Source organism: Malaya genurostris, chromosome 3, assembly GCF_030247185.1.
Source record: "Malaya genurostris strain Urasoe2022 chromosome 3, Malgen_1.1, whole genome shotgun sequence".
NCBI lineage: Eukaryota > Metazoa > Arthropoda > Insecta > Diptera > Culicidae > Malaya > Malaya genurostris.
In genome coordinates, this window is record NC_080572.1 from 47,732,915 (window position 1) to 48,244,512 (window position 511,598).

General features: G+C 36.9%; 2 protein-coding genes across 4 annotated transcripts; both read left to right on the plus strand.

Annotated features, from left to right (window-relative positions):
* The first annotated feature begins 10,327 nt into the window (after positions 1-10,327).
* LOC131437272 (beta-1-syntrophin) lies at positions 10,328-453,163 on the plus strand. Of its 3 annotated transcripts, XM_058606511.1 has the most exons (12): positions 10,328-11,870; positions 83,903-83,917; positions 186,494-186,853; positions 237,475-237,847; positions 237,917-238,151; positions 350,176-350,388; positions 426,850-427,067; positions 427,279-427,361; positions 439,685-439,802; positions 439,876-440,073; positions 449,965-450,147; positions 450,231-453,163. In XM_058606511.1, the coding sequence occupies exons 3-12, from the start codon at positions 186,648-186,650 to the stop codon at positions 450,312-450,314; spliced, it is 1,911 nt and encodes a 636-aa protein (XP_058462494.1). In that variant the 5' UTR covers positions 10,328-11,870; positions 83,903-83,917; positions 186,494-186,647; the 3' UTR covers positions 450,315-453,163. The 3 variants fall into 3 exon arrangements, with proteins under 3 accessions (XP_058462494.1, XP_058462492.1, XP_058462495.1); XM_058606509.1 differs by lacking the exon at positions 83,903-83,917; XM_058606512.1 differs by lacking the exon at positions 83,903-83,917 and having other exon boundaries at positions 439,900-440,073.
* On the plus strand, positions 99,292-101,944 carry LOC131437273 (uncharacterized). Its single transcript, XM_058606513.1, has 2 exons — positions 99,292-99,795; positions 99,854-101,944. Exon 2 carries the CDS (start codon positions 99,873-99,875, stop codon positions 101,025-101,027), a length of 1,155 nt encoding a protein of 384 aa, XP_058462496.1. The 5' UTR covers positions 99,292-99,795; positions 99,854-99,872; the 3' UTR covers positions 101,028-101,944.
* Positions 453,164-511,598: the final 58,435 nt, after the last annotated feature.

Sequence of the window (511,598 nt, forward strand, 5' to 3'; positions counted from 1 at the left end):
ATAGAGGTTTTAACCTTAATGTCATTCGCCTCTTCGGGTCAGAAAAACTTTCTGACCCTATGTGCGGGGTTGGGAATCGAACCCAGGTGGGTTGCATGAAAGGCATCGACTTTCCCATCACGCCACACCTGTCTCCTACTACCAAGTAGTTTTCGCCAATAATTTCCCATTTATTCAATCATCCGGAAAACAACTAACCGTCATTTCTTTATATTTGTAAATTATCACACTTGTCAATTCGTTCGCGCAAACATTAAACAACGTTGATATTGTAATTGTACCGTTTCATGGGTGAAGATTTTTATGAAGAATTATCTCCAATTATCTTTTGAAATAGCTTACCACTCTTCAAAACATAATAAACCGCAAGGTTTAAGCAAAACAAACAATTATTGACAAATACTCAGAGATGGTACATGAAAAATAAAACATTTGTTTGAATATCTAAGAGTCGGTCACAGGACTTGGCCAGAAATCTTATTGTTTCAGTTTTGGTTTTGGTTTTACTTCTTGTGAAAGAGAAAAAAATAACAACAAAAAATCAGTTTATTTCAGATTAAACAGATTATTTACGACTTTCAGTTTTTAAACGGAAAATCAAGACAAGTGTGAATGGTGTATTTGATTGTGTTTAGGGAAGACCGGGGCTAGACCGAACACGGGGTTAAATCGGACAGCTTTAATATCTACTAAACCAGCAATTATTTCGATCCATGGATTGAATTTATAAACGCGCTTTCACGTGACAGCTAGGCGTCAGATAGCTGGATGATACTGAGAAAATCCAGTTTGGTGTCAATCGTGTTCGTGTCACAACGTATACGGTTTTACCTTTTTTTATGAATATAAAAAATAGGTATAGAATTCGCTCAAACTTTAGAAAAATTTTCCGAGGGCCGAAAGTTATATACCAATCGATTTAGCTCGACGAACTGAGCAAATGTGTGTGTGTGTGTTTGTGTGTGTGTGTGTGTGTGTGTGTGTGTGTGTGTGTGTGTGTGTGTGTGTGTGTGTGTGTGTGTGTGTGTGTGTGTGTGTGTGTGTGTGTGTGTGTGTGTGTGTGTGTGTGTGTGTGTGTGTGTGTGTGTGTGTGTGTGTGTGTGTGTGTGTGTGTGTGTGTGTGTGTGTGTGTGTGTGTGTGTGTGTTGTCAACTCAGAGATGGCTGGACCGATTTTGAAAACAGAATATATTTTCAGACTTAGATTCCGCACGGTAATACCTATCCAACAAACCACAGATTGTTAAAATCCGTCCTTTTTTAACGGAGATATCGAAATTTTTGTGTAAGCGACTTTTTCCCCTCTTCCAGCAGTATAAGTTTTGAGCGCTGCCTGGCAAAGAAATGCTTAGGAGCAACATAAAACACGATTTTTCATACTGTCACATACATTTGTTTCTAAGTGCCCAAAAGACTGTGTACAGCATGATATTTTGCCTCGGACCGATTTTAACACGGTTCGTTTCTGGCAACATAATTGTTCGACTATGACATAAATAAACTATATGATGGCAGCATTTTCGAGTTGATAACAATTCCATAATTATATTGATTTAAACTACTTACAACAATAAATGCTGGAAGAACATAACACCCATATTATTGGCGAAAACTACTTGGTAGTAGGAGACAGGTGTGGCGTGATGGGAAAGTCGATGCCTTTCATGCAACCCACCTGGGTTCGATTCCCAACCCCGCACATAGGGTCAGAAAGTTTTTCTGACCCGAAGAGGCGAATGACATCAAGGTTAAAACCTCTATAATCCAAAAAAATACTTAGTAGTACGAAACTGTCAGTTGTTTTTGTGTCAGTCCTAAGAATCACCTAAGAACAATACACAGTTTTTTTTTCACATATGCCATACCCAATGTAGAACTTTTCTCCATTGCTCAACGGAAAGACAGACAAAAAAATTGCTGGTAAAGTAAAAGTAACGAAAAATCCATGTGTGACAAATAATTTCACTCAATTTTATCGGAGATGACTCAACCGTTTTCTACAAACTCAGATTTATATGAAAAGTCGTATGCTCCCAAACAAGGTTCCTGAATTACGTTTGGTTCCGACCTCTGGTTCCGGGGCTACAGGAGAACGTATGAAACGAAATTAAAATTGTGTAATTCATTTTTCTCGTAAATGGCTGAACCGTTTTAAGATTCAAATGAAGTCTAAGAATTATCTAAGATTCAAAAGTCTTTAGATTCTATAAGACATCTTGCTTTTCAGTCAGATCCAATTTCCGGTTTCGGGGATACAGGGTGATTAGTATAAAAATGTCTATTTCACATAAATTAATCAGGTTTATCGGGTTTGCAGATTTGGATAGTCGATAACCAAATAAACTTATTTCATTTTTGGTTGTATTCAGTTTTCGTTTCGGAAGGCACCCAAAAATTTAATTCGCACTACGATTCCTCAAAGATGTCTTCACTGATTTTCAAACATTTTGAAACAAATGTAAACTATACAGTTACTCAGGTGAATTTGTCTGACTTCGGCTACACCGAATTTCGAATTCCGGTTCCAGCATCGAATCGTTTCTCAAAGCTCAATCGTTTTCTCAAAAAAAAGGAAAATCGATTTTCAAACACAAAAATTCAAATTAAAATAAATCCAATTTTCTCCAATTCTGACTTCCGATTCTGGAATTGTAGGAGGATGAATTTTTAAAATTCTAAGCGATATAGAAGATGACAATCCCGAAAAGCTTCAAAGTTGGACTCAAAAATATTGCAATTTATTCGTCATATGGCCATACGAATCGGTTTGGATTATGCTGGTTCCTGAATACCGGCTCTGGAAGTACCTTAAATTACCGTAAACTCTAAAGTGTAAATTACTTCGACATATCATGGAATGTTTAATCGATTGTTACACTTTTAGATTCAAATTCGATCCGATTTGCAGTTTCGACATTACAGAGTAATGAGTGATTAAAATCGCAAATTGCCACTTAAAACGACGGACATTAGAATAATGGCCCTGGCCCCTCCCGAAATCAAAAACATGTATATACATAATTATTAAGAAGATCTCAGACATGTGTTACAGAAATAACAAGACAGTAAACGTAAAGAAATGTAATACAATAACAGTTCTAGTGTAAAAGTTTAAAGTGTCTGTTAAAAACACCCGTAAAAGGCACACTGAAAATTAGGTACATAAGCAATCTTATGTCGTTTTCGCTTGATACCAAACCTAACCCAGTTTCTGTGTGGGTACAGATGAGTTTATAATAATTCACGCATAGTATGCCATGACAACTGGAGTGAGGACAATGGCATTAGGTCAATCGAATCATCGACCATCCATTCATTGCATCACGGACGGCTGCACAGGGAGTGAGGACAATGGCATTAGGTCAATCGAATCATCGACCATCCATTCATTGCATCACGGACGGCTGCACAGGTAAGAAGTGATTCACTCTGGGTGATTCCGTTTACAAAGTAAAGTCTATTATTCACAGTTTCCACTCTAACTGCTGTCAAATCGTTTGTTTGAAGCTAGTTTCGACCTAGTTTTAACGTTGTTGAACTGAAAATCGAGTCAGTTTCGAACCTGATTTTAATATCAGGTTTGATCAAACCCCCGTTGCTAAGTGCGAAATCAACATAGTTTCGTGAAAAGTGTTTGTTTGATGAAACTACCCCGGGTCAGTTTCAGTTTTCTCAAGCGAAAACGACATTAGTAACATTATGTTTTATCTTTGGGCCCCTCCCGGAACGAAATCCTGGATACGGGCCTGCTCCCAATCAATAGTAATTAAGCGATTTCTCAGTTTGTTTCGTATGCCAGAATAAAACTTGGCAATGAACCGCTAAATACAAAAATTTAAAAAATCCTAATGAAAAAGTTGATAAAAAAAAACATGAATTCTTTGTTTTTTTTTATCAACTCAATAAACTCAATTAATAGGGATATCTAAATTTAATATATTGTCAAATCTCGGAAATCCTTCAGAAGGAATTTTAAATGTCATTGGACGAGATACGCAGAATATGTGGACTCCCGGTATCTCATTATGCGTTTAAAATTCAAAAGTTTTTCAAGCAAAGCTCCAAATTTTTATTGAAATTAGTGTACAAGTTTGTTGATTACGCTATGTTGCTCTTAATCAGCATCACTATGTACGAGCTGTTTCTACTTCTCGGTTGTGAATCGATGCCAGAGTCCGATGCAAGAGTAGCGACCCGTCATAATATTGCTTGTGTATCGCGAAAATCCATACTACTCGCTCGCAAAGAGGCGAAATTGATGAATAGGACCAAATTATCTGTTACTACTATAATAGAAGTATTAAAAGATCGTTCTTCGACAGCCAGTAAGTCTAAATCGGGCGAAAATCGGAAGCCGGATATCTGTTACAAACGAAACCCCAACTTATCCATCCAAGAAATATCGTCTATAACCGTGCATCGCTAAAATCTAGCAAAACTGTCGACTTACAAGAATGTGTCGACTCTGAATCATACAATAAGTAAATTAGGTCGGCCATTCACCCAAACAACTGATAGAGTTTGATTGCAGGATACAGGGTGATGAAATCTACATCCAGACTTTCAGCTTTCCAGCAGCTTCCTGAACAAGACATCCAAGTAATGATTGCGATGTGTGTAAGAAATTTAACGGTTGTTTGGCAGAATAATCACCAAGTAACAACTCGCCTACAGAACCACTTCGAGCATACAATGGTGATTATTGCATGCAAAATCGTATTTTGCATGCAATTGATTTGAATGTTCATAGTCATGTATTTTTAATTGTATATCATTGAAATATTAATCAATAGCTACCAATGTCCTATTTTGTCTGCTAAAAATCTCCGGCATACAGAATTTCCCTGCCATAGACGACAGTTTTAAAGGAGTAAGCGATATATCAATGGGAAAGTATCGCTCTGATTGGTCAATCGATGCAAAAGCAAAGCTATTGGAAGCACGCGAGTTCATAAATATAAGCGAAAATATAGCTAACGTTTCATCATTCGTCATCTAACACTCGATGTGGATAGACGAATAATCTACTACGACTAATTTTGTTTTATCTTTGATTCGCAGCTGTCTACCTACCCAAGCTATGGGTAAAACGCGCCATAGATCCGAGAAGGATCCAAAGGATGCTAAGCGCCTGAAGTCTGAAGTGATGTACAGGTAAACGACCGTTTACTGAGTAACAAACAATACGCTGATCTGTCAGTTGATGTCGAAGAGGAGCTGCAGAAGAAGGAAAAAATGCCGCCTTTCTACCTGAAGGGCTTCCCACGCTCGGATTTCAACACGCTGATCACCAAAGGACTACAGGCAACAATCCGTTTATGTATTAAAGGCTACAAAATAACTGTTTCGGCTTTGAATCACTACAAAGCAGTGGAATGTTACCTGAAGCAGACCAAAGCGGAATACTTCACACACGATATTGCCGCCAACAAACCTATGAAGGTTGTACTTCGAGAACTACCCGACATGATGGATGCCGCACTAAAGCAGGCACTGTCGGAGACTGGACTAAAGCCTTTGATGGTGTTTAAAATGAAGCGACATAGCACGGACAAAAAGTATCGAGATCAACTGTACTTGGTCCATCTGGAGAAGGGCTCCATCACCACGAGTCAACTGAAAACCAAAAAATCGTTATTTCATATAATCATCCAATGTCAAAAGTATAAACCGGTACATCGGGATGTCACACAGTGCACGAACTGTTTGAAGTACGGCCATGGGGCGAGGAATTGCCACATGAAAAGTCGGTGCGGGAAATGTGCCGAATCACACAATGCCAACGATTGTCTACTAGATGACATCGCTGTAAAATGTGTGAATTGTGATGGCGACCATCCATCTACTAGCAAATCGTGTCCCAAACGTGCTGAGTTCACAAAAAATCGACAACAGGCGTCCCGAAAACAATCAACGCGCAAGAATGTTCCACAAAAGGATGAAATTAATTTCCCACGGCTCCCATCGAAGAGGGATATTCCAAATTTGCCGCCACTTTTTTCACAGCAATCCAAAAGATTCAGCCGCTGGATCACAAAATAATGCTTCCTCCAAAATCCCTCCTGGGTGGGGCAATAATCAACCACAAGCAAAGGATGACTCTGGTGACTTATTCTCTGCTGAACAACTGATCGTCATTTTTGAAACAATGACAACAAAACTACGAAACTGCAGAACGCGGTTAGATCAAATCCACGCCTTAGGCAAATTCATCATCGAATATGCAATATAATGAGTTGGTTATAGTAAATTGGAATACTTGCTCACTCAGGAGCAAAACTGCTGAGTTATCCGACTTTCTTCAAGAGAAGAATGCCGATATTGCTATTTTAACTGAAACTCATCTTAAACCTGAAATTTCTATTTTCATTTCCAATTACAGGATTCACAGGCTCGACATGACAACTACCAGAGGAGGGGGAGTTGCCATTGCCATTAAACGATCCATTCAGCACAGGCTTCTGTCAGCCTTTAAATTGCAACTTATAGAAGCCATCGGAATTGAGATTACAACGACGATGGGACTCATCATCATCATTGCAGCGTACTGCCCCAAACAAACAAATCTTCGAGATGGTACGTGTGTATCATTGAAGCGAGATCTGGCTATGCTCACTCGTCGACAGAACAAATTCATCATTGCTGGGGACCTGAACACACGGCATGAGCTCTGGGGAAACAAAAGACATAATCGAAACGGATTCGTACTTGCCGAAGATTACGAAGCTGGACAGTACAACATCTTCGCTCCGGATCAACCAACGCGACTTTCCAGATCGGGAGTTCATTCCATTTTGGATATATTCATCAGCAACATCGCCATAGACAGCTGTCCGGTTGTTTTCAACGAGCTCTCTTCTGACCACTTTCCAGTAATATTGACGTTGGGATCTTCACCAGAAACATTGCCTATTCGACCTCGGAGGAACTATTATCGCACCGACTGGGTTTAATTTCAACAAATCGCCGACCAACTTATTAATATCGATTTGTCACTTGATTCCCCGATGAAAATCGATGCAGCCCTATCTTCCTTCCAGCATTCAATCACAGTCGCTCGTGATAGTACGGTTCCAGTAAAACATATGTCGAGTTCCTCTCTTCAAATTGACAGTATCACAAAGAAACTCATCCGACTTCGAAATATCTACCGGAAGCAGTATCAACGAACTGGCTCCTATCCTAGATAGGAAGACTTCTTATAGCAACTTAACTAGGATAATCCAGGAAAGGATATCTGAGCTTCGCAACAGCAAAAGCTTTGAGAAATTCTTCCACATTCAAAGCCCTTCTGGTCCTTAACGAAGGTGCTTAAGAAAAAACCGAAGCCTATTCCTCCTCTGATGTCACCCCAGGACGCAGCTGAAGGAATAGGGTAACAGAGGTATTTTGGCCACTTCATATATTTTGGCCCACCTAACAAATTTTATGGATTTAATCGATGTTAAGTAACCCATGTTGCATCATTTTGATGCTAATCACTTTAAACCTACTGCGGAAGGGTTTTTCAAAGATATTACAACATTTAGTGGATATTTTTACAAAGTGGGCCAAAATAAAATCAATCCTAAAGTGGGTCAAAATACCTCTGTTACCCTACCTTTAATCACACCAGTAGAGAAGGCAAATGCGCTAGGCCAGCAGTTTGTGTGTTCTCACAATTTAGGACTCAACATTGTTAGTCCACATGAAAGAGCCGTTGCAGATAGCGTAGCTGAGGTTGGCAGCTTGGTTCCGGAGGAAAGTAGAGTCACTGCGAATGAGCTGATGGCTATTGTGAAAAAATCCAAAAATATGAATGCCCCCGGTTTCGACAACACATTCAACATTGAGCTGAAACATTTGAGTATTTGCTCATTTGTCTTCTTAGCTAAAATTTTTAACAGGTGCTAGGAGCTTGGTTACTTCCCTTCAATGTGGAAGTGAGCTAAAGTTATTCCAGTTTTGAAACCGGGGAAAGATCCTTCCCTTTCCAAGAGCTATCGGCCCATCAGTTTACTCTCTGCACTATCCAAGCTGTTTGAAAAGTCAATACAAAGGCGAATTCTTGCTTTCGCAGATGAACAGGATATATTACTGGAAGAACAGTTTGGGTTCCGGAAAGGAAGATCCACCATCCACCAACTCACAAGGGTTAACAACGTCATCCAGCAAAACAAATCAGTGTCCAAAACGACTACCATGGCAATATTGGATATTGAAAAGGCATTCGATAATGTGTGGCACGATGGCCTGATGTTTAAACTGCATCGGTATAATTTTCCCTTGTATCTTATTAAAATTATCAAAAATTATCTTGCAGATAGAGCATTCCAGGTTTCTCTGAATAATGCACTTTCAGAAAGATTTACTATTCCTGCTGGTGTACCCCAAGGAAGTATCCTAGGTCCCATTCTATACAACATTTTTACATCAGACATCCCACCTCTTCCGGGTGGTGGTGTTCTGTCACAATTTGCTGATGATACTGCCATTCTTTACAAAGGTCGTGTCATTAATGCTCTGAAGAATAAACTACAGACAGGTCTGGACGCTCTAACTGAATATTTTACAAGCTGGAAAATTGTGATCAATGCAGCAAAAACTCAGGTAATCTTGTTTCCACATTCAAGATCTCCAAAACTTGTTCCATCAGACGAATGCCGAATACGATTCGGTGATGAGGTCATTCAATGGTCCGATGAAGTTATCTATCTAGGACTCACCCTTGACAGACATCTGATATTCAGGTCACATGTTGACAAAACCGTTAAAAAATGCAGCATACTCATTAGGTCTCTGTATCCGCTGATTAGTAGAACATCTAAACTGTGCCTGAAGAATCAGATGGCTGTCTATAAACAAATCATCTACCCCGCAATTGAATACGCAGTCCCTGTTTGGAGGGGCTGTGCACGAACACACAAACTTAGGCTTCAGCGCATTCAAAGTAAGATCTTAAAGATGAATCTAAATCTACCCCCTTGGACAAGGACTAGTAAAGTACATAAGATGACCTCCCTGTATATACTAGAACAAAAATTCGAACAATACTGCACGAAATTTGAAGAGAGGTGCTCAATCTCTGTAATACAAATAATTTCAAATTTGTACGTATTATGTTAGGGATAGTCATAAGTAGGTAGATATTTTATTAAAATAAATATTATGATTAAACATTAGTATGTAAAACAAGAGTAACTAAAACACCTTTTATTAATAACGAATCGTGTGAACAACAAAGATGAAAGGCCAAAGGGTCAAAACACTTGTACTGTAAAACGTTGATGTAATACACAAAAATATGATTAATAATCAGATATTTATACAAAAAGAAAAAAAAAGCGCAAGTATGTACAAAGATATAATTGCATACATTTGGGATATTGATGTAATTTCGTCAGCTATAAAACAAATACAAATCAAGAAAAACAATGTTAGGTGTTGGTTCCTAATCAAGATCAATCTAAGCAGACTCTCGTAGATCATTAGAAATTTTGGTTGCCTTGTTCCACATCAATGGTTGCGAACAATCCCATGGGGCTGATCCTTGTAGTATTTTAAAAAAGTTTGTACTTGCTTGGATGTCTGGTCTCTGTGCTGTAAGCGTTCAAAATCTGAGCCTGCAAACCTTATTTCTTCGAATTTGCATCCCTACACATAGGCAAATTAAAATGTGTTCCATGTCAAACATTGTGATTACAGTAAAGAACTATTATAGAGGTTGATTTATGTTCGAAGCTCAGAAGAGTTAGTGTGACCAAAAGCAGTACATTCATCAACTGTGCGAAGCAAATAATGTACTGGGTCGGAGCCACCCACCACCCACTCAGCTCACGACTCATCGTTGCTGATTGGCTCTCTCACACACCGTTTTGACGAAAGCTCACGCATTTCGCAGAGCAAAGTAAAAAAATCTCTCAGGCTCTCTTGTTACCTTTTTCTCTCTCTCTCTCCTCTGCACGTGCCTGAGCTCATGCTGCATTGTTTGTGTGGGTGTCCGATTTACGATCAATGCTGCGCGGACACGCATGACTCTCGCTCTTCTACCTTCGGCGGAGGTTAGTCGCTCTCCGGTTTTATGAATGACGCGACCTAGCATAGTACAATTCGGCTAGCTGATTTTCCGAGGGGGCAGTGGGTCAGAGCAGCATATCTGGTATGCATCCTTCCGAGCGTACTACTGAGCGCATTGATCAAAACAATAATAATAAAAAAAAGGATGCGGTTGGCGGTGATCGGTGGGGCGGCTACAATGCAACTCGGGAGAACAAATATACCCGGGAGAGAATCGGAGAGAAGTCGAGATGTTGGACTAAGAAAATATCTGCCGTTCGGGGTTACTTCAGCCAGTCATCGTTAGGCATACACTCGGTTCGGTTGGATTCGGTACTAAGAAGTACGTTTGACAGTGGCTGTTATCAGTGACAGAACATTTTTTTTTGCCCCTGTAGGCATTTGGCAGAATTTTCCTTCCTGTTCATTGTGGGTGCTAATGTTTGGGAAGAAATTCAACAAAGGATTCGATCCTGTAGCGGCAATTCATTACGGTTAATTTGATTTTACGGATTTCTGGTGACAGAGACAACAACGCATAAAGACCAGCTTACTTGTAAACAATTCGGTCTGTCAGTTTTTATGCTAACTTTTGTATCAGTCTGTTTGGATAAAGTGGAGAGGAAGTGGAAAATCGATTAGAAGTGTTTCGGTAGGGTGGACAGTTTAAGTATAAGTGTGGAATGAAACGGCGAGAAATTCTATTTGTTAGATAGAATCGTAATTGACAGTATTAGGAAGAGCTATCTTTTGAATAGATTTAGCAAGAATAACCTGCTTCCCAGACGATAAAATCAAGCTTTTTTAACAAGCACCGTTTGACGAATCATCAAGCACATAGCTGCAATCGATGTATGCTCGAAGTGAGAAAATATTCATTAGTGAGTGTGTGTGAGAGTTATCCTCACGTTGATAAAGAAGGCGAGCCGGTGAAGCATTGGAGTTTATGTGGGCTTATCCTGACCGTTTCTGAAGGTGGTGAAGTACCAATAGTTTGTGGTCATTTTTTTCGCAAGATAATGTCGCTTGAATGCCATAATTGGAAATAAATTACTTGGTTATCAAAGTGATACCGATGGTCTCAGCAGGCGAACCTCTCTGATAAGTAATGCTCATCAAATTCTCGTGAGCGACATGCGGAAAATTTGCTGCTCATCAACCATGTCAGTGTACATGTGTTTGTTTACGTGAAGTTAGTGAACAAGTGAGCTTTTTTTTACTCCCGCACATCGTTGTACATATTGTTGTGCTGCGGGGCATCACAAAAAGAACGGTACAGCTCGCCCCTGCCTATTGTGTAGCGGAATGAAGGTCCAGGAAAAGCCGTATCAGCAATACAGTTGTGAATAATAAACATTACGAATCTCACTCTAATTGTTCATCGTTTCCGTTTTTTTTTGTTGAAGTGACCGTACCACGGTTTGGGTGTGTATTTGTTGGTGGGAAAATCCTTTTGTATTTGAAGTTTGGTTGTGCCGCTTTTTGTATTGCTTCTGTGCCATCCTGCGTGATGGAAGTCTAAGGGAGTGTGTGACAATTGCGTGGTTTTGTGAGGTGAATAGTTGGTATCTGAAGTTTATGTGTTGGAGATGAAATTGTGGGATCTTGTTTTGAATTAGTAAATAGAGAATAACTGCAGCAAAGGATAAGTCAAAAGCTTTAGGCAAAAGGGTCAAGAAGTACGTACCAACTAAGGTGCATAGTAAGTGATTTGTTTCCATTGAACTTAACGGTGAATAGTCGCTGGTGAAAAACGATTCTAAATAAATGATATATTATCATCAGTTGGCAAAATAAGCTGAGAGAAGATAAATTGAAACCAACACAAACAAAAAGGTATGTTAAATTCTTAAATTTTATTTTTTTCTTTACAAGATACGCTTTTGGTTTATAGTAGACTTCAAATTCCACTGCTCATGTTCTGGAAACTAACAAGGGAGAGTATTCGGTTACCGGCACCCTTTTCATTTAAGCTTATAACTTCTGACTAAGTGCACATTATGAAGACATCTATACATCAATGGAAAACTAAAGTCCCTAGCTAACAACTGAATAAGCAACTAACTTTCTTATCAATTTAGTAAAGTTATAAATATTGACCATTTCAAAAAAGGTGTTCGGTTACCGACACCCCAAGACATTTCGCTATAAACTGCAATTATTCAAAGAAAAAACGAAATTTATTCTTTTCGGAGGCATTTTGGACAAAAAGTCTTCATTGTCTGATGGTGACTTTGCCTTGGCTCTCTTGGCCAATGATTTGTATGGTGGCGCCATTGGTGTTGATTGGGCCGGTCTTCCACCGGCTTCGCGGGATTGAATACGTTGCTGCAGTCCAATTTGTTGGCTTCTTATCCACTAAGCAACGTTTAATGGCATTAATCAGTGCATTAAAGTTTATTTTCCTTGACTTGGACGATTTGTTTGAAGTCGTCATGACTAACAGAACCAGAGAACCAATGTTTTTACTTATATGACGAGTGTATTGAAGCCGTCAAGTTGTCCACGTGCTGCATATCACCCGCGATGCCAGGTAATACAATAAGTTGAGCTAGCAAAAACGAAAAGATTGCGCCAATTTTCAAAAGTCTGTAATTTCTGACGAATATCTGCAAACAATCAAAGTTTCAAAAGTCTGTAAAAAGTCTTTAGACGAAAAAAGGTTTACATGTTAACTAAGAAATTTGATAATATACAGACAAATTTGCAGACTTGGCATCTCTGCATATCACTGACAATGTTTCGCGATTTGTCGAAAAAATGGGGTGCCGGTAACCGAAATCGGTAGACATTTTGAAAATTACCAAAAAAAAACTTTGGTTGCGAAAATTTTGATACACATACGATATTAAATCACGAAATAGATCGATTTCACCTCATAAAAATTCAATCCACTCACCTTTTCGATTGATGCTTTTCAATTTATGATACTATAAAAACGCCATAAAAAACTTTTTTTGTTGATTTTCACGCAATTAAAATTTGTTTTGAGCGCAGCGAAAAGTAGAAGCGTCTGTTTGCTTTGGTATTCGGCACAAAAAGAACGTGCTGCTATTACACACACATTACATTTGTCGGAATGACGTTATCTGCTTTCTATCAAAAGTTACGGTGGGGTGCCGGCAACCGTACGCTGCCGGCAACCGAGCATCTTCCCCTACAGTGTACAAGATAGCGTATAGTTCTGTTCGGGTGTGCTGAAATGATGAAATAAGAACTTGTATACAAATCACTTTGTTTGTCAATGTATAATTTATGTAAAATTTCTCTACGTTTAACACTGATAAATCATTCTCGATGATCGTCAGTTAGCGCCAAATAAGTCAATCGGAGGCTTAAGACACCAATGTGTATTATAACAGCAGCTTATGTATTTTATTACCTTGGCTCGGATTCTTCTCTGATTATTATTAGAGGATAATGGGATAAAGGAAATGTTGCTTCATATCAAAAACAAAACAAAAAACGTTAATGTTTTATTCCTGACTACCTTCAATCACTATTGTCTGGGTTGGCGGTTCAATGCTTAGGGCGCTGGTCCTACGAGCCAGTTGTCGTATGTTCGAGACCCAACCTTGAAGGATTCTTAGTGTCAGTAGGATCGTAGTTCTAGACATGCAATGATGCTGTATGCTATGAATATCTTATTTTTTAAAACTGTCCATAATTTTCCATTGAACAACATGGCGGGCAAATCGTTCATTCGTGTAAACCATGCAAAATATGCACTTTAAATTACGCAAATCTAAACGGGTATCTGACTTTCAGAAACAGGTCAAAACTCATCAAAATAATGGGGTAAAACGCATGACAACAACAGGGTAAAATGCTCTTCCAAAAATTTTCCTCGTTAAATTCAATAAAAAAGTTTAAGTCTCTTCGCTAAAAAAAATTCTTTCCAGATGGATCGCAACGCAATGATAATGAAAATGCAACCAAGAAACCTTTTGTTGACTCAAATATGGCCAACATACTATCGAGTAGTAGGAAGTTTATGAAACATAAATTAAACAAGAATATTACCTTTTTCAAAACTACTTTTTGACAAAACTAATAATTGACAGAATAGTCTCTTTTCTTCTGTACACTATCATAATTACGAAGCAGACAATATAGGAATTGAACATCGATTGCGATAATAATATAATTGAAAATAATGAGAATCTAGTGTACATGGATTAATTTTGAGCAATTGGAACGCAGGGTAATTTCATTTTTTGTTTTCCTTATAAAGGGTGATTTTTTAAGAGCTTGAGAACTTTTTTAAACAATAAAACGCATAAAATTTGCAAAATCTCATCGGTTCTTTATTTTAAACGTTAGATTGGTACATGACATTTACTTTTTGAAGATAATTTCATTTAAATGTTGACCGCGGCTGCGTCTTAGGTGGTCCATTCGGAAAGTCCAATTTTGGGCAACTTTTTCGAGCATTTCGGCCGGAATAGCCCGAATTTCTTCGGAAATGTTGTCTTCCAAAGCTGGAATAGTTACTGGCTTATTTCTGTAGACTTTAGACTTGACGTAGCCCCACAAAAAATAGTCTAAAGGCGTCAAATCGCATGATCTTGGTGGCCAACTTACCGGTCCATTTCTTGAGATGAATTGTTCTCCGAAGTTTTCCCTCAAAATGGCCATAGAATCGCGAGCTGTGTGGCATGTAGCGCCATCTTGTTGAAACCACATGTCAACCAAGTTCAGTTCTTCCATTTTTGGCAACAAAAAGTTTGTTAGCATCGAACGATAGCGATCGCCATTCACTGTAACGTTGCGTCCAACAGCATCTTTGAAAAAATACGGTCCAATGATTCCACCAGCGTACAAACCACACCAAACAGTGCATTTTTCGGGATGCATGGGCAGTTCTTGAACGGCTTCTGGTTGCTCTTCACTCCAAATGCGGCAATTTTGCTTATTTACGTAGCCATTCAACCAGAAATGAGCCTCATCGCTGAACAAAATTTGTCGATAAAAAAGCGGATTTTCCGAATGGACCACCTAAGACGCAGCCGCGGTCAACATTTAAATGAAATTATCTTCAAAAAGTAAATGTCATGTACCAATCTAACGTTTAAAATAAAGAACCGATGAGATTTTGCAAATTTTATGCGTTTTATTGTTTAAAAAAGTTCTCAAGCTCTTAAAAAATCACCCTTTATTTTCATATGATTGAAGGCACATCAAAAAACAGTTAATCAACATTGATTTTCGATCGACAGTTTAAAAATCATTGTAAAATTTGTACGTCGTATCAAGTTTATAATTTCAAATGCTACCTTGCCTTTTTATCGTTGATAGGAAACCATTCTGGATTCATTAAATGTTTACAAGGCCGATGGTGACTAAGATTTAACTAGTATGCTTGAAAACAAATAATTTTCATGTTATGGAAAGATAAGTTATATCAGCATGGCATTGTAACGTAACGACAACTTATTTTTAACCGATTTCCAATATGTTGTTAGTCACTAGTCACATTCATCCCTTTTTGAGTCACGCAAGTGGTTAGATGTCAGTAACAATAACTCAAATTTCTTGTTGCAAACTAGTCACAAATAAGTTGGAGTAACAAACATTGTTACTTGTGTTGTTACGTAACTGAAATCGTCTTCATAACTCGAACAATTGCTATGGAGCGAACGCCAAACCTTACATGCAATAACGACATAGTACTCTATTGTCAAGACGGAGTTTTGTAAGTTGCATTCCTTTTTTTGCTATAAAAATTGGTAACTTCTTATAAAAGCAAGGCGTGTGTTTGGCTAAACACGTATCCCGATAATCAAGCCCTCACAAGTTTGTACAGTTTTCGTTGCAAATAGTGGTATACATCTGATCTCGTTAGCAGGTAAAAAATCAAAATTACTTAAGTTTTTCTTCGCCATAGCACCACTTTTACATAGAATTCATATACTAATATAATTCTAGTATCGAACCTGCATCTGTTTATACAGCAGAGTTAGCAGCAGTTCATTACAGTTTGAGTGTAATCGTCACATTACCTCCAAACCATTATTCTCTCTTCACAGATAGTCTGAGTGCAATTGAAGCCATTCGATCAAACGCTGCTGGAAAAAATGAACCGTTTTTCTTGGGCAAAATAAAATAGTGCCTGAACCTCACATTGAATAATAATTATCAAATACCAATAGTTTGGGTCCCAGCTCTTTGCTCTATTCCATATTCTATTAAAGAGCCGATAGTTTAGCCAAATGTGGTGGTATTGAGGGTGAAATTTATGAGAGACCGATTGCTTTTAATGAATTCAATAACGTGTCCCGCCAAAGAACACTTACCAGCTGGCTTCTTGCGATAAAGATGATCTGGGTCGGTGGATGCACTCAATTATTCCTAAAATATCGACAAAGGCATGGTTCAGGGGACTGGATGTGAGTAGGGACTTCATTCGGGTAATGTCCAGACTCATGTCCAATCACTACACGCTAGATGCACATCTCCTTCGAATTGAACTCTCCGAAACTAATCATTGTGTTTGTGGCGAGGGTTATCGCGATATTGATCATGTCGTTTGGACATGCGTGGAGTATCGTGATGTCAGATCTCAACTAATAAATTCTTTGCGTACCCAAGATAGAATATCCAATGTCTCAGTTCGCGACATTCTTGCTTATCGTGACCTTGCTTAGATGAAACTTCTTTATCATTAAATTAAGTCCATTGGAGTTCCAATTTAAGTCTTATTTTATGTTAGTCTGTTTTCTCTTCCATGAGTTCAACCAATAACCAGCTATATTATATTTAATAAAAGTTAAGAATTGATACATAGAAACCTGAAATAGTTATAAGATCATGTACAAAATAAACTTATTTTATTAAATGTAATTTGTAATAGCAACTCGCTTGATAAAAACAGTGTTTAGATTAACTAATGAATACCAACATACTAATATTATATTCGAGGTTTAAAGTATTATGTATTGTGGATGCACGGCGAAGAAAAACTTATGTATATTGCCTATGAAATAAACGTATTTATGAAAAAAAAATTCGAATATATATCCTCTTATTTTTTAAATATCATATTACGTATTCAGGTCATTTATTACTGAACCTACTCAAGAATATTATTTGAACCAAACGATTAACTGCTACAAATTATAAAATAAGCTGTTATTTTTATACAATTTTTCTATTTCGAGTTTGTTTGTATCATTGCATCATTTCTATTCAAATTTAGCTATTGGATGAACTAATGGAGTTGCAGTTGGAGTCAGAACTAAGTCTTAAAAGGGTAAATTATTGAATTGAAACTCCAATTGTCTTTATGAAATGATAAAGAAGTTTCATGTATTGGAGGTCACGACAAGCAAGAATGTCTCGAACTGGGACATTGGATAGTCTAGCTTGGATATGCAAAGAATTTATTATTATTTACGAGTAATTGAGTGCATCCACCAAATACTTCAGCAACGTATGGTGAATACGAGGGGAATGACAGTAATTCAATTCACTAGTTGATGACAACAAGTATTACAGAGCAGCTTCCTCAAAAGGCGAGATAGAAGAGAAAAATGGATAGGAAGATGGAAGATAAAGATTAGTTGAGGGGTCACTGAGTGAGATTTTGTACTAAATAGTTATATTGCTATCGCCAAATGAAGTCTTCGAGCTCTTCCGGACCCGATGGTATTACTGCAATCTTTGTGAAAAAATACTCCATCGGTTTAATTTCACCTCTCTGCCAATTGTTTCGTTTATCGCTAACGTTTGGGATCTTCCCTGATTCTTGGAAGTTTTCATACATGTTTCCAGTTCATAAAAAAGGAGACAAAAAAGACATCGACAGATATCGAAATGGAGGTACTGGAGTCTATTTGCAACCATTGTAAGTGGTTTATTGCAGAAACACAACATGGGTTTATGCCGAAACGGTCTACGAATACCCATATTATCAGGTGTACAACTTTGCTTCTCTCGTTTTTTTTTCAAAATTAAAAGCTTTATTGCGAAAAAGTGCTTACAGATGTATTATTCAAAGTATTGTCCGTCGCTAGCGACAACTTTCTCCCATCTTTCCGGCAATTTTCGGATCCCGGCTCGAAAAAAGAAGTCCTCTTTTGACACCATTCATGAAGCAATCCATTTTTCCAGGGTTGAAAATGTTGATCTGCCAGGCCGTGTGCCATCGAACGGAATAGGCGCATCAGTTGCGTTCGGTAGCGATCTCCTGTGATTGTTTCACCCGGTTTTAAGAGCTCGTAGTAAATCACAACGAGCTGATCCCACCAAATACAAATCATAACCTTGGCGCCGTGAATATTCGGTTTTGCCTTCGAAGAAGTAGCATGCCCGGGCTTTCCCCATAATTTTCTGCGTTTAGTATTATCGTATCGAACCCACTTTTCACCACCGGTTACGATTCGATGTAAAAACCCCTTACGATTTTGTTTTTGAAACAGTTGCTCACCTACCAAATAGACGGCGCTCGATGTCCCTCGGTTTCAACTCGTACGGCACTTCTTGGGTTTGGCACGAATCTTCATCAAGCAATGCTTCTAGTTGTTCATCTTAGAAGGTTTTTTCTCTTCCACCACCATGTTTGTCTTCGACATCGAAATCACCATTTTTGAAACGTTGAAACCACTCCCGAAACGTTCTTTTAATCAGAGCAGCATCACCGTAAGTTTCTGAGAGCATTCGATGTGCTTCAGCTGCATTTTTTTCAAATTGTAAAAGAAAAGTAAAACTTCCCGCAAATGGCGAGAATTGGGCACATAAACAGACATTTTCGAGCGTGAATAATACGAAAACAAGAACAACTGTCACTGGTACAATTTACGAGCTACCTTGGAATAACCCTTATGAGCTACGAAAGCCGTGGATTATGGATTGAACTCGACACTCTTGGCATTCGACGTGATTTGTCCCGTGCTATGTTGATCGCCGACATGTTGAACAACAAAACCCTTCACTCCTCAGCGAAATTTCTATAAATGTTCGCAGTGGAGCTCTTCGGAATAACGTCATTCTTCGATTGCCTTTTAGCCGTACTAATTATGGATACAACGGTGCTATTATTGGTCTACAACGATCTTTTAATAGAATATCAGTTGGATTCGATTTTCACATTACGCGTAGCAAAATTCAAACGAATTTTTTAAGCATACTCAGAAATAGAAATAATTCTATAGTATATTTTTTTGGCTCGGTTGAAAGTAATTGTTGAATCATTGATCAAGTTCAACGATTCAACGGTTGTCACTTCCGGTGCCGGAGATATAATGATATAAGTGACGTAACCGACAAGGCGTGTCGTTATTTCTACGATCCGTTTACCAACTCAACTACACTGGATTTTTGTCATTATAACTCTAGGAGTAGTGCGGATTTCAATTTTCGCATTTCGCATGTTTTTATCCACTTGGATTAATGAATTTAATCAGTAGCTTTTATCTAGCCTATGAAAAGAAAACAAGAAGGATTGAAATCATCCATCATTTTTAATTTCCGATCAGCTGTTTTTCGGTCTGCACTGTTAACATGTTTAGGTGAGTGGCTGGGTGTCGACGTAAGAACACATAAATCACAAATTTTACTATCATTTCCGCCAAAAGCTTTCAGCCTCATTAATCTTGATATAATGTGTTCCGAATGGATTGCTAACTTCCTAGCAGTGTCGGAATAGCATCTCGTTTGGAAAGGACGTTGGAGGTAGAGAAAATTGCGCCTGAGGATCGTTGTTTGTCTGGTCTTGGAAAATTGACTGTTGCGAAATTGGTCCACGAAAGTTTCCCCGTCCACACAAAAAGCTTGTTTTGGTACAATTTACGAGCCGCCGGGTCTTGAAAACATTTACCATCGTTTTGTTGCGGGGAAAAAAACTAATCCTGAGAAGTGCGTCTTTTATTACAAATTCGTCCAAAAGCTGTTTCCTCGTGTCTTTGCGCAGTACACATCCGGACTCCGGCGAAATCCGGGACGTCACAGTAGCCACCATCAGAAAGCAAACAACATCAAATTCGGAATGGTGCAAAATGAAAAAAAGGTGCTTCCGTCTTTATTGGCTGGGAAGAAAGTCAACAGAATATTACTCGTATCGCGTTACTGGAGAGGTAAGTAAAACACACTCGGGGGACTCGTCGTGACCGAAATGGATGGGCAAAACATCATGCGGTGAACCACAAAATTTCATTTCGTGCGGTGGATTTATGATGTGTTATTTATCATTCCGCGTGCTAAATGCTTTCGGGAAGGTTATTAGAGGCTGATTGTTGCCGCTGCTGCTGTTGCTGTTACTGTTGCCCGGTAGTCTCGATACTTTATCACGACCCACGACGACAGTAGCGCGAAATTCCACTACCTGTAATCACGAGTCCTCCCCGGCATCAAGTGTTTGTCGAGTCGAGTGGTTCCGTATGATGGAAACGTTATGCAAACAAAACGCAAATTGAAAGCGGGTCGTTTTTCATCCATCCAATGAAAAATGTTGCTACTTTGTGCAGCCGAATATTTATGGCCGGGAATAATATAAAGCAGCTAGGTGTGTCTGGGGTAGCATCGATTCACCGAAAATGTTACTGCGTGGAAATACAATTCCAAGGAAGTTTTCATTCAAATCAAGGTGATGCTACTTTTAGGAGCATGTCCTTTAAATGAATTATTGTTATATGTATTTATTGAACCCCGGTTTAAACCGTAGAATCGCAAAATCTTCTTCTCCCTACAGGTGAATCGATCGCGACTGGTTCGTAGAATGTTCCGCAAAATAATTGAGAACTCAAATAATCTGTTGATAAAGTAAATTAAACCGATTGCTGTTATACTCGGCTAATGTATGAATAATCGATCAACTATGTAAGATTGTTTAATATTCAATCATCAATATGGCACAAACCGGCACAAAAAATGACAAAATAAATTAATCTATCAAAAGTTTGATGTGTATACAGTAATTGAATATAAAACCAACATCGGTACCACATTGAATCATTAATTTTTCCAATAAGCAAGACTGTAGTTTCAAACTAATGCATTTAAAATTGACTAACACGTATGGAAATGATAAACAAGTATGATATAATTTTGCGTTTAATTTTTTGCTACAGTCTGTGTTGAAAGAAAGTGTAGGCTTTTTTTTCTAGTTTGAGAGATATTTCGAGAAATTCGAGGTGAACAAAAATGTCGATGACTAGTTCGATCGGTGCTCGACGCGTGCAATCATAACACAACTAGTCAAAACAATAGTTCGTTTATTCAAAAGAAAAAAACACATTCTGTGTCATGCCCAAGCTTAATTGGCTAAAAGGAGAATATGTATGAGTGCTAACAGTATTCAACGATGTATTCAACAGACGAAAGTGTTGTATTGGCTCGCAACCTTGAAACCGCTGCTATCTCACAGTCAAAACGCAAGGCTTGGGTAGAGGAAAACGAGCATCGTGAGTGGATCAAAGTTGATTTTTCCACTGAAGTAACTTTTTAGTCATGCTTGATCCGTCAAACTCGATGTGGAGGTCAATGTTTGGGGTGCCTTTCTCATGGTTGCTTGTTAATGATTAGAACTGTACAAACCAAAATCTAAACGTCGACTAGATGGTCAGAATTTACCGTAGTGGAATCCATTTAGAAGATGTGTAACCAAGAATATTAGGTGCTTCAAGAAAATAATGACCACAAGCACCGGAGTCGCCTGGCGAAGAAATGGAGAAAAGGAAAATAACGTCACGACAATGCACTATGGTTTGAAACGGGAAATTAGCGTGACAAAAATATTTTCACTATTAAATATTAGTTGGTGTCTTCACAAAAGTTGTTTGTAATCAAATGGCGCTAGTTTTGATGAACAAAGCTACTAGGGTGGTCCTCATTTAGATTGAAATCGGAAATCTAACTTTCTTAATTGAACTCAAAAATGATTTTGTTTTATAATAAAGTTGTAGAAAATTACATTATGGGCAACTTTGTTGAAAAAAGCACCTCTCTAGCTCTACATTTGAACGAGTTGCATCAATTTTCCCTAGTAAAAGTAGGGTGGCTCCTGAAAAATCACTTTTTTTGTTCTAACTTTTTTGTGAAACGTTCTACTGAAAAGTTGTCTTTAGAAGAGTTGTTGAACTAATCATTGCGCACATTTTGCTCAACCAAGCTTTTTCATATGAGCTACCATTAAAAAGTTATGATTGTTTTTCATCAAAAACTAGTCAAGATTCTAATATCAATATTCATTAGATGCCAGATCGATAAAAATGTATCCTATGCGGTTCCTGAAAGGTCATAATATAAGTAAAAAATTAAGAGAAAATTGGAAAGGTGTTATTTTTTTAACTTATTTAAATTAATCTTAAAAATATCTTCAAAAATTTCAAAAATATTGTAGAACTCTTAAACGCCTTAACGTATCAACATACTTTCTTCAGCAAAATAATAGTATCAAATTAGTTCTACAAATGTTTCATACATTGTTCTTTCGAGAAATGAGACACACAAAAACTACAGCCGAAAATAGATTTTGTGTAAGTCAAAACACTTCCTGAAACCCAAGAAAATCATTAGTTTGTTAAAATGAGTAGAATGTATTTATTCGAACCAAAATTCATTGTGTGTGGTTTTCCGATTTTAAAAGGTTATTCGGTACACAAGCGGATGAGAAAGAAGGGCCAGTGTCATAGGCGTCTTGGCACGATGTGGATAAAAATATTTGCATTTTACTAACTTGCACCAGCTTGTTGGAATGGTTGTCGGGATCATGAAAATTTCTGTTCATAGATTTATCATGGCCAACTAGTTCGGAGTAACCATATTACACAGTATCTCTAATCCTCAGTTGCTCAAACTCGATTGAAGTAGTTATTTTGGTAATAAATTAATAAAAATTGCTCTACAATCTATTTTCGGTTTTACTTTTTGTGTGTCTCATTTCTCGAAAGGATAATGCATGGAACATTTGTATAACTAATAATACTATTGTTTGCTGAAGAAAGTATGTTGATACGTTAAGGCGTTTAAGAGTTATGCAATGTTTTTGAGTTTTTTGAAGGTATTTTTAAAACTAATTTAAATAAGTTAAAAAAAATAACACCCTTCCAATTTTCTCTTAAATTTTTACTTATATTATGACCTTTCAGGAACCGCATAGGATATATTTTTATCGATCTGACATCTAATGAATATTGAATGAATGAATGAATATTTATCAAAAGGGCGTATAAGCAAGTGACAGTTTCTCTTTGTTTACTTTCTCTTCTATTAATTACCAAGCGGTTTCCACGTTTATCACTCAACTCTTTGCATGAAATGATACCCGAAACTTTCGACTTTCAAACAGAATAGTGATATCAAAGAAAATCCTTTTAATCACATCACAATAATCGAAAGAGAGAGTGATTAAAGAGAAACTGTCACTTGCTTATACGCCCTAATGAAAAATCAACTGAGAAATAAGATACTCGATAGTTATATGACTAAATAGAAGTATACTCAGTCAAAGACAGACGACTTTTTTGTTTTCTCTCTCATTCTCCTATTCCCTGTTGAAGTAAAAAAATTCCATGAGAATACTAACATAAACATAAATTGATAAAGTTCATTGTTCTTTTTTTTTTTTTTGTTTTTTTTTGTTCATTATTCTTTGCAAAAAATCATCGGACTTCGGAGTTTATTTGTGTAAATGAACTTAATTCAATGTTTATGCTGCTTGATTAATATTTAGTCGCATCGTAATCAAGCAGTGACAGGAGAAATGAAGATAATATGAATCGCATCGGCAATCAATAAGCGTCCTGGTGAGTGTAATATCAAGAAAATTTAGGTTCTGACAGAACCGCTCTCAGACACTCAATATATCTGTATAAAATGTAACAATGAGAGATTCTCTTTGTTTACTTTCTCTTTCGATTATATCGGTACTCTTAGCAATCCTTCTCTCCAATTATTTACCGATAATAATAGTTTAAAGCTATCATCTTTCAATCTGCACTAAAGAAATTACCGAAAAAAGTAGAAATATTTCGTAATAATCGAAAGAGAAAGTAAACAAAGAGAATCTCTCATTGTTACATTCGTCGTATTGAACATTTTATACAGATATGATGATTGGTAGACTCTGGTTGGCAGCAGTCCAGTGACATAAACTTTCCAATCTTCGTTGTGCAAAGTTGCTAGTTGATAGTGACATTTAGCCGCTATGGACTTGACTACTCAACAATATTACTGTGGTACTCCTGAAAAAAATTGCTCATTGAATAGAATCAAATAGTTTTGAACCAAAATTAGAAGTATTTTTCCAGTTTTTGCAGCATCGGTCTAAGTGACAATATGAAATTTTAAATTTATTTGTACCTTTTATTTGTGAAAATCGGTTCAGCCGTCACGAAAAAAAGTAAGTGTGTTCTGTTTTGGAGTTTTTGGCCACAATTTCCTGTACTTCCGGGACCGAATTCCGGGGACCGGTATAGACGAAGTTGATTCGTATGATCAGTAAATTACATGACCTACAAATTGTTAAAGTTTTTAGTCCAAATTTGAAGAATTTTTCCCTCTTTTGCATCGTCGCTCTAGACAACGGCTTGATATTTCAAACACTCACCTCCTTTTAATTCCGGAACCGGAAATCAGGTCTAGATCAAATTCAGCGATTCCACAAAAAAGGCGGGTGGGTAATGTCAGAGACATAACTGGATGTCGTGAATACGAAAACAACTGACATGTTCCTTAACACTTCCGAATATCTATTGGTTGATCAATTGCATGAAATTGTATGTAGAATTTGAAACGATGCACCTAAACTAAAGTACAGATTAGTTACATTTAACATTCTGAAACACAAATATTATGAAATAACCAGTAAAGTTCTTTATAATATAATAATGGTGGCTCTGAAAAGAACCTTTTATGAAAGCGTTCGTGATGGAGAGTGATAAGCTGAATTCGAATTCCGATGGATGCCGCTGACTTCCGTCATCTAATTCCAGGCTGAACTGTTGTACGTGGGTGCGATACTGATATGGTTGGTGTAGGTGTAGCGTTTACAACCGATTATAATCTTCCAATAAAGAAAACATTAACTCGCTGGGTTGATCAATAATACAATTATTGATTTTATTTATTGAATGAAACTATCAATATGCTATAGGGATTAATTTCTAGCATTCAGGAGGGTCAAATTGCGTTATTCTCTACGACATTAAACTCAACATGGAACATTTTTCGCAAAAACAAGGAAGGCTTCACTTGATCTCGATTACTGTGAATTTCACACAGCGAAAAGTGCACAAATCTAACCAAGCTGTTCTAGATTTGCACTTAACTGAGGATATTTGACTTCGAATTGCGAACAACAAATCCTAATAGTTCTTTAGAAAACTTTTGAGCCATTAGAACGGCTGATTTTCTGTAGTTCTCTCCACCGTTGTTTTTTCATCCATGCAAATGACTGACAGCTGTGACGTAATCGCTCTTGTCGGAAGCGAAACTAGCTTTGCAAACGGCACAAAATACATCTGCTCGCATTGGCGATAGAATCCAAACTGATCCAATTTTTGTTAGGAGCTTTCTTTTTACATGATTTCGTTTGTAGCTTTTTTACTAATGAACGGTTCTAACGGTTATAAGAATAGCCGCCTACAGAATTTTAATGTCGATTATTTCATTTCGGATTTGCATTCCATTGAAAGAAACTATCAGGATACTGTACAGGACATTCCTGCCTTTCAGAAGGGCCAAATTGTGGAACTCACTAGGATATTAAATACTGTTCGGAACATTTTCTCTAACGATTTGTTGTATATCAGCAGATGTTTTGTTCTCTTCCTCAGAACGTTCTGATTGGCTGGTGTTGACATGGGTTCAATGAGACAGGTTTTTTAATAGTGTACTATTGAAATACTTCAATGCTTTTGCTATACACGTTTAAGTTGAAAAATTTCGATTTTATTGGTAGTTAGATTAAATAAATCCTTTCACAGATCACTGAGCTATGAGCTTTAAAAATACGATCAAGGCAAACGTGCCTTATGGATTATCCCCTTTGATACTCGTTTATACCAAACATTTCAGAAAAGTTTAATTTTGAATTATTTGAGATTATGTCACACAACTGATTTTCGGTTCATTGCTACTCCATGGATACTACTAAAGTATGGGTGTTTTGGGAAACGATATTTGAGGTTGTTCTGAAATCCAAGATGGGGACCTCCGTATTTTTATATTCCTTTAAAACTTTTACAATATGGATATTTTCGGTACGGGTTTGATGAGTAGATGCCGGAAATCGTTGTTTGTGGTGGTTCTGAAGTTCAAGATGGCGGCATCGGTTTGATCATATATCTATGAAACCCTTACAATGTGGATATGTACGGAACGGATTTGATGAAGAGATACAGGGAAACGATGTTTTGTGTCGTTTCGAAATCCAGGATGACGGTATCCGATTTATTGATATTTCTTGAAACCCATTGTAAAAAAAATGTTCAAAATTTTCGAATTTTTTTAATCACACTTGCAATTTTGGTACCACTCTAGATTTTACATCAAAAATAAATCATATATGAGTAATTTACGCTGTATTTTTTCAGATTTTTCAAAAATGTGGACGGGTATAATATCAGATTTAAAAAAAAATTTTGCAACGATGGTCATTTTTGCAATATAAATTCTTTTAAAATTAAAATATTCTGTTTTTGAAAAACGACGACGCAAGAGATAACGTGTTTACTTGCGTTCATTACTTCAGTTTTGATTTTGTGTTTCAGAATTTAAACACTTAAACGAACTGCATGAAAAAACACGTGTGAATCAAACCTCTTAAAAAGAAACTCAATACCGAATTCATGCAAATACCGCGGATCGATTTTTCCTTGTATGTTCACAAAACATCGTTTGCATCGTCTAATTTAAAATATTAAGGTGAATCAATACAGCTTGTGTTGTTATATCTATGAAATAAATTAATCAAAGTGGATGAACAAAAAGTCTTCTGATTTTCGTTAGATGGTGTTCCAAATTCACAATCGAATTTATTTTTCGGTTTATACTAGCTCTCGGAATATTATTCTAGCAACAACAGTCAAACAAAATGTAACATTGATGTTTGTCAAATGAAAAGCGTAGCCGTGCTTAGTCTTTTATGATGTCAATTTTCGGTTCATTATATTTATTTTTATGTTATGTTTAATTCTCTATCAGCCGGTGGGTAAAATAACACGATTATTAAATAACATGCTTCTGGATCAAGTAAACATTTTCAGTAGGTCTTGCTTTTCAATGTCTGCTATTTGTTTACCATTAATCTTTTGATCTATCACATCACATGAGGCAGAGGGTTCAGAGTGATATCCGGGTAGAAAATTGGAGTTACGAGCTTTGAAATAAATATATTCTTCAAGTAACGCATTTTCGAACCATGATTAATTTTCATGGGAGAAGAGTTATTGCTCATGGTTTCATGAGAAGCCAGCGTGCCAGCGGACGGTTGTAATTCGTTTATAACTTCAACATCTTGGTCTGAAGGTTTCGAGGTTAGCTATTAGCAGTCCTAAAAAATACTATAAACCAGATAGAAATCAAGTCGAAGCGCCTGCAGCAAGTCCCGATGACCCAAAAAGAACGTATTAATTCGCATCGTTGATTTTCTATACAAACAACATATTCTTTTGAACTTAATATTTTCAGTTTTTTGCTATTTCCTTAAGAGGACCCCTTTATTAAACAGTTTCGGAAAATCGTATTGTTTTATTGCTTTAATCGAAATATGAGTAAAACTTGAATTTCAATTTCGGAACGGGCAAACCGATATCGCCATATTGAATTCCAGAACAACCCCAAACTTCGTTCTCCGGTAATCTCTCAAGAAATCAGTTTCGAAAATATCCGTATTTTGTGGGTAATCACGTGAAGAAATTAGGATTGGATTTCAGAACAATCTCTAACATCTACATTCCAGCATCTACAAGTCAAATCCATTCCAAAAATACCCATATTGTATAGGTTCCAGTGCAATTTCAATAAACTGGAAGTCGCCATATTTGATTTCAGAACCACCTCAAACATAGTTTTCTGGCATCGCTTTGCATTTGTATTTGTAATCTGACCCTTAAGGGCTGAGGCCAGTTTGTTTTAGGGCGTTTTAGAGGCCTATTTTCCCGCTTCAAATCTGATTTTCTCAGAAACGGGAACGAATATTAAAAAATCCAACTGACAATCTCTTAGAAAATTAGTTTAGATTATTCTGTGAAAATTTCAGAATCATTCATTGACTTTAGCAATCGGGAAAGTCTTTTTTCGGAAATAAGAATTGCATAGCTGAAAACGCCGTCTTTCAACTTGTTCATTGAATACCTCGCCTTTTTCGGAAGCATGGATCAAAAATCTATCCTGACAATGTCTAGATAATTTAATTTAGATGCGATTAGTGCATAAAAACATATATGTTGTCGCGATAAAAATTAAGTGAATGTTATTTTTGTAAAGGTAAGTCCATTTCTACGGCGGCACCTTTTTTCTGCTCTTGTATCCTGGTAACGTAACGAAACATGAGAGAGAAATAAAATCGGCTCAGCAAGGCTGCCAAATAAGCGGTAGCTTTATTGGATTTCATGTGATGTAGTCAAACTTGTAACCGAAAATATCAAAACTTTCTACGCAAAGCGAGTCACGTGGTTATACGCGACCTACTGACATCAGCCCTTAAGGTCAATCGAACAGAGACAGCGGATTTCACTCAAACTGATGATTTTCGTATATGGGCCGTTTCCCTACTCACTATTTGGCATCGATACTCACCACTGAAGGGTATCAACGAGCAACAAGGCAATTGAAAACAAGATTGGAACCGCTTCTGACAGTTCAATTGAGACCATAACAATGTCTCCGCTGATACTGATTTCACGATCAGTTGGTTTGAAAACAAAAATGACAGTTCAGAATAAAATAAATAATCGATTAGTTGTACCATATTTCAATCGATAGTTAATCGCGATCGCATTTGGTTCCGTGGGTAGTTCGGGACCAAGTTTATTCAGAAGAGCAATGTTTTCTATAAACTACTTGAAGATTTTGAAAGCTGTCTAGTTGTGGATAATTCAATGAAAACAATGTGTTCTAGGTGGTGCCAATCAGCAATTGAATTATAGCAAGTAAAAGGTACAGCGTCAAACGAAAAGGTACAGAATCAAACGAAATGGTGCAATATTAAGGAACATTCGGTATTTAAAAGCAATTTAAACAAATTGCTAAATTTTAAAGTCCATCTGCTAACCGTATCTGCACATAACTAGTCTAGTAAATCATATGACTGACCAGATCCGTTGGCACTGCTTCAATTTCAAGGGCCGAAAGGGTCTGTGCCTGTTTGAGCCAAATTTCGAAGTCGCGTCGTCGTGGGCAAACTGGGTTTCTCTCTGTCGAATACCTATTTCTTCATCCTAGGGGCTGTTCAATTTTCATTTGCTCCGGTTTTTGGTGCGGCAACGGCGCGGTAAAGCAAAAGCACCCCATAAAAGTTGGTGAAGGAAACAAAAAACTGCTTCGCGAAGCAATTTTAAAGTTGTCACATAGTTGTCCAGGTAAAAAATGAGCTCCGTAAGCTCTTTTTCGGTGCCACCATACTGTAGAATAGAACAGACAAATGTTTGGAAGTCGCACTTGTATAGCTGCTGGCCGGGCTAGTGGCTGCTATTATGCTGTCATACCTCATACCCCCACATGACTGCCGTAATAGTCTACATCGCATGGGTAAGGCCGGGTAGAGATTTATGCACCGTACCGAATGGACTATGATTCTTGGCTTCGTCCGTCGGTAAATCGTTGTTGGTGTGATATTGTATGCCGTTCTCTGTTTTGAGGTAACGTTCCAAATATTACAAATGTTTTCCGGAAAACTTTACCAACATCAAATGGAACACTCGGCCACACTAGCGTCGATATCTGTGCAAATGGCTTTATTTTTTTCGTTGTCCCATATCGGGAATGTTTGTCTTAGCATATCGGTGGGAATTTGGTTGGCTGGCTGGTATGCAAATTATGATCGCTAGGTTTGGTGGAATATGGACCGATCTTTTTTGTCTCTGGAATGGACAAACGGTCAGTGGTCAAGCGTGAACCGGACTGGAGGTGGTTGTTCCAAAAGGTTGAAAAAGAATACAATGTCCTCTGTTTTCATAAGTGGATGACAAGAAAGACCCTTTCGCTTTGGTTTGTTAGCGAGATGAATCCGCTTGTGTAGTTTGGTATCATTCATCATTTGTTCCAAGTGTTCATGAAAAGTTTATTCATAATTTGATTGCCAATTCATTAAATCAATAGAATTTTTCGAAACAGGTCTACCTTCCAATTCCTAGCGGTGTAACAATGTGGAATTTTGCCATAAAACCACCATGTGATCATTATCTCAATTAGCACCAAATACAAGTTTTGAACACCTTGAACTGGACTGAAAAACGCTTCGCCATTAAACTTGACCTTGGACGGCATTTCGCGTGGGCTATTCGCACTGATGCGCTCAAATGTCGATTCGCCGAGCCAATCCACTATCTACGATCCATCGTATCGCCGTCACGATTCGTAGAGGGGGGGCGGCAATACAGCGTTCATATTCGGAGATCGGGTTTGCTGACCGGCAAACCAAAAGACCGCATGCATCTGTGGTTCAACTCTGTTTGTGCTGCCTCATTGCGGTTCCTTCATAGCGGGTGAGTCCGCGTCGATTCGGCATCGACAGTAGCGGTTCCACTTCGAGACATGCCCTTTACCGACGAACGGGCGAGATAGAAATTAATTCCAGTATTGGCGGCCCACAAACGTACAAACTAGTTTTGCTTGGTAGTGGCTTTACGCTGTTATGCCTCATCATGATCATTATCATCATCATCATCATTATCATTGTCATCAACATCATCACCAGCAACCGTAAGTGCAACCCACCGTGAGCACACAAAAGGTGTGCCTTGTCTAATAACACCTTTGGCTGCATTGGGACGTGAACATAAATAAATAACGTAGACCGCCTGGTCCGTCACTGTCGTGTGAGAACAATCGGACAATATGTCGATAGCAATGATGGTTGTAAATTACTATGAACTATCAGTAACAGTTGATTACAGGAAGTGTATTTTCAATTGATTTCATATGACTTTTGTCACGATCGTCGGGCTACAACTGAATACTTAATGGAATGTCCGTTATTTGCATTAGTTTTAATTCCCTTTTCATAAAAATATCTCGTACACACTTAGATTAATTTTGTCAGTTGAATTAATCACTTTTTATATATAGACGATTTCTGTTGGAATCAAACTGGTAGCACTTAATTCAGATTTTACCAAGAAATAAAATTAATCAATAATTACAAAATGTTTCTTCTATTATTATTGTTATTTCCAAACATTCTTCCTGAACTCAAAACAACTTAGAGTTATTTAGAGAATGGTGTAGCAGGTAATCAGAGATCGATTAAAATGAAACTTTGCACATGTCTTTAATATAACAAACCATTTATTTCACGAATGGAGAGGTTAATCAAAAGTTAGGGAAAAGGGTGAAAAAAACTGTTTCAATCCAACTTTTTTTTGTGTGTAATGGTGCCTTTGTCAATGGGGGATTCTTCATAAATTTTCATTTGAATTTTGAAAAAGAACAAAAAAAGATTGTTTTATTATACACTAGCACAACCTTTCCAATTTAAAAAAAATTTTGAGCTAAGTCTATAGGAATTCTTCGTTTTCCGGAGCCGTCTCTAAGAACATGAAAAGAGTTCCGTTTTTGAGTTTTTGACCACTATTTCCGCGACCGGGAGCTGGGAATCGGCATAGTCGGAATCGGTTCGATTAACCAGCATCTAACACAACATACAAATTGAATCAATTTGAAGCCAAATTTAAAAGAATTTTTCCATTTTTGAATTGTCTTTTCAAATGACGGGTTGCAATTTCATACACACTTAACCCTGTATTTTCGGAACCGGAAGTCGTATCCAGACAAAATTCTACACTTTCTTACAGGAGCATAATATCTTTCATTTGAATCTAAGTTTGTGAAAATTAGTCCAGCCGATTCTGAGAAATTGTTGTGATTTCCGCTTTTGTGTACACGATCTTTTTTTTTGGTATTTCGAAAACCGGGAACAAAGATCCGGTAAACCCGAAATCAATATATTTGGTCAGAAACTCACCAAACCAATTCAATTGCAGAATTGTACGGCCAGTTGAAAGTTGTTTGCTCGAAATTTTCAGTGTCATGTATAAAAACACGCTCTTGAAAACGAAATTTTTATATTTATCAGTCCGTAATTCCAGAACCGGAAATAGTATCTAGATGAAAATAAATAGAGTTCTATGGGATTAAAAGACCTTTCATTTGAACCTAAGCTTGCGAAAATTGTTTTAGCGGAAAATTTTTTTTTACAATTTTTTATACATTTTTGACGTGATCGTGAATATCTCGAGTTGCAATAAAAGCTTCAACATAATTCTTTCTCCATGCCATCAGAAATATTAAATGTCATTAAATCATTAAATATGACCAGCAATTTCTAATTGAATTTTCAGCAGTATGAGAACCATAAATAACTTGCAATTTAGTTTTCTCATGCTTTTGAAAACAATGAGGAAAACTCATCACGCTTTCTTGCCTTTTTTGCATTCTGACGACTATTTTGTGGTAGTCTCAGGCGCTTTCAGCCAGCAGCAGCAAAAACAGACTATTTGCGGGATGAAAAGCCTCATTTGGAACTGAATCATTCAGGGTTTAGCCGAAGTTTATGCTTAGGGTACATAACCGTTTTTAATTTTGTTTACATTTCGACTTTTCTAAAACTGAGTTTTGCTACTGAAATCATAATCTGAATTCTAAATATAATTTAAGGTTTAGAATTTAAGAACAGATTCAACAGTTACAACTTAGATTCTGGAATTGAATTTTAATTCTAGATTCTGGAACTAGATTTTTGGATCTTTTTCCTTGGCTAGATTTTTGAATTGAATTTAGAACTTTAATTTAAGTTTGGTATCCGCATCCAAAATGTTGATTCAGTAATTCAATTTCAGGATTCTGAAACAATACTGGACTTTGGCATTGAGATCAGTTCCTTAATTCAGGTTCAGAATTCAAGATAAAAATGCAGTTCTAGAATTAAATTTGGATTCTGGATTCTGAAAATGAGTTCAGTCCGAGAAATTCTACAACTAAATTAATGAAATGAATTCTTAATATGAGTTTCGAACCTGAATTTTTCAATTGAGCTCGGAGACAGTCCCAGGTTTCGAGTCTAGTTCTTAAATTCAGTTTTAGTCACTGAATGTCCGGAATTCAGGTTCTGGTGTAGATTTTCCTTTGCAGAGGATGTAAATCTATAAAAAAAACTTATACGTTTCGTCTTGGACTCATTAGTGTCTATCAGTTCATTTTGAAGAAGAAGGTATAGGCGGCTCAATATAAACCGCTAGGTAGACGTAAAGTTAATGCTATTTGCAAAACACTTTTTGCTATTACACAGATGTGTAATGTCCAAACTGACGTCTCGGAAGAAACACGTTTGGTCGCCATAGCAGTTCAACATAAACTGATATGCACTGATGAGTCAAAGACGAAACGTAGAACAAGTATGCAAATGGGTATGTGCATCGAGCTTTCATTTGGGGGTACAAAAAGCATTTTCCCCCTTGATTCAAAAGATAATTTTTATTCAGGCCTATTGGCGTACAAGTTTTGACCTGGCCGATTGAGCCGATTTTTTAAATAATTTTTTTTCTGCGTTGGATCTGGTTGTTACCCTTTTTCTAGGAGGAGAGGAACTTCCGTTTCCCTCCTGCGAAGATTGAGCGGCACTTTGTTTGTGTCTCGTTTCGTCATCCATTGCCGCATCGGTGGTTGATTTCCGTCTTGAGTTCGCTGCTAGTAGATGCGCCTTGCTGTACATTGGTTACAGTTGCTGGTTGGTTAGCAGGTAAGTTGTGAATTCCAGCTGGTATACTTTGTTCTATAGGGGATACTGATGGTTTCGTTGAAGGGGATGCTTCATTGTTGTTGGTTTCTGTCACAGGTGTACTGGGGTTGCTTGGGGTTGGTGTGAAGGAAGCACCGTTGTCCTTTGGTGCAGTTGTCTCCTTGTCCAATTTATCACATGGTTTACATGGTGAACAGCTTTTCGGCAATATTGACATGTGGCCATCTGTTTGGCATAGGTTACAGGTGATTTGCACGGAATTCTTGTATTCTGACCGAAAGTCACATAATAATGTATAGGCCTCTTCAAACGCATGCGTAACATACGTACGCCATTTAGAATATCGGGGAAAAAGTTCTTCCACTTTTCTTTTTTGATAGAGAGAAGCTCTCCGTATTGAGACATAGTTTTGCGAATATAAGGATCGATGACGCTTGAGGGAAGATCATGAACACGCACTTCTATCGTACTATCTTCCATATATACTGGAATGTTGTACTTAATGTTTTCGTGCTCCATATAGTGTACACTGTTTTTGTCTTTTGCGAATTTAATCCAACTCTTTATAAAACTACAAGGATCAGCCCCATGGGTTTATTAGCAGCCATTGATGTGGAACAAGGCAACCAACATTTCTAATGATCTACAATCAATTAATCGTTACAGTTTTGAATTCGCAATTGCACGAGAGTCTGCTTAGATTGATCGATCTTGATTAGGAACCAACACCTAATATTGTTTGTCTTGATTTGTATTTGTTTTAAAGCTGACGAAATTACATCAATATCCCAAATATCCCAATATCTTTGTACATATTTGCGACACGGATTTCGATATTAAAGCTTATCTTAACCAAGCTTGTGTTCAAGTTTTGTATGCATTTAGCTATTTTTATAGCGTTACGTTTCTCTACCATTCTGCGATTTCGGTTGAAGCGATAAACTTTTTCTCATTAATAATCTAGTTCATCTTATATAAATTAGAAATTAATCTTAAGCACTCAAAATTTATCCTGTGGTAGTTGTCAATTTCTCATGCGAAACGACATAACATGGAATTTCATCCGAGCTTGCATGACACAAGATCAGAGCATACCAATTAAAGCTTCAAATCGGTTTATTGCTGTCTAGCAACAACCTACCTTTGGCATGCTACATGACAAATACATGGCTATGAACATTCAAATTAATACGTAGAAATATTAATCTTACCAATCAATTGATGAGATAATATTACTGATTGAAACTAAACTGACTTAGCTGCAGTGCGGTAAAATTTCATTTTCAATCGAATAATATAAGATGAAAATGAAATTTATGGCCGCTGACAGTCAGCATATCCCTACTAATTCATTTGACTTTTGCTGCCATTTTCAAGTAAAGCTCCCGGAATTCATCGTCAGTTGGTTAATCGTACCTAGTCATTTGAAGTTTTGCTTGCTTAGTTTCGAGTGCCAAGTAGTTTACCTGCTTCAATGCCTTCGCTCTTGGTAGTAAGCAAATTCGAACGAATAGAATTATAAATGGAGTACAGTATTAAAAATGAAAACTAAAGGAGGAAACAATTAATTTATGTGTATTCTGTGATTGATATTTCAGCTATCTGGTTTGTCTTTCATCTATTATCTTGAACCAATTCGAATGTTCACATGGACCTCATTTGATGGCCGCTCTCACACTATTGAAAGAGATATTTTGTCATTTCAAGAGATCAACTGACGGTGGTTAAACTGAGCCTAGATTGAAGATAAACGAGTGATGAATTGAATGCTGCCCGTTCGGGCCGTCAGCAAACATTGTGTGTGTCAGAGAGTGAAGTTTACTGCATTAGAGAGATCGTCAATGTGTTCCACATTCAGTTTCAATTGAGTTTTACAGCACTGCTTAGCTGTAAGTATTCACAAGCTGACCACATTTCTACATGTATTTACCGTTGAATTTCTAATTTGCACCCCTATATAGAAAATAAAGATGTATTCCACATCAAAACTGGATGTAAACAACATTATTCGTCTTATTGCATTGAAATAAATGCACACGTTTAATGTCAAGGTGCAATAGTTTTTTTAAACTGAGAAATCATTGATTAAAGTTTGAATTTTCTTACTGTAAACTAAAGCTTGATTGTTTGAATCAAACCAGATTTGTTGTTGTCATTATATAAAGCCAAAATAAATCTTTGGAATTTCCCAGAATTACTTTTACTATAATGTTTTCTGCTTGTTCTACTTAGTTTCAAGTGATATTCGCAGGTTCCCAAAACGGAATAATAGATTAGGTTTATAGTTAAAAAAAACTTATTATTTTAAGAAAAAGTCATAATTATAAGTGAATAATATTTTTCAATTTCTTATGATTTTTTGAAGGAATTATTGATATTGTTTGTCCCGGGTTGGTGCATAGGACGCTGGTCATACAAGCCAGTTGTCGTATGTTCGAGCCCCGACCTGGAAGGATTTTTAGTGTCAGTAGGATCCATAGTACTAGCCATGCAATGATTATGTACACTAAGAATCGGCTGCGAAGTCGGTTGAAACAGAAAGGTCAAATTCCACAAAAGGAATGTAATGCCAAGACTTTGCTTTGCTTGTCCACGCTTGACGAGTGGACATCAATCCCAGAGAGTCGACTAAAAAATATTTTTGAACCACTAGATCTTGACGGTTCTAAGACAAAACAAGAAAACAAAAAAAAAGCTTTAAATGAGCCTAACTTTGTTCAGTCATCTCAAAGAAAATTGTGCAATATGAAAAATTACACTCCGGTACCGGAAGTGTTCGCCATGAACCTTCGAAACTCGATCAAAGATCCTGATGATCCCGACTCATATGGCTTTCAAACGAACTTAAGATGGTTGAAATTGGTTGAATCATGTCTTAGAAAATGAAACGTATAAAAGAAAGGGCCGTGTTCCGCTACGTCACTTCTACCGTTATATCTCCTGAGTAACGAATGTTATGGCTGAATTGACAAATTTTTATTGACAGCTTAGTGTGATAATTCGTGGTAGAATTGTCTCATTATAGCGAAACAGAGTGTTTCGGTTTCAGTGACTTTGAAATTGATCCGCTTTCGTCTGACTCCAGTAGTACACAAATGCCGCTGGGATACAATGTGATACAATAAACCAGTACCTCATCGGCTGGGATATGATCCTGACAGACGACAGCGGCATAGCACAGTGTGCGCGTTGTTGCCGTCACCTTCGCATGGCTACACCGGTCACTATACAGTCTGTCAGTCTTCCACAACAATCAAGACCTGGTGGTTTTTTTCTTTTTGGCGCATGACTGTGTTGGAATCTGCTCCACATTTGCCACACTTGCGGTGTGTGGTAGGCGAAGCACACCGCAATAGTTTAGATATGTGGGTAGTGTCTTTCGCCAGTTGTGAAGTTCAATGGGCTGAGAGCGAAGAACGCTTGTGTCTGTTGTATTGTTGTTTGTCGTGTAATACACATACCATAGAAGCTCGATTTGTTATTCGCACATAACAGGTTTTGAGGTGTTACATTTGGTTGCACTCTTATTCAATATTTTTGTGTAATGGTTTGCGTGGAGATGAAAATGCTGTATCTACGAAACAGCTCTTTCAGGTATTGTTTTTATTCAGCAGTCATTTGCCTATCTGTGCGTACGGTTAACAATGTCCCCGCGACAATCGCTACTTTCGCCAGTTGTGAAGTTCGGATTGTAATAAAACTGATGTGTGCGAAAGAATCTTCAGCTGCTGAAATTTATTCGTGAATTATGCTTAGTCTACGAACCTACTGTAATGAGTGAAGAAAAGGTTGGTGTTGTGATTTCAAAAAATTGATGAGCAAATGTTTATGACAAAGAGCGGAATGGTAGGTGCCTTCAGATGAAACTGTTTCTCGGGTGGACCAAAATCTGCGATCTGATAATCGGTTGGCGGTCAGTGGCCTGATGAATTGTCTCATTCGCGAACGAAAACTGATTCAACTTGCAGGCGGTGAGGTTCTGTGCAGAAGAGTTAAGAAAGCAGATGCGGTTGGAAGGGATTGGTAATTTTATGGAAAAGTTGAGTAGCTAATAAGCCTTTTTCATTTGATTTATAATGAAACGATTTTCATTTGACTCATTTCTTGACAGATATGAAGAACTATTTGTTATTCACAAATCTTAGCTAGAAAGTGAATTTAGATATATATATATATATATATATATATATATATATATATATATATATATATATATATATATATATATATATATATATATATATATATATATATATATATATATATATATATATATATATATATATATATATATATATATATATATAAATCGTCATGCCATTTTCATAGAAATCTAGGATATTAGCAATTGATTTTCAGAGAAAATTTTGCAATGCATGAAAAATGGTGATCACTTGGTATCTGGTACGGACTAAATGGTGCATGAGTCAAAACTGCCCAACTATACTCCATACTATCCTACAGACGTGTGTGACCTGTTGTTGTTCTGATGACACATGACACCTCTTCAGTTGGCCCAATTCTGGACATTTCTGGACATTAGCTTTAAACGGCCCAGTTATTACCAACAGAGATTTAGTGCTATAGTGTTTGATCGTATGGAAGCAACTCATAATAAATGATCCCTTTCCTGCCCAACCAAATGTGCAACATAGGCTTCCTGGTCGTAAGACTTTTTTTAACCCTTTCATGACCATAAGATGTCCAGGACGAAATATGTCAGTACAACACAATATTTTAGCTATTGTGGGTGTAAAGTAAGAGAATATGACCACAAAAACATAGCAGGGTGCATAAATTTCCTATAATTTCATGGGAAATATTTTTCCCTTTGATCCTCAGAAAAATTATTACATCGTATTTTAATTTATTGTTTTAATTGATTGATTTATCAGAATAGTAAAATAAATAGTTAATTATGGTGTTCTATGAAACGATTTCGTGTTGTTGTTCAACGTAAGTGGATGTTGCTCATAATACATTAATTATGTGTTCTTTTTGCATTTTTAAAATAGAGAGCAATGCAATCACTGCGGAAACCGACTTTTTAATCGAGGCCCGGAGGGCCGAATGTCATATACCATACGACTCAGCCCGACGAACTGAGCAAACGTCTGTGTGTGTGTTCGTCCGTGTGTGTGTATGTGTGTATATATGCAACAAAAATATGCACTCGGAAACGGCTGAACCGATTTTCACAAACTAAGATTCAAATTAAAGGTCTCATGGTCCCCCTGCTATTGAATTTTATGCCTATCCGACTTCCAGTTCCGGAGATATAGGATGATATGAACCATAAAAATGGAAGAAATATGCACTCACTTTTTTCAGAGATTGCGGAACCGATTTTCACAAACTTAGATTCAAATAAAAGGACTAATGGTGCCATAGCTTACTATTGAATTTCATTAGGATCCGACTTCCAGTTCCGGAGTTATATGATGATATGTGGAGAGAAAAAGAGTGCACTCAATTTTCTCTAATACGGCTCAACCGATTTTCACAACCTAAGATTCAAATGAAAGGTCTTATAGTTTCCTAAAAATTCCTAGAATATTTTATCCAGATCCGACTTTCGCTTCCGGAACTAAAGCGTGATAAGTGGAAAATTACCAATTTCATTAGTAGTTTTTCATAAACGATGGTCAAAAACAGGAACAAATCTCATAAAACTCTCTGATAAATTCTTCTAGTTTGCAGAGCTTGTTAGTTTGTGGACATAAAAACTTAATTCGGCAGTACTGGTCTCTCCTTTTCTTGTTGCGGAAGCACTGAAAGTTGTGAAGAAAAACTCCCAAAATAGATTCGATTTCTTTGCGAACCGATTTTCACAAATCATGATTTGAATTGAAGCTCATATTATCTTTAAAGCTACTTTTTTTTCAATTATATAATTTATTAAGGCACACTGCTTAAGCTCTAAGATGCCAAGGGCTTTTTCTAATTTTAATTAACAAATAACTTAAAACTAGGATAGTATATTAAGATAATGTAATGACTTTGGCAGATCCCGCCTTCAGCTGGCAATCGGCACCGGCCGGCGTACTGAATGTAACACGTTGGTAAGTATCTTGGTATTAGCCGCTTTTTTCTGTCCGTGTGGGTTCGCGGGGAACACCCCCAGGCTACGAATACCAGGCGGGTGGCCCATATTCATCTCATAGACTACAGCGGCCGTCCGTGGGCAATGATGATGATGTTACGGAGGAAAATGAAAAACAAAATATGTATACAGAGAAGTAAATATTACGGAGAACAGAGTAAAAAGGGGATATGGGAACAAAATGACTAAGAACGACAAAGATCTAATTAGTTGACATCGAGATGGTGAAAAAACGTGGGAGGGGGAAGCAGAAAATTTAGTGACAGCAGAAAGATCTTGTTAGTTCCAATGAAGATGGTGGACAGACGAGGGATGGGGAGATTCGGGCGGATGTTAGTGTCGAACCTGTGGGTGGAGTTTCTTCTTAGCATCAGTCGAGGAACAGGGGTAACTAACGCAGATTACACTTGTATATTAATGTGTTTGAGGAATTTATATATGAGTAACATATATGATATATCCCGACTCGCCAACACATCTCGAACCGGAACATCAGGTGGTCTACCTCGGGCCCTGAGGGAGTCCTTTAAAACAGACCTGGCGTCACAATACCCCACACATGACCATACGACATGCTCGATGTCCTGATAACCGTTGCCACAGGTGCAGAGACCGCTCTTCATGACCCCAATACGCCGAAGATGTGCGTTGAATGTGTAGTGATTAGACATGAGCCGAGACATAACACGAATGAAATCGCGACTCACGTTCATCCTCCTGAACCAAGGTTTCGTCGATACCCTAGGGATAATGGAATGTAGCCATCGTCCCAGTTCGTCATTACTCCATGAAGTTTGCCAACTTTCAAGTGCTCTTCGACGAGAAATACTGAAAAATTCATTGAAGCAGATTTGTCTTTCATAAATATCACCTTCTAATGCGCCCACTTTAGCCAAGTTTTTAGTTTTTTTTCATTTCCCGGAATGGAACAATGTGAAGGGACCCAGACTAACGATATTGAATAAGACCGTTCAGATAAAGTTCGCAAGTGTTCCCGTATTTTCCCCAGGAAATATGGGGGAACTTTAAAGCTACTGTGAAATGTCATCCGGATCCGACTTCCGGTTCCGCAGTTCCAGGGCGATGAGTATCAAAGTTTTCAAATCGTCATATAGATTGACAATATGAACAACACCGAAAGAAGAAGAAAACACAAAACGAACGATGCGTGTTTTGTTCTATTTCGTACACGCTATGAAGAAATCGAGACGGTTACGGATGTCTGCTACTGGTGTGTGATATTGGTAAAAAACGGTGCTGCGGTTGATAAAAATTTTAGCTATTCTATGATAAGTGCGACCGAAAGAATAAACGAATGTTATTGAATTCAAATTTATTTGAAAAATTTCACAGCCAGTAATGCAGTAATACCGTTCCAGTTGTGTAGTGATATCAATAATAGTAACAGTAATAATAATAATAATAATAATAATAACAATAATAATAATAATAATAATAATAATAATAATAATAATAATAATAATAATAATAATAATAATAATAATAATAATAATAATAATAATAATAATAATAATAATAATAATAATAATAATAATAATAATAATAATAATAATAATAATAATAATAATAATAATAATAATCCTACATGTTTTATGCTGCTGATTCATGCTTGGCTTACATATGCAGAAGTAACAGAAACGCAGGTTGACTTCGTTTGTTAGATTTCGTTTAATTGATTTTATCGAAATAGGGCATGAGATAGTAAGTCTTGGTTTAACTAGGTTCAAAGCTTCAATTTGTAGGTCATATTCGTTGCTAACAAACAAACCAACTTCGGCTATTCCGGTCATCTGAATCCGGTTTCGAAAGAATTGGAAATGGTGATTAAAAACTGCAAAATGGATCTCACTCGCTTTTCAGTTTCATACGGAATTCCTAAATTTGTTGTAGATACTACTTCCGGTTCCGGAACTACAGGGTAAACAAGATTTGTAGAGTTTGTTAGATTAGATCCGAACAAACTTTTCTATTTCTATTTAATGACCGGTTGTTTTAGCGAATTCCAAAGTAATATATATGATGTTATGAGTAATATAAGAAAGGCATCATTACATCACTAGGTGGATTAAAACAGGTTTTTTATACGTTGTTTTGCACAAACGTTTTAGTCAATAAAGATTGATAGTTCTTTTATTTTATTCGTTCAGAAATACATTTGTCACCTTGGAAATTAGTTTTTTTTACAATCAGTAAAAAACATATCCATTTAATAATAATTGAAGAATCCATAACGATTTTAACCCCTTAACGAATGAAAAAAATGTTTCCCCATGAGCGTTAAGGGGTTAATCACAGTTTAAGTTCTTTCACTGCACTTCGGTCCCGTTCGTTTTCGCTCAATGTTGTCCTGTGTGATTCACTTTTCATACTTTTCAAGGAATGAGTCGATTTCATTGCGTTTAGCTACGGCAGATCTATAACGTTTTTCTGTTTTGATCGGTGAGGTACCGGGGGAAGCGAATATGGCAGCTTGAATATGAGACAAAGTACTAGTACGTAATTTTTTTTATCACGACAACATCTGGTCACATGTTGTGACTCCGCACGGAAAAGCACGTGATCGCGATACAAGTAAAATATTAGTTGTTTTTTTTAAATCGAATGGTTAACACGATACACTCCCCGCAGTTACCTGGGTGGTAACATTTAACGTTGTTGTTGCTTGTGTTGAAGTAACACGTTTCTCCGTTGCTTTAAGCAGTTATTCAGTTGATTGAGCTGAAACCGACCCCTTCAAAATTGGCAGGCAATAAACAGTAGAATTATTTTTCAAAATGCTTAATCAAATCGACACAATTTTTACGTTTAAAACGCTATAAAATTCGCTGCTTGAACATAATAATCTGATGATGATGATGAAGAAGAGACGCAATGCTAGATTGCTAAAATTCCAGAGATGGAATTAATCAGTAAAATGTTCAAGAGCCCGCAGCAGCTTTTACTTTCCTTGCAAAATTGATGCTTAATGCTAGGGTTGCAGTTTTGGGAAAGTGAAAACACTGTTACACCAAACCCTCAATTTACGCGCCTTATATATGTATATATGTATTCATATATGCACGAACATATGAATTAATATGTATATCTTTATACATAAATAGATTGGTTAAGTTCATGAGTTTATTAATATGTATAAACATATATGCACATATATGTGCCTATGTGTATACACTAAGGTCTTTTTTTATGCGAATTTTCAGAGTTATGCGATTTCCTTTCTGCGTTTTTTTTATGCGAAGTTTCAGAGTTATGCGGTTTTTTTATGCGAAGTTTCAGAGTTATGCGGTTTTTTTATGCGAATTTTCAGAGTTATGCGGTTTTTTTTTCATGCGTTTTTTTTATGCGGTACGTAAACTCGCATAAAAAAGACTTCAGTGTACATATATACTTATAAAAGGCGCGTAAATTGAGGTTTTGGTGTACTTACTTAAAGATTACAAAAAAAATCTAGCCACCTGGGAGATTGGTTGTGAGTAATCGATTTGTACCAATCATTGAACATTGGATGTGTGTAATCCAGTGCTACCCTTCTAAGCAAAACCAAGTGGTGAAATTTCGGGATTCTGGGTGAAATAATCCTGTTTCTTCTTTTTCCAGCTTGACACTCTCGGTTGTTTCTCTCTGATACGCGCTTGTAATCCAATGTCAAGTACTGGAACCTTTCAAGTACTCTTGGGACGGTTGAATCCACAGGATGTAAACAGTACATTTCAAGCATTCGATTAATTTCTGTGTAGTTGGAAAAAAGATAGAGCCAGTTTCATTTAAGTGTGTTGATAACTTCATGTTAGTAATTTTTAGTTGTTTTGGAACGGAATAAAGGTCCTTTTTCGTATAGGAATGGAATGCTTTACAGGACAAAAAAGTTGAGAATTCTCTGTGATTTTCTATTGTCTTGGAGAGCCTAGCATTTCATTTCGATTAAAATTTTAATTTCGGTGAAAGAATTAAAATTCGTCTAAACGTGTGTAAAATAAGTCAGATTCAAGCCGATCTAACTTTCCGTATTTGAAGTGTTTCATCTTCCGATTGCAAAAAAAAATAACAAATTTCATATATTCGAGGTTCCTCGTTTCCTCTAACCCATTAGTGCTAGCTGTGTATCAATGTCTATTCAAGTGTACGCACAGCAATGGGTGAGTGAGTACCACTTACGTCCCAGTAACTGTCAGGAGTACTTGCATCAGGATCGACACTGAACCGGAACCGCACTGAAGTTTGTCTGAGTGTGAGGGCAAAAAGTTTCTCGTCTAGTGACAGCGCGCACAATAAACGATACCGGCCGGGACTGGGCCATGATGTTCTGTTGGAAAAGTTTGTCCGTTCGTTCGTGTCTCTGTTAGGGCGTACTCAGTGCGAACGGCAAGGTTGTAATGCTCTCCGGAAATGATAAACTATTACTGCGAGTGACACGTGATAATCGAATAATGTTAAACTGTTGGAATAGGTGAGCTTTACAAAGTTCTGCGAAAAAGTGTGCCACGCCCCGGTAATGAATCGATCAAAAGCGAGCGATTTCAAAAATTGCCATGACCAGCGCTTCAAACAGAAACCACCGTAAGCTACCTACGGTGAAGCAAATCTCTCACAGACTGTCCATAAATTAGTAATCAATCTTCTTATTTGCAAATGAATAACACACTTGCCCGGGATCCGACGGTACGAGCAGATACAAATGACCAGACTGGGACCCGCATTAGGTGTGGTGCGGTGTGGTCGGGAAAGGTTGGTTGGTTTGTTGGTAGCCAGCAAATCCCAGACCAAAGTCGTGAATAAATGATAGTTGGAAAGCCAAAGAAACGCCGAGGCCAAACAAAGCAAAACGATCCGAGGTAAAGCCCGCCCGGAGACCCTTGCCGCGCCTGGGTTCTGTGTGTTTTTATCGTTGTAGTTATTTGTGTGTCAGGAAGCTTTCTTTCACATTTTGCTCCACTCTGGTCCCGCGTTGCGATGGTGACGTTGCCCTGGGTAGAACTGGGTGGTAGTGCTTACCAATGAAAGAAATGAAACAAACAAAGAAAAAAAAATAAAGAGTAGCATCTAGAGCAAGCGATTTGTGTGTTTGGTCGTCAGTATTATTAATATCAGTCAGCAAAACAGGCAAGCAGACGTGTGGAAAAATGGTAGACCCTCTTTTTCTCGCCTTTCGTTTCGCTCTTTTTGTGGTGGGAAACTGCGAGTTTAGCAGTCACTGAAGAAGATGATTATAAATGAATACCAGGGAGGGTACCGTCGATGGGGTAAGAAGGGCGATGAAACGATTTGGAGGTTTTTTTCTTTACGCAGGGAAGATTTATATTGCAAATCATTGGCCAATACACAAAATAGTTTAGGCAAGATAAAAAATATCTGTTTTAATCAGTGTAGCTTTTACGTATTGATGGACCCGGGGCAAAATTTGTTAGGTGTCCCTAACAACCTGAATGTCCTGTTTTTTTTTGCTCGCTGAGTCCCATCAAGGACCCCCTAAAATCGTGGGTCGTGGGGCACGTGCCCCCGCTGCCCCTCTGTGAAAGCGGTTCTGGTTTCAATATTCCTAGTAGTGGAATGATGACATATTTATTACAGTGGGATTTTTTTCGGTTTCTATGATTCTTGAATGACAACTAGTAGGTTCGTTTAGCCATTAACAAACAGGGTCTACTCAAGGGGAGAGTCGCTTAGCACAAACTATATTGTGCCTCTAAAAAACACGTGATATACTGTGAGTCTAAGTGTGCCACTCTGTGCCCCATGAAACAGCTACTTGTCAAAACTGAGCCTTTTGTGTGCCGCAACTGTGCAAATGTATGAAAACAAAAGTGCCAATATTGATAAATGCACCAACGCTTTGTGTTAATGTGTGATTGGCACATTGTTCTAAGCGTCCTCCCCTTAGGTCTACTACTTATAATAGATCTAGGACCCGTTTCGAAGGTTTCATACATTTTTTTACTTCGTCCCTTATATGACAATTTTAAATTCTTAACATTCATCACCCTGCATTTGACACTCGACGAACAGAGTCCAACGGTAAGTGATACTTGTACACACTTTACTGCTCGGGTTCCAAACTAGCTTAGGATATTGTAAAAGCAATTTCATTACTTATCATCGAAAAGTGGCGCAACAATTGGATCGGTTGCATATAAAAAGCTGATGATCCTCATTAAAAGGGCGTTTGAAATCGTGTTCTAAAGTATAAGTAATGTGCCTCTTAGTACAACAAAACTTAGTCCGCGACATTTTTTTGGAGATTTCACCGAATACTATTTTTACAATCGTCCACAGTGTTGCTGAAATTTTACGGCAAGTAATGGCAGATAAATTTAAAAAAGCTGGTGTTAAATCACATAATGTCACCAGATGACAATCAGGTTTGAAAATATGGAATCACTTGAGTTTATAATCACCATTCTGTATCAGGACTGCGAGAAAGCCTACCTAGCGCTTCTTTTTTGGTATTACGCAAATTGATTGTCACCAACAATTTATCACCTTTCAAAATGAAAATGATAGAAAAATAGCTATCACTTTCAGTATCTGTAAGAATTTCGAGAGTAAAAGTTGGAGTAACATTTTTCCGTTCGGTAATATTGACACAGTAAATATGACTAATATCAGAAATAAAAACGGAATTATTTTCACATTTAACTGTAGCAACACATTCTCTCGGATTGGGTTTAGTATTTTTCTTCTATAATTCGAAACATGCGCTTTCATTATCCAGCCTTTCAACATCCTCTCCGAATCATAGAAACTACAGAATGTACTCATTCAGTATTTAATCAGACTGGTCAAAGTTAGCCTAAATAGTGTTTTTAATGACAAAAACCTGTTTTAATCCACCTAGTGGTGTAATGATGCCTTATTACTTATGTTTTTTTTATCACTAAAAGATTCTGTCAAGATTTTCTTTTTCAAACTTGAATAAAATCAAAAAATTTTTTTGGTGTAAACAACCATCACATTTTCAATTTGTAAACAGTTATGACAAGTTGGGGCACGTTCAGGAGTGTTCTAGTTCTAGATGCATAATTTATGTCAGTTTTTAAATTTAAAACTAGAAATTATAACAGAATAAACTGGCAGCCCCAGCAGCGTTTTATCTGTGTTTCAAATTTAGAACTGTTTGAATAAAAAAAAAATTAAAACGGCTTGCTTGGGATACGTTTGTTTCAGTTTCAGTTATATTATAAACCACCCATATGAATCGTGCAGCTGCTGAATTTGCTCTTACTGATGAGATGTCGCTACTCTGGTTATAGGCACTTTAATTCAGAGAACAGTATGATTCACAGACAACAGACTGAAATCGGTACGAGTGCTCCGAAGCGGCTTATGAACGCTAATTGGGCGGAATGGTTACGAAGTCTGTTTTTGGGTTTGCTTCGCTATACTTTTCGTGGACTACCACGAAAAAAGAAAAACACCTTCGACAGCAAGTATAAGTGTGCATTATTGCAGCGATTGAAAATCGATTTTCGAGACAATGCACAGATACACAAGAGCAAAATGTGAGCTTCATTTTGGAGTTCTGGCCGCTACTGTAAATCGTCCTAATCATCTCTGAGAAATTTATTTGGGTTTCATTTTGGAGTTTTTGACCGCTACTAAGAAGATTTTTCTGTTGTTGCTTCGTCGCTCCAAATGACGAATTTAAATTTTTATACTGTCCAGACCAGAGATGCAAAGTAAAAATTGTAAATATATTCTCTGATCCAGATACGGAAGTTGACTCGATGAAATTCAATAGGATCATATGAGATGATAAGGCACTTCATTTGAATATACATTTGCTAAAATCGGCTCGAACATCTGTTCGAGAAATAATCAACAAATTTTGCAAACTAGGAAAGTTTACTGAATAGTACCAAAATATTTGTTCCTTTTTACATCGTGGCTTATACGAACACACGCTTGAAATTACAGGTATTAATACTCATCACTCAGCTTTTCCGGCCAGAAAGTCAGCCAGAAGTCGAACTATGACTATATGATAAAAGAAATTTAAAAAATTGATCCCTTCCTTTTGATACATAGAACTTCTTGCTTCAATCCCTCATTGTCCAATCTAAAATATGTGAGTACATATTCACTTAAATTGCTAATTGCTAACTACTTGAACTCATCCCTAAAAAAACAAAACATAAAATACTAAAGACACAAGAATCATCAGTTATATGCATTATTTCTTATTGTGGGCCCCTCCCGAAACGATATCCTGGGTACTGGCCTGTTGCAGGGTGAAGATTATTAAAATATTTATACCGTTACTGAAAGCGGTAAGTAAAATACGTAAACTAATTTCTGAACCTGCCTCATAACTAATCCCAATCACTTTTCTCGAACCGACTTCGATTGTACCGGTTCCAGGATTTCCATTTTGCAAGTACTTGCACATCTGTAGGTTATACTAGTTGATGGAAAAACCTTTCTGTTTTTCAAGAATCAAACAAAATTATTTTGCGAAAATCCACACACCTTATATATGAGAATATGAGAGATATGGGAAAGGCATCATTACACCACTAGGTGGACTAGAACAGGTTTTGAGATTTCATATTACCTTAATTGGTGAAACGATTTCCCCGGATAGGAGCTAGTAACGGGTTCGAGTCCCATCTCTGCGGTAGCTTTTTCGCGGGTTTCATTACATAGTTGTATTCGCATGTTATTTTCCCAATCTCTTTTTCTCGTTAGTTACTAATCAAATTTATTGGCTTTGGTTGTTCATTCACTATTACCGTTTTCGTTTTTGAACCTAGACGCGGGCTACTCTGACTCCGAGTAAAACGAACACGTGGTACGCGCCCTAAACAACAACTCATTGAAAAAAGAAAAAAATAAACAAACTCGGCTGGATGCGTGGTGTGACCCGAGAAAATTTTCAGAGCGAAACTACGCGATTGGAGTCCGATCTAGAGCGACCTCAGGTTGCTAAAACAAACATATCAAACGTTGTTTTGGCGACTCTGGGTCAGCTTTCGGGCTGCTCTGATCAATAAACGAAAACGGTATATGTTTAGTAAAAATGCGTACTGCAAAATGCATTGTTTTTTTTTCAAAATCGATGTACTATATTTTCTTGATTGTTATGCGAAATGTACTGTTCTTTGTAAAAAAAAAATATACGAGCGTTAGGTATACCCGAAATCGAATATTTTGGCCATCATCCAATCAGACCTGCACAATTGAAGAATTATACGGCTAGTTCAAAAGATTTTGTTCATTTTTTTCAGAGACATGCATAGAAACACACTCTGGCAATATTACTCGTCCTTTGACTCGACAACGACAGCTCGAAATCCCTCCAGCTGCCAAGAACTGGGATTTTTATTCACATCCAGCAACTGCTATTCAGATTTCTAGCGCCGCCATATAATAAATATCGTCGTAAATTAGGTCCGCTTTAACGTCATTACCAGGGCGACATTTCCATGTAAGGTGAGAGCGCTGCGAGAAGTAAGTCCCGACCGAAAGGTGTGATTTAAATATGTTTTCACGACACGGTGACGGCAGTGACGTATGATGGTGAGGAATCTGGTTCACGCAGCGTTATACGAGTATGCGACCTGTCAGGAAGGGGGAAGATGCACGGTGGGTGGTTCAATTAAACGCTTGTGTGATATCAGAATGCACACGGTCTCCATCTTCAAAAGGATTGTACAAAGTTGCACTGGGTGATGAAATACTGCGTATATAATAATAGCACATGTAACAGTTGGAACAAGTGATGGTTCGAGAATACTATGCATGGAAAATTGACCCGTGCGGAGGAAATAAAAACGTCGAAAATTGTTGTTTTGCAGAATTTTTCTTTACTGAACAGGGGGTAGTTGGCAGCAATTGTAAACTATGACAAACGACCGTCTTCATGCCAGCTCCACACCATCAAGTGATGACCGTGTGTGGAAAGACAAGGTCATAAACAGAAAACGATCAACGTTGCACTTGCTACAAGTGTAGGATGGTGACGTTGGCGGTGGAAAAATAACATTTCGTGTTTTATGATGCTAGGGACGTTTCCGTGGTACGATTTATTGCGGAGAACGATGGGTGCAACCTAGAATTAATGGTCGCAAGATCAACCGTAGAAACAATTGCTATATGTCCCAAAGAGCACATTTCACACGTTTTATTTCATTCAACAAAGACTTTCCATGGAACAGTATAATTTTACTGCAATTCCATATACGTGAACAGCAATCTTTCAGTAGCGTCAATGTCGCTGTATTTTTCTTTTCGGGGAAAGCTTGCGTGTATTCGGCGAGTTGTTTTCATTCGCTGCGTGCCACTCAAACACCAAGGCGAATTCTTTGGGCTCAGCAGGAAAGTAAAATCCCCACTGGTTCTGGGAAATAAGATTTGTGGTTGTCATCTAATTTGAAAGACGAAAATGGATGCAATTGTACTAAAGTGCTACCTTCTCTGGCATGGGAAAATGAGCAAGTGGAAGTTGGGATTTCGACATGGTTTGCGTTTGGGGACTTTTTTATTCATGCTTGAAAAAAGAAATCATCAGTAACTTGTATATCATCGAAACCGTAGGAGTGGAACATATGACCGGAAAGATTGCTAGGACAATGAAACAGAATACTGGGATCTTCGGCCGTAATCTGTCTAAAAAGTTCAGCTCGATGTATAGTACAGTTCGACGAACTCGTTTACGACAATGATTTCGGTCGTACTGTGCCCACAAACGTCTCAACAGGTCACCGGAACAAAACTTTGTTGCCAAAAACCTTATTCTGACCTGGAAGCTCTATCTAAATATAATCAATGCATTTTGAAGGGCGATGCTATTTTGCGTCGAAATGGATTTTGGACAACTTCGGATCAAAAATTTGACTCTGTTGATCTTGCGGAAGGCGTTCCGGCCAGGTTTAAATTTGTTTTTCAAACACAAATTTGCACGCAAATTGATGATTTGGCAAGGCGTGGAAAGCGAACAACTTTCCTGGTTGAATGGTATGGGTGGAATGATTGATTTTATTGAACAAAATTGGAATGCAACCAATAGTTCAGATTATTATCCTATCGAAAAAAATGGCAATTGTCAAGCGTAGTACGGAGAAAAAGGTTAATGTTACAATCAAGTATATATGAACCTAATTTCAAATTTGAAAGATTTTGTCTTTTTGAAGAATCTTTAAAGTTGGACTCAAAACTATTGCAGTTTATTCGTCATATGGCCATACGAATCGGTTTGGGTTATACTGGTTCCTGAATACCGACTCTGGAAGTACCTTAAATAACCGTAAACTCAAAAGTGGAACTTACTTCGAAATATCACGGAATGTTTAATCGATTGTCACACTTGTAGATTCAAATTCGATCCGATTTGTAGTTTCGACATTACACAGTAATGAGTGATTAAAATCTCAAATTGTCGCTTAAAGTGACGATCATTAAAATAATGTCATGTAAACTGAAACACCGAAGAATATCCATGCAAAAAACACATGCGGATTGATAAAAAAAGTATCATCTCACTGCTAGGTGGATTAAGCACGTTATTATCAAGCAAGTTGCTATTATAAATTTAATTATTGCATCCACTAACCCAGATCATCTTTATTCCAAGAAGTTTACCAGCTGGCAAGTGTTCTTTGGCGAGACGCGCTATAGAATTCGTTGAAAGCAATCGGACTCTCATAAATTTCACCCTCAATAGCACCACGTTTGGCTAAACTATCGGCTCTTTCATTGCCTGGAATAGAGCAATGAGCCGGGACCCAAACTATTGTGATTCGATAATTATTATTCAATATGAAGTTCAGGCACTTTTTTTTTTGCCCATGAAAAACGGTTCATTTTTGCCAGCAGCGTTCGAACAAATGGCTTTGTATATTTGTAACGCCATAACTTCGGAACTACTGAACGGATTGCCACCAAACTTGGCATAGCTACTACTCGCATTTCAGAGATGGTTTAAGGAGCATTTTTATACGGGAGGGAGCGTAGTAAGTGTAATTAACAGGAGGGGGTCATGAAAAAAATCATATAACTTGACAAGAATCGATACGTTTTGAAGACCATAGAAACATTTTGCATACATTCGATATGACTTTACGGGGGGTGGATGTAGCAAGTGGCTTTAAAAAGGGGGGTGTAATGTTTGAAATGGCACAATTCCGAAACTATTGAACGGATTACCACCAAACTTGGCACAGATACTTCTTGCTCTTTTGAGAAGGTCATAAGGGTATTTTAATGGGGGAGGGAGCGTAGTAAGTGTCCTTAACAGGGGGGTTTGTGTAATTTGACGAGAATCGATAATTTTTTAGACCATAGAAACAGTTTGCATATATTAGATATGATTATATGGGTGGTGGAAGTAGCAAGTGCCTTTAAAAAGGGGGGGGGGGGTGTAATGTAATCACTTCGGAACTAATTAACGGATTGCTACCAAACTTGGTACAGATACTTATTGCTCTTAAGAGATGGCCATAAGGGTGTTTTTGTGGGGGAGGGAGCGCAGCAAGTGTCCTTAACAGGGAGGGGGTCGTGAAAAAATGTGTCTAATTTGACGAGAATCGATACTTTTTGAAAACCATAGAAACATTTTGCATTCCGTAGATATGATTATATGGGGGTTGGATGTACCTTTTAAAAGGGGGGTGTAATGTTTTAACGGCATAACTCCAAAACTACTGAACGTATTGCAATCAAACTTGGTATAGGTACTTCTTGCTCTTCAGGGATAATCATTAGGACATTCTCAGGGACGAGAGTGTGTAGCAAGCGTTCTTAATCTGAGGAGGCCATGTCGAAATTTTTCTTATTTAAAGAGAATTGATACTTTTGAAAACCATACATACATTTTGAAAAACTCAAACATGGTTTTAAGGATATTTGTGGGGGGTGGATATAATGAGTGCCTCTAAAAAAGGAAGTTTAATGTGAAGTTTAAAGAATTTTCCATAAAACGATACTTCTTGCTGAGTACAGATATTACCGATATAGAAGATGAAAAATTTTAAAGTTGGACTCAAAACTATTGCAGTTTATTCGTCATATGGCCATACGAATCGGTTTGGGTTATACTGGTTCCTGATTACCGACTCTGGAAGTACCTTAAATAACCGTAAACTCTAAAGTGGAACTTACTTCGAAATATCACGGAATGTTTAATCGATTGTCACACTTTTAGATTCAAATTCGATCCGATTTGTAGTTTCGACATTACACAGTAATGAGTGATTAAAATCTCAAATTGCCGCTTAAAGTGACGATCATTAAAATAATGTCATGTAAACTGAAACACCAATAGGGAGGAACAAAGTTCAAATTGTTAATATAATCGAACGTGACTCCAAAACAACTCAAACTCACCAAACCTAACTAGGTTGAATATTTTAAGATGGTGGGAGTGTGGGGGGGGGGGGGGGGGGGTGGCAATGTTCCATAACAACAACTTGGCACAGGTACTTTTTACTATTCAGAAGTGGTCACGACAAGCTTAGATATTCATGACAAAGGTTTATTGTAACATTTTCTTATTCGTCGTCAAACACGATAGGGGGGCGGATTCAGACTAGGAGAAGGGGATCTAGAAAATCAATTTTCATCTTGATTTTTTTATAAAATAAGAGAAGGGCAAGAGTGTCAAGATTGTGTTAGATAGTATTGCTATCGTTAATTTGAATTAAGTAGTACTGCTATTGTTAATTTTAATGAATTAATCGATATTTTTTGAAGAGCACAGATACTTCGTACACTACTAAGAGGTGGTCATAAGGGTTATCAATACAATCAATACTTAATACTGCTCAGAGTATTACACTAAGTAGCACATCTTCGGGAATTTTGCTCGGCCTTTTCTTCCCAGAACATTTCCGAGCCACGCCGTGTCATTCAGCTAGTAGATTATGATTTCCAAGATGGAATTAACTAGCAAAATGTACACAGGGCATTAAGCATATTTTTATCCCGCTTGCTTTTTTGAATGGCTCGCTAGAAGAGCATTTCTTATTCCGTTTTCATGAATTTTGTAATTAAATGTTCATGTAAATGCAATTAAAAGCGCTTAACGCTTTAAAATTTACTGCTAAAGTGAAGTGTTACTATTTGTATTTTCGTGACTCCAAAACAACTTATAAGCCGGGACCTAAACAACAACGAGAATCTTTTATCTGTAGAATATAAAACAACTGGCTCGTATGAGGCTAAAATTGTGTTGTGGAGTTGGAGTTCGATGATCATATGGCTGACACTTCAAGTTTCGGAGATATCATGGTGCAAGTGACGTAATCGATAAATCATTTTATTTTCTATTTGCATAATTTTTTCCTTAGTGTGTTCAAACGTATTGGTTATACTTGGTTCGAGAAATGTTTTACCGGGATATTTTACATAAGCGCTGAATGCATCTGAATGAATTGGTATCAAAAAAGAACCCAAAATAATAGTATCAGAAATTATCTTTAAAAAACGGAAGAAAATAATGAGACTGTGTCGATGACAAGCGAAAGGTATTATGATTCCTACACCGGAGTCTACACCTGGAATGCTCGGTCTTCTCCGCGGAGGCCGCAGCCATTTACGCATGCATGGAGGTGATCCCCCCGGGATCCGAGGCCGTCATCTTCTCGGACTCCCTGTCGGTTATTACCGCCCTGGAGTCCAACAGGACCGGACACCCGTTCGTCCAGGCGATTCAACAATACAGCAACAACCAAACCACTATATGTTGGATCCCCGGACATAGCGGGATCCCGGGGAACGAAAAGGCCGATGAATTGGCAGCCATGGGCAGACAGTCACCACGGTACATACCGGAGGTCCCATCCGCTGACCTGATCACCTTATTCCGGGGGAGGCTCCAGGAACATCTATTAGGTCACTGGAGATCTTCTGGAGGTTACCTCTGCAAGATCAAGGGGGATTTGTCCCGGTGGACAGATCGACCAGATCGGACAGAGCAGAGAGTCCTATCCCGCCTCAGAGTTGGTCACACTCGTCTCACCCACGCCCACTGCATCACCCGCGACAGCCCACCCTCCTGCCTGCACTGCAATGTAAGGCTCACGGCAGAGCACATTGTCACAACCTGCCCAGAATACCACAACCTACGAACCCACTACAACATCAGCTCCTCCATTCGTGACGCCCTTTCCAACGATCCCGTATCCGAAACCATCATAATCCTCTTACTGAAAGACGCCCGCCTCCTAAACCAGCTCTAAATACCCATCCCTCAACCAACCATACCTCCTCCTTCTTTTTCTCCAACCCTATTTCCTTCCGTTTACACCGACTAACGGCAGGGACGTAGCATCGACTTCCGGACCTCCCGGCTTCCACCGCATACCCAACCAAGGAACAGCACCGCTCCATGGGCCACCCGCGGGGGGAAGACCCCCCGGGATGTCAACCATGGCCCCCGTCACCAACTACAGCACCGCTCCCACCAATGCACGGCCACGGCCTCACTGCCCGCCTACCCGCGGCTCCTCACCAAAAACCACAGCACTGACACCCACAATCGCCCGAGATTCAGCACATCACTGTGTGCCATCCGCGGGGGAGGACCCCCCGGGATGTTGACCACGGCACCACCCTCCAACAATACAGCCTCGCCAACCGGAACCCGGCGACCGATCTACACCCATTCGATACAGGACACCACCCTTACGGACCATCCGTTAGCTGATGTCCCACTGGAATGCCGACCAGGACCTCCCCGCGGCCGAAGCGGAAACCGACCAGGACCGAACTACAAGAATACCCCTCACGAAATGTATACAAAATTGCAAATTGTAATGTTCCACTGTAAACACCCTACTCCCCCCAACATAACCAGCCTTTGCCCCCCCCCCTCCCCCCTAAAACCTACCCCCCCCCCCCCCCCCCCCCACCACAAACTCGATACAAACCCGGTGAACGACCGCAACTAGGTATAAATAAACGATATAATAATAAGGTATAAATAAACGATATAATAATAAGGTTTTATGATACCACAAGGTTTTTATCACAGTACTGTTTTCGCTACAAAACGCAGAAATTTCTCTGTCGGCTGTTTTTTTTAAATCGGATTACCACGAAGCACTATTAGCTTAAAACCAAGCTTAGGGTTGTTAGTGTCGGTAGGATTAAGATTATTCCAAGCTATGCTAGTTTTCCGAGCCAAAGAAATCTGTCGAAACAGAAGCTTATGCTTTGTACAAGAATGAAGTACCAAACCAGTGCTTTATTTTGAATTGGCTCCACTACTAATGTTGTCACTCGCCTAAGCATGCCTTCTTGTCGATTTATTGAAACAGAGGTACATGTGTTCCAACTATCCCGCCTCGAGACAAAAAACACTTTCATCTTTCGAGAAATTTTCTATTCGACACGAACCAGAACAGTACAAAAGGCAGAATGAACAAATCTCAGAGAGTGAGCTTCTAAATAGACTCCGCTGATTGCTTGGCAAAACATTGTGTACACAGTGTCAATTTTCCGTCATTTTTCTAGTATTCCCTGCTACAAAGCGTAACTAGGGGAAAGTGCTATAATATGTCTCCCTCAAGAAAATATTGAGATATTTCTGAAAATTTTAATATATTTTCCTCGAGAATGTGAGTATTTCAATGCAATACGACTGAGGAACATTATTTTCAATGATTCCGGTAGAAGTGATGATAATTGATTGATATTGATACACATTTTCCAAAACGACCAACGACTCAGTTTTTTATTCGCTTGCCTTAGATATAATGCCCCAGCAGCCGTATAATACGCCTCACAACAAATCATTGGTATGCCACATAACAAGATGCATTATGCCTCTTGAAATGTCCGTAAAGTGAGAAAATTAGTATAACAAAAAAAATGGCGGATAAATTGTTTATTTAGTTAAAGCAAAAGCGTACTTAAAAAGATTCTTGTTTTCCTATTCTCAGTTTTTTTTAAATATTTTCCAGCAAACGATAAATGCCAAATTTGCATAGCAGAAAGATCTAACCAAAAAGATAGTGTTAGTGATAAAACTTCTGATTAGAAAAGTCTTGAATGCTTAGAAAATGTAGGGGGTGCTTTGGCCAGTAGGGGCGCTTTATAATACTTCCCCCCAAGAGTGTAATCCGTCGCACTGTTGAGGCTAAAGGCACAGCACGAGTCTTATGGACGACCGTCGTCTACACGAGTTGTGCTTATGACGCGTGAAGCAATGCGACCTCACTTATCCATCCTTCTGCACTTCGTTTTCGTCGAAGACGGGTGACAGCATCATCGCGGGCCATCCAAGCAACCTAGCCAGTCGAGCCACACAGAGCTCTTCGGGAAACGTCATTCCGTGGTTGGGCTGTCGCTGCCAAAGTCATTGTGGTACTTCCTTTGTGCAGTTTGGATGCTTTGCTTCGTTAACGGTTTGTTTTGAGTGCCTTATTATTGGCGAAAGCTTTGTGTTGTGTTTTTGTTTTGTACCTTTTCAATGCCCGATGCAAGACCGATATCACGCTCCGCCACTGCGGCGTACTTCCGACGGCGATAAGTGATTTGCACATTTGTTGACATGAGCGGTCCAAGCAATGTTTTTTTTTGGGTTCGCATTCACCCCGTGCACCATCGAGGCTACTTCCGTTGACAGAACGAAATGAAATTGTGATCCATACATATGGTATGGAACAGGCGCGTATACAGGGGGGTGTTTTATGGGTTCAAACCCCCTCCGAAACTCAAAAAAATATGGTATTATTTAAACTCTTTTTTTCAAATAAGTAAAAAATAAAATGAATAATTTTCAACAAACGACTCCACAATAAAAAAATTTCAAATAATTATATAAAAAGTTCCATTTGTATGGAAATTGATCAACATGTTCTGAAACACCCCCCGAAATTTTTTTCTGGGTACGCGCCTGGTATGGAACAATTGTATTACTCCCGAAAGTATACAAAAGTGAAATAAATCTCGTTTGGAGTGCAGAACAAAACGACACAATAAATTGCGGCTTGTTTCTCGTAACCGATTTATTTTCAATCTGCGATCAGCAAGATTGGTGCAATTTGGTGATCCATAAATTTGTTCCGGTAGGTATTAATATGCGCACAGAATTGAAAGTTTTGTGCTGATATTGATGCTGCACTGTGTGTAAGTATTCTGCTGTCGTTTGTTTATTCGAGAGCCGGTGCGTATGAAAAAATTCACATTCGGGTACACAACGTACCCGATCCTGTTTTCGAGATTTCTACATTGTTGGGTTGGGAAAGGCTTGAAAAACTCAGAGTGATTGAAAATACACTCACGTCAACAAGTTCCCGCTTGTTGATTGAGAACAAGTTTTATATATCGGATTCATATGTTTTTACGGCATAATTTGCTATTGATATACTTGTGTTTGGTAAAAATCGCTGGGAAGGTTTATCGGATAACCATATATACAGGTCCGGAGATAATTAGCAGCGTGTAAAGCATGACTCGTCGCGAGAACTGCTAGCTGAATTTGCAATAGCGTGCTGAACTAAAGATTTGGTATTTTGGAAGGTTTGCTGAAACACAAGTCTAGTTGTTGGATCTTGTAAAACAACTGCCAAACTCGGCTAAGCCCCGTTGCCAGCTAGCTCAGTATTTTTAAACCGGTTTTTACTCTTAATGTGACTGTACAAAAAATTCTACATTACATTACCTTAAAACAGAATGTGGCACACACTGCCGATCACTCTGCTGGTGTAAACCTCACATTCGAAGATTTCGCTGACGTACCAAATGGGCAGCATTCAATTCTTCTTTCGTTTTTCTTTCAATCGAAACCACCGTCAGGTGAAATAGCAAGTATCTCTTTCAATTGAATGAGAGCGTGCCTCCCAAAGATATTAGATGAAAGGTAAACCAATCATGATAGCTAAAATATCAATTACAAAATAAATATCAATTAATCTTTCAGTTTTCACTTTGAATACTTTGAATACATTTCAAACAGTCGGTTGGCCCCTCCCGGAATCAAAACCAGATATATAATTATTTAGAAGGTCTCAGACATGTGTTACAGAAATAACAAGACAGTAAACGTGAAGAAATGTAATACAATAACAGTTCCAGTGGACAAGTTTAACCTCTATTTATAATTCTGGTCGGACAGAATTGCCGTCATCGAGTTGATGATGTTCATGCCTACTCTTCGAACTTGCTCACTACTAACAGCTGAGACAATGAAGCAGGTAGACTACACTGAGCCAAAACCTCTCACTAATTTTATGTGGAAAATCAAATACGTACTGAAAAAGGCTACCACATTATATTCACATGTATCATATAGCATTTATATGTACATTTATAAATTCTAAATAAAAGACAGGCCCGGCATATAAGGTTGGTGCGGTGGGTGTGGATGATGGTAGATGCGGATCAAGTTTATCAAGTCATTCTGCGTTTTCCTCTCGTTTGAACGGCGAACAAAACAAATCTTTAAACTATCCAAAAGCTGATGTGCACAGTACCTAACATTCTTTACAGCATTATTTAACCGAACACAAGTGCAAGTCGGTTTGGTACTGATTCTTGTTTTGTGCGAGTGATTGTCTTAAATGCGAACACTCATGAGCAATTCCAGGAATGAGTAGACGAAAAAGTGACAGAATCAGAATTGACCTTCTCCGATTTGGATGAAACTTCTTACATGGCTTCAGTATAGCAAACCATAAGTTTTGAATCGATGGAGAGGTCAATCTGACTCACGACTGATTTTTAAAAAGAGCGAATGTATTTTTGCATATCACGAAAATTGCATTTTTCAAATCGTTGTAACTCAGAAATTGTTAATTGTACAAAAATGGCGTCCAGAAAGAAGTTGTAGGAAATCAAAAGGGCACTCGAAAAAATATACACTGAAAAAATAAATGATTTTTTTCTCAATAATGTCTAAATGAACTAAAAAAATTAAATTAAAATTTTTTTTTTGATAATTTTTATTTTGAAGCTCTTATTAAAACCTACAGATTGATGGCTATCCCATCGTGCCTTTTGAAAAATGAAGAAGTTACAGCTAAAACAATTTACAGATATATTCGAAATTTCAATCATTCTCGTTGAAAGATAATCATTCAAACAGTAGAATATTATTCTACAGGTTAAAGGCAATAAATTTGTTCATGATATCCTTACTTCTAAAAGTAGCTGTTCTTGAGATACTTGGATATTCAATTATAACACAATTTTTTATATTTCCATGAATTGTTTATTTGCTTGCTATATCTACAATTATTACATGTACATGAATAATTCTTAATTATATTTAAGGTTTTATTTATGTCTGACGGAGCTGCCTAGCAGTACAAAAACAGAAAAATTTTGCAAGTCTCTGTAAATTTAAATCAATTTATAACATTGATGCTGAGTGTATATATTTTTTAGAGTGTTCTATTGATTCCCTACAACTTCTTCCTTGACGCCATTTTTGTACGATGAACGGTTTCCGAATTACAACGAGACCCGTAAACTGTTTTAGCTGTATCTTCTTCATTTTTCAAAAGGCACGGATGCGATACCCATCAATCTGTAGGTTTTAATAACAGCTTTAAAATAAAAATTATCAAAAAAATTAAAACCAAGCTTTTTTTTATTTAACTTTTTCGAATTATTTGATATTATTGATAGAGTGCCCAATCGATTCCCTACAACTTCTTCCTGAACGCCAATTTGTGCAATTAACGGTTTCCAAGTTACAACGATTTGAAAAAGCCAATTTTCGTGATATGCAAAAATACATTCGCCTTTTTTAAAAATCAGTCGTGAGTCGGATTGACCTCTCCATCGATTCAAAACTTATGGTTTACCATACTGAAGCCATGTGCAAAGTTTCATCCAAATCGGAGAAGGTCGAGTCTGATGATCTGCTAAGCATTTCTGGAATTGCTCTTATATAGAGAATCATTTCCTCCCGTGCGAGGCGAATAATAGGTCTGTAACGGTGCTGATAATTAGTAAAGAGAAAATCATTCGATTTTTATTAGATCAACACATAAACGTTAAAAGAAGTTCAGATGAAAGTTATATCGATTTCAAATGAGTTGCATTTGATATCCCAATGGTAGGTAAGTGCAATTTACATAAAACATACGTTTTGCCAACAATGATTTTTATTGTTTGGGTCATATAACTTTTATTCTAATGAAGTATTACTAGTTACATGTAAAGTATCATAGATTATTATTATATGTTTTTCCATTTAAATTCTAAATATATTTTTTTTTGTGTGCATGGCACTTGAAAATGATCGAGCAAAACTCCATATGACTAGGTACGATTATTCAACTGACGATGAATTATAAGGAGCTTCATTTGAGTATGGTAATAAGCTTCAAATGAATGAGAAGGGATATGCTAACAGTGAAAGGCCATAAATTTCATTCATCGAATAATTTTCGTATGCAAATTACATTTTACCACATTGGTTAAAACTATACATTTTATTCAATTTGGTTTCGATGTCCCTTCCCTATATTGTTTTCTTCGAGTTTATAATAGTGCATAGAACAAAAAGGACTATTCATCATTTTCGTCAAAAAGTAGTTTAAAAAAGTAATATCCTGGTTTTTTTTATACACTTCTTGCGACTCCATAATGTGATCGTCATATTCAAGCCAACAAAAGTTTTTAAGGTTGCATTTCCGTTATCATTATATTGGGAAAACCTACCGATAGCTATCTGAATCAATGCAAAAATTGTTTGTTGTAATCTTCTAATATCTAAGTTATTGCTACATCAATTAACCGTAACGATCTACATATACGCTTACGTATTTATAATGGTTTCGCAACCTTTTTTCAACTAGTAGCTTAAACCATAGCTGTGATTAGAGATATGATAGAATCAAGTAACGATAACTTACAAATGATAGCTAGTTCAATGTTTATGTTATAAAGAAACACTGCCGTCACCTTGTTTTAACCAGCATAACATAAAAAACATGTTCGTGCTCTTGTTGCAATATAGTTGGGCTAAGTGGTATCAGAACTAGTGTCGGGTTGCTAATATTGAAGTCAAATAAACTTATTTTCAACTAGTAGCTAGAAGCATAGTTGTTATTAAAGATATGTTTGGATTAAGTAACGATAGCTCATAATAACTAAATAACTATTTCGTAACTAGTTATGTTATAAAGAAACATTGATGTCACCTTGTTTGAACCAGTATAACATTAAAAACATATTCGTGCTCTTGTTGCAACATAGTTAGGACTTAGTTGCATCAGAACTTGTTGCGGATTGCTACTTGGGTTATTGCAGGTGGCATAACAGTTCAACATAAAGACAGTTCAAGACAAAACGTAAATATGGAAAAAAAAATAAATTGAAACAAAATATTTTTTGTTTTCATCGAATGCTTGTAAGGCATATGGTGATCATAGCCTATAAAAAGCTACTGCAAACCTAGTTCGATTCGGTAAGAAGGCAATGGTCTGTGTTTGGTGTGATCAGAAAGGTATGGTATATTATAAGCTTCTAAAACCCGGTGAAGCTGTTAATACCAACGGACAACGACCAGCTTGGACCAGAAGACACGACAAAATAATTTTGTCACACTATAATGTACCTGTAAATGAAGCAAAACCGGTTCAGGATACAGTCAAAGTATCCCAATTAAATTGCTCGAAAGGTAGTCAAAACGTGTATAAAACTATGGTCAATACTTTGATGTTTTTTACTTTCCCATTCAAAATTAGTGTTTAATTTAAACAAAAAAGTGAGTGGGTAATGTCAGAGACATAACTAGATAAAGTGAATGCGGATAAAACTAACGCGTATTTTAACACTTCTGAATATCTAAAATCGTTCTCATAATTTGATATAAGGAGTGTATCGAAAATAAGCTATCCACATACATTTGTATTGTACGCATGTATTTGTGATGATTTCTTATGCTCAGATCACAGCATGCTGTGCGTTTGGCTGCCAGCTGTCGTTTGTTTATTTGTTTGTGCGGTTGAAATTCTGCGTTTTCAAAATGTCGCGTATTGAAAAGGAATTCAGGTTCTGGACACATGGCTAAGTGAGAAGGGTATTACTATGCGAAAATTGGCGAAGCGGTTTGGAATTTATCATGCCAGTGTCAAAACCATCATTAATAAGTTTGGGGAACACTATTCTTTGGATGAGCTACCAGGAAGAGGCAGAAAACCCGGTTCTTCCAACCCGAAACTGGACCAGAAAGTGGTATCTCTAATCATGAAGAGCAAATCAATGTCAATGCTTGATTTGGACAAAAAAGCAGGAACGAGTGTCGGAATGATCCAGCGTATCAAGAGGTGAAATCACCTGAAGACCTACAAGAAGCAGACAATCTCGAAACAAAGTGTAGAACAGAAGAAGCGAGCAGCACCAAGGGCCCGGAAATTGTATTCGCGTCTTTTGCAGTGTCCGAATGCATGAGTTTTGACGGGCAATGACTTATGTAAAGGAGGACTCAAAAACCCTTCAAGGTCCACAATACGTTACTGTCGTCGTTGGGGAGGATGTGAGCGATGCGGACAGGTCGAATCAAGTGGAGAAATTCGGTCGATGTATGGCAAGCAAATGTTCCTGTGGTTTCAAGTCAACTGTTTTTTACACTACTGAAACTATAAATGCAGAAATCTATCGATCTGAATGTCTCTAGAAGAGATTGCTGTCTTTATATAAGAAGCATAGTACACCTCCACTGTTTTGGCCGGATTGAGCTTCGGCTCACTTTGCAAAAACCACTCTCAATTGGCTTGCGGAAAAGGATATAAATTTCGTTGAGAAAAATATCAATCCATCAAATTGCTCTCAGCTTCGACCCATCGAACGTTACTGGCAATCGTTAAGAGGGACTGGTAAGGCAGCTCCGGAACTTGATGAAGAGCGTTCGATCAAAAGTTCGAAATTTCGTGAAGGAATAACTTAAATTTCATCCGGTTTTCATAACGCTCAAGTTTAACCTCGAACAATTAATGGATCAATTTTTAGTTTGAATTAAACATCGTGTTTTATCGTAATTTGAACGAAAAATTGGTGGATAGCTTATTTTCGATACACTCCTTCTTGTGTGAATTGTTCAAGGTCTCATTTCTTCACTTCCAGAATTGTAATGGTGTCCCTATCCATACTAGAGTACGACGAAATTAATGACATTAATTGTTTTCCTACAGAAGTACGGTTCGAATTTCAATGGAAGAAAATATCAAAAAGTTCTTTAATAATCAATTTACTGATATTAATTGTTAACTGCGTAGGCTGAAATGAATTGATACCAAACATTTCAGACAACAATAATTTTGAGTTATTTGTGGTTATTATATACTACTGAAAATTTGATCATTAATTGCTGATCATATTTCCGCTAGCATGGAGGAAAATTATGTGGTTGGGTTAAGTACAACAAGAGATTTTCATTATTGAGTTCTACCCATTCTTGTACAGGATAAATTTAAAAAAGGCGCCCCATAGTAAAGTATGTCGTATTCACGAAAACAACGCTCACTTCATACCGGTAATTGGCAGAATCGCTCACGAACCCTGCAAAAAAAATTTCTTTCCGCTTTGTGTGAGCTAAGTTAGTAAAAGCAGCCAATCAGAAATAGGAATATTCTTACATAAAATAGGTACATAACCATAAAAGATTAAAATTAAAAGGTTTTTTAGTCAAATTTTTAGTAATATTTACAAATTCTCCAGATCACATGCGAAATGTAGAAGGTAGCACGTCAGTTTTGTGAAGATGTTCTGTGTTGAGATCAATGCTGCATAAATAGGCGAAATGGGCAAGATGGACCGTGATCGGTCTTAGTCGTCTATCAAGACAACACAAAAAAAAATAGGCGAAATGAATTGGCGCGCTTGTAAATTACACCACTGAATATATTATTTCCGATATCTTGTGATTAGGAACTCAACCTAATCCTTCTGTTTAATGTTTTATTCAATGTTGAACGGTGTTGAAAAAAATTTGTCTATCCTATAAAACATCACCGGATGGGTGCTTTCACATCACTAACGACGTGTTATGCGATGTGTTTACGTTTCGTTTAATGTCGCTTGCATCGTCTTAGATGCTAGATGGTTATACATATCAATTTGGGTGTATCAAACAATCATAAATCATCTTCCCCGGGCTGTCAACTAAATTGGTCTATCATCAGGTCCGTATCACCGTCTTGGTCGACGTTGCGCCGTTCCATAGACCAGCACCAAGGAGGAATCGCAGTGAATAAAACATTCTCTTCCTTTACTTCTTCCGTACCACCCCGGTCACTACAGCAGTGAGTCTTTGTGAATATCATCAACCCGCAATGGTTCTGAATCCAGTGTGGGGCCGGTTTTAGCGGCGTTGTGCGTCTGTGATCATAAAGGTCCTTCATTCGTGCTGATAAGATCACATCAATAAACAGTAGATCAACGCACAGCGTCTCGCTACAATAGAGAGCTGTGTCATGTAGACTGAGCCCAGATCCAGTTTATTTACATTTGCTACTAATCGGAATTTTAGTCCAAGTGTTTTATAACATTCCAATGAAGTTTCACTTTCGGTTTGCTAAACGCGTGAGTCTGAGGACCATTAAAGAACCGAACGATACTGTCAGTTGGCACACAATGCGTTGTAGCACGTGGAAGGCATGGTATGATGGTGAAAATGGTTTGACAAATAAAAGAATATTCTACGGCTAAAAACCGACTGATGGGCATTGGGGCACGTCCGCTGTTACTGAGAGGGTGGATCGGGTGATGTTGTTTACATTTGATTAGCCATAATCTTCGTATCGGGGATGGATATAAATATTGAAAATTATTACCACAGCGCGAACAACTTCGAGAGAGCTTATCGAAACAGGCACCGAACCTTTTTGACAACGACCTTTTGCAGAGTATTTATTACTTTTTCCCGCTATGATCCCAAAACCGCACAGAAATTGGCATTATTTTTGCACGTTGATGGTTCCACGTAATTATGGAACTACCTGAAATCAGTACATTTCAATGGCTTCTGAGTGATTATAACTGAGCCAACCTGATGAAAGTTAGTCATAGAACCCGCACCGAAATAATCATTGTACGTGCGACAGGCTCTGTCGCCGAGCAGATTCTGGAATAGAACCCGTGACAGGCAGCGTCGCAAAAAGAATCAAAGCCTTGTTTGGAATAAATTGAATTTTTATGCGGCTTGCGCGAGTTTCGTGCGTTTCCATTTGTTTTATTTTTTTGTTTTGTCGCTATAAACTTCCTTTTATGGGACAAACCCGCTTTACGTTGTCGATCGTTGTGTCTGCAACGATTGTTATTTCTTTCTGAAGAATTCAGACCCAATTTTGAACTGGTTGTGGTAACCGGTTAAAACCCCATCCGCAGATTTTTTGGTAGACTGATTTTAGGTCGCGGATGGCAGATTTTTTTCCAAAAGAATAAAATCATTGTTGCATGTTCCGATGATTGGCAACAAATAGTTGAGTTAATACGTAAAAAAAGGATCGCCGTACCCGCGTGAAGCCAACTGACACGACCTATTCAATCGATGAAGAATGTTGAAACTCAAAAGTGGCATGTTCCCGTTAGACGCATCAGCAGCCGATACGGTCGCTAATCGAAACGATAACGGCTCTCTCGTCCCACCAGCGAAACAGGTATTCTTCTTTGACTTTGGCGGCATACCGCAGTTTGCAATGATGATGGTCTGGTGCGCGGGTTTGCAATGTCCGGGAACTATCACTGGAGTCAAAAGGGGTTTGTTCGGCGCGCAGACCGCGTGATCGCATGAAATGTTCGTTCGTGTTGAGTCGAGTGACAGTTGGGTGAAGGGGCTTTTTGCCGTTCACTACTCACCTCTCCGCTAAGTCTAATTTGGAGAATGAGGTAAATATCATCGTTTGGATAAAGAATCGAGATAAGTGTTTGTTGCTGCCAGTGCGGCGTCGGATGTTCGCCGGCAAGGTGCAGAAATTGTTTGATTGTTTGTTTCCCGACGAAGCTCTGCGGCTGGGTTCCGACTTAATTATCATAAAATGGCTTCTTCCTTCGGGCTTTGATCAGATTCGCTGGTGAGTTTTGCCTTACAAAGAAAAAACGAGGCCACACCGGTTAGCACATACGATTGTGTGTGAGGTAGGCTGCAAATGTGTAAAATACTAAAGTGAAATCCTGATGACAAATGAAATGGGAGCCAACCATAGCGGTTCCGTATTTTCATTTGAGCGCATTTTTTACGCTTTTCATGAAATTTAATTTTTATATATTATCTCATTTGTGCTGGCTGGTCGAAACACTGACACCAAGGTAAAATCGCATATTAATGCAAATGTGACGGTGATTGAGTTCATTGCTCCGGAGGGAATCCCGACAATGTTGTAGCGGTATTTTTATTTGAAAGCTGTGTGAATATTGAAGAGCGGTATCAATAATTAGACTGTCGTATGTTGGCTTCATTATTCAAGAAACTTTTATTTCGAACACTAATGCTCAATGTGTTTGCCGAATCATGCTGTTTACTGTTTGGTTAGAAAAATACATGATATTCCGAAGACTACTCTAATTGTATTCTTAATTCAAAGGGTGTAATACTGCTAGATTTTAATGTACTGTATTGCTGAGTACTCTCTCAGCAATTCAGCACAATCTAAAAATATTCTTTATTTAAAAGAGGACAATTAAAAAAAATACAATAACATTCAAGAACATTTAAGCAGATTCAAGAAGATTCAAGGAGATTTAAGCAGATTCAAGAAGATTCAAGAATATTCAAGAATATTCAAGAATATTCAAGAAGATTCAAGAAGATTCAAGAAGATTCAAGAAGATTCAAGAAGATTCAAGAAGATTCAAGAAGATTCAAGAAGATTCAAGAAGATTCAAGAAGATTCAAGAAGATTCAAAAAGATTCAAGAAGATTCAAGAAGATTCAAGAAGATTCAAGAAAATTCAAGAAGATTCAAGAAGATTCAAGAAGATTCAAGAAGATTCAAGAAGATTCAAGAAGAATGAAGAAGATTCAAGAAGATTCAAGATGATTCAAGAAGATTCAGAAGATTCAGAAGATTCAAGAAGATTCAAGAAGATTCAAGAAGATTCAAGAAGATTCAAGAAGATTCAAGAAGATTCAAGAAGATTCAAGAAGATTCAAGAAGATTCAAGAAGATTCAAGAAGATTCAAGAAGATTCAAGAAGATTCAAGAAGATTCAAGAAGATTCAAGAAGATTCAAGAAGATTCAAGAAGATTCAAGAAGATTCAAGAAGATTCAAGAAGATTCAAGAAGATTCAAGAAGATTCAAGAAGATTCAAGAAGATTCAAGAAGATTCAAGAAGATTCAAGATGATTCAAGAAGATTCAAGAAGATTCAAGAAGATTCAAGAAGATTCAAGAAGATTCAAGAAGATTCAAGAAGATTCAAGAAGATTCAAGAAGATTCAAGAAGATTCAAGAAGATTCAAGATGATTCAAGAAGATTCAAGAAGATTCAAGAAGATTCAAGAAGATTCAAGAAGATTCAAGAAGATTCAAGAAGATTCAAGAAGATTCAAGAAGATTCAAGAAGATTCAAGAAGATTCAAGAAGATTCAAGAAGATTCAAGAAGATTCAAGAAGATTCAAGAAGATTCAAGAAGATTCAAGAAGATTCAAGAATAATGAAGAAGTTGCAAGAAGATTCAAGGCTCTGAAGATTCAAGAGGATTCAAGAAGATTCAAGAAGATTCAAGAAAATTCAAGAAGATACAAGAAGATTCAAGAAGATTCAAGAAGATTCAAGAAGATTCAAGAAGATTCAAGAAGATTCAAGAAGATTCAAGAAGATTCAAGAAGATTCAAGAAGATTCAAGAAGATTCAAGAAGATTCAAGAAGATTCAAGAAGATTCAAGAAGATTCAAGAAGATTCAAGAAGATTCAAGAAGATTCAAGAAGATTCAAGAAGAATACAAGAAGATTTTTAGAAGATTCTAGAAGATTCAAGAAGATTCAAGAAGATTCAAGAAGATTCAAGAAGATTCAAGAAGATTCAAGAAGATTCAAGAAGATTCAAGAAGATTCAAGAAGATTCAAGAAGATTCAAGAAGATTCAAGAAGATTCAAGAAGATTCAAGAAGATTCAAGAAGATTCAAGAAGATTCAAGAAGATACAAGAAGATTCAAGAAGATTCAAGAAGATTCAAGAAGATTCAAGAAGATTCAAGAAGATTCAAGAAGATTTAAGAAGTTACAAGAAGAATACAAGAAGATTTTTAGAAGATTCAAGAAGATTCAAGAAGATGCAAGAAGATTCAAGAAGATTCAAGAAGATTCAAGAAGATTCAAGAAGATTCAAGAAGATTCAAGAAGATTCAAGAAGATTCAAGAAGATTCAAGAAGATTCAAGAAGATTCAAGAAGATTCAAGAAGATTCAAGAAGATTCAAGAAGATTCAAGAAGATTCAAGAAGTTTCAAGAAGATTCAAGAAGATTCAAGAAGATTCAAGAAGATTCAAGAAGATTCAAGAAGATTCAAGAAGATTCAAGAAGATTCAAGAAGATTCAAGTAGATTCAAGAAGATTTAAGAAGATTCAAGAAGATTCAAGATGATTCAAGAAGATTCAAGAAGATTCAAGAAGATTCAAGAAGATTCAAGAAGATTCAAGAAGATTCAAGAAGATTCAAGAAGATTCAAGGAGATTCAAGAAGATTCAAGAAGATTCAAGAAGATTCAAGAAGATTCAAGAAGATTCAAGAAGATTCAAGAAGATTCAAGAAGATTCAAGAAGATTCAAGAAGATTCAAGAAGATTCAAGAAGATTCAAGAAGATTCAAGAAGGTTCAAGAAGATTCAAGAAGATTCAAGAAGATTCAAGAAGGTTCAAGAAGATTCAAGAAGATTCAAGAAGATTCAAGAAGATTCAAGAAGATTCAAGAAGATTCAAGAAGATTCAAGATGATTCAAGAAGATTCAAGAAGATTCAAGAAGATTCAAGAAGATTCAAGAAGATTCAAGAAGATTCAAGAAGATTCAAGAAGATTCAAGAAGATTCAAGAAGATTCAAGAAGATTCAAGAAGATTCAAGAAGATTCAAGAAGATTCAAGAAGATTCAAGAAGATTCAAGAAGATTCAAGAAGATTCAAGAAGATTCAAGAAGATTCAAGAAGATTCAAGAAGATTCAAGAAGATTCAAGAAGATTCAAGAAGATTCAAGAAGATTCAAGAAGATTCAAGAAGATTCAAGAAGATTCAAGAAGATTCAAGAAGATTCAAGAAGATTCAAGAAGATTCAAGAAGATTCAAGATGATTCAAGAAGATTCAAGAAGATTCAAGAAGATTCAAGAAGATTCAAGAAGATTCAAGAAGATTCAAGAAGATTCAAGAAGATTCAAGAAGATTCAAGAAGATTCAAGAAGAAGAATTGAAGCAAGTTTTATTTGAACGTAATATCGGATCAGCTATCTCAGAGAAATTAAGGTGAGTTCAGATTTGGAGTTTTTGATCACTATTCCCTGTGCCTTCGTAACCGGAAATAGGGAACTAGTTGACAAGGTCGGTTTGTTCGGTTTTCAACTAACAAGGTCTTTAAATTCGACTAGTTTTCTGCACTATTAAGAAATTTTTATTTATTTTGTTTTATCACTTTGAAAAAAGTTTGATATTTCCATAATACCAGAACCGTAAGTTATATCCAGATACAATTCGACATCCACTTATGAAGTCAAGTTTATTTCAATCTAAGTTTGTTAAAATCAATTCTGCAATCTCCGAGAAAGTTGAGTGACATTACTTATCACATACACACACATACGTACACATATATACGTTTCGCGATTTCTGGGCGAAGCAGAATTTCAATTCATGCAATTCCGACACGATTGTCGTCGTCGTTTTTGGTCCACCTTGAGCATTCAACATCTGCAGTGTCAATATCTTCAACATCTTCAGTGTCAAGACGAGCACGTTTAACTCAACATACTACATCAAATGGTTGTTTTGATGGAGCAGCGTCCTCGTACCATTTATCAAGCCATTGCTGAGCTTGTACTGCGTGATAGTAGTGATAAATCAACAGACACAATTGGTTATAATCCATTGTTTTGAGAATATCCAGATTAGAGTCACTAAAATCACTTGAAACTTGCAAACGTATTTGACGTAAATGTGATTAGTGTTGCTTTGAAAACGGAAAAATTAGAGCTAAAAAACTTTCAAGCATTTTAGTTTTCTTGTGATGGCTGAACCGAAGTTAGGCTCGTTTGGAAACTATTATTGGTCCATTAAATAGATTTGAAACTCTAATGGCTGTCACTCCCGGTTCCGGTGATATAATGGCATAAGTGTAAACGGTAAAACTCATTACCGCTAATTTTTTTTATATGGATTAATCGATATCAAAAATTTTAGGCTTGTTCGAGACTAAAATAGGGCTGTGGGTCGATTTCAAAGATCATATGGCTGAATACTACCGAATATGTGACATAAACGCTAACATGAAACGCTTTTGTGAACTACCCGAATCAATCTGAATAAATTAGTGTCAAAAATGAGCCCAAATTAGTTTCAGAAATCATTCTAATAAAAAGGTAAAAAATATACTAATGAGACTGTGTCGATGAAAGAGAATTATCACCCTACTAGGTGGGTTAAAAATAGGTTTTTGTGCATATAATTCTAACGGGGGACATATAAATATAATAGAGAAAACCTCACTTGATACGCTTATGAGAATCATGGAGTACAATCATGAAGCTACGACTGAAAATTGCTTCGATAATACATATCGTGACACTATTTCGGATAAAGAATCTATTGCCGACTTAAGCTGTTCGTTCGAAATCGCTCAAATTCTCAAATTATAAATTTTGTTAAAATAACCAGCTCAATCGCTTTGTCTCAGCTCAGACTATATTGAACTGTGTAACTCATTTGTACTAAACCAGGGATGACGCTTCAATATCATTTTCAGAATTTTATTCTGAATCCTTTACAGCGTTTTCTTCATGGTGGAACAACAACTTGACCAAATTGGTACTGCATAAACCATGGCTGGTCTGAAAATTTGTTTATAAATTAATAATTGTTCTTTAGACAGAGTTTAGAATTTCTGTTTATAAGAGGATATAAACATTTAATATATTTATTAGACTTTGCCTGGATTCCTTCAATGTGATCCTTGAAGGTGAGTTTTTTGCCATACGTTAAACCTAAGTATTTAGCTTGATCAGACCATATCAATTCCAAGTCATTCAATTTTAAAATGTTATTATTGTTTGGTTTAAGAAAAGAAGCTCTTGGCTTATGAGAAAAAATAATTAATTGCGTTTTTGCTGCATTTGGTTTAATTTTCCATTTTGACAGATAATCACTGAAAATATTTAAACTTCTTTGTAGGCGACTGCAGATCACTCTTAGATGTCTACCTGTGGCTAACAGACTTGTGTCGTCACAGAATAGCGATTTCTGACATCCAACGGGTAGATTTGGAAGATCAGAAGTGAAAATATTATACAAGATTGGAGCTACGCTCGAACCCTGCGAAACACCTGCTCGTACGGGTAGCAATTCAGATTTACAATTCTGATAGCTAACCTGAAGAGTACGATCAGTTAAATAATTTTGAATCATTTTGATCAAATGAATGGAAACTGGAAATCAGACATTTGTGCTATTAAGCCTTTGTGCCAAACACTGTCGAATGCTTTTTCTATGTCTAGAAGAGCAATTCCAGTGGATAACCCAGAAGATTTATTTGCTTGTATCATGTTCATTACTCTTACAAGTTGATGAGATTGTTCATGACGAAATCCAAAATACTTTATTAAAAAAATTGAATTCTCATTTAAATGAGACATTATTCTCAACAAGATATTTTTTTCAAAAAGTTTACTGGTAGAAGAAAGTAAGCTAATTGGTCGATAACTTGATGTTTCTGCTGGGTTTTTATCAGGTTTGAGGATATGAATTACTTTAGCGTTTTTCCATCTTTTGGGAAGTAAGCTAATAAAAAACACTTGTTGAAAATTTCAACCAAAAGTCTCAAGGCAACATCGTGAAGATTTTTAATAAGAATATTAAAGATTCCATCATTACCAGAAGCCTTCATGTTTTTAAGTTTCCTAGTAATTGACTTAATTTCATCAAAATTCGTTTCAATAATGTCATCTTGTAATAACACTTGAGCTGAAATATGATCATATTTCAGTTCGACTTCATTTTCAACAGGACTCACAACGTTCAAATTAAAAAATTCGGTCGATATCTTGGGAGTTTTTGCAAATCGCCTTTAAAGAAATTGTATTGTATTGAATTATTATTGAAAGACAGTAAAATTCGATGTTTGGGCAAAAATGGAAACTCCACCACCCATTCTAGTAAACCTGTTGAATCGATGAACCACATAATGTGGATTGCTTTTTAGTTTGACATTTGGTTTAAGAAAAGTCTCTGTCACAATGGCAATATGAATTTTGTGAACTTTGAAAAAATGATAAAATTCATCTTCACTCGATTTTAAAGATCGAGCATTCCAATTTAAAATATTCAAATAATTATTTAACATCACTGTTAAATTTTAAATTCATTAGAATATTATTTGTTAATTGCCATCCAACTTGAAATACTTGAAAAAGTTGATCTTGTAGGTAGAACATTTTATTTTCCGTTATGTCGCCTAAATCGACTTCGTTTAAAAGAGCGAGTGGCATTGAAGGAATATTGGTAGGTAAATGTCAACCTGTTACGCTAGTGTAACTGCCATTAGAATTTGATGACGTGACCGATCTACTTATTAATAAATTATTTTCGTTAGAAGACGAACTGGAAGGCGTTCCTGGGTTTTGTTTGTTTACATTAGAAGAATTAAGTGGTAGTTGTCTACCTGTTACAAAAGCGTAACTGTCATTAGAAGAAGTGATGATGACGTAGTCGATCTACCTGTCAATAAATTGTTTTCGTTAGGAGACGAATTTGAAGGCGTACCTGTTTTTTGTTTTATAATTGAAGAAATAAGTGCCTTAGAAGAATTAGTCGTGGCATTTGTAACGGTTTTTTAATTTATAGGTATTTTATGTAAGTTTAAGGTCGTTGATTTGACTTGTTGTCTAAGTGAACGATTTTTTCCCTGACAGGACATTTCGAATAATTGGATTTATGATTTTCATCACAATTAGAACATGAAACTTTATCCGTGGTTTCATTCATTGGACAGATGTCTTTCGAATGTGATTGACCACAATTCAAACACCGTATATCCATGTGACAGTTCTTGGTACCATGGCCGAAGCCTTGACTACGACGACATTGCGTTAAGTTTGCAATACGATTATGCCGTTTGTATTGTTCCCAATGAATTTTAATGTGGAAAATGAAACGTACTTTTCCTAAAGTTTTCAAATTATTTACATCACTTCCATTGAAGTGTATTAGGTAAAGTTCATGGGAAATTCCAGTGCATGGTTTAGAAGTACCATTCGCTCTTTTTTCATAAGTATTACTTAGGAAGAGGCAAATCCAAGCAATTCTTTTAGTTCATTTGTAATTTCATCAGTACTTTGATCATTTGATAAGCCTTTCAAGACAGCCTTGAAGGGTTTGTCTGATTGTATATCATATGAATAAAATTTATGAAATTTCTCGGACAAATATCGGATAAGACGTTCATAATCTTCCAATCCATCAACCAAGACTCGACATTCTCCTCTTCGTCCGATTTGAAAAGACTTTTACTTCCGGAAGAAAAGTAGAAAGCTCAGTACAGAATGCTTTGAAGTCGGAAATCATCACCGTCACTGGTGGCATAGATTGTTGTTTCTTCCCAGAACGACAAGCTTCCATTTTGGGAATTTTTAAAGAATTTTCTTCTATGTCGCTACAATCGGATTCAGGAAGAATCTCGTAAATATTGTTAGACGGCATAGGATCAACGGAAGGGAAATCCGTCCGTTGTCTTTTGTTTTTACATTTAGATTCTATAAGATCGTGATTGTTTTTAGAAAAATGTTGAATAACGGATTGAGATTTCTTCCGTATTGAATTATTTTTAGTCTTAGGCTTGTTGCCTTTCCGGTTGGGCGTAGACATTTTTGAAAAATATAAATTAACTAGGCTAAATTAGTCTTCGATTAGATTCCTAGTTTGGATAAATCTTGATAAAGACTGATTTTGTTTTTTTTTTTCATAAATACGTTTATTTCTTAAGGCAGTTTACATAAGTTTTTCTTCGCCGTAGCATCACTTTTACATAATATTCTTATCCTAATTTAATTCTAACATAGTCACAACGTTTTGCATTTATTAAAACATATTCTCTTATTACTTAAATATCATCTTAGGTAACTCGTCATTAATTATGAAATCTACTCGGAAATATTATTTGAACCAAACGATTAACTTCTATAAATTATAAAATAAGCTGTTATTTTCAGACATTTTGTTAATAATTTCATAAACTGTTTCGAGTTTGTTTGTATCATTACATTATTTTTATTCTAATTTAGCTATTGGTTGAACTCATGGACGCAGCTGGGATCAGAACTAAGTCTTGAAAGGGGCCTTTATTAAATTGAAACTCCAGTTTTCTTTATGAAATGATAAATAAGTTTCATGTATGAAAAGTCACGACAAGCAAGAATGTCTCGAACTGGGATATTGGATAGTCTACCTTGGGTACGCAAAGAATTTATTAGTTGAGATCTGACATCACGATACTCCACGCATGTCCAAACGAAATGATCAATATCTCGATAACCTTCGCCACAAGCACAATGATTAGTCTCGGAGAGCCCAATTCGAAGGAGATGTGCATCTAACGTGTAGTGATTGGACATGAGTCTAGACATCACACGAATGAAATCTCTACTCACATCCAGTCCCCTGAACCATGCCTTTGTCGATATTTTCGGAATAATTGAGTGCATCCACCGACCCAGATCATCTTTATCCCAAGAAGCTTGCCAGCTGGCAAGGGTTCTTTGGCGAGACGAGCTATAGAATTCGTTGAAAGCAATTGGTCTCTCATAAATTTCACCCTCAATAGCACCACGTTTGGCTAAAATATCGGCTCTTTCATTGCCAGGAATGGAGCAATGAGCCGGGACCCAGACTATAGTGATTAGATAATTATTGTTCAAAAGACTGATTTTGTGGTAGTCCTAATAAAGACTGATTAGTTTGAAGAATAGTTCTTTGAATGGCTAGCCTTAAAAAAGGCTGATTATTTTCTTAGTCTTGAAAAAGACTGATTATATTAGAATATCACTCTTTGTATAGCCTTGAGAAAGGGAGTATTGAAATAGACTGAAGCTTCGAGTCAATGAAACAAAAATCGAATTACGATTTTTGATTTTTTGGAAGTTATAATAGCAATAATGTTTCATATGAATAAAAAAAAACTTTTTTTTGTATCACTGTGCGCACAAATATTTTATGTTTTCGAGACGCAATAACAATTTTACTCTCCACGTAATCGAAAACACTTAATAATAACTGATTTAGCACAATAAAACTTTTCAAAGTACTGACCAGACCTGCGATACGATGTGCAGAAATCATCTATACCCAAAAAAATCAGACATTTAAATTATATATAAATACGATTGACGTCATCCAGCTAACCGACGTCCGCCTGTCATATGAAAGCGCGTTAATGAAGGTAAACCATGGATCGAAATAATTGTTGGTTTATAAGATTGTTAAGCTGTCCGGTTGAGTCCCGGTCTCTCCTATAATGGTTGTTTCCCTAATGTTTGCCTCATTAAATTTCAGCGATTGCACCCTTCTGTGTATATTCTATATGACGCGAATTGTTGCTTGATGATACCACACCCATTCTTATGAAATTGTTGATAAGAGACGATATAGAATTACTGCAGTGTTTTCACCTTGTACGTGACGTTGAGCAATTGCATCAAGTTTGTCATGTCGTTTTTGTTTTGTGTGTGTAACTCGACTCCTTTCTCTGTAATATTTGACATTATTCTCTAGTCCTAACCAGGGGTTTTATTGTTGCACAGCATTCCGATCTATTCGAGTATCTCAGCTTTTCTGACATCTAGTGCTACACTTGGACATTTGTTTTGACAAATGTAATTTTCGACATCTGAACTATTTTTATATCGTGCCAGTTGCGGCAAAAAAACTGTGAATGTCTAAAAGAAAACTATATCCGATCAATTTGTAAATAGTTTCTTGGCCGAAAAAGTCCGAAAAAAATATATTGCTTTCATTTGTGATCCCGTTTGGGTTGCTCTACTCAGCACCGACATCGTTTCGAACCATCGGAGCGGATTATGATGGTGTTTGATTCACCGAATTCGATTATGGCAATCAATTTATCAGTCTTAACAGAATCCGATTTAGCTTCTTTTTCGACTAGCATAAGAGCATCGAGAAGGATCCTTTCTTCACTTCGTGATCTGGCAAAAGCATTTGGCCTTGTTCTCCGGCATGATTGATGTTCCAGCTCATTTGTTCTAGTTGTCGTTTACCCTTGTTGTGCCGGATTTTGACTGCAACTGCTCTCTCGACTGTGGACCCTAGCTCGGATTCGGATTCGGGCATTCAGGTTGTTGTGATCCGATTTCTTACATAATAGTTTATATTTATTGCTGTTTGGAATCCCGAGTAGAGTATGAGATTAAAAAGAAAACTCAATTTGATGTTGTGCTGTTCGTATACATCGATTACTTAATTTGCTATCGTTTTGGTCGTTTTAACGGTTAAAAGATCAAAATTGAAAGCAAAAAAAATGCTGTATGACATCAAACTGGAAACTAGTTTTGCTCTCAGTGAAAGCATATGAAAACTTAATATGATGTAGATTTTCTCGAAATGACACGTCGTGAGCATAATCTAAAAATAAAACAGCCTAAAAAGATCCCGGGTTAGTATACATTTAGGCGATATTACTCGCAAGCAAGAAAAAAGATTTTATGCAATCTCCATATTAGTCGCAAGCAAGAAAAAAGTTTTCATGCAATCTAATCTTCACACTACCGCGGAGAGAATCCGGTTTCGAACTTAGGTGATTTGGAATGAGATCTTTTTGCGATTGCTATGGATTGTAAGTGCTAGCTATAAGGAGATGGAAAATGTTCAATTATATGACAAGCAGTGTTGATTCACAATGTTGTATGCAGGTAGTTTCTGTCAAGGCACACTCGTTGCGTCGCTTCCATCCCTCATCCATCGTGAATAGCAGTGTGGCTATTTGAGGACAGTATGAAAATGTTCTCTTTGTCCTTCTCATATCCAAAACTGTAGCATTCAAACATTATAACATCAAATTGAGTTATCTACTTGATCTCACACAACTCGCACATGTAATCACTTTGAAATACGAATTTAGAGGCTCTGAAGACCGAACGTTTTACAGTGAAGTCTCCTACAACACAGGGAACGTGAATGAGGAATCCGGGAATAAGGTACATATCCCAGATCATTTGTTTTTTCGACTAATTGGGACAATGAACAATTATCTCGCTTCTGACCACAGATAGAACCAGAATCTCTTCAATAAATTTTTAGTTTTTGTGTAGACTTATAATTTACGATCATTTGATGCAGAATTAGTCATGTGACTTAAAATTTATGAAGATTTAGTTAGACGGTTTCTTTAGAAAAGTGTATTAAAGTTCCAAGATCTATTAGATGATTGATAAAATACTTCTCATAGTATCTAGCGTTAGTGAGAATATGAAGTTCTAAGCATTTATAACTAGGAATGAGAATTGTTTTGAAGAGGTTCTTCGACACAGTTTGTGGACTACTTAGGAACATACAAATTGAACATATATTTTCTTGGTGGCTCCTCTAAGCCACTAAAGTATTATTAAGAATTAGCTCTAGGTTCTGAAATCTGAGACATTCAATGTTCGATGTTCGAACTTCGTAAACAATGAATTGTTGGATATAAAGTTATGGATATTTTCAGAACGGGTTTGGCGAGTAGATTATTTTCGCCATCCAGGTCCCCGATTTCTGGATGCACTGAAAATAATGATCTAAAAACTTTGGAGTGAGTTTCGCGACGTCGTATGATTACAAATATCGAAAAAAAATTTTTTTAACTGAACGCAAAAATTGTTACTGGATCGGATACTTAACGTATCTAGAAGGAAATCGATGACGTCAAATATACATCTCATATCAAATTCTGAAATAAGTTCCTTCTATGGCAGACGATCAGCGAGATGGGAATGCCAAAACCACTATTCAGATTGACCTGCTTCAGACAAACGTGGTACCGATGATCACCAACTTAACTAATGCCTCACAGACGTGTGGTTTGACACCAATATTCTCGTGGTTAAAAAGAAAGAGCATTATTTGCGTAAAAGGTAAAAAATGTTGAACAAAATCGTTTCTTCGCGGTTATGGTTGCGGTCAACTGCAGGATCTCGGCAGGATGTCAAAGCATTTTTGTAAAAGGCAACAAAGGATTGAAGGTATAATTCTTCCATTGAAACTTAACTTTGTATTTTTGTGCTGCCATTTGAAATTTGCTCTATTTCAATGAATTCACTAAGTTGTTGATTTTAATATTTTAATTTTTTGAGTTTCACAAAGCTATTGCCTTTAAACAGCAAAATGATAACACAATGTGATATTAATTGAAAATTTGATGAGTCGATATCATATTAGGATTTCAATCTGATGTTGCTATCATAATCAAATATCAATTTGTTCTAATTTTGATGTTAGACTTTACTCGGGATGCGTTTCAGTGCCTTTGACGAGCACAACTTTTTTTCAACTCAACGAAGACGCGACATTCCATATTCTCTGAGCATACATTTAAGGCCAGTCTGTATTATCATCGCTTGAAGCGCACCATCCATAAATCATTTTCCTGCTCATTGAAATGCATTAGAGCTTTACGTGAATCTCTTTACTTTAGTTTCCTCCGAGAGAGAGAGAGATGATACGATACCGATGCTGTGCAGAAATTTTGTTCTAGAGTGGATAGAGGAAATGAGCGTTTAGCTCCAGCTGATGCTGCTGGGGCGCATCACACATGGTTGGGTTGAAAAAAAAAAACGAGCACCAGCACGAGCGAACCAGGTTAGGCGAAAAATAAGCAACGAAAGAACTCCGGCAAAAGTGTACAATCTTAATGAAATCTTTTGCCGCGTGCAGGTGTTTTGCGGTGGGCATACCTAGTTCATTATGGTGCTTTTTGTGTTTATCGGTACACTTCATTGCTTCTAGCACTAATTACGTGTGATGGAAACGAGGGTACCTGCTATGAGTATCCGCATTCTGTTCAGTTTTACCTCACTGATATAGATTGCGTGAGATCAGTTTCTACAGATATCTTTGACCTTTCAAGTATTACACAAAAGTATTTTCTACAGTATGTATTGTAAACATCTCAGTTACTTCAGATGTCAATAGTTTGAGTATAACAGGTGTTAGAATGTAGAACGAGGGTTTCTCGATAAGTTCTGAGATATGGCAAAACTTATTTCAGTACGTCTAATATGACATCAGCATCATGTATCGAAACGCGAAGAAAATGAAAAAAAAACTATTTTGATCTACTTAGTGGTGTAATAATGCCATGCTCCCATTACTCATACCATAATAAATATTACTGTGGAATTCGGATAAAAAACTGTTCTTTGAATAGAAACAGGAAAGTTTGTTCGGGCGTAATCTAGTCTACAAATCCTGTTTACCCTGTAGTTCCGCAACCGTAAATAAAAAGTGATTTTTTTATCTTTTTGGCAACACTGTTTTTTACAGTGAATCGTCGTTTGATTTATAATTCAGGGGTGGAAATAAGCAAATTTTTTTTATTCACAGTAAATAAAAATAGTCAGTATTATCTTTTCATAACACATATTTATTGTAGATATTATAATGAATTTTGAAACAAATTATTTTTGAAAAAATCAATTTTAGTTTTACTTAGAATTTAAAAATGACTTCATCGTTATCAGTATCACTGTCTGATTCGGAATAAACATTTCAACAAAGTTAGGCTCGTTTTAATGCTAATCTGTGTTCATTAAACAGATTTGAAGTTCAAATGGCTGTTACTCCGGTGATATAATGGTATAAATGACGTAAACGTCAAAGCTCATTATCACTCAATTTTATCTGATATGGATTATCCGATATCAATAATTTTGGGCTCGTTGGGTGAGTTTATTTCGTCGGTCGCATCGAAATTCCATACGTCGTTTATTCAGCAATACCGTCGTGGTGGAGTATTATCATCAATGAAAACAGCTAATACATGCTGCGATGAATAATAATTATAGTGATAAGAAAAAACGTGTCCAATCTTTGTGCGTGCTACACAGTTGATTAATATTACGCTATTTAGCTTGAATATCATACACAGAAGTAACAGGAGTGCAGGATTTTACTACACCAGTTCAAACGCACCATTACAACTTTGAATCTAAGTTCGTAAAAATCGATCGATACCAGCTCCATTTTGAAAAAACCACTAAAATTTTAAATTTTTACTATAGCACAAAAGGGAATCTAAACATATATGCCCGAATACATTTCTGCGTTAGTTTACCCATGGCTGCCAGCGAGGAAAAGTGAGTGGACGACAAAGCTGAAAGCTACATTCATTCGCTCGCTGGATAGTTGTTTTTGTATGTGTGCGGTATGTTGGTACCGTATTCACTGGTATTGAATATACGTTAGCTATTTATTTCGATTCTCCGGTTACTAGCAGGCCAATTTAGTACTATAGGCGATTTATTTTTCGAACCTTATTTGAAGCGCTTGTATCTCTGTGATTTGTTGATGGATTTGCCTCATTTTACTTGATTCGAAGAAATTTTGAAATGTTCTTATTTGTCAATGGGCAGTGTGCATATTGAAATCTCCATTTACATACTAACAACACGGTGGCGTGCAAATAGATTCAGTATAATGTTGTGTCCTGATGATAATAGGTACTTCTTTTTCATTAAATGTTCCTAAACACAATGAACTATTTCTCAGCATAATTTCTCAGGCCCTATTATTGAAAAAAACAATAATCGTGTAACCTAATTGCATAGTCTTATAAAATAATATTTTGGTCTAATCTTGCTTCCAAGAATCTAAGTGTAGCAAAAACAATGCAATGCAAATCGTTATGCAGTATGGATTTGAACAAGCTGTTGTCCCACCTGGAAACGCTTCAAAAAATTCGGAACTTAGTACAAATAAGTTGCACAGACTCCTATATATATATATATATATATATATATATATATATATATATATATATATATATATATATATATATATATATATATATATATATATATATATATATATATATATATATATATATATATATATATATATATATATATATATATATATATATATATATATATATATATATATATATATATATATATATATATATATAGAATTACCATTGCAAAAAATATAGTATTAGAGATAAACTCAAGATAAGTTGATCTGCGATTTTACATGTGTCATTTGAATCCTTACTAAACTCGGGTCACCGCCAGTTTCAGTTAAATTATCATTTACATCAAAACAACCAGTGTCTTATCATTACATGCGTTGTAACTATGACAATGTAATGAACAATGTAATGTATTAATAAAATCAAGTTACAATGTGAACAAAATTAAGGAATTTGGTTGCGTATGCATTGGTTCTCTAATTTGCAAAAGTGAAATCAATTAAAGTAACAAAATATGTTCAGCGGACTATGTCACATTTTTCTTCCTTGTATTGCTTCCATTCTATTTTCAGATGCTTTCCGAAGATTATTGACGCTTTTTAACGAAGAATAAATAAAATTACACTATTACTGAGTTTAATGCTTGACGGTTATTCACATTTTTCACATTCACACTTTTCGATCAAAATATTAGAATTATAATATTAATTAAATATTAGAGATTATCTCTAATTGCTGTTTATAAAATGATAAAGTTTGTACGTTCTTTGTCTTGAAAATTATTATAATATAAAATCGTTTCATTTGTCCAGATTTATATCTTAAGGTTGTTCGTATCCAAAATTGATCTTTTAAGTAACATTGAAATCAGCATAATTGACTGTCATTTGAAGGATATTTTCCATAAATTTTCAAATGTAAAGATTTGTTGAATGCTTCAAAATAGAGTAGAATCAATTGTTCTGAAAGAATCTAATTGTCAATTTGATCATTCGCAACAAATCTTAACACTAAAAGTAGAGTAAGTTTGTAATTTGTCTCTCCTGTGAATCTATCATCATCTTTATTATTGTATTTATTATGGGTACCTCAGAATTATTTCATTTTTAATGTAATCGTGATCGGTCGTGTCTTGCATACAACTCTCTAATTTTTAAGTATAAGATTAATGTATCATTTAAATGTACACAATATGTTGATGCAAAAGACGATGAGGTTTTATGCCTGCTAGAGACAGAGATCAAGTCAGTTTCTTCCCTCTGTTCCAAAATGAAATAAAATCGTCTATGAATTGTCAATGCAACAAAGTTTATATTGAACTTTATCTTAATCGGAACATTTCGAACTCTACTACAAACAAAAAATTTAGGAACGGTTTTTTTGGACTAGAGGAAAGATGTGTAATAGTGCGCGGTACATAATCTGTTACTACCTGTTAATGTTTACCACTATTTACTTGCAATAAACATTGAGGTTTGATCCTATAATCTACATTCGACTACATTTCACCTTCCCTGTTAATTTCATATAAATACGACAGACGTAAATATAAAATCTGTCATTAGAAAGTAAGCTTTAAACTATTTTCCAAAAGAATCACGTTTTTCTTGGTTCGACCCTAACGAAGTTATCATCGAGTATTCCGAGTATTACGGAAAATTAGAGTATTAGAATATTACGGATATTCACTGTGCGCATAATTGTGTACCACTGCGCACTATTACCTTAATCTCCACCTCTCCCCTACGTATAACATATATTATCTTCAGTGCATTAAAGTAATAAAATTTATCTCTTTTATCATTCCAGGTACGGCAATTGAAGGTAATTCAAAAAGCACTAATAAGGTGTAGCATTTATTTATTCGTAGTTGGCTTGCAATAGTTTCATTGATAGATACTTTCTATAAGCTGCATGTTACAAAGAAATTCTGGCGCTAAACGGCATTGAATTGAAGTAATGTTTCAGTTTTTTTTAGTATTAGCATTAAGATGATTTTACGATATAGAATATGATAATTGTGGTTCTGAAATGAACCTTTTATATAAGCGCTGTCAAATTTGTGCTTGCATAGTTGGAATCTGTTCAATATTAATTTGCACTATGACAAATACAAAACTTTCTCTATAAATTATTTTATGAGCGATTTTTTTAATTTAATGAAATAAAATATCGTAATCATCTTTTTAGGATCGATTTGTTGGTTCTGAAAAGAACTGATTTACTGCTTCGATGCTTGACAATGTTGATTGCGTGTAACAAGAAAACGAATCGGTAAATATACTCCACTCACAGACTGGAATTGATTATTTCAGTGTCGATTTGCTTATTCCAATGGATCAAATTATCGTTTTCGGCTGATGGAAATGGGAGAGCTACCGGTAATGCTGACTATCAGGCTGTTGAGATGTTCATGATACAAAACCGATGCCATTATCCAGCTGAAGATAAACAGTTAAAAATCGTTTGTTCTGTTATAACTCGAACGACCACAGCACAATCATCAACAAACTCTGCTTATATGAGACGAGCTTTGTCGTTGTATGTTCCATCGGAACGTAGAACATAGATTTATGACTGACTCGAACTAACCGATTGAATCAAACTGGAACCAGAACATGCCAGGTCGGTCGGAGCAAGATTCCCGAGACCTATTATGTCGTATTTATGCGGTTCACCTCGTAATGATGCTCCGACACGCAACACGAAATTGAGCTCCTCCGGCTTACACACGTCAGTATTTGTGTTTAGTTAGGACCACGGGGGTAGCAGTCGCTGATGTCAAACGTTGATGTCTACTCCCGTACCAGCTAGCAGCCAGCAGCCACTCATCGACCATTCAACCGAGCGCACGACCAGCACCAGCTGGAGCCGACATTCCAGTCTCTCACGTGTGCATCTCTATCTGGTTCAGTAGGCGATTATGAGGATGATGGCTCAATGCATGATCTACTCTGGATGACCGAACTTTCTACTGTTGGTGGTAAATTGTAGTACTGGGTGGGAATGGGAGTTAGAACTGGGTGGGAATGGGAGGTAATCGAAGCATGCGTTGGGGCTGGTGTGACAATATTCAGTGCTCGGCAAAAATGTATGATGATGGTCTCGCTTTGAATTTAGTGTTGCGTATCGTCATGCCACGAGTGCGAGTGCTGCTGATGAATGCTGAAATACTCATTTGACTGAACGGTTTTGTATGGTGAATCTGGAATGTAGATCCGAGATTCATTAAAATTTAATCGGTAATATCAGAAAAAGTTTATTTTTCTGTGCATATGCGCCTGTAAATGATTTTTTTGAATTATTGGCTTATAAACATAATATTGCTTATTGCTATATAAACATAAAAATCAATTCAGCATGCTTCGGAGTATTGAATATTGTAAAATCCACATTCCACGCAAAATCAGCCACCCAAAATTTTTTTTTCGGTAAAGAACTCGAAAATATTCGACACGTATTTTTTTATTTCAATATGGTACGTGAAATTTTTGAGATATGATTTTTTGAAATTTCGCGTTTTCAAAAAAGAGCCTTTTTTCAACAGCTTATACTGTAAAATCTAATAAAGATACAAAAATTCGTCCGACATGAAATGTGCGTCTTTTCCTTAGCTCTCAAATAAGCGATTCCATAAAACAGCCTTTAAAGTTATTATAATGAAAAAGTTAAAAATTAATAAAAAAATTCAAACTTGGCCCTATTTTTTTTTTTTGTTGAAAAAAGAAATCTTAGGTAAAGTTTCAGAGTTGAAAGATCAATACTTTTTTTACCTTTTTTGTATATATAAAAAATAGGTATAGAATTCGCTCGAACTTTAGAAAATTTTTCCGAGGCTTGGAGGGCCGAATGACATATACCAATCGATTCAGCTCGACGAACTGAGCAAATGTCCGTGAGTGTGTATGTGTGTGTGTCTGTATGTGTGTTGTCAACTAAGAGGTCGAGATCTCAGAGATGGCTGGACCGATTAGGATCAAACTAGTCGCAAATGAAAGGTCTCCCCGTCACCCAAAACGCTATTGAATGGTTTTGAGATCGGATGTTTACTTTTTGAGTGATACGAAGTTTTATGTCAAAATTTTCAGTTTTTTGACAGTATCTGCCACAATTGACCTTGAAAACAGAATATGTTTTCAGACTTAGATTTGGCACGGTTATAGCTATCCAACAAGCCATAGATTGTTAAAATCCGTCCATTTTTAACGGAGATATCGAAATTTTTGTGTAAACGACTTTTCCCCCTATTCCAGCAGTAGGAGTTTCGAGCGCTGTATGACAAAGAAATTCTTGGGAGCAACGGAAAACACGATTTTTTATACTGTTACATACATTTGTTTCTAAGTACCAAAAAGACTGTGTACAGCATCCTTTTTTCATGACATTTAGCCTCGGACCGATTTTAGCACGGCTCGTTTTTGGCAACATAATCGTTCGAATGTGACATATATAAACCAGATGATGGTAGATTTTTTTTAATTATATTGTTTTAAACTACTTACAGCAATAAATGCTGGAAGAACATATCATCCATATACCATTCGAATCAGTTCGTCGAGATCAGCAAATGCGTGTGTGACAAATAATTTTCCTCAATTTTCTCGGAAAATTTCTTTTCTATAAATTCAGATTCATACGAAAAGTCATATGCCCCCAAACAAAGTTCCTGAATTATGTTTGGTTCCGACCTCTGGTTCCTACAGGATGATATGTGAAACGAAATCAAAATTGTGTAACTCATTCTTCTCGTAGATGGCTGAACCGATCTAAGATTCAAATGAAATCTAAGAATCATCCAAGATTCAAATGAAAAGTTTTAAGATTCTCTAAAACATCTTGCTCTTCAGTCAGATCCAACTTTCGGGGATACAGGGTGATTGGTATAAAAATGTCTATTTCACATAAATTAATCAGGTATATCGGGTTAGCAGATTTGAATAGTCGATAAAAAAAATTAACTTAACAGTTTTAGTAGTATTCAGTTTTCGATTCAGAAGGCACCTAAAAATTTAATTCGTGCTATGATTTCTCAAAGATGTCTTCACTGATTTTCAAATATTTTGAAACAAATGTAAACTATACAGCTACTCAGGTGAATTTATCTGACTTCGGCCATACCGATTTTAGACTTCCGGATCCAGTATAAAATTGCTTCTCAAAGCTCAATCGTTTTCTCAAAAAAAGCCCAATCAAATTCAGAAACAAAAATTCAAATTAAAATAAATTTATATACAAAATTATAATTTTATACATAGATACAAACATTAATTAATTTTATCCAATTATGACTTCCGGTTCTCGAATTACATGATGATGAATTTTTAAAATTCAAAACGATATAGTAGATGACAATCCCGAAAAGCTTCAAAGTTGGAATCAAAACTGTTGTAATTTATTCGTCATATGGCCATACGAATCGGTTTGGGTTATGTTGGTTCCTGAATACCGGCTCTGGAAGTACCTTAAATTACCGTAAACTCTAAAGTGGAACTTTTATATCATGGCATGTTTAATCGATTATCACACTTTTAGATTCAAATTCGATCCGATTTGCAGTTTCGACATTACAGAGTAATGAGTGATTAAAATTTCAAATTGTCGCTTGAAACGACGGTCATTAAGATAATGTCATGAAAACTTAAACACCGAAGAATATTCATGCAAAAAACACATGCGGATTGATAAAAAAAGGTATCATCTCACTGCTAGGTGGATTAAACACGTTTTTCAATTACGACACGCACGCGCGGAGCGTACCGCAGTGCAATTCGCTCGGATACGGGCTTAAAAGGCTATCCGCATTATGCAGATCCGACCGATCCGAGCTCTCCGGCGTTGATTTTTCTTCTTCTTCGGCTATGGCTGAGCTGCACATGCATTCTTTAATTGCTCGAAAACAAAGTTCATATTTTCAAAATGCGAAAAAAAATTGAAAGAGTGACGAAAGTTTAATAATTTGCGATTTTGCGGAAAATTACGCCTTCGTTATTCAAAACGCCATACTGGCTTTCATTGGAACAACGACCAAGCGACTATATTCCCTATTATTTTCTATTATAAAATGAACAGCAAAATCGATCATAAAACATTAGTAATTATTTCTGATTGCAAAAAACATGACGCAATAGCTGTGTATGTTATTCTCGAAACTCTTAATCGACATTTTTCACAATACTATCCACATATACGCAAGTGCATCTGTTTTTTTCTGACGGCGCTCCTCAGCAATTCAAAAATGTAAAACATTTTGCGAGTGTTTTTCATCACGAGCATGATTTTCATCGTTTTGCACAGTGGAATTTTCACGCTACAGCTCGAGGAAAAGGGCCATGCGACGGTGCTGGAGAAACTATCAACAGAATGGCACGTCGCGCAAGTTTACAAATGATCAATGATTGTCAAATTTCGACCGCGAATAAATTGTACGAGAGGACTAGGAAAGCATCGTCTCTACCCAATATTTCAGTCATATACAAATGTTCGGAAGATTATGTAAAAGCAGAGAAATTTCTTAAAAATCGTTTAGTAAAATGTTTAGTAAATGTAACGCAATCGTTTCACTATGTTGAGCCACACGAAGACAAGGAATTAAAAATGAAAGTTTACTTTTCCCAGGACACGTTTGAAGTATTGAGTTTTTGTAAACCAGCAAAACCAAATCATAGAAAAATTGCAACTGTGCAAAAACTTTATGTCACTATTATTTTATTACTCACGTAAATCTTTTGTTCCAATTTGACTCGCTTTCTGCCTGAAACGTTTCTAGCAATAAACTGATAATTTTAGAACTCGATCTGTGACGCGACATGTGTCGGCAAGTTTAGCCCGTATTCGAGCGAGTTGCACTGCGGTACGCTCCACGCGTGCGGGTCGTAATTGAAAAATTCACTGCTCCGAAAGTATTGATCTTTCCACTCTGAAACTATGCCAAGATTAAGTCAAGCCTCTAAGGCTTCTTTTTTCTACAAAATAACATGAAAAAAATTAGGTCCAAGTTTGAAATTTTTTTATTTGTTTATTAATTTTTAACTTTTTTCATTATATTTACTTTAAAGGTTGTTTAATAAAATCGCTTATTTGAAAGCTAAGGAAAAGACGCACGTTTCATGTCTTGAACGAATTTTTGTATCTTCATTAGATTTTACAGTATAGGCTGTTGAAAATAGGCTCTTTTTTGAAAACGTGAAATTTCAAAAAAATCATATCTCGAAAATTTCACATATCATATTGAAATATAAAAATTCGTGTCGAATATTTTCGAGTTCTTTACCGAAAAAAAAAGTTAGATGAAAAAAAAATGTGGGTGGCTGATTTTGCGTGGAATGCCCCATATATTGTATGTGAGCCCAGTATGTTCTCGTAGTACTATATACAGAAAATTGACATAATGTGATAAGATCTGTAGAAGAACTTGCTCATCCAAAACCTACTTGGAACCGCCCTAATGTCTACCAACGTAACCGATTGTGAGCCATGCTCGATCAATTAATTAAATCATTGTGATGAGTTATGAGGAAATGCTGTATCATCCAAAAAAATATCTGGAGTATAGGCATTATGATCTACCAGTGTAACCAAGTGAACTAATAAGATTTTTGTACATGGTCCATACCACATTTTTTGCCTTTCTCATATAGAAAGGTTATGCAATCACTGTGAAAACCGACTTTTGAACCGAGGCCCGGAGGGCCGAGTGTCATATACCATTCGACTCAGTTCGTCGAGTACGCAAAATGTCTGTGTGTGTATGTGTGTGTGTGTATGTGTGTGTGTATTTGCGTATGTGTGTAAGTAACGTTTTTTTGCACTAACTTTTCTCGGAGATGGCTGAACCGATTTTCACAAACTTAGATTCAAATTAAAGGTCTTGAGGTCCCATACAAAATTCCTGAATAATATTTGGATCCGACTTCCGGTTCCGGAATTATGGGGTAAAATGTGCAAAAAATTGTGAAAATAAGTGCACTAACTTTTCTCAGAAATGGCTGAATCGATTTTCACAAACTTAGATTCAAATGAAAGGTCTTAAGGTCCCATAAAAAATTCCTGAATATTATTTGGATCCGACTTCCGGTTCGGGAGTTATGGGGTAAAATGTGCAAAAAAAAGAAAATATGTGTTCTAACTTTTCTCATAGATGGCGCGACCGATTTTCACAAACTTAGGTTCAAATGAAAGGTTCTGTGGTCCCATACGTAATTCTTGAATGTCATCAGGATCCGACTTCCGGATCCGGAAATATAGGGTAAAGTGTGTTAAAAATTGTATACCATCACTGAAAATGGGGAAAAACCTTAAAAAAAATTCTAAATCGACCTTAAGTCTTTTCCAATTTGATGGTTTTTATCAGTAGGCGGTCAAACAAACCGATTTCGGTTATTCTTTTAAGAATCGAAGAAAAAAAAATTTTTTTGCCTTTCTCATATAGAAAGGTTATGCAATCACTGTGAAAACCGACTTTTGAACCGAGGACCGGAGGGCCGAGTGTCATATACCATTCGACTCAGTTCGTCGAGTACGCAAAATGTCTGTGTGTGTATGTGTGTGTATGTGTGTGTAACGTTTTTTGCATATCGCAATTGCAATTTTCTCGGAGATGGCTGAACCGATTTTCACAAACTTAGATTCAAATGAAAGGTCTTAAGGTCCCATACAAAATTCCTGCACATTTTCCGGATCCGACTTCCGGTTCCGGAGTTATGGGGTAAAATGCGCAAAAAAATGAAAATATGTGTTCTAACTTTTCTCATAGATGGCGCGACCGATTTTCACAAAATTAGGTTCAAATGAAAGGTTCTGTGGTCCCATACGTAATTCCTGAAATTCATCAGGATCCGACTTCCGGATCCGGAAATATAGGGTAAAGTTTGTTAAAAATTTTATACCATCACTGAAAAGAGCGAAAAACCGTAAAAAGTTTTCTAAATCGACTTCAAATCTTTTCCAATTGATAGTGTTTATCAGTAGACGGTCAAACAAATCTATTTCGGTTATTCTTTTAAGAATCGAAGAAAAATAATTTTGAATAATACCACAGTATTATATATGATAGTATGATTGATATGAGAAATGCATCATTACACCACTAGGTGGATTAAAACAGGTTTTTTTATTAGTGTTTCAAGCTATGATTTCATGTACATAGCTTTCATGTTTTCAGAAGAATTTCTGTTAGGAATAGTCCGCTTCTTTTAATATAATCGAAGTTATCATTAACTCACTTTTGGGTAATTCGATGCCTTTCACGCAGCCCACCTGGGTTCGATTCCCAACCCCGCACATAGGGTCAGAAAGTTTTTCTGGCCCGAAGAGGCGAATGACCTTAAGGTTAAAACCTCTATAATCTAAACAAAACAAACAAACAAACATTAACTCACTTACAAGTAAGTCAAAATAAATATTTTGCATACATTCCGAGATAGATATTTTATGCCTTTAGATAAATTGTAGATCATGTTTAAACATGAAAACATGCCGAAGACATAAGCACTTTAAAATTCATTGGTGTCGAGATATAATGCATTATTTTTTTTGTAAGAGATCCCAACATCAAGTTTTTTCATCATACCTTTCTTCAACAAACTTTTAGAATTTTCAAATGCTGTACAATTATATTTTAATTGTCAAAATACATATTTTAGTTGAAGGTTACATATTTTTGCCTTTCTCATATAGAAAGGCTATGCAATCACTGTGAAAATCGACTTTTTAACTGAGGCCCGGAGGGCCGAATGTCATATACCATTCGACTCAGCTCGACGAACTGAGCAAATGTCTGTGTGTGTGTCCGTCCGTGTGTGTGTGTATGTGTGTGTGTATGTAACAAAAATATGCACTCACTTTTCTCAGAGATGGCCGAACCGATTTTCACAAACAAAGATTCAAATAAAAGGTCTCATAGTCCCATAGCCTGCTATTGAATTTCCGATCCGACTTCCGGTTCCGGAGATATAGGATGATATGTACCAAAAAAGTGAAAAAAATATGCACTCACTTTTTTCAGAGATGGCTGAACCGATTTTCACAAACTAAGATTCAAATAAAAGGTATTATGGTCCCATAGCTTGCTATTGAATTTCGTTTGAATGTGACTTCCGGTTCCGGAGTTATATGGTAATATGTGAAAATTTGAGAAAAAGTTTACACTCAATTATCTCTGGAACAACTCAACCGATTTTCGCAAACTTAGATTCAAATGAAAGGTCTTATAATATCATAAAAATTTGTGGAACATTTTATCGGGATCCGACTTCCGGTTCCGGAACTAAAGCGTGATAAGTGGAAAATTACCAATTTTATTAGTATTTTTCCACGAACGATGGTTAAAAACAGGTACAAATCCCATAAAATTGTCTGATTAATTCTTCTAGTTTGCAAAGCTTGTTAGTTTGTGGACATAAAAACCTAATTCGGCACTACTGGTCCCCTCTTTTCCTGTTCCGAGAGCACCGAAAGTGGAGAAGAAAAACTCCTAAAACTAAATTCACTTCGATTTCTCTGCGATGCTTGAACCGATTTTCACAAATCTTGATTTGAATTAAAGTTCATACTGTCTTTAAACCTACTGTGAAATTTCATCCGGATCCGACTTCCGGTTCCGCAGTTACAGGGCGATGAGTGTCAAAGTTTTCAAATCGCCATATAGAGTGACAATATGTACAACACCGAAAGAAGAAGAAAACACAAAACGAACAAGGCGTGCTTTGTTCTATTTCGTACACGTTGTGTAGTGATGTCAATAATAATAAAAACAATCCTACTACATGTTTCATGCTGCTGATTCATGCTGTTTAGCACGCAGTAGTAACAGAAACGCAGGCTCGTTTCGTTAGATTTAGTTTAATTGGTTTAAACGAAATAGAGCATGAGATAGTAAGTATAAGTTTAACTACGTTCAAAACTGTTCTAATTTGTAGGTCATATTTGTTGCTAGCAAACGAACCAACTTCGGCTATTCCGTTCATCTGAATCATCCGGTTTCGGGAGAATTGGAAATAGTGATTAGAAACTGCAAAAAGGATCTCACTCACTTTTCTTGGAGATGGCCGAATAGATTCTCACAAACTTATAGGTTCAAGTCTTACAGTTTCATACGGAATTCCTTAATTTGTTGTGGATACTACTTTCGGTTCCGGAGCTACAGGTTAAACAGGATTTATAGAGTTTGTGAGATAGATCCGAACAAATTATCCTATTCCTATTCAATAAACAGTTGTTTTTGCGAATTTCACGGTTATATTTATGATGTAATGAGTAATATGAGAAAGGCATCATTACACCACTAGGTGGATTAAAATAGGTTTTAAGTTTACAAACTACAAAGCTTTTGAACAGGTTAATTACAAAATAATACATATTGAAGTATCAACATTTCGAAAATGTAAAACCTATTGCAACAAAGTTTGAAAGTATGATCAAAACACTATTAGAAAATTTAGTAGTTCGCTTGAATTTATATGAAAACACATTTTCAAAAAGTATGCCCTAACGTTCCCCAATATATATTTAGCACCCTAACATACGGTTTTCGTTGAACCTGCACCTTAAATTCAATATTGATCAAAGTATTCGAACAATGGCCCCTCCTTGCAGCGATCGTATCTATCGATGGCTGAACTACCTACAGAAATCGACAGTATGATCACTTTACTCCAGTGGAATTGCAGTTGGGCTTCTGGTTGCTTGGGTTCTTTTTCTCTTGTTGAATACTGGAATTCTTATCGCACTATTGCCAAATACATTTGCTATCTCCACGAAATGCCACAACGTCAACATCATATGGCGACATACAGTTGAAGTTGACGGAATCTATCTGATCGTTCGAATCGTACTTTCTTTATCGGAACGCACATGTTACCGGACGTCGAAACGGTATATATGTTATTTGAATGGCTTTATGAAGATTGTATATAACTAGTGGTGACGTTGCGATGCTTGCAACTTTTTTCATTGAAACATTGAAACCTCTATTTACGAACTAAACAAGCAAGCTACGAGACTTCAGCTGGTTACGGAGCCCGTAGAAAGCCCTTTATAATATGGATATTTTCTTATTATTGAGGTCGATCCAAAATCCTAGATGACCTTAAACAATGTTTCCCGATACCTATATATAAAATCCGCTTCAAAAGTATCCATATTGTAAGGGTTTTTAAGAAACAGCAAAAAACCGGAAGTTGCCATCCTGAATTTCGAAATGGCCTCAAACGTCGTTTTCTGATATCTACACATCAAATCCTTTTTGAAAATATCCACATTGTAAGTGTTTTCAAGAAATATCAATAAACTTCGTTCTCCGGAACGATCGTTTCCCTTCATAAAATAGCCAATTCAATAAACATCGTTTCCCTTCCAAAAATACGCATATAGTAGTGATTTCCATGGAATATCAATTACCCGGAAATCGTTCTCAGTTTTTTATGCCAAAACCTCTTTTTACCAAGTGGATTCGTAACAAAGTTTACGTTATTTAGGATTTAATTCGTAAAAAGAGTTACGTAAAAAGAGGTAAGGTAAAAAAATGTACGTAAACGGATCCGCATACGCATGGCTGCCAGATGGCTGACTAAACGCTGCCAGCCGGAAAAATAGGGCTGGCAGACATTCTGGTGACTGACTTCCTTACCACTGCCAGATATACAACTCAAACGATACAACCGACGACACGACCTGCCACTCATCTATCGAAACTGTATCGCAAATTTAACTACCCCTCAGTAACTTGTAATGTCAAAACGAAATCGCCTGAAAAACTATTGAAACTGGTAACACAAGTTGATAGATTATTGATTTTAAATAACAGTTACCATAACCTTGGTTACTGCATATTGGAGACTTGGGAAATGTAAACAAAACAAACTGCCTCGAGTGGAATTATCATTTAGTTTAATCGGATAGAGGTCTTCGTTAAGGCTTGCTGGTGCTCGAACATATTAAAAATGACTTCCAGACAATTCAATATTCATGGATATTTGTTAAATAGTTCAACGTAACCATACTTAGATCTATAATGACTATCTGCTATGTAAATGAGTTTTTAAATTGTGTTAAGTTTTGCAGTCATTCAATCCGTCATTGCGAAACCTTTTATCAGTCCGATCATCAGAATTTAGTATTGAAAGCATATCTGCTATTTTCTAATAACTTCTAAAGTAAAACCATTTCAATTCACCCCTTGTTCCAAATCGTTCAACCCTCGTTGCTAATCAGCATACATGTTGTGTAAACAATGCGCTATTTTGGAAGCTCCTCTACTTCTACTCTCAGTGATTTGAGGTCTTTGCAAAGTACGTGTATACTTTGATGAATATGAAAGGCACTTGAACAGCACGGGAATCAAATTTCTCAGTATATTAGATCTGATCGAAATTATAGGTTTTGAAGTGCACATCGAAAGCCTCCATTGCAAACAGGTCTCCTTCAAATAATTTGATTATTTGTGTCTCAAACAGAAAACAGACTGAAACTACGGTCTATCGTAAGGCTGCTGGAACTTGTTGAAGCAGTCCAGAAATTCCCAAAGTGGTCGATATAGACCCCTTGTGGTCGATATCCTTTTTGTGGGGGTCGCCGTAAGCGAAAACTGACTATGGGGGTCGATGAGGTCTAGAAATCGACCCCTGTTGTTTGATATAAGTTGTTATTTAAAATATTCATGCTAGAAAAGTATTTTTGACCATCCGCATAAATTGGTAAGTATTTTACATCAATATTAAAAAAGCAATGAATTTTCAAAGGAATTTGTTAATGGAGGTCTGAGGCCTAAGTTAATTTTAGTGACCCAAAATAGTTTGGGAAGCCCTGGTAGTCGAATGTAAAGAGTGTCGAATACAATTTAACAATGAAGTCTCATTTTCATTTCGTGAAGACTGGTACTAACTTCCGGGTTGGTTGACAGTATGTTATACCCCTGACAGACATGTGATTTCCGTACAATGATTTCTGTACAACGCTGTACGCGTACAACGATGAAGTGACAGACATGTTTTGCGCACAGAATGAATATACACTGAAGTCTTTTTTTATGCGAATTTACGTACCGCATAAAAAAAAACCGCATAAAAAAAAACCGCATAACTCTGAAAATTCGCATAAAAAAAACCGCATAACTCTGAAACTTCGCATAAAAAAAACCGCATAACTCTGAAACTTCGCATAAAAAAAGACCGCAGAAGGGTAAACCGCATAACTCTGAAAATTCGCATAAAAAAAACCGCATAACTCTGAAACTTCGCATAAAAAAAAACCGCATAACTCTGAAAATTCGCATAAAAAAAAGTCGCGTAAAAAAAACCGCATAAAAAAAGATCGCATAAAAAAAGACCTCAGTGTATAGTGAAACGAAACAACTCAAAACTTAGTTTGTTTTCCTAGCTCCGATGATCGATAATATAGAAACTAAAAATTTTCAAGGTTTGGAGTGTATTCCCAGTAGCTGGTTTATGACTGATATAATCAATGCCTCTCTGAATTATTAAACTAGTTTTGTGTGTGAGTGTTCATCGGATGACTGTTTTACTCATATCAAATTTTGTAGTTTTAAGGTACATTTATGACACATTTGTACTAGGATACAGAATTTTTTCCTTCATTGTTTAAATGATATTAGCATTAGGGAAAATTTGATGTCCATCATTTTGATGTTCTACCGCAACATTTACTGACAAAAAAACGAAGGAAATATGATAGACACTAGCACTACTTTTTTATGCAAAGTAATTGATTTCTACCCAAAAAGGTGATGAATTACCAAATTTTGTTTGTAAATCATGCCGACTTTGTCTAAATCCGCATAAATCCGCAGGTGTTCAGTCATAATTCCTTTTTCACCCGCATATTCACGATAAAATTAAGAGCGCCTAAACTTTTAACATTGAGCCTCAAAATAGTAAATAAATCTAAGATATTCTTAGTATGTAATCATCAAAAACGGCATGGCACACACACATATTCCAGAAAAATGCTATCAATACGAAATTTTCATAAAAAGGATTATGTTTATCATAAACCAGATTTTAAAACCTTCTTGAATTTTAAATCATTTCGAAATAGATTTGACATAGGTTTGATACTTCTTTTGCTTCATAAATCTTATGAAAAATAGTCTACTAGACTGGAATATAATCTCATAATGGTTTTATTACGATTTTAAGGATTTTAAAGTTGTTAGGCTATGTTTATGAAGTAACACTGAAAACTACTACGAGTATTTATTAAATTGAATATGTTACTTGGTACGTGTTCTGCTTCAACCCACACTGAAAAACATGATTCGCTGTTTTTATTCATACCCAAAATAAGACTCTCTTTCTAAACAATTTAAAAACAAGTTTTCTTTCTATCCAACGGCATTTAACCTGATGATATAAGACAAAGTTATTAGTAGAATTAGAGTTTCCAGAATTCAATATAGGTCATCAATAAACAGGATGATAACTCAATTGGTTTATGTTTGCTGTTGGATATTTATCGTTTATTATTACCACATGTGCATTCAAAATATGAATCATTATGTTATTGAATCCATTTCAACAATAAATTTACTTGTTATCGAATGGAATGGAAAGAACAGGGATGAATATATGGTTTTCCTTATTTGTATTTCAAACCCTCATCAAATTTATGAACATTTCTTTGTTGACTGCATTTTTAAAATATGCTACAACGTTGACAAACTATATAAGTTTTACGCTGTTTGTTAGCATTTAATCGAGATTTTTTTTGCAAAATAAAACGATGGTTGTTTATTATTTGATGCTTAAAAGAAGGAAATATTGTTTCATGAGTTCACCATTGCTCGCCAATGGCGCTGGTAACAGTAAACAGTGATGTGATTTTGCACAGTACAACGATCAATGACCGTAGTACGGAAATCACCGTTGTATCATGATGCTCGCGTGATACCACCGTGATTCAGGGTGACAGACATGTGATTTCATAGTGTACAGTGATTCCGATATCACATGTCTGTCATAAGCATTAAGTAAAAGTGATGTGTTTCGGAAACTCGACTGGTTACTGAACGGAAAGACCATCATCATGGATGAGTTAGATGATTACACTGCACATAGGACTAATGGGTAGCTGTGGATGATATAGGGTGACGCCTTCCTGTCGCAACACTACTTCTAGTAGCAGATTTGGTTATTGTACTATTGTGGTCGGCGCAAATCTAAAAAGAATGTTGAAACAAAATTTAAATTTATATAAAAGTTTCACATCTTTCTCAAATGATTTGTTTATTTATTATAGCGCTCCTTGGTAACTAGTTCATAGCAACTTAAACAGTGTTGCTCAAGAAGATTATTTTCATGATTATCGAGGGGTTGCTATATTTATGGTAACTGGCGGTAAATCACTCACGAACACTTTTTGTTCAGATTTTTCTTCGGAGTGCCTGGTCGTGTCGTCGATACAACTGTATCCACCAGGATTTTTCCACATTGAAATTTTTGACATTTTCAGCGAAGGTGAGAAGATGAAAACGCTCGGCTAACTTAGATACAGGCGACTTTGTTTTGTTAAATTAGATTTGATAACCGTCACTGAATCAATTTTGGTAGCCGTCTAGTGGCCATGGCTGCGCAGGTAGCCAAAACGCTATGCGGGGAGGTTTGGGTGTATAATGTTTGCGGGAGATGCATCGCAGTAGGTGAAAATTGACCGCAGTCAAAATGATCAACGTCAAGATATGTTTTTTAATATTGTCTCAAGTGTGGTTGTTCGTGCAAACAAACCAAAACGTATTAACAGTGGAGGACATAAGAGACAGATCTATAGTGTACCGTAAACTACCCGGCACTCCAAATTCGACGGAAATCAATGATGCTGGTGATCATTGCTTCTTTCAAAAAGAATATTGTGGTGGTTACTACGTCGGAAACAATTTTTTCATTACGGGAGCACACTGCCTAGCGACGGAAGATGGGTACCAAAGCGGAACCGTTTCCTACGAGCAAACTAGTTATATGAATTTTATGTTGTTTATCTCTTATATAGTTTTTTCCCAAACACGACAAGGCTCGACGTACTGGGGGTGGGATCTACGGAGGTAAAAATGTTCCTGCACAAGGAATTCCCCGCAGTAGATATCGCCTGGATATACGATGAAACAGCAACGCTTGGTGATCAGCAAATGCTCGTTTCGGAAGGTAGAACTTCGGTACTATGTCATTTTTTCATTATGTTTTATACTCCGATTGAACTGATCTTAGCTGTTCCGGGTGGAACGTGGAACATATCTAAGAAACAATTTTGTGGTTTATTTCTAAGTGAAAGTGATCAGGACAATATTGGAAAAAAATACATTTTTTTTGCAGGCTGAATGTTCCATTTATCGAAGAGTACTAATTTATAAGGAAACCTTGGAATACAGCAATCTATCATTGTATATGACACACTTTTTATTTTTAGAACTGCATATTCTACAAACTTGATGTTTTCGATCCCAACGCGAAAAGTATTCGTTCCGGATTCCGATTCGTTGAATATGGAAGTGAACCCGAATGGATCCGTCTATTTCCTATCAAAAATAGGAATGTCCGTGTGTTTAGAGACAAACAAACGGTTTCGAATGTTGAAACTTTACAATTGTGCAATGACGTCGGTTTGAAGATTGAACAAGAAAACACATTCCATTTTCTACATTTCGGAGTTTGGAAAGATCACATTTTATTCGTTGATTGTCATACATATGATTGTGGGTATGTAGTATGTATGTGCAAATATTTAACAACTACTGCATTAATCAAATTCAATCAGGCATCCATCAGTCGCTAACATGAAACTTCCACCTGCGACGCAAGGGTCAACAACTATTACAACTGTTGTAACTAGTACGGAAACACTAGGTGTTGTTGCAGCCATAGCACCTGCGATGGAAGCGCCAACTGCTGTAACCGGGTCAACAACTGTTACAACTGTTGTAACTAGTACGGAAACACTAGGTGTTGTTGCAGACGTTGCACCTGCGATGGAAGCGCCAACTGCTGGAACCGGCATTGAGATCACGACGAAAGAGGCAACATCCACTGAAACTGCCACTACAGTTCGATTACAAGCAATGATCAGATCTGTTTCTAAGTACGAATCGCCTGATAACAAGACTTTCACAATGTTTCTTAATGCGAGAGGCAGCGAACCATCATCAGATCTCAGAATCACATCAGCAATTGAAAAAACGAAACGTACCACAAAACTAACCTTTCCTACCTGGCCTAGCTGGAGTCCCAGGTGGACCATGTGGACTCCAAGAACTACATCATATCAGTTGAAAAATTTAACAACATCGTCGGTGGTTTATTCAGATGATGGGTCGGGAAAGGATCCCTTAGGATTTTTGACCGCAGTACCAAGCAAATTGAATAATACAATTGATTCGATCAAGATGACAAGTTTATTGAAAGTGGAAAAATCAGGCGGTTTGATGAGTCCAATATCAATTGGACATTCAAATTTAGTGGAAAACAGTATTGAACCTTCACTTATCACGATTGTACCAACCGAAAATCGAAGTTCTGATTCATCTCTTGACGTTTATTCCACAAATTCAGCAATCAATTCTCATCATGGCGAAGGAGTTATCCCAAAATCTGTTGTCGTTCCGAAGCCTCGGTGCAAGAAAATGCATACCAATTCTCGTCCAAAGTTTCATACGAAAATCCCAATAATCGTATCGTTAACTCGAAGCGAGCAGTTGATTATTACTGAACCTAGAGCTGTTCCAGTAACTCCTCTCATACCCATATTTCCTGTCGTTAAACTTCGTAAATCACCAAAGACTTTATCTGGTCGAGCGGACTATTATTCAGGAATCTCAGTATCAACCAGTCGAAGCACACAACGTTCGAATACGAAATCGGGACAAACGTCAAGTGGTAAATCAAACGAAGTGCTTATTCTTATGGCGAGTATTTTGACAGTAATATTTTTTTGAAGAAGTTTTGTAATAGAGTCGAAGTTTTCTAAAACAAAAAAAAAAATACAGTCGAGTATTGTTTTTTTGTAACGATATGACTTAACGGACACTCGATCTAGGTCCGTCATTCTCAGATCCATCTTCTCTTCCGGCCCATCTAACGTATTCTCCTCGATTGCAAACATTCGGCGAGTGTCAGTTCTTCCTGACATTCGACAACCTTTTCCGGGTACTTTATTGAAATATTATTTGCAACATGTTCAGCCTACTTACAATCAGCTGCGTTTGATTCGTCCAGAACAAGTCCAGAAATTGCAAACACTTTCTTCAAATTGTTGTATCTCGGAAACTGTTGCTTGTAGAAAAACCTTGATTTGATGTACCTAGTGACGCCATGATTCTACTTATATTACAGGTCCGAGTGTCATATACCATTCGACTCAGTTCGTCGAATACGCAAAATGTCTTCAAACCATATAACTATACCAAATTTCATTTAGATACGACTAAGGGTGGCGATTTGCATTTCAGGTTGCAATTATCGTCAGCAAAGGTGAAAAGCTAATTTTACGATTTTTTGGTATGCATTGAGACGTGTTACATATATTCAAAATAAAGATTGGAAGAGAAAGAACTAAATTTAAGTACATTCTGTGATTTAAATTTTAGCTAGAATGGTTTACCGTTAATTTATGATCTTGAACCAACTGAAAGTTCACTAGGATCTCATTTGATAGGAGGTCTCTCTGTCATTGATATGTTTGTTATTTCAAGGGAGAAACTGATGACGGTTTAATTGGTGCTGTTAGTCAGCGCGTCACTGTCAACTGATCGACCGTGTGTAGTCGATTTCAATTGAATGAACCGAAATGAAGTTTTACAGCATTGATTTAGGTAGTTGAACATTTTACACAAAATTTGTGTTCAAGTTTGGCTTGTATACAATTATCTTTATAGCGTTCCGCTCGGGAACGTGTTACTTAGAGATTCGTGTTTGCATTATGGTATTACGTCTGCGATTTCGTTGAAAGCTATGGACAAACTTCATAGTAAAATGTGTTCCTGCAATCGAAATTGGAAATTAATCGTAAGCATTCAAGAACTACTGTTTTTTGAGGTCTTCGTAGGCTAGGGGGGGGGGGGGGGGGGTGTTTCCCGCGGACCCACAGGAACAAATAAATACATCCACCATCGATAAATACCCACGTCATCTGGACAATCTCCATGTAACACCCATCCGAACAGCTACTGCCGACCATTAACGGCCATAGTTGCGGCGATCAGCACACGATAACGTGAACCAAATACAACAATATTATAATTCACGAAATCTTCCTAGGCCCTCAGCATCTTGGAGCTAAAGCAGTGGACCTTATTAAATATATTGTTCAATAAAAGAGAATTATTTTCAATTAATTCAATTCTCAAGCTTTTCAATCAACAAGCGAATGACATTTGTTCCTGTCAGAGCATGCAATCGTTTTGTAGTGCTTCTCGTTCGACGTTCGCTACATGGCAACAACCTTCTCTTGGCATGTTTCATGTGAGATTGAACCATCAGCAATGATTTCATTTAAAACCATCGTCTCCGTTAGGGAAAGCCAATAAAGCAGCATAAGGTCTTAGATGTTTTGCCGATAAAATAGGGCACTGCTCGCTATTGATCAAAATTTCTATCGTATGTACATGAAAATATGTGGCATTATCCGTTCAAATCGATGCTTAGAAATATTTCCAATCAGTAGGTGAAATAATATTGCAAATCGAAACAAAACTGACTGAGCTGTAAGTGTTCAAAACCTGACCACTTTCCTGTACGTTCAGCTCCGTTTTTAATTTGTACCCCTATATAGAAATCAAAGATGTGTTCAACATTAGACGATTAATTTATTTTATATCGTTTATTTATATCCGGCTTTAACCTAGTTACGGCCGTTCGCCGGAACATCACAGAAAATTACAGGGTTGTGTACGAAAAACAACCGATCATAATCGCCCTTATTCTGAATAACGTCGTATCAATTTTACGATCGTATTTCATTTGTATTCCTAATAACGCTAGCAAAATCAAAGGTAGCTAGGATTCGATCGAACCATATTCGATCGAAAAATCAATGCGTCGTTATTCAGAATAAGGGCGAATGACATTAAATATGCAAGTTTAAAATAACCTCATCAACAGATTTAAATTTCAAAAGTAGGCAAATAATTGTGAAACACTATCTATCATTCTAAAGCTAATTTTAGGAAATTAGAACCTTCAGTTAATAATATGTCATCGTCAAGTGCATTCAAGATGTTATTTATGTAGGGTAAGGGCTCACTAATTCATCTCATTTGTAAGGAAGTTACCTTAAAAACCTGATTTAGCTACTAAAATCACTACGATTTTTCATATTTCTGCTTAATTCGCCTTGCTCCACATTGGGAATTGATTCATATTCCTTGGAAATTAAAATAATATTAAAAAATCAACTAAAAACACTTCTGATACGTTCACTACTGTGCTCCTAATTTCATCTTAAAGGTTTTATATTCATCCTATCGTTGGTCCTTTATTCATCCCATAAATTAGTAATGGCGACAGCAATCAAAACCAAAATATTGCACTATTACACTCTCAGGTCAAAATGTCAGAATTTTCCTTCAAAAGGGCCTAATGCCAACTATCAGACAACACACGATGTTTTTAGAAACAGTTTGAAATAATTTCGACGTTCAAATTTTTTTGGATCGTTTTCGTTACCTTTCGTTTTATATTTAAAATTTTACTGTGCAGTTAATTTGGAGAAATTAAAAAAAAAAACAAAAAAAAAAAAAGAATTGTTACTTTTCAGGCACAAGCCTTTCTAAAAACAAAATGCAGAACCAGAGGTGCCATTTATACAGATTTATCTTTATTGTATTCACATACTGATTTAAATCAGATTACAGATTTTATACAGATTTTTTAATTTTAATGCAGATTTCTACAGGTTCATAAAAAGTAAGAAGCAAAAAAATAGACTTTGCTCTCAGAGTATCTGTTAATATTTGATTGCAGTGATTCTTTAAAAGTTTATTAATCAACAGACAAATCACATTTTAAAATAGAAAGCCTTTGCGCAGATATTTTTGATGTTGAACACGGATAAACATTTATATTAAAATTTTAAACCAATTTGAACTGATTTAACATAATTTTATTAGTGAAAACAGATAGAGCAGATATAGAATTTTTGTGCAAAGCAATATATATTTTCTGTGAAAATATCCTGCATATCTGTGCATAGCCAATGAAACAAACACACTTAACAGCGTTATGTTGACATACTGCGGAAAGAAACCAGTGCTACTAGATTTGCCACAATAGTTATGTCATTAGTATTCAATGCGCTCTTTCTGGTAATATTCGAAGCCGAAACAGTTTCATTGAAATATAAATATCAATAATAAAATTAAACTAATGCCACGGATACCAAAAAAATACTTGTAGATGACAATTTGAAGAAGAAAAACCATTTTTTTGTAACATTTTGAGAAAATTTGGCAATTTTGCGAAACCATATGAGATGAAAACAAAGCGCAATCAAGTGAACTTAGTGAAAAACTTTCATCTCATATTTTTGAAGACTTTTATTGCTTGTCAGGTAATTTTTGATGTTTTTAGTAGTTAAATAAATAAGTGGCAAGTGAACATTACTCCAGCATTCAATAGTAGTGTAATTGTGAGAAATAGTGATCTTGTTTTGAGACGAATCGATTAGTAGATATTCAGAAACATGACGAACTGTAAATCTTGAGACAAAAATGTGTCCTAAATTGAAAAGTTAGTTTGTTTTAAATGGAAACAACAATCACCGAAGAATTTAAAACCATTTCTTCCAATGAGAAAGTGTGACAATAGCTTGAGTAATCATTTTAAAATATTCTACAGTTTGGTTCAGGTACGTTGTAAGATATTATTCATATTCAACGTAATGAGGTGAAGGAATGGGATGGAAATAGGAGCTCACATGAAATAGCTACCGTATAATAAAATTCATAACAAAAGTTTGTTTTTAAAATTTCCGCTTCTGTTCGTAAATAGAGATTTCTGTTCACGACATGCGCCACCGGTGATTTGTTTGCTGTTTGATGCATGTTATTGGGTGACGTTGAATAATGGTCGAACGTGAAGTCCACAATTGATTGAGGTTTGCGACAAGCCTTCATGGAAATTTTCTACGCTGATGTAGATCTACGGATTGCTGCTTTCTTTTTAAAGATTAAAAAAAAAACTTGAAACATCCACAACACAGATAGTCGCCATTTCAGATTTGAAAATAGCTCAAATCATTACTCTTTGACATCAATTCGCCATATACGTACAAAAAATAATAATACTGTTGGAATTTGCAATAACCTCGGTAAAGTGGAAGTCATCAATTTGGGTGTACTAGTGACTTGAGACACCATACGTTTGAAACCTTCTCGGCGAACCCATTCCAAATTAAATATATGTGGAGGTTTGAAACAGTATCGAATCGACAACAATAATCGTTGACATACACTCATCAAACTGGTTGACGTCCTTTGATTGACGTTCAAACCAGGGGTGGAAATAAGCAACTGTTTTGATTCACAGTAAATAGAAATAGTCAGTATTATCTTTTTATATCACATATTTATTGTAGATATTACAATGAATTTTGAAACGAATGATTTTGAATAACATAAATTTTAGTTTTACTTAGAGTTTACAAATGTCTTCATCGTTATCAGTCTCACTGTCTGATTCGGAACAAACTTTAACAAAGTTAGGTTCGTTTCAATGCAGCTCTGTGTTCATTGAACAGGTTTGAAGTTCAAATGGCACCTACGGTTCCGGTAATATAATGGTATAATTCGAAAACGTCAAAACTGATTACCGCTTTATTTTCTCGGATATGGATTTTCTGATATCAATAATTTTAGGTGCGTTCAGTGAGTTTATTTCGCTGGTCGCATCGAAATTCCTTGTTTCGTGATGTATTTGAATGTTGCGATGGAAAATAATCATAATGATAAGAAAAACATGCCCAATCACAATGCGTGTTACGCAGCTGAATAACATTACCTTATTTAGATTGAATATCATACACAGAAATAACAGGAGTGCAGGATTTTGCTGCGCCATTCAAATGCTGCGCTCCTGTTACTTCTATAAATCAAATTCAAATCAAATAGCATTTTCTTTGGTTTAATCTAAATAGTGCATGAACATCATCATCAGCATCAACTAGCTGCAAGTAAAACAAAGTCTTTTGTCGCTATACTCGCTATTTGATGTGGTATGTTTCTTTTTACTAATTTTGCATTGCGTTGCACTCATATCTCATCTTGCTCATATGTGATTTTCTTCCACAATGCTCTAAGCTGAATGAATCGTCCAGTGATTTGATCTTGCAGGAATCAGTGATAATCGCCCTTATTCTGAATAACGTCGTATCGTTTTTTCCCTCGTATTTCATTTGTATTCCCCATAACGCTAGCAAAATCAAAGGCATAATCAATACGTCGTTATTCAGAATAAGGGCGAATAGTAGGTTAAAATTACTACCGACAGAAGATAGGTATTGATTTTGATCGATGTGATTCAAAGATCACTGATGAACTGATCTTAAAAAGATTAGATCAGTAGTGATCTTTATTGGGAAGGATCACAAGCAATCATCTTCGCTAGTGATTATAATCGGGTGACTTTTTTATCTTAATTTTTCCAGCCCTGATTCAAGAAAATCTTCGATGTTAACAGTTTCACTGCATGTAAAGTTGTAGAATTCAACTGCAGGATCTTTAACGTCTGGGTATCGGTTTCTAAATAAACGCATAAATTTGAAAAAAATGATACCTAAACTATTCGCAGATTCTCATCAAAACGTTCTATCTATGAGCATAAAAATCAAACTCGGCACATTTTTTGAATATATTCCTAACTTTTTTTTATATATTCGACATAGAAGGTAACTTGAAATGTATGTGTGAGATCAGCTTGGAAGATTTATAACCTTTTTGTGTTTATATATATCCCAGTTTTATTCTTTTTTTTAAATTTTTCTGATCCAGAGAGGTTAATTTTGTTTACCGAATCTAATTCTAATGAAATCTAATATTTTTATCTTGACGAATTAAGTTCGATAACACATGTCTATTAAAGGAATCAAAATTTATGAAAGTGTAAAAAATTAATCCAAACATCGATATTCTTAGGTTTGAAAAGTAGTTTATTATAATTGAAATTACTAACGTGATTACTCTATTTAATTTAATTCGGTAGATAAATGCGCGAATGAGAAATTTTGAGAGCAGCTAAAATTTTTCGCATGCGTATGGTTCTCTGTTGAGAATGAGAACAAATTTGTCTTAGCGCAATAAAAAGAGCGCGTATCCATAAGGTCTGCTACCACTCTGTGTAATGTACAGTTCCCAAAATTTAAAAAATAATCGATCATAAAGTTTTAGTTTTCTTAATTCACGCTGTTCAGTTTTTTGATTCACAATCGGAAATCTTGATTCACGTTTTCGTGCGCAAAATGGGCTTATTTCCACCTCTGGTTCAAGCATCAGTCAACTCAATCCATTTATTATAGATAGCAAATAGTTTTGCTATGCTTGTATGCGTTTAATGTTTTTAAACCTATTGGTTGTTGAATTTCGATGATCATTCTAAGAATTACCGTAATATTAAACCCTTAACTAGGTGATTTGAAACTGGATTTAATTTGTTTCTCGATGAGCATTAGATTAGGTCCTAATTGCAAATGACAGATTCTCATTGTATAGTTTCTCTTTCAATTATTTGAGAAATATTCCTGTATTTTTCGAAAATTTCTTCAATGCAGATTAAAAGATGATACTTATTATTCTCTGCAAATAGTTAGAGAGATAGGTTGCTAAGAGTCCCGTTATAATCGAAAGAAAAAGTAAACAAAGAGAATCTGTCATTTGCATTTAGAACCTAATCCAATGCTCATCGAAAAAAAAAGAATCCACTTTTGAATCACCTGATTAGAAGCATTTAAAATTACGGTAATTCTTACTAAGTAATACATACAGAGTAGTATAGCGTTTTCTGAAACCCCATCGTTCACCAGTAAACCGACACTAATAGCAGTGAACACCAACACAAACGAACACATATTTGACAGCGCCGCACTGTACACCGCCCAGATGACTACTCGTCGAGCGAATGGCGAGACGAATTTTAACTATTTTCAATGCCGATACTATGCTTCATAAGACTATCAATTTCTAACCATTCAATTAGGTTACATGGTTATTGTTTAACACAATAATGGTAGCTAAGCGCTAATGTTGAAAAATCAAGTTCATTGCGTTTAGTCACATTTAATGAAAAAGAAGTAGCGCTTCAAATTAGGTTCGTAAAGTCAATCCCCGATAGTTCTAAATTAGCCTGCTAGTTATCGCTGACCTTTACAGCTGATCGGTATTCAATACATTCAAGCAAACACGGTGTGCAGCAGACGGAAAATGGCATCCACACACAGCACAAAAGCGACTATCCAGCAAGCGAATGGACTCAGTTTTGTCATCCACTTACTAGACAAACAATCTGTTTCGTTCGAAGGAAACCACCGACTAAAGTGAAAATTGTGGAATGGCAAATAAATACTCCCTTTTGTACGAAGGTTCAAATAATGTAGAAGGGAGTGATACTTCTTCTTGCATGACGTAAATTCTGTCTATATTTATCGAAGCAGAATGGCTACTAAATGGAATGCGATGTGTAAAGCAACGATCGAAACAGTCGGCCGTGCGAGAGAATTCAAACGGATGACATCAGGATAGCATATTGTGATTGGCTCGTTTAAACACATTCGATTCGGCACAATGTTTCCGAATCGATTGGTTGTTAAATTATACAAATCCATCAACAAATGACTGAGTTATAATCGTTTCAACTTCTGACAGAAAAAGGTTACGCGGCTAGTTTTGCATTTTTTAATTGACACCCGGCCCCATATAGTCTAACCCGGGGGGGGGCGGGTGTCAATTAAAAAATTGAATGCCAAGTATTTCAGTGTATAATATAAGAGTGGACATTTTTTTCCCTACAACTTTTTATCGGACACCATTTCAGTTTAAGTTACGGTTTTTGAGTTATGAAGATTTAAAGAAAGTGCATGCAAAAACAAATGGTTTGCTGTGTTGAAGACGAGTGCCAAGTTCCATCAAAACCGGAGTTTTTGAATTGTGAAGTCCATTGTGACTTGCTGTCCCGGGTTGGCGGTTCAATGCATAGGGCATAGGGCATTCTGTAGCACGTACACTCTGAATCGGCTGCGAAGTCTGTTGAAACAGAAGGTCAAACTTCTACTACAGGAATGTAATACCGAGGCTTTGCTTTGTTATTGTGACTTGCCACCCAGTTCGTGAGCTGCTCTTCATCACAAGCAGTATGGAAATAAGAAAATTCTCTAAATGAATTGACCCAATACGTACCTACTCTTTAATCATCAATCTTCGTTGCATACTTTCTTGTAGAATAGTGCGGGGTTTCCGATTGCCGAGTCGCTGTTCCATATTGTCTGCTGCTGGAACACGCGCATCAACCGAACCGGAAGCCATAACCAGCCACGTTGAACAACGCCCAGTAGCCAGTGGCTTTTAGTTATAGCATCGGCGCAAAGCTAAAGCCAGGTCCCTGTCTGGCGGCTGTTCGATGACCCACATACCGAACAACCTGGACATGTATCCTTACAAAATTTCATCCGCAGACCGCCGTTCTTCGTCCGTATCGATACGTTTTCCGTGTCACTCGTATAGAGTTGTTGGAGGTAACATACCCAAACGAAACCAATGCAGAGCAAACAACGGCAGATTGGAGGCAAACATATTATGGCGAATTCCTGCATTCATGTGGGCACACAAACATCTGCGAACCTTGCAAATATTGATTTACCCTAATGAAAATGTTTGTCTGGCTTACCGAACGGAGGGATAGCTCGAGAGAAAATCATGTAGTGGCGGCATCATCATTGCATTTCATAAGTGACTCATTGAACATAAATATAAACGCTACATAAAATCTTTCCTGACCTACCCTCGTCATACGTTGCCCTCACCAGAATCATGGGTAGCAGCTGTGGTCCATGTATAATCGCTCTGCACATAATTCTACTGAGCCCCGCCCGTGTTCATAGACATTTATTTAAGTAGACGGTTGATCAACCAGAAACTGGCTGCGGGGTAACACTTTCGGTATATCGATTACATTAATTAAGATGTTCATAGACCATAAAAAATTGCCCAGTGCCGGAGATCATCACCACCGATGTCGGCATTCGTAGCTAACTAAAAACCGATTGAGACCGGTTTCATCATCATAAAAACGAGATTACGGTACATGCAATTGTCGACCGGGCAACTGGCTTTTGATTAGACCTTTGAAAAACCAATAATCGACTCGGTCGACCGGTGTGTGGTTTGTAAATCAATGTTGGCCGACTGTCTAATAGTGAATCCACCACCTGCCTGTATGTGTTTCAATCAGCATCGATGATTCTCCCTCGGCTCATCAGGCATGAATAAATTTTATCGTCCGCCGGTGATCACTGGTTTTGGATGTTGGCTAACCCGGTGACAGAGTGCGTCAATAGGTTTTAAAAACCGATGAGTTGATTGTTTGTTTGTCAGCAGAGTTCAGTTTAGGAGGCCGGCAGAAAATGTTCAGTGTTCTTGATTTTAGTTGAAGCGATTCAGAAGTGCTCACAGCAGATGAAATTCCGCTGGAAAATGAATCATGAATCAGGATAAGTTGGCTCATGTGGCACGTTTCCCTGGTTATTTGGAGATTTGCGCTAAACCATGAACATGAAAATTATATTTGTTTCAAAAGGACGGATGTATGTTTATTATTGTATTATTCTCAAATCGTTGAAATTCGGTAACTGTTAATTGTACAAAACAGTGTCTACGATGAAGTTAAATAATGTTTTTTTTTCTAGAAATTACAAAATTGAAAAAAGGTCATTATAACTAAACATAATAGATATAGAATTCGCTCAAACTTTAGAAATATTTTCAGAGGCTCGGAGGGTCGAGGGTCATATACCAATCGATTCATCTCAACGAACTGAGCAAATGTCCATGGATATGTGGGTATATTAATGGAAATAACGTATAGAGTTTTCTCAAACTCTACCTAGGCCTAAGTTTGTGAAAATCGGTTTTGTCGTCATGGAGAAAATCAAGACAGCTTTTGATCACTACTTTTGGATCCGGAAAGTGGGATCCGATACATAACCAAATTGAATAGGTTTTGAGTCATATTTAGCATCTAAATGACGGTTTGCAATTTTCAACACAATTTCCAACACAACACATGAGATTTTCGAAATCGAGAATTTTTTTTGCCACGTGCCTGAAATTCGACTCTCGATTTCGGAAATCTCAACATTCCCATTCTTATCTTCTCCGGTGGCACGATTGTCATCTGCACACAATTGGACTGAAGCCAAATTTTCCGACTCATTTTGCTGTCAACGCTTGTTAGATGCTGCGTTCGAGCTGTACTCATATCTTGCTATCATAGGCTAGCATTATCATGAATAAGCTGTTACGTAAGAATCGTTGTTCGTTTTATCTAATCCGAAATTTATGTAAATCTTCTACTAAAATGGTATTTGATTTGTAGTATCATTAAAAATCACATGCCATCAAAATGGAATACACCGAAACCTTCATTTAGAGCTAAACGGGGGCTCGTGAATCGAGTTAGTTCGTAAAAAAAGTTTAAATTTGGAATTTACATCGTAAATAGATTGCGTTATTTGGGATTTGATTCGTAGAGAAAGTAAACGTTATTTGGAATTTACCACGTAAAAAAAGTTTGTGCAGTGAATGTTTTAAAACCTAATCAAACAATGTTTGAGGTAGTTTCGAAATAAAAAATGACGGCTTTCGGTTTATTGATATTCCGTGAAAATAGTAACAATATCGGCTATCGGCATTTTCGGAACGGATTTGATGTGTACGTACAGGAAGACGATGTTTGAGCTCGTTTCGAAATTCAATATAGCGGCTTCCGGTTTATTGGTATTTCTTGAAAACCCTAACAATATGGAAATTTTCGAAACGGGTTTTGATGTGTAGGTACCGAAAACCAATGTTTGAGGTCGATCCAATATAAGTATTTTCTGAACGGGTTTGAAAGGCAGATTCCGGAAAGCTATGTTTGAGGTCGTTTCGAAATCTAAGATGGTGACTTCCGGTTTATTGATATTCCTTGAAAACCCTCACAATCAAGGATGGCTTTTATCGTATCTAAGAGCACTCTCTAGCAGCTTTTCACACGATTCAATCAGTGCCATCAAAAAGAGCCGGATATCATCTCAGCAACAAAAAACCGGCATGATTCATTTAACATAGAATGGACACCAGTGCGAGAGCGAATTTCTGACCATCATGGGCTAGCACGCTGCTGGGGAATTCGCTCTGAAGCAACAAACGGTCGCTCATTCTCGTTTTGCGATCCGATTCTATACGGGCAGTTTATAATTGCGATAGAATCATTTCTGTATTGCCGCTTATTCTAACTAGTATTCTACAAAAAGTAGGAAGCCGTGAAGGAAAAACTCGTCACCTTTCAGGCAAGCCTTCACGTCAGCGTAAACGCGACGAGTAACAACAAAAATATCTTTTCACGGGAATTGGCCATTTATTATGGTAAAAAAAAATCCCATGTGTAAAAAAGTTGGGCAATAGTAAATAGAAACACAGAAATTTGTGATCCAGCTACAAACCTCAATGTTATAAGCCAACATATTCGACTTGATGTTTACCCTTCAGGTAACATCAAGCTCAGTAAGTAAGCGCCCTTAGTAAATTTTCCTTTGAATTTGCTAGTATTGTAGAAAAAGTAGGAAGCCATGAAGGAAAAACTCGTCACCTTTCAGCATTGCAAGAACAGCAACCCAGTCGTGAAGAAAAAACTCGTTACCTTTCAGGCAAGCCTTCACGTCAGCGTAAACGCGACGAGTAATAACAAAAATATCTTTTCACGGACACTGGCCACTGCCTCTGGCATAGTGACAGTGGTCTCGGCTTTTGGTAGAACTTCGGGAGAAAGTCGGATGCACTTTCTACTTAAAATCACAAGCTCGGCTTGTACTAAAATCTTCGGGCTTCACCCGAAAGTAAATGTTAGGAGCTTAAAACCCATAGTTGAGAAGAGTTAGGAGTTAGTTGGTTTCAAAGATTTCGCGGAAAATATTCGTTAGTCTCGGGCGTCGACCCGTAGACGAGTCAGTTAGTTTTGAATTGTTGTAAGAAAAGAATCCGCTAAATGTGGCTGACAGAAAAGCCTGAAACAGTTTTGCACAGTGATAAGGAAACAATCCTTTAAATGTGGCTGATAGAAAAGCACGAAAAACAGTTTTGAATTGTTGTAAGAAAAGAATCTGCTAAACGTGGCTTACAGATAAGCATGAATGTAGTTTTGAATAGTGATAAATAAAAGTAAATATCGGATTTGTCAACACATAGCCTAATGGTAGCAAGTGGAAGAAGAAGTGTTACCGAGAATAGATAACAAGTGATAACAGGTTTCTCCGAAGATTTTTCTGCCACTATGCAGTCTGCTACCACTGTGTGAAAGTCTTATTCACTGTGTGAAAGTCTGATGTCGTTTTTCATTGAGAACACTACTTGCTAGATTCGTGCAGTCGGGAAATCAAAACAGATGCACTGTGTTTCATTGATTTGAACCGCACGAAAAAAATGCACTTTCGGGGAAATTCGCGGGCAACTATTTTGCACCCGTTTTCTTTTCCGAGCAGCATGCGTGCAAACCAAACTTTACAAAACCGTTTCATTGATCGGATGTCAGGGCAAAACATTGGCACCGAGTGAGTGGAATCAATGAAAAACGACATCAATTGCGAATTAAGAGAAATAAATAGAAGCTTAAAGAAGAAGAACAGAAGAAAAAAATCTATCATTTTCTAATTGTGAAAAAGAATATACCCCCATAATCCTCGAAGCACGCCACTGGGACTGCGCGGCAATATAGGCTATTCGGGCCCCACATAAGGGTTCTGAAATGTTGCAAATATGAGAATCTTTAAGTCGAATCATCGTTTCGATGTTCTGCGATAAATTTCAACTTGCGATTCTCTCTTGGTGAATTCCACACTGCGCCTATCATTGCAAAACTGTATAACAGATCGGCTGAAAAGTTCGTATCGTTTCTATGAGAGGGCGCCACTAGAATTAAATCCATACCATTTTCAGTTAGTACCAACCTTCAAAAGATACGTGTATAAATTTGACAGCTGTCTGATTATTAGTTTGTGAGATATTGCATTTTGAGTGAAGCTACTTTTGTTATTGTGAAAAAAATGGAAAAAAAGGAATTTCGTGTGTTGATGAAACACTACTTTTTGATGAAAAAAAGTGCCGCCGATACCAAAAAATGGCTTGATGAGTGTTATCCAGACTCTGCACCGGGCGAAGCAACAATTTGTAAGTGGTTTGCAAAATTTTGTACTGGTCATATGAGCACCGAAGACGATAAACGCAGTGGACGTCCAAAAGAGGCTGTTACCGATGAAAACGTGGAAAAAATCCACAAAATGATTTTCAATGACCGTAAAGTGAAGTTGATCGAGATAGCCGACACCCTAAAGATATCAAAGGAACGTGTTGGACATATTATTCACGAATATCTGGATATTAGAAAGCTTTGTGCAAAATGGGTGCCGCGTGAGCTCACAATCGATCAAAAACAACAACGAATTGATGATTCTGAGCAGTGTTATATCGAAATAAAACCGATTTTTTTCGTCGATATATAACAATGGACGAAACATGGCTCCATCACTTCACTCCGGAGTCCAATCGACAGTCAGCTGAGTGGACTGCATGCGATGAACCGAACCCAAAGCGTGGAAAGACTCAACAATCGGCCGGTAAGGTTATGGCGTCTGTATTTTGGGATTCGCATGGCATAATTTTCATCGACTACCTTGAAAAGGGAAAAACCATCAACAGTGACTATTATATAGCGTTATTAGAGCGTTTGAAGGACGAAATTTCAAAAAAACGGCCTCATTTGAAGAAGAAAAAAGTTTTGTTTCATCAAGATAATGCACCGTGTCACAAGTCGATGAAAACCATGCTGAAATTGAACGAATTGGGCTTCGAATTGCTCCCTCATCCACCATATTCTCCAGATTTGGCCCCCAGTGACTTTTTCCTGTTCTCAGACCTCAAGAGAATGCTCGCTGGTAAAGAATTTAGAAGCAATGAAGAGGTAATCACTGAAACTGAGGCCTATTTTGAGACAAAGGACAAATCGTACTATAAAAATGGTATCGAAAAGTCGGAAGATCGCTATAATCGCTGTATCGCCTCTGATGGCAATTATGTTGAATAATAAAAACGAATTTTGGCAAAAAAAATGTGTGTTTCTATTAAACGATATGAACTTTTCAGCCGAACTGTTATATTTGTGTTAGAGGCCGTGAAATACTCAGAGTATAAGGTGGAACGAAGAAATGTAGAAAAAATTTTCTCACGGTAAAGAAATATCAGTCAAATTATTGACAATCACCAACGCTGCTCACAATATAAGTAACAGTTTTTAGGAAATATCGATAAACTAGAAGTCTTACTTACTAACTTTAATGGTGCACATCCCATCTTCGGAATATGACCGAACGAATTGTAGATTTCCAGGATACTCGATCTTGAGCCGCCGTTTTCCAGTCGCTCTGTACTCCCGCTGCAAGTGCAAGTGCGAGGTCTACCCCGCAGTCGACGACCTCTCCCAGGTTCTCTGCTGAACATCACATAGGCCATTCTCTCTTCCGGCCCACTGTAGTCTACCGTGTTTTATAAGCATTCCAATGTCCGCATCTTTGTATACTTGGTACAGCTCATGGTTCATGCGTCTGCGCCATTCTCTATTCTCTTTTTTGCCGCCGAGTATTGAGCGCAGTATTTTTCTCTCAAAGACGCCGAGTACTAGAAATTTTGTTTCCTTCAACGACCATGCTTCGTGGCCGTATAGGACAAACCTATAGCCCTATTAGCAGCGAGGTAAAAAGGCGTGTTGCAAACTGGAAGCCGCCATATTGAATTTTGAAACGAGCTCAAACATCGTTCTCTGGTATGTAATCCGTCCCGAAAATACTTTTATTATAAGAGTTTTCAAGGAATATCGATAATCCAAAAGCCTTGGGATTTGAAACGACATCAAACATTGTTTTCCGGCATCTGTTTACGAAAATGCTCATCTCTTGCGAAAATGCTCATCTCAAATTCGTTCCAAGAATTTCCCAATTAGAAAAGTTTTCAAAGAACATCTATAAACCGGAAGCCGTCATCTTTAATTTCGAAACAACCCCAAAGATAATTTTGTAAAGGTTTTCAAGGAACTTCGATAAACCGGAAATCGCAATATTGGATTTCGCAAGGAACTCAAATATTGTTTTCTGATATCTAATCATCATATCAGTATCGAAAATATAACGGAAGTCGCCATTTTGGATTTCGGAACGGTCTCAAATGTCGTTTTTTGGTATCACATCCGTTACGAAAATACCTATATTGTGACGAAACAATCTCAAACATCGTTTTCCGATACGTACACATAAAATACGTTCTGAAAAATACCCATATTGTGAGGGGTTTCAAGGAATATCAATAAACCGGAAGTCGCCATCTTGGATTTCGGAGCGACCCGAACATCGTTTTCCAGAATCTACTCTTCAAACCCGTTCCACAAATATCCATGAAGTGTTTTCCATGGAATATCAATTACCCGGAAATCGTTTTCATTTTATGCAAAAATCTCTTCTTACGAAGTAGGTTCGTAAAAATAGTTTATGTTATTTGAGATTTGGTTTGTAAGAAACGATTACGTTATTTGGTTATTTCGTTCGTAAAAAAAATAACGTAAAAAGAGGTAACGTAAAAAAAGTGTTCGTAAATGGAGGTTTGGGTGTAAACGTAACCTAACGTATTGTTGATGAGAACGCCACCACTTTAAAAAGAGTTGGCTTTAGGAAAAAACATTCATAGTAGGTAGTCTGCCTAATCATACTAATCGAACTCCCTCTTGCTATCACTCGAACGCAAAATTTCTACTGTCTGGAACGGCGCTATTGTGAGTTCCCTAACATTCAAATCTTCGTTTTTATTTCATCGAATCGAATGGATTGAATTGAATTGCCAACAGTGCTATATTGATCGATTGTTCATATGGCATGACAAAGCAGTGAGCAACATAAATCATTTTCTGAACGCTCTCAGCAGTTTATTACAAACTATGAACTGCTTCTAGCGAAATGCATTCATTTAGTACCTGTCTGCGGCAGGTCGATACATCGGTTTCGCTTGTGTTCAATCAATGTCATTGTGCGGAACAACTAGTTTTCTCTTCACGCTTCCATTTTAACAATCCTCCCTGGTTTCTGACATTTCACCGAAAGATAGAAATCTTTTCACAAGTCAAACAAATCGTTTTCCCAAGGGATAATTTCCCCCTTGATTCCAATAGTGCCAAAAGAGCGGTTTTTCTACCGTAACTCAACCTCATGCACCTCACAGCACGAACAACAATAATACCACTTGCACGCAGGTACGGTTTCAGACTCATGTCATGTGGCTAAAACAAGCTCGGAAGGATTGAATTAATTGAGCTGTTTAGGAAAATAGCTACACACTACCATTTTACTGCGGCATTCACTCGGTAAAACGTTCCCATTCGTGACTAAACTTCCTCTTCTTCCCATGCAGCAACAGCGGCAGCAGAAAGGGTGCAGGGGGTTGTTGTAATGCAGTTGTTATGCATGTGCAACTACGTGTGTGTTTATTGAAATTCCATAGTATTCATGGCTAATGGTGACAAACGATCGATGTTCGGTGTGAGAACAAAAATGTTATTTTCCCTCAGCGCTGCAAGAATCACGGCTCGGAGGGCCGAATGTCATATACCATTCGACTCAGCTCGACGAACTGTGCGTGTTTGTGTGTGTGTGTGTGTGTGTGTGTGTGTGTGTGTGTGTGTGTGTGTGTGTGTGTGTGTGTGTGTGTGTGTGTGTGTGTGTGTGTGTGTGTGTGTGTGTGTGTGTGTGTGTGAGAGAGAGAGAGAGAGAGAGAGTGTGTGTATGTGTGTATGTAACAAAAATGTGCACTCGATTTTCTCGGAGATAGCTGGACCGATTTTTCACAAACTTAAATTCTAATGGAAGGGCTCTTGGTCACATAGGGTTCTATATTATTTTACTCGGATTGGACTTCCGGTTCGGGAGTAACAGGATAAAATATGCAAAAAAAAGAAAAAGTGCACTCTTCTTTCTCAGACACCACTCAACCGATTTTCTTCAACTAAGATTCAAACTAAAGGCCTTGATTTCATCTGGATCCGGTTCGGAAGTTATTGAGTAAAATGTGCAACATGCACAAAAAACGTGCAATCGATTTTCTCAGAGACCGCTTATCCAATTTTTATAAACTTAGATTCAAATGAAAGGTCTCACGGTGCCACACAAAATTCCTGAATTTCATCGGGATGCAACTTCCGGTTTCGGAGTTATGTGTGTTATGTCGTTTTCGTTTTTAAATTGCACTACACTGGTGTAGCGAAAGCTGCACTGAAACCGTTCGTTTTTACCAATTGCACTACACCAGTGCTACACTTTTTCTGCACCGATACCACTGGTGTAGCACTCATCAAAAGTTTGGTGTAGCTCTGTGCAATGGAATCATGTATTGTAGTCAATGGTTACTGTTTATGTTTTCGTCATTTTTGTTCGTTTATTCAAGCCTCAGTGTAGCACTGCACCGGTGTAGTGCAAGTTAAAAACGAAAACGCCATTAGATACTGTACACCGTCGCTTAAATCAGTAGGCAATTAAACAATTCGATTCCGGCTATCCTGGTTCCCGGTCTCCGGTTCCGGAAGCACCAGAAATAGTGGTCATATGTACCAAAATGGATCTCACTCAGTTTTCTCAGCGATGGTTTGACAGATTTCCACACACTTAGATTCAAATGAAAGGTCTCGTGGTCGGTGCCAAACAAAATCCCTGAATTTCATCTGGATGCGATTCCCGGTTCCGGAGTTATAGGGTAAAGTGTGTTAAATATTGTACACCGTCATTTAAACCGGCGGAACAAAAACCGTAAATAATTTAAATCGTCGTTTAGAGTACGATGGCAAAATCGTATAAACTTTTTTAAAGTGGAATAAAAACTAGTAGAGTTTGTACGTCATGTTAGTCGTTAAAAATGGCATAATTTACAGCGTCGGCAATACTATTGCCCAATATTTCTAGATCGGACAAATTGGGTGGGTTGAAATCCACTTTGTTGGCTCAATACCATTGTAGTGTTTCTAGACTTTCGTGGCAGGCAGGCAAATCGGATCGAAATTTCACAGGGCCTTTGTATGCTTTGATGAAAGATTGGATGTGTATTTCCAGACACTTCCCCGTTGCAGAGCTTTGACTTCATGAACTCATTTCACGAAGACATAAGTTCGCAGCTAAAAATCTAATACCTAATTTTCTACCGAACTTAAGGAGTGTATCGAAAATAAGCTATTCACATACATTTGTGTTGTACGCAGGTATTTGTGATGTTTTTTATGTTCAGATCACAGCATGCTGTGTGTTTGGCTGTTAACTTTCGTATGTTTACTTGTTTGTGCGGTTGAAATTCCGCGTTTTCAAAATGTGGCAAGCAATATGTTCCTGTGGTTTGAAGTCAACCACACCGACGGCTCCCTATGCCAAAACCACTCTCAATTGGCTTGCGAAAAAGGGTATAAATTTCGTTGAAAAAAATATCAATCCACCAAATTGCCTTCAGCTTCGACCCATCGAACGTTACTGGGCAATCGTGAAGAGGGTCTTCAAGAAGACTGGTAAGGCAGCTGGGAACATGCAGGAGTTCAAAAAAAATTGGCCTCAAGCGTCCACAAAATGCGATGCAACACTTGTCCGGAACTTGATCAAGAGCGTTCGATCAAAAGTTCGAAAATTCTTGAACGAATAGCTTAAATTTCATTTGGTTTTCATTATACTCAAGTTTAACCTTGTTCAATAACGGATTAATTTTTAGTTTGAATAAAATATCGTTTTTTATCATAATTTGAAAGAAAAATTTGTGGAAAGCTTATTTTCGATACACTCCTTATTAGCAAAAACCTTTTCTCAATCCAGCTTGTTGTGCGGAAATGCTTTTCTCTAGTCATTCAAATAGTTTCATTAAAACCGCCACTTGCTCATTCAGTAATAGCCGTTCAACCGAGAAGGTTGTGTATAGAAGCGTACAGTTTAATAACGCTGGTTAGTTTACACGCGTTAAATACGACAACGGTTGAACTACAGGTAGAGACCTGTTGGCAGCAGCCGTTAAAACGTAAAATCGTGCTGCATAAGAGAGCCCTAGTGCTGGGCCAAGCTGGTGAAGGAAACAACAAAGGGCGTTTCCCAAGCTCTACCCAGGCCACAATATACAGCCACAAGTGCTGAGCAGGAGAGTGCAAAGGCACATTGAAGAAGAAGAGTGCAAAGGCACACAGAAGTAGGAGAGTGCAAAAGCACACCGGTGCGAAGGCACTTCGGTGCAGAAGCATATCGGTGCGGAGCACAAGGAAGAAGGAGACAAGACAACTCGGTCTTTCCACTGCCATACAACACGCAGGTATACACCGGTGACCTGCGCTGGTTGCAGCTGGCGAAGACAAAAGTAAATCGGAAATCGAGTGGTGCTGGATGTCAGGTAGCAGTAGCATCACATCCAACAATCAGCATCCAACAAGAACATCTAGAGCAACGAGGATCTACACGGCAGTGCAACGGAGATAGACAACAATTTCAAGGTAGAAGTTTTTTCTTTTCCTTTTGATTGAGTACTGTGTAGTGTAGGTTTCATTTTTTATTTTAAAGTTTGATTAAAAAATTTTTAATGTGATGGATGAATCCATGGACGTAAATCCTAGCATGAATCCTATACCCCCACGAACGAAAAAATATCAGGAGAGCTCTTCTGGGCCTTGGATAGTCTTTTTTAGACGTATATCAAAGCCATTAAACATTTACCAAATTTCTAAAGGTTTGACATCACGATACTCTTCAATCAAAGAGATCATAAAAGTAAATAACGATAAAATTCGTGTTGTGGTAAATAATTTGAAACACGCGAATGATATTGTCTCTTCGGAACATTTCATTAAAGAGTATAAAGTTTACATACCCTCCAAAGATGTCGAAATTGACGGTGTTGTTACCGAAGCGAGTCTTTCGGTAGATGATTTACTCAAGCATGGTGTTGGTCGTTTCAAGAACTCTATGCTTGAGGGTGTGAAAATACTGGAGTGCAAACAACTGTACTCAGTAGTTTATGAAGAGGGAAAAAAAGTTTATCGCCCATCAGACTCGTTTCGAGTGACATTTGCCGGATCTGCGTTGCCGTCCCATGTCTATGTCGATAAAATTCGCCTCCCTGTTCGGCTTTTTGTTCCAAATGTAATGAATTGTACGAACTGCAAAAAATTCGGACACACAGCTACTTACTGTAGCAATAAACCAAAATGTATTAAGTGTGAAGGACCTCATAAAGATAATGATTGCAACAAGGAAATTGAAAAATGTATTTATTGTGGGGAAAGTCCTCATGAGGATATTTCAGTATGCACTGCATTTAAAGTGCACAAAGACAAAATTAAGCTTTCTTTAAAAGCACGGTCAAAGCGCACATATGCAGAAATGCTTAAAACGGTCATTGATGTCCCCCCTTTGGAAACCGAAAACGGGTTTTCAAATCTAGAGGAAACAGAGGACTCTGACTCTGACGAAAATAGTGAAGGTAATTCGTTTATCACTACCCAAGGGTCAGTTAAGAGAAAGAAGTCTTCTTCCAAATTACCAAAAAAGACACCTAAAGTTTCATCTTCAAAAAAAGATCCCCGTGTTAAACAAAAAAAGTCAAAACCAAAGACTGTGCCTCCTGGTTTGTCAAATTCACAAACCAATCCAGGATCTAGCACAGAAAAAGGTAATAATCCTGTGGGCTCCATTTCACAGCCACCAACAGGATTACTGAAGTTTTCGGAAATTGTTGAATGGATTTTCTCAGCATTCAATATATCTGAACCCTTAAAGACCCTCATAATGGCATTCCTTCCAATAGCTAGAAATTTTTTGAAGCAGTTATCAGCTCAATGGCCAATTGTCTCAGGTTTTGTATCTTTTGATGGATAATTTATCACCCGCCGCAAATGATACAATCACTGTCCTGCAGTGGAATTGTCGAAGCATCATGCCAAAACTTGATTCATTTAAAATTTTATTGCATAGTCAAAAATGTGATGTATTTGCTTTATGCGAAACATGGCTTACTTCAAACATAGCTTTAAATTTTAATGATTTTAACATTATACGTCTCGATAGAGACTCTCCGTATGGTGGAGTGCTTTTGGGAATTAAGAAATGCTATTCCTTTTATAGATTGAACATCCCTTCAACTTCTAGTATAGAAGTTGTTGCTTGTCAAATAAACATTAAAGGCAAAGATATTTGCATAGCTTCGGTTTATATTCCTCCAAACGCACAAGTTGGACAGCAACAGCTTACTGAAATGATTGAAGCCCTTCCTGCTCCACGATTGATTCTGGGGGATTTAAATTCGCACGGAATTATGTGGGGTTCCGTTTACAATGATAGCAGATCATCTTTAATACAAAACATTTGTGACAATTTTAGCATGACGGTATTAAATATGGGTAGCATGACACGGATCCCAAGATCTCCTGCACGCCCAAGCGCATTAGATCTATCTCTTTGCTCAACATCAATTCGACTAGATTGCACCTGGAAAATATTGCCTGATTTACACGGTAGCGATCATTTACCAATCATCATCTCAATTAGCTGTAACAAATGTATTGCTAATTCAGCTAGTATTCCATATGATTTGACAAAAAATATCGACTGGATTAAATACCAAAGTAGAATCTCTAGTATTTTGAATTCAATGGAAGAGCTCCCTCCACTTGAAGAATATGACTTCCTCATTTGTTCGATTCTGGAGGCAGCAGAACAATCCCAAACTAAACGCTTTCCTGGGCCAACAACTAACAGAAGGCCTCCCAACCCCTGGTGGGACAAAGAGTGCTCAGAGGCTAAACTCGCAAAACAAAATGCTTGCAAGACGTTTCTAAAACGGGGAGGAGGAACTTCTCAGAATTTTGAAAAACTTATGGTTTTAGAAACCAAGTACAAGAGCATACTTCGAGCCAAAAAAAGTAGCTATTGGAGACATTTTGTCGAAGGTTTGTCAAGAGAAACCTCAATGAGCACTCTTTGGAATACGGCCAGACGAATGAGGAATCGTAACGTGGGCAATGAGAGTGATGAATACTCGAACCGATGGATATTTGACTTTGCTAGGAAAGTTTGCCCAGATTCTGTTCCTACGCAAAGCATTATACGGGAATCTCCTCCAAATAATGGTTTTATTAATAACCCATTTTCAATGATGGAATTTTCTATAGCACTCTTGTCTTGTAACAATAACGCCCCTGGGTTGGACAGAATTAAATTCAACTTGGTGAAGAATCTGCCCGACCTCGCAAAAAGACGTTTGTTGGAATTGTTCAACAAGTTTCTTGAGCAAAATATTGTTCCGCCTGACTGGAGACAAGTGAAAGTTATCGCCATTCAAAAGCCGGGGAAACCAGCTTCCAATCACAACTCATATAGACCCATTGCGATGTTGTCCTGCATCAGAAAATTGTTCGAAAAAATTATTCTACGACGTCTCGACACTTGGGTCGAGACGAACGGTTTGTTGTCAGATACTCAGTTTGGCTTCCGTAGAAATAAAGGGACGAATGATTGCCTTGCATTACTTTCGTCTGACATCCAAATTGCCTTCGCTCAAAAGCAACAAATGGCATCTGTATTTTTAGACATTAAAGGAGCATTTGATTCAGTTTCCATTGATGTTCTTTCAGACAAGCTCCACCAACATGGACTTCCAGCGGTTATAAATAATTATTTGCACAACCTTTTGTCAGAGAAGTGCATGTATTTTTCACATGGCGATTTGGCAACATTCAGAATTAGCTACATGGGTCTCCCGCAAGGCTCATGCCTCAGTCCGCTCCTCTATAATTTTTACGTGAATGACATTGACAGCTGTCTAGTAACCCCATGTACACTAAGACAATTGGCAGATGATGGCGTGGTTTCAGTTACTGGGCCCAAAGCTATTGATCTGCATAAACCATTGCAAGATACCTTAGATAACTTGTCCGTTTGGGCTGTTCATCTTGGTATCGAATTCTCTGCGGAGAAAACAGAGTTAGTCGTCTTTTCAAGAAAGCATGATCCCGCGCAGCTTCAGCTCCATATGATGGGAAGAATGATCCAACAGGTTTTAACTTTTAAATACCTCGGGGTGTGGTTCGATTCCAAATGCACGTGGGGAGGACACATTAGGTATCTGATAACGAAATGCCAACAAAGAGTAAATTTTCTTCGAACATTAACAGGATCTTGGTGGGGTTCTCATCCGCAAGATCTAATAAAATTGTATCAAACAACGATACTTTCAGTGATGGAATATGGATGCGTTTGTTTTCGTTCCGCTGCAAACTCTCATATTATCAAACTTGAGCGAATTCAGTTCCGTTGTTTGCGAATTGCCTTAGGCTGCATGCATTCGACACATACAATGAGTCTTGAAGTTCTGGCGAGAGTTCTTCCATTAAAAGATCGATTTTGGGAGCTTTCATCACGCCTGCTAATAAGATGTGAGGTGCTGAATCCCATGGTAATTAATAATTTCGAACGACTAGTCGAGCTTCGATCTCAAACAAAATTTATGACAGTATATTTTAACCATATGTCACAGGAAATCAACCCTTCAAGATATATTCCTATCCGTGTCAGCATCCTAAGTGCCCCTGACTCAACTTTATTTTTCGATACATCCATGCAGCGTGAAGTGCGTGGAATCCCGGATCATCTACGCTCGACGGAAATCCCAAAAATATTTTCAAGTAAGTTCAGGCATATTGACTCTGAGAAAATGTTTTACACGGACGGATCGCGAATTGAAGAAGCGACAGGGTTTGGTATGTTCAACAATAATGTTTCGGCCTCATTTAGGCTTCAAGAACCTGCATCTGTTTATATAGCAGAGCTAGCAGCAGTTCATTATAGTTTGAGTGTAATCGTCACATTATCTCCAAACCATTATTTCCTCTTCACAGATAGTCTGAGTGCAATTGAAGCCATTCGCTCAATCGCTGCTGGCAAAAATGAACCGTTTTTCTTGGGTAAAATAAAACAGTGTCTGAACGACATATTGAATAATAATTATCTAATCACTATAGTCTGGGTCCCGGCTCATTGCTCCATTCCAGGCAATGAAAGAGCCGATAATTTAGCCAAACGTGGTGCTATTGAGGGTGAAATTTATGAGCGACCGATTGCTTTCAACGAATTCTATAGTTCGTCTCGCCAAAGAACACTTGCCAGCTGGCAAGCATCTTGGGATAGAGATGATCTGGGTCGGTGGATGCACTCAATTATTCCGAAAATATCGACAAAGGCATGGTTCAGGGGACTGGATGTGAGTAGGGATTTCATTCGTGTGATGTCCAGACTCATGTCCAATCACTACACGTTAGATGCACATCTCCTTCGAATTGGGCTCTCCGAGACTAATCATTGTGCTTGCGGAGAAGGTTATCGGGATATTGATCATGTCGTTTGGACATGCGTGGAGTATCGTGATGTCAGATCTCAACTAATAAATTCTTTGCGTACCCAAGGTAGACTATCCAATATCCCAGTTCGAGACATTCTTGCTTGTCGTGACCTTTCATACATGAAACTTCTTTATCATTTCATAAAGAAAATTGGAGTTTCAATTTAATAAAGGCCCCTTTTAAGACTTAGTTCTGATCCCAGCTGCGTCCATGAGTTCAACCAATAGCTAAATTAGAATAAAAATTATGTAACGATACAAACAAACTCGAAACAGTTTATGAAATTATCAACAAAATGTCTGAAAATAACAGCTTATTTTATAATTTATAGAAGTTAATCGTTTGGTTCAAATAATATTTCCGAGTAGATTTCATAATTAATGACGAGTTACCTAATATGATATTTAAGCTATAAGAGAATATCTTTTAATAAATTCAAAACGTTGTGACTATGTTAGAATTAAATTAGGATAAGAATATTATGTAAAAGTGATGCTACGGCGAAGAAAAACTTATGTAAACTGCCTTAAGAAATAAACGTATTTAAAAAAAAAAAAAAAAACCGCCACTTATGCAATTATATCTTCAGAACAGAAAGTACCAAGAGTGTTGTGAGCTATACAAATAACCTAATGGTAGCTTTCAAATACGTCTCAGATTTTCAAAATTGGTTATGGTAACTCCGAGAAAATTGAGTATTTTGATGCCCCTAGGATGTCTTTTTAATATCATTTATCTTTTCATATATAATACTGTTGTATAGTTTAAAATTCTTTCTTTGATTCTTGAAAGAAACCAAAAAAGTTATCAAATCAGTAAAGCCATCTCTGAGAAAACGAAGCAATTTCTAATGGCCAACAACAAACACGAATTAGTTTTGAGCAAAATTTATATTTTTTTTCGTTTGAAAGGTATTATGATTGATGAAAAAAAAACAACTTTCAAACGGAACATCGGAGACCCATAAGGCTCAGTTCGACGAGATCGGAAAAGTCTGTGCGTGTATGTGTGTGCGCACATTTCGAAATATTTTTATCGCTCAATTTTTTCAGAGATGGTTGAACCGATTTCAACATACTTAGGCTCGTTTGAAGGCTGCTCTTAGGCTATTGATCGAATTCGAAGATCAAATAGCTGTCATTTGCGGTTCCAGAGGTATAATGGTATGGGTGACTAACCGACAAAAAACGTTATTTTTTATCGCTCAATTTTCTCAGAGGTCGCTCAACCGATTTCAACAAGCTTAGGCTCGTATTGATCAAATTCGAAAATCAAATGGCTGTCGCTTCCGGTGCCGGAGATATAATGATATAAGTGACGCAAGCGACAAAACGCGTTGGTTTTTTACCGCGCAATTTTATCAGAGACGGCCAAACCGATTTCAACAAATTTTTGTTTGTTTGAAAGCTTCTGTTGAATTGTAGATCGAGTTCGAAGATCAACTGACTGGCGCTTCCGGTTCCGGAAATAAAATGGTACAAATATCGTTGTTTTTACAGTTCAATTTTCTCAGAGCTGGATTAATTGAAGTATACGTAGTCTCATAATTAGTTTAAAACATTTTGAAGGCATTCAGCTTAGCTTTGTTAATTGCGTTTCCTAAGATTAATTAAACAATTTGGTGCTATAATGCCTTTCCCATCTAACTCATGTTTTCATTAATATTGCCAAGGAATTATCTAAAAGACATTTTTGCATTTTCGCTCTGAATAACGGTTTGAAATTTTACACTCATCTCACCCTGTTGCTCCGGAACCGGGAAGTGAAATCCGAACAAAGGTCAAAAGCAGTCTATTTTGATAGACACACATACATACACCCTTTTTTTGAGTCTAAATTTGTGAAAATCGACTCAGCTGTTTCTGGAAAAATGAAGAGAATTCGTGGTTTGGAGCACACGAGCACTTTTCCGGTACTTCCGGAACCAGGAACGATGATCCGGTTTATCCAAAATCAACGTATTTGGCCATCATCTAACCATATATGCGTAATTGAAGAATTATACGGTTATGAATGAATATTGCTTGATTTGCCCATTTCATGTATAAAAACAAGCTCCTGAAAATGAAATTTTTATACTGTAACTCCGGAACCGAAAGTCGTATGCGGATGAATTGGATTAGCGATTTCTGAGTATATCGAGTGCACTTTTTTAGTTCATTTTGCACATTTTACTTCGTAAATCCGGAATCGGAACTTGGATCTAGATAGAATTCAATGGCAACATATGAGACTATAAGGCCATTGTTTTGAATCTTACTTGAAGAAAATCGGTTGAGCGGCCTCTGAGAAAATAGAATACACTTTTTCTTTTTTTTTTTGCACATTTTACCCCGTTACTCCCGTACCGGAAGTTCGATAAATAGCAACCTATATGACTAAGAGACCTTTCATTTGAATCTAAGTTTGTGAAGATCGCTCCAGCCATCTCCGAGAAAATCGAGTGCACATTTTGGTTACATACACACAGACATTTTGCGTACTCGACGAACTGAGTCGAATGGTATATGACACTTGTACCTTCGGGCTTCGGTTCAAAAGTCAGATTTCACAGTGATTGCAAAGCCTTTCTAGATGACAACTGAAATTGCATATTGAACCAAGTGCATGACACGTGCAACCTAAGCTGACTTAGAACATGAAATTTGTAATAACGTAGATGACCACTCTCGTGCTGATCACTATAGGAAGGAAAGGAATGATAGTTCGACGCTTGTTCTTACCAGTGACCCACCTTACCAGAAGTGTCACAGGATAGGACCAATGTTAGTGGAGTGAGAAAAAAATCAGGATTTATCGCTCATGTATGGCCGATCACAATTAAAAGATTTCAATTAGGGAGTGTATCGAAAATAAGCTATCCACATACATTTGTGTTGTACGCATGTATTTGTGATGGTTTTTTATGCTCAGATCACAGCATGCGGTGCGTTTGGCTGTCAGCTTTCGTTTGTTTATTTGTTTGTGCGGTTAAAATTCTGCGTTTTCAAAATATCATGTATTGAAAAGAAAGTGAAAATTAAGGTTCTGGACACATGGCTAAGTGAGAAGGGTATTACTATGCGCAAACTGGCGAAGCGGTTTGGAATTCATCATGCCAATGCTGAAACCATCATTAATAAGTTTGGGGAACACTATTCTTTGGATGAGCTACCAGAAATAAGTAGAAAACCCGGTTCTTCCAGCCCGAAACTGGCCATGAAAGTGGTATCTTTAATCACGAAGAACAAGTTAATGTCAATACGTGATTTGGCCAAAAAAGTAGGAACGAGTGTCGGAATGATCCAACGTATCAAGAGGCGAAATCACCTGAAGACCTACAAGAAGCAGAAAATCTCGAAACAAAATGTAGAACAGAAGAAGCGAGCAGCAACAAGGGCCCCGAAAATTGTATTTGCGTCTTTTTCAGTGTCCAGATGCATGCGTTTTAATGGGCAATGAGACTTATGTAAAAACCCTTCCAGGTTCACAATACTTCACTGTCGTCGTTGGGGAGGATGTGAGCGATGCGGACAGGTCGATTCAAGTGGAGAAATTTGGTCGAAAGGTATTGGTATGGCAAGCAATATGTTCCTGTGGTTTGAAGTCAACCATTTTTTACACTACCGGAACTATAAATGCAGAAATCTATTGATCTGAGTGTCTGCAGAAGAGATTGCTTTATATAAGAAGTATAGTACACCTCCACTGCTTTGGCCGGATTTAGCGTCGGCTCACAGTGCCAAAACCATTCTCATTTGGCTTGCGGAAAAAGGTATAAATTTCGTCGAGAAAAATATCAATCTACCAAATTGCCCTCAGCTTCGACCCATCGAACGTTACTGAGCAATCGTGAAAAGTTCTTCAAGAGGACTGGTAAGGGACAATGCAGGAGTTCAAAAAAATTTGGGCTCAAGCGTCCACAAAATGCGATGCAACGTTTGTCCGGAACTTGATGAAGAGTGTTCGATCAAAAGTTCGAAAATTCGTGAAGGAATAACTTCAATTTCATCCGGTTTTCATTATGCTCAAGTTTAACCTCGTACAATAAAGCATCAATTTTTAGTTTGAATAAAATATCGTTTTTTATCATTATTTGAAAGAAAAATTTGTGGATAGCTTATTTTCGATAGACTCCTTATCAAAATACCGATTCGCGAGGAAGCCTGATAAGAGATATTTTTATTTTTTCGATGTTACATTTCCATTTATACGTAATATGCATCCTGCAACGTTCAAATTTTCGGTGCGGGAATAGCCCAAATCCAACCAGAAAAAGTGTTCACTGTTTTGTTTTCATGTGAAGCCGTAGTTTTACCCAACAAGAAACAGATTTGAAAAATCTAAATTATTGTAATTGCGAAAGTAAATATATCAAAAGTACAGAAGAGAAAGTAAACAAAGAGAAACTCTGATTGGTTTATGTGACCTTATGAAATGTTTGCGTCGATTTACTTAAAGCTAATAATTTACTGTTATGGGCAGAAAAAAATTTCATATAATTATGTCCACTTCATGCACTGATGAGTCAAAGACGAAACGTAAAAATAATGAAAACGGTTATGTGCCCTAGCACAAAATTTGGCTAACCCCTAAATGACCATACCTGCATCGGCCAGAAATAGTCGAAAACACGTTTTCGTTCGACATTGCACTCCGTTGCAAAACAAAAAGTGTTCTGTAAGTAGCAGAAACTTTACGTCTGCTTAGCGGTTCAAATTGAACTGCCGAGTTTAACACTAAGCAGTTCAATTTGAACTGCTCTGCACTGATGAGTCAAAGACGAAACGTAAAAATAATATGTCCACTTGCTGGCAACAAATATCATTCGAGGCTAATATCTGGTGGACTCGAATTAGTCGAATTCAATTACCGAACTGATTACCGAACGGTCAGCTGTTAATAATTCGGTAGAGAATTATTGAATTCTGCGCAATTTTCTCGATGTGTTCAGTGTTGACGGTTCCTACCTAGTCTAATTTTTAAATTTCTTATAAAAAAAATTATCAGACTGGCAGGTGTTTACGCTAAATAATAGAAACAGTGCACGAGGGAGGCAAAACACTTCATATTTTGCCACATCAAATATCGTCAGAGACTCGGAGCTATTGAAAATTCAGTTGGTTTGGGAACCGAACACCTTCACTACGTTGACACGATTCCTACGCGAGACTATGAGTACGAACTTTTTGCAGCGCACATGTCGGAGAGAAATTATGGTTTGATGTAAATGAGCTATGACGTGAGGGCAAAATCTCACCAGTATTGTTCCTAGGCATCGTTACTGCCGTCATGTTGGGTCGGAATCGGCAATGGTCTCTCGGGCACGTAACTACCTACGCATGTACTGACTGGCCGTTGATTGCTATTGTACTGGGATGATGATAGACCGCGTTCGTGTAATAGAATACTGATGGCGGAATGCCCATTCGATTTGACTTGGGGATGGCCGATGAAGCATGTGTTCTATTGTTTCAATTTTAAGGTATTACCGCTACTTTCGGCAGGTTTATTTTCAAGTTCTATCTTGAAACCACCAATCCTCCTTCCGTTTCAGCATTCATCCAAGCGAAAGCTTGTGAAAATTTATGATCACGAAACCTTTTGTTGCACTCACTCTAGTAGCGCTTATTATTCAGCAACCGATGCGAGCCAGATGATTCATTAGAATGTGCTTTGCGATATCCAAAAATGACAGTCATCAACCGGACGACAACGATGGAGGTGGCATGAAATGGCCTAATAAATCTTGGTACGCATTGAATGCTAAATTAAGGAAGCTCTGCTTGTGGACCACTTCGTCATACCGATAATCTCGATATCCTCCCCGTACAACTCTTTCGCATTTTACCATCGCAACTGAAGCTTGAAAATCCTTACATTGCTTTGGCATGCCGTGCATCGCGGAAAGTGCATCTTTGCCCGACTAATGAGTGTAGATAGAACTAGTTACACCTGCTCAGCTACTCGGTATCTGGTCTGGCCAATATGGTAGAAACACAGTTTTCCCTAACTGGAGCCAGCCTCGGTTAGCGGGTTGTCGTTCGATGCACTGTGCAGAGTGTCATTTGCATTTAGCGAGTTGCTTGCTCGTCGCCTCCTCAACCAAGGCTTCGCGAATTTCTGAGCACTCAAACCATCATCGCATCACGTCGGCTATAGGCGGTAAGACTACGGGAAAATTTACACACATTTAAGACAGTCCATGGCAGCAGCTACGCCTATCCATACGACGAAAATGCACATGACGATGCCCTTGATGGCCAATCGACTAACTGCATTTGGAACGGATCGGAGCTAGTTCGGCTGATGATGCTTATGATGAGACAGTACCATACTCAAACAGTGGGTGTAGCTAAGTCAAGTGGTTTGCTAGCAGCAGAGAAGATATAATTCGCTAGGATTACACTTTGATGACCATTGTTCGGCGTAGTAATCGCAGCTATTTCGTACTTAATACGATTGTCGAACTGTAGAACAACTAAGACGCTCAGTTCACCATATTCTGAACCTTTCTGGAAACTTGCTAAGGTTCTTAAGAAAACTCGGAAACCAATTGCTGCTCTCAAGCAAGGAAATCAAACAAACGACGAAAAAGCTCAAAAACTAGCCTAGCAGTTTGAGAGTATCCACAATTTTAATTTGAACGTTGTGAGTCTCACTGAAATTGAGTCAAGTCAATCATTAGGAAACTTAAAAACATGAAAGCTCCTGGTAATGATGGAATTTGTAATATTCTTATTGAAAATCTTCCCGATGTTACCTTGAGACTTGGTTAAAATTTTCAATAAGTGTTTTTCATTAGCTTACTTCCCGAAGAGGTGGAAAATCGCTAGAGAAATTCCTATCCTCAAACCTGATAAAAATCCAACAGAGACATCAAGTTCGTGACCAATTAGTTTACTTTCTACTTTTTGAAAAAAAATGTCTTGTTGAGAATGATGTCTTGTTGATGTCCCATCAACTTGTCATGATAAAAATAAATAAATCTTCTGGGTTATTCACTGAAGTTGCTCTTTTAGACATAGAAAAAGCATACAACAGTGTTTGGCACAAAGATTTAATATCAAAAATGTCTGATTTCCAATTTTTTATTTATTTGATCAAAATGATTCAAAATTATTTAATTGATCGTACTTTTCAGGTTAGCTATAAGAATTATAAATCTGAATTGCTGCCGTACGAGGTGTACCGCAAGGTTCGAGTATAATATTTTCACTTCTAATCTTCCAAATCTCCCTTCGGCTGTCAGAAAACTCTATTCAGTGACGCTACAAGTCTGTTATGCTTATGACAGACATGTGATTTCGGAATCACTGTACACAAAGAAATCACATGTCTGTCAACCTGAATCACGGTGGTAACCCGCGAGCTTCATGATACAACGGTGATATCCGTACTACGGTCATTTATCGTTGTACTGTGCAAATGCACATCACGGTTTACTGCTACCAGCGCCATTGGCGAACGATGGTGAACACATGAAACAATATTTCATTTTTCTGAGCATCAAATAATAGCATCAGCCATCGTTTTATTTTGAAAAAAACAAAATCTCTGTAAAATGCTAACAAGCAGCATAAAACTTATATATTTTATCAACGTTGTAGCATATTTTCAAGAAGCAGTCAAACCAAGAAATGTTCTTTAATTTGGTGAAGTTTTGAAATACAAATAAGTAAAACAATATATTCATATTTGTACATAAAAATCAGCACTATTGACCAATTGTTTTCTATACAATAACAAATAAATTTATTGTTGAAGTAGATTTAAAAACATTATGATTCATATTTTGAATGTACATGTGATAATAATAAACGATAAATATCCAATACATCAATAAACCAATTATGTAGCCATCCTGTTTATTGATGACCAATCGAAATTACATTCATCACATTTGTACCCCTATACTCACTTCTGGAAACTCTGAATCTTCTAATGATTTTGTCTTATATCATCAGGTTGAATGCCGTTGGATAGAAAGAAAACTTGTTTTTAAATTGTTTAGAAAGAGTCTTATTTTGGGTATGAATAGCAAACAGCGAATCATGTCTTTCAGTAAGGGTAAATTGAAGTTGAACACGTAACATATTCAATTTAATAAATACTTGTAGTAGTTTTCAGTGTTACTTCATAAATATAGCATAACTACTTTAAACTCGTCAAAATCCTACTAAACACCATTATGAGATAATAAAATAAAATTTATGGTGCAAACTGAAGCATTAAACCTATATCAAACCTGTTTCGGAATGATTTAAAATTCAAGAAGATTTTAATATAAGCTTTCTGTTAAACATAATCCTTTCTATGAAAATTTCGTAATGAATAAACTATTACGTTGATAGCATTTTTCTGATATATGTGTTTTTCATGCCGTTTATATGGTTACATACTAAGAATATTAGATTTATTCATTATTTTGAAGCTCAATGTTTAAAGTTTTTGCGCTCTTTTTTTATCGTGAATATGCGGGTGAAAAAAGAATTATGACTGAACACCTTGAAATTTATGCGGATTTTGTAAAAGTCGACATAATTTTCCAACAAAATTTGGTGATTCATCATCTTTTTGATAGAAATCAGCTTCGTCGCATAAAAAATGGTTCTAGTGTTCCGAAAATTAGTTCTAAAAGCCTCTCATATTACCTCAATATTCTATTTTAATTTGATGTCAGTGAATGCTACGGTAGAACAATCAAATTATAGACAATAAATTTTCCCTAATGCTAATTACATTTGAACAATGAAGAAAAAATCCTGTATTCCAGAACAACGTGTCATAAATGTATTTAAAACCATAAAATTTGATATGAGTGAAACTGTCATCCGATGAACACTCGCCCACAAAACTAGTTTAATAATTCAGAGAGGCATTTATTATGTCTGCCTTAAATCAGTTACTAGGAATACACTTGAAACCGCAAAAATTTCGGTTTCTATATTATTGATCATAGGACCTGGGAAATCAAGCTAAGTTTTGAGTTGTTTTGTTTCAAAGCATGTCTGTCACCTCATCGTTGTACGCGTGCAGCGTTGTACAGAAATCATTGTTCGGAAATTACGTGTTTGTCAGCTGTATTAGCCACAGGTAGAAATCTGCGAGTGATCTGTAGTCGCCTACAAAGGAGCTGGAATAATTTCAGCGATGATCGAATAACGCAATTCATTATCTTTCCTCATGAGAGCAGAGCTTTTTTCTTAAACCAAACAATAATTACGTTATCAAATTGAATGGTTTGGAATTGACATGGTCGTTTAACGTAACAAAGAACTCACTTTTAAGGGTCACATAGAAGTAATCCAGGCAAAGTGTCATAAATATATTAAATATTTATATCCTCTTATAAGCAGAAATTCTAAGCTTTGTCTTAATAACAAATTATGAATTTCTAAACAAATTTTCAGACCAGCCACGCTTCATGCAGTACCAGGAAGAAAACGCTTCGAAGGATTCAGAATAGAATTCTGAAGATGATTTTGAAGCATCGTGCCTGGTTTATTACAAATGAGTAAGACATACTCTCAAATATAGAACCATTAGATGTAATGTCACATGATATCATAAGCAAATTCCAACAAAAATCGATCTTCAATCTTCAATGGAGTAGATTCGCTCTCTGTAATAGTTAGTTTATGAATTCCTTTTTCCCATTACACATCACAAGTAAATTTACAATTTTCCCTACAAAAAATCACACAATTGCGAATAGATTTAAACAATTTAAATTTAACTCGTATTGCAATCTCGACAGCCGATCGTCACTTGCGGGTTTCAAACTAAGTTAAAACTGATCTAATCGATAGCAAACATTTGATCAAATAATTGGAATCGTCCATCAAGTGGGTTTTCGCACATAATTTAAATTTTAGCTAAACGCTCCCAATTCTAACTAAACGCGAAGCAACGCAGTCGTAATTTGTTCTAACGGTGGAGGTAAATCCAGTAAATTTTTTCTCCCACGGGTTATTTACGACCAACCAGAGGTCGGCCATTAAATTATACATCATTCGGCAATAAAAGGAATGCTTTTTACTTATGTCGAATTGTCAACTAAAAACGATGTTGAAGTCTGTGCGAAATAGAAGTTGTTTCGTTCTGCCGCAGGATGAGTTAAGGAATATCCTTAGTCATATCATAATTTAATTTCAGTTAACGGAAAGGAACTAGCGACCGTTAATTGAATTAGTTCAGGGTTTGTTTTTTAGGCTACTGTTCGTATATGTCGGAAGGAAGGCTACCTCGAGCTTTCTCATTAACTCACGGTGTGTTAGGTTTGGAGTACCTTCCTTAGTTTTTTTCGCCTTTGCTATCATATGATTTCCACATCATTAGCAGTAGAACGGAAGCGGTACAACGTTTAGCGCACTAGTCCCCGGTAGCTCTTATTTTAGGGGCTGTACGTTGTTGGTACCGTCATCATCATTATCATTATCATTAATATCCGCAGATGAGTTCGGCCGTTTCGGTTGGATCATGCCACCGGTGGTCGGTGGAATGAAGTACGGTAGCAAAAAGTTGCTCTCTTTTGTGCGAAAAATTACCTTCTAAGTGTCCCTGATGAATTTGCCGAATCATTCGATCAATTTACTCCAGCCGATTGCAACGTACCCCCGGCAAAGGTAAGCTCGGATGAACACACTGATGGAATAATGTGAAAAGCATGTCGACTACTTAAGGATCTTGACCTTGCGAAAAAACAAACATTTTTCTAGTTTTTTTTGTCTTTCATTAGACTTTAAGTGGCAATTTACTATCTTAGGAAAACAGTCGTTGTTGATAAAACGCAACAGCAGTTTTCTCCGCTGTCGTTGAGCAAATATTAATAAAAGAAATATCGGTTTCTTTTTGTCATTTTTTTTAAACAAAATGATATTTTTTCGAAGATTTATCTAGCGATGGCGGAGAACACTTCATATGCTTTTTTTAACAATGGCTGTTTTTCTAAGATTATAAGACACGGAACGACCGAAATCAGCTCTGAGCCTAGTTCGTATTACTGTTTTTGAATTAGTTGATTTTAACAACAAAATTTCCAAAATAACTATAAATTAGTTAAAATTGAAAATTTACTTTGCTGAAAAAAACTCATATTTTTAGACAATGAGTTTAGTTGGCGAATATCTTGGACACAAGCCAGCAATATTTCAATCCAACTCGAAATTCTCATTGACAACTAATTTTGTTATTAAAATCAGAAAATTTGTTTCTATTTATCTATCACCATTATTGCCATGTATATGTCAAATGATGTTTTTTGTATTTTACAACCATCCGGGCTACGCCGTCCGGTGAACTACTTGTATTCGGTTTTTGTTCTCCGAGTTCCCAAAGTTTTCAGTGAGAGAGTCCATTTCGTGAAGTCGCCAGTGCGCCATATAGCTGCAAATTGCAGAAGGCAATTCAACCATTTATGTTGGTTAAAAACAACGTTATTTTTCTCAAATTCAACTAAAAAATTAGTTGAATGGAAATGAAGTGTGCCTTAGCTAAGAAATGACAGCACGTTTAATTGGTAAAATCAACTAAAAAATAGCCATTTCAACAAATATTTTATTATTATTAAGGGAATGAGAATTCAAAAATCTAAATTAGCAAAAGTAAGATTTTTTTAGTTGTCTCAAAAAATAACTAACTAAAATCAGAAAATTAACAAAATTTGTCGCCAAAATGCTGATTTCGGTCTTTCAGTGGAAGAATCTTAAGCTCATCTGAACAATGCTTAATCGGTTTCTACGAATCGTTCAGGTTTCTTCACGTTTCGCCTTCGGCTCATCATTGCTTAAAGCAGTTCAAATTGAACTGCCATCTCTACCTAACAGTTCAATTTGAACCGCTAAGCAGACGCAAAGTTTACACTATTTATGTAACGACTTTTTGGATATTGCACCGAATAAGGTTGATTTTCTACAATAGTTTGAATCAGGTAATTCTTTATGTTTTCTACTGTAGTACAGATAAAAATATTTTACATAAATTTTTATACTTATATATGGAGCAGGCAATTGAATAGAAAGCTACTTTACAGTTCTTTATTGTTCAATATGCTTTGTAGACAAAACTATGCGGTTTTTTAAAATATACAGGTTTGTTTATTTAAAATTCAATGAGTTCCAATTTAACAACGTGTCAAGCCTAATTGAACAAAAACCTTTTAAAAGTTATGTTTTGTTAGATACATTGGATTAGTTTTAATTGTATTGACTAATATTATTCATACAGCTCAAAATGTACTATGTTTTCGAACAATTTATGACTCAAGGAACATGATATTCGATAGCTGTTGAAGCAAAATAATAATATTTTGGATTAGAATTTTGAAAATGCAACATATTGAACACACCATCAGTTGGTACGTCAACAACTTGGATCAACTGAATTACACTAAGGTCTCTTTTTACATGGTTTTTTTTCGCAAGGTTTTTTTATACACGGTTTATTTTTACACGGATTTCGGAATTAACACGGTTTTCGCAACTAACACAGTTTCTGATAAGAGTTTAAAAAGCACTGTCATTTGTTTTTTGAGAAAAATTTTAAAAAGGGAACAGGTTGTCTGTAAGAAAACGATTATGAGAGTTAATTTAAAGTTTGAAAGTTAACTAAAATCATTCATTCAACAATTCACGGGAGTATTGACTGTCGTTCCATAAAATGATTAATCAGTCTTCAGATCTTGAATCCCTCTCGTAAATTACACGACAACATCTATTCCGCTCAGTTGTGTATGATGTCAGCATCGTCATTGATATCATCGAGAATTTCGTAGCGTTGAAGAACTAAGGAGTGTATCGAAAATAAGCTATCCACATACATTTGTGTTGTACGCATGTATTTGTGATAGGTTTTTATGCTCAGATCATAGTATGCGGTGCGCTTGGCTGTCAGCTTTCGTTTGTTTAGTTGTTTGTGCAGATGAAATTCTGCGTTTTTAAAATGTCGCTTATTGAAAAGGAAGTGAAAATCAAGGTTCTGGACACATGGCTAAGTGAAAAGGGTATTACTATGCGAAAATTGGCGAAGCGGTTTGGAATTCATCATGGCAGTGTTAAAACCATCATTAATAAGTTTGGGGAACACTATTCTTTGGATGAGCTACCAGAAAGAGGTAGAAAACCCGGATCTTCCAATCCGAAACTGGACAAGAAAGTGGTATCTCTAATCATGAAGAACAAATCAATGTCAACACGTGATTTGGCCAAAAAAGCAGGAACGAGTGTCGGAATGATCTAGCGTATCAAGAGGCGAAATCACCTGAAGACCTACACGAAGCAGAAAATCTCGAAACAAAGTGTAGAACAGAAGAAGCGAGCAGCAACAAGGGCCCGAAAATTGTATTTGCGATTTTTTCAGTGTCCGGATGCATGCGTTTTGATGGACGATGAGACTTATGTAAAGGAGGACTGAAAAACCCTTCCAGATCCACAATAATTTACTGTCGTCGTTGAGGAGGATGTGAGCGATGCGGACAGGTCGATTCAAGTGGAGAAATTCGGTCGAAAGGTACTGGTACGGCAAGCAATATGTTCCTGTGATTTGAAGTCAACCATTTTTTACACTACCGGAACAATAAATGCAGAAATCTATCGATCTGAGTGTCTTCGAAAGACATTGCTGCCTTTATATAAGAAGTATAGTACACCTCCATTGTTTTGGCCGGATTTAGCGTCGGCTCACTATGCTAAAACCATTCTCAATTTCCTTGCGGAAAAGGGTATACATTTCGTTGAGAAAAATATCAATCCACCCAAATGCCCTCAGCTTCGACCTATCGATCGTTACTGGGCAATCGTGAGGGGGGTATTCAAGAAGACTGGTAAGGCAGCTGGGAACATGCAGGAGTTCACAAAAAATTTGGGTCCAAGCGTCCAAAAAATGCGATGCAATACTTGTCCGGAAATTGATGAAGAGCGTTCGATCAAAAGTTCGAAAATTCGTGAAGGAATAACTTAAATTTCATCCGGTTTTCATTATGCTCAAGTTTAACCTCGTACAATAAAGGATCAATTTATAGTTTGAATAAAATATCGTTTTTTATCATAATTTAAATTGAAAATATTTTCGATACACTCCTTAGTCAAATTTACTAATCTCTTCAACTCTTCATCGTATCGAGCAGTACAGCATTTTATACCCATTTGAATGATATAACTTACACGGATTTTTTTTTAACACGGTACGTAACCCCCGTGTAAAAAGAGACCTTAGTTTATTAACATTAGCAAAATCAATAGAATTATCAATTCAATTCCGGGAATCATGTAAATTCATTCATCTACGTTCATTGCTTCAACCCAGTCGACTATTGATTCGATTTATGTGTGTCTTCGGTAAGTTGCCAGTATGGAAAATTCAATTTCTTTTTCTGATTCTTTAACTACCACCTATGTTGCTATAAAAACAAAAATGACAGTTTAGAAAATCGAAATGGTGTTAAGAAGATGTTACAAGTAAACAAAAGAGCCCCCCTTCACTGAAAATTTTCAACTATTATAAAAAAATAAAAAAATCCTTTGATTTTTTATTGCAAAGTTTTGATTTTTAACCCAACATTCGAATCGACATTTAACGTTAATTTGATTGGTGCTTTTTCAAAGTTAAAGAAGTTATAGCTAAAACAACTGGTTGGCATTTCCAAAACTTCAAACTTTTGATGTAAAATAGTCATTCAAACGCTAGAATATAATTCTGCTTCTCAAGGGTTGAAAATTCGTCTAAAAAGATATTCAACAAAAAATGTGAGGACTTTGACTTTCTCATCTAAATATTTCGAGATCGGAATATCTTCATGAGAAAATTTACTACCCTTAAGTTGTAGAATAATATTTGATTGTTTGAGCTGCTTAACATCGAGAATTGGAAGTTTTGGTACGCCACTGCCTATAAACTGTAATAGCTTGTGAAGAATCTGAACACCAATTGCTGCTTCTAGTGTCAGATTTCAATAAAAATATTGCAACAAACATTAAAGATGTAATTTTTCATTCAATCTTTTCGGTTAAATGTTTCATACTCGAAGAATTATTGAATTTTTTAAAAGTGCATGCTTCAAATTATGTTTTCAAAAAAATCATGTAAATTTACGTCCTTATAGATGCCCATAAAAGGAATTCACTTAAATTTACAATTCAAAACATGTAAAGATGTGTCAAATCTTTAACCTCACAATTAATTTAGCTGAAGTTTACATGGATATAGACATAAACATTTTTTTATCAGGAATCAGAACTACCCTAGTAGCAAATATTACTCTAGCATTGTATTTCTTCACTCTTCTCGCAACGATTGTGCGATTGAAAAAGCGCAGTTTGCCTGTATGACGTGCAACAAGTTTCTTGTTTGATATTTTTTATTGCAGTAATATTTGTTAAGTAGAAACAGAAAATGAAACCGCTCTGATGAACTTATTTTAGTAGCAGTTAAATAAACCGATGTGGAACTTAATCCTTTAAGGTTTTTAATTTGGTTTCACAAACAGTTATATGAATGATTTTAACATTTGTTACAAAAACATGTAAAATCATTTCTCAAACATATCAAACATGAACAACCGTTCTGTGGCAATTATGAAACATTCAAATTTCAACAAGTTTTAATTGCTACTTGGGTAATTGGCATGTTCCCCTAGTTACTTTAATTATGACATGCTTAAATTTACATCACGCGTAAATTTCATGTTTTCTAAAAGTGCATGCTGGAAAATACATTCGCACTTTTATAAAACAATCGTATGTCAAATCGGTCTAGACTTCATGCAAAATTAACGATTTGCCATACTAAAGGCATGTCCAAATATTCATCCAAATCGGAGTAATTCGATCCTGATTTTGTCAGTGTTTCTGCTGTTAAATTTTGGCTTTGCTCTGCTCTTGTCAACATTGCTGTGTTGTGTTTCCCGAAAAAAATAATTATTTGTTGATGTATAATATTCTATTAATGTTATGAAGGACTCTTTTGACTATAGTCGTTCGGGCCCCTCCATATATTATTATTTCACCTGTAAAATTTTGGTTTTGAGATTCAGGTTTTATAAAATTAATTGCTTCAAAATTTTTTTCTATCAATCACCCCCACCCCCGCCCTCATCATCTCAAACTTTGCGTCGAATGGATTCAAGCATAAGAACGAGAAAAAGACCCGTATCCAAATTATTTATTCAGCTTTCATACACGATCATATTTCATGATTTTGAAAAAATAGTGTATTTTCATGTTATGAAAATACACCATGATTAATAGTAATGATATCATGAACTATTTTCGAGAGATTTTAATGAAACTCGTGTATAACTCCTGTATAAAAGTATTGTCAGATGGTGCCTTTTAGTCAGGATATTTTTTCCGATAAACAGTAACAGTAAACACAATGGTATGACTGTTTCCGATGTAAAGTGTCACTATTTCAGCGCGTTGTTTCGGTGTGAAGCGATCCATGGCGAAAATTGTACTGAATTGTCGTTTCGAAAACATAGCTGATGCAATCGCTCGGTTGGTAAATGTGAAAGTTATTTAGCGTTTACACACCGACATACTCAGAAGATGGAGCACTCTGTTTTTTCACTTGTTGAAACTCAAACTGTTAATGGTACGTCAAATGAGAAAACTAATTCGAAATACCATTGAATGTCATTAATTTTGAATACGCCAATATACGAAGTATAACAGACGTAATAATACAAATACGTATTTTGAATGTTAATTAGTGATACAGACTTCTAAACAGTATCTGTATTATTAGGTCTTTTATACTTCGTTTTATATTATTTTTTTATATTTTGTTCAGTAAATTCTGTTTTTTTGCGAACAGCAAGTTACGACTTCCACTTCTCATAATTCATTTGACATTTAACATTCATTTTACCAATTTCAGTTCTTTTTATTTATTCCTTCGACGTTGTCAAAACACTGCTAAATTTTACAATATCAAGTTGATTTGTCGTTATCTCGGTGCTAATTGCTGATAGTATATTCTGGGCCTTTGTCGATATCGTCGTCACAAGGCTTCAACGCCTCACCGCGAAATAGATTTTAGTAGGCCCTTGGAAAGATTAATTTCTGATGGCAACATCGATTGCGTCTAGCGGATGTGAATTTGACACGCGATCCCTTGCCAAACAATAAAATTAGCGACACCCACTCTAAGCGTACACGTTTGGTTGTGTTTGTGTTCGCGTGTTCTGGGCGGGTTTGTTCAAACACTTTCGACTTTTGAACATTGGACACAGCTCTTTCAACACTAAGGCCGGACATCGTCCCAGCACTCATTCAGTTTCTGATTCGCTATCTGCTGTATTAATTGTGGAACAACTAGCCCGGAAAGTAAACTGATAACCGTCGACCAGCCACACTGAAGTAACCGTGCTCAGTACGGTGAAGGATTATAATGATATAACATATGTCGGCAGAGTTGTTTACAAGCACGGAACAACTGATTCGTTGACTTTGGCTTCGTATCTCGATCGAAATTGTCATCAACAAGACTTTGCTGGAACACAGCTTGCCCAACTTTTGTTACCAGCCATCCAAAATAACAGTGGTCACGATGCAAAAGTGATTTATTTTACCACGGTTTTATTATCCTGCGTGCGTAAAAATGAATTAGGGCTGTGGTTTGTTAGGTTTATCGACGCAGGACTGACGGCATGACATGAGGATAACAAAAACAAGTATTTTCAATTTGCGTTTTATATTTATAAGGTAGTAACTAACTTGACAAATATACACATCAAGGACTATCCTCCATCGACCTCCGAATAGAAGAGCTAAGAGAGAACGGCATAATCTAAGATGTTTAGTGCAGTTTCCGGCCTAAAGTTTGTGATCAAATAGAAAACTCTATTAGATGTTGTGATGTTCGTATATTTCGATCATTTAATTTGCTATTGTTCTGGACGTTTCAACAGTATAATCGTCGAGTGATATGAAACGGAGAACTTTTTTTTTTCAAATGTATTATTTATCTCATTCAGTAAAAAGCATTCAAGCGAAGAGGTTGTGTTTCACGAGGTGCTATACTGCAAGCATCACATTTGATCGCCACCAAGAGCAATAGCACTGTACCTGGGGTCAGGTACAGGCAGCACACCAAGTTCAGTGGTGACCACAACGACGGCAGAGCAACGGAGATAGCAGAAAACGATACCAAAAGACTGCCAATTGGAAATCGTTAGGTGAGCTTCACGTCGTTCTTCACGACAGAGGAACAGAGACAACAGCAACAAGGTAGATTTAATTTAATTTTTTTTTATTTCTCTTATAACTGAAATTTTACTATACATAAGTTCTCTGAAGTTGTAGAAATCTCAAAAGTTAATAGAGATAAAATTCGAGTTGTTGTTAACGATTTGAAACAGGCGAACGAAATTGTAACCTGTAAATTACTTGCTGTTGAATATAGAGTTTACATTACATCGAAGAAGGCGGAAATTAACGAAGTTGTCACTGAAGCAAGTCTGACAGCCGATGATTTACTTGAAAATGGATTTGGTCGTTTCAAAAACTCCATGCTTGAGAGAGTTAAGATACTCGAGTGCAAGCAATTGTACTCAGAATCTATTGTTGATGGAAATAAGTCTTATCGTCCCTAAGATTCGTTTCGAGTGACATTTGCCGGATCTGCGTTGCCTCGCCATGTCTATATCAATAAAATTGGTCTTCATATACGGCTTTTCGTACCGCATGTTATGAATTGCACGAACTGTAAAAAAATACAGAAGGCATACAGCGCACATATGCAGAAATGCTTAAAACAACAATTGATGTCCCCCGACTCTGATGAAAATAGTGAAGTCACTCCTTAAGGTTCTGTTAAGAGGAAGAAGTCTCCCCCCAAGTTACAAAAAATGACACCTAAAATCACACCTTCAAAAAAAGATCCCCGAGTAAATCTAAAAATTCAAGTTTAAAAGCAAAAACTGTGCCACCTGGTTTGTCAAATTCACAAACCAATCCAGGAGCTAGCACAAGAAAAGGCAATATTCCAGTGGGCTCCGTTTCACATTCACCGACAGGATTACTAAAATGTTCAGAAATGGATTTTTATAGCATTCAATATTTCTGAACCTCTAAATACCATCATAACGACATTCCTTTCAATAGCTAGAACGTTTTTGATACAGTTATCAGCTCAATGGCCAGTTCTCTCTGGTTCTGTATCATTTGATGGATAATTTATCATCCGCCGTAAATGATTTAATCACTGTCCTGCAGTGGATTTGTCGAAGCATCATGCCAAAACTTGATTCATTTAAAGTTTTGTTGCATAGTCAAAAATGTGATGTATTCGTTTTGTGCGAAACATGGCTTATATCAAACATAGCCTTAAATTTTAATGACTTTAACATTATACATCTCGATAGAGACTCTCCGTATGGTGGAGTGCTTTTAGGAATTAAGGAATGTTATTCCTTTTATAGATTAAAAATTCCTTCTACTTCTAGCACAGAAGTTGTTGCTTGTCAAATAAACATTAAAGGAAAACACATTTGCATTGTTTCGGTATATATTCCTCCAAAAGCTCAAGTAGGACAGCGACAGCTTAATGAAATTGTCGAAGCCCTCCCTGCTCCACGATTGATTCTGGGAGATTTCAATTCGCACGGAATGATTTGGGGTTCCGTTTACAATGATAGCAGATCATCTTGCATACATAATATTTGAAACAATTTTAGCATGACGGTACTAAATATGGGTAGCATGACACGGATCCTAACACCTCCTGCACGTCCAAGTGCATTAGATTTATCTCTTTGCTCGACTTCAATTTGACTAGATTGCACCTGGAAAGTATTTCCTGATTCACACGGTAGCGATCATTTACCATCATCATCTCAATTAGCAGTAACAAAGGCATTACTAATTCAGTTAATATTCCATATGATTTGACAAAAAATGTAGACTGGATTAAATACCAAAGTAGTATCTCAACTACCTTGAACTCAATGGAAGAGCTCCCCACACTTGAAAAATATGACTTCCTTGTTTGTTCGATTCTGGAGGCCGCAGTACAAGCCCAAACCAAACGATTTCTTGGACCATCGTCTAATAGAAGGCCTCCAAACCCTTGGTGGGACAAAGAGTGCTCAGATGCTAAACACGTGAAACAAAATGCTTTCAAGACGTTTTTAAAACGAGGAGGAGGAGGAACTCCTCTGAATTTTGAAAAATTCCCGACTTTAGAAACCAAGTATAAGAGCATACTTCGGGCCAAGAAATATAGCTATTGGAGACATTTTTTCGAAGGTTTGTCAAAAGAAACCTCAATGAGCACTTTGGAAATGAGAGTGAGGAATACTCGAACCGATAGATATTTGATTTTACGAGGAAAGTTTGTCCAGATTCTGTTCCTACGCATAGCATTATTAGTGAGTCTTCTAAAAATAATGGTCCCATGGATAGCCCCTTTTCAATGATGGAATATTCCATAGCACTCATGTCTTGTAACAATAACGCTCGTGGGTTGGACAGAATTAAATTCAACTTGGTGAAGAATCTGGCCGACCTTGCAAAAAGACGTTTGTTGGAATTGTTCAACAAGTTTCTTGTTCCACCTAACCGGAGACAAGTGAAAGTTGTCGCCATTCAAAAGCCGGGGAAACCAGCTTCCAATCACAACTCATATAGACCAATATTGCAATGTTGTCCTGCATCAGAAAATTGTTCGAAAAAATTATTCTTCGACGTCTCGACACTTGCGTCGAGACGAGCGGTTTGTTGTCAGATACTCAGTTTGGTTTCCGTAGAAATAAAGGGACGAATGATTGCCTTGCACTACTTTCGTCTGGCATCCAAATTGCCTTCGCTCAAAAACAACAAATGGCATCTGTATTTTTAGACATTAAAGGAGCATTCGATTCAGTTTCCATTGATGTTCTTTCAGACAAGCTCCACCAACATGGACTTCCAGCGGTTATAAACAATTATTTGCACAACCTTTTGTCAGAGAAGCGCATGTATTTTTCACATGGCGATTTGGCAACATTCAGAATTAGCTACATGGGTCTCCCGCAAGGCTCATGCCTCAGTCCGCTCCTCTATAATTTTCACGTAAATGACATTGACAGCTGTCTAGTAATTCCATGTACACTAAGACAATTGGCAGATGATGGCGTGGTTTCAGTTACTGGACCCAAAGCTATTGATCTGCAAAAACCATTACATAATATCTTAGATAACTTGTCCGTTTGGCTGTTCATCTGAGTACCGAATTCTCTGCGGAGAAAACAGAGCTGGTCGTCTTTTCAAGAAAGCATGATTCTGCGCAGCTTCAGCTTCATATAATGGGGAGAATGATCCAACAGGTTTTGACTTTCAAATACCTCGGGGTGTGGAGGACATATTAGGTATCTGATAACAAAATGCCAACAAAGAGTGAATTTCCTTCGAACAATAACAGGATCTTGGTGGAATGCTCACCCGGGAGAGCTAAAAAAATTGTACCAGACACTTCCGCTGCAAACTCTCTTATTATTAAACTTGAGCGAATCCAGTATCGTTGTTAGCGAATCGCATTAGGCTATATGCATTTGACACATACAATGAGTCTTGAAGTTCTGGCGGGAGTTCTTCCATTGAAAGATCGTTTTTGGGAGCTTTTATCGAACTGTTAATAAGATGTGAGGTACTGAATCCCCTGGTTATTAGTAACTTCGAAAGACTAATCGAGCTTCAATCTCAAACAAGATTCATGACAGTATATTTTAACCATATGTCACAGGAAATCAACCCTTCAAGATATATTCCTATCCGTGTCAGCCTAATAAATATTCCTGACTCAACGTTATTTTTCGACACATCCATGCAGCTCGAAGTGCGTGGGATCCCGGAACACCTACGCTCGTTGGAAATCCCAAAAATATTTACAAGTAAGTTCAGGCATATTGACTCTCAGAAAATGTTTTACACTGACGGATCACGAATTGAAGAGGCTACTGGATTTGGTACATTCAACAATAATGTTTCGGCTTCGTTTAGGCTTCAAGAACCTGCATCTGTTTATATAACAGAGTTAGCAGCAGTTCATTATAGCTTGAGTTCAATCGTCACATTATCTTCAAACCATTATTTTTTCTTCACAGATAGTCTGAGTGCAATTGAAGCCATTCGCTCAAACGCTGCTGGCAAAAATGAACCGTTTTTCTTGGGAAAAATAAAACAGTGCCTGAACGTCATATTGAATAATAATTATCAAATAACAATAGTTTGGGTACCGGCTCATTGCTCCATTCCAGGCAATGAAAGAGTCGATAGTTTAGCCAAACGTGATGCTATTGAGGGTGAAATTTATGAGAGAACGATTGCTTTCAACGAATTCTATAGCGCGTCTCGCCAAAGAACACTGGCAAGCTTTTTGGGATAAAGATGATCTGGGTCGGTGGATGCACTCAATTATTCCTAAAATATCGACAAAGGCATGGTTCAGGAGACTGGATGTGAGTAGGGACTTCATTCGTGTGATGTCCAGACTCATGTCCAATTACTACACGTTAGATGCACATCTCCATCGAATTGGACTTTCCGAGACTAATCATTGTACTTGTGGCGAAGGTTATCGCGATATTGATCATGTCGTTTGGACATGCGTGGAGTATCGTGATGTTAGATCTCAACTAATAAATTGCTTGCGTACTCAAGATAGACTATCCAATGTCCCAGTTCGCGACATTCGTGTATGTCGTGACCTTCCTTACATGAGTATCCTTATCATTTCATTAAGTCCATTGGAGTTCCAATTTAAATTTTATTTTATGTTAGACTCCTTTCTCTTCCATGAGTTTAACCAATAGCCAACTATATGATATTTAATAAAAGTGATGAACTGATACAAACAAACCTGAAATAGTTATAAGATCATGTACAAAATAAATATATTTTATTTATTGTAATTTATGATAGCAAATCACTGAATAAAAACAGTGCTTAGATTAACTAATGAATACCAACATACTAATATGATATTCGAAATGTATTAGGTTTAAAGTACTATGTATTGTAAATGCCACGGCGAAGAAAAACTTATGTATATTGCCTATGAAATATACGTATTTATGAAAAAAAGTATTATTTATTTCAATATGAGTTAAATTTAAATTGTTCATTCACAATTGATGACTTTTCAGCTCTATTATACATGATTATATTATTACCGTTAAGAAATCATTTGCTTCTGCAAATCTGTAATTTTTTGTAGGGAAAACCTACTTGTAATGTGCAATGTAGAAAATGAACTTATATACTAACTTACTAACTAATCTAATGGTTTTATATTTGAGAGTATGAGTAACTCATTTGTAATAAACCAGGGATGACGCTTAAAAATCATCTTCAGAATTTTATTCTGAATCCTTTGAAGGGTACTAAATGAACAAAAAAATCATAATTTTTGCGATTTTTTTTTCAGAATTATCGTTCAACAAAAATAGAATCAAATGTTTTGCATAAAAAAAAACATAAAAGTCATGAAAAAGAGAAAAGATTTTTAATAAGCATATTAAAGATTCCATCATTACCAGGAGGCTTCATGTTTTTAAGTTTTCTAATAATTTTTTTAAATTCATCAAAATTCGTCTCAGCAATATAATCTTGTAACAATGCTTGAGTTAAAACATGATCATATTTCAGTGAAATTTCATTTTCAATAGAAATCTCAACGTACAAATTAAAACTGTGGACACTCTCGAACTGCTGAGCAAGCTTTGGAGCTTTTTCGCCGTTTGTAGGATGTATTTGATTTCCTTGCTTGAGAGCAGCAATTGGTTTCTAAGTTTTCTTAAGAATCTTAGAAAGTTTCCAGAAAGGTTTAGAATGTGGTTTAATTTGCTCGAATTCTTTAAAGAAATTTAAGTTTCGCAAAAGAGTAAACCAATGTTTAATTTTTTTTGTGAATCTTTCACTTTTTCATAGCAGGATCACGAGAATTTTGATATTGTCGTCAACCAACAACATTCTTCTACCTATTGAAGATTGTCATCGATGAATCGAATGCAGAATTTAATTTAGTTTGAGCTTTGGGAATCAAATTATCTATTGCTGTGTCGATATCCGCAGAATTTTCATGATTGGCAGTTCCTTCTGTCCTACCTACTAAAGATGGGCAATTCGTTCGCGAACGGTTCAAAAGAACTAGTTTTTTTGAAAGAATGAATGACCAATAGTTCTTTTTTTGAGAACGGTAGTTCTTTAGTTAAAAGTCGCGGGCCTTTTTTTTGCTCGTTCAATCTTTTTCGAGACTCCGAAGCGAACGGTGTCTTGGTTATTGTCATTCACGAAACAAGAGAACGAACAAACGGCTCTCGAGAACTAGTTCTTTCAATAGAACTCTGCAACCCTGAACGGTTCTTTGAAATGAACTGTTTTCCCCATCTCTACTACCTATCAAAAAATATTAGGATCGCTTCGAAAGCTGTGATGGATACGCTCGTACTTGACAGTCTGTATTTGTGTCAAATGCAGTAGATTATTTGTGATCAAAGACAATATGAACGGTAAGATTTACAAAATTGATTCACTGTAAAATGGATTTCATAGATTTTAATCCACAACGATGTTTGCTGTGGTCTGTTTTGGCTTCATTCTTCAAATACCGAGCTGATGTGGTAATGTTGTGAATTTTGGGCCGAAAATTATGAACCCAACAGAACTGTTCTGAATTCGGTTTGTTCGCAGCCAGTTGAACCATTATTTTCAAACAAGAAAAGGATTAATTTTTTTAGACTTCGTCGACCTCCGGAATCAGTTTTCGTAATGTCGACATCTGGGAAATCATTCCCAACCCCAAGGATTACTCAATTACTTGCTACAATCCCAACTCCTCACCTATAGGTAATAACTCTCACAATAAAGCAGTGATATATTCTGGTTCAATGAATTTCAATTTTCTCTGTATTGCATCGGGCTGAAATTATTCTGAACATTCACAACAGATCGAGTATCTTCTAAAATGCGTTTAATTGCCGGAAACCTTCGTGCTCCGTCCTCCGCCACTACAACCAGCGCCAATCACGTAAAGGCAAAACGCACCACAACACTCCACTATAAATATTCCGAAAACCACAAGCGTTCTAATCACTGGCAAATTAAATTATTTGCCATGTCTGATGTTACGGTTGGCTGACGACACGCACAGCCACCCCCTTCGATTTACCAAAAGGCGGTATATTTACGACCCGTGCCGCCAGGCCGCGGTAGGTTGAGGTACGTATAAAATTGCTCACTTTTCTAGCGTTTCCTGCTGACATGCAATGGCTTTCAAGCCAGAAACGGGGCCTACCGAATTTGCATACGAATCTATGTGCTCGAATGTTTTCGTTTGTGTTTACTCAGATCGTTTGAGTTTCAGAGCAAACATTTTAATTTCCGTATGCGCTAGAGACTTGCTCGATTGTGTTCACTCGCATTTTGGCTACCGGTTATTCCTCCCACGAAGAAGGTGATTAATATATTTTTCGTGTGGGATGACCAGAGAGAATCTGAACGCCTTCGGACGCCCGTACAAATAGCAACCTTCAATGTGGGCAGCTGGAAAACTCTTGTAATTGATGGGGGATGTTTCAAATGTCGCAGAACAGTAAATTGCAAATTTTGCGAATCAAGAAGACATTTACAAAGTGGAGAAAACCCATCGAATGAAACTATCAACTGGTTTATTTTCATATCAATCGCCAACCGAAAGATCCCTACGCCAAATTGATGGGAAAATATAGAGCCTGTTTAGGTTCACATTCCGGTACAAGTGGAAAAATGCCTTTACCAGAGCAATCATGCCCTAACGGTCCCCGTTCGCTTCGTTCAGTGCAGTGAAAAGATAGAAATCTCTGTTTTTCATTGATGTTCTAGCTTCGCCCTGGAAGCCAACGATTTCGATTCAATTCCTCGCATGTACAGACCGTTTTGGATAAGCGTATGCCGCCCGGGACATGGTAAATCCCGTAACCGTATCAGTGATAGCTGGGAATATTCACTAAAGCTCTCGCTTATACGACAGGTCCGAGAGAGCATCCAGAATGCAGTGTTGCCAGTGTTATAAACTTCCACACAAAAGAGTGTTTTTGAAGTAATCGTTTTACGACCTAAGTTCAATTACTTCCGAAATTTTCCCTGAAATATCCAAGCCGATTGAAGGGATTATCTAGTTTGTCAGATCGGAAAAAATGTTTATTTGTTTTACGTGAATAACGTGATTGTGATTAAACGAACAAAATTTATTTAGGCTATACAATGCCATTTATTGACAATTCACTAAGAATACAATATCGACCGACTCCATTAGACACACAAAAGTGGGTTTCTTTCTTGGAGATTTTACATTGTATTTAACAACATTTTGGGCCGAATTTTCTGCTATGATATTACCATTGAGTTGCTCAATAGTCCTTGGTTTGCTGGCATACATTTTTCACCACAGCACAGTAGTTCAGGTCTTATGGAAGGACGCCCACAAATAGAGTTTGACGATAAACAATCATTTTCACTGAAGTTAATGGTTTTTATACGCTAAACATTCACTAGGAGATTGATAGTACCTATTAGCTCTCTCCGGACAGTACCAGCCTAGATGCCGTGTGGAATCCGGTGGAAAAAAATGAACCAAGAATAGATCCACTGGGTTCCTGCTTCCATGTCGTAACATGCTATAAAACACAAACGGTTCATCCGATTTCAAAATTTATTTTTTCATATTAAATTACAATCATTCCGGATAATTGTGGAATATAATTTCATTCAAATCGCTGCCTCGGCGGGCCTTGCAGTTTTTTTTTTCCAAATAAAATTTTTATTAGGCTCATTTGCTTTAGCTTAACATGGCCGATTGTCTTGTTGTTAGGGAGAGAGAAAGGGATGCCGTATTACGGGGCGGCATACTCCCCAGTTAGTAAGGGGACATAGGGAGGGTGGGACCTACACAGTATTGAATTGAAATTTGAATACATCATTGGTTTGTGGCATACATCTTTTAGACACATTTTGCGTTCGATGAATCTTCATGTTTTTCAGCTTGTAGCAATGAAGAGATTATTCTGGATTGGGATGCTTCGTTGGTGTGTTCTGACGTTGATGTGACGTTTTTGGGTAGCTTCCAGCAACTCAGTCAGTTCAAGGCAGGTGCATGCTCCGAAGCATCGTTTACACAGGCCATACTTCCAGCCAGGGGTGCGAAAATTTGACATTTTTTTATACTGTTGCCAAGCGTAAGACAGTCACTGCCAACGATATGCGCAGCTGCTACGTTCAGCAGTAGCCAACACGCAATGACACGAGAGCTTGGCGCAATCATGAGAGCCACGACACACGACAGCAATATTGAGAGCAGTTAATTTTGTCGCACTCTCTCATAGCAGTCAAAGCCACAGCGTTTGCTTTGTGGTAGCGTAGGTACATACTGGATAAGTAGCTGCTTTGTTCACTTTTGGTCACGGGTTTCGAGAATGTCACGAGCTCAAAATGTCATGACATTTTCATAACGGGACTGTTATATCCGCTGTGATTGATCTGTGGCGATAAATTTAATGCGAACGGCGGTGTTTTTATTATCGGTTCAATTTCAGTTTTGAAAAAATTCAATCACGAAGCTTGTTCATGCAGATGTTTCAAAAATATTACAATTATTTACACAAATTTCATACACGAAGTATCAGGAGCGCAGCTTTTGCCTTTCTAATATGACGCAAAGGCAAGAAATCTTACAGCAGAGAGAATAAGTTTTGCGATCCTATTACTTCTACAATTCTTGTTCATGCTAAACGGGCTTCAATTGTTTGATCGAAAAAGTGCATCCCAATTCTGGAAGTCAAAGCATTTACTTTGCTTTTCTCACTGAACCGCTTCCTTCCAACGGGAGTGCAGAGAAACAAAACACGTAAGGATACACAAAAAAAACCGTCTGCATTGGAAAGCAAGACTTTCTTGTGCATGTCCCCATACACCTCATGAGAATCGACATAAAACGAATTTCAAAGTTAAGCCTTGTTGGCGACTGCCTCTCGAAAGTTGTTGAATTTGGAAGGAGCTACTGTTTATTGTGGCTAGCCATTCTCAGATTGAAAAGATTCGAACAGCTATCGATGAGAGCAAACGGCGACATTCACGAGAAAAAATGTCATGAGACCTATGACATTTTTCATCTCCTGCAGTCGTGGCGAAGTACAATCGGCGACTGCTGTCATTTGCGCAGTTTGAATGTCTGCTGTTTCGTGTCATTCTCCAGTACCGTTTGCAACCCTGCTTCCAGCAACGTAAAGAAGAGTGCGGTAGAGCTGTAGACGAGAAAGAGATAGGGAGAGCACTAAATTTGAGCATTGATAGTTTTCAAGAAGTTATAGATGAGAGTCATATAAGGAAGATTTCGAGTTGCCAAGACGTCGCGGACTGGTACGAAGGGTGGTATACCTCGGGCCCGAAGGGAACCTATGAGTTGGGACCTGGCATCACAATACTCGACACATGTCCAAACAACATGTTCGATGTCATGATAACCCTCACCGCAAACGCAGACACCACTCTCAGCGAGCCCCACACGACGGAGATGCGCGCTGAACATATAATGATTAGACATGAGCCTTGACATTACACGAATAAAGTCTCGGCTCACGTCTAACCCCCGGAACCAAGCTTTCGTCGATACCTGTGGGATTATTGAGTGTAACCATCGTCCCAGAGTTCCACTATTCCATGTATTCTGCCAGCTAGCTAGAGTTTTCTGACGACAGCAACTGAAAAATTCATTGAAGCAGATTGGTCTTTCATATATATCACCTTCTAGTGCGCCCACCTTGGCTAACGAGTCCGCCCTCTCATTGCCCCGTATGGAACAATGTGAGGGGACCCAAACCAAGGTAATCTGGTATGATTTTGCAGATAAAGCACTCAATTGTTCCCGTATTTTCCCCAGGAAATACGGTGAGTGCTTTCCAGGCTTCACTGAACGGAGAGCCTCAATGGAACTGAGACTGTCCGATACAATGAAGTAGTGATCTGTGGGCAGAGTGTCAATGATCTCAAGGGTATACTGAATTGCAGCTAGTTCTGCGACGTAAACTGAAGCTGGATCACTGAGTTTATAGGAAGCGGTGAAATTTACATTGAATATACCGAAGCCAGTGGACCCGTCTAGATATGATCCGTCAGTGTAAAACATTTTATTACAGTCGACTTCTTTAAATTTATTATTAAAAATTTTTGGGATCTCTTGAGGGCGTACAGGATCCGGGATTCCACAAATTTCTTCTTTCATGGATGTATCGAAAAACACAGTAGAATTAGAAGTATCCACAAAATGAACACGATTGGGAACAAACGAAGAAGGATTTATATTCTGAGCCATGTAGTCAAAATATAAGGACATAAAACGGGTTTGTGAATTAAGCTCGACGAGCTTTTCAAAGTTTACTATCACCATCGGATTCAAAATGTCGCATCGGATTAGCAGTCGATATGAGAGATCCCAGAACCTGTTTTTCAACGGTAAGACGCCCGCCAGCACTTCAAGACTCATCGTATGGGTTGATTGCATGCAACCCAAGGCAATACGTAAACAACGATACTGAATTCTTTCCAGTTTAATGAAATGAATATTCGTAGCGGAGCGGAAACAGGAACATCCATATTCCATTACTGACAATATCGTCGTTTTGTACAACCTGATCAGGTCTCCTGGGTGAGAGCCCCACCAAGTTCCGGTTATTGTACGAAGGAAATTGATTCTCTGTAGGCATTTTCGTTTCAAATACCTAATGTGACATCCCCAGGTATCTTTGGAATCGAACCAGACCCCGAGATATTTAAATGTGAAAACCTGAGCTATGGTTTGACCCCCTAGTTGAAGCTGTAATTGCGCAGGTTCTCGCTTCCTTGAAAATACAACCAGCTCAGTTTTCTCCGTAGAGAACTCGATACCCATTTGAAAAGCCCATGTCGACAAGTTGTCGAGGGTATCTTGCAATGGTCCTTGGAGATCGGCAGCTTTGGGTCCTATAATAGACACAACACTGTCGTCGGCAAGTTGTCTTAGCGTGCAAGATGTGTTGATACATTCATCAATGTTATTTACGTAAAAGTTGTATAAAAGGGGGCTTAAGCATGAGCCCTGAGGAAGACCCATGTAACTGAATCGCCATGCTCAAAATGCATGTGTTTCTCGGACAATAGATTATATAAAAAGTTGTTCAAAACTGGTGAAAGACCATGCTGATGCAACTTCTCAGATAGAACGTTAATGGAAACTGAATCGAATGCCCCCTTGATGTCGAGGAAAACTGATGCCATTTGTTCTTTACGAGCAAATGCCATTTGAATTTCTGTTGAGAGCAACGCTAGACAATCGTTCGTTCCTTTGCCCCTGCGGAACCCAAATTGTGTACCTGAAAGCAATCCATTTGTTTCGACCCAATTGTCTAGACGGAAGAGAATCATTTTCTCCAACAATTTCCGAATACAGGAAAGCATAGCAATCGGCCGATACGAATTGTGATCGGAGGCTGGTTTTCCAGGTTTTTGAATAGTAATAAATCTCACTTCTCTCCATTCGTGTGGGACAATATTACCCTCGAGGAACTTGTTGAATAAATTCAACAAGCGCCTTTTGGCAGAGTCGGGCAGATTTTTCAACAAGTTGAATTTAATTCTGTCTAACCCCGGGGCTTTATTGTTACACGACAAGAGCGCAAGTGAGAACTCTACCATCGAAAACGGTGTTTCGTTTGTATTCAATGTCGCGACGCGGGATATCTTCTGTTCCGGAACAGAATCAGGACATACTTTCTTAGCGAAATCAAATATCCAGCGGTTAGAATATTCCTCGCTTTCGTTCGCGTGATTTCGATTGCGCATGCGACGGGCCGTATTCCAAAGAGTGCTCATTGCTGTTTCTCTCGTTAATCCGTCAACAAACCTTCGCCAGTAACCGCGTTTCTTAGCTTTAATCAGACTTTTCATTTGAAATTCTAACGCCGCGTATTTCCGATAATTATCTGGAGTTCCGTTCCTTCTAAACGAGATGAAGGCTGAAGCTTTTTTCGTTTTCAGCTCTGAGCACTCTTTGTCCCACCATGGGTTGGGAGAACGCATACTAGTTTGCGCGCTAGGTACTAGTTTCGTCTGAGCTTGAATTGCGGTGTCAAGAATCAAGCCAGCCAAAAATGTATACTCTTCCTCCGGAGGAAGCTCCTGTGATGTTTCTAGTTTCTCAGATATCGAGCTCGCGTAACGTTTCCAATCAATGTTTCGTGTGAAATCGTACGAAACATTGATTGTTTCCGATGGTCTTCCACGGTTGGTGATAGAAACTATGATCGGCAAGTGATCGCTACCGTGAGGATCACAGATTACCTTCCACTTGCAATCTAACTGTAGCGAAGTCGAGCAAAGGGATAAATCCAGCGCACTTGGTTGTGCTGGCGGTCTAGGGTTCCGTGTCATTTCTCCCGTGTTTAGAATTGTCAAATTGAAGTTGTCACACAGATCTTGGATTAACGAAGAACGATTATCATCATATAAGCAGCCCCATCCTGTACCATGCGAGTTAAAGTCCCCTAAAACCAGCCGCGGTGAAGGAAGAAGTTCTATGATGTCTGCAAGCCGACGATGCCCTATCGAGACTCTGGGAGGAATGTAGATAGAAGCTATACATAGATCTTTGCCTTTAATATTAATTTGGCAAGCAACAACTTCAATTCCCGGTGTCGAGGGGAGGTTAATACGATAAAATGAATAGCACTTTTTAATCCCTAAAAGTACCCCTCCATAAGAGTCTTCTCGGTCCAGGCGGATTATGTTAAAATTATGGAAGTCGAGGTTGATGTTAGAAGTAAGCCAAGTTTCACTCAAGGAGAATACATCGCAATTATGAGTATGTATTAAGTGTTTGAAAGAATCAAGTTTTGGGATGATACTTCTGCAATTCCACTGAAGCACAATGATCATATCTTCGATTCTCAGTGGTAAATTATCCATCAAAAGATACGATCGCTGCAAGGAGGGGCCATTGTTCAGTCAACTGTTTTAAAAATGTCCTTACTGTTGGCAGTAGAGCAGTTAGGAAGCTTTTCAGAGGATCAGTAATATTGAAGGCTGTTAATATCCAGTCCACGATATCAGAAAATCTCAATAATCCAGCGTTTGTTGGATTTTCTGGTTGTGCTTTGGGGTCATTCGGGTTTTTTGATGCCCCAGGAAGTGCTGGGTACTCCTTATCATCCCTAAGTTTTTTGAACCCAGGAGGTGTTTGCTTCGGTTTTGAGTCAGCACTTTTTGTTTCCGTTTGGTTCTTTTGTGACGAAGAGGACAGTCTGAGGCCTTTACGAGGAAGCTTGGGAGAAGCCAGATTTTGTCTTTTCCTGCTTCCTTCAACCTATGTGTAGGAAGGTCCTTCGCCTGGGTCGTCAGAGGTATCCTCTTCAACTGGCAAGATTGCAAACGGGTTCTCAGGGGTCGATGGAGTGGTTCTTTTTAAGATTTCCGCATAAGAACGTTTGGAACGTTCTTTCACGGATCGCTTCAATTTCTCCGCACGCTGTATGTACGTAGGGCACACCGAAAGATCATAAGGATTCTCCCCGCAGTAGCAACACTTTTCCACTGCTCTTCTGCAGAGATCGTCCTCATGGGCCTCTCCGCATTTGCCGCATCGCAGTTTGTTGCAACAATAGGTTGCCGTATGACCTAGCTGTTTGCAGCTTGTACAATGCATTACCCGCGGTACATACAGCCGAACAGGTAGACGAACTCCACTCACTACCAAATAATTTGGAAGTGCAGATCCGGCAAAAGTCACGCGAAATGAGTCCGATTGGTAAAATTTACCATCTATCGATTTGGAGTGCAATTGCTTGCACTCCAAAATTTTCACTGGTTGAAGGTCGGGGTTTTTGAAACGGCCTACCCCATCCTTCATCAGATCTTCGATTGTCAGACTTTCGTCACGGACCACACCGTCGATCTCCACCACATGAGACGGGACGTACACGCGGTACTCCTTCGTGAACAACTCGCTGGTAGCAATCTCGTTTGCTTGCTTCAGGTCGGACACAACAACGCGTAACTTGTTTGGCGAAACCTTATCTATTGTTTTTATTGCCGAGAAATGTTTTTCCAGGTCCCGAGCAATATTTAAAACTCTGAGAGACTTTAATTTGGGCCGGAAGTATACCACCCACGGACCCCCCGAGCCATCGTCCTGGTAAACTTTTTGGCGAGCAGGCAATATCTTAGAGGGAGATGGAGGCATCGGAGAGGGAGATGGCATTGGAGAGGGAGATGGTATCGGAGGGGGAGATGGTATAGGAGGGGTAGATGGCATCTCGGAAGCAAACTCAGCCTCTAAATGTTCTTCGTTCATTCGTTCAGCTTCGCCCTCCTCCGAGACACCCCCACTGTCATCAATATTCATATTTAAAGTGCGGGAGTAAAGAAGTCTCCCGCACTTGAAATGAGAAAGAAAGAAATAAAATGAAAAGAAAATATATGAATAGTTAAAGTTGAAAGAAAAAGTTTGAGAAAATACTTAACAGTATGTCACGGTAAGCTGTTAGGTGAGTTGCTCCTTCACTCCTTCGTTGTGCTTCAGCGTGACCTTGACTCAGGATTTGGCTGCTGCGATGCGGGTAGCAAACAATAGAAATAACTGCTGCCCGAGGATAGCACAATAGCGTCTACTGTCGATACCGATACAAAACCGGTGCACAGACAGAACTCACTTGCGGGGATGCTACTTTTTATCACTTTTATTTAATGCCTATACTACAGCCTCTGCTGTGATAGGCACCTTCGTCTTACCGATGTCGATTGTTAAAAAAAACGCGTGTGCTCACTTCGAACATTCGGTTACGAATGGGCCTTGCAGTTCGCAGACATCCGAATTTCGACTGATAATTCGATCTTCGAAGACTGTGTGCAGAAGATCGATCGTAGTGTGTGGCACGGAGCGCCGTCTTGTTGGAACCAAATGGTGTCCAAGTTTTCCTCTTCAAGTAACGGGAAGAACCAATCGCTAATCATGGCGCGGTAGCGCTCGCCCTTGACCGTGGCGGCGGCTCCTGCCTCATTTTCGAAGAAAAATCGCCCAATGATGCCGCCAGACCAAAATCCGCACCAAACCGTCACTCTCTGAGGATGCATCGGCTTCTCTATGATAACGTGCGGGTTTTCCGTCCCCCAGATGCGATAATTTTGCTTATTAACATACCCGCCGAGATGAAAATGTGCCTCATCCGAGAAGATGATTTTCATACGTAATTTTCGCACACATTCCGCAATATTACCATAATGTTCAAAGTAAAGCTGCACTATTTTCACGCGTTCCTCAAGCGTATACACAACCATTTTCGTTCAGCGGAAGGATAAGACTAAGTTTCTGTCAAATCAGAAGTGACATTAAGGTTACCAATGTCGAAATAACCGCTAGTTAAAAAAAAAGTTAGATATTCGTCCCTGGCCGGCGCCGGTACTGATCATTGAATTCTGGGATTACCAGAAGATGTACATTAACACTCAAACACTCGGGTAGGGATTTTCATAGAATTTATTTATTCAAAAAATCGTAACTCTTGATACCGTTGACCAATTTTCATGCGTCCAGTGTCAAAAAACCAGATTTTCTTCTAGTCCATGCTGACTCATACGGAATTTGACATGGCATTTCATCTCAGGACTTCTCAAGTTGTTGGAAGGCTTTCAAAACTAATTTGGGAACTCCAGTTTAGTATTTGTTAGCTGATCTGCAGATTTTCGAGATTTTGATGTAAATTCAAAGTACTTTCCACTTAGAGCTGTTTGATCAACTACTTTTTGCCACCTTCATAACATACTTCTAACAGCAGAACAGACATACCCCAACGTGATCTGGAATAATTTCGGTGTTTTTGGACCGCTGCGGCTCCGTATGAGTCAGCATGGACTAGAAGAAAATCTGGTTTTTTGACACAGGACGCATCGAAATTGATCAACGGTATCAAGAGTTATGATATTTTTAAAAAAATAAATTCGTTGAAAATCCCTACCCGAGCGTTTGAGTGTTAAAGGATGATTTACCAGTCCCAGATTGGATCATCTAGAAATTCCCTGTACAATTTCAGCTAATCCCGATCAGTAACGGAGTAGCAACCAGGGGTGGTCGCTCAAGCTCAAGCTCAAACTAAACACCGTCAAACGCCCTTAATTTTGTCAATTGTTACAATATTTTTTGTATAAATGTCCTATTAATTTGAATGAAAAAAGGCGGGTGGGTAATGTCAGAGACATAACTGTATGTCGTGAATACGAAAACAAATGACATGTTCCTTAACACTTCCGAATATCAATTAATTGATCGAATGTATGAATTATGCAAACATTCCCCTTTTCCACATTTTTCGCAAAAACAAAGAAGGCTTCACTTGATCTAGATTACACTGCTCGCAGTGGCGATAGAATCCAAACTGATCCAATTTTTGTTGAGAGGCTTGTTTTTACCTGATTTCGTTTGTAGCTTTTTCACTAATGGGCGATCCTAACGGCTATAAAAATAGCAGCATATAGAATTTTAATTTCGATATTTCATTTCGGATTTGCATTTCATTGAAAGAAACTATCCGAATGCTGCACGGGATTCATTCCTGCCTTTCAGAAGGACCAAATTGTGGAACTCACTACGATATTAAACACTGTTCGGAACATTTTCTCGAACGATTTGTTATACAGCAGCAGATATTTTGTTCTCTTCCTCAGAACGCGTTCTGATTGGCTGGTGTTGACATGGGTCAAATGAGACAGGTTTTTCAATAGTGTACTACTGAAATACTTCAATGTTTTTTTTTTACACGCTTAAGTTGAAAAAATTCGATTCTATTGGTAGTTAGATTATATAAATGCTTTCACAGATCACTGAGCTATGAGCTTTAAAAATACGAAAAAGGCAAACGCGCCTTATGAATTATTCTCTTTGATACTCGTTTATACCAAACATTTCAGAAATGTTTAATTTTGAACTATTTGAGATTATGTCACACAACTGAATATTTTATCATGAAATTGTGATGATATTTCCGACGGCATGTAGCAAAAATTATGTTGATTCGTTAGATACAACAAGAGATATTCACGATAAAAACTTATCACTCTCTCAGAGGGTAAATTTTGAAAAGGCACCCCATAGTAAAGTAAGTCGTATTCACGACAAAACCTTTTTTAATCCACCTAGTGGTGTAATGATGCCTTTCTCATATTACTTATATTTTCAAAAATATCACTAGAATCATCGCGATAAAATTTAAATGCAATCTGTGGGACCATCGGACCTTTCGGTTCAGCCATCTCTGAGAAAATTCAGTTACATTATTTGCCACATGCATACACACACACATACACACAGACATTTTGTGATTTCGACGAACTGAGTCTAATGGTATATGACACTTGGCTGTAAAGTCGGTTTTCAAAGCGATTGCATAGCCTTTCTATATGACAAAGGCAAAACGAACAACTTTCAAGATCAAGTAATGAATTGATCGGAATAATAAAAGCAGGAAACAAACAAAACCCAAAAATAACAAAAATAGTATTACTTTCTCTATTAGAAATAAAAAGTTTACGTTGAAACTTTCTAATGAATACTATAGTTTCGCCACAGCTTTCTATCACCGAAGTACAGCGGTCTTCTCTTACTTTTTGTGGTAGTTACTTCAAACCAAGAGCTGCCTATAGTTGCATGTTTTTGGTGGGCGCATCAAACGATTTTTTTCATATATTTTTCCATAGGTTCTGGATCGCATTAAGATCGGGTGACTATGCGGGTCACTCTATCACTCAGAAGTTATTTTCTTGATTTTGAATATTACCATTCAATGGCCTGTTGAATGGTCATTTCGAGGGTGTGTCTTTCCATAAGACAACATAACATTCTGTAGTTACCCCTCATAACTACCGACATCCATTCGGAGAATGGTCCCTACTCCACCTAAAAAAATACGTCTCCATATCATGACTTTGTCACCATGGTACTAAACCGTGTCTTATGCCTGTCTCACATTCTGACGTTTGTCATATAGTACCGCTTTGGTCGAATATCCTGTAAAAATGCTGGTAGTTGGTCTTATGGACTATTGTTACAAAACGAAAAAGGATGTGCGGTGGAACAAAAACCATTGAAACACTTTATCGAAAAATTGTTACGGTTTTCATCTTTCCAAGATTGTTTATTGTTTTGGATGGCTGCCCGCGAGCGAAGGTTGTCAATTTTCGTTCATTGGATATTCAGTGAAATTCTATTTCTATACTGACAGGTTCGTAATTTCATGCTCCAGTGAAGAGAGAAAAAAATCGAAATGACGGATGGCGAGTGAGTTCTGACACATCTCGTTCAATATCATATTGTCAGTGATCATGTTACTGGCACGTAACAATAAACCAGTTAAGGAACGGTGAAAATTGATGCCAGTTTTTCACGCGACATCGACAGGCAATGGTAGATTTGATTGGCACAATCACTGCAAAATGGTTAAAAAAAATGGAAAAGCCCAGGAAATAGTGCTAACAATAGATCCAGACTTCAACTTTCAGCGAACAGTTTTTGTGAACACTCAGCTAGTGAACTTCTCTACCATAGAATATGCGACGTGGCAAAAGTGTCATACCAACTACCGCTTAAACAACTAACCCATAGGGAAAATTGTTTGTGGTGGTGGTTGTTCTGAAATTTAATTCGATTCCGCACAATCTCCGCAAAAGCTCCACTGGCTCTGTTCAGAGTCCACGATGCTGATGTAACAAAGCAAAGCTATTTCACCTCAGCACGACCAGCTCACGCGACCAATGCAACCGGAAAGTGGCAATTTAGACTTACATGCACGCGTATCCAATTACAATGCTAGGCTGTGACAGTGCTAGTAGTGATGGACTTTTGCAAGCTAGGATTATAGGGTGGTAAAAATACAAAAGATCATAATCACAACAATATAAAAAAAGAAAAACACAAAAGCTCTCTACAAACTATGAACTAGATTCTGGAACTAGGAATTAGAAACCAGGAATTAAAGCAAGAGTTTACGCGACCACCCCTCAGTGTTGCTCCGGTACTAAGTGAGACCATCTAAAATTGAACAGAGGTCTGGGATTCGCGAGTGAGTCAAATCGAATGAGTAACTTCTGGAAACACCACAGTTCGTTGATATGTAATAGTTTCGGCCTAAAACCTAAAACCTAAAACCTAAAACCTAAAACCTAAAACCTAAAACCTAAAACCTAAAACCTAAAACCTAAAACCTAAAACCTAAAACCTAAAACCTAAAACCTAAAACCTAAAACCTAAAACCTAAAACCTAAAACCTAAAACCTAAAACCTAAAACCTAAAACCTAAAACCTAAAACCTAAAACCTAAAACCTAAAACCTAAAACCTAAAACCTAAAACCTAAAACCTAAAACCTAAAACCTAAAACCTAAAACCTAAAACCTAAAACCTAAAACCTAAAACCTAAAACCTAAAACCTAAAACCTAAAACCTAAAACCTAAAACCTAAAACCTAAAACCTAAAACCTAAAACCTAAAACCTAAAACCTAAAACCTAAAACCTAAAACCTAAAACCTAAAACCTAAAACCTAAAACCTAAAACCTAAAACCTAAAACCTAAAACCTAAAACCTAAAACCTAAAACCTAAAACCTAAAACCTAAAACCTAAAACCTAAAACCTAAAACCTAAAACCTAAAACCTAAAACCTAAAACCTAAAACCTAAAACCTAAAACCTAAAACCTAAAACCTAAAACCTAAAACTTAAAACCTAAAACCTAGAACCTAGAACCTAAAACCTAAAACCTAAAACCTGAATTTAAAGCTTTTCTTTACGTTTCGTCTTATGTCGTTTTCGCTTGAGAAAACTGAAACTGTCACGGGTAGTTTCATCAAACAAACACTTTTGACGAAACTGTGTTGATTTCGCACTTAGCAACGGAGGCTTGAGTAAACCTGATATAAAACCCAGGTTCGAAACTGACTCGATTTTCAGTTCAACAACGTCAAAACTAGGTTCGAAACTGGCTTCAAACGAACGATTTGACATCAGTTAGAGTGAAAACTGGGTTAGGTTTGGCATCAAGCGAAAACGACATTAGACTCGTCAGTACAGAGCAGTTCAAATTGATCTGCTTAGTGCAAACTCAATTTAAACTGCTCTGCACGGACGAGTTTAAGACGAAACGTGAAGAAAAGTAAAAACGGTTATGTGCACTAAGCACAAACTTATTATTACTTCTAAATTATTGAAAACCACAAATAAAAAATAAAAAAATCGCAAGCTACAAATTAAAAACTACAAACTACTGTGATATTCTATTCAAAATGTTTCTCGTCGATTCTTGAAAGAAACCAAGAGATTGTTTGTGCATTAAGGGGCGGGTAGGGTTTAACACTTTTGAAATATCATTTTTTTTCTTTATATTTTGTTATAAGTAAACATTTCAAGAATATTCTGTGAAATTTTCAAGCCTATCGGATCAAAACTCTGTATGTTAGTTAGACCTTTATCTTTGCTTATCTCATACTGAAAAGAAGTAAGAGCTCGGCACATAGGCCCAAGACTTCTGCTTCGATTGACTTAAGAACTTGACAAAACATTCTTGAAATGTTTCATTATAACAAATTATAAAAGAAAAACTATGATTTTTTTAAAAAAATATTAGACCCAACGGGCTCCCTTGAATAATAAATTGTTTCCATTGATTTTATAGACAAAAAACTTTAAACGCTTTTTGCTCGGAAGCAGGTTTTGAAAGTCCGTGTCCATCGTCATTCAAAAACTACTGCACCATTTTTTTCAAATTTTGCACACACTTTCTACATATAAAAAATCAGACCCCAACGTTTTCTTTTCGTTGTTTGTTACTTTGAGGAGTTTTTACAGCTTGAAAATGGCGATTTTTTTCTTGAAAAATCGTAGTTTTCGCTTTGAACAACCACCAAAAATTCAAAAAATTAAGAAAAAATCAAACAGAAACGTTAGGGTCTAGAAAAACTTCTACTCTAACTATGCTACTTTGATTTGTTCACTTCTGATTAGCCTGCGCTGAGATACAGTGGACACCGCAAATCATGATTTTTTTAAAAGCGTCTTCAAAAATACCTCTTCACCGATTTATTTCTTAAAATTTTTTCACGAAAAAATTTCAAAACGTTGTTCGAATGATGCTTTTTGTTATGCAAAACATTTGAATTTATTCTGTTAAACGATAATTCTGAAAAAAATTGCAAAAATGATGATTTCTCATCATTTCGAGTAGTGGCAAGAAGCAAGATCTGGTCAGAATACAACAGGATCCTTGTGGCTTCGAATCATGGGTAGAAGTCGTTTTTGTAAACATTCCTTGATGTATAATTTGAAGCAGTGGTGATCAAGGGTTTTGAAATCTTACCGCAGCTACAAATTGCTTGCCAGACCATAGCTTTCTTACCAAATTTTTCGACTTCAATCAATGTCTCGGACTGGTTTAACACTTGCCATTCTCGCACCGTATAATATTGTGGTCCCGGATTTTTAATCGAGTTTCACGCAGGTTTCGTCGTCCATGATTATGTAGTTCAAATTTCCAGCAAGAATCGTATTGTACAGCTTTCGAACCCTCGGCCAGATCGAGGCTTCTTGTTTCGGACTACGTTTTGGTTGTTTCTGCTTCTTATAAATTCGAAGATTTTAAACGTTCTTTAGCACGAAGATCATTTGACTTCGAAGTGCCCACTTTTTGGCCACATCCCGAACTGAAACTTTCTTCTTTTGATCGAACGCCTTCAGTATCCAACTGAGAGTTAGCAGGACCTTTTTTTCGACCCGTTTTCGGTTTATCCTCAAAGGTGTTATCCTCACCGAAAATTCTGATTGCATTTCGCACGACTTTTTCACTTACTCCTTCCATTTTTGCTATATTTCTCAGTGACAGTCCGCGTTCTGTGCACCATTTGTACACAATTTTTCGACGTTGTTCTGCTGAAAGTCCACGCATTTCGAAACAAACTAATGAAAACGAATAAACAACTGCACAAGTGGTTAGAGAAAAGTGTAAACAACAGGACAAATGGACAGATTCTGAACCATTGCGAAATGGCAGCGGTTTTTGGTTGCGTCCATACTTTCTGGGACAGTCTTTAGCTAATTCTGGCACCAGAACCCGAGAACTGGTATAAGCGATGTCGCTTCGTAAGGCCATCAACTAAAATGACGAACAAACTCGACCAGTTTTTATTCAATTTTTGAAAATTTTATACGATTTTTACATCTAATTCAAAACGACGGTGTGAATTTTTGTTTTATTCGAAAATATGCAGTAATTGTTTATAGGACCATAAGACCTATCATTTGACTCCGAAATTGAGAATATCGGTTCTGCAATCTCTGAGAAATGTGAGTAAGATCCAATTTTTTGTTTCCCCGCTTTAAGTGATGGTGTACAATATTTTACACACTTTACCCTATAATTTCGGAACCAGAAATCGAATACGGATGAAATTCAGTAATTCCGTATGGAAACACAAGACCTTTAATTCGAATCTAATTTTGTTTAAATCAGTCAAATCATCGCTGAGAAAAATGAGAGAGATCCATTTTTGGATTGATGATCACTAATTCCGGTGCTTCTGGAATCGGAAACCGGGAATCAGGATAGCCGGAATCGGTTTGTTTAGCTGCTTACTGATGATGGCTATCGATCTGTGTAGTTTTGAGTCTAGTTTAGGAATTTTTTAACACTCTTTACTCTATAACTCCGGAACCAAAGATGGGATTCGGATTAAATTCATGAATTCTGTATGGGACCACGAGACTATTAATTAGTCAAAATCGGCTCAGCTATCTCTGAGAAAACCTAGTGAGATTATTTGACACATGCACACACACACAGACATTGCTCTGCTCGACGAACTGAGCCGAATGGTATATGATTCTAGACATTAGGACACAGGAGTCAGCATGGAAATATCATCATATTAGGAGATTTTCAAATAGATTATTTTGAGAAAATAATTCGCTAGCCAATTTTTTTTCGATTTTTGATATTTCGTTTTGTTATGAATTATGAAAAAAACAAATTTTCAGTTCGCTGTTACATCTCATCCAAGTCAGTCGATAAAACAAAACCGCTTACGTTCGGGACGGAAGAAAGCAAGTACAGTATTGTGTAGTGAACAATAGAACGATCTCGAAATGAGTGAACCCAATTCGACTTTCGATACGGGAACTTGAAGGTTTGCTTAAAGAGCAAATGCATCTTGACATTAAACGTGTGCATTTACTTCAATGCAATAAGACAAATAATGTTGTTTACATCCAGTTTTATAAAAAGTTGGATGCCATTCAATTCGCAAAAGACAATAACAATGTGCACTATGTGGAGCACGAAAACATGAAGTACCACATTCCAGTATATATGGAAGATAGTGCTATAGAAGTGCGTGTGAATGATCTTCCCTCAAGTGTCATCAATTTATATATTCGCGAAATTATGTTCCAATACGGAAAAGCTCTCTCTATCGAAAAATAAAAGTGGAAGAACTTTTTCCCCGGTATTCTAAATGGCGTACGTTTGTTACGCATACGCTTGAAGAGGCCTATGCCTTCTTATGTGACTTTCGGTTAGCATACAAGAATCCCTTGCAAATCACTTGTTACCTATGACAACCAGATGGCATGTCAATATTGCCAAAAAGCTGTTCACTACGGTAAGCCATGTGATAAAGTGGACAAGGAGACAACCACACCAAAGGACAACGGTGCTTCCTTCACACCAACCCCAAGCAACCCAAGTACACCTGTGACAGCCACCAACAACAATGAAGCATCCGCTTCAACGAATCCATCATCATCCCCTATAGAACAAAGTATACCAGCTGCAGGTAACAACTTACCCTTCAACCAACCAGCAACTGCAACCAATGTACAACAAAGCGCATCTACAGCAACTAGCAACGATCTCGGCCACGTAAAGCTTGTACGCAAGTAGGCCTGAATAAAATTAAAAAAAAAACAAATTTAATTCCTCACTTTCTCCCTTTTCTCTCGGTCGCAGAGGGTATAATGTTCGTAAAGTGAATGTTTTGAGAAAATTGGTATATAAAAAAAATGGATACGTTTCGATGCAAGGTAATACCGTAAATAGAGACAGTAGCATTGCCAAAAGTTAGTTACTAAGGAGCAACTGATCATTAGACGTTTTTTACAGATAGAAAGCTTATTTAATCAAAGAAAAGCCTAACATGGAGAAGCTGCCTAATGATATTTTCAGTTTCTTCATATTTTCCAACAAATGATAACTTCCGAAAGTGCATAGCAGAAAGATGCTACGGAAAGTCATAATGCCTAAAAAAGGAAGGATGCGTTTTAGTCAGCAAGGGCACTTTATAATGCTTGCCCCTACCATCTACAAAAAAATAGTACAGCCCGTCACGTTCCCAGGGTTCTATGCATTTATAGTAACCAAAGGTTTATTAAATTATGTTGCTCTGTAGGCAAATAGAAGATATTCAATAATATATTTCTGAATGAGCCTTTGTTCGCACTGGTCATTCTGTCTAGAGGGTGGCGGCGTTGGTGGACGGTCGCGACAAAGCGCCTTATCTTCGTGGTTACATCTTTGAGAGGTGGGCACTCGGTCAGACAAACAGAACGTAGTAATAACGGTTGCTCGCTGCCTCCAGTGGTCACAGCAATGGAGCACGAGAAAAAGAGCCTCTGGTGTGTGGTGGATCTTAACCCGGCCCATGTTTCCTATTGTCATGGATATTATTCTGTATAGAGAGTTACATATTTTGCTATCGAAAATTAAAACAAAGGCTGACTTTGTTTCAGTAAATGCTTACAACATTGGCATGGCTTGCTTAGGATGTTTTCCAGGGGGTTGTTGTACTGTATTTTTCCGGAAACGGTTGTTAATTACCCTGTTCCTGATCTCAAAATGGGAAATTCCCGGAAAAAATCTAACTACTTTGACAATCTGCGAATAGAAACTTGATTCTGTTGAGCTGAATCCTATGCGGCAGCAAAGGGTTATGCAGCGTTTCTGAGTAATTTCCTTCCGAATACTTACGCTAGGTGCTCAAAACTTTTATCTCAGTCCATCGCTCAGTAAGTAGATAAACCTTCAGCCGATATTATTTATTTATTCACTTGACTAGTTTCAGTTCTGGGATGAATTAGCTGCAAGTAACTCCAGTTCGGTCCTAAAAGTAACTTTCACCAGACAATATTAGTGAAGAAAACAAACAGTATATTCCATAAGAAATTTCAACCAAACAATAGAACTTTCCGGATGCTTTATCTGGAAGTATTTACACGGAAATGCGAATTCATCAGTCATGGAGTCAGTTTGTTTATTTTGGACTAAAAGCACTTCCTTGTTGGCTTGGTGTTACTTTCTATGGAACTTGAACGACTTGCTCTTGCCAACTACGAATTGAGAAAAAGAGAGAAGCAGTCCTAAGTTAGAAATTGTGTTGATTCAATTCTATTCACCTAATGGATGATGTCTTTATATAGATTCATTCTGAAGTATCGTTGCTTGGTGGAAAGTGTTTCGGATTGAAATATGTTCTTCCACGTGCTGGGCAATCAGTGGTAAAATATACATGTGTTATATATCGGAAAAAAAATAGAAATATCTTAGGGCTGATTATTTTCATAACATTTAATATCTGTAAAATTATAGTTTCTAGCAATTTAGAATTTGAGGTACTTTCATTTCCACCTCACTACACCCCCCACCACTCTTCAAATGACTTCAATTTCGAGCCTTCTGGTAGTTGACGCAACTAGTATCAGCGGAAAACAAGAAACAAATATACACTGGCCAATATAACACTAGAAATACAAATTTAATATTGATACAAAGTTCGCTTCGATTCTATTTGTTCATACATTGATGTGCAATTATTAATTAACACAAAGTGGAGTCCCAGTGGAAAACATTTTCTTTTGAGTGATCCACAAACTTAAAGTTAATACACTGTGCCTTGGAAATATTTCTACGTATCGATTGGAGAACTTTTGTCGAAAGTATATTTCGCATAGATACAAATAGATACATTAGGAGCACGAAAACACTTCAGTTTAAAATTCGAAACATAAGTTAACAGTGAATTTGTCAATAGTTGTGTACTTCTATACCAACAATTCGAGCAAGAGGCAGTTTGAGCTCTCCACAAGATCAAATATTAAGTTCAAATGAAAGACCTTATGATCCCACACAAAATGTTTTATATTAATTCGGCACCGATTCCTGGTTTCAGAACTTCAGAGTGATACGCATACAAAAGAAATAATGTGCATTCAACTCTCTCAAAGTTGGTTGCACCGATTTTCACTACTTAGATTAAAAAAAAGTATTTTGACCTTTAGATTGCTATTGATTTTTATCCCTATCCAACTTCCGCTAGAATTAAGAGATTAAAAATTAGTTTCAGACGACGATTTAAAAAGAAACGAATTCCTTACAACTGTTAATATAAGTTCTAGTTTACACAACCATTAGAGCAACAATTTAGCACTTGGTGGAAAATCACCTAACTTTGTGTACATTTATCACAGTGTGTAATGTTACGCAATGTCATACTCACCACTGTTTTATATGTATGTTCACATTTTCCGGTAATTTTTGTTTATTTCTTGTTGTGTGAACGATTTTGTAAGTTTATATAGGTGTAGTAATTTTTGTTGAATATCTGTGTATAAATTACATTAGGAATAGGTCACAACCGTCCATTTGCTGTAAAGATTCGGTTCTGCTGCGGAAGAGAATGACAGTTGATCGGTGTTGGTTTATTGACATCGATCAAAACAAATAAAAAAATGAACCAGGAATGTGAGAAGTCGCATGTTTTCGTTTTTTCCCCGAAAAAGTGGAAGTTTCCTCGAGACAGTGCGCGCGTGAGTGATTTTGCGGCAATAATACCGTTAGGCAAGACATAAGGTGCCGGTCCTTGGTTCGTCAACGGATCCACCTGAGGTAGTGCCTTGCGGTGCCTACCTGTGATATTTACGACGAGTGAATAGGTCCGGCGTTTGCTCGCAGCGTCGCTTGGGAGGTTTCGACAAAAGAGCCTAAAGTGGCTCCGAATATGCCCCCGTCATAATTACACTGACATCATTACCGACATACGAATAAATTTACAAATTATCCACCATAAACTAATGAACGTTGTAAAATATTACTGTTTTAGTGAAAAGGACCACAAGTATCTACTTCAAACTCTTAAGAGGAATCCAAACAGTTCTGTAAGAGTTGTGGCGAAAAATATGTATTTTTGTGAACTTTCGTGCAAGACTCAAAAAGGTGAGTGGGTAATGTCAGAGACATAACTGGATGACGTGAAAACGAATAAAACTGACATGCTTTTTCCACACATCCGAATATTGATAATCTCACGTACTAGTTGATTGTTTGTTTGAATTTTACAGAATTTCAATACGCCACTTGCATAACTATAAGCCAGAACACACGAAAGCAAAACATTACGAGGTTGTTCAAAGGACAAGAACGATTAACTAAAAAATGCAATGTTCAAATCCATTCTTGAAATGAAAAATCCATAACAAATCATTTCTTGGCATATAGGATTTCTAAATTTAAGTTGGGAATTAATATGGCATTATTTTAATATCTTACTCGTGGAACCCGTCTCGAAAATACATAGTGTATAGCGAATTGAAAGAATATCCACAATCCGAGTTTTAGAATGCATTGACATGCACTCGTCAAGCATGAACAAAAAGTATCTTTAATTACATCAACAGTTGCACTATTTATGTACCATTTAATTCCACTATTTCACTGTTACGTTATTACACTTTCACAAAGTCACTATACTTTAATGAAGCATACCAAACGTTACAATACAGATACGCGTATTTCGGAATGTTATTTACATCCTTCTTCAGTGTATCGGTTTTATAAGTTTTATAACAAACTTATAAAACCGATACACTGAAGAAGGATGTAAATAACATTCCGAAATACGCGTATCTGTATTGTAACGTTTGTTATGCTTCATTAAAGTATAGTGACTTTGTGAAAGTGTAATAACGTGACAGTGAAATAGTGGAATTAAATGGTACATAAATAGTGCAACTGTTGATGTAATTAAAGATACTTTTTGTTCATGCTTGACGAGTGCATGTCAATGCATTCTAAAACTCGGATTGTGGATATTCTTTCAATTCGCTATACACTATGTATTTTCGAGACGGGTTCCACGAGTAAGATATTGAAAGTTTTATAACAAACTTATAAAACCGATACACTGAAGAAGGATGTAAATAACATTCCGAAATACGCGTATCTGTATTGTAACGTTTGTTATGCTTCATTAAAGTATAGTGACTTTGTGAAAGTGTAATAACGTGACAGTGAAATAGTGGAATTAAATGGTACATAAATAGTGCAACTGTTGATGTAATTAAAGATACTTTTTGTTCATGCTTGACGAGTGCATGTCAATGCATTCTAAAACTCGGATTGTGGATATTCTTTCAATTCGCTATACACTATGTATTTTCGAGACGGGTTCCACGAGTAAGATATTGAAAGTTTTATAACAAACTTATAAAACCGATACACTGAAGAAGGATGTAAATAACATTCCGAAATACGCGTATCTGTATTGTAACGTTTGTTATGCTTCATTAAAGTATAGTGACTTTGTGAAAGTGTAATAACGTGACAGTGAAATAGTGGAATTAAATGGTACATAAATAGTGCAACTGTTGAATATATTCCGCTAACAGCTCCAGGTGAAAAATAGTTTAATTACATAAAAAACTACAAGGATCAGCCCCATGGGGTTGTTCGAGCCATTGATGTGGAACAAGGCAACCACATTTCTATTGATCTCTAAATCAAACAGTTCAATAAATCGTCACACTTTTGAATCCGCAATTGCACGAGAGCCTGCTTAGATTGATCTTGATTAGGAACCAACACCGAACATTGTTTATCATAGTTTGTGTTTGTTTTATAACCGACAAAATTACACCAATATCCCAAATGTATGTAATTATATCTTCGTACATACTTGCTATACGGATTTCGATACTTGAACTTCTCTTCGCTAAGCTTGTGATCAAGTTTTGTATGCAAGCAATTATTTTTATAGCGCTAAGTTTCTCTACCATTCTTCGATTTCTGTTGAAACGATAAACTTTTTCTCATTATCTATCGAGTTCATCTTATATAAATTCGAAATTAATCTCAAACACTCAAAATTTACTCTGGGGTAGTTGTCAAATTCTCGGGCGAAACGACATAACATGGAATTTCATGCTAACTTGCATAACACAAGATAAAATCGTTTTATAGCACTTTCTGTCTTGCTGTCTAGCAATAGCCTACCTCTAGCATGCTACGCGTAGGACTGAAACGTGAGCTATAATTTCGTCTCTATTTATAGATTCACGTGCTTCCAACAGCTTCGCTTTTGCATCGATTGACCAATCAGAGTGATGCTTTCCCTTTGATATATCGCTTACTCCTTCAAAACCGTCGTCTATGGCAGGGAAATCCAATATGCCGGAGATTTTTAGCAGACAAAATAGGACACCGCTCGCTACTAATCAAAATTTCAATCATTTATAATTGAAAATACGTGGCTTGATACATTCAAAACGAATTTTAGAAATATTTCCAATCAAATAATGAAATAATATTAATAATTGATACAAAATATACTGAGCTGTAAGTGTTTAAAACCTGACCACATTTCTACGTGTATTTTCCTTGATTTTCCGATTTGCACCCCTTTATAGAAAATAAAGATGTGTTCCGGATCAAAATTCATGAGAAATGGTAAATATATGATATGCACTTTAGTAAACATCTTACAAACAAGTTGAGAGATCTTGTTTGAATATTATTCAATTTTTGAAATAAAATGATACAATAATACAATAATCAGCTAGGTGATGTATTGCCACCATGCCAAAGATTTTGATGTGTAACAAAGAATGAACAATTTTGCAATGGGCGAGAAAATTGTAAGAGCATTTTGGTTATAAATTGAATGACTAAATCGACCGCCATGAACAACATGCACAAATGGATCTTCCTCATATTAGTCAATTAAAAATACTGGTTTATTTTATTTTATTTTTTAATTTTATTTTTCGTCAAGCAAATCTAGACTACATATAAATGGTTTACAATGTTTACTTAGATACTACGCATTATTTCTACGACTAAGCTGGAATTTCATTTCATTTTTCGACATATCAAGGTCAAGATGTTCGCAATATTGATTATAGTGGCGCATTATACGATTGATTGGGCTATATTTTGCATAATTTGTTCTAGTGTTTCTTTCTAAAAATAATTTCCTGGTTCGTAGTTGACGGCTCGGTGTATAAAAATTTAGTTGCGATAATAAAGAAGGTGATTGAATGCGTTAAGAAATAATGTCGCTGATAAAATAAAGCATTGCAAGGTCGCAGCGTTCTTTAAGTGTTTGAATATTGATGAGCATGCAGCGTGCTTCATATGATGGTAGAGGAAATGCTGTCCAGTTTAATTTACGAAGTGCATATAAAAGAAATTGTTTTTGAATAGATTCGATGCGTTCTTCGTAAATAGTATTGTATGGATTCCATACTAGGCTGCAGTATTCCAAAATAGGTCTGACATATGTAGTGTATAATAATTTAATTGTGTATGGGTCCTGAAAGTTATGACTGAAGCGTTTAATAAAGCCCAGCATGCTATTAGCTTTATTGATTATGGTATTGTAGTGTTCCACAAAAGTGAGCTTGGAGTCTAAGATTACGCCTAAATCTCTTACAATTTTACATTTTTCTACAAGTTGATTTCCTAGATGTATGTTTGTAGATATAGTTTCATTTTTCATACTGAAAGTTATTGAGTTACATTTTTTTACATTGAGTTGGAGTAGACTTTTGCAGCACCAAATGTGGAATAGATTGATTTCGTTCTGGAATATTACAGCGCCGCTGATATTTTTAATTTCCCTAAAGAGTTTCATGTCGTCTGCATATATAAGCACTTTCAGATTTTTTAGTATGAAGGAAATGTCGTTTATATGTAAAATGAAAAGGAGAGGCCCTAAGTGAGAACCCTGAGGTACGCCAGAAGTTACATTAATTGGTTCAGACAGAATTTTTTGGAAGCGGACTACCTGTACACGATTCGTTAAGTATGATTTGAGCCATTCAAGAAGAGTATGGTTTATGCCATATTTTTGTAGTTTGTATAGAAGTAAAGGTATGTCAATACGGTCGAAGGCTTTGCTAAAGTCAGTGTAAAGAGTTTCTACGTAGTTGCCGGCGTCCATTGCATTCAGTGTGAATGTCATAAATTATAAGAGATTTGTTGTAGTTGAGCGGCCTTTAAAAAAGCCATGTTGTTTGTTTGTTATTACATTTTTAAGTTGATGAAAAAGTTTTTCGTTTACAATTTTTTCAAATAATTTTGGAATGCATGAGATAATGGCTATTCCCCGGTAGTTCCGAATATTAGATTTTGCAACAGATTTAAATATTGGTACACGAAAAGAAGATTTCCATGCTTTAGGAAAAGTACATTTATTAAGTGATAAGTTAAAAAGTAGTTGTAGTGGTAGTGTAAGTTCTTCAGAAAGATTTTTTAAAAACATTGGTGGTATACTGTCAGGTCCAGGCCCTTTTGAGGCGTCTAAGTTTTTCAGTGCTGTCGAAATGTCATGTTCTGATAGATAGTTTACAGAGATGGAGTTGGAAAATGCAGGTATGAAAGTGAAGTATTCACGGTCACGGTCAGTTTCTGAATAAGATGTATATACTTCTTGGAAAAAATTTGCAAAGTGATTGCAGATTTCTGTACTTTTTTTCCCTACATGTTCGTCGAGGTTCATTTGAGATGGAAAATTGTTGCTTTTTAGTTTAGTTTTTGTGTAGTTAAAAAAGTTCTTAGAGCAAGTCTTTATTTCGTTTTCAATTTTGCGGTTGTATTCTTCGTGTGCTGTGTTAATGGCTATTTTGAGTTGATTGCATAGATTTAAGTAATTTTGAAGATGAGCGTCACTTTTTTCTTGTTTGAAAGTTTTGTGTGCTTTTTGTTTCCTATTTTTCAAATGTTTTAGTTGTGATTACAGGTAATTTGCTGTTATGATTTTTTCTTCTTCTTTTCATGGGAAAAATTTCGGCTAATATTTTGTTTATAATGTGATAGAATTTGTTTACTTCGACGTCGACATTTCCTTCTGTACTCAGTATGTTCCGCCAATTTGTTATACTTAGTCTACACTTGACTTCTTCAAAGTCAATTTTATTGTATTCCGGCACTTCCTCATATTCCAAGTCGTAGGGAAGAGATGCATTGTGTGTAAATAATGAATATTCAATTGCGGTGTGAAATGCTTCATTTTCCCATAATGGCAGGTTTGATGCGTTCACACAAAAGTCTTCTGTGCAGTTTGTGAAAAGAAGGTCTAAATATGCATTTTGTTGATTTTTTACGGAGTTTACTTGATGCAGGCCAAATTTAGAAATTTTGTCGAAAAAGTAATGCAATATTGCTTTTTCTTCTACGACTGGAAGTAAGATTGATTCATTTTCAATGTCAGAAATGAAGTCCGCATTACGTTGATTGAAGTCGCCAAAAATATGGAGCTTTACTTCAGGTTCCATATTCGAAATAATTGTGTCTAAAGATTGAAAGAATAATTCAAAAGAGAATTCGTTCGCATTTTCGGGTGGGAAGTAGACAGAGCAGTAAATATGTTCTTCTCCCAATATTGAGACTTTGGCCCATACATGCTCAAATTCTTTATATTTAGGAGTAATAATTTCTTCAGAAGTAAAGCAAGAGTTTATGGCTATGAGGACTCCACCTCCAGATTTTTTCTGGCAGTGAGATAAATTTCGGTCGTGCCGAAATACGTCAAAATTATTTCCAAATACTTCTTCTCTTCTTACACTTTTAAGGATCCACATTGTTTGAAGGCGTTATACTGTTCCTTAGTGCGACCATTGCTGGAAAATGCCAGTTTGGTATGGAGTCCATATCAACTCGTTTGGAACTTGCGGATTGAGCGTGTTCAGAAAAGATTTATTCGGCTTGCGCTAAGAGACCTTCCCTGGCGAAATCCCTTGGATCTGCCACCGTACCCTGATCGATGTCGCCTGTTAGGTCTTGACACTCTGGAACGACGAAGGAAGATTCAACAAGCTGCGTTTGTGGCGAAGATTATCAACGGCGAAATCGACTCTCCAAAAATCCTGTCTCTCATCGACTTCAGGGTTTCACAACGAACTCTACGATCAACAGGTTTGCTACAACGAAGATTCCATCGAACATCGTTTGGAGCCAACGAACCTATTGCAGCGTGTGTTCGAACTTTCTCCCTAGTTGAAAATTTATTCGATTTTGGTGAATCATCGCATAAGTTTGTTCAGAAAGTGTCGCAATCCTCGATTTTATAACTTAACTTTATATTCATTAAGACTTTTATTGTCAGATGGAACAAGCAAACAAATAAACAAATAAACTTTCATCCCAGCTGCTTTCAGTTCCAAGGATTACGTCGAAAGAGGAGGTTATTAAATTTTGATGAATTTCTTTCATTTTGGCCGGGCTTTTCATGCGGTTGAAATTTTGGCAATAGACCAAAATTTCAGTCACATTTTGTCTGTGAAGCGAAGAAGTATTTGAGAATTCTGGAATACTTACATTACTAATTTCTGTGTCTATTCCTTCGTCAAAGGGCGTCGTTATTTCCGAAAATTCGGCTTTGTAAAATTGTGTTCGGCTTCCCGGATTAGTTGGAGTCGGCGGATGTGTTCACTTGTCAAAAATTTCCCATAAGAGTCCAGGTCGGCCAGCGCTTTCTTAGGTTTCATTCCCTATTCCTGATGCACTTCGATGAAGATTCGTAGGAGGTGGTCAGGTGTTGTTGGAAGGCCTTCTGATGCTAATAGCATTTTTATACTAGTTGGTGTCATACCCTCGATGCATACTGTAGGTTGTTGATTTTTCATGTATGACAAATACAGCCGGACCACGTGCATTATTTTCGGGTCACGAAGCCTTGCTTTTAAGAAGCGTTCGTCGCCATTTGCAGATTGTGAAGTAAGACGTACAATTGGAGGACGCATTGGATCAATTTCGAATTGGCTGTCTGTATTCATGTCCTGTGATATTGCAGATGTATTTATGTTCTGTGATATTGAAGATGTGTTCACATAGTTAGTGGATGGTGCAGCTTTGATGTCATTACTTCCTAAGACCGGAGTAGTGTTGTTTTGAATACTTCATGTTCCTTTGTAAGGGTTGATTGTTTCATTGTTTTGAAAATTTATGAATTTTAAGGCAATATCTGCACCTGGATGCCCGGAGAATTGAACCCGTGCAGCTGCTAGTAAGTCTTTGTCCAATGGTAAGGTATATTGTTATGACATATTATTGTTATTGTTGTGACAGGTATTGTTACTATTTGTGTTGAAATTGCTGTTGTGGTGCCCGTTGTTGTTGTTGTTGTTGTTGTTGCTGCTGCTGCTGTTGTTGCTTTTGTTGTTGCTGTTGTTGTCGTGTTTGCTGTTGTAGTAGTTGTTTTTGTTTTTACTTCGTATGTTGTTGTTGTTGTTGAATTTTGTATTATTTTGCTGTTTCCGCTTCCGATGTTTTCGTCTGAGGTTTGCTTTTTCTGCTTGTTTTTCTTGCAGCCGTCGAGTGCGCTGTTTCTTGGCATACTCGCTCCAGTCGCATTTCCATATTTTTTTGCTGCCGATGAAGCGCCAGCCTGACGTGACTTCCGAGTCAGCTTTTTCTTCTGGTGAAGGTTTAGCATTCTGGGCACTGATTCCCATTTCTTCAGCAATACATGGATGAGCTTGAGGGACTTGCTCTTTCTTCATTATTGCTTCATTTCACAGTGCTTTGACGTCGTCCAAAAATTCTTTCGATGATAAGCTGCATGGTGGGTCGATACTTTTTATTTCATTAATATTTGTTTGCACGCCGTCAATTTTGTTTTCGAAAAAAGTAAACACTTTAATAACCATACATAGTTAGTGTCTGTTTTACTAGCAAAAAACCATGTCGTAAGCCTACTGCATTCAACCACTGCACTATGGTCCGAAACGGGAAATTAGCGTGACAAAAATATTCTAGACTATGAAAAAAATCATCGTTTTTGCGAATTTTTTCCAGAATTATCGATCAACAAAATAAATTCGAATGTTTTGCATGATAAAAAGCATCATTCGAACAACATTTTGTAATTTTTTCGTGGAAAAATATTGAGAAATAAGTCGGTGAAGAGGTATTTTCGAGAACGCTTCATAAAAATCATGATTTGTGGTGTCCACTGTATCTCAGCGCAGACTAATCAGAAGTGAACAAACGAACGCAGCATAGTTAGAGTAGAAGTTTTTCTAGACCCCAAAGTTTCTGTTTGTTTTTTTTTTAAATTTTTTTAATTTTTGATGGTTGTTCAAAGTGAAAACTACGATTTTTCACGAAAAAATCCGCCATTTTGTAGCTGTTAAACCTCCCCAAAGTAACAAACAACGAAAAGGAAAACGTTGGGGTCTGGTTTTATGTATGTAGAAAGTGTATTCAAAATTTGAAAAAATGGTGCAGTAGTCTTTGAATGACGATGGACACGGACTTTCAAAACCTGCTTTCGAGGAAAACGGTTTTTGTCTATAAAATCAATGGAAACAATTAATTACTCCATTTTTTCTTTTATAATTTATTATAACGAAACATTTCAAGAATGTTTTGTCAAGTTTTGAAGTCAATCGAAGTAGAAATCTTGGGCCTGTGCGCCGAGCTCTTGCTTCTTCGTAGAATGAGATAGCCATAGATAAAGGTCCATAACTTACAGAGTTTCGTTCCAATAGGCTTGAAAATTTCACAGAAAGTTCTTCAAATCTTTTGTCTATAAGAAAATATACAGAAAATAAGAAATGATTTTTCAAAAGTGTTAGACCCTACCCGCCCCTTAATACTAGCTTAAACCAAACATTTGAGGAAGCTTCCATTTTGAGTTATTTGTGGTTATCTTCTACTAATGAAAGTTTGATCATATATAGCTGACCATATTTCCGATGAAATGGAGAAAAAAATATGTTTCTGCGTAAAATACAACAAAAGATATTCACGATTTACATTCTACCCATTCTTGGACAGGGTAAATTTTGAAAAGGCACCCCTTAATAAAGTAAGTCGTATATACGACAAAACCTTAAGACCACCATTTTCAGAGATACAAAAATTCTACTGTACGCTACTAAGCGACTAGCAATGAAGTCTGTATGTAATCGTGCAATATAAACAATAGTTTACATAAATAAATGTTTTCATTATTTTCAAAACATTCTCGCTTCACTATTTGTGGTACAGACTGTATACGTATACTACTTGGAAGTAAAAAAAAACGAGGGAGAAACCCTACAGTGAAAGGTTTATCCAGATTTTCATTGAGAAAGGAGAACTTTTTTCAGCATACCACAAGGGTGAAGTTTTATGTGGAATGTTACATGATAATCCAAAATATTTCCCCGCATCTCTATATCTATAATAGAGCAACAACGAATGATCCCTAGGAACACATCCGTTCTAAATACATATGCTCATGAATCCTAGATGCAAACTCAGCTAAGTTTATATGCTTCTAAGAAGACTACCAGATGGTTCAACCACGCACATCGCTCGTAGCTGTGCGTGGGTGATTAACATAAAACCAGGATACCAACCGTAAGTAATTCAAAGCACTTTGAGCTACGTATCCTTCTGTGCTGAGGTGTGTATGAGTGTGTTTGTCCGTTCCGATGTGCATTAACATACACATAATCATCCATCTCGTCCCATAGCAAAATGGTGATGATGGGATGCGTGCTGAAGATCCCACGAAAAAGCAAAGTGCCTGTGCATAATTTCCGCAGTAACCAATACACCGTTCAGGCAGCGAGAAAATCACGCACGGCACAACCGCTCCCAGGCGTGTTTTTGTAAAGCGAATGTAAAGTTGTAAATCGTGCGTCTGTCCCGGCAAAGAGCTCATGAAAGTTTGATGAAATCTGAGATCCTTGAGACCACCCAGCACCAGCACCGTCCCGTTTGTTAGGACAGGGTCGTTTTTCTACCGGAAGGCTCACGACGACACAGCAAACACAGACAAGAGCCGAGCGGTGTAAAATTCGAGTTAGGGCAGTTTCGCAGCTCGCAAATTAGACGTGGCACTTTTCGCTCCGCTGGCATACAGACCATCAACAGTTTCTTAACCTTCCCGTTTGACGAAGGTTCATTCATCTGTCGAGTGACGCTGGAGGGCTGAGTGAAGAAAAAGGTTCCGGCTCCGATGATGATTGGAAGATCATCAACGTGTTGAACACGTGTGATAAAGCCACTGGATTATTTATGAGCCAACACAGAGAAAAAAAGGGAAATTAACATCAATTTTCATGCATATATTTGAATATGGCAATTGAATGAAAAGTTACAGTTCTTCGATTTTCAAAATACTTTAAAAGAAAAACCAAGAGTTTTTTTTTAAATATACAGTCTTGTTCATAGGAACCCAATTTCAGTTTCCATCGATCATAATATTAAATCAGATTTTCGATTCAGCTGATGTCTGTTTCATAGCACTAGGGATTTATATGTCGGGTGAATTTTATTATTTTTTCCTGTGTACGCCATGTTGAGGGTTGGAATTTTCGTATGCTTCTTAATAGACGGAAAAGGGTAGAGGGACTATTGAAAGATCAATAACTGTAAATAACATCGAGACGGTACTGTCCACTGTTCCATATGGTTTTTATAAACAATTTTAGGAATGAAGTCTTCTTTAACTAGGCTATCGGCTCCAATAGTCATCTCATATATGAAAACCATTAGTTAGATTTGTCTGAATTTCACAGTTAAATTTTTTCAATAAAAAAATTGGAGACTTTGAAAAAAACCGCCTTCCCCCTCGTAGACAAACGTAGACTTTTACTAGTCCCTCCTCCTTACAGAGAGTCTATGTGGTTTGTGAAAGGTCTCTTATAATGGGGAGACCAAACAATAGCCGTATATTCGAGGGTTAACCGGACTAGTGCACAATAAAGAGCTTTCGAGCAGTGTATATTTCGAAAACTTTTAGCAGTTCGTAAGATGAAACCTAATAGTTTAGAAGCCTTTAAAATTACGTAATTGACGTGATTCTTGAAATCAAGTTTGTACCCTAAAATACCTCCCACGTCTTTCACAAAGGATTCACGTTTAAACACGTTTTGCGAGAAGTTGTAGTCATATATAATTGTTGAGCGCTTTCGAGAGAAGGATATAACAAAACAATTAGTACCGTTCTGTTGATATGACACCATTTTGTGAAAGCATCCAACTGAGTTCGAAAAAAACATTTGTCATCTTGGCCATTTATCCGATGAAATTGTTCGAAATCATCAGCGAATGATAACTTTAAACATTTAACAGTGAATTTGAGATCGTTGAGATAGAGTAAGAATATAAATAGTCCTAAATGACTTCCTTGAGGCACTCCAGAAGAACGGTGTTGTTATCCTGTTTCCTATTTGCACAGACATCTCCCGAACAGTTAGATATAACTATTTCTATTCGATAATGTATTTTATCAAAGGTGCAAAGGATCGAACATAACTCCTCCGAAACAACCATCTAACTTGGCAGTAAGTGCCTGCTAATAGAGGGAATTTGAAGCAAAATATTTCGAGTTTTGCGAAACCGATATTTTTCGGTAGGAACGGATATTTATTACAACTGAGAGATGATTGTAAGGATATTTATACGCGTAAACAGATAGCAACGGTCTCTAATAAAGAAGCTCTTATTCCAATTGTTTGTATATTTCGACACAATTCCATAACTACTCAGTAAATTATCACCAAACTTGGCACAGATACTTTTTGCAATTCAGAGGTTGTCATAAGGTTATTTTTTTGCCGAGCTTAGATATTCATTGCAGAGGTAAATAAAACAGTTGAGATTATAGCAAGTGCTTCTAAAAGGGGTCTGTACTGTAAAATTTATCTTATTTGTAGACAAACGAGGGGGCCGGAGGATTCAGACTAGGAGAAGGGGGTCTTAAAAAATCAATCTTTATCTCCCATTTTTTGAGAGATGGGCAAGAATTTCAATGTCGTGTTAGATAGTATTTCAATTGTAAATTTGAATGAAACGCAAATTTTTAAAATAAAATTTCAACTGATATTATTCCATTTTGCCGGAAAATTCTAAGAACTACGGGGAAATTAATCTTTATCTGTCTATGAACGTAATCAAGTGTATAAAGTTTATGAAAGTTTCAGCATAACTACGAAACAACTAAACAAAAGTGCGTCATCCACAATATTGACACTGTGAAACATAATTTACATAGGGTCGCTGCACTAGAGCTTCTGTTCTTAGACCAAACAATAATCACGTTATCAAATTGAATGGCTGGGAATTGACCTGGTCTGATCAAGCGACATATGTAGGTATCAGAAAAAAAATCAGAAACAAATTATTAATTTATAAACAAATTTTCAGACCAAGCATGCCTTATACTGTACCAATTTGGTCTTTTGTTATTCCACCAGAAAGAAACGCTTCAGAACAAAATTTTTGAAGCGTCCTCTCCGGTTTAGTACAAATGAGTTACACAGAACAAACAAATATTGAACCATTACATGTAATGCCACATAATATGATAGGTAAATTCCGAGAAAAATCGATGCAATCTTCAATTGAATCGATTCGCTTTCTATGTTAGTTAGTAAGTTAGCATATAAGTTCCTTTTACTCATTACACATCACAAGTATAGGGTTACAATTTTCCATCAAAAAATTACAGAATTGCGGAAGCAAATGGTGTCCTAATGGTAATATCCCAATCATATAACAGTTCGGCTGAAAAGTTCGTATCGTTCAATAGAAACACACATTTTTTTGCCAAAATTTGTTTTTATTATTCAACATAATTGCCATCAGAGGCGATACAGCGATTATAGCGATCTTCCAACTTTTCGATACCATTTTTGTAGTACGATTTGTAATAGTCACTGTTGTCACGCTATATAATAGTCACTGTTGATGGTTTTTCCCTTTTCAAGGTAGTCGATGAAAATTATACCATGCGAATCCCAAAATACAGACGCCATAACCTTACCGGCCGATTGTTGAGTCTTTCCACGCTTTGAGTTCGGTTCATCGCGTGCAGTCCACTCAGCTGACTGTCGATTAGACTCCGGAGTGAAGTGATGGAGCCATGTTTCGTCCATTGTTATATATCGACGAAAAAAATCGGTTTTATTTCGATATAACAGCTCCAAACACTGCTCAGAATCATCAATTCGTTGTTGTTTTTGATCGATTGTGAGCTCACGCGGCACCCATTTTGCACAAAGCTTTCTCATATCCAAATATTCGTGAATAATATGTCCAACACGTTCCTTTGATATCTTTAAGGTGTTAGCTATCTCGATCAACTTCACTTTACGGTCATTGAAAATCATTTTGTGGATTTTTTTCACGTTTTCATCGATAACAGCCTCTTTTGGACGTCCACTGCGTTCATCGTCTTCGGTGCTCATATGACCAGTACGAAATTTTGCAAACCACTTACGAATTGTTGCTTCGCCCGGTGCAGAGTCTGGATAACACTTATCAAGCCATTTTTTGGTATCGCAAAAAATGCAATATCTCACAAACTAAAAAATGCAATATTTCACAAACTAATAATCAGACAGCTGTCAAATTTATACACGTATCTTTTGAAGGTTGGTACTAACTGAAAATGGTATGGATATAATTCTAGTGGCGCCCTCTCATGAAAAGGATACGAACTTTTCAGCCGATCTGTCTTTTTTATTTAATAATATATTCAATAAGTCACCACTTGTGACTTAAATCTTAAAAATTTAAGTCTAATTTATATTGCAATAAACAATAAATTAAAAAAAGGTCGGCAACTAGAAATTTTATTCATTGTTCAGTAGTCTCCGTGCTAATGTTTGCATGGTATTGTTAGGAATCGTTTCAAGTTTCTACACACTTAAAAATTTTTACATCTTATTAGATGCACACAAATGGAGTGTCGCAGCTCACGCAAATTTACGTGGAAGAACATTTAATATTGTGTCTGAAACTCCATGACATGGAATTCATTGAAAAAAAAAAAGAATTTTGTAGCAACCCACCGCGACTTGAACCGAGAATCGCAAGTTCGTCTGATAATCGACTGAGCCACAGAAGCATGCATCTGCTTGGCCGGTAAAATGTGCATTTAAATTCATACAGTCGCACCTGCTAGTAGAACGCAAGTTACAGTCGAAACCAATACAATTCAAGCTCATCTAACATTAAGTCATTACAAATAAAATTTTCCGTCATTTGACAAATTAGGTCTTTATGAATTACATCGTATGAGGGATTATATCACCTGTAAAAAATATTTTTTTTAGAGTGTAGTTATGTTTACGTTTCGTTTTTGACTGATCAGTGCGTAGCAGTTCAATTTGAACTGCCTAATGCAAAACTCGGCAGTTCAACTTGAACCGCTAAGCAGATGTAAAGTTTCGGCTGTTTGCAGAACACTTTTGTTTTGCATCGAAGTGCAATGTCTATGCTGACGTGCCGAACGAACTGCCGAGTTTTGCATTAGGCAGTTCAATTTGGACTGATATGCACTGATGAGTGAAAGACGAAACGTAACCCTAAGTACTAGTCCAAAATTTGGCTAACCCCTGAATGATCGTTTAAAGATTTTGCTGTGACATGATACACAAACCATATTAGTTTGTTTTTTTTTTCAATTACAGAACGTTCTTCACACTGGAGCCGAATAATGTTTCCACCAAACTATCCCGAGCATCTCCGCAAGTGAAATCGGATTTCGGCACACATTGCTGGTGAAGTAATCGAGATCGATCAGGGCAAAATTAGCGGTGCATTTTTCACCTGACTCTGCAGGCAATGGTGGAATCGGGCAGCATTAGTCGGACCAGCCCGGCCTCAACGTCGATAGTAACGGCGGGAGTTCGCAGTGGAATCCTGGAGACACGGGTCCGAGGTGCCTGGTACAGGGTATCGGTGACACTAGAAACGGACTACATATCGGTTAGTTTGGATGAAACGTGCGAACCGGTTGATCACAGCACTACACTTAATGGAACACTGGGGTGAGTAATGGATTTGGATTTTACACGAGTTGCCCGGTATTCGGTGAGGTTTTAATGGTCATGTTGAATTGTTTTCCATCTATTCAGCAAGAGAAATAACTGAACAGCCATTGGTCATTCAAAACCGATTTCCAACAGGCAGTTTAGGATATGAATTTCTACCAATAATTTTAAGCTAATACGTGTTTTCAATCGGCTTAGTTTTCATCAACCAATTTCCGTTGTACACTAGGTGTTGTGGAGAAAAAGAAATTTGATTGATTGATTGATTGGATTTCAAATACCATCGATTGAGTTATTTCATATTTCAATGGAATGCAATATTTGCAGAAGAAGATGAAGATCTTTGGATAATCAGTTGAAATCTTTTATGCTTTGCAGAACACCGGTCGTGTCTGAATGCAGATCTACCTGGTCTATAAGCTTTAGATGAGCGATAAACAAAATAAAAAAAAAACAAAAACAAAAACGCTTATTCGAGAAGGAAAGTGAATAGTAGGTTTATTCAAAAAATTGACCATCGATAGCTCTTCAGGCATTTTGTGGATTCTGCGCCAAAAAAAATTCGCCTCGTTTGATTCGAAGAAAGAATCGACTCATTATTTTTCTACTTCTTCGAAGTTAACGAAGTGCTGCTCAGCAAGTGCGCATTCCATTGATACAAATTATTTGATTGATATATTTGATCGTTATAATCGGCATTCCAAAAATAATATTAAAACATTTTTTTTCTAAAAGTTATTTCATGAATGTTGAAATGATTACCTGATTCTTCTATTCGCTGGTCGCTCGTAAACGTCCGGAGCGAGTGAAAGCACCATGTCGCGAGTCGTCATAATTTTTAAAGTAAATTTTCCATCGGATTTTGATTCTACGACGCTTCATTATGTTTGATATTTTTTCCGATTTTTCATAGACATGACAAAAACGAATTATTTATGAAAACTGTAAACAGTATTGAACAACAAACGCAAAGTAAAATATAACATTCAAAATATTGAAATATTCATTTTTTTTGACGATTCTACGAATTCTTACCCTATTGTAAAATCTGCTCCTGTGGATATTTTGAAATGGATATGAAGAGTAGATCCCGGAAAACGATTTGGGGGCCGTAGTTCGACGGGTATCTTGCTGTCTTTCGTTCAATTCATGTGGTTACCATTTTCCTACTCTTCCCGTGGCTCCCAACCGGTCAGAAATGGCTGGTTGTGACACATTCAATGTCTCAGCAATCGTCCAATTACGTCTGCTATTCGGTGTCCGATGGTTTTTTCCACGTTCCTCGATAATCACATGAAAATCACCACTTTTGAATTGTTGATATACGTAGCATCTCTTGCATGTTGCTTCCGGTTCTACAGTCATCACAGCCTCCTTAAGCTCTTTAAAGTCATTGCTGTTTGCAACGCACTTATTTTGCACCGAAGTGCAATGTTTAATCTGACGTCTCAAACGAAAACAGATTTACGGCTTTATGGCCACATACATACGTCTGCTTAGAGGATTATGTTGATCCGTGAGGTGGCATTAGCAGCCCAACATAATCTACTAATGCACTGATCGGCTGAATGCGAAACATACAAACAACAAATTCTACATTATTTGACATTACTCGTTACTTGACACAAATTTCATCATATTTAGACTGGAAAAATATGACATGATACAAAATGAGGTCTGCTGTCTACTAAATATAGTTGACTGATGTCAAAATAATAAACAATCCTAGATATGGGAATTTGATGCAAGGGTAGCTCCCTCGTTTGGCATAACACCGTTTGGCATACAACCATTTGGCATAATCGTTATTTGTCAAATTGCTATTTGGCGTAATGGTCATACAATTTACAAATCTTTGGTACTGCGATGGTCGTTTGGCATAACAGATCAACATGCTGCTTAATAGCATTTCACCTAATTTCATCGAAATATTCGGATCGAGTACAAAATTCACATATTTCGTCCAAGTTTTCATTGCAAGAACATCTCTCGATTGAAACACAAACGAAATTTCATATTAGATTAAAAGATTGCAAGTTCCATAATTATTATGCCAAATGATCACTATGCCAAATAACTATTATGCCAAACGACTTTCTGTCAAACGGCGTTATGTCATACGGTATTATGCCAAATGACCTTATGTGTAATGGGCCCCTTTCCACTAACAATTTTCGACGTATTTGGCATTGTTATTTAAAGTGAACGCCTGATTGTTTTGGAATTTTTTACTCAATAATTTCCAAACAGGAAGTTGGATCCGTTTAAAATCTCGTAGCAACCTATGGTACTATAAGACCTTTTTAATTTTGATCCGAGTTTGCGAAAACTGGTTATCATTAAAAGTCGCAGTGAATTTGTTTTCTTTTTAAATTTTTAACTCTGGTATAGGCAAGACTGATTCATTCGGCAACCAATCAGCCTATATAGAATCTATATATTGGAACAGTCTCGCAGTTTTTTTCTTTGCATCGTCACCTTCGATGACAGTAAAGTAAAGTCTTGGGCATTACAATCCTTTTGTGGAATCTCGCCTTTTCTGTTTCAACAGACTTCGCAGCCGATTTATAGCGTACAGGATCATTGCAATTGTTAGTACTACGATCCTATTGACACTAAGAATCCTTCCAGGTCGAGATTCGAATATACGACCACTGGATGGTAAGACCAGCGCCCTAATCATTGAACCGCCAACTAGGGCAAGATGACAGTTCAAACTGTTTAATACTCTTTACCTTTTAATTCCGAAAACAGAAGTCGGATCCGACTAAAGTTTCTTAGTAATCTTTGGGAGCATAATTCATTCATTTGAAGCTATGTTTGTGAAATTCGGTCTTGCCATCTTACTTACCAGCAAGACCATTCAACAGAGATCCGTCCGTATAACAAATTGAGTGTTCAGCAAGTTGTTCCGAATAACCAGATAACCATTCCTCACGAAGAGTATATTTCACATTTAATGTTGTGAAAGGAAAACTGTATGTGAGAGTTAGGTCACTAAGAGCGAATAAATATTCATTCCAAGTACCCATTTGAGACCACAAGCGTGTGTTGCCAATAGCATAGTCTTTAGGGTGTTTTGGGAACACATGTAGTAGTTTAATGCATAGTAGTGCCTCTAGAACAGCAATAGGAGTTGTCGTGATTGCTCCTGTCATCGCCATTAGGACCATCCTTCGGAGATGATTTGGTTAAGTGCAAATCTAGAATAATTTGATTAGCTTTTTGCACTTTCCACTGTGCGAAATTCGCAACAAATGAGCACAAATAAAGCTAACTTTTTACTGCATCGCGTTCGAGAACAATGTTTCGAACAGTGTTAAATATCGTAGCGAATTCCACAATTTAGCCTTTATGAATGTCCGAAACGAATACCGTACAATATTTTGATAGTTTCTTTCAATGGAATATGCAAATAATCGACATCAAAATTCTGTATTTTTGATGCCGTTAGGACAGCCCATTTGTGAAAAAGCTGTAAAGGAAATCACGTAAAAAAAGCTCCTCATCAAAATTGGTTCAGTAATAAATCAATCGGCACTGTGAGCACTTCAAACGATTGCGTCATCCAGCTGGTGGTCGTTTGCATTGTAGAAAAACATAACGATGGGGAACATTATACCAAATCAGCCATTCTAAGGAGTGTATCGAAAGTTAGCATCATTGATTATTGAATAAAAAAGCAAAAAAAAAACACATTTTGACATCTGTTTTCAATATGTTGTAGAAAAATTACATTTTTATGCATTTTACATTGAAGGAAATCCTAGTTTCTGTGACACGCTCGCACTTTGGACTTGACATTCTTAATGAAATTCTGCACAGTTACTTTTGTGACTTTCCTGGTGGCAGCTGCCCAGTTTTATTTGAACTCCTGCATGTTTTGGAACACTGTACCTTCCTTCCGAAAGTGCCGCTTGATAATTGCCCAATACCATTCAATTGGCCGAAGATCCGGGCAGTTCGGTGGGTTGATGTCCTTTTCCACGAATAGTACATAATTTTTTGACAACCACTGTAGAACGGAGTTGGCGTAGTGGGCTGAAGCCAAATCCGGATAGATGAGAGGAGGAGCCTTATGCTTTCTGTACAGTGGCAGCATTCTCTTCTTCAAACATTCTTCCTCGTACAGCTTGGCGTTAATTGTGCCCTTCGTGAAGAAAATCGACGACCGCCAACCACAGGTACAAATTGCTTGTCAGATCAACACCTTCTGCCCAAACTTTTCCATCGCCACTGTGGTGTCAGCGTCGTCCAGGTCCTGGTACACCGATTTCGTATAATATTGCGGTCCGGGCAGCGCTCGAGAGTCTTCCTTGGCGTAGGTTTCGTCGTCGATCAGGATGCATCCGTCTTTATTCTGTAGAATCCGGTTATACAGTTTTCGCGCTATTGTTTTGACCTGAACTTGCTCTACCAGGGACTTTTTCGGCAACATCTGTTTCTTGTACGTTTTCAAGGAGTTCCGAACTTTGATCCGTTGAATCATCTCGATGCTGGTGTTGAACTGCTTGGTTAAATCCCGCGTCGATGCCGATGGGTTTTTCCTGATGTACTCAACCACTTTTAAGTCCCGGCCGGGCTGGCTGGGACCCGTTTTCCTACCGGATCGGGGCAAATCCTTCATGGAAAGGGTCTTACCGAACTTCTCGATAATATTTTTGACACTGATGTGGTGCACTTTCACCCGTTTTGCCATTTCGTTGTACGTGACACCACTCTCTGAGCAAGAAGTGTGCAGAATTTTCTTTCGCGTTTCCGGATCAATTCGACTCATCATTCAAACGATAAATCGTACCGAAACCAATCGATGACGCAGCTGTTATTGACATGTAAACAAACATGTCACCGCAAAACACGCTGCAAAAAATTAAGCCATTTCAGAGTAATAACTGTTTGAATGTTGCTTATCGACTACACTCCTTAATGGCTCTAAATGTTATCTAAAGAACTTTTAAGATTACTTCTTTGCAAATCGAAGGTAAAAAATCATCAGTTTAGTATACATCTAGAATAATTTGAGCTTTGTGTTATTTTCGCAGTCCAAAATTACAAAATCAAACGAGCGCAAATAAAGCTAAAATTTGGCAGCTTCGCGTTCGAGCAAAAAGTTCGAAGTGTTCAATATCTTAGAGAATTCCACAATTTGGCCCTTCTGAAAGCAGGAATTGAATCAAAAACAACCAAAAAAACTTATTTAGAAAACTGTCTTAAACTGCCGCCCTAATTCCTAGAATACAACCGCAATCTTCCGAAACCAAATGGTTTTTTCAGGACTACAAAATCTTAAACGGTTTAACGGTATCAAATCGGTTTAAATCTATACTTATATCGAATGAAACATAACCGTGAGCCTTACGTTAATCTCACAGTTATGTGTCTGACATTACCTATTCCAAATTGGCGGTATGTTGAACAAATGAAAGGAAGATACTTGATATGTTTATATTTCACTACTGATAGATTTGTAGTAAAGTGTCTAGTCAAACTTTAAATGAATACAAAATAGATCAGTATAAGTATAGTGTAACCCTTCCTATTCCAAAGCCGATCTACGTTCTAAACTGGCACTGATCAATAAATCCTGAGAAAAATCCGTTCTGGTATCGATCATTTATGGAATAATTCAGGGAATTTCTTCTGATCTTGATCAGCTAAGGAGTAGTAAACAGGGGTGGTCACTTAAGCTCTATTTCCTCATTGTTAAAAATCGAGTATAATTACTTACAGTTGGCAGTAGTTTCACAATTCTAAATGTTTTCATTCCTTGAATCAACGAATTAGAGTTTGATCTTCTATCATAAATTTATTTGTATTGATGTGCGAACGGTATTTTTAATGCAACCTGCTCGGACACATTCCCGTAGTTCTTTTCTAAGCCGAAAACCTCAGTCGGCATCAAACGAGTAGAAAATAATTGAACATGTCTAATGTTTCCTTTATATTGCCCATTAAATTAGATGATGTTCAATTTGTCTGTTATTTTAGATTGAACATCTATGGTCATTTTTGCCGTTTCTCGCGCCAACACAAACGAATGGCAATCAATTATATATATATATATATATATATATATATATATATATATATATATATATATATATATATATATATATATATATATATATATATATATATATATATATATATATATATATATATATATATATATATATATAAATCGATTTCACCTTTCGCTCATCACGTTCTTCCCCGGGTTTCCGGTATTTCTCCGTTCCCCACCATTTTCTATTTCTAAATTTTTAGTTTGTGTGCCACCACCCACGGGCCCTAAGTTCATTCATCCGAATGATCCAACCACCGCTGGCAATACATCACACACATATGAAAGGATATTATTATGTTTAGCGTTATGAGTGTGGCTTGTTGCGTTGGTTGTTTGGAAGTTGGTATGGATTAGTTGCGATGGGTTTTGTTTTGTTTTTCAGGTCAGTCGGCTTAGGAATGAATACACTTTGATTAGGTAGAAACATGGTGTAGATTACATCGGTTAATGACAGTGAAATTGATAAATAATTGCATTTTCCCCGGAGGAATTTCATATGCATCGATAAAGAGAAGCCATAATAAGCGATAGCGAGATATAGCGAAGTAGCGCTAATCATGAAGTGAAGCATTAGATCAACTGTTGATTATTAATAAATGAACAATGCGAATTGAAATGCAGAGTTATACTGTTGATATTTATACTAATTATACTAGTGTTATTATTGTCTTTGCTGTGATAACATTAGACTATGATAGTTTGCTATACTAGGAATTTGATTTAATGAACTCCAATAGTTCATCTGCCTATTTTAATTCAGTGTTCATTTGATGAATGAAATGTAGTAATTGCAAAATATAATAAACCTGTATTAATCCACCTTGTGGTGTTATGATGCCTTTCTCATATGATTCATGTTTTGTTTAATTTTACTAAGGGATTCTTCAAACAACTTTTCGTTTAATATTGAATAAGATCAAAAAAGTTTGTTTGGGCATACACTAGCATACCCTTTTTAATTTCTAACAGTCGCTCTAAAGGACGGTTTAAAGTTTTAAACACATCTCACCCTGTTGTTCCGAAACCGGAAGTGAGTTTTGAGTTAAGGTCAAAAGTAGTTAATTTTTATAGACGTTTATTTTTGCCTTTCTCATACAGAAAGGCTATGCAACCGCTGTGAAAACCGACTTTACAACCGAGGTCCGGAGGGCCGAGTTTCATATACCATTCGACTCAGTTCGTCGAGATCACAAAATGTCTGTCTCTGTGTGTGTGTGTATGTATGTTACTCAATTTTCTCCACAAATCGATTTCCACGAACTTAGATTCACATGAAAGGTCTTATGGTTCCATACAAAGTTCCAGAGTTTCATTTGAATCCGACTTCCGGTTCCGGAATTACTGAGTTATATGCACCAAATATAAAAAAAATAGTCACACACGTTTTCCATAGAAGGTTGAAACGATTTTCACAAACTTAGTTTCAAATGAAAGGTCTTACGGTCTCATACAATTTTCCTGAATTTCATTTGGATCCGACTTCCGGTTCCGAAATTACAAGGAAATATGTGCAAATTCATTGAAAAATGCGCACTCAATTTTCTCGGAAATTTCTTAATCGATTTTCACAAACTAAGAAGCAAATGAAAGGTCTTGAAATTCTTTAAAAAGTTCCCGAAAAATTGATCCTGATTGATTGACTTTCGGTTTCGGTATTACAGTGCGATTAGTGAAAATTTTTAATTTCATGAGTATTTTTTCAGAAGCGATGGCGAAACGAGGTGTACATTTTTAGAAAACTTTCTGCTAAATTTTTCTAGTTTGCAGATCTTGTTAGTTAGTGAATATATATAATTATTTTGGGACTACTAGTCCCCTTTTTCCACTTCCGAAAGCTCCGATAAAAGTAAAGAAAGTCTCCTAAAATGGAACTCTCTTCGATTTCTCAGCAACGGTTAAGCCGAATCATGATTTGAATTAAAGCTCTCATTGTCTTTAAATACACTGTGTAATTTTATCTAGATCTGACTTCCGGTTCCGAAATTACAGGGCAATGAGTGTCAAAACATTCAAATCGTCATTCAAAATGACGAGGCATAACTAGTACGCGATGGTACATGCTGCTTTGCTCCGTTCGCAGCGTGCTTTGTTCAATTTCGTATAGCGTGCAGCATTGCCACATTTAAATCTTTATTTTTCAGGTAAATAAAATGTTAATTACTAAATCATTTATTTAATTTGAACCTATTTGTTAGTGTTATTACAAAATCATGATAACGATGCTATAATGAATCTATAAAAGTACATTTATTGCCTTTCTCATATAGAAAGTTTATGCAAAGACTTGAAAAATTGACTAATGAAAATTGGCCTAGAGGGCTAAGTGTCCTATATCATTCGACACAGTTCTTCGAGCTGATCAATGTATGTGTCTGTGCGTGTATGTGTGCGAGTGTGTGCGAGTGTGTGTCAGATAATGTCACTAATAAAATAAAAAATCTCGTAGTCCCGTAGGTTGCTGTTGAGTTTCAGCATGCTTTCATATGGTAAAGTTTGTTTAAGTTTGCACACCGTCATTTAGAGCGACGATGCAAGAAAGGGTAAAATTCTTCTAGATTTGGCTCAAACCTGACTTAATTTGTAGGCTATATTAGTTGTTAACTAAACGAACCGACTTCGGCTATACTGGTTCAAGTTCCCGGTTCCAGAAGTACCGGAAATAGTGGTCAAAAAGTCTGAAACGAGAGTCGCTCAATTTTCTCCGAGATGATTTGATCGATTTCCACAAGCAGACTCAAATAAAAGTTCTTATAGTCTCATTGGGTAATCATTTGGTGCGACGATGCAAAATAAAGAAACATACTTATTAACTGGTTATGTTAGTTCATACCCAAAGAAAGTTTCTTATTTTATTCAAGATAGAAAAAAAATTTGTTCACAAAATCTTCTAGTGATATTTTTGAAAATATAAATAATATGAGAAAGGCATCGTTACACCACTAGGTGGATTTAAAAAAGTTTTTTGTTCAAGTCTTAGTTTGTAAAACTCGACTCAGCTCTTTCTGAGAAAAAAGAAGAGTGTTTCGTTTCGGCTACTATTTCCGGTACTTCCGGAGCCGGGACCTGAGAACCGGTATAGCAGAAATCGGTTCATTTAGCCTTGCATAACCTATAAATTGAAACAGTTTTAACCTAATTTTAGAAGAATTTAACGTTTTATTTGTATTATCGTTCTATATGACATTTTGCAATTTCGTACACACTACCCTGTATTTCCGGAACCGCTAGCTAGATCTGGGTAAAATTCTACATCAACTTACGAAAACATAATACATTTTATTAAAATCTGATTTTGCAAAGATCGGTAAGTTCCTGAGAAATTGGAGTGATTTCCGGTTTGGAGCACATGAGCACTTTTCCGATACTACCGGAACCAGTAACGATAATCTGGTATACTCAAAGTCAACGTATTTGGTCATAAACTAACCATACCTGCCTAAATGAAGAATTATATGGCTATTTAAATGTAGTTGGCTTGATTTTTCCGTGCCATGCATAAAACACGCTCCTGAAAATGTTTTTTTTATATCATATCAACCTGTATCGTATCCGGATGAAAGTTCACTTAATAGTTTACGACGCTCATAAGTTTATGGTGGATTATGTGTAAATTTCACCGAATGTCGGCAATTAATGATGAACAAGTCAGTATAATTACGACGGAAGCCAGGTGCGTACCCAGGAAAAATTTTTGGGGGTGGTTTTCATAATATAGGGGAGACCGGGGCTAAATAGGACACTATTTGTAAATTGAAAAAAAAAACATTCATTAAAACAGGGTTTTTCCCAAGTCATCTCTACCGCGTCACGCATTTACAAAGTCAATCCATGAATCGAATTAATTGCAAGTTTATAAGAAATTTAAGCTGTCCGGTTTAACCACGTGTCCGATCTGGCCCCTGTTTCCCCTTATAATTTCTTGAGTTTGGGTTAACCCCTACAGCATATTCAGAGCAATTGTACCGACCGTTCATCAAGTGAAACTTTTTCTGAACAGATTTTTGAAAGTACAGCCGTTCGAAAGTCAATAACATTTTACCGGTATCCGTAAATATGATTTGGTGTAATGGCCGTGTTACCAACAACATTTACAAATAATCTCATTCATAGAACTATATTTTATCATCAGTCGCAAACCGTGCAAATTTTCAACTATAATCAGAGCTGCTAAATGTCACTATCAAATTCTCACTCATGTCATTCTCATGTCACTATCGAAATTCTACGGCGAGATTCCATTTTGTGCAGTGTTCGTAGTGTGAGATTTGATTCAAACCAGAGAAATTGCTGCTGGTCGTTTGCATTCGAGCAAAATACATCGAAAAGTGAACAACGAAGAAGAAAACTCTACAAATCAGCTCTTTTAAAGGGTTTATAAAAGAAATATAAGAAATATCAAACTTTTGCAATAACGCGGGTGTTCAAGAAAAAATGAAGATTTTTTAAGTCATTATAGTAAAAAAATTTTTTTACATCAATTTCAGTTTTAGCCTTTTAGAAAAGCTATGAATCACTGTGAAAATCGACTTTTTAACCGAGGCCCATAGGGCCGAATGTCATATACCATTCGACTCAGCCCGACGAACTGAACAAATGTCTGTGTGTATGTATGTAATAAAATATGTACTTACTTTTCTCGGAGATCGCTGAACCGATTTTCACAGACTAAGATTCAAATGAAAGGTCTCATAGTCCCAAAATTCAAATTACATGGTAATTTGTGGAAATTAGAGAAAAAATGTGCATTCAATTTTCTCTGAAATTGGAAGGTTTTATAGTTTCCTAAAACTTTCTAGAACATTTTATCTAGATCCGAATTCCGGTTCCTGATAAATTCTTTTAGTTTGCAGAGTCTGTTAGTTTGTGAGCATAAAAGCTTAATCCGGCACTACTGTCCTAACCCCCCCCCCCCCTCCCCCATTTCCTGTTCCGGAAATAGTGGTGCAGAAAACTTTAAAAAATCGAACTCATTTGATTCCTCTGCAATGCTTGAAACGATTTTCACATTTCTTGATTTGAATTAAAGCTCATATTATCTTTAAAGCTACTGTGAAATTTCAACCGGATCCGACTTCCGGTTCCGCAGTTACAGGGCGATGAGCGTCAATGTTTTCAAATCGCCATATAGAATGACAATATGTACTACACCGAAAGAAGAAGAAAACACAAAACGAACGATGCGTGTTTTGTTCTATTTCGTACACGATATGAAGAAATCAAAACGGTTACGGATGTCTGCTACTAGTGTGTAATATTGGTAAAAGACGGTGTTGCAATTGATACAAATTTTATGATCAGTACTACCGAAAGAATAAACGAATGTCAATGAATTCAAATTTATTTTAAAAAAAATATGAAATTTTCACATCCGGTAATACCGTGCCGGTTAAGTCTCGATGCTCTCACAAGATACAATTTCGGATCCTCATGGTCAATTTCTTCGTATCCTTGGCCCACCAATGATTTTTGTACACTAGGGCTCTGAGGGAGCCAAAAAAATCCTCAATGGAACGGCACTGGGCCAAGTTGATCGGGGTTTTTTTTATTCCTCACGTTCGGTATCTTTTTCTGCTCAAGATATTTTCGGCCGGCGTCACGCAAACTCGTTCCGTTCTTGGTTTCGAACAGCTTTTTCAACGCTTCCTTCTTCTTCGTCATTATCTTCGCTGGATGGCTGCTACGATAAACGACGACCGATATGAATGATATGAACGTTTAAAACGATTAAATGATTCATAACAACAAACATAACATAACATAAACGAAAAAAAACTGTATGAACGATACAAACGATAAAAACCATATAAATGATAAAAGATTAATGATGTAAATGACAAACGATTAACGATAAAAACGGCGTGAAGTATATAAACAATAAAAACGACAAAAGGATGTGAACGATATAAACGATATAAACGATAGAAACGAAATAAATTAGAAAAACGAAAATAAGATAAAACGATGAAACGATGAAACGATACAAAGGTAAGAACGAAAACTGATAAAAGTGACAAAAAGGACATGAAAAAAAAAAATACTAGGAAATTAATAAACCGAGATTTTTAAAAGCCTGTTGTAATCCACCTAGTGGTATAATGATCCCTTTCTCATATCAATCATATTATCATATATAATAATTATAATATTCAAAATGTTTCTCTTCGATTCTTGAAATAAATCAAGGGATTGTTTGTGCATTAACGTTCAAAATGAAACACGAGAAAAAGAAGTGAGTACCACTATTGTACAAGGGATGTTGGTTCGTATGTCCATAAATTCAGTAATTCCGTATGAGACCACGAGACCTTTCATTTGAACCTAAGTTTGTGAGTGACCTAAGTGAGATTCATGTTAGAATATATGACCACTATTTCCGGTGCTTCCGGAACCAGGATAGCCGAAATCGGTTTGCTTAGCTTAGCGGTTTTTATGCGAATTTCCAGAGTTATGCGGTTTTTTTTATGCGGTACGTAAACTCGCATAAAAAAAGACTTAAGTGTACAATATTTAACACACTTTACCCAACCGGAAGTCGGATCCGGATGAAATTCAGGAATTCCGTATGGGACCACGAGACCTTTCCTTTGAGTCCTAGTTTCAAAATAGGTTCAGCCATCTTCGAGAAAACCTAGTGATGTTATTTGACACATACACACGCACACATACATACATACATACATACAAACATACACACACAGACATTCTGATCCAAAGGCATCGCAAGTTCTTGTTTTCAGTTTCGAAGAGCTGATTTTTCAGTTAAAATAACAGATGCGATAACTAAGAATCTTCTAAAGTCATTTCTAAATCTTTGGGATTGTATGGAGATCTACTGTAGTTTGGATTGGAGTGGATTGTATTTATCATTTAGTTTAAAAGGCGCACTGCCTTAGCTCCTCTATGCCGAAGGCTAACACCAAAATTTCGAAAATGCTGATGAAAATGTACAAAATCGATGCTGCATCAATCTGTCTGGAATCAGATGTAAGAAACATTTCCAGCGAATTTGAATTACGGACTTTGGTACAGGTTATTCGTTACTGGAAAATCACAGTCCAGATTACCCGTTACTGGAAAAATACTGTCCTGCGATTAAAACGTTGATTCATCCTAGAAGAATACCCTGCTAATTGAATTACTAAGAATCGCCAACTGGGTCGGATCAACAAACAAACTATCAAAAGGGACATCCAACAACAAACCTTCCCTCGATAATGGACAAGTAAACTACTACTAGACTGTACCATGGTCTGTCTGATGGGTTTTTGCAATGTAGTGCGCCACATGAAAAAAAATACCCAGAACCGTGGTGCACCATATCTGGAGGCTAACCCATCAGAAGGCAAAGCGGATCGTTTCACCAGGCAAGTGCAACGTCATCCGTGCCGGCGAATGGGAAAATTTGATCGGAAAAACGGTGAACGAGAGTGTAAACAAATTTGTCGTTGAAATGAGATTTTCCGTTTTTCTTTGCCGCGTACCTGCCTGCATGTAAACCGGTCCGGTTTCATCATCACAGACAAACTCTCGCGCGATTTGGCGATGATGCAGCAGCGACTGCCGCTGGTGTGATTCGGGGAAATTGGATTTTCGTGGATTTTAATGAACGATTTGATCCGATATTTTATACGAGGGCCGCAGGTTTCCGCTAACCAAGCGAGTTGGGAAAAAGCATGCAACGGTGTTTTTGATTATTTAGAATGGGAAATTTCGATCGTTTTCGCATATATCCGGTTTAGTTAGTCGAAGTGAAAGCAGTGGGTTTGTGGGTTCAAACAACGCAGATACGATGGCAGGCTGGGTCTGTAACCGTTGATTGCTGCAAGCAACGTTAGGTTCATGGACTCAGAGTCAGTGTTGAGAAAATCATGATCAGAAAAAGTTCATTTCATTATCACTCGTGCAAAAAATCAATTCAAGAGATTTTCTAAAAAGAATTCAGAGAATGAAAAAATCACTACCAAAATTTTCAATCATGAAGCAAGCATCCACAAAACCCAGAAAATCGAAGTTCAGAAGTGATTCTTTGTGTCAGCGAAACTTGATAACGAATTTTCAACCACCCAAATATCACTTATGAGATAATCGATTATATTTCTTTGCTAAATTTTCACTACACTTCAGCTCGACACCGGAGTGATTCGTGCAAGATCTAATTGTAATATTCTATTCAATAAAAAAAATGTTTACTCAATAATTTCGGGAATGAATCGCAACTGAGAAATGAGGATTGCGATATTTTCGATGCACGTTGGGTGATCAACATGAAAAATTACGTCTTTCTTAAATATAATACGCCTTTTTGAAATATACTCTGCATAAGAATGGGTAGAATTCATTCGTGAATGTCTCTTGTTGTACAGGGTCCGGCACTCGAAGTGTAACCAACTTCAGACCTTCGACCCTGGCGTCAAGGTAAATGCGACATATTATCGGGAAAGTATTCTGGAGGTTGCTTTGAAGCCGTGGGCAGACAAACATTTCGGTGGCAGACCATGGACGTTTCAGCAGGACTCGGCACCGTCTCACAAAGCTCGAGTGAACCAAGAATGGCTGAAAAACAACGTTCCGAACTTCATCACGTCCACACAATGGCTCTCGAATTCACCAGATGCGAATCCAATGGATTATTCTCTTTGGGCCATTTTGGAGAGCAAAGTCCGAACTAAAAGATACACCAGTCTCGAGGCGCTGAAAAAAGTTATTGTCCGCGAGTGGGCCAAAATACACCTGCAAGTCACATTCGGGCAGCTTGCGATTCGTTTTTTGACCGTCTCAAGGCCATAGTCAAGGCAAAAGGTGGTCATATCGAGCAAAAGTGAATTGATTCTGAATTTTGTATTTTTTTTACACATTTTGTACTTTGAATTAAGTAAAAGTAATTTTCCAAACTGAATTTATGGCCTTTTTAATTGGTTACACTTCGAGTGCCGGACCCTGTACTGAATGTGGTAAAATATTTGTTTCTCCATACCATCGAAAATATGTTCATCAATTTATGTTAAAATTTTCAGTAGTATGAGCTAACCATAATTAACTCAAAATTAAATTAACCTAAAATGTTTTGTTTGATCGAGCATATATTTATAATTACAAATTTATTTGAGAACATTTAACTTAACATAAAAATTTAGAATGTAACTTAATATTTAATTTCTTGCTCCAAAAATGTGCACAAAATTGAATGTTATATGTGTGTAAAAAACCCCTGTTCACAACAACATAATATTTTACCATTTCTCATCGATTCCTGGAGGAATAAGGCGAACTCAATATTCACATCTGATGTATCGAATACACTCAACTGAACGCATTAAACATTACACAGCAACAGTTGGAACAACAACCTAACATAAGGAACAAATCACTGATGGTACTTACCATGTACTCTTGTGGAATTTTTAAAATTCAACATGGCGGCTTTCGGTTTGTTGATATTTTTTCTAATCGCTACATAATTTGTATTCTCGTCAAATAATGTCAAATTAATTCCTAACCTGGATTTAGATATATTAGATGGTGAATTAATTTAAGAATGAGTTTGAAAATTGCATTTTTATTGTCATCGTAATTGGTCGTGTCTCGTACACAACCCCGTAATTTTGTGCTCTATTTTGTTTCATCTAATTGATTTGTGTGGTAGAATATGTTTGTCGTCAATAAGTCGTACTTTTGTATTGATGTACCGTACACATCCTGTAAGTGAAGCATTGAATGTTGTAAAATCACACACACAATCAACAAGTACGTACGATTATTGATATTCGGAAGTGTGGAAGAAGCATGCCAGTTTTATTAGTATTCAAGTCCTCCAGTTATGTCTCTGGCATTACTCACCCTCCTTTTTGCCATTCTCATATAGATGCAATCACTGGAAAACTGACTTTTGAGCCGAGGGCCGAATGTCATATACTATTCGACTCAGTTCGTCGAGTACGCAAAATGTCTATGTGTGTATGTGTGTATGTAACGTATTTTTGCTTTTCTTTGAGATGGCTGAAGCGATTTTCTCAAACTTAGAAAAAAAAGGAAAAGGTTTTGTGGTCCCATTAAAAATTTCTAATACTGTTTGAATCCGACTTCTGGTTCTGGAATTATGGGGTAAAATGTCCTAAAGAAACATGAAAATAAGTGAACCAATTTTCTTCGGAGATGGTTGAACCGATTTTCACTAAACAAGATTCAAATGGTTCCATAGAAAATTATTGAATTTCATCTTGATCCGACTTCCGAATCCGGAATTACAGGATAATGAGTGTAAAAATTGCATTTTGAAATTCCTTACTTTTTTTTCTTAGACATGGGGTGATTGATCTTACAAACTTAGCCTCGTTTGACGGCTATTATTAGGGTCTAAACAATGAAATAAATCATCATTTTTGCGAATTTTTTCCAGAATTATCGTTCAACAAAATAATTTCAAATGTTTGGCATGATAAAAGCATCCTTCCAACAACATTTTGTAATTTTTTCATGGAAAAATATTAAGAAATAAGTCGGTGAAAAGGTATTTTCGAGAACGCTTCTTAAAACTCATGATTTGGTGGTTGTTCAAAGTGAAAACTACGATTTTCCACGAAAAAATCCGTCATTTTATAGCTGTTAAACCTCCCCAAAGTAACAAACAACGAAAAGGAAAACGTTGGGGTCTGGTTTTTTATATGTAGAAAGTGTGTGCAAAATTTGAAAAAAAAATGGTGCAGTAGTTTTTGAATGACGATGGACACGGACTTTTAAAACCTGCTTTCGAGGAAAACGCGTTTTGTCTATAATATCAATAGAAACAATTAATTACTCCAAGGAGCCCGTAGGGTCTACCATTTCCAAAAAAATCATATTTTTTCTTTTATAAGTTTGTCAAGTTTTCAAGTGTCAAGTGAATCGAAGTAGAAAGTCCATAACTTCCAGAGTTTTTTTTTTATATCGTTTATTTATACCCGGCTTTAACCTAATTTTGGTCGTTCGCCGGGTTCCAGAGTTTCGTTCCAATAGGCTTGAAAATTTCACAGAAAATTCTTCAAATGTTTTACTATAAGAAAATATAAAGAAAATAATAAATGATTTTTCAAAAGCGTTAGACTCTACCAACCCCCCTCCCCCCTTTAAGAAACATGTCTCGGCAGCCGAAACCATTCAACAGTTCGAAAAAGAAAAAAGGAAAAAAGTCTCTCCAAGAAGTCTGTACGGAATTTCATGAGGAACGTTCGCAAGAAGGTGCGCCATCTAGTCTACAATGGCTAAGTAGCAAATGCTGAAAATAATATTCTTATTAGTATATCGAATAAAATTTGAATATCTAACACTTGTGAATTATTTACAGCGAAATCAAAGTGCGTCCATACTTTCTGGGACAGTTTTTAATGGTATAAGTGACGTAAACGACCATTCTCATTATCGCCTATTTTTTTTTTTGATATGGATGAACCGATATCAATAATTTTGGGCTCGTTCGAGACTCAAAAATGGTTTGTGGACCGAGTTCGAAGATCATATACCTGACACTTCAAGTTCCGGTTATATTTTCGAACAAGTGACGTAATCGACAGATCCATTTTTTTAACTGCATGATTGTTTCAGAGAGTCACCTATGATCACATTTAAAAGCTTCTTATTACTAATACACTTGATTTGAGGCATGTTGCTAAACATGTAACGTACGCGCTAAAGTAAGCTTTTGTGAACTATCCGAATCAATCTGAATGAATTGGTATCAAAATTTTGCCCAAATTAGTTTCAGAAGATGTCTTAACAAAAAAGCCGAAATATGTTTCAATGAGACTATGTCGATGACAAGAGAAAGGCATTAACAGACTACTAGATGGATTAGGAATAGGTTAAATATCATCGAGGAAAATGTTCACTTGTGAGAAGCGCGTTTGCTAAAAAGTCGGGTGGGTAATGTCAGAAATATAACCGGATTGAAGTGAATGCGAATAACAATGGCTCGCTGAACCTAAAACTTTGTCCTTATAAAGCACGATGTCAACAGGTCAAAAGTGGGTTATATAAAACAGTTGTACAGAACCCTGTATTTTTTTTAATAGTCTAATATGATTAAGATGATCGCTTGGTGGATCTTAGCATCCAATAGCACCCCATACATAAAAATTCGAAGAATGCAAGGTAGTTTTCAATTTTCGTCAATGATGATATTGCGTCAGGGTGCAATTATAATCAGTGTTGGTGATTGCCGATAATTTGACTGAAGCCGCTCGATATTTATCTATATTGTATACAACATTTACAATCCGGTAGAAGATGCTACAAGAACTCGTGTCTCTCAATGCATGAACCGTGAGAGAATTTTTCTACATTTCTTCTCTCCACTTCATACTCTGAGTATTTCACGGCCCTTAAAAAAATTTACAGTCTGGTAATGAACGGTGCTGTGTGGAATTTACCAAGAGAGAATCGCAAATTGACAATTATCGCAGAAAATCGAATCGATGATTCGACTTGATGATTCTCATACTAGGTTGCAATATTTCAAAACCCTTGTGACACAACCTGTACAAAGGTTATATGCACTTAGTTAGAATAAGCGGCAATAGTAAAATGGTTTTATCGCAATTATCAACTGCTCGTATAGAATCGGATGGCGAAACGAGAATAAGCGACCGTTTGTTGCTTCAGAGAGGATCCCCACAGCAGCGTGCACACCTTTGATTCTCAGACAGGTCATCGAGAGAAATCCGCTCTCGCACTGGTGTCTATTTTGTGTTAAATGAACTATGCCGGTTTTTTGTTGCTGCTATGATATCCGTCTCTATTTGATGGCTCTGATTGAATCGTGTGAAGAGTTGCTAGTGAGCGTTCTTTGATACGATAAAAATCATCCTTGATCACAGTGTTGCTTAAGTGAAATTAAATTTCACCTCTGTATTGGACACCAGGTTTAGTCAGTCCTAATTTTATAAATATTCAGATTATTACTTCTTCTACTTGACATCTCTCACGATTTCCAAAATTTTGATTTTTTAACACTGTTCGGAGTAGATTTGTGGCTCTAAACTTCACAACGCTAGAGACTGAATCAGTTAAAAACGTTAACAAAAGCTGTCCGTTGCAGAAAAAAGTTGGTAACAAAAGAGTCTTTAAATTATTCAATAATACAATTTCAGCCGTTTACCTATGCTTAACAGTTTGGAACTAATTACAGAGAAAAAATGAATCAATTATTTAAAATGCGAAAAAGTTCTTTCGCTGTTCGTTCGCATCTTCCAGTGCCGTACTTTCTGCGTCGAGTGCCTGGACGTCGGTAACACTCTCGGTAATGGAGGAGAAGTTGGTGGCGTGAAAAACCGAACATTGAGTTTACAGCTTTCGCTTAAATTCCACAGTAGACTTGCTCGATCTTGTCTGGACCAGTACAGCAGATAGTGCAAGTCCGGAAGGACAGCACACTGAACAAAAAAACACATAATGCTTAACGACATTTACTGTGCTCGTGAATGCAAACAACTTTTAGCGGAAAAAAATCTTCAGCTGGGCCGATGTTTCAGAACAAGCGAGCGCTTCGCCTCAGCTGGGGTTGGAACTATTTTCCCACCACAAGGCCACAAAAGACGTAGCAAATTTCGTCGGTGAGATCGTTTTCGTTAGATTTCGGTGTAATTTTCGTTACTGCAATTCCCTTCCCGTCCTAACCCAATAGCAAGTACATACACAGAAACGACCAACCATAGTGGTATTTACAGAAACTCTGCCTGGGAAATGAAAAGTTCTCCATTCGTTCGCCGATGGGAAAGGAAATTGGATCAGTCCAGTCCAGCAGTGGACCACCGGGTACCGGGTGTGGACTATCAAAGTTGGTATTAACGGCTCATCGTTCTGTAATTTCAGAAACTCGGTGTTTCTGTTTCGTTTTGCAACCAGCACAGTTTTGGTAAGCTATTGGGATCGGTGTAGTGAGAAGTTCTTCTATGAAACTTTTATTAGTTAGTCTAATGAGCTTTTGACCCCCCTCACTTCTCCGGTCATGATGAAAGCGCAAATGTTAAGTTTAGCGCGATATTTTAATGGAATAAAGAAAAACGCAATTCGATTAATGGTTTTGATCCTAGGATCGATTTTTAAAATGGCGGAATATTATTAAGGCACAATTGTTTCAACACTACTTTTCTGTTGAACCACACTAGTTCGACACAGAAAAACCCTCCTCAATCCACCTAGTGGTGTGATAATGCCTTTTTCTTTCTTCAAAACAGTCTCCTAAACATATTTTTGATCTTTTTATTAAAAAGTTTGTGACACTAATTTGGGCTCATTTTTGACACCAATTGATTCAGATTGAATCGAGTAGTTTACAAAAGCATGCTTCAGTGTTTATATCACATAGTAGGCATCATTTTTCTAACCAAGCGCTTGATACTTGCGTTGCCTATGTGTATGAGAAAAGTGATGCTAATCTAAAAAACCCCTTCTTAATCCACCTAGTGGTGTGATAATTCCTTTCTCTTCTTTCATAACAGTCTCATGAAAATATGTTTCATACTTTTATTAAATAATTTTGGACACTAATTTTGACAACAATTGATGCAGATTGATTCGAATACACTGAAGTCTTTTTTTATGCGAATTTACGTACCGCATAAAAAAACCGCATAAAAAAAACCGCATAACTCTGAAAATTCGCATTAAAAAAACCGCATAACTCTGAAACTTCGCATAAAAAAAGACCGCAGAAGGGCAAAACGCATAACTCTGAAAATTCGCATAAAAAAACCGCATAACTCTGAAACTTCGCATAAAAATAACCGCATAACTCTGAAAATTCGCATAAAAAAAGTCGCGTAAAAAAAAACCGCATAAAAAAAGACCGCATAAAAAAGACCTCAGTGTAGTTCACAAAAGCATGCTTCAGTGTTTATGTCACACAGTCAGCATCATTTTTCCAAACTACTGCTTGACATTTGCGATGCCTATTTGTAATCAGTGATGCTAATCTAAAAAAGCCTTCTTAGTCCACTTAGTGGAATTTTCATATATCTTGAAAAATCACCATAGGGGGGAGTACATGAAATTTTCGAAATCGAAAAAAAAATTTTTGATGCCAAAAGGCTTAGAATTGCATGAAACATCGAGATTTAGTGTCATCTCGAAAAAAATTTTTTTTGAAAAAATCGACTTTTTGGGACTTGTTTTTTTCAAAAAAAAATTTTTTTGAGATGACACTAAATTTCGATGTTTCATGCAGTTTTAGGAGTTTCGACATCAAAAAAAATTTTCGATTTTGGAAATTTCATGTACTCCCCCCTATGGTGCTTTTTCAAGATCGAAAATTGTCAAACCTTTACCACCGGGCAGCACCCCTTAAGCATGTCCGATTTAGGTCAAATTTTGCATGAAGGCTTTTTTCGAGGTGCTTAAACTTTTGAGCACTAGAACTCAACGGAAATAGAGGTGATACCAAAATTTTGGCACCCTTATATATATAAGAGCGGTAAAAATCAACGTGTTTTGTCGGTTACGTCACTTATACAATCATATATCTGGAACCAAAAGTCACAACCATTTGATCTTCGAACTTGATCAATGGCACGACAGTAGCTTTCAAACGAGCCCAAGTTTGTTAAAATCGGATCAGCCATCTCTGAGAAAATTGAGCGCGTTCAAATACAACGCTTTTTGTCGGTTACGTCACTTATACAATCATATCTCCGGAACCAAAAGTCACAGCCATTTGATCTTCGAACTTGATCAATGGCCCGACAGTAGATTTCAAACGAGCCCAAGTTTGTTAAAATCGGTTCAGCCATCTCTGAGAAAATTGAGCGCATTCAAATATCTTCGAAAAGTGCACACACATACACACACACAGACATTTTCCGATCTCGACGAACTGAGTCGAATGGTATATAACACTATGGGTCTCCGAGGCTCCGTTCGAAAGTCGGTTTTTCCAGCAATTCTAATACCTTTCTATAGAGAAAGGCAAAACCCTTCTTAGTCCACTTAGTGGAATTTTTGGAATTTAGATCTTTAAAAATCGCCATAGCATGAAATTCCCGAAATCGAAAAAAAAATTTTGATGCCAAAAGTCTTAGAATTGCATGCAACGTCGAGAAATCTGGAAAAAATCGTATTTCTAAGAATATTTCTAAGTCCCAAAATGACGATTTTTCAAAGAATTTTTTTTGAGATAACACTAAATCTCGATGTTTCATGCAATTTTCAGATTTTTGGCATCAAAACTTACTCTCCCCTATGGTAATTTTTCTAGATCGACAATTATCAAACCTTAACTGCCGGGCAGCACCCCTTTCCCATATCCGATTTAGCTCAAATTTCACATGGGGATTTTTTTTCAAGGTGCTTAAAATTTTGAACAACAGCGCTTTACGAAATTAGAGGTGATCCCAAAATATTGGCACACTTATATACATTAGAGCGGTAAAAAACAACGTGTTTTGTCGGTTAGGTCGCTTATACCATTATATCTCCGGAACCAAAAGTCACAGCCATTGGATCTTCGAACTCGATCAATGGCCTAACAAAAGCTTTTTAACGGGCCTAAGCTTGTTAAAATTGGTTTAGCCATCTCCGAGAAATTTGGCGGTAAAAATCAACGCGTTTTGTCGGTTACTTCACTTATACAATCATATATCCTTAACCAAAAGTCACGGCCATTTGATCTTCGAACTTGATCAATGGTCCGATAGTAGCGTTCAAACGAGCCTAAGTTTGTAAAAATCGGTTCAGCCATCTCTGAGAAAATTGATCGCGTAAAAATACAACGCGTTTTGTCGTTTACGTCACTTATACAATCATATCTCCGGAACCAAAAGTCACAGGCATTTGATCTTTGAACTAGGTCAATGGCCCGACAGTAGCTTTCAAACGAGCATAAGTTTGTTAAAATCGTTTCAGCCATCTCTGAGAAAATTGATCGGTAATAATAACTTCGAAAAGCGCACACACATACACACACATACATTTTCCGATCTCGTCGAACTGAGTCGAATGGTATATAACACTATGGGTCTCCGAGGCTCCGTTCGAAAGTCGGTTTTCCAGCAATTCTAAAGAAAAAGGCAAATAATAACAAAATCAATCCGCGAAAGGCGTGAATACAGTTTACAGTATAAAAAATAACTTTTCGTTTCCCGAAATGGGTAAGCGTACGCGGAACGCTTGAAGTCTGTTTATTTCCTCTGCACTCATGCAAAAGGAATGGTTGACAAAAAAGAGCGACATTCAGAAAACATGACATAGTGATAGAGTAAATGTTTAGGAACAACCCTACTCTGTACCTACGAGAAACCAAAGCTTAACTTGTCAGAAAGGAAAATTAACGTCAGGCTCAACACGATCAGGCAACGTTAACAAGATCGCGACTGATAGAAAACGATTTTCTTACACGGAAAGACCGAAATCAGTATTTTGGCGAAAAAATTATTTCATTTTCTGATTTTAGTTAGTTATTTTTTGAGACAACTAAATAAATCTTATTTTTGCTAATTTAGATTTTTTAATTCTCATTCCCTTGATAATAATAAAATATTAGTTGAAATGGCTATTTTTTTAGTTGAATTCTCCAATTAAACGTGCTGTCATTTCTTAGCTAATTTTTTAGTTGAATTAGAGGAATAAAAAGTTGTTTACAACTAACAGCTAAATTAGCAGAGCTAATTTCAGTCGTTCCGTGTAGATGAAGCAATCACGAGTGAAGCGTATCTGGTTTCGAAACCGTTTTGTCAAACATGCCCTTTAACACGGAAAGACCGAAATCAGTATTTTGGCGAAAAAAATAGTAGGTTTTCTGATTTTCGTTAGTTTTTTTTGAGACAACTAAAAAAATCTTACTTTTGCTTATTTAGATTTTTTAATTCTCATTTCCTAGTTAGTTCCTAATATTAGTAGGAATGGCTATGTTTTTAGGTGAATTCACTAATTAAACGTGCTGTCATTGTATAGCTAAGGCACACTCCATTTCCATTCAACTAATTTTTGAATTGAGCTAGTAAAATAAAATGCTGTTTTACTTCACCATGAATGGTTGAATTGACTTCTACAATCTGCAGCAATATGGCGCACTTACGCCGAAAAAACATTAACACTGTAATTACTACTAGCTACTAGATGGCACAATACTACCGAAAAGAATTTTGCTGTCGCGGTTGTTATTTCTTATTGACAGGTATAAATACGATAGCGATTTCCCGTGTTAGATTTACGGAAAAACACATAAACGAAACATAAACTTATTTTTCATAATTTTTTAAGACTAAATCACTGTTTCCTTCATTCGAATAAGCGAAATCGACTCCCTCACTGAAAACTTTGAGCATTCGAAAAGCAAAAACCGAATACAAGTAGTACTCCGGACGGGGTAGCCCGAGCGAAACATACCATGAAATAACAAGAAGCTACAAAGAAGACCAACCGCCTACTATGAGTATTCTACATTAACTATGAAGGAACTGATTTTCTTGATCCAAAACTATGTAACCTTCCGTTTTTTTGTTTCGATGTAACCTTCAACTGAAAAAACTATAACCCGTTGCAATATAGGTACAACGAAACTCACTGCACTGCTCTACGTAAACACAATATTACGCACAATCGCATCAAACTCGCACAATTCTGAATAAATACACTTTCCACTAAGAGTTCATGCCATTTTTACATATCGGTTTAGGAATTTAAATATGGATATATCGTGACACATGCGAAGAACATAAAAACAATTTGCAAGCAGTTTCAACAAGACTATCATTTTTAGCTTTATAATGGATTATTTTGCTTTGATACTTCTTATAGGTTTTTGGATAGTAAACTTGTTAATAAAACCTATTTCATTTTTGTGTTCTCTGTGTTGTCTTTCAGCAGTGATGGTGACAGATAGATATAGTCAAATTTTCTGATTTTAATCACAAAATTAGTTGCCAATGAGAATTTTGTGTTGGATTGAAATTTTGCTGGTTTGTGTCCGGGATGTTCACCAACTAAACACACTGTCTAAAATCAAGAGTTTTTTCAGCAAAGTAAATTCTGAATTTCGACTTATTTAATAGTTATTTTGGAAATTTTGTTGTTAAAATCAACTAATTCAAAAACAGTAGTACGAATTAGGCGCAGAGCTAATAAACATATGACAGTAAACAATTAAACATTTCTCCTAGATTAATTGAATGATAAGGGCTTCTTTCAAAGGCAGGGTATGTAATCGCTTGAACATTAGTTTTTTTTTTGTAATTCGGAGATATATACTCAGTAATTTCGTCAACACTGTTTGAACTAAATTTTAGATTATTTCTTATACTAGTTGAAATAAAGCAAAATTATACGAAATATTTAAAATGAGGGTTAATATCAATATTTGAATTTAGTTAAAACCAGCAGAACTTTTACTAAACTGAAAAATGATTATTGCTAAAATCATCTGTCAATATAATATCAATGTCTTTAGTTACATTCAATAGTTGCACTATTTATGTACCATTTAATTCCACTATTTCACTGTCACGTTATTACACTTTCACAAAGTCACTATACTTTAATGACCGATACACTATAAAACCGATACACTGAAGAAGGATGTAAATAACATTCCGAAATACGCGTATCTGTATTGTAACGTTCGTTATGCTTCAATGAGAATTTCCGCTAACAGCTCCAGGTAAAAATCGTTCATTCAATAGTTTAAATTTTATGTAATCACTAACATCGAAGCCATAATCAACCAATGTTATTACTAAATTCCACTGCCAATATTAATTTAAATCAAACAAATTATTATTGAATATTGGTTGAAAACAGCATTTTATTTTGTTTATTCAACTGAAGAATTAGTTCAATGAAAATTGAGTGTGTTTTTGACAGCACGATTAATTGGCGACTTCAACTAAAAATTAGCCATTTCAACTAATATTTTGGCATTTTTAGCGGGAATGAGAATTAACAAATCGAAATTTTTAAGCAATTTTAGGACTTTTTTGATATCTTAAAACATAACTAAATAAAATCAGAAAATCAACAAGTTTTATTGTTGCTGACTTCGGTCTTTGCGTGTGCTATTTGCCATTTCGTCATTGGACAGCTGCCAAACTAAGTAAATCGTTTTCTTTCATACACAATTTACCACGATATGAGCTATAGCTTTCGTACATGCAGAGAAAACCAAGGATGGTGCAAACATTATTACGCATATGGTATAATTCCTTAAGAGAACTCCGTTACTGAGCTTCACTCGTTTAAACGCGATCAGACAGTTGGGGTAATGCACAGAAATCCTCGCACGGAACGACCGAAATCAGCTTTTTCGCGAAAAATTTAGTTGATTTGCTGATTTTAGTTAGTTATTTTTTGAGACAACTAAAAAAATCTTACTTTTGCTGATTTTGATTTATTATTCTCATTCCCTTAATAATAATAAAATATTTGTTGAAATAACTATTTTTTTTAGTTGAATTCACAAATTAAACGTGCTGTCATTTCTTAGCTAAGGCACATTTCATTTCCATTCAACTAATTTTTTAGTTGAATTAAAGAAATAGAATGTTGTTTTCAACCAATATGAATGGTTGAATTGGCTTCTGCAATCTGCAGCTATATGGCGCCCTGTCACCGAAACGGTAACACCGTAATGACTACTAGCCACTAGATGGCACACTACTGCCGAAAAAATTTCAGACGCGGTTGTCTTTTCTATATTGGCAGGTATAAATACGATGTTGTATTGGAGAAAAAGACATAAACGAAACATAAACATCTCTTTGAATTTTTTTCTTCTAAATCACTGTTTTCTTCATTCTCAATGAAAACTACACCGGACGGCGCAGCTCGGAAGGTTTGAAGATACAAAAAAACTTCATCACAATTAGAGTGAAACATTCGAAATTCACTTCACTGTTCCGCGTAAAAACATTATTACGCACAATCGCTTCAAGTGCGCACAAATTCTCATTAAATACGATTTCCACTAACAGTTTACGACATTTTTACATATCAATTTTCAAGCAGTTTCAATAAGACTGTCCTTTTTAGCTTTTTAATGGATTGTTTTGCTTTGACACTTCTCATGAGGTTTTGGCTAATAAACTTGTTAATAATACCCATTTCAGTTTTGTTTTCTTTGTGCTGTCCTTCAGTAATGATGGTGATAGATAAATAGAAACAAATTTTCTGATTTTAATAACAAAATTAGTTGTCAATGAGAATTTCGTTTTGGATTGAAATATTGCTGGTTTGTGTCCAGGATATTCACCAACTAAACACATTCTCTAAAAATAAGAGTTTTTTCAGCAAAGTAAATTCTCAATTTTAACTAATTTTATAGTTATTTTGGAAATTTTGTTGTTAAAATCAACTAATTCAAAAACAGTAATACGAATTAGGCGCAGAGCTAATTTCGGTCGTTCCGTGCGGTCACTCGAATGTACAAGCGTTGAACCAACTCTCCTTCTATTTCTGAAGTGACTTGCATGTCCGTTTCCATTCATTTTGTTGATCTTTTGAGATTCTACATGAGTTTAAATCGCACGATATGACAGTTTGTTTGGAATAATGGTCCTTATTTAGTGTAATCAAATTTCCTTTGAACTATTTCGCCGAGAAGTAAATAGGCTGTATGTTAAAGAAACTTATTCAGAAAATCGCAAATCACAGAACTAAATGCTTTCACCTCACATGAGAGGGTAAATCACCAACCAAGTCGAAACGGGTTAACTATGCATTACTGGAGCAGTGTTATGTTACGAAGAATTACTCAACTTATGGCGACCGAAGCAGATTTCATCAAAATTATACATCAAGCATCAAACCACAGTTGATTCAGGCAAATTGACTTTTAGCCAGCTAACTACTAACCTACCAGGTCATGACTTGAAATGCGTTTCATCATTTATTCATTGGTGACGTAACAAATTAATCGGCTACATCAACTTGATGGCGGTCGGATGTTAATCGAGGAGATATGCATTTCGATTGTTGTACGACTCAATAATCCACAAACCGTACGAGTACAAATCTTGGACATGATAGGCATCATAGAAAATCTTATCTCGCTACAACTAATGTCTGTGTCCCATAATCAGAAATGCGGGATCACCGAAGTTTCCTACACAATCCGCCCCACCTGGCAAGCTGGGACCCCTCGCGGTAAACTTAGACTGGGGTGGTCAACGCCAGGATAATTGATTAGCCGCATTAATTATTTATTTATCTTTGGTCGCCGTGTCTGCTGGAGTGGACTCGGTTCCATCTTCATATCGGGTACCTGTTCCACCTCTTCTGCGGCTCGAGTCCGAGTCAGACTGGCGTGATAAGATCTCAGCACGTCTTCGGAAAGCTGGCGAAACATAAATCATTCCCGACTTGGTTTTCCTTCGCTGGATTCACGCACGATACCATCTGCCAGCAGGTCTCGGACCAGACACAAATCGAGCGAACGAATCCCATCAATATTTCACCATCCGAACGCACACATTCAAGTGAGTCAGTCGGCTTGCCGATATGATGCCAAATGAGATTAGATGTCATCAGCCATGTCAAATGCAGCGAGGGTGGCTGGGCTCGGACACACGGAACGACCGAAATTAGCTCTGCGCCTAATTCGTATTACTGTTTTTGAATTAGTTGATTTTAACAACAAAATTTCCAAAATAACTAAAAAATTAGTTAAAATTGAGAGTTTACTTTGCTGAAAAGCACTCTTATTTTTAGAATGAGTTTAGTTGGTGAATATCCTGGACATAAACCAGCAATATTTCAATCCAACACGAAATTCTCATTGACAACTAATTTTGTTATTAAAATCAGAAAATTTGTTTCTATTTATCTATCACCATCATTACTGAAGGACAGCACAAAGAAAACAAAACTGAAATGGGTATTATCAACAAGTTTATTAGCCAAAAACTCATGAGAAGTGTCAAAGCAAAACAATCCATTAAAAAGCTAAAAAGGACAGTCTTATTGAAACTGCTTGAAAATTGTTTTGATGTTTTTCGCATGTGTTCGATATATCTTTATTTAAATTTCTAAACCGATATGTAAAGATGTCGTAAACTGTTAGTGGAAATCGTATTTATTCAGAATTGGTGCGCACTTGTAGCGATTGTGCGTAATAATGTTTTTACGCGGAACAGTGAAGTGAATTTCGAATGTTTCACTCTAATTGTGATGAAGTTTTTTTGTATCTTCAAACCTTCCGAGCTGCGCCGTCCGGTGTACTATTTGTATTCGGTTTTTGTTTTCCGAGTGCTCAAAGTTTTCAGTGAGAATGAAGAAAACAGTGATTTAGACGAAAAAAATTCAAAAAGATGTTTACGTTTTGTTTATGTCTTTTTCTCCAATACAACATCGTATTTATACCTGCCAATATAGAAAAGACAACCGCGTCTGAAATTTTTTCGGCAGTAGTGTGCCATCTAGTGGCTAGTAGTCATTACGGTGTTACCGTTTCGGTGACAGGGCGCCATATAGCTGCAGATCGCAGAAGCCAATTCAACCATTCATATTGGTTGAAAACAACATTATATTTCTTTAATTCAACTAAAAAATTAGTTGAATGGAAATGAAATGTGCCTTAGCTAAGAAATGACAGCACGTTAAATTTGTGAATTCAACTAAAAAATATAGTCATTTCAACAAATATTTTATTATTATTAAGGGAATGAGAATAAAAAATCTAAATCAGCAAAAGTAAGATTTTTTTAGTTGTCTCAAAAAATAACTAACTAAAATCAGCAAATCAACTAAATTTTTCGCGAAAATGCTGATTTCGGTCGTTCCGTGCAGGTTAAATTTACTGATGGCGCCTACGTATGAAAGCGAAGTTAAAAGCGTGAGCATACCGGGCCCCGGGTACGATCATCTGCAGCATCTGAACCGATTGACGGAAAGACGGTCTGGTTGCGTTTTAACTGGCTCAGTACCGGTCATTATCGTTTAAGTTGAACCGCACGCTCGATAGAATGACACTGTTGAGTATAGAATATGGAATGGTACACGTGATGTTTGTTGAACTTGGTTGAACTGACAAATCTCGCTACGTTTGTTTGTTTGGTTATTCGAAGTAGCTGTGCTATGATTTTTGATCATTAATTCGGTTGATGTTTGTATCTGCCGTAAAATGATTAGCAGTTGGGATTTAAAATAAATTACATTGTATCTGTTAGCAATAAGCTGCCGAAACAAAGTCAGCGTTAAGGTAAAGCTTCGATTCATTGATTGTTGAGCACATAAAATGAAGCTTATTGATTGCACTTTCGGAAATTAGTTCCGGTTTATTATCGAATTAAACTGTTCATAAGTTTTAGCAATCATTTCGTTTTGCCATCTCTCAAGCACCCCGAATTTGTTTTTCAGTCTATTTCAACTTTCGATTAATATATATATATATATATATATATATATATATATATATATATATATATATATATATATATATATATATATATATATATATATATATATATATATATATATATATATATATATATATATATATATATATATATATATATATATATATATATATATATATATATATATATATATATATATATATATATATATATATATATATATATATATATATATATATATATATATATATCGGGCGAAATTGAGGTATGTGCACAGCAAAATCTAGCCAAAAATTTACTAGCAACCGAACTATGGTTATACAACTATTGTGAAAATTACTGCCATCCTCTTTTGCATTTCTCATATATAAAATATATGAAGGTTATGCAATCACTGTGTAAACCGAGTTTTGAATCATATACCGTTCGACTCAATTCGTCGAGTACGCAAAATGTCTTTGTGTGTATGTCCGTATGTGTGTATGTAACGTTTTACCTTTTTTTATATATAAAAAATAGGTATAGAATTCGCTCAAACTTTAGAAAATTTTTTCGAGGCCCGGAGGGCCGATTGTCATATGCCAATCGATTCAGCTCAACGAAATGAGCAAATGTCCGTGTGTGTGTGTCTGTATGTGTGTTGTCAACTAAGAGGTCGAGATCTCAGAGATGGCTGGACCGATTTTGATCAAACTAGTCGCAAATGAAAGGTCTCCCCACCCAGAACGCTATTGAATGGTTTTGAGATCGGATGTTTACTTTTTGAGTTATACGAAATTTTGTGTCAAATTTTGTCCATTTTTAACGGAGATATCGAAATTTTTGTGTAAATAACTTTTCCCCCTATTCCAGCAGTAGAAGTTTTGAGCGCTGTTTGGCAAATAAATGCTTGGGAGCCATGTAAAACACGATTTTTTATACTGTTACATACAATTGTTTCTAAGTACCAAAAAGACTGTGTACAGCATCCTTTTTCATAACATTTTGCCTCGGACCGATTTTAGCACGGTTCGTTTTTGGCAACATAATCGTTCGAATATGACATATCTGTGAACCAGATGATATCAGCATTTACGAGTTGAAAGCTATTGATTTAAACTACTTACATGCCGGAAGAACATAACACCCATATACCATTCGAATCAGTTCGTCGAGATCAGCAAATGCGTGTGTGACAAATAATTTCACTGAATTCTTTTTCGGAGAAGACTCGACTATTTTCTTCAAACTCAGATTCATATGAAAAGTCGCATGCTTCCAAACAAGGTTCCTGAATTATGTTTGGTCCCGACTTCTGGTTCCGGAACTACAGAATGATTTGTGAAACGAAATTAAAATTGTGTAACTCGTTTTTCTCGTATATCGCCGAACCGGTCTAAGATTCAAATGAAAAGTTTTGAAGATTCTATAAAAATGTCTATTTCACATAAATTAATCAGGTTTATCGGGTTAGCAGATCTGGATAGTCGATAACCAAATAAACTTATTTCAGTTTTCGATTCAATAGGCACCCAAAAATTTAATTCGCACTACGATTTCTCCAAGATGTCTACACTGATTTTCAAACATTTTGAAACAAATGTAAACTATTCAACTACTCAGGTGAATTTGTCCGACTTCGGTTACACCGAATTTCGAATTCCGGTTCCAGTATCGAATCGTTTCTCAAAGCACAATCGTTTTCTGAAAAAAAAGCCAAACCGAATTTCAGAAACCAAAATTCAAATTAAAATAAAGAAAATAAAGTCCCATACAGAATAAATAATTTTATCCAATTCTGATTTCCGATTCTGGAATTATGATGAATTTTGAAAATTCAAACCGATATAGAAGATGACAATCCCGAAAAGCTTTAAAGTTGGACTCAATACTATTGCAATTTATTCGTCATATGACCATACGAATTCGGTTTTGGTTATGCTAGTTCCTGAATATCGGCCCTGGAAGTACCTTAAATTCCCGTAAATTGTAAAGTGGACCTTACTTCGACATATCATGGAATCTTTAATCGATTGTTATACTTTTAGATTCAAATTCGATCCGATTTGCAGTTTCGACATTACAGAGTAATGAGTGATTAAAATCTCAAATTGTCGCTTAAAACGACGGTCATTAAAATAATGTCATGAAAATTGAAACACCGCACGGAACGACCGAAATTAGTTCTGCGCCTAATTCGTATTACTGTTTTTGAATTAGTTGATTTTAACAACAAAATTTCCAAAATAACTATAAAATTAGTTAAAATTTAGAATTTACTGTGCTGAAAAAAACTCTTATTTTTAGAGAAAGTGTTTAGTTGGCGAATATTCTGGACACAAACCAGCAATATTTCAATCCAACACGAAATTCTCATTGACAACTAATTTCGTTATTAAAATCAGAAACTTTGATTCTATTTATCTATCACCGTCATTACTGAAGGACAGCAGTGTCAAAGCAAAACAATCCATTAAAAAGCTAAAAGGGACAGTCTTGTTGAAACTGCTTGCAAATTGTTTAGATGTTTTTCGCATGTGTTACGATATATCCATATATAGATTTCTAAACCTATATGTAAAAATGACGTAAACTGTTAGTGGAAAGTGTATTTATTCAGAATTTGTGCGCATTTAAAGCGATTGTGCGTAATAATGTTTTTACGGGGAACAGTGAAGTGAGTTTCGAATGTTGCACTCTAATTGTATATGTCAAATGATATATTTTGTATCTTCCAACCTTCCGGGCTAACCGACCGGTGTACTACTTGTATTCGGTTTTTGTTTCCGAGTGCTCAAAGTTTTCAGTGAGATAGTCAATTTCGCGAAGTCGAATGAACAAAACAGCAATTGAGAAGAAAAATGTTCAAAAAGAAGTTTATGTTTCGCTTATGTCTTTTTCTCCAATACAACATCGTATTTCTCGATGAACATTAGAAAAGGTCCCAAGTGCAAGTGACAGTTTCTCTTGGTTTACTTTCTCTTTCAATTATTACGGCAAATTCCAGTAATTGCCAACAAATTCTACAGTGCATATCGAAAGTTGATGGTTTTTGCTATTATCCTATGTAAAGTGTTAGATGGAAAGATTGCAGATTGGACCGTAATACTCGAAAGAGAAAGTAAACAAAGAGAAACTGTCATTTGCACTTAGGACCTTTTCTCGTGTTTGTCTTCATTTATACCTGCCAATATAGAAAAGATAATCGTGACTGAAATTTTTTTCGGTAGTCGTGTGCCATCTAGTGGCTAGTAGTCATTACGGTGTTAACGTTTTTTCGGTGACAGAGCGCCATATAGCTGCAAATGGCAGAAACCAATTCAACCATTTATGTTGGTTGAAAATAACGTTTTATTTCTCTAATTCAACTAAAAAATTAGTTGAATGGATATGAAGCGTGCCTTAGCTAAGAAATGACAGCACGTTTAATTAGTGAATTCAACTAAAAAATATAGCCATTTCAACAAATATTTTATTATTATTAAGGGAATTAGAATTAAAAAATCTAAATTAGCAAAAGTAAGATTTTTTTAGTTGTCTCAAAAAATAACTAACTAAAATCAGAAAATCAACTAATTTTTTCGCCAAAATGCTGATTTCGGTCTTTCCGCGCGTAGAATATTCATGCATAAAACACATGCGGATTAATAAAAAAAGGTATCATCTCACTGCTAGGTGGATTTAGCACGTTTTTGCCATTCTCATATAGAAAGGTTATGCAATCACTTGAAAAACCGACTAGTGTGTGTGTGTGTGTGTATGTGTCAAATAATCTCACTAGGTTTTCTCGGAGATGGCTGAACCGATTTTGACAAACTTAGATTCAAATTAAAGGTCTCGTGGTCCCATACGGAATTCCTGAATTTCATCCGGATCCGATTTCCGGTTCCGGAGTTATAGGGTAAAGTGTGTTCAATATTGTACACCGTCACTTAAACCGGCGAAACAAAAAACGTAAAAAATTTCCTAAACTGGTCTCAAAACTACACAAATCGATAGTCATTATCAGTAGGCAACTAAACAAACCGATTCCGGCTATCCTGGTTCCCGGTATCCGGTTCCGGAAGTACGAATAGAATACCACAATATTATATGTACATGAGAAAGGCTTCATTACACCACTAGGTGGATTAAAACAGGTTTTTTATACTAACTTTTCTCGGTGGTCCCTTATAAAATTCCTGAATATTATTTGAGTCCGACTTCCGGTTCCGTAAAAATGAGGTAAAATGTGCAAAAAAGATGTGAAAATAAATGCACCAACTTTTCTCGAAGATGACTGAACCGATTTTCACAAACTTATATTCAAATGAAAGCTCTTATGGTTCCATACAAAATTTCTGTGTTTTGTTTGGATCTGACTTCCGGTTTCGGAATTAAGGAGTAAAATGTGCTAAAAAGTCAATATATGTGTGTAAAATTCTGGTAAAAATACCTAAACTCTAAAATTAATTATGTTTTTGTATTGCACAGAAGATCTTAACATTTTTTTATGCACAACCCAAACGCAATTGGTAACTACTTAAATTCGGATTTTGTTTTAGGTTTGCCGTAGAATCTCAAAAAATAGGTAGAAGATCGGAAATTTAACGAGTTATATTGCGAGTTATTGGAAATTTCCGAGTTATATTGCATTGCACAGTGGAAAAAAAACATTTGTGGCTCAATCTTATACTTTAGAGCTCAGTGAAAGATAAATCATATTTCGATGTACTTGGTATTAGGGTGGCTCTTATTAGTAAGGTGATCCAAAACTTATTTTCCCGATGTGTTGAGATAGAGGACTTTAACTTCCTCCTATGGAAGATTTTTCAACAGTAAGTTCCATGAATAACTTGACTTTCCTTTTAATTTTTTGCACCTTCCCCACTTTTGGAACCTCCCTCCCTCCCTTGAATACCCACCCCCCTTGAACCTCTTCCCTTCTTTTGCCCCCCCCCCCCTTAAACTCTCTCTTGAACCCTTCCTTGAACCGAATGTCGAGATCATGAGTCATCTCGAATTTATTTTTTTGTAAAATTTCGACTCTCTAGGACTTTAAATTTTATGATTTTCGATATCAAACGTCGAGATGTGCTGTTATGGCGACGTTTCAGTCAATTCTAAGATATTAGACATAAAAAATAAATTTCCGATTTCGGTGGATTTAAAAAAATTTTTTTTAGATGACACAAGATCTTAACGTTTCAGCCAATTTTAAGATATCCAATTATCTGAGAAAAATTTGTGTGGTAATTTTTCAAAATGGAAAATTATCAAACTTTCACCATTATCTAAACGTTTCGTCTTACACTCGTCAGTGCATAGCATTTTATGTTTTGAAATTTCCGATCTTGTACCGTTTTTTTTTGAGATTCTATGGAAAACTTAAAACAAAATCAGAATTTTAGTAGTTAGCAATTGCTTTTGGGTTGTTCATAAAATTTGTTAAGATCTTTTGTCCAATAAAAAAATATAATTAATTTTAGAAGTTAGGTATTATTACTTCTTAGGACTGTCAATGAAATCCAAGTTTCAGTTTTTTTTGTAAATTTTATTCATAATAAATTTCCAACTAAAATAATAAAAAAATATATGTTATAGAATTTAAAAGTTTGGATTTGATTTTGTTTGGCAAAATTTTCACTATTACAGAAATTCTCTGTATTTGTATTTTGTATTCTTGAGATTCTTTGAACGGATATATAACTTTGTTCATCAATACATTGTTTCTGGTAATGATTTCAATATTTTGGAGCAGAAAAATGTACATGCTATCGCTTCAATTTTTGAGTTATATACAAACATGTGAAAAAAAAATGAAAAATCCATATATATATTTATAAATTTATCGATTTTTTAAGGTTTCCTTTTGATAGTGCAAAATGGTAGTTGGGCGATAATTGTAGCTGGTATCACTAGCAATCGAATCATGTGTAAAAATATATAGGTCATCGCTTTGAATTTCGAGATATTTACGATCATTGTAAAAAGTCTCACCTTTTCTGAGGTCATCTATCTACAGTTTTCATTATAACTTTGGGTAGACAACCCTATTTTTCGTTTTTTTTCAGTGCATTTTATTTCTGGAAGTAGTACTTATCAATGGCGAATAAATTTCAAAAATCGGTTGACTAACGACAAAGTTATGACTCGGTAAAGTTGAAGTTTTCAATATCCGAGTCGCGATGCAGGTTCCGCATGAATGCAGATAGGGCATATTTTTAGCTTGAAAAAAAAATTTGGAACGGGAAAAATCAGATTTCCATCAGTTTTTCCTAAACGATCGTCAATAATGGTATACTTAAAATATTCTACAAACTACCGTTAAAAACCATTTGCTCTTGGTTTCAAAACGTACCATTTATGAACCCTTAAGTGTAAACGAAAACACAAATGTCGAATTATTGCCTTTTTGAAGATGGATAAATTCAAGATTTCCGTATTACAGTTGCAACGGTCAACGGAAACGGATATAAAAAATTCTGCTTGAGTATGCATATAACTTGTACCGTAAACCGCACTGAACAGGAAAACCTAGAATTATGCCAATGCTGGCAGCAGAGAAAAATCAAAGAAAGAAAGAAAAATCTATCGCTTGAACTGGGCCAGTTCGAGCGACCACAGCGCAGCTGAAAGTAAACATGGCAAGGTAGGACCATGCACACACACCCACTAACCGGGGCAGTCTAACTGAGCGTAGCTAAAACAACATCACTTATTTGTTGGGTTTTTGTTGCAGTCTCACACCACTGCACGTCCGACCACCAGATTAGGGAACGCAGCGAATATCGAAAATTTTTCGTTCGTAGCAACGGAAAGCTACCTAAATAGTTAACTTTCTGCTGTTTGTTTGGTGTACGGTGAAAACGGTCGATTCGTTGGTCCCATCTCTAGCAGATATGGGGACGCTTGGTATGGAACGGTTCAGCACAATATTCAGCGGAAATCGTCATCTGCACCACTGCTTCTAGTGGAGTGCGCTTTTGTCGCACGTCCCACTAATTCCATCGAAGATAAATCCCTGAGCAAGCAAAGGTATACACCCCCGTTGAATACATACTGTCGAACGAAATGCCACCAATTAAAAACCCGACCTGGTTCCCGTCATGTGTTCGCGAATTCAATTCGGTTTTCGTTTGAATTGGCGCGTTTCCTGTGCATCAATCCGCAAGCGAACTAGTAAAATCGCAAACGAGAGCAGGAGTGTTTCCCAGCAGGGGATTCACACTTTCCGTGTCGGTTTTAGCTGAACCCGACAGGGCGGGATGGTATGTAATTAATCCCGGTTCTGCCGCAGTGTTACATCCAATCAAAAGCAAATTCTATGTGTTCCCATCCTGCCGGGTGACCTTTTGATAAAAGTTGAAGAGCGAATTGGTTTGCGGAACTCGGTTGGGAAAACGGGATCGATGAAAAGTTTATCCATTGCGTTTGCAGTGAGTGGATGATTGACAGAATGAATGATCTGTGCTGTGGTGTTAGTTCGAATTATAACGTCAAAGCCGTTGGTTGTAAATGACAGAAATTTATCTACGGAACCTCAGCATTCTCATTTATCGGAGTCGAATAAATAGAAATATTTCTTTCCTCTTTTTGTTTTTCTTCGTCAAGTTGGTGTCATCTTGAAACCGGCTAATGGCACAGTAACAAAAGCTATTACTGACTTTATTTCCACTGAACCGCTAGTGATCTCATCCATCAATCTTTGGTAGATTGATGAAATACATCTTACTCAATATTTAAATATTACCTTAACTGTGTCGTACTATTTTATAATGATTACGTGACAAGAACATCGATTTACAAGGAACCTAAAAAATGGTTATCAATGTGAAATTTTTTGATATACATTGTTTAATATATTTTATCATCTATGGTCATTTAAATTTTCAACCACTACAAAAAAATTTCCCATTTATCTTTTCGCGGAGGGACACCGGACATATTTGGGATATTGAAAAACGTATCCGTTTACTGAAACTGACTTTATAGATTTTATTGGAATTAGTTGTTTCGTAACATATAAGGAAGGTTTTTCTTAAATTTATAATAAATCTAGTTTTAAAAAGTGATATAAAATATAATATAAATAATATATTTTTGAAATCGCTTACCGCTAACCGATTCATCAACCGAGATTCTAAGAATCGAGTGTTACTTACCAATCGATTCAGTTCGACGAACTGAGCAAATGTCTGTGTGTGTGTGTTTGTTTATTGGTCCAGTTGGTAATGAAAGGTCTTTCTGTCAGTCAGAACGCTATTGTTTTCGTTATTTGATGCGTTGTGTACTTTTTAGTTATACAAAGTTAAAGACTGTCTCAGAAAATATGGACGCACTTTGATTTCGCTGTAAATAATTCACAAGTGTTAGATATTCAAATTTTCAAAATTATATATCGATATACTGATAACATTAGACTACAACAGAGTATTATTCTCAACATTTGCTACTTAGCCATTGTAGACTAGCTGGCGCACCTTCTTGCAAACGTTCCTCATTAAATTCCGTACAGACTTCTTGGCGACAAGCTTTGACACTTTTTGCCGTGAATACGACTTACTTTACTATGGGGCGCCTTTTCAAAATTTACCCTCTGAGAGAGTGATAAGTTTTTGATCGTGAATATCTCCTGTTGTATCTAATGAATCAGCATATTTCTTGCGACATGCCATCGGAAATATGATCACAATTTTATGATAAAATTTTCAGTTGTGTGACATAATCTCAAATAGCTCAAAATTGAACTTCTCTGAAATGTTTGGTATAAACGAGTATCAAAGAGGATAATTCATAAGGCGCGTTTGCCTTTCTCGTATTTTGAAAGCTCATAGCTCAGTGCTCTGTGGAAGGATTTATATAATCTAACTACCAATAGAATCGAAAATTTTCAACTTGAACGTGTATTGCAACAACATTGAAATTTTTCAATAGTACACTATTAAAAAACCTGTTTGATTTAACCCATGATAGCACCAGCCAATCAGAACGCGAGATGTCTGCTTCTATACAAGTGCATCCATGCAAAAGTTGAGTGGTTCATTTTTACTACCATTTGCAGAGCAACTGTTCCCGAAACAAGACACACACGACAACCATCTAAGATCTAAATAAAGATCTTGTTGATTGTGACAATTCAAGGCACTTTTTAGTGCCACAGATAATCATTAGGAGTTAATTAAACTTTCAATATTTCCTACCAAAAGATTCATCAAGATGGAAATTAAAATAATTTGTACTGTCACTAACACATTCAACTACGAACGGCAATGCGAAAGCGAAAGTGACGATATTGAACACATCTTTATACTAGTATGAGGTCATGTGAAAATATGCCATGCGAAACAGGGTTGCCATATATACAGATTAATCTGTATTATTATTATTATTATTATTATTATTATTATTATTATTATTATTATTATTGTTATTATAATTAAAATTACTCTTGAATACCGAAGATCGTCGATACATTTCAGACCAGGCCATTGCAATTGTGTCGTTCTGAAATTTCGAGAAGAATCAGATATCTTCGAACTTCATAGCTTCAATAAAAATAAACTACAAATTTGTCGTACCTACCCTCCTATATTAGCAAAGTAAAAAGGAATTGTTTCAAGTTTGGAATATATAGTTGTAGAATAGTAGCTGTTTAATGTAACTAATCTGTACTTCAATGTAGGTGCATCGCTTCAAACTCTATTAGTGAAAAACGGGAAAGCTTGCACAATTCATACAATCAATCAACTAACTGATATTCGGAAAAGTGATAGGAGCGTGCCAGTTTTTTCGTATTCACGACATCCAGTTATGTCTCTGACATTACCCACCCACCTTTTTCCAATCTTTTTCGAACTGTTGAATGGTTTCGGCTGCCGAGACATGTTTCCTAAGATGTGCCTTCGTTAATGCCCAAAATTCCTCAATTGGTCGAAGTTGTGGGCAATTTGGTGGATTCATGTATTTTGGGACGAAAGTGACATTTTTGGTAGTATACCATTCTACCGTTGATTTCGAGTAGTGGCAAGAAGCAAGATCTGGCCAGAAGACAACAGGATCCTTGTGGCTTCGAATCATGGGTAGAAGTCGTTTTTGTAAACATTCCTTGATGTATATTTCGCTGTTCATTGAAGCAGTGGTGATGAAGGGTTCCGAAATCTTACTGCAGCTACAAATTGCTTGCCAGACCAAAGCTTTCTTACCCAATTTTTCGACTTCAATCAATGTCTCGGACTGGTTTAACACTTGCCCTTCTCGCACCGTTTAATATTGTGGTCCCGGCAAGGATTTGTAATCGAGTTTCACGTAGGATTCGTCGTCCATGATTATGCAGTTCAATTTTCCAGCAAGAATCGTATTGTACAGCTTTCAAACCCTCGGTCTGATCGATGCTTCTTGTTTCGGACTACGTTTTGGTTGTTTCTTCTTCTTATAGGTTCGAAGATTCAGACGTTCTTTAGCACGAAGAACATTTGACTTCGAAGTGCCCACTTTTTTGGCCACATCCCGAACTAAAACCCTTTCTTTTGCTCGAACGGCTTCAGTATACGCGTATCCAACTGAGGGTTAGCAGGACCTTTTTTTCGACCTGTTTTCGGTTTATCCTCAAAGGTGTTATCCTCACCGAACTTCCTGATTGCATTTCGCACGGCTTTTTCACTTACTCCTTCCATTTTTGCTATCTGTCTCAGTGACTGTCCGCGTTCTGTGCACCATTTGTACACAATTTTTCGACGTTGTTCTGCTGAAAGTCCACTCATTTCGAAACAAACTAATGAAAACGAATAAACAACTGCACAAGTGGTTAGAGAAGAGTGTAAACAACAGGACGCAGCCATAAAAATTGACAGATTCTGAACCATTGCGAAATGGCAGCGTCCATACTTTCTGGGTCAGTCTTTAAATGCCAAAATTTTCGGTTTTTTGACAATATCTGTCTCAATTGACCTCAAAAACAAAATTAATTTCGAAATTTGGACACCTCGTTATAATATCTATCAAACAAACCTTAGTGTGTTAGTATCTGTTCATTTTTAACGGAGATATTGATATTTTTGTGAAAGTAACTTTTCCTCTCTATCACAGTAAAATGAGTTTACAAAGTACTGCAGCACCCTTTTTCTCTGTGTACAGCCCCCTTTTTCAGGACATTTCGCATGGTTTCGAATTTGGCACGGTTCATTTTTGGCAATATAATTGTTCAAACATGGCATGATATGATATTGGAAATATGGCAATACTTTCGAATTCAAAACTATTTTATATTTATGTTTATTTAAACTACTTACAGTAATAATTACTGGAAGAACAGAGCTTCTTACATCCATACACCTTTCAAATCAGTTCGTAGAGATCAGCAATTGTCTATGTGTGAAACTCATAGTGTCATTCAATTTTCTCGGCGAAGTTTTTTGAATTTCATTTGGATCGACGTCTTGTTCCAGAATTACAGGATGATATGTGTATGAAAATGAAAATAATGTCACTCGCTTTTCTCGAAGATGGCTGAACCGATTTCCTTCATGTTAGATTCAAAAAGAAAGGTCTTACGAACCCATAAACTCTTGCTGATTGTCCATCAGATTCGACGTCCAGTTCGGAGATACAGGGTGATTGGTTGTGAAAGACAATTATAATTTTTTTTCATAAATGAGTATCGTATGAGTAACGAATTCCTTAAAATTGGATAAAAAATTTCTCGGGTTTGCAGATTTGGATAGTCAATGATCAAACGCTCTGGGACTTTTGAGATTTCTGAAATCGAAATAAATTTTTGATACCAAATGTCTTAGAATTACATGAATGGTCGAAATTTTTCTGTCAGCCATTGTTTCTGGCAGTACGTTTTGTTATGTTGCCTCAAATTCAATATAATAACGGATTTTGGACAATATAATGAAAATGTTTTTGTTAACTTGTCTGTTTTCGAGATAGAGGGTAAATATATTTCTTGCAGTCCAAATTTATTTTAAACGACGGGGTTCACGGTGAACTATTATGGTTTCAAAGGGGTTCGCGATATAAGAGCGCTGGGAACCACTGAATTATATAATAATAAGAACAATCATCATCAGTATCAATCGATCATAACTGCTAACGAGTTTTATTAGGATCCAGCATGTAATTCCAAAACTGTTGAGTGTGATCATCTGGTTAGTTCCCATTCGATTCATAACGCAGAAGGAGAACATCTGGAAATCTATATTGTTCTCGTTTCGTTGACGACTAACCAAAGTGCTTTGATTATTGAAATTTGGCGTGACGTAATTTGTGCATGGTGCCTAATAAACGTTCTCCATTGATGCATTTGATGTGTTTCACATAGTTTATCAAACTTAGCCATCCCAGCCATCCCATGACAGCGCCAACCGTTTATCAAAAAGTCTTACCAGAATGACCGGCCAACCAGTCCCGGTCTCCCCTATCTTCATGTACAGCTTCCGCAATCGTACAAGGGGCTGTCCATTAAAGACGTCACGCCGCACATAGAATGAAAGAATTTCAAAATATTTGTTTGGTCGGTCGTATCAAAATTTCATGCATTTTGATGTATTTAAAATTCATTCAGCAATAACATGTTGGCGGAGTAATATCAATAAAACCAGCAAACAACATTAACACATATGCTGTGATTATCAATAATTATAATGATAAGAAAAACATGTTCAATCATAAAACATGTCCTGCAGCTGATTAATTGACAATGTTTAGCTTGAATATCATACACAGAAGTAACAGCTCGGGTAGAAGTGATTTGCAAACCAATGATTAAAACCAAGCATCTCAATGGTAGAAAATGACATTATGTATTTAGTTTGAAATGAGAGTTAAAATATCAAAAATCATTTCAAAGTCTGCATGAGAAAATAGAAACAAAATATAAAATTCAACCATTGTAACTTCAAGCAAGAGCAAAACATTTATAGAAGACGAATTTTTCAGTAATCTGATTTTCTAGCTTTGAGAATAGTATATCATAAGAATTTCTCTTATCTTAATCTGATGCAGTAAATTCAATTGTATTCGATTTGAAAAAGGAACCACTGGATCAATTGTACTTAATGAAATTGGTATGCCTCATCAATAACGAAATAAGATATAATAACAAATCTTGATGCTAAATAGATTTTGTCTAATCTATTAAGAAGATTCCTTCGATTAAATATCAAGAAAATATGAAGTATTGCTGAGACAGCACAGGAACATCAAGACAAGATATGATGGTAATATTTGTTATTATTTTGATTTTCGTTTACTATTCACATCTACCCGGGAGGAGTGCAAGTTTTGCTAGGGCAATTCAAACGCGCCTTTCAAACGCAGCGCCTGCTGTGTGCTCAAACCCTGTGCTCCTGTTACTTCAATAAATGTCAATGTCAATGTCATGTCAAAAAGCGTTTTATTGAGTTTAATAAAAATAGTGTATCCTAATAATCATCGTCATCAGCATCAACCAGCTGGAAGTAAAACAAAGTCTTTTGTCGCTCTAATTAATCAATATGTGGTGTGAAATATTTTTCTAAACTAATTTTGCATGGAGCATTGCTATTGCGTAGAGAATGCTGTCAAATTAACAATATCAATGTGATTACGATCCAAACTTATTATGTTCATGAAACTTTCATCTAGCATTTATTTCTCTTAAACTAGTATTCATTTTAATGCGAATGAAACAACGGTTGCAAAATCGAACACGGGATGCATCAAACGAGAATATATGTTGAAACTTCGTAAACCGTAACGTAACAAACCGGTATTTTTCCCAACTCTGTTGATAAGGAGTGTTAAAAGAGCATTTCCCAAAGATACAAAATTGACAATGTTCCATGATTTTGTAGAAGTCTCATTGACACGCGTTATCCTTAGTTATAAATTCCTGTAGCATTGCTGTTATTACTAATTTTCACACCCCTCAGCGGGGGTTCAACGATTTCGGACGTAGATCATGCTATGTCTTATCTTGATCATATGTGATTTTCCTCCACCAAGATCAAAGCTGATCGAATCATCCAATGATTGAACTTACATGAATCAAAAATCATTTCATCAAAATCACTACCGATTTTGTGTGACGGGAGATCCGTAACGATTTTGATCGATGTGATTTAAAGGTCATTGATAACTGATCAGAAGTGATCTTTATTGGAGAATTAAAACAGATGATTTAAATGTTTCATCAATTCCAATCAAATACTTTTGTTATATTATAAAATTAAAATTAATAAAATAATTTCGATGGGTTTGTAGTTTTAAAGATATTTTTCAATCTTATGACAGCATGTAATAAATCGATTTTTCCCTCATATTTGTATGGTTTGTCATACATATTGAGTATTTATTGAGATGAATTTTATTTATCTTGATTTCCTTTACATGTGATATATGTGGGCTGCTGTGAAAATTTCTGACAAAGGGGGCGAGGTAGTCAAAAATTGCCAAAAAAGCGTGACGTCTTTTATGGACAGCTCCCAAGTCGACCTTGCTTATTGTCAAGATTCGGTGTTATTTACTTTTTGTAAGTTTTGTTGTTGTTTAGTTCGAAGCACGGTCTTTATACGACACTGCCAGCTTGTTTGCGTCATCTCGGACGGAGAGTTTTCTTATACGTTGGTGACAGCTGAATTGGTCACACTCAACGATTTTGCGAACATTGCGTGCGAACCATAAAAATTCCGCTTCCATCCACCGGTAGTCACTATTAAAACAACGAATCCATTCGGGTTGTTTCTCACACTCTCGCTTCGGTTCAGTAGATCACAATACACAATACACAATACACGAAACAAGTTATACGAGCGGACCTTTTTTTTAAATTATACATATTCTATTAGTCATTAGTTTCAATTAATTTCAATTTTCTATCCCATAGAATATCCGGGTTGCAAATGGTTTTCGAACCGACAGAAGCAGCCTGATGGTCTACTGTCCGGAAACTCGAGCCAATCGAGTGTGCAAGCCAGCACCGTCGGTTCGGGGGATGGCCGTTCGAGGCTAGAATGTACTATGTCCAATAAAACAACACAAATTTTCCACAGGGACGACTACCACTTGGCAATGCCACCCAGCTACCGCAGACACCGCTGACGTTGAAATTTGTTTGCATGTAGTCAGTGTAGGTTGCGTTAGTGCAAGCGATGATCCGAAAATTGCATCCACCCTTTAGTCCCGGTGAACAATTTTATTCGTTCATTCATCTTGCGGATGAAAAGTTTTTATTCGACCGTCGCATTACATTTTTCTGACTTGGCGAGTAAGTCAACGAGTTTCGCTGTGTGCTTTCCGGAGACGGCAATGACTGAAACTGACGGAAAAATCCGGCATGCATTCCGGAAAAAAAAATTGGAGTAGCTTGCATCGACTTTGCCTCCCCTCGTTCGGTTTGGCGCTTGTGGTGGATTGAAAATTTTCTGTAAACTTTTCCTTCAAAGCCGAGCCGAAACAAACAAACGGAGGGAAGAAAATAGCTCAACATCAATGGCGAAAACAAGGCTACTGGGAATTGAGAGTTGATTTGTTCTCTCCGGATTTCGGGTCGCATTTCTGTATTTTATTAATTTCGTATCCACCAACGATATAAATGTGCTTCAGGCCATCATCGACAGTCTTGTTGAAAGATTCAATTCAAATTGTCCCGGAGCGAAAGATGAATCGGTTCGGTAAAGCTCATACGGGGTGTGAGTTTGAGTGGGCGATAGGTGGTCTTCGAATGTTGGTTCGTTGCATTGAATATCTGTTTAAAATGAAAAACCGTGCGAAGGTTTTAACTTCAGTCATAATTTGTTCTCTGTTGATCGCGTCAACTTGATTTATCACAAAACCTAGAACCAACGGTTGTTTTGAAAGAATGTTTCAATAAGTTCGATTACTTTCAATTATTGAAGTGCCAATAAATGGAACTGGTATGTCACCTAAACTCCACAACTGAACTTCCGTGTCCAACCTCGTCTAATGGTCTAGGCCGATCCGAGCTCTTCGGTACCGACTTTTTTCTGCTTCGGCTATGACTGAGCTGCACATACAGCTGTGTGCCGGAGAGCTCAGATCGGTCGAATTGGCCTAGTGCTGTTCAACCTTAACTGGAAGCCGACAGGGACATCATGAACTGTGAAGGCTCCTACCTATCATTGCGAACAAGTCAATATTTCATCGCAAAAATTGACCATATATTCTGGAGTTACAATATACCGTTTCAAATGGTAATATCGAATCATCGAACATTGCACTTCTCGTTGAAACTGATTATTTCGTCAGTCAAATGTAGACTACATACAAATGGTTTACAAAGTTTACTTACATCCTATGCATTATTTGTACGACAAAGCTTAATTTGATTTTTGGACATAAAGACTGTTCCAGAAAGTATGGGCGCAACCAAAAACCGCTGCGATTTCGCAATGGTTCAGAATCTGTCCATTTTCTATGGCTGCGTCCTGTTGTTTACACTCTTCTCTAACCACTTGTGCAGTTGTTTATTCGTTTTCATAAGTTTGTTTCGAAATGCGTGGACTTTCAGCAGAACAACGTCGAAAAATTGTGTACAAATGGTGCATAGAACGCGGACTGTCACTGAGAAAGATAGCAAAAATGGAAGGAGTAATTGAAAAAGCCGTGCGAAATACAATATCGCCGACGACGTGTATACGTTTCTAAACGTTTCTACAAGATGAGCGAAGATTCCGAACCATCGAACCAGTTTGGACAAATGCTGCGTTAACAGGGACAAATTACTCAATAATCAGCGCTAAAACGCTTGCATTGATTGCTCCTGTAGAGTTCAAGATGATTGTGGGCTAAAGCGGTAGCATTTTCACATGCATGAATAGCTTCCCTGAGCCAGACAGTAAATCAGATTATGAGTGAAATGTTTTTTTATTCGTTTAAAAGGAGGGTAGGGTCTAACACTGTTGAAAAATCTTTTTTTTCTTTGTATTTTCTTATAGTAAAACATTTCAAGAATATTCTGTAAAACTTTCAAGCTTATCCGAGCAAAACTCTGGAAGTTATGGGTCTTTACCTTTGCTTATCTCATACTGAGAAAAAGCAACAGCTCTGCTTCGATTGACTTGAAAATTTGACAAAACATTCTTGAAATGTTTGACAATAAGAAAATACAAAGCAAAAAAATGACTTTTCAAAAGTATTAGACCCCCTATGACAAAATACAAAGCAAAAACATGATTTTTTTTAATGTGTTTGACCTTACGCGCTCCCCAGAAAAAAAAAATTGTTTCCTTCGATTTTATAGATAGTAAACTTTAAAGATTGTACCAGAAAGTATGGACGCAACCAAAAACTGCTGCCATTTCGCAATGGTTCAGAATCTGTCAATTTTTATGGCTGCATCCTGTTATTTACACTCTTCTCTAACCACTTGTGCAGTTGTTTATTCGTTTTTTTAGTTTGTTTCGAAATGCGTGGACTTTCAGCAGAACAACGTCGAAAAATTTTGTACAAATGATGCACAGAACGCGGACTCTCGCTGAGAAAGATGGAAAATGGAAAGAGTAAGTGAAAAAGCCGTGCGAAATGCAATCAGGATCAGGTGAGGATAACACTTTTGAGGATAAACCGGAACCGGGTCGAAAAAAAGGTCCTGCTAACCCTCAGTTGGATAAACGTATACTGAAACCGTTCGAGCAAAACAAAGGGTTTTAGTTCGGGATGTGGTCAAAAAAGTGGGCACTTTGAAGTCAGATGTTCTTCGAAAGCTGTACAATACGATTCTTGCTGGAAATTTGAACTGCATAATCATGGACGACGAATCCTACGTGAAAATCGATTACAAATCCTTGTCGGGACCACAATATTATACGGTGCGAGAAGAGCAAGTGTTCAACCAGTCCGAGACATCGATTGAAGTCGAAAAATTTGGTAAGAAAGCTATGGTCTGGCAAGCAATTTGTAGCTGCGGTAAGATTTTGAAACCCTTCATCGCCACTGCTTCAATGAACAGCAAAATATACATCAAGGGATGTTTACTAAAACGACTTCTACCCATGATTCGAAGCCACAAGGATCCTGTTGTCCTCTGGCCAGATCCTGCTTCTTGCCACTACTCGAAATCAACGGTAGAATGGTATACCACCAAAAATGTCACTTTCGTCCCAAAAGACATGAATCCACCAAATCGCCCATAACTTCGACCAATTAAGGAATTTTGGGCATTAACGAAGGCACATCTTAGGAAACATGTCTCGGCAGCCGAAATCATTCAACAGTTGGAAAAAGATTGGAAAAAGTGTCAAAACTTGTCGCCAAGAAGTCTGTACGGAATTTAATGAGGAACGTTCGCAAGAAGGTGCGCCAGCTAGTCTACAATGGCTAAGTAGCAAATGTTGAGAATAATATTCTGTTGTTGTAGTCTAATATTATCAGTATATCGAATAAAATTTGAATATCTAACACTTGTGAATTATATACAGCGAAATCAAATTGCGTCCATACTTTCTGGGACAGTCTTTAAACGCGTTTTTCTTGAAAGCAGTCCTTGTCCGTCGTCATTGGAAAACTGCTTCACCAAGTTTCTCCAAATTTTGCACACACTTTCTGCAAGTAAAATACCAGACCTCAACGTTTTTTCTTTTCGATTGTTGTTGCTTTGGGGTGGTTTTACAGCTATAAAATGATAGATTTTTTCGTGAAAAAAACCGAACAACAAACAAACATACTCTTTCACCGGCTTATTTTGCAAAGAATTCGTAAAAATAGTGTTTTTTCCCAACCGTTGGACTTCCAAAAATTTTGGTCATGACTCAAAACCTGTTTTAATCCACCTAGAATCGGTATAATCGAAGTCGGTTCGTATAGCCATCAAATACCATAAAAACTAACTTATGATAGATTTTATATAATGACAATTTTTGTTGAATCCGAAAAATATGCTTGATTAGTGATAGTAGCATAAGATCTTTCATTTGAACCAAAGACTGGAAATATCGGTTTTGCCATCTCTGAGAAAAGTAAGTGGAATCCATTTTTGAGAATATGATTATAGTCTCCCTTCGATAATCGAAAACTGGAAACCAGGATAGCCGAAATCGGTTTGTTTGGTTGCCTACTGATAAAAGCTACCAACTTTTCAGGTCAGCTTAGAAATTTTTTTTTCAGATCAGTTTTTGCTTCGCCGCTTTATGTGACGGTGTACAAATTTTAGCACACTTAACCCTATAACTCCGGAACCGGAAGTTAAACCTGTTTGTGGAAATGAGAAAAGTGAGAAGTCCGGTGAGAGACCCATTTTAGAATATATGACCACTATTTCAGGTGCTTCTGGAACCGGAAACTGGGAACCAGGATAGCCGGAATCGATTTGTTTGGCTGCGTACTGATAATAGTTACCGATTGGTGTAGTTTTGAGACCAGTTTAGAATTTTTTTTACGATTTTTGTTCCGCCGCTTTATGTGGCGGTATACCATATTTAACACACTTTACGCTACAATTCCGAAACCGGAAGTCGGATCCGCATGAAATTCAGGAATTACATATGGGACCACAAGACCTTTCATTTGAAGTTTTTCAAAATCGACGAACTGAGTCGAATGGTATATGATATTTTGCATATACGAAAAAATTGTAAGATGTCAATAAGGTCAAAAATTTCATTTTATATTTGGATTTAGTGCTTGGTGCACTTCGAGCCTCATTGCTCCCGTAGAAGTGGGGATATGTAAATCAAACCAAATGCGATTTGCATCTGAAGGTTGTTGTTGTATTTTTGTGCAAGACCAAAAGTAGCCATTTTCGCCCTAGTTTCCCCTACTCGCTATCTCGGTTTGAAACTTGTAGCAAAGTCATACAACCGCTCCGAGCGCACATCGTGCTTAAACGATAAACTAACGAGACCACACGTGTGTGCCTTAAACTCCTGAAAAGCTTACAATTGGTTGAAAAGTTGTTTTGTTTCTTGTTCAAAAGTTCGTCTTCTTGTTCAAGCCGACGATTGGATGTGTGTGTGTGTGTGTGTTAACATATACGGTTCGACAAGAGTTTGGCAGTGAATCAAAGGACACGAGTAATTGATAACCTCTTTTCGTTGATTGTTTCTAGATGTGGAGATTTTTTTCTTCGGTTAAATTCAAATCAATTAAAATACCTACAAGAAATTTCCAGAAGCGAAACTTTAGCAAAGCTCTTAAAGTACTCCTATTCTAACGAATCCTTTTTAATCAAGCCAGTGAAAATGGATTTTCACAAAGCGACCTGGGAGGTTATTCAACCAAAGTATGAGGAAGCCAACAATTGCTAATCCTTTCTCCAATGTCGGTCTTTTTCGTTGCAGGAGCAATCACAGCGGTAACAATAGTTCGAACAACTCCTCGCAACCATCGTCGGCAGGTGCATCGGGACCGTCGATTCATTCGTCAGAAAATCTTAGCAACGGGATCGGTGTGGTGACTACACCAGCCGGAAGCAGCACACTCAACGGTGGCGGAAGTTTGAACGGTGACAATTTCCTCAACAACAACAACAATAATGGAGGCACTATCAACAACGGCAGCGGGGGCACTAATCTCAACAATAACGGAACTGGCAGTGTGGTGCATGTCGGTAGCAGTGGGGGCGTGGGAAGTGGTAGTAACAACAACAGTATTGACAACGGAATCGCCGAAATATGCGACGTACCTGACTCGGTGGCGAACCAGAAGCGACATGTAAGTTTGATAAGTTACGGTTTGATGGCTGGTTGGGTGGGAAATGTCATGTTCGTCCGTCTTTTGCAGGTGCGAGTTATCAAATCGGACAGCAACGGGCTCGGGATTTCGATAAAGGGTGGCCGCGAGAATCGAATGCCAATCCTGATATCGAAAATCTTCCGCGGAATGGCAGCTGACAGCGCTAAGGGTCTGTACGTTGGCGATGCCATTCTGTCGGTAAACGGAGAGGATCTGCGAGATGCGACCCACGAGGAAGCAGTTCGAGCATTGAAACGAGCTGGCCGGGTGGTGGATCTTGAAGGTAGGTGAATGCCTGTGTTAGTACATCAAATTGCTCCAGAAGCGATTCTTCATGGCTCTGATGGCATTATCTCGCAACCGTAGAGTCATTTTGAATGAAAAATGTGCACATAATTTATCGATTATTTATCGTATCCATTCAATCACGGTCGTTTCCATGCAAGGGGCCTAGTCCTGCCCTGAAGGTCCATTCGAGCTTGAAAATAAATCATTTTATCACTTACAGCAATTCTCGGTGGAATCGACTCGCAAAGCACGTAAATCATCCAGTGGTTCTCAGGTCGAGATAGAAAATAAAACCTGTAAAAGACAAACGCATACTCAGCATTTTTTTGTTCGCATAAAAAAGGGACCATCCTTCGTTCTTTGTCATTTATTTTTCTTCTCTCGACCACTCGTGTCACACGGTGGATAGTTTTTTTTATCTCCGGAATGCTCCCTCCGCATGCGGTTACTGCAAATCCGGTCCGCGCTGGCAGAGCACGCCTGAAATCACAGAAGTTGTAAAACGAAACGGACCTCCAAAATCCACACCCTCATCCGCCATAGCCGGTTAGGCGGAAAGAACTGTGCCCTGTGTGTTCTCGTTTTTTATCCGCTCACCAATTGCTACTACAACTTTCTGCCACTGGATGCAATGGTTTCAGTTTCGAATCGTAAACTTCGCCCAGAAGGCTGCAACCCGCAATTCTCTCCACGTCTCAAAGCCTACCACCCGCTACGACAAAACGGTCTGCATATTTCACATAACTCTCACTGAGGTGTCCAGAACGGGACATCTCTGGATCGGGGGAAAAAATAAATAAAACAAATGATTTACAGTTCGATTTGATTCCGCAATATTTATTGGCTATAAATTGCTGCTGATGCCATCGAATCTCTCAACCGGGTGCAACCAGCAGCCGCTCCATTTATCGACATTTTCCCCCAAAACCCCCTCACCAACCTTAAACTTGTTGACTGATTGAAGAAGGGGAAACGGGTAGCTCGCGATGACGGATACGACTTGTAAAAATGTGCGTTGCGCTTTTTTTGTGTATTTCATTCAATCGGTTGTCTCGCTGGTGTCATTCCCAACTGCATACCGATGGGAATCACGAATTCCGTTGTAACTTTTTCGTAATGATTGTGAATTTCGGATCGGCACATCGAGGTCGGAATTTTTTTAACTGAACATTGATTCATAACTGATAGCAGAGTTTGGTCCCCTGGTAAAACGTTCGATGATTCATTTGCCTTACCACTTAAACATAAAAAAATCTGTTTCAATCTACCTCCTGGTGTAATAATGCCTTTCTCATTATTCTCATAGCATCATAAATATTACTGTGAAATTCATTGTGTTCATTGAACTAAAACAGGAAAGTTTGTTCGAACGTCATCTAGCAAAATCTACAAATCCTGTAGTTCCCTGTAGTTCCGGTATCGGAAGTAGTATCCACAATAAATTCAGGAATTCTGTATGAAACTGTAGAACTTTTCTTTTGAATCTGTAAGTTTGTGAAAATGAATTTGGCCATCTTGAAGAAAAGTGAGAGATCCTCTTTTCAGTTTTTGATCACTATTTCCAATACCAATTCGAAACCGGATTCCGAGGACCGGAATAACCGAAGTTGGTTTGTATGGCAAGCCTACAAATTGGAACAGTTTTGAACTTGATTAAAAAGAATGTTTCCTACTTTTGCTTCATTGCTTTAGGTGACGGTATAAAATTTTTAACGCCAAACCCAGTAGTTCCGGAACCCGAAGTCAGATCCAGATGAAATTCAGGAATTTTTATTAGGACTGTAAGAAATTTCGGAGAATTTGAACACTGTTTTCGGCGCTTCCGTAGTCGGAAAACCAGGATAGCCGGAGTTAATATGCTAGGCCGTCTACTAACAATAACCAAAGGTTCCGAGCCTAGTTTAATTTTTTTCAATTTTTTATTTCGCTGCTTTAAATAATATAAAATTTTTACACTAGTTACCCTGTAATTCTGGGACTCGATGTCGATGAAATTTTGTATGGCATCTTAAGGTCTTTTATTTGTTTCTAAAGTTGAGAAAATCTTTAAGAAAAGTGAGTGCACAAAAATGTTACACACAGACATTTTGCGTACTCAACGAACTGATTCGGGGCCTCGGTGCAAAGATCAATTCGTTGACATTCTTTTATTCTTTAGGTCGCAAAAAGCAAAGTCCTGGCATTACATTCCTTTTGTGGAATTTGGCCTTTTTGTTTCAACAGACTTCGCAGCCGATTCTTAGTGTACAGAATCATTGCATGGCTAGTACTATGGATCCTACTGACACTAAGAATCCTTCCAGGTCGGGGTTCGAACATACGACAACTGGCTTATAAGACCAGCGCCCTATGCATTGAACCACCAACCCGGGCCGCACTAATCGCACTAATCGTAAAATAGCTTAAATGAATTTTCACAACCGCAGCACCGTGTTTTACCAAAACCACACACTAGTAGCAGACATTTGTAGCCACACCGTGATTCTGGTTTATTCAACGCGATTGAAAACTTCTCGTCATGTTTTTACGGTGCTGATGGACTCAAGTAATGTATTTCCAAGCACAAGTTTTTCGTTTTCTTTCTATTGTCTATGAAATTGGACAAAGCTCAATGTATGCATCGTTTGTAAAGGCGTGTTATGTTTTCTTCTTCCGTGCCAGCACATACCGGTGCGTACCGGTTTTGTACTGTCATTTTATATTACGGTTTGAAAGTTTGGACAATCATCGCCCTGTCATTACGGAGCCGGAAGAAATTCTACAGTAGCTTTGGAGACAATGTGAGCTTTAATTTAAATCAAGATTTGTGGAAATCGGTTCAAGCATCGCTGAAAAATTAAAGTGAGTTCTACTTTTGGAATTTTTCTCCACTGTTTTCGGTGCTCCAGGATCAGAGAAACCATTAGTGCCGAAATAAGTTTATATACCTACGAACTTATAAGATCTGTAAACTAGAAGATTTTATCAGTAAGTTTTTTGGGATTTGTGCCTGTTTTGGATCATAGTTTGTGAAAAAATACTCTTGAAATTGAAAATTTCCCTCTTATCGCGCTTTGGTTCCGGAATCGGTAGTCGGATCCTGATTCAATTGAATCTTATTTCGAGCAAATCGGTTGAGTCAGAGAGAATATTGAGCGCACATATTTTTCCATATTTTCACATATTACCCTGTAACTCCGGAAACGGAAGTCGGATCCAAGTGGAATTCAATAGCTGGCGGTCACCCAAACATTTAGCGCATTGCTCATTTACCTGTATGGACATCGCATGTTGATGCAACGTTTTTACCTCATGAAAACTTTAAATAACCGCGTTGTTGCTCCACCCGCTTAACATACTATCATTACCCCCATTTTCTAACCCCCAATGCTACAATTCCTATCAATGATACATATAGAGTCGCTGCATGCCTTCTTACTTATTGAGCTTGATAATACAGGGTGGGCCCAATAACTATCGAAAGAATTTTCAAAGATCGACTAATGACATACCGCGTTCGAAGCGTCATTCCAAGACAACTTTACCGTGGAACAGTACACACCAAAAGAACGCGCTGTCATTGTTCAGATTTACATTCAAAACGAGGTCAACTTTTGGCGAAAATTCATCATGTCAGGCAAGGCACATTTTACGTGCAATCGGCGCCATATCGACCAATACGTTGGCCAAAACAATGGAAAACACCGAAACAGAATACATTTTGTACTCAAGGCCAGTATATGGCTACAACATCCTGTCGTTAATCGGAAACCGGGAACCTGGAAAAACGAAATTAATTTGTAGGGTCGTCTACTGACAATGACTACCGATTGGAGTAGTATTGAGGACTGTTTAGAATTTTTTTATGTATCATGTTTCGCAACTTCAAGTAACGGTACAATTTTTTTTTCACACTTTACCCTATAATTCCGGAACCAGAAGTCGGTTCCGGATGAAATTTAGGAGTTTTGTATGGGATCCTCATGATTTCATTCCTTCAATTTTAACCTGAGTTTGTTAAAATCGGTCACGCTATCTCTGAGAAAAGTGGGGAAGTAATGTGAAATTGTAATTTTCACACTAATCACCTTGTAACTCCGGAATTGAAATCCAACTTTCAATTCCGGAGTTACAAGGTGATTAGTGTGAAAATTACAATTTCACATTACTTCCCCACTTTTCTCAGAGATACAAGACAATTATACCTTTCATTTACATCTAAGTTTGTGAGAATCGGTTTAGACGTCTCAGAGAAAGGTGTTCCCTACTTACACACACATACATACAGACATTTTGATTTTTTGATCGGACTAATTGTAAATGGTCTTTTTATCAGCCGGAACGCTATTGTTTCGTTCTTTGATCTGATATTTACTTTTTGAGATATACAAAGTTTACAAAGTTGTTGTGTGTGTATGATACATAAATAAGTAGTCGCTTTTCACAGAGTTGGCTGGATGAATATTTACAAACATAGATTCAAATGAAAGATCTCTTGGGCCTATAGTCTGCTATTGAATTTCATCTGCACAAAACTTCTCAATTTTTTCAGAGACAGCTTAACCGATTAAATTCTAATGGAAGTCTCACATCATGCTACTCAATTGAGTCACATCATGCTATTCGACTGGCGGTTCCGGAGTAAAGCGGTAAAATGCACAAAAACCAGTTTTAATCCACCTAGTGGTGTAATGATGCCTTTCTCATATCAATCATACTGTCATATATAATACTGCGATATTCTTCAAAAAAATTTTCTTCGATTCTTAAAACAATAACCGAAATTGGTTTGTTTGACCGTCTACTGATAAACACTATCAATTGGAGAAGATTTGAGGTCGATTTACAAAACTTTTTACGGTTTTTCGCCCTTTTCAGTAATGGTAAAAAATTTTAAAACACTTTACCCTATATTTCCGGATTCGTAGGTCGGATCCGGATGAAATTCAGGAATTACGTATGGGACCACAGGACCTTTCATTTGAACCTAAGTTTGTGAAACTCGGTCACGCCATCGATGAGAAAAGTTAGAAAACATATTTTCATATTTTTCCACATTCTACCCCATAACTTCGGAACCAGTAGTCGGATCCAAAAAATATTCAGAAATTTTGTAGTTCCTCTCTATATGAGAGTGATTGCATAACCTTTCTATATGAGAAAGGTAAAAAGTACGAAAATAAACTCACTTTTCTCAAGGACCGTTCGACCAATTTTCATAAGCTCAAGTTCAAATGAAAGATCTTAAACTGAAACAAGAAATCCCATAACAATCATTAAAAAGATTACATGACCAGCGTTGCCAGAACATTTTTCCAAAAATCTGTATTCATCGCAAAAGTCTATCTGTACCATATCGGTATCAAAATCTTTTTGGCATAAGTACATAAGTACTAGGAAAATGTAGGTGACTGTAAGTACCAAGATAAAGGTGAGGTGAGCAAAAAAAAAATAGTCCCACGACAACCTTTTCTTATGTCTATTCAAGCTAAAAAAAAATTGGTATTGATCTGTATGATCCGTGAATTATCGGTATTTTGGGAGTACATATCTGTATTGCAGTATAGAAGTCAAGAGTCTTCACAAGCCTATTCAAGTCACGTGTAAAACATATGAAATTCCCCGACATTCAGATATGAAAAAGTAGTACAAATTCAATATGGTGAGCTTTTTACGAACCATATTCGATCGAAAAATCAATACGTCTTTAGTCAGAATAAGGGCGAATTAGTTATTAACAAATATAAAAATTATCAACCAACTTCATTTAAAATCAATAAAGTATCACATGTTGTTTATTATCAGCACCAATAATCCTCATTATTTGAAACATAAAATTTTGATCATACCCCATGACTTTCCTTGCCGTTAGACGTGAACAACATTGAAAGAACCAGTAACTTTTATTGTTTCACATAGCAAGTTTCTAAGCATTCTTTTTTATGACTTTTAGCCTCATTCCGATTTTAACACGGTTCGCTTTCGGCAGCATAATCGTTTGAATATGATATATGTATTAGAAGAGTGGCAGAAATAAAAACAATTGTATTTTTATATTACCAATTGCTAAAAGTGTGAGACAAATAATTTCACTCAATTTTTTCGGGGATGGCATAGTTGATTTTCTCCAGCTAAAATTCAAATGAAATGTTTCAAGATCCCATAAAAACTTTTTGTTTTTAATCAGATCCGACTTCCGGTTCAGGAAATACAGGGCGATTAGTTTCAAAATGTCAATTTCATATTCATTAATCGGATTTGCAGATTTTAATAGTGGTTGACCAAATAAACGTATTTAAGTTTTACCGGTATTCGGTTTTTGATCCCGGAAGGTACCCAAAAATGTTATTTGGAACACACTACGATTTCTCGAAGATGGCTACATTGATTTTCAAAAATTTCGAATCAAATGAAAAGGTTTAATATCTCCTATGCAAATTTAGCTGACGTCGGCTACACCGATCTCTGAATCCCGGTTCCGAAAGTATCGGGAATAGAGAAGCTCAATCGTTTTCCCACATAGGAAAAAACGAATTTCTTAAACAAAAATTAAAATTAAAAGACTCCCATACAAAAATGATGAATTTTATTCCAATCTATTCCAATTTATTCATCATGTTAATTCATGGCCATACGTACCGTTTTGGGATATGCTGGTCCCTGAATACCGGTTCCGATAGTAATTAATGACCAAAAGGTTTTGGTTTCATACACCCTTTCTTTTCGATCCAACTTACAAAGCCGAAATTTGGAACGACGGTGATTAAAAGAATTTCATCAAACCTAAAACCACCGAAGAATATTCTTGCAAAAACACAAGTGGACTGATAAAAAAAGGCTGAAAAATAAAGAAAGTTTGCTTTGATTTTTCGCTAGATACAAAATTTATTCAAGTTTCGAAGTTTTCATCATACATAAACACGAAATTACAACCATTTACAACTGACTGTTTTTTTTTTCCTTTTACTGGGCATAAATTAATCAAATGTTGGGCAGTTCGTTTTCGAAGTATAAAATGTACGTCTTGTGAATTGTTTTGGGGAGTTTTTTGTACGCCCAAAAAGAGATGTCGGAGCTGTTTCAACGATTGGTTCACTTTGAATTATCAGCACGGTACAGAAAGGCATCTGGGAGCAGTATGTAAGAATGCGAAAGAAACTGTTAATGTTAATGATTTAATTTCATGCATGGGGCGTTCAGCTAATGTAGCCTGATAAGTGTGTAAGAGTGCTGGATAGAGATAACAGTTTCGGACCATTGAGTGACCGCGTCACCGAATTCGGTATTCGAGTGATGGAACAAGTTTTGGAAATCTCGAATATGGAATCAAAATGAGCAGAGTTTTCGTTGCATTGAACACAATTCTCCAGCTCGTGAAATATTCAATTAGAGCATCCAGACCTATCCGTAATTTGTTCTTCAGAGCATTGATGAAATGGTCTTTGTGATGGAGCCCTATAACAGAATACCACCTGCTGGAAGAGTTCGAAGTCGGATGCAAAAGTATTTACAGGATGATAACATCCTGCCGGGATGGAAATCAAATTTACGAATCAATCAGTGCAACTTGTTCGGTTACAAGAAAAAAGGATTTTAAATTCAATTGCACGGAAATCTTTTCTGTTCAGATTCAATTTTTATCATATTTTTCCAAACACTAAGTAATCTGTCATAAGATAGGATTTTTTTATTATTAGGTATATATGTGTTTGGAAAAAAAATCATGTAATGCCCGATTTTAAGCTTAACAATCATGTGGTGAATATTTGAATGAGTGTGTTGATCTGAGCTCTGTATCTGCATTTATGACTAATCAAAGGATCATCAATTCCTCTACCGTTGTAAAAAGACACGCACCCTTTTTTGGGGTCACATATAATTTTCATAGCAAATCTACCGAATGTGTGCTTTGTATTGCAAACAGGAAAAGTCAACCGACAAACCAAAATACGACCGGCAATGAAATTGGCTTTATGATCTGTACGGTTCTGCTTACGGAATTCCTAATGAAGGCCAATATCAACGGTCCAAGAATTTCTGTTCTATGTCTCCCGTTTGTTTCCTGCTTTGTAAAGGGCCTTACTGTGACAAGTGGATGAGCAATAGGAACCAGTCTGGATGCCTCTGACGGGGCACGTGACGGATGCGTTGGATCGTGCGGACAACGGTTACGTAATCAAATAATAATAGTTGAACCTTCCGAGCTAGGATTCGCTCGAACAGGCTGAGTGTATAAGTACCAATGAAAAAGGACCAGCTTCCGAGTGAACGGCAGAAACTTTTTGATTTTGTCAAGATGTTTCAGCGTCACAGCCGTCCTGTCCCGTTCCGAACGTTGCACCGACACGATGGACGGCTTTGATTGGATACCATTCTGGGTTGGTGTCTTTCGATACAAGGTTAAACGGAAAGGATAATGAATTTTGATAAGGATGGCCTGCTGCGATTTTTGTGATAGTTTTCGATCGGTCGTTTTACTTGAGATTTATTTGCAGTGCCTACCAGAAGTAGTGGGGCACTGAGGAGACGATTGTACGAAGAGTCAGTCCATCAGCCGATTCACCATATTAGTTTGCAAACTACTTGACCTACCAATTGCAATGCATCAAAATTCAAAGCGACTGCATCGATTTTCATCAACTTTTAAAGAATCAAATCACAGATATTATTTTACTTTTTCCATGTTCGTTTTATTCAATTTCAACACCATACCCAAGTGAACGATCTTTCCTCTTAACACTGCACGTGAGGTCTTGTACAACATGTGGTCCAACATTGGAAATCCACTTTTTTTTATATCTTGTTCCAACGTTTGCGAAACTACACTTACTTACTCACTTACACAATGTAAACATTACATATTGAACCAATTTTACCCAAAATTCCAATCGAATACATTCAAGGAGAAAATAATTACCGTCATTTGAAAGTGATGCAATTTGATTCCGTACACCCTTTATTGTGTTTACCGAAATATTCGTTTTCAGCAATTTCAAATGTCATACCGATATATGGTAAGCAATCGATTTTTATACCGAAATGAGTAAATCGATTATATTAAACTACCGAACTCTCAGGCTGTGAACCATTTCGCGGTTAATTTTAACTCTGACACTTGAGTGGTTATTTTGTGTCGAGTTGTTAAATTTAACTAAAGCTGCGGCCCATTTCAAAATTTGACGGACGGAAAGTTATTTGGGTTTATTTTCCACTGGAAATAATTTCAACTAAAGAATTAATATTGGAATTTCCATTGCAAGATTTTTTTCAGTGTCGGAAAATAACCATCGATCTGTCAAAAATAACCATGCTCTCGAGCAGGGTTATTTCTGACAAGATCAAATTAACCGCTCGAGTGTCAGATTTCAACCAAAAATTAAAATTAACTGCGAAACGGTTCACAGCCTCAGTAAACTGCCATTTTGTTGCAGTGCAGAACTGAGTGACGTCAATAAAGTTAATATGTTAGCTAGACTACACTGATAAAAATCGATACCTTAGATTGAAGTGTTTTATACTTAATTTCGCCGTATATTACACGGCACATTAATTGCAAGTTTAAACAATCTCAAATTTCATTTCAATAAACCATATTAGAACCTATGGATATTGCACTTGAATTGCACAAACAGAACAGCAGATTTATTCCAAATGTATTACACTTAATATTGGATATTCTTGCATCTTCCAGTCCGATTGACAGACAAATAAAAATGAACTGATGAAAATACTTAATTTTCACCAGGTTTTACTCTCAATTCTTATGTAGAATACCTCTTTCATAGTAAATTCATGAGAATATGTAACTGAAATGTCATACAAAAATTTCAAATAACTTTATGAAAAAGATTATTCCATGAACATGAAATCATTGAAACTAGAAATGAAACCTTCATCGTGCACATGGACATGTTGACTAACGATCTTTAATTCCATTATCTGAAACAAAAAAAAAATGTTATGAGTAAAAGTAATAAAAATAAATTAATTATTGTTGGATTTCACAGAAGGCTGTACACTGAAGTCTTTTTTATGCGAGTTTACGTACCGCATAAAAAACCGCATAACTCTGAAAGTTCGCATAAAAAACCGCGTAACTCTGAAACTTCGCAAAAAAAATGCATAACTCTGAAACTTCGCATAAAAAACCGCAGAAAGGAAACCGCATAACTCTGAAAATTTGCATAAAAAAGTCGCATAAAAAAACGCATAAAAAGACCGCATAAAAAACACCTCAGTGTATTAGCGAACGTCAGTTCTCGTTTGTTTTCGTTCTTTTTCGATTTTGACGCGATCACGATGGTTTCCATTTCTCAGCACTAACCGATATTTGAACATTCTGGTTTCATTCCATTTACAAATAGTTGAGAGGTGAACGTGGGAATTGTTCAATAATTAAAAGGAAACAAAAACCTGTTTTAATCCACCTAGTGGTGTAATTATGCCTTTCTCATATCAATTATACTATCATTTATATAACTGTGGTATTCTTCAAAATAATTTTCTCCGATTCTTGAAAGAATAATCGGAATACGTTAAGTTGGCAGTCTACTGATGACTACCGATAGGAGTAGTTTTGAGGCCGATTTAGAATTTCCTGTTTCGTCCAGTAAAATTCAATTTTTATTTGGTGTGTAGTATTATGCTTCTGATAGCTCATTTACAACCACAAACTTTCGTCATCATGAGCGCTGCTTTGCCGGTAGTTTATATTAGTTTAAAGCTATAATTATTGAAACGTATACACATTCCAGACGTAAAAATGTTCAGTGAGGTTGACATAGCGTGTAAATAAGTGTTACAAACAGCTCCTTTCCTTTGCCATACCTTTCCGATAACGGTCACTTTAGCCGAGTAACATATGATGTTTGTTTTCATCACAAAATATCCCAACGGTTTTGAGTTCTAGGCAGTTCTCTTTTAGTGTCAATGATTTGCTGCAAAGGCTAACTTCAATTTATTCGACAATTCATATGTAACATACTGTTACATAAGACAAAGTCTATGGAGACAGTACTGCTGAACTGTCCAGTATGAAACGGGAAACTACTTGACAATTCCTATTGTTCTCAAGCGTATAATAATATTTCGTTTCTCTGGTTCTGTCAAAAAGATTTAGTACATTTCAGTCCCACTTCTACGTATAAATGGACCCAGGGTCAAGATTTATTTGTGTGTCTCAAACAGACTGAATGACCTTTTTTGGCTCGCTGAGCCCCGTGAAGTGCCTCCTAAAACCGTGGGTTCCGAGCAGAGATGTCTATCTCCTCTGTGTGACGAAGAGAAAGCAAAATTTCTCCCCTCGCACTGACAACTTCAACGAGAGCTCTTCTCTTTCACATATATACACTACTGTTGTATAAAGTGTGCACGCATCTTGAGTGCGTTTGTTTATTTCCTTTTACCTCTTCCACTGAATCGCACCAAAGTGCTAGAGCATTAGCTAATAAATTCTCTGAGGTGGATGCAGATACTTTCACAGAGGTGTACACGCCGGTGAGCACTCTGCTGTATGGTTTGCGTAGAAGAAGCGTGGACACGCAAAATCAGCAAAATAAAACAATTTATCGTAAAATTATCGGTTTTCCTTGCAAATTTTTCATAGCAAGGCCAGATCTACTCTCTATTAATTGAAGTTCACAGAAGTGTTCGCTCCATCACGCGCCAGCGGTCACTTGGGTGTATTTAGACGAGAGCGCGTGTGAGCGATTCATGCGAAGAGAATGTGTTTCACTCGCGCCGGCTGCTTTAACCACAAGCACACACTCAAATGCTGTCTATTCGACACTGAGAAGAAGTGCGCTTTCCTCTTTGTGCGGTGCTTCGTTTTTTGCATCCTCGGTGTGGACAAGAATCTGACTCCACCGTGTATCACTCTGGTGAATGTAAAAATAGCTTTCTTATGGTGTTTTTCATTGAGAAACACTGGTGGCGTGGATTGCTCTGGTTTTGAACTTTCGAACAGAAATGGCAATGAAACACCGTTATAATATTGCATTTCTGCTCGAAAGTGCAAAATCGGAGCAATCCACGCCACCAGTGTTTTTCAATGAAAAACGGCATTAGCCGTTTAACACAAAAGTAAACAAAAATCGGAGGAGTGTTTCAGAATAATGTGACTATTGTACTATTTTCATATTTTATTACGATTATACAAAAAGTACTTTTCACATGATTATGTATATAACTTTATCGACGCATTAACAATTCAAAATCATGTCCCACGCAATCCAATTTGTGCGCTCATGCATTTTTATATATACTATAATTACTTTAATTACAAGCTGAACCGGTAAATGTTGAACATGAAATCTATGAATACTTAAGGATTAAACCGCAAAAACTAAATCTATACGTCTTACTGTACAAATATTTTACCTTTCAAACTATTCACTTTATAAGCATATGCCCTATTCAAATGTTATGTCAATCATCAGCTTTATGACCGAAACAAGAAATGAATGCACGATTTTTCATAGAATTACAAAGTTGCATGTTTGTTCCTCGGTTGGTTTTGACTAATAAGAAAGACAGGATGATAGTTCTTGATCAACATGAGAAAAGGGCAGAAGCGCCCAAGCTTAAACAATTCATGTTGCTCTTTATTTCGATAGAACTATTCATAAACTACTACTTTCTTAACTAAGTTCTGTCAAAAATCTTTATGTTTTGCCATGACAACACTTTCGCAACATCATCCATTTACCTAAATATGAAGGCCATCATTCGTTAGTCTGATTTATGTAATACTCTAATTACCTAAAAATGCGAAGATGCACTCTGGTTGATTTTTTGGGTAGGTTTCTACCTTAAAATAGGTAGCGGCTGGTAAGAGTATAGCAAATTTCACTGCAGGCGTAATTCAAGGCAAGGCAGAAATCCATAGCAAATGAACAGTGCTAGAAGATTTGCGGGCGGAAAGATGGGTGAAACGACTGCTTGCGTGTATTTCATTTTTATCAATATTAAATTAATTGCAATACTTTTCTGCTCATGCTTTCTATCAAGGTTATACATTGTATGGTTCTTAACTATGTGAGAGTTTCAAATGACTGCGTAAGACTGTACTTGTGAATACGCATTTGATTCTTGTATTCCATTCAGAGCTAATAAGTCATTTTCATTGACTCATAATAAACGAAAATGACGAGCTTGCAAATAATGAGAACGATGTCCATGTCCAGTCATCGATATAAGTGGAACAGCAGTTTCAAAATTGTATTCTTTCTTCCATTTGCCCCTCCAGTCATTTCTCGGTTGATTTTTCATTAGGGCGTATAAGCAAGTGACAGTTTCTCTCTGTTTACTTTCTCTTCTATTATTTCCCAAGCGGTTTCCACGTTTATCACTCAACTCTTTGCATAAAACGATACCCGAAACAGAGTAGTGAAATCAAAGAAAATCTTTTTAATTACATCACAATAATCGAAAGAGAGAGTAATGAAAGAGAAACTGTCACTTGCTTATACACCCTAATGAAAAATCAACCGAGATTTCTGGTTTTCAGTGAAAACCGTAACCTATTCGATATTCAACCGAAGCTTTCAGAAACGATAATGACTCTTTAACTGTTGGTACTCGAATCTATAGTAGCTTTGGTTTCCAAAGAGATTCTGGGGAGTAAATAGTTCGATTTATCATATTTTAGACACTCTTTATAGCCAAACGTCACAGATGAAATCAATGAAAGAATGAGAATTTGAATTCTACTGATTCTCTCTACAGATATTAGTTTTGTATTGTCTTGTCATAAGCAGCCCTTACACGAGACAATATTATTGTCAATACAAGGAGTATTGACAATACTTTTGATCGTGCAATGGAAACTTCATTGGATTGACGAAAATATTGTCAAAAAATCAAAACTGCTCATCAATCCTACAATACTTTCTCTCCAAAGAGGAAACAGTTAAATATGTACAAAGACCTTTTCTCTCAATGTTTCAATATTCAGTTGCAATATTTTAAACTCAAAACGGTTGATTTTTTCGAAAAACGCGGACTCAAAGTATTGTCAATACCGTCAATCCAAATGGCTTGGTAACTTGAGTCCGCGTTTTTCGAAAAAATAAAGCGTTTGGAGCTTTAAATATTGCAACTGAATATTGTAACATTGAGAGAAAAGGTCTTTGTACATATTTAACTGTTTCCTCTTTGGAGAGAAAGTATTGTAGGATTGATGAGCAGTTTTGATTTTTTGACAATATTTTCGTCAATCCAATGAAGTTTCCATTAAGCAGCCCTTACACGAGACAATATTATTGTCAATACAAGGAGTATTGACAATACTTTTGATCGTGTAATGGAAACTTCATTGGATTGACGAAAATATTGTCAAAAAATCAAAACTGCTCATCAATCCGACAATACTTTTTCTCCAGAGAGGAAACTGTCAAATATGTACAATGGACTCTTCTCTCAATGTTTCAATGTTCAGTTGCAATATTTGAAGCTTCAAACGCTTAATTATTTCGAAAAATGCGGACTCAAGTTACCAAGTCAATTGGATTGACGGTATTGACAATACTTTGGATTGACAATAATATTGTCACGTGTAAGGGCTGCTTTACACGATCAAAAGTATTGTCAATACTCCTTGTATTGACAATAATATTGTCTCGTGCAATGGCTGCTTATAGCGACCCTTAAGCTGCCCTTACACGTGACAATATTATTGTCAATCCAAAGTATTGTCAATACCGTCAATCCAATTGACTTGGTAACTCGAGTCCGCATTTTTCGAACAAATCAAGCGTTTGAAACTTTAAATATTGCAACTGAACATTGAAACATTGAGAGAAGAGTTCATTGCACATATTTGATAGTTTCTTCTCTGGAGAGAAAGTATTGTCGGATTGATGAGCAGTTTTGATTTTTTGACAATATTTTCGTCAATCCAATGAAGATTCCATTACACGATCAAAAGTATTGTCAATACTCCTTGTATTGACAATAATATTGTCTCGTGTAAGGGCCGCTTTAAGCAGCCCTTACACGTGACAATATTATTGTCAATCCAAAGTATTGTCAATACCGTCAATCCAATTGACTTGGTAACTTGAGTCCGCATTTTTCGAGAAAATCAAGCGTTTGGAGCTTCCAATATTGCAAATGAAAATTAAAATATAGAGAGAAGAGATTATTGCACATATTTAACAGTTTCTCTCTGGAGAGAAAGTATTGTTGGATTGATGAGCAGTTTTGATTTTTTGACAATATTTTCTTCAATCCAATGAAGTTTCCATTACACGATCAAAAGTATTGTCAATACTCGTTGTATTGACAATAATATTGTCTCGTGTAAGGGCAGCTTACAAGCAGCCCTTAAGCGGCCCTTACACGTGACAATATTATTGTCAATCCAAAGTGTTGTCAATACCATCAATCCAATTGACTTGTTAACTTGAGTCCGCATTTTTCGAACAAATCAAGCGTTTGAAGCTTCAAATATTGCAACTGAACATTGAAACATTGAGAGAAGAGTTCATTGCACATATTTGACAGTTTCTTCTCTGGAGAGAAAGTATTGTCGGATTGATGAGCAGTTTTGATTTTTTGACAATATTTTCGTCAATCCAATGAAGTTTCCATTACACGATCAAAAGTATTGTCAATACTTCTTGTATTGACAATAATATTGTCTCGTGTAAGGGCCGCTATAGAGGAACGAGTGACGGTGGCATTGATACTATTTTTTTGCAATGAGAGCCAAACATGTCTCGTCTCTCTTTGTTTTTTTTGGATGTGGTCAACAGCGGCCCTTACACGAGACAATATTATTGTCAATACAAGGAGTGTTGACAATACTTTTGATCGTGTAATGGAAACTTCATTGGATTGACGAAAATATTGTCAAAAAATCAAAATTGCTCATCAATCCTACAATACTTTCTCTCCAAAGAGGAAACAGTTAAATATGTACAAAGACCTTTTCTCCCAATGTTTCAATATTCAGTTGCAATATTTTAAACTCCAAACGGTTAATTTTTTCGAAAAACGTGGACTCAAGTTACCAAGCCAATTGGATTGATAGTATTGACAATACTTTGGATTGACAATAATATTGTCACGTGTAAGGGCCGCTAACGATTGAGACCAGAGTTGCCATGTTATTTTTTCAAAAATCTGTCTCTGACTCAAAAATTTATCTGGATTTGTCTTTACATACTTAGAAGTACCAGCAAATTTTGACCGCGCTTCATTTTCTGTGAGCAAAAAAAAAGGTCTCACCACCTATCGTGTAGAGGTCAAAAGCGTAAAGATCTGGTGAGATCTGACAAAATTTGTAAAATCTGGTAAAATTTGTAAAATCCGGCAGAAGATCTGGGGTGGCATTATGTATCTCGATTCGACTGAAATTTTATCGAATCGACCACGTTTCGTATTATGGTTCTCGATTCGAAGTCGATCATCGAGCTTCGTTCGACTTCACTCGAAGAAGTATTAGATTATCGAGAAGTTTTGGCATTAAGGAACCAAAACAATCGAGCTCGTAAACGACTGAACTCGATAAGAAATGGTCGAAAGCCTTATTACTATCGACTATGAGTTTTCGAATACGTTTCTTTTTTATTTAGGTATTATCGATAACATCTTAGATTTTCATAAACATATTAGTATTGATATTCTTTAATTTAATGCATTATTTTGTATATCGTTATATATATTTTGTGTGTTTGGCATATTATGTACAAGTCGAACTGTTTAGAAAGCATATTAATTGAAAGCTGCGTGGTGTTTACTTAAAATAACAAAAGTAAGTCGAAACTTACCTATGCCCAGTAACTGTAGTTTGTAATAAAATTTCTGAATCCTGTGGAATGAAAACGTCGCTCAAACGGATTGTAGGAAAAAGCTTATTCGCTCTATAACAATGAGCAAATAATGTTTTTACCCATATATCTAACTCAAGTGAATTGAACAATTTGTCCAAACACCTTGAAAGTATTTAGAATATGCCAAAAGCATCACAATCTCGTGCTATTAGCGTGTATTTGACTCTTCAATAGTACCTAAATAGATTATGAAGACTACAAAGAATGGGTTGCTCCAGGTATATTAGCTAAAGCAATATCTCCTAATAAATATGATAAAATACTACAAAGAAAGCTGCAAAACCTAAAAGCCTTTGATTAAAACTACACATATGGATGACGTAAATTGTATTAGACTTGAAACAAATCATGAGAAATACAGAATTTTTTTTATTATAATTTCAAAAGTTCATCGATAAATTGTGTACAAGAACACGCTTGAAAAAATTCTTTACGTTTTCAAATGGAGTGGAAACGAATCTGTTTCTTGATTTAAATTTCAGAAATGTGTTCATGTTAATTTCGTGCGGCAACTTAAAACAGCAGTATTACAAACAGTTTGCTGCTTTTCAGTACTTGAACTGAATAAATGTAATCGAAAATACTCGAACAATAATTCAGTTTAATTTTTTTCATGATTGCAATGTTTATGGGTTTGTTTACCTATGTATGTTATGACCAGAGATGCCAGATATTTTCATAGAAAATCTGTATTGATTCGTATAAAATATCTGTATTTATCTGTATTCGCTAATATGAAATTTCTACAATACAATTATGTTAGAAGGTGTTATTCCAATAGATTATGGTTATATAGTGGTAGATTAAATTTCATATCTTATATTATATTCATCGACGAAATTTTATAATTTTTTCCTATCAACAACAATTGAATTATGGTGCCATATACTTGTCTGGCAATAATGTTTCATGATGCCAAGACTTGTCTTACTTTTAAGTTTAATTTAGTTACAAATTTTAATATAAATGGATTTCAGTGTTCTTCATTAAATATCTGCACTAAAAATATATATTTTAAAAAGTGATTTGTACGTTGATTCCTAAACGTTTATCTCGTCATTGCAATCAAATACTAATAGATAGCTCAAATACTAATAGATAGTTTAATTTTTTCCTTAATACTTTTGGTGGAATCTGTATAAATCTGTATTAAATTTAAGAAATCTGTAAGAAATTTGTACTCTGTATTAAATCTGTATGCGCATGTAAAAATCTGTATAATACAGATAAATCTGTATAAATGGCATCTCTGGTTATGACAGTTCAAGCAGCGTCAGTCGAAATCTAGTACCACATTGTTAGGATCTCGATCACGAGGTCGAAAGCGATACGTAATGCCTCAGTTCAGTCGAATCGACTTCAGCCCCCTGCTATGACGTCATGAAACTGTCACCAGCATCATTCTGCAAAAACCAAAACAACGAAGAAGAATGGCTAACAAAAATCTGGATATTACAAACTACTTGTTTATTCAGTACCCTTTAAAGCACTTCCCCGCAAATTATCGATCATAATATCATCACTACGATAAGGAAATTAAGATTTTACTCGAATTGAAATGCTCGAATGTTTGTTTACCGTACTTTGAGCGCTCTGATTGCCCACCAAATGCCCCAGATGTTGGCCACGCTAGCACTTGCTGGAGCGCCCTATCCTTGCCACCGGGCTGATCGACTTCAAAAATAATCGTTTCGAGCAACTCGATTCGAGATGCACAATGTCAGCCCTGGTTAATTGGAGTGTCTGGCAAAGCGAGAAAAATCTGGCATTTGCCAGATAAATCTGGAAATCTGGCAACGCTGAATGAGACTGCAAAATATTGAAAATGAGGCTGTTTAATTGGATTCTTTCATCGAGAATGCGTGACAATTTTAAGCTCTGGTCCAGACAACCGTTGTTTTAGTTGCTGTGAAGTCAGACAAGCGTAAAATCTACCACAGTCAATGCAAGGAATCCGATAGATTACAATGCGTCTGACTTAACGTATTCTACATATTCCACTACATGTTTTTAACCAAAGGTCTAAGCTGCGGTGATTTTCATGGCCGCAGAATTTGTCAAGCGTTGGCTTCACTGAAGCCTAATAATCAAACAGCTGCACAGTTTTCTGATCTACTGATTGGCAAGAGTCGGTAAGTGTCCATGAGTATTTGAGCCAATGATTAATTGAAAAGTCTTACTCTCTTATAACCAACCCATTTGAGCAATTCGACGTATCTGTAACACAATCTGGCGCATTTTAATTCAATTTTCTGGGTTGTAGCAAAAAAAACCGTGCGAATCGAATTTCTGACCAGCATTTTCTCCGCACCCAGCAAATAAAATAATAAACGGTATCTATAGAGACGAATTTGTCCGTTTTCAGGAGTGCCAGTTGATAAAAAAATTTATTAGAGTACACTGTCATTATGACAATGTACCGCATTGCACTAAAAGTGTGCTCGAAAATTCATCAGAGTATTTCGTATTATAATTTGTATTTACCGAAAGCTTCGGTCCTTTCCCCACGAAAATCTCGATGAATGCAAATTATCAGTCTGATTGAAAATGCTGAGAATTTCAGCAGTTTTTGAGTATGACGAAATCAATTCCGAGCACTCGGCTGTTCAAATCTAGGTAAAATTACGCCAAAATTCGGAAGAAAAATTTATGTGTGTGTTTGTTAAATTATTGGATTCGTAATGCAACAATAATTTATTTATTTTAAATTTCTTCTTGAAAACAATATTTTTATGCGTTCTTGACGCTATAATTGAAAAATAAAATCCACAACCAGTAACGATCTCTTCACTGTTACCACGAATAATTGTTATTTTCCTTACACCCTTGAAAGGTCGGTGGATTCAAAAAACATGTTCTGAGTGAAAAAAACAATCAAACGACTGTTGAAATCGGGTCGGCACTCAAGCTATTGTTGGACATGAAAGTGAACACAACAACTTGCAGAAAAGAAAGAGGAAAATATGAAAAAAAATTCACAGTGTTTCTACTTCCGAAGCCAGCAACTGCAGCATCCACCAGAGACAACGGATTTCCATTTCTAGCATAGTCAATCTAGCGAACACCACATCAAATGGTTTGCTTCTTCCCTTGTACAACCAACCCGCGACGAAAGTGCTTCGACAAGTCAATTCATTTTCCAACTCTGGCTCTATGCTCAATACCCCACAGTCAAGTCCTGTGAGGACCGGGATCGTAAAAGTTGGCATCAGTGAGAAGATACTTCCAATATAGGAATTGTTTGAATACTGGCTCTGTCGATTCAACCTGGTACGCTCCGGTGTGCACTCATCGTCAAGTAGCATCTTCTGCATACATTTCAATGGCGAAGAAAACAGAGAACCAGAACTTTCTATCGTTTTACATGGAAAGAACAGGATGAAATTTGTGCTATTTGATGGCAGTGAGAAAAACTACAAACTTAACCTCACCAACCCATCGTTAAGTATGTTTTCCTCGAGAAGGTGATCCGCATCAACTGCATTTGTCACACGTTGACAGTAGTTGCAACACTGAATGTGGCCTCGCATTAGTACACTTATCCGAATTGCCTATTCTTGCCACCGAAGCGATGAGAAGGTGTTTGCCAAGTGATCGATACTGGCAAGAGGATGTTTACGATGCTGGTGTCTGGAATGTGTGCTGCACTGAAACTACGATAAACATCCAATAACAAGACAGCGTAGCAAGTGTCCTTAACAAGGGGGAGGGGTAATGACCAAATTTATCTTATTTAAAGAGAATCGATACTTTTTAAAGACCATACATATTTTTCGAAAAACTCAAATATGATCTTAAGGGTATTTAAGGGGGATTAATATACTTCTTGTTAAGTACAGACATTATTTGCACTTTAGATTATCCTAGAAGTATTTTTAAGGGTGGAGTAGGAGTGAGTGGATAAAGTCTCATGCAAGGGGGTGCAAAGTTCAAATTGTTTATATAATCAACCATAACTCCGAAAAGATTACCACCTCTAACTTGGTACAAGTTATTATTACTGCTTATAGGTTGCTATAAGGATGTTTCAAAAGGGGTGGTGTAGTAAGTGGTTGCTAAAAGGGTTAATTCGAGGCAAAATATGCAATTCAGAGGTAGTAAGGGTACTTTTTTTCACGACGAGCTTAGATATTCATTGCAGAGGTGATCGAAATAGTGGAGTTTGTAGCAAGTGCCTTTAAAAAGGGATGTTTATTGTAGAATTTATCTTATTTGTCGGCACACCAGAAGAGGGGAGGATTTAGACTGGGAGAAGGGGTATTGAAAATCAATTTTCATCTACAATTTTTTGTAAAATCAGAGAAGGATAAGAATTTCAAGGTCGTGCTAAATAGTATTGCTATTGTTAATTTGAATGAAAGGCAATTTTTTGAAAATAATTTCAAAAGAACTGATTTCATTTTGCCGGAACATTCAAAGAGCTAAGGGAAAATTATTCTTTATCTACCTACGAACACGAGTGTATGTAAGTTTCAGCATAACTACGAAACAACTAAGCGAATCGCCACCAACTATATCGATTTTGATTGGTAACTTGAAGAGTAAAAGACCCACTTGAGATGTCAAACACTAAATTCGAGTCCTCAAGTATGGTCGTGTAACAAGTCTTCACTTTAGTGCCATCCAAGTGGAAAGTACAAAAGAATTCAATTTTTTTTATCATGCTTATATTAGCCTGCCCTGGCTACCTTTTCCGCTCTAAATTTATAACTGATTCAATCTAGAATACCTATCTATCTGTCTTTTAATTTCATATCTTTCGCCTCTCCCAGTTTATGCTTGCCGAAAAGAACCAATCAAAATCGATATTTATTTATTTATTTATTTGTCGTCAATCAAGAGTAGACCATAAGGATAATTACAATAATCGTCTTAAATTAGTAAACTATTCTAAATAGATCACTAAATAATGTATAATTTATTATGAGTTAAATAATAATAATTGGCTTACCGAATAGAACTGAAATATTGCTTTAGTTTGTTTTTTGACATAGTGAGATCGACTGCTTCTGAATGCTTGTACAGCCATCAATTGATTTATTGGCCCATTTTTTGCATAGTTGTTCGCTGGTGGTTTGTAATAAAAATATTCTTAAACGCCGAGATGGTATGTAAAAATTTGGTTTGGACAGGAGTTGACTGGAATCTATGCGATTCGAGACAATGTCATTTACAAATGAGGCCATTGAAAATTCTCTGCGTTCTTTTAATGTTTGAATACTTATCAGCATACAGCGAGCTTTATATGACGGGAGAGGTAGTCTTGTCCAACCTAATTTACGAAGTGCAAATAAAAAAAATTGTTTTTGAACTGATTCTATTCGATCTTCCCATGTGATTAAGTAAGGTGATCAAACTTAGCTACAGTATTCTAGTACTAATAATCTAGTATAATGTTTTAATTGTAATCGGGTCGTGAAAACAGTAACAAAATCGTTTTATGAATCCTAGCATGTTATTGGCTCTGTTTATGATTGTATTATAATGGTCAACAAAAGTCATTTTAGAATCTAGTATTATTAATTCTTTCGCATTTTTTAACTGTTTGACTTCCAAGAGTAAGTATCAGGTCAGGTGTATTTCGTTTTTTACTGAATGTTATTCTACTGCATTTTTTCACATTTAGTTGAAGAAGACTTTTGTTACACCATGCATAAAAAGAAAGAATTTCTTTTTGATAAACCTTGGCATCCTCACTTTTCTCTATTTCTAAAAATAGTTTTATATCGTCTGCGTATATTAGAATTTTTATTTTTTTAAAAGAAAGGACATGTCGTTAACAAACAAGATAAATAAAAGAGGACCTAAATGAGATCCCTGGGGGACCCCGGAACTGACATGAAAGGGACTCGACTTTTTACCCTTAAATTTCACAATTTGTTGACGATTTGTTAGATAAGATTCCAACCAATTAAGAAGTCCTGGTAGGATTCACAATTTCTGTAATTTGAACATAAGCATGGGTATGTCAACACGATCGAATGCTTTGCTGAAATTTGTATAAAGAGCTTCAATGTAATTTCCCTTGTCCATAACGGTCAGGGTATAGGGACGAATTCAAGCAAATTAGTAGTAGTGGAACGTCCTTTGAAAAATCCATGTTGCATGTGAGTAATTCTATTTTTTATTTGACAAAACAGTTTGTCATTAACGATCGCTTCAAAGAGCTTCGGAATGCAAGAAAGAATAGCAATCCCGCGATAGTTGCATATGTCTGCTTTTTTTCCATTTTTGAAAATTGGTATAAGGAAAGAGTTTTTCCACGTATCTGGAAAAACTCCAGACCGAAGCGAATTATTAAAAAGCCAGCACAAAGATCTAATGCTATTTTTTTCATAAATATGGGTGGAATCCCATTTGTATGGAGTTGTATGGAGCTCACGATCGTTGTATGGAGCTCACGATCGTTTCTAAAAACGTTGTAAATGTTTCCGAAGACTTCCGTGCTGTTAACGCTATCATCCCAACTAGTTTCGGTTGCTAGAATAATTCCATACGAACATCCTAAAATATTTTTATGGATTTCATTAATCTTAAGTGCGCTCTTCATACGGTTAAAATTTTGACAATATGCTACGATTTCTGTTGACGACGCTAGATGAGGAGCTCCTATTGAACATGATTGTTCACTTATGATAATATTGTCATTATTCTCTTCTTCTGGGTAATGCGTCAAAATTGCCGAAAACACGAATGTTGAGCACGACACGCCACGCACGTATCAGTTGACGAACATTCAGCAGACATTTGATTCGGCATCGTTAGTTGCAGGTTGTGCTCTCGATAAGGATTCATCGTCGGTCCTCTTTGAAAATTAATTGTAGGTCTGTAATTTGTTGGTGGTCCCGAAAATCGATCCTTAGCTGCAGCAAGAAGTATTCTATCAGATGGAAGATTATTTCGGCTGTTGTAGTTGTTGTTATTATAGTTATTGCAATTATTATTCATGTTGTGACTAATAATGTTATTGCAATGTCGTTTTGCAGATGAACGATGCGTTGAATGAATATTGGATCTGTTATTGTAATTTTTTCTTGAATTTCGCTTTTTGCGCCTTCTTGACTTGTCAGCCTCATTTTGCCTCATATAGTAGACATTATGCGGCAATTAAAAACCAAATCACATACGAATCGCCACCAAGTTTGGCACATGTATTAAAGGAGGGAATCGATACTTTTTGAATAGCGCAGATACTGTAGTGAGTACACTAAGGAAAGGAGAGTAAAGATATAAATAACAAACCTTCTACTTTCGAATTTTTATAACGAGGAGAGAGTAACAAGTGTTTAAAATGGAGGGGAAGGGGCTGAGGTATTGTTCATTGGATGTGACGAGGAATGTTAATTCTCGGTTATAGCAATTGGACGTGATTCGACGGATTATCCTGAAACGCTCGATGTTAACACTTTTCTTCCACATAGCTTCTTGTTTTCAAAAATAAAAGTTACTGGGTTGTGTACGAGACAGTCACGTACCCAGAGGGGGGGCCCAAGGGGCCCAAGGGGCCCTCCCGAAATCAAAAACAGATATATAATTATTTAGAAGGTCTCAGACAATATTGTAATACAATAACAGTTCCAGTGGAAAAGTTTAAAGTGTCTGTTAAAAACACCCGTAAAAGGCACACTTAGAATTAATTACATAAGCAATCTTCAGTAACATTTGATTTTGAATTTTGAAACTCTCTCAGCAGCAGATGTAAATTTGAAAAATAGGCTAATTATTGTGAAACACTAACGTTACTAATATATAATCGAACTTTGGCTTCTGTTCATGAATAAAGATTGCACGACCAGCGCAATCGCAACTTAATCTAATGTTCACCGAGAAGTCTTATAATCTCATCTTCAAACCTGGTAGTGCAAAAATAATCTAGAATTTGATCAAAATTACTAGAAAATATGAGCAAATTACCATCTTGTTGATCTTATTTACCCTAGTTAAAAAGTACCTCAAAAATTTACCTATATTTTAAGTTAGTGTACTTTTATTTGATCCTGGGTGCATTCTAGTAAAAATTCAACAAGGATGTACAAACTCAGAATTTAGGTAAAATAATAATTGACTTTTTAACCAGATATGGGTAAAAAAGACTTACAAAAAGGTTGTTTGCTCTTATTTGCGCGTAAACTTCACCAACTTCTAGATAATTTTTTTACTAACTTTCTGAGTAGTACAGAAGTATTTATTTCTAGGTGCATCTAGATTACTTGCCGGGTTACCGGGCCGCATATATACTTTTAAAACATTAGTTTGACTAGTGATAATCCAAAAAAATATAATGTAATACAAGCACAATTCGAATTCCCGTGTTGAGTAATAAGACGTTTCTAATCGTCAACAGTTTCACTGGTGCTCAATTTCAGTTTTTCTCAACACATCCAACAATCAAAATTAAATTTAGAAATCCTAGATGACCACAAACGATTTGTTGTGAATATGATCAGTATCTAACGGGGAAAACAGATCGGAAAACTGACATGCGAATACAATAATGTAATGAGAACCGCGAAAATGTTACCGTCGAGACGGGACTCGAACCCGTAGATAACTTCTAACCGGAGAAATTGTTTTACCAATTAAACTACCCTGCATATGAGAACACATGAAGAGAAAGTCTAATTGACTAGTCAGAACCCAAACATGCTTCACTTCGCGATTAGGAGTAAGCTACAGGTTCGAGTACCGTCTCTGCGGTAACATTTTCGCGGTTCTCATGACATTATTGTATTCCTATGTCAGTTTTCCAATCTGTTTTCCCCGTTAGCTACTGATCATATTTAAAACTAGCTGAAGACGACTCTACGTCTTAATAAAGACTAAAACACAAATCGTTGATTTGTTGTGAATTTTGAAAATTTAAATAAATTTATAATGAACTTGAACATTGCATTCTTAACACTCAAACGCTCGGGTAGGGATTTTCAACGAATTTATTTTTTCAAAAAATCATAGCTCTTGATACCGTTGATCAATTTCGATGCGTCAAGTGTAAAAAAAACCAGATTTTTTTCTAGTCCATGCTGACTCATACGGAGCCGCAGCGGTCCAAAAACACCGAAATTATTCCAGATCACGTTGGGGTATGTCTGTTCTGCCTTTAGAAGTATGTTATGAAGGTGGCAAAAAGTAGTTTATCAAACAGCTCTAAGTGGAAAGTACTTTGAATTTACATCAAAATCTTGAAAATCTGCAGATCAGCTAACAAATACTAAACAGGAGTTCCCAAATTAGTTCTGAAAGCCTTCCAACAACTTGAGAAGTCCTGAGATGAAATGCCATGTCAAATTTCAAGCACAATTCTATGGGACCACAATCCGGATTTACCGGAATTGGACATTGCATTTTATGAGTTCTAGTAAGTCCTTCACATTTTATACAATTTCCGTATTAATCCCATACTTATATAAAATTTTATGTATCAAAAACTTCTAAAGGCAGAACAGACAGCAAAAACTTCTAAAGGCAGAACAAAAACTTCTAAAGGCAGAACAAAAACTTCTAAAGGCAGAACAAAAACTTCTAAAGGCAGAACAGCCCTACGCGATCTGGAATAACTCCGGTGTTTTTGGACCGCTGCTGTTCCGTATGAGTCAGCGTGGACTAGAAGAAAATCTGTTTTTTTTTATACTGGACGCATGAAACTTGGTCAACGGTATCAAGAGTTATGATTTTTTGAAAAAAATAATTCGATGAAAATCCCTACCCGAGCGTTTGAGTGTTAATGTCATCGTGATCGTCTGTCCTGTAAGTTTTTGTTCCCGAGGCGCAACTTTTATTAGTACTGTTACAGTTCTGATTTATTCCGAAGCATTAAAAGTTTGCACAATTCACCCAATCAATCAACTAGTACGTGCGATTTTTAATGTTATTTTTTCTGCGCTGCTTGCTGCATGCTTCGATGTTCGCTAGTTGCAAACAAACTTCGAAACATCTCATGAACTAAGAAAGTCATTTACCATTCCGAAACTGTAATGAATTTACGTAAATAATACGCATCAGTGAACAATAAATTGTACACGAGCAGCAAACCACTCGACCATAAACTGCACTTAGCAGCATCCTGTACCACGTGCAAATTCCAATTTTCCACAGGACACGCTTCGTTTACCTCAGACCTCCTTTCAAAGCAGCAACCGGCGATGCCATCCGGCAGAGTAAAAACAGCATGTCCGCTCATAGCTCACAAATGTGGAAAAAATATCAGCTTCGTTTTTTTATGTTTTTTTTTCTCCACTTCCTGAGGAAAAATGTAAGTTGCTGGGTTTTGACAGAACATGGTTGCTGCAGTCCGAACGTCATATCGTCACGTGACGATTTTTTTGTAGTTGTACTTGCCTCTATAGTAAAACGACAGTCTGAGCAATCTCAGTTTATATGCACTTACTGTGAACAATCAGATTTATCCCAACGCGTTGGTGCACTTCCGGGAAGGTCCAAGCGGAAAGTAAGTCATGTTGTTCAGAGGACAAAGTGCTCCCGGTCCCTGATTCTGAACCTCCGGAAGCGTGGGTTGTGTGTTAAAATATTGCGACTCAGAGCGTGACTCCTTCACCGACTCAAAGCGTATTCGGAGCGCAAGTCAATTCTACGACTTTTATTAAAACCTTGCAAACTGTGAAAAATTTTAACTTCCAAGTGTCGCTTCAGAGTTTTCCACCGGCACGACGTATACGCAAACCAAGTTGACGTTGGAAGTTTCACTTCAAGTCTTCGCACTGGCCCTGAAGTCACCCTAGTGTCATCCTGGACAAGAAATCGATTCAGTAACGAGACGTCACTGCTCAACTGCTGTGCGATGATGATGATGATGATGATGTCCTGGGTGATTCAAAATGAAACAACACGACCCGGGCCGATCTGGTTCAGCCTAGTTCCCTTGGGAAGAACATTGAATCCCATACTGACTATGATGTTGTTCTGGCCCTTCTTATGTATAACTCTTGCGTCGAAAGGTGGCAAGAGGGAACGGATTCAATTTTAGCTCGACACTGTCAGGTGTGTGGGAAATTGAATCAACTCGAGCGAATGCTCGGAAAGTTACGACAGCCTGTCTAGTAAGTGAAACCATAACAGCACCGGAAAAGGTGACAAATTTCAGCTCATGGTTTCCGAGCTGCCTTTACTACTGCTTACCAAAACTGAAAACATTTCTGCCCGAAGGAATCGCTGTAACACGTAGCCAGCAAACAAGTGACTGCCTGCCTTTTTAGAAGGTCGAATGGAAGCTCGATATAGTAGACATTGGAACGAGTGGGGCCAAAATTTTTGAGCTTTGCGGTCCCAAATGGTCACTAGCTGGGATTTCATAATAAAACTATGAATTGCATTGCGGATTGTTTCGTAAAGTACAGTCACGTTACGAATGAGGCAACTGAATTGTTTTGATTTAAATCAGAATCGATGTTGATTCAACCCGTAAGTGTAGGATTTGAAAGCAGCTACAAGAGTTAAGCGATAGATACTGACGCCGTGAAGAAGCTACGTTCTTTTGTGAAATAAAAGCAACACAGTATCAAAGACATCATATTAACAAGATATCCAGCTCTCATATTTCTCGAACAAATCATTGGCAACATCCTTTTTTGCGAGCATGGCGCCCTCTGGCGAGTCCGCAACGAATCTCGTACAAAGAAGTAGGGAAGAGAAATGTCAAATTCGTGCGCACCAAAATAGCAGCACTGCGCACCCATACAATTGACATGACATGTTTAATGTGATGCCGTGCGATGGCGTTGCTGAACTAAAGATTGATTTCGCTTCAAGCTGACAGTGTCTGACAGTAGGTAGCTTTTAATTCATTTACCAGAATCAATACATGGACAGTGTAGAGAAAGGTAGAATATGCAAGAGTCTACGCCTTGACATGATTGATCAATAGTCTAAACGCTCGACTGCATTTAATACTAATTCAAAACACAATACATTATTTAAGATCTTCAGATATTTTTTATATCGTTTATTTATAACCGGTTCGATCCTAATTATGATCGATCTGCAGATCTGTCTAGCTCATGTTTTCAAGCTAGCATCTGATAGATTTCGCACCTAATCGTATTCGAAGTTGGAAGATTTCATTGATACTATCTAAACAAATAGATTTGATCGCAAAAAGTCACTTACTGTGTTTTCCCAACAGTGATCACTATCTAGATGAAATGAGGAAAACGTTTTTTAAATATTTTTTTTTCAAGCGGATATCAGATTCTATGATAAAAATAAACTATATAAGTGCAATAATTTAAAAAAACGGTCATGTCACACACATAACATAACTGGAGGATGTGAATACGAATAAAACTGACATGATTCTTTCACACTTCCGAAGTTATAGTAAAAAGTTTTAAACAAAGTCTTTAAAAAACTGGAACGTTAATTTTGACTGGCTATACGTAAACTGTTACTTATGCATTTAGCCTTGGCAGCACTAAAGTGTTGCCCGGTGGATTTGTACAGTGAGTTTAAAATGTTTCCTCAGTAGAAAATCGAATTGAATCGTGAACATTTTCGTGCAATAATTTATTACAATTTTCGTCGTGGATTATCAAGACAAGAGTGCTTCAATCAAATAAGTTCGACTTTTGGCAGTGTAGCACCTATTCTATAAAAGCCTTGGTATTACATTACTGTAGCGGAATTTGACCTTCTGTTTCAACAGACTTCGCAGCCGATTCAGAGTGTACAGAACCATTGCATGGCAAGTGCTACGATTCTACTGACACTACGAATCCTTCCAGGTCGGGGCTCGAACATACGACAACTGGTTTGTAAGACCAGCGCCCTATGTATTGAACCGCCAACCCGGGACGATACATCCTATGCGACTGTTAAAAACTGGTATACCGAATTCAATCGTGGCCGTAGTTCGCTTGCAGTTGAATTCAAAAAAGGTCGTCAAAAATCAGTTGTATTACCAGAAAACATCGATGCTGTGAAAAATCTGATAATGGAAGATCGCCATGTGACGTAATGTGAAACGGAGGAAGCCTTGGACATTAGTTTGAAAAGCTTATGTTATTAGCCGTGAAAAAAATTGTTCACTTTGGATTCCATATAATTTGACAATCGCTCAAAAAAATAGACTCGTGTCGAGAAATGCTGAAAAACATCAATCGTGCTGCTTCAAATTTAGTGTATAACATCTACACAGGTGACGAAACATGGATTCACTCATATGAGTCCGAAACTAAATAGCAGTCGACTGTATGGGTGTTCCAAGAAGAACCAAATCCAACAAAAGTTGTTCGCGCTCGAAGCACTTCAAAGAAAATGGTGTTTTGTTTTTTCGGTATAAACGAACATATCGCTACCGTTGCTTTAAAGGGATCAGAGTCATTTCGCCGAAAGTCATTACACCGAAAGCCGTTTCGCCGAAAGCCATTTCGCCGAAAGCCGTTTCGCCGAAAACCGAATGGGCCATGAAAGCCATTTCGCCGAAAATGTTATTTCGCCGATTTATGCAATTGTCTTAATATTATAATTGGGATTGATGTAAAATAAACACAAATGAATGATAATACGTTAACGCCCATTTCATTGACCTACAATTTATTTACAATTCTTGAATAAAGATTGATTATTGTACTGTAATATTAACCTTTAAGACTAAATCTCCTCACACATCCCAGACCATGTGATATGAATATTTAAGACTAAATCTTCCACACACCCCAGACCACACGCACTTAACAAAAACCCGTAAAAGCACCTTTCCTGGAAAACCTAGAAACCTACGTAAAATAAAAACATTACCTACATGAAGCCATCTAAAATGTCAGCACTTGCACTTTCCGGTGACCCAGCGAAAAACGCCGTGGCCGTAAAATTCGACTACAGAAACAAGGAAGCATCAAGTTTCAAATTGTTATGTCATCGAAAACAGAACCCAAAAACAAAACAGCCTGTGTCACTTCCCTCTTCTACAAGTCCCTCATGTACCACCATCGACCACAATCGATACCAGTCAGCACGACCTAGAATGACAGTAACTCAGGAATACACACTAATTCAAACCGACACTCACGAGAATAACCCAACATGCTATCGCCTTCTCCTCTTCGTATCACACCCGCTCACGCTCATCAAGAAGCTTTACTTCCTCTCTTACCCACAAAATATACAATGGCCGACACGATACAACAAATCTCATTGGTTAAACCCGATTTATATTGCGCGTTCTAACTCCTCCTTCCGGATTCTCAGAGATCCTAACTGTTAGAATTATTTAGCTAGGCTAGGAGAGGATAGACTATATATGTGAATGTATCTCTGATAATAAAGCAATTATTCTTTTGGCTAAAAGATTGTTTTCAGTACTCATGAATAAAGATTGATTCATGAACCTCAGAACGGAGTTCCCAAGGAAACTTGTTGACTATTAGCCACTAAGCATCAAAGCAATTGCATGGTTTTTCCGTATACTAAGTGAAAAAATATCTAATGCGGCTTCGCCACATCGATTTGATTCGTGTGCAGTCCGACCTCGCTACCGCTCGTTCGGACCTAACTAAAGCAAAGAAACCTAGTTTTGAGTAGACCGGGCAAACGAGGCGGTTACAGGTTTGTATGCAAGAGGCCGCCGCTTCCGACGACGGGTGAAACGACTTTCGGCGAAATTGCGTTCGGCGAAATGACCCGCTCCCCTTTAGAGGATCGTAGGACCGTCAATTCTATATACCACCATTTGTTTGCCAGAAGCTTTTCGTAAAGTAAGGAAAACAAACACAAGACGCAAAATCGTTCTTCATCACGCTAATGCAAGCTCTCACACATCGGCTCAAACAACCAAATTTTTGAGCACCCAAAACGTCGAATTGATGAGCCACCCGCCGTATAGTCCCGATTGGGCACCTAACGACTTCTATTCGTTCCCTTCCGTGAAGAATAATCTGGGTGGAGAGCGATTCAACACTCCTGGAGAAGCTGTTGAAGCGTTAAAAATGGAATTAGAATGGTCTATTTCTTACAAAATGAATTAAATTTAAAAAAATCGATCACAATTATCTAACAAGAGTTCTTATCACATTCATAAACCAAAGTCTTATAAAAATAATCGAAAACTATGAATTTTGCACATCTATTCAAATTCAAAGCGATGTCATCTACAACTCTTTTAAGATGCATTAGCTTTGATCAAAAAGTATCTGGAATCACCATCGAACTTTTGTTAGGTTTGCCACATTTATCATTAATATTCTATCAAATGTTCAGCCTGAAGCCTGGACATTTGTAAAAGTTACGCTGTATTGAGTACATCTGCGATTGTGTGTGTCCTCTATTTTGTACAGTTTTCAAAATGGAATTGAATTAGCAACAACGAGTTTGTATTAAAAGGGTGTAGTCGGGTTTGCATATAAAAACTGCCCCCAAACAGAATAAAAATTGATATACGCCGTTTGAAATCTGTTCATATTGGAGATGATTTTCCCATAATTTTAATCCTTTAACTGCCATATTGGTAGAGTTTCTAGCTAAAAATTTGAAAAAATTCAGGAATATTTTAGGAATTATGGGAAACCTTTCTGATTTTTTTCAGAATTTTTCAAAATGTATTTCATGTGAAAAAAAAACGTTCAAAATTTTCAATTTTTTTTATTCGCGCTTACAATTTTGGTACCACTCTAGATTTTACATAAAAAATAAATCTTTTATGAGTACATTACGCTGTATTTTTTTCAGATTTTTAAAAAATGTGGACGGGTATAATATCAGACTTTAAAAAAATAAATCATTCGGAAAACTATGCGTCTCCATCAGATTGTCATCATCCGATGGAGACACATGGTATTTAGTTCTAAAATCATATATCACATGCCCTTAGAACTAAATACCATTCGTATCTATCTACAACTTGAGTTTATGGCTTAAGAAAGAAATTCATTCCTAAAGTTATTTACACACGCCCGTCCGTCTGTTTCGATTTAGCTAGTAATGATGTAGGGAAACAGTTCGTTTGAATGCATTAGTGAACATGTGTGCCAGCGGACGATTGTATTTCATAAAGAAGGACCAGTGAGAGAAACATGAATCAGAACTAATGAATTGACAAATATTTAGGTTTTAATATACGGTTTAAAGTTTTTATTTATGAACTGATAAGTCATTTTACATTTATTGTATTCAAATCAAATAAATCAACAAATACGTTGTAGTCAATTTCAATCTTATATTTTTGCTATATTCATAAAAAATTCTAAAGGACAATTAAATTATAGTTCTTTCGCAGAAAAAAGTACCAAGCGCAAAATCAAGAAAAATTCGAAACCAAGCGAAATCTAAAAAAACTATCAGTTTTAGGGTTAACTGTTCGTCGACGTTCTGTATCCCATGGTATGAATAGCTAAGTTGCCTGAGATTGCTCACAGCCTTGGCATTACATTCCTTTAGTAGAATTTAGCTTTTCTGTTTCAAAAGAAATCGTAGCCGATTCTTAGTGTACAGAATCATTGAATGACTAGTATTATGGATCCTACTGACAGCACATAAAGACGGATTTATCAAACTGGGATCGAACTGACAGTAAATCCGTCGAAACAAAATGTATGAGAGGGAAAAACAAATTTAAAATATGCTTTAAAATATAACATCTCCCCACTCGAATAATAGTGCATGGCGACGATATCGTGGTGGTTCATGGATTCGTGTATTCATTCATTTATGACAGCGGATAAGAATACAAGAAAAGTAATACGCCACCATAAGAAATTAATCAACGGCGTATCAACCAAGTTCAGTTTTTGCAATGACTGAGCGGAAATATATATTGTAAGGTATCGGTCGGGTGACAACCAGGATGTAGATCATGTTCGATGTACGTTGCTACTATGTTTCGCGTTTTAGAGTGACTAAAACAAGATCAGAGTGGCGAAATGGTAGCGCGTATGCACGGAATGCATAAGAACGCAGGTTCGAGTCCTGTCCCTGAGCGTATCTTCTTCCAAAAATTTATCTTTTCTGTTAGTTTTTCTTTCACTTGGCTTCTCCAATATATATTTCCGCTCAGTCATTGCAAAAACTAAACTTAGTCATGGCGGCTATTACTAAAATTAATAAATCGGTATAAACCAAGGTTTTCAACAGCTGCTTGTAGATCCACCTATCATACGTACAGCTGAAATTGGACAGCTACGATCGGTAGGGCATGTCATGAGGATAACAGAAACATTTGAAAATGGTTCTTGAATGTGATTCGGAAGGCTCAAGAAAAAGAGAAACATAGCGAGCAAGATGGATCGACCAAATGGAGGCAAAGAGTGGTCATACGAAACACCAGAAAAAGACCACTAAGTGCAAGTAAATTCGATGAGCTATATTTGTGAAAGAGTTTGAAATTCAATTTTTATTCATAGCTCAGTTACTCGTTCATTCTTAGTTAATTCATATTTCGATTAAAGCAATAAAATAAGTTAGAGTTAGAGTTAAATCGAAGTTAGAAACGAAAGTTAGAAACGAATTACAACCGTCCGCTGGCACACATGTTCACTAATGGATTCCCTACATCATTGCTTGGTAAATTGAGCCAGGCGTGCAGGCGTGTGTAAATAACATAAGGAATAAAATTCTTTCATCATTATTAATTACGTCAATACTCAAGCCCTGTGCTCAAGTTGTAGACAAAACGCATGGTATTTAGTTCTAAGGGCATGCGATATATGATTTTAGAACTAAAACCATGCGTCTTCATCGGATGATGACAATTTCATGGAGACGCAAGGTTTTCCGAATGATTATTTTTTTTTAAAGTCTGATCTTATACCCTTTCATATTTTTTGAAAATTTAAAAAAAAATACAGCGCAATGTACTCATAAATGATTTATTTTTGATGAAAAATCTAGAGTGGTACCAAAATTGTAAGTGCGAATAAAAAAAATTTGAAAATTTTGAACATAGTTTTTCACATGAAATACATTTTGAAAAAATCTGAAATAAATCAGAAAGGTTCCCCATAATTCCTAAAATATTCCTGAATTTTTTCAATTTTTTTGATAGAGAGGTTTTTGAAAAATTTAAATAAAATGAAAATCAGAAGAACCACCCTAACTCCACCAATATGGCAGTTAAAGGGTTAAAATTTTAGGAAAATCATCTCCAAAATAAATCCTTTCAAACAGCGTATATCAATTTTTATTCTATTTGGGTGCAGTTTTTATATGGAAACCTGGCTACACCTGTTACGTTAAAAACGGTTTCAATGGTGCAACAACATTGCAAATGTTAGAAGAGTGTTTCGGCGATGATACTCTGAAGGGGAGCGTGTCATATCGCCGAAAGCCATTTCGCCGAAAGTCGTTTCGCCGAATGCCATTTCGCCGAAAGTCGTTTCGCCGAATAGGTCATTTCGCCGAAAGTCATTTCGCCGAATGGGTCATTTCGCCGAAATGGTAATGTCGAATTCATTACGATGTGGCGCAGCCACATAACCGAAGCCAAGATGGCTCGACGGCATAAAGCCGCCGAGGCGACGCCGGGTGAGATAGGCGCCAACCCGCCGTCGGAAGCGGCGGCCTCTTGCATATAATCCTGTAACCGCCTCGTTTGGCCGGTTTACTCAAAGCTAGGTTTCTTTGCTTTAGTTAGGTCCGAACGAGCGGTAGCGAGATCGGACAGCACACGACTCAAATCGATGTGGCGAAGTCGCATTAGATATTTTTTCACTTAGTAAATGGAAAAAACCACATTTGCTTGGTATACCTATGCAATTGCGTTGATGATTAGTGGCTAATAGTCAAAAAGTTTCCTTGGGAACTCTGTTTTTAGGTTCATGAATTATTCTTTATTCAAGAGTACAAGAATCAATACTTTTTCAAGAAGTACAATTGTAGGTTAACAAAACAGGCGTTAATGTATTATCATTCATTTGTGCTTATTTTAAATCAATTCCAATTCTAATATCAAGACAATTGCAGGAATCGGCGAAATGACCCTTTCGGCGAAATGACATTCGGCGAAATGACTTTCGGCGAAATGACTTTCGGCGAAATGACCCTGATCCCTTTGAAGAAAACCGAATTATCATCCGCGACCGAATTATCATTGATTACAAGGGTGTTGTGTATCATGAATTCCTTCCACAAGTCAAGATCATTAACAAGGAGTATTATTTGGGTATTATGAGACGTTTGTGTGAAGCAATTCGCCAAAAAAGACAAGATTGGTGGGCAAACAACTCGTGGATCTTGCACCACGATAACGCATCGTCACACAATGCCATCGGAACTTGAAACGACAGATAACATCTGTGAACATTTGGCTAAAAACAAAACGAATACCATTCCACAACCACCGAATTCATCTGATTTGGCTCCCTGCGACTTTTTCCTATTCTTCCGACTAAAATACCGCTCCGTGGAAAGCGTTTCAGCACCCGAGATGAGATTATGGAAAAATCGCAGATGGCTCTAATGGCCATACCGAAAACTGAACATAACAAATGTTTCGAGGATTCTACATCATTTTCCGGCTCTTACTAATCTTATCCGTTCTGAGAATACTCATATTCTAAGGGTTTTTAAGGAAAGTCAATGAACGACTCAAACATTGTTTTCCGGGATGTACTCTTCAATTCCGTAAAAAATATACATAGTGTAGTGGTTTCCATGGAATATCCACTGCTTGGAAATCATTTTCATTTTATGCAAAAACCTCGTTTTACGAAGTAGGTTCATAAAAAAAGATTACCTACCATGTAGAACATTCAGGCCCGTGCGCAGGAATCATTCAAGGGGGGGAGGGAGGTTTCAAGGGAGGGTTCAATGGAGAGTTTCAGGTCGCACATTCATACATTTAAACAAAACTACTACTCTTGTCTTGTTTCGAATTTACAAACAGTCGAAATACTTTAACAACAATCTAGGCCCGAAAAAACGAACGAAATAGTTGTTTATGGAATGTCATAATGGTGGCAGCTTCAATGTAGAACAGTATAAAAATCCAACACAATATGCAAATAAAGCAGTTATTTCGTTTTGAATTGAAACGAGACAGCTTGGCCCGGTAGAATGGGAGATAGGGGTACGATAGAAGGACTGCCAGACGACATTAATTAGGCTTGTATAGATATGCAAAGCAGAAAAGCATCTTATTTAACACTACATTATCAACTGGGACCAAAAGACTCTTGTGGGCTGAGATTACTGTTTACTACGTCAATTCACCTTCCTCATTCGCAGCAAATGAATCGCACTTATTTACATTGCAGCCGACGAGCCGAAAGAAAAAAAAAATGAATATTTAAATTTGCCCTCGGATTTCTGGGGAAAACCTTTATTTCTCACGTAGTAGCTGGAATGGATTTGTTCCGGTAAGGAAAACTTGTCTAACGAAGTGTAAGAAAAGGTGTGCCTACATGAATCTAGCTGGTATCAAAGTACGCTCTCATACTGCTGCTGTAAACTTCGTATGAATTTTACATGGAAAATCGGTGCGGAATACTAATTAGATCGAATTGAGGTTGAAACTGGGAATTAGCCTTTACCTACTCCTCTAAACAATGGCATGGTTTAGAAAACACTGGAGAATGGGCCAGGTTTGAACTGATTCGTCCTTACATCACCTTTGAATAGAGACAGCAACGAGATGTAAAATGCTTCGGAACCCATCCTAATGATAAAGTAATTTATTTTTGTGGATTTCTTGGTCAGCTTTAATTGTAAACGAATTTCTAGCACAAGCAAAATTCACCAGAGGAGCGTCATCCGAGATCTGAACCGTGTACATTACTATCAAAAATGAAATCGTATCACATCAGGAACAGTCGAAAGTTAACCACGATAGGGTTCATTTTTTTGCCATTAACCATTTATTTATATTCTTAACGTCTGTCCCTCATCAGAAGATTCGGTTCTGCTCGCATGACTAAACTTGCTTTCATCAGTCTTCAAAGAGTTGCTGTTTGCCGGTTACTTACCCATGTACGAATGGAGGGTTTCTATAGTATTATATTAAATTTTTCGAAAGATTTCTTTCCAACAAAGTCATAACAAAGCCACATGGGACTTTCGATATAGTTGATTGGGTCGACTGCTGGCTCGGCAATATTTCAGATGAATATACTGCCAAGCACTGAGCTTCGAATATGTTCACGGTTGGTTGCCATAACAAATTGAAATATTTTCCAAGCTACGCTTATTGTTGATTTCAAGCGGTGCATGAAATTTTCCCAGTCGGACAAAAGCCTATTTTCGTAATGCTGCCGAGAGCCTGAATTTGGATGTCATTGTGTTAATTCAAATTGTTTTGTTACTTGCCCTGTGGTGGTCATTAATTGTATCATTGTCACTTAACGAAGCAGGTGTTGCTCTCGTTCCGAGAAGGAGCACTGGCATTATATTTTCTGCTGGATGACACACCACGAAATATTACAGCCAGTAGTTTCAAGCATTCCCTATCGCCCCCTTTAAGTTTGAGCTTGAGCTTTAGCTCCGACCTTGAAGTAACGGAGACATAGATGTCTTGAATCATAGTTCTTATATGATAGAACTTATAACACGGATTGTTTGTGACGAAATCTGGACAGATTAAATTTAGAATGAAACATATTTACGGTTAGTTCAATCCGAAATGAATTTTTGTATTCATTCAATTGAACATTATTAGTCCCTTTAACACTAATTACAGTTACTTAATTAGGCTGCATTAAGAAACTGTGCACTTTTGAGTTTACTCCTGCCATTGCTTAGAGTAGACCAATGTAATATAAACAGCTGGTGCAAACCACATGGTTTGCTTGCATTGATAACCAAAACTTAACAACAGTTCGGTATGACGACATATATATGAAGTACACCTACTTTGATTCAATGCCAACTAGTTCGAACAATGTGATTTTCGAAATTTTCCTGAGAGATTAAGAGAGAGTTAACAAGAGCCCAATACCACTCGATAGGAGCATTCATCTCTTTCGGTACAACATGGATTCCATTCGCTTCATACCATTCCAAAACATCTTTGGCGAAGTGACAAGTTGCCAAATCGAGCTAGAATAGCGAAGGAGCGTCATGGCTGTGTAGGAATTGTAACCATCGCTTATTTAGGCAGTCTTCACGATATATTTGCTGGTATACCGTCCGGTAGTTTATTGTTTATTGTGTATTTGGAATATTGAAAAACCCGGTGGAATTAGTTTCTGTCAAACTTTCTCTCCAACAGGCATAACACCTCCTCTTCTTTTGCATCAACAGATTTCAATCATCCAAATAATACATTTTACTTAAATATAGTTTTTCTAAAATAACTAAAACTATAACTTATTTGATAGCAACCCTAGGATCAATTTCTTAACAACTTTTCGTGATAGATTAAAGTCGAATAATTACTTCTTACATAAAGTAGTTTCAAAGATAACGGCGATGGATATCTATTTGTAAAAGCTGTAAGAGCTCGGAGCAGTCTATTCTTGATTGGAAGAGATCTTCTACAAAGTAGCCTTGCTGACATCGCGACGGATAGATAACAAATCGAGATCAATAAGTTTGCATCTGTCATTGTAAATTGAAAGATTTCAAGAGTATCTTCGAGGAAGACGTTTTGGTAATAAGGTTTTGATAGTAAGGTGTCCACACAACCGAGGCATATTCTAACGTAGAGCGGACTATGGCACAATATAATGCTTTGAAGCAATGTACATCATCAAATTCTTTAGTAACGCGGAAAATGAATCCTAGTAGCTTAGAGGCTTTGAAGAGAGTGAACTCTATTTGTTCCTTAAAATTTAACTTAGAGCCTAGGAGGACTGACTACAGGCTGTTTGCTACTAGCATTTGGAGGCGTTCGAAATCATTCTGTCGATATATAAAAATTTAGATCGTTAAAATAAAGTAAAATATAAACGATCCAAGGTGCCTTCCTTGAGGAATTCTAGAGGTAACAGAGAATGATAAAGTTGTACAATCTCCTATTTTCACTATCATTTCGCAACCAGTAAGAAAACAGTGCAGCCAGTTCAGAAATGACCCGTTAAATCTCAACTTACTTAACCTTGAGCTTGTTATGTGATGGTTGATATTGTAGAACGCAGCGGAGAAAGTTCGTCGAGATCACAAAATGTGTGTGTGTGTGTGTGACAAATAATGTCACTCGATTTTCTCAGAGATGGCTGAACCGATTTTCACAAACTTGTATTCAAATGAAAGGTCTTGAGGTTCCATACAAATTTCCTGAGTTTCATATGGATCCGACTTTCGGTTCCGGAATTACAGGGTGATATGCACCAAAATGAGGAAAAAAATAGTCACACGTTTCTCAAAGATAGCTAAACTGATTTTCACAAACTTAGATTTAAATGAATGGTCTTTTAGCCTTATACAATTTTCCTGAGTTATATTTGGATCCCACTTCCGGTTCCGGAATTACAAGAAAATATGTGAAAATTTATGAAAAATATGCAATCAATTTTCTCGGAAATTTCTTGACCAAGAAGCAAATAAAAGGTCTTGAAATTCTTTAAAAAATCCCCGAAAAGTTGATCTGGATCCGACTCCCGGTTCCGGTATTACAGTGCGATTGGTGAAAATTTTCAATTTCATGAGTATTTTTTCACAAGCGATGGCGAAATGAGGTGCACCTGAATTATAAAACTTACTGCTGAATTGATCTAGTTGACGGAACTTATTAGTTAGTGATTAAATAAAACTACTTTGGGACTACAAGGCCCTGGTTTTCGCTTCCAAAAGCACCGGTAATAGTGAAGAAAATCTCCAAAAATGGAACTCCCGTCGATTTCTTAGCAACGGTTAAGCCGATTTTCATGATTTATGATTCAAATTAAAGCTCTCATTGTCTTTAAATATACTGTGCAATTTCATCCTGATCCGACTTCCAGTTCCGAAATTATAGGGCGATGAGTGTCAAAACATTCAAATTGAAAATGATGATTCAGGGGAACGGGTATAGCGTGATGGGTAAGTCGATGCCTTTCACGCTGCCCACCTGGGTTCGATTCCCAGCCCCACACATAGGGTCAGAAAAGTTTTCTGGCCCGAAGAGATGAATGACAACTATGTCAAAACCTCTCTAAGCGAAAATAATGACGATGCAAAACTGGTACGCGACGGTACGTGCGGATTTGCTCCATTCACAGCGTGCTTTGCTCAATTTCCTATAGCGTGCAGGGTTGCCACATTAAAACTTATATTTTTCAGGTGAAAAATATGTAAATTTCTAATCCTTTTATTCAATTTGTACTTACTTGTTAATGTTATTACAAGATGATTTTCAATAAAAGTGCACTTATTGGCTTTCTCATATAGAAAGTTTATACAATCATTTGAAAAATTGACCAGTGGAAATTGACCCGAAGGGCTAAGTGTTCTATATAATTCGACACATTCGATTGGGTGTGTGTCAAATAATGTCACTCATAAAAAAAATCTCGTAGTCCTGCAGGTTGCTATTGAATTTCACACCGCCATTTAGAGCGACGAAGGGTAAAATTCTTGGCTTAAAGCTGATTCAATTTGTAGGCTATATTAGTTACTAACTAAACGAACCGACTTCGGCTATACTGGTTCCAAGATCCTGGTTCCAGAAGTACCAGAAGTAGTGGTCTCAGAGATGATTTGATCGATTTCCACAACCAGGCTCAAATAAAAGTTTTTACAGTCTCATAGATTGCTGTTTAATTTCATTAGGGTCCGATTTCCGGTTCCAGAACTATAAGGGAAAATGGGTTTAATCATTTAGTGCAACTATGCAAAATAAAGAAAAATTACTTATCAAATTGACTGTTTACAATTTGAAAAGGTTCTGTTAGTTTATACCCAAAAAAAGAATCTTATTTTATTCAAGATTTAAAAAAAATTTTCTTCACAAAATCTTCTGGTGATATTTCTGAAAATATTAGTAAAATGAGAAAGGCATCATTACACCACTAGGTGGATAAAAACAGGTTTTATAAAATAGAAACACATAGGATTTCATCCATATTTCAGGAAAAGTTCCTGAACGTAAAGATTGAATATATTGGATAGTGGAACCAATAGACTGTTATTAGAGCAGTTTTCTATTACCACAGATGTAACTCCATCGGGTCCAACACTAGATGAACGTTTGAATTTGGCACAGGCTGAGCTCACAGTAGCAGTCGCGATTATGGGATGACATCCAATTGGAGAACGAAGAGGGACATTATTAGCCCCCAGAGATATTTCCTGATCAGTTAGGCGTTCTGCAGAGAAAATACTAATAAAATATTTGCGAAATAAATCTGAAAATCCTAAGCGTGGTAGATGCTTCAATATCATCTCATTGAAGTCGGTAATCCTGATTCTTTCCTCTGTTTGTTCACGTAGTTTGAAGTGTTTAGGGTTTAATTATGGGGCAATTAAACGATATGTTCAAGCGTTTGAGCGATTATTGAGATGAATATAATGTGAACTAAGAAGTAATAAAGGTCGTTTAGCGATTTTTTTTTGCGCTGATCGTTTGGCACTTTTGTCACGTTTCAAAGTGGTATTCAACCGAGGATGGTGAATAAATTTTAGGTATAAAATGGTCCATAGCATATGACACAATATTCGTCCATAATAGAGCAGCAGAATAGAGATGAAGTTTTTGCTTTCTCGACAACAGCTTCATACTGCTCGCCAAACCAAATATTCTTTGGGAAACTTGGCTTTTTTCTTCATTCTGAAATGCTTCTCTACACCTACACCTTTACATGGCAGTACAAAAAACCATTCCGGGAAGCTGCTCCCAGCACATAATTTTCATCGTCCATTATCACACAGAAATACTTTGTACAATATTGAATAAATGAATAAATGAATGAATAAGTGAAAGAATGAATGATTGAATGAGTGGCTTTCAAATGAGCTTAGGCTTGCAGACATCGGTTTTGAAACTTGTACAAGGCCTAAAGCAAGCATGCCTTGGGTAATGATAAAATATTACTTCTAATCACATGTAAAATTTTAAATCTATTTAGATTAAAAATTTTGCTAAATTTGTTGTGCAGTTAAAAAAATGATTCATTTTCACATGCCCTTACGTTTCAACAGACTTCGCAGCCGACTCGTAAGTGTGTGGGACTATTGCATGACCAAATGTCGGATTATCTTCGAAGGTTTTCTTCCATGTTAAATTTCATACGAAAAAAACATATGTACTGATTTTTTGAGTCTATAGTGTGATCTCCATCCGTTTTTTTTTGTAAAAAATTAGTTTTCCGATATTAAATTTGTGTGAAATATTGTTTTACCGAGCTAAAATTTTACAAGGTTTTAGTGAAACTGAAATCTAAGTTTTATCCCATCCTAATGACCATTGCTAAGACCCTACGGACACTAAATAATTCTCTAAAGTCAGGATCGAACATACGACATCTGACTTGCTAGATCAGGGCTTTATACTCTGAACCGCCGACCCGGGTTTACGTGCATCTATAGAGACGTAAATTTACGTGATTTTTTCTTAATGTGTACTTCTTCCATCCGTTTAACTAGGTAAATTCTCTAGTCATTTTTGATCCGTCATACTTAAAGCAGAAACTTTAAACATCAAACTAATATCCAATGTATAATGTTCCAATCCTAAAGAACGTTAACCCCTCAACGGTTAACGGTCCGATGGTTTGCCATTATGTTTAATTCAACGCCATAAATAATGAGCTTTCAGATCCTAGCGCTGTATAGTATATGCAATTGAATAATGTCAATTACTCCTGGTTTTGAAGCGAGAAATCAATTTTCCTGCAAAAATCAGCACCCCGTTCTTCGATACCGGTTCTCCCTCTTGGTAATAATAATTGTGGCCAATTCCGATGTTGATTTATGCGATTCAACTTTCACATTCAACGCGTTGCCGTTACACCAGCATACGGAAAAGCCTCCCGCATCCGGCACATCCGATGGGTGGGCTTCCCGGTAGTTAATCTACAATTTTCTCAATGAATGGCAATCGATCATCGCGCTTCGATGAGCAAATTGCAATCAGTTAACTTCGGTTCAGATCGAATACAGCAACAGATTGAAGCAAGCTCTGTTCTCCTTGAATTCTATCTCGCCATCCCAACCGTACCGTCGTAACACGACTGAAATCGATTTTCCAGCAGTTCCACTGAGTAGCCGCGTCAATTTTCACCGGATAGAGGCAAATTGTCTGTAGTTGATCTTTGGCACAACAATTCCCTTTTCTGTTATAATCCACTAATTGTTGGAATTCCAGGAATCACACGCAGATGGATTACAACCAACTGGATTCCAGATTTTCACAACAGATTGAGGTCGCTGAATTCAATTCAACAGAATGGATTATTATAAACCCGTTAATTAAACTTTTTCCATGCTATGCAGATAAGTGAAGTTCTTTAATTGTATACACAAAACCTTTCATTGAGAAAGTTTTTCAAACTCATTCAGACTGCGGCGCTTACGGGGAAGTAGGATGCAGAATAAACCCAAGCCAATAAGTTTAAATGAACTGTAAAATTAATTAGCATTGACTTTTCTCGTTCCTGCCAACTGGACTTATTTTCACCGGGTAAAAGCAAAATCCTCTGTGAACGGTGAAGTTTTTTTTCATAAATTTAACTCATCCTCTCGGGAAAAAAAAGTTCTGATCATGACCTAGGGTTTCTGGGGGATCGGTGATGGGTGGCACCCCTCAGCAGTTTATCTGGTTGGCAGGGCAAATCAAACCCACATTAGACTAATGCGAAGGTTCATTGTCTCGGCAAACCCTCCGGTGAAAGGGCAAACAAGTTTTTAATAGAGCGATAAATATCTGAACTTCTGTTTGAATAACGCTGGTTATCGGACGGCAGCGTTCTAGCGGGAGTGATTCATGAGCAATTTCTCTCCACATTATAAATCATGCGGAAAGTAACTCATCGTTTTCAATCCATTTCATTCGAAACTCCATTGCAGTTCAGGCAGTTCGCTCCCATTTTCCGAAAAAACTTTCAAGTAGATAACTATTTTTTACCACTAGATCTCATTGATTCTTGGGAGAAAGGTAGTCTAATTACTACGCAACGATGCTTGGTAGGCTATTATACCACTATTCTCCACATAGTTCGTTGATTCTTTGTCGCATTTGTTGTTGTCGCTGCAGTTAGACGGTTTCACCGGAAATCATGATTTTTTTCTTGAATTTTTGTATTTTTTGACTTGGATAAAATATGGCTTACGCATACTTCATAACCAACAAGGAATTTTCATCATCAGTTCAAACAAACTTTGGGATCTAGTTTTACATTTGAGTAGGGCCTAAACAAAAGTTTATTGGAAATTTTCATAAACATATAGCTCAAAATGTTGGTATCTTCGGCAGGTTCGTACCCAGAATTTAGTTTTGGGAGGGGTCAGTTGGTTTCACCAGTTCCGGAAGCACCGGAAAAAACGGTCAAATACATCGGAATGGAATCTATACCGATTTCTCAGATATTGCTTGGACTATTTCAAAAACTTATATTCAAATGAAAGGTACTATTATTTCATATGCCATTAAATATGATCGATATCCAACTTCTAGGTCCAGAAATACAGGGTGATGTGTGTTGAAAATTTCGAATCCTCATTAAAAGTAACGATGCAACCAAAATAGAAATATCTTCTCCACTTGACTCCACTCTCCACTCCACAGAGATAGGCAGACCTCGTGATCGAGAATGATGCTCAAAGACAAAACTTTTCCAACTGGAGGTGTCATTATTGAGTATTTAAATAAAATTGGTGACTGTGCCCAAGATCAACATGTTTTATTACATTTCTTAACGTCCATTTATAAAACAGAAATAATCCACGGGACTTGATGATGATACGATAGATTTTGCGAGGTGGTGCGCTTCCTTACTCCGACTCGTGGAGAACGGAAAACATCTTCTAAATTTTAGGTCATATTAATTAATGATCATAGAACTTACTTTGAAAGTACTAATGGTTTCGATTTCAAGTTCCGGAAGCAGTGGTCTTCCCAAAAGAAACTCACATCAATTTTTTACAGATAATTTGAGATTTGGGAACAGATAACAGTTCGAGGCAGCCAAATCAGGTGAACAAGGTCAATCTTTCCGACACATTAAACCTTCTTTGAGGCACTCGTACCGACTTCAGTCCATTGTCGGGTAATCGTTCTTCTCTCTGGCAGGGTTGCGAATGGTAATGGAGAATGACACAAAACAGCAGACAGTCAAACCGCGCAAATGATAGCAGTCGCCGATTGTATTTCGCCACGACTAAAGGTCAAAGCGCATTCGGCCGACATTGTCATCGCCGATCTTTTTTTCGCTCTTCGGTTATGACTGAGCAGCCGACGTGCACATGTATAGGTACGCCGGACCCGACATAAAATCCATATCTTTGGCAACGATATTCCTCATCGAGCTTTTCGCACCGTATTAATCGTGTCGGGTCCGGCGTACCTATACATGCGCACGTTGGTAGCTCAGCCATAGCCGAAGTCAACGCCGGAGAGCTCGGATCGGTTGGCTCGGCCGAATGCGGAGTGCCCTTAAAGCAGATGAAAAATCTCAGTTAATTTTTCAAAATGGCGTATAAGCAAGTGACAGTTTCTCTTTGTTTACTTTCTCTTCTATTAATTACCAAGCGGTTTCCACGTTTATCACTCAACTCTTTGCATGAAATGATACCCGAAACTTTCGACTTTCAAACAGAATAGTGATATCAAAGAAAATCTTCTTAATCACATCACAATAATCGAAAGAGAGAGTGATTAAAGAGAAACAGTCACTTGCTTATACGCCCTTAGAAAAATTACCCGAGAAATGTCATAGGCTTCATGACATTTTCTCTCGTGCATGTCGCCGTATGCTCTCATCGATAGCTGTTCTACTCTTTTCAATCTGAGAATGGCTAGCCACAATAAACATTAGCTCCTTCCAAATTCAATAACTTTCGAGAGACAGTCGCCAACAAGGCTTAACTTTGAAATTCATTTTATGTCGATTCTCATGAGATGTAGGGGGACATGCACAAGAAAGTTTTGCTTCCCAATGCAGACGGTATTTCGTGTATCCTTACGTGTTTTGTTTCTCTGCACACCCGTTGGAAGGAAGCGGTTCAGTGAGAAAAGCAAAGTAAATGCTGTGACTTTCAGAATTTTGATGCACTTTTTCGATCAAACAATTAAACCCCGTTTAGCAGAATTGTAGAAGTAATAGGAGCGCAAAACTTATTGTATCTGCTGTAAGATTTTTGGCCTTTGCGTCATTTAATTTAAGTCAATTTAAGTAAATAGTTGTAATATTTTTGAAACATCTGCATGAACAAGCTTTGTGATTGAATTTTTTCAAAACTGAAATGGAACCGGTAATGAAACCACCGCCGTTTGCATATAATTTATCGCCACAGATCGGTCACAGCGAATAAGACAGTCCCGTTATGAAAATGTTATGACATTTTGATATCGGGACATTCTTGAAACCCGTGACCGAAAATGAACAAAGCAGCTACTTATCCAGTATGTACCTACGCTACCACAAAGCAAACGCTGTGGCTTTGACTGCTATGAGAGAGTGCGACAAAATTAACTGCTCTCAATATTGCTGTCGTGTGTCGTGGCTCTCATGATTGCGCCAAGCTCTCGTGTCATTGCGTGTTGGCTACTGCTGAACGTAGCAGCTGCGCGTATCGTTGGCGGTGACTGTCTTGTGCTTGGCAACAGTATAAAAAAATGTCAAATTTTCGCACCCTTGCTCTCTGGTATATAACAAGAGATCTAAAAATAAAAATATATTCGATGTGCGCTTGCGTTCGTCTTTTTAGTCCTAAATAAGTATGTGCGAGTTCCAGCGGCAGGATATCTTTTTCATCTGCGGAATCTTTCCGAACATCTAGTACAATTTTACGAGTTATTATTCTTGTCGTTTATTTTGCCCTTTGTTTTAACCTCCATTTTATGTAGTTTTAACACTGTCAGTGGCAGTGGAGTTTCGAGCATCACGAAACTCTTAAAACCACTATCGCACGGTGTAATCTGCAGGATCAATAGTCCCATAAAATTTATAAAACTCTCTTTTTGTTTCCGTTTTTGAATTCGGAAGGGGTCAGATGCTAATTGAGATTTTGTTATTTGTTTTTGCCGTCCCGCCCGTAAGCGATGTAGTGTGTCAAATGTCTCGCACGAGGTGTATAAGCGAACTGTTTGAAATTATTATTCGGAACTGATTTATCAACACCAGTCACAATAGGATATAAAAAATCTACACTCAAAATAATAATCATGTTATAGTTACGTGAAAGGTTATGTGAATATTTTCCACCCTACTTTTCACGTAGGTTTTAATGGACTGGCATTTAAAAACTGTTTAATTCATAATCCAGTAAATTTACCTATCACTTCATATCAAATTTAGATACCAGAGAAATACTATTTTATATATTGGTTGAAGTCAAACGGAATATATTTCAGATTTTTATATAAATCTATGAAATGAAAAATACCATGAAAAATAAAACATTTATTTCAGAAAATTAGCATAGAATTTCAATGGCTGAAAATAAAAAGCAACTAACAACGTCGTGGGCTCTCGAATCGACAAGCCTCCAGAAATCGTTTTTATTGTCTCTGTCATCCAACCGAAGCCAAAGTCAAGATCCAAGAACTCCCACGACACTACCGATGGAGGTTGAGGTCGCATTACATGGGTCCAGTGTCTTTAGCTTCATAACGATTTTGAACTCGTTTTTCGGTGGACCAACGGCCTGTTTGAAGCGTTCGGGAGGAGCGGGCACACTTCCGGACTCACGCAGGCACTTGGTTCCGTCGAACACATGGAGACCTTAATCCTGGAATGATATATCAGCTTAAGGTACCGCTGTGATGAAATGATATTTTTACTGAAAAAGGTAGGAGGATAATGTTAAAGACATAACTGTATGACTTGAATACGATTCAAACTGACATGATTCTTCGCACGCCCAAATATAGATAATTGCACTTACTTACTTACTAGTTGATTAATTGTATGAATTTAGCAATTATAATGCGGGGCAAACGAGAATAGAAAATTACGGGGTTGTAGGGGACAAGACTGATTAAATCAAAATGTTCAAATTCATTCAAAAATTGAAAAATCCACACTAAATCGTGTTCAGCAATCGAGGATTTCTAACTCTCAGTTGGGAATTATTACAACATTAGTTTCAATAACTTACTTCTCTAATCCGTCTAAAAACTACAAACTGTATAGCGGTTTGAAACAATATCCACAAACCGAATTTAAGAATTTTAAATATAAATTATTGATATCAATTCGGAAAGCGAGGACAAAATGTATCTATACTTCTTTTAAAAATTTACGAGAAATGGTTAAATATTATTTCTTTTATACAATTTTGAGTTAGTTGTGGTTGTCCCATATTACTGTAAATTTTATCATAAATAGCTGACGATATTTCCGATGATATGGAGAAAAAATTATTTTTCTGCGTTAAATACAACAAGATATATTCGCGATTAAGTTCAACCCATGCTTGTACAAGGTAAATTTTGAAAAGGCGCCCCATAGTAAAGTAAGTCGTATTCACGACAAAACTCAGCTACCGAGATTGGAACAGCTGGGATCGGTAAACCAACTTAAGTGTGTAATGTATGAATAAACGCGAGAGAACTCATGGTCTGAGTAAAGTTTTCTCAAATCCAAACTCAAATTTTAACATATTGTTCCAGTTTATGAATTTGAGTAATCGCAACTCAACCCATGAGTTATGTTCAAAGAGTGTGTGAGTATCTTATGTGGCATTGATTTAGATAAAATGGGTAAGTCAACGATTTTCGTAGCAAAGATTGCTTATTTCTCATGGAGTGACTGAGCGGAGTTATCAGTTATAATTGTTCGTTTATCTACCTTATAACGGAATTAATTAATATATAGCAATTGTCATGGTGCTGAATTTTCATGTCTTTAACAAATGCATATCAACTTATCTACATTAATAAATGTGACATCACTGTAACCGACACGTAACAGCTTCGTCGCGGAATAAAATTTCTAACATTTAACCAAGTAGCTCCGGAACCGGAAACCGCATTCAGATGAAATTCAGGATTGTATATAAGACTAAACGACCTGAGACTAACGACCTGAGTTCGTGAAAATCAGTTAAACCATCTATGAGAAAATATACTGAGTTCCATTTTGGTGATTTTTTCCGGAATCGGAAATCGGAAACCAGGAAAACCGGAGGTAATTTGATATACCGTCTATTGATAACGAGTGGAATAGTTTCGAGCCCAGTTGAGAATTTTTTTAGGTTTTTTGCTTAGCCGCTTTAGGTAACGATATACGGTAAAATAATGAAAACGGTTATGTGCCCTAGCCAAAAAATTTGGCTAACCCCTAAATGACCATACCTGCATCGGCCAGAAATAGTCGAAAACACGTTTTCATTCGGCACGTCAGAAAAGACATTTCACTTCGTTGCAAAACAAAAAGTGTTCTGTAAGTAGCAGAAACTTTACGTCTGCTTAGCGGTTCAAATTGAGTTTCGGCGAAAGATCATTCGGCGAAATAACCCTTTCGGCGAAATGGCTTTCGGCGAAACGATTTTCGGCGAAATGGCTTTCGGCGAAATGGCTTTCGGCGAAACGGTTTTCGGCGAAACGGTTTTCGGCGAAATGGCTTTCGGCGATATAATCCTTTTTTCCCTTTTTAAGCAATGTGGGCAACGTTTTGAGTTGTTTCCACTACTTTCGGTGCTTCCGGAATAGAAAGCGAAAGACCAGACCAAACTAATAAGTTCGGAAAACTAGAAGAATTTATCAGTCAGTTTAATGGGATTATTCCCTGTTTTTGACCATCGTTTGTGAAAAAATCGCGCTTTTGCGGATTTGAATCAAATGATCTAGAAATTTTTTGAGAATTTAAATCTTAATTTGTGAAAATCGGTTTAGTCGTTTCCGAGAAATTTGAGTGCACATTTTTCCTTAATTTTCATATATTATTAACCTGTAACTCCGGAACCGGAAGTAAGATCCGATTTTAATTCAATAGCAGGCTATGGGACCATAACACTTTTCATTTGAATCTAAGTTTGTGAAAATCAGCTATATCACGGTGTGGTATAAAACGAACGCACAATTACAATTGTTTGGCGTCAACTAGTAAACGCTCATTTCAAGCTCATATATTAGGTATAGTTCTAAAACTACCTATTCTGAGAGTGGTTAGCGAAGTCTCAACCAGAGAAAAGTAACGTAAAAACCCGAGATCGCTTGCCAAAACGAACCAACTGTTCCTGTGTGCATGCAATTTTCCTCATCTAATTATTTTTTATCGAAATGAATAAGATTGCTCTTTCCTACTATGGCCGGTGAACGGCGCGAAAAAGTGCGGCCTAATTCATTGTTCTGTCGCTGTTATCGCCAACTCCCCTGGTAGTGCAGGTTGCAGGTTTACCACCCTACTACCGAACTACGAGTCCTGTGCGGCCAATTGAGTGTAAGCAAAAACATTAAACTAACAAGATATCCAGCTCTCACATTCCCCGAACAAATCATTGGCAACATCCTTTTTTGCGAGCATGGTGCCCTCAGGCGAGTTCGCATCGAATCTCGTACATAGAAGTAGGGGAGAGAAATGTCAAATTCGTGCGCGCCAAACAGGAGCACTGCGCACCCATACAATTGACATGATATGTTGAATGTGATGCCGTGCGATGGCGTTGGTGAACTGAAGATTGAGATCGCTCAAAGCTGACAGGGTGTAAGGCTAGGACTACCTTCACCTTACCCAATGCAATGAGGAACGATGACAAAATAAAAGGACATGAGAAGTAGTTAGTCCAACCTAATCGGCAGGAGTTCTGTTCGGGGCGAATGTTCGGGGTGGGCGAATTCGGAAGAATAGCCACGTTTAACGAACGTGGGAAAGCACTGATTATGGTCGCGTGACAACTGGTGACCAATGGAACTCTGGTGACAATCATGTGACGAAAGTTTGGTAATTGCTAGTTGTCGATATAACAATGTCAGCTGAAGAAAAACTAATTCAGGCAATGGGTGCAGCAGAATTTCGAAACATCCGTGTTTTATTTCAAACACTGGAAACATTATTCGGTATTTTGTGCACTCGGGTTGTACTTTTTTTGCTTTTGACTGATACCTGGTACCATTTACTTTGAACGTAATTTGATAAAGGTAAAGTAGCCAAACGCAAATGATGAGTTCTTCCCAAAGACTCCCAAAATTATACATAATCATTTGTACTATTACATCTTTACCAGTTTTCTGTGAATGTAAACAACATTCTTTCAATAGCACTCAAATGTGCAGTCGTTGTGAATGAGCTCAAGATTGATCGAGAACATCATCTTTCTCCTTCCCCATCATTTTACTTCGGTTCATTTCCGTTCTGTCGTTGTAGCGAAACATGTCCTTATCAGTGGAACGTCTCAAGTAACTTAGCAGTAACAAAAGTTGCACAAGCTTCTGGTGCGGAGTGAAACTACAATGGATCGCATTATTCGGCGTAGCTACTGATGGTGAAACGCTACTTTCCATTGGAATTTGTCTTTGTGCTGCGTACAACCACTAGTTTTAACATGAGGACGAATATATGAGTGAAGATTTTGCATCGGAAACGAAAGGAATGGAAAAAATCCAACGTTTTTTTTCTGAACAGGTTGCACATACACTACACAATTTTGTCAAACCGAAAGAATTCACTTCCATCGTTCGTGTAGTGTAGGATGCCATTAATCCCCCGATAGATACTCGATAGTTTCTTTTCCTCCTGCCAAACTATTCGTCCCGTGGATTCTCGATAGACGGCAACGTATCGTGGTTTACCGAATTGCTTATTCGCTTGTATGCCTCGTGATTCTGGAGTGGGATTGAATTCCGACAGCACATACCTGCTGAAGTATCCTCAAACCTTCTATCGATTGTTTGGTTTCCATCAGAAAGTACGAACCCAAACCCTGCCGTCAGAATATTTTATCCTTTTTATTTCCGTTGAAAGCCTTCTTTTTCGCATTTGCTACGGAGCTCAGTCGTTACATTTTGTTATCCGGGAGAAAAAAAACTTCTTGCCTCGGGATGAAATGGAAATTGATCTACCGCTTTCATTTCAATGATCGGTGGCCGTACTGTCGCAGAACGCATCAAGCAAAAGCGTTCACAACTGATGATTTTTTTTTTACATAAATACGTTTATTTCTTAAGGCAGTTTACATAAGTTTTTCTTCGCCGTAGCATCACTTTTACATAATATTCTTATCCTAATTTAATTCTAACATAGTCACAACGTTTTGAATTTATTAAAACATATTCTCTTATAGCTTAAATATCATCTTAGGTAACTCGTCATTAATTATGAAATCTACTCGGAAATATTATTTGAACCAAACGATTAACTTCTATAAATTATAAAATAAGCTGTTATTTTCAGACATTTTGTTGATAATTTCATAAACTGTTTCGAGTTTGTTTGTATCATTACATAATTTTTATTCTAATTTAGCTATTGGTTGAACTCATGGACGCAGCTGGGATCAGAACTAAGTCTTAAAAGGGGCCTTTATTAAATTGAAACTCCAATTTTCTTTATGAAATGATAAATAAGTTTCATGTATGAAAGGTCACGACAAGCAAGAATGTCTCGAACTGGGATATTGGATAGTTTACCTTGGGTACGCAAAGAATTTATTAGTTGAGATCTGACATCACGATACTCCACGCATGTCCAAACGACATGATCAATATCCCGATAACCTTCTCCGCAAGCACAATGATTAGTCTCGGAGAGCCCAATTCGAAGGAGATGTGCATCTAACGTGTAGTGATTGGACATGAGTCTGGACATCACACGAATGAAATCCCTACTCACATCCAGTCCCCTGAACCATGCCTTTGTCGATATTTTCGGAATAATTGAGTGCATCCACCGACCCAGATCATCTCTATCCCAAGATGCTTGCCAGCTGGCAAGTGTTCTTTGGCGAGACGAACTATAGAATTCGTTGAAAGCAATCGGTCGCTCATAAATTTCACCCTCAATAGCACCACGTTTGGCTAAATTATCGGCACTTTCATTGCCTGGAATGGAGCAATGAGCCGGGACCCAGACTATAGTGATTAGATAATTATTATTCAATATGTCGTTCAGACACTGTTTTATTTTACCCAAGAAAAACGGTTCATTTTTGCCAGCAGCGATTGAGCGAATGGCTTCAATTGCACTCAGACTATCTGTGAAGAGGAAATAATGGTTTGGAGATAATGTGACGATTACACTCAAACTATAATGAACTGCTGCTAGCTCTGCTATATAAACAGATGCAGGTTCTTGAAGCCTAAATGATGCCGAAACATTATTGTTGAACATACCAAACCCTGTCGCTTCTTCAATTCGCGATCCGTCCGTGTAAAACATTTTCTCAGAGTCAATATGCCTGAACTTACTTGAAAATATTTTTGGGATTTCCGTCGAGCGTAGATGATCCGGGATTCCACGCACTTCACGCTGCATGGATGTATCGAAAAATAAAGTTGAGTCAGGGGCCCTTAGGATGCTGACACGGATAGGAATATATCTTGAAGGGTTGATTTCCTGTGACATATGGTTAAAATATACTGTCATAAATTTTGTTTGAGATCGAAGCTCGACTAGTCGTTCGAAATGATTAATTACCATGGGATTCAGCACCTCACATCTTATTAGCAGGCGTGATGAAAGCTCCCAAAATCGATCTTTTAATGGAAGAACTCCCGCGAGAACTTCAAGACTCATTGTATGTGTCGAGTGCATGCAGCCTAAGGCAATTCGCAAACAACGGTACTGAATTCGCTCAAGTTTGATAAAATGAGAGTTTGCAGCGGAACGAAAACAAACGCATCCATATTCCATCACTGAAAGTATCGTTGTTTGATACAATTTTATTAGATCTTGCGGATGAGAACCCCACCAAGATCCTGTTATTGTTCGAAGAAAATTTACTCTTTGTTGGCATTTCGTTATCAGATACCTAATGTGTCCTCCTCACGTGCATTTGGAATCGAACCACACCCCGAGGTATTTAAAAGTTAAAACCTGTTGGATCATTCTTCCCATCATATGGAGCTGAAGCTGCGCGGGATCATGCTTTCTTGAAAAGACGACTAACTCTGTTTTCTCCGCAGAGAATTCGATACCAAGATGAACAGCCCAAACGGACAAGTTATCTAAGGTATCTTGCAATGGTTTATGCAGATCAATAGCTTTGGGCCCAGTAACTGAAACCACGCCATCATCTGCCAATTGCCTTAGTGTACATGGGGTTACTAGACAGCTGTCAATGTCATTCACGTAAAAATTATAGAGGAGCGGACTGAGGCATGAGCCTTGCGGGAGACCCATGTAGCTAATTCTGAATGTTGCCAAATCGCCATGTGAAAAATACATGCACTTCTCTGACAAAAGGTTGTGCAAATAATTATTTATAACCGCTGGAAGTCCATGTTGGTGGAGCTTGTCTGAAAGAACATCAATGGAAACTGAATCAAATGCTCCTTTAATGTCTAAAAATACAGATGCCATTTGTTGCTTTTGAGCGAAGGCAATTTGGATGTCAGACGAAAGTAATGCAAGGCAATCATTCGTCCCTTTATTTCTACGGAAGCCAAACTGAGTATCTGACAACAAACCGTTCGTCTCGACCCAAGTGTCGAGACGTCGTAGAATAATTTTTTCGAACAATTTTCTGATGCAGGACAACATCGCAATGGGTCTATATGAGTTGTGATTGGAAGCTGGTTTCCCCGGCTTTTGAATGGCGATAATTTTCACTTGTCTCCAGTCAGGCGGAACAATATTTTGCTCAAGAAACTTGTTGAACAATTCCAACAAACGTCTTTTTGCGAGGTCGGGCAGATTCTTCACCAAGTTGAATTTAATTCTGTCCAACCCAGGGGCGTTATTGTTACAAGACAAGAGTGCTATAGAAAATTCCATCATTGAAAATGGGTTATTAATAAAACCATTATTTGGAGGAGATTCCCGTATAATGCTTTGCGTAGGAACAGAATCTGGGCAAACTTTCCTAGCAAAGTCAAATATCCATCGGTTCGAGTATTCATCACTCTCATTGCCCACGTTACGATTCCTCATTCGTCTGGCCGTATTCCAAAGAGTGCTCATTGAGGTTTCTCTTGACAAACCTTCGACAAAATGTCTCCAATAGCTACATTTTTTGGCTCGAAGTATGCTCTTGTACTTGGTTTCTAAAACCATAAGTTTTTCAAAATTCTGAGGAGTTCCTCCTCCCGGTTTTAGAAACGTCTTGCAAGCATTTTGTTTTGCGAGTTTAGCCTCTGAGCACTCTTTGTCCCACCAGGGGTTGGGAGGCCTTCTGTTAGTCGTTGGCCCAGGAAAGCGTTTAGTTTGGGATTGTTCTGCGGCCTCCAGAATCGAACAAACGAGGAAGTCATATTCTTCAAGTGGAGGGAGCTCTTCCATTGAATTCAAAATACTAGAGATTCTACTTTGGTATTTAATCCAGTCGATATTTTTTGTCAAATCATATGAAATACTAGCTGAATTAGCAATACATTTGTTACAGCTAATTGAGATGATGATTGGTAAATGATCGCTACCGTGTAAATCAGGCAATATTTTCCAGGTGCAATCTAGTCGAATTGATGTTGAGCAAAGAGATAGATCTAATGCACTTGGGCGTGCAGGAGGTCTTGGGATCCGTGTCATGCTACCCATATTTAATACCGTCATGCTAAAATTGTCACAAATGTTTTGTATTAAAGATGATCTGCTATCATTGTAAACGGAACCCCACATCATTCCGTGCGAATTTAAATCCCCCAGAATCAATCGTGGAGCAGGAAGGGCTTCAACCATTTCATTAAGCTGTCGCTGTCCAACTTGTGCTTTTGGAGGAATATAAACCGAAGCTATGCAAATATCTTTGCCTTTAATGTTTATTTGGCAAGCAACAACTTCTATACTAGAAGTTGAAGGGATGTTTAATCTATAAAAGGAACAGCATTTCTTAATTCCCAAAAGCACTCCACCATACGGAGAGTCTCTATCGAGACGTATAATGTTAAAATCATTAAAATTTAAAGCTATGTTTGAAGTAAGCCATGTTTCGCATAAAGCAAATACATCACATTTTTGACTATGCAATAAAATTTTAAATGAATCAAGTTTTGGCATGATGCTTCGACAATTCCACTGCAGGACAGTGATTGTATCATTTGCGGCGGGTGATAAATTATCCATCAAAAGATACAAAACCTGAGACAATTGGCCATTGAGCTGATAACTGCTTCAAAAAATTTCTAGCTATTGGAAGGAATGCCATTATGAGGGTCTTTAAGGGTTCAGATATATTGAATGCTGAGAAAATCCATTCAACAATTTCCGAAAACTTCAGTAATCCTGTTGGTGGCTGTGAAATGGAGCCCACAGGATTATTACCTTTTTCTGTGCTAGATCCTGGATTGGTTTGTGAATTTGACAAACCAGGAGGCACAGTCTTTGGTTTTGACTTTTTTTGTTTAACACGGGGATCTTTTTTTGAAGATGAAACTTTAGGTGTCTTTTTTGGTAATTTGGAAGAAGACTTCTTTCTCTTAACTGACCCTTGGGTAGTGATAAACGAATTACCTTCACTATTTTCGTCAGAGTCAGAGTCCTCTGTTTCCTCTAGATTTGAAAACCCGTTTTCGGTTTCCAAAGGGGGGACATCAATGACCGTTTTAAGCATTTCTGCATATGTGCGCTTAGACCGTGCTTTTAAAGAAAGCTTAATTTTGTCTTTGTGCACTTTAAATGCAGTGCATAATGAAATATCCTCATGAGGACTTTCCCCACAATAAATACATTTTTCAATTTCCTTGTTGCAATCATTATCTTTATGAGGTCCTTCACACTTAATACATTTTGGTTTATTGCTACAGTAAGTAGCTGTGTGTCCGAATTTTTTGCAGTTCGTACAATTCATTACATTTGGAACAAAAAGCCGAACAGGGAGGCGAATTTTATCGACATAGACATGGGACGGCAACGCAGATCCGGCAAATGTCACTCGAAACGAGTCTGATGGGCGATAAACTTTCTTTCCCTCTTCATGAACTACTGAGTACAGTTGTTTGCACTCCAGTATTTTCACACCCTCAAGCATAGAGTTCTTGAAACGACCAACACCATGCTTGAGTAAATCATCTACCGAAAGACTCGCTTCGGTAACAACACCGTCAATTTCGACATCTTTGGAGGGTATGTAAACTTTATACTCTTTAATGAAATGTTCCGAAGAGACAATATCATTCGCGTGTTTCAAATTATTTACCACAACACGAATTTTATCGTTATTTACTTTTATGATCTCTTTGATTGAAGAGTATCGTGATGTCAAACCTTTAGAAATTTGGTAAATGTTTAATGGCTTTGATATACGTCTAAAAAAGACTATCCAAGGCCCAGAAGAGCTCTCCTGATATTTTTTCGTTCGTGGGGGTATAGGATTCATGCTAGGATTTACGTCCATGGATTCATCCATCACATTAAAATTTTTAATCAAACTTTAAAATAAAAAATGAAACCAACACTACACAGTACTCAATTAAAAGGAAAAGAAAAAACTTCTACCTTGAAATTGTTGTCTATCTCCGTTGCACTGCCGTGTAGATCCTCGTTGCTCTAGATGTTCTTGTTGGTTGCTGATTGTTGGATGTGATGCTACTGCTACCTGACATCCAGCACCACTCGATCTCCGATTTACTTTTGTCTTCGCCAGCTGTAACCAGCGCAGGTCACCGGTGTATACCTGCGTGTTGTATGGCAGTGGAAAGACCGCGTTGTCTTGTCTCCTTCTTCCTTGTGCTCCGCACCGATATGCTTCTGCACCGAAGTGCCTTCGCACCGGTGTGCTTTTGCACTCTCCTGCTTCTGTGTGCCTTTGCACTCTTCTTCTTCAATGTGCCTTTGCACTCTCCTGCTCAGCACTTGTGGCTGTATATTGTGGCCTGGGTAGAGCTTGGGAAACGCCCTTTGTTGTTTCCTTCACCAGCTTGGCCCAGCACTAGGGCTCTCTTATGCAGCACGATTTTACGTTTTAACGGCTGCTGCCAACAGGTCTCTACCTGTAGTTCAACCGTTGTCGTATTTAACGCGTGTAAACTAACCAGCGTTATTAAACTGTACGCTTCTATACACAACCTTCTCGGTTGAACGGCTATTACTGACTGACAACTGATGATGGTAGACTAAATTAATTGGAGGGTCGGATTCGTGTTTTCGCATCAATGGAGAACTAGCTGGTAGAATCTTATTAAGGACAATTTTGCTCATAACAAATCCAATCGATTCGCTATCGGAAAATTAAATCTCGATTTGTGAGACACAGTCCACGATCAATGAAAATAAAATCTAATACATTTTAGTGTAATTTTTCACAGAAACAATTACAATAAACCGAAGTTGACTTCTGAGAAATAGTGTACCTTCTTAGAACCCGTTCCATATTAATTATAATCTCATCGTGATCATGCTTGTGAATTACTTCGGTTGAAAAATGAAATCGATTTACAAACATTCTGAACAATGAGAACTCCGTTTGCCTTTGACTATTTAAATATTTGTCTAATTTTGATCCCTTATTTGATACTTATTCGACTGGTCGTCAAAAGGTGAGATAACTAAGTCCTCACAAGTTGCTATCTCATGCCCCCCCGTGTGCCTATGAGGACAGTTGGTAAAAATAAGGGCGTCGACTGGGTGCTATCGCCTTACGCGTTAGAAACAGAATGAGAGGTGCGGAATAGCTCAAATCTTACATTGCAATATTTATCATAGTATATTGCAACATATCATACTGTGTTTTTATATTATTATTTGTTATATATTTTATTACTATATTATTGTTATTATTTTTATTATTATTATTATTATTATTATTATTATTATTATTATTATTATTATTATTATTATTATTATTATTATTATTATTATTTTTATTATTATTATTATTATTATTATTATTATTATTATTATTATTATTATTATTATTATTATTATTATTATTATTATTATTATTATTATTATTGTTATTATTATTTTTATTCGAATACTCTTTGGCAGTTTGTAGCGTCTTTTTCGAGTTTTCTTTTGCTCTTCTTTGAGCCTCATTTGAATCTGTACGGAGTATTCTTTAAGCTATCATTGAGCGTTCCTTTATGTCTATTTTGAGCCTTTCTTATCCTTTCTTGGGTCTTCTTCGAGTCTGCTTCTCGCCTCTGTGAGTCTCTTAGTCTTTTTTGGTTCTCTGAGTCTTCTTCGATACTTTTTTATATTACTCTTTCTTGGTTTTAATTTGCCTATTCTTGAATTCTTGACTATTATTTCACAATTGTTTAAACTTCTGGGTCTTCCTTAATTTTACAAAAAAATATCTTTGATTCTATCATTAATCTTCTTTGGTTCTTTTTAGAATCTGCTTCGAAACTTCCTTGAGTCTTCCTCAAGACTTCTTTGCGTCTTCTTTTAGTCTTTTTGGGGCATTTTTGAGTCTTATTTAAGCCCTTATTGTCTTTTCTTCGGGTCTTCTTTGGTTCTTGTTTGAGTCTTCCTTTCAATCTTCCCTGAACCTTCCTTGAACGTCTTTTAAGTTTTCTTTAAATCTTATTTAAGTCTGCTTTTAGTTTTCTTTAAGTTTTCTCTAAGTCATCTTTGAGTCTTCTTTGGATCTTTTCCGAATCTTCTTCCAGTGTTCTTCGAATGTCCTTAGAGTTTTCTTGAATATTATTTGCATATTCTGTAAAGCTTCTTGGCATCTTCCTTAAGTCTTCTTGAGTCTTCTTTGAGATTTAATAGTCATTTAGGTTTTTGAGTTTTCTATGTTTTCTTTGAGTCTGCTTTTAGTATTCTTTGAGTCTTCTTTGAATTTTTATGGAAATGTCTTTCAGTGTTCTTTGAGTCATCTAAGCTCTTCTTTGAATATTCGTTGCGGACTCTTTGTATCTTCTCGAGTTTTGTTTAATTCTCATTACAGTTTTTGAGTATTTTTCGAGACTTCTTTTGGGCCCTTCCTGAATCTTTTTTGAGTATTCTTTGAATGTTTTTTGAATAATGAGAATTTCTTGGACTCTCCTTCGAATATTATTTAGCCTTTTATTAGTTTGTTTTGAATCTTCTTTCAGCCTTATTTGAGTTTTCGTTTTTAAAGTCTTTTTTGAATATTTTTGAGCGTTTTGCCTTTCATATATATCATAAACATAAACCGACTTTTGAACCGAGGTACGGACGGCCGAATGTCATATACCATTCGACGAGCTGAGCAAATGTGTATGTGTGTGTGTGTCACTGACTTTTCTCGGAAATGGCTTAACCTTAACTTTGGATCTGACTTCCAGTTCCCGAATGACAGGGTGATATGCACCAAAAATGTGAAAATAATGTATTAAAGATGTGCAAATTATGTCACTCACTTTTCTCGGAGATGGCTTATCCGATTTTCACTTCCGGTTCCGGAATTACAGGGTGATATGCATAAAAATGTGAAAATAATGCACCAAAAATGTGGAAAAATTGTCACTCACTTTTTTCGGAGATGGAAGTTCTTAAGATGCCATAAGAATATCCAAATTTTCATTCGGATCAAACCCCTTGTTCCATTTGACGTTTCATTTAGTATTTTACTAGTATGAAACGTCAATTTCAGGAATACACTGAGGTCTTTTTTTATGCGGGTTTTTTACGCGACTTTTTTATGCGAATTTTCAGAGCTATGCGGTTTTATTTATGCGAAGTTTCAGAGTTATGCGGTTTTTTATGCGAATTTCCAGAGTTTTTCCAAAATCGTAAATGATTTGCTGAATTTTATCTAAGGCCAACTACCGGTACATTTTTTAAAAATTCAAATCATCATAGAGAATCGTAAAAAACCGTATAGGTCATATTACAGCATGGTTGAATAAACCGAATGTCACTATGCCGATATCCAGCTTTCGGTTCCGGAAGTACCGACAATAATAATGGAATATGATAGAATGGAGCTCACTTTACTTTCTTACATATGATTGAATAGATTTTCACTAACTTAAATTCAAATGTAATGTATCAATATAGTAGTATTATGCAACAGAAATCTTCAAAACTATTTTCTGATCTTTTGTAAATAGTAGTATTTCGGGGAATTTCTGCTGTAATATACAGGAGAAAATGAAAATGAGAAAGAATGATGCAACCAGGTGGATTCAAACTGGTTTTTTAGTCTTCTTTGGGTCTTTTTCGAGTCAGCATTGAATACTTTTTATTCCTCTTTGAATCTGCTTTCAGTTTTCTTTGAGATTTCGTTGAATCTATATTGAGTTCTTTTTTTATCTTCTTCTAGCCTGTTTCGAGTATGCTTCTAGCGTTCGTTGAGCCTTACTTGAATCATCTTCAAGTCTCTCTCAGTCTTTTCTTCTGTTAAATTAATTTAGAGTCTTTTTTTTTTGTATTCTAATTTGAATCTGCTTGAAGTATTTTTTCGTCTCTTCTCTTAGTCTTCGCTGAGTCTTCTTTGTCTTTTCTTTGAGGCTCCACTGGGTCTTCTTTGCCTCTTCTTTAACTCTTTGTTGAGCCTTATTTCTTATTTAATAGTTTTGAAGGCACACTGCTTAAGCTCTAAGATGACCAGGGCATTTATTCAGTCCTATTTGACTCTTGTGTAAATCTTATTTGAGTTTTCTTTCACTTTCATTTAAAAATGTTTTGAGAGATCTTTGAATTTGCTTTGAATCTTCTTAATACCCCAAAAACCTAATCTTTTTTTTCATTCATTGATCAGTATTATGTGTGTTTTTAATATTTTTTCCACGAAGCTGAAATTTTAATATGCCACTTTCACACGGCTAGCTGAGGCGACTGTATAAATTTATATGTACTATTTACCTGTCAAGCGAAAATATGCTTTTGTGGATCAGAAAATACTCAGACGATCTTTGTGATGTAATGATTCAAGGTTCTAGTCCCAGTCGTCATAGTCATCGACATATGTAACAATTCTGTTATATATGATGTATTCCATATGTTACAGCTGATTCAAGACTAAATCGATTTTCACAAATTGACAGGTTTCTTTCTAACTGTGTACGACTAAGTAATTTGATATTGATGAATGTAGTTCGGTATAACTTCTATTGTAGATGGTGGACGTTAAATATAAGCTTTTCCATATGTTAGCTCACTGTTCATACATCGCATGATCCGGTTCTCTTTGGTACCACATTTTGAATGAACGTTTCGAATGAAATGTGTCTATGAGACAGTAATCCTAATTTGGGATCCAACTCCTAATTAACTCAAGTGTTAATACAAAAGCCGTCGAGCACACTGCGGAAGTAGATGCGTTGTTTGTACCATCTTCACTGGGCAATGCCACTACCCATTGAAAATGGTTCAAGAAACGCACCTATTGTGCATGACAAATTTCAATCGACAGCAGCTGGAAACGTCATCGGCATATCCACATTTTTGCCACGATAATTTATTTTTACTCCCGGCGAAACTTCTATGAGTGAGCACGTCGTCTCGTGTTAGTGCGGTGAAAATTTGAATTTTGAAATTTCCGAGAAATAAATTCTTATCCGCACTTGGACGATTCGATTTTTCAACACAGCGAGATTTTCGCTGGTTGTCCAGTTAAAGGAAAAGTCCATAAACGAAAAATAACTGGCTTAAGTTTGCTTTGCCATCAAATCGGCATCATCGCAGGTGAAATGACGTCAACCAGAATGATGGACAATAAGAAGTTATTTTCCGATTAGCTTTAACAAGCTAACATAACAAATGAATTCGTGATGAGTGCATGTTTGACAAGTTCCGTTAGATTGTTTACAATCCCAATAAAATGTATTCAAATTAGGATGAAGATGTAAACAGTACTGTTAGCTGTCGATTGATGTTTACATCAGGTTTTCTCGAGCTTCGCGGTAGGTAGTTTCTACTAGCTTTTTTTTATTTATTTAGTTGAATTCTTCTAAAAAATATGTTTCTTTGATCTTCATAGCCAGAGTTGGTCATAGTTCAACATTTAATAGAGAGATGGGTGAAGGGAATGTTGAATCAACTCAGAGATAAATTTCCGATGAAACGTTCGTTTAGTTACGGTGAGTTTGGTTTGTTTTTGATTAATTTGTTAGAACTAAAGTTTCCTAATTTCCTCGTGTTCCTACAGAATTAGGGTTTCAAAAGGGAAAACAAATCCTTCAAAGTAACTTATCACCACATCTGACATGAAACATAAGCGGATTGGAATTGATTGGAGCTGCATTCTGTGCATTGTATGTATTTACTGTCGCCTGCAATATCATTCCACTAGCGTTTATTCACTGTTGCCATGGCGACCTTTTCTAATGCTTTAAAGCACGCCCCGTCTCGAGTTTGCACGTTCAACTCATTTACAGCATGGAATCGTGCACAACGGTCTCATTCAATTCTTTTATATTATGGTTCCGAGCTCTCGCATGATTCGCGACAAAAAAAAACCTCTTAACGTCTTGTGCGCCTTCGTCGACACTTCGTATATGCAGCTGTGAAAATTGAAAATTCCTTTTACCGCGAGATTTTCCTTCTTGGGAACTCAACCCGGATTGCTGCATTCGAATTTTCACCATCTCGCACACATTAATTCAGGAAAAACTCAGAAAATACGGCCTCAAGCTTCGCGGCGAAGATTGTTTCTTTCTGCAGTTTCCCAAGGCAAGCTAAATTCGGGAAAACAACAAACACTAAAAGTGGCTTTTCATATACTTTATTCGCGCCACCATTGTTTCAGTTTTTCGATACAATGCTTCTCTACTGATTCTGCTGCTGTTGCATAGAGGGTTTCAATTGGCTATACAGATATTTAAACTGTTATGTGTAAAATGTTGCACCTAAAGATGTCCCAGATTTACATTTTTTACGAAATACGTTCAGTCTTGCTTGTAGCATCATATAGCACGGGGATTATCAAGAAAGTTTATTGCTGAGTTTCCAAAGATCCTAGCTAAGGGTGAAACCTCAACAACACTTCCAGAGCTTGAGTCACTTAATATTTGGACACAAAAACTGATTTATCTCGGAATCTTTTTAACGAAAAATTAAAAAATGCGAAAAAAATATTCGGATAAAACTGGGTGGCCTTTTTGTTCCACCACCTCTTCATGTCTGTCACATCCCAAGCCACTTTTTTTTCTTTTTATCAACTTCCGTTCGATAACTTCGTTCGAACTGACAAGTCTCGATATCACATGGTGACATCAAGCCAAATCAAGCTAAAACTTGCAGGCACATTGTGGTCTTTAATTTACGGAAGAATACGCTTTTCATCCACTCCTGATTGTCCATTCTTGGAATTTATAGTTTTGCTTGACACGAAAACATAAATGGATCGGACGAAATTTTCAACACTGAACACTCTTGGACTTCCAAAAATTTAGAGATTTCCGAAATCGAAAGTTTTTAGTTTGATGTCCAATTGTCTGAAACAGTCGTGATCTAGTGTCATTTTATTTATTGGTAGTTAGATTATATAAATTCTTCTACAAATCACAGAGCTATGAGCTTTCAAAATTATGACTGAAAATCTAACGCTGAAATGAAATATCACTTACAACATAAAAACCGTCGTCTCGGGTACGAGAAAGGCAAATACACGTCATGATACTCGTTGAAGCCAAACATTTCAGAAAAACTTAATTTTGAATTATTTGTGATTATGCCATTCAACTGAAAATGTTACCATAAATTTATTCTACACAGTTCGTATGCAACAGAGTAGAATGACGAAAAATAATGAACAACAATAACTTTTTTAAATTCCTAGCGGACCAATGGCACATGTCACCATGAAATCATCAACCAAACAACACAATTCGTAAAAATATTGTGATTTTACATCTTATTAGATGCACATAAATAGAGCGTCGTATTTCACACAAATTTATATTCAAAACCTATTTTAATCGATCCATCGAAATACTATAATTTTAAAAAAAAGTTTAGAAAATAATTTTGAAGATTTCTGTTGCATAATACTACTACATTGATACACTATATTTGAATTTAAGTTAGTGAAAATCTATTCAATCATATGTGGAAAAGTGAAGTGAGCTCCAATTTATCATATTTGATTTTTATTGCCGGTACTTCTGGAACCGAAAGCTGGGTATCGGCAAAGTAACATTCGGTTCATTTAACCATACACTAACATGAACTACAAGTTTATGTACGGTTATCTATGACGATTTGAATATTGGAATAAAAAATGTACCGGTAGTCGGACTTGGATAAAATTCAGTAAATCATTTATGGGACTATCAATGGTTTATTTGGTTACAGAGTCTCATGGTCTGCCATTAGAGAAAATCACTAGCTAATATAAAGAGGTAGCTTATGAACAAAGTATTCTTTAAATTAACATTTTCATACTGAGCACCCTACCTTCGGAACAAGAGGTTTGATTGGAATGAAAATTGGGATATTATTATGGCATTTTAAGAACTTCCATCTCTGAGAAAAGTGAGTGACATTGGGCCGTATGAATAAAATGTAGTAAAGTCTGTTGTTTGTAGTATCTTCGCAAAAACAAAGTCCACAGAGTATAACGCGGTTGGGTATGAATAAAAAACAAGTTCGAACATGTAGTTAATGCTACTTCCGAATTTAAGCATTTACTGCATACCGTATCGACACAGAGCCGGAAAAGCTGGCATAAGCATGCACAAAGCAAGAAACGTACTTACATATGTAAAAAACCACTTTTTCAATTTCTGTACTTCACTTTATCAGCAAACACATGAGTAGCAACCTCTAGAGCAACCTACCGAAAACTTGTAGTAAATACTACAGTTTGTAACATGTTTTGACAGGAACGTGATCCACACGTAGCATTTACTTCCGAAATTCAAGCATGCTACGTTTTATTCATACGGTTCATTATTTTCACATTTTTGGTGCATATCACCCTGTAAATCCGGAACCGGAAGTCGGATCCAAAAACAATATAGGAACTTTATATGGGACTGTGAGACTTTCCATTTGAATCTAAGTTTGTGGAAATCGGTTCTGCCATTTTCAAGAAAAGTGCGTGACATTATTTTCACATTTTTAATGCATTATTTTCATATTTTTGGTGCATATCACCCTGTAATTCCGGAAATGGAAGTATGATCCAAATTATATTCAGGATCTTTGTATGGGACTATGAGTCCTTTCATTTGAATCTAAGTTTGAGAAAATCGGTTCAGCCATCTCCGAGAAAAGTGAGTGACATTATTTTTACATTTTTGGTGCATATCACCCTGTAATTCCGGAACCGGAAGTCGGATCCAAATGAAATTCAGTAACTTTGTATGGGACCGTGAGACCTTTCATTTGAATCTAAGTTTGTGAAAATCGGTTAAGCCATCTCGGAGAAAAGTGAGTGACACAGACACACTTACACACACAGACAATTGCTCAACTCGTCGAGCTGAGTCGTATATGAAATTCGGCCCAAACGATCGAAAAGCAACAGCGCGACTTGAACCGAGTAACATTAGATCACATTGCACGTTAGGATATCGACTGAACCACAGAAGCCCATACCTGCTTGATGAATAAATGATACATATATATTCATACAGCGGTACTTGGTAACCGAGTGAATATTACATTCGGAGCCTGTAAAATTTTGTTCGAGTGTAATATTGTTGTCATTTGAATTTGTCGTTAAGTAGTAATGCATTGTAGAATTAGGTCACCTGTAAAATTCATGATTTTTTTTCTGTGAACGTCTTAAACACGGGTTTCTCCTCGTTACCGACGGGACCGGTTCGAATTTTGTCACTACGAATCTTCGATATGCTGTAATCACTGCATATAACGGCACGGATATAACGCGTCAATTTATAGCACCCGATTATTAACGATTCGAGAGAAAGGGTACAGAACAAAGAAATCGTTTCAGGGGTAATAAAGGCAAAATGTGGCCAGAAATTTATCGCCTGCCAAAGACGGGAGTGGGGCTGTCTGAAACTCACTATCGACAGGGTGCTTTTGTCATAACAAGAAGAAACCGACCGAGCTGAGCGTTATAAACAATTCAGCAGGATTTGCAGTCACAGCCATTAAATTAGAACTACAAGTCGGACATTCCCGACAGCTGATACCGCTCGCTTTGCGTCAGTTCAGATTGTGTAGCTCGAAGGCATTTCAATTTTTCCTCCAGCAAGTCCAATCGCCAACAAAGCATTGGACTGAAGAAATTGCAAATTAAAGAGGAAACCAGCTGGAAAACCGCAGGCTTAACACAATTACCGACGAAGAAGAAATTAAAAACAAATTCACACTGGAAGTATTCTGCTGTTCCTGCAGCATACTTCCTGGTGCGACCGGGTGATGTGTCTCGACGGAACCATGAATCGTATTCTCGCAGTCGGCTGAGCGAGGCAATTAATGAAGTTGAAAAATGGGCAAACAACGCTATCCCGTGGCCACATCAGAATTCTGGCCGTAGTTGTGCACCATTCGATGCCTGTTAGCGTCCACATTGGACAAATTGCCGCCCGACCTCGCACGGGTAGGACGTGGTGATAATAATAATGAAAAAAAAAACAAAACTATCATCACGTGTCAACTTGCAATGCATCGTGAAATCAGAACTGCAACTTCCACTTCCCGGCAAGCATCACGGAATTTGCGAAATGAAAAACAAAATACGTTCCTCGGAATAAAAAAGAATGACAAAACCTGAACATCCAGGGTAATATGGAATTTCTAATATGAACGCGTTCCAGAGCTTTAGGATTTCGGTATGCTCCATGAAACTCTCAACTTGAGAACATCAAATGCCTTCACAGTGACGAATTAATTATACATCCCAACCTGACCGCTATCATGTTTGTACTTTTGACTGAGAATGTGAGGCAAAAGTTATATCATCCGATGTGAGGTGACTCTTTTGATACACACTAATACGGCAAATTTTATTTTTCTGTGATGGGGCAGCGAAAGTGAATTTCGCAGTCGGTGGAAGTGGGACTTCTGTTTCAATTTAAAAGTGGAACTTCTATATCATACATTTAATGGGTTGATTTTCCCGTTTTAATACTTTTGTGACTTACCCGAAACAGAAAAGTTACTAAGCCCTACGGGAGTAAAATACAAATCTTAGTGACTATTAGGCGGCGTGGAATTTTCGACCGCTGGTAGAATGACCCCGTAACGGCCTGATTAGCGGATTAGCCTGTCCAATTAACCTTTCTCACACAGATCCTCCTAGCTGAGCCGAGCAGGCCATTTCGGCTGAAAAGAAAACCCACCTCAGCCACGGCAAAATTAGAGGAAGAAAAATCGGGCACATTTCGACAATGAACTTTGAAAGTTAGATATTTTATCTGGCAGTTCACACCTCGCTATCGCATTCCTTCGTTGGTCGATCAAGCGTGGGAAGATAAAAATTTAAAAATAACAACGATACTTTGATTACGCGTATTGCTGAAAAAACGTATCAAGGCTTGCTGGGAACAAAAAAAAATTGAAGGGTTGTATGCAAGACACGACCAAGCACGGTTACATTAAAAATAAAATAATTTTAAGGTTCCCATAATAAATACAAAAATACAGATGAATGCACTAAACTGTGACAAATTACATATTTATTCTACTTTAAGCGCTTAGAATTGTTGAAAATAATTAAATTGACAATTAGATTTTTTTAGAATAATTGATTCTATTGTATTTTGATGCCTTCCACAAATTTTTACATTGAAAAGATTTTGAAAAATATCCCTTAAATGGAAGTCAATTATGATGATTTCAAGGTTACTTAAAAGATCTATTTTGGATACGTTGTTACCTTAAGATTTTAACCAAAACAAATGAAATGATTTCATATCATAATGAAAATTTCCAAGAAAGAGAACAATCATACTGGTTAGTTAGTGTTCATATTGTAACACAGCTAAAATCGCAGATCAGTTTATCTTGAGTTTAACTTTGATACTATATGATGTTTCATCTAATAATTCTATATATGTGTGTCTATTCATCTAATAATTCTATATATGTGTGTCTACAATTTTACTAAGTTCTGAATCTTTTGAAGCGTTTTATTCCTGGTGGGACAACAACTGCATAAATTATAACTGCATTCCATTGCATTGTTTTTGTTACACCTAATCTAGATTCCTTCTATGAGATTCTTGGAAGCGAGTTTAGACCAAAATATTATGCTTTATAAGACTAAATCAAATTCTAACTATTCAATTAGGTTACACGATTATTGTTTAGTTAAATAATAGGCTATAAGGGCTTATGCTGAGAGATAGTTCATTGTGTTTAGCCACATTTAATGAGAAAGAAGTATCTATGATTATCATCATAACACAACTTAATACTCGAACCGTTTTTCTTGGGCAAAATAAAACAATACCTGAACAACATATTGAATAATAATTATCAAGTCACTATAGTCTGGGTCCCGGCTCATTGCTCCATTCCAGACAATGGGAGAGCCGATACTTTAGCCAAATGTGGTGCTATTGAGGGTGAAATTAATGAGAGACCGATTGCTTTCAACGAATTCTATAGTGCGTCTCGCCAAAGAACATTCGCCAGCTGGAAAGCTTCTTGCGATAAAGATGATCTGGTTCGGTGAATGCACTCAATTATTCCTAAAATATCGACAAAGGCATGGTTCAGTGGACTGGATGTGAGTAGGAACTTCATTCGTGTGATGTCTAGACTCATGTCCAATCACTACACGTTAGATGCATATCTTCTTCGAATCGGACTATCCGAGACTAATAATTGTGCTTGTGGTGAAGGTAATCGCGATATTGATTATGTCGTTTGGATATGCGTGGACTATCGTGATGTCAGATCTCAACTAATAAATTCCTTGCGTGCTCAAGGTAGACTATCCAATGTCCCAGTTCGCGACATTCTTGCTTGTCGTGACCTTACTTACATAAAACTTCTTTATCATTTCATTAGGTCCATTCCAATTTAAATTTTATTTTAAGTTAGACTTTCTTTTCCATGAGTTCAACCAATAGCCAGTTAAATTATATTAAATAAATTTGATGAACTAATACAAACAAACCAGAAATAGTTGAAATAAGATCATGTACAAAATAAATGTAGTTTATTTAATGTAATTTATAATAGCAAATCGCTTGATAAAAACCGTGCTTAGAATAACTAATGAATACCAACATACTGATATGATATTCGAAATGTATTAGGTTTAAAGTACTATGTATTGTGAATGCCACGGCGAAGAAAAACTTATGTATATTGCCTATGAAATAAACGTATTTATGAAAAAAAACAACTTTGTACTGAATCCATTAGTGAGCCACAGTTTTGGGGAGAATCAAAATGAAGTATTACTATACTATACTGAACACACATACAAAAGCGACTATCCAGCGAGTGAATGGATGTGGCTCAAACGCTATTCGCACTATTTCGGGACGACCGGGACGGGTCCATCCGGGACTATCCGGGACTATCCGGGACGTTTATTTTCCTCATCAGTTTTTCGCACCGTCGGCGCCGTGAAAAACTCGGCGAGGAATATCGGCGGCAACCAAATGGATTTTATCCCGGATCCGGGATTCCAATACATGCACACGCCGGCAGCTCAGTCATCGCCGATGAGGAAAAAAACGTCCCGGATAGTCCCGGATAGTCCCGGATAGTCCCGGATAGTCCCGGATGGTCCCGTCCCGGTCGTCCCGGAATAGTGCGAATAGGCTTTCATTCACTCGATACTCAAACACCTTTACCGGGGTTAACTGAAGCAGAAATGTATTTGGGCATATATTTATAGATTCCCTTTTGTTCGGTAGTTCATACTTCGCAAATCGGACGATAGGATGACATCGTTGACGCACTTTGATTGGCTCGTGCAAACATAGGCCAATTCAAACCAATTTTTCAATAGTATGCAATTGAAATACTTAAACGACGTTACCTCATAAAATTAAGGTAAATCAAGGGAGTCATCTCCAAGAAAATTGAGCGAAACTATGAGTGAAGAATATTATATCAATAAAGCAGAATCGACTGATCTTGAGTGTCAACAAACGTCCCAACAGATGGCTGCACTAAAACTTTGTTGTCGAAAACCGTGCCAGGAAACTAATCGTGGAAATTCTGACTAAATATAATGGATGTATTTTGATTGACGATGAAACTTACATGAAAATGGCTTTAGGACCACTTCTAGGTCAAAAATTTCCTTCGTCAAACCGGGAGGTTCTCCGGTTGTGTTTGAATTTTTCTTTCATGATAAATTTGCTCGCAAATTGATGATTTGGCTAGGCATATGCGGTTGGGGAAAGAGATCAAAGCTTCTCATCTGTGGAGTGTGTACAAAGGGATCGCTTTACCTGGAGAAGTCTCTCTAAAGAGGGTTTGCCTTTCATTCTATCCCACAAAGAATCTGTTAGGTTCTGGCCTAACTAAGCTAGCTGCCACTACAGCCGGAATTCGTTCGCATCAAAATTTGGACAGATTAAATTTGGAATAAAAAAAATTGCTATTAGTTCATTTAATGTGCATTACTAGTCGTCTTAAAACAAGTTACAGTTACTTAATTAAGTAGTATGAAGAAACTACGATCTTTAGAATTTCCTTCAGCTTCAGATTTTCGAAATTTTTCTATAGTTGCAGCTTAATACTATATCGATTTTGATTGGTTCTTTTCGGCAAGCATTAACTGAGAGAGACGAAAGATATGAAATGAAAAGACGGATAGGTATTCTCGATTGAATCAGTTATAAGTTTAGAACGGAAAAGCTAGCCTAGGCAGGCTCATATAGGCATGATCAGAAGAAAGAAATGAATTCTATTTTACCTTCTACTTGAGGGGGTCGAACACTAAATTCGAGTCCCCAAGTATGGTCGTGTAACAAGTGTAGTTCTTCACCACACTATGCTACTGACACCGGCAAAATAGAATTCAAATCTTCCCGCCTAGATCCGATCACGCGATTATTATTCTTTTACTACTGACACCGCAGCTGTGTCCAATTCTTTTTAGGCACTAAGTTAGAAGTGCCAACCCCATACCTATTGTGTTTGAACTACATGTAGCCTTTCGTTCCGCACACAACGGAGGGTATATCGCATCATTCGTCTCTCTCAGTTAATGCTTGCCGAAAAGAACCAAACAAAATCGATATAGTAGACATTATGCGGCAATTAAAACCAAATAACATATACGTTGTAGCTTAATGTTTATGTTGAGAAAGTTCTCCTCTCACAAGTGCCTAAACCCAATCGATGGTCTCGATTCGCTTTATTCCATTCTAAAATCGGAGAGCGTCATGGCTGCGTAGAAATGGTAATTATCGCTTCGATAGGCATTCTTCACGGTATATTTCCTTGTTCGCCGTTCCGGTAGTGATGAAGCTTTGGCTTGCTCGACCACAGCTGCAGATTGCTAAACCAATATTTTTTGGGAAACTTAGCCTTTTTCTTTGACATGAAATACTCCTATACACCGTTCCGTTGCATGGAAGTGTAAAAAGAAATTTCGGGAAGCTACTGAAAGTTTTCCAGCTCATAAGTTTTATCGTCCATTATAACGCAAAAAAATTTCGTCAAATTTTGGCGATGCAACTTGCGAGCCGAAGTTTCAGTCATCACATATTGTTTATCATTACGGTTCGATGCAGTTTTCACTTTGAACGACTTCATACTTTGCCGGTGCTTGGAATTATGCACGGAAGTTGGACACATTTTTATTTTTTCAGCCAATCGAGGAACGTGAGACGCAAAAGGCGCGATAGAGCGAACGAAAATCAGAGAAGCAAAGCATCAAGCCCGCCAACAGTATTTGGTCCTCTCAAAGAAAGTAAAGCGCTCGTGTAGGCGGGATAAGCGAGTGTGGATGAACTCCCTGGCCGATGAAGGTGAGAGAGCCGCAACAACCGGCGATATCCGTCTCCTCTATGATATCTCACGACGCCTTAGTGGAGTAAGGATTATTACAAGGGTCAGCTGCTAACCGACCCCACTGACCACTTATAACGTTGGTTTGAACACTTCGAACAACTTCTTCAAGTTTCGACGGTCAACCAACCATCAACATCTCGACATGAGCCGCCAAGAGTGTGACGCATCTCTCGTGTCAGCTCCGAGGCGCCATCTTTACCGGAGATCAAAGCCGCCATCAAAAGCATGAAATCAAACAAGGCTCCTGGGGTCGATCGCATATCAGCGAAGATGCTCAAAGCTTACCCCACGCTATCTGCTCAAATGTTGCATCAACTATTGCGGAATATCTGGGACACCGCGACATTACCGGTCGACTGGATGCAGGGCGTCTTAGTGAAGATCCCAACGAAGGGTGACGGCAGCAGGCAGGTTTCCGTGCCAGAAGATCCTGTGTGGACCATATTGTCACGCTCCGTATTATTCTGGAGCAGGTCAATTAATGCCAAGAGTCCCTTTACTTGGTCTTCATTGACTACGAAAAAGCCTTCGACCGATCCAATCACGAAAACCTGTGGGGCGCTCTAAGGCGCAAAGGAGTCCCAGATGAAATCGTCAACCTCATCGAAGCGCAGTATGAGGCTTTTACGTGTAGAGTACTGCATAAGGGAGCCTTGTCTGACCCTATTCGGGAAGTCGCTGGGGTGAGGCAAGGATGTATTCTATCACCGCTACTGTTCCTCATCGTGATAGACAAGATAATGGGTGGTGCCTTTGACCGTGTACCAAATTGTAGGCTGCTTTCGTAGCCTATCACTATGGAGCATCTCAACGACCTCGATTTGGCAGATGACATTGTTCTAGTATCGCAACGGCGCTCTGACATGCAGAGTAAGCTCAACGATCTCGTGGGACGCTCCTCAGCGGCGGGTCTCAACATCAACGTCAGCAAGACTAAATCGTTGGATGTCAACGCGGCCAATCCATCCAACTTTACGGTAGCTGGTCAGGTAGTGGATAAAGTTGAAACCTTTCAATATCTTGGCAGCCAGATAGCGTCAGACGGTGGGATCAAGAGCGTCATAGGCGCGCGGATTAAGAAGGCAAGGTCTGCCTGTGCGAGTCTATGAAATATCTGGAGATCAAATCAGATTCGTCTACGCACTATTGAACGCGATTGAATGGCGCGTTTGAATTGCCATCGCAAAATTTCAATTCCCAGCGGTTGATGCACCCAAGCTCATATAAATTGTCTAAAATTATCAGTGCATGACTTTAGTTCAACCGTTTGAAGGCATCATCTTTCAATACTCATTTTAGGTAAATTTAATAATTTCGCTAGTTTACTCGCCCCTCCGGGCACTTTTGCTGATTAAAAACGTTTTTCTACATCAATCATTTCCGATCGAATCAGAAGTTTTTTTTTTAGAATTTAGATCTTTACTGATCTCGACTTGAAATGATCATACAAAAAACAAAATCACTTAGAGATCAGATAAGTTCTGATTTCGCAATGATAATTTATTCCTTGGTTAAGATCACTTGAAATCCGCAGTGATCGGTGGTTTTCCCAGCCCTAATGATATTACATGTCAATATAAAATACTGTTTATATTTTAACAACGATATTTATTTCATGAATCATGAATTTCATGATCATGACGTGTATCAGTAAGTATATTTTGATTATTTTCGCAAATCAATAACATTGTTCGAGTTTTTTTTATTTAAAAGATATTTTCTATTTAGGCCTATTTGCGTACAAGCTTTACGTGGCCGATTGAGCCGATTTTTTAAATACATTTTTTTGAGTTGGATCTCGTTGTCACCCTCTTTCTAGGGGGAGAAGAGCTTACATTTCCCTCCTGCGAGGATTGAGGGGCACTTCGTTCGTGGTTTGTCTCATCATCTATTGTCGCATCGATGGTATTGTTGTCGATTTCCGTCTTCTTTCCCTTGCTAGTTGCTGTTGATGCACCTTGTATATTGGTTGCAATTGCTGGTTGGTTGGAGGGTAAGCTGTTAACTGCAGCCGGTGTACTTTGTTCTATAAAGGATACTGATGGTTTCGTTGAAGGGGATGCTTCATTGTTGTTGGCGACTGTCACAGGTGTACTGGGGTTGCTTGGGGTTTGTGTGAAAGAAGCACCGTTGTCCTTTGGTGTAGTTGTTTCCTTGTCCAGTTTATCACATGGCTTACCGTAGTGAACAGCTTTTTGGCAATATTGACATGTGGCCATCTGATTGTCATAGGTAACAAGTTATTTGCACGGAATTCTTGTATCTTGACCGAAAATCACATAAGAAGGTATAGGCTTCTTCAACTGTATGCGTAATAAATGTATGCCATTTAGAATACCAGGGAAAAATTCTTCCACTTTTCTTTTTCGATAGAGAGAATCTATCTGTGTTGGGACATAGTTTTGCGAATATAAGAATCGGTGACGCTTGAGTGAATATCATGCACACGCACTTCTATAGCACTATCATCCATATATACTGGAATGTTGTACTTAATGTTCTCGTGCTCCACATTGTTATTGTCTTTTGCGAATTGAATTGCATCCAACTCTTTATAGAACTGGATGTAAACAACATTATTCGTATTATTGCATTGAAGTAAATGCACACGTTTAACGTCAAGATGCATTTGCTCCTTAAGCAAACCTTAAAGTTCTCGAATCGAAGGTCGAATTTTGCACTGCCTGAAGTCAACAACAATTGTATTCTTTTGTGTCGGCGGTAGCTTTTGTTCGTTTGGTTCACTCATTTCGAGGTTGTTCTATTGTTCACTACACAATACTGTACTTGGTTTCTTCTGTCCCGAGCGTAAGCGGTTTTGTTTTATCGACTGACTTGGATGAGATGTAAAACCGAACTGATTGTTCGAGTTGATTCAACTATTTGCAATGTCCAAAACAAATAAAACCGATTTATTTTTCAACTAACAGAATTTTGTTTCAATAACAACACCAGTTATTTCAACTAAAATATTTGTTGAAATTGAAAGGTATGTGTCCTCACTAATTGACAGAATTTTTTTTTCAAACATTTAAATTCAACCATCGTTTCTGCTAATCGAAAAACAAAAATGACAGTTTAGTTAAAACAACAATCGATTAGTTGTACCAAATTTTAACCAATCGAATTCAGAAAATCAACTAATGGTCTGGTTGAAATGGGATCGCGGGTGATTCCATGTAGGGGCTCAGGGCGGCGGAGCCTGAACAAGGAATTTAAGCGAGTCGATCAGAATTTGACCTGGGCCCAGGTCAAGACGAAGGCAAACAATCGCCCAGAATGGAAATCTTTTTCATTGGCCCTTTGCACCACTGCCGGTGCACAGGGCACAGAAGTAAGTAAGTAAGTAGCCAAAGTACGTACCGAAAGATCTGGTCGCTTCTGTGATATTTGCTTCAACTTCGCGTCCTTCTGGTGGTTCATGAGATTCGTTTTCGTTCCGCTCCCAGCCTTCCTGGTTGATGTTCCAGTGCTTGCAGACAAAAAACAAGTTTTTTTTCACAAGTTTTCTCACTGACAGATCCGAATTTTTTTGCGACCGCTCACAATTTCAGTTCGCACTTGATCTTCTTTCGACGTCATCTTCGAACCAAAAGCTTGTAATATCACGAAAAATATATTTTAAACAATGAATAGACATATGTTCATCAATCTGCAAAATATTTCACGCGTTGATAAAGTATTTCCAGATATAGAGAGATAGATAGTGTTTGGAGTGTCCAAATTTTGTCGCGAACAAACCTTAAGCGGAATGATATCGATTTTATTGAGAAAAATATCAATACTAGCTATTGTCCAGATTTTTGTCCAATCGAAAAATTTTGGTCAATTACCAAGCGTTAACTCGAGGAACGTGGTAAAACAATCAAAATACCACCTGACTTGAAGCAATGATAAAAAAAGATGGGAGAAATTCCTCACAAATTTCGATAAATTTTTGTATTTTTTTTAAAGCCAAATAAAACCCCAGCCAAGTGCTACCCTTGGTGTGTTGGTATGATGATTCCTTCTGGAGAACACATTTTGTGCAGCCAAATTTTATGTGAAGAGCAGTCCTTAGTTTTCGAGCAGGAAGCAACCATTTCCCAGAACTAATCCTCAATTGAAAAAAAAAATAATCAAATCAGCTTAAACAACCAACGGCGAAACATCTCATGACATTCGCCACTAGACACAAAACAACATTTCTTGACGTTTCAATTACTACTTCACTTTTCAGTGTACAAAAAGTTCCACCGGCTTGCGACCGCTTCGTAAATTGTTCAGCTCCCATTTTTTGACTTCACGAATAGCAAATGATCCTTTCAAACTACAAAAAGCCACCAGTAAATCATAGTCCACCCAGTTCGGGCCACCCGCCAGGGGCAGTATTTTCTCAACCCGCGAGGTTAGTAAAGCGGGATCTAAAGTGGGGAACCATGCCGGCAGTGAACCGACCGGATAATTGATGAACAGTTTTTGTTGTTTGTGCTCAATTTTGCTACATGCCGACAGTCGTTTGAGTTTCCACAAGTCCCAATCGTGTCTTTTGTTTTGCCGTCTTCAGAACTTGTTCCTTTCACCACCGGGGGAAACTTCTGGTGGCCTCTGGTTCTGTTCCATTTCCCAGCGCGAGAACACGGTTCTTCATCAGCATATATCCTAACCTGTTCTCCGCCCAGACTGGCCCATTCAGATAAGGATACGACAGACTCGTATCTAGTATCTTTTGGCCAACCGGAAGCCCATTTCCGCGCTGAGGGAACAGTACTTCCCGAGTCTAGCCCAAGGCGCCTTATGGAAGCGATGGCTCAGGCAAATGCTAGTGCACACGAGACGGAGTGCGGTTTAGGGATTTGGCAAACAGCCTTTAGCACGTTTTGATATATGAGAGGTTGAATTATTTACATATTTGCTTCGGTTGGATTTACGCTATTCCCGCTGTCTGTTTGGGGACTAGCAGAAAGTTGGCAGACATTTTAGCTATTTTTGTAAGGGGAGTCCTCAAATATCATCAGCGAGCAGTGTCATTGTGGTTTTTAGCCTAGAATTTGTTGACACTGCAATCCGGACTTTGAAAGAGATTTCAGAAATATTGGAATGATAGGTAGCTTGCTAATTGTGATATTCCGAATAAGTGAAATGATTCTAAATAGTTACTCAGAGTTTGCGCACTTAAGGTGAAATGTAGCGGAATGCGAAAATCGCGTTTTTGATCAATTATTCAAAAACTAGAACGATTTTCGAAAAACCAAAAACACTTAAATTTTCGAATTCAAATTTATCATAACTAAGTATTCTTAGAATTTTGATATTTTGCTTTGCCGAGTCGTAATTGGTTTTTGAAATGTATAAACAGTTACTGTTCCGTTCCACGGGCATGATTTTAGAACTGAAAAGTAGTGTCTGTAGCAGAATTTCACAAAGAATCTGAAAATGCAACTCAAAATTATAGAATATTAGCTAAAACAACCGAAATTTGAAAAAGTTTACATAAACTTTTCCCCATTTTTTTTATTGCTTGCGCGCTGCTGTTTCGTATTGAGATGGTGTGAGAAATGCACGGTGGGCACGGTGGCATTATATCGTGAGCAAAAATTTTTGTGTTGAAATAAAAACGAGTTGAATACAATAAAATGGGTATTGTAAGAAATCATTTATTTTCTAAGTAACTGTGATTTATAATACTAATTATGTCCAATTCTGTTGACTCATAGCATAGCTTCGATTACAGCCGACTCATAGCATAACTTCGATTACATGGCTAGTGCTACGATTCTATTGACTAAACCGAAATAATACTTCCTACTTATTCGAAGATGATAATGAAAGTCAATTAGAATGGAATATATTGGCATTGAATGTATTCGATAAGTAAATTCGACCGCGCTCTATCATACGAGTCAAGTAAATACTTTTACGTAAATTCTATCTTATCGGCGGGAAGGGTCTGGTGAACGACTTGCAAAGATATCAAAAATACTTGAATGTTATCTTCAATCGTTCTTTTGAAGGAGAATCCATGCTTGCTACTAAACTCAGGCATATAGATGGTTAGCAGGTTAGTCAATACATATACATATAACCTCATGTTAATCATTCATAATTACTCATGATTTATAGCTCTAGATAATATAAAGATTGAATCAGCATATATTCAAAGTGTGAAGGATTTAAAAATCCATTACGTAGAGTCTTATTTACAAGTCAATATAACGAGAGGTAAACCCACTGCGCTCAATCATTAGAAAAAGTTCTTGTTTCTATGTGTCCGTTTTTCTTGGTATGCTTTGTGCGACGGTTCGTTCAACTGAAGCGGTTAAAATTTTGCACGCATTATATGACGCTACATTTCACCTTAATAACTCATTTCCATCAAAAATCGTGTGTTAGTCATACTCTAAATTTAAATAATTTTTAATCCATGAAGCAAAATTTGAATTACTACTCTAATACTCTTTTCAATGGTTACTCAACTTTTTCTTTATATGAGTTGGAATTCATACATTTTTGAGTAACTTTTTCTAAGCGTGCAGTATATTATGGAATAATAATTTGTCACAACTATTCATGAAATCAGACATTATTACATTATTTTTAATACAACCCAACCAATTTCGAGACTCCGTTTAATAATCTATTTTAAAGGTAGAAGTTCTAAGCAGTTTTCACGAAGCTCATACAAAACTATACCGATAGTTATGTCTTCTTAATAATAAGCTGATTTTAATAAATTGTTGAGTTCGTTTGACCAAATTTCAGGTTCAAAGCGGTTTACTCAATTTTGGCTTATTGAACGTAACACTCGCAGTTTTCAGGGTTTGCTGTTTGCTATTAGACAATGGAATGAATGAATGAAAGGGAAGGTTATATGAAAGTTTAAAATTTAAATTGAGTGAAAAATCGTCAATAAATGGGTACTTTTTGCCTTTCTCATATGGAAAGGTTACACAATCACTGTGAAAACCGACTTTTGAACCGAAGCCCGGAGGGCCGAATGTCTTAAATCATTCGACTCAGTTTGTCAAGTACGCACAATGTCTGTATGTCTGTCTATGTAACTGTTCGGCTGAAAAGTTCGTATCGTTTAATAGAAACACACATTTTTTTGCCAAAATTCGTTTTTATTATTCAACATAATTGCCATCAGAGGCGATACAGCGATTATAGCGATCTTCCAACTTTTCGATACCATTTTTGTAGTACGATTTGTCCTTTGCCTCAAACTCGGCCTCAGTTTCAGCGATTACCTCTTCATTGCTTCTAAATTTTTTACCAGCAAGCATTCTCTTGAGGTCTGAGAACAGGAAAAAGTCACTGGGGGCCAAATCTGGAGAATACGGAGGATGAGGGAGCAATTCGAAGCCCAATTCGTTCAATTTCAGCATGGTTTTTCGTTGTTGTTTTTGATCGATTGTGAGCTCACGCGGCACCCATTTTGCACAAAGCTTTCTCATATCCAAATATTCGTGAATAATATGTCCAACACGTTCCTTTGATATCTTTAGGGTGTTAGCTATCTCAATCAACTTCACTTTACGGTCATTGAAAATCATTTTGTGGATTTTTTTCAAGTTTTCATCGGTAACAGCCTCTTTTGGACGTCCACTGCGTTCATCGTCTTCGGTGCTTATATGACCAGTACGAAATTTTGCAAACCACTTGCGAATTGTTGCTTCGCCCGGTGCAGAGTCTGGCCATTTTTTGGTATCGGCGGCACTTTTTTTCATCAAAAAGTAGTGTTTCATCAACACACGAAATTCCTTTTTTTCCATTTTTTCCACAATAACAAAAGTAGCTTCACTCAAAATGCAATATCTCACAAACTAATAATCAGACAGCTGTCAAATTTATACACGTATCTTTTGAAGGTTGGTACTAACTGAAAATGGTATGGATTTAATTCTAGTGGCGCCCTCTCATAGAAACGATACGAACTTTTCAGCCGATCTGTTAATTTTGCTTCCTCCGTTTTCCGATAGGTGGCTGTACCGGCTAAGGCTGGTCAAAATACATAACAGTTCGGCTGAAAAGTTCGTATCGTTTAATAGAAACACACATTTATTTGCCAAAATTCGTTTTTATTATTCAACATAATTGCCATCAGAGGCGATACAGCGATTATAGCGATCTTCCAACTTTTCGATACCATTTTTGTAGTACGATTTTTTCTTTGCCTCAAAATAGGCCTCAGTTTCAGCGATTACCTACTCATTGCTTCTAAATTTTTTTACCAGCGAGCATTCTCTTGAAGCCTGAGAACAGGAAAAAGTCACTGGGGGCCAAATCTGGAGAATACGGTGGATGAGGGAGCAATTCGAAGCCCAATTCGTTCAATTTCAGCATGGTTTTTCGTTGTTGTTTTCAATCGATTGTGAGCTCACGCGGCACCCATTTTGCACAAAGCTTTCTCATATCCAAATATTCGTGAATAATATGTCCAACACGTTCCTTTCATATCTTTAGGATGTCAGCTATCTCGATCAACTTCACTTTACGGTCATTGAAAATCATTTTGTGGATTTTTTACACGTTTTCATCGGTAATAGCCTCTTTTGGACGTCCACTGCGTTCATCGTCTTCGGTGCTCATATGACCAGTACGAAATTTTGCAAACCACTTACGAATTGTTGCTTCGCCCGGTGCAGAGTCTAGCCATTTTTTGGTATCGGCGGCACTTTTTTTCATCAAAAAGTAGTGTTTCATCAACACACGAAATTCCTTTTTTTCCATTTTTTTCACAATAACAAAAGTAGCTTCACTCAAAATGCAATATCTCACAAACTAATAATCAGACAGCTGTCAAATTTATACACGTATCTTTTGAAGGTTGGTACTAACTGAAAATGGTATGGATTTAATTCTAGTGGCGCCCTCTCATAGAAACGATACGGACTTTTCAGCCGATCTGTTAGATGATAATGCCTTTAAAGTGAGTGTGTACAGTGCCTAATGAATTGTCATCGCTGTTTCAGTGACAGTTGTTCTTGTTTTCGTATTATTCACGCTCGAAAATGTTTGTTTATGTGCCCAATTCTCGCCATTGGCGGGAAGTTTTACTTTTCTGTTACAATTCGAAAAAAATGCAGCTGAAGCGCATCGAATGCTCTCAGAAACTTACGGTGATGCTGCTTTGAGTAAAAGAACGTGTCGGGAGTGGTTTCAACGTTTTAAAAATAGTGATTTCGATGTCGAAGACAAACATGGTGGTGGAAGTGAAAAAACCTTCAATTTGATGGGATCAGCACGGTGTGATTCACTACGAGCTCTTAAAACCGGGTGAAACCATCACAGAAGATCGCTACCGAACACAACTGATGCGTCTTAGTCGCGCGCTGAAAGAAAAGCGGCCACAATATCTAGAGCGACATGACAAAGTCATCCTCGAACACGACAATGCTCGGCCTCACGTCGCAAAAGTGGTCAAAAAGTACCTGGTGCAGCGCCCTTAGCAAATTTTCCTTCGAATTTGCTAGTATTGTAGAAAAAGTAGGAAATTGTGAAGGAAACTCTCATATCCGCGTAGCTGCAACCTTCAGGTATAAACTTTGTTATTGAAGCGTGCACATTTGCGAGCATTAGTCAGCGCAAAGATGTTTAAGAAACTTTGTTATAAAACCATAGACAGTTCCGGGCATTAGTCAGCGCAGCAATGTTGTAAAAACAAAGTTATTTTCACGGAAACAATCTCACTGCCTCTGGCACACTGACAGTAGTCTCGGCTTTCGATAGAACTTCGGGAGAAAGTCGGATGAACTTCCTACCTAGAATCACAAGCTCGGCTTGTACTAAAATCTTCGGGCTTCACCCGAAAGTAAAAGTTAGGAGCTTAAAAACCCATAGTTGGGAAGAGTTGAGGAGTCAGTTAAGTTTCAAAGAGTGCGCGGTAGATAGCCGTTAGTCTCGGGCGTCGGCCCGCAGACAAATTAAGTAGTCGTTTCGCGTAGTCAGTTAGTTAGTCGGACCGTAGACAAATCAGTGAGCTCGTGGGTTCAGTTAGTCAGTTGTGTTGCACAGTGGATCGGTTCCGAAATGTCAACGTGATACGCGATAATCGATCGCAACTAGCAAGTTCAACAAAGGATTCCATCGGGATCCGACATCTGAGTTACAGTTTGAAGATTGTTAACATATTTATACCGTCACTAAAAGCGGCAAAGTAAAACAAGTAAAATAATTTTTGATGTGGAACACATCTTCATTTTCTATATAGGGGTGCAAATTTGAACTCAAGGAAAAATACACGTAGAAATGTGGTCAGGTTTTAAACACTCACAGCTCAGTATATTTTGTATTAATTATTAATAATATTTTATTATTTGATTGGATATATTTCTACGATTCGATTTGAATGTATCAAGCCACGTATTTTCAATTATAAATGATTGAAATTTTGATTAGTAGCGAGCAGTGTCCTATTTTGTCTGCTAAAAATCTCCGGCATATCGGATTTCTCTGCCATACCATCGCTCTGATTGGTCAATCGATGCAAAAGCGAAGCTGTTGGAAGCACGCGAATCTATGAATAGAAGCAAAATGATAGCTAAGGTTTCAGTCCTACGCGTAGCATGCTAGAGGTTGTTGCTAGACAGCAAGACAAAAAGTGCCACAAAACGATTTGAAGCTTTAATTGGTATGCTCTGATCTTGTGTCATGCAAGCTCGGGTGAAAGTCCATGTAATGTCGTTTCGCCTAAGAAATTGACATCTACCCCAGGGTGCTTAAGATTAATTTCTAATTTATATAAGATGAACACGATTGATAATGAGAAAAAGTTTATCGTTTCAACCGAAATCGCAGCTTAACGCTATGAAAATAACTTCTTGCATACAAAACTTGAACACAAGCTTGGCGAAGAGAGGCTTTAATATCAAAATCGTAACGCAGGTATGTACAAAGATATAATTGCATACATTTGGAATATTGGTGTAATTTCGTCGACTGTAAAACAAACAATGTTCGGTGTTGGTTCTTAATCAAGAAAATCTAGGCAGACTCTAGTGCAATTGCGGATTCAAAAGTGTGACGATTGATTGAACTGTTTGATTGTAGATCATTAGAAATTTTGGTTGCCTTGTTCCACATCAATAGCTCGAACAACCCCATGGGGCTGATCCTTGTAGTTTTTTCGTATATCGTTTATTATCCGGTTTTATTCTAATAACGATCGTTCGTCGGGTAAAATAATTTCTAAACTTGCTTCAAAATTATTTCAATCGGTAGTCATTGTCGGTAGATGACCAAACGAATTAATTAACTTTTGCTTTCAGTGTTCCCGGTTTTCGATAAACGACCTGAGATTGTAGCCATAGACTCAAAAATGGAGCCAATTCAGAACTTACGTTTGCCGTTTTAACTTACGTTTTGCCATTCATGTACAATACGGTTTCAATACTATTCGACTCGTTTCGTCCAGAATGCAGTTCAACAGATTTTCAGCGATCAACAAAATCTTCTCGTTTTCTTAGCGGTTCAAATCGATGCGTAGAAATATTTTCAGTCAGTTGATGAAATAATATTACAAATCGAAAAAAAAACTGACTGAGCTGTAAGTGTTCAAAACCTGACCACTTTTCTGTACATCTACTTCCTTGAATTTCCAATTTACACACCTATATAGAAAACTATTATGTGTTCCACATTAAAAGCAGTAATTATTGCCAGGCAATGACTTTTTTAAAGTGCACAGTTTTGTATTCCAAAATATTCTCTAACCTGAATTACACTTATTCGCAATTAAATATAATAATGCTAATTTTCGTTTTTCTTCTATTCCAGGTATGTCAAACAAATGTTGTGAGTAATCCATTATAAATGCATGAAACTCGATGAGTGATAGCTTGAAACTAATTCTAATTTTGAACAACTGAAAAGTCCAAACTATTTTCAGACAACTTCTATCTGTGTGTCTTACAGCTGGGAAATACTATTGTAATTTCCAATAAAAATCCTCAGCATATAAAAAACTAAAACCAACCTGAACTCGAATCTTCAAAGTACAACACTTCCAGCCAGTTTTGAATGTGCATTTGTTTCAAAGACATTTTCTATCTCACAGAATTAAATTATTTCCAAAAGTGTCTGGCATGACAATCTAATCTTCGAAAGAATCCATTCAAATTGCTACCACGTTGACAACATGTGAAAACTGAGTTCGAAAGAACTGTTGTTTGCCAGGGAGAAAGGGAAACGTGGCTGTCGCAGTCAGCGCTAGTTGGCTATTGGAGAGAAAACAGCTTCTTAGTGCCATCAACTTGAATTCAAACGTTTTCGTAGAAAGGCAACTTACCTTCCCGGGGAGGCGAGGGACTGTATATTTCTTGCGAGAATTCACACCATTTCACCGGTTGGGATTGGTTCGATGCACCTAACCCGCCAGATGTGAACCATTCCTAGAATTACCTGCTAGTACCATGCAGCATCCGGTGCTGCACTGTGGTCTAAGACAACAAAAGCAATTTCCTTCTGCGATGTTTCCACACCTTCACCAAGATCTTTACTGTAATGAGCGCTGCTCTCCGAAACCGATGCCGGTGGGAAAGCTACAGCGTGTGCAGCGAGTCGAAGAACAATTTCAACAATAGTTTGTTGAAGTGAATGTATAGAACTGATTTACGACAATGGGTCAGGTCATTGAAACTCGATATAGCTATGCATGGCTTTGTCTTTGTCAATAGTTAAAAGGGGTAGGAACGAGAAAGTGTAATATTCCCGAATCATTATTCGTCCGGAAAAATACAACACTCGAGCAAGTCTAGTGGAAATGCTTTACAATGCTAGATAATAAATTCTGTAAAATCTATTAGTTATTTTTTTGCATAACGTTCAACACTCGATTGACAGACGTTCAAAATCGGCCAACGGCCTTTGATACCGAGAATGTTCACACTATTCACGATCCCCTACCGAAGGACTGGCGATGAAACCCATTCCTGGCATGAATCTTCGACTGGTATGTCAGCACCAAGTGACACCAGAGTTATTATTATTAAAGTGAAGCAAGTCAGAGCAAATGGTGAAATGGAAGAATATTTTTATTGTCACTTACAAGTAGACCTACCTGCACAGAAACATTGCCACGTATGAATCCAAGTGATTTCGGTAAACACTTCTGTGCTAAATTAGACTCTTTTTTTTTCTTGCTTGACCAACATTTCAACTAATAATTTTCTCATTAATCAAATGCGACATTTGTGTTGATTGTAAAAACCTTAAGACACCTATTCTTAGTAAATTATTTATCCAGTTAACATGCCAGTGTCAAACTAATATATGTCCAAAATCCTAAATACCCATCTGTCACATTGCAAATCTAGAAATTTATTTATCAATTAGTTTATTTCATATGTTAAAGAAAAATAAAACCTAAAGAATTAAACCTGAAAAATTAGCAGCTTGAAGTTTTATATTTGAGTTGCATAATAAAACTAAACTAGAAACAAATCAATCCCCAGAAATTCGTTTTAATTTTAATTATTCGATCAGTTCTTTCGTCAAATTTTTTAATTTTGTACGCAGCCAATTTATTTTGACGTCTCCGTTTTCTATATAGGGTAAGGGCTCCCTATTTCATCTCATTTGTAAGAACGTTACCTTAAAAACATGATTTAGCCACTACAATCACTATGATTTTTAAATATTTCTGCTTAATTCGCCTTGCTCCACACGGAGAATTGATTCACATTCCTTGGAAATTAAAATAATGTTCAAAAAATCAGCTAAAAACACTTCTGATATGTTCACTACTCTGCTCCTAATTCTATCTCAAAGGATTTTTATTAATCCTATCGTTGGTCCTTTATTCATCCTATTAATTAGTAATGGCGACAGCAATCAAAACAAAACATAGCACTATTGCACTCTCAGGCTCCGAATTTTTTTTTAAATGGTCTGATCCCAACTATAAGACAACACACGATATTTTTAGAAGCAGTTTTGTGTCATTTCGAAGTTTAAAAATTTTTGGGTCGTTTTCGTTACATTTCGTTTTAAATTTAAAATTTTACTGTACAGTTAATTTTGTAAACTTAACTACAAAACAAAAAAGGAATTGTTTTTATTTAGACACTAGCCCTTCTAAAAACAAAATGCAGAGCCAGAGATGGCATTTATACAGATCGATCGATATTGTATAGATTTTTGCGTTGATACAAATCAGAGTACAGATGTTATACAGATTTCCTAAATGTAATACAGATTTGTACAGGTTCATAAAAAGTGAGAAGTGAAAAATTAGAGGCCCTTATTACCGGTGTCACTACACGGTGAAAACAAAGTGAAGTGACTTCGACCCTTATTATGAATATCACTTCACGGTGGAAATCAAGTGAAGTGAATGTAGGTCCTTATTACGGAAGTCGCTTCAAAGACAAAAGTAATTACTTGAATGAACTTGATGTCATTATGAACATCACGCCACCAACATTTTGTTGAAAAAAATAGTTTTTTCCACCACAGTGATCACTTCACTATGCGTGATACTGGTAATAGGTAAAATCAAGTGAAGTGACATGTAAGTGAAGTGAATGTGAAAGTGGAAGTGAGAACGGTAATAAGGGCCAGACTTTTCTCTGTGAGTATCTATTACTATTTGATTGCAGTAATTCTTTGAAAGTTTATTAATCAAAGGACAAACCGCATGTTAAAATGGAAATCTTCGCAGATATGATATTTTATTAGTGAAAACAGATAGAGCAGATATAGACTTTTTATGCAAAGTAATACATATTTTCTATGAAAATATCTGGCATCTCTGTACACAGCCAATGAAACACACACACTTAACAGCGTTATATTGACATATAGCGAAACCAGTGCTACTAGATTTGTCACAATGGTTATTTTATTAGTATTAAACACGCTCTTTCTGGTAATATTCGAAGCCGAATAGTTTTTTTTTGAAATTTTAATTTCAATTATAAAATTTACCTAATGTCATGGATACCAAAAAAAAACTTGTTGATGATAATTTGAAGAAGAAAAACAATTTTGTTTTGTAACATTATGAGAAAACCTGGCAACTTTGCGAAACCAAATGAGATGAAAACAAAGCGCAATCAAGTGAACTAAGTGAAAAACTTTCATTTCATATTTTTGAAGACTTTTATTGCATGTCAGGTAGTTTTTGAAGCTTTTAATCGTTAATTAATCAAGTGGCAAGTGAACATTACTAATTATAACATAACATTACTAATCAATAGTAGTGTGATTGTGCGAAACAGTAATCATGTTTTGAGTCGAATCGTTTAGTAGATATTCAGAAACATGACGAACTGTAAATCTTGAGATGAAAATGTAAAAGTTAGTTTGTTTTGAATGAAAAAAAAAAACGATCACCGAAAAATTTAAAACCATTTCTTCCTATGGAAAAGTGTGACAATAGCTTAAATATTCATTTTTGAATATTTCACAGTTTGGTTCAGGTACGTTGTAAGATATTATTCATGTTTAAAGTAATGAGGTGAAGGGATGAGATTGAAATAGGAGCTCAGATGAAATAGGGAGCCCTTACTCTAGGTGTGCGAATTCAAAATACGGAAAATACAACCGTACAAACAGCGATCAGGTTTTGATCATTTCTAGGTCGACCAATTTTGAACAGATTTCAGATATCACTATACCTTCACAAAACAAGAATCAGTATCGAACAAACTCGCACTTTGTGCGGTTCATCAATGTCATACTGTAGGTTACTGGGACATCAGCAAGTTGGCCTTTTGTGAGTTTGTTTTGTGTTCCATTCGATTTGCACGACAAACATTTTCAGTACCTATCAGAAAGAAGACAGAAAATAGAAGGTAGCAGATAGCAGATAGAAGACAGAACAGAACAGAAGACAGCTAGTTGCGAGGATTGATATCTTTGTCGGTGGAAACTTTCGTCTTGACGTGGTATTACTAGAAAGCACCTTCATCTTTTAGTTGCAGTTGGCAAAACTTTAATGAACAATTTTGAACTTTTCTGGAAATTTATCTTTATTTCTACGCTTTAACTTGTATAGTTTGAAATCCATTGTTTTGTCAGTGATTGAAAATTTCCCGATAAATCTATCGACGGTTGTGGTCCTAGAACCTGTCTGATTTTCACTTTCTCACGGGCAGAATTCCGATTCTACAAATGAGCAAAATCAGCCATGATTTCGGGAAATTTCGCATTTTTATATTACCAGTAACAGTCGTTCAAATTCAACGCAATACACAATGATGGGTGTAAGTTCAGGCTTACTTCTGATATGATAACCGATGTTCTTCTGTGTAGTATAAATTCAGGCGTTTTGCTTTTAAATTCGATTCGGGCGGATTTCAACATTCTCCGGAAATTTTTATTATTGCCTTGTTCTATAAAAAGGATACAAAATTGAAGAAAAAAAAACAAATCTGGTCGGAACCGTAGAGACCCCTAGTGTTACATACCATTCGACTCCGTTTGACGAGATCGAAATATATTCTCTAAATTTTATTGGTTTTGACGAAACTGTTATCAAAAATCTGAGTAATGTTTGTTAGCTACGGTTAGGTCATTGATCAAGTTCGGAAGGCTCCCGATGAAAATTTGTGGCACCGGAGTTGACTCGTAAAAGTAACCTTACTGTCAAACCGCACTTTTTTATTCACAATTATCTAAAACATGGGTTCATTTGAAGGTTACAACTAAGAACTTGAATGAACTATGGCGGACATTTCAGGTTCTGGACATTGCATCGTATAAGTATAGACGCTTTTTCTATTCACGCAATGTTCTCAGAAATCCAACCGAACTTCAATCGGTGTCCACACAGACTCATTTGGTAGGTGAAGAATCGTTTTCGGAAATATTTGATCTGATTCAATTTAAGCATTGAAGTTATTCGATTTTGGAGAATGATGGTTCAAGCAAGTAATAGTTTTCTATACAGTTATATTTTATTGTTTGTTACAAGCTTTCCAACATTAGTTTTCGTATAGGTATTTGAAAATCCAGGTTTATGAACAGTTACCAATCGACGCCAGAAAATACCGGATTTTACTGCGAAATGCGAAATTACATTCAAAACTCAAACAAAGTTTCCATCATCTAGATGATTCAACGGGATTCACCCGAAAGATTTAATTGAAATGATCCTAATCCCCTAGCCCTATTTCTAACTTTTACGTCCGAATTATTCGTATCTTATCATGAAACTTTATCCTCTCTCCATAAATTAGGCACAGATGACGGATTCAAAATGGACGACATCTGAGCCGACAGAAATGTATGGAATTGTTTCCACTCGTCCGTTTCCACCGAACCTATTAGAAGTGAAAATTCCGCTTCATCGACAAACATTGCCCCCGGGGACTGAAAACAATTTCAATGCTCGAACGAGAAACTTTTTTGTTTTATTCCACCTATTCGGTACATACCAGTTCTCCCGACGTCGTCGAAGAGATTTGCTCAGCATGGAAAATTGCTTCCGACAGTACACCTTTTATCAAACGGCTGCCTTCAAGTACTGGAATGGATGCAAATGCTGGCTGGTTGACTTGCTGAGGAATGGGATGGATGCAAAGTTTCGACTGAATTCTTCTTTCCGTTGTCGAAGAGCCAATGCACGGTAGATGGGGGAACTTTAGGAATCTTCAGATCGATAGGTTTTTATCCACGACCAGTCCCAGGAGTAGCATTTTACCACTTCCACCGCCGTGGTAAAAATGCTAGGATGATACAGTCAATTGAGGAAGAATCTACACGATGATATATGGCCCGGACATTGTGTCCTTTCCTGTGTGGAGTGCTTTGTGTGTGGAGGACCTCTACATAGTACTTGTGTGGAGACTACACAGGGAGAAATGCACTGCCAAGGGCAACCTTTGCCGGTTTTAAACTATTTGAATTATTTTTGTTGCTACATTGTTTCAAGCACATACACACATATACACAACCGCATGGCGGAGAAAAGATGCTCATTCCTGGGCTGCTACTACTGTTACAAAACCTGCTAGCGCTCTTCATTTTTATTCTTCATCATGATCATTATCATGATGAAGTCATTTCCACACTGGCTTAACATGGCAACGAATGAGTAAATTAAGCTGCTATCTCTGACAGTTTAAATCATTCGAGAATGCTTTCGTATTTCCTTAAAGTCTTTAAAGCTTCGTTTCTGCTGTCCAAAATGCGAGAAGGGAAATTTCAGCTCATACATGTGTATTTTAGCACTGCATTCATGTATTTTAAACAAATATTATTACTTTGCTTCGTTCGAGATCTTCTGCACGATGCACATAAACTTACCTTCCTGTTTGTATACAACATACACTGTTACGAGTGTACGTTCACAATTATTACACGTCGGATACCTGGTTCCGAAATCTCTCTTCTTGTCTGCGATGGTTTATTCTAGGCGGTCTTGGTTATCTTCAGCTTCTTCTGGACTCACATAAAATTTTCTATTCCTCATGGTACGAATTTTTTGCTTCAAAAAGCTTTATAAATATTGCTCAGTAATGTTAGAAAAATGAATATATAATTCATATTCCCAATTCTGCATTGAAGCATCAGACTTTTAATTTTGGCACACACGGCTTATTTCACGCTTCTCGTTATGAAATCTGTAACATTTTGAATGCACCTTGTTTTGGGACAAGGTTGTATGGCAAACAATGCAAAGGTTTGTTCTCTCACTCCACCAAACGTTTCATGTTTCTTTCAGGTCCCATAAGAAATATGCAAAATTTTAGCTCGATAGACTCGATAGACTCTAAAAACCAGTGCATGTGTTGTTTTCGTAGGAATTTTAACGAGGAAGAACACCTTCGAAGACCGCAAAACAATCCGACATTTGCAGAAAAAGTTATTAAGCGGCAAATTTAAAAACTTAGAAAACGGCAAAAAAAAATTTTTCTATCATAATTAAATAAAATAAGAAACTTTTTTCGGGTATAAACTAACATAACCTTTTCAATTTGCAAACAGTTATGTCAAGTTAATAAGAATTTTTCTTTATGTTGCATCGCCGCACTAAATGATTAAACACACTTTGGCCTATGAGACTACACAGATCAAAATATTTTGTGAATTTACATCTATTTTCATGCACATATTTGGAGCAGGTAATTAAACATAAAAATACTTTACAATTTTGTACGTTTCAATATAATTTAATCGCAAAATAAGCGTTAATTGAAAGATACAGTTATATTCATTGAAAATTCAATGCAATTCAATTTAGTTTTGCATCGATGAAGGTTTTCAATCAAAATTTCGATTCAACTCATGTCTATTGACCACTATTTCCGGTACTTCTGGAACCGGGAACTTAGAACCAGTATATTCCGGCTGATTTGCTCTTCGGCTTAACGTGGCCGACAAATAAAAAAAAACTTTTTTTATATTGCTCGTAGTCAGGGCCGGTGAAACATGTTAAACCCAGGTGGGTAATTTTTCATACTGCGGAGAACGACCCACTATTTTGAAGTATTTCTCTAGTCTAATGGAAATTATATTCATCCCTATATTTATCACTCTGCACTTTAGTCGTTTTTTTTAAATAAAATATTGATTTAAAACAAAATTTCGCATCTACGGTTTGACCTGATTTCAAACTCACTGCCAATATTTGTTTTCAATTCAAAGTACCAACCTTCAAAGAACATTTAAGATCAATAGCTATGAACACTGAATCTATCGACATATAAGTGACGTTACTAATTCATTTATAAAAAATGGAAATAACGAATTCCGTGTGTTGCTAAAACATTACTTTGTAAAGGAAAAAAACGCGCAAGCCCAGCTATAGCTTGAGAAGTGTTTTCCCCACTAGGATCCATGAAAAATGAAGGTTTGTGGTATTCTGATTTTGAACGTGGCTAAATGAAGCGGCCAACCGAAAAAAATCAAGCAACTTTTGATGAACGTGATGTATGAACGCAAAATCAAAGTTCGTGAGATTAGATATTTTAATTTTTTTACGATCTTGTACGAAAATCTGAGCATAAAAAAATCCACACCAAACGGATCTCGAACACGGCTGCTCATAATCAACAAAGCTTGCCGCAATAAAATGGAATGCGTTGGTATGAAACAGTGGACGAAACATGGTGGATCCACATTTTTATCTGGAGTCATACCAGCATTCAGACTGGGAAAGCCATCTGAAAACGTAACAGGTAGCTGGAACAATCATGGCATATGTTTTTTAGTTGTTCGAGGTATAATTAACATCGACTATCTTGAACAGGAAAGTACCATCAAAAGTGATTCACCGTTAACCAAAACAGTGCATCGTGCCATAAGTCAATGAAAACAATGAAAAAAATTCTCATCCTCGTCCACCTTGTTCACAACTACCTAGCCCCCAGCGATTGCTTGTCCTTTGCGGATCAGAAAAAGACATACCGAAGAAAAATATTTGGCTCGAATGTCTTATTCGCCGCAAAGGAAGCCGATGTTTAGACCAGTGCCAAATCATTCTATAAGAATGGTATTGCAAAATTAATAAAATGCTAGAACGATTGCATGTCATCTGAAGATGATAATGTTGATGGATAAAAAATATGCCTGCACAAATTATGTTTTTTCTGGTTAGTTCCTGGACTGTTTGAACAATGTGTTAGCAACTTTTACTTTTTTTCTTAACCACACAGAGTTCTAGTTTATTCAATACAGAATCTTGGTTTGTATGAGTGATTTTCTTAAAAGCGAACACACTCATTGAAACGAAGAAATTTAATGGAAACCGTGAACTTGTATGATTTGTTAGAAGAAACCATGACAAAGATTTTCGTTACTAACTAAAGTTTCGATCACCAAATATATGAAATATGATTTTATAGATATAGATTCATCAACTCCAATCGAAGTGTAGAAAAATTTTTAATGCAGTTTATGTAATGATATGGAAAATTAATTAAAAATGATTGAGATATAGAAGTTCAAAACCTGAGCACTGTTTGTACGGTTCTCAGTATTTTGAATTCCCACACCGATATAGAAAACAAAAACGTTGTCATCCGCCCGATTCTCTCGATCTTCGTCCCTGACCACCATCTTTTTTGGAACTAACAAGATCTTTTTTTTTTTGTCACTAACTTTTTCATTCTCCTTTCTCCCGTCTTTTCACCATCTCGATGGCAACTAATTAGATCTCTGTCGTATTTAGACATGTTGTTCCCACACCCCCTTTTTACCTCGTTTTCCACAATATTTACTTCTCTTTCATTATCTTCCGTAACATCACCATCACCGACAACGGAAGACCGCTCCAGTCGATAACCAGGCCGCCGGGTCTTCGTAGCCTGGGGGTGTTTCCCGCGGACCACAAGTCTTCTGCTATTTACTATTCCGGCAAAACTACCAAAAGTTATTACTTTCTACTTGCTACTGCATTCTTCTTTTGCCGGTTCGGAATGTAAAAGACCTTTGTCGGTATTTTCCGGTATCTCAGAGACCCAAGTGATTCGCATTGATGTGATACTTAAGCTCGGCTTCTTTGCCGGATGGGAAAAGTTAAGTTACTAAAAAATTTCTGCCTGCTCAAATGACCCTTGTCACGTCTCACCTTACTGCGGTATATCTTCACATCCTTGCTCTACCTTGAGAACTAGCATTCTATAATATTGATTTTATTTAGTATTCCGAATTACAATAAAAATATTCTTATTATTATGAATAATGCTAATATTTCCATTATTTTTGTTCGAAATTTCAGGTGGGTAATTACCCACCTTTGGAATTTTCGGGTGGGTAGTGCTACCCACCGTACCCACCTCTTTCACCGGCCCTATTCTCAAGAATTCGCTTATAACAATTATCCATAAGTTATCAATTTAATGAATAATAGTACACAATCTTCCACCTGGCAAATATTTCGTCAACGAAAAGTCTAAAGCTTTCTTTAAATAAGAAGAAGAAGCTTTATGAGGGTGCATATTCCCCCGTGGTTGTCATGAGCTTTAATCCGTTGTTTTGATGGATGTTTACCCGTTGTTTAAGATCATCTTGCCTCTATGTTCAGATAATCGTCACTTCGCGTAATTTAGAATGTATATTTTTCATGTTTTCCACGATCGGAGGTCATACCCCGCATATATTTCAATAGACAATAGACGCATATATTTCAATTTTTAAGGGTTTTTGAAAATAAGATATGTCATGTATTTTTCAATGTATTCAACGAGTATTTGTACGTAATTTTGAGGAATAATGATTACGGAAAATAGTCATGCATGAAACTCTTCCGTGTTATTCTCTATAAGATATAGCTTTATTTCCTTAGGCGGTGCATTTTACCCCATCTACCCCTACTTATGACTGCTCGAACACAAAACAAGCTAGTGCTAAGGCGTGTTGTTCGAGAATGACATTAAGGTGAAACTTGAAAATTAGGGTTATGCATGCACGGGAAGACCGAAATCAGCATTTTGGCGAAAAAATTAGTTGATTTTCTGATTTTAGTTAGTTATTTTTTGAGACAACAAAAAAAAAACTTTTGTTGATTTAGATTTTTAAATTCTCATTCCCTTAATAATAATAATAAAATATTTGTTGAAATGGCTCTGCTTTTAGTTGAATTCACCAATTAAACGTGCTGTCATTTCTTAGCTAAGGCACACTTCATTTTCATTCAACTAATTTTTTAGTTGAATTAGAGAAATAAAACGTTGTTTTCAACCAACATAAATGGTTGAATTGGTTTCTGCAATTTGCAGCTATATGGCGCACTGTCACCGAAAAAACGTTAACACCGTAATGACTACTAGCCACTAGATGGCACACTACTACCGAAAAAAAATTTCAGTCGCGCTAGTCTTTTCTATATTGGCAGGTATAAATACGATGTTGTATTGGAGAAAAAGGCATAAGCGAAACATAAACTTCTTTTTGAATTTTTTTCTTCAAAAGCTTCCTTTTTCATTCGACTTCGCGAAATCGACTCTCTCACTGAAAACTTTGGGCACTCGGAGAACAAAAACCGAATACAAGTAGTATACCGGACGGCGTAGCCCGGAAGGTTGGAAGATACAAAAAACATCATTTGACATATACAATTAACATTAAGATTCGAAACTCACTTCACTGTTCCGCGTAAAAACATTATTACGCACAATCGCTTCAAATGCGCACAAATTCTGAATAAATACACTTTCCACTAAGAGTTTACGTCATTTTTACATATCGGTTTAAAAATTTATATATGGATATATCGTAGCACATGTGAAAAACATCTAAACAATTTGCAAGCAGTTTCAACAAGACTGTCCTTTTTAGTTTTTAATGGATTGTTTTGCTTTGACACTTCTTATGAGTTTTTGGCTAATAAACTTGTTAATAAAACCAATTTCATTTTTGTTTTCTTTGTGCTGTCCTTCAGTAATGATGGTGATAGATAAATAGAAACAAATTGTCTGATTTTAATAACAAAATTAGTTGTCAATGAGAATTTCGTGTTGGATTGAAATATTGCTGGTTTGTGTCCAGGATATTCGCCAACTAAACTCATTATCTAAAAATAAGAGTTTTTTTTCAGCAAAGTAAATTCTCAATTTCAACTAATTTTATAGTTATTTTGGGAATTTTGTTGTTGAAATCAACTAATTCAAAAACAGTAATACGAATTAGACGCAGAGCTAATTTCGGTTGTTCCAGGTTATTTATTTATTTATTTCGTCAAGCACATGTAGATTACATATAAATTGTTTACAATGTTCACTTACATACTACGCATTATTTCTACGACAAAGCTGAGATTTTATTTGATTTTTGACATAATAAGGTCAAGATGTTCGCAGTATTGATTGTAATGGCGCATTATTCGATTGACTGGACTGTATTTTGCATAATTTGTTCTAGCATGTTTTTCTAAAAATAATTTCCTGGAACGTAGTTGACGGCTAGGTATATAAAAATTTTATTGCGATAATAATGGAGCTGATTGAATGCGTTGAAAATTAATGTCGCTGATAAAATAAAGCATTTCAAAGTCGCGGCGTTCTTTAAGTGTTTGTATATTGATGAGCATGCAGCGTGCTTCATATGACGATAGAGGAAATGCTCCAGTTTAATTTACAAAGTGCATATAAAAGAATTGTTTTTGTATCGATTCAATCCGTTCTTCGTAAATAATGTTATATGGATTCCATACTAAGCTGCAATATTCCAAAATGGGTCTGACATATGTACTATATAGCAATTTTATAGTATATGGGTCTTGGAAATTATGACTGAAGCTTTTGATAAAGCCTAGCATACTGTTTGCTTTATTGATTAATGTGTTATAATGTTCCACAAATGTTAGTTTGGAGTCCATGATTACACCTAAAACTCGTACAATTTTACTTTTTTCTACTATCTGAATTCCTAAAAATATGTCTACAGAATAGGTTTCGTTTTTCCTACTGAAAGTTATTGAGTTGCATTTTTTTACATTGAGTTGAAGTAGACTTTTGCAGCACCAAGTGTGGAATAGATTGATTTCGTTCTGGAATATTACAGCGTCGTTGATATTTTTAATTTCCATGAAGAGTTTCATGTCGTCTGCATATATAAGCACTTTTAGATTTTTTAGTATGAAGGAAATGTCGTTTATATTTAAAATGAAAAGAAAAGGCCCTAGGTGAGAGCCCTGAGGTACACCAGATGTTACATTAATTGCCTCAGAGTTTATGTTTTGGAAGCGAACTACTTGTACACGATTCGTTAAGTATGATTCAAGCCACTCCAGAAGGCTATTTCTATGCCATATTTTTGTAGTTTGTATAGAAGGAATGATGTGTCAGTACGGTCGAAAGCTTTACTAAATTCGTTTCCAAAAGCACCGATAGTAGTGAAGAATAGCTCCAAAAAAGAAACTCGCATCAATTTCTCAGCAACGGGTAAACCGAACGCAAATCTTGATCCAAATTGAAGCTCTCATTGGCATAAAAGATACTGTGCAATTTCATACAGATTCGACTTTCGATTACAAAATTATATAGCGATGAGTGTAAAAACTTTCAAACCGTCATACAAAATGACGATGCAAAACCGCTACGTGCTGGTACGGAAGAAGAAAACACCACCGCTTTGCGAACGAGGCACACAACGTGCTTTGTTCAATTTCATATAGCGTGCAGGGTTGCCACATTTAAATCTATGTATGTCAGGAGAAAAATCTATAGATGTGTATCGGGAGATCAAAATTCTGTATTGAAAATCTATACATGAAAAAAATGAGAAATTGAAGCGCAACGAAATGAAAAAGTCATGAAATCGAATCTGAAAATGACAGCTACTTTTTGTTTAGAGGTGGTGTTTATTGTAATGTAATTGACAATCACTACTTTTTACTATCTTACGTTATGATCAAGGCCACCTTTCTATCTTATCTGAAAAAAATTTAGAAAACAATTAGAATTGCAAGAAAAGTTAATACAGACAAACCGTCATTAGCTGATGGGGGCGTTTGTAATGTTTACCAGCCTTGATATTCTCTTTTATTTAAAACAGTGATTCGGGATGTGATTCGGAATAAAAAGATGAAGGAACAAAATGGTGTCCAAAATATGGAGAGTGATATTTGAAGAAAAGTTCAAGCTTTATCCAAAATAAAACTGGAATAATTGTTTCGCTGTTTTCCTTTAAGGGGCTGTCCATAAAAGACGTCACGCCGCAAGGGGGAGGGGGGTGTTTCATAAAACGTGACCTTTTGTGACAGGGGGGAGGGGGGAGGTTTTTGAAATGTGACGTCCAATATTTTCAATGAGCGCATTTTTGAAATACTTAATTATATTACTGCTTTGCCCTATTTCCTGAAAAAATCTCCTCAATAAACGTTTACATTCTATAGGAAAACGTGTATTTGTTGATGTAAAAGCTTCTTCTCGTAAATTCGGAAATGAATGATGCAGGAAATCATTTCTGTTGTGATCAGCAAAAGTGCACGGAGGAGCGAGTAAATTAGCGAAATTAATAAATTTTGCCTAATATTAGTAAAAAAGAAAAAGATGCCTTCAAACAGTTTAACTAAAGTTATGCACTGACAATTTTTTCAGTAATTTGATTTTCTAGCAATGATAATAGTATATCATAAGAATTTCTCTTATCTGATTCTGATGCAGTTCATTCAATGCAGTTTATTAAATTATACTTAATTTGAAAAAGGGCGGGAGATCAACGATTTCAGACGTAGAACATGTCATGTCTTATCTTGATCATATGTGATTTTACTCCATCAACATAAAAGCTTATCGAATCATCCAATGATTGAACTTTCACTGATCAACTAATAATGAAAAGCTTCTCCGGCAGTGATCTCGTTTTGATGAGGTTTTGGTCTTTATTTTCTCAGCCCTGTATGCTACACTAAGGAAATATTATTCTTTACCTAAAACAATAATACATCTGTGTAGCCCTAGGAGAAATAAAAGAGATGATTTAAATGTTTCATCAATTCCAATCAAATACTTTTGTTAATTTATATAATTGATATTAATAAAATAATTCCGACGATTTTGTAGATTTATGGATATTTTTTAATCTAATGACAGCATGTAATAAATCGATTTTTCCCTCATATTTGTATGGTTTGTCATACATATTGAGAATTTATTGAGATGAATTTAATTTATTTTGAATTCGTGACACGTGACATAGGGGGAATGGGGGGTCTTTGCTTCTGTGACAATTTGTGACAAAGGGGGGATGGGGAGTCAAAAATCGTCAAAAAAAAACGTGACGTCTTTTATGGACAGCCCCTAAAGAGCAATAAATGCTCATCATATTAAGTACTCAAAATCGTTATTTCATTAACATGGTTCCGAGATAAAACAGTTTTTTTGCGTCCAGTTAATAAATGAAACAAGCGTGTCAGTTGAACAGTAGAATTCAATGTTGATTATAAGTTAAATTAAAGTAGATTTGACGACAAATGAACATTAACTGACTGTGTAGCATAGAGATGTGTTGAATTCAATACCTATATCTTTAACTCTGTAAACTGAAAATATCGCTTCAAAAATGATTCCAACTTGATATAACATCGGCTCTATCATATTGTTCTATCCAGAACTAATACGAAACACGTTTCTATTATTAATTCCATGTACTCTTCTGCTATCACCTGAATTGTTTGCAATATGTTTAACCGTCTAGAGATTTGTCGTGTCGATGCTAACGACAGTGATAACGAAACCAAAAAGCAACAATCGCTAGGACTCTGACACAATCCCATCCCTGATCCTTAGCAGTTCGTGCTCAGTAATGAGATATCGTGGTCGGGCTCACCTACGATACGCACCCACAGCCACCGTCAAACGGCACGAACAAACTGAAAGTGGCAAACATTCCCCCAGCCACGCCGAAATTCCACGATTTTCCGAGATAATCTTCCGAATGACAGATAATCATCATCAGCTTCATTTAGCAGCCAGACGAGCGAGTTGTGGCATACAATTTATATTACATTTTCCACACGTGTTCTACCATCATCAGAACACAGCCCGTCACAATGAACTGAACTCGTTTGCCTATCTTGTCTCGGATGTTCACAAACGATGTGAATTGCGATAGCGAACATTCTCCAGTCACAGCCGATCCATTTTGTGCCGTATCCCGACATTAGTTTAGCTTGGAGATGGTGATGTTTTGTTAGTTTTCCAAAGGCATCGGCCTTCAACATTTACCAAATAGGATGCTAAAGCCAAGATAAAAGCTCAAATAAATATCCACCGTAACAATCTGGGAAAGTTCTTGATTCCTTCCGAAACAGAACCATCGAAAGTACATAAGACACTTCGTTTTGTCACTAACACCAGGGTCAACTGGGAAATCAGTTTTCTACCACGCTCGGGAGCTCATTTGCAGTTTTCAAACAGGTTGTTTGGAGCTGATTTCGATTCGAACTGAATCGCACTAACAAATCTCCATTTTACTTAATACATGGCTCAAGATAGTACGTTTGAGTTGCATAAAAATACATTATCTCGCGAAGAGGTTTGTTGATGTAATTATGAGGCTTTGTAATTGATAAAATTTATTCTTATTTTCATTATGTACTTTTACTCGTCTCAACTTCGGTTTCCTTTAAATTCAATCTTAAGTTGTAAAATTGAATGAATTGGGAACACTGCACGTGAATGGCGGTGTTTATCACCTGATTCGAGAAATGGTTTTGAAAAGTCGTGAGAATCGTGGTATTTGTCGATTGATTATGTGTTCCCTGAATATCGCTTGTGATCGTCTTAAAACGTCATTTCGTGCCTCCGTGACGATTCGGTGCGGTGAATGTAAAGTATTCCTCGTTATTGGAATCAGTGCTCGGGATTTGCGGTGTCGTTCAGTTATGGTAGTGAGTTGAACCGAACGTGGCCTCCTGTTTCCAAAGTAGCCATTTCTAAATCTGTATGGATTAGGAAAAAAATCTATAAAAATCTGTAAAGGAACTTCAATTATCTATGAAAATATCTGATCTTCTTCAGAACAAAATTTCAAAACAGAACATTCCAGTGACACTTGTTTGTTTTATTCTTGTCTTCCTCTATTTTTTGGCATTGAAAATGCCTTACTCTTCAGCATACATGGCCGGGTGCCAATTAAAAGATTCAAAACGAGCCGCGTTACCTTTTTCTCTCATAGTTTTGAACGATAATAAGTCAGTCACTTGTTGATGGTTTCATATAATTTAACAATCCATTCGGAAACATTTAACTCAAACATGTATAGTAACGTCGTTTCAGTATTTCAATATCATACACTGATCTCTTTTTTTACGCGGATTTCTATGCAGTTTATTTCACGCGGCTTTTATACGCAGTTTTCCTACACGGATTTCCGAAGTTACGCGATTTTTGTTACGCGAATTCGAAGTTATCTGGTTTTCTTGTTTTGTCTTAGAAATGCATGAAACGCCCAGAACTTGTGTTATCCCGATTTGTTTTCAAGTCAACTCTGTGACAAATTTTCAATAAAAAAATGTATATATTTTTAGATTACACCAGATCTCGGTGTTTCATGCATTTCTAAGATATTAACAATAAATTTTTAATTTTTTTTTATTTTTTCGTTTTTTTTTTCGCGGATTTCCGAAGTTACGCGGTTCTTTTTCACGCGGATTTCCGAAGTTTTGCGGTTCTTTTTTACGCGGTTTTCCGAGGCTACGCGAATTTTTTGCGTGTTTTTTTTACGCGGTGCGTATCCCCAGCATAAAACGAAACCTCAGTGTACTATTGCAAAATTGGTTTGAATCGACTTATGTTTTCACAAACCAATCACAGCATACCATAATGATGTCATCCTCGCAGAAGAGTTGGGCGGATTCTTCAATAGATTTGATGCTCCAGTGATTACCAGGTCAGTTTAAAACTTTCGGCGATAGATTTTTTGGGTCCGATTCGGTGTGCTTGTATCTCGGTCATTTGTTAATAAATTTATCACATTCAACTATGTAACTTGCAAATGGATTCAGTTCAAAGTTGTGCTATGAAAGAAATCATAGTATCTTCTTTTTTATCAAATATCGCAAAACACAATTAAATAATTTTTAACATTAGCTCATAACTAGGTACTATTATTGATCCAAACAATTATCCTGTAATCTAACTTAATGGTTAGAAACTGATATGGTCTGATCAAGTAAAATCCAAACTAAGTGTAACAAGAACAATAAATCGTTATGCAGTACCAATTAGATCGATTTGTTTTTCCACCAGGAGTAAAACGCTTCAAAAGATTCGGAATAAAATTCTGAAATTCTGAGTTGCACAGACTGATGCAATGTCATATAGTATCAAAAATAAACTCAAGATAAGGTGATCCGCGATTTTACATGTATCATTTGAATTGGACCCCTCGAGAAACTCGGTTCTCCGCCAGCGCCATCCACTTTTATCATTCGCATCACAACAATCCGCGTCTAGTCGCTTAGTGCGTTGTAACTATGACAATGTTCGTTCATAACATCAAGTTACAATGTGTCAGTTCGCTTTCACATCTCATCCAAGTCAGCCAATAAAACAAAACCGCTTACGTTCGGGACCGAAGAAACCAAGTACAGTATTGTGTAGTGAACAATAGAACGACCTCGAAATGAGTGAACCAAACGAACAAAAGCTACCGCCGACACGAAAGAATACAATTGTTGTTGACTTCAGACAGTGCAAAATTCGACCTTCGATACGAGAACTTGAAGGTTTGCTTAAGGAGCAAATGCATCTTGACATTAAACGTGTGCATTTACTTCAATGCAATAAGACAAATAATGTTGTTTACATCCAGTGCTATAAAGAGTTGGATGCAATTCAATTCGCAAAAGACAATAACAATGTGCACTATGTGGAGCATGAAAATATCAAGTACAACATTCCAGTATATATGGAAGATAGTGCTATAGAAGTGCATGTGCATGATCTTCCTTCAAGCGTCATCGATCCTTATATTCGCCATACCATGTCTCAATACGGAGAGATTCTCTCTATCGAAAAAGAAAAGTGGAAGAATTTTTTCCCCGGTATTATAAATGGCGTACGTTTATTACGCATTACGCATTTTCGGTCAAGATACAAGAATTCCGTGCAAATCACTTGTTACCTATGGCCACATGTCAATATTGCCAAAAAGCTGTTCACTACGGTAAGCCATGAGATAACTGGACAAGGAGACAACCACACCAAAGGACAACGGTGCTTCCTTCACACCAACTCTAAGCAACCCCAGTACACTTATGACAGTCACCAACATCAGTGAAGCATCCCCTTCAGCTGCAGTTAACAACTTACCATCCAACCAACCAGCAACTGCAAACAATGTACAACAAGGCGCATCTACAGCAACTAGCAACGAAATCAACAACAATACCATCGATGCGGCAATGGATGACGAGACGAACCACGAACAAAGTGCCCCTCAATTCTCGCAGGAGGGAAATGGAAGCTCCTCTCCCCCTAGAAAAAGGGTGACAACGAGATCCAACTCAAAAAAAAAATTATTTAAAAAATCGCCACGTAAAGCTTGTACGCAAATAGGCCTGAATAAATATAACTTTTAAATATAAAAAAAGTTACAATGTGAACGAAATTGCGGATTTGCTGAGTATCTACTGGTTCTTAGCATGCGAAAGTAAAAATCAATGAAAAAATGTTGTGCGGACTGTTCCACATGTGTTTTTCCTTGTATTATTGCCACTGTATTTACGAACATTTTCAATAGCTTTGATTTAATTGAATGATCAATAAAATTACACTCTAGCTGAGTTTACTGCTTCCCGATTACTGATTCAACATTTCTCGATCAAATGATATGAAATCTTTTTTTTGTTTCAATTATGGAGGTCTCAACCTTAAGGTCATTCGCCTCCTCCATTTTCTGACCGTGCGGGATTGGGGATCGAACCCAGGGGGGCAGCGTGAAGTGCATCGACTAACCCATCACGCTACACCCGTCCCCGTGTATGAAATCTGTCTATGAATCGATTCACTGTTTATACAAATAATAAGTTTGTACGTTCTCTTTCTCGAACATTATCATTATAAAATAAAATCATTTTATTCGTCTAGGTTTATATCTTGAGAGTGTTCGTATCTAAAATTTATCGAGATGCGAAACAAATTATTTTTTGATACTATAGAAAAACACTTTTGGCGTCCCGAAAACATGTGTTTTGAAAATAACGTCACACCTTTAGTTACGAACACAAGAAGATCACTAGTATTATATGAATAATCTTTATTGGTCACTAAGCACCTACCTTGAAGTCAGCTTTTAGATCACTAAATTTATAAGCTTAAAAAAATCTAGTTCATGGCATTGCCCCCTGCATGACATTACTCCATTTTACTCTACTAACTAGAATCGATATTCAATTAACGAACGTCTCATTCGAAGCAATCCGACCAACAACGTGTCTCTGTCAATGTCACCGATCCGTTCAAATATATTCTACACAGGCTGCACAAATAGCTTTCAGCTGAGCGCACCCGAAACGACAGATTTCCGCTGCACAGTTCCAGAAAACAGGGCTCGCTTTAGAGTACTTAGCTCAATATGTGTGGGAACCTACCTTGATCAATCACCGACAAACCTATACCCGTGGTGTGAAGACATCCTTCAACGACAAGTGGAGCATTTTTTCCGACGACTACCTATTAATATCGGTTTCGGTATAGGTGTTGTAAGGGGTTGTTGTGACCGATAGAAAGGTTCTTGGCAGCGTCTGGAGCATATCAGGCTCTAATACAACAGCCGGCGAACGGATTGAGTTATTTCCGGCATCAGCCCGATACGAGCAATACACAAAGTAAGAAGGTGTGACACTGCGGCTTATTATTTCCCGGGGCCTGGATCAAGTTTTACCATCATCATCCTCCTTACTATCATGCTCGCCATTATTAGCTCATCAAAAAAATTGTGCTGCAAACTGACACAAGCTTTTTCTTAGCCGTGAAAAATTCCATTCAATGCGACTTTGTTGCGCTATTCGAAAACATTGCACAGCTGGATATTTAAGAGTATTTACTTCAAATTTTCAAACGTAACTTCAGACGTAACGTTGAAACCATTCCTTTTATCAAACTTTCATTCATTGAAGCACCTTCCGGGTAATTCAGCACTCGTAGAAAGTGTGTTTCCCCCAGAAAATGAGAAAAAAGTGCTTTGGAAAGCACACACATCGTCACCATCGTTGAAAATTGCTTCGCCTGTATTTGTTTGTGGTAATTTTTTTTTCTCGAGGATACTTCATGTCTGCTGATTATTTTCTAAGATGTCAGTCAGTCAGTCAGTCAGTCAGTTAGTCAGTCGAACAATTAGCCTACGCTCGTTCACAGTCGAGTCACAGACCTATAAACCCATCGTTACTTTAGCGATTAAGCAGAATTCATGAAAACGGTCGCGCATGTGTACATTTACCCTCCACTGCAGTAATGAAGTAAACACAGCAATACTGACACAAACGGTGGGAATTTTCTCACGGTAGCACCCATTAGGCCGGGTAAAGTTTCACGGTGCGAAGCGTGAATATTCATCTTCAGTGTATTAGGTTTTTTTTTATTTATTGATAATTAAAAAAACCTAATACACTGAAGATGAATATAAATTGTATTCGAAACTGAAGATGAATATAAATTGTATTCGAAATACGTATATGTGATGTGACGTTCATTATACATGATTTATAGTGTTGTGAGAAACATCTGTCAGTGAAATTCTATCAAAATTTCATTTGTAAAAGTTACACTGTATTGAGTACCATCGACATCGAAAACCGACTTTTCGTCCGATCAACAAAATCAAATAATGGATGACCGTAGACCGCAAATTGACTATTAGAGAGACGGCAGAGGAGTTGGACATTATTTTTGGATCCGTTCAAGACATTTTGGTTAATGATTTAGGTCTCAGACGTGTCGCTGCAAAGCTGGTGCCGAAAGACCTGAATTTCATGCAAGAAAAGGACCGCGTCGAGCGACTACCTTCTACCAGAGCTGTGGCACAACCAACGTTCTTGGAACGGGATTTGTAGTGTTGGGCAGAATGTGCCAGCGCGTGATAGGGTGGCAGCCAATCAGTGATAGATGGTGCGCATTGAAGATCAAGGGCCGTTTCTTCAATTACAGCATCATCAACGTGCACTGCCCACATGAGACGAGACCCGATGACGAGATTGAAGCATTCTACGCGCAGCTGGAACAAACCCAAACCTCAAATCGACCACGTTCTCATCGACGGGCGATACTTCTCCGACGTCATCAATGTCCGCACTTACCGCAGTGCCAATATTGATTCTGACCACTACCTTGTCGCGGTTTGTATGCGCTCAAAACAATCGACGGTGCACAATACTCGTCGCACAGGAACGCCAGGACTCAATCTCGAGCAGCTACGTAGCATTCGTAATGCAGAGGAATACGCGCAACATCTGGAGCTAGTGCTACCAACGGAAGAGCAGCTTGGCGCGGCGACTCTTGAAGACGGCTGGAGTAACATAAGGTTCGCCGTGAGTAGCACTGCGTGACTGGTTTGACGGCGAATGTAAGCAGTTGGTCGAGGAGAAGAATGCAGCAAGGGCGAGGATGCTGCAACACCGCACGAGGGCGAACGAGGAACGACACAGGCAGGCGCGGAACAGACAGAACACGTAGAAAAAGTGCCACCAGGAAGACCAAGATCGCGAACATTATCTATTAGCTAACAGCTGTACCGCGCAAATGACACACGGAAGTTCTATGAGAAGGTGAACCGCTCACGTTGAGGCTACACGCCACAGGCCGAAATGTGCAGAGATACCAGTGGTAACCTTCTCACGAACGAACGTGAGGTGATCGACAGTTGGAAGCTGTACTATGACGAGCATCTGAATGGCGAAGCACAAGATACAGAGAACGGTACAGGAATCAATCTGGGTGCACGCTCAGCCGACGACAGATTCCCAGCCCCTGATCTGTCGGAGATAAGTGAGGAGATCGGCAAGCTGAGGAGCAACAAAGCCGCGGGCAATGACCAGTTGCCAGGCGGGCTGCTCAAACATGGGGGAGAGGCACTGGCTAGAGCGCTACACTGGATGATTTCTAGGATTTGGGAGGAGGAGATTCTACCGCAGGAATGGATGGATGGAGTTGTATGTCCCGTCTACAAAAAGGGCGATAAGCTAGACTGTTGCAATTACCGCGCAATCACATTGCTGAACGCCGCCTACAAGGTACTCTCCCAAATCCTTCACCGTCGTCTATCACCAATAGCTAAGGAATTCGTAGGATCGTACCAAGCGGGATTTACTGGAGCCCGCGCCACTACGGATCACATATTCGCGATAAGACAAGTACTCCAGAAGTGTCGTGAATACAATGTACCCACGCATCACCTATTCATCGACTTCAAAGCGGCATACGACACAATCGATCGAGAACAGCTATGGCAGATAAACTGACGCGATTGGTCAATGCAACGATGGATAGAGTGATGTGCTACGTCCGAGTATCTGGGACGCTCTCGAGTCCCTCCGAACCTCGGAGAGGGTTACGTCAAGGTGATGGACTTTCTTGTATCTTGTTCAATATTGCCCTGGAAGGTGTGATTCGAAGAGCGAGGATCGACACGAGTGGCACGATCTTCCGAAAGTCCGTACAACTTTTTGGCTTCGCTGACGATATTGATTATACGGTTTGCCAGGGAATCGTGCGTACTTTGGACTGGGAAAAACCCTCCGATCGAGAAAAGTACGCCACCGCACGAAATTGACCATCTACAAAATGCTAATTAGACCGGTTTTTCTCTATGGCCACGAGACCTGGACTATGCTGACAGAGGACCAACGCGCCCTCAGTGTTTTCGAAAGAAAGGTACTGAGGACCATCTATGGCGGAATGCAGATGGAAGACGGAACGTGGAGACGGCGTATGAATCACGAATTGCAACAGCTGCTAGGAGAACCACCCATCGTACGGACAGCTAAAATCGGACGTCTACGATGGGCTGGGCATGTCATAAGGATGTCGGACGACAGCCCAGTGAAAATGGTTCTTGAATCTAATCCGACTGGTACAAGAAGAAGAGGAGCACAGCGAGCAAGGTGGATCGATCAAGTGGAGGGTGATCTCAGAAGCATCCGTGCCTTGAGTGGCTGGCGACGAGCAGCCATGGACCGAGTTATGTGGAGACGTATGCTTGATACAGCAAAGGACACCCCAGGCCTATAGCTGTTAGGTAAGGTAAGGTAAGTAAGGTCAAGGTCAATTGTGACAGAGCTTGAGCGACCACTTCCTTTACTGATCGGGAGTAGCTGAAATTGTACAGAGAATTTCTAGATGATCAGACCTAGGACTAGCAAATCATCCTTCAATATACATCTTCTGGTAACCCCAGAATTCATCGATCAATACCGGCGCTGGCAAGGCCCGAATGTAGATCGACTAAGGAATGGAAAGGGATGTTAATAAAACACTTATTGTTGCTAGAGGCCATATCTGCCACTGCACACTCTACAAGTGTCACGGGAAAAGGATGTTTGATAATATAATTTTTAGTAGTCTTAGTATTTGCGCGCAATTTATGGCGTTTTTCATTAAAAAACACTGGTGGTGTAGACTGCTCTGATTTTGCACTTTCGAGCAGAAATGGCAATAAAATACCGTAAGAATACTGCATTTCTGCTCGAAAGTGCCAAATCAGAGCAGTCCACGCCACCAGTGTTTTTCAATGAAAAACGGCATTAGTATTCTACTTTTGTTCTTAATGAAATTGCCAGCTACAATATGAACGAGTGACTGGGATTTAAACAAAATAATTGATTTATTGTTATAATATATTGAAATCATCCGAAAGCTCTAAATAATAGATAATGTACGTGTAATATTTATTCGATAAATTATATCAAATCATTTTAAATCACCAAGCAAAGGTCAACACACTTCACGCGCGTCTTGATTGTTTATTATTAGACGACTAACTCCATATTTGTGGGTGTCGTATTCTACCAATGGCTTCAGAGTTACACAAATCATCAAATGGTCGATGTTTTGAGTCCAACTAATTCGTTTGAAATGTCAATACATCATATATAGACTTAAGTCAAATTTCACAAAAGGAATAACAATTAATATCATGACTTTGCTTTACTTACGTAACAAACAAACTTATAACATTTAACTTTGGACTAGTGAACCTTGCTATCTACTTCGAGACATGAAAAGACGATTAAGTTCTGCTGCCTCTTCTACGATCTAGAACAATGTGGACAATGTAAATTTTTGCTTTGGAATGTAGCTCAGGTTCAAACTGTTCGTTATCAAGTACGAAAGTTCCTGGCATTGGCATTCCGAGTTTGGTAGTTGGAGGATCTTCTACGTTGCTATTTTTGTAGCCGTTAGAATGGCCCATATGGCAAAATGTGCAAACGAAATCACGTAGCAAGAAAACCCTTCACCAAAAATTACTTCAGTATTCAATTAACCCGCACAGTTGCTGTAGGATAGACGGAAAAAGTGGAACCTTCTGTGTCAGGGAAAAACGAACGATTTTGATCTTTTGATCTACTATGTTCATCGTTCGCACCATTTGATTTGTTCAGGTGCATCGTTCGCTTTCGCTTCAAACAAGTGCAGAAAGTACATCGAAATATGAACATAACGAAAAGAATATACAGGATATATAGGATTTCAGTTGAAATGTATAATTTATTACTAAATTAAATGTGCCCTTTTAGAGTGGTCTGCCTCTCCTGCAGTCCTACATCAATCGCGTGACTATGTCTCTGACACTACCTACTCAAAGTTTTTCTGTGGAAAGATGAGTCAATACAAAACAATCTAGTTAAATTTGAATAAACCATTTTCAACTTCACAACAACCAATCTCAACCCCCTGTGCTTTTCGGTTGGATTCATCACATTTTGATAATTTCATTTATGACTGACACCAGAAAGAGGGCAGAACCGGAGGACTCACGTGATGTGTAACTTTTGTGCTTGTTGGCATCAAACCGAAGAGATAAAAATAGCGTCGGACAGTATTCACTTAAAATATGATTCATCGCACGTCGAGGAAAATGAAGCAGTTGCTGGGTGAGGATGCTCGTATAAAAGTTTTCGCATTCTACTTTCAAGTTGAACTGCTTAATGCTAAACTCGACAGTTCAATTTGTACCGCTAAGCAGACGTAAAGTTTCTGCTTTCGAGTTTTTTTCTGACCGATGCAGGTTTGGTAATTAACACATTTTCGTTCGGCACATCAGTAAAGACATTGCACTCAGTTGCAAAATAACAGGTGTTCTGCAAATAGCAGAAACTTTACGTCCGCCTAGCGGTTCAAATTGAACTGCCGATTCAATTTGAGCTGCTCTGCACTGATGAGTAAAAGACGAAGCGTAAAAATACTAAAAACGGTTATGTGCCCTAGCACAAAATTTGGCTACCCCCTTAATGATTTCGCTCTACGTTTTTAACAAATTTGTGAAGATGTCAGCTTCGACGAAAAATTTTTTCGCTATCCCCTAGAAACCGACGGAGAAACGACTAGACTAAAGAAGGTTTAGTACCATATCATACGTGGTCTGACAGTACGTTAACGAGCTGGACATAATGAAAATTCTCTCAGTAATCACATGACGGGGAAGACATCACAGCCGTTTTTTTTAAATCTTGCCTAAGTAATGAAATTTGCTTGAAAATGGTTGATGTATTACGTATAGAAGAAAAACTAGACTGACTTAAATAAAAGAAGAAAGACACATCGTAATTTGTGGAATCCATTGCTTTTTCAAGCCGGAGATTGTGGTTCTGTTGATTATTTCTCTGACAAAAAAAAGTTCATTGTGATTAAGTTCTACTTATCGTTCTCTGGAAAATTCCTTGTTTTCCCTAGAAATAAATAACGAACAAATCCAAACAATTCTTTCTAGCTACTCATCACTCCACATCTTTTTTCCCCCATTTCAGTGAAATTCCTACGTGAAGTGACACCGTACTTTCGGAAGGCGAGCATCATCTCCGAAGTAGGCTGGGAGCTCCAGCGTGCGTTCCTGTGTCCGCTCGGCCCTGGTGCTTCCTCACCACCGGCGGCAGCCCCACGAAGTCCTCCGCGTGCCGACACCCGCTACATTCCACTACAGCTGACCCATCTGGCGAGAAATCTCAAGTATCACGATGCGGGTGAGTTATTTTCGTTTTGCATTTTTATAGGCCTAGGTGAGTTTGTTTTTTTTTTCGCTGTAGGTGTGCAGAATTGCGTAACACTCAAAAAAAATAAAAAAGGGATAAATCAATCCAAAAAGTTGGCTAATCAAAATGTGCGAAAAACTGTGGGCAGGATGAACCAACGAAGCGAGACGGCCTCTTTCTGGACTTGCCCTTTCAATGATGAATTTGAATCAATAGAACAAACCGAGGCTGTACTTGCTTCGTCAATACTTCCTTTCACTCCTTCCCGGGATTACTCCTGCTAGTGATCCAATCGATCGATATCAATCATTTACCGTTTCATCAATTTAATTCTGGAAGTTCAGAATCCGGAGAAGTCTTGCGAGAAATATTTGGCCAACGAGCCTAATCCCAAATCAAATGAATCACCCTAAAGCTTAATCTCGTCATCAAACATTGCACTGTCATCATCATCATCATCATCGTCGTCGTCGTAAGCGGGTCGTCCACCGGCGAAATATCCAGAACTGTTTTCTTCCAGGTCAAATTTCTGGTTATTTACCCCTGCCAAATGTAAACGCCCATGTACAAGACTTATAAAGGGCCAAACGATTGTTCCCACTCGGCCAAGCTACACGCTATCAACAGGAAGCAAATTTCATCAAGCTCTAACAATTTTCCGAAGCTACTTCTTCTTCTTCTTTTTCTCCTTTGCCGATAGGCCATCAATTTGTATTGTAGGACAAAGCAAAAAGCAACCAACCATTCGTTAGTTCGTTCATTTACTGTTTGGATGTAGACGGACTAAGGAGATAAAAAACAAATCTCATACCATTTACCTTTCGTTATCCATTCATTGGTTTGGGATTTTCTATTTTCGTAACCGGAAACCATAATGATTGTAACGAATGGAGGAGTTTGAGTTTGAACATACCCGAAATAATATCGTTATAAAAATAGTTTCGTCAATCCTTGATCCATGGTTTGAAGTTTGATTTAAATAATATTAAAAAAAAACAGTTTTAATCCACCTAGTGGTGTAATAGTGTCCGAAGAGGCGAGTGACCTTAAGGTTAAAATCTCTACAATCGAAACAGAAAAAAAAGATAACGAATCAACCATGCTTCTCAATTAAAACGCTATTAGAAGAAAACGCATTATGCATAACTACTACACTACTAGAACTGAACATCATTCGTTTCCTTCGAATAGAGCTTAATGGAAACACGTGGTTGATTGTTAATTTTTCTAAATGAACTATTAAAAAAACGAAACCGATGCACCTGAATGCACTAAAAAAATTTTTTTCTATGCTAAAAAGTACAAAGTTGTACCAAAATTGGAAATGTGAGAGATAAATTCTCCAAAATAATTGAAAATTGGTAAACCATCCCGACAATACTTAACACTAAACATACCAAGGACAATTTTGAAGTAACTAATAAATATATAGTTCATATTCAATATTATATGTTTTTGTAATTTGTATATTTTGAATAATACATGTTGTATACCGATTCTTACCACAATCGGTCATTTGACCAGAAGAATATTTTTTCCTTTCTCTTGAGAAAGAATATAGATTTACTGGGAAAACTGACTTTCGATCGGAGCCATTCTATCCGCTTAATTTTCTCGGAGATGGCTAAACTGATTTTCTCTATCTTAGGCTCGTTTGAAAGCTACTATTAGGTCATTAATCAAATTTGATGGGCAAATGGCCGGCACTTCCGGTTCCTGAGATATAACCAAATAATTTACGGAACCGACAAACTGCACTCGCGTTAAAGCGCGTTGTAGAGTAACGATGCCAGAAATAGGAAAAAGATTCAAAACTTATCTCAAAATCATTCCAAATTCTTGACCTTGTTAGTTGATGCTCATACCTACCAACTTCGACTATATCGGGAAGCGTATGGTTTTTTGGATTTCTGATAATCAGAGCACCCGAGATAATGACAGCAGTGAAGAACATCTACTTTTATATTTGTTCCTGTTGATCTGTGTATCTCCGAAAATATTCCGTGTGATGGCTTTAAAAGTTTTCCAAAGATTGTTTAAATGTATTCCAAACAGATACGAATCATAATTGTTTTTGTTCTCACGTTTTTTTTTCAACAAAAAATTCCTCAAAAGCATTTGAAAACGGCCGTCACACAATTTTGTGGATTACCCAAACCAACATAGAAATTGTTGTTTCTCATCAAATTTGTGTTGAATATTAGCTCGATGAAAACAAAAATATATGGTATTATGAGATTATTTGATTGTATTGACACTAGAACCAATAGCTCTGTTAATATGACAGTTTAAATGTATAAATTTTGGGAAAATTATCCCCAGTGTAAACGTAGTACACAATATGAATTCTTTTTGAGGACAAATTTCACATGCTTACCAGGCTACAGCCAGTTTGACAGTTAACTATTATTGATTGTCAAATTTATAGAAGTTTAGTAATTGTAATTTGATTTTAAACTGTTGTCTGTATTTTTACCATACTCGCTGATTATCCATATAAACCGAAAAGTTTGAAAATTATTTAAATAAATACTCTAAAACAACGTGTGATCAATACATCGCACAGTGGTCCCAATCATGTCAAAACACGCGTTTTTTTATTTATGCTTCAGGGGTTAATTTTGGAGCTTTCATGTCTTCAGAAGAATTTCTGTTTGAAATAGTCCACTTCTTTCAATATAATCAAAGTTAACATTAATCCACCCACAATTGAGTTAAAAAAATTATTTTGCATACAATACGAGACAGAGCATTTATGCCTTTAGAAAAATTGTAGATCATGTTTAAACAAGAAAACATGCCGAAGACATAAACACTTTAAAATGCATTGGTGTCGAGATAAGATGCACTGTTTATTAGGGACCCCCAAAATCAGGTATTTGCATCATAACCTTTTTCAAGGAATTTTTAGAATTTTCGAATATTCTACAATTATATTTTATTTATCAAAATACATATTTTTGTCAAAGACTGAATATTTTTAAATTCACAAACTAAAAAGCTATTGACCAATTCAATTACAAAATACAATAGGAGCAGTTGAAAACTTCAGACAAAAGTAAAAAGAATTTCCTAAAGTAGACAAAGTTTTCAACGTTTTTTTCAATTGAATATTGTTAATCTGTTTAGCAGTTTGTACTTCATTTTTGATTTTAAGGAACACTGTATCAGAAGATCTCTCCGTTTTTGTTTATTTTGTTTTGCTCCTATTTTCTCGCTTACTTTGATCAATATTGAATTTGAGGTGCAGGGTTAATGAATACTGTGTGGGTGCTAAATATATATTGGAGAATGTTAGGACTTGCTTTTTTGAAAGTGTGTTTCCATATAAATTTAAGTGAATTTAAATTGTTACTACTAATTTTTCTTATAGTGTTTTGACCATACTTTCAAACTTTGTTGAAATTGGTTCCACATATTTCCACGTCTTCGAAATATTGATACTTGAATATGTAGTATTTTGTAATTAAATCGGTCAATAGCTTTTTAGTTTGTGAATTTAAAAATATTCAGTCTTTGACAAAAATATGTATTTTGATAATTAAAATATAATTGTAGAATATCCGAAAATTCTAAAAATTCCTTGAAAAAGGTTATGATGCAAATACCTGATTTTGGGGGTCCCTAATAAACAGTGCATATTATCTCGACACCAATGCATTTTAAAGTGTTTATGTCTTCGGCATGTTTTCTTGTTTAAACATGATCTACAATTTTTCTAAAGGCATAAATGCTCTGTCTCGTATTGTATGCAAAATAATTTTTTTAACTCAATTGTGGGTGGATTAATGTTAACTTTGATTATATTGAAAGAAGCGGACTATTTCAAACAGAAATTCTTCTGAAGACATGAAAGCTCCAAAATTTACCCCTGAAGCATAAATATAAAAACGCGTGTTTTGACATGATTGGGACCACTGTGCATCGGTCTATAAAAATTCGCATAATTTCTGTGAAACATAATAATTTTTTTCAAATACTTACCGAAAATTTTCGACAAAAAAATACTGAACAACGAAAATAAACCAAAGTGTGCCAGGCTAAATTTAATGAGTAGAATCAAATAACGTTTTCGCCTGAAAATAACTGACCCAGCCTATGTTTCGACAAAAAAATTGGTTTGCTTCGAAGATGAATTAATTACTTTGAAGAAGAAATAGTGCAACTATTGATGTCTTAGCAGGTTATGTGACTACGAGACTTTTTATGTCAATTTAAGTTTGCGATTTTTGAAAAAGTCAAGCACACTTTTTTATGTAAATTTCACCTCGTTATTCAGGAAACCAGAAGTTTGATTCGGAGAATATAGATGGCTCCAAGGGCTATGAAATTGGAAATTCGTCCTAAGAAGCAAAAATAGTTCGAAATTTGGTCAATATTGCTATTATAGCGATGAAAAAACTCGAAGCGAATGCATCTATTTCCATCTTACCCTGAAAGACAATCTATTAAACAGTGACAGCAGATCTCACTCTAACTAATGATTTTCAATTTCTTACAACTTCTTTTGGCCGGTTCGCGTTCACACTTCGTTCAACATAGTCGAAAATCGATTGCGGTCGAGACAACAGAAACAAAAACAGTACAGTTCAGGGAACAATAGAGTATACGAAATGGGCAAATACGATTTTCAAAAGTCCGAAACTTGGCCTTCGCGACCAAATTCAATGTGTATTGGTTTCCAAAGCAAAGCTAAACCAGCAGCAAATGAATGCATTTTTTTTTCTATCGAAAGGGAAATATGTCGGAATTTTCTCGCCGGTATCCGGAATGGAGTGCGACTGCATAAGGCAATTTCATTTTATGTAATTTGTGGTCAGAGCGGAAGGCATCCTTGTAAATTGCTGGTTACCTATGAGCATCAGCTGATTACATGTCAGGTTTATGAACAACCTGCCAAAAGGACATCTTTAATCAAAGGCAAACCAGCAAGCAACTGCAATCAGTGACCAACAAAAAGTATCTACAACAACTAACAACGAACACAAGACTGCGAACAACAGCGAAAAGAAAAAGGAAACCACCCACCATAATACGTATGACAACAACTCCGACGAAGCGGAAATGGATAATAAGACGAGTCACGAACAAAATACCCCTTAATCCTCTCTGGATGGAAATGGAAGCTCCTCTTCACAAAGAGAAAGGGTGAGAACGAGATTCAATAAAAACATATTTTAACTAACAAAGGTACGGGTGTGTAATGTCAGAGACATAACTGGATGTCGGGAATACGAATAAAACTGACACGATTTTTTTATACTTTCGCATTCGTATTGGTAGCTGATCGATTGTGTGAATTGTGAAACTTTTGACGTCGATTGTCTCATTTCGGATTTGAAAATTTCATTGAAAGAATCTATCAAGATGCTTTATAGGATTCATTTCTACCTTTTAAGAGGACCAAATTGTGGAATTCTCTACGATATTTAGCACAGTTTGGAACAATTTTCTCGAACGATTTTCGCACAGCAAAAAGTGCACGAAGCAAACCAAATTATTTTGGATTTTCACTAAACTGATGATTTTTACCTTCGATTTGCAAAGAAATAATCTTAATAGTTCTTTCGATAACATTTAGAGCCATTAGAACGGCTGATTTTATATAATGTTGTCCACTTTTCGTTTTTCGTTTTGTTTCTCTCCAATGCAAACGACCAGAAGCTCTGTTGCATGATGCAATCGCTCTTGTTTGAGTTGAAACTAGCTTTGCGTACAAACCGCAACACATCCGCTCGCAATGCCAAATGATGCCAAACTTAATCATTTTTTCTCAAGATGTTTCTTTTTAGATGATTTCGTTTGAAGCTTTTTCACAAATGGGCGGTTCCAACGGCCACACAGAACTACGACCTGAGCGTTTGAGGTTTTTACCCACGCAGAAGGTGCACTCTCCGATGCCGCTGTTTAAATGCGTCTTCTCGCCCCGACGTCTGCTTCCACCCAACGCACAAGAAGAAAAGATCGATTTTCGACCGAGTCGGTGTTGAACAGTCGTTCGCACCGCACGCATATAGCTCTTGGCTCCTGGAAATTTTTTCTGGCTACCTAGAGTTTCATTGATTCAGGGCTTCAGTCTTTTTCAAGGCTACCTGAATCACTAACAGTCTTTTTAAAGACTAACAATTAGTCAGCCAAGGCTATACAAAGAGTGATATTAGAGTGACTAAGTGATACAAAGAGTGATATTAGAGTGACTAAGTGATATTAGAGTGACTAAGAAATTAATCAGCCTTTTTAAAGGCTAGCTATTCAAAGAACTATTATTCAAAATTCAAAATTCCATTCATTTCAAAAATGCCTGCGTCCAATCGGAAAGGCAACAAGCCTAAGGCTAAAAATAATTCAATACGGAATAAATCACAATCCGTTATTCAACATTTTTCTAATAACATTCACGATCTTATAGAATCTGAATGTAAAAATAAAAGACAACGGACGGATTTCCCTTCCGTTGATCCTATGCCGTCTAACAATATTTACGAGATTCTTCCTGAATCCGATTGTAGCGACATAGAAGAAAATTCTTCAAAAATTCCCAAAATGGACGCTTGTCGTTCTGGGAAGAAACAGCAATCTATGCCACCAGTGACGGTGATAATTTCCGACTTCAAAGCATTCCGTACTGAGCTTTCTACTTTTCTCCCGGAAGTAAAAGTCTCATTTCAAATCGGACGAAGAGGAGAATGTCGAGTCTTGGTTGATGGATTGGAAGATTACGAACGACTAATTCGATATTTGTCCGAGAAACTTCATAAATTTTATTCATATGATATAAAATCAGACAGACCCTTCAAGGCTGTCTTGAAAGGCTTATCAAATGATCAAAGTATTGATGAAATTAAAAATGAAATCAAAGAATTGCTTGGTTTTGCCCTTCCCAAGTAATACTTATGAAAAAAAGAGCGAATGGTACTTCTAAACCACGCTCTGGAATTTCCCATGAACTTTACCTAATACACTTCAATCGAAGTGATGTAAACAATTTGAAATCTTTAGAAAAAGTACGTTTCATTTCCCACATTAAAATTCATTGGGAACATTATAAACGGCATAATCGTATTGCAAACTTAACGCAATGTCGTCGTTGCCAAGGCTTCGGTCATGGAACCAAAAATTGTCATATGGATGTACGGTGTTTGAATTGTGGTAAATCGCATTCGAAAGACGTTTGTCCAATGAATGAAACCACTGATAAATTTTCATGTTCAAATTGCAATGGAAATCATAAATCCAATTATTTGAAATGTCCTGTCAGGGAAAAAATTTTAAACGCTCGTTCGCTTAGACAACAAGTCAAATCAACGACCTTAAATTTACAGAACATACCTGAAAATCAAAAAACCGTTACAAATGCCACGCCTAATTCTTCTAAGGCACCTATTTCTTCGAATTTAAAACAAAAAACAGGTACGCCTGCCAATTCGTCTTCTAACGAAAACAATTTATTGACAGGTAGATCGACCTCGTCATCATCTTCTTCTAATGTCAGTTATGCTGGTATATTAGGTAGAAATCTACCACCTATTTCTTCTAATGTAAATAATCAAAACACAGGACCGCCTTGCAGTCCATCTTCTAACGAAAACAATTTATAAATAGGTAGACCGGCCAAATCATCTTCTTCTAATGGCAGTCTACCTACAAATATTCCTTCAATGCCATTCGCTTCTTTAAATGAAGTCGATTTAGGCGATATAACTGAAAATAAAATGATCTACCTACAAGATCAACTTTTTCAAATGATCATCCAAATGAATTCGACTTCATCACTTTTTGAAGCATTTCAAATCGGATGGAAATTTGCAAATAATATTATAATGAATTTAAAATTTAACAGTGATGTTAAATAATCATTTGAATATTTTAAATTGGAATGCTCGATCTTTGAAATCGAGTGAAGATGAATTTTATAATTTTCTCGAAGTTCACAAAATCCATATTGCCATTGTGACAGAAACTTTTCTTAAACCAAATGTCAAATTGAAAAGTAATCCACATTATGTGGTTCATCGATTTGACAGGTTTACTGGAATGGGTGGTGGAGTTGCCATTTTTGTCCAACGGCAAATTAAACATCGAATTTTACCTTCTTTCAATACTAAAGTTATTGAAAGCTTGGGAATCGAAGTTGAAACCATTCATGGAATTTATTTCATCGCTGGAGCATATTTGCCATTCCAATGCACCGGCGAACAATTAAATTTCTTTAAAGGCGATTTGCAAAAACTCACAAGATATCGATCGAAATTTTTCGTAATAGGGGACTTAAATTCTAAGCATGTCCAGTGGAATTGTAGGCAAAATAACAGTAATGGTAAAATACTTCATAATCAACTCTCAGCTGGTTACTTCACAGTTCTTCATCCCAGTAATCCTACTTGTTTCTCTTCCGTGAAAAACCCGTCTACAATTGATCTGGTTCTAACGGATCAAAGTCACATTTGTAGTGAACCGATTACACATGCTGACTTTGACTCAGATCATCTTCCTGTAACATTCAGACTTTCCAACGAAGCTATAATTAATCCAATTAGTTCTATATTCAACTATCATAGAGCTAATTGGTTGGATTACAGATCTCACATTGAAAATCATGTGGATCATGAAACTATTTTAGAAAATTCTGCGGACATCGACACAGCAATTGATAATTTGAATCATTATATTATCGAAGCTAGAAATCTTTCAGTTCCCAAAGCTCAAACTAAATTAAATTCTCCTATCATCGATGACAATCTTCAACTGCTCATTCGGTTGAAGAATGTTCGTCGACGACAATATCAACGTTCTCGTGATCCTGCTATGAAAAACATAGTTAAGGATTTACAAAAAGAAATTAAACATAGATTTACTCTTTTGCGAAATGAAAATTTCGCTAATGAAGTTGAAAAAATTAAACCATATTCTAAACCTTTCTGGAAACTTTCTAAGGTTCTTAAGAAACCTCAGAAACCTATTCCTGCTCTCAAGGAAGGAAATCAAATACTTCTTACAAATGGCGAAAAAGCTCAAAAACTTGCTCAGCAGTTTGAGAGTGTACACAATTTTAATTTGAACGATGTGAGTCCTATTGAAAATGAAGTCTCACTGAAATATGAGCATATTTCAACCCAAGTGTTATCACACGATGACATTATTGAGACGAATTTTGACGAAATTAAATCAATTATTAGGAAACTCAAAAACATGAAGGCTCCTGGTAATGATGGAATTTTTAATATTCTTATTAAAAATCTTCCCGATGTTGCCTTGAGACTCCTGGTTAAAATTTTCAACAAGTGTTATTCATTAGCTTACTTCCCAAAAAGATGGAAAAACGCCAAAGTAATTCCTATCCTGAAACCTGATAAAAATCCACCAGAAACATCAAGTTATCGACCAATTAGCTTACTTTCTTCTATCAGTAAACTTTTTGAACAAATTATCTTGTTGAGAATGATGTCTCATATAAATGAGAATTCAATTTTTTTACCAGAACAGTTTGGATTTCGTCATGAACATTCAACTACTCATCAACTTGTCAGAGTAACGAACATGACAAAATCAAATAAATCTTCTGGGTTGTCCAATGGAGTCATAGAAAACGCATTCGACAGTGTTTGGCACAAAGGTTTAATAGCAAAAATGTCTGATTACCAGTTTCCTATTTATTTGATCAAAATGATTCAAAATTATTTAACTGATCGTACTCTTCAGGTTAGCTATCAGAATTGTAAATCTGAATTGCTACCCGTACGAGCCGGTGTTCCGCAGGGTTCGAGCGTAGCTCCAATCTTATATAATATTTTCACTTCTGATCTTCCAAATCTACCCGTTGGTTGTCAGAAATCGTTATTCTGTGACGACACAAGTCTGTTAGCCACAGGTAGTAATCTAAGAGTGATCTGCAGTCGCCTACAAAGAAGTTTAAATATTTTCAGTGATTATCTGTCAAAATGGAAAATTAAACCAAATGCAGCAAAAACGCAATTAATTATCTTTCCTCATAAGCCAAGAGCTTCTTTTCTTAAACCAAACAATAATCACATTCTCAAATTGAATGGCTTGGAATCGACATGGTCTGATCAAGCTAAATACTTAGGTTTAACGTATGACAAAAAACTCACTTTCAAGGATCACATTGAAGTAATCCAGGCAAAGTTTAATAAATATATTAAATGTTCATATCCTCTTATAAACAGAAATTCTAAGCTCTGTCTAAAAAACAAGTTGTTAATTTATAAACAAATTTTCAGACCAGCCATGCTTTATGCAGTACCAATTTGGTCAAGTTGTTGTTGCACCAGGAAGAAAACGCTTCAAAGGATTCAGAATAAAATTCTGAAAATGATTTTGAAGCGTCCTCCCTGGTTTAGTACAAATGAGTTACACAGACTCACAAATATAGAACCATTAGATGTAATGGCACATAATATTATAAGCAAATTCCGACAAAAATCGATGCAATCTTCAATTGAATCGATTCGCTCTCTGTATTAGTTAGTAAGTTAGTATATAAGTTCCTTTTCCCCATTACACAATACAAGTAGGTTTAGAATTTTCCCTACACAAAAATCTCAGAATTGCGGAAGCAAATAATGTCCTCATGGTAATAACCAAATCATATTTATAATAGGGCTGAAAAGTCACCACTTGTGACTGAACACCTAATTTGAATCTTAATAATTTAATTTTAACTCATATTCCAATAAATAGTTATTAATTTAAAAAATTTAAAAAAAAATCGATTTTCGACCATGGTACCCCTTTTATAACGTTCAGTTAAAGATTTGTGCCTGACTAGGTCAAAATCGTCGCCCTTGCTCGAAAAACCCAAGCGAAAGTAAAGAGTTTTCCGCGTTGTTTTCAAATTTTGAGAAAACTTAATTTTTGTGTTGTTTGTGGTTATCTCAGACTGTTCAAAATATTTTCCTAAATTCCTGATCATATTTTTGATGAAACAGTGAAAGGATTATGTTGCTGCCATTAATACAAATCGAGATATTCACGATTAATTCTGCCCATTCTTCCATATGACTAATTTTGAAAAGGCGTCCTATAGTAAAATAAGCTATATTCACGGCAAAAAAGGTTTGATCGGGCACGTAAATCTTGCAAGCAAATACGTCTAAATAACAATTATTATTATATAAATAACAAAAATTCTTGGACACTATACTGTGCAGTAAACGCTTTCCAATTACAGCTATTTGTAGGTAACACATGAAAAAAATGCATTCGCTCCCTTTGAAAATCTGTCTTGAATCGAAACGGTTTTTCTATCCGTGAAAAGTTGATGGTTTGCCATACTGAAGACGTGCTCAAAGTTTCATCCAAATCGGAGCAAATCCGTCTTGATATTACTTTTCATATCGCTCATTTCTGAAATTACTCAATTCCTCTACCATCTTATAGCCTCAATGAGCCCTAACAAATAATCATTGAGAAAGAATGTAATAAATGTAGAACCTTTACCTGAAGCTCTGCAACACCTATATGTAACGCAACACTGCTTATCTGTTTAGTTGACTTCCACCTCCAGGATAGATACATAACTTATTAAAGTTTTCATGAAACTTCTCCATTTAAATATCACCTTAGTAATAACGTATGGAATGGACGTTGCCTTCCTTTTATACTGTTGAATTATTTTGAATGAAAACCACTTACAAGTAACGTACCAGATCACACAAAAGTCACTTAAAAGCATGTTCATTCAAAAAGTGAACGCATTTCCACTCCACCGGCTGGACATTTTTTTTCGTCTGCCAGTCGCATTTCTGTTTGAATGCCGGACAGAAAAAAAGTACGACTGAAAAGCACTAGCATCATAAACGTTACTGTAGAAAAAGATAGATTCCTCACCCTCGGAATGTAAATCGAAATGTAACCTAAATGCCATCCCACAGGGGCAAACTTGCGGCTCTGAAGTGGTTGTGATTTCTATTACTGTAAAACCGTTTAGTACCTTCGGATCGTTTGGAAATCATTCCACTTCGAAACGCGTCTCAGCAGACTCCTGAAAGTAATCATCATCGAAAGCTGGATGATGGCTGCAAATTCACTGCACTCGAGCAAAGATGCCCAAGTATACGACGTCAGGCGAAACATTTTCCTGCAAGGATGTGCAATGACGGGTAACGTGTAGCCAGCCAGTTGGAATTCAGCCATTCTGGTAGACATCACTGCTTCATAATAAGAAGAGTTGCAACCCTCCATGGCAGTATAAATAATCTTTCCTGTAAACGTGGAAAATATCATGAAAATAAAAAAAAATATACACATAAGAAATAAAAGTAAGTATTTGAGAGCACCTGACTTGGGAATGAAAACCAGAAAACTGGTGGAGCGCTGTGCTCATCTTTCAGCTCCCTATCTGCCAATTCAGGCACATCGCGTGATGTTTTCCTCGAAAGGGTTCGGTTGGAGGGCAGAGAAGATATTTTTTCCTCCCTCGCAATGTATTCGTGAGATGTGAGATACCTAATCCAAACGGAAAATAAACTACAGGAACCATTCCGTCTGTTTGGAGAGAACACAGCGAATCTCACGGTAAACAAAATCATAATGAAAGTGGAATATCTTCGAGCGTAGCGCAACCCCAGGACCTGCCGGGACTGGTAACGACCGACACCAAGCATCAGGGAGGTGGTACGGAAAAACTGCGTTCAGAACGGGGAATGGAAGCTAGTAATGCCACGCAGAGATATAAGCTGCTCACAGCTGACTACTACTTAAGTACTGGTTCGACTTCTGTTTGCTGCTCAAAAATGGAGTGAATAAGTATGAAAAAGTGAGGACGAAAATAAAGCTGAATATGCCGGCAAAGCAGTACTTTTGCTATGCTTGGGGCAACTATGCAACGTAAATGGCAATAAATATTTATAATGTTTTAGCTTTGTAGCTTCGAGAAAGATTACATTTTACTGAACAGACTCGTTGCACACACCGAACTATGTGAATATGTGTATGTCTGTTCATGGAAATGTAGAGTGGTCTGATTGCACCAGCCAGTTAGTGAAGTCATTTAGAACGGAAAAATACGAAATTACTGTCCAGCATGCATATGTTGGTGTATGGTGCCGTTAAAGCCATGGAATAGAACGGAGGAACTTTTTAAATTTTATTGTACATAGCTTTTTCACGGAACCAATGTTATTCATTTTATGTCAAGCAACAAGCAAAACTCTGCTCTTCGAAAGATGAATAACACTTCAAACTTTTCGTCTACTGCTTGACGAAAACGAGTGTCTGGAGAAATATTACTTTGGATTCAATCACTCTAACTCAAATAGAACGTATTAACAGTAAGATAAACATCAGTGGAAGGATCAATGAATTCGCTTACTAAACAGAAGGGCCGCGCCCCGTTAGACTCTCATGAGTGCAGTGAAGTTAGTAATTTGAATGGGTAGACGGTCGTGACTCTAAGCAACCGATTACCGAGAGAGGACATCAAGTTTTCCGAACAACGCATGATGTATGATGTATGATATTTCTGTACCTCCTATTATAGCTATGGCGTAACTAATTAGCGATGGACTGTCTTAGCAATGTGATTTAATTAAGACACACCAGTGAATTGATTTGAAATGCCATTGAAAGAGCTTCACTAGTTAGCAGTCTTGTAGCTCCTAGTTTAAGGGGAGCTTCTTCTGTGAACGGGGGTTTTCGTTCCTTCATTTTGAGCCTGGATGAAAGAAAACTGTCTGTTGCCCAATCTACAATTTTTATGTCATTATTCTTTACTAGAGTCTGCTGCAGTGTAAATTTCATGGTAAAATGTCGAGCTGTTCCTGAGGTTTCAAACTGGTGTACTTGTTAACTAAAGAACAGCTTGACCGATTTAAAAAAATAATAATATCGGATTAAAGCGTAGTAAATTTAAAATGGAAAAACGTTTAGAAAAATTGTAAAAAAACATTTATCACACTTTTCTCCCCCTTTTAACTTTTTTTGCCTTTCTCTATAGAAAGGTATAAGAATTGCTGGAGAAAACGATTTTCAAACGGAGCCTCGGAGACCCATAGTGTTATATACCATTCGACTCAGTTCGGCGAGATCGGAAAATGCCGTTCTCTTTCTCTCTTTCTGTGTGTGCACTTTTCGACGATATTTTGACTTTTGGTTCCGGGGATATGGTTGTATAAGTGACGTTACCGACAAAACACGATGTTTTTTTACCGCTTTTATGCACATAATGTCCCGGGTTGGCGGTTCAATGCATAGGACGCTGGTCTTACAAGCCAGTTGTCGTATGTTCGAGCCCCGACCTGGAAGGGTTCTTAGTGTCAGTAGGATCCATAGTACTAGCCATGCAATGATTCTGTACACTAAGGATCGGCTGCGAAGTCTGTTGAAAGAGAAAGGCCAAATTCCACAAAAGGAATGTAATGCCAAGACTTTGCTTTTTTTATGTACATAAAGGTGTCAATATATTGGGATCACCTCTAATTTCATAAAGCGCTAGTGCTCCAAAGTTTTTTAGCTCCTCAATAAAAACACCCCATGCAAATTTGAGCTAAATCGAATATGAGTAAAGGGTGCACCCGGCGGTTAAGGTTTGAGAATTTTCGATCTTGAAAAATCACCATAGGAGTACATGAAATTTCCGAAAGCGAAATTTTGTTTATGCCAAAAGTCTTAAAACTGCATGAAACGTCGAGATTTGGTATTATCTCGAATAATTTTTTTTAAATTCGACTTTCTGGGACTTGAGATTATTTCTAAGTTCCAGAAAGTAGATTTTTTCGAAATATATCTTCTATGAAAGCGAACTATCGAATTTGCAGATTTATTACTCATCACCCTGTAATTCCAGTACCGGAAGTCAGATCCATCTGAAATTTGAAAAAAAAATCTATGGGGTATTAGCATTAGTCTACGGGTGTAAAAATCGGTTCTTCCATTTCGGAGGAAAGTAAGTGCATATTTTTCTCACACACACATACATAACATTTTGCATACTCGACGAACTGATTCGAATGGTTTATGTCACTCTGTCATCCAGGTCTCGGTTCAAAAGTCGGTTTCCACAGTGCATAGCCTTTTTATATCAGAAAGGAAAAATTGCAAAAGTAAACAAAAAATATACAATATTGTTTGTCACAGAATCGACTCCTGAGGCTCTAAAATGCACACCGTTTACCTCTGCGGAAATAACATGTCCCACTTTGAGCAACCATATTTCAGAAACAACTCGATATTTTAATATAAAATCGACACTGTAGCAGTCTTCAAAGAGCAGAATAATCACCCGTAGTTGTACTTAGTGATGGACCGAATGAGTGAAAATGCTCAATGAACTAAAAATTAAGTAAATCATTTTCGCGGTGTATACTCACTCACTTTTCATTACGTGGTCAATAACGAGGTCGGCCACGAGCAAAAGCTGTGCTACTGAGGAAGGGAAGGAATGTTAGTTGTTTTTAGAGACCGCGGGTACCACTGCATCTCCACGAGTTTCAGGTTGTATGGACAGGAGATGTATTAGTAGGAATGGGAGAAGATCTGGTATATGTTTTGATAAACAATATGATCTCAATAGAAAATACGGTGTACGAAACGATAAACTACCAAAATTCGTAAAATTACAGATAACCGGCTGTCAGGAGACCTGGCACATCATTCATTTGTCAATTTTTCCACTTGTGTCTTTACGATGAATGAGTAATTCATAATATTTCAACCGGTTGAACTATCATAGAACAACAAATGAACATAACGCGAGATGAAAAACTATTTTGAAACCTGTTCTCAAGTCAATATAATCAAATAAGTTTATAACAGAAGCTGGCTACCGGGGAAATCATTGGTCGCCAGAGTTAGTCATTTTCGAAACAATCGACGGATTACTCTTCCGTTATGCTTCAGATGCAGCTACCAGAACATTTCTCCTATATAGAAAGTACTTCTAACTGACTTCAATTTATCTTCAACAAATATTGCCAAATATTGCCAAAGAGTCCAATCTGTTCGGGTTTTCCATTCGATTGTAAAATTACGCATCTGTTTCTAGTCGATTAAAGACAAAGAACGAGTTCGATAGATTACATTTTATATGAGAGGTAATAATAATAAAAGCAAGCTAGTGTTAATCTCGGAACTGAGAATCGATTATCCGATCGTGTCCCGTGTGGTTAAATTACAAGCAAAGGAATGTAACCCTGTGCACGTCGAAATGCCTCGTAATAGATGAAAAGACGTACACACTTAAAAAAAATCGTGTAAATTTACGTCTACACAAATGCACATAAAAGGAGTGTCGTAATTCACTCAAATTTACAACTCAAAGTAAATAACGTCATATCATAAACTTCACAGTTAATTTATATAAAGTTTACATCAACGCAGTCACAAAAGTATTTTTTTATATGCTAATAGATGTAATATTGTGTCATCACCGCACAAATTACGGCATACTTGAATTTACGTCAAGCGTAAATTTCACTTTTCTATGAGTGTGCATTAAAGCTGATACCAAGCAGTTCTCTGGACTGGAGTTTTCCGTTAACAAGCCTCGCCTGGATGTTCCGGAGAAGTTTCGGAAGAAGAAGGTCGACAAATTTTCCAAAAAGTACAACGCGGTAAACTTAGGAACTCATACATAACAGCAGATTCCATCAACGGACAAATATATAAGATTTGAAAAGTTTCGAAAAACAGAGAAGGTTTTCAAAAACGGCAAGGATTTAAAGAAACAATGAATGAAAGTGTAAAAGAAAGATGGCGCAAGTGTTACACAGAATTCAATCGAAAGTGTTAAGTCCGAAGTGCGGACATTCACCCTAGGAGAGAAAGTTGAATTAACTAAGTTTGTAAAAACATATCTAAAATGTGTTTATTTATTATCTGAGAGTTTCAGAAAAATCTGACTTAAAATGATTTTTTGATGATCATTTTTGTCTGTTGCATAACTTTACGTCTGCCTAGCGGTTTATATTGAACTGCATGGGGTATAACAGAATCAAATAAACTGTTATGCACTGACGAGTAAGACAAAACTTAAATATAATAAGGGCGAATATCTCTTGTTGTCTTGTTGATTTTAACGCAGCAACATAATTTTTTCTTCTTACCATCTTGAATTTGTTCTGCAATTTCTGATAAAATTTTCAGTAGCGTTAGATAACTACAAATAACTCAAAGTTGAAGTTTTCTAAAATGTTTGGTATGAACGGAATACAGTAGAATACAGTACCAAAAAAAGGTGCACAAAATTTCAACCGTATGAATTGAACGAATCATCGCACAAAGCGTATCGAGCAAAACTGATACAAAGAAATACAAAATATTGACAGTGAATGTGTACAGTGGGCTGACGACACGCTTTGTTTGCTAGTAATGCTTATGACAGACATGTGATATCGGTATCACTGTACACCATGAAATCACATGTCTGTCACCCTGAATCACGGTGGTATCACGCGAGCATCATGATACAACGATGATTTCCGTACTACGGTCATTCATCGTTGTACTGCGCAAAATCACATCACTGTTTACTGCTACCAGCGCCAATGGCGAGCGATGGTGAACTCATGAAACAATATTTCCTTATTCTGAGCATCAAATAATAAACAACCATCGTCATAATTTGAAAAAAATCTCGGTAAAATGCTAACAAGCAGCATAAAACTTATATATTTGTAGCATATTTTCAAAAAGCAGTCAAATCAAGAAATATTCATTAATTTGGTGAAGTTTTGAAATACAAATAAGGAAAACAATTTATTCATATTTGTACAAAAAATCAGCACTATTGAGTAATTGTTTTCTATTCAATAACAAGTAAGATTATTGTTGAAATTGATTTAAAAACATAATGATTCATATTTTGAATGCACATGTGGTAATAATAAACGATAAATATCCAATACATGAATAAACCAATTGTGTAATCATCCTGTTTATTGATGACCTATCGAAATTCCATTTATAACATTGGTCCCCTATATTCACTTCTGGAAACTCTAAATCTTCTTATTACTTCGTCTTGTGTTATCGGGTTGAATGCCGTTCGATGAAAAAAAAACTTGTTTTTAAATTGTTTAGAAAGAGTCTTATTTTGGGTATGAATAGAGAGAACAGCGAATCATGTCTTTCAGTGTGAGTAAATTGAAGCAGAACACGTACCAAGTTACATATTCAATTTAGGAAATACTTGTAATAGTTTTCAGTGTTACTTCATAAATAAGCATAACAACTTTAAACTTCTCAAAATACTAATAAAACGATTAACATATTATGTTCCAGTGTAGTAGACCGTTTTTCATACGATTTCTGAAGCACTTTGCTATTATATAATAGCATCAAACCTATGTCAAATCTATTTCGGAATGATTTAAAATTCAAGAATGTTTTAAATTCAGTTTTATGATAAACATAATCCCTTTTATGAAAATTTCGTGATGAATAAACTGTTACGTTGACAGAATTTTCTGAAATATGTGAATGCCGTTTCTGATGATTACATACTAATAATATCTTATATTTATTTACTATTTTGAGACTCAATCTTAATAGTTTATGAGCTCTTATTTTTATCGTGAATATGCGGGTGAAAGAGGAATTATGACTGAACACCTTGAAATATATGCGGATTTGGCAAAAGTGAATAAGATTTACAAACAAAATTTAGTGATTCATCACCATTTTGGTAGAAATCAGCGTCGTTGCAAAAAATAGTGCTCGTGTTCCGAAAATTAGTTCTAAAAGCCTTTCATATTTCCTCCATTCTATATTTATATATTTTTTTTTTTATTTTTATCAGTGAATGTTACGGTAGAACATCAAAATTATGAACATATCATTTTCTCTAATTCTAATTACATTTAAACAATGAAGGAACAAATCCTGTATCCCAGAACAAACGTGTCAAAAATGTACCTTAAAATCATAAAACTTGATATGAGTGATACTGTCATCCAATGAACAATCACACACAAATAGTTTAATAGCTAAGACAGAGAGACAACATTATATCTGTCATAAATTAGTTGCTAGTAATAATCTTCAAACCACAAAAATTTTTGGTTTCTATATTATCGATCATCGGAGCTGGGAAATTAAGCTAAATTTTGAGTTTTTTCGTTTCACAGTACATTCATTCTGTGCGCAAAACATGTCTGTCACCTCATCGTTGTACGCGTACAACGTTGTACAGAAATCATTGTACGGAAATCACATGTCTGTCAGCGGTATAACTGAACAAATCAAATTTGTTGTTGTCACTATATCAACCAAAAAAATCCTTTCAATTACTCAAAATTTTTTAATTTTTACAATTACTACTGAGTTTTAAGCGGTACTAGCAAGTTCCCAAAAAGGAACCGTTGGAGTAGATTGATTGAGAAATAATAGTGAATATTGATACCAACTCAACTCAAATTAAGCATTTCAACAGCCTAATTGCTTCTATTTCACAAAGAAGAATAAAGGAAATGTAAGAATGGATACAAATGCTTCACCTACTGTAAAGAAGGACGACGACTCGGTAAACTCTGGTGTCGCGGAATTGACGATTTAGGGTGTGAACCTCTTCGCGAATGATTTTATCATTTCGATCGATACTCTCTAGGATAGTAGTTCCGACGACACGACCTGCCACTCGTCTATTTAAACTGTATCGTAAATTCAACTACCCCTCAGTAACTCGTAATGTCAAAACGAGTTCGCATGATTTTTTTTTAAACTGGCAACCTTGGCCAATATATTGTTATTTTCGACTAATAGTTACCGATATCCTAGCAACGATTCGACTAACGTGTTGTTTACATGTCTTGTACCGTCGGATTGAGCGCAATTCCTTCTCGATAGCTGCTGAACCTAAAGTGCCTTGTTTTCGATAGCTACATTAAGAGTATACGGAACTGTGATCGTTGTAGAAGAGTCGGAGTTTGATTCCTTTTGTCAGTTTCCGTGCCTTAAACTCGACCTATTTTTGATTTTGTGTATGTCTATCAAATCAACATGTAGAAACGCATACAGCCAGTACTCAGAAATCTTATAAATAAATCACAACTGTGTTGTGATAATTGGCACCCAGCTCTCCGGTTTAATACACAATAATATAAGAGTTATAAAGACCGGTGTACAGCGAAAAAATACTGAATTTCCAATCATTGATGGAAAATGTCGGCAATGGAAGAATACATCATCTTCTTTCCACTGCGCATTGGAGCTGGCTCCCACAATTTGGTTCCAACTAAGTTCCAGCAGACCCTGTCAGCTTGGAGCGAAGTCAATCTTCAGTTCAGCAACGCCATCGCACGGCATCACATTCAACATATCATGTCAATTGTATGGGTGCGCAGCCCTGCTATTTTGGCGCGCACGAATTTGACATTTCTCTCCCCTACTTCTATGTATGAGATTCGATGCGAACTCACCTGAGGGCGACATGCTCGCAAAAAAGGATGTTGCCAATGATTTGTTCGGGAAATGTGAGAGCTGGATATCTTGTTAATATGATGTCTTTGGTTCCAGGCTCAAACTCCTGCGTTAGCACTCTAATGGCATATGTTTATATGCCAAGGGCAGATATATCAAAACTAAAGATTACGTTACAACCCTACCAAATTTTGTATTCTCTATCGAGTTCGAGATTTCCATAAAAAAGCATCACTCAATCGAAATGCAGAATGAAATTTTTTACATTCGGCCGAAATATTCTAATACGATCGAAATGCAGAATAGGGGTAATAATTTCGGATTACATTCAGTTTATTTATCAGAACCAATCCAGACTAGATAAAAATATTAACTATTAGAAAATCTGTGATATATTTTAGTGTGCAAATGCAATCGTTCTATCATTAATACAAACACACAACTGACTTTTTTTTGCAGAACCGTCTGACCGCTTTGCATTGTATGTACAATTCCTGTATTTGTTCTTGTTGTTTATTTTTCGTCACCGGAGAAAAGAACTGTAGATTTTTCCGTGAATCTCTGTGCAAGCAAATTCTGCTCTGCGGAACGGAAAGATCTAAAGGTTTGTTATCAAGTTTGCCACATTGGAATTGGTAGTATCGTTACTGACAATATCTCCTGGCTTAACTTAAACTGCTCGTGATTTTCGAGTTCATTCTCCACATTCAGCTAATAAATCAAATTTGCATTTTTGAATTCAAATCATTCACTTTTGTAATTTTTTTTTGTTTATTTAGTTCGCCGAAATTTCTTGGTAACCAGTCCGTAGCAACCAGAACAGTGTTGCTTGAGAAGACTATTTTTATAATAAACAAGGGAACGCTCAATACTGTGGTAACTGGTAGTGAATCACTCACGAACACTTTTTATTGCGATTTTTCTTCGAAGTGTCTGGTCGTGTCGTCGGTAGTTCAATCATCCTAAACTACGAATCCATTTCAAACTTTGAAGTTATTTGGTTATATTTTGCACAGTAAATTGAAATGAAAAGTTATTCGGTTATTATTTGCACAGTAAATGAAATAATCACTGGTAGTGACAAAATTGCTATACAGAGAGCATACGGAAAACTCCATGTGACACTTTCTAGACATTTTCTGTAACGGATAATACTTTTTTTATTTATGACTTCTGGTCAGTCAGTAATTTTTACTTTTTCTAGGTTTTTAACGATATCAAACTAACTGGAGATTATGAGAGGAGATATAATATGAAACTATAGAGCCATAGTACTTAAGGAAGAGAAGGATGTGAAGATAAAGTGCGGAAAAGTGAAAATTGACAAAGGGTCATTTAAGTAAGCAGAGGGCTTCTCGTATCTAAACTTTTACCTTCTACCAGAGGAAGGCATCAACCTTAGGCATCTTAGCGATACGAATCATCCAAGTCTCTGATATGTCAGAAAGTAAAGGCGTATCTGAACTTTTACCTTCTACCAGAGGAGTCGAACTTAGGCATCATGTGACAACTTATCGTAACTTTTCTTTTGCCGATTCGAATAGTAAATGGCAAACAACCTTTGCCTTCACTTTCTGACATATCAGAGACTCGGATGATTCGTATCACTAACGGATAACATAATAACAAATTTTAGATTTGAAAAGAAATTCCTGCATTTGTCGGATTTACGACATGGAAATAGGAGCCAAATGCATCTTTTCCTGGCAGAAATATTCAAACCACCAGATACCACACAGCCTCGAGGTTAATTCTGTCCCGAGAAAAATTATAGTCGTATCAATCTCCTACTGGACTTCAATCATTAGTTCTTAAGTCGCCCAAAATACTTGATTTCCTGAAAAGTTCATAGTACTTTTCGAGCTTTCACCGGTCAGATCAACGAGCAAGGATTAAAGATATAGGTTCAAACTAATGGCTATCAGCTTATTCGTCTGCAACTCTAGTCTCTAGAGTGGGATTCTTACGTAGGATTATTATCTGCATTCAATTCAAGGAAGAATGAAACGAGAACCCCTCTTACTCCCATCCATGATTCTTCATAAATCACAACTCGATCTAGTAAGCCATTATCATGGTAGCCATGTGATGTGATGAGCTACGAAAACCATAACTGTTTATCTACCCAATCCTGCCGATGATTGCTGGGAGCGCCAACCAAAGGATGCTCTGCATTGGTATTTTTCCTGTCAGAGTTTTGAACTGTTGTAGGAGAATACCAGAAGCAGACAAAGAGAAACAATTAATCTTACTGTTGGATCAGCCTTCCTCCCATCACGAAAGGACCACAGACCGGACGTTGTTCCGATCCGACAGTAGTGCACTCGGACAAACAAAGTGCTATGAATGCATTCAGCAAACTCCGACATCATTCACCAGATTCCAGCGAATTTATTTTATGTTTGTTACTCAGACCGGTCGCTCTCCAATCATCATGATTATATTTATCCTACCTGCTTCTGAGAGATGACCGAAAGTTATGGTTTCCTTGCTGTATCATAGAAAATGGCTAGAAGAATTATGCGATGCCGCTTCTGATGCATGAAGGATTGTTGTTCGAACTGGACTCGGAAATGTGCACCTGAAATTAGCCCAACATGCTTCTGCATGAACCGAGTGTGAATTATAAATATTTAGTTAAGATGAACTGAAACAAATTACGACAGTATTGAGCCATAAAGGTGACGTTTGAGTTCAAATGCCACTGGTGAATTCTTCGAGTGTCACCGGATATTTGTTTGATTTACTGTCCGTATAAATAAATATTTTGATAAGAGATTCTGTTGGAAGCGGATCAAAGGAAGAAGTCGTATGAAAAGTTTGTGGTGTTCGACTGGTATAGTTCATAGAATTATCTGTATAATTTATTATTCACAAAATAATAGTTAAATTATATTCCATTCTGTTTCGATTGCTTATTACAAATGCTGAATATCAAGTATTCTTCATGAACCTAAATTTTATAATGTTATAATGACAAGAACGGAGCATTATCAGACCACTATTTGGATTAGAAAGAGTTTTTTTAAATAATCGCCCTTATTCTGAATAACGGCGTATTGGTTTTCCGATCGAATAAGTTTCGGTCGAATCCTACCTACCTTTGATTTTTCTACCGTTATTAGGAATACGAATGAAATACGATCAAAAAACAATACGTCGTTATTCAGAATAAGGGCGAATATTCATCTTAAGCCTGCGACACACCTAATTTCAACTTCTCGCACTGAGCTTCCATTGGTTTTTCAATTATTGAGTACTTTTCTGGCTCCGTGTACTTTCAAAGTGACAGCTACTCATGAGACTATGGACCATCTAGCGAATTATATTAACTTTTAGTTAAAATTTAACAGTCGAGCAGTTATTTTTTATCGAAAAGTTAAAAAAGATTGACAGATGGAGAAATGCTATACCCTGAACGTAAGAAAAACTTACTTCGTTCGACTATGTTAATGGGAATTTTGACTGAAAGTATTAAAAGAAATTACACAGAAGAAATTTTTACTAAAGATCTAAAATTATAATCAGAATTTTCTCTCCGTGTCGGAAAACAACTATCAAACTGTCAAAAATAATCATGCCTCCGAAAAGGATTATTCTGGACAACGACAGAATAACTGCAAACTGTCAAATTTTAATTAAAAGTTAAAATAATTCGCGCGATGATCCACATCCTAAATGTAACCTAGGACAGGACCAGACGACTTTCTCCAAGAAGAAATACATCTTCTTATTTTTGTGGATCCCAGTAGTGAGTTTAAAAAGTCTCTCGGCCTATATTTCCAGAACAGAAAGAAAGGTGATAAATAGTCAATGTAGGTCCTTATTACCAGTATCACTACACGGTGAAAACCAAGTGAAGTGATTGTGACCCTTATTATCGGTATCATTTCACGGTGAAAATCGAGTGAAGTGAATGTAAATCTTTATTACGGAAGTCGCTTCAGAGACAGAACTAATTACTTGCACTTGATGTCATTATGAATATCACGCCACCAACATTTTGTTGAAAAAGTAAGTTTTTTCCACTACAGTCATCACTTCACTATGCGTGATACTGGCAATAGGGAAAATCAAGTGAAGTGACATGTAAGTGAAGTGAATGTGAAAGTAATACCGGTAATAAGGGCCGTAATTTCACAATCCATATCGAAGTTATTATAGGTTAAAATTGAGTTTTTTTTGTGTTGAGTATTTTCAAACTGACTTTGGACTTAATATTTACTTCATTTACAGATTATAGCAAATAGCAATCAACGAAACACATTCAGCATCTAGTACCTTGAAAATAAAACAATCAAGTTACATAAATTTCAGAGACGAGTACATGCTTATGCAAACTTTAACCAATCACGTGTTGGTCCAAAACTGGCTCTAAAAGTGGATACATAGTTGTCTGGTCCTGTAACTAGGCACATTTTATACATTCTTATAAAGCTCAAATTTTGACCTAAGCAAAAATTCTGAAATATCTTTATAAAAAAACTCATCTCAAAAATGGTTGGTCCGGTAGATTTGGTAGTGATAAATGTAATTTTTAGGGCTTTATCTATTTTTTGGAAATGAATATGATAGAAAAAAATCCAATTTGTAGGAAACATAATTACCAATAGCAGAAACTTTACGTCTGTTTAGCGATTCAAATTGAACTGCCGAGTTTTGCATTAAGCAGCTCAATTTGAGTCTAAGACGAAACGTAAACAAAATTTACAATTACCAAGCTAAACACAAAATTTCATATGAATGAAAATTGGTTTTTGTTTTGTAAATTAAATTTAAATATTTTAAATCAATTAGGTTTCTTCAATATTTTGTTTCAAATTATGTTAACTAATTTTGTAAAAGTCACCATATTTTTTATGAAAATTTGAAAAGTACCGGAGTTGCATGTTGCAGTTTTTAAATGGATTGACTAAATGGGCGTTATTTTGGTATTTTAATGAATATCTTCAATATTTACTATTTGGTTTATCCATGATTTTCTGTTTCAATTTGAAAAGAGAATTACGTATATCATAAGAAAAACCGATAAAGAAATCTGCAATCAATAAGAAAGTTTCAAAGACATTGGATAAAACACCGGAAAATGCAAGGGAAAACCGTAAATTTCGGGTTAACAAGAAGCGAGGTGGCACGTTTTCAATTCAGCCATTTTGAAAAAAAAAATGAGACAATTTTAAACAAATATAGATATAAAATGTTCACGCACGACTTTGTAATGGATAGAAAATATCATTAATAGAAAATCGATGATATTTTTTCGAAACAGCTTTGGAACGCTGGCGATAAAATATAAATAAAATACATTTTGAAAACCCTCTAAACACTTTTTTTACATTTCTCTTTAGAAAGGTTATAGAATTGCTGGAGAAATCGACTTTTAACTGAAGCTCCGGCGACCCCAATTGTTATATACCGTTCAACTTGGTTCAACGAGATAGGAGAATGTTTGTGTGTGTATGTGTGTGCCCCTTTTTGAAAAAAATCTCACCGCACAATCGCTGAACCGATTTTTAAACAATTTAGGCTCGTTTTTTTTTTTTTTCATAATAAAATTTTTATTGGGCTCATTTGCGTTAGCTTAACGTGGCCGATTGTCTTGTTGTTAGGTGGAAAAGAGTGGAAGCCGTATTATGGGACGACCTGCTCCCCTAGAGTTAGTAAAGGAGTGTCAGGAGGGTGGGACCTGGTGTGTCATTTATGGATGGTTTCCAGCAATTCAGCTTGACCAGTGTTTAGTTCGTTTGGGGTAGGACCACTGTAGAAGAAAGAAAGAGAAAGAGAGGAAACTAGATTTGCACGTTTATAGCTTTGAGGAAGTTATAGAGGTAGGTCATGTAAAGGAGATCTCTGGTTGCCAAAACGTCACGGACTGGAACATAAGGTGGTCTACCTTGGGCCCGAAGGGAATCAATTAGCTGGAGTCTGACGTCGCAATACTCGGAGCACACCCAAACAACATGCTCGATGTCATGATAACCGTCTCCGCAAACGCAAAGATTACTCTCACTAAGGCCAACACGATGAAGATGCGCTTTGAGCAAAGAGTGGTTGGACATAAGTCTTGACATTGTGCGAATAAAGTCCCGGTTCACATCCAACCCTCGGAACCAAGCTTTCGTCGATACCTGCGGTATAATGGAATGTAACCACCGTCCTAGATATCCATCATTCCAGGAGGTTTGCCAGCTGACGAGTGCCTCTTGACGAGAACGACTGAAAAATTCATTGAAGCAGATTGGTCTTTCATAGGTTTCACCTTGTAATGCGCCCACCTTGGCCAGTGAGTCCGCCATCTCATTACCCCTTACGGAACAATGTGATGGGACCCAAACCAAGGTAATCCGGTATGATTTTTCAGATAAAGCACTCAGTGAACTAGGCTCGTTTGAAAGCTACTATTGGGTTGTGAATCAAGTTCGAAGCTAAAGTGGCCTTTCACTTCCGGTTTCGGAGAAATGCTGGTATAAATGACGTGTCCGACAAAACGCATTTATTTCTCCCCTCAATATTCTCCGTGATGGATGAATCGATTATAACAAATTTGGGCACGTTTGAAACTTTTGGTTTGGTGAATCAAGTTCGAAAACCAATTGGCTGTCGCTTCCGGTTTCGAAGATATGAAGGCACAAGCGACATAACCGACAAAATGCATTTTTTGAAATGGCTTAACCGATTATAACAAACTTAGGTCCGTTTGAAAGTTACTGTTGAATTTTGTATCAAGTTTGAAGATCATGTGACTATCACTTCCGGTTCCGGAGATATAGTGGTATAAGTGACGTAACAAACAAAACGCTTTTGTTACTATCCGCACTTTTTTCAGAAAGTTAACAGTGATCAAGTTCTAATGTATTTTTGCTAATATATTTGGTTTCACGAATGTTGTCGAATATGCGAGGTAAGCGTAGAGTGACGCTGTTTTGAACTACCCGGAACAATCTGAATGAATTTATGTTACAAATCAGCCCAAATTCGTGTCAGAAACTATCCTAATGAAAAAAACCACTGGGTGGATTTAGAAGAGGTTTTTGTTTATAATCTTTATTCTTTCACATGAAAAATCATTTGGGAGCATAAACAATTTATTAAGGAGCAAATATAGCACATTAAAGAGCTTAAAAATACATACTGCATCGACATTCCTCTTGAACTATGTTCTACAAAATACGTCAGATCGGCTCATCTGCTAATGAAAAACTGAGATGAAGCTGAAATAATATGATCACAAAAGATTCATGTAAATCGATGTCAGATAATGACAGGTACGACTCACGGCTCGAAATTCTCTACTTGACCCTAATTTTGATGAATCCAATTTAATAACTCCTGATCGAAATAGAAAAAAAAGTCAAACAAAGGGTGGGTATTTTTGCAGCCGTTGATTTGCCTTATTTGCCTCCATGTTTATAGATTATCGCGCAAATATCGGGTTATTGTCCTCTTAATGAAATTCATTTCCGTTATCAGGTACAAACATCTACTGGAAACTTCTAAGGACTTTGTTTATAAAGTTCGAGCATTTTCGCTGCTTTTCAATTTTGCGTGAACAGTTCCAAGCAATCACAACTTTATCTAAGAAAGAATACACTTGTGCCGGATAATTGATAGTAACCTCAATAAAATCGGTTCTATTTCCCACGCAGGCCCGCTTCACTCGAACCAACGCACAGTGGGGAAAAATGGACAAAAACGCGACGATTTTTTTGGAGGCATGATAAAGCTGACCACAAAGCACTTTTTTGGTGTAAAATGATCAGTAAAATCGATTCCATGTATTTAGAAGGACCACACGAAACGCTATCATGTTCATTTTACCCCAAGTTTCCTTTTTATAGTGCATTGTATTCAAGCTTAACTATATAACATGAAACCGAAGAACTTGCAGAAGAGCGAATAGAGTGTTTCCGATGTAAAAAAGTCTAACAAATCGATTGCATATAGTTTCATTGACAGCAGAAAACTCGTTGCACCGTTTTACCCCATTTCTTTTCTATTTATAATATTCAATTGAAATATGATCTACAATCCAAAAGCAGATCCAAATGCGATACATCAATGATGGTTCATAATACGTGCAAAACATCTGTGATCCAATTAAACACAATGGTAATGACAGTACTAGCCTGTTTAACCCGTTTTACCCCAATTTATATCGAAAGTCGTATTTCTGGTTAAACTTTCTCTCGCATACCGAAAGCAGGCTGATTGCGGTTGATGAAAATCGATTGATATTACGAAGAAAGACCTGAAAATAGGATTACAAATAAATTCAATGACCGCACGAATCTTGTTATACCGTTTTACCCCAATTTATCCTTTAACTGAATCTTAAGATTTTGCTCCACATTGAAAGTTTAACCAGAAATACAACTTATGAATTAAATTGGGGTAAAACGGGTTAAACAGGCTAGTACTGTCATTCCCATTGTGTTTAATTGGATTACAGATGTTTTGCACGTAATATGAACCAATATTGGTAGGTCATATTAGATCTGCTTCGTAATTGTAAATCTAAATTCAACATAAAATTATATTTGTCGAAAAATTGGGGTAAATCGATGTAGCACGAAGCATGCGATCATGAACACTATCTGTAAATTATTATTTGAGGTTATATGCGAAGCATAGAACTGTCTTGTTTAACCAAAATTGGTCCAAACATCGATCAGTAGAACTTTTATTCTGTAAATTCACGGAAGAAGATGACTGGGGGTAAAAAAGAATACAGTTGTTTGCGGTCAATCTTATTAAAAACAATCCATTTATCTAACTTATGAGCATGTCAGGAATACCTTCCGATTGGTGGAATTGAATTTTTTTTCTGAGTTTCACAGTTAGTTTTCAAAGTAAAGTCAGAAAAAAGAGGAATTGGAGCAAAATTTACTTATTTCAATAAACGATTACTCTCCGAAGTTTCGAGCAACATTGAGTTAAATAAGCAAATTTGTAAAGCTGACTGTGAAATAAAATTAATTCTGCGACTTCGAAGCAATGTTATTCGAATCGATCTGTAGACAAAATTTCCGAAAACTTTTTTCCAGGAGATTGTAGGATTAGTAGAAAAACGTTTCACACCAATCTTGTTCCATTTTTACCAAGACATCGAATAACTCTTTGGATACCAGAAATCCTGCCATTTTTTCATCACAAACCCTCACTAGCATCATTCGAAACAATATCCTTCAGGATGCCTGAACTAAAAATCATCATCATCATCATCATCATCATCAATTATGTCACAACAATCGCTGGCAAAAAAAAAATCCACCATCAGATCCACCCCATCATCGGGAAGCGAAAGAAAGCTGTCACTGAAACATTACACACCGGAGAGCCGTGAACCGGAGCCATTGAGGCGTAAAATGAGACATTATTTTGTTTTTGTTGGCGACAACAGTTTGGCTGCTGGTCGTCTGCACCACGAGGACCTACCGGAGGACGGCTACATAGCTCGATTTGATGAGTATGCGGAGTGACAGGAGAGCTAACTGAATGGCGGCATGGCAAAAGCTCCTCGGTGTCCTATTTCGACTAACAACCAACAGGACGCGGCATCAGTGCTAAACGTACTAATCATGATTCATGTTTCATTTTTATATTTATTTTAACGATGGATGAGTTTACTTACTCACAACCAACGCTTTTAGTTTAGTTCATAGAGAAAAAACTAGGGGTAAAAGTTACAACCGAAAGCAGTTTGGGACAGCCAACGGTTTTATGATGGAAAGGGAATAAGTAGTGTCATTGCCTAATATGAAAACTACGACGACCGGATAAGTAGTATTGAATAGCCGAAGTTGTTCATAATTACGAATCTGCACAACGTATTTTTTTGTACAGAATCACGAAAAGTATCTCAAATACTACATTATTGAAGTTGTGAAGCAAACTTAAATTAAAACTAATTAACCCAAAACAGAACTCTAAAAATGATGTGATACAATCAAAGATGGCTTTTATAGTATTAAAGAACGCTCTCTAGTAACTCTTCACACGATTCAAACAGAGCCATGACGGAGAGACGGACATCATCTCATCAACAAAAAAAACTGGTATGATTCATTTAACATAGAATGAACACCAGTGCAAGAGCGAATTTCTCCCGATGACCCGTTTGAGCATCATGGAAGACAAACACGAGAAAATAGCCTAAGTGCAACTGAGAGTTTCTCTTTGTTTACTTTCTCTTTCGAGTATTACGGTTCAATCAACAATCCTTCCATCTAACACTTCACATAGGATAATAGCAAAAGCCGTCAACTATCGAGAAGACACTGTAGAATTTGTTGGCAATGACTGGAATTTACCGTCACAATTGAAAGAGAAAGTAAACCAAGAGCAACTGTCATTTGCACTTGGGACCTTTTCTAATGTTCATCGAGCATGGGTTAGCACACTGCTGGGGGATTCGCTCTGAAGCAACAAACGCTCACTCATTCTCGTTTTGCGATCCGATTCTATACGGGTAGTGAATAACTGCGATAGATTCATTATACTATTACCGCTTATTCTAACTATGTGCATCTAGCCTTTGTATAAGTTGTGCCTATGAAAATGTCTGTGAATCCCCACACAAGGGTTTTGAAATGTTGAAACCTAGTATGAGAATCATCGATTCGATTTTCTGTGATGAATGTCAACTTACGATTCTCTCTTAGTAAACTGCACACAGCACCGATCATTGCAAAACTGAATTTATTTTGGCAAGGGCCGTGAAATACTCAGAGTATGAGGTGGAGCGAAGAAATGTAGAAAAATTCTCTCACGGTTCATTCATTGAAAGGCAGCAGGCAGTTCTTTTGGCATCATCTACCAGATTGACGTTAATGTTGACGCGATATATATATATATATATATATATATATATATATATATATATATATATATATATATATATATATATATATATATATATATATATATATATATATATATATATATATACATGTAAATTTTCTAACATCATGAAAATCTTGAGAAATTTTCATTTTTTTACGATTTTCGGATGGTTATTTGAGTTTATGATAAAAAAAAAGTTTTTTTACCCGTAAGAATTTTATTTTAAGTTCTTGTAGAATGTTTGAGAGTCGCATTTATTTGTTGATGTTTAATAATATCTACAGTTTTTATACAATAGCAATACAATTGTGTTAGATTGAATTTCCATTTAATCTACAGAAACTTGAATGAATGAATAGTATTTTTGTGTTTCTTGAATAGTAATTGTTTTAGACTACTATTTCCGGTACTTCTGGAACCGGGAACTTGGAACCGGTATAGCCAGTAAGTAACAGATATAGCCTACAAATTAAATCAGTTTTGAGTCAAATTTATTATAATTTTGCCCTCTTTTACATCGTCGCTCTAAATGACGGTGTACAATTTTTAACACACTTTTCCCTATGAAAGCATGATGAAATTCAATAGCAACCTATGGGACTATGAGTTTTTTTTTATGAGTGACATTATTTGACGCATACTTACACACATACATACACACTTAGCCTTCCGGGCCAATTTTAACTAGTCAATTTTTCAAATGATTGCATAAAGTTTTTATATGAGAAAGGCAGTAAGTGTACTTTTGTAGAAAAGTATCGTTATCATGATTTTGTGAGAATACTAGCAAGTAGGTACAAATTGAATGAAAGATTTACAAACTTACATATTTGTCACCTGAAAAATATAGATTTAAATGTGGCAAACCTGCACGTTATACGAAATTAAACAATGGTTTTGAAATTACACATTGTATTTAAAGACAATGAGAGCTTTAATTTTATTCATGATTCGTGAAAATCGGTTTAACCGTTGCTGAGAAATTGAAATCAGTTTTTGAAGCTTTTCTTCACTATTATCGGTGCTTTCGGAAGCGGAAACTGAGGACTGGGAGTCACAAAGTAGTTTTATATATTGACTAAAGACTGTCCCAGAAAGTATGGACGCAACCAAAAACCGATGCCATTTCGCAATGGTTCAGAATCTGTCAATTTTTTTGGCTGCGTCCTGTTGTTTACACTCTTCTCTAACCACTTGTGCAGTTGTTTATTCGTTTTCATTAATTTGTTTCGAAATGCGTGGACTTTTAGCAGAACAACGTCGAAAAATTGTGTACAAATGGTGCACAGAACGCGGACTGTTACTGAGAAAGATAGCAAAAATGGAAGGAGTAAGTGAAAAAACCGTGCGAAATGCAATCAGGAAGTTCGGTGAGGATAACACCTTTGAGGATAAACCGTAAACGTGTCGAAAAAAAGGTCCTGCTAACCCTCAGTTGGATAAACGTATACTGAAGGCGTTCGAGCAAAAGAAGGAGGTTTCAGTTCGGGATGTGGCCAAAAAAGTGGGCACTTCGAAGTCAAATATTCTTCGTGCTAAAGAACGTTTGAATCTTCGAACCTATAAGAAGCAGAAACAACCAAAACGTAGTCCGAAACAAAAAGCATCGATCAGGCCGAGAGTTCGAAAGCTGTACAATACGATTCTTGCTGGAAATTTGAACTGCATAATCATGGACGACGAAACCTACGTGAAACTAGTTTACAAATCCTTGCCGGGACCACAATATTATACGGTGCGAGAAGGGCAAGTGTTAAACCAGTCCGAGACATCGATTGAAGTCGAAAAATTTGGTAAGAAAGCTATGGTCTAGCAAGCAATTTGTAGTTGCGGTAAGATTTCGAAACTCTTCATCACCACTGCTTCAATGAACAGCGAAATATACATCAAGGAATGTTTACAAAAACGACTTCTACCCATGATTCGAAGCCACAAGGATCTTGTTGTCTTCTGGACAGATCTTCCTTCTTGCCACTACTCGAAATCAACGATAGGGTGGTATACTACCAAAAATGTCACTCTCTTCCCAAAAGACATGAATCCACCTAATTGCCCACAACTTCGACCAATTGAGGAATTTCGGGCATTAACGAAGGCACATCTTGGTAATCATGTCTCGGCAGCCGAAACCATTCAACAGTTCGAAAAAGATTGGAAAAAAGTGTCAAAACTTGTTGCCAAGAAGTCTGTACGGAATTTAATGAGGAACGTTCGCAAGAAGGTGCGCCAGCTAGTCTACAATGGCTATGTAGCAAATGTTGAGAATAATATTCTGTTGTTGTAGTCTAATATTATCAGTATATCGAATAAAATTTGAATATCTAATACTTGTGAATTATTTACAGCGAAATCAATGTGCGTCCATAGTTTCTGGGACAGTCTTTAACTAACAAGACCTGTCAACTAGATAAATTTAGCAGTAAGTTTTATAAAAATGTGCACCTCATTTCGCCATCGCTTGTGAAAATATACTCATGAAATTGAAAATTTTCACTAATCGCACTGTAATACCGGAACCGGAAGTCGGATCTAGATCAACTTTTTGGGGACTTTTTAAAGAATTTCAAGACATTTTTTACACACGGAACGACCGAAATTAGCTCTGCGCCTAATTCGTATTACTGTTTTTGAATTAGTTGATTTTAACAACAAAATTTCCAAAATAACTATAAAATTAGTTAAAATTTAGAATTTACTGTGCTGAAAAAAACTCTTATTTTTAGAGAATGTGTTTAGTTGGCGAATATTCTGGACACAAACCAGCAATATTTCAATCCAACACGAAATTCTCATTGACAACTAATTTCGTTATTAAAATCAGAAACTTTGATTCTATTTATCTATCACCGTCATTACTGAAGGACAGCAGTGTCAAAGCAAAACAATCCATTAAAAAGCTAAAAGGGACAGTCTTGTTGAAACTGCTCGGAAATTGTTTAGATGTTTTTCGCATGTGTTACGATATATCCCTATATAAATTTCTAAACCGATATGTAAAAATGACGTAAACTGTTAGTGGAAAGTGTATTTATTCAGAATTTGTGCGCAGTTGAAGCGATTGTTGGTGATAATGTTTTTACGCGAAACAGTGAAGTGAGTTTCGAGTGTTGCACTCTAATTGTACACGTCAAATGATGTTTTTTGTATCTTCTCATTCCGGGCAAAACAATCCATTAAGGGAGAGTCTTGAAATTGCTTTCTAATTGTTTTGAAGTTTTTCACATGTGATACGATATATCCATATATAAATTTCTGAACTGATGTGTAAAAATGACGTAAATTCTTAGTAGAAAGTGGATTTTGTGCGCATTTGAAGCGATTGTGCGTAATAATGTTTTTACGCGGAACAGTGAAGTGAGTCTGTTGCATTCTAATTGTATATGTATTCGGTTTTTGTTTTCCGAGTGCTCAAAGTTTTCAGTGAGAGAGTCGATTTCGCGAAGTCGAATGAAGAAAACAGCGATTTAGAAGTAAAATTTTTCAAAAAGAAGTTTATGTTTCGCTTATGTCTTTTTCTCCAATACAACATCGTATTTATACCTGCAAATATAGAAAAGATAACCGCGACTGGAATTTTTTTTCGGTAGTAGTGTGCCATCTAGTGGCTAGTAGTCATTACGGTGTTAACGAGCGCCATATAGCTGCTAATTGCAGAAACCAACTCAACCATTTATGTTGGTTGAAAACAACGTTTTATTTCTCTAATTCAACTAAAAAATTAGTTGAATGGATATGAAGCGTGCCTTAGCTAAGAAATGACAGCACGTTTAATTGGTGAATTCAACTAAAAAAATAGCCATTTCAACAAATATTTTATTATTATTAAGAGAATTAGAATTAAAAAATCTAAATTAGCAAAAGTAAGATTTTTTTAGTTGTCTCAAAAAATAACTAACTAAAATCAGAAAATCAACTAATTTTTTCGCCAAAATGCTAATTTCGGTCTTTCCGTGCATAGTCCTCATAATTACTTAAAACATTGCTGAATATACCAAATCGCTCGGACCCACCATTTCTAGGATATATATTACTGAAAATGTTCAACGGATTTTTTCTTAGTCCCTTCGCAAAAGTAAGGCTTGAGTTAAATGGCAAACTGAATCTGCAAATTGTCTCGTTGGGCCATAAATAAAACTTATGCAAAATTTAAACCAAATCAATAAATACCAAACGTAAATTTGTTATTTCCAGTGAAATTCTAAATCAGGCCGAAACAGTATTTATTCTTTGTGCATCCTAATAAATGACAAGAGACGCTTCCGACGACCCTCACCCGAATCGTATAGTTTATTGTTTTGGAACAAATAAAGAAAACGATTATTTTACCACATCTGCAAATCACTTACCATATCAGAAACTTCGTAGCGATTTTAAATAAATTCAGACGGTAGTCTGCTTGTTATTCCTTCACACACCATTACTGCGTGAAAGTTTTCGAGCACTGAGCGTTCTAGGGTTAACTTTTAAACTTGACAGATGACAGAGTAGTGATTAAGATTTATTTAAAATTTCATTTTAGGGATTTGAAACCAACAATAATAGAACCAGATTAAACCAGATTAATAGATTGGCTCGAAGCAATTTTTTTCACTCAATTTTTGTTCCATTTCCCACAGCAAAAAACTCCACCCCAAATATTCACCACGAATGGAAGTGCCAGTATTCATAGCTATTTCCCTCAGTAGACCCATAATACCCCGACTACCAAATTGGAAAAATAGGCTTTTTCTTGCTAATACAAAAAAAATGTAGTACGATACTTAGCCATGTCGGGAGAAGGACTCCAAAAGGAGACGCATTAAACCGCGTACCGAGACCAATCTCGCCAGCTGAAACGGTTCCGCGTGGAAACACTTTCAAAACATCGTCAATTGACCTTTCATTTAGTCAATGTACCGGTGCACTTACCGTCCCGTACCACCTGCACTTCCCTGATTACCGGACGTTTCCCGGTAGAAGAAATCCGAACGGCGGTGCCACATGTGTCTCTTCAAGGAGCCTAAACTGTTGAAGCCAGCTGGTTTGTGTTCATGAACCGAAGAGTGTGGGAGTAGAAGGATCCATGAAAGCGGTACGGATGACAAAATCGCTTTTGCCATGAAAGCGCTCCATTCTGCCTCTTGATTGTTGGTCCTTTCGTGTTCGGCTATCGCCGTCTGTGACACTGCACTACTGGAACAGTTTATAAGTGGAATGGGTAGCTGGCAGAGAGGTCTTTCGGAAAAATTGACTTCTTTCCTCTTGAATGGAAGCTAATGTCGAGTCAAATTGATGTTTATTATATTCAGCTGTATTGTGTTGATTTTGTTCTGCTCCGTCGCCCTGTTCGTATAAGATGGAAAGATGATTTTTAGATAAATTAGATTTTGTGGTACGATACCGTGTTGACTTGTACTACGAGAAATTATTAGCAGTACGATGATCGATGTACCTGGGTTGGCGGTTCAATGCATAAGGCGCTGGTCTTACAAGCCAGTTGTCGCATGTTTGAACCCCGACATGGAAGGATTCTTAGTGTCAGTAGGATTGTTGTACTAGCCATGCAATGGTTCTGTACGCTATGAATCCGCTGCGAAGTCTGTGAAACCGAAAGGTCAAATTCCACAAAAGGAATGTAATTTGCTTTTTTACGTTGATCTATGTTGTAATGCTGCTGCTTTGTATCCCCATTTTTCCAGCATTTCTGCGACGAGTGGATCCACCGGAAATCAAATTTTTTTTAAGTTTGTTTTTTGTATATTTTTGTGCGGCTCAAATTCAGCATACACATATTTCAAGACCAAAAAGGACAATTAGGATCATCCGTTAAAAAATTTTCCACTAGGCTTGATTTTGAGAAGAACAATTCTTGGAAATTTTCAAAAACGTTCATCTCAAAAACGGGTGGTCTAATCGATTTAGTGTCTTCGGCAATGTTTTAGGTAATTACAGGAGTTATACAGAAAAAGTAAACACTGAACAAAAAACCTGTTTTAATCCACCTAGTGGTGTAATGATGCCTTTCTCATGTATAATATTGTGGTATTCTATTCAATTTTTTTCTCTTCGATTTTTGAAAAATCCAAAATTTTTGAAAAATCCAATGCATGAACTAGTATAACTTACAGAATGAAACAATACTTTGCTCGCGTAGGTTATTCTTAAGAAAACGTAGTGGGTTCACTATTATATGCACTTCCGGCACCGGAACCCGAGAACCGGTACAATCGAAGTCGGTTCGTACGGCCATCAACTAACATGACATACAAACTCTACTAGTACGCACTTTACGATTTAAATGCTTGTTGCATCCGAAAATATGCAATAATTTTTGGTAGGACCATAAGACCTTTCATTGGCCCTAAGATTGGGAATAACAGTTTAGAGTCCAGTTTAAAACATTTTTTACGGTTTTTGTTCCGCCGGTTTAAGTGACGGTGTACAATATTGAACACACTTTACCCTATAATGCCGGAATCGGAAGTCGGATCCGGATGAAATTCAGGAATTCCGTATGGGACCGGAAGAACTTTCATTTGAATCTAATTTTGTGGAAATCGGTCAAACCATCGCTGAGAAAAGTGAGTGAGATCTATTTTGGTATATATGACCACTGTTTCCGGTACTTCCGGAACCGGATACCGGGTACCAGGATAGCCGGAATCGGTTTGTTTAGTTGCCAACTGATAATGACTATCGATTTGTGTAGTTTTGAGACCAGTTTAGAATATTTTTTACGGTTTTTGTTTCGCCGGTTTATGTGACGGTGTACAATATTGAACACACTTTACCCTATAACTCCGGAACCGGAGCTTGGGCTTGTTTGAAAGCTATTTTAGAGTTGTGATTCAGGTTCGAATATTAATTAGTTGTCACTTTCGGTTCCGGAGATATTATGGTATAAGTGGCGTAACGGACAAAACGAAATTTTCTCAGAGATAGCTTAGATAGATAGATTTCAAAAATCCTACTATTGCTACTAGCGGATCACACATCAAGTTCTGAGATCAAATTACAGACAGTGACGTAACTTTTCTATTCACACATTTTTACGAAAGTGACCAATGATTGAGCTCAAACGTATTATTGCTGATACTTTTGGCTTCGAGAATATTGTCGAATATGTGACATAAGCGTTGAGTCACGCTTTTGTGAACTAGCCGAAATAATCTGAATGAATTTATTTTGAAAATCAACCCGAATTAGTGTCAGAAATTATCCTTATGAAAAACATATGTTATAATGAGACTGTTTAAATGACAGGAGAAAGGCATTATCAGGCTACTAAATGGATTAAGCAGAGATTTTTTTTACACTTTTAATCTTATATTTCCGGAATCGTTGGTCGTAACCGGATAAAGTTTCATAGCAGCCTATGTGACCGCTGCTTTTAATAAAAGTTTGTAAAATTCGTTTCCGCGGAGTTCGAAAAAATTGAGTTCACTTTTTCCATTCTTCTGAACGTTTTATTTCGTCAGTCCAGAACCGGATGCCTGATCTGGATAAAATTCTATAGCAGGCTATGGTAACTGAAGACCTTTCATTTGAATATTAGTGTACAAAAATACATTTTACTCCGTTACTCCGAAACAGGCAGTCGGATCCAGACAAAATCGCATAACTGAGTAAGTGCCCACAAGACATATAATTCTCTACTGTGTACGCCAGTTGGTTAGCAGTTAGTTGATTGCCAAAACCCCTGATAAACCGATTCTCAGTTCGCGGTTCCGGAAGTACCAGTGGTCTCAAAACGGAGATCAATTCATTTGGCAAGAGATGACAGAACTTTTCAGTTCAAATGAATGGTCTTACGGTCTCATAGTCTGCTAATTAATTTTATACGGATCCGACTTCCGGTTCCGGAGTTGAATCTCCAGAATTTATTCTTCTCAAATTTAAAAATTTGATTGGTTTTCTTGATACTCTTAATTAAAACTTGCTTAAATGGAATAATATGCATAAAAAAATTTACACCTTTATATGTATTTTCACCGATTCTTTAGGCGGAGTTCAAAACCTGCAAAGTCAGAAGAAGATTGAAACGCAACGGTGAAATCACATTTGAAATAAAAAAACGTGTTTAATCCACTTAGCAGTGAGATGATACCTTTTTTTATCATCCGCATGTGTTTTTTGCATGAATATTCTTCGGTGTTTTAGTTCTCATGACATTAAGATTTCAATGACCGTCGTTTCAAGCGGCAATTTAAAGTTCTATTCACTCATTACCCTGTAATGTCGAAACTGCAAATCGGATCGAATTTGAATCTAGCCGTGTAATAATCGATTGAACTTTCCATGAGATGTCGAAATAAATTTTACTTTAGAGTTTACGGTTATTTACGGTACTACCAGAATCGGTATTCAGGAACCAGCATAACCGAAAACGATTCGTATGGCCATAAATTAATATGACGATTGAATTGCAACAGTTTTGAGTCCAACTTTGAAGATTTTTTGTATTGTCATCTTTTATATCGATATGAATTTTAAAAACTCATCACCCTGTAATTCTATAATCGGATAAAATTAATTAATTTTGTATGGGACCATAATTACTTTAATTTGAATTTTTGTTTTTGAAATTCGGTTTGTCCTTTTTTGAGAAAACGATTGAGCTTTGAGAAATGATTCGATACTGGAACCGGAATTAGAAAACCGAATCGAAAACTGAGTACCACTAAAACTGAAGTGAGTTTATTTTTTTTTTTTTTTTATAATAAAATTTTTATTGGGCTCATTTGCGTTAGCTTAACGTGGCCGATTGTCTTGTTGTTAGGTGGAAAAGAGTGGAAGCCGTATTATGGGGCGACCTGCTCCCCTAGAGTTAGTAAAGGAGTGTCAGGAGGGTGGGACCTATACTGTATTGATTTTGAACATATTTTGATATTACAAATCATTCATTAATAGCTTGCATCTTTTAAACACACTTTGCATTTCCGGGTTCTCGGCGTTCTCCAGATTGTAACGAGGAAGAGACTATACTAAACTCGGATGCTTTGTTGGTGTACTTTGATGTTGGTGTGTCATTTATGGATGGTTTCCAGCAATTCAGCTTGACCAGTGTTTAGTTCGTTTGGGGTAGGACCACTGTAGAAGAAAGAAAGAGAAAGAGAGGGAACTAGATTTGCACGTTTATAGCTTTGAGGAAGTTATAGAGGTAGGTCATGTAAAGGAGATCTCGGGTTGCCAAAACGTCACGGACTGGAACATAAGGTGGTCTACCTCGGGCCCGAAGGGAATCAATTAGCTGGAGTCTGACGTCGCAATACTCGGAGCACACCCAAACAACATGCTCGATGTCATGATAACCGTCTCCGCAAACGCAAAGATTACTCTCACTAAGGCCAACACGATGAAGATGCGCTTTGAGCAAAGAGTGGTTGGACATAAGTCTTGACATTGTGCGAATAAAGTCCCGGTTCACATCCAACCCTCGGAACCAAGCTTTCGTCGATACCTGCGGTATAATGGAATGTAACCACCGTCCTAGATATCCATCATTCCAGGAGGTTTGCCAGCTGACGAGTGCCTCTTGACGAGAACGACTGAAAAATTCATTGAAGCAGATTGGTCTTTCATAGGTTTCACCTTGTAATGCGCCCACCTTGGCCAGTGAGTCCGCCATCTCATTACCCCTTACGGAACAATGTGATGGGACCCAAACCAAGGTAATCCGGTATGATTTTTCAGATAAAGCACTCAGTTGTTCCCGTATTTTCCCCAGGAAATACGGCGAGTACTTTCCAGGCTTCACTGAGCGAAGAGCCTCGATAGAGCTGAGACTGTCCGATACAATGAAGTAGTGGTCTGTGGGCAAAGTTTCAATGATCTCAAGGGTATACTGAATTGCAGCTAGTTCTGCGACGTAAACTGAAGCCGGATCACTGAGTTTATAGGAGGCGGTGAAATTTTCATTAAAAATACCGAAGCCAGTGGACCCGTCGAGATGTGATCCGTCAGTGTAAAACATTTTATTACAGTCGACTTCTCTAAATTTGTCATTAAAAATATTTGGGATCACTTGAGGGCATACGTGATCCGGGATTCCATAAATATCTTCTTTCATGGATGTGTCGAAAAACACCGTAGAATTAGAAGTATCATAGAAACGAACACTGTGAGGATTGTAGGAAGAAGAATTATTGTTACGTGACATGAAATCAAAGTACAATGTCATAAATCGGGTCTGAGAATTAAGCTCGACTAGCCGTTCAAAGTTATCGATAACCAACGGGTTTAAGACGCTACATCGAATGAGTTGTCGATATGAGAGATCCCACAAACGGTTTTTCAACGGGAGAATTCCCGCCAGTACCTCGAGACTCCCCGTATGAGTCGACTGCATACAACCCAAGGCTATACGCAAGCAACGATACTGGACTGTCTCCAGCTTGATAAAGTGTATTTTCGCGGCTGAACGGAAACAGAAACATCCATACTCCATCACTGACAATATCGTTGTTTGGTACAGCCTTATAAGATCTGTTGGGTGAGCTCCCCACCAAGTCCCGGTCACTGTACGTAGAAAGTTGATTCTTTTTTGGCATTTTCGTTTCAGATACCTAATGTGACATCCCCAGGTACCTTTGGAATCGAACCAGACTCCGAGGTATTTGAATGTGAAGGCCTGAGCTATGGTTTGACCCATTAGTTGAAGCTGTAGTTGTGCAGGTTCACGCTTCCTGGAAAATACTACCAACTCAGTTTTCTCCGTGGAGAATTCGATACCCAGCTTTAGAGCCCATGTAGACAAAGTGTCGAAGGTAGTTTGTAATGGTCCTTGCAGGTCGGTAGACTTGGATCCTATAATAGACACCACGCCATCATCTGCAAGTTGCCTTAACGTGCAAGAATTTTCAAGACATTCATCGATGTCATTGACGTAAAAGTTATAAAGAAGGGGGCTGAGGCATGAGCCCTGGGGAAGACCCATGTAACTAATTCGTGAGGTCGTCAAGTCTTCATGTGTAAAAAACATGTGCTTTTCCGATAATAAGTTGTGCAAAAAATTGTTGAAAAGTGGGGAAAGACCATGCTTGTGCAGCTTCTCCGAGAGAATTTTTATGGAAACTGAATCAAAAGCCCCCTTTATGTCCAAGAATACTGATGCCATTTGCTTCTTGTGAGCGAATGCCATTTGAATTTCTGTAGAAAGCAGCGCAAGGCAATCGTTCGTTCCTTTGCCTTTACGGAAGCCAAATTGTGTATCTGAAAGCAAGCCACTTGTTTCCATCCATTCATCGAGACGAAACAGAATCATTTTTTCCAGCAGTTTCCGAATACAGGAAAGCATTGCAATCGGCCGATACGAGTTGTGGTTGGAGGCTGGTTTGTCCGGTTTCTGAATAGCGATAACCCTCACTTGTCTCCAGTCTTGAGGAACAAAGTTCTGTTCGACGAACTTGTTGAACAAGTTCAACAGACGTTTTTTCGCGATATTGGGAAGATTTTTAAGCAAATTGAATTTAATTTTATCACGCCCTGGGGCATTGTTGTTGCACGATAAGAGGGCAAGAGAAAACTCCGTCATCGTAAAGGGGGTATCGTTTTCAGTGTATCGAGAGGACGCGACGCGATAGGTATTCGATTCCCGAACAAAATCCGGGCAAACTTTCTTGGCGAAGTCAAATATCCAGCGATTTGAATATTCTACGGATTCGTTATTAGTGGTTGCATTTCTCATACGACGGGCTGTATTCCACAGAGTGGTCATCGATGTTTCCCTAGATAGGCCATTGACGAACCGACGCCAGTAACCTTTTTTTTTTGCTTTAATCAGATTTTTCATGGTCTTTTCTAATGATGCATATTTTTCGTAGTCTTCGCGCTTGCCACTGTTCCCGAATTTTTTATACGCGGATGATTTTGTTTTATATATTTCCGAGCACTCTTTATCCCACCATGGGGTTGAAGGTCGCGTAGTGATTGTAGTTTTGGGTACTCGTTTGGTCTGGGCTTGAATCGCGGCGTTGAGGATCAAGTCAGCTAGGGATTTGTATTCTTCTTCAAGCGAATCTGGTTGTTTCGTTTCAAGAGCTTGGGATACCCAGATCGAGTAGGAATTCCAGTCGATGTTTTTCGTGAGATCATATGTCATATCGACTGATGTCGGTGTTTGTGCACCAGTGGATATTGAAACCAAAATCGGCAAGTGATCACTACCGTGGGGATCAGGGATTACCTTCCACTTGCAATCTAGCTGTAGTGATGTCGAGCAAAGGGATAAGTCCAGCGCACTAGAGCGGGCTGGCGGTCTTGGATTGCGTGTCATTTCACCCGTATTTAAAATTGTCATATTGAAGTTGTCGCACAGATCATAAATTAACGAAGAACGGTTATCATCATATAGGCAGCCCCACCCCGTACCATGCGAGTTAAAGTCTCCTAAAACTAACCGCGGAGTGGGAAGAAGCTCCATGATGTCTGCAAGTCGTCGATGCCCTATCGAGACTCTGGGAGGTATGTAGATAGAAGCTATACAAAGATCTTTGCCTCTAATTCTGATTTGGCAAGCAACAACTTCAATGCCCGGGATCAAGGGGAGGTTAATTCGATAAAATGAATAGCACTTTTTGATCCCTAAAAGAACCCCTCCATAGGAGTCTCCTCGATCCAGGCGTATAATGTTGAAATTGTGGAAGTCAAAGTTTATATTTGAAGTGAGCCATGTTTCACACAATGAAAATACGTCGCAGTTACGCGAATTTATCAAAAATTTGAAAGAATCTAATTTTGGGATGATACTTCTGCAATTCCACTGGAGTATAGTGATCATATTCTCGATTTCTGTAGGTATTTCAGCCATCGATAGATACGATCGCTGTAAGGAGGGGCCATTGTTCAGTCAACTGTTTTAAAAATGTTCTTACTGTTGGTAATAAAGCCGTTAGAATACTTTTAAGAGGATCAGTTATATTGAAGGCTGTTAATATCCAGTCCACGATATCAGAGAGTTTCAGTAATCCAACGTTTGTCGGGTTTTCTGGTTGTGTTTTGGGATCACTTGGGTTTTTCAGTGTCCCTGGAAGTGCTGGAAATTCCTGGTTGTAATTCGATTTTTGAAATCCAGGAGGTATTGGCTTCGGCTCTGTGACATTGTTGTTTTGGTTCCGTTTTAATATTTTAGTTTCTAGTATTTTAAGACCTTTGCGAGGAAGCTTAGGAGAGGACATAATTGGTCGTTTCCTGTTTGTTCCTAGCTGAACAGAAGAAGGTCCTTCGTCGGGGTCATTTAAAACATCAGCGTCAGTCGACAAAAAAGCGAATGGGTTGTCAGAGATATGTGGAGTAGCTCGTTTGAGGATTTCCGCGTAAGATCGTTTGGAGTGCTCCTTCACGGTTCGCTTGAGCTTTTCCTCGCGTTGTTTATATTTAGAGCACTCAAAAAGAGCATGCGGATTCTCACCACAGTAAATACACTTTTCGATTGACTTCCTGCAGGAGTCATCTCTGTGTCCCTCACCACATTTACCACATCGTGGTTTGTTACAACAGACTTGAGCCGTATGTCCCATCTGTTTGCAGTTTGAGCAGTGCATTACTTTCGGTACATACAACCGAACAGGTAGACGAACCCCTCCCACTACAACGTAATTCGGAAGTGCAGAACCGGCGAAGGTCACACGAAAAGAGTTTGATGGATGATACTTTCCATCTTGTGTCGATTTAGAGTGCAATTGCTTGCACTCCAATATCTTCACTGGTTGAAGGTCGGGATTTTTGAAGCGGCCAATCCCATCCTTCATCAGATCTTCGACAGTTAAACTTTCTTCGTGGACCACACCGTCGATCTCCACCATCCGAGAAGGTACGTAGACGCGATATTCCCTCGTGAAAATCTCATTGGTAGCAATGTCGTTTGCTTGTTTTAGATCAGTCACGACAACGCGCAGTTTGTTCGGAGATACTTTGTCCATGTGTTTTACTGCCGAGTAGTGTTTAGTCAGATCTCGAGAAATATTGAGGACTCTGAGGGATTTAGCTATGGGCCGGAAGTAAACCACCCACGGGCCATCCGATCCGTCATCCTGATAGACCTTCTGACGGATTGGTGGTTTTCCCAGAGGGGGAGCGGGGATATCCATTTCAGATGTATCACTATCAGGATATTCATCCAAACGTTCCTCATCTCTAGGTTTATCATCATCTTCCCCGAGGTTCCCCTCATCGGAAGACATATTTTCTGTGCAGGAGAAACAAAGTCTCCCACACTATCAAGGAAAATAGAAAAAATAGATAGGATAGTGAGAAGTAGGAAAAAAGTTGAAATATAAAATGAAAAAACTACTTCACCGGTATGGTTTGTTGAGCTGATGGGTGAGTTGGTCCTTTGCTTGGATTATTTCTCTCGCGTGACCTTGATGATCCAGTCACTCACTGCTGGTGCCGATGCTATTGAAGCGACAGGTAGAAATGGTCGCAAGCAAGTGTGTATACCACTGTCTGCTGCCGGTGTTTATCACTCGATCAACCACTGGATCTAAGAGAACAAAAAAATGTTTCCTCCAGCCCTTGCTAGGGAAACACCTTCGCACTCGAGGTTTTGTAATCGATACCGTCCCGATACGGAGCGAAAAAACAACAAGTGTATCGCGGACGACTGCTCGGATACGAATCCATGTGAGTTTATTTGGTTATCGACTATTCAAATCTGCAAACCAGATTAATTTATGCGAAATAGACATTTGTATACTATTCACCCTGGCCATAAATAATAACATAACCATAACCATCTCCTAAACCGGAAGTTGGATCTGACTTAAAAGCAAGATTTTTTATAGGATATTAAGATTTTTCATTTGAATATTAGATGATTCTTAGATTTCATTTCAATCTAAGATCGGTTCAGCCATCTATGAGAAAAATGAGTTACACTATTTTAATATCGTTTGACATATCATCTTGTAGCTCAGGAACCAGAAGTCGGATCCAGACGTGGTTCAGGAACTTTTTTTAGGAGCATATGACTTTTCGTATGAATTTGAGTTTGTAGAAAATTTTCCACACACGCATTTGCTGATCTCGACGAACTGATTCGGATGGTATATGTGTTATGTTCTGCCAGCATTTCTTGATGTAAGTAGTTTGAATCAATATAATTATGGAATTGTTTTCAATTCGAAAATGCTACCATCGTCTGATTTACATATGGCATATTCGAACGATTATGTTACCAAAAACAAACCGTGCTTAAATCGGTCCGAGCCAAATTGTCATGTAAAAGAATGCTGTACACAGTTATTTTGGTACTTAGAAACAATTGTATGTAACAGTATACAAATCGTGTTTCGCGTTGCTCCCAAGCATGGCTTTGTCATACAAAAAGCAAAACTCCTTCTGCTGGAATAGGGGGAAAAGTCGCTTACACAAAAATGTCGATATGTCCGTTAAAAATGGACGGATTTTAACAATCTATGGCTTGTTGGATAGCTATTATTGCGGAATCTAAGTCAGTAAAAAAAATAGTTATGTGTACTTAGCACAAATCCGGTACCCACGTATACCAATCCCTAAATAACTACTATCTGTTGACGGCCAGATCGTCGTCACTTAGTTTCGTTTCTTTCGGCACGTCAGTAAAGACATAGCACTTCGGTGTGATAAGTGTATATGTAAATAGCAATAACTTTACGTCTGCTCAGCGGTTTATGTTGAACCGTTAGGTGGCGGTAGCAGTTCAAATGAATGATTCCTAAATTTCATCGTGATCCGACTTCCGGTTCCGGAATTATAGGGTAAAGTGTTTTAAAAACGTTATACCGTCACTAAAGCGGCGAAACAAAACAAGTAAAAAAAAATCTAAACTAGCCTCAAAACTACTCCAATCCGTAGTCAGTAAATGGTCAAACATCCGGCTATTCTTTCATGAATCGAAGAAAATTATTTTGAAGAATACCGCAATATTATATATGAGTGAATGATTGATACGAGAAAGGCATAATTACACCACTAGGTGTATTAAAACAGGTTTTAATGAACATTTCAACTGAACAACCCATAATCAACATGGTACAAAAGAACTCACAGTCAATGAATTAAAAAAAATTCGAACCTTCTTGACAAAGCCAAAAACATCTCTGATTTTTTTCAAATTTTTCGATGAAGCGGTTGCTTTAAAAATCAAATGAAATTAGAATCAATAGAACTATTCTATCGCCATCAATATGTCAGTTGAATGGTTGAAATTTTGGAAAAACTATCTCTAGTCCAACCACTTTCAAATATAGTATAACGATATGAACTCCCTTTTGGGGCAGATTTCACATACTTACCCGGCTATAACCAGTTGAAAAGTCAGATGCATATTTCCGAGATGTGTCTGGATTACAATTGCAATTATCAGTATTTCAGATGTATTCTTTATTGTAATTTTTTGCACTGAAGTGAAGGAAGTTAGGTGACAGTTTTAAAAAAATCGAAATTCTTTTAATTTTCGATTATCTAAATTATCATAATAAACGTCAAATTCATCGAAGTATCCGTTAGAGTTTACAGAACGGATAGATAGATTTTGACAGATCGACAGAAAGTGCATTACCGAACGCTTTGTAAACAATTCATTCATCGAACTAATGAACGAACGATCTGGCTAGACCCATCTGTCAGGTGGATGGTTAAGGTGATATTCAAATTAGCCTTACGCTTCAAAGCTCTCAGTTCTACGATTACGTTTTCTGTTAAATTAAACTATACTTTGGTACATTGCGTATAAGAAAAAGGTGTTTCAAACTGTGGAGAACCACGTTAGTTGTGGTTTTGGTTACTCATGGTTTGAGCTGAAATGCACACGACTAGTTTTATTTATTTTACGGTGCGCCTGGTAGTGACGAAATAGTGCAGATTTTTTAAAATTTTGTTGAAATCAAAGAAACTTATTTTTTATAGCCGCGTTTGACTTGTTTCAAAGGTGCAAATCAACAAAAATAACGAGTTCTTTGATGTCTAAATATCGCTGAATCCGCTGCTCCTAACAGAAAAGTCGTTTCTTTATTTCTTTTAATTTCTTTTATTCTGTAGAAATATATTATAAAGTCTAATAAACTATTTTTATCAAAAATTTAAAATTATGCAAATGTTAGTAATTGATTTAGCAGTAACTTCGTCAGTTTCCAATTCACACTAAGGTGAAGTTTAAAATAAAATTTATGAATAATAAATAATTTTTTTTTTAATTTTCTGTTTCTTGAAAAAGCGTGCACTTTTTTGTAACAATGTATATTTTCATTAGAGTGCCCAATAGATTTCTTACAACTTCCTTTTGGACACTATTTTTGTTCAATTTACATTTTCCAACTATCACGATTTGAAGAAAGAAAAAATACTTCCGCCCTTTTCAAAAATCAGTCTCGAGTTAAATCGGTCTCTCCATCTGTGAAAAACAAATGGTTTACCATTCTAAAAACCTGTACCAAGTTTCGATCAAATTGAAAAAAAGACGATTCTGTTTTTGACACTTTTTCTGCTGATGATTTCTGGAATTGCTCATTTACTTATGAATATCTACTTATTTGCAGGTCTTTAGTCGTGATGTTTTCTTTAGGAGTTTACTTTTCTTTTTTGTAGCGTGATGGGTGGTCGTGTAAGCGAATTCTTATACCCGAAACATATTTATTTCTGAACTCCAACCCTAGCAGTACCCGTCGGGTTCGGGTTAGTGTCGGGTTTTGGGTACAAATACCGTGAACATGAACGTCTCAAGGGGTAGGTCGATGCCGTTCACGCAATCCACCTTGAATCTACAAGTGTTTATGACTCGAGAATGACCTGAAGGTTATAATCTCCATCCTTTCTACATTCAAACACTGATGACTTGGCAATTCATAATTCAGGTAAAAAAAAAACTAGTTTTAGCTAATCACAGAACGAATCAGCTGACTTTGCTTTGATTGCCAATCGTACCGACTACCGGTTTATAAATGTATCCTGAAAAACCTCATTTCAACAATGTGTGAGAAATGTTGTTCAGTGCACCGATAACATTGAACAAGGACACATAACACAATGAGTTTTTCATTTCAAAAGGCACCACATCATGAGATATGTCAGATGATGAAGGCAAATTCAAACGAAAATATCTCCGAGCAACTGCACCGATTCAAGTCCTACATTATTATCACCGTCGGGAGAATAAAACGATAAAATAAATCCCGACAGCAGCAAATGGTAAGATTTGTCACAGCAATTTTGCTTCCCTCGCCTCGATACGCTGTCCTGCAAAGACCGCATTTAGAATGCGTACCTCTCTACTTTTGGTGAGCTCGATCGTCAGCAACCAAATGCAGTCAATTGCTATGGCTTAACCCATCCTGTCCAATCTATTCTCGGATCAGCAATCCCAGTCTATACGTGACTGTGTATGCTCCATCCTAAGCAGAGAAGCTTCATACTCTTACCATATAAATACATATGAAAATGGTGATTTATTCAAGATTTTCTTTATTTATTATGCATTCAAAGTCCTTCGTTCAGATAGTTCTGATAAGACCGACAAACCAACCGTCAGTCAATTGATCCAAGCTCAACAATTTGTGCGAACTAGAAACTGTCTGTAAATCTGTTTCTTCTTCTATCGATCAGAAAACTAAGTTAAAACTGTATGTAACCATGTGTAACCATGTGTAACCAAATCTAACCGGCTAAAGGTTCAAATGGCAATCATCTGTTGTAGATTGGAACATACAAGTGAACGCGACATTAAGTTGTGAAATTTCACATGTTGAAATTGTTTGGGAGTGTTTCGGTTTGTACAAAAAGCACATATTTTGATTTCTTCACATCTCGTCTTCGACTAATCAGTGCATAAAGAAGTTAAAACCAAGCTGCCATCTCCACCTACCAGTTCAATTTAAATCGCTAAGCAGACGGAGCTGAGCTCGTAGTTGCACTCAGGCCCGTACCCAGGATTTCGTTTCGGGAGGGGCCCAAAGATAAAAAATAATGTTAATGACGATTGCTTATGTACCTAATTCTCGGTGTGCTTTTTACGGGTGTTTTTAACAGACACTTTAAACTTTTCCACTGAAACTGTTATTGTGTTACATTTCTTTACGTTCACTGTCTTGTTATTTCTGCAACACATGTCTTAGACCTTCTAAATATTTATATATCTGTTTTTGATTTCGGGAGGGGCCCGGGCCCCTCGGGCCCCCCCCCCCCCCCCCCCTCTGGGTACGTGACTGGTTGCACTTCGTGATTGACCAAATGAGTGGAAATGTACAATGAACCAAGAAAATGAAGCTTGGGAGAGCAAATCATTTTCACTGTTGTTACATACCCACTCACTCCTAACTTTTCATTGAATGATCAGTAATGACGCCGGCTACGACCAAAGGCTGTGCTACTGAGGAAAAAGAAGGAATGTTAGTCCGATACTCGTTGTTTCCAGAGACCGCAGGAACAACATCACGGGATATTAAATGTGTGAGTAGAGAGAAAAGTGATCCGGATATGTTTTGGTAAACAATATGATCTCAACAAAAGCTGATTTCGATACTCAGGGAAAATATGATAAGACGTTATAAGTAAGAAAAATCAAAAAAATTTCCCTAAGGAATGATCTCACCAGTATCTTTTTTTCTCCTATTTGCATTGCTGTTAACAACGGGAGATGAAACACGGCTACTGAAAAAATGAAATAAAATAAACACTCGCGAATGGGTTTGCTGCAGACAATTTTTTTAGTTTGAATAACACGATTGGTTTATAGATTTTCAAATATTCCCTAAAAATCTGATAACACCGACAATGATATGCGCTTCGATAGGTAAATTTTGTGGCGGTAAAATCTCAGTTTCCGCCGCTTAAGCATTTTTTAGTTTTGCGAATCATTTACATCCTTCTTCAGTGTACCGATACACTAAAGAAGGATGTAAATAACATTCCGAAATACGTATCTGTATTATAACGTTTGATACACTTTTGTGAGAATAGTGACTGTAAAAATAGTGACTTTGTGAGAGTGTAATGACGTGACATAGTAGAATTAAACGGTGCAACAACAGTACTATTAGTGGAAATATTCTACTAACAGCTCAACCAGAAATTTAATGATCAATTTAATTATTGGTTCATGTATACCGAAATCATACACTAATTCATATTGATAAATTGTGTTGTTAAGATAATCATGAATAACTTAGCTTGCTCATTGTTCGGTCGACAAGTATTAACGAGATAAGTATATGGTTTGCAATTTCGGAAATCCAGAAGTGCCAATGATAGATTTTGTGTCTATTCATGTAAATTATCTGCCAACCTACTCGGAATGATTTTTTTAAAATTCGAATATCAACGCAATTTATGTATTCCTACGTCAGTTTGAGCTAATCAATAAATACAGAGGACTTTTAATAACAAACAATTTTTCATAAGATACGATAGAGAGAAGACTCTACTCAGGTGCTTATATCTTAAACTATTTGAGGGTGCTTTGTTGCGATTTTGCATTTTATTTTATTTTGTTTGCTACAATCTAGATATTGTATTCTGTTAACGAGTACTAGTTATTAACGGTTGCTTGCTTTGCTATTGAATATTTTCTGCAAAACAAATCAATATAACGATTGAACATTCTTGTCATGAGCTTCTCTAACAAAAATTTCTCCAGCTTCTTCGATTGAACGTTTCTCTCTGATTATCAGAGCTTCTGGTTACTGTGAAACACAAGTGAAATGGATAAAAGCCGGATGGGTCATGTCAGAGTCATAACCTGATTGATGTGCATACGCTATCAAAAAAATAAACATTTAAGCTAGAACTGTTTTACAAATCAGTGGAAATGTTATGTGAAGAATAGTATCCCTTGTATTTACAACCTAGAATCGTGACCTCTACCTTAAATATGATTTCGATATGATTGAAATACTTCATTTTTAATGTCATCTCAGTCGGTCGTGTCTTGTACTCTAATTTTTTCTTCATATTGAAATAACTCCTCGCAAAAATACTTTATTCGCCGCAAAACTCGCAATTTTTACACACATACTGATTGTAAAACTGTATGACTGTGGTTTTCCAACATATATTAGGAAAGGTAAATTACTAGAACAAAAATCAAAAATCGCCATCTGCAAGAAATCGACATGAACTCAATTATACCAATTAAATTGACAAATTGGGTTTGAATGAATGTACTGATATTGTGAAAAGTCTGGCAAAACAGCGTTCAAACCAATGATAATAATTTGATTTGTTGTAAGGTGACTTTGTCCAAGACTCAATGAAACCATATTTTCTAAAAACGCCAACTTTGAATGGTAAAATAAGAACAATTGGTTACCCTGTAATGCCTTGATAAATTTTAAATGAATATAGTTATTCTAAATCAAAATTCCCAAAATTATTAGTCTGTACCCGGCGAACGACCATAAGGTTAAAGCCGGATATAAATGAACAATATTGATAAGGGCGCTAGGCAAATTGCCATTTTAAAAGTAGAAGGTAAACAAGAAAAAGATTGGGAATTAATGTTATCGTTTTATGTCGACAGAATCAGCAGAACGACAAAGACTAATTCTTGCCATGAAATCTAATTGAAAGCTCAATACATACTATCCTTCTTCGAAACTGCGTTTGTATATGTTTTCCTAATTTCCTTTCCACTACGGCGTGACTGACTTGTTTCGAAATTCAGTGATTAAATCAAGCAAAAAACCATCAATGCCACACCTGAATCTGCCACAGCACACAAAACTTTTAAATCGTGAAACACGCAAACACAGTAGCTTTAGGAATGGTGTAGTAAAACGAAATCACCATTCGGTAAGCAGTAGTGAGGTATTGGTTTAAAGCACCAATTACCCGCAACTCCGCACATCTGCCTTCGACGGCGAACAGGAACAAATATTAAAATACACAAACCTAACACAATGCTCGTACCAGGCCCGTACCCAGGATTTCGTTTCGGGAGGGGCCCAAAGATAAAAAATAATGTTACTGAAGATTGCTTATGTACCTAATTCTCGGTGTGCTTTTTACGGGTTCTTTTAACAGACACTTTAAACTTTTCCACTGGAACTGTTATTGTATTACATTTCTTTACGTTTACTGTCTTGTTATTTCTGCAACACATGTCTTAGACCTTCTAAATAATTATATATCTGTTTTTGATTTCGGGAGGGGCCCGGGCCCCTCGGGCTCCCCCTCTGGGTACGTGACTGGCCCGTACCAACCTACCCTATTAGTCAAGCATCGGTTCCGGTTTGTGAATCCCAAGGAAACAGGAAAATGAAAAACACAAAATTAAACAACATCACAATCTCAGACGCGCAATCATGATCCAAACAGTCGTACCGCACTCCTAACGTAGCTGCTTTCAAGTCTGCTGGTGGCGTGAGAGTGGAACCCGGTGGCGCAAGTTTTACCAACTGTTTTTTCACCGTTCTGTCGTACCACATCAACTGCAGTTCGTTTCTACAACTAACTCCGGTAAATAAAACAAAGCAAAAACTTTCTTCGCAGAAACAACTCACTCGAAGGATAGTCGACTTCGCTGACGAGATTGTGTAAAACTTGGAAACATCAATGAAGGTGAAATTGTGGCCCTTCAACTACTCCTTCCAGGACGTCTGACAAGCGCGGGATGATTGATATTTTAAATTGTCGCAGCACAACTCTTGAAAGATTGAGCAATAGCAATTCACAAGTTGAGTTATCTATGAACTTTTAATTTTTAATAATAGTACCAAACCGGGTTGCCGGTTCGGTCTTACAAGCCGGTTGTCATATGCTCGAGCCCAGACCTGGAAAGATTCTTAGTGTCAGTAGGATCGTAGACACCAGCCCTGTAATGGTTCTGTAAGCTCCCAATTGGCTGCGAAAGGGTGTAGCCGGGTTTCCATATAAAAACTGCCCCCAAACAGACCAAAAATTGATATACGCTGTTTGAAAGGGTTTATATTGGAGATGATTTTCCCAAAATTTTAACCCTTTAACTGCCATATTGGTGGAGTTAGGGTGGTTCTTCTGATTTTCATTTTATATAATTTTTTCAAAAACCTCTTTAGCAAAAAAAATTTAAAAAAATCAGCAATATTTTAGGAACTATGGGGAACCTTTCATATTTTGTACAGAATTTTTCAAAATGTATTTCATGTGAAAAAAAAAAAGTTCAAAATTTTCGAATTTTTTTAATCGCACTTACAATTTTGGTACTACTCTAGATTTTACATCTAAAATAAATCATTTATGAGTACATTACGCTGTATTTTTTTCAGATTTTTAAAAAATGTCGACGGGTATAATATCAGACTTTCAAATTATTATAAATCATTCGGAAAGCCTTGCGTCTCCATCAAATTGTCATCATCCGATGGAGACGCATGGTATTTAATTCTACGATCATATATCACATGCCCTTAGAACTAAATACCATCCGTTTCCATCTACAACTTGAGCTCAGGGTTTGAGTATTGATGTAATTAATAATGTAAAAAATAAATTATTTCTTATGTTATTTACACACGCCCGCACGCCTGGCTCGATTTACCAAGCAATGATGTAGGGAATGCATTAGTGAACATGTGTGCCAGTGGACGGTTGTAACTCATTTCTAACTTCAACATCTTGCGGGATAGTCTGTAGGTTTCGAGGTTACCTATTAGCAGTCCTAGGAAATACTATAAACCAGATAGAAATCAAGCCGAAGCGCCTGCAGCAAGTGCCGAAGACCCAAAAAGAACGTATAAATTCGCATCGTCGATTTTCTATACAAACAAAATGTTCTTTTAAACTAAATATTTTCAGTTTTTTGCTATTTTCTGAAGAGGACCCCTTTTTTAAACATTTTCGGAAAATCGTATTGTTTTATTGCTTCAATCGAAATATTTATTAACTAAGAATGAATGAGAAACTAAGCAATGTGTAAAAATTTAATTTCAAACGCTTTCGCAAATATAGTTCATCGAATTTACTTGCACTTAGTGGTCTTTTTCTGGTGTTTCGTGGAGTACTTTTCTCACGTATTAGCTCAAGCCCGTTTATTATGTACCTAGAAGTCGTCTCCATACAGCTCAGACCATGACCACTCTTTGCCTCCATTTGATCGATCCACCTTGCTCGCTATGCTTCTCTTTTTCTTGAGCTTTCCGAATCACATTCAAATGTTTGCCGTCTGTTATCCTGATGGCATGCCATGCCGATCTTAGCTGTTCAATTTTAGCTGGACGCATGATAGGAATGAATGAATACACGAATTCATGAACCGCCACGACATCGTCGACACGCACTATTATTCGAGTAGGAAGGTGTTAAATTTTAAAGCCCTTCCCTCTTATACTTAAGCCGTTTGACTTCAGCTGTCTTGTTGAGGCAACTTGGCTATTCTTACCATGTGATACAGAACGTCGATGAACATTTTACCTTAAAACTGATAGTTTTTTAGATTTCGCTTGGTTTCTAATTGTCCTTGATTTTGCGCTTGGTATCTAGGAATACTTTCTTTTGCAAAGGAACTATAATTTAATTGTCCTTTAAAATTTTTTCTAAATATAGTTAGTATTTGATTTGCAATTTTACAATAAATGTGAAATAAATGTATGATGACTTATCAGTTCATGAATAGAAACTTTAAACCGTATTCCACATGAAAATTCTTTGCTAAGCCCTGAACTCAAGTTGTAGATGGAAACGCATGGTATTTAGTTCTAAGGGCATGTGATATATGATCATAGAACTAAATACCATGCGTCTCCATCGGATGATGACAATTTGATGGAGACGCATGGCTTTCCGAATGATTTATTTTTTCAAAGTCTGATATTATACCCGTCCACATTTTTTTTTAAATACAGCGTAATGTACTCATAAATGATTTTTTTTTTATGTAAAGTAGAGTGGTACCAAATTTGTAAGTGCAATTAAAAAAATCGAAAATTTTCAACATTTTTTTTCACATGAAATGCATTTTGAAATATTCTTAAAAAAAATCAGAAAGGTTCCCCATAATTTCTAAAATATTCCTGATTTTATTTCAATTTATTTGCTAAAGAGGTTTTTGAAAAAATTAAATAAAATGAAAATCAGAAGAAACACCCTAACTCCACCAATGTGGCAGTTAAATGGTTAAAATTTTGGGAAAATCATCTCCAATATAAACCCTGTCAAACAGCGTATATCAAGTTTTGTTCTGTTTGGGGGCAGTTATTATATGAAAACCCGGCTACACCCTTTATTGAAACAGAAGATCAAATCCCACAAAAGAAATGTAATACCAATGCTTTGTTTTGTTTTACCGAACTGGGTCTTTTTAGTAGTAGCCCAAGTTTGAATAAGTGTAATCGACGTCATCGAAAACGAATTTACCAATTGGCGTGATTCATATTCTCTTGAATTTAAAAATATGATACAATTGATAATAAAAGTCTATGACATATAAAAGTCACGCAAGGAGAAAAAACTTCAAACTAGTTCGCCCGGCTACTGAGCGATGTTCTACCAAATGAAAAATATTGTAGAAAAACAATACGATTCATTGCAAGCCATTCAAAACTTAGCTGTGACCATCAGAACAAATTGGCTCAAATGGCACGTTCCCATTGACATGATCCCGAAAAGGAAAAAAATCCCGCATCCGATCCAAACCCAACCCGTTTACGCTAAAAAATAAAAATCTTTATCCATACCCGACCTGAACCCGAAAAACTTTGCTAGTCAAGTTGAAATATCCGAAACCCGACCAATTTTTTCTACCCGAACTCGACCCGTACCCAATGAAAATGAAAAAATCGTTACCCATACCCGACTCACAATATTTGTCTGTACCCGAACCCAACCCGTACCCGTAAAAAGATGGTACCCGAAACCCTGCCATCTCTAATTTCAATATAACGTTATAAACTATTCAATGAATCTTTGAGTAACCTTTCTACAATATAATGTATAAGCTGTCTGTTAAGTATCGTAACAGCTAAAATTCGTCAATTTTCAAAATCATTGATCAAAAAACTCACTGCAGAAAAGTTCAGTACTGATCTTTTGACAACGCGATTTTCACTGAAACTGATTTCACATGGCAAAAAATTTGTTGTGAAAAGTTCACTAGCGAACATTCCGCTCGATTATATTTAAGAAAACCTGTTTTAATCCACCTAGTGGTGTAATGATGCCTTTCTCATATTACTCCTAATATCATAAATATTTAATTATTTAACGTTTCGCATTCAGCTCTTCAGTGCATTAGCACACTCTAAAAAATTTTGAATTTTACAGATGACTTAATCCGTCATACGATGTAATTTATAAATACCTAATTTGTCAAATGACGGAAAATCTCATTTGTAATGACTTAATGTTAGATGAGCTTGAATTTTACTGGTTTCGACTGTAACTTGCGTTCTGCTAGCAGGTGCGACTGTATGAATTTAAATGTACCTTTTACCAGCCAAGCAGATGCATACTTCTGTGGCTCAGTCGATTAACAGACGTGCTTGCGATCCAATGATTCTCGGTTCAAGTCGCGACGGTTGCTGTCAGTAATCCTTTTTTTTTTATTTCAATTAATTTCATGTATGGAGTTTAAGACACAATATTAAATGTTCTTTCACGTAAATTTGCGTGAGCTGCGACGCTCCATTTATGTGCATATAATAAGATGTAAAATCACAGGATTTTTTTTAAGTGTGCAGGTTATGTTGTACTGCTAATGCTACCTCGCGAATCAACATAGTCCGCTAAGCTCTAACCTGACGTCTCAAACGAAAACAAATTTACGGCTTTATGACCGCAAGTATATTATAGCCATTTAGGTATTGGTACCTCATGGGTACCGATTTGTGCGAGAATTGCAAATAGCAATAACTATACTGCACTGATGAGCTGAATGCGAAACGTAAAACATATAAAAACAGTCATGTGCACTCTAGTAACTGCGGAACCGGAGATCAAATCCGGGTGAAATTTCACAGTAGTTTCAAAGATAATATGAGATCTAATTCAACCCAAGGTTTGTGAAAATCGGTTTAAGCATCGCAAAGAAATCAAAGTGAATTCTATTTTTGGAGTTTTTCTTCACTACATTCTTTGCTTCCGGAACAGGAAAAGGGGGAACCAATAGTGGCGAAACAAGTTTTCATGCCCACAAACAAGCTCTGCAAACAAGAAAAATTTATCAGACAGTTTTATGAGGTTTGTACCTGTGTTTGAACATCTACAAGTTCTACAAAGTTTTAGGAAACTATAAGACCTTTCATTTTAATCTTATTTTGTGAAAATCGGTTGAGGCGTTCCAGAGAAAATTGAGTGCACACTTTTTCTCTAATATTTACATATTACTATAAAACTCCAGATCCGGAAGTCGGATCCAAATGAAATTCAAGAGCAAGCTATGGGACCACAAGACCTGATATTTGAATCTTAGTTTGTGAAAATCGGTTCAGCCATACCTGGAAAAAGTGAGTGAGTTTTTCCATTTATTTGGTACATGTCATCCTATATCTCCGGAACCGACGGAGACCTTTCATTTGCATCTTATTTTGTAAAAATTGATTCAGCCATCTCTGAGAAAAGTGGGTACATATTTTTGTTATATACATACTCACATACACACAATAAATATCAGGTGTACAACTTTGCTTCCGCCGTTTTCCGATAGGTACCGGCTGAGGCTGGTTAAAATGCATAGATAATAATGCCTTTAAAGTGAGCGTGTACAGTGCCTAACGAATTGTCATCGCCGTTTCAGTGACAGCTGTTCTTGTTTTCGTATTATTCACGCTCGAAAATGTCTGTTTATGTGCCCAATTCTCGCCATTTGCGGGAAGTTTTACTTTTCTGTAACAATTCGAAAAAAAAATGAAACTGAAGCGCATCGAATGCTTTCAGAAACTTACGGTGATGCTGCTCTGAGTAAAAGAACGTGTCGGGAGTGGTTTCAACGTTTTAAAAATGGTGATTTCGATATCGAAGACAAACAGGATGGTGGAAGAGAAAAAACCTTCAAAGATGAATAACAATTTACTACGAGCCCTTAAAACCGGGTGAAACCATCACAGGAGATCGCTACCGAACGCAACTGATGCGCCTTAGTCGCGCGCTAAAAGAAAAGCGGCCACAGTATCGAGAGCGACATGGCAAAGTCATCCTCCAACACGACAATGCTCGGCCTCCCGTCGCAAAAGTGGTCAAAAAGTACCTGGAAACGCTGAAATGGGAAGTCTTGCACCACCCGCCGTATTCCCCAGATGTCGTCCCTTCTGACTTCCCGAGTAGGTGTAAATAGCAAACAAAGATCAAAATAATAACAACTTTTACCATCATATCTTGGTTTGATGTTTCTGTGCTATCACAGCGATACTTGATATTTTTGTGATATTGCATCCAAGGAATCAAGATATTATACAATATCTGTTCAACATCAAAATTAGTTATAATATCTTATTTCGTTATTGATGAGCTATTCTAATTTCATCAAGTAAATTGATCCTGTAGTTCTATCTTCAAATGAAATACTATTGATTAAACTGCATCAGAATCAGATATCGGAAATACTAATGATATTACTCTATTCTGAATGCTAGAATATAAAATAATTGGGAAATTCGTCTTCTATAAATATTTTGTTCTTGGTTTCATATTACAATGACAGAATTTCAAATTTTGTTGCTATTTTCTCATGCAAGTTTTGTTATGATTTTTGATATTTTAACTCTTATTTCAAACTAAATAATGTTAATTTCTACCATTGAGATGTTTGGTTTTAATAGCAGAATTTGTTATTGGTTTGCAAATCACTTCTACCCGGGATTCCACCTATTCCGTTCGATGGCACACGGCATGGCAGATCAAAATTTTCAATCCTTCGAAGAGTTGGGAAAATGGATTGCTTCATGGAGAGCGTCAGAAAAGGAGTCCTGTTTTCAAGCCGGGATCCGAAAATTTCCGGAAAGATGGGAGAAAGTTATCGCTAGCGACGGACAATACTTTGAATAATACATCTGTAAGCACTTTTTCACAATAAAGCTTTAAATTTTGGAGAAAAAAAACGGCGGAAGCAAAGTTGTACACCTGATAAAAACAGCCTTTCGTCGTTATAATAATCGAAAATATTGCAGTCATTATTTCTCAGTTGCGGTTCAGTTGCTAATTTATTCTGCAGATATTTTTTTACTGATGAAAATATAATAATTAAATCTTGCACGAATCACTTCGGTGTCGTACTAAAGTGTAGTGGAAATTTAGGACGAAGACTCTTCTTCCATTCGATTATCTCTTTAGCGATATTTCTTTGGGTTAAAATTTGTCATCAAATTTCGCTGCCACTGAAAATCACTTGTGAACTTCGAGGTTCAGAGATTTTTTAATGTTGGTTTCATGAATGAAAATATCGGAAGTGATTTTTTCAGAAAATCTTTTGAACTGATTTTTTGACGAGTGATAGTGAAATGAACTTTTTCTGATCATGATATTCCTAATACTGTTCCGAAGTTCTCGATCCACGTCCGGTCAGATCAAGTCCCCGTCCCGCTTTCTTTCAAACGTATCACCCGATGCGATAAAAAGGATTGAGGATCAACCGCACTGCTACTATCAACGCGGGTGAATCGTTTTTCTCACGGTTACAGTCAACGTTGCATCAACTGCATCCGGCAGGCTCTAAATGGGTATCTTCCTCTTTTGCTTCTGTCACCTCTAGCGTTGGTCGCCATCGTCGGCATCAGAGAGAAAGGAAATTTCGTGCCATTTCCTTCAACGCCACTTGCTTTATTTGCGAGAAGAGCTACACTGCACTGCTCGATAAAAAAAAGAAACGTACTCCCGATACGACGGTATCAAGCGGGGCAGCTTGGATTTTCCACCGGCGACAGGCCGGAAGTTGAGCACATTCCAGGGAATATAAAAATGAAACCGGAAATTACCTCGTCTCATTTCCATCATCCGTAATAATTTTTTCTCGTCGACGATTGCCGCCAACGGGAAAAAGGAAGACGCTCAAAACGTGATTTAAAAATTGCTGAAAGTTATCTCAGAACCTGGAAAATTTCACGTCAACTGTTCGGTTCGTATTTTCCCACCACTTGCAAAGATTTTCTGCAAGTAGTGAGTTTTCCCATCACTTGCGAAGATCTGTTGCGGGAAAATGGCGGAAGACGTTCGATTTCAAATTAGCAAATGGATCATCGTGGAATGGGGTTGCAATGGATTATGGAAAGAATTTCCGTTTTCATACCAGCTGACATCGGAGCTGAGATGGATCAAAAGGTGGAACCAGTTTGGATATAATTTTCCTAAGAGCGAGAAAATGAAAATGGTTCCGGACGCTACGAAGACGAAGAAGAAAAAACGGCACCATGAATAGCAAATTCAATCTGGTTTCGAACGGGAATCGATTGAATTTCCGCACAAATCTGCTGGGTTTCAACATTTGGAAGCTTTGATGTTTGCAGATCATGGCAGGTGCTGATTAAGGAAAAGTTCGTATATGGATGGAGTGGAAAAGTTGTTCGAGAAATACTTATTTCGGTAAGTCAGACTGCTGTACTAGCTTTAATCATTAGTACCATTGCGAACGAAAGAAGAGACACGCATTATTTGTTTAAAAATAACTACATATCCGAACATGTCTGAAATACGATTTCAAACTGTTGAATTATGTTCTCAGATGATAAATCCATCCAGTAAAAAAGTTTGTTAATGTTTGTTGATGTTAAAAAAGTTAATCAAAAGTTTGTTTCGGTTACACCGGCTACAGGAACAATTCAAGTGCATTTCGTAACCACCAACAATACTCCAGAGTACGAGTAACGAGGTACAATATCAAGTAATCGGCATATGTCAGTGTGTAACCATTTTCCAAAGCAAATGAGACGTCATTGAAAAATAACACGAAAAGCAAAGGGCCTAAATTACTGCCCTGTGGACTCCTGATTTTTAAGTGAATTGAGATCATGAACTGTTGATCAATTTCACTCGTAGAACTCTCCCGGCGAGTAATAATACATTTTAACTTGACCATGAAAAAACGAATAGAAAAAAAACACGATTTATCGGTTACGTCACTTATATCACCACATCTTTGAAACCGGAAGTGACAGCCATTTCAACTTTAAACCTGATCAGTGGCTTCCAAACGGGCATAAGCTTGTTAAAATCGGTTCAGCCATCTTTGAGAAAATTGAGCGGTAAAACTATCTTTGAAAAGTGCACTCATATACATACACAGACATCTTTTAGATCTCGTCGAGCTGATTCGAATGGTATACAACACTATGGGTCTCCGAGGCTCCGTGTGAAAATCTATTTTTTCAGCAATTCTAATACCGTTCCACAGTGGGAAAAACCCAGGAAACCCTTAAAGAAATCCAGAACCATGGAAAAAGGCAACAAACAAGAATGTTTCTTATGTAAAAAAATACAAAAAATTCAATGCAATGGTTTTCAATGGCCGCACGAATCGCCATTCTGCTCGTTTTACCGTAAATGCCCAACAGTTTTAGGGTTTTCTGTAGTATTTGTTCTGAAACTTGAAAATAAATCGAGTGCGGTCTACTGAAATAGCTTAATTTTATGTAAAGATGTCTGGAGAATCGAATATAAGTGTGTACACTGGCAGTACGAAACGTTTTGATGATTGTTTTACCACATTTCCTCCATTTTATGGTATATTATTGTAAATCGGTCTTAAATCATGGCAAAACTTATTGGAAGAGTACTAAATCTAGCTTATCTTATAGAAAAAAAAGTCTATAGAACCGAATTGCGGCCAGTGTAGGTTCTACAGACTTTTTTACATAAGATAAGCTGGATTTAGTAAACTTCCAATAAGTTTTACCGAGATTTAAGGACGATTTACAATAAGATATCATGAAATGGAGAAATGGGGTAAAATAGTCACAAGAACGTTTCGTGCGGCCAGTATAAGTTCTGGCATTCGATTCTACAGACTTTTTTACATAAGATAAGCTAGATTTAGTAAACTTCCAATAAGTTTCACCGAGATTTAAGGACGATTTACAATAAGATATCATGAAATGGAGAAATGGGGTAAAATAGTCACCAGAACGTTTCGTGCGGCCAGTATAAGTTCTGGCATTCGAATCTACAGACTTTTTTACAAAAGATAAGCTAGATTTAGTAAACTTCCAATAAGTTTTACCATGATTTAAGACCGATTTACAATAAAATTCCATAAAATGGAGGAAATGGGGTAAAACAGTCATCAAAACGTTTCGTGCGGCCAGTGTAGGTTCTTTCATTCGATTCTCCATACTTTTTTACATAAGATAAGCTAGATTTAGTAAACTTCCAATAAGTTTTACCGTCATTTAAGGACGATTTACAATAAAATATCATGAAATAGAGAAATGGGGTAAAATAGTCACCAGAACGAAGGGAGATTTAGATGAAAATTTCACATATTAGAGGAATTTGGGTAAAATAGCCACCAAAACGTTTCGTGCGGCCAGTATAAATTCGGGCATTCGAATCTACAGACTTTTTTACAAAAGATAAGCTAGATTTAGTAAACTTCCAATAAGTTTTACCATGATTTAAGACCGATTTACAATAAAATTCCATAAAATGGAGGAAATGGGGTAAAACAGTCATCAAAACGTTTCGTGCGGCCAGTGTAGGTTCTTTCGTTAGATTCTCCAGACTTTTTTACATAAGATATGCTAGATTTAGCAAACTTGCAAAAAGTTTTACCAAGATTTAAGAACTATTTACAGTAAGGATCTCATGAAATGGAGGAATTGGGGTAAAATAGCCACCAAAACGTTTCGTGTGGCCAGTTACAGAGCGAATGTTATAGGAAACCCCAAAACTGTTGTATATTTGGGGTAAAACGAGCAGGAATGCGATTCGTACGGCCATTGTAAACCATTCCATTGAATTCCTTTCAAATTTTTACATAAGAAACGCTTTAGTTTGTTGACCTATCTCAATTAGTTCATGAGTTACAGAATTCTTTGCGGGTTTTCATAGATTTTTCCCACTGTGCGACAACACTAAGAAACGGTCCTCGAACAATTAGCACTGCTACACGACGCAGAAAGTTTAACTGCTAAAAATATTTCCCCCAGTACCGCACCGTAATGAACCTTAACCAATAAAAAGATTTCAAAGCCCCTTAAAAACAACCCTATGAGACTGTTCGAATTGTTGACGTAGGACTACACAACTATTGTCAAAATCACCGTTACTATTTGTTTTGATTATTCGGACATCTGTTGGTTTTTCCGTTTCTCACATACTTATTTGTATATATGCGAAATATGCTTCAGAAAATAATATTTGAGAATTTTGGATACCCTAAAAAGCACTGTTTATTTGGTGCCAATCAAGATCATCCAGCCTTCGATGACTAAGAGCGTCCAGTACTTTCTTCGAATGGGAAGAATTAGCAGAATTCCGCTAAAAATCAGTAACTTTCGTGCGAGGCGAACGGAGCGTAGAATAAATCCGCACAAGGCTAACTTGCTGATGTGCACAGCAACCTTCTCTGCGGCATTAACGGACCACATAGAGTGCATGTCGACAAGATACTGACTCGGGTTCTCTAAAGGGGCTCTGTTTAAATTGCAGTATCGGTGCTTTGAGAGACTCAAAGTGGACTTTTATACAAAATTGTCGTCTCTGTTAGGGGAAGCCACGATTAGGAAAAAACCATTTCTAATCCACCTAGTGGTTTAATGATGCATTTTTCATATTACTTATATTTGCAAGAATATTACTAGAAGATATTGTGAAGAAATATTATTATTCAAGCTTGAACAAAATAAGAAACTTTCTTTGGGTATAAACAACCTTTTCAGTTTGTAAACATTCATGTTAAGCTAATAAGAATTTTTCTTTATTATGCATCGTTGCACTAAAAGATTAAACACACTTGAGTTCTAGAACCGCAAGTCGGACCCAGATGAAATTAAAAAGCACCCTTTAAGACTATGGAATTTTTATTCGAGCCTGTTTTGTGGAAATCGCTCAAATCATCTCTGAGAAAATTGTGTGAGTCTCGTTTTAGACTTTTTGGTCACTATTTTCGGTACTTCTGAAATCGGGAACTTGGAACCAGTATAGCCGAAGTCGGTTCGTTTAGTAAGTTACTAATATAGCCTACAAATTTAATTAGCCAAATCTAGAAGGATTTTACCATTTGTTGCATCGTCGCTACTAATGACGGTGTGCAATTTTAAACACACTTTACCCTATTAAAGCATGATGAAATTCAATAGCAACCTATGGGACAACGAGATTTTGTATTTTCTGAGTGTGATTATTTGATACATACTCACACACATACACGCACAGAAATATACATTTCTCAGCTCGATGAACTGTGTCGAATATTATAGAACACTTAGCCCTCTGGGCCAATTTTCACAAGTTTTGAAGTGATAGCATAAACTTTCTATATGAGGACGGCAATAAGTGTACTTTTATAGAAAATCAGAAAATTAAATAAAAGATTTAGAAATTTACATTTTTTCACCAAAAAATATAAATTTAAATGTGGTAACCCTGCACGCTATACGAAATTGAACAAAGCACGCTGCGAATGGAGCAAAGCCGCACGTACCGATTTGCACCGTCATTTTGAATGGCAATTTGAATGCCCTATAATTCCGGAACCGGAAGTCGGATCTGGATGAAATTACACAGTATATTCAAAGACAATGAGAGCTTTAATTTGAATCATGATTCGTGAAAATCGGTTTAAGAGTTGCTGAGAAATCTTAGTGAGTTCCATTTTTGGAGATTTTCTTCACTATTATTGGTACTATTGGTACTAGTAGTCCCAAAGTAGGGTTGTATATTCTCTAAATAACAAGGTCTGCCATCTAGATAAATTTAGCAGTAAGTTTTATAAAAATGTGCACCTCATTCCGCCATTGCTTGTGAAAAAATACTCATGACATAGAAAATTTTCACTAATCGCACTGTAACACCAGAACCGGAAGTCGGATCTGAATCAACTTTTCGGGGACTTTTTAAAGAATGGTAAGTCTTTTTGTTTGTTTCTTAGTTTGTGAAAATCGGTTAAGAAATATCCGAGGAAATTGAGTGTGCATTTTTCAATAAATTTGCACATATTTCCTTGTAACTCCAAAACCGTGAGTCGGATCCAAATTAAATTCAAGAAAATTTTACCAGGCCGTAAGACCTTTCATTTGAATTTAAGTTTGTCACATACACACATACACACACAGACAGACATGTTGTGATCTCGACGAACAGAGCCGAATGGTAAATGACACTCGGCGCTTCGGGCCTCGGTTGTAAAGTCGGTTTTCACAGCGATTGCATAGCCTTTCTATATGAGAAAGGCAAAAAACTATGAAAATCAGCCATTGTTCGTTATTGATTGAAGTTTAAATCACTGATCATCTAAAATATACAGTTTTATCTACTCGAATTTATTCGTAGAAAGATTTCCATGAAATATGTGTAATGACACCAAATTCTGTTTCAATTTTGTCGAACTGTAGACGTTCAAAATCTGTACGGTTTTTTTCCGAATTTTAAATTAGTACTACTATATCGAAAACAAAGACGCAAAATTGTGGATTATTTTGCCCTAATAAATTAATTTGTCTTTCCGTAAACGAGAATTACTTTCAACATTTGTATTCGTTCGAATCCTGAATCGCATTGTTTCGACATCAAACTTAATTCCGGCAGAACTTTTTTATTAATATAATTTCTGGTAACTGTTAACATAAAGAATACAACAATAAAAGAATTCTTCTAAAACATTCTTTTGGCTAAAATTTTCTTCTCCGCAAGCAACTCACACAATTTATCCTACACGGCAGGAAATGGAAGCGGTCCCTTCGCCCAAGCCATAACCGCAAGTCGATCGCACACTGCTAAAAACCGTTAGCGTCCGGTTTTGGCTCAGAATACGTAGGTAGATACATTTCCAAACGAAGCCGAAAATCTTTTGCTCCGACCTAAGAACCTATCACCATAATTCTTCATTTCATCGCACTCGTTTGTCTGGCTTCCCCGCAAGAAAAAGTTCACCCCCACACATACTGACTCATCACCGACCGCAGTACCGTCGTGTAAATTCTCTTTCGAAGGATGAAACCATTTCAGCTTTAGCTCGTCCGCTTCAGACCAACATCCGACACTGTACCGTCTCCAAGCTCCAATGATGACCGTGGTGCTGCTTTGGGGTGGTGCACAACCCGCTTCCAAAAAGTCAACTTGTGGTTGAATGCGATAAAAAGATTATCCGAAACTTTATCGACATCCTACTTGTATACCGATTTATCATAATGCGTCGGGATTTGCGCTCGTATCGTGGGTGCGTCGTTATGGGTTGGAATATTTCGCTTCTGCTAAGTCCAGCAGTAGGCAATGGCCATTCTGTGTGGACCATGACAGCTGGTCGGTTTCATTCTAACTCAGTTCCTCGATGCGTAACGATGAAGATGGCGATTAATGAATGAGTCAGGAATACCATGAATTGATAAAAGATGAACAACGAAACTGATAATAAGATATAAAGCAGCAAAGCCTGGATTACGCTGACTTCCATCCCCAACAAGGAGAACTGGTTTTTGGGCGAAGCAGAAGACGGACCATAAAGCGGAAAGCTGGAAATGAAAGTGGAAAACTTTACGGGGTGTCGCTTCAAGCGAAAATTTTCGGAATCACGCTGTTTCACCCTTTAGCTTCCATTTCATTTCAACTTTATTGCGTTTGTTGTGGAAAGTTTCCTTCCTGTTTTTTTTGTGCTGTGCGGTTCAGTTCGTGTCTCTGTGGGCGGGTTGGGGCTGTGTTCTGAAGAATTATGGCTGAAACTGTGACGAAGCGGTTGGCATTGTTCTGTGTGCCGGTGAACAGGAAAACGAAAAACGGGAACGAGGCATCTCCTGCTGCGAAATAAAAGCACTTTCTTAGCGCCATGCTCCGTTGTATTTTTGATGGAAGTTAGTTGAATGACGTTGACAGTTATTTTCTGTTTTGTATTTCGTAACGGTACACGAACTTTGGTAACTGGGTGTGTTCTTATTTCTTATATTAAAAAAAATTACTTTAATTCGATGAATCCAAACTATAAGTTCGAATATTTCAATTAGCTAAACCCTGTGCACACTCATTGCAACAGAAGCGAGGACGGAAATCGTTTGAAATGCTATTGACAAAACACTTATTTTGGAAAGTATTGGGTCGCTCATAAAAGAAAATACTCCTTAACAAACCTGGAAGTGTGACAATGTCATTTTATAGTCATTCAAACAACATTTCCTTAATCGAGCTAATTTTTCAAATTTAAATAGATCCAATAATATCAAATACATCATGCAATAGGTCGTAAAATCCGTAAAACGTTTATAAAGTATCTTCTTTCAAAGGACTATGTGTGATATTTCATGAAATTTCGATTAGTCAGGCGCCGTTGATAGCCATTTAAGTAAATCTACTTTTGTCATTTTCAAAACAATATACTCAAAGCAATTTCGAGTGGTAATTTTGAAAAGGCGCCTCATAATAAATTATGTTGTATTCACGATAAAAGTTGAATGTTCATATTTTATACCGATATAGTTGTATAGCAGTAAATATGTTGTTGTCCTCCTCAGAGTTCTGATTGGCTGATATGGGTCAAATCAGACAGGTTTTTCAATAGTGTACAATTGAAACACTTCAATGTTGTTTCAATCCTTTTTTTCTTCAGATCGTTTATTTGATATGGCACATAGCTTTAGCTCAGAGGTGCCAATGTCTGTATTGTATTTTTTCGTACAATATAATTACAATTATTATTCAACATATAAACATACACATACAAGGTAGATGGGAGAGTTAAAGAGTGGGGAATACAATTATGTTTAAATATAGAAATTAGATTATGGAAATCTCCATAATCCATTTGAACGTGTTCACTTCGAGCCATCTTAAATTATTATTTAACCCCACAACAGCTTTAATCCAAATCTCAGATTTTCTAAGTCGGTTCAGACATCTCTGAGAAAATTTAGTGGATAATGAAAAGTGCGCTTTGTCAGTTACCTCATTTAAAAGATTATATCTCCGCAACACGATTGATTCGTGTTTGACTTGCATCCGACAAAATTACATCAATAGCCCAAATATATGCAATTATACCTACGTGCACATTAACGTCACGGATTTCGATATTTAAGCTTCTCTTCGCCAAACTTGTATCAAGTTTTGAATGCATGCAGTTATTTTTATAGCGTTAAGTTCGCGATCTCGATAATTATTCGAGTTCATATTGTTTAAATTGGAAATTAATCTTAAGCACTTAAAATTTATCCTAGGATACTTGCAAATTTCTCTGGTGAAAACAACATAACAAAGCATTTCATCCAAACTCGCATGACACAAGATCAAAGCAAATCAATTGTAGCTTCAAATCGTTTTTAGCACTTCGTGTCTTGTTGTCTAGCAGCTACCTTCCTTGCACAGGTTGCACTTGATACTGAATCGTTGGCTATAATTTTGTTTATATTCATAGATTCGTGTGCTTCCCTACAGTCTCGCTTTTTCTTTAATTGACCAATCAGAACGATGCTTCTCAGCTGAAAGATCTTTTACTCCTTCAAAACCACCGTCTCCGTAGACGAAATCCAGTAACTCAGCATAGAGTCTTAGATTTTTAGCTTTTTCATAGTTTTGGCAATTTTCGCAATTGTACAATTTTTTCTAGAGCAAATTTTGCAATTCTTATCATTTTTCTGATTCTGATTTTTTTTGCGATTATTCGCAATTTTTACAATTTTTACAATTTTTACAATTTTTACAATTTTTACAATTTTTACAATTTTTACAATTTTTACAATTTTTACAATTTTTACAATTTTTACAATTTTTACAATTTTTACAATTTTTACAATTTTTACAATTTTTACAATTTTTACAATTTTTACAATTTTTACAATTTTTACATTTTTTACAATTTTTACAATTTTTACAATTTTTACAATTTTTACAATTTTTACAATTTTTACAATTTTTACAATTTTTACAATTTTTACAATTTTTACCATTTTTACAATTTTTACCATTTTTACAATTTTTACCATTTTTACAATTTTTACAATTTTTACAATTTTTACAATTTTTACAATTTTTACAATTTTTACAATTTTTACAATTTTTACAATTTTTACAATTTTTACAATTTTTACAATTTTTACAATTTTTACAATTTTTACAATTTTTACAATTTTTACAATTTTTACAATTTTTACAATTTTTACAATTTTTACAATTTTTACAATTTTTACAATTTTTCCAATTTTTCCAATTTTTCCAATTTTTCCAATTTTTTCAATTTTTTCAATTTTTACAATTTTTACAATTTTTACAATTTTTACAATTTTTACAATTTTTACAATTTTTACAATTTTTACAATTTTTACAATTTTTACAATTTTTACAATTTTTACAATTTTTACAATTTTTACAATTTTTACAATTTTTACAATATTTACAATTTTTACAATTTTTACAATTTTTACAATTTTTACAATTTTTACAATTTTTACAATTTTTACAATTTTTACAATTTTTACAATTTTTACAATTTTTACAATTTTTACAATTTTTACAATTTTTACAATTTTTACAATTTTTACAATTTTTACAATTTTTACAATTTTTACAATTTTTACAATTTTTACAATTTTTACAATTTTTACAATTTTTACAATTTTTACAATTTTTGCAATTTTTGCAATTTTTACAATTTTTACAATTTTTACAATTTTTACAATTTTTACAATTTTTACAATTTTTACAATTTTTACAATTTTTACAATTTTTACAATTTTTACAATTTTTACAATTTTTACAATTTTAACAATTTTTACAATTTTTACAATTTTTACAATTTTTACAATTTTTACAATTTTTACAATTTTTACAATTTTTACAATTCTTACAATTTTTACAATTTTTACAATTTTTACAATTTTTACAATTTTTACAATTTTTACAATTTTTACAATTTTTACAATTTTTACAATTTTTACAATTTTTACAATTTTTACAATTTTTACAATTTTTACAATTTTTACAATTTTTACAATTTTTACAATTTTTACAATTTTTACAATTTTTACAATTTTTACAATTTTTACAATTTTTACAATTTTTACAATTTTTACAATTTTTACAATTTTTACAATTTTTACAATTTTTACAATTTTTACAATTTTTACAATTTTTACAATTTTTACAATTTTTACAATTTTTACAATTTTTACAATTTTTACAATTTTTACAATTTTTACAATTTTTGCAACTAAACGCAATATTTCCCCTTCGATCAATTTTGTCGGAGATGGCTGAACCGATTTTAAAAAAAACCTATGCTCGTTTGAAATAGCTGTTGAATCATCGATCAAGTTCGAAGTTCAAATTGTCAATACTTCCAGTTCCGGAGATATAGTCGTACAAGCGATGTAACCGACAAATCGCGTTTCTTTATCCGAACGTTTTTCAAAAAGTAATTTATGATCAACTTCAAGTGTAAGCGCTGAAGCCCGGATCAGAAATAATCTTAATGAAAAAGTAAGTTATAAGGAGACTGTTTGAATGGTGCGAGGAAGGCATTATCACACCTCTAAGTGGATCAAGAAGAAGTTTTTGTTATCATCGGGCTCGGTTATTTTCATAAAGTTCGTAAAGTATAACGGTTCTAGAGTTTTAATATAAGAAAAAAATAATCATAAAAAATAAATTTACAAAGTTTGTTGCAAAAAGAAACTTTATACAATGCATAAAGGCTATGCAATTGTGCAACTGATCATACTCTTGAAACGTTCATGTTACGTTTTGCAATATTAACAATTCTATTATTTGCAGTTTATGTACTTTAAGAAGCCCAAGTAACATATTTTGGATACTACTATTCTTCATTGAAAAAATATCTTGGATCCAGGTGTCCCACGCTAAGTGGAAGGGACTATTGACTCATGTCCTGTATACCCCCAAAATAAAACATTCACTCCTTCATGAGCAACCGACTATTCTACGATCTGTTTGAAGGGGTATACTTCAATCTACATAACCTCTCTGTCCAACCGATGAGCCACATGATAATTTCATTTTCTAATTCCAGCACTTTGCTCATACCTCAAAAACAAAGCGAAGCCAAATAGTACCGTAAGCTCTAATTTGCGGTTTCAACCATAAAAAGATAACTTCTTGGTAGACCATAATTCCAAATAGAGACATGAACTGTATCTCCCAACCCTCAACCATATCATCATAATTAGTAAGATTCTCTTTTAAGTTTCATGACAGTTTAATTTCATTTTAGCCATAATTGGGACGGACTTTCTGTAGTTCGACCACTCATGTTTCCCCCTTTTTATTCGTATAAGAGAATTTGGAAGTTCTTTTATTTCGCCACAATAAAGCTGTTGCTCTTTTATTCTGCCGTGCGCCTTTGTTGGCGAAGGTATTAATCGCCAAATGGGAATCACTTTTTTCCCGAAAAGAAAAACGAGAAGTGAAAAACTTTTTTTTTTCACTTCTGCCATCGCTTGTCCGCAGTGTCATCTCTTCACAGGCTATCTAGCTGAGACTATGAAAATGCGGATATGTTTGCAGTAGAGCAATTTTAAAATCTTTCGCTTGATTGAATCATCCCATTTTCTCATTCTCCCGGCGGTATGCAACCAGAATGCTGAACGGACAACTTTTTCCCTTTCACCTTCAACATTCCCAGCAGCAAGCTCGTAAGACTAGCATGTAATTACACACTTTTATAAACGAGACGAGTTCAGACAAAAGCTTAGCTCAGAATATCCCCTGCATTTTCTACTCACCACTCCTGTTTAGTGACGTAAACCCGCCCAATATCTACCCTAGTCCGTTCAGTTTCGAAGCTTTGCAAAGTTCTCTGATCAAACATGACAGGATTGTGGAAAGCGACGCCCACTCACCACCCATCTGAAACGTTCAGCATTCCGGTATTCCCCAGAATCCAACACTGAACCTGTTAAGCAGCAGGAATGAGAAGGATGGCTCACACTCCGTTGACATTTAATCTTTTTATCCTGACCCATCCTCGCTGGATTCAGTTCTGATTTTCTCCATCTACCAAATGTCTTTCTAATGTCCGAACGAATCACCCTTCCTAGTCGGATGGGCAATCGTAAGACGCCAGCGGGACAAACTAACACCAATAAGAGAGCAAAAGCTCAATCCTTGTTTCTACTTCGTACTTTCTTTCTGCTACTAACGGCTATACTGCCAAGACGCCTCGTAAGGCTTTTAATAAATTAACTTGTTAGAAAAGATGTCAGGAATTAGAAATTACTTTTCACAGCGAAGACATCCCTCGTACTTTGGAAGAAGCATCTCAATTAGGAATACGGCAGAGGAATGGTTCAACTCGTCCTTCCTTCGGTGGCATTAGAAAATGGACAGAAAGTTGAATCATCGGGATCATTTCATTATGTAGTTGATTCCGTCGTGATTTTTTTCAAGCTATCAGGACAGCGTTCAATGATGGACATGGTCAATTTTCATATTCTTGTTTTGCTAGTTGCTAGAATCCACTTTCGAAATGTATTCTGAATTTGGGAAAAATCAAATATACAAAATCATGTGTTACATCACCATTTATTTGGAAAAAAATTAGTTTTGAGCAGTGCGGTAAAATTTCATTTTGAATCGAATAATACAAGATGAAAATGAAATTTATGGCCGCTGACCGTCAGCATATCCCTACTAATTCATTTGACTTTTGCTGCCATTTTCAAGTGAAGCTCCCGGAATTCATCGTCAGTTGATTAGTCGTTGATAGTCATTTGAAGTTTTGCTTGCTCAGTTTCAAGTGCCAAGTAGTGTAGCTCCTTCATTGCCTTTATTTTTTTTTTTATTTGTATATTTTCTAACTTCTGAAAAAAGACCTAACAGTTTCCGAATTTTACCAATTTGAAAAATGTGCATGCAAAAAGAATTTGTTTTACATCAATCTTGAGTCAATTTGTCTCTCCATCCGTGCATAGTAAATGGTTTGCCATACTGCAACCATGAACAAAGTTACATTCAAATTGAATCTTTTGAATCTTTTGAATCTTTTGAATCTTTTGAATTTTTTGAATCTTTTGAATTTTTTGAATCTTTTGAATCTTTTGAATCTTTTGAATCTTTTGAATCTTTTGAATCTTTTGAATCTTTTGAATCTTTTGAATCTTTTGAATCTTTTGAATCTTTTGAATCTTTTGAATCTTTTGAATCTTTTGAATCTTTTGAATCTTTTGAATCTTTTGAATCTTTTGAATCTTTTGAATCTTTTGAATCTTTTGAATCTTTTGAATCTTTTGAATCTTTTGAATCTTTTGAATCTTTTGAATCTTTTGAATCTTTTGAATCTTTTGAATCTTTTGAATCTTTTGAATCTTTTGAATCTTTTGAATCTTTTGAATCTTTTGAATCTTTTGAATCTTTTGAATCTTTTGAATCTTTTGAATCTTTTGAATCTTTTGAATCTTTTGAATCTTTTGAATCTTTTGAATCTTTTGAATCTTTTGAATCTTTTGAATCTTTTGAATCTTTTGAATCTTTTGAATCTTTTGAATCTTTTGAATCTTTTGAATCTTTTGAATCTTTTGAATCTTTTGAATCTTTTGAATCTTTTGAATCTTTTGAATCTTTTGAATCTTTTAAATCTTTTGAATCTTTTGAATCTTTTGAATCTTCTGAATCACCCGTACACACTTAAACTCAATTTTCGAGCTCGGTAGCGTAAAATGTCGAGACAGCTCGGCAACACCCAATTTTGCTGATTGCTCAGTAATCAATATTATGTTTTCCGAGATTCACTCAGTAGAGTGCATCTTTTGATGTGGAACACAGCTCAATCAATTTTGAATCAATTATTTATATTATTTCACCATTTGATTGGAAATATTGCTAAGTTTCAATTTTATATGATTGAAATTTTGATTAATAGCGAACAGTGTCCTATTTTGTCAGCCAAAAATCTAATACGCTATGCTGGCTTACTGGATTTTCCTTACGGAGACGATGGTTTTGAAGGAGTAAGCGATCTATCAGCTGGAAAGCATCGCTTTGATTGGTCAATGAATGCAAAAGCGAATCTGTAGAGAAGCACACGAATCTATGAATATAAGTTGAATTATATTCAACGTTTCAGTTTCACGTGTAACATGTCAGAGGAAGGTAGCTGCTAGACAACAAGACACAAAGCGCTATAAAACGATTTGAAGCTTTAATTGGTATACTTTGATCTTGTGTCATGCCAGTTTGGATGAAATGCTTCGTAATGTCAGTTTCACCTGAGAAGCTTGCAAGTATCCTTGCGTAAATTTTAAGTGCTTAAGATTTATTTCTAATTTAAATAATATGAACTCGATTAATTATCGAAATCGCGAACTTAACGCTATAAAAATAACATCTTGCATGAAAAACTTGAATGCAAGCTTGGTGAAGAGAAGCTTAAAAATCGTAATCCGTTACGCTAATGTGCACATAGGTATAATAGCATATATTTGAGCTATTAATGTAGTTTCGTCGGATAGAAGACAAACACGAATTAAGGCACACAGAGTCTGGATTCGGGTATTTGATGTTGGTTCTCAATACACTGAGGTCTTTTTTCACACGAGGGATACGTACCGCCTAATTTCGGAAATTCATATAAAAAACTGCGTAGCCTCGGAAATTCTTGTTGTTCGGCGATTAACAATTATTCCGAAATATGAATATACATTTACCGTAATTTCGAAATATGTGTTTGCTTTTGCCGTGTGCATGACCTCCCCCGCAAGTCATTGAGATTTATGCACTTTCGAAAAATACATGTTGTAGTACGGAGTGATTGTTTCCGTTGAAAATGAAGTGTGTCGTACTTTCTTTGTTAGTGCACGGAACGGTGCGCGTGTATTGTTAATGTAATTATGTAAGGCTATTCCTTCTTGCTTTACTGGTACGAGGAGTCCCTAGTAAATTTCTGGAAACTTACGAGAATAAGCTGATAAAATGACAATTCTTTGAACACCTGTTCATTATGGAAAACCCTGCGCAGAAACTGCGAAAAAGTATTTTTCAATAAAAAAACAAGGACTACTGCACAGTTTGACCTAAAACAGATACATTGATGAAGATTGCAAAAGATAACCGAAGTACTAGTGTTTGCTTCTGTTTCTATTTTGGGACATTAGTGACAAAATGGTAAAATAATTTTTAATGTAGTGAAATTTTATAGAATTTAATAAAGTAATAATTCGGAATTATACTCACGACTCGTTGATTGCCGTTTTGATAGATAGTTTTCAACATTTTCGCCTATTTTTCTTATTTCAGAAAATCGCTGCATAGAGCTGCACTCCCCCGACGGTATTCACTCGTGTATCCTGCGTGCCGTGGATCCCCAGGAAGCGACAACATGGTTCAACGCCCTCCACTCGGCGATTGGCAAAAGCACCCAGAAAGCTTTAGTCGATGCAAACCGAACCCTGGTATCGATTATCGGAGAGCTGAAATTTATCGGTTGGCTCAGTCGAAGGTGTGGCGGAGATCAGGTAGTAAAAATTGTTTCACCCAATTTCTTTTCTCTGGAAATTGCTCTTGAAAACATACCGAATCATCATCTGTTACTGTTTGTTTTCCAATTTTCGCCATTGAATTCAATCCACGTTTGAACACTATTGGCAGCATCTTCACCAAATTCGGTTCGAACACATTCTCATCTTATGTATTTTTTTTTTATCTTTTCTTCTCCAAATCTTCCAGAACGGTCGTTCCAGCTCGGAAAGCTCAGACGAATTAGATAAATGGCAATCAATTTTCGTAGCCGTCACCGATCGTGAGTTTCGGTAAGTACAAGTCTTCACCGGTCCTGTTGGTGACAGCAAGCCGACAAACGATTTTCGATGTTTCACTCCCAACCAATGAAACTGCCTGCAGTGGATTTTATTAGAAGAAGATAAATATTTGCTCTCGGTTCTTTGTTCGAATGACGCCGGCAGCAGCAGCAGCTACACAACACGACAAGTTGACAGTAATTGGAATCGAAACGAGGTGAAAAATGTCCTGGAAATGGTAACCATCCGGATGGTTATTTCACAGATAATTCGTCGCTTGTGGGTCGGAATGGATAGACTTGATAGTATTTTGGTGAAATCTAGTTAGGTCTAGACAATTTCAATGTCGAATACAATTATAACCTTTCGAACGGTTAAACTTTAACACTTTTCATGGTATTTTTTCAATAAACACGAATACAAAACGAATGAAATTTTTCTCTCAATGCATACATTGCAAACAACAAAGATCCTGGTAGAAAATATTCCATTTAGGGTAAAGTATTATAAAGCGTCCCTGATGGCCGAAACGCTCCCCTTCCTTTTTTAAGCATTCAAAACTTTTCTAAACAAATGTTTTATCACTAACACTATCTTTTCGTAGGATCTTTCTGCCATGCAAGTTTGGCAGTTGTCGTTTGCTGGAAAATGTTAAAAAAAACTGGAAATATCATTAGGTAGCATTTTGATTTAAAGTTTTGCTTTGACTAAATAAAAATTTTGTCCGTGTTAAACGTCTAATGGTCGGCTGCTACTTAGTAACTAACTTTTAGCAGTACTAATGTGCTCTATTTACGGTATTAACATGCAGAGAAACAAAGCTATTTCTTTGATTTATAAATTTTCTCATAACAGGCGCTCTACGGACATTATTTCCCACACAGAAAAAAATAATGACATTTACACGACACGTAAATCAATGATACTATGAAATAGACATCAGTTGAATAAAAAATTTGATTGAACATCATCATCTATGTAAAAGTGTGATTTTTCAATGAATATCATAGCATATTTCAATTTACGCTTAGTTTTGCTTTTAATGCATATTGAAAAAAAACTCTGAGAAGTAACTATTCAATTCTCTGCTCCAAATATGTGCATGAAAAAAGATGTAAATATTTTTATCTGTGCATCCTCGGTTTAAATTATGCCGCTTGAAATGTCAAAATCCCGACCTGTAAGGATTCATAGTGTCAGTAAGATCGTAGTACTAGCCATGCAATGATTCTGTACCTAAGAATCGGCTGCGAAGTCTGTTGAAACAGAAAGGCCAAATTCCCCAAAATGAATGTTATGCCAATACTTTGCTTCTATGAAATGTCAAAATAGAAAAAAGCAGAAGAAGAAATATTATTTTCATCAGAAATTATTTGTGTAATCAACTAATTGCAATCGGTAAGCGACATTTTCAATCCTCCCAATGCTAGATTTTGTTTTAATATTTGTTAATATGAATCTGTAAAACATTATTTTGAATCGATTTTAAACCGTACTGCAATGAAATATCCATATTCTCAAAGAAAATAAATCAATACATTTAGAAATATCTCAATGTTTTCTTAAGGGGGGCATAATGTAACACTTCACCCTACATTCCCTAACTCGGTTACTGCACAGACAGACAGAGAGCAAAATTCACTTTTTCAAGCTAATACCCCATAAATGAGAAGCGGAACGTTGGTCCCAACTTCAACTGAAGTACAGCCACCGAAGAGCACAGAACTTTTGCCACAACGGTATCGCTTACGGAAAACTGTACGCGGTTTGGTCGGTTCTACATTTGACTCGCTTCCGCCAACAAGGTTTTGGAGGTTTTCAAATTGGTCCTGCAGAGAGCATATTTGCCTTCTTGTTTCGGTGTGTAATTCGGTTCGAATGTCCTGTTCATGTGCAATACCTTTGAGAATTCGTTTAAATACATGGACTGATTCCAAACGTATACACAACTGGAGAGTATGAGTATAGTTCTTGTTTGAAACTTCTCCCGATAAAACCACGTAGTGAGACCAATTCCGAAAACTGGGGCAACCAAACATTTTCACGAAACGTTGACTTTGTGATTATCAACCGAATAACATTGAAACATGGTAGTTTTCGATGCACTAGCAGAATTTGATCGCAACAACAAACACATTTCAGCTAATTAATTATAGGCCCACGATACATCTTCCCGGTGGAAAGCAGCAAGATTATACCTCGTCTTCCGTGCTCACCAGTCCACATGACAAATTGGTCCTTTGCTTTTCGTAGTAATTCTATTGTTTCAATTGAACTCCTCGGAACACGAAACCGCCAACGTCGGGTATCACAGCAGAATACATAATTAAATTATCCGCTATTACAACGGTAGCCACAGTGGTTGGAGACTAATTGAAGGGAACAAGAGATAATAGAGCTGCTGCTAATTGATTGTGGTGTGTACGATAAGAAACTTGAGAAATTCATTGACAAATAAAAGTTCATATCTTCATCAAAATGTGAAAAAAAGGCGAGTGGGTAATGTCAGAGACATAACCGGATTGTCGTGAATACGAAAAAAAATGGCTCGTTGAAATTCTTTTTCACACTTAATTTCGCCGCACATGGCACGACATTCAAATTGCAAGTGTAAATCCCTTCAAATCTTATTTAAATGAATTCATATTATAACCTATAGATATAACACTCGACTTTTATCATCGAAAAAGATGATATATTCCCGATCATTATACTCAACAAAGACTGTCCCAGAAAATATGGACGCAACCAAAAACCGCTGCCATTTCGCAATGGTTCAGAATCTATCAATTTTTAGGGCTGCGTCCTGTTGTTTACACTCTTCTCTAACCACTTGTGCAGTTGTTTATTCGTTTTCATTAGTAAGTGAAAAAGCCGTGCGAAATGCAATCAGGAAGTTCGGTGAGGATAGCACCTTTTTTTTCATAAAATATATTTATTAAGGCACAATGCGTTAGCTCTATGATGCCAAATGCATTTTGTAATAATAAGAATTGTGTAGGTGCTGGCCTCTCATGTTTTACTGGTGACGTTGCTACTCAATGGTAGTGGCCGTATGCTTGTCCGTATGGGTCCACGGAAGACACCCCCGTCGGTCAGTGGCCCGCGTGCTAGTTATCGACAGGAGTGGTCCTCCGTTCTTGGAATCAGCCAGGTGACGTGAAAATGTATCAAAAATTGCTGCATCCTTCAGTGGGTCCGCGGAAAACACCCCCAGGCTGCAAAGACCTGGCGGGTGGCCCGCATGTGAATCATCGACTGGAGCGGCTTTCCGTGGCAATGATGGTGATGTTGCCGAATGGTATGAAGAAAAAAAAAACAGAGAGTAATTGTTGTGGAAAACGGATTGTTAAAGAGGGGTATGGGAACGAAATAACTAATAACTACAAATATTTAGTTCGTTGACATCGAGATGGTGAAGAGACTGGGGAAAGGGGAGCGAAAAGTTAGTAACAGCAAAAAGATCTTGTTAGTATCGATAAAGATGGTAGACAGACGGGGGATTGGGAGAATCGGGCGGATGTTAGTGTCGAACCTATAGGTGAAGAGTATTCTTAGTCTCGAAAAGAGTAAGGAAAACCTTCTATGCCAAATACAACGGATCACACTTGTATATTAATGTGTTTAAGGTATTGGTAAATTAGAAGCATATAGGAACTATCCCGACTCGCCAACACATCCCGAACCGGAACCTCAGGCGGTCTACCTCGGGCCCTAAGGGATTCCAGAAGCTCCGACCTGGCGTCACGATACTCTACGCACGACCACACGACATGCTCGATGTCCTGATAACCGTCGCCACAGGTGCAGAGACTGCTCTCCACGAGCCCAATACGCCGGAGATGTGAGTTGAATGTATAGTGATTTGACATGAGCCGTGACATAACGCGAATGAAATCACGACTCACGTTCATCCCCTTGAACCAAGGTTTCGTCGATACCTTAGGGATAATGGAGTGTAGCCATCGTCCCAGTTCGTCATTCGTCCATGAAGTTTGCCAACTTTCGAGAGTTTTCTGACGAGAAATACTGAAAAATTCATTGAAGCAGATTGGTCTTTCATAAATATCACCTTCCAATGCGCCCACTTTAGCCAATGAGTCTGCCTTTTCATTGCCCGGAATGGAACAATGCGAAGGGACCCAGACTAACGATATTAAATAAGACCGTTCAGATAAAGTTCTCAAATGTTCCCGTATTTTCCCCAGGAAATATGGGGGATACTTTCCTAGCTTCATTGCCCGGAGAGCTTCTATTGAGCTTAGACTGTCCGTGACAATGAAGTAATGGTCTTTGGGCAAGGTTTCAATGATCTCGAGGGTGTACTGAATAGCAGCTAATTCTGCGACGTAAACTGAAGCAGGATCACTGAGTTTGTAAGAAGCGGTGATGTTTTGATTGAAGATGCCGAAGCCTGTGGACTCGTTGATGTTTGATCCGTCAGTGTAAAACACCTTTTCACAGTTGACTGTTCTAAATTTATTATAAAAAATATTTGGGGCCACTTGAGGGCGCACGTGATCCGGAATTCCACGAATTTCTTCTCTCATGGATGTGTCGAAAAACACAGTAGAATCAGAAGTATCCAAGAAATGAGCACGGTTGGAAACAAACGAAGAAGGATTAATATTCTGAGCCATGTAATCAAAATACAAGGACATAAAACGGGTTTGAGAATTGAGCTCGACAAGCCTTTCGAAGTTTTCAATAACCATCGGATTCAGGATGTCGCATCGGATTAGCAATCGATATGAGAGATCCCAGAATCGATTTTTCAACGGTAAGACGCCCGCCAGTACTTCAAGACTCATCGTATGAGTCGACTGCATGCAACCTAAGGCAACGTAAACAACGATACTGAATTCTTTCCAGTTTAATAAAATGGGTGTTCGCGGCGGATCGGAAGCAGAAGCATCCATATTCCATTACGGACAATATCGTTGTTTGATACAGCCTTATCAGGTCTCCTGGGTGGGCACCCCACCACGATCCGGTTATTGTACGAAGAAAGTTGATTCTCTGTTGGCATTTTCGTTTCAGATATCTAATGTGACATCCCCAGGTGCCTTTGGAGTCGAACCAGACCCCGAGATATTTAAATGTGAAGATCTGAGCTATGGTTTCACCCCCTAGTTGAAGCTGTAATTGTGCTGGTTCTCGCTTCCTTGAAAATACAACCAGCTCAGTTTTCTCCGTAGAGAACTCGATACCCATTTGAAGAGCCCATGTCGACAAGTTGTCGAGGGTATCTTGCAATGGTCCTTGGAGATCGGCAGCTTTGGGTCCTATAATAGACACAACGCTGTCGTCGGCAAGTTGTCTTAGCGTGCAAGATGTGTTGATACATTCATCAATGTTGTTTACGTAAAAATTGTATAATAGGGGGCTTAAGCATGAGCCCTGAGGAAGACCCATGTAACTGAATCGTATTGTCGACAAATCACCATGCGTGAAATACATGTATTTCTCGGACAACAGATTATACAAAAAGTTATTCAAAATTGGTGAAAGACCATGCTGATGCAACTTCTCTGATAGGATGTTTATGGAAACTGAATCAAAAGCCCCCTTGATGTCTAGGAAATCTGACGCCATTTGTTCTTTACGAGCAAATGCCATTTGAATTTCGGTTGAGAGCAGCGCAAGACAATCGTTCGTTCCTTTGCCCCTGCGGAAGCCGAATTGTGTATCTGAAAGGAAGCCATTAGTCTCGACCAAAGGATAGCACCTTTGATGATAAACCGAAAACGGGTCGAAAAAAAGGTCCTGCTAACCCTCAGTATACTGTATACTGAAGGCGTTCGAGCAAAAGAAGTTCGGGATGTGTCAAACCGGGACCGCAATATTATACGGTGCGAGAAAAGCAATTGTTAAACCAGTCCGAGACATCGATTGAAGTCGAAAAATTTGGTAAGAAAGCTATGATCTGGCAAGCAATTTGTAGCTGCGGTATGATTTTGAAACCCTTTATCACCACTGCTTCAATGAACAGCGAAATATGCATCAAGTAATGTTTACAAAAACGACTTCTACCCATGATTCGAAGCCACAAGGATCCTGTATTCTGGCTAGATTTTGCTTCTTGCCACTACTCGAAATCAACGGTAGAAAGGTATACTATCAAAAATGTCTCGGCACCCGAAACCATTCAACAGTTCGAAAAAGATTGGAAAAAAGTGTCAAAACTTGTCGCCAAGAAGTCTGTACGGAATTTAATGAGAAACGTTCGCAAGAAGGTGCACCAGCTAGTCTACAATGGCTCAGTAGCAAATGTTGAGAATAATATTCTGTTGTTGTAGTCTAATATTATCAGTATATCGAATAAAATTTGAATATCTAACACTTGTGAATTATTTACAGCGAAATCAAAGTGCGTCCATACTTTCTGGGACAGTCTTTATTCAATTGCCTAGATACTTACCTTTTGTCAGACAAATACCCGTTAACTGATGGAGAAAACAATCGAATTTATCAGATTTCAAATTTCATCTAGAATGCATGAGGTTTAGTGAATGAAATGTCATCGGTTAGATATTAAGTCACTAATAATTTGATAAATATAGGACTTATTTTATAAGATCTATGCATTAAACATTCAATATAAACATTCTTTTCGTTTACGTCAATTGAACCCTTGTCGTACATGAACAGACTGATGTTGTTTGGTTATCCACAATTCAATGACCTGAAAAAAAAAACCAACAAACAAATCTGAGTCACACCAAAAAATCAAGTAGTTCTTTTCTAAAAAAAGGCATTAGCAATCAGGTTTAATTCCATTTCCGAATGTTGTGTAGCGATCACAAACATTTTCATTTATTTCTTGGTAATAACCGATATTTGATAAGTTCCGATTTCATTTCAATTGCAAAGTTGAGAGGTGATTGTGGAAAATGTTTAGTATAATGAACACACAAGAGTAGACAAGGAACAATCTCTTGCTGATGCGGTTTAAAAAAAAACATCACCGACTATTTATTTGAATATAAAATTTAAATATATTTCTATATTTGAATAGAATTTGTAGTTCAAAGCCAGATTCAATCCTATCATTATCATAAGGATTCTTGCAGTCATTTTATTTATATGTTTGACACTTAATACTGTCAGAGAATATAAAGATTACTAGCTGACCCGTCGAACTTCGTCTCGCCCAAAATATATTTATTCAAATTTATGTTTTCGGACAGCAGAATTGTCAACCGGCTAAGTCTCTCCATTATTTTTCTGAATACTTAACCTACAATCAACGGAATTCGACACACATTCGCTTTAGCTCAAAACGAAATATCACCAAAAATTAATGTGAAAATGTGAAATACTTCTGTTAAGTAAAAATTGAACAAATGTACAGATTATTATCTCATCCTTTGAATCAAATCACTGAACAGAGATTCCTCTCTAATGGCTTCGATATAAAGGATATAAGGTGCAACGTTTTCTCTTCCAGATGTGATTCTTGCCTTCGATAATCGATAAAAAAGCTCACTGACCAGAATTTTGTATTGATAAACCTAACACAATATTGAAGAGTTTGTCTTCAAGAGTTATTCATTCGGTAGATTGAGATATGTTTACAGATTGTATTTAGCTCAAGTAAGTAAAAGTTCGTAAAAATAAGATTTGGTTTAAACAACATTCTGAACAACCCGTTTTTAAGGAATTACTCATACTTGAATGTTCACCCGACGCATCACAAAAAACTTTGAAGCAGTTTCTTGTACAGATTTTATGCAGCGAGAAAGTTTTCTCAGAACTTGTTCTGTATGTTCAAGTTGCCATAAAGTGCCACGCGTACCTGAGATCTGTAATAAAGTGAATATTTTTTAGATAATGTGGAACTTTTGGTTGCTTGGAGAGGCGACGCCTAAATTTTAAATTGGTATTGATCTTATCAGTTGGAACATTCTCCACATAATATTAAATATAAAATGGTAGTCTCGTTCCGTTATGAACATTAATCTAATTGCCACTTATTATGTGCGCTTAGTCTAATCGAAATCATTAGAAAGCAAAATGCAAGGAAAATTTCTTAGTTTGGCCTTAACGCTTCTACAGCAAAATCTTTTTATTGATTCATTCAAAAATTTTATGAATTGTTAAACTCGCGCCCGCGATGACCAATACTATTCATCTGACTCCATTGAACACAATTCATCAACTGGTAAATATCAGAACTTTTTCTCCTGCCTACAGTGGCATTTTAAGAACAGTCATACGCATTCCGTCATTGAGTCATTTGGCAAGCAATAATTTTGATACACAATTAAGCACGTGGCTTGAAATGAAGAATGGATCAAGTATGCATGTGAAATCTCCACACAAAACTACTCGCTGCGCGCCAAACGATTTTTTCAACGATCTAGTATTCTTTTCTTCGACGGTCAAACACTTATGCAACTCGTTGCGCACCAAACACCAATCGTAGATCTAGCAAGCATTGGTGACTTTTACAACGGAAAATTCCATTGTCCATACAAAACAAACTGTTCAAACAAAAAAAAGAATCATGTAAATACGATTACAAAGAATGATCTCTTCATTTTTATATGTATAAGTAGTGTATCGAAAATAAGCTTCCCACAAATTTTTCCTTCAAATTATGATAAAAAACGATATTTTATTCATACTTAAAATTGATCCTTTATTGTACGAGGTTAAACTTGAGCATAAAGAAAACCGGATGAAATTTAAGTTATTCCTTCACGAGTTTTCGAACTTTTGATCGAACGCTCTTCATCATGTTCCGGACAAGTGTTGCATCGCATTTTTTGGACGCTTGAGCCCAATTTTTTTTGAACTCCTGCATGTTCCCAGCTGCCTAACCAGTCTTCTTGAAGAGCCTCTTCACGATTGCCCAGTAACGCACGATGGGTCGAAGCTGAGGCCAATTTGGTGGATTGATATTTTTCTCAACGAAATGTATACCCTTTTCCGCAAGCCAATTGAGAGTGGTTTTGGCATAGTGAGCCGACGTAAAATCCAGCCAAAACAGTGGAGGTGTACTATGCTTCTTATATAAAGGCAGCAATCTCTTCTGGAAACACTCAGATCGATAGATTTCTGCATTTATAGTTCCGGTAGTGTAAGCAATGGTTGACTTCAAACCACAGGAACATATTGCTTGCCATACATGTACCTTTCGACCGAGTTTCTCCACTTGAATCGACCTATCCGCATCGCTCACATCCTCCCCAACGACGACAGTAAAGTATTGTGGACCTGGAAGGGTTTTTGAGTCCTCTTTTACATAAGTCTCATCGTCCATCAAAACGTATGCATCCGGACCCTGCAAAAGACGCGAATACAATTTCCGGGCCCTTGTTGCTGCTTGCTTCTTCTGTTTTACACTTTGTTCCGAGATTTTCTGCTTCTTATAGGTCTTTAGGTGAGTTCGCCTCTTGATACGCTGGACCATTCCGACACTCGTTCCTGCTATTTTGGTAAAATCATGTATTGACATTGATTTGTTCTTCATGATTAGAGATACAACTTTCTGGTTCAGTTTCGGGTTGGTAGAACCGGGTTTTCTGCCTCTTCCTGGTAGCTCATCCTAGGAATAATGTTCCCCAAACTTATTAATTATGTTTTTAACACTGGCATGATTAATTCCAAACTGCTTCGCCAATTTTCGCATAGTAATACCCTTCTCACTTAGCCATGTGTCCAGAACTTTAATTTCCACTTCCTTTTCAATACGCACAACCAAGTAAAGAATCGAAAGCTGACAGCCAAACGCACAGCATGCTGCGATCTGAGCATAAAAAACCATCACAAATACATGGGTACAACACAAATGTATGTGGATAGCTTATTTTTGATACACTCCTTAGATTTAGAAAACATATATACATCAATAAGGCGACACTTCAAACATGCATATAGTGACATTGATTTATGTCAAAGCATTCGATTTCAACATGTCCAGAGTTAAGAATTAAATGTGACGACACTCGCACGTGTCCTATGACGACACAATTCATGTTTATGCTCTAAACTATTAAAGTACAAATGCCTGATTTCTTAATGCGCCTAGAAACATGAAATATGTTTTAAAAACATTTTTAACAAGTGTCGATTTTTAGCAGTGTGAGGAAATTCTTTCTGTTCACAGGGCATATTTAGAAAAGACATCCACAGCAATACTTCCATTTTTGCATTGCGTGTGAGCGTTGCCTGTAGTTAATGAATGTGTTAGTGACGGTTTTTCAACTTCCATTTTGAAGAAGCCGATGCTTTTGATAAGTAATGGAGAAAATTACTAATGATGATTTGTGAGACTGAAAAGTGCCTTGAATTGCCATGATCTACGGGATCTGAGATAACTGTTGGCGTGTACACTCGGTTAACTCGTCCGAAAATTGACTCGGAATTTATTATGATTTCCAATTGGATTCCAAGTAAGATGAAACAATCGATTATAAAGGGAACCAGTAGGTGTTTTCAAACTCAGCGCTCCAATGAAGCTCTAACGACTGGAAACGTAAATCACCGTTAAAAAGTGTTCAGCTTCTTTATACAGCTCTGCTGCTCGCTTCATTCCAAAAGCGTGAGACCTTCGGTGTTGCTTTCCCGTATGTCTAACTTCGACAACCGTTGCACAGAAACTAATGGGAAAAAGTTGAATGTGCATCATTTATACCGATACAGTTGTATAGCAGCAGATATTTTGTTCTCTTCCTCATAACGCGTTCTGATTGGCTGGTGCTGACATGGGTCAAATCAGCCAGGTTTTTCAATAGTGTACTATTGAAACATTTCAATGTTGTTGCAATACATGTTTAAGTTAAAAAAAATCGAATTTATTGGTAGTTAGATTATGTAAATTCTTCTACAGATCACGGAGTTATGAGCTTTAAAAATTATGACTGAAAACCTAACGCAGAAATGAAATGTCGCTTACAAAATCAAAACCGTCGGCTGGGGTACGAGAAAGAAAAACACGCGTCTTTGATACTCGGTGTTGCGAAACAGAATTAAATTCAGAAAAATTTAATTTTGAATTGTTTGAGATTATGTCCTACAACTGAACATAACTTCATTGAAAAACAAAACTGAACACGTCCAAAATGTTTTGAATCTTCCTAAACACTTGAACCGTGGCCATGAACAAAAATTGAAGAAAAACGATATTATTATAACATTAATGTGTTTGGTTGTGTAGTGTACCTAGAAACGCTTTGACGCTTCTGGTACGATTTAACATCCCACATCGTTCAATCTAAATGAATAACCCCGTAAAGTGATTCAATCCAACCAAACATTTTCCACATTAATTCGGTTAAAATAACCTCAATGGCGTTTCATCAATTAAATTATTTTTATATTATTGTGCCACAAAAATCCGATAAATGGATTTATTTAAAAGGTTATGGTATTGTGAACTATCACACTGATTTTTTCTCCCTTTTCTGATACACTTCGGTTGAGCATTACCATTAAACCACACCAAATTATATTATGTTGCCATTTACTGGTGGTTTTCAACCGATGTCAACGCTATACGATGCAAATCGCTGAGCACTCGGCTGGATAATCGTCTTATTAGAGCGAATGGAAAACGTGAAATGTCAGTTTTAGCAGTACAAATTGAAAACAAGCAATCCAGAATGACCTCTGGAATAGGCTTTAAAAAAATTAATCGAACAATAGAAACTTCCGTCACAATTCGTAAATGAATTGGTAATATTCAATTACTCTCCGACTGCCGACACCAATCCTTTCATTCTCGAGAAAGGATCTAGTTGAGAAAATCACTGCCAGTGTTGATTCGACTATCCAAACCCGAACTCTCGAACGTGGCAACATTCCATTTAGCAGGGAAAATCCGATTTGTGCTATTTGCCCCGAGTGTGGCTTATAAGATACCACTTTCATTTTGATAGCCTGGAAAAGGAGGGTGTCAACTTATTTGCATATTTGATTATACAGCACACTTGGACCGCCGGACAGACAGTACCTGACTGCGAGCTGTTAAATACGAATCTCGGCCCGAGTGTTTCGGTTTCTCCTTACGATCGGGAAAACTGAATTTAAAGCACTACTCAGAGACAATCTCAAATTCAAATCGAACTGTTTATGGTGGCATGAAATACATGGAGGTGGAACCCGAGTTTCGTGCATAGATTGAAGAGAATTGCCCGGTCGCATCCGATCCTGGTAGATGAATTCATTTTAGATGACAGGCTGTTGTAATTTGGGTCAGAGGTGTGTCGTGTTTCAATATATTCATTCTAGTCAAAGTTATTCTACAGTTTAATGCAATATAATGCCACAAGCAAAGAACACTGAAATCCGTTGCTAATACATGAACATCTTTCTGCACTTTTTCGCAGATTATACGAAAGCGCTCCTTGGTCGGTGGAAGCTTGGAGCAGACCATTTGAAAGCAGCCCGCTGGTGACGACACGTTTGGCCGGTGCTGGAAATACTTCCACAGTTGGATCGAACTCAGTAAGTATCTTCGATCGCTCCCAACGAGCGAAAATTCTTGAAACCAATAAGTTTTCTAAAATCTTATAACTAGCCGGGTATTTCTTCCACTCAACAGAGCACCCAATCCAGTGTATTCTGCGTCCGCTGTGGAACAGTTCGGGGAATCATGAGCCACTGGTTACGTGCTGAGACGAATCGGGATATGGCGACGTGGGCCCGAATTCTGGTCCAAGGCTGCCATAATGCGATTATCAATCAGCGTGAGTTTTCATTCCGGTGCATGTATCAGGTAAGTTTGAAAAATATCCGCACCTAACCTTTCAATTGACGAACTCGACTCAAACCTTCACAGTCATACTAGATCTGATGGAATTAACGAGCGATTACGAAATAATTACAACAGTATTCAATAACTAAAAAATCTTATATTTCTGTGGGAAAAAAACCAAAACTTTGAGGGCAATTTTTTTTGCTTATATTAAACTCAGTTTACAAATTGTGTGTCAATAATTAATGGTTGCTTGGTAAAAGACTCGACACTTTTACTTAACGCCACCCATAAATGCATACACAGTGGTATTCGGTACCCTTTTCTTCCTTTTAATCAATTTCTCTAGCATTTCTTCTACATCCAATACTTTCTTCCTGATCTTTCTGAGCTTCTGCTTCATCATGAGCCAATTGAACGTAGTGGCATGATGCTAAATCCTATAAACAATGGGACTTTTTATTGCGTAACACCAAATAAAGGAAAAAAGCACAATAAGACTGCCTCGGATTTCCCATTTTGGCGTACAACAATTTTCCACGCATCTCCAGTGGACTTAAATCCATCATGATCGCAACAGACAAGACAGCTTCGGAATTCAGACTACCATGCTACGATTACTTGGGGACGGATATGGCGTAATGAGTAAGTCGATGCATTTTAACGCAGTCCACCTGGGTTCGATTCCCAACCCCGCACATAGAATCAGAAAGTTTTTCTGACCCGAAGAGGCGAATGACCTTAAGGTTAGAACCTCTATAATCAAAACAAAAAAACTACGATTACAGAGAAGCTATCTTCAACGAAATGAATCGTTTCCATGTCTCCACTTTGCATACTTTATTTTTTCAGCCACTTTGCATACTTTATTTTTTCTAAAAATGATCTAGACTGTCTTTTGAAAAGGGTAAAAAAAATTACCGATTTTGTTCAAGTCAAGAATGAGATTTTTAGTCTTAAAATGATAAATCCTTGTTCACAAAATTAGTCAAGTTTTGCATAAAAATACTAAATTCTTCATCGTCTCCCAAACTATAAAAAATCGATTTTAAAACATTTAAAGTCGATTTACAAAAAAAAAACATCTTTGATATGGATGAAATTTAGTTGCAATATAAGTAATTATGTTCCCTACCTACCGTAGAAAATTCTAGTTGAACAGTTTTAAAGAAAAAAAAGTTATTTGAAAAAACTTTTCTTTGTCAAAACTGATTTTTTTTTCGGTGTATTTGTATCGAAAACTAAACCAATTAAAGTCATAATCATCTCAGAATCCAATAAAACTAAGTTTGTGCGAAGTTGTTCTAATTTAACAAGTAAATACATTTTTATAGGAGCGAATCATTTCGCCGAATGACATTTCGCCGAAAGTCGTTTTGCCATAAGGGTTGTTTCGCCGAAAGGGTAATTTAACCGAAAGGGTAATTTCGAATAAATCATATTACTTTTTTTGTTTTTATGTTTCCTGGATAATTGATGTGGTGCCGTCCCACCAACCTGTGAATGCCTCGTTTGGCCGGTCTATTCTAAGCTAAGTTTCTTTGCTTTAGTTATGTCCGAACGAGCGGTGGTGAGATCGGACAGTACACGAACCAATTCGAATAATTTGCCTGGTAGATACACCTACACAAACGCTTTTATGCTTAGTAGCTAATAAAGTCAACAAGTTTTTTTGGGAACTCAGTTCTGAGTATCATGAATCAATCTTTCTTCAAGAAGTACACTTTCGGGTTTAAACGCGGGGAAATGAATTTATCCGTTGTTTTAAAAATGAGATATTTCATTTGTCTTTATTTTAAATCAATTAAGACAATCATATACCATTCGACCGAGCTCGACGAACTGAACAAATGTCTGTGTGTGTGACAAATATTGTCACTAACTTTTCTCGTAGATGGACGAACCGATTTTCACAAACTTAGATTCGAATGAAAGCTTTGAACGTCCCCGGTCTCGGATCAAAAGTCGGTTAGCACGGTGATTGCACAGCCCTTCTAAATGTGAAAAGTGCATTTTAACGGTTACGTCGTTCATATTATTTGTAGGTCATATTAGTTGCTGGAATCTCGTCTATAGTATTGAAGAGATGTTCAAGAGCATTGTGTGCGCCCCTCAAATTATTCTTCTACCAATCATTGTCGCAGTCACGGTTTCCTGCGTGCTGGAAAAAATCTTATATGTTCCCAGACAAAATATTGCAAATTACCGAGGTATAACTTCTCTCTGCTCTGGATCAAAGCTGCTGCAGATTTTAGTGGGGAACGTTTTATTCCGTGAAACAAAGACTTAATATCTTTAATAATCAGTATGGTTTTTATCCAGGCAAATCTACAATCACTAACTTGACCCAATTTTGTTATTAGGAACATTGAAACTGGATCACAGATAGATACAATATATATGATCCTGAAGCTGCGTTTGACCGTGTAGATCATACGCTCTTGATAGCGAAACTTGAGCGTTTAGGTGCATCGTCTAGTTTCTCTTAGTGACCTAAATCATACCTCGCAGGCCGAGTTTTATCAGTGAAGCTGGGAAATGTCGAGTCACACAACTTCATTAATGAATCAGGCATTCCTCGAGGAAGCAATTCGTCCGACCATTACTGTTTTCATTATTTTTTAATGACATTTGTTTTGTCATTCTACCAGTATGCAGACTTATGTACGCGGATGACTTAAAACTGTTTCTTGTTGTGCCTTGTCGACTACTGATTGCATGGAACCACAAAAGCACCTAAATAATTTTTGTGAATGGTGCAATCTCAACCTCTTAACTATACATAAGTGTGTCCAAATGCTCTGTAATTTCTTTCACACGTGATAGTCTGGAACTACATTGTTTCTGGGGAAACATTTGAAAGAGTAACAGTTTTCAAAGATCTTGGTGTGCTGTTTGATTCTCAGCTCTCCTTCAGACATCATTACTCACATATAATAGCTCAGGCAAATAGAAACCTAGGTTTCACTATGAGGATCGCCAAACAGTGTACTGATCCATACTGGCTGCGAGCATTATATTACGCGTAAGTACGGTCTACCCTTCAAGCCTCAGTTCATATTTGGTATCCTAACGCCAGCGTTTTGATCAATAGAATTGAAGCAGTACAATCACGATTCCTAAGAGACACAACATGGGGAACGCGCCATTTGAACCATTTAGTACTGATTTCTGACTAACGACCTAATAATTTCATAAAGTCTAAACTTTTTGAAATCGGTTCAGTCATCTTAAAAAAAAATTGAGCGATAAGAAAACGAGAGTTTTTGCGGTTACGTCACTCAGGGCCGGTGAAAGAGGTGGGTACGATGGGTAGTACTACCCACCAGGGCTTGCAAATTGAACCAACGAATATGAACGAAAGGGTTTCACCATCTGTGCTATTCACACACATTCGTATGTCAGGTAGAATTCACAGCGCAACCCAAGCCAGGAGAGCTGCTTCGTTGGTTCATTAGTTCATGAATATGCCCGCTTGCTGAGACCTATGCTTCATGAGGTTAGCATTTGATGAATGGTTCTCATATTGTAGATGCCTATGAGGAAACTAGTTTCATAACTTTTAGTTCCGATGAATGTTAATTTAAAGAACATTGCTTTTAGTGTTTCTAGGATATATACACAGTGTAAACTGCCAAGAAACAAATTGATCGTTTTGAAAATGGGCTCAAATGCAAAACTTCTGCTATAAAATGTTTAAAGTATGTTTGAAATGCGATCAAATTTGGTCTTGGAATGCGAACATTATGTTAAAAATGATTTCTGTAAACCTACTTTTTAAAAATAAACCGTAAACATTGCCTATATGACTTTGCTTCGCGTCTTGTAGCACACCACGAGGCAAGGTCTTCTTTCTCGTACAATACTAACGAGAGCGAACCCTTCATTCCATTACATTGTCATGGATTGCTTAGTTCATGTGTTAACTGAGACTGAGAGCACAGACAGTTTACTTGGCAAGGGGAATTGGTCTGCTCAGTAGCATATACTCTCACGCATCCAGTGTCTCTCTAATATAGGTCTCTCATTCAGCTATGTTAAGCAAAGTGTTCACAGCAGATATTTTTTGTTGCTTCGTTCGTTTGAGGATTCACAATACAAGCCCTGCTATCCACCCGAAAATTCCAAAAGTGGGTTAGTTTTATTGTGACTGAGAATAATAAATAAAATCAGAATTATAAAATGCTAGTACTCAAGGTAGAGCAAGGATGTAAAGATATACAACAAAAAGGTGAGGTGTGACAATGGTCATTTGAGAAAGCAGAAATCTTTTAGTGACTTAACTTTTACCTTCAACCAAAGGGGTCGAGTTTAAGCATCTCATTCATGCAAATCACTCGAGTCTCTGGTATGCCGGAAAGTACCAAAAAAGGTCTTTTACCATTTACTATACAAACCGGTAAAAGAAAAGTTACCAGAAGTTGTCAGTTTCTACTTGCGACAGCATTCTTATATTATCATCAAATGACAAGTAGTCGTTGGGGGCTAGGTTATTGAGAATATGGTGGGTGAAGAAACAGATCGGTGCCCAATACATTCAATTTGTCCATTATTTTCATTGACTTGTGGCACGGTGCATTGTCTTGGTTAAAGATGATTTTTTCTGCTTCATATGAGGCCGTTTTTACGATTCCATACTTCAAAGGCATTAATAACTCCTAGCGCATTAATAACTAAAAACTTTTGTTGTTACTTCCTTTTCAAGATAGTCGACGTTAATTATACCTCGAGCATCTAAAAACTGACGCCATACTTGTTGCAGCTACCTGTTGCGTTTTCCCCGTCTAAATGTTGAAACAACTTCGGAGAATAAAGATAGATCCATGTTTCGTCCACTGTTTCATACAAACGCAAGAAATCCTTTTTATTGAGACTAAACAGTGCCGACCAACTCTCTGGATTGTTGATGCGTTGTTACTTTTGATAGATTGAGCGCGAACGAGGCACTTATTTGGAAAAGATTTTTTTCATGCCCAGATTTTCGCATACGATCGTAAAAGCACTTCCAGTTCAGTCGGACTTTGATTTTGTGTTCATCCATCACGATTATCAAAACTTGCTCACATTTTTTCCGGATGACTGCTCAATTTGGTCACGTTAAAATCTTTGTTTTTAATCTGAGTGTGGGTAACACTTCTTAAACCATTGCTGGACTTGCCCGGTTTTTCCATATATTAAGTAATGTTTTATCAATAAACGGCATTCGTTATTTTTAAGTTTCAAAAAGTAACGTAAAAAGTAAGTATAAGTATATGTTGGTAAGTTTAATGTTTGTGGTGTGATTGACGTGAAAACACTTGTCTTCTGAACGATGATGATAGTTTGACATTACAAACGTCATCTCAGTCGGTCCCGGGACTTTTTTAACAATGTGCTATGCACATCAGCGGCTGGATTTGTTTTGTGCGCCGTTCGATTCGCCCGGGTTTGCGGTTCAATGCATACGCCGCTGGTCTTATAAACCAGTTGTCATATGTTCGAGCCCCGACCCCTACCTGGAAGAATTCATAGTTTTAGTAGGATCGTAATACTAGCCATGGAATGATTATGTATGCTAAGAATCGGCTGCGAAGTCTGTTGAAACAGAAAAGCCAAATTCTACAGAGAGAATGTAATACCAAGACATTGCTTTCGATTCATGCGAGAGATCTTTCACCATCAACCCCAACCAACTAAACGATCAGGGTAACCAAAATTCTCAAAAAAATAATTTCGAAAATTTGCAAACACAAATAAGTTTATACGGAACCTAAAAGACTGCTAACTTAATATTCCAAAGAAATATTGGTAGAAATTTTGTAATTTGATATTGTATTCAACCCTTTAATGCTCAAAATATCAAAATATCGAAAACGCTTCAAGCTTCGAATTTACGCGTCTCATGCAAAGTTATATCGAAACAAAATATTATTTAAAAATCGACTGATACTTCAAAATAGTGGGTCGTTCTCCCTGGTACGAAAAATTACCCACCTGGGCTTAACATGTTTCATCGGCTATGACGTCACTTATACCATTATATCTCCGGAATCAGAAATATCCGCCAGATAATCTTAAAACTTTATAAATGACTCATAAATAGCTCTCAAACGAGTCTATGTTTGCTAAAATCCGTTCAGTCATCTCCGAGAAAATTGAGCGATAAAAAATGTCGGTTACGTCACTTACATCATTACATTTCCGGGACCAAAACATGCAGAAACACGTGCTTAGTAGAGTATCAAAATCATTGTTTGCCAAATGACTTGATAGTGGAATGCCACGAGTAAATCCATACGGGAGATCTATAATAGAACTAAAACTGAAAAAACGGAGATACATTTGTTTCAATTTCAGTTCTAACATACAGGGTGATTTTTTAAGAGCTTGAGAACTTTTTTAAACAATAAAACGCATAAAATTTGCAAAATCTCATCGGTTCTTTATTTTAAACGTTAGATTGGTACATGACATTTACTTTTTGAAGATAATTTCATTTAAACGTTGACCGCGGCTGCGTCTTAGGTGGTCCATTCGGAAAGTCCGCTTTTTTATCGACAAATTTTGTTCAGCGATGAGGCTCATTTCTGGTTGAATGGCTACGTAAATAAGCAAAATTGCCGCATTTGGAGTGAAGAGCAACCAGAAGCCGTTCAAGAACTGCCCATGCATCCCGAAAAATGCACTGTTTGGTGTGGTTTGTACGCTGGTGGAATCATTGGACCGTATTTTTTCAAAGATGCTGTTGGACGCAACGTTACAGTGAATGGCGATCGCTATCGTTCGATGCTAACAAACTTTTTGTTGCCAAAAATGGAAGAACTGAACTTGGTTGACATGTGGTTTCAACAAGATGGCGCTACATGCCACACAGCTCGCGATTCTATGGCCATTTTGAGGGAAAACTTCGGAGAACAATTCATCTCAAGAAATGGACCGGTAAGTTGGCCACCAAGATCATGCGATTTGACGCCTTTAGACTATTTTTTGTGGGGCTACGTCAAGTCTAAAGTCTACAGAAATAAGCCAGTAACTATTCCAGCTTTGGAAGACAACATTTCCGAAGAAATTCGGGCTATTCCGGCCGAAATGCTCGAAAAAGTTGCCCAAAATTGGACTTTCCGAATGGACCACCTAAGACGCAGCCGCGGTCAACATTTAAATGAAATTATCTTCAAAAAGTAAATGTCATGTACCAATCTAACGTTTAAAATAAAGAACCGATGAGATTTTGCAAATTTTATGCGTTTTATTGTTTAAAAAAGTTCTCAAGCTTTTAAAAAATCACCCTGTAGATCTGAAACCTAACCACCCGTTTTAGGTTTATTTATTCGAACAGTTCTACTGTCATACTTAAAACGCTATACGATATACGTTGCCGTTCTATTTTTTCTATTATTTAAACACAAATAAAACGATGCTGGGACTGTCAGTTGCTTTTATTATAATATCCAGATTTAAATTCTCAATCTGAGACATAAATTATACATCTAGAATAAGAACACTCCTAAACATGCCCTAACCGCATAAATGTTGTATTGAAACCAGTGTCGACAGGAGAGAAAGTTATAATATCGTCTACCAGTCAACAAATCAGCAAATTATTAAATGAACCAATGGATGAACTGTGCTACAAAAGCAATTATATCAACACAAAGAGGTTTTACTTGAATTTATCTTTCATGTGAATTAATTTATAGTACCGCAAAAAACTAGTTTTTTGTAGATATAAATGCCAAGAATGATTTCTTTTTATGGATTTAGACTGTACTTAATATTTTTGTGAAGAATATAAAAATTTGAAAGGTCAGAACGAAACAAAAATTGTTGCTGGTCCCAGTTCTCGCCTTCAATATTGTGTTAACTTTTTCAATACAAACTTCTGGTTGGTGATCATCGATTTAACAATATATTATAACCACATGCTACCTGGTAAATCCGGTAACAAACAATGTGTAACGCAATCACAGAACTATTTTTAAATTCAACTCAATTTTTTTCGATAGCTTCGTATTGCAAATAATCCTATCTGTAAAAGTAGCAAAACACTTAAAACCATTATTTGTAAGATTTGAAAGTCAGGTCCCTTATATAAATTCGTTTATTGTAGGCCGAGTAATCCGCAAAATGATGTTATTGCTGGACTGATTGATTCGATTGCAATATATTTAAATAAATTCATTGTTCATGTACAAGTCAAAGTACAGTATATTGAATGCAACCATCACTTGAATTTCCGAATGTTCAGAAGAAATTAATCATATCATTGTTGAATTTCTAATAGGAAATTGATCCTGTGTTTGTCGCGCTGCCTAACATCGATTGGGCATGACTTTGTTATGCCACCAGACTAGCGGTGAAGGACTCTCAAAGGGAAATAAATACACCCATACCTCCGTTTACGAACACTTTTTATACGTTAGCTCTTTTTTACGTAACTCTTTTTACGAACCAATCCCAAATAACGTAATCTTTTTTTACGAACCAAATCCCAAATAACGTAAACTTCTTTTACAAACCTACTTCGTAAAAAGAGGTTTTGACATACATCGAAAGCGATTTCCGGCTCATTTATCTTCCATGGAAACTACTACAGTATGGGTATTTTTGGAACGGATTTAAAGAGTAGATTTCGAAAAACGATGTTTGAGGTGGTTCTGAAATTCAAGATGGCTACTTCCGGTTTCTTGATATTTCTTGAAAACCCTTACAATATAGATATTTCCGGAACTGGATTGATAAGCAGATGTCGGAAAACGATGTTTGAGATGATTCTGAAATTCAAGATCGCGACTTCCGGTTTCTTGATATACCTTGAAAACCCTTACAATATGGGCATTTTCGGAGAGAATTAGATTTCAAAACGATCACAAACATCTTTCTTTTTTGGTACCTATACACCAAATCAAAAGACCGGAAGTTGCCATCTTGAATTTCAGAACCACCTCAAACATCGTTTTCCGGCATCTACTCATCAATCCCGTTCCGGAAATACCTATATTGTAAGGGTTTTCAAGAAATATCAAGACACCGGAAGCCGCCATCTTAGATTTTGAAACGAGCGCAAACTTGATTTTTTTGCACTTACTCTTCACATCCGTTTCAAAAATAACCATATGATGGGCGGTTTGCACATTCATTACACAAAACTTTTTTTTCGAAGTAAACTCCAAATAACGTAAACTTTTTTTACGAACCAAATCCCAAATAACGTAAACTTTTTTTACGAACTACCTCTTTTTACGAACCCCCGTTTAGTTCGTAAATGGAGGTTTCGGTGTAGAACATTTTCCCTCCATGACGACCTCCAACGATTTGACTTTCAGTTTGAAATGTCCTATTGCGTCTGCACTTGCAATGGCGACCAAGTCGCGATGCCAGCCGTTGAAAATTCGCAAAATCGATTTGAATAAGAATTCATTATTTTAATCCCGTAAAGTAGAGAACGGCTTAGTATTTAATAAAAGAAATTATAAACAAAGTCTCGCCCGCTTATTCGCCCATTTGAAAATTAACACAGAATTCAAGAAAACTATTTTGGGCGAGATAACGTTCGACGGGTCAGCTAGTGAATCAATACTTTTCACAAATGCTTTCTACGTGTTCACTTCACTAAATGTATACGATATTAACTTGCAATTGACAAATTATGCGATTGTTTCGACGGTGAAATAATCCCTGTTTGCAGAGCTGTTTCTTGAAAAAATCTTATTAACTGGCACAGAAAACAAAGGGGTAGTCCTACGTCAAAACATATGCCAACTCGATAGAGAATCTGTAAGGCTTACGAGGAACTATTCCTGTAGCGTTTATGCTTGCTATTTTGTCCATATCGTGATTTTTTCAACTCCAGCAACTATGTCTTTGTACTCAACCGAAACCAAAAATCATTCGAATTCCACAATGCTTATCACTCCATTCCGCCTCTTTCAGGGCCGCCCATGTCAATTAATCGTCCACGTGGACCGAGGATTTACCCTGCTAGACAGCGCTCTCGGTAGCACCGGTTCCAAACCGATCTGGTCATTCGCATTCGACAAGCTCAAAGGCTCGGCGGACGACGGTAACAAACTACTGTTCCTGGACTTTTCCGGTTGCGAAGATGGTGCGGAAATTGTAAGTCCGACTACTCTCTGTAACCCATAATCTCCTTTTTTCGTTTGACGTCTAATTCATTACTTTTTATTCCGTCCCTCTAGGAACTGGACATGGAGTGCTGCCCGAAACCGGTTGTTTTTGTCCTGCACAACTGTCTGTCCGCCAAAGTTCACTCGTTGGCGTAAGACACAGTAAACTTATATCACACAAAAAACAAGAAAAGTATTATTGTGGACATAATACACTAAAAGAAACTTGATCGCAAACCATGTAAATACACCTTAGCGAACTGCTTGTTTTCTTCTCCGAACCGTTCAATTGTTTTGTTTGTGTTATTCTCCAGTAGTGTTATGTTTGATATTTCAGACTTCACTTGTGAGTGAGGTCCAGTTATTTGTTATCAATGGTAGTTGCGTTTCGGTTGAATTGATAGAAAAAATATTATATTGAAGAAACACCACAATAACACATCCATGTATGCGGTAATGTTTAACATATCCCAATCCGAAGGCGACATACTGCGAAGAAATGTTCTGTAACTGATTGTGATAGTTGAACCCATTTTGTATTACCTGTCATTACTCCCGAACAATTGTTGACATTTGTTTTATCCGAATTTGATACTCCACATATCCTAAGTAGGTTCATCCTTACTGGGTCCAACAGCGGATCAAAAAAATAAAAAGTTAATTCAAGGATATTGTTGTACCGTGCGGATACAATGTAACAAAAAGAATGATCAACATGATTGTGTTTCGAATACAAAACAAATTCACATCTACATGTTTCAATCAAGTCAGTAATGATCAAATGTGTAAATCAAAAGAAAAGCTAAGTAGAAATTGTCTCATTGAAAATTAACCGTGGTAAAAGAGCATATATAACAAAGTTAGTGGAATGAGTAAAGTTAGCGAATGTTAAGTTTTCTTTGCTGAAAATAGAATATCGTGCAGACGAATCGTGAAACAATTGGGACTTGAATTGGACAAATAATCCAACTTCTCCGAGAAAAAGTAGAACAGAACTCCGATGAGCTGGTATTTTTTGATAAACTGCTAAACTTTTACTGTATACTTTCAATGGGCTAAAGAAGGGTGGTATGCAGTTATCGCGAAATGCATAAATGTACTGTTGTTAGTTTCAGCTTCCCTTTTCCCTGTGCTATACAATTGGCTACAAAAACTTTCATTCCACAATCGCATACCACCCTCGGGTGAAGTGCTAAACAACTGATTTGAGCAAAAAGCAACAAGAATTCAAAGTGCAAATGGGGGGAAAAATTACTTCTCTGCTTGATCTTAATAGCGTAATCGGATTCCTCCACTTCACCCGAATGGAGTGCTGCTAGCAGTCGAGGAACCTGTTATAGTTATCATAATTTTAATTAATTTAATTAACTTCCGATGTGCACAGATCTGAATAACTTTTCTTGCATAATTTTGCCTTGAACGCCGGAATCTACAAACTTCCAAGTAAATGCTACTTAGAACAGAGAAAATAAAAGCGTCCGTAAAAATCAAAGCAAGCGAATTTTTCCCGTTATCAACGGCAGCTATTCCAAGCAATACCAAGCGGGAACCTTCCTTCCTGGCCAAGCATCCGAAAACCAGCAGCCCCAAATTAATTGATACTGTTAGTGGAGAAATTTCCAATTTGCTATTATGGAAATATAACGGAATTCACGAGGGAGATTCGACTTTGCAATTTCAATTGTCCAGCGCGGCTGAAGATGAGTTGAAATTTGTTAAAAGTTTGAAAAATACTTCTTCTATCACCAGACAGCTAGTCCTATTTACAGAACGAGTCATTCAACCGATAAGATTCTTCACTAAATCTCACTAGTCAGATTCTTGGGTTATTCTTGGATACGTTCGAGTCTGTCGATGGTGGTCCAGTTAGATAAAAGCTAGTCAGCCGGAAAACCTCTTAAACAATATCGGAAACATGGGAAAAGTTCCCGTAATCAATTTTGAACGGGCAGCAAACTGGAAAGCCATCACATCGGAATCAGTTCACCGGAAGAGGACGAAGCAAGAGTAGATAAAAATCATATCAAATTTATGGGATTTTTATGTTATGATGTACAGTAAGAGCCAGCAGATTGAAAAGTTTTCCAATAATGCAATAAAATCTGTAAATAGGATGAAGCTATACCCACCCTCAGTACACCAACTACCCAATTGCTAACCAGCTACTTTCCCAATCCTCGTCCTTCCCTCAAACAGGTAGAATCATTGTATAATGACTTAACAAACTCAACCCGTTTGGGGTTGGAGAAAATGAAAACGCACACCCACTATCACAAAAGTTCTACGATATAAACGACTGATTCATCTTTGAACACATAAAACCAAAAAAAAATCTTTGGAAAGAGAAAATATACGAACAAATTCAAGCAAAAAAAAAAGATATATTATCAAACTCTTCTTCTATCTTATTTTAAGCGTCTCTATCAATTTCCATTTGAATAGTTGGCTTCATAGAGTAGTGACTCCAAATTTGTATATTCTGCCATCACAAATTGTTTAGTAAAAGTAAAACAAACAAAAACGTGTGAAAAAAACAAGCAACACAAATCAAGTAAAAGTACTATATATAGAAGTATAATCCGAAACAGATGTACTCTCGCTATCAGAAGGTTTTTCCTTGAAGCGCGCAAACAGTAAATTTAAAAAATTAAACTTTACAACTTCTATCTGTAGTAAAATCAAAAGGGATACACTTTTTCACCCTAAACATAAATCATATACGATAATTGCTCCATCTAGCTAGAAACATTCGCAGAAGGTCGTAATAGTGGAGCCGTAACCAAGTAGGCCGTAACGACTTCATCGAGTTTTTATCGAAGCGAGCATTTCCGAGCAACCCGACGCAAAGTGTGTGTGTGCCCAGATTGCACCTGCTAGTCCAGTACTTATTGCGACGGTTCGAATGACAAGAAGACACAAAAAAAACCCTTTCTGATCAATCTCTGTACCCACAAAAAAAAAATTTGCAAGAAGATCCGAAATAAAGTCACATTACATTGGAACAATTGTTGTGTAATCTTTGCAATTTTTATCACAGACCTAGCACATGGGTTTCACTACATGGGGCCAACAGTTACCATAACAAAATTAACATAACAGGCAACATCGTTTAAGTATTTCAATAATATACCATTAAAAATTTATTCGGGTTGATCTATGTTTTCAGGAGCCAATCACAGCTTGTAATGATGGGCAACAATGTAAGTCGATTCACCCAAGTAACACGATTCTAACAGTCGAATAACTTCGAAAACTTCGATGAACTCTCATCGTCAGTTCGTGCTCGCATCTCACCCGACACAGTCGAAAATCGTTTACGGTCGAAACAACAGAAACAAAGACAATACGCCAGTGAACAATAGAGTGTACGGAATGGTCAAATACGATTTAACAAAGCCAGAAACTTGGCCTGCAAGACCGAACTCAGTTTGTATAGATGTCAAGCGTTGCAAAGTTAGACCAACTGCAAATGAAATTGAAATCTTACCTAAAGAACGAATGCATCTAGACGCTAATAATGTAAGTGAGATTCAATTCAACAAGGCGTCTAACTATGTGTACATTATGTTTAAACGTGAAAGCGATGCACTTGCATTCACTTCGGTTAACAACGAGGTGCACAGCGTTGAGTGTGACAACATTAAATACAAAATCCCTGTGCACATGGTGGACAATGCAATAGAAGTACGCGTGCATGACCTTCCCCCGCAGGCCACCGATATGTTCGTTCGGGAGAATATATCGCAATACGGTGAAATCCTTTCCATCGAAAGGGAAGTATGGCGGATTTTTTTCCCCGGCATCCGGAATGGCGTGTGAGTTGTGCGTATGCAACTACATAAGGCAATTCCATCTTGCATCATTTGTGATCAAGGTGGGACACGTCCGTGTAAAACGTTGATTACCCATGAAAATCAGCTGGTTACATGTCAGTTTTGTGAACAACCTGCACACTACGGTAAACCTTGCACTGAAACTGCGAAAAAGACATCTTCAACCAAAGACAAGGTCAACCGTTCAACAACGAAAACTAGTGAGCGCAGTACTCATGTTTCACCATCAAACCAACAAGCAACTGCAACCAATGTACAACAAGGCGCATCTAAAGCAACTAGCAACGAGCTCAAGACTACGAACAACAAGGAAAACGAAACGAAGACAGACTCCAACAACAATACAACCAATGAGGCAATGGATGACGAGACGAGCCACGAACAAAGTGCCCCTCAACCCTCGCAGGAGAGAAATGGAAGCTCTTCTCCTCCTAGAAAAAGAGTGACAACGAGATCCACTTCAAAAAAATTTTTATTTAAAAAATCGGCTGATTCAGCCACGTAAAGCTTGTACGCAAATAGGCCTGAATAAAAATATCTTTAAAAAAAACTCTCATCGTCCTTCGTTCAAAACCTCAACTATTGGGATATGGCGAAAGTAATCATCAGATCCAAAAACAAAAACAATAGTGTTCATACTTCCTGGAAGACCTTTCATTTGCAACTAGTTTGATCAAAATCAGTCCAGCTTTCTTTGAGATTCGCGCATCTTTATTTTTCACACATATGTAGACACACATACATTGCTCAGTTCGTTTTCCAAAATTTTGGCGAACTCTAAACCTGCTTAATCCATCTAGCAATTAGATGATACCTTTTTCATCAATCAACATGTGTTTTTAACGTGAATATTCTTCGTTCTATTTAGTTTTCATGAAATTATTTTAATGACCATCGTGAATTGTAATTAAAACTTTGGAACTGCAAGACGAATCGAAGACAGAAACTGTATGAAACCTTAAAATTATTCCTTTCAATCTAAACGTGTGACAATCGATAAGCATTGAATGAGATGTAGAAGTGAGTTTTTGTCATTATTTATGGTGAGACTAGCGTAACCAACAATAGTTCGTATGTCCATGAATTAGTATAACGAATAAATTGAAATAGTTTTGAGCCCAACTTTGAAGATTTTCTATGACGGTTTGAATTTTAGAAACTCATCACCCTGTAATTTCAAAATTGGAAGTCGGGATCGGATAAAATTCATGTTTATTTTAATTTGAATTTTTGTTTATTAAATTCGCTTTGGTCTTCTTTTAGTTTCTCTTTTCCAGATACTTTCGGAAACTGAAATCGGTGTAGCCGAAGTCATGCCCAAAATTAAAGTTAATGCGGGTAATTTGGTGGATTCATGTCTTTTGGGACGAAAGTGACATTTTTGGCAGTATACCATTCTACCGTTGATTTCGAGTAGTGGCAAGAAGCAAGATCTAGCCAGAAGACAACAAGATCCTTGTGGCTTCGAATCATGGGTAGAAGTCGTTTTTGTAGACATTCCTTGATGTACATTTCGCTGTTCATTGAAGTAGTGGTGATGAAGGGTTCCGAAATCTTACCGCTTGCCAGATCATAGTTTTTTTACCAAATTTTTCGACTTCAATCGATGTCTCGGACTGGTTTAACACTTGCCCTTCTCGCACCGTATAATATTGCGGTCCCGGCAAAGATTTGTAATCGATTTCCACGTAGGTTTCGTCGTCCATGATTATGCAGTTCAAATTTCCAGCAAGAATCGTATTGTACAGCTTTCGAACCCTCGGCCTGATCGATGCTTCTTGTTTCGAACTACATTTTGGTTGTTTCTGCTTCTTATAGGTTCGAAGATTCAAACGTTCTTTAGCACGAAGAACATTTGACTTCGATGTGCCCACTTTTTTGGCCACACTCATTCTTTTGCTCGAACGCCTTCAGTATACGTTTATCCAACTTAGGGTTAGCAGGACCTTTTTTTCGACCCGTTTTCGGTTTATTCTCAAAGGTGTTATCCTCACCGAACTTCCTGATTGCATTTCGCACGATTTTTTCACTTACTCCTTCCATTTTTGCTATCTTTCTCAGTGACAGTACGCGTTCTGTGCACCATTTGTACACAATTTTCCGACGTTGTTCTGCTGAAAGTCCACGCATTTCGAATCAAACTAATGAAAACGAATAAACAACTGCACAAGTGGTTAGAGAAGAGTGTAAACAACAGGACGCAGCCATAAAAATTGACACATTCTAAACCATTGCAAAATGGCAGCGATTTTTGGTTGCGTCCATACTTTCTGAGACAGTATTTATGTAATCAGAGTCACTTACTCGTATTCCGCGAGAGTAAAAGATGCTTTTCCAGCCATAATATCCAGTACATGGATGAAGCATATCGCTATACATGCTTGAACCTGTTTGATGACCTGTTTGAGAATCGCGCGTCAGACTCATTTCAAACCTTCAGAAGAAAACAAGTTTCCATCAAGTGACTTGGGCTGACTATCCACAATCGCTCGTCCAGTCATCAATTCGTCCGATGCCCTCATGCTCCCTCTCATTACGTTCCCATGATAAACCTTTTACAATAATATAACACAATATAATGCAATATAATATAATATAATATAATATAATATAATATAATATAATATAATATAATATAATATAATATAATATAATATAATATAATATAATATAATATAATATAATATAATATAATATATTATAATATAATATAATATAATATAATATAATATAATGTAACATAATTCATTCCAGTGACATATGCACCATTCCGTAAGTTCCTCAGATGCCCTGATGCTCTCGCTCTGATTTAATATTGTAAGTTTATTAAGAAAATATGTGTACTCGATTGGCGACACCCGGTCCCTTACAATGCCATCACTTTCACGTACATACTACATAAAATATGCAACTGATGATCAAATTACAACACAATTTAAATTGGAAATGATATATAAACTAGTGAAAAACATGATGACGAATCGCTATATGAAAAAAAATAGTGGCTAGGGACACGGACGAAGTAAGCTCACCACCACCTTTTTACCTTTTTTCATAAATATAAAAAATTGGTATAGAATTCGCTCAAACTTTAGAATGTTATATACCAATCGATTCAGCTTGACGAACTGAGCAAATGTCCGCGCGCGTGTGTGTGTATGTGGTTTTGAGATAGAATGTGTACTTTTTGAGTTATACGAAGTTTAATGTCAAAATATTGTTTTTTTGTTAGTATCTGTCACACTTGACATTGAAAACAGAATATATTTCCAGATTTACATTCCGATCGGTAATAGCTATCCAACAAGCCATAGATTGGTTAAATGTAAACGACTTTTCCCCTTATTCCAGCAGTAGAAGTTTTGTGCATTGTATGACAAAGCAATGCTTGGGAGCAACGTGAAACAGTAGATTCAAACCTTTCCTGATTTCGCCGTCATTACAATTTGTAAACATTAGTACCGATACCGAACCGGATCGGAAAGGTTTGAAAGCTCCTTGACGGTTCATAAGAGGTCAATTTACTCTTATTCCTGATAACAATAGTCCTCTTTTTTGAATTAAATTCACCAGTTCAGGACGATTGTTATATATTAACATTAATCCCAACTGTATCAAGATAATTCAAACTGGTGACCAATTCCAGGCATAAGAATGCTCAAAACCACCTTATGACCTACTGTAGTATGAGTCATGTCCACTCCGTGATCGATCCAGATAACATAATAACTTTTTTTAATTGAAAAAACAAAATCGTATTAACAAGTGGGTACAAATTAAATAAAAGAGAATATCAAGGATCCTAAACACTACAAATGGTCCCATCAGCTAATGACGGTTGGTCTGTATTAATTTTTTGTGCAATTATTTTAAAGTAATTCTAAATATTTTCCAAAATTTCTTCCGATAAGATGGAAAGATGAACCTTGTTGGTCATAATGTAAGATAGTAAAAAAAATGATTATCTATTACATTACAATAAACGCTACCTTTAAACAAAAAGTAACTGCCATTTTCAGACTCGATTAAATGACTTTTACATTTCGTTGCGTTTTAATTTCTTATCATTTTAATATATAGATTTTCAATACAAAATTTAAATCCCCTGATAAAAATGTACAGAATTTTCTTTTGAAAAATATAGTTATACGAAATCGAACAAAGCAAGCTGTGTGCTTCGTTCGCTAAGGCGGTTCTGTTTTCTTTTTCCGTACCAGCACATACCGATGCGTCCCAGGTTGGCGGTTCAATGCATAGGACGCTGGTCTTACAAGCCAGTTGTCGTATGTTCGAGCCCCGACCTGGAAGGATTCTTAGTGTCAGTAGGATCCATAGTACTAGCCATGCAATGATTCTGTACACTAAGAATCGGCTGCGAAGTCTGTTGAAACAGAAAGGTCAAATTCCACAAAAGGAATGTAATGCCAAGACTTTGCTTTTACATACCGATGCGTACTCATTTTGCATCGTCATTTTGTATGCCGTTTTGAAAGTTTTGACACTCGGCGGCAAATAATTTCGGAACCGAAAGTTGAATCTGGATGAAATTGCCCAGAACATTTAAAGACAATGAGAGCTTTAATTTGAATCATGATTCGTGAAAATCGACTTAACCGTTGCTGAGAAATCGAAATGAGTTCCGTTTTTGGAGTATTTCTTCACTATTATTGGTGCTTTCGGAACCGGAAACCGGGGACTAGTAGTCCCAAAGTAGGTTTATATATCCACTAACAACAAGATCTGACAACAAGATTAAGTTACCAGTAAGTTTTATACAAATTTCCACCTCGTTCCGCCATCGCTTGTAAAAAACATACTCATGAAATTGATTTTTTTACTTATCTTTATAAACAATTTTAAGACCTTTTACTTGCATCTTAGTTTTTAAAAAATAGATACGAAATTTCAAAGAAAATTGACCTCGCTTTTTCTCAGAGATTTACACATATTAGCTTGTAATTCCGGAAGTCGGATAGAGATGAAATTCTATAGCAGGCTATGGGAACATAAGGCCTTTCATTGGAATCCACGTTTATAAAAATCGGTTCTACCATCTCTGAGAAAAGTGAGTGACATTTTTTTCCATTTTTTGTTGCATCGGGATAAAATTCAATAGCAACCTTTGCTATCTATAAGAAAATTGAGTGACATCATTTGTCGCATACACACAGCCATATATAAACACACTAACATTTTGTGATCTCGACGAACTGAGTCGAATTGTACATTACACTCGACCCTTCGAGGCTCGGATGTAAAGTCGGTTTTCACAATGACATAGATTCTGAATGAGAAAGGCTAACACTTGAAATTAAAAATTCCAGAACGGAAATCGAATCAAAATACAATTTGAGAATTTTCTGCGGGGCCTTAAAACATTAAGTTTGTAAAAATTGGTTCAGCCATCTCCAAAAACGGGTTTATTGGTGTGGGGGAAGGTGAAGGTTGAAAAAATTAAAACAATTTCAATTTTTTGTACATTCAACAGTATATGTAATATAATTTCTTAAATTATAACATTGTTGTATTTGGTTCGCATTATCGTAAACAGCTAAAAATAATGAAATCTACACGACATGTAATTCCGTGATACTTTGAAAGAGACATCGATTGAATCATAAATTTGATTGAAAACCATCTTCGATGTAAACATAATTTATAATGCTTTGATTTTTCAATGAATTCTACAACATATTTTAACGCTTAGTTTTGCTTTTGAAGTATATGGAAAAGTAAACATCTGAGGAGTAACTTTATATTCAATTTCCTGCTCCAAATATGTGCATGAACCTAGATGTAAATATTTTTATCTGTGTATGCTGATCACCGCAACTCTTAGGGTTGCTGTCTCTAGCTGGCGTCGGTACAGCGATAAAAATATTTTGTGAATTTACATCTGTTTTCATGCACATATTTGGAGCATGTAATTGAACATAAAGTTACTTTACTATTATGTGCGTTTCAACATAATTTAATCGCAAAACTATGCGTTAATTGGAAGATACAGTTCTATTCATTGAAAATTTAATGCAATAAGTTTTAAATCGATGATGGTTTTCAATCAAATTTTCGATTCAACCCATGTCTATTCCATGTTACTATTGATTTACATGTCGTGTAAATTTCATTATTTCTTTATTTTCCGTGTGCTTTGTTTAGTTTTCATATGACCAACATGGGACTGGCTCAACAATGAGGAGCTCATATTGCGGGAAAATACATATTATTTAGTTAGCCGGTTGCATGCAGATGACAATCATGTCATCAGGGTGGTAATTTTAGGAAAATCGATATCGTACCACCCCAGAATAGATGTCACAGCCAGCAGCAACAAAACCTCAAATTGCTGTTTGCTCTCATTCGAAGCGAATTAGAACCGACGCGAATGCCTGATGCCGAAATTTCAAATACCGTGCCGGACGTGTTCATATTTATAAGTCCAGTCGAGTTTTCGTCCGGTGGTCAACAACGGTGGAAGCACGGAATCGCATGCATCATTTATCCGCCCACTCAGCGAGCTGCACGTTAAATGCAAATGAACAGCATCAACGGCATCAACAAACACGAGGTCAACCGAAATAATTTGCGGTGCTGGATGAAACAAGCTTTTTTCGTGCTACCCCATTTCGTACGTTTTCCGATGCAAGGCTGCATTTTCTTCACTGGTAGATGATGAAGTGATTCAAAAGTTTTTCTTTTTCGAGTGCCGCTAGAGGATGAGAAATAAATGCATCACGTCCGAGAAAAAGCCACCGAGGACGTGCGGAGCCAAATGAAAACATTCGGATTACAGAGGAAAGCCCTTAATGTTAATGCACATGCGACAGGATCCCGGCCAAAATGCGAAGGACATGCGGTGCATAATCTGTACCAGGCTGACTTACCATTAGAAGGGATTTTGTACCAGGACACACAGCTGCGGCTTTCACTTTATGTAAAATGAATACGACGGCTAGTGAATAGGATATTTTTCTCAATTAGCTAAGCATTATACATTTAAACATATATTTTTACCTCAGTTTATCATTACTAGGGTGTTACTTCGATCATGCATCTGCACAACTGTTCATACCGACACAGGTTTGCAACAAAGATATAGCAATGTATCTGGATCATGTTCGTAATCACAATACGTAATGAAGTTACAAGGTTGAAAAGAACTGTATATTTTCATCAGACCTCATGATGGTGCATTTTGTAGCCGTGTTATTATATCCAATTTACAACAATTGGATCACGTTCGTTCATCACCATTATCTCGCTCTAATGGTGTCAGTAGTCAGGTGAAAGGCATTGATTGGTTGAAAGAGTTGCATAAAAATGAATCAATAGTACCATAAAAAACACCCCATGATAAAATTACAACCATAATGGATCAAACACAGCAGTGAAAACTAGATTGATATTCCTATAGAATGGAAGCTTCGAATAATGCACCCAACCAAACACAATTATCCTTTCGTTTCTCCAATCCGGCACGTCTGCACGTCTTCGTGCTAATTCATTGCTCCCATAAGATTGTATCGAGGTAAACAAATGTAATTAAAAATAAATCATCGTATATTCTTACGATTCTCGCCTTTCTCATATAGGAATGATACGCAATCACCGTGAAAACCGACTTGTAATTCGAGGCCAACAGGGTCGAGTATCATATACCATTCCAATCAATTGGCCGGAATAACTAAATATAAAAGGGCGCTGGCCTTACAATCCAGTTGTCGTATGTTCGCGTCATAAAAAAGAAAATAAATTCTGCATGTGCTGCATGCGACCATGATAGACACAACGAAACAAGTCGGACTATGATGGTGACAATGAGGTCAAAATAATGTTACAACTTCACATCTCATCATACTAAGTTACAACAAGTTCCGGCGTAACTTTTCGGTAACTTCACTCTCACGACATGTTAAGGCATTGACTGTTCTCAGTCGCTAACTGGTCACCGCAACAAAATTTGACAAATGAAAATGTGACACACTACAAGACCAAGATTTCATGTCGGTTACCGTATTCGTTGTGATTCAACAAAGAAAAACAAATACAGTGTCAACTGAAAGTGTTGCAAATGATGTTGATGCTCTAAAACCCTACATATCGATGGCGCGAACGTTTTCAATAAGTACAATAATCAACTTCACCATAAATATCGAATATGTATGTATGTATGTTTGAAGCCACCATCAGTTCAAGGCATTACCAGTGTATGCGGGTAGACTTACAGTAGATCCGAATTTGATTATCAGATAGCTTTCATATAATTGCTGTTAAGAATGCCAAAATAGGTTTTGAGGATCCGGCGCCTTCCAGCAAGAACATCCGGCCATATAATAAAGAATTTGTACCAGCTTAAACCCGCCTAACAAACATGTTAGAAGGGTGCTTCTTACTCATTTCAGACCTTCAGGGAAAAACACAAAGCTTCCCCCACGTGACTCAGGTTGGCAATTCACCCCGGGTAGGTGTAAATAACAAACAAAGGTCAAAATAATAACAAATTTTACCATCATATCTTGGCTTGATGTTTCTGTGTTGTCAGTGCGATACTTGATATTTTCGTGATATTTCATCAAGGGATCAAGACATTGTATAATATCTGTTCAACATCAAAATTAGTTATAATATCTTATTTCGTTATTGATGAGCTATTTCAATTTCATTAAGTAAATTGACCCCGTAGTTTTATCTTCAAATAAAATTTCATTGAATAATATTGCATCAGAATCAGACAAGAGAAATACTTAAGATATTACTCTATTCTAAATGCTAGATTGCTTAATAATTAACAAATTCATCTTCTATAAATATTTTGTTCTTGGTTTGATATTACAATGACAGAATTTTGTTGCTATTTTCTCATGCAAGCTTTGATATGATTTTTGATATTTTAACTCTTATTTCAAACTAAATAATGTTAATTTCTACCATTGAGATGTTTGATTTTAATGACAGAATTTGGTATTGGTTTGCAAATCACTTCTACCCGGGACTCCATCATCCAGTCACCTGCCCTTCCCCGGTGTCGATATACTTGAGCATAATACAATATAATATAATACAATATAATATAAATTTATAAAAAAAAATATAATATAATAGAGTACAATATAATATACCATAACCTAATGCAATACAGAACAATATAATATGATATAATTCAATAAACATAACACAATATATAATGAAACACAATATAATATAACATATATTCTAACAATATACTATAACATCATACCAGGGGTGGAAATAAGAAAAGTTTTTGATTCACAGTAAATAAAAATAATTATTATTATTATTTCATATCACATATTTATTGTACATATTATAATGAATTCTGCAACGAATGATTTTTGATAAGATAAATTTTGATATTACTTAGAATTTATGAATGTCTTCATCACTATCAGTATTACTGTCTGATTCGGAATCAGCATTTCAACAAAGTTCGGTTCTTTTCAAAGCTACTCTGTGTTTATTAAACAGGTTTGAAGTTCAAATTGCTGTCACTTACAGTTCCTGTGATGTACTGGTATAAGTGACGTTAACGTCAAAACTGATTACCGCTCAATTTTCTCGGATATGGATTATCCGATATCAACAATTTTAGGTTCGCTAAGTGAGTTTATTTTGTCGGTCGCATCGAAATTCCATGTTTCGTGAAGTATTTGAAATTTATTCAGCAATACCGTCGTGGTGGAATAATATCATCAATAAAAACAGCTAATAATATTAACATACATGATGCGATGAATAATAATTATAACTATAATAAAAACATGTCAAAGCGTCACAAAGTCTGCTATGGAGTTGATTAATATTATCCTATTTAGCTTGAATATCATACACAGAAGTAACAGGAGTGCAGGATTTGACTACGCCAATTCAAACGCACCATTGAAACACTGCGTCAAATGCTGCGCTCCGGTTACCTCTTCAAATCAAATTCATGTCAAATAGCGTTTTATTGGGTTTAATCTAGATAGTGCATGGACATCATCATCAGCATCAACCAGCTGGAAATAGAACAAAGTCTTTTGTCGCTATAATCACTATTTAATGAGTTATATTTTTTTACTAGTTTTGCATTGCGTGTTGATATTGCGCAGCGAAAACTGTAAAATTAACATTATCAATTGTATTACGATCCAATATGATTATTTTCATAAAACCTTCATCTAGCATTCATTTCCATTCATCTAGTATTCATTTTATTGCAATTAAACAATAGGTTGGGATCAACGATTTTAGATGTAAATCAATCGGCACTCATGTCTGATTTTGCTTATATGTGATTTTCTTCCAAAATGCTCAAAGCTGATCGAATCGTCCAGTACTTACAGGAATCAGTTATAATAGTAGCTCAGAATCACCACAGATTAGTATTGATTTTGATCGATGTGATTCAAAGATCACTGATAAACTGCATCATACAATATAACACAATACATATACTTATAATCTAATATAATACAATATAATATGATATAATGCAATGCAATAATACCATACAACATAATATAACATAACAAAAGATAATATATGAAATACTATGTTATGATACAATGTATAACAGTTGATGTCGCAGTGTAAGTTATGGTCTTCTTTCGTCGCAGTACTGCAGGAAATATAATATTTCTTTGTTAATCATAATAATAACTATAATAATAGTAATAATAATAATAATGATAATAATAATAATAATAATAATAATAATAATAATAATAATAATAACAACAATATATAATACAATGTAATATAGTTCAATTCAATATAAAGGGTGATTTTTTAAGAGCTTGAGAACTTTTTTAAACAATAAAACGCATAAAATTTGCAAAATCTCATCGGTTCTTTATTTTAAACGTTAGATTGGTACATGACATTTACTTTTTGAAGATAATTTCATTTAAATGTTGACCGCGGCTGCGTCTTAGGTGGTCCATTCGGAAAATCCGCTTTTTTATCGACAAATTTTGTTCAGCGATGAGGCTCATTTCTGGTTGAATGGCTACGTAAATAAGCAAAATTGCCGCATTTGGAGTGAAGAGCAACCAGAAGCCGTTCAAGAACTGCCCATGCATCCCGAAAAATGCACTGTTTGGTGTGGTTTGTACGCTGGTGGAATCATTGGACCGTATTTTTTCAAAGATGCTGTTGGACGCAACGTTTTTTAATCTTAAAAAAATGCTCCAGGGAAAAAGATTTGGCTCAAATGAGGAGGTCATCGCTGAAACTGAAGCTTATTTTGAAGTGAAAGATAATTTTTTTTATAAACATGGTATTGAAAAATTGGAAAAACGTTAGAACCATTGTATCACCCTAAAAGGTGATTATGTTGATGAATAAAAAAAATTTTTGCAAAAAAAATGTTGTTTCCATTGTTAGTCTCGGGACTTATTGATCCATGTGTTATGTGGCAATATACTACCATAAATATTGCACTTTAGGATGAATTTCAAACTACAAGCCATTTCGCACCCTCTCATTCTGCTACTAACGCAGAAGGCGATAGCACCCAGTCGACGCCGTTCTATTGACCAAATGTCATCATAGACGCTCGGGGAGGCATGAGATAGGAACTTGTGAGGACTTAGTTATCTTGACGACAAACTTCACCATATATATCGAATAGCACATAAATTTTGAGTAGATAAAATGAGTTTACACAATCTTGAATTCTATATATTTTAGTTTTGATCATCGGATGCCAATCTTTGGTCATAATGGAAAAAAACATCAACAAATTGAAACTTCACACAAACGTATATTTTTCCTATCCCATGTGATTGATGTGCACTATATCAAATCAAATATTCGTTACTGAAAACTTGTTTGGCAACCCTCGGTAAGTCGCATAACATCCGCTGTTCTGGTTACATAGCAGTTATCATGCACTTTGCTATGTCTTCAACTTATTCTATGAATTTGAAGTGTAATAACGCGTGCTACTTGGGCATATACATGATTACATCTCCCGAACCGAAAATGACATAATTTTCCAAACATGATCAGAAATCAAATTGCCGCTTTTAAATAAGCCTAAGTTTAAACTCGTTGATAATCTTCGGAAAGTTTAAGCCAATGAAAAAAGTGCAATTAGTCGATTACGATATACCTCCGGAACCGAAAGTAACAGCCTTTTGTACATCGAACTTGATCAATGATCTAATAGTACCTTTCAAACGAATCTAATAGTAGCTTGTTGAAATCGGTTCAGCCATTTCTGAGAAAATTGAGTGCGAAGAAAATTCGTTGAAAGATGCGCACACATACACACACAGTCACAGTCGAATGGTATGGAACACTATGGGTCTTCGAGGCTCCGTTCGAAAGTTGGATTTCTAGAAAATCATTTACCTTTCTATAGAGAAAGGCGAAAAACGGCCCCATAAGCTGTTACTAATTTTTTCCGGATCCGACACCCAATACCGTACAATCGTATGTTTAAAAACGTGCTTAATCCACCTAGCAGTGAGATGATACCTTTTTTTATCAACCCGCATGTGTTTTTTGCATGAATATTCTTTGTTGTTACAGTTTTCATAACATTTTTCTAATGTCCGTCGTTTTAAGTGGCAATTTGAGATTTTATTCACTCATTACTCTGTAATGTCGAAACTACAAATCGGACCGAATTTGAATCTAAAAGTATAACAATCGACTAAACATTCCATGATATGTCGAAGTAATTTCCACTTTAGAGTTTAGGGTAATTTAAGGTACTTCCAGAGCCGGTATTGAGGAACCAGCATAACCCAAACCGATTCGTATGGCCATATGAGGAATAAATTGCAATATTTTTGAGTCCAACTTTAAAGCTTTTCGGGATTGTCATCTTCTATATAGCTTTGAATTTTAAAAATTCATCACCCTACAATTCCAGAATCGGAAGTCAAAATTGGATTTATTTTAATTGAACTTTTGTTTCTGAAATTTGGCTTTTTTTGAGAAAACATCTCGGATCAATAAATGAGTGAAATTATTTGTCACACGCGCATTTGCTGATCTTGACGAACTGAATCGAATGGTATATGGTTGTTATGTTTTTTCAGCATTTATTGTGGTAAGTAGTTTAAATTATTTATAGAATTGCTTTCAACTCGAAAATTCTTTACATATGGCATATTCAAACGATTATGTTGCCAAAAACGAACCGTGCTAAAATCGGTCCGAGGCAAAATATCATGCTGTACACAGTCTTTTGCGTACTTAGAAACAAATGTATGTAACGGTATAAAAAATCGTGTTTTATGTTGCTCCCAAGCATTTCTTTGCCAGACAGCGCTCAAAACTTCTGCTGCTGGAATAGGGGAAAAAATCGGTTACCCAAAATTTTCGATATCTCCGTTAAAAATGGACGTATTTTAACAATCTATGGCTTGTTGGATAGGTATTACCGTGCGGAATCTAAGTCTAAAAATATATTCTGTTTTCAAGGTCAATTGTGACAGATACTGTCAAAAAACTGAAAATTTTAACATAAAACTTCGTATAACTCAAAAACCCAAAAATATTATTCTACTTCTAAGCATCCATAAATTTACTCATGGTGACTCGCCTCCTATAAGTAACCATGTCTATTTCGTTGGGGGCTGTCCATAAAAGACGTCACGCCACAAGGAGGAGGGGGGGGGGTGTCACAAAACGTGACCTTTTGTAACAGGGGGAAGGGGGGAGGGTTGTTGGAATGTGACGTCCAATATTTTCAATGAGCGCATTTTTGAAATACCTAATTATATTACTGCTTTGCCCTATTTCCTGAAAAAATCTCCACAATAAACGTTTACATTCTATAGGAAAACGTGTATTTGTTAATGTAGAAGAAATGCAAAAAGTTTGTTTGGTCGGTCGCATCGAAATTATATGCCCCTTGATGTATTTAAAATTCATTCAGCAATACCATGTTGGCGGAGTAATATCAATAAAACCAGCAAATAACATTAACATATATGTTGTGATTATCAATAACATAGGAAAACATTTATAAAAGACGAATTTTCCAGTAATTTGATTTTCTAGCTTTGAGAATAGTATATCATAAGAATTTTTCTTATCTTATTCTGATGCAGTATATTCAACTGTATTCCATCTGAAAAAGGAACCACTGGATCAATTGTACTTAATGAAATTAGTATGCCTCATCAATAACGAAATAGGATATAATACCAAATCTTGATGCTAAATAGATTTCGTCTAATCTATCAAGAAGATTCCTTCGATTAAATATCAAGAAAATATGAAGTATTGCTATGACAGCACAGGAACCTCAAGACAAGACATGATGGTAATATTTGTTATTATTTTGATTTTCGTTTACTATTCACATCTACCCGGGAGGAGTGAAAGAATCATTTTAGCTTAAAGTCACTCTTCTTTGGAAAGATCACAAGCGATCATCCTCGGCAGTGATTTCAATTTGATGAGGTTTTGAACTTTATTTTCTCAGGCTTGTATGCTAAACTAAGCAAATATTATTCCTTAACTAAAGAAATAATATATCTGTGTACCCATAGGAGAATTAAAACATGATTTAAATGTTTCATCAATTCCAATGAAATACATTTGTTAAATTATATAATTAATATTAATAAAATAATTTCGATGGTTTTGTAATTTTAGAGGTATTTTTTAATCTAATGACAGCATGTAATAAATTGATTTTTCCCTCATATTTGTATGGTTTGTTATACATATTGAGTATTGAGATGATTTTTTTTTTGTTTTGAATTCGTGACTTGTGACATAGGGGGGGTGGGGAGGTCTTTGCTGCTGTGACAATTTGTGACAAACGGGAGGTGGGGAGTCAAAAATTCCCAAAAAAAAGCGTGACGTCTTTTATGGACAGCCCCTTGTCTGAGACGAAAATAAGTTTTCGAAATACTGTCCAATAACAACTTGGCAGCATTCCGATAACATGTTTCGAAGACGAAACATCAATAACTCAAAAGTAAGTTAGGAAAAGAAATGAAACATATAATCAATAAAATCGATTATCAATTGGCTTACGTTCCTTGACCGAAACAGATCGACCGCTACCACGATGGTAAAGGTGACAGGTGACGAGATATTTCATGTGTGAGTACAGTTGTCATTTTTTTAAAACCAGGAAGATGTGAGGAAGAAAAATTTAAATATCATTCTTCGCAGGATCAGCCACGTTCAGTTGCAATTACCGAGCACAAAATTTTATTTCATTATTATTATGAGGGAAATACTAACAAACGGGTAAATTCAAACTACATACCCAAAAACACCACCTAGTAGTTCAGCGATGGAATTCAACCATGTTTTTATGTAAAATAAACTATTCACAAATCTAAAAATCTAAATTATTAACAGAAATAGTGTTCAAAATTCCGAAATGATCAGTGCAGTGGTTATGAAGTTATGAGGGATACCGACTTTAAAAACTTGACCTATGGGAGAAAATGCTCTAAAAAGCTAAGCATGCATGTGTTAAATGTGAAATTTGCCCTCAACAGAAATTCATATCGTTATACCATATTCGAAAGTGGAGACAATTTTCCCAAAATTTATTGATGAATACAAAACAATAGAACTTCTAAATTAAAAGAATATAATTTAATTAAAACAGAAAAACTTAGTCAAATTAATAAAGATAAAAATAAATCAAAAATAGGAGGAAAATAATGAAATATTAAATTAGATAATGAAGGATAAGTTCTTTCTATAGTAAATAATTGTTGGTTCCATCGATATTCAGTTTATTTGATTTTTGAAGAAGCCGCTCACGCGAAAAATTTGGAAAAATAAAACATGTAAAGGTAAAATTAAAGGCTATAGCAGGATAAGCATGTGAAATCTGCCCCCAAAGGGAATTCATATTGTTATACCACATTCGAAAGGTCATAGATTGGCAACAATTTTCTCAAAGTTTCAATCCTTTAACTGCCATATTGACGGAGCTAAGGTGGTTCTAATGATTTTTATTTTATTTGATTTTTTTAAGAAACCGCTTCTCCGAAAAATTTGAAAAAATCAGGTATATTTTAGACATTATGGGGAAGGTTTACATTTTATTAAAAAATTTTGAATATGTATTTCTTTCATTAAAGAATACTTGAAAGTTTTGAAACATATTTTTGCCCTCTTCCAATTCTTGCACCACCCCAGATTTTTTAGTGATAAATAAGGAATTTTTGTACATGTTAAAGTGGTATGTTTTCATATTTTTAAAAAATGTGGACGACCAAAATATTTGATTTTTTCTAAAAAATAAATAACAGTCGACCATGCGTCCCCATCAAGTTCTGTTAGAAGGAAACGCATGATGCTTTGTTCTAGCAGTTTGTAGTAGTAGTCAACCATGCGTTCCCATCAAGTTCTGTTAGAAAGAAAAGGCATGGTGCTTTGTTCCAGTAGTTTATGCAACTAAAGCGCAGGGCTTAGAAATCAAAGTAACGAAAAGGAGAAAATGAGTTTCAACCATTGCATAATACATACACGATAATACTTCGGGTACAACCTAGGAAGCTACAAAGTAAGAACTTACTGGTATGTGGTTCATATATGAATGGTAGTAATATATGAACGTCGCGAGTATCACACATATGAAATTCGGTTACGGCAGTCAAGAACTAGAGCGGGTGCCAGTTTTTTACGTGTTGCTGATGGACGTGATGAAAGAATAATGAAAGAAAGAAGAAAAATTTCGTTACAGTTTCAAAAGTGACTGTATATAATTCGATAATTCGATAGTGTTTCATGAGATGGTCAAATTTGCACTGTGGGGTCTCGTACAACGCGGTTTCCTTTTTGCCAGCTCTGTACATTTCACTAAATTTATAGCGAGTTGAAACAACAGCGAATTGAAGTTTTCTGTTTTATATTGGTGTTAAACAGAAGTGACCATTTTTTTTAAAGATATTTTTTAATCAGGCCTATTTGGGTACAAGCTTTACGTGGCCGTTTGAGCCGATTTTTCAAATTTTTCAATTTTTTTTTTTTTTTGAGTTGGATCTCGTTGTCACCCTTCTTCTAGGGGGAGAGTAGCTTCCATTTCCCTCCTGCGAGGATTGAGGGGCACTTCGTTCGTGGTTCGTCTCGTCATCCATTGCCGCATCGATGGTATAGTTGTCGATTTCCGTCTTCTTTTCGTTTCTAGTTGCTGTAGATGCGCCTTGTTGTATATTGGTTGCAATTGCTGGTTACTTGGAGGGTAAGTTGTTAACTGCAGCTGGTATACTTTGTTCTATAGGGGATACTTATAGTTTCGTTGAAGCGGATGCTTCATTGTTGTTGGCGGATGTCACAGGTGTACTGGGGTTGCTTAGGGTTTGTGTGAAGGAAGCACCGTAGTCCTTTAATAGTAGTGACCATTGATGAAGGTTGGAATCATTCGTAACCGAATGTTCGAAGTGAGCACACGCGTTTTTTTAACAATCGACATCGGTAAGACGAAGGTGCCTATCACAGCAGAGGCTGTAGTATAGGCATTAAATAAAAGTGATAAAAAGTAGCATCCCCGCAAGTGAGTTCTGTCTGTGCACCGGTTTTGTATCGGTATCGACAGTAGACGCTATTGTGCTATCCTCGGGCAGCAGTTATTTCTATTGTTTGCTACCCGCATCGCAGCAGCCAAATCCTGAGTCAAGGTCACGCTGAAGCACAACGAAGGAGTGAAGGAGCAACTCACCTAACAGCTTACCGTGACATACTGTTAAGTATTTTCTCAAACTTTTTCTTTCAACTTTTACTATTCATATATTTTCTTTTCATTTTATTTCTTTCTTTCTCATTTCAAGTGCGGGAGACTTCTTTACTCCCGCACTTTAAATATGAATATTGATGACAGTGGGGGTGTCTCGGAGGAGGGCGAAGCTGAACGAATGAACGAAGAACATTTAGAGGCTGAGTTTGCTTCCGAGATGCCATCTACCCCTCCTATACCATCTCCCCCTCCGATACCATCTCCCTCTCCAATGCCATCTCCCTCTCCGATGCCTCCATCTCCCTCTAAGATATTGCCTGCTCGCCAAAAAGTTTACCAAGACGATGGCTCGGGGGGTCCGTGGGTGGTATACTTCCGGCCCAAATTAAAGTCTCTCAGAGTTTTAAATATTGCTCGGGACCTGGAAAAACATTTCTCGGCAATAAAAACAATAGATAAGGTTTCGCCAAACAAGTTACGCGTTGTTGTGTCCGACCTGAAGCAAGCAAACGAGATTGCTACCAGCGAGTTGTTCACGAAGGAGTACCGCGTGTACGTCCCGTCTCATGTGGTGGAGATCGACGGTGTGGTCCGTGACGAAAGTCTGACAATCGAAGATCTGATGAAGGACAGGGTAGGCCGTTTCAAAAACCCCGACCTTCAACCAGTGAAAATTTTGGAGTGCAAGCAATTGCACTCCAAATCGATAGATGGTAAATTTTACCAATCGGACTCATTTCGCGTGACTTTTGCCGGATCTGCACTTCCAAATTATTTGGTAGTGAGTGGAGTTCGTCTACCTGTTCGGCTGTATGTACCGCGGGTAATGCATTGTACAAGCTGCAAACAGCTAGGTCATACGGCAACCTATTGTTGCAACAAACTGCGATGCGGCAAATGCGGTGAGGCCCATGAGGACGATCTCTGCAGAAGAGCAGTGGAAAAGTGTTGCTACTGCGGGGAGAATCCTCATGATCTTTCGGTGTGCCCTACGTACATACAGCGTGCGGAGAAATTGAAGCGATCCGTGAAAGAACGTTCCAAACGTTCTTATGCGGAAATCTTAAAAAGAACCACTCCATCGACCCCTGAGAACCCGTTTGCAATCTTGCCAGTTGAAGAGGATACCTCTGACGACCCAGGCGAAGGACCTTCCTACACACAGGTTGAAGGAAGCAGGAAAAGACAAAATCTGGCTTCTCCCAAGCTTCCTCGTAAAGGCCTCAGACTGTCCTCTTCGTCACAAAAGAACCAAACGGAAACAAAAAGTGCTGACTCAAAACCGAAGCAAACACCTCCTGGGTTCAAAAAACTTAGGGATGATAAGGAGTACCCAGCACTTCCTGGGGCATCAAAAAACCCGAATGACCCCAAAGCACAACCAGAAAATCCAACAAACGCTGGATTATTGAAATTTTCTGATATCGTGGACTGGATATTAACAGCCTTCAATATTACTGATCCTCTGAAAAGCTTCCTAACTGCTCTACTGCCAACAGTAAGGACATTTTTAAAACAGTTGACTGAACAATGGCCCCTCCTTGCAGCGATCGTATCTTTTGATGGATAATTTACCACTGAGAATCGAAGATATGATCATTGTGCTTCAGTGGAATTGCAGAAGTATCATCCCAAAACTTGATTCTTTCAAACACTTAATACATACTCATAATTGCGATGTATTCTCCTTGAGTGAAACTTGGCTTACTTCTAACATCAACCTCGACTTCCATAATTTTAACATAATCCGCCTGGACCGAGAAGACTCTTATGGAGGGGTACTTTTAGGGATTAAAAAGTGCTATTCATTTTATCGTATTAACCTCCCCTCGACACCGGGAATTGAAGTTGTTGCTTGCCAAATTAATATTAAAGGCAAAGATCTATGTATAGCTTCTATCTACATTCCTCCCAGAGTCTCGATAGGGCATCGTCGGCTTGCAGACATCATAGAACTTCTTCCTTCACCGCGGCTGGTTTTAGGGGACTTTAACTCGCATGGTACAGGATGGGGCTGCTTATATGATGATAATCGTTCCAAGATAATCCAAGATCTGTGTGACAACTTCAATTTGACAATTCTAAACACGGGAGAAATGACACGGAACCCAAGACCGCCAGCACAACCAAGTGCGCTGGATTTATCCCTTTGCTCGACTTCGCTACAGTTAGATTGCAAGTGGAAGGTAATCTGTGATCCTCACGGTAGCGATCACTTGCCGATCATAGTTTCTATCACCAACCGTGGAAGACCATCGGAAACAATCAATGTTTCGTACGATTTCACACGAAACATTGATTGGAAACGTTACGCGAGCTCGATGTCTGAGAAACTAGAAACATCACAGGAGCTTCCTCCGGAGGAAGAGTATACATTTTTGGCTGGCTTGATTCTTGACACCGCAATTCAAGCTCAGACGAAACGAGTACCTAGCGCGCAAACTAGTATGCGTTCTCCCAACCCATGGTGGGACAAAGAGTGCTCAGAGCTGAAAACGAAAAAAGCTTCAGCCTTCATCTCGTTTAGAAGGAACGGAACTCCAGATAATTATCGGAAATACGCGGCGTTAGAATTTCAAATGAAAAGTCTGATTAAAGCTAAGAAACGCGGTTACTGGCGAAGGTTTGTTGACGGATTAACGAGAGAAACAGCAATGAGCACTCTTTGGAATACGGCCCGTCGCATGCGCAATCGAAATCACGCGAACGAAAGCGAGGAATATTCTAACCGCTGGATATTTGATTTCGCTAAGAAAGTATGTCCTGATTCTGTTCCGGAACAGAAGATATCCCGCGTCGCGACATTGAATACAAACGAAACACCGTTTTCGATGGTAGAGTTCTCACTTGCGCTCTTGTCGTGTAACAATAGAGCCCCGGGGTTAGACAGAATTAAATTCAACTTGTTGAAAAATCTGCCCGACTCTGCCAAAAGGCGCTTGTTGAATTTATTCAACAAGTTCCTCGAGGGTAATATTGTCCCACACGAATGGAGAGAAGTGAGAGTTATTACTATTCAAAAACCTGGAAAACCAGCCTCCGATCACAATTCGTATCGGCCGATTGCTATACTTTCCTGTATTCGGAAATTGTTGGAGAAAATGATTCTCTTCCGTCTAGACAATTGGGTCGAAACAAATGGATTGCTTTCAGGTACACAATTTGGGTTCCGCAGGGGCAAAGGAACGAACGATTGTCTAGCGTTGCTCTCAACAGAAATTCAAATGGCATTTGCTCGTAAAGAACAAATGGCATCAGTTTTCCTCGACATCAAGGGGGCATTCGATTCAGTTTCCATTAACGTTCTATCTGAGAAGTTGCATCAGCATGGTCTTTCACCAGTTTTGAACAACTTTTTATATAATCTATTGTCCGAGAAACACATGCATTTTGAGCATGGTGATTTGACGACAAAGCGATTCAGTTACATGGGTCTTCCTCAGGGCTCATGCTTAAGCCCCCTTTTATACAACTTTTACGTAAATAACATTGATGAATGTATCAACACATCTTGCACGCTAAGACAACTTGCCGACGACAGTGTTGTGTCTATTATAGGACCCAAAGCTGCCGATCCCCAAGGACCATTGCAAGATACCCTCGACAACTTGTCGACATGGGCTTTTCAAATGGGTATCGAGTTCTCTACGGAGAAAACTGAGCTGGTTGTATTTTCAAGGAAGCGAGAACCTGCGCAACTACAGCTTCAACTAGGGGGTGAAACCATAGCTCAGGTTTTCACATTTAAATATCTCGGGGTCTGGTTCGATTCCAAAGGTACCTGGGGATGTCACATTAGGTATTTGAAACGAAAATGCCTACAGAGAATCAATTTCCTTCGTACAATAACCGGAACTTGGTGGGGCTCTCACCCAGGAGACCTGATCAGGTTGTACAAAACGACGATATTGTCAGTAATGGAATATGGATGTTTCTGTTTCCGCTCCGCTACGAATATTCATTTCATTAAACTGGAAAGAATTCAGTATCGTTGTTTACGTATTGCCTTGGGTTGCATGCAATCAACCCATACGATGAGTCTTGAAGTGCTGGCGGGCGTCTTACCGTTGAAAAACAGGTTCTGGGATCTCTCATATCGACTGCTAATCCGATGCGACATTTTGAATCCGATGGTGATAGAAAACTTTGAAAAGCTCGTCGAGCTTAATTCACAAACCCGTTTTATGTCCTTGTATTTTGACTACATGGCTCAGAATATAAATCCTTCTTCGTTTGTTCCCAATCGTGTTCATTTTGTGGATACTTCTAATTCTACTGTGCTTTTCGACACATCCATGAAAGAAGAAATTTGTGGAATCCCGGATCCTGTACGCCCTCAAGAGATCCCAAAAATTTTTAATAATAAATTTAAAGAAGTCGACTGTAATAAAATGTTTTACACTGACGGATCATATCTAGACGGGTCCACTGGCTTCGGTATATTCAATGTAAATTTCACCGCTTCCTATAAACTCAGTGATCCAGCTTCAGTTTACGTCGCAGAACTAGCTGCAATTCAGTATACCCTTGAGATCATTGACACTCTGCCCACAGATCACTACTTCATTGTATCGGACAGTCTCAGTTCCATTGAGGCTCTCCGTTCAGTGAAGCCTGGAAAGCACTCACCGTATTTCCTGGGGAAAATACGGGAACAATTGAGTGCTTTATCTGCAAAATCATACCAGATTACCTTGGTTTGGGTCCCCTCACATTGTTCCATACGGGGCAATGAGAGGGCGGACTCGTTAGCCAAGGTGGGCGCACTAGAAGGTGATATCTATGAAAGACCAATCTGCTTCAATGAATTTTTCAGTTGCTGTCGTCAGAAAACTCTAGCTAGCTGGCAGAATACATGGAATAGTGGAACTCTGGGACGATGGTTACACTCAATAATCCCACAGGTATCGACGAAAGCTTGGTTCCGGGGGTTAGACGTGAGCCGAGACTTTATTCGTGTAATGTCAAGGCTCATGTCTAATCATTATATGTTCAGCGCGCATCTCCGTCGTGTGGGGCTCGCTGAGAGTGGTGTCTGCGTTTGCGGTGAGGGTTATCATGACATCGAACATGTTGTTTGGACATGTGTCGAGTATTGTGATGCCAGGTCCCAACTCATAGGTTCCCTTCGGGCCCGAGGTATACCACCCTTCGTACCAGTCCGCGACGTCTTGGCAACTCGAAATCTTCCTTATATGACTCTCATCTATAACTTCTTGAAAACTATCAATGCTCAAATTTAGTGCTCTCCCTATCTCTTTCTCGTCTACAGCTCTACCGCACTCTTCTTTACGTTGCTGGAAGTATGACCTGTGTAAACGATGCTTCGGAGCATGCACCTGCCTTGAACTGACTGAGTTGCTGGAAGCTACCCAAAAACGTCACATCAACGTCAGAACACACCAACGAAGCATCCCAATCCAGAATAATCTCTTCATTGCTACAAGCTGAAAAACATGAAGATTCATCGAACGCAAAATGTGTCTAAAAGATGTATGCCACAAACCAATGATGTATTCAAATTTCAATTCAATACTGTGTAGGTCCCACCCTCCCTATGTCCCCTTACTAACTGGGGAGTATGCCGCCCCGTAATACGGCATCCCTTTCTCTCTCCCTAACAACAAGACAATCGGCCACGTTAAGCTAAAGCAAATGAGCCTAATAAAAATTTTATTTGAAAAAAAAAAAAAAAGGTTGGAATCGATTTCTTAGAATTATTGACTGTATACTTCATTTAAATAGGAAATGGGATAAAGAATGTTTTAAAAATATATTGCTATTTGAAAGCACACATTTCTCTCTGATTATTTTCGTTTATTATCTAGACTTATCATCGTCACTTCTTTTGTTGATAGTCGTTGCTAGCTGTTCTGATTTAAGCATTCCTGACTATATTTGCGCCGGTCTCAACTCTCTGGATAATAACTGAGCATAAGGAAAGGTAGTAAATAATGGCGGCCACGTGTGAACAGTAACCAACAGTTCTATTGCCAATAGAGCACTCACAACAACGGCGCTGGATTCCCAAATATTCAGTCGAATTTTTAGTGTACTCGATATAGCACTTGTATGCTTTGAAAAACGAGATACAACTTATTACAGACCCGAATAGTTTTGTATGCTCTGTGTGTCTTAACTAGGTCATCTCGTGATAAAGCTTTAAATACAAAATTGCTTGAAAGAAAATCCTTTTTAAAAGCTTCTATTCCAGAGCTACTATATTCCGATACTTGTTGCTCTCGTTCCAATCCAAGGATTGATGATATTACCTTATTAGAACTTCCCGTTCGAAATTTGAATAAAAATACAACTAAATCTTTCTCATTGACACCAGCATATCACTAAACTCAATGATATTTTGCCATGTTAAACTATTAAAAACCTGGAGGCGTTCCTCTGACAGTGAATAATCACTTACTGAGTTGATTGGTACAAGAGTCGTCATTATGTATTTTCAGATATTTTCTGAAAAGTAAGAAGCTTTCTACACAATATACCCAAAAATTAATGAAATCGATTCAGCGAATCAAGTTTTTTAAGGGACATGGTCGATAAATGCATGACTTGAAATTATGTAATAGGTTATAACTCAAAAACGAAAAAAAAACGGATCGCTTTTTTTATATCTGTTGTTGTTTCAAATTTTAGAATAAATATAAACATATATAGCGGTCTCAGTCAACAAACCATGAAAACCATCATAAGGATATTCGATTGACGTTTTCAAACACAAAATTCCAACTTTATCTTTATCACACATTTTTCCAGAAAACTATACATTTCTTTATGATAACGTTTGACACTGTAATAAAATTTTCCTTCTTTCTTTCATTATTCTTTCATTACATCCATCAGCAACACGTAAAAAACTGACACCCGCTCTAGTTCTTGACTGCCGTAACCGAATTTCATATGTGTGATACTCGCGACGTTCATATATTACTACCATTCATATATGAACCACATACCAGTAAGTTCTTACTTTGTAGCTTCCTAGGTTGTACCCGAAGTATTATCGTGTATGTATTATGCAATGGTTGAAACTCATTTTCTCCTTTTCGTTACTTTGATTTCTAAGCCCTGCGCTTTAGTTGCATAAACTACTGGAACAAAGCACCATGCCTTTTCTTTCTAACAGAACTTGATGGGAACGCATGGTTGACTACTACTACAAACTGCTAGAACAAAGCACCATGCGTTTCCTTCTCTTAGAATTTGATGGGGACGCATGGTCGACTGTTATTTATTTTTTAGAAAAAATCAAATATTTTGGTCGTCCACATTTTTTAAAAATATGAAAACATACCACTTTAACATGTGATGTGATGTAAAGTGAAGCCACCATCAGTTCAAGGACTTGCCAGTGGGTGCGGGTAGACTTACAGTTGCCCCGATATGACTCATCCATTCACCTTCTTACTATAGCTGTTACCGAAAAGCGAACAAAAAGGGTTGGGCGGATATGTAAGTAGAGTCACTTACTCGTATTCCGCGGGAATAAAAGATGCTCTTCCAACCATAATATCCAGTGCATGGATGAAGCATATCGCTATACATGCTTGAACCCGCCTGATGGTTTGTTTGAGAAGGGCGCGTCAGACTCATTTCAAACCTTCAGAAGGAAACAAGTTTCCTTCAAGTGACTTGGGCTGGCTATCCACAATCTCTCGTCCAGTCATCAATTCGTCCGATGCCCTGATGCTCCCTCCCCTTTACGCCCCCGTGCAAAATGTTTTATGTTGATAAATGCAATGAAACATAGTATATAACATAAAATGATATAATAGATTACAAAATAATATAATATAACATAATATGATATAATATATTTTAATTTAATATAATACAATGTCATACAATATAATATAATATATTATAAAACAATATATAAAATAACAGTTAATGTAGAGTGTTAGTTACGCTCTTCTATTTTCGCAATACTGCAGGAAGTAGAATATTTCTCTTCTAATAACAATAATAATATCCACATCTATAAAAATAATATATGTTATTATTCTTGATGACAAATTAATAATAATAACAATAAATATAATAATGAAAATAATAATAAAAACAATATAATATAGTACAATGAATTATATAATAAATTAAAGAATGAATAAAATGATATGTTGCGATATGCTATGATATTATATTACTTCAATTTATATGTCATTTCTAATCCTCTCATTCTGCCATCAACGCATTCCATCGACCAATTGTCACCACAGACACAGTGAGGACCAAGCTCACCTTGTGACGACCTTGATATTTAGTTAAAAGTTACTTTAAAAATTATAACTTATAAGGAAAACAAATTTATATTTTGCGCAAGGGTACGTAGTACTACTCATAATAAACCCTATAATATAATATAATATAATATAATATAATATAATATAATATAATATAATATAATATAATATAATATAATATAATAAAATATAATATAATACAATATAATATGATATAATGCAATGCAGTATAATACCATACAACATAGTATATAATAACATAAAATAGTGTAAGACGATAATATATGAAATAATATGCTATGATACAATATAACAGTTAATGTCGCAGTGTAAGTTACGTTCTGCATCTAATAATTATAATAATAATAATAATAATAATAATAATAATAATAATAATAATAATAATAATAATAATAATAATCATAATAATAATAATAATCATAATAATAATAATAATAATAATAATAATAATAATAATAATAATAATATTAATAATAATAATAATAATAATACATGATGTAATAAACAACAGAATTATATATTGTAATATACTATGATAAACACTGCACTTTAGGATGGGCTTTAACCTGCAAGCCATTTCGCACCCTCCCATTCTGCTACTAACGCAGAAGGCGATAGCACCCAGTCGACGCCGTTCTATTGACCAAATGTCATCATAGACGCTCGGGGAGGCATGAGATAGGGACTTGTGAGGACTTACTTATCTCACCATTTGACGACCACATACCACTTTAACATGTCCCAAAATTCTTTATTTATCACTAAAAAATCCGGGGTGGTGCAAAAATTGGAAGAGGGCAAAAATATGTTTCAAAACTTTCAAGTATTTTTTAATAGAAGAAATACATATTCAAAAATTTTGAAAAAAAATTGTGAACCTTCCCCATAATGCCGTTTCTTCAAAAATCAATTAAAGTATAAATCATTAGAACCACCCTAGCTCCGCCAATATGGCAGTTAAAGGGTTGCAACTTTGAGAAAATTGTTTTCAATCTATGACCTTTCGAATGTGGTATAACAATATGAATTCCCTTTGGGGGCAGATTTCACATGCTGTAGCCTTTTATCAAAATGTTTTTCTTGCACTAAAAATACGTAAAAATTTTAAAACTTATTTTCTCACACTCCCGATTTCGTTTTCCTTAATAATAAATAAATAATTTTTGGATAAGTTGAAATGCTTCTAATTAATGTTTCTATAAAATTTAAAAATCCGCAATTTTTGAGCTTTTCTAAAAAACATGAACTACAACCATGCGTCTCCATTGAAATTCTTTTAGAAAGAAACGCATAGTGCATATCTACTAGAATTAAGCACCATGCATTTCCTTCTAATAGAGTATCAATGGAAACGCATGGTTGACTGTTAATTTTTTCATACAAAAAATCATTAGAAGAATATGAAGCCGAAGCTCTTTAACCCGTTCAAAAATTATTTATTTAAAATACAGAGTGGTATCTGGAAGTGTGAAAATATATACAAATACAAATGGACTGTTTTCGACTGGTCCCCCGGTGAATGACCGATAGGTTAAAACCGGGCTAAAATAAACAACTAACTAACTAACTGTTTTCGACTGGTGATAAAAAAAAGCTAAGACAGATTATTGCTTTTGATTAATTTCCCATGGAAGGTTATTATTTAAGTTTATTTGCAAAAGAAATCTTTGCCCTTGCGAACGGCCTTCCGTCAGTTAACCGAAACATTCGCCATGGTGGACGAAAACATGGATGTAGGCATGTTTTAGAGTTCTTTCTTCGTTTTATTTATCAGTTACTCCTCAGTTTTTGCGACAAAATTGTTGAAGTAGATCTTACGCTTCAGTTTAACCCAGAAATTCTTGATGTGTCGCTGGGCGGCTTCGCCGACTTGGGTATCACATCGATTTATAGCCGCTTCATCTCCTCCATAACGATCGCTTCGAGTAGTGGGCCGACGCCAGATCCTGCCAGAACACCGAAAGAAGAGAGCGGCAATTTTTATATACTCTTAATGCAAACGCTATATGATAGTTTTATTCAAGAAAATCTGTACAAAGATACTGGAACTTGCTTTTATGCACCTATTGTTGACCTTACCTATACGCTTGCAAAGTGTCATTCTCCATAAGGACGTTTATACTTGCAATGAAATTTCTATAAATAGAACTGGGTTTTCTTATCCTAAAACGTACATCTATAGATGCTCCAAATAGAATTTTCCTGCTTTTTGCGGATTTTGTACTGTGAAATAATATATACAATACCATATACGCTGTGTTACATACTACCTGTCCTTGGTAAGAAAAAAAAGTTTAGTCGAATGATTATATAGTCTGAAGATAGACATGACGTGATGAGTAAGCCGATCACATTATGGAGTCGAATTTCTAAGCACGATTCATTCACTACCAATCGGATCAATCTTCTTTTCGGTGAGTTGAATTTTCAAGTGAATGTAGTTAGTAATATCTATCCAGTAGGAGTGTCCTCAGTAATGACTCACTTACAATAAAATATTCTTTATAGGAGAATGTTTTAATTTACCTTGTGTAGAAGTGCTAAAATTATGTTTGTCGAATTTTATACTAAACTAATTATGATGTAGTTTCATTTACTCATATTCCCCCACCGGACGCCGATAAATTATTGTACTAGGTTCCTTCAGTGGTGTGATCCTTTTCGATATTACCAATTCTAGCGAGAATGTGAAAATACTTCGACAAATTTATCCACTGATCAAATCCCACTGAAAACATTATGGCAAAATATACACTAATAAATCATATATAAGTTTATCTGATCCTCCTCGTTTTCCCAGTCGAGGCATTCATCCACTGTGGAAAGTGGGTCGTAATTATGAACCAGTACAATCGATGCTCTCTGTTGTACCCGACACAGTCTCTTCATTAATACGGCTTTCCGTTATTCTATTGAGTATTCTAACACGAAAACTAAACTATTCATGGGAAGCATGTATGCGTCAATTCAATGTGCGTTCGATTTACCAATTACGCCACCTATAGTCGAGGGAGTGCCGAAAGAACTCATTTTACGATTCACATAGCCATTCAACATTTTGCATATATAGTAGATATCGCTTTGAAATAATAATCAAAGGGTGGTGGCAGTGCATGACTACTCTAAAAATAATTGTTTTGGATTAAATTCAATTCGGATATCTCACAATTAATGAAACTATATTGATAGTTAAAAACTTGTCCCGTGAAAGGAATCGAGTTCTACTTGAAATGCTTTACCGCAACCAAACCCAGCACTACGCTTAGTGATATAATCGTTTCGTAGGACAAATCCATCTTAATATTTTTGAAAGGTGTAAAAACGGATTCCCAACCGTTCTACGACAGCTATTACACCGAACCGCACTCAAGGGAAGGAAAGATATGGCACCGGCTGCCATCTGCTCTGTCCTGATGCCATTAACGCTACAAACAGCTTTTCATGAGCTTCCAGGGCTACTATAAGCTGCAAGATGCACTTTTGATTCCACGACGTAGAACTCCTAAATCCTACCCGGATAGAGACAAACCAAGCAGTGAAGCAACAAGGGGATGTTTTTTATGATAAATTTATTAGTTCGTTTCTGGAAGAAAATCTCCGACGCCAGAGCAAGTCGAAGATTTTCTCATCTGCTCACAGGCCCGTGAAGGCAGAAGCAGGGCTTCTTCGTGGCGTTGCCGTAGCCAATGTGAAGAAACTATTGAAATTTATATCGGATAAGACGGGGATTACTTTTGAGTCGGATGGTGAGCGAACGAGTTGAAATTGAATGAAAGGAACACATAAAGTTTCACTTAATCGCAGAGTCAGAATGATGAATGCCCTCTAAATGAATGTGCTGGCGGACATTAAATGCATTGCTTATAAAGACCCAGCTCGTACTGATTTGGTTTAAAATTGTTCGGTGGCGTGATTTTGTGTGGTTTTGCTTTGCAGCATTTGAATGCAAATTTGAAAGTCGATTTTCGGTAGCGATTAAGGCAATTTGTGCAGCATGTTGAACATTCTAGATAGAAGTAGGATTTATTTTATACTCCAAGAAATATATGGTTTTGTACAACTGTAACCGTTAAGAAAAGGTTTTAAATTATTACAGCCACAACGAGAACCAATAATTAAATTGGTTCTCGGTTCATGACTGATAGCGATAAAGTGACGGATACATTTTTTTTCTGGTTCCAGAGATATAATCGTATAAGTGACGTAACCGACAAAAATACTATTTTTCTCAACATTCAAATTTCCGGAAGATTGCTAAGCCAATTTCAACAAGCCGAAGCTCGCTTTTGAACTTTTAGGTTTTTGATCAAGTTTAAAGTTCAAGTTGATGACACTTTTGGTTCAAGAGATGTAATAGTGTACTAACGTAAGCGACCGACAAATTAATTTATTTTTTATCCGCGCAATTATTTCAGAAAGTGTTTAATTATCAGATTCAAATATATTATTGCTGATAGTTTTGGTGTGAGGAGTGCTGCCGTATATGTGACGTAAGAGCAGAAAAATATTATTAGACTGTATCAATGATAAGAGAAAGGCATTATCACGCCAATAGGTGGATTAAGTACAGGTTTTTAATTCGTCTCTATTCCTCAGATAGCACCCCGCTAGTGTATAAATATTTAAGACTACCCAATCTATTACCTACAACTTTTCGTCGATACAACTAATCTACAATTCACAGTTATCGAGTTACAACAAGTTGGAAAAAAACGACACCATTCAATTAAAATCCGATTTTTTGATTATTGAAATACCTGGAACGTGTTTTAGCTGTAACTTGTTTCTATTTAGAAAAAAAAACACCGATCGCATTAAAATAAAAATTCAAGATTTGAATTTTTTTCTGTTAATTTCCTAATTTTTCGAAAAAGCGTTAAACTTTTTGTTCAGTGTATAGTTGGTTAAAAGTGCCTCATCGATTTCTTATAACTTCTTCTTCCGCATCATTGCAATACCAATTACCAATTCTATGATTCTGTGTTGAGTCAGAATCCTCTAATGAAGACAAGACTACAATCTCTGTAACTGAAATCGAAATAGAAAACGTGTCATTTATTTGAACGGCCGAATGAAAAAATCAGATAAGTGCATGTTAGATTGAAACTTCCGGTTAAGTATTTTTGAAGGCAAATACCGAATACGGATTCTCCAATGCAAAAATGGTTTCGAAACATCTATTTACCAAGAATCGGATCAAAAACCTTTGAATATATAAAGAGGATGGAAACATTTATTTTTGAACGATGCCGTTCTCATATTACGCATACCATCATAAATATTACTTTAGTATGCTAAAAAATCTGTTGATTGAATAGAAACGGTAGCGGGTCATATCGCTGAAAGCCATTTCGCCGAAAGTCGTTAATTTTCGACATTTTTTCGACATTTCGCCGAAAAGGTCATTTCGCCGAAAGAGTCATTCCGCCGAAAGGGTCATGTCTTTTGTATAATTGATATGGCGCAGCCACATAACCGAAGCCAAGATGGCTCGGCGGCACAAAGTAAAAGCTAGGTTTCTTTGTTTTAGTTAGGTCGAGCGGTAGCGAGGTTGGACAGCACATGAACCAAAACAATGTGGCGTAGCCGCATTAGATATTTTTTCATTTTCACTTAATAAACGGAAAATACCACACACATTTGCCTGGTAGATACACCTATGCAATTGCTTTGATGCTTAATATCTAATAGTCAACCAATTTTCTTGGTTCTGAGGTCCACACGGAACGACCGAAATTAGCTCTGCGCCTAATTCGTATTACTGTTTTTGAATTAGTTGATTTTAACAACAAAATTTCCAAAATAACTATAAAATTAGTTGAAATTGAGAATTTATTTGCTGAAAAAAACTTTTATTTCTAGAGAATGTGTTTAGTTGGCGAATATTCTGGACACAAACCAGCAATATCTCAATCCAACACGAAATTCTCATTGACAACTAATTTTATTTTTAAAATCAGAAAATTTGTTTCTATTTATCTATCACCAGTTTATTAGCCACAAAATTCATGAGAAGTGTCAAAACAAAACAATCCATTAAAAAGCTAAAAGGGACAGTCTTGTTGAAACTGCTTGCAAATTGTTTAAATGTTTTACGCATGTGTTACGATATATCCATATATAAATTTCTAAACCGGTATGTAAAAATTACGTAAACTGTTAGTGGAAAGTGTATTTATTCAGAATTTGTGCGCATTTGAAGCGATTGTGCGTAATAATGTTTTTACGCGGAACAGTGAATTGAGTTTCGAATGTTGCACTCTAATTGTACATGTCAAATGATGTTTTTTGTATCTTCCAACCTTCCGGGCCACGCCGTTCGATGTACTACTTGTATTCGGTTTTTATTTTCAAAGTTTTCAGTGAGAGAGTCGATTTCGCGAAGTCGAATGAAGAAAACAGCGATTTAGAAGAAAAATGTTCAAAAAGAAGTTTATGTTTCGCTAATGTCTTTTTCTCCAATACAACATCGTATTTATACCTGCCAATATAGAAAAGACAACCGCGACTGAAATTTTTTTCGGTAGTAGTGTGCCATCTAGTGGCTAGTAGTCATTACGGTGTTAGCGTTATTTCGGCGACAGAGCGCCATATAGCTGCAAATTGCAGAAACCAATTCAACCATTTATGTTGGTTGAAAACAACGCTTTTTTCTCTAATTCAACTAAAAAATTAGTTGAATGGATATGAAGTGTGCCTTAGCTAAGAAATGACAATTGGTGAATTCAACTAAAAAAATAGCCATTTCAATAAATATTTTATTATTATCAAGGAAATTAGAATTAAAAAATCTAAATTAGCAAAAGTAAGATTTTTTTAGTTGTCTCAAAAAATAACTAACTAAAATCAGAAAATCAACTAATTTTTTCGCCAAAATGCTGATATCGGTCTTTCCGTGCATGAATCGATCTTCATTCAAGAGTACAAAAATCAATCTTTATTCAAGAAATACAATTGTAGGTCAACAAAACGGGCGTTAACGCTATCATCTTTCATTTGTCTTTAATTAAACCAATTCTTATTACGATTTTAAGACGATTTCAAGATTCTGCGAAACTGCTTTCGGCGAAATGACCCTGAACCAATAGAAACAGGTAATTCGGACGTAATCTAGCAAAATCTACAAATCCTGTTTACACTATAGTTCTGGAACCGAAAGTAATATCCACAGTAAATTCAAGAATTCCGTATGAAACTGTAAGACTCTTCCTTTGAATCTATAAGTTTGTGAGACTAGGTTTGGGCGTCTTGAAGAAAAGTGAGATTCTTTTTGCACTATTTACCACTATTTCCTATACTTTTGAAACCGGATTCCGTGGAATCCGGAATAGTAGCAATTGGTTTGTATGGTAAGCAACAAATAAGACCTACAAATTAGAACAGTTTTGAACCTAGTTAAGAAGAATTTTTCCTTCAGTAGCTCCAGAACCAGAAGTCGGATACACATGAAGTTCAGGAATTTGATATGGAACCAAAAGATCTTCTACTCGAACCTAAGTCCATGAAAACCGGTCAAACCATCTCTGAGAAAATAGACTGAGTTCCATTTGGATGAGTAACACGGTATTTGCGGTGCTTCCGGAATCGGAAATCAGGAATCAGGATAATCGAAATTGATTTGATAGACCGTCTACTAACAATGATTAACGATTGGAATAGTTTCGAGCCCAGTTTTGAATTTAGTTTACGTTTTTTTTTTGCTTTGCCGCTTTAAGTGAGAATATAAATTTGTAACACTCTTCACCCTGTAATTTTCTATGGATTCTTAAAATCTTTTATTCGATTCTAAAGTTGAGAAAATCGGTTTAGACATCTCCGAGAAAAGTGAGTGTACAAATGTTACATACACACAAACATTTTGCGTGCTGAACGAATGATATTCGATTCGAATGGTTTATGACACTCGGTCCTCCGGGCCTCGGTGCTAAGATCAATTCATTGACATTCTTCAATTTTTTCGGTCGCACTTAGCGTGAAAAAGCTAATATTTTTCTCAACCACAGCACCATGTTTTACAGTAGCTTTGGAGACAGTGTGAGCTTTAATCAAAATTAAGATTGGTGAAAATCGGTTCAGGTATCGCTGAGAAATCGAAGTGAGTTCTACTTTTGGAGTTTTTTTCACTACATTCGGTGCTTCCGAAACAAGAAACGGGAGACAAATAGTACCTACAAACTTACAAGCTCTGCAAACAAGAATAATTTATCAGTCAGTTTCATGGGATTTTACCATCGTTTATAAAAAAAACTCATGAAATTGAAAATTTTCCACTTATTGCGCTTTAGTTCCGGAACCAGAAGTCGGATCCGATTTAAATGCACTAAGAATTTTTAAAAACACATTTTTCCGTAATTTTCACATATTCCCATAAGACTTTTCATTTGAAACAAAATTTGTGAAAACCGGTCCGGCCATCACTGACAAAAGTCACTGCATATTTTTGCCATTTTTACCTTTTTTATAAATATAAAAAATAGGTATAGAATTTGCTCAAGCTAGAAAAAATTCCGAGGCCCGGAAAGTCATATAGCAAATAGCCGAGTGTGTGTGTATGTATGTGGGTATGTATGCATGTTGAAAATATCAATCTTTTCCAGAAGGGCTTTTCTTAATATTTTTATTTTCTGATATGTTGTAACATACAACTGATGTGTAGTTTATTGCACTATGATTGAAGATGGGAGAGTAACTATCAAAAAAAGTGTTTTTTTTTGTTTTTAACAAAAATACTAATTTTTGGAAAATGCTCTGCATTTTGCATTTTTGAAGTTTTTCAACTTTATGAAAGAACACAAACACAAGTACAAAAAAAATTTAGTTGAATACTACCGCTTCACTAATAATAGTGGATTTTAATTATGTTAAAGTATCTTATTAAATTATGTAAAATGAAAAATGACGAAAAAATGACGCTGAGCAAACATGCATAAAGTAGTTTTCGTGGTTCGAATTTGGGAATTTTTATATGGACTACAAGAAAGTTCCGGAGAACGGAAAAAGTGCATGTGGTGGGATCAACTGGGCGCTATTTATTATGAGCTACTCAAATGCGTTTGTACAGAGCATTGCATGAAAAGCGGACGCAATATGAAGATCTTCATGGCATAGTATTTTTGCTTCATGACAATGCAAGACTCCATGCTTCGAAAGTTGTAAAAGTTTTTTTTTTATAATCGCTGCAATGAAAAGATCTGCCCCAGCCGCCATTTTTTTTCAGACATTGTTCCATACGGTTGTCATTTGCTCCAATCCATGGCGCATATCTTGTCAGGTCAGTTTCAAAAACTACGACACCACCAAAAATTGGATCGATTCATTTGTCGAATCTGAGGAAAAGGAATTTTTCAAACGTAGTATCCGAGTCTTAGTGGTGGTATATAACGATGGACTATACTTTTAAAAACGGTACTGCAATGATACTCTCACTAAAAATCATGAAACTTCAATAATTTATTTAAACGCCTGATATATTATAAATAGATTTATATAACGACATTTATATAGCTATTTTATGTTATATATGTTGTAAATTTTCTGATTTCATTTATCATAAAGCCGTTTATTTAAATTTTACTGACACCGACTTCAGTTACAAAAGTCTGGCTCTTGTTTCTGGGATTTTTATTGTCGACCCCGCAAACTATTGAAAATAACCTTTAAGATGCAGAAATGTGCAAGATCGCATAGTGGTTTCTGAAAAGTAGAGAAAAAATTCTTTTAAATCAAATACAATTGAACAATGGCAGCCCTTTCCTACCTATATAGAACTCTAATAGAAAAACATCGTCATTGCGCCATATATTTTGTATGGAAAGATAAAAAGAAAGTTTACAATACCCTATCTTTGAGAGGATATGAAGAGATTATTCAAAAAATTTTATACTTTAAACTGTAATCCTTCACTTATCTGAGAATTCAAAAAAAGTAATACAGTGCAGGAAAAAAATAAATTTATATTTTGGATTTCTGCCACCTTGGCATCACTGTGCAGCCATGCAATGGTTCTGTACACTCTGAATCGGCTGCGAAGTCTGTTGAAACAGAAGGTCAAATTCCACTACAGGAACGTAATACCAAGGCTTTGGTTTATGACGAAGCAATGCTTGGGAGTAACGTGAAACACGATTTTTATACTGTTACATACAATTGTTTCTAAGTACCAAAAATACTGTGTACAGATTTTTTTTTCATTACATTTTGCATCGGACCGATTTTAGCACGGTTCGTTTTTGGCAACATAATCGTTCGAATATGACAAATGTAATCCAGATGATGGCAGAATTTTCGAGTTGAAAGCAATTCCATAAATATGTTATTTTAAACTACTTACAGCAATAAATGCTGGAAGAACATAATACCCATATACCATTCGAATCAGTTCGTTGAGATCAGCAAATGCCTGTGTGACAAATAATTTCACTCAATTTTTTTCGGAGATGACTCAACCGATTCCTACAAACTCAGATTCATATGAAAAGTCCCATGCTCCCAAACAAGGTTCCTGAATTATGTTTGGTTCCGACCTCTGGTCCCGGAACTACAGGATGATATGTGAAACGAAATTAAAATAGTGTAACTTATATTTCTCGTAGATGGCTGAACCGATCTAAGATTCAAATGAAATCTAAGAATCATCTAAGATACAAATAAAATGTTTTAAGATTCTATAAAATTTCTTACTTTTCAGTCAGATCCAACTTCCGGTTTCGGGGATACAGGGTGATTAGTATAAAAATGTCTATTTCACATCAATTAATCAGGTTTATCGGGTTTGCAAATTCGGATAGTCGATAACCAAATAAACTTGTTTCAGTTTAGGTGGTATTCAGTTTCCGATTCGGAAGGTACCCACAAATTTAATCCGCGCTACGATTTCTCAAAGATGTCTACACTGATTTTCAAACATTTTGAAACAAATGTAAACTATACAGCTACTCAGGTGAATTTAACTGACTTCGGCTACACCGATTTTCGAATTCCGGTTCCAGTATCTAATCATTTCTCAAAGCTCAATCGTTTTCTCAAAAAAAGTCAAATCGAATTTCAGAAACAAAAATTCACTTTAAAATAAACTTATAGTCCTACACAAAATTAATAAATTTTATCCAATTCTGACTTCCGATTCTGGAATTACAAGATGATGAATTTTTAAAATTCAAACCGATATAGAAGATGACAATCCCGAAAAGCTTTAAAGTTGGACTCAAAACTATTGCAATTTATTCGTCATATGGCCATACGAATCGGTTTGGGTTATGCTGGTTCCTGAATACCGGCTCTGGAAGTACCTTAAATTACCGTAAACTTTAAAGTGGAACTTACTTCGACATATCATGGAATGTTTAATCGATTGTTACATTTTTAGATTCAAATTCGATCCGATTTGCAGTTTCGACATTACAGGTAATGAGTGATTAAAATCTCAAATTTCTGCTTTAACGACAATCATTAAAATAATGTCATGAAAACTGAAACACCGAAAAATACTCATGCAAAAAAACGCAAGTCGGATCCAAATGAAACTTTGCCATCTCCGAGAAATGTGAGTGCGTATTTTTGTTACATTTGCTCAGTTCGTCGAGCTGAGTCGAATGGTATATGACTTTCGGTCCACTGGACCTCGGTTGAAAAGTCGGTTTTCACAGTATTTGCAAGAAGAAATGCAGGCAACGAGCTGGTGAATGGAGCTCGTGCTGTATGTGGCTCAGTACAACGCTAGAACTATCCATCATAATATGTCCTCGTTTCGCAACCATGAAGAAGATGCCATGCAACCGAAGAAGATGAGTGCTTTTTCAATACCTCGCTTTCCCTCGCTCTGTCCCGTAAACAGAATCCGATACGGTTGGATGGTTAGAAAGAAGGCATATATTCATTTCTCTTGGCCCACTTGTGCCACACGTCGAGACTAGTTAGCTTTTGAATTTCCAGACAAGCAGACCTGAGAAAACTAATTCTCCTGCCTTATTATGTCGTCGTTCGTTGCTTTGTCAGCCAACTACCGAGTGTGCTATTTATCTTATTTAATCTTAATTCATTTATTCACCGATAGTAATGCAATATCGTACGGTTTACCGTATTCGTTGGCTACCCGGTATAGCAGATAGTGTTGATTCATTCGATCGAACCAATCCTCCTTCAACCCAGGAACCTCAACTGTCGTCGTGTGATGCGCCACAACGAATTGCACTGGCGATAAACTATTCCCGGAAATCCGGTCGGGATGGGAGATGTTACAACCATCAGCCCCGCTACACCGAGAGAACCAACTGCATATTGAAGAAACTACTTCCAATCGAAGCAATGATTCCCACGAGTAGAGAATTATGTATGAGCGCGGTTTGGATTCTTATTATCTACAGTTAAGGGTTTTCTCCTTCGTCGTATGCTAGTGCATTCGGTAGTGTAGTGAACGATGCACTTCTTTCGAATGGTTTCCAGATATAAATAGGTAAAATTCAAGCAAACCGGGAATTGTAATGACAGCACATGCTTTCAAAAGTTAGATCGGAGAGTATTGAAATATTTTTCATTGATTGCTTGAAAAAAGCACACTGTAAATAGATTCTGTCTTTGCCTAACCATACTGTACTGTTGGTGTCATCAATAAGTACAGTGAGTAAAAATCCGCCATAACCGATACGGTAGTCGTCAGTGCCTTCCTCGACTGTAACGAGAACCAGCACAGATGTTCTGCTAGTGATACATAACTCAGGAGTAGCTGGAATCGATGTGGTGTGACTGCACATAATATTTTTTCTCTTCTGAGATACATTCAACCGAGGATGATACCAGAAAGACTGCACCATCGAAAGATTTTATCATGATTATCTTACATTTTTTGCGGCAACCCTTGGGATACAAACACTAGCGTCCCCAAGCATTACTTTTCAATTCTCTGCAAATTTGGCGAAAATATTGGTTTGAGTCCTAAAAGTGCCCAATTGATTATGCATGAAATGGCTGTTGTAACATTTTCCTCTCAGGAAACAGTTAAAACTCGAAATTCATTTTTCATCGAAATAATAAATAATTTGTCTCAGTAAGAGATCACCTAAAACGGCGATTTTCAATAATTTTTTGATCGAACACCCATTTTGAATATATTACTATCTCTACTGCCCACCAAGTGAAAACCTATTAAATTCTAAGTCAACCTTTTAGTAGTTAACGTGATTTCCAGTTGCAAAATAGAAAGAAATGAAAACAAAAATAACAGAACATAAAATGTCAAATGTATAACATTGAACTAGAAAATTAGCCGAGAATAGAGGCACTACAAAATCTCATTAAATTGGAATCAAAAGATTAAATTGATGGGGAAAAGGTTTAGTTAGTGTTCGGCGTGTGAAATCTCAGTGGAGAAACTGAAATTGTTAGTACACCAGCCGTGTGCAGTCTGGAGTAAAGCGTTATAAATAATAATATAATGAGATATTTCTAAATGTATTACTACATATTTTCAACGAGAATGTGGGTATTCCCGTGCACTACTACTGGAAAACAAAATTTTCACTTATGCTGGTAGAAGTTATGAAAACTGATTGATAACACACATTTAAAATGTCATGTGCCTTCGTTTTTGCAAAAAAATTCGTTTTTGCAAAAAATCGATTTCATTCATCAATGTAATCTCCTTCAAGAGTAATACAATCATTCCAACGCTTCACTAACTTCTCGATGCTGTACTTGTAGAAGAATTTGTCTTTTGTCTACGAATCTATTTAATGTGAGTAATTCGTTCAATTTAATCATCGTTGTCATAGTTTCGCAGCCGATTCTTAGTGTACAGAATCATTGCATGGCTAGTACTATGGATCCTACTGACACTACGAATCCTTCCAGGTCGGGGCTCGAACATACGACAACTGGTTTGTAAGACCAGTGCCCTGTGCATTGAACCGCCAACCCGGGACACCGGCTGCAGTTCACTCAGATGATGATGGTTTTAATTTCGAAGTGAAGTTTTGGATCCATGTTTCACCCGTTGCCACATATCGAAACCAAAAATCTGCTTTATTACTTGTAAATATTGTCAAACACTGCTCTGATTCTTCAACACGTTGTTGTTTCTGATCGACTGTGAGAAAACGCGACACCCACTTTGAAAAGAGCATTCTGATATAAAAAGTGTTCAAGCCTAATTGTAAACACGCTGCATTCTGGATTTCTTTACGGCCTCAATTGTGAATTTTTTTTTAATTTTTTGGAGCTGCCACCTTGATTAAACCACTATAATCGGTGTTCGTATGACCACGTTTAAATTCAGCAAACCAATAACAAATGGCTCTTTTCGATGGAGCAGAGTACGGATAACACTTTTCAAGCCACTGCTGAGCATGAACAGTATTTTGTCTTCACCAAGCACAGTTATTAATTTATCCACGAAACTGTTTTGAGTCCATTGATTTGAAAATGACAAAAGTGTATTCACTTGAATAGCTGTTACTTTTTCCTGATCAATCGAAATGTTATGAAATTTCACACATAGTCTTTTGAAAGTTGTTACTTCATAAACATCACATGAATTTGACAATGATAGCGCCAATTGTGTGTCAGTCACACCACTTGTTCAAGGATACGATTATAAGTACATTTTGCAAAACGACCACTTTCTTGGTTTTTCATTTACCTTAGACTTAAAGTAGCATAAAATGCATCACAAAAAATCATTGGTATGCCCCAGAACAATAATGCAATATGCCTCTTGAAATGTCAAAATAGAAAAAAGTGCAACAAAAGAAGTATTACGTAACTAATGACAATTGGAATCCAACGTTTTCGATCATCCCAATGTTACATTTTGTTTTAATAATTGTTATAAATCCATAAAATTATATTTTAAAACGAAAAACACTACAGAATCGAAAGTGGGCATTATGTTCATAAAGTGACTGCCAGTATACCGGTATGAAGTGAGCGTTTTATAGGTAAAACGAAACACTAATTTTGAATGAGGAAACAAAAAGTTTTACTCGATGTATTGATCATTGCTTTCTACACATCCTCACCACCAAACAATCAGACACCCACTTTTCGACTTCTTCAAAGCAATCAAAGTGCTACTCATCCAATGCATGGCCCATCGATGAAAACAAACGTTAGTCGAATGGAGCCAATTCTGGTAAATACGGCAACAGCACCTATCCAACCATTTTGATTGAATCCTGAACAGGGTTTGCATTGTGTACGGATGCATTGTCGTATAACTAAATTACTTTGCTGTGTTGTTATTTGTTGTCTGTAGCGTGATTAGTAAAATGATAAATAGCTTATGATTCACCACATCTTTCTGATCCAACCAAACACGGAGCCGAATCGATCTGGTTTTGCAGTAGATGTTGATGGTTGTTCCAGATTAATCCATGATTCCGTTAAGAATTTTTTTTTCGTGTCTTTGAAGAAAATCTTTTTAGTCTTTTCTTTTTGGTTTTCATCCTGTCTTTCATTCAATGTATGTTGCATCTATTTTTCGCACTTTTTAGCTTTTAGCACAGAGTTTTGAACGATCAGAAATTGTTTATTGTGAGCAATTCCAGAAATGCTTAGCAGACTCGACCTTTTCCGATTTGGATGAAACTTTGTATATGACTTCAGTATGGCAAACCATAAGTTTTGAACCGATGGATAGGTCAATCCGACTCACGACTGATTTTTAGAAAGGGCGTATGTTTTGCATTTCACCGAAATTGCCTTTTTCAAATCGTTGTAACTCGGAAACCGTTAATTGTACAAAAATGGCGTTCTTTCAACGAGAGCTTGAAATTTCGAATATATCTGCAAATTGTTTTAGCTGTAACTTCTTCATTTTTCAAAAGGCACGGATGGGATAGCCATCAATCTGTAGGTTTTAATAAAAGCTTTTAAATAAAAATTATCAAAAAAAATCGAAACCCTGATTTTTTTTTTTATTTCATTTTACCTTTTTTTATATATATAAAAAATAGGTATAGAATTCGCTCAAACTTTCGAAAATTTTTCCGAGGCCCGGAGGGCCGAATGACATATACCAATCGATTCAGCTCGACGAACTGAGCAAATGTCTGTGTGTGTGTGTGTATGTGTGTGTGTGTCTGTATGTGTGTTGTCAACTAAGAGGTCGAGATCTCAGAGATGGCTGGACCGATTTTGATCAAACTAGTCGCAAATGAAAGGTCTCCCCGTCACCCAAAACGCTATTGAATGGTTTTGAGATCGGATGTTTACTTTTTGAGTTATTCGAAGTTTTATGTCAAAATTTTCAGTTTTTTGACAGTATCTGTCACAATTGACCTTGAAAACAGAATATGTTTCCAGACTTAGATTCCGCACGATAATACCTATTCAACAAGCCATAGATTGTTAAAATCCGTCCATTTTTAACGGAGATATCGAAATTTTTGTGTAAACGACTTTTCCCCCTATTCCAGCAGTAGGAGTTTTGAGCGCTGTATGACAAAGCAATGCTTGGGAGCAACGGAAAACACGATTTTTTATTCTGTTACATACAATTGTTTCTAAGTACCAAAAAGACTGTGTACAGCATCCTTTTTCATGACAATTTGCCTCGGACCGATTTTAGCACGGCTCGTTTTTGGCAACATAATCGTTCGAATATGACATATAAAAACCAGATGATGGCAGTTTTTTTTTAAATTATATTGTTTTAAACTACTTACAGCAATAAATGCTGGAAGAACATAACATCCATATACCATTCGAATCAGTTCGTCGAGATCAGCAAATGCGTGTGTGACAAATAATTTCACTCAATTTTCTCTGAAAATTTCTTTTCTACAAATTGAGATTCATACGAAAATTCGTATGCTCCCAAACAAAGTTCCTGAATTATGTTTGGTTCCGACCTCTGGTTCCGGAACTACAGGATGATATATGAAACGAAATCAAAATTGTGTAACTCATTCTTCTCGTAGATGGCTGAACCGATCTAAGATTCAAATGAAATCTAAGAATCATCTAAGATGCAAATGAAAAGTTTCAAGATTCTTTAAAACATCTTGCTCTTCAGTCAGATCCAACTGCCGGTTTCGGGGATACAGGGTGATTAGTATAAAAATGTTTATTCCACATAAATTAATCAGGGTTAACTTTTTTCAGTTTTAGTGGTATTCAGTTGTCGATTCAGAAGGCACCTAAAAATTTAAGTTGTGCTATGATTTCTCAAAGATGGCTTCACTGATTTTCAAATATTTTGAAACAAATGTAAACTATACAGCTACTCAGGTGAATTTATCTGACTTCGGCCATACCGATTTTGAATTCCGGTTCCAGTATAAAATCGTTTCTCAAAGCTCAATCGTTTTCTCAAAAAAGCCTAATCAAATTTCAGAAACAAAAATTCAAATTGAATTAAACTTATATACAAAATTAATTAGTTTTATATACACATACAAAAATTAATGAATTTTATCCAATTAAGCTTCAAAGTTGTACTCAAAACTGTAATTTATTCGTCATATGGCCATACGAATCGGTTTGGGTTATGCTGGTTCCTGAATACCGGCTCTGGAAGTACCTTAAATTACCGTAAACTCTAAAGTGGAACTTACATATCATGGCATGTTTAATCGATTATCACACTTCTAGATTTAAATTCGATCCTATTTGCAGTTTCGACATTACAGAGTAATGAGTGATTAAAATCTCAAATTGTCGCTTAAAACGACGGTCATTAAAATAATGTAATGAAAACTTAAACACCGAAGAATATTCATGCAAAAAACACATGCGGATTGATAAAAAAAGGTATCATCTCACTGCTAGGTGGATTAATCACGTTTTTTTGGTTCATTTTGAAATTATCGAGAAAAAAATCAAATGTTTATCTAAAACATTGTCAAACCCAACAACTTTGTCGAAGACATAAAATTTCTTTCTCATGTATTTTAGAAGATATGAACGATCCCTTTTATACAAACAATAAAAAATAACATTACTTTGTCGTGTCTTCACAAAGAATTTTGGAGCATGGTTTATAATTTAAAAAGAATCCTCATACTAAGCTGAATAGCTATCGGGAAGACATCAAACAACTCAGATCAACCATTATAGCATAATAAAATAAAAATAAAATCATATTACGATCACTAGCAGCAGCGGTGCTAGATACATTAAGGAGTGAGCCATTGCACAGTGGTCTCAATCATATCAAAACACGCGTTTTTTTTTCTTTGTGCTTCTGGAGTTGATTTTGAAGCATTCATGTCCTCAGAAGAACTTCGGCTTGGAACAGTCCGCTTCTTTTGATATCATCAAAGTTGTCATTATTCCACCTACAAGTGAGGTGAAAAATTATTTTTATATACAATACGAGAAAGTTAATTGATGTCTCCATGAAATTTGTAGACTATGTGATGCAACATGGAAAACGAAACATTCTGAAGATATGAATGCTTTAAAATCCATTGGTGTCGGTATTGTTTATTGGAGACCCCCATAATTAAGTTTTTCCATCATAGCTTTTTTCAGTGATTTTTTAGATTTTTCAATGTTCTACAGGGGAGCGGGTCATATCGCCGAAAGCCATTTCGCCGAAAGTCATTTCGCCGAATGCCATTTCGCCGAAAGTCGTTTCGACGAATAGGTCATTTCGCCGAAAGTCGTTTCGCCGAATGGGTCATTTCGCCGAAAGGGACATTTCGCCGAAATGGTAATTTCGAATTCATTACGATGTGGCGCAGCCACATAACCGAAGCCAAGATGGCCAAGATGGGCATAAAGCCGCCGAGGCGACGCCGGGTGAGGTGGCCGCCGACCCGCTGTCGGAAGCGGCGGCCTCTTGCATACAAACCTGTAACCGCCTCGTTTGCCCGGTCTACTCAAAGCTAGGTTTCTTTGCTTTAGTTAGGTCCGAACGAGCGGTAGCGAGATCGGACAGCACACGACTCAAATCGATGTGGCGAAGCCGCATTAGATATTTTTTCACTTAGTAAACGGAAAATACCACATTTGCTTGGTACACCTATGCAATTGCGTTGATGATTAGTGGCTAATAGTCAAAAAGTTTCCTTGGGAACTCTGTTTTTAGGTTCATGAATTAATCTTCTTTCAAGAGTACAAGAATCAATCTTTTTTCATGAAGTACAATTGTAGGTTAACAAACGAATAATATTGATCCGCGAAACTAAAATTGCTCAAGCGGCGGAAACTGAGAATTCTCCGCCCAAAAATTCAACGATGTCAGCCTGTTAAACGATAGAAGCGCCGTCTACATGTCATTGTCAGTGTTTTTTTCATAAATACGATTATTTCTTAAGGCAGTTTACATAAGTTTTTCTTCGCCGTAGCATCACTTTTACATAATATTCTTATCCTAATATAATTCTAAAATAGTCGCAACGATTCAAATTTATTAAAACATATTCCTATTCTAATTTAGCTATTGGTTGAACTCATGGTCGCAGCTGGAATCAGAACTAAGTCTTAAAGGGGCCTTTATTAAATTGAAACTCCAATTTTCTTTATGAAATGATAAAGAAGTTTAATGTATGGAAGGTCACGACAAGCAAGAATGTCTCGAACTGGGACATTGGATAGTCTACCTTGGGTACACAAAGAATTTATTAGTTGAGATCTGACATCACGATACTCCACGCATGTCCAAACTACATGATCAATATCCCGATAACCTTCTCCACAAGCACAATGATTAGTCTCGGAGAGCCCAATTCGAAGGAAATGTGCATCTAACGTGTAGTGATTGGACATGAGTCTGGACATCACACGAAAAAAATACTTACTCACATCCAGTCCCCTGAATCATGCCTTTGTCGATATTGTAGGAATAATTGAGTGCATCCACCGACCCAGATCATCTTTATCCCAAGAAGCTTGCCAGCTGGCAAGTGTTCTTTGGCGAGACGCGCTATAGAATTCGTTGAAAGCAATCGGTCGCTCATAAATTTCTCCCTCAATAGCAGTACGTTTGGCTAAAATATCGGCTCTTTCATTGCCAGGAATGGAGCAATGAGCCGGGACCCAGACGATAGTGATTAGATAATTATTGTTCAATATGTCGTTCAGGCACTGTTTTATTTTACCCAAGAAAAACGGTTCATTCTTGCCAGTCATGTTTGAGCGAATGGCTTCAATTGCACTTAGACTATCTGTGAAGAGGAAATAATGGTTTGGAGATAATGTGATGATTACACTCAAACTATAATGAACTGCTGCCAACTCTGCTATATAAACAAATGCAGGTTCTTGAAGCCTGAATGAGGCCGAAACATTATTGTTGAACATACCAAACCCTGTCGCTTCTTCAATTCGCGATCCGTCCGTGTAAAACATTTTCTCAGAGTCAATAACTAATAACTTACTTGAAAATATTTCTGGGATTTCTGTCGAGCGTAGATGATCCGGGATTCCACGCACTTCGTGCTGCATGGATGTATCGAAAAATAAAATTGAGTCAGGGGCATTCAGGATACTGACACGGATAGGAATATATCTTGATGGGTTGATTTCCTGTGACATGTGGTTAAAATATACTGTCATGAATTTTGTTTGAGATCGAAGCTCGACTAGTCGTTCAAAATTATTAATTACCATGGGATTCAGCACCTCACATCTTATTGGCAGGCGTGATGAAAGCTCCCAAAATTGATCTTTTAATGGAAGAACTCCCGCCAGAACTTCAAGACTCATTGTATGTGTCGAATGCATGCAGCCTAAGGCAATTCGCAAACAACGGTACTGAATTCGCTCCAGTTTGATAATATGAGAGTTTGCAGTGGAACGAAAGCAAACGCATCCATATTCCATCACTGAAAGTATCGTTGTCTGATACAATTTTATAAGATCTTGCGGATGAGCACCCCACCAAGATCCTGTTATTGTTCGAAGAAAATTTACTCTTTGTTTGCATTTCGTTATCAGATACCTAATGTGTCCTCCCCACGAGCATTTGGAATCGAACCACACCCCGAGGTATTTAAAAGTTGAAACCTGCGCGATCATTCTTTCCATCATATGGAGCTGAAGCTGCGCGGGATCATGCTTTCTTGAAAAGATAACCATCTCTGTTTTCTCCGCAGAGAATTCGATACCCAGATGAACAGCCCAAACGGACAAGTTATCTAAGGTATCTTGCAATGGTTTTTGCAGTTCAACAGTTTTGGGTCCAGTAACTGCAACCACGCCATCATCTGCCAATTGTCTTAGTGTGCAGGGAGTTACTAGACAGCTGTCAATGTCATTCACGTAAAAATTATAGAGGAGCGGACTGAGACATGAGCCTTGCGGGAGACCCATGTAGCTAATTCTGAATGATGCTAAGTCGCCATATGAAAAGTGCATGTGCTTTTCTGACAAAAGGTTGTGCAAATAATTATTTATAACCGCTGGAAGTCCATGTTGGTGGAGCTTGTCTGAAAGAACATCAATGGGAACTGAATCAAATGCTCCTTTTATGTTCAAAAATACAGGTGCCATTTGTTGTTTTTGAGCGAAGGCAATTTGGATGTCAGACGAAAGCAATGCAAGGCAATCATTCTTCCATTGTCAGTGTTGTCGGATTTCTATTGAATGTGTGAAAGTTTACAAGTCGATCGTGCCATTCAGACTGGAGGTCTAGGGTTGGTCTGCAGCGGACCCATTCGCGAGTGTTTTTATTTTATACTTTCAGTGGTCGTGTTTCATCTTGCGTTGCTGACAACAGAGCGAACAGGAGAAAAGGGATGCTGGTGAGCTCGTTCCTTGGAAATATTCTATATTTTTCTTACTTATTAAATTTGTCCTGAGAATCGAAAATTAGGTTTTGTTGAGATCACATTGTTTACCAAAACATATCCGGATCTCTTTTCCTCCCTACTAACAAATCTCTTATCCCATGATGCTCGTGGAGATACAGTGGTGCCCGCGATCTCTAGAAACTACGAGTATCGGACTAGCATTCCTTCCTTTCCCTCAGTAGCACAGCCTTTGGTCATAACCAGCGTCGTTATTGATCATTTAATAAAAAGTTAGGAGTGAGTGGGTATGTACAATTCGGTCAATCACGAAGTGCTACTACGGGTGATCTACTTCAGCTCAGCTCATAGTGATTTTTTTAGATTTTTCAATGGTCTACAATTATTTTTTATTTATCAAAATACTTATTTTAGTCGAACGTGGCATACTTTTTTGTTCACAAACAAAAAAATTTTTGGACAAAGTAATTAAAGAATACTGCAGATTGAAGTATCAATATCTCAAAAATGAATAATCTTCAAAATCAACCCCTGAAGCTACCCGGCGAACGACCGCAACTTGGTTAAAGCCGGGTATAAATAAACGACATAAAAAAAAACCTGAAGCACAAACAAAAAAAAACATGTTTTTATATGATTGAGACCACTGTGCATTGTTCGGAACAAGTGTCGGGTTTCTTTTAAACACATTTTCTACAAATTGTTTTTTGTTTCGCGATTTTCTTCCTCGCGGAATTGTCTACGAAAATAATAGATGTCATACCAACCAAACAAAACAACATCAAGGCTCGTTCACACCAAGTGTTCATTATCGACATTGTTTTTCGGTCTATTCAGCTTTGTTGTCAGAACGATTTCCCCGGATAAAAACCGTTTCCGAGAAACCCTTTCGCCAGTTCTTAGTTTTCGTTAATGCTCATTTCATCAGTCATTTTGCAGTCATTTTTGTATGAGAAAGATAAAAACATAAGCAGTGTATTTATTGTCTGAATTAGCAGAGCGTTCTATTGTTTGAATATGCCAAAAATGAGTTTATTCGTGTATAGTTGATGAAAATGAAATACTACCTATCTATTTATCTATCTATCTATCTATCTATCTATCTATCTATCCATTCATATTGATTAAATTTAATTAGACCTCCTCATTGAGTGCGAATGCCATTTTCTTGTTAAAGTTCAAGCGCTTTGTCATCGTCGCGATATGGAAAGCCATCTGTTCAATGTTGCGCTTTCCCACTGCGCCTTCCTATTTCCGTGCACATGCTCGGATGATCGAGATGAAGTTACCGTACTATGCAAGACGAACACCATCGTGTCGCTTCTGCACAAGCGAAACGCAATGTTTGCATAGGGGCATGCAGTCAGCAGTTTTATGATTTTATCGTACGCTTAACGACCAATATCGCTTTCGCAAAATTCAATAGCAATTTTCCGCCGGATCCTCGTATCAGCAGACTGGCGTCATTTGTCGGGCGATGGCAAGAGTCCAACTAGCCAACTCTGTTCCTGCATCGTCGAAGTGTGGTTGTGTCTGACCCCGAAGTTCATTTCCATTCACAGTCAAATGAACCCACGAGCCACTACACTGCACCGGACTATCCATGATAGTCCGAAAACAGCACTATTATGTCACCAACGCCGTGGAGTGTTATTTGCCATGAGCACGAAGAACAATAATGATGGTGAATGTCCTGTGTGCCGTTTCAGAAGCTGTCTTACCGTCTGCTTGGCAGGAACATAGTCTCACGTTTGCCGACGGTCGTACATCGTGCATCACAGCTTGGTTATATCCAGTCACTGATGGTGTTGAGTGGGAGGAATTGTGGGGTTAGCAGAATAAAATGACACTACTAACCCGGAATCGACTTGTACATTGCAGCACATGCACAAGAAACTCGATGTATGTACTATTGAGAGTACGTACTACTCTTCCATGTTTATTAACGCAACATAATTAGACTACAATCAAACGTTGAGAGTGAGGCTGATATATACTGTAGTAATTCCACTTTTCAACTGGGAGATAACCAACAATACCCATCAATAATATTGGAATATTCCGGAAATTAATATCAATAACAGTCATTGGTGGTATTGTGTTTGACTCAGTCAAGCGCCCTTATTCTGAATAACGACGTATTGATTTTTCGATCGAATCCCAGCTACCTTTGATTTTGCTTGCGTTATTAGGAATACAAATGAAATACGATCGTAAAATCGATACGACGTTATTCAGAATAAGGGCGAAGATCTGGGAATATATGTTCATGTATCTCGGAGATAGCTTAACATTCTTAATACCAAGCCTAACAAAGTTACGCAGAGCACCAAGTCTAAAAAAATGTTGAAACGGTAACTTTGAGCTGTCATAGCTCAGCTGTAACTTGACCAATTTCGATAAATTTTACACCCTCGAATTTTGTGAAGTTTGTAGATTATTTTAAGTATATCGTTTAGGAAAAACCAATGAAAATGTGATTGAAAAATAACCGTTCCAAGTTATTTTTCAAGATCATAATATGCCCTATCTGCATTCATGCGGCCAGCTTCGAAGATATAATATTGAGAGCTTCAACTTTACCGAGTCATAATTTTGTTGTTACTCAACCGATTTTCGAAATTTGTTCACCATTGGTAGGGTACTACTTCCAGAAATAATATGCACTGAAACAAACTAAAAATTATAATGAAAACCGTAGATAGACAACCTCAGGCGGGGGGGTATTTTCAGTGGATATTCTTAACCAATTGTCACCTACAAAGTTTTTGAATCAATCTACGAACTGCACAAAATGCGACGGTGTAAATTTTATTGAGATTCGTTGAAAAACAGCTGAGCTATGACAGCTCGAAGTAACCGTTCCAACTTTTTTAGGTTTGGTATTTGGAGTGTTAACCGATTTTTACAATCCCTGATTCTAATGAATGACTCAAGGACCCTTGAAATTCGGTCTCCAATATCACATACAATTATTGCTCTATGCATCCCGAAATATTCTCAGCTATTTGATAAATGAATGCATTAAAAGTAGTATGAGAAAACCATAAATAACACCAACATTGATATTTCCTAAACTTCTGGAATCAATTAGCATTGCGAAAAGACATTCACCATGCATGTTTGCACTTTTCAAGCAATAATAAGTAATATGTCAGTCTAGTTATTTAGGGGTTTTAGTACCGCATGGGTACAGGTTTGTGCTAGGTGAACATAACTATAAGGGTCAGGGTTCGAAGGTATCCTATGGTGGGTCTCAAAAAATTAAAACAACTGGAAGTGATGGCAAAAAATCGGAGAAAAAGGCCTTGGAAAATTAAATTCCGAGCAAGAATTTCCATCACTTCCTGGGATTTCAAAACCCCCGAAAGTCCCTAAAGATCAGTCAGAAAATTTACCAGATACTGGGTTTGTTAAATTCTTTGATATCGTGGACTGGATCATGACTGCCTTCAATATTTCAGAACCTCTTAAAAGTCTATTAATGGCTTTTATTCCTACAGTTCAAACATTCTTGAAGCAGTTGACTGCAAAATGGCCCCTTTTTTCAGCGTTCGTATCCTTCGATGGCTAAGTCACACACCGAGGTCACGGATACAATCACTGTTACACAGTGGAATTGTAGAAGTATCATCCCAAAAATAGATCCTTTCAAATTTCTGGTAAATAATCTGAAATGTGACGCATTTGCATTGTGCGAAACTTGGCTAACTTCTGAAATACCCTTAAACTTCCACGATTTTAACATTATTCGTCTGGATCGAGATGATCCCTATGGAGGAGTACTTTTGGGGATCAAAAAGTGCTATTCTTTCTATCGCATTGACCTCCCATCGACTCCAGGTATTGAAGTTGTCGCATGTCATGTTACAATCAAAGGCAAGGACCTTTGCATTGCTTCCATCTATATTTCCCCAAGAGTCTCGGTTGGGCATCGGCGGCTTAGTGATATCATTGAGCTTCTTTCCGCACCGACGTTGGTTTTAGGAGACTTTAACTCTCACGGTGCGGGATGGGGTTGTCTGCACAACGATCACAGATCAGCTATGATCCATGATATCTGAATACGGGAGAAATGACACGAATTCCTGCACCACCAGCAAGACCAAGTGCGCTGGACTTATCCCTTTGTTCAACATCGCTACGGTTGAACTGCACGTGGAAGGTGATCCCTGATCCCCACGGTAGCGATCATCTAAGGAGTGTATCGAAAAGTAGTTACAACATTGATTATTGAATAAAAAAGCGAAAAAAACATATTTTGACATCAGTTTTCGATATATTGTAGAAAAATTACATTTTTCTGCATTTCATTGATTATATTGAAGAAAATCCTAGTTTCTGTGAAACGCTCGCACTTTGGACTTGACATTCTTCATTAAATTCTGCACAGTTACTTTTGTGACTTTCCTGGTGGCAGCTGTCCAATTTTTTTAACTCCTGCATGTTTTGGGACACTGTACCTTCCTTCCGAAAGTGCCGCTTGACAATTGCCCAATACCTTTCAATTGGCCTAAGATCCGGGCAGTTCGGTGGGTTGATGTCCTTTTCCACGCATTGTACATTATTTTTTGACAACCACTGTAGAACGGAGTTGGCGTAGTGGGCTGAAGCCAAATCGGCGTTAATTGTGCCCTTCGTGAAGAAAATCGACGACCGCAAACCACAGGTACAAATTGCTTGCCAGACCAACACCTTCTGCCCAAACTTTTCCATCGCTACCGTGGTGTCAGCGTCTTCCAGGTCCTGGTACACCGATTTCGTATAATATTGCGGTCCGGGCAGCGCTCGAGAGTCTTCCTTGGCGTAGGTGTCGTCGTCGATCAGGATGCATCCGTCTTTATTCTGTAGAATCCGGTTATACAGTTTTCGCGCTCTTGTTTTGGCCTGAACTTGCTGTACCAGGGACTTTTTCGGCACCTTCTGTTTCTTGTACGTTTTCAGGGAGTTCCGAACTTTGATCCGTTGAATCATCCCGATGCTGGTGTTGAACTGCTTGGCCAAATCCCGCGTCGATGCCGATGGGTTTTTCCTGATGTACTCAACCACTTTAAAGTCCCGGCCGTGCTGGCTGGGACCCGTTTTCCTACCGAATCGGGGCAAATCCTTCATGGAAAGGGTCTTACCGAACTTCTCGATAATATTTTTGACACTGGTGTGGTGCACTTTCACCCGTTTTGCAAATTCGTTGTACGTGACACCACTTTCTGAGTACCAAGTGTGTAGAATTTTCTTTCGCCTTTCCGGGTCAATTCTACTCATCATTGAAACGATAAACCGTACCGAAACCGATCGATTGCGCAGCTGTTATTGTCATGTAAACAAACATGTCACCGCAAAACACGCTGCAAAAAATTAAGCCATTTCAGAGTAATAACTGTTTGAATGTTGCTAACTACTTATCGATACACTCCTTACCTCGTAAAGAACAATTGGCATCAGTTTTCTTAGACATCAAGGTCAAATTGCCATGTTATCGTTTAGCCACTCTTGAGTCCGTTTAGCGGTGGAACAAGGCACTCCGTCTTGTTGAAAAACGACCTGAAGGTAGTCACCGAAGTTCTCTTTGACCCAAGGTAGCAACTTCTCCTTCAAAATGCCCAAATGGACATCGGTATTCACCTTCAAGCCATTTTTGATGAAAACTTGAGGCATATTTAGCCCAATGAAGCAACTGCTCCTAAAACCATGACTACGGAGGGACGATCGATCCTACTTCTTGAACACGTTAACATGCTGATGCTTGTTCTTGAACACGTTCAACAAAATCTTCGATTGTTCCAGCCGTAGTGCATTGATCCGGTCCGTTATTAGGTGGCGTTTGAATTTTGACCAATCGTTGCATTGATGTTTTGAAAATATTGACATTCTTTGCCAATTTTCGGACGGATCGCACTGGATTTCGCTTTAGTTTTTCGTTCATGGATCTAACCAACCGAACCGACCACGAACGACTACTTTCTGGCTTTATGAGACATTGAGCATCGAGGAGGATATGTTTATTGCGGTACACAGTGGCCACATGGCACCCCACAGTCTCCGCAATTTGTTCTGCGAGTTTTTCCGCGTGGAGCTAACTGAACAAGATTGCGTTCACGAATATCGTATACTACTATGCTTTTTAACTTCTCTCGACAGCTTGAATCCTAGAGGTTACACACACATCCGGTTTAAGTGATGTACCAAATTGTACAAAAAAAAATTTTAAAACCTTCAAAATTTTAAAACCTTCAAAATTCTTGTATGGGCCATACTGGTTTTGTTTCAATCATAGCGGTTTTACCCTTAAGGTCATTCACCTCTTCGGGCCGGAGAAACTATGTGCGGGGTTGGGAATCGAACCCAGGCAGGAAACTCCCCCGTGTTATGAGTAAAACAAACCTTGGATCCGGGTAGAAGTTCGATGTAGAGCAATTCCCTCAATATGTAGAAAGTCATCAGGCTTCACATACTCCGGTTTGGATGGAAACCAGACTGACTCTCAAGAAGAATAGCTTTTCGCATGCATTTTCTCCAAATCGTAGTAACTCAAGCAATGCCTCAGTATTACATTTCTTCAGAGGAGTTTGACCTTTTATTTCAACAGACTGGTGCTACGATCCCACGAACACTAATAATCCTCTCAGGTCGGCACTCGAACATACGATAACTGGCTTGTAAGACCAGTGCCCTGAGCATCGAACCGAACCCGGAACTCGTTGTAATTCAGAAAGTGTAAATTTACAAAAATTATGTAGTAGTAAAAGTTGTAGGAAACCGGTTGAGCATCCTAAAACAAATAAACTAAAAAGTAAAACCAGAATTTTTGAAAGTTTTTTCGAATTTTATTTAGGCCTGAACTTAAAACCTACAATTGATATTAAAACTATCAGAGCCATTTAAAAATGTAAAAGATACAGTTAAAACAATGTAAAATCCTTTGTAAACCTTGAAGTTTGTTATAAGGAACAGTCGTTTATACACCAGAATATGATTCTACAGACCAAAACCAATAAATTGGCTCCCAGAAGTAGCCGTTTATTTTAAAATTTTAGTCTCGCAAAGACTATCATTAATGTCGTACCAACAAATAGCCAAACCTGTTTCTTTTGGTGAGTTCACAAGAGATTTGCAGCTGTGAATAGAAAACAACTTAACTTTTCATTGAAATGAACTAAAATCTTTGGTGTGTACAAGACGGGGACCGATCAATATGACATTAAAAATGTAGTTTTTAAGCTCACTCACCAATGAATTTCAATTATAAAATTGATTACAAATTTGAAGTTGCAAGCCATATAACCGAGCACATATTTATAAATTCGGTTGTATTCGAAAGCTCACACTGTGCAGTAGAGATCGGGTAACGATTTGAGAAAAAAAACCGAAAATAAAAATAGAGAAAGGCAAAACTTTAACCCATATCCGACCTGAGCCCGAGATATTTTTTTCTTTCAAACGAAACCCGTACTCGATACATTTTTTTTAACAAGAATCCGACCTGTACCCGTTGAAATTGAAAAAATCGGCCCCGTACCCGAACTGAACCCGATAAACATATCTGTTTTCTGTATCCGAACCCGACAAATACCCATCGAGTTCAGGGATGGTTTTGGGAACAAATATCCCTCTACTGTAAAGAACGGTGCGGTCTTTTTTCAGAAAAGTAAGGCATTTTTAATACCAAAAACCTGTTTTAAGTTATGTAGTGGTGTGGTGATGCCCTTCTCATATTACTCATATTTTCATAAACATTACTACAGAATTCATCAAAAAACTTTTCATCGAATCTCGAATAAAAACAAGGAAAGTTTTTTTGGTAAAAACTGGCATAAACTTTCAAAATTGTAGACAGTCTTATGCAATTTTTTTTGTAGGAACTTTTCCGTTCTCTGTATCATTGCTTCAAATAACAGTTTGAAATTTTAAACACACCTTACCCTGTAGTACCGGAACCAGTTTTTTATCACTATTTCCGGTACTTCCGTTATCGGGAACTAGAAGCCGGTACAGCCCAAATCACTTCATTTGGTCAGCCTCTAAAATAGCTTACAAGTTGAAACTGTTTTAAGACAAATTTAGATGAATATTTTCAGTTCTTTTGCGTCGTAACTCTGGAACCGGAAGTCAGACCAAAATGAAATTCAACAGCAGCATACGGAACCATAAGACCTTTCATTCGAATCTAAGTTCAAGAGAATCGGCTCACCCATCTCCGAAAGATGCAGTGAGTGCATATTTTTGTTACATACATGCACACATACAGACGCACACACAGTTATGATCTGCTCTCGACGACCTGAGTTAGAAAATCGGTTTTCTCAGTGATTGCATAGCCTTTCTGTATAAGAAAGGCAAAACGCATTCTACCATTTCGCCTTCCTTATAAAAGGGTTAGGCAATCATTTAGAAAGTCGAATTGGCAACCAAGGCCCATAGGGCCGACTACAATATACCATTCGATTCAGTTCGTCGAGTTCAGTAAATGTGTGTGTATGTTACGATAATCAATTTTCTCTGGAATGGTTGGACCGATTTCAAAAAACTTAGATTCAAATGAAAGATTTCATTGTCTCACAGTTTGCTATTAAATTTTATACGTATTCAATTTGCCGCCTACAATGTGCAAAAAATGAAAATAAGTAGAGGTAAGTGGAGAGTTTCTAATCACACTTGAAATCTAACTGATAACTCATCCGAAATTCGTAATTTTATGAATTCGAAGTGGAAAAACAAACCATTTTTACGAAAAATATAGAAAAAAAATCGATGTTATTTCTTTGAAGCCACAGTTTCCGATTGATCATGTGTTGCTATGTTACCAAACAATTAACAAACAAAACATTCAAAAAGCTTGAATCCAACCACGTATCTGTTACTTTTTGTCATAATTTACTATTATTTCGCATCATTAAGAAGTTTAAAGAATACATTAAGGAACATGAAAATACGTAGTAATTCGAGATTTACCATAAGCTACAAAATGTTATACAAAACAGCAGTCCATTAGTCAGGCAACCAATTGCCATGCAAACTTTTTTTTTTCAGAGTGTAAAGAGTATTCACACCCAAAGATTTTAAAGATATTTGTCTGTTTGGTTTTACGCCAAAGTGTTGGAATACCAATGTAGTTTTTGAAACACAGAAACACTTTTGGAACCTCACTTGATTATCGTGAACAGCACAAAACACCTCTGACTGCTGACGGATCGACTGCTAATTTAAAAAGAATAGATGAAGCTTATATAATATGATAGCAAAAGATTCGTATAGATCGATTAAGGATAATGACGGATAAGACTGGTGGTTCGAAATACCCCATTTATGAACTAACCGGGGATTCGTAAGATGAAGTAGTTTGTTACAAAAGTTTACGTTGTTTGGGATTTGATTCGTAGAGATAGTTTACGCCAAATGAATGAGAAACTCACAGAAAGATGATTTTTTGAAAATAGATATGCTCAGAGACAGGACTCGATCCTGCGTTCTTATGCAATCCGTGCATACGCGTTTATTATATTCGCCACCCTGAGCTGTGGTAAACACACTTCTACAACAGCACCGAGTTGGTAAGCGTACATCGAACAACGATCTAAATCCTAGCCACCTCACGACCGATACCTTATATCAAAACATCTTCTCTGTTCATCAGACAACAAACACTAGTCTTCTCGCACTATATCAATTTTCCGCTCAAGCACTGGGTAGGACGGTATATTTATAATCACCTAGAGCCGTCTCTACTGTACCAGTCGCTGCCTCACTATCGTCAGCGACAGACCCCATGAAGGCTGTTTGATAGTTTTCTGTGAGTTCCCCATTCATTTGGCTTCTTCAATATATGTTTCCAATCATTCATTGCAAAACTGAACTTAATTATGGCGACTTTTCGTCAAACCAAATAAATATTTATAAATCGCTAAAAACAATTGCGGATTGATTTTCTGTAACAATCTACTTCAGGTAATGAAAGGGCAGACAATATCGAC

Excerpts from the sequence above, each read along its gene's own strand:
- LOC131437273 (XM_058606513.1), top strand. The coding sequence starts at position 99,873 with ATGAAACTTCCACCTGCGACGCAAGGGTCAACAACTATTACAACTGTT.
- LOC131437272 (XM_058606511.1), top strand. The coding sequence starts at position 186,648 with ATGGTGGAATCGGGCAGCATTAGTCGGACCAGCCCGGCCTCAACGTCG. Across the intron at positions 237,848-237,916 it reads TGGCGAACCAGAAGCGACAT|GTGCGAGTTATCAAATCGGA; the intron begins GTAAGTTTGATA and ends CGTCTTTTGCAG. Across the intron at positions 450,148-450,230 it reads GCGAAGATGGTGCGGAAATT|GAACTGGACATGGAGTGCTG; the intron begins GTAAGTCCGACT and ends CCGTCCCTCTAG.